Here is a 576716-nt window from a genome sequence, read left to right as displayed (position 1 = left end):
TAGATTTCTAAAATAAATAAATTGTACTTCCACAAATCCCAGTAATAAAGCCCTGCTTTCTACATTGACGAGGAGATTTTTTTTATATAAAACAAATTTAAGAATTATGTTTTCGATTTTAACGGCGTTAGAAAACTCTGTTATATTAAAGGAATTTAATCTTCCTGTCTAGACTTTTTCTTTGCACCACCTCCATAATATTTTCACAATCTCGCTCACACTTTTGTATTTTATTTTACAGATTTCCGCTCGCCGACATAATGAGAAAAGACAAAAAAGTTATAATCTTCATGTCTAGTCACTTTCGCAAACATTGAAAATTATCCATATTTGGCACGTACGGGCACCTAAACAAAATGAAGAACAAACAGTTTTCCTGTTTTTAAACCAATTTGAAAAGGGTGTGTGGACAGATGTGTTGTAGATACTTTTCTTTATAAGTGTCTAGATAGTGGATGTCTGTCGCATTACGCTTAGGATCTCTTCTCTCTGTAAATCTAATACGTGTCACATTTGCGACACAAAAGATAAAATCGTGCTTGGTGTACTCATTTACTGGGAGACGCACGCAGATTTCGGTGGACGTTTTTCTATTTCGTTGGACGAGTTTAGCAACAATTATACCGTTTCCTTTAACAGTACCAATTTATTATAAAGACTCCGCAACAACTCTTTTAAGACTAAAATTTAAAAAATTTAGGAAAATCATTATTATACTACGATTCGATCTTCTAGCAGTAAAACGTCGGAATCTGTTCGTTGCAATTTTGAATAAAAATTTCTAAAGTAAAACCAATTAAACGCCTTTTGACGTTTACATGACGTTTGTACAGTTAGTTTAATGTAGGCAACCCAAAATACTTTTCTTTTATCTTCGTGTAAGAGAAAAAATTAATTTCACAGTTCAAACACAGCATAGGAATACAATCAGTAAGGAAAGCTTACCGACATTCGGCAGCCGTTTTCATGAGTAGCATGGGTGGTCCTTCAGCTTCTCGCCGCGAGATAACGCGGCGCAATGGCGCCGTTTTTAAATATGATGGTTACTTAAAGTTATCAATAATACCCTAGTGTCTATTGGGTTGCGGAAAAATAAAATGTTCAAAAAGCGTAAAAAAGTAAAAATTTAATATTACCTAATAAGTATTTTAATCATACCTATCCCGAGGGCTAACTAACCCCCGATATTTCATTATGTATGGTGTTTTAATATAATTAAAAAGAAAAATGCAAATTAATAGTTGACAAAGTGCAATTGTTTCGTACTTGCGAGAAATCATCTCTAATTCTTTTTATTTTTACTAATTTTATTCGCTGCTTTTATACGGTGTGACAAAAAATTCCAACATATTTTATTTGTATTCCCAAATCATACATGTTATACAAATTACTATTTACATACAGGTGTCCGGAAAGTGGCGCACAACAAGAAAAGAAAAAAAATCACACTACAAAGGTTTCTTCATCAAAGAAACCAATAATCGCCACAAAAGATTGCGACTATCATTTTCAATTGGCTGAAAAAAATGCCATTAGATATATTTGTGGTTTTTTAATAAAAAAGTGTTTAGCAATACATTTTTGCGAAACTTGCACGAAATATGCCAATGACTATCAAATTTTGGACGAAACAACAATTTGTGCGCACTTTAGAGCCTATTAAACCTAAAATATGGAAGTCTTTCGAAAATTATACATGCCCAACAATATTTTTTTCTTATACAAATGTCAACTTGAAGAAATTTTTTTTAATAATTTTGAAAATATTGGAATTCTGAAAAATACGCTTGAAAAATTTGTTGCTATGTACAAAGAAGTTATTTTACTTCATCCATGTGAAAATTTTCCACCTGAATATTTGTTAGCGTTATATAGCAGAATGCGGCTATTTTACACATTAAAATTTATAAATGCAAATTTTAAATATACCAATTTAAAAGATGAAAAAATTAATAGAAAAAAAAAATATATTCCAACATTAATAAATGGGTACAGTTAACATAAGCGATATTTTTGTATGTTTGTATATAACATGTATGTGTTTTAAGTATCACAATTTGTATAAAGTTCATGTTTGGTATTTGTAAATAGGACCACAATCATATTAAATTGTTTTTACGGCGTTATTAATAATTTGAAGATACTATTTATAAGTACCTTTATAAAGCTTTTGTGAGACATTGTGTAGTAGTAAAGTTGCAACAACTAGTTGTTTAACATTGTTGTATTATTTAAAATAAGAATTATATTGAATTACAATGTTTATAAGTTTTTTAATGCTGTTTGAGACCACTGAATTCTTCCAAGTTATTAGCGCAGTTTTTAAATCTGAGAGTGCCATCTATGTGCGAATTATCAAAAGACCACCCATTCTTGGTACAATTCGCGAAACAAATGACCGATGGTGGCGCTGCGAACGTTGCAAAGATGGTGGGTGAAAAGCATAATCTGTTATTGAAAAGTGTATTTTTGTGGTCGTTTATTAGAAAAAACATGAATTTATCTACAATATTCAGTGTTAATTTACATCGTTGGGTGTAATTGTTGTTATATCTGAACCTACAAACCGATGTGTACCAGATTTGAAGCGTTTTGAGACAAAATTGCAAACTACAATCATTGTATTATAAAACTTTGTTAACTCCTCTTGTTAATTTAGGTTGCATTGGTTCCCCGACGCCCAAATAGTTGTCTTAAAGAGTTTGTTAATCATTCTTGAGGTATTTAATAGGTTTTAACTGGCTTTCTTGTAACATTCCTTTGAGGTTACGTTTGCACTTTGTCAATCACTTACTATACCTGAAAGAACGAATTACCCACCATGTATCCGTTCGCAATTCCTTGGTTCACTTGTCTAAAAGTAGATTTATCAATAAAAACCTTCTGCAAGCACTGTTATTATTGTTTAGTTGATTTGCTGGTTAGGTTTGTAATGCGAGCCATTTCACGTAATAACGGTAAATCATGCGTTACCAACACATGAATTTATTAAAATACATTAGAAAGAATTAAACAACTGCTTTGAAAATGTTAATACACCTGAGAAAGATGATTTTTTGGGCGACAAATGCATTATTTCTTATGCACGTTCACAACAATTACTTTTCTCAACAGTGTTAAAATGCGCCACCAGAGGTCGTATCGGAACATTTGCATCGCGAATTGGCGCAATTTTTTTAAATCTAGGGTTGCCATCTGGAAGCAAATAGTCGAAGGACCACCAATACTTCGCTCAATTTGGTGGCTCAACATCAAAGGTGCCGACCAAAGCTTTCCCTACTGATTATCTCTCTATGCTGTGGTTCAAACGCAGACGACATAATTACTGATTTTAAGCTAGCAGTAAACATGTTTTTAAGTGAATTGGTACTAGTCAATTGATATCATTTGATGACAGTTGTTGCCTGAATGACGTTTCACAAATTTTTGATCAATAAATCCATCTAGACCAGAATTACTATCGCGGAATCAAAATTTCGAACATCACTTTTTGACATGGCAATGTAAATCAAGCTTTATTGTCATTGTGACTGACATACAAAGTAAATTTCTGACACTTGCTGAGTCTTTTACAAATTTTAAGGTTATAAAAACAAAGGACAGTTTAGAATTTTTAAACATCAATCAATTTGATGTTCAAAATTTTGTTTCCGCGATAGTAACAATGATAATTTGACAGTTCTTTAATAATGTCATTTGATAATTTTGAATCCTCTAATAAATGGCGTCACTGAAAAACAAAAAGTAAGGTAAATAAATATCTAGTTACTTTAACAACGTTGAAGGTGAACGTTTTTCTATTTCATTGGACGAGTGTGGAAGCATCAAAAAATAAATTTAGTAACAAATATACAGTTAAAAACATCATTTTAATTACTAAAATAACTTGTGTAATTAGTACAAGGTGTTTATAAATGTTTCTAGCATCAAGAGTGGCTATGAAATTTCAAATAAATTTGCCGCTCGTTACTAAAGTGGGTTTAGATTTTTCAACTGACATTTGTATTTAACCTCAATCATTGAACAAAGTTAGTTTTGAAAACAAACTGTTCAAGTTGTAGTTTGAAGCCTGAAAATCTAAAATTTTGACACAAAACCGTAACTGAAAAGTCGTAGACGGAAGTGACATTTGAAATAATTGTGAACATTTACCACGAATTCACTACCCCTTGATGCTAGAAACATTTATAAAAACCAAAACTGGTCAAAGCGATTCTAAAGTTTTCAACTACGACCACTACCAACGTAGAATCTAGGGACTTTTACTTTAGGTGTTGTATTTGTTAAATTTGAAATAAAATTGAAATGTTTTACATAAGTTATGTACGTAATTTTATTTATGTCTTACCGTTTAATTATTGGCTCCTTATGGCTCGGATTGGCGGTACGTTAGAGGTACAATTACGCCCTAGGGCATTAAGGTGTCATAGCAACCTCACAACAAACAGCGACTGGCTACGAATCGACTTGCTTTCTTTGCCCGCCAGATTCAAATTGCATTTAAACTCAATTATCATCAAACACTCAAATTCAAAAGGTGCCTGAATAAATAAACTGGTTGTAATGTTTTGAGGCTTGAGTTTTGAGGTTATGTCAAATGAGTTATCCATGTTGTGAATTTTTCGTATTCTTTATCGTATAAATCTTTAGATTTTGTTGGCAATAAACTTTCAGTGGATTTTGCAACGTTTACAACAATTTTAGATGGAATTTTACCTGCCATTTTGATACGCTTTCAATTGTTTTGCAAAGCGTTCTAAGATTAATTTCATTGACATGACACTAGATTATTTTAATAACAATAATAAAAATAATGCTAGTAATTAACGAATTAACTAATGATTAATAAATTATAACTCAACTGCAATAGTATTTTGTGGTTTCAATTATCGCAAATAAACAGTGTAGAAATCAGAAATTGTATATAAAGCCATTATTAATAAAATTGATTAAATCTTTAAACTAACACAAAACGACATGTGAAGTATTTTTTATAGTCTTTATGTAGATTCAAGAACAGAAATTTGTATTTGTGGAGAAAATATTTATTTTTGAAAAATCAAAATTTATTGGTAAGACATAAAACGTTGTATGTACCACGGGCATAACTTAATGTTTATGTATCTCGGGCAACTTACAAAGTCTCGGGCCAAAGGCCCTCGACCTTGTAATCTAGTTGCTCTCGAACATAAACATCTACATTATGCCCTTAATACATAAATAACTAGTACGTCTTCTTTATAATGTTGTTATAACAACTTATGGATGAATACACACCTTGACAAAACAGTGCACTTTTTGCCGCTTTTGAATCCATTTTCCGACATACCTATTTACTTATTTTAAGAGGAAAATATAAATTAAAAACATCTTAAGGGTCTACGCTACGCATATACCGGTATATGGCTTACGATTTTTCGTTTTTGAAGCGCATTTTGGACTTTGAAAAATCGCTCGACCTCTGTATGTATGCGTCTCAGGTAGAGCTATGGAGGTGACATCTTCGAATTTTGAAAAAGTGAAAAATTTGACTTTAATTAATTAAAAACTGAAATTCCCATTTTTCGTTTTTAAGGAATATGAAGCAACCTACGAAGTTAAAAAAAATACCAACATGTGGAGAATTAAAACCTCTATGGAGGTGACATTTTTGTTTTTGTCATTATGCTATAATTTTGAAGTTATTAATAAAAAAACAAATCAAAAATAGGCAACCAACAGTACAACTAACGCAAATTATCTTATGCAAATCTCATGATTTACGACCGCTCACTAGGGGGTCACTGACGTTCCGCCCAATTGTAATAAACTGCCGTCGGGTAAAAGTAGGTAAAGACCCAACTGGTCGCTCTCGGCAACAAAGATCGAAGGTACTTGTAGCAAGTGAATTGAGAAATAATATTTTTAAACTGTAATATAATTCACTGTTTTCCACACCACCCTTGGGGTACAGAGAGACGGCGCGTTTTTTTTTAAGTGCTCTCCCCAATAGGCCTACTGCATTCTTTTGACTCTAACTATAAAACTACTTTATTTTAGAAATGACAATCCGGACATTTGAACGAACATAATTTATAAGTCTTTCTTTAAAATTCTTCTAATCGTTTGTTCTCGGCTAACTCTAGAATCTATTATTTCAGGAAGTAAGGCATTCATATAAAATTTTTCCAAATGGGAAACCATAAATGTATTCCAAAAATCATTGTCTCTCTCTACAATTGTATATTTCAAATCTAGTTTTGTATAAACTACAAAAAAACATCTATCCCGTTTAGTAATATGCAGCTGACCTTGAATTTGATACATATAATTATGGGACCGTTTTAATTCTATTGTACCTTCGTTATTAGGATTAATTTGACAGAAATCTATAAGTTTCTCGTTTACCGCTCTTTCAATGGTGCTGTTTCTTGCTGAATAAGGACATTTAATTTCAATTATCGCATCAGTTCCAATTAACCCATCAGGGGTGGCGCCTAAAAAATTTTTATCATCGTCTATAAACAAACCGCAATTTTGAACTTTTAAACCCGTGATTTCCATAAATTTATTTGTGGCTTTTTCTTCATTATCAACTCCGTATTGTAATGCATTCGGTAGTTTTTTTGACCTCAAACCAGAACCATATAACAATGACTTTACCGTGTTTGACGTGTCTGTTCCGTCTCTCATTTTACAAATTTTTCCGAAATTACTCGCTGTCAATCTAATTTGCCGTTCTTTGTTCCATTCATCGCTATGCCGCTGCTGAACTGTTTTTCTTTCAATATCTAAACCATTGGCCAATGACAGCTCATTTAAAAATATATTTTTCTTGTTTCGTACTCCTCCAATAATATGTCCGGAACTACTTCGTTGGATTCTGAGTTTTTGTTACACGCACCATAATGCGAATCTGCACTTTGTAATCTAACATAAATTTTTCTACCATGCTTTTTCTTCTTTTGTTTTAATTTATGTTCCCGAAATTTATTAACGTATATTCCCGGAGTATCAAATCCCGCATTGTTTTTTAAAAATTTATATACAAAAGTATGATCACTATTAAAATTCGATGCTGCCGCATAACATCTCCCTTGGTAAGACCCGGCAAGAGAAAAGTTAATTCGTTTCCCACCTACAAATTTATTAACGACAGAATTTATTTTCTTGAAATGGAAATTATGGTGTTAATCTCGGGATTTTTTAAAGCAAAACATTTTTGAAAGCAAATTATCTTATTGGTTAAGTGTAAAATCCACCGGTAGCAGGTAGCTTATTAGAGAAGAGGATTTTTATGTAAAATTCGTACAATTAAAGACACAAGTGGATACAGGTTTTTAAAAAATAGTTTTTTGCATAATAACATTAAACGACAATTTTGCTTTTCCTGTGTGGTTCTGACTTAAAAAATATTAACCAATATAGAAACTATGATAATTTAAAATGTTAAAATTGTTAAAAATGAATTAGGGAACTATTTTTATTGATTATCGGGATGTATCATTATGAAGAGTTAATTTTTAAATCACAGAAAACAACAAAGTAAAAAAGGCCCAAAAACTCATGTGTCAGGTAAAAGGTTTGGTTAAAAAAAATTAAATGCGTTTTTCTCAAATAAAAATAATAAAATAATAAGTAATTTTAAACTTTCCCCGGCGACCAGTGAGGAAAAATTTCGGACTACATTTACGAAAATTACATTTTTCAATTAAAAAACATTCTGCCATTACGTACTATCGAAACTGGAAATTTGCGGATTTTATACATACATTTTCCATTAATTGAAAAAAAAAAAAATTACGCCCGTAAAATTTTTACCTACTAGAACCAGAAATTTCACGGGCTCAAAACGCAGAGAAACTCAAATCCTGATATTTAAACTCATCTTTGGTCCAACACGAATTTATTGTTCCAACCGCTGGGTTTCTTAGGAAATGTGCAGGTCAAGCGACCGTTTCCATAAAGTTTATGATTCCCTCATTACCAAATCCTCGGTAATCCCTTTTGGCAGCTGTCAATCAAAGGTGTTGTTAAAGTTGCATACTTTTCAAACAGAAATTTTCGGGCAGGCTCGTAGACCCTTAACGAGCTGAACAATAATGAAAATTGTATTTTTGGTTGCATTTGATAGTCGTCAAGGTCGTCAAGTTAGGTGAATCAGTCTGTATTTATTTCAATCAATACTATTATATTGACGGAGAGAGTCCAAACAAGGACGATATTTTGGTAAATTGTGCGTAATTATTGCAATCAATAAAAATATTGATACTGACGTGTAAGAAATGAAATGAGTTCTGCACAGTTTCTGAGAAGAGTCCAATATGAACGGTATTTTACTTATCTCACTCAGTTAATGACTAAGTGCATTTTTTTAGATTCCAACTGTGTCAAAATTGGCGAGTTTTTAACAGTGGATATTTTCCATATAAAATTATTTAAGTTAGTAGTGAATCTATCATTTATGGGACTGGCCATGTCGATTATCATACAAACTTTTCTTTTTCTAAAAACGTTTGAATTGCAATATTTTGTTAAGTATTCCAGCTTGTACACTGTTCTAACTTACGTAAGTGTTAAGTTAAGATGGGCGTAAATTATATCAATGTTTTATTTTTAAGGCGGTATTGTGTTATTTGTTCCAACCGCTCACCAAAAGTATTTTAACAACACACGGACCACGCATTCAAATTTGGAAATTCACCGACGCAAATTTAAAAATTCAACGGAAGGCTAGAAAAAATACTTTTTGGATCACTGTGTATATGCTTTGTTCAGTTGCATGTGGATTGCTGCTCATATTTTCATTTTGGTTTCCAACAGAAGAAGACTACAATGTCATTTTTATTTTACCGATAATGAATGCGATCTTTAAAAGATGGGTAAAACAAAAAACATCCTTAAATATTCACTGTTGATACGTTTGTAGGGAGATTTTCTGTTTTGGTGTATAAAAGTAATGGTACTGCCGATAGTAAGTTTCATTGCCGTTGGTACACCTGCATTTGTAATTTTACGTTATGTTGATCTTATGGCGTTTCAAAAGAGAATGCTGATTTATCATATTCATTCTTTAATCTCTTACAAAAGCTCTAGAGGCTATCATCACAAAACAATTACAGTGAAATTACGACAACTTGTCAAGAACTACCAGCAATTTTATGAGTATGGAAAACTACTCTTATTGTTACTTTATTATTATTTAAATTTTAGACACGCTCATCAAGCTCTCCATCGTACAGAAGTTTTTCTACTGCCTTTTCAATTTGTGGGAATCACCGAAATGGCTAGCATCGCTCTATTTTATTTTGTGGTAAGATATCATACAAGGTTTCTATAAACGACTATAACACCTTGTGTGCTTGGGAAAACAACAGACTTAATTCTATAGCCAAAATTATTGTCACTTACCTTAAATAGTGAACAAGATTTTACTCAAAACAAATTGACTAAAACGGAAACAGAAACATCGAAAGTATTTCCGACTGTCAACAATATTAAATTTTGACAGTTGACGTTGCTTACTTTAGTAGTGTTCACTTAACCAAAATGCAGCACATTCCCACTTGGCTTCGGCGCCAACTACGATGTTATATTCTTTTATAGAGGCCAGATATTATTACTCCTATTATTTATTTTCAGTTTGAAGGCTCCATTTTATCTCAGTCATTTCGAATAGTAATGTTAGCAATTGTCTCTTTTCTGACATTAGCAGGAATGGTTGTCAGTGGTCAAGAAATAGAAAACTTTGTAAGTCCTTAACTGAAACCAACTACTAACCTTATTTTCTGTGAAAGTCTGCAGATATTTTAAGAGAGTTGAATCAAGTCGAATGGTACGATTGGAATGAGAAAAATAGAAAAACGTATTTAATGTTTTTGATGATGGTAGCTCCTACGTTTAAAATTCAATGTTCTGAGAATATTTCGCTCAACTACAAGATAGCACTGATAGTACGTATATTTATAATTTATTCTAAAAGTGTACATAATGTGGTTGTTTTAGGTCATCCGAGCTTTTTTCTCTGCAATTTCGATTATTATCAGCTTGAAACAACAATAGAAAAATTGTTTACCGGGTTTTTACAATATAATATCATCATATAACATCATAACATCGCAGTTGGCGTAAAAACAAGTGAAAATGTACCACCTTGCGGTGAACGTGAACTGCACTAATGCAAGAAACGTCAACTTAAAGAATTTGAAAGTGTTGGAAGTGGCAAATCTTTACTATTGTTTTTTTGTTTTCCAGATTACAAGGGATGCTGTATTCGTTTATAAAAACCCTGTATGTTTCTCACTGATGCAGGGTGTTCCAAAATTCATAATCCAAAAAATGATTATGTTTAATACTATACAAGAAAGGATAAAAACTTAACAACCAATCCCGAAAGCTCATCTCATTGTATAATCAGTTATAATATCACAAAAGCATAGAAAATAATTGAAAATACTAACCGATTAACAAAACTTTTGGCATTTGTTACCTTTGATCTCGCAGTTTTTCAGATTATTGTCGAGTTAAGAGGTTAGAATTAAGATTATTTTCTAATGCTCGAGTGATATTCGTTTTAATTATACATATAATCAATTGACACTATACCAACTTATATCGTAACTTGCAAAGCTCTTGAAATGACATTTTTTGGGTGGTGCAAGCAACGTAACTATAGAAACAGGAAGTTTAATACTAGACCGAGCGAAACACCAAAACGATTATACAGGGTGTTATAGAAATGAGTACTCAAAATTGTACTGGTATTGGAACTCACAATATGCAACAACTTTTCTTAATGAAAAAATTCAGAAAAGCTTTTATTTTCGAATTAAAAATCAATGAAAATTTGCTGTGAAAACCCTACCCGCTCATAAATAAACTGCCAAAGATAAAAATTATCTTTTAGGGTAGGTCAGTACAGGTAAAGATGGTATAAAATTATGCTTTTTTGTTCTTTAATTTTGTAGCTCTGTAATGGTAGGTGGGCGACTCGTCAACATATAGGAGGGAAAAATAGGTTAATTTAAATGCGGTTACGAAAACAAGTTATTAGGAATCGTTGATGCAAATGGTGAGTTCTCTTGCCAGTTTCATTTCCATAACACCTGTATACCGTCATCAAGCGTATGACCAATTACACTGCGTGACTAGGTTTTGGTACCCTCAAAACTGTTACGTGGAATAAGTAGCCCACATTTTTATTACACATGTCATTTACCGCAAGTCTTAATCACGTCGCGTTTAGAAGTTATGGTGACGTTTTTTCAAGAATACCAATTTTTAAATTTAATTTTTAAATCAAGAATGAGTATATTGCAAGTATGAAAAGTCTTTGTTTTCAAAATAAAAGTCATGTCATTACACAGCTCAAGTACAATTCATTCAAAATGAGTGTAAAAACTCGCATCAAAGTAGCCGGTCCAAACCAGATATGATTTGCATAGATTTTATTTTTTTTTATTTTTTTTTTTCTGATATATTTTGAACCTTTATGACAACTACGTTGATATCTTAAAAGAACCTGAAAAAACAAGCTTTTTTTCATCTTTTTTTAAATATTTTTCAAATTGACTTAACATTTTCGAGGTGAAGATATTGTTTAGCACTTTGTTTAACTTTCAAATAAAATACTCAAAATTAATTTGAATTTGTCGCGCAGTGTTATTAATACGTTGAATTCTAAAAAATTTAAAAATCAGATTGGCTTAAAGAATGATGTATTATATAATCATAAGCTATTTTATATCGGGTGATTCATTAAATTTCCATTCTAGGTAGGCCGTGTATTTTGGACGTGCGTTGACTTCTTGTTCGATAACTAGCAAATCTCGCAAATATTAAGTCGAAACTACTGTAATGGTGTTAGTTACGACATGAATTTTTTTCTCAAAGCCAACTGCGAATGGAAATTTAATGAATCACACAATAGTCACACTCAGTGTGGAACATGCACATTTTTTAAATTAATTTGTATTCCTTAAATAGTATTAAAATAAACCAGTTGCACTCTTATTATTAGTATTTTTTTATTTCTACTAAAAACAGAACTACAATAATAAATAAAACAGCAGAAAGAAGAACAAAATTGGAGTGAAGGTGGAGTGAAGGGCAATCCCAATTTTCTAGGCAACGAGAGTCTGACCAATAAGTGCCAATTTTCAAATTTTGTTTAATTTCGAGATTGGCTACGGTTTTTTGTCTTAACTCGATTATTTTTTGAGCTAAAAAATTTTGTTTCGAAATTTTGGTTCAGAATTGTTGCCTTAATAAGCCGTTTTTCTCTGGAGTGCGAGTTCTAGGACACCTGTATTTTGGAAACAATTTGTATAGAAGCATGAATTTTTTTTTTGTACAAATATTTATTTTTAAAAATTACTTAAAAACTCGCAAAGTTATGAAATTGGTCGGTACTTTTCATATTATATTTTTGAAAAACTAATTTCATGTCAATTCTTATATCGTCGTTATGTTGCTATGTCCATTTTGAATTTTTTGAACTGAGGTCGAGAAAACTTTAGTTGTTCCTCTTTGTTTTCTTATTTATAAAATTAAAGACGCAACTTAACAACTTAAGTCAACGATATGCTTTTTTATACAGATTGATGAAAAAACGCCTTTGCTACCTACCATGTAACAGCTGTTTTTTTCTGAGCCCAAAATTAAAAACCAAAACGAAATATGTGCTTTGTTAGCTAAGATAGAAGTTTTCTTTTTTAAACGATTAAACTCTATTTGGTTAACAATACGATTGTTAAGGCCGATTTCACCACCCACTTAAAATAATTAGTTTCCCTTAAACGTAGATCAACATAAAATATGATTTTACAAACATTTTTAATCTGAATTTAGTACTAATCTACGTTCACCAAGTAACTGACCAATTTCAACCAGTTAACGATCTAAAACTGAGATTAACGAATTGTCAATTTTTGACATTTGCATTTTTATCAAAATTGAAAAAAAAGGGGTGATCAACATTTAAAAAGCCCATTGTTTCTAGTGAGTGTTTTACTTTTTCTTTAGATATTTTTAATAGTTCTTGAGCAATGCTGAGCGCATTTACATTTTTGGGTTAGAAAACATGTATTTACAAACGAATTACCTAATAAAGCAATAAAATAAACCGCGACGTGAGAATTATAAGGTTCTAAGTGATTTTTGTGAGAATTTAAATTGTTTGTTTTGCGATTTTTTTTAAACATTTTCTATCAAGTATAAAAATGTAGTAAGTTAATACTTTAACAAATCAAAAAGATATTAATAGATCCTGTCATTTTTTAAAATAAATACTTAATAAATTAAAGACATATCACTGATAACATGAACACTGATCAATTTAATCCAAATGTTAGTTAGAACCTTATAGTTCTCAGGTCGCGAAACATGCTAGTAATTGAAAAAAATGTCATATTACCTAACCACGGTAGAGAAGACTATTTCTAGATTCGCAGTATTATTCTTCTCGATGCTTTGCATTTCGGGTAATAAATAGCTCGGGTAGACAAGTGTTTTCTCTACCTTGGTTAATTATAACTATTATGCGTTATTTTTGAGGCAAAGTGTATTAATAAATAGAAACTCTTTAAAAAAATGGTCCCTTATTTCCTTCTCAGATTATTCAAAACTGAAACTGCTGAAAAAAACGTTCTCATAACCTAAAACAGAAAAAAAATAATAAAAACGGAGCAACTAACACGTAAATTTTTACTTTTATTCCTATGTTATAGTTCAGAGTCATTTTCTCAGAACATCTAATTTTGAATTTAGAAGCTGCATTTATTAGGCAAATCAAGTACATCTTCTTGTTTTTTTCATTCCATTGGTACCATTCAACTTCATTCAGTGCTTCTAAAATTTTTACAGACTTTGAAAAATAAAGGTAAAAAATTAAAGTTCTATTTAAACCGTACAGTGTCTTCGATTCTTTGGCCGCTAACTACAAGTCCTCCTAGAGTTAAGAACACTCCGATGGCCAACATTATTAAACGAAAATATTGCGACGATAACGAACCATCACACTACGAAAGTCTTATTAAAAACTGTTGAAAACCTTCTAGAAACTTACCGCGAAATAAAATAAAGCGACATTTGCTACTTGGACTGTACCGACGATTTGAAGAGGAAAAACAAAAATCTTTGTTTGTCGTGCCAACATGTAGCAATGTCTGAAAAAAATTGCTAAAGGATATAAATTATCAAAATTACAATTTATTCCCCAAACACCAAATTTGACAAAAAAAGGTGACGCGCGTTTCGATAGCAATGCTATCATCATCAGAGCGATGATTAAACTAAAAACTCTTCGCTACATCACTACAGACTCCCATCATTGTCCTCAACATAAGATGGCAAGTCTAAATTTTCTTGTTCACAGGCTTTTGAATTTTCCATTAAACACATTCAGATTCACAAAGGAATTAAAATTAATTAAAGATACTGCCAGGTGTAACGGTTTCGATTCCAACATTGTTGATAAAATTGTTAAAAAATTTAGATTTAAGAAATTGGTCAATGAATGTTCTACTTTTCAGAAAACACCTGAGAACTTCTTTTGTCACCATCCCTTACTCACCTTCAGTGACAAAGGGACTGGAAAGAATTTTCCAGGGTTTGGATCTCAAAGTAGTTTTTACTTCGGGTCCAAGCCTCCAAAGTCTTCTAGGTAATCCTAAAGACCGAGTAGGAACAACAGAAAAGTCGGGGATTTATGAAATTAAATGTAAAGATTGTGATCAGAAATATATTGGGCAAACAAGAAGGTGAATTTTAAAGAGGTTCAAAGAGCATCAAGCTCATCTCAAATTTGGAAGGTTTGAAAAATCAAGCGTTGCCCAACATGTTTTTGACAATGACCACCGCATTGATGAAAGTTGTCTTCGTTTAATTAAAAATGTAAATAATTGTAAATTTCTAGACATTTATGAAAGTCTAGAAATATTTAGGAACAAAATTGTAATAATGAACTCAGACAACGGCCCCATCCCCTCCTCCTCCCTATACTCCCTTCTACCTGCGCCAAAGGGTGCGCGTCAACATGCTTTTAGTATACAGGGTCTATCAGAACTAGCGGACCAAAATGAAACGATGTATTCACAATCTTCTGGGAATAATTGGAAAAATGTTTAAAAAAATCCATCTTTAATAGTGATCAGAAAATGAACAATTTAAACTAACCAATCGTGTTGCTGATGTTAAATTACCTGAAAATTAGCTTTTCCTGCTTTATTTGTAACTATGGATGCATCTTAAATATTTTTGCATTGTTGTTACACTGACGTAATTTTTTAGGTGACGTCTTCTCATAAAAATTGACAAGTTTATTTTAAGACCAACAAAATGAAATAATAAACTCAAACTTTAAAATTAACAGAATCCGAAAAACAGATTAGTAAATGAATACAGAAATAACAAAAATGAATGAATTAGCGGTATAAATTTGAATAAATAGGTAAATAGTTTTTAAAATAAATGTTCAAAGTTTCTTCCTTCCACTTGAATGCACAGAGCAGCTCTTCTCAGTAGACTTGCCCTAGCATTACTGACCATTTCAGCTGTTATTGAAGCAAATGCTTCTTGAATGCGGTTTCTTAACACGTTAATATTTTCAGGTATATTTCGGTACACCAAATTCTTGACATGTCTCCAAAGGAAAAAATTTAAGGGCGTAAGGTCTGGCGACCTGGGGGGCCAACGTCTTGGGCCTCCGCGGCCTATCCATGCATTAGGAAATCTAACATCTAAATGGTTCCTAGTTACATTTGCAAAATGTGCTGGGCATCCATCATGTTGGAACCAAATATTGTTAATGTCAACATTTCTTAATCTTTGTAGAGGAATATTGTCTAGCAGCATGTCCAAATCATCAACTAAAAAATTTGTATAAATTTGGCCGTTGAGTCTGGCGGGAAATTCGTACGGGCCAACCTGAAAGAATGTGATGTTTTATAATTGCGTATAACTTGTTCTCAAAACAATTTACTATGGCGTTCCCAAAAATTCCAGCCCAAAGATTGACAGAAAATCTTTGCTGGGGATTACTTTGCCTGAAGACGTGCGGATTATCTCGCCCCCAAACATGAAAATTTCTTTGATTAAAAAATCCATCTTTTTGAAAGCAAGATTCGTCTGTAAACAATATGCTTTTGACGAAGTTCTCATTTGCTTTATGTTCTCGCAGAAGCCAAGTACAAAACTCCACTCTTAGAAGATAATCTTCCGGCGTAAGACATTGCACTTTAGTATAAGGAAATGGGTGCATTCGTTCGTCTTTATGAATACGTTGAACAGAAGAGGTGGACATTTCAAGATTTCTGGCCACAATACTAATATGCTCGTTTCAGGTTCCTCTTCAAAAATCTCAATAACCGCTTCCTCGTTGTCCACGGTTCTCGCAGTTCTTGGGGCACCCTCAACCTCCCTTCTGCATACTTTTAAATTACCAGATTCTCTTTCTCTCTGTACTAATCTTAAAATAACATTTCGGCTGGGCTGTTCCCTATTTGGAAAACGAAGTGCGTATTGCTGGATAGTAGCTGTTGCACTGCGATTACACTCTCCATACAACAAGACCATATCAAAATATTCTTCCGGGGTAAACATAATTAATTATTAAATACATGAAACCACAAATCAACGTTTGGAATGACTGTCTAATTGTCAGAAATACTTTGTTATGACATAACAGTCAATTATTTTTTGCAACAATTAAATAGGTTTCTATGGTTAAAAATATATGTTTTAAGGTAATTTTACATCTACAACACGATTGGTCAATTAAAACCGTTCTTATTTTAAAATCCAACAAGGATGGATTTTTTTAAACAATTTTTTCTTTATCTGCAGAAGATGATTTATCCATGGGATGATTTTGGTCCGCCAGTTCTGATAGACCCTGTATAAGGACGAATTATTTGTTAGTTTTTAGTTTAATCATCGCTCTGATGATGATAGCATTGCTATCGAAACGCGCGTCACCTTTTTTTGTCAAATTTGGTGTTTGGGGAATAAATTGTAATTTTGATAATTTGTCAACAACACCAAGAATTGATCCAATAAATTTTCTTTAAAGGATATAAAGTCGGTGAGTTAACATACGTGCAAAACTGAACGTGGTACTTAAGAAAGTGCACCAGTTGTTTCGTTATCGTTCTCTGGCATATAGAATTATCGAAAATTTTATATCCAGATCTTAATCCTTGGATTTGATGAATTAACATTTCTTGTTGTAAGACGACGTGAGCGATGATATACAAAATGTTGAAAATTGGAGTTCCAATCGCAACGTAAACAACAGCTGGTAGTACCAATATCTTGCCACACAATAGTACCATATCAGTCTGAATTAAATTACTTAAAGTACTGGTAAGTAGTAACAGAAGTAAATACCCATTTTCCCAAAAAAGGGCACACTAACGAGAAGAAAAAGATGAAATTGTGATCATCTTTAGTCGGAATGATGATTGTAACAGTCAATAGCATCCCACACATGATAGAGAAAATCATATAACTGATTATCCAAAAATAAGTTTTCTCAGCTTTCCTTTAAACTTTTATGGGTGCATCTTTAAGTTTCCACAACTGCAAACGGTTCACATGTGTGCTTGCGATATTTTGAGCAAGTGGTTGATAAAGCATACAAACTGTCGCCTAAAAGACAGTGAAGAAATTAATACAAACTTTTAGCAACTTACATATAAAACCATGATGTATACGGTGCTATATTGGACTAAATACTGAATGTTAAAGTAGTATAGAAACAGGTATCCTTGAACCAGAAGGCACAATATCATTCCGATTTTTATGCAAGAAAATAATCGATGGACTGTTTTTATCTCGAAAATATCAATTGCTAAAAATCGACAAATTTTTATGTAGTTCCAATCTGAAAAAAACAGCACTAATAAAGTTTTTGAAATATTTTTCCTAATTTGTATTTTAAACATTCCCAAGTTGCTATGGAAACAAAGCTATTCTAACATTCCGTATCGAAATGGATATTCTAGCACTGAAAACGAATGCGAAAATAGCGAAAATAGCTCTGTTACAAGAACAAATTAGGAAAAATAATATAAAATCCTCGTTCATAAGGCCATTTAGGCACTCATCCATTATAAAACTCGCGGCTTTGCCGCTCGTTTTATAAACTTGGATTCGTGCCTAAAAATTTGCCTTATGAAACTCGGTGTTTTAATATACTATTCTATAAATAGGAGAAAAAACTGAAGTACGTGTTCTGACGTCTCTCTACAACATTCATGCAAATGGAGTTTTCAATGTTTGAATGAAAACCGAGGGAATACAAAAAGTGGACACAAACCTTGGATTTTTTTGACAAAAATACTTTCCATGACTCGTTTCTTAAAACTTCGGAATAAAACTACAGTTGGGTGAGGTACAATTTCTTACATCGTAGAAAGATAGAAATTATGATAATGGAAATACAAAGAGAATGTAATGTTCCTATGAAAGTTATAAGTAATCCTAAAATGTGCTTGTTAATCTTTAATTTTATTAATCTACTTAAATAAGTAGAGGTTCCTACATTTCTCCAAAGATTTTTTATGTCTTTGATAGCTTGCCTTACTTTTACTTCTGGAAAACTAGTTCTTCAGACGTGGAGAAAGACAGAATGTGGCTGCAATAATAAATAAGTAGCCCAATTACATTATTTACATTGATTAAAAATAAAACTAGTCAACAAATTTTGGAAATAATTTGTATTTAAGAAGTAAAAAGTTATTTTGGAAAGCCACATTAATTAGCAACCTATAAAACTCATTGCTAGAGTCAGTATTTTTCATAATATTTTTGAAAAACTAATCTCATGTCAATTCATACATCATCGTTAAGTTACTAAGTCCATTTTGATTTTTTTGAACGAAGGTTGGGAAAACTTTGGTTGGGCAATTTTGTTGCCTTTTTTATAAAACTGAAGTCGCACCGCACCTTAACAACTTAAGCCGACAAAATGCAATTTTATTTACAAAATAATGAAAAAAAGACGCCAATGCTATACCTATCATGTTAATACTTTCCTGAGTCCAAAATTGAAATCCACATTTCGCTAGCGCGATTATTGCTAAACTGACTTGATAAGGACATTTTTGCCACTTGTTTATTAGCGTTTTTATTCCCACTTTTTAAATCCGGGACTTTTAGATCGATTTTTTATTAATACCGATTTTGCCAAAAAAAACATCGATTTTTAATACACAGATTTTTATTTTCGATGTATCATTAAAAATCGATAATTGCGGTTGTGATATGCATATGTATTTTATTTTACAATCTTGATTTTGGTGATACTCATAAAGAAGACTGGAATTTAATTTAGGGGTGTCATTTTTTAGAATTTCGTTTATTCTTATTAATTTCGAATTTGTTATTTTTTTTATAATTTATTTTCTTATTATTTTGTTTATTATTTAAGGTTTTTATTTATTTTTGTTTTTCACAATAACCAATGCTATATTGAGTTTTTTAATTACTATTTTTCAAAATCGATGATTTCTCCTATGTATTGGAGATCGATGTAATTGTGCTCTTGTTGAAATTGAGTTCAACATCGATTTTTTTTACTCGATGTCCCCAGATTTACCACTTTTTCGATAGCCAGGACTGACATTGACATTGATAGCATTTCAGTGGCGCACAGAGAATTCTGATAAAAACGTTTTTTCTCGGAAACGGTGACGTTTTGGAACGCAAAATTTAGCCATTATGTCAAACTGCGTTGTCTGATATTAGGGTTAAAAATCTTTGCACTTTATTCGAGTCTAGCCTGTATCTCAGATCTATCAATAAATATATTTATATTAAACATTACCATAGAATTGCAAGAAATAAATACTTATGTTGATAAACATTTTTGTATTCGAACATTAGAATCTCATTATGTTATCATTATTCAGGTCAAGAACGGAAGACGACGTAAACGAGTCGTTTTCTAACTTTTGAAGAAACAAGTCTAATCATGGAAAGTATTGTTGATTAATATTTGCATTAACTAACCACGTTTTTCAGAGTGTAATTACATGAAAATATGTCGATTTTTAACGGTTGATATTTTTGAGATGAAGTATTCCCGATTTTTACTCTCTTCAATTAAGATCACCATTGTGATGTCACTACTGGTTCAAGGATTCTTATTTTTGTACTACTTTGATCTTCAATATTTAGTCCAATACAGCACTTTATACTTTAGCACTGTATATGTAAGTTTTGAAAGTTGCAAAATTTTAGGTCTTTCTTTACAGAATGTTTTTTCAGATAACAGTTTGTCTATTTTATCAACCAGTCGCTCAAAATTTTGTAACCAGAGACTTACAACCTTTGCATTTGTGGAAATTTAAAGACGTACCTATGAGGATTCAAAAGAAACTTAAAAAACTCATTTTTTGGATTATTATTTACATAATTTTCTGTGTCATGTGTGGGACGCTAGCTACAATAGCAATTATCATACCAACTAAAGATGATCATCATTTTATCTATATTTTCCCTCTAATATCTTTTTGTTTTAGAAAATGGGTACTTATTAAAGAGTTCTTTAGTATATTCTTTCTGCTTCTAAATTATTTCAGGCTAATATTGCGATTTGGTGTGGCAAAATAACTATACTTCCAATATTTGTTTACATCGGGATTGCAGTTCCAGTTTTCAGTATTTTGTATTTACTTGGTCATGTAGTCTTGCAAGTAGAAATGCTACTTCATCTTATTCGAGCTTTGGACTTTGGATACAATAACTTCGAAGACTCTATATACCAAAAAAGTGTTGAAAACAACTTAATTCAGTTTGCTCAGTACCACATTATATTTACCACGTAGGTAAATCCACTGTCTTTATTTTTTTTTATTAGTTTGTTTAGACACGTGCAGAAAATCTTAAGAAAGACTGAAAATTTTGTGCTCCCTTTTCAAATCGTCGGTATAATTGAAGTGGCCAATGTTGCTCTGTTTTATTTTGCGGTAAGTTTACAAAATGGTGTTTCAAATTTTTTTACAAGATGTTCTAGTTTGATGGTTCTGTGTCGTCGCAATATTTTCGCCTAATAACTTTAGCCATTCTCGTTTTCTTATTGTTAGGAGGATTTGCTGAGGGCGGCCAAAGCATCGAAGACATTGTAAGTCTAAAATTACACAGTTTTTCTATTTTAATTTTGCAAAGAGTGGCAAAATTGTAGAAGCATTGAATGAGGTTAAATGGTACCACTGGAATGAAAAAAATAAGAAGATATACTTGATTTGCTTAATGAATGCAGCACGTGTGTTTAAAATTAAATGCTCAGAGAATATTTCAACCAACTACAACATGGCATTACTAGTATACTTTTACCGTTTTGTTCTATTTTTATTGAAAGTTTGTTTTAGCTTATACGTACTTTTTTCTCGGCGCTTTCTGTTTTTTATAGTCTGAATATGAACTGATTAGGATCCGCTGACCTCTAGCATCTCTAGGACTAATGAGAGTTATGCTATGAGATTTTAGTGTAAAAGCTATACAATGTTTCACACTACTTTTTCTATACTTAATAATTTTGCTTGAAAAAAAAACCATTTTGCGTCTATTAGTTAAAACGATCATTGTAACTATCAGTGACGGCCTGATGGCATTATAAAAAATAAGATGCAACTACTTCTTTAAGAACCACATGCACATAGACACATTTGTACTTCACTGCAAATATCAATTAAGTACTGTAATAATAATTAAAAAGGTGACTTTCTTTGTAGAATTATAAAGCAGTCTCTTGCATCACGTAAACTCTTAAGTGTAATAAAAATAAAAGTTGTTTCAGATTATGTATTTGTTGTGATTATCTAACCCAAGGAAATGTATTTAGGAAGGTCAATAATAAATATTTATCTAAAATGCACCAAAAAAGTAGTACCTTATTCACTCATTTTTGACAAATAAAGTATTCTTTTACTCTCTAAACACTTTAAAGAAAATTATACCACATTTCCATGACAACAACGCAAGCATGTTTTTTTAAACGCAAAAATTTTGTCACTGCTGCCACTTTTCTCAATTCTTTTAATGCCTGAATTGCAACCAACTGAGACTTTGGATAAAATCTAATTTTATATTAGAGTGTAAGGAAAAATTATTCACTCCAAAAATCTAATTCTCTCGATCTACGATTTCGAGAACAACTGATTTTTGTCGAGAATAGTTTGCGTCTTAACACTATACAGGCAACACTTGTGTCCACCCCCAAAATCGTCTTTAATTTTAAAGCCAAATTTTAAAAATTTACATACGCTCACAGTTGACAAAGCTCTAGAAGCTGACAAAAAAAATTGTTTTTTATCACGGTTTGTTTAGCGTCGCGACGCTCAAGAAGTTTAATTTTTAGCGATTTTTGAGTTTTTGCGGAAATATTCGCGAATTCAAATTTTTTTCGACATAACTGTAACGAAAATATTTGAATTTTTGTTTTAAATCAAATACAAATTGTGTTTAAAATTTGCGAAAAAAACGCTGCTTTATGAAGTTAGTTTTCAAAATTATGACGGCGCAGTGGCAAACTAAGTTTACACCAAATTTTCTCAAGTCACTTCATTCATTTTTATAAAGGCTAATTTTGATTAACACGGGCATGTTGCACTTTATGGACACCACAAATCGTTAATTAACATCGACAAAGCGACAATTTCACCAAGTAAGACTTTTGTTACAATCTAAAGCGAGCCAAAGAATAGATGTCATTTGTGACACAAGACGTTGACAGATGGGTGTAAACGTAGTTCTCAATTTTGACGTAATAAAATTAGAAACTAACTTGATAAAACAGCATTTTTTTCTCAAATTTTGAAGACAATTTGCATTGAATCTAAAATAACAACTGAGATATTTTTAACACATTTATATTCAAAAAAAATTAAATTAGGGGTTGATATCACAAACCCTTACAATTAAATAAAAATTACATTTTTAAGGCGTCGCGACGCCAAAACTATTGGTGATAAAAAACAAATTTTTGCGTCAGCTTCTAGAGCTTTGTCAACTGTGAGCGTATGCAAATTTTCAAAATTTTATCTTTAAAATTAAAGACGATTTTGGGGGTGGACACAAGTGTTGCCGGACCCTGTATAATAAATACACCCTGTATAGTAAATATCTATTATATCTATATGATTTTTAAGCTTAAACATACAATTTTAAAAACTTGCATATGGTCATAGTTGACAAAGCTCTAGGAGCTGATGCAAAAATTTGTTTTGATCACCGATAGTTTTGACGTCACGACGGCTTGAAAACCTGATTTTTAGCTGTTTGTAAGAATTTTTAGAGAAAATTGTTGGATCAAATCTTGATGGTGTTGACAAAAATTATCAAAAATACAATTTATTCCCAAACACCAAATTTCGTAAAAAATGCTGACGCGCGTTTTGATAGCAATGCTACCATCATCAGAGGAATGATTATATAAACGAGTTTAGCAGTCATAAAAACTGTTGAAACTCGTATTTGCCGAAATTGAAATTTGCCGAAAGTGCTTTGCAGGTGAATTTTTCAAGGATATTCTTGAAACGAATTATCAATGAAGACCTTAAACTTAAGGCTTTAACTAGAATAAAGAGGCATCTTTTTACAGCATATTTAAAAAGATTTGGGCAAGAAAGAGCTTTTACGTCGGTACGCAGATAACAAGCACTGAGAAATTCTTTATTCAGATGAAAAAATTTTTACAATTGAAGAAAGTAGTGATACAAAGCGGGTTCTGCAGCGGAAGTCGCATTGTCGACGGCTCGTCCGGCGATGAGTGTATTGCTGGTCATCTGCCAAAAGATTTAAAAGTGTCGCCGGTTGGAGGCGCCGTGGGCCGTTAATCCGTGTCATGTGCGCGTGCGCGCCTAAATGGCGGGAGATTTAAAAAAATTTAATTTGACAGTAACTTTTGTTAGATGGCGGTGGGAATTTGACAGCTGGCGACGGGAATTTTGACAGATGTCGGCAGAACACTTGACATATGGAATGGCGGAAAATTTGAATTGACAGATGGTTGTAAATTTGGCAAAAGATATACAATAGTGTATTCCGGTAGCATTTATCTTTTTCAGAAGATTTTTGCTTAAGGGCCTGCTATTACCCTGCTCTCCCCTAAACGTATGAGCTAGCAACATCAAAAACTTTAAATATTTCTTTCTATTCTTCTCGTTCCAGTCGTACAATTGGCGACACCAAAATGTGATCGATTTTTGTTGTTCGTTCTTTACGACTTTTCTGTCAACATTTTATATTACCTATTCAACTCTAACTAACCAGCAGCCACTGCTCTTAGCGACCAGTTTTCTACAAATTTTGGTCTTTCGACTACAGTTCAATGTCTAGCTGATTTTAACTAACTACTGTTATTAATTGTTATTAAATGACAATTAGAAGTACGCCTATAATTTAAAGTAAATGTTACGCTAGACAATTTTGCTAGCGTCAGAAACGAGACCCTTGCTAACACTGCAATTTGAAATGACTGAAACGAAATAGAGCCTTCAAACCAAAAATAAATAATAATACCGGAATAATAGACTTATAACATCGTAGATGGCGTTAAAAACAAGTAAAATTGTGCCGCCTTTTCAGTCACGTAAATTATTAAAAGTTCCTAGATTAAGCTGGATTGCTAGTTAGTAAAGGCTGAAATCACCTTTTGGTTGCAAAGGATTATTGTTAAACTGACGGGAACTTTGATCAAGACATGTTTGCTAGTTATTTATTTGCGTTTTTCGGTGACGTTTTTTAACGGGAAACTACGTTGTCTGATATTAGGATTAAAATCTTTGCACTTTATTCGGGTGCACCCTGCATAACAAATGTATTAATAATAATATTACTATATTAACCAATAACATGAAATCGCAAGAAGTGGTTGATAAACTTATTTGTTTTCGAACATTAGAATCTCTTTACGTTTCCAACATTTAGGTCAAAAACGACAGACTTGGTGTAACCGAGTCGTTTTCCAACTTTTGAAGAAACGAATACAGTCATGGAAAGTATAGATAAGTTATATTTGCATAAACTTGAATTACTTTTTTCAGAGTATAATTACATGAAAATATGTCGATTTTTAACGGTTGATGTTTTTGAGATAAAGTATTCTCAATTTTTACTCTCTTCAATTAAGATCACCATTGTGATGTCACTATTGGTTCAAGGATTCTTATTTTTGTACTACTTTGATCTTCAATATTTAGTCCAATACAGCTCTATATATTTTAGCGCTGTATATGTAAGTTCAAAGTCGCAAAATTTTAGGTCTTTGTCTATACACGGTTTTGCAGAACACGGTTTGTTTATTGTATCAACCAGTCGCTCAAAATATGGTAACCAGAGACTTACAACAATTGCAGTTGTGGAAATTTGAAGAAGCACCTGCGAAGATTCAAAAGAAATTCAAAAAACACACTTTTTGGACCACGACTTATATGATTTTCTGTGTCATGGGTGGAGTGCTAATTACACTAGCAATGATTATACCGACTAAAGATGATCAACGTTTTATCTATTTCATTCCTCTAGTATCTGTTTTCTTTGGAAAATGGGTACTTTTATAAAATAGTTCTTTTGAATGGTTTAACCCCCAGACTATTTCAGGCTAATCTTGTGATTTGGTGTAACAAAATTTTTATTTTTCCAATATTTATTTACATCGGAGTTGTAATTCCTGTTTTTGATATTTTCTATGTCGTTTGTCATGTAGTCTTACAAGTAGAAATGCTACTTCATCATGTTAGAGCTTTAGACTCTGGACATAAAACTTTCGAAAACTCTATATACCAAAAAAGTGTTGAAAACAACTTAATTAATTTGCCAAGTATCACATCTTATTTTCAACGTATGTAAATCAACTCCACTTACTCCTTTTTATCTAGTTTGTTTAGACACGCGCAGAAAATCTTAAGAGAGGCCGAGACTTTTGTGCTCCCTTTTCAAATCGTGGGTATAATTGAAGTGGCCAATGTTGCTCTGTTTTATTTTGTGGTAAGTTTACAAAATAGTGTTTCAAATTTTTTTACAAGATGTTCCAGTTTGATGGTTCCGTGTCGTCGCAATATTTTCGCCTAATAACTTTAGCCATTGTCGTTTTCTTAACCTTAGGAGGATTTGCAGTGGGCGGCCAAAGCATCGAAGATATTGTAAGTCTAAAATTGCAGTTTTTCTACTTTAATTTTTCAAAGTCTGTCAAAATTGTAGAAGCGCTTAATGAGGTTGAATGGTACCACTGGAATGAAAAAAATAAAAAGATATACTTGATTTGCTTAATGAATGCAGCACGTATGTTTAAAATTAAATGCTCAGAGAATATTTCTACCAACTACAACATGGCATTACTAGTAAATTTTTACCATTTTGTTCTATTTTATTGAAATTTTATTTTAGGTTATTCGTACTTTTTTCTCGACTGTTTCTGTTTTTTATAGTCTTAATATGAACTGATTTAGATCATGTTTGTTGCAATACAGCATAAGCGCCGACCTCTAGCATCTCTAGAACTAATGCGAGTTATGCTATGAGGTTTTGCGTGAAAGATGTACATAATGTTTTTCACTGTTTTTTCTATAATAATTAAAAAAAAAATGTGTCTCTATTTAAAACGATCATTATAAAAAATAAGATGCAACTACTTCGTGAAGAACCACAAAGACACTATTTGAAGTACATTAATCAATTTAGTACTTTAATAATTAAAAATGTGATTTTTTTCTTTTTTTGTAGAATTATAGAGCACTCTCTTGCATCACGTAAACTTAAACTGTGTTTTTCCTTTGCAATTTTCCAAAAAAAATTTCGTTGTCTAATATTATAAATATATTATTAATATTAAATAATTATATATAAAAGAGTTATTACTACCAATGCAACATAGCACTGCCTATTTATAAAAAGATCTACATTATAATGCTTGTAGATTTTTCAATAATCTTCCTCAAGCAATAAGAGACTCGTCTTACTTACGTCGATTCAAAATAAAGGTCAAATCATTTTTATTAGACAAAATTTTTTACTCCATAGAAGAGTTTTTAAATGTATAATCGATATACTAACTGTTGTATTGTAACGTGTCATTTTATGTAATTTTATCTTTACATTATATTTGTGTATACATATGTAACATTTCGTTAAGTGTTGAAAAATGGAAAATTGGTTTGTTGACCGTGCCAGGTTTATTTACATTGTATATTATTTAATGGCAAATAAATTCTATTCTATTCTATTCTATTCGTGTCATATCACACCCACAAACTTTGCAGACTTAAATTCACTCTAAGTTTATCAAATAAATCTACAAAATAAAACATTAACAAGAAATATTTATGTTTGATAAAAGTTGGTACTCGAACATTAGAATCTCTTTAAGTTTCCATTATTCAGGTCAAGAACGAAAGACTTGGCGTAACCGAGTCATTTTAGAACTTTTGAAGAAACGAGTTCAATCATGGAAAGTATCGTTAGTTTTTTTTGCATTAACTAACCACTTTTTTCAGATTATATAGGTAATTACATGAAAATTTGTCAATTCTTATCGGTTGGTATTTTCGAGATGCAATATTTCCGATTAACTGTAGTTCTCTGCCTAAACGATTTTTTAAGAATGCCCACGAATCCTGACCTGATCAAGAAAAACGAACATAGACAATTTAAACAAGTACAGCATAAATTGCTTAGCGCAAATAAAGTGTCAATGCTTTCAGATGACCTTCGCTCATTTCCTTCGATCTCTGAAATATTACCAATAATTAGAAGAAAATAACTGTCTTATAAACATTTTGATCGGAAATTAGAAGTCATTATATTTCCATTATCTGAGAAACAACGTTCGTACTTGACCCCCAGACTTGTCCTCACTAATTTTGGAAGAACCAGCTTAGTTATGGCAAGAATTAACAAATTAACCACTTTTTCAGACTGGAACTGCATGAAGATATGTCGATTCTTAACAGTTGATATTTTTGAAATCAAGTATCTTCAATTGCCAATTTTAACGATCAAAATTTTAATGGTGTCATCAGTTTTGATTCAAGGATATCTGTTTGTGTACAATTTTGACGTCCAATATTTAATCAAATACAGTACCGTATACATCATCATTTTATACGTAAGTCGATGTCTTCTTAATCTTCGTTTACTGTGTTTTTCAGAATACAGTTTGTATGCTATATCAACCACTTGCTAAAAGTATTTCAAAGACAAATATGCAAAATCTCTTGTTGTGGAGGCTCCAAGATGCACCTATAGATATTCAAAAGAAAGTCAAAAAGGCTACTTTTTGGATTATGATTTACATTATTGTGTTTGTTGTGTGTGGAACACTGTCAGCTATTGCAATGGCTATACCAACTTACGATGATCAAAATTTTGTTTATTGGTTTCCACTCCTCTCTGCTTGTTTCGGAAAAAGGGTACTTGCTTATCAGCGGTACTATTCACTAACGTTTCGGAAAACGTTAGTAAATAGTACTGGAGTACTATAAAACTAAACATCTATCGTTTCCGATGATTCAGGCTGACATTGCCATCTGGATATTGAAAATAATATTTCCTATAGCTATGTTCATTTTGAGTGGAGCTCCAATTTTTACCATCCTCTATTTTGTTGGTCATCTTACCCTTCATCAAGAAATGCTGATTTACCATGTCCGCGCCTTGAGTTCTAGATATGAAATTTTCGACAACTGTACAAGCCAAAGAACGATTACAAGAAAATTGATCCAGCTGGTTAAGTACCATGTTCACTTTTGCGTGTACGAAAGCCAAATGTATGATTTTTTCTTACGTAGTTCTTGCAGACATTTATTGAAGACTTTACGACGAGCAGAAGTCTTCGTATTCCCGTCTCAAATCATCGGTACAATTTATGTCGCAAATGTTGCTATATTTTATTTCACGGTAAGTTTTTGGAATAATTACAACTTTTTCTAACAAAACAACGTTTTTAGTTTGATGGTTCCATTGCTTCGCAATATTTTCGTTTAATAACGATGGCCATGATGGTTTTTTTAACAATTGGAGGAATGGCATTAGGCGGTCAAGGGATCGAAGACATTGTACGATCTAAATGGTACAGTTTTTTTCAATTTTGTTTTCAGTCTGTCAAAATTTTAGAAGCACTGAATAAGGTTGAATGGTATCACTGGAATGAAAGAAATAAGAAGATTTATTTGATTTGTTTAATGAATGCTGCCCCTGTATTCAAAATTAAATGTTCAGAGAATATTTCGACTAACTACAACATGGCATTAAGAGTATATTTTCGGGTTTTGGTCTTCTGTTTTTATCGGATTCTTTGTTTTAGTTTGCAAGAGCTTTCTTTTCAGCAGCTTCTGTTGTGTATAATCTGAAAAGACTTTGACTAGATATAAGACTACAAGCAATTATTGAAAATAGTTCACAATTTCGACGTTTTAAGCAATTTTTTTGTTTTGTATACTCGTACTTTAAAAGACTCAATAAAGCACTATTTTTCTATTGTTTCCAATAAAGTTGAACTATCCGTATCTGAAGATAGGACGTTTCAATGTAAAAGTTTGTACAAAATTGTACGAAAACGAAAAGAGCTATTTAGATGCGGTTTTTTGTGTTTGAAAGAGCACAAAAAATTGTAGTGACGTTACCCTATGACATTTAGATCTTGGTTTTATAAATATTTTTTTTCGATTTTAGAAAATTATATTTTTCTTTATTAAAAATTGACTTAGTAACAACGCTACACATTTTCAAAACAAACCGATTGGCGCAAGAAAAAAGTCAATTTATTAATTAGGACGGCTGTAGTTTTGGTTAAACTTTTGAAATTTTAGCGATTTCGGAATGGTGTCTGTCTTTTTCTTTCGCCTCAGGCAAAGACGATCCTCAGTGTAAAATCCTCAATAAAGGTTATTGCTACGTAATTATTTTCTTTTGTGTGGCGATTTGTTGATTTACAACATAATTATGGTCAACTAACTTTTAACTAACTTTATTGATGAATGCAGTTTGATTTCCGTGCAAAGGCGGGTGCATTATCAAATTAAAAATCAAGAAAATTATTGCCACTCTTGATTTATTCTTGATTCCGAATTTGATAACAAAAGTAGTCAGTTTTCGACCCGTCGGCGTGGATAGAAAACTTTAATTCAACTTTTTTGGGTATTAAAAGGATTTAATTTTGAGAAAAAGAAGACGAAATATTTAAATGACTTGCGGAAAACACCGGAAAAAGTTTTAAATATTTCATTGGCCACAACGGATCAAAGAAGCAGTGTTTTGTGGCACAGTGAACGAGAAAAAAGACTGACGGCCAGTAATTTTGGTAGAATTTGTAAACTGCACCAAGTACAAGTAGAGCGAAGGTGGCAGCATGAATAATAGAAATCAAATTTTCGGGTAACAAATACACGTTTTATGGCATTGATAACGAACCCAAAGCTGTGGCTTGCGCGTATAAGTTATTAGAAGAAAAGGAGAAAGAATGTTGTCCAGAACAACTAAAAAATATGAACCTGGACATTCACTGTGGAGATTCACCTCCACTTGATGGACTCTTCATATGTCAGAACAATCCATTTTTGGCAGCCTCACCAGATGGGCTGATAGACGACGATGGGCTTGAAAATTTGACACCGCAGGAGGCAATTGTTGCAAAAAAATCAAATTTTGTTTGATCACTGGAGCAATCCCGATCTCACTAAACAAAAACCATCAGTATTTTTATCAAGTCCAAGAACGATTGCTAGTTACGAGGAAAAAAAATACCGTTTTTTTATAGTTTGGACTCTAAAGGGATGTTTATATGATATTTATTTTCAAGGATGAAGAATTTTGTAATGCAATGTTAATCAAACTAAAAGACTTTTATATGTCATGTATGTTACACAAAATGGTAAAAACATGCCTTTAGTGGGCTTTTCACATATTTTTGGCTTTTTGTTTTTGTAAACTTTCCATGTTTTTTTCTGTATATTTTTATTTTTTTCTTTATATTTTGTTTTTGTTTTATGTGATATTTTCTTAGTCAGTCGGGGGAATAAGTACATGATCCGTCTTATTGTTAATTAAGACAGTCGGGGTAATAAGCGCATGATCTGTATTATTTGTTAATTAAGACAGTCGGAATAATAAGCGCATGATCTGTCTATTTGTTAATTAAGACAGTCGGGATAATAATAATAATTTTTAGTTTTGTAGTTTTTTATTTTTTTGTGTTCTTTTTTGTTTTTTTTTCATTATATTATTTGTTTTTATAAGTTTTATTACTATTTCAAATTCTTTTTTGATTATACACTTGAAACTAATTTTGCTTATTATGTAAGCAAAACTTACAACTTTTGTTTTAAAAAATGTGTCTCTTTTTTGTTTGTGAAATATTTGTGCAAAGATCTTTCAAACTAGTGCTGCATTGCTTCTGCGTAAAATTTATGGTTTATTTACTATTTTATGATCTGACCCTCGATTTGACCATACCCCAAACTTTATCTACCCAGAAGTGAGTGAGACCGATGCATAGTTGTTTCGAAACTGAAATTTACCGTTATGATTTTACAGATCAACCTTTTAAAGCAATGTTTTGAGCTGAGTGGCACAATTTTTCTAATTTCGGAGTGCTTAGGCTTATAATGGCCTACCTAGAGAAGAACATGTAAGTGCTGTGGCTGAAACAATTCGCCAAAACCTAGCGATGATTGTGAGAACACAAGGGGCATACTAGACCAAATAAAAAAATTAACTCTCAAGGTAATAAACCTGACTAAATCCACAAGAATACAGAGGCAATTATGTCTTATGTCATAAAAAATTTAAATTAGTGAGTGTTTTCTCAAAAACTTCAAAATCGATAAATATTCCAATTATTAGGTGTCACGACGCCCAACACTGATAAAAAACTAATTTTTGCATCAGATTTTGGAGCTTGATCAACCGTAAGCGCATACAAATTTGCAATTTTTTGGTCAGTTTTTCAACAACAAAGCCAAATTTATTCGGCCCCCACAAATTTGATTTATGAGGGTGCAGATTAGCAGATTACGGACACCACCCGCTGAGAGTTTACTGCACCTCGTTACGACCTATTCCGCCCATGAGCTCAATACAATTGCTGCTGACTGTACATACATAACTCGTCGGAAAGTGTCTTTTCCTAATTTGTATCTTAAACATTCCCAAGTTGCTATGGAAACAATGCTATTCTAACATTCCGTATCGAAATGGATATTCTAGCACTGAAAACGAATTGGAAAATAGCGAAAATAGCTCTGTTACAAGAACAAATTAGAAAAAGTAATATAAAAACCTCGTTTATAAGGCCATTTAAGCATTCATCCATTATAAAACTCGCGGCTTTGGATTCGTGCCTAAAAATTTGCTTTATGAAACTCGGTGTTTTAATATACTATTTCCTAATTTGTATCTTAAACATTCCCAAGTTGCTATGGAAACAAAGCTATTCTAACATTCCGTATCGAAATGGATATTCTAGCACTGAAAACAAATTGGAAAATAACGAAAATAGCTCTGTTACAAGAACAAATTAGGAAAAATAATATAAAAACCTCGTTCATAAGGCCATTTAGGCACTCATCCATTATAAAACTCGCGGCATTGCCGCTCGTTTTATAAACTTGGATTCGTGCCTAAAAAATTGCCTTATGAAACTCGGTGTTTTAATATACTATTCTTGCACTCGTGTAATATTTCACACTCGTGCGAAATTGGTCACTTTCCGTACTTGTTATGTAAATATCTATTGTATATGTCAAATACAAGCGCAAATAGTACCGATCTGAAAAAAAAAACAAAGAAGAAGAAACAAATGTTTATAATAAATTTCACAAATTCAGAAACTTTATAATATGTTTTAACATTAAAATTATGGAATTTTTTTTGTTGTCATCGTAAAATTTTGAAAACTTGATATCCCTTGATTTTTCAAATTAATAAACAAAAATTAAAAACTTTTGCTCTCTTCTCTGATTGGTCAGATCAGGTTTGAATGAATTTGTTGTTTACACTATATTTTAAACTTTCGATAATTTGAACTTTTTACCAGGTCCTTTAAGTTTCAAATTATCGAGAGTCTACTGTACATGTACTTGTTTGTAAATAAATTGTAAACCAATTTCAATTAAAATCTCTAGAACATACACACTTTTTATTAGGTTAAGCTATTTGGGTATTAAAATTTAAGCTTCATCGCAGTAAATGGATAATTGCTGCTGGACAACTTTTCCCATTTAATAAAAGTTTCTCAGGCTATTTCAGGATATTTCTCTAATTATTTTGCTATTAACCGGACAATCTTATATAATTTATGTCCAATAGCCACGTTTACTTCTTGACTAACAAAAAATACTACAGTGACTTTTAGCTTTTAGACTGTCTCTACAATAGCAAGGTATGAAAACACAATTTTTACTTAGTGTCGTAACCTCTTGTCTTTAACTATTTACATACAAACAATCACGTGGCGTGTGGCACCAGTGACGTTCGTGGGAAAATTTTTACTATGGTTTTTCACAGTTAGAGTAAAGAGTTTTGCGATTTTATGATATTGGAAAACTTCATGATTGTAACTGTCAACAATCTAATTTGTAAAGATGACGGAACATTTTCACTTGTTTTCAACGCCAACTGAGTCGTTTTTTTTGTAAAAACCTAGTAATAGTATACAGGGTGTCTCAAAATTGCAAAATGTATCTTTGTGGGGAAGTCTAAAATCTTCATTTTTTTTTCGTTTTTGAACTACTGAAGTGATTCTCTACAACGCTCTGAACTCGGATTTCGCGAATTTTGAGACACCTGTATAACGCAACGAGTGTAAGTTAGTCTTACAGTTACAAAGCAGCGTGTTTGAAGCACGACCGCCAGCGATTTCTGCAGAAAACTTTTATAATTTTTTCCTCAGAAACGGTGACGCTTTGGAACGGGAAATTTGGCCATTATGTCAAACTGCGTTGTCTGATGTTAGGATTAAAATATTTGCACTTTATTCGGGTACACCCTGCATAATAAATGTATGAATAAATATATATGTTTGATGAACTTATTTGTTTTCGAACATTTAAATATCTTTCCAATATTTAGGTCAAAAACGACAGACGTAACCGAGTCGTTTTCCAATTTTTGAAGAAGAGTTCAATCATGGAACGTACTTACTGCTAATTTTTATTTGCATTAACTAACCTTTTTTTTCAGAATGCAATTACATGAAAATATGTCGATTTTTAACGGTTGATATTTTTGAGATGAAATATTCCCGATTTTTACTCTCTTCAGTTAAGATCATCATAATAATGTCACTATTGGTTCAAGGATACTTATTTTTGTACTACTTTGATCTTCAATATTTAGTCCAGTACAGCACTTTATACTTTAGCACTGTATATGTAAGTTGTAAGTTGCAAAATGTTAGGCCTTTGTCTACAGAATGATTTTTAGATCACGGTTTGTCTATTTTATCAACCAGTGGCTCAAAATTTGTTAACCAGAGACTTACAACCTTTGCTGATGTGGAAATTTGAAGACGTACCTATGAGGATTCAAAAAAAATTAAAAAAACACACTTTTTGGATTATGACTTACATGATTTTCTGTGTCATGTGTGGAGTGCTAACTGCAATAGCAATAATCATACCGACTAAAGATGATCAACGTTTCATCTATTTCATTTCTCTAATATCTGTTTGTTTGGGAAAATGGGTACTTTTATTAAATAGTTTTTTAGTATGCTTTCACTCCCAGACTATTTCAGGCTAATATTGTGATTTGGTGTAGCAAAATATTTATAGTTCCAATATTTATTTACATCGGGGTTGTAATTCCTGTTTTTAGTATTTTCTATTTTATTTGTCATGGAGTTTTACAAGTAGAAATGCTACTTCATCTTGTTAGAGTTTTAGGCAGTGGACATAGAACTCTCGAAAACTCTATATACCAAAAAAGTGTTGAAAACAACTTAATTCAATTTGCCAAGCATCACATCTTATTTTCCACGTATGTAAATCCACTAAACTTATTCCTTTTTATCTAGTTTGTTTAGACAAGTGCAGAAAATTTTACGACAGGTTGAAATATTTGCCCTCCCTTTCTTAATAGTCGGTATAATTGAAGTGGCCAATGTTGGTTTGTTTTATTTTGCGGTAAGTTTACAAAATAGTGTTTCAAGATTTTTTGACAAAATATTTTAGTTTGATGGTACCGTGTCGTCGCAATATTTTCGTCTAATAACTTTAGCCATTGTCGTTTTCTTAACCTTAGGAGGATTTGCAGTGGGCGGCCAAACCATCGAAGACATTGTAAGTCTAAAATTTAACAGTTTTTCTACTATAATTTTTCAAAGCCTGTCAAAATTTTAGAAGCGCTGAATGAGGTTGAATGGTACCACTGGAATGAAAAAAATAAAAAGATATACTTGATTTGCTTAATAAATGCAGCACGTCTGTTTAAACTTAAATGCTCAGAGAATATTTCTGTCAACTACAACATGGCATTACTTGTAAACTTTTACCATTTTGTTGTATATTTAGTGAAATTTTGTTTTAGGTTATACGTACTTTTTTCTCGACTCTTTCTGTTTTTTATAGTCTGAATATGAACTGATTAGGATCATGTTTAATGCAGTACAGCACAAGCGCTGACCTCTAGCATCTCTAGGACTAATGCGAGTTATGCTATGAGATTTTGGCGTGAAGCTGTACATAATGTTTACACTGGTTTCTATAACAATTTTGTTTAAAAAAAAACATTTTGCGTTTATTAGTTAGAACTATTATTGTAACTATCAGTGATAGCATTACAAAAAATAAGTTGCAACTACTTCTTCAAGAAGCACAATCACACTATTTGAACTTCGCTGCAAATATCAATTACTAATTAAGAATGTAAAGTTTTTTCTTTTCTTGTAGAATTATAAAGCACTCTCTTGCATCACGTAAAGTCCCAAGTGTAATAAATACAGGATGTTCCAGAACTCGTGACCCAGAGAAAAAAGGTTTATGAAGGCAAGAATTCTGAACAAAAATTTTCTACCTCAAAAAATAATCGAGTTAAGACAAAAAAACGGTAGCCAATCCGGAAGCTAAACAGAATTGGAAAATGGGTAAATATTGACACATACTATCGTCCATTGGTCAGGTGAACATTACACTCTCGTTGCCTAGGAAATTTTACTCCATCTCTAGAATAAGCTTCCGGGATTGGTTGTTAATTTTTTATCCTTTCTCTAATACTATTAAACTTAAGCAATTTTTGTTTTAAAATTTACCATCTGTATTGCTGCCGACACCCTCCCTTGCTCTCTGGGCCACGAGTTCTGGGACACCCTGTATAGAACTTAGTTTCGAGATATGTATTAATAATTTTGGTTACTGATCAGTTTTCATGCAGCAGTTTCTACACGAAATGAATTTGACACATTAAAAACTAAAGCATCTTGCAAAAACATAATTTTGTTAAAAATCAAATATACAGGGTGTCCCAGAACACTTGCCTAGCCGAAAACCGGGCATATCGGGAAAAGCTGTGAAGGTGTAAATTGCTGAAAAAAAAGTTCCAACTCCAACAGGAACTGAGAAAAGACATGACAAAGTTGACCAATCACAAGGCCGTGAGGACATGGTCTGGAGGATATACTCGCGTGTTGCTAAGAGACCAACATTATTACCTAGCAACATTATTATTATTTGTGCTTGAGCTTCTAGGATTGGTCATTTTCGTTAAACAATTTCTCAGTTTTAATGCACATCAGGACAAAACAAATTGCATTTTTGGCGTCCTGATTGCTGTCGGCATCCGCCTTTTTTCAGCTAGGCGTGAGTTCTGGGACACCCTGTACAGGGCTATTCACCTAACTGTACAACCTAAAATTTCAAAAAATGCAACCAACAATACATTTCCAGTGTTGACTTGAGTTTTCTAAATTAAAATTTCAAAAATACAATCAGAGATGCTTTATATCAACTAGTGGTGTCATAAAGATTTGTCAATTTTTGCAAACTAAACTTAATACTCCTAGTTATCTTTGCGAAAATGTATTCTAACGACGAGAAAACTGACATGATGATGCTGTAGCGGCTGCAGATTTGTATGCACAAAGATATCCTGACCGTGCTGCACACCCAACAGACAAAATTTTCCGAAAATTGACAAAAGATTTAAGAGAAAACTGGCTCCAACAGAAACGAGTTAGAACTAGAACAGCCACAGGTATAGAGAATGAAGTTGCGGTTTTTCAAAATGTTACAGAAAATCCGCACGTCAGTCAAAATTTTGTGGCACGTCAAGTTGCAACCAGTTTGTCTTCAGTTTGAAGAATTATTTCCGCTAACAAATTTCATCTATACCATATCATGTAGGTTTAAGAGCTGTAGGAAACCTGGAAGATTTAAAAGCAAAGATTACGGCAGCCTGTAGATCGGTAACACCAGAAATTTTGGAACGCGTGCGGCGATTCTTTATGAACAGAATAGCTTGTTGCCAAGCAAAGAATGGGCAGCATTTTCAACACTTGTTACAATGATTTGTTTCCAATTTTTGTTAAATTTGTAACATAAATTTGGCTTCCACTATTGTTATCTTAATAAATCGTTGAACAATAAATGTTAGTGTGATGATTTTCTTCAAATGTCAAGCATCAACCTTGCAGGCATCATTTAGTCCGGTCAAATTAGACCAAAGCGCTAGGGTGAAGTTACATAAATTCGCAACAAGCTGAATTTTGGTACAATTGTTTAAAATACAATTATAAACAAACCCTGAAAGTTCCCCATCATTCCCGTGTATGGAATTTTTTTTATTTAAGGTCAAAGGTCAAAAAATTAGTTTTTCGCGATTTTCAGCAAAACGGTAAGTTTTATCATAAAAATACTTGAAACTAAAATTGTAGATCATAAAATTATCTATAAAAAATATATAACACTTTTTTTCCTACAAGCCACCGTTTCAGAGATATAGCGATTCAAACAGTTGTAACAGCCATATATTGTGTGATTCATTAAATTTCCATTCGTAGTTGGCTTTGAGAAAAAAATTCATGTCGTAACTAACACCATTACAGTAGTTTCGACTTAATATTTGCGAGATTTGCTAGTTATCGAACAAGAAGTCAACGCACCTCCAAAATACACGGCCTATCTAGAATGGAAATTTAATGAATCACACGATATATATATATGGCCATATATATTTATATACCTACACTCGTTGCGTTATACAGGCTGTCCCAGAACTCGCGCAGGACCCGTTAACCACAGATTCTGTATAGCTACTTGTACAGGGTCCGGCAACACTTGTGTCCACCCCCAAAATCGTCATTAATTTTAAAGTTACAATTTTGAAAATTTGCATACGCTTATAGTTGACAAAGCTCTAGAAGCTGACGCAAAAATTTGTTTTTTATCACCGATAGTTTTGGCGTCGCGACGCCTAAGAAGTATAATTTTTAGCGATTTTTGAGTTTTTGCGGAAATATTCGCAAATTCAATTTTTTTTCAACATAACTGTGATACAAATATCTGAGTTTTTATTTTAAACCTAATGCAAATTGTGTTTTAAATTTGCGAAAAAAACGTTGTTTTATCAAGTTAGTTTTTAAAATTATGACAGCGCAGCGGCAAACTACGTTTACACCAAAATTTCAGAAGTCACTTCATTCCCTCTTATGAAAGTTAATTTTGATTAACACGGGCATGTTGCACTTTATGGACACCAGAAATCGTTAATTAACATCGCCAAAGCGACAATTTCACCAAGTAAAACTTTTGTTACAATCTAAAGCGAGCCAAAGGATAGATGTCATTTGTGACACAAAATGTTGACAGATGGGTGTAAACGTGGTTCCCAATTTTGACGTAATGAAATTGGAAACTAACTTGATAAAACAGCATTTTTTTCCCAAATTTTGAAGACAATTTGCATTAAATCTAAAATAACAACTGAGATATTTTTAACCCATTTATATTAAAAAAAAATAAATTAGGGGTTGATATCATAAAACCTCACAATTACCTAAAAATTAGATTTTTAAGGCGTCGCGACGCCAAAACTATCAGTGGTAAAAAACAAATTTTTGCGTCAGCTTCTAGAGCTTTGTCAACTGTGAGCGTATGCAAATTTTCAAAATTTTCTTTTTAAAATTAAAGACGATTTTGGAGGTGGACACAAGTGTTGCCGGACCCTGTATATGAATTTGCAAAAAAAAAAATTAAGTCATTAGATTTTTAATTAGAGCAATTTGAAGTTGACCAATCACAAACTTTCAACTAATTGTACTTGAACTACACTTTACTTGTTACTTAGCAAAACTGCCGGAAAAATACAAAGGAGGAATATTCATTTGGTCCAAGGGTGTTGGTGGTGTGGATCGAACGGTCCGAAATCCTGAAACTGAAGCAGCTGTATTGGAAGCCTTTAATGAAGACGGCACCAGAAGTGTTAGAAATGTGGCAAGTGTAATGGACATTTCTAAAAGCACGGTCCAAAGAATTTTAAAAGATAATCAAATGCATGCCTTTCATTATACAAAGACACATCACCTCCTACCAGAAGATTATGAACCACGAGTCGCTTTTTGCACATGAACTTGTATCCAAATTTTGTTTCCAAAATTTTATTTACGGATGAATCACTATTTTGTCGACAAGAAACATTTAATAGTCACAACTTTCATATTTGGAGTTACGAAAATCCGCATGCCGTCTTTGTAAATAATTACCAGCACCGATTTAGTATAAATCTTTGGGCTGGAATTCTTGGTGACTCTTTGCTAAATAATTAAATTGCATTGTCTGTTGCTAACAAAAAAAAATTACAGATTGGACTTTTCAAATTTCCGCCTTGTTTGAATGCAAATATTTATTGTAATTTTTTACAAGAAAATTTACCGTGTGCCAGTGGAAAATGTGGATATTTTGCGACACAGAATTTAACAGGCGATGGCTGAAGTAACACCACAAATGTTGACAAATGCCCGGAACAATTTATTAAGAAGAGCAAGGCTTTGTATTGAAGTTCGTGGTGGTCACTTCGAACACTTGTTATAAAATTTAGTTAGTTTAGTCAGTTTAATTTAATTTCGATTTCTTTCTTTTGGTTTAGTTAAGTTTAGTTGCTTTTAGGTTAAATGCCATTGTGACAGAACACACCAAAGTTGATCAAACAAGTTATGGATATTTTTTCTCAACAATTCGGATAAATGTTTCACTCATTTTTTGAAAATACCTTTCAAGAAAAAGATTTGATTGGTTAAAGTAAAACCCTTTTATTTGAATACTACACATTATTTTACCCTTTTTTTGTGCAGTTCGTTTCAAATTTAACATCGGCATCCGCTGTTAACGGGTCCTGCGCCAGTTCTGGGACATCCTGTATGTATACTATTCCGGGATATCTAACAAACTGTAACGGTAAATTCTGCTTCAAAATTCTGTGTAAAGGAAAAATTATATGAAACATTTTAAACATCCAAACGTCAAATGTAGCATCTCCCTTCAACCCTCAATATTTGTAGACGACACTCTTTTAGTGAGTTACCCATGGTCAGTCCGCTTACTACGGTAATAAAACCATAAATAAAAACTACTTTTTAAAACCCCAGCCCGAGTGGTTTAGATTATTATTACCATCATCTTGTGGTCAGGACAATAGCTAATAGTTTTGACTGCACTGATGGCCAAATTATTATTGCCCATGGCCAGTAAATCTTAAATACTTTGATAGTAGAGTCCGATATTTTACAAATTACACCCGTGAAACTTAATAATTACAATATCTCATTATTATTATTTAATGTTTATCTTCATAAATAAATTAAATTTTTCCCGAAAAGGTGGGATTTGTGTAATTGCAAAAATTGAAGAATTAATGGATGCACTGGGATCTTCGAATTTTGTCCAAGATTTTTGTGAATGTAACAAAAAATAGTGAACATAATTATAAATAATTAAATTATATATAATAATTATATTCTGTTGCTTTAGTGATTGATCTATCTTTTAAAACCTTTAAATTACGAAATTTTTTTCAGTCTTTTCACCACTCCAAAGTCATAATTTTGACAACAAGACGTTATATTACTGTCTGGTTTTCTCAAAATACGTATGTGTGAATTTTGAAAAGTTTACGCATGTGGAATGCTAAAAATTATTTCGCTTTCAGCCAAGTTTTCGTATTTAATTAATCAAAAAGTCATTAAAGAATAATTTTACAAAAATTATATATAGCATTCAACATAGTGCACGTTCAACAGATTCATATGCAAAAAACAGAAAGCAATTTACTCAAATAGTTTTCGAGTAATCGTGTTTGGAAAAATACATTGAATTTGCCCTATACTGAAATTTGTTTGATATCCCCTTAAGAGAAACTCTAGACATCCCGGGATCAAATCTCTGCAAATCCAGATTTTTTTCAGGCAGTAATGATCCGTATCCATGCATAATAATCCTTATCGATGCAATAATGAACCGTATCGATACAGTAAGCGTTAATGACTGGTATAGTAACCTCAGTTGACATATACCTAGTAAACATTTTATGGTTTAAGTCAAACCACCCATAGAAATAAAACTGGGTGTTGTAAACTGCAGCCGACAAAGTTCTAGGTAGAGAGTTGACCGATGGTTGAATAGGCCCGGACTTATTTCGTGCTCATTTATGGTCCCTAATCGCAAGGATTAGTACTGCCCGGCCCTCTCATAATGTGGCCATAAAATTTACTAGGTATATGTCAACTGGGTTTACTATATCGTTGTAATAATGAATATTACTTCACATTTACAATAAGATGTTTTATTGATTACAATAATTTGTAGAAAAAATCTGGTCATTCCTTAATGATAGTAGATAAAAAGTATTAACTTCTCTTATAATATCAATTTAGCTCAATTGAAGTTATCGGCAATCGATCAGTGACCTACATTTCCTTTCAGAGTACAACCAACTCCTGTAAAATCTGGAAGGTACGTACGATGCCTATAACATTTAAACTTATAACTTATAACTTTTAAACACATAATTAGTTTTTTTTACAAACAAAGCTTATAAATGTATGCTAGTTTTTGATAGTTGATAAAATTAACAATGTTTCCAATGGCTATATTTATCACTATTTTTTCACTGTTTTCACTGTTCGTATATGAAGTTTTGAGCTTACAGTCAATTGGCGATGTTAAATATCAACAAATTATCACAAAAAAACTTCTAGAATTTGTGAAAAGTCACAGTCACATCAACGAGTACGAAAAGGTTCACTTTTTGATTTTTATAACTCAGTTCTTTTAGTCATGCCTGTAGAGCTTTACGCCGAGCACAAGTTTTCGTTTTTCCTCTTCAAATTGTTGGAACCATTGAAGTGGTTAACGTCGCTCTAACGTACTTTGCGGTGAGTTCAGTCTGAGCTTATGGTGTTATAAATTGATCTCAGTTTGAAGGTTCGCTCTCATCGCAGTATTTGCGTCTAGCAACTTTAGCTCTAATCACATTTCGGATCTTGCGAAAATTTGCAGTCAGCGGACAGAGGGTTGAAAATTATATGAGAGACAAGAGAATGTTTTCATTTTTTTCCAGTCTGTAAAAATTTTAGATGCATTACATCAAGTCGAATGGTACCGCTGGAATGGTGAGAACAGGAAAATTTATTTGATAGTTTTAATGAACGCAGCTCCAGTGTTCAAAATTAAGTTTTCTCGGAATATTTCGCTAAACTATGATTTGGCGGTTGCCAGAACTTATCGTTGTAATTTTTTTGATTGGGTTTTAGGTAGTCAGGGCGTTTTTTTCCTTAATTTCAATCGTGTACAACCTGAAGCACATTGGAGGACAATGAAATTTTTTTTTTAAATTAATTTAAGTAATTTGTAATAAATATAGTTAATAGTAGGTAAAGTAGGTAAAAATTAAAAATAGGAAGGCCCAACCTAAATGAGAATTACCGTGGCGTGTTGGTAGGGATGGCTCTCGAAAAATCCATTTAGTAGTGCGCATGCACTTGATGGTTTTCTCAATCTGAGCATTTGAATTCGATCCAACTTTGCGAATACTAGAACTACCGATAGTCAACTAGGTATACAATACGTGCATTAAAAAATCTAATCCAAATTTTTAAACTTTTGTGGAATTTCGTACAAAGTCGGATTGAAATCAATTGGTGAGTTTGAAGATTAGACGTGAAACCCTCGTATTCTTGGTGCATGTGCGTTGGTTAAAAACCAGAAAATTTTAGCAATTCAAACTTTGACAGTGTCATCCCTCTCGTTTTTAAAATGCATGTACAAAACAGTTCTGCGCTATTCAAGAAGCAGTATGAAGTATGAAAAAGCAATTTTTTAATCAAAAACTGACAAGGTAAAATTAACCTTAATCCACGTACTTTTTACACTACTGGCAAAAAACGCACCTGGAATGACTCGTTTACTAAGCAACTAGCAACTAGATTTTTTGTTCACTATTAAATGAGTGGCGCACAAGCAAATTTATTGAACTTTTTGTGTAATTTCATTTAGAAACAAAAAAACTTTTTTGTTTTAATAGGCTCTATTTTGTGCCAAGAAATTACCACACTCTTTTTGTACATGCATTTCAAAAACACCCTGGATACATTCTTTACCACAAAAATCGGGTCTTTATTGTCAATAATTGGTGTGAAGTTTATAAGTTGAAAAAATATTCGGATGATAAATCAATTCGTGTAAATAATATTTTTCTAAAACCGGAGCGAAAGTACTATTTTGCCGTCGAAAATAAGGAGCGAAAGCTGATTTTCTCTGCCTAGGAGCGAAAGTGATACGAATTGTTTTTTTTCGTTTTCGACTTTTTGGCAATACATTTGAAATCGCCTCAGCTCCGCCTTCTTGAATCGCAACAGGACTTTCTCACAGCTGTTGTTATTTGGCAGACATTGCAAATTGCCCAAGGTACCAAAAATCCAAAACTTACAGTAATTAGCGTTCGTTTGTGAATTAATTTTTTATCTGTCAGTTTGACAGCGCGCCAACTCAATCTTTAATTTCATTAAATTGAAAATTATTGAAGTTTTTATTTTAATAATGACGGCTTATAATAATTAATATAATACAAGTCTCGTCACTAAAATGTCAACACATGACTCGGAGCTTTAAAAGACTCGACACGAAGTGCCTCGTCCCTCAATAGGCTCTTCGATAGTAATGAAACATTTTCTTAACTTTATGTAAATAGCTATTTCCGAAAATCGTCATGAAACAAATTGAATTTTCTTGACTAGACCGGTAAAGACTTTATAAGACTGTTTTATTTTATCTGCATGGCAACAACTTGTTGGAAGTAAGCAGTCAACAAATTGTTAAACTAAATTTTTGACATTTTTGTTCAAATTAAAACATTGATTTATCAATTTTAAAAATCTAATACAAAACACGTCAGTAAAATGTCTTACCTGACTCGAAGCCTTAAAATACGCAACACAAAGTGTCTCGTATTTCAATGAGGCTCCTCATCCAAAATGTGTCATTTTCCTGACTCGTATGTAAATAAATATTATTTACGATCATCAGTTGCGACCTGAGAACTATAAAATTTTAACTAACATTTGCATTAAATTGATCAGTGATATGTAATTAATTAATTAAGTATTTATCTAAAAAATTACTGCATTTATTAATATAATTATGTCTAGTTAAGGTACTAACTTACTTCTTTTTTATACTTGATAGAAAATGTTAAAAAAAATCACAAAACAAACAATTTAAATTCTCACAAAAAATCATTTAGAAAATTCTCACGTCGCGAAGTAATAACTACAATTTTTCTTTCTACAATTTTAGTAATTTTTTAATAGTAGCTTTGCAATTGATAATTACATCAATCGTTTAGTCAACAGTAATTATTAACTACAGTTTTACATCAAGTCATCGGTAAAGTGTTGATCTACGACTAGATTCATACTACAAATTTAAGTAATTAAAAAAAATCTTACTGTTGCGTGTGAAATAATATTCATTATTACATTAATACCAGTCATTACTGCATCGATACGGTTTATTATTGCATCGATACGGATTATTATTGCATGGATACGATCAGTACTGCCTAAAAAAATCTGGCTTTGCAGAGATTTGAACCCAGGACGTTCTAGAGTTTCACTCAATCGCGGAAAATCACCTAAAAGCATTTCGGCTATGACTGGTCTTGTTAACGTGTTTCTAAGCTATATTTTGAAGCTAAAAAAAATTATTTATCTATATAAGTATATTTTGAAGTTAAAAAAAGTTTAGTCGTTAAAAAATGTGTGTCTTTTACTCGCATGTAATAGGCTATAGTCTGTCCAACGAATAAATAGATAACCGTTTTCTAACGAAATCTGCGCGATAAAAACTAGTACCAACAACCGCCAAATTTAAAATAGTTGTCATGATGCTAATTTTAAAATTCATTATTTTTACTAAATTTACTGCTATAAAAATAGTTTCTATTACTTGATTATAGAAAGGAAATTAACAAACTGACTAATTCGGTGTTTAGTCATTAATTTGCTAACGTAGAGAAAACCTCAAAAACCCCTCGATTTTTACACACTCTAAAGCTGTGTGCCAGGTAAGTCTTTCCGCCAGGAAATCGAGAGGCACACAAAACTTTATTCGCAGTCCAGTTGTTACAAATCTTTTATTATCAACATTCTAATTAGGAAACTTCGGTTAAGTTGACCAACAGATCTTGAATCTACTCATCATGAAACTTGCAAAAGACAATTTGCACAAGAAAAAAAGCGAAAAACTATTAATTAGACACTATTTTACCAACAAAACTCAAGGAACAGTGGATCTTGTAGTAGTAGTTGTATAACCAACTTAAATCGATATTAATATTCCCAAAAAGACGGAAGTATTTCAAGTTGCCATGTTTTATGCCATACAATTCAAATCATCCTATTTACTCGCTGGATTTACTATACAGGGTCCGGCAACACTTGTGTCCACCCCCAAAATCGTCTTTAATTTTAAAGTTACAATTTTGAAAATTTGCATACGCTTATAGTTGACAAAGCTCTAGAAGCTGACGCAAAAATTTGTTTTTATGACGGTTTGTTTGGCGTCGCGACGCCTTAGAAGTATAATTTTTAGCGATTTTTGAGTTCTTGCGGAAATATTCGCGATTTAATTTTTTTTTCAACATAACTATGATACAAATATTTGAGTTTTTATTTTAAATCTAATGCAAATTGTGTTTAAAATTTGCGAAAAAAACGCTGTTTTATCAAGTTAGTTTTCAAAATTCTGACAGCGCAGTGGCAAACTACGTTTACACCAAAATTTCACAAGTCACTTCATTCTATCTTATAAAGGTTAATTTTGATTAACACGGGCATGTTGCACTTTATGGACACCAGAAATCGTTAATTTACATCAACAAAGTGACAATTTCACCAATTAAGACTTTTGTTACAATCTAAAGCGAGCCAAAGGATAGATGTCATTTGTGACACAAGATGTTGACAGATGGGTGTAAACGTAGTTCCCAATTTTGACGTAATGAAATTGGAAACTAACTTGATAAAACCGCATTTTTTTCTCAAATTTTGAAGACAATTTGCATTGAATCTAAAATATCAGTTGACATATTTTTTACACATTTATATTGAAAAAAAAATAAATTAGGGGTTGATATCACAAACTCTCACAATTAACTAAAAATTACATTTTTAGGCGTCGCGACGCCAAAACTATCAGTGATACAAAACAAATTTTTGCGTCAGCTTCTAGAGCTTTGTCAACTGTGAGCGTATGCAAATTTTCAAAATTTTATCTTTAAAATGAAAGACGATTTTGGGGGTGGACACAAGTGTTGCCGGACCCTGTATATAATAGATTATTATTACACAAAGATAAACATATTTTTTTATTCTAGTTTAATATTAGCCTTTATTACATACTCGTTAAACAATATGCTATTATCTACGACTAAATACGTATGTATGTTCACTTTTTAATTACGCAGTGGCTGACCAAGATTTTATATGAGAAACTAATAAGTCGACAAAAGTTTAGTTAGACAATTAAACACGATTTACTTTTATTAGAATATCAATTTATCTCAATTATAGCCATCGACAATTGATCAAAGATTTACATTTGCCTTCAGAGTACAGCAAACTCCTGTAAAATATGGAAGGTACGATACTATAACTTTTATACAACAGATAATTTAATTTTTTAGAAACAAAACTTACGAAAATATGTCAGTTTTTGACAGTTGAAGTTTTCCGGATAAGATTTATCCGTCGTTTATTTATCCTCACTAAGGTATTCATGGTTTTGTCGATTTTAATTCAAGGATACATGTTTTTGATCAAATTCGACATTCAGTATTTGATTCAGAACAGTACAATATACTGCACTCTATTATACGTAAGTTAATGGAATTTAGTCCAATTCACTGTCTTCTTTTTTCAGAGTACAGTTTGTGCTTTATACCAACCACTGGCTGAAAATATTGCGACCACACATTTAACTTACTTGCAGATTTATAAGTTTAAAGATGCGCCACTGGCAATTCAAAAAAAGTTCAACAACATGGTTTTTTGGATCACCTTATATATGGTTTTCTCAGTCTTTTCTGGAATGCTCTTTGTAGTCGCGATGGCGCTACCGACCAAGGATGACCACAAGTTTATTTTTTTTCTACCATTTCTTTCCGCGCATTTGGGGAAATGTGTAAGGACGCTTCCAAAGTCCTTTTTCGCTTGTAATTCTCTTATTTAGGCCGAAATTGCGATGTGGTCCATTAAACTAACTGTGCTTCCTATGGCCATATTCATCGCCATGGGAACGCCAGTTTTCACCGTTTTTTATTACATCGCCCATGTAAAGTTACAAGTGGAAATGATTATGTATGACGTTCTGAACTTACAGTTTACCAGTGATGTTGAATATCAACAAACAATCACAGAAAAGCTTCTAAGTTTTGTGAAGACTCACAGTCACATTAATGAGTACGAAAAAGCTCACTTTTCGATTATCATAACTCAGTTTTTTTAGACATGCTCGGAGAGCTTTACGCCGAGCACAGGTTTTCGTTTTTCCTCTTCAAATTATTGGTACCATTGAAATGGCTAACGTCGCTCTATCCTACTTCGCGGTAAGTTCGGTATGAGCTTATTGTTTTACCAATTGATCCCAGTTTGAAGGTTCACTCTCATCGCAGTATTTTCGTCTAGCAACTTTAGCTCTAGCCACATTTTTGACCTTGGGAGGATTTGCAGTCAGCGGACAGAGCATTGAAAATTATGTGAGAGACAAGGGAATGTCATCTATTTTTTTTAGTCTGTGGACGTTTTAGGTGCTTTACATCAAGTCGATTGGTACCGCTGGAATGGTGAAAATAGGCAAATTTATTTGATTGTTTTGATAAACGCAGCTCCTGTGTTTAAAATTAAGTTTTCTCAGAATATTTCGCTAAACTATGATTTGGCGGTTTGGGTAACTCTAACTCTGCCACAACTCATCGTTGTCATTATTTTATTGGGTTTTAGGTAGTCAGAACGTTTTTTTCTGCGATTTCAATCATGTACAATCTTAAGCACAATGCTGGACGATAAAGACATCTCTTTCAATTAATTTAAGTAAGTAGAGGAACATAATTTGTCGTAAATATCAATTGTTACTTTTCCCAAATAAACAAGTCAGAATTTCGTTTTTTTTTTCTTAAAAAATTAGTTTGTACGTTGAGCGTTGATCAGACAATGACATTTGTCATTTTCGAATCTTCTGATAGATGTCGCTGGAACAAACTAATTTTATTTTGATTTTAAAAATAAAAAAATCATTTTGAATATTAACACTTCATGTGTAAAAAATACTTTGGTGTGTCTTTATTATAGAAATCAGCTTTATTACTCTCACAACTTTGTGAGAATATGACAAATCTTTTAGTTGAAATTTCGCAGGAATTAAAGGAGTTAAAATAATCGTAAACAAACCACCAAAAATGTATCCACAAAAAAAAGGTTGCAAAGACTAATACGGTTTGTCCTCTACCCAAATTTTCATTTAAATAAATAAATTAAATAATTAATAAATAAATACATATTGAAGTATTAGTGATGTAATGTGGGATAATTGAACTTGCATAATTTAGCCAATCTAAGTAGAAACCAAAGATTTTTTTAACATTTTTTTAGACTCTATCAAGATATTTCAACAATGTACTGTAGAGCATTTCCGCAATTTTTAATACACCTGTATACTGTCACTTCTGTTAATTTTTTTGGTGCTTTAGTTACAACTTTTATAGACTTTGTATAAAATTTTGTATTACACTCGAGTATAATAAATATTTATTGTCCTATTGTGTATACAATGACTATAACAACGTGCCTCTCATCTCCCCTACCTATTATTCCAAACGGTGCATTCCTTAGAAGTAATTTCAACTCAAATATTGTACTAAATCAAGTAATTAAATAATTCACATATTTTATTCTCTTCCTTTGTGTTTCAGGTTGTAAAGAATTGAAATTGTAGAGAAAAAAGCTCTAATTACCTGAAACAAACGCCTAAAACTGCAAGAACTTTAAGTAGTAAATTTACCTGTACTGCCATACTGTAGTTAAGCGAGATATTTTCCGAATACTTAATTTTTAGTAACGGTGCTGCATTCATTAAGAAAAACAAATACACTTTCCTGTTAGTTTTACCCCAATGGTACCACTCAACTTGCCGCAAAGCATCTAAAATTTCGATAGACTACAAAAAAATAATAGAAGTACCAAAATTCTCCCCACTTACAATATTCTCCATTTGTTGCCCGCTTACTGCAAATCCTCCTAAGGCTAACACTGCTAGTCGAAAATACTGCGATGACAACGAACCTTCAAACTGGGCACGATTCGTAAGAACCAAGTTCAGAATGAACTCACCGCGAAGTAGAATAGGGCGACGTTCGCCATTTCGATAGTACCGACAATCTGAAGAGGAAAAACGAAAATTTCTGCTCGACGTAAAGCTATACGGCCATGTCTGAAAGAACTGGTTTAAACCAACCCAATTGGTGGTTTTTCATACTCGTAAAGATGGCTGTGAGTCTTGACAATCTCTAGCAATTTTTTTGTAACTGTTTGCTGGTCTTCAATAGAGTTAAGGCTCAAAATTTGATGAATGAGCATTTCCGTTTGTAACTTTGAATTCCCAAAGCATAAAAGACGGTGAAAACTGGGGTTCCCATATGTAGGTCATGATGGGTAAGAACATAATTTTCAGAGACCACATCACAATTTCCGCCTAAATAAGAATAAAATACTTTAAATAATGAAGATTTATTTTTTTACCCATTGCCCACAAAACGAAGAAATAAATGGTATGAAGTAAATAAATTTGTGATCATCTTCAGTTGGTATTGCTATCACAATAACAAATAGTACACCACAGAAAACTGACAGAACCATGTATACTGTAATCCAGTAAGCAATTGAACTGGCTTGATTTTGAACCTTTAGTGGTACATCCTGGTATTGCCAAACTAATAAAGATTTTAAATAAATCGTCACAAGATTTTGAGTCAGTGGTTGGTATAAAGCACAGACTGTAATCTACAAAAAGAAACAAGCAGAAAGAAAAAAATTCCACTAACTTACCTACGTATAAGAAAGTGCAATATAAAGGACTGTACTGGATCAAACATTGAAGGTCAAACTCGGTCAAAAAAAATATCCTTGAATTAAACTGGATAGAACCAGCACTACTTTAGCTAAGATGAGTAAAAAATAAACAATTCTTATCTGAAATATATCAATAATAAAGAATTTGCAAAGTCCCATGTAGCCCAAATTCAGAGAAAAAAATGGTGTACTTTTTTTTGATATGTTTTTTTACATCTTGTAAAGTGTACATATTGTCGTTCGAAGACAAAGTGCGGCGTTTTCTTCAGTGAAATGATAAGTGAAGTTATCGATAAAAAATTACATAACAAGGCCAAAGTAGCGGAAATATACCTAATGACTTGACAAATGTCGTCAAGTTATAGTTACTTATAGTTAAGTGGATTACTTTGAATTTGTAGTTTGACGAGTGAGATTAATACTTTGAATTTGCTATTTGAGTTAGCCGATCAGTTTCTAGCTACTTGACGTACTCGAAAATATGTAGGTGAATTTCTATGGCATAACCTCTACTGTACTGGGTGTCCGGAAAGTGGCGCACCACCTTGAAAGGGGGTAATTGGGTGGTCCCCCAGAGTACCAAAAAAATGTTAAAAAAAATCCAGACTCTCTGTTTTCGCAGGAGGACCAAAAGAAAATTAAGAAAATGGCATACCTCGAAAAATTGAAGACATGGATTTTTTTAACATTTTTCCGGTGATCTATGGCATTGTCCGATGATACAGTTTCACGGTGGTGCGCGACTTTCCGGACAATTTTATGAAGAAGCAAATTTAAACAAGACCTATCCTACTACAGAACTGCAAATTTTATTAGATCAAATACAGGGTGTACTCGAATAAAGTGCAAAAGTTTTAACTCCAATATAAGACAACGCAGTTTGACACAATGGTCAAATTTTGCGATCCAAAATGTAACCGTAGACCAAGCGCGTAAATTTTACCATCTGTTAGTTGTGTCAATAGATAACACGACAAACGTTTTCAGAACAAAAACTTAAAAAAAAAATTATTAAAAAAAATAGAAAAAAAAAATCGCTCCACTCTCGGATATGCAGGAATACTCTCAGAATTAATTGAAGTTTTTTTGATAAAATAAAATAAAAAATAAAAAATGGCAAACTTTGAGATAATAACGGTTTTTCTCTAAAAAAGGAAAAGTTTTATTGAATTTACCATCTTAAAGTTTTTTTGAATTTTTTTCTGAAATTGTTATTTACAGTCGCGTGTGGTAACTTACATTTTACAGCGCGAAATCAGTTTGCTTTAATGATTGAGCGCTGTAAAATGGTTAACGCACAAGAATTGTATTAAACTTTTTGGCCGAAAAATTTTAATTTAAATAATTGGGTTTTTCAAAATTCATGAGAACTGTCACATCTGACATTTATAAATTTTATCATCTGTCAATTCTGTCAATTTTGTAGTTGGTGCACAGAAAGTACACAAGATGGCGCTGTATAAAAAAAGTTTTAATATGACTTTAAAAATAGAAATATTGTCTTAATTGAGATAATAATTTAGGTAGATTCCACTTTGGTGATTAATCTTCATTATGATAAAGTGATTTTAATTTATAAACGCATCTGAAGAGCAGACGATTTGGGCAATTTTTACCGCACGTGTGTAAACGTCGAGGGCGCTTGTAAATATGTATAATGTTTCCGAAGATGTCAATTGAATGTTAATTTGACGTTTACAATTCATGAGGTTGAAAAGTACATTTCAAAACAGAAATTTTGAAAAAAAAAACGTTCCAATAAGTTAATTTTTGAAAAAGTTGTAGCTGTTTGAAAATATAAAAGTCATTATCGTTTGGATAGGATCCTCATGTTTAGTGAATGCTCAATAAATGCTGTTGCAGCCGCCAGTCCATCTGCACGACGATAATCTGGTAAAATAATTTAGAGCAAAAATTTAAGTGGTTAGAGACCACGATAATAATGAACTAACCAAAAGAAAGAATGACTACGGTTATTCACTACGGTTAAATTCATAAAATGTACAAAGTGGATGCGCACCTACGTAGATCCTTAATTTTTTTAGAAATATTTTGGTAACTTATGACAAGTGGAAATATTTTGAGTTGCGTTTTTAAGTCGTTATCAGACGACTCACCTTGTCTTAATAATATCGATCCTGATTGGCTATTTCGTTATGAAATTTTGGTTTCGTATGGGTGCCTGCATCTGCCTGTCTTTTAATAATAAATAGTCGCAAGAGGCACAAAATTAACAAATATTTATTGTCCAAAGGTCCTGTCCGTTATCATGAATAGCTGAATTGTAAATAATAAAAATTCTAATAATAGTCGATAGACAGCACTTTGTGATCTCATGAATAAACTTCCATATCTACATGCGAGTAATACATAAGCAAAACCAACAACTAAAATGTACTTAACCTCCATTAGAATGGCAATTTTCTTAAATTACTTCAAACGCGATCGATAATCGTTAAAGACCTACATCATTTACCTTCAGAGTAGAACTTATTCGCATAAAATATGGAAGTGCGATCTCATCATTTTTATACCAATAGGTATTGCATTTTTTTTAGGAACGAAGCTCTTATACTTACTTATACGTAAGTTGATAGAATTTAATCCAGTTCATTATCTTCTTTAGAACAAATGGAGGTGCATATGTCTTTTAGTTAGGTGTTACCCTTGCAAAATATTAAAGTTCAATAAATAGTCGACAGCATTTTGCGATCATTTGAACAGAGTTTTAAAATATGTACATGGGAATAATAAATAACCAGAACTTAGAAATAAACGATTGAAAAGTACTTACTTCCATTAGAATGGCAATTTCCTTCAATTCCTTTCAACTGCGATCAAAAATCAATTAAGCGATTGGATACTTACATTTGGTTTCAGAGTAAGGCCATCTACTAGTAAATATGGATGGTACGATGTCATCATTTTTATACTAATATACAGGGTCCGGCAACACTTGTGTCCACCCCCAAAATCGTCTTTAATTTTAAAGGTAAAATTTTGAAAATTTGCATACGCTCACAGTTGATAAAGCTCTAAAAGCTGACGCAAAAATTTGTTTTGTATCACTGATAGTTTTGGCGTCGCGACGCCTTAAAAATGTAATTTTTAGTTAATTGTGAGAGTTTGTGATGTCAACTCCTAATTTAATTTTTTTTCAATATAAATGTGTAAAAAATATCTCAGCTGTTATTTTAGATTCAGTGCAAATTGTCTTTAAAATTTGAGAAAAAAATGCGGTTTTATCAAGTTAGTTTCCAATTTCATTACGTCAAAATTGGGAACTACGTTTACACCCATCTGTCAACATCTTGTGTCACAAATGACATCTATCCTTTGGCTCGCTTTAGATTGTAACAAAAGTGTTAATTGGTGAAATTGTCACTTTGTCTATGTAAATTAACGATTTCTGGTGTCCATAAAGTGCAACATGCCCATGTTAATCAAAATTAACCTTTATAAGAGTGAATGAAGTGACTTGTGAAATTTTGGTGTAAACGTAGTTTGCCGCTGCGCTGTCAGAATTTTGAAAACTAACTTGATAAAACAGCGTTTTTTTCGCAAATTTTAAACACAATTTGCATTAGATTTAAAATAAAAACTCAGATATTTGTATCACAGTTATGTTAAAAAAAAAAATGAAATCGCGAATATTTCCGCAAGAACTCAAAAATCGCTAAAAATTATACTTCTTAGGCGTCTCGACGCCAACCAAACCGTGATAAAAAACACATTTTTGCGTCAGCTTCTAGAGCTTTGTCAACTATGAGCGTATGCAAATTTTCAAAATTGTAACTTTAAAAGTAAAGACGATTTTGGGGGTGGACACAAGTGTTGCCGGACCCTGTATAATACATTTTTTTTAGAAGCGAAACGTATGAATATATGTCAGTTTTTGACAGTTGAAGTTTTCCGGATAAGATTTATCCGTCGTTTATTTATCCTCACTAAGGTATTCATGGTTTTGTCGATTTTAATTCAAGGATACATTTTTTTGATCAAATTCGACATTCAGTATTTGATTCAGAACAGCACGATATACTGCACTGTCTTATACGTAAGTTGATAGAATTTAATCCAGTTCACTACCTTCTTTTTGCAGAGTACTGTTTGTGCTTTATACCAACCACTGGCTGAAAATATTGTGACCACACATTTACCTAAGTTGCAGATTTATAAGCTCAAAGATGCGCCACTGGCAATTCAAAAGAAGTTCAACAACACGGTTTTTTGGATCAGCTTATATATGATTTCCTCAGCTTTATCTGGGATGCTCTTTGTTGTTGCGTTAGCGTTACCGACCAAGGATGACCACAAATTTGTGTTTTTTGTACCATTTTTTTCCGATAATTATGGGAAATGTGTAAGGACCCCTCCAAAGTCTTTTGCATTTGTAATTCGTTTATTTAGGGCGAAATTGTGATGTGGTTTATTAAACTAACTGTGCTCCCTATGGCCATATTCATCGCCATGGGAACACCAGTTTTCACCGTTTTTTACTTCGTCGCCCATGTAAAGTTACAAGTGGAAATGATTATGTATGACGTTTTGGGCTTACAATCAGTTAGCGATGTCGAATATCAAAAAACAATCACCAAAAAACTTCTAGAAATTGTAAAAACTCACAGTCACATCAACGAGTACGAAAAAATTCACTTTTTGATATTCCTAACTCAGTTTTTTCAGACATGTCCGTAAAGTTTTACGTCGAGCACAAGTTTTTGTTTTTCCTATCCACATTGTTGGTACCATTCAAATGGCTAACGTCGCTTTATCATATTTTGCGGTAAGTTCAGCCTGAGCTTATTATTTTACAAATTGATCTCAGTTTGAAGGTGCTTTCTCATCTCAGTATTTTCGTCTGGTAACTTTCGCTGTAATGACATTTGTGACCTTGGGAGGATTTGCAGTCAGCGGGCAGACCGCTGAAAATTATGTGAGTGAGAGATACGAAAATGTCATTTATTTTTGTTTTAGTGTGTGGAAGTTTTAGACGCTTTACATCAAGTCGAGTGGTACCGCTGGAATGGAGCAAATAGAAAAATGTATTTGATTGTTTTGATGAACGCAGCTCCAGTCTTCAAAATTAAGTTTTCTCAGAACATTTCGCTAAACTATGATTTGGCGGTTGGGGTAACTTTACCACCTGCCACAATTCATGAGTGCAATCTTTTTTATTGATTTTTAGGTGGTCAGAGCGTTTTTTTCCGCAATTTCAATCGTGTACAACCTGAAGCACAATGGTTGACGATGAAAGCACATGTTCAAGTTAAATTTAAGTAATTAATTGTTGTGAATATCTTATTGTTTCTTTTTTTAAATAAAGAATTTTCAAAATATTGATTCAGTATTGATATTTTAATTACTTTGTCCGTATTCTTCGATTACTGCGACGATGTAGAACTTCGTGCAGACGTAGAGGAAGAAGCTGCAACTGCTGTAAGTAAACTGTTGCCCGAAAAATCTCGCCTAATATACGAGAAAGAATACAACTGTAAGACGATAAAAATGTGGTATTTGTAATAATGGTGATGACGTAACTGGGAGTCATTAATGTTGTAATTAAGAGCCCTTGGATTGGCTCAGTAACTTGTGCGCACCCCGGGTTGGGAGAATGACGTCAGAATGTGTGGCTTAAGGCAGTGAAGAATTGACCGTAGGTGGAGAAGGTGGAAATTGAGTGTAGTGCGCGGTGCGGGGCCTGGATGGCTGATTTCCAGGATGCCTGGATGACTGATTTCCAGGAAGTATTCTGGATGGTAGATTTCCAGAATGCGCTGAGTGAGGGACATGTGGTGTCTGGATGGTTGACTTCCAGGCGGCCTGGATGGCTGATTTCCAGGAAGTGTTCTGGATGGTAGATTTCCAGAAGGCGAGGGGCTACATGTCGGGCTGGATGGCTTACTTCCAGAGAGCTGGATGGCTGACTTCCAGAGGGCCTGGATGGTTTACTTCCAGAAGGCCTGGATGGCTGACTTCCAGGTAGCGTGCTGGATGGTTAATTTCTAGTACGCGGGTGGGTACGGTAATGGTTGACTTTGCCGTACTCGAAGAAAGAAAAAGATGTCAAGATGTCACCAGGGTCGGAGTGAGAACATGGGTGTCCTTCAGTTGCAGAAAAAGGGGTCAATGCCAGTAATCCGAGCCGCTATCCAGCGATGGGGCAGGGGGCGGAGCTCCCCCGGTAAGTTATTTCATTAATAAATGATTAAGGCCGATAAGGCAGGTGGCAATATGTTTTGTTGCGAGAATTCCGTGACTTCCCAGTCGAGCTAAGCCCGGACCTGACTAATTAAGGGTGTTCCGGAAGGGGTGAGTCAAGTAGCATTGTGTTGGTAGTTAGAAGTACCCTTTCAAGGAAAGAAAATGAGTACAACCCTGTAATGAAGGTTGGTTTCGTAAATTCAGCATTTAAGCGTAAAAAATCGAATTACACAACTTTTCAAAGATCGAAAAGTGAAAAAAATATCAGTGGTGTTAGCGAGAAAGTGCTCCTTGCATATTTTTCTCAAAAGTCTAAAAAAGTCAAACCTTTAAGTTTATGGTTTTATTACTCAATGCTAAAAAGCACATTGTTGGTAAATGAAAACTGCTACATTTCAAGGTAAGATGTTTTCAAAATAGTGTCAACGTAATGTCATAATAATTTTCAGATATCGCAAACTAATTTCACTACTAAAGAAGCAAAGTGAAGGCTATAAGTCCAAGAAATCCAAGATCTTTGAGCCAAATGAGATTGTTAAATTCTTGGTAGATGCGTCAGATGATGACTGTTTATTAGCAAAGGTAGTAAATGCTCAGAGAGCTGTTGTAAATAAGCACATCTGCTTTTTACTGACAGTCAAGAAGTTTCGAAAGCTCTGCAGTCATGCAGATATACGTCAAGACTTGTCAGTGAATGTCATACAACACTGCAAAATTAGGCAAGGCGCAATAAACAAATTGTGCTTTGCTGGATACCAGGACACACAGGGGTCGAAGGAAATGAAAGGGCTAACCGATTAGCAAAAAGAGACTTTGCAAAGGGCTTCTTAGGACCGGAGCCGGTTCTTTCAATTCCCAAAACCCTTTAAAAAACCTCTTGAAAGAGTGGATTGAATAACTCCACCGAGAGGATTGGCAAAAACTTGAACGGCGACAGTCTGGAAAGAACTATTAAAACTCTGTAAGAAAAGTCTCAGAATATTAGTGGGACTGTTTACAGGACATTGTCCCCTTAACCTCCAGTATCAGTAGTCTGCTAGCTCAGCCGGACGATATTAGTGTGGTGGGGTCTGTCAGACCCCAGTGAATTTTTAAGCCTAAAATAAAATTTAATACTGCAATTTGCTTGAAAATGATGTAAAACATTGTAAATTAGAGATTGTATTTAGTAGATTAAAAAACCATAATTAATTACAACGTGAAAATATGATAAACTTGCAAATGAGTAAATATCAATTTAAAAGTGAACAATCACACAAAATGATGGATTCTATGGATTCTATGCAAATATATTCACTGTATAAGTCATTATTATTTAAATAATCAATTTTCCTTTCATCATTTAAAAAAAATGTTTTTTTTGAAACGGCACTTTTTTCCAAAAACGAAAAAGTACATTTTTCATGTATAAACTCATTTTTTTTATGTTTTCAAATTAAAATATCTTGATTATGAATCACCTTTATTGCCCAACTTGTTGGTTAAATAACGGTAAGTATATGTGCCACTAATAGTACATAAAAGGTTGTGTGTTAATAACCCGCATTAATAAACAGTCGACGGAAAACGCTCATCATTGAATTCTATTAATGCATAATTTAATAAGTAACATTTCGTCTCATTTCGTCTATTCTTCTAATCTAAAGCTGCTTTGTTAAATAACTACAAATTAGTATTTCTGGACTTGCTGGTAGAGCTCTTCGTCGAGCAGAGATTTTCGTGTTTCCTCTTCAAGTTGTTGGTACTATCGAAACCGCTAACGTAGCTCTATTCTACTTTGCAGTAAGTTTAATTAGATTTTTAGGTCCTACATAGGTTTTAATTATTGTTTGAGAATTTTTACTATTATTGTTTTGGCTAGTTTGCCATCATTTTTTCGAAACCCATTTTTTTAAAAATACGTTTTGACATCATGTAATAAAATGGTAGTTTTCACAACTAGTATCGAAAGTGAGACATATCATGTAAGTGTGAAGTTTGCCGAATGAGGCAAGTTTTTCGGCCCTTGATTATAGCTTCATAAATAAAAGCGATTTTGGGGTGACCTGCATACTAATTTATCTTCAGTTTGAAGAGTCACTATCATCGCAGTACTTTCGTCTAGCAACTTTAGCCTTGGTCACTTTTCTAACACTGGGATATTTTGCAGTCAGCGGACAAGAAATTGAAAATATTGTAGTACTGAAAGACTGCTTCAAGTGAAGTGGTACCACTGGAACGTAGCGAGTAGAAAAATGTATGTGATCTTCTTAATGAATGCGGTTCCAGTATGGAAAATTAAATATTTTGACAATATTTCGCTTAACTATGGTATGGCAGTAAAGGTAAACTTACAGAAGCTCCTTGTACTTAACTTTTTAAGGTGTTTTTATTTTAGTCATTAAAGATTTTTTTATTATACCTGCATCATAATTCTAAATTAAAACACGCAAAAGCGTGCAAAAAGGGCTCTTTAAAACACTAAAGCTTTAAAGCCGTCTAGGTAACAAGAAATAGTGAAATGTCAGGACCAATTTTTATTTATAATATAAACATGAAAATTACAATTACGAGGGTAAATTGAAAAGTTTCCGGCCTAGTCAAGAAAACAAAAGAATATCGCGTAAACAATAATTTTATTTTTCAATGTAATCTCCGTCAAGTTCAATGCACTTGGTCCACCTATGTTCAAGTGCTTTTATTCCATCACTATAAGCTTTTTTGTCCAACTGGTCAAAATATTTGTTTGTGGCAGCAATCACATCTTCATTGGACTCGTATTTCTTTCCAGCATGAAATTTTTTTAAGTTTGGAAACAAACTAAAGTTCGAGGGTGCTAAATCAGGCGAATAGGGGGCATGGGGTACCAGTTCAAATCGCAACTCATTGATTTTTGCCATGGCGATAACTGATTTGTGACAGGGAGAAACAAAATTTTTTTCTTTGCTAATCCGGGTCGTTTTTCTTGAATTTGCGCTTTTAGCTTATCAAGTAGGGTTGCATAGTATGTTCCGTTTATTGTTTTACCTTATTCAAGATAATCCACTAAGAGAATGCCTTTGGCATCCCAAAAAACTGAAGCTAAAACTTTTCCAGCCGATGGAACTGTTTTGGCCTTTTTCTCCTTTAGCAGTCCATTGTTTCGATTACTGCTTCGTTTCTGGCGTATAGTGGTGAATCCACGTCTCATCCATTGTGACAAATCGTCGCAAAAAATCCACTCTATTGCGTTTAAACAAGTCCAAACACTTTTCTGAAACAGTTTTGCGCGTCAGCTTTTGCTCCAGTGTGAGCAGTCGCGGCACCCATCGCGCGGATAATTTTCTCATCTCCAAAACCTCGGTTAAGATATAATATGTCCGCTCTGTTGAAATACCCACAGTATCCGCTATCTCTATCAACTTCAATCGCCGGTCATTCAATACAACTTTAAGGACTTTTTCAACAATTTCTGTCGTAGTGGCTGTTTTTGGTCTTCCTGACCGCGGCGCATCTTCTGTGCTTTTGCGACCACGTTTAAAGTCCGCAACCCAAGTTTTAACCGTGGAGTACGAAGGAGAAGATTCACGTAATATACCATCAAGCTCAGTTTTAATTTCTTTCGGGCATAAACCCTTAATATGAAAATATTTAATAACCGCTCGAATTTCAACTGGTTCCATTGTTGCAACTTGCAAAACTTTAGCAACTTTGTCAGCCTGACAAACAGTTATTATTTGGTAGAAATTTTTGTTAATTCACAGCCAGACAGATAAATGTTGAAACAAAATAACGTCATAAAAACATCGGGCAAATTTGTACACTATCTGAGTAAGGCCGGAGACTTTTCAATTTATCCTCGTACTATTGTTTGAAATTTCAAAGCCCGCCGCTTGAAGCTGGTTACTGTTGTTTGTTGCTTCTAATTCATAAGTAGTAGAAGCTTTTTCATTTTCATTCTTCTGTTGGACGTCCATAGCTCTTGATGAAGTTGATTTAGCAACCGATGTGTTCAGAACACTAGCAATGCGTTTGGAAACAACTATTTTGTTTAAAGTGGATTCTTCAATTTAGCTACTAGCCACACTCGAAGATTTCCATCTCACCTGACGTTTCAACTCATCGATGCCACCACTGTTTGCCATAATCGTATGAAGTTCGTCGGAAAGGATGACCAGTATACTTCTCAGCGTCGGATAGATTCAGAATTAATCGCAGTTCTGCATGTTCTACTAGCCTTTTAATATTTTCACTCATTTTCTGAACGGATTTTTACAAACGTGAAAAAATGTGCTTAACAACGTAAACGAACAATTGCTTGCTAACCGTCTCTACGAAAACGATTCGCAAACAACCTTCGATAATTTTATTGGGTAAATTCACAATTTTTCAATGTTCCTTAAAGATTGTAAATGGACAGGTATAATAAAAAATAGCGTATAACACTCGTTTATAAGCGCCTTTAAAACACTTACGACGTTAAAAGCACTCCGCTGAGGCGTCGTGCTCTTAAACTCGTCGTGCGTGTTTTAAAGGCTTGCTTATAAACTTGTATTATAATATACTATTTTCTGCCGTTTGAATACTGTATAAGTTAAACGAAGGTTGAAATGAAGCAATGTTAGTTTTACAATAAAAAGTGTAAATTACAGGCTTGGTTGATCTTAAATAAACGTTTTTATTATACCTGCATCATAATCCTAAATTAAAACACGCAAAAGCGTGCAAAAAGGAGTCTTTAAAACACTAAAGCTTTAAAGTAGTCTAGGTAACAAGAAATAGTGAAATGTCAGGACCAATTTTTATTTATAATATAAATAAACATGAAAATTACAATTACTATTGTTTGAAATTTCAAAGCCGGCCGCTTAAAGCTGGTTACTGTTGTTTATTGTTTCTAATTCGTAACTAGTAAAAGCTTTTTTATTTTCATTCTTCTGTTGGACGTCTATAGCTCTTGATGAAGTTGATTTAGCAACCGATGTGTTCAGAACACCAGTAATGCGTTTAGAAACAACTATTTTGTTTGAACTGGATTCTTTAATATAGCCACTAGCCAAAGATTTCCATCCCACCTGACGTTCCAACTCATCGATGCTCATACCACTGTTTGCCATAATCGTATGAAATTGGTCGGAAACCAATATATTTCTCAGCGTCGGGTTGATTCAGAATTAATCGCAGTTCTGCATGTTCTGCTAGCCTTTTAATATCTTCACTCATTTTCTGAACGGATTTTTACAAACGTGAAAAAATGTGCTTAACAACGTAAACAAACAATTGCTAACCGTCTCTACCAAAACGATTCAACCTTTGATAATTTTATTAGGTAAATTCACATTTTTTCAATGCTCCTAAAGGGTTGTAAATGAATAGGTATAATAAAAAATAGCGTATAACACTCGTTTATAAGCGCCTTTAAAACACTTACGACGTTAAAAGCACTTAAACTCGTCGTGCGTGTTTTAAAGGCTTGCTTATAAACGTGTATTATAATAATATATTATTTTTTCTTAAATTGTTTTCTTTCTTGTGGTTCTTTTTTTTCGTCGTTTAACTTTTATTCTTAATTTGGAATTGATTTTTATGTTACTTTTATCTGTTTTTGTGGTTTCTCCTGTTTCTAAAAACGTCCTTCAGTCTTCCATAATGTCATTTTAATTCTTTTTGTTGTTCTCTTTAACTACTATTTAACCACTATTTATTTATTTACTATTTAACCGGGCAATTTGTAGATAACTACACTCTTTCACGAACTTATCCCGATCTCTCATAAAAGCGTTCAAAGCAAGAAATGAAGTACGTTATAGTTTTATCTCTTTCTATCCAATAACTGAAGCTAAAACCAACCTAGAACGTATCGCATTAAGATTGTGCTTCTCTCTATTCTTTTCTAACTTAAGAAGTGAACAGAGACAGAAGCTCTCAAATACGCCGAGTGTTAGATCAGCTCTCAGGGTGCAACTAGAAGTGTGAACACCGACAACAATAGGACACGAAAATCACTAAAAAATTGCCCAAAATTTACTCTAAGAAAACATACAAAAACTCACCCTTATCTTAAGTTGACTTGATTACCTGAGGGATTAGTATCGGTGACTCATTGGTCCTGACTGAAACAAAATCATGAGAATTTAAATTTTTACAAATAAAGTATTATTTGACAGTACGCTGTCAAATATAGACAAAGCGGGGTGTCGGTTCTTGAACCATACTCTTAAATTTTTATGGGAGATCGGGATAAGTTCGTGAAATAGACTGTATACAAGGGCAGTTTAAGAGTTATGATCGCGTAAGTTTACATTGCATTTCCCTAAAGCATTTTAGGGTGCGACCGCTCTTAATAATATTTAAAAATTATGAAAACATGTGCATGCATTACATAAAACTTGTATAAAGAAATTATTTTATAATATTATTATCCTATTGTTACTCTTTAAAGAATATAATAAATAATTACAAACCTGTTGTTTGATTCGTCCTCACATGAACAGAAATTTTCTAAACCCGGGTAGAAAATGCAAGGTACTATGTTGGTAAATTGAGTACTGCGGTCAACTTACCAGATAAATCCTAATTTTAATGATTACAAAAATATTTTAAAGCCGGTTCTGGTAAGTTCAGGCAAACCATGATTTATTAATGAGACACGCGCTTGCCGATAAGCGTACAAAAGAGATGATAATTGACGGTCAAAATTTTTATTAGTGCAATATAGCTTTTTACCTTTTGGGTTACTTTAGCTACGCGTAATTTTTATGTGTTTATTTCATAAATAATGCGTATTAGAATAACTGATGAACTAATAGGTAATCATCTTTCGTATTCAATATTATGTAGAAAATATTATTTCTCCAAAACGCAAGTTATTATTTCAATCAATAAATATTGATATCGAAGAAATAAAATAGTTGGTTTCGCAGTTCTTACGACTATGGACGGTATTTTGCTTATCTCAGTCAAATAACTGCTAATCATAATTTTTAGATACTAATTACATGAAGTTGTGTGAGTTCTTAATAGTGGATATTTACCATATAAAATTTTTTAAGTTTTGTTTTTTTGCAACGGTTTTGTCAACTGCTATGTCGGTGACAATACAATCCATTCTCTTTCTAAAAAAATTTGAGTTGGACTATTTTGTTCAATACAGTACCATATTTACGTTAATTATCTATGTAAGTTGAGTCGTAAATCAACCCTAAGCTTTTAGAGTGTTTATACTATAGATGCTTGTCTGTGCTTTGTTTCAACCCCTTACCGAAAGCATTGCCACAAAACATTTACCGAACGCTTTAATTTGGAAAATTAACGAAGCACATCCAAAACACCAACGCGAGATTCAGAAGTATGTCCTTTGGATGAATGGGTACATAGTGTGTTCTCTTGGATGTGGTCTTCTACTCGTAATTTCATTATGCATTCCCACGAAAGAAGATTACAACATTTTCTTTATGATACCCATAATAGATGCGGTCTTCAAAGGATTAGTAAAAACTACGACGTTTTTAAATACTGACTTTTTATATATTTCTAGGGAGGATTAGTGTTTTGGTTGGGAAAACTGATTTTGCTACCGATGGCGGCTTTCATTGCAGTTGGTACCCCTACTTTTACCATCTTGTACTATGTTGGTCATGCTAATTTACAAAAAAAAATGCTGATTTATCATATACATGCTTTAAATACTATAAAATGTACTGACGACTTCAGATTCCAACACACGATTAAAAGAAAACTCCGAGAAATTATCATGTCCTACCAACGGGTTTATGAGTATGGAAACAATCACACTTTGTGACTCTTAATTTTGATGAATTTTTAGAAACGGTCATGAAGCTCTACGTCGGTCACAAATTTTCCTTCTTCCTCTGCAAACCGTTGGTATCATTGAAATGGCTAGTGTGGCTCTATTCTATTTTGCGGTAAGGTTGTACGTGAGCGATTTTAGTGGCTGCTGGAATGAGAAGTCACTAAAAAAGATTGACATATTCCAGCACGATTTTCGATGTCAAACAAAAAAATCGGTTAAAAATGTCAACATAGATGCTGTCGAAATGCACGCTGTAATACAGAAAATAGTGTCGAAAACTCATTGCAAAGGCCGATTTCAGCCCTTGCTTTGCCCGAAACTCGTGCTAGAATATGAATATAGGCTATTTAAGCACTTTAAGTTGGCCAATCACAGTCCATAAATCGCTAGATAGCATTCTGTTGCTACGTTACCAGCAAAATTTTTTCTTTAAATTGCAGGAAGATGCGCTGTGCTGGTCAACTTTAAATCTTTGTAACTTGAAAATTATTAATGTCTGAACATTGTGCGATACGGCGATTAACTTAGATTTTGATGGAGAGTTTTCCATTAAAATGAAGTGCGAGCGTTTCGAGACACCTGTTTATCGACTCTGTAGAAAAAATAGTATAAATAGTGGCTTTGCCACTCGTGCAACAAGTCGTATTCGTTTTACAATTTGGGTCATTAGGTAGGATTTTGTTTCTGCAACGATACGAAGTACAATAAAAGTAAAAGTAAAAGTCACTAGTGTGATATTAATACGAGTATATCCGCACAGACCTGTCAAAATTGATTTGTCAGAAACGACGTAATCAATTCATTTTTATCATTATGCATGTTGTTTTACAGTGAATCGTCTACAAATTTGAGACAATAATTCAAGAGTTAGGTACATTTGTATTTTAAAATAATTGTGAATTTAGACTACAGCAGTTCTACACGAACTGAACCTGACACATTAAAAACTAAAACATCGTGCAGAAACATAATTTTGTTAAAAATCGAATATATAAATCTTGAATTAACCAGAACCATAAATGGTTGAATTGTTTGCTTCTTGATACTTTAAATAACCACCTTCTTTTAACTACACTTTCGTTCATCTATTTTAATTAAATTTTTCGCTTAACTTCACTTATTTTACTTTTTCACTCAAAACATACAGGGTCTATCAGAACTAGCGGACCAAAATGAAACGATGTATTCACAATCTTCTGGGAATAATTGGAAAAATGTTTAAAAAAATCCATCTTTAATAGTGATCAGAAAATGAACAATTTAAACTAACCAATCGTGTTGCTGATGTTAAGTTACCTGAAAATTAGCTTTTCCTGCTTTATTTGTAACTATGGATGCATCTTAAATATTTTTGCATTGTTGTTACACTGACGTAATTTTTTAGGTGACGTCTTCTCATAAAAATTGACAAGTTTATTTTAAGACCAACAAAATAACAGAATCCGAAAAACAGATTAGTAAATGAATACAGAAATAACAAAAATGAATGAATTAGCGGTATAAATTTGAAAAAATAGGTAAATAGTTTTTAAAGTAAATGTTCAAAATTTCTTCCTTCCACTTGAATGCACAGAGCAGCTCTTCTCAGTAGACTTGCCCTAGCATTACTGACCATTTCAGCTGTTATTGAAGCAAATGCTTCTTGAATGCGGTTTCTTAACACGTTAATATTTTCAGGCATATTTCGGTACACCAAATTCTTGACGTGTCCCCAAAGGAAAAAATCTAAGGGCGTAAGGTCTGGCGACCTGGGGGGCCAACGTCTTGGGCCTCCGCGGCCTATCCATGCATTAGGAAATCTAACATCTAAATGGTTCCTAGTTACATTTGCAAAATGTGCTGGGCATCCATCATGTTGGAACCAAATATTGTTAATGTCAACATTTCTTAATCTTTGTAGAGGAATATTGTCTAGCAGCATGTCCAAATCATCAACTAAAAAATTTGTATAAATTTGGCCGTTGAGTCTGGCGGGAAATTCGTACGGGCCAACCTGAAAGAATGTGATGTTTTATAATTGCGTATAACTTGTTCTCAAGACAATTTACTATGGCGTTCCCAAAAATTCCAGCCCAAAGATTGACAGAAAATCTTTGCTGGGGATTACTTTGCCTGAAGACGTGCGGATTATCTCGCCCCCAAACATGAAAATTTCTTTGATTGAAAAATCCATCTTTTTGAAAGCAAGATTCGTCTGTAAACAATATGCTTTTGACGAAGTTCTCATTTGCTTCATGTTCCCGCAGAAGCCAAGTACAAAACTCCACTCTTAGAGGATAATCTTCCGGCGTAAGACATTGCACTTTAGTATAATGAAATGGGTGCATTCGTTCGTCTTTAAGAATACGTTGAACAGAAGAGGTGGACATTTCAAGATTTCTGGCCACAATACTAATGCTCGTTTCAGGTTCCTCTTCAAAAATCTCAATAACCGCTTCCTCGTTGTCCACGGTTCTCGCAGTTCTTAGGGCACCCCTAACCTCCCTTCTGCATACTTTTAAATTACCAGATTCTCTTCCTCTCTGTACTAATCTTAAAATAACATTTCGGCTAGGCTGTTCCCTATTTGGAAAACGAAGTGCGTATTGCTGGATAGTAGCTGTTGCACTGCGATTACACTCTCCATACAGCAAGACCATATCAAAATATTCTTCCGGGGTAAACATAATTAATTATTAAATAGGGGAGAGGGGGGCATAGTGGGGTACCGGGGCATAGCGGGGCACTCCTGCTGCTCAAATCAAACGCCGTGAAAAAAGTCGAATAGCGTGTTTTGATTGGTTGTTAGTTAACAGTTAACCACGTGTGTTTTATAAAACAAAATGTGAAAACCTATGTGTTTTATAAAACAAAATGTGAAATTCAGTGTTTTCGTTAAAAAATTCGCGAAGTTAGGGAGCAAGTTTTTTTCAAATCTAGTCAAACAAATGTTGTGGCTAAATATGATGAACCTGCTCATTTATGTGCAATATGCATTGATGCCTAAGTAATTTTAAAATGTTACTTTTTCTAAGTAGGTACACAGTTATTCAAAAATTTGATTTCCCCATAGGGTACCCCACTTTACCCCTAGGTGCGGGGCAAAGCGGGGCAAATCCCATCTTTTAAAATAATGCTCACATGTCGTAAGTTTTTTATTGTAATCAAAAAAAGTACAACAAAAATCATCGGCAATACATTAGTCTATGATATTTAGTAAAAAAAAATTGTTAATTTCTATTATTTTAGCATGCGTGGCTAATTGAATGTTAAGTACCCCACTATGCCCCCCTCTCCCCTACAATGAAACCACAAATCAACGTTTGGAATGACTGTCTAATTGTCAGAAATACTTTGTTATGACATAACAGTCAATTATTTTTTGCAACAATTAAATAGGTTTCTATGGTAAAAAATATATGTTTTAAGGTAATTTTACATCTACAAGACGATTGGTCAATTAAAACCGTTCTTATTTTAAAATCCAACAAGGATGGATTTTTTTAAACAATTTTTTCTTTATCTGCAGAAGATGATTTATCCATGGGATGATTTTGGTCCGCCAGTTCTGATAGACCCTGTATATTGCAAGAATTTAAAATTAGTGGACAAATCAGTTTGAACTATTTACTTAACACATCAGATACTGAATACATAAAAACGTAATTTCATAGTTTGTTTTTGAATTAAAACTTTGTTAAGAAAATTTGTCGCACCCGTGATAATATTTTAACAAAAGTTGGCAAAACTGGTTGAAATCTGTGGAGTTAAAAATTGATAATTTGTATACAAAGTAACAAATTGATAATGCAGTTTTTGCACTAATTAAAGTTAAAAAATATATTAGATCGGACTTTCCAAATTTGATGATTTAAGGCTTAAACATGTACACACAGTTGGTTTTAACAACTCCTATTAAAATGCTCACATGTTAAAGAAACTCTGGATGGAATGGGAGGCACAAATAAACGTATCGTTCACAGAAAGGTAATCAACAATTCTGCTAAGGATTTCTTCTTGAAAGCAAAAAATCAATTAATAATATAAATATTTTGTATACTGGTGAATTCAAAGTCAAAATATCTGAATCAACTAAGTAAAAATATTCAAGCAATCAATACCAAATATCCAACAATATCTCATATTTTGTCCAAATAAAGAAGTTAGTTTAAGGTGGATGTAGGTGTGTCTAGCGGATATAAGTACACTCGACCAATTTGTGAAACCGAAACTGGGGGCTGTGGGCGCCTTCGCCTGTGTAAAATATAACTTACTTTGTTTAAAATGTTACAAGCATTTATAAAATTAGTCTTTCTGCTACATTATTTTAATTTTTTAGCAACGTTTATTCAACAAGTTTTGCTTTGTCACGCCCGTTACAGTTTTCTAAAAAATACAGAGCACAATTATTGGTTATTCTTATTGCAAAGAGGCTTAAAAAGTGTGCCTACAGTTTATATATTTGTGTACTAAAGGAGAAGGAATCTGATTTTTGTGATTCGCAGAAATATAGAAAAATGTTAATAAAAACAATAAATTTAATTTCTACGCGTCACACCCGTGACATCACAAATTAATTTGCTGCTCTATGATCTGCAATCGTAACTTAACAAATTTTATTTAAATAATTTGCAGCACTTTAACCTACCCGATAACAGTGTCCTTCTGCTTGAAAAAGCTCTTAGTCGTAAATAAATTAAAAAAATGTTGTCATTTTGTCACACCCGTGACATATGGAATTGCTGACAGGTCTATTCATATCACACTAGTGACTTTTACCTTCGAAAATGGATGTGCGAAAACATCAACTTTCAGAGTATTTAACCGTGTGGAAAATGTGTCTTTCATATGGGGTCGTTAGAAAAATCAAATTAATAATAAAATACCACTTGTATTCAGAAACCAGCAACATTTGATGTTATCATAAATTGCTAAGATTCAAAAACATGTTTTGATTACTTCAACGTTTTGAAGGTCATCATATCGTATAGTAACCTCAGTTGACATATACCTAGTAAACATTTTATGGCTTAAGTCAAACCACCCCTAGAAATAAAACTGGGTGTTGTAAACAGCAGCCGACAAAGTTCTAGGTAGAGAATTGACCGATGGTTGAATAGGCCCGCATTCATTTCGTGCTCATTTATGGTCTCCAATCGCAAGGATTAGTACTGCCCGGCCCTCTCATAATGTGGCCATAAAATTTACTAGGTATATGTCAACTGAGTTTACTATACCTTGCAGGAACAACCCATTGTAACACTTGTTTTTTAAAATACTATTTTCTTTAGTTTGAAGGTTCCATATCGTCACAGTACATCCGAATTTCCTTCTTGCTAGGCACTTCTTTTCTGACATTAGCAGGATTAGTCGTGGGAGGACAAGAAATAGAAAACTTTGTAAGGCTTAACATTGAACTAATTTAATTTTTCTGTCAAAGTCTCCGGACATTTTAGAAGAGTTGAATCAAGCCGAATGGTACGACTGGAACGAGGAGAATAAAAAGACGTATTTAATTTTTTTAATGAATGTGGCTCACATCTTTAAAATTCAATGCTCTGAAAATATTACGCTTAACTATAATATGGCATTATATGTAAATATAAGGACTTAGTAGCAACTTAAAAGTACTAAAATTGGGCTTGTTTTAGGTTATTCGAACTTTCTTCTCTGCAATTTCCATCATTTATGGCTTTATACATCAATAGTAAACTTACTCATGAGCTAAAAACAAATGCAATATACAGTATTGCAGCTTGCAATTTTTTCAATTACATTTTCAAATGATTGTGTCATGGTTTAATAGATATTAAAATTTCCTGAAATTTCCTGAAATTTTAAGCTATTAACTACTGCAGAAAATGTACGTTTCTTATAGTGTAGTGACTTCATTCTTATACGAGTGTTATGGAAATGAGTACACAAAATTAAACTGGTAAGAGAACTCACCATTTGCAACAACTTTTCTTAATAATTTTTTTTCGAAATCGCATGTTTTTAAACTAATTTTTCCCCCCCATATTTTGACGAGTCGCCCACCTGCCATTGAATTGCTATAAAATTAAGGAACAAAAAAGCACAAAAAACTCTGCGTTATCAGTCCGCCCGTAAGAAACTTTATTAATAGCTATTCTAAACTAATTTGGGGCGCGGAGGGGGGGCGCGGTGGTGTTTAGCCCTGTTAAGTTTAAGATAAACTAAAAAAAATGGGAATTTACAAAAATTTTATTCAAAAAATTCATAACACTGTTATGAAATTAAATACACAAAATTTAACCGGTTAGAACGTATCAACATCTTTTCTAGATAATTTTTTCCGTAAACGCATTTTGATTTTCGCCTTTTTCCGCCCTTAATTTGGCCAACCGTTTGATATCTCTAAACAAATTCACTTTCATTTCCGCAACGAGGAGGTTTTTTGACTTAAACCTTATCACAAATTTTTGTCACAAAAACGACTGATCAGCTGTAGTTTAATTAAAAACGCTCAGTTTGTCGTGAATTTTCACAGTGTCAAAGCTATCAGATTGTTCTTAAAGTGCAAAAGGTGGTACAAAATGGTTTATACCAACATGGAATACACGGATATGGTGCTTCTGTATGGGGAAATTCGGGGCAATGCCCAGGAGGCAAAGCGTCTGTACAGTGTCCGCCAGACTTAAATCCCTGTGATTTTTTCTTGTGGGGGCATATGAAACAATTAGTGTACGCAAACCCCGTGGATTCAGTGGAAGAATTAAGTGAACGTGTAAATGCTGTGGCTGAAACAATTCGCCAAAACCCCGCGATGATTGTGAGAATACAAACTTCAATGGCCCGGAGAATTCAGGCATGCATTGATAGTGAAGGACGGCATTTTGAGCAATTTTTATAAACAAATTCGGCACTCCTGGACAATTGTGCTTTTGTGAATTTATTATTGTTTTTTTTTCGTACAAACAAATGAACGGCGAAGTATCACCTGGATGTAAACACTCGTTTTTATGAAGCATTGGTTTTTGCCGCATAAATGAAGGTTAGTATCTTTAATGCATAGGCGGGTAACGCTTTTCACAGCAAATTTTCATTGATTTTTAATTCGAAAACAAAAGCATTTTGGATTTTTTTTTATTAAGAAAAGTTGTTGCATATGTTGAGTTCTCTTACCAGTTTAATTTTGTGTACTCATTTCCATAACACCCTGTATGTTCTAGTTTCTTCGTTGTTGACTTGCACTGTTTTCACACGCAAATCTAATGCAGGGTGTTTTTATAAAAAGGTACCAAAAATTAAACAAGATCTTTGGCAGCCTTAAGGATTCAAATGATATATTTTTTTTTTCTAACGATATAAAAAGGATGAAATAATTTACCTGGAACAAACAAATCTTTCATTGTTGCAAAAAAATCAAGATTATGTTCTTTAATCCAGTGGCAAACTAGAAATTTTGACCAAATATTAATTTTATCTCGAAAACTATACTACATACAGTATATTTTATCAATGGATTCTATGGGGTGAATTTCAAGTCGTTTTCGACGTCACTATTTAGCGACGTTGCTAAGGTAGCCGTGATGTGTTTGTCGCAAACACCTTTAGCGACGTCGCTGAATAACTCGAAATTGACTTCATTTGTCTTCATAAATTACCGTCTTTTGTTTAATAGTGTATTTCAAATACACCCTGTATATAAATAAACAAAAATCGCAACAATTTTTAATTGCATTTAGGTATATTTATAGTATTAAAAAAAAAGTTTACAGAAAATGAATATCACGTTGTACCTAAGTTTATTGTTTTTTTATGCATACCTACAGACTGGTTCATAATGAACTAATTCCACATTTTTGTCAAAAACTACAACTGAAGGAAAATTAAAATTTGAGAAAGCAAGTGGACGAATAAGAGACGTATTTACATTTTTATGATACTTTCGGTTATACAGGGTGTTTGGTAAGTAAAGCACCAACTCTTACCTGGAAAATCAGAAAGCTTGCAGAAAGAGATCTGAATGAAAATTTTCTTTCTTTTCCTTTTTTTGAAAAAGTTATAAGATTGTAAAGTTAACCAATCAGGGCTCGAAAAATAATTAAAGATTTGACTGAAAACATAGTAGTTTGGTTTTGACAAAAACGAGAGTGCCAATCAACTGTCACATTTGACATGATTAGTCAGTACCGGCACAAATGTACTTAAAACTGAATATTTAATTCGAAAAATAAATTGGATACAAAATTATAAAACCAATCAAATTGTTATAATAGAGTGCAGTAATTGCCATTCTAATGGAAGAAAGCACTTTTTAATCGTTTATTTCTAAGTTCTGGTTATTTATTATTCCCATGTACAAATACTTTAAAACTCTGTTCAAATGATCACAAAACAATGTCGACAATTTATTGAACTTCAATATTTTGCAACGGTAACACCTAAAAGACATATGCACCTCCATTTGTTCAAAATATGGATTTTCTCTACATATTTAATTACTTATACAGAGTGTGAATCAGAAAGTAGGTAAAAGAGGTTCAACTGAAGGTTTTCTCTTTCTGGATTTTCTTATAAAAGTTATATTCTTCGTTGTTGGTTTGCACTTTCTTCACACGCAAGTCTAATGCGGCACCAAAAATTAAACAAAGCTTTTTGCAGCCTTAAGGATAAGAATTGACTATTTTTTATAATTTTATATATAATTATATTATATTATATTATATTATAATTTTGACAAGGACTTTTTCGTTTAGAACAGAACAACGTTTCTTGCTATCTATTGCTATCTATTAATGAACACATACTATTATCCATTGGTCAGTGAACATTACACTCTCATTGCCTAGGAAATTGAGAATAAGCGTTTGGGATTGTTTGTTAATTTTTTATATCCTTTTATGAATTCTATTAAACTTATCAATTTTTAGTTTGAAATTTACCATCTGTATTGCTGTCGAAATCTCCCCTTGTTCTCTGGGTCATAAGTTCTGGACTACCCTGTATATTTAAAATTGATCGAAATTGTTTTTTTCTTGTCATTTACTTCTTCGGTCAATTTTCAGAGTTGAGGCAACGTGACAACAGTGTCAGGAAATGGAAGGTTCTACCTTTTTAAATTATTCTAAACAAGTCCTATTTATATTTTAATTGCAAATAACAGAAATTTTTGATAAAATATTGTATTACATTCGTTTAAAAAAAGTGTAACTGACTTTCGGCAAAAGCAAAATGTGTAAGCAAAAGTTGTAGATGATGAAACGTTATGTTTTCTGTGTGTATGTGTACGTTTTTAGTGGTCTAGAAAAAGTATGGTGTATAACACTTATTGTACAAAGTTTCACACGTGGCCTATAAAAATTTAGTAATGTTAAATTGTGGTCCAAAAAGTTTTAATCTTAACAACTCAAATAATAATAAAAAGTCATCCTCAGTTTTATTTGGAATTCCACAGCGTGTCGTTAATTGCCACTTTGACAGCTGCCAATTTTAAGGTTATATGATAAAAACTGTCTTGAATTGCAAATAATAAAAAGAAACAGTACGAGTTTTGGTTAGTTTTTCATATGAGAACTTTTTGCAGTATGAATCAAAAATGACAAAATCGTTCATTAAAATTTTCACAAAATTTCCAGTTGGACAACGTCAAATTACTTGACAGAAACTAAAGACTGTTTCTTCAATCAAAGGCATGACTTGAAATTTCAAAGCCAACTGAGGATGAGTTTTTATTTGATCTCTAGATACAAGCTGGTTTTACTCAACACCTTCTTGAGAAAATTTCAAATTTTAAAAATTATCTATGTAGTAGCGAACTGTGTCCCTTTTTTTATAACCATCGTAAATCAGTATAAACTTTATGTTTTCTTTAAATTATACAAAATTGAAAGTGCTGAAAAAAATGCATTGAACACCTGAAAAAAACAATAAAAATTATGTGAAACAAGTCCTTTAAAATTACCTCAAGTGCCATTTTATAGTTGAGAGTAATATTCTCGGAATATTTAATTTTTAATGGGAGGGCCGCATTCGTTAAAAATATCAAATATGTTTTTTTATTCGCTTCATTCCAGTGGTACCATTCGACTTCGTGTAGAGCCTCCAAAATTTCTACTGACTTTAAAAAAGTAAAAACGGCACTTTGATTACACACTTACAATATTTTCAATTTCTTGTCCACTCACGACAAATCCTGTCAACATTACAAACGCCACAAGAGCTAAAGTTAGTAAACGAAAATACTGTGGTGCGATGGACTCTTCAAACTGAAGATAATTTGTTAAGAGAAAATACAGAAATCAACTTATACTTACCGCAAAGTAAAATAATGCAACATTAGCTACTTGGATGGTCCCAACAATATGAAGAGGAAAGACGAAGATTTCTGCTCGACGTAAAGCTGCACGAGAGTGTCTAAAAGAATTTGAAAGCAAAAAAATAAATTGTATGTCAATATAGGTACTTTTACTTGTAAAAATGTATATGATGGGCGAGAATCTGGTGCAGTTTCTCAGTAACGACTTTATGGTAGTTTAGATCTTTGGGATCTTTTTCACCATAGTTTAACATGTGTATGTAATGTATCATCATTCTCTTTTGTAGCTCCCCTTCACAAACAAAGTAAAATATTGTAAAAGCAGGCGTAGATATGCCAATAAATGATAGTATAGGCGAAAATATTATTATGATAAGTCTAGTTATAATTCCACTCTACAAAAGTTGAGAAAGTTAAAATTCGGTTGCATTCCGAAAGTTACCAATTTTCCAAAACACATGTAAATCAAAGGAATAACGTAAATATGATCATAGTCGTCGTCTGTTGGCAAATAAAAGGCAAGAGTTATTAAAACTCCACATAAAATAGCCACAATTATAAAAAGAGTTATCCGAAATACCGCCTTCTTGACCTCTTTCTGTATTGTCGAGTTTGCATCCTTAAATTTCCAAAGAATTTCTGGTAAGTGAGTTGTTAAAATGCTTTCTGCCAATGGTTGATATAAGGCACACAATGTTATCTAAAAGTAAACGTTTAAAAATAAAAATCTACTATTGAAGCAAGTTTTACGTATAAAACGTTGCAGTACACCGTGCTGTACTGAATCAAATAGTACAAGTCAAATTTTTCCAAAAATAAATAAGCTTGTACCAACGACAACACAACCAAAATGCTCTTCACAAAAATCATCAATAATCTCACAGTTTTTACTTGAAATAATTCGATTGTTAAAAATTTGCATATCTTCATGTGACTGGTGTCTGGAAAAAAATTTGTTTCGAATATCTACTGATTTTTAGATGTTTTCGAACATACCGTCCATGTTGTGATTCGTTTGAAAACCCTACAATGACTATTAGATTTCAGGTCGAATATCGATCATATAGTTAATGACTTTTTACATTTTTTAAGATTAAAATGTCTAGGAAACTCAAACAAACAATGTTTGCGAACAACTTCAGAAAGAATTGTGATATTTCATGTCATATACAGGGTGATTTTAAAGTATTGGCTAAAAAAATCTTTTACAGCTTATAGAAATAAAAGGAAGTTGGCAGGTTTCGTGTTTTAAATTGCTGTCTTAGTTTAAAAAAAAAATAAAAGAAATTGATGAGTAAAGTCAAAATTTTGAAATTTTTACTATTTCAAAATCACCCTGTATGTAATTCTTGTAACGTTTTTATGGCACACAGTCTTCATTACCGCAAAGATTATGAGGGTTCTCAAAAGTGCAAGCAATTGTAAATCATTTTCAGGTACCCAAAAGTGGTCAAGAACGAATTTGGGACAGGACCGGATTTAGAATAAGAATTAAATCGGAATTAAAGTAAACACAATTACATTTTTGTCCTTTTTATTTATTAGAATGAAATCACTCGCTGTCGCTTTCAGTGAAATTTTCATCGCCGTCGCTTTCTTCCAATTCAATCACAAATTTTGGAAAATTAGGCGACACATAACTGTCCTCAACTTGTTGAACATGGCTAATACAGTTTCTCCACAAATCGGGTCTAATTTTGGCGGCTTCTGTTCGAATCATGTCCACCACGTTAAATTTGGAAACTTGTTTATCTTCCGAATTAATCTCTTCAGAAAGCTCCAAATTAATTAGATGGGGTTCAGAACACAGCAATAAAGAGGTAGTCGAAGCACTATGTGGCTCTGATCCTTTGTCCATTCGTCATTTTTAAAAATTTTTGGAACATCCAAATCTTTATTTTACTACTCAGTAAGAATCAAAACTGTAAATGTCGGTATAAATCAATCATATAGGTACCTATTAAATTATCATATCGCCCTTAAAATGAATCACAAAAAAAATTAATCGGAAAATCAATAATAAATTTGCTGCATATTATTACTTCTTGGGCTGCAACAGAATTGAGCAGAATTTGTCGACGCAATATTTTTATCCAGTCGTTATTTGTGCTATAGCACTTATAAGTGGGTTATTTTGGTTATTACCGATGAATGATATCGTTTACTTCAGTTAAATAATGGCAACGTGAATGATACTAGAATGGGTTAGAAAACTCAGCAGTATAATAGTATATTATGAAACGCGTTTCGAGCGCAGCGAGGAGTGTCATAAAGTAGTAAGTGCGGCAAAATGCATTATGAACAAGTATCATACGCTATTTTTTCTATTTCGCCCCATTTTAAACGAAAAAACTTGATTTAGAAATCTAGGGAAATTTAGGGTAGTTGGCATTTGCAAAATGTTTGGGAAAAAAAAATCGAAGTAGCCAAATCCAATTTCAGTCAGTTCGACAGGTGTGACGTTTTGAGGTTATCGGAGCGCAAGGGAACCAAGGGAGCGAAGATGTTGATCATGATCATGATGGTTTCTTTGCACCCAAAGAGTTTTTCTCCGATGAATTATTAAGCCAAGTACAACAAGAAATAATCGTGTTTTGAGCGATTTATCATGGTTTATCCAACCAAAATCTAAATTGTCAATGTTGACGGTTTGCCCGCTGCAAACCTAAGAAAAATAAATGCCCCTGGAAATATTGGCACGGGATTGGTCCATTACGACACTCAAACGCGTATCAAAATATCTTCATTATGAACGCGAAATAGAAAAAAAATATTTTTGATATACATACCTATTATAGTTAGAATTTTATAACTTTGGTTTAACTCCGCCTACCTTTTAGGCCAATAGAATTTTAGATGAAAGTCTGATTCAATCTGCAACATTTTGATAGTTCGTTGATATTTGTCAGAACTCAGGGTAGATCTGTCCACACATTAAAAGATTAAATACCATCAAAATCGACGAAGGTTTCACGATTAATTGAATTTCTGCCAGACTGCAAATCTTCTTAACAAGTGTGACACTAGAGCCGTCAAATTTTTAATTATGTTGGGTAAAGAAGGCTAGCGATTCTTTGATTCGACATATTAATAGTCATTTGATCATGTGGGCGGAGTTAAACCAAAGTTATAAAATTGCTAATATAAAAATCATTAATTCTAGAAAAAAAACTTGAGTGTAATGCCTATATTGTAGCGCGGCAACTGTCTCTATCAGTTGACAATGTGTAATTTTGCGCTCTAAACACACAAATAGCCATCTGCGTACCCACGAAGTGGTAGGTATAATTTTTATGACAAGGCGAGCGTAGCGAGCTAGTTATGTATAATTTTTGTATTTATTTCATAAATGAGCGTGCTAAGAATAACTGATGAACTAATGGATAATAATACTCTCTTTTGTATTCTATGTTACATATAAAATAATGTTTTTCCAAAGCGAGGAGTTAATATTTCAATCAATAGATATTGATACTAAAAAAAGAAAATATTTAGTTCGTCGCGCAGTTCTTACGACAATGGATGGTATTTTTCTTATCTTAATCAAATAGCTGCTAACCTGAATTTTTAGATATAATGCATTCACGATCTTTTTAGACCAGAGTAGGCCATGTTTTTTTTTCTTTTTGTTGGCTACAATGACTGACAGGGGTAGTTTTTTTACTGTCACATCTGACATGTGTCTTTTATGCATGCTAGTTTGCCACTTTTCTGATACCGGAAAAATCGTGTGTTTCCTTTTAATCGTGAAAGTAACAGTGTAAAGGCATTATCTTCAAAATATTGCAATAAAATGCCTAAAGTGATTTCGTTTTCGAACCAAATTTGCCTTTAAAAAGTGTTACTTGCAGTTTCGAAAAGATTGGCCTGATTTAAGACTGGAACAAATGATCTGAGGTGTTACAAATATCTTCTTTGTAAGGTACAAAGTCCCGTAGACGTTTGTTTTCAAAATATTTTTAGGTGCGGTGTGCAACCGTTTCCAAAGTTCTGGACACCAAAGATGAAAACTTTTGGCTGATAAGCGGCAACAATTAGAATTTTAAGCCGAAAGAACAACACTTATCAAAATTATTAAGTCTATGAGTTACAAACATAAAGTGAACGATCACAAGACTTTATGTAAACAAAAACAATTTAAATTCTAAATTGCGGCACTTTTTAGTTAACGAAATTCGCCAAAGTTTGGTTTTAGTGTGAGATTCCATAACATAAAACCCTGGGTCAAATGCTAATTCGATCAAATAAACTTTTTTAAGGTTTTATGACTAGAATCAAGACTTGGCAGAAGTGCTTCTTGAGAATGGTAAATTTTTTGCCAATGGAATGTATCAGCAGTAATGTCTTCCATTCTGATTAATATTGCATTTGTTGAAAAATAATTTCAAAGTTTTAGATAAAAATTCAATAAAATTCTCAAGTTCTGAATGTTCGGTTCAAACTGGCAACAGAGGAAAGGTTTCAGACACAATGCATAACCAAAAAAATGTGACAACTCCAATCGACAGAACGAATGTCAATTATTTTCAGGAAACTTTAGCTCGCAAAGGTTGACTACCAACCAAGTTACTAGATTTCCATGGCTTGCCGCGGTCTAAAAAGATCGTGAATGCATTATACTAACTACATGAAGTTGTGTGAGTTCTTAATAGTAGATATTTATCATATAAAATTTTTTAAGTTTTTGTTTAATGTAACGACATTATCGACAGCTATGTCGGTGCTAATGCAATCTATTCTCTTTCTAAAAAAATTTGAGTTAGGCTTTTTCGTTCAATACAGCACCACATATGCCTTAATCCTTTATGTAAGTCGTACCGTAAATCAATCGTAAGATTTATAGAGCTATTTATTGTGTAGATGCTTGTCTGTTTCGTTTCAACCCCTCACAGAAAGCATTGCTACAACACATTTACCACACACTATAATTTGGAAAATTAACGAAGCAAATTCGAAAATACGACAGGATATTTACAAGTTTGTCTTTTGGATGAATGTGTATATACTGTGTTCTCTTGGAAGCGGTCTTGTGCTTGTAATTTCATTATGCATTCCTACGAAAGAAGATTACAATATTTTCTACATGATGCCTATAATTGATGTGATTTTCAAAGGATGGGTAAAAACTCAAACGTGGTTAAACACTGACTTTTGAAGCATTTTCAGGGAGGCCTCGTGTTTTGGTGTGTCAAAGTGGTTATGGTACCGATGGTGATTTTCATTTCATGTGGTACACCTGCTTTTACCATCTTATACTACGTTGGTCATTCTAATTTCCAAAAGAAGATGCTGATTTATCATATACATGCTTTGAATTCTTTCAAAAATCTTAACGACTTCACTTTTCAAAAGGCGATTAGAAGAAAATTACGTCTACTTGTCACATCATACCAAGGAATTTATGAGTATGAAATAGTATATTATAAAACAAGTTGCAAAATGATCTAAGTCCGTTCATTCATAAACAGTTTTTAGTGACTTTTAATTCTTAATTAACAAGATCAAACGAACTTACCAAGTGAAGTTCGATCTTGATTATGCTATCATCTTGCACAATGACATCATTAGAATATAGGTAGTACCCCCATTCTCTCCATAACACGCACGATATTTAAAGTAAGCAAATTCAAAACTCCCGCCACCCACCCTGTTGGTAGGCCTGCTTACTGGCGGTTCTGTCATTATTTTAAAGTCTTCGATGTCGCAACTTGGGAAGATCAGGGTTACATCTTTTTGAAGATGCAAAGGGTGGGAGTGATGTCATTGTGCAAGATGATAGCATAATCAAGATCGAACTTCACTTGGTAAGTTCGTTTGATCTTGTTAATTATGCCACTCATCTTGCACTTCGACATCATTAGAATATAGGTAGATGTTTAAAGTACGTTGCGACTCGACTTTTATTTATTCCATTCTCAATTTAAAACTGGAATAAATATCGGTAAACGTAAAAGATGAAAATAGACTATGTCAGTGTCACCAATGACAAGGCTAACCTAATATAAACGTATATTAGGGATCATTTAAAACAACCTTAGCAAAAGAACCACTTCTATTTTACATAATAGAACGGTTATAATGCCGCACACAACGGATTTTTGGACCATCCTAAGAATAGTCCTTTCCTAAAGGCTCTAGCGGCATTTGCCCAGAAAATAGAGGCGTCAACACCTGCTGTTTCCAAAACATCCTTTATGGCTCGACTAATTGTAGCGAAAGAGGCATTCTTTTGGAAAGTTGGAAAAAAGACGAAAACAGAACGTCTTATCTTCTCCGTTTGGTGAAGTGCAAGCTTCAATGTTAAAAAACAGAGAGATATGTCTGCGTTTAATGAAATTGTGCGAAGGTGTGCTAAGGCAACACTGAGATCCAAACTTTATCCTACTTGGGACTTGATGACCTCAAGTGATAGATATGCTTAAAAAAACGGTTTAATCCTGTGATCCTCCCCTAATTTAGGAGTAAAAAGAAAGACCAAAGCCGAATTGAAACTGTTAAGACTCCCGTACGAAAATCCGTCTTAAATTCGTATGTCAGAAAAGGACAAAACATTGTCTACTGATTTCACTAGTGGCTCCGTGACTACATTTCTTCCACGCCACGCCATTGTTTGTATGTTGAATTGGAAATAGAAGCTACCACTTTGTTAATACAGGTATCCCTCTGGACTCCTAAACAGCCATGGCATTATTTAAAGAGCTTACGTAAGAAGCAATGATCCATAGTTCTGCTGCTCACAAAATTGTGAAATCTTTCTGGATAATTTAAAAAGTAATGGAAATTGAAGACCACCCATCCTATTTATATTAACAGCGGCGGTGGCGTTGTCAAGCCTTAATAAACTTTTGCATGACGTGATTCGGAAGCTAACATCTTAGACCAAAAGGTGCTAGGAATTCAAGATAATGGAAGTGACACTTCTTTTTCTTTATCCAATATCTAAACGCCCGTTGATTTCCATTTACAACTCACCAGCCGGTCCGCGAGGCATCAGAGTAAGTCTCAGTTGAAAAGTCAAACGACTTTATTCGACAGTCTGATAGAGAAACTTTAAGCTGCCACTTAAGATAATCTTCTGTTAAATAGGAATATAACAACATGCGAGCGTCATATTTATCTCAAAATTGTTGAAGGGCTAAACCTTCGCTCTTTCCATGTACCTTGTATTAAGCCAGCCATACTGTACAGCTGTACAGACGGGTGTACAATATAGTATATTCTCTAATTGTGCAAGAAAGAATCTTTGAAAACTCTAGCTCTAACTTTGATCCTCTTTTCCGGTTGCAACTCTACAGTCATTCGTTCCGAATTCAAAAGAATTCTTAAAAATGTTCACGACCTTGCAGGATGGACTTGATTTTTTAATATTAATTAGAAATCTGAAAGATTCTAGCAGTCTTGGAGATACCAGAGCAAGATTCATCGTGTCATCAAAGAGCAATAAGTCATCTTATTATAAAACTGACAAAGAACAACAACAAGTTTTTAACTTGTTGAACAGCTAAGAAGCCAACGCTAACCTAAAGGGTAAAGGCGAATATTCATAGTTTTCCATTTAAACAAAAGCGAAGAAATCGCCTATCAGTGTGAATAAGCAAACAAAGAAATATGCAACCATTAGATCAATTGAAGCTAAGAAGCAACTTAGGGCAAAAGACCTAATGCTTAAGTGTTTTAAATTTAAAATTCGTCGCTGAGAACCATTAGGCTTACAGACTGTAAAACAGTAGTAACGAATTGTATCGTGTGATTCATTAAATTTCCATTCTAGGTAGGCCGTGTATTTTGGACGTGCGTTGACTTCTTGTTCGATAACTAGCAAATCTCGCAAATATTAAGTCGAAACTACTGTAATGGAGTTAGTTACGACATGAATTATTTTCTCAAAGCAAACTGCGAATGAAAATTTAATGAATCACACAATACTTCAACTGGTTTGGTTTACTTGGTTATAAATTTATAACACCCTTCTTTAGTAACATTAACTGCGACCTAAGTCGCTTGATTTTCTGAGAAAGACATCAATCTTTCAGTAGAAGATGACTTTGGTGTGGAATATTAAGAAAAAAAAAAAAAGGATTTTAAAACCCCAAATCAACGACAAATTTGTCTAGTTGCTGGTGATGGACTGTCAAGCATCAATAAAAGACTGCAATGGTTCGGCAAATCTTACAGTGAAGGCCGCCACTGCTAATCTCAAAACCTCCGTGACTGATCTTCTGTGGTTCGGATCGTTTAAGTTGTGTTTTCTTGGGTAAAAATTCTTCGTCCATTTCTGATTGGTGCGCCCAAACGGGATGACCAGTGCTGGTACGAACCTCGGCAGTTTTAAGAACGCCCTGACAAAGTCAGATCCCTTGGAGAGGCCGTCTTTTCAAGTGTTTTTGTTTCCTAAAGTCGTTCTTCAAGATTATTACCAAAAAAAGGAATGAGACTCGACTTTTTAACGTTTGAGAATTAATTCTAGACGGAAAGCAGATTTGAGTGTAATTACATTTGCCAAAAGGCGAGCTGCATCCGATAATCATCCTCCTATAATCTGCACATCACTGTCGCCCCCCCCCCCTCCTTTTGCAAAAGGTGGTATAAAACAGTTTGATATTGAAGAGGGCCGCCCCATCTGAACTTGAAGTCCAGCTTAACGAGTGTCGCGATAGATTACCCTTTCAGGGACACAGACGACTAATTCTGGATTAGATTTTTGCGCGTTGAACAAAGGACAATTACCATCCAATGGGTATTTGGGACCAAAGCGGAGCGAGATACAGAAGGCAAACCTTGTGTTAGAACAGAGGCCCAACGCGCCGACAAATTTGCATGAACAGGATCACCTATCGTTGACGCCCCAACTGGCATCTGCACAAGAAGTGACCACACTTTTTGCTCTAAACAGGCGCATCCTCGGGCTCACCTCATCCGTTAGGATAGTCTCAGTAACGTACCGCAACCAGCAGGATAACCCGCAAATTGCAACACAATTCTCTATAAGAAAGCAACTCTGAAGAAGATAATCTCAGTAACGTAAAACGTACTCCCCAATCAGCAGGGAAATCAGCAATTTTTCATAAGAAAACACAACAGTGAAGAAGTCACCTTGTTCAGACAACGCTGCTACGAAAACATACACCGCAATCAGCAGAAAACACTGCAAGTTGTAATTCTCCCTAAGAAGACGCAAATCAGACAAGGCTGCAAGGCAAATGAAAACGTACACCGCAATCAGCAGGGAAAGCAGCAATTTTGAAGCGCAATTCTCCATAAGAAGACAGCGCAACGTGAAGAAAGGTCACCTCAGGCAACGCTGCTAGGTTATACAAAAAACGTACACCGCAACCAATAGGAACACCTGCAAGTTGCAACGCAATTCTCCATCAGAAGAAAGCGCAATTGCGTTCATTCAAGGCCAAGGAAGTCCGAAGATTCCTGAAAACGCTCTTTTTCTAGGCGATGAAATTTCTGATCGAGTTCGCCGTTGTCTCTCGTTCCTGGAGACCCATTGCGACTCGAACTGTGGCCACGATGTCTACTGGAAAGGAATACGCACACGTACACCGCAACCAACAGGATCACCTGCAAGTTGCAACGCAATTCTCCATCAGAAGAAAGCGCAATTGTGTTCTTTCTGGGACGAGCCTGGAGTCAAGAAAGTCCGAAGAGTGTCGTCAAATTCCTGAAGACGCCGCAACATAACCTCATTTTCTAGGTGATGAAATTTCTGACCAAGTTCGCTGTGCTCTCTCGCTCCTGGGGACGGACTGCAACTCGAACTGTGGTCACGATGTTTTCTTTTACGATATTTTCCCATTGCCTAACGTTTGTTGGCTAATTTCTTCAAAACTCGGGAAAAAAACGTGAACGTGTTATGGCACGAAAATGAAGAATGACAGAACCGCCAGTAAGCAGGCCTACCAACAGGGTGGGTGGCGGGAGTTTTGAATTTGCTTACTTTAAATATCGTGCGTGTTATGGAGAGAATGGGGGTACTACCTATATTCTAATGATGTCGAAGTGCAAGATGAGTGGCATAATTCAACACCAAAAGTAGTGTTGTATTAAGTTTCTCCTATAAACGATTTTTAGTGTCACCAAAAATCGTGCTGGAAATTTCTAGTAAAATTTTTAAATATAGAATAACGTCAACACTTTATTATAGAAACTCTTTGTGGTTCTTATTTTTGCGGAATTTTTAGAAACGGTCATGAAGCCTTACGTCGATCACAAATTTTCCTTCTTCCTCTACAAACCGTTGGTATCCTTGAAATGGCTAGTATCGCTCTATTTTATTTTGTGGTAAAGTTGCATCATTATCATCTTCTACCATTAATGAGGTATCTGCAGTTTCAAGGTTCTTTATCATCGCAGTACTTTCGAATTGGAATATTGGCAACGTGTTCCTTTTTAACATTAGCAGGATTAGTCGTAGGAGGACAAGAAATAGAAAATTTTGTAAGTCCCAACATTGAATAAAAATGATTTTTCTGTCAAAGTCCACAGATATTTTAGGAGAGTTGAATCAAACCGAATGGTACAACTGGGATGAGCAGAATAAAAAAACGTACCTCATTTTTTTGATGAATGTGGCTCACACCTTCAAAATTCAATGTTCTGAGAATATTACGCTCAACTATAACATGGCATTAATTGTAAGCATTTTTTACGTAGTACGTAATATGCATAAATTGTGTGTGTTTTAGGTTATCCGTGCATTTTTCTCTGCAATTTCGATTATATACAGCCTAAAACAACAATAAGAAAATTTATAATGTTAGGTTTCTTGCACAATGCTTTTACGCAAAATGTTCTCTAGATGACAAATTAATTTGAACGTGAAATAATTGCACAGAAATCGTTAGTTTTGGCATTCAACTTTTACTCTTCAATTCATCATATCTTAAAAAATTGTTGAAATGTTCAATCTTCGATGAACAATAGTATAATTTTTCAATAATTTAAACTTTTGTGAAAGTCAATGTTAATGTTAATTTGGTTTTTCTTTTTTTATTCATAAAATAAGTCAATGTAAAAGATTGTATTACAACATTTCCTGTTAAGAAGTTCAATCACTCAATAAAATTGCAAGTTATCAAGAATCAAAAGCGTCAACTGGAAAAGAATTAGCAAATTCTCCAAAGCCGTCAGCGACAACCAAACAATCAAACCGTCAGCAATCATCAATAGAGCATTTTTGCTTTAGCGTTAGGTTCATCAATTTTTATAGTCACTGGTTAGTTATTAACCCTTTAACTGTTGTAAACGTATATTTTTTTTACATTTTTCTCATAAACTACAAAAGATGAAAATTTGAAATTTTGGGAACAAAAATAAGCGAATTAGACAAATCGAATGACAATATTCACATTTTTGTGACACTTTCGGTTAGTCCGGAAGTAGTAGTCAACTAGCTTATTTTAAATGAAACACCCCATATATTATTGCATTTTCAGATTCAACATCCAAATTAAAGATAACTTTATGTATAATGTGCTATACTTAAATTGAACCCATTTCAGAGATATCTTAATTTTTGTAAAAAAAATTGCACAAAAGAATTGATTTTTTTTTTGAGATAACTACGTTATAATATATTTTAAAATCGCCACGTTATTTGGAAAATAAGCACAATACAAACGTACAATAAAATTTTGCGTTAACTTAATGAATTGGATACTTATTTCCTACTAAAAATATGGAAAAAAGAACTGTTTTTACTCTTTTGTTTCCAATTTTTTTAAGCATGCTTTGAAATGGTAACCATTAAATTTTATGTGGATTATTTATAAACAAATTTATTGGGGTAATATAAATAAAAAATTCTCAAAAATGTTTTTGGAAATATATTTTTTTTGTAATGCAAATTTAATTAATTTTTTTTGAAAAATTGAGATATTTCAGGAATTATACAATTTAGGTATAGCACGATATATAGAAAGTCATCTTCAATTTGCATATAGAATTTAAAAATGCAATAAAATATAGGGTGTTCTATTTAAAATAAGCAAGTTGACTGCCACTTCCGGCATAACCGGAAGTTTCACGTAAATGTGAATGTATTTATTCGATTTGACTTATTCGCTTACTTTTGTCCCCAAAATTTCAAATTCTTATTATTTGCATTTTCTGAGAAAAATGGCAAAACGTATATATAGGTTTACAACAGTTAAAGGGTTAATTATTATTATGTATATATTTGTGTAAATTTAGAAAAATAGACAGTATTATTAATCAAGTCGTTACGCTGTCACTCTGCCCAACCACCTATTCAATCCCCATCTGAACACATAGATTTTTTTCAACATTTTTTCGGTGATCTATAACATTGCCCGATGATACAGTATCACGGTGGAGCGCGACTTTTCGGACACCTGTATATTATAAAGTAAATTTTTACCAAAATACAAATTAGTTTGTTTGAAAAATTTGTATTTTGTGTATGCCTCAGTTGCCTCATCTGAGAAGCCGCCACTGGTTCTAATTGTAGTTTAAAATTAGAACATGATAAATTTAGATACAAAACCGTAACTGAACTATGGAAACAAAGCGGCCTGACAGGAATTCCAGAGCCACTATTGATGTCAGAATCATTTATGAACACCTTGTATTAAGGCTCTTGTCAGTTAAAATGAAACTCTGCGCGAAGTTGTATTTTTGGAACTTTACCCACTGGCTACCCTAAATCCAAGATGTCGCAAACGTACGAGCACCGTTCTCAGTGACGTTCGTACGAGAAAGATGACCATGGTTTTTCACAGTGAAAGTAAAGAGTTTTGCAAGTTTAAAATATCGATGCGCTATTGAAAAAATCCATGAGTAAAGAAAAGTAAACTGAGTCGTACTAAATCTTTTTCTATGTGACAACATCTAATTAACCGCACCAGACGTGGTTTAGACAACATGTCGTGTGCGTAACATCCATTTCGCACGAGTAGAAAACAATATTTTTTTTACAATCGCTGTATAATTGAACAAAATATAGATATAAATACTTTAAGTGAGTATTCTGACACTTAATTTAAAATTGTAATTTTTATGCACTTGTGCTTGAAAGCGTGTCATTTCCAAATTATAATGGCAATCAAAATGGCAACTTTATACAGGCTGTTCCAGAACTCGCACTCCAGAGAGCAAAAGAGGGTACCGACAGCAATACAGACGGTAAATTTTAAAACAAAAAATAATTTATGTTTAATTGTATTTGAGAAAGAATAAAAATTAACAACTAATTTTAAAAGCTCATTTGAGAAGTGGAGAAAAGGCCATTCCAATTTCCTAGGCAACAAGAGTCTGACCAATGAACGATAGACTCCCGTTTTTTTGTCCTAACTGGATTATTTTCTGACCTAAAAAATTTTTGTTTTAATATTTTGGTTCAGAATTTTTGTCTCCATAAGCTTTTTTTTTTAGGCCGCGAGTTTTGGGACAGCCTGTATAGTAAAGACTGAAAGTAAGCTAAGTTATTGATAATACCTAATTAATTTTAATTTTCAGGATAATGAAAAAATCAATACGCTACATCTAGTAAAATGAAATAAATTTCAATTATTTATAAAATGAAGTTACAAAAAAAGTGTTAAATTGTTTTCCTACTACCCCATATGAAAGAGGCATTTTCCACACGGTTAAATGACTCCGAAAGTTGCTGTTTTCGTACATCCATTTCCGAAAGTAAAAGTCACTAGTGTGATATGAATATATCCGCACAGATCTGTCAAAATTGACAGTTATTTTCAAATACAAATGTAACTCCTAAATTTTTGTCTCAAATATCTAGACGATTCATTGCAAAACAACATGCATAATGATAAAAATGAATTAGTTAGGTCGTTTTTGACAAATCAGTTTTGACAGGTCTGTGCGGATATATTCATATCACACTAGTGACTTTTACTTTCGGAAATGGATGTACAAAAACATGAACCATCTAAATATGTGGAATACGTCACTTTTTTATGAGGTTGTAGAAAAAAGACATTTAGAATAGATAAGAAATGAACTATTGTCGAAACTTATGGTTTCTTCCTGATAAAGAAAGGTCGTAGGAAAAATAGTGTACATAACTCGTCGGAAAGTGTCTTTCTTGCACTCGTGTAATATCTGCACTCGGCTGGCGCCTCATGCATTTACTTTTACACTCATGCGAAATTGGTTACTTTCCGTACTTGTTATGTAAATATCTATTATTAGTTTTATATTTGTTTGCTAACATGAAATTTTCGTTTCTTTTCTAGACTTAAACATTTATTTTTTTTGGTGGAATCAACATTTTTATGGTGTTTAAAGGTTAATGCGTTAAGTAAAAAAATTCTTAACTTTACAATATTATTTTTACCCAAACATGTTTTTGTTAAACCTAGTGTAATATTAATAAAAAATGCACTAATAAAGTGTAAATAAAGGGAATGAAGGTCCGGTTGGATATTAAAGAGTCTACATTAAATACAGTTTGAAGGCTTTGAATACTATGACGTGATTTTGATGCTTGTACCATAAATAACCATTGCCTTTAAGCGCACATTTCTAGATTTTTTTCCTACAACTGTGAGACCATTACTGGTCTCGATGTCCTTGATTATCGCAAATTAATTAACAGGTACTAGCTATGGCCAATCAAAACTACTAATCGACTCACCAGACATCTGAACCACCCTATCGGTACATTTAGTCAGGACCGGACCCACCAGAATTGGGCCCACATTGATTGACTCGAAACAAAAGATAACAACACCTGTTTATCTGTAATTATGGATAGGAAAGAAAGGTACACTCACCAGGGGTGCTCCACCCCCTTGCCCCAGGCGATGCTAGGCTCGTACTGTTGCCATCTGTCAACCCTCTGGAGATGACCTCCTGGTTAACGACGTAATCGCTGAAAGGTGTATAGTTCGGGGATATACAGCCCGCGGCATCAACTCACGATGTGTGTGAGAGTTCCAGCCACCAAGGTGATGGGGCACATCCCCATCACACCCATGTACTAAGCGGCGTCCCAGCGACAGGACACGGGGACCCCTCCAACACGTCCGCCGTACATTCTCGTCATTTGCATTGTGTGCCCACGAGAACCCTTCCGGATTCTCCATTACATGAGCTAAAGTCTGCCTCACCTGGACCTCCCCCCCAGGGGAGACCCAGTGCTCAAGAATTACATCTAGATGTCTGCCAAGGGTTTTATAGCATAGTGAATTATACTCGCTCTGCCATTCCAACTTACAGGAGTCTGCCAGGGGCCAAAGCCCTTGAAGGAAAGGGTTAACACTGAGGAATACTTGCTCAGAACGACGTAGAGCTAACAACTCCGTAATGGGCCAGTACGACCCTGACGGGTACGACACAGACGCCCAAGCGCACGTAGTCACGACCACCAGCATACTAAAGATATTTCCCTCAAATAAGTTAAAGGGAACCAATCAGTCAAGGTCAAGTAAAACATATGTTAGCGGGGAGGTTTATTCACATTAATGTTGTTACCTTCGTCTCAATTTTTGACGTCTTACACAACTTAACAAATTTTCTTTTGTGGCTATTTAATTTGTGGAATATGTCACTTTCATATAGGATCGTAGAAAATGATGTTTAGTAAATTAAGAATTGATGAAGAGTCGTAGCAAAAATAGTGTTCATAACTCGTAAAATGTTTTATAGCACTCAAATGGCGCCTGGTGCATCGACATTCCCACTTGTTAAATATTGGCACTTTTCGCACTTGTTAGGTATGTAAAAAAGTATGTATTAAAATAGTACTAAGAATCAAACATCATAAAGCAGAAACAACGTCTCGTGTTAATAATGAAACTTTTTTCTTTAATTAAAGATGCAAACTGCACTCATTTATCTGAATATAATTAAAAAGCCGTTATATTTCCATTATCCTTAGTAGTATAAGAAACTAAGAAACTTTTATAATTACTTTTAATGTTTAAACCATCGTCGCACATTGTACGATATGAAAGTTTCGTGGATAAAATTTTTCAAAAAAATTACAAAGTTTAATCACTTTTTTTCAGAGTGGAACTATATGACAATTTGCCAGTTCTTAACAATAGATATTTTTCAAATAAAACTCGTTCGTTTTTTGGTAGTGTGGACTAAAATCTTAATGGTGTTATTTATTTTGGGACAAGGACACACATTTCTGAGTAAATTTGATATGAAATATCTAATTCAGTACAGCACAATGTACTGCACTCTACTATACGTAAGTTAATGGAATTTATATAGTCATCTTCATGTTTTCTCTTTGCAGGCTACAGTCTCTGCTTTATTTCAACCACTTGCTGTCAGTATTGCGACGACACACTTAAAATATTTGCAAATTTGGCAGCTTAAGGATGCACCAAAAAAGATTCAAAAGGAAGTCAAAACAATAGTTTTCTGGATCACAATTTACATGATTTTGTTACTCTTAAGTGGAGTTCTGTTTGGTATCTCCTTACTTTTACCAACAGAGGATGACGGCAAATTCATTTTTATTGTACCAGTCGTTTATGCACATTTTAAGGAATTTGTGAGTACCTCCGTTTTGCACGTAATTTTGTAGTAGCGGATAAAATTTTGTATGTAATTTGAATAATTTTATTCGCATTACTGGTCGTTCTTTTTTCTTTCCCATTGCTTTGTAGTTTTGAGAAAAATTGCGAATAAGCTCATTGTGGACCACCTGTACCTACATACAACTGTTTCATTTTAGGCCGAAATTGTAATGTGGTTGCTAAAAGTTATAATGTTACCAATAGCTCTCTATATTGCTTTGGGAACACCATGCTTTACCGGCTTTTATTACATCTGCCATGAAAAGCTACAAACAAAAATGCTCATTAATCACATTTTGAGTTTGAATTCAATTAGCAGATTTGAATCCCAAGAAATGGTTGCGAAAAACTTGCGCGAACTTGTCAAGAATCACTGCCAGTTCTACAAGTAGCAAAAATATTTTGTTGATTTGTTTTTATCCAAGTTTTTTAGACATTCTCGTAGAGCTATACGTCGAGCAGAAGTCATAGTTTTTCCTTTTCAAATTGTTGGAACTCTTCAAATAATTATCACAGTCTTTTTCTATTTTACGGTAAGATTTTTTTTCGGTTTTTTCGTGCCATAAATTGTGTACAGTTTAAAGACTCTGTGTCATCCCAATATTTTCGTCTAGCAACCTTAGGCTTAATTGTCATACTAACTTTCGGAGGATTGATAGCAAGTGGACAAGAAATCGAAAATATTGTAAGTACGAAAAGAACTTTCTTATTTTTTTCCCAAAGTCTGTGGAGATTTTAGATGCTTTGTATCAAGTTGAGTGGTACCACTGGAACAGAGCGAATAAGAAAATATACTTGATTTTCATGATGAATGCGGCTCCACTCTTAAAGCTTAAGTTTTCTGAAAATATTTCGGCCAATTTCACAATGGCAGTAAAGGTAAATACAAGAAGTGCCGGCTGTCTTTTATTTTATTGTGTTTTTTCTAGATTATTAACGCCTTTTTCTCGGTGATGTCAGTTCTGTATAGTCTAAAACAGAAATACTGAAAATGAGAAAATATTGCTTTTGCCTAACTAATTATGCAAGTTGTTTTAAAAAGGGCACAATTTTGTACATTTATCTACGACCGTATTGTTAAGGAACAATTATTATTATACAGGGTAATTTTTTTAAAACGGCAGGCGTTGTAGAATTTTTATTTATGAACCGATTTCAAAAATTTAAAAAACAAATTAAATGGTTTTTAATTTACTATAAACTGATGATCTTAAAAATTTTCTAAATGTCTTAGTATCTTTTGGGCGATACTCAACTTTCTTATTTTAAATTGGAACCCATATTTTTTTTTTCATAATTTGGAAGATATTAATTTTCTTGATTCAAAAATGTGCAATATGTTCTACTTCTACCAAAAATATTTTTAAAAAAATTATCAAAATTGAAAAAAAAATAAGCAATAAAAGTTAATAAAAACAATTGCATGGTGTCAAATAAAAGAATGTCGTTATTGTAATGTCAAAAAGCAGCAAATAACATAAAAGATCGGCATTTTTTTTTTAAATTATTAATAACAAAAGACAATAATAATTACAAATCAGAAAAAACAATTACCTAATTTAATTAAAATACTGTTGAAACGCCATCTCGTTTTTTTCATTGCACAATTGACACCTACGACAAATGCATTGTGCATTGTAAGGTGTAGCCCCATCTTGTTGAAAGAAAACTTGTTCTTTCTGTTATTTGCTGCTTTTTGACATTACAATAACGATATTGTGTTATTTGACACCACGCACCTAGATTTTATTAACTTTTATTGCCTAATTTTTTTCATTTTTGATATTTTTTTTAAATATTTTTTCTAAAAGTAGAACATATTACACATTTCTGAATCAAGAAAATTAATATCTTCTAAATTATGGAAAAAAAAGTATGGGTATCAATTTAAAATAAGAAAGTTGAGTATCCCCCAAAAGATACTAAGACATTTTGAAAATTTTTAAAATCATCAGTTTATAGTAAATTAAATACCATTTAATTTGTTTTTTAAATTTTTGAAATCGGTTCATAAATAAAAATTCTACAACGTTTTAAAAAAATCACCCTGTATCACTCATTTTAGTTATCTAATTAATATGATGGAGCTACACATTATATTACTAATTTTTTAATATACAACGCAAAAAAGTGCACCTGTCAAATCTGTCAAGTTCTTAAAAATCTTATGTTTTTTTGCCGTCAGCGGGCAATAAATTGTATATCTAGTTATTTGGCATGTTTGATTTTGATTTGAACTTTAAATCAGTAATAAATTGTATATCTAGTTTCTTTGGCTTGTTTCATTTTACTCTTAATTTTTTGTTTACTTAATTTTTTTAGGTGGCTCTCTCCACAGAGTCCTCTGCCCTGTCTTGATTTCCGTAGCATTTTTGTTGCCCAAATTTTAAGTTTTTCTTTATTTACTGTTTCATGTCCATATAGAACAACGACCAGTCGTATTATTGTTTCGTATGTTCAAATCTTTGTTGCTCGCGATACGTCTTTTACCTGCAGAGAGGTGTTAATAATCCTGCTGCTCTACTTCCTTTCAGTATCCTGATTTCAATCTCTTTTTTCTTTTTGATCTCTTTTTGATTGTGAACGAACCACATTTTTGACATGTATTTCACGAATGGACCCAAAACTTGCAAATAATGGATACTGCAGGTTAGAAAACTAAAAAATTATCTAAATTTAAAATTATTCTTTATGTAAATATTGCAATGCAAGTTTTGAAATGTCGTTTTAACTGATATCTACCAACTGTGACACTACTGTAAGTACAAGATTTATCTTGCTTGAAGATCTCTAGCACGGCTAAGAGGTTATGGGGGCTTTCTGAGAACTACAAATTATTGAATTATTGGGAAAATAGCGAAATTTCTAACATTTCTTAATAAAACTTTGAAATCACAGAAATTAATTTTTATTTGTAAAATTATTTATAATTAACTATCTTAAAATTACACCTTGTACATTATTTTACAATTAGGTTTATCATTTTAAACGGCTCTGAATACTAAATTGGACTTATTTCTATTGTGAAAACTACCATTTTAGAGAGTTTTTCTCTATATCAAATGCTATAAATACTAATAAAATTGGTAAAAAAATAACAAAGTTACAAAAAAGGAGAAAATTAGAAACAAAGCCCTAATTGTAACATGTCGTATTAAAATATTATCCAGACTATTACAGTCAATTTCGGCTGTCCTACGCAAAAACACAGTATCTGCTTTTAAAAAAAAGCTGGACCTAGAATTGACCTATTTAAAATGCCTTTCCAAATGATTTTAACATTACACTTGTGATTTAATCTTTTTGTTAATTAAAAATCTTCAGATAAATGACAAAAGTAGAGTTCAAATCATTTGTAAAAGCGTTTTAAATAAGTTAATTCTAAGTCCATTGATTTTTTTTTTTAAAGCAGATACTGTGTTTTTGCTTGGGGCAGCCGATTTATGCCTAGAATCTATCAAAACTTTGATCAAAAATTGTTCTCTTTCAAACGCTATTAAAACGAACAAAATCGGTAAAAAAATAACGAACTTAATAAATTTCGATTTTTAAACAACCCCTAAATGCTTAAATTGATTTGAAATCGAAAAGGACCCTCTTGGTCAGTGGTTTTCACTCAACATTTGTGCTTATGTTCAAAAAAATAAGTAAATATGGCCCAAATAGTAAATTTTGTTATACGGCAGAAAAGCGGTACTTTTTGTCGAGTAATTGAATTGCAGTAGCAAGACGAAGCGTAGCGTAGCCGAGCGTATGCAAAATGGCGAGACTAAAAAACTAAACTAAACTAAAAAACGACATTTACTGTGAAAAATATTGATTTCAAAGAGTTTTAAAGTGAAGATCTTGTAAGTGCTATACAAAATGGAATTCTCAAATAGTAACCGTCACAAAAAGTACTTTTTCTGCTTAGCAAAAAAAGTGTGTTTATGTCAACGAGCGCTTATCATTATTTATAACAAAATTGCTTACTTTACTGTCTAAAAACGACTAAAAATAGTGACTTTCTGTGACGTTTGGAGAAAAATTTAATTTTTTTGGGATTGTTGATCTGTTTTTAATAGTAAGAATAATATATACTATTCAGATGACGACGCAAGAATAGTATATTTTGTAACAAATTGGAAAGAGCACATTCTAAACGAATCTACAAGTTTGTGACAGTTGACATTTTCATTATATTATATTTCTAAATAATTTGTTATATTCATCTAGCCTTTGCAAATACTTAAATTATAATTATTATAAGAACATGTTAAGAGGCTTCTTATAATCGCCCACTTATTTACAAGTTTGAGTTTGCAACACGAGCGAACTTGCGAGCGAGTAGAGTAAATCAACGGAATTAATAAACGCCATAACATGCGAATGTAATACTAAGCTTTATCTACGACCACCAAAATGTAGACACGAACCTTGGATTTTAATTTAATGACTTTCCAAAATTTTTAGTTATCAAACTGCTGCAGTTTTTCCGCATTTTTAAGACGAAAGTAGGATTATTTGAGGTTTTTACTTTGTAAATCTAAGGAATTTGAACGTAACTGCTAAAAGTCCATTATAATATTGTTCATTTAATTTTAAGAATTTGGCAATATTTGCAAAACCACTGTAAGAACACAAAAGTGTCTTAATTGAACAAATCTAAAATTTTATGAATGAGTAATGCGAGCATCTAAGATCTAAGTAAAACGTTTTAAACAAAGGTCAGCTAAATATACACGTCGGCAATTTACCTACGTGGCATATTTAATAAGAAATTATATTCTCATTAGTTCCTTCAAAGAAACTATGTTTATAATTGATCAAAAGAAAAGATCGATTTCTCTAGCAGTCTACGAACTTCTGACCAAGTGACAGCAACGTTAGGAAATGGAAGGTACTATAATATTTCCACTAACTTACAATAAGTTTGACTGCATGAAAATATACAAAAATGAAAAATTCAAAAATAAAAATCTTGACGATCAATATTTTAAAATTTCTTGTATTCTCTGAAAGAAAGATTTAAAATTTTCTGGAGAGTAGTAATAGTTTACATGATGAATATAATAAGCTCATATCTTCAGTAATTTTTGGAGTAGAATTTTTAACTTTGACTTTGTAATGGTTATTTTCTCATATTTTGCTTCGCTTTAGAGAATTTTTAATATAAAATAGACATTTTAATTTTTTTCTTTTACAATAAAATAGAAATTCAATTTTTTTATTATTGATACTCAGACAATTTTGGTTTAACAAACCTCATTGCTCATTTTTTTTATATTTAGGAGGTTCCATGTTAAATTACTGTATTTTGACAATTTACATTGATGTTCACTGAAAATTTCGAAAAAATCGAAATGTGGATTTTTAGTTGAAATTTAGCACGAGCACTCAAAATTTGATACTAAGCAACTTGTTTTAGTAACATTGTTTCGCGACCTGAGAACTATAAGGTTCTAACTAACATTTACATTAAATTGATCAGTGTTCACGTTATCAGTGATATCTCTTTAATTTATGAAGTATTTATTTAAAAAATTATAGGACCTATTAATATTATTTTGGTTTGTTAAAGTATTAACTCACTTTTTTTTTATACTTGATAGAAGATGTTAAAAAAAATTGCAAATTTAAATTTTCAGAAAAAATCCCTTAGAACCTTATAATTCTCACGTCCCGGTTTGTCGACATCTGTCGCGAGAGAAAATGGCTCTGTGGCAAAAATCGCAGTAGGCCGTGTTTAACAATTTACAATCTACAATTGTTTAGGTGCTCAATTTTCAAAATTCAACTCAAAAAATTGACAAAGATATGAACATCTTAAATGAGATCTATAGGTATGCATATTTTACTTTTTTATTAATTTTCAAATTTTAATTTTGTTTAAATGGCGTTACTTTCCTATCACCACCTTTCTGTCTAACATTATCAATAAATTATTTTATTTTTTTTTTGTATTAATCTTAATTTTTATTTTATTTGGGAATAATTTTGCTTTAAATTTACATTAAATATATTTTTTTATAATTATTTTGTACTGTTCCTCTATAGACTTGATGTCTTTTGGAAATAAAGAATATTATTATTATTATGAATAACTGAAACAAAATTCTAGTCTCAGAAATTGGTTTGCTTACTTTTTTGATTTCTAATCCGACAATAACTTAAATACTTAAATTGCCTTCACTGCAATCAAAAATGTAAAAACTTAAGTTTGAAACTCCATAGAAATCTATTTGCTCTATTAGTGTCATTACTTCTATCGATCTAAAAAATGTCAGTTTGTTTTTAAACTTGTGTTGTCAATTAGAGTATATTCTAAAATACTGACCAGGTCGGAGTGTTTACTACCATATTCTTTCTAGGCGCCAGTCACATGAAGATATGCAAGTTTTTAACAATCGATATATTTCAAGGAAAAGTTGCAAGACGTTTAATGTTTTTTATAACTAGATTTTTTCTTTTGTCGTCTTTGGTTCAAGCGTATCTCTTTTTGGAAAAATTTGACTTGAACTATTTTATTCGGTACAGCACGATGTACTTTACGATTTTATATGTAAGTTTGCTACAATAATACGTATTTTTTATAGTATTTTCAAAAATCATATTAGAACACACTTCATTCTTAAACGATTTTAGTGACACCTAATTATTTACAAATGTTATCTCGGATCTAGCTTGATTTTTGAAGAAAAAATTAAAATAAAAACTTAATAAAGGATGTTTCACAAATAGACAACAATGCGTGAACTCTTTGGACTTTAAAAAGAAAGTTTCTGAAGTTTTTTGTTTTAAAGTATTTCGTTTATAAATTAAAGCTTCCTCAAGATGACCAATGGGCTGCGTCAGAAAAAAGCTAGAAAATTCAGGGTTTGCCAACATTAGTGTCCCGACCCAAAATCGCTCTTAATTAAAAGGCTATAAAAATTATAATTTTTTGTACATCAAGAAGAACCGGAGCGCTACAAATTAAGGTAATCAGTTTTACTCTAGTGTTAACCATATGTGAAATAAACGCAAAAAAATATTTTTTTCAAAAATCAAAATGAAGAAACTGGTAGGAAATCCAACATGTCTTGTTACATTTTTTGCCAAAAAAAAAAGATAAAAATGATATTAAAATGTTAATTAAAATATGTGGTACCGAGATATTTAATAATTAAAATTAAAAAATTTTACTAATTGCAATGGTTTTACTGTGATTTTTGACGTTTTAGAAAAACTGCTAATTCAAAGTACAAATAACTTCATTCATTATTTTTTAACCCCGACGCTACTGCTTGCTCATTGGTCAACTTAGGGGTCTTCTAGATCTTAAACGAAAGATTTTAGACAAAGAAATTTATTGGATCAAATTTTGGGGTTGACAAAAATTATCAAAAATACAATTTATTCCCAAACACCAAATTTCGTCAAAAAATTCTGACCCGCGTTTTGATAGCAATGCTACATCATCAGAGCGATGATTAAACTGAAAGATGTTAGGACAAAAGTTACTGCACATTCTCGTTCCATAAAGTCATCAGACTTTAGTCTTATTTACGAAACACCCTGTATAGAAAGTATTATCTTTTATAAATTATATTACACCATACTTTGTGTTGACTTCTAGGTGACAGTTTGTTCTTTATATCAACCACTCGCTGAAAGCATTGTCAAAACTCACTTACCAGAATTACGAATTTGGAAATTTGAAGATGCAAATGAGGCGATTCAGAAGATAGTGAAGAATACTGTTTTTTGGATAACCCTTTATATGATCGTATCCCTTATATGTGGACTTTTAGTCACTGTTGCATTCTACATACCCACAAATGACGACTATGATCTTCTCTTTATAATTCCTTTGAGTTACATGTGGTTTGGAAACTGGGTAATGTAACAAGCGCAAAACCATTTTAGTTGAACGACTTTTGAAGGGTGAAATCATAAGTCGGCTGGAGATATTAATATTTGTGCCCTTACTTACATATATTGGCTTGTCAATCCCTTTATTTATTATCTTCTACTACGTTGCAGAAGCGGAATTACAAAAAAAAATGATGATACATCATATCAAAATGGTAGACTCTTGCAATACTTATAACGATACTCAGTACCATGAAGTTATTGCAGAACAACTACGTCAATTTATTATCCATCATATACAAATCTACATGTAAATGATTAATTTTTAATTCATTAGTTTTTTCAATCTGTTTTAGACACTCTCACGCAGCTTTACGTCGAGCAGAAATCTTCGTTTTTCCTCTTCAAATTGCCGGGACCATCCAAGTGGCTAACGTAGCATTATTTTACTTTGCGGTAAGTAAATTAATTGATTTCTTTTTTTTAAGAAGTGATTTTCAGTTTGAAGGGTCCATCTCATCACAGTATTTCCGTTTACTAACTTTAGCTTTTATGGCGTTTCTAACGCTGATAGGATTCGTTGTGAGTGGACAGGAAATTGAAAATTCAGTAAGTCTTCTTTTAAAAGTTTATTTTAACCTGTTTAAAGTCTGTAGAAATTTTGGCCGCACTCAATGAGGTCAAGTGGTACCAATGGAATGAAAAAAATAAAAAAATGTATTTGATGTTATTGATAAACGCAGCGCGTTCGTTCAAAATTAAGCATACCGAGAAAATTGCACTCAACAACAAAATGGCAATTGTGGTATTTTTGAAAACTTGTTTAACCGTTTTTCATTGGCTTGTTTCAGGTGTTGCGGGCATTTTTTTCAGCACTTTCAATTTTGTATAATCTAGAAAAGAAATAAATATAATACATTCCGTATTTTAATAGACTATAAGACTCACCTTAATTTTTAAGCAATTTAAAAAAAACATACATTTTTTAGGCGACTTTAACAAAAAGTTAAATTTTTAGTTCCCTAAAGCGGACGAAGAAAAATATATACAGGGTGTTAGGTAACGTTACGGCCATAGAAAAAGGGGTGATGGAGGCAGCCGTGAAAAGTAATGTTTCGAAGTTTTTTTCGGGTTTTCTTGAACCGTTTAAGAGCTGGAAGACTTTGAATGTGACAATTTGCATAAGGTTACAAAAATTTGAATCAGAGTTACTGAAGGAAATTTTTGTTGGATGTCAAATTGACAGTTTTTATTTTGTATCAGTGGCGTACTTGTTCCATTTTTGTGGACATCACAAATCAAGTTCGTCCAAACGAAAATGTGTTGGGTACAATAAAGGTAACATTGTCGCATCGTTTACAATTATGTGTTCAACAAGATGGTGGCCATTTTGAACATCTATTGTAGTGTTGCTTTATTGTCTGTTTTTTGAATAAAATTGCGTTATTGTTTTTCCCTTTTATTGACGCCACTGATTTAAAACTTCAAATGTGACGGGAAAGTGACAAATTATTCGTTTGGTCCGAAAGCTACTTGGATTTCTGTAAAATTGAAAAATTATTTGAAGCCATTCTATTGGTCAACTTTAAAGCCTTGTAGCTTTTTGACTAAAACAAAAAAAATAAAATTAATTGCGGATTCTGAGACAGTTTGCCTTCCTTAATTACCCATTAGTCTATGGCCGTAACGTTACCTAACACCCTGTATAACTCATATAAGAACAGAAACCACGTTTTTATGCTTTTTTAAAGCCAGCCTTTATGAATTCGTCAAGTTTATCCGCGCCTTACGACACACCCTGTATGTATTATCCCAGTTTTAAGATGACAAAATTGTTTATTTAAATTTTGTTCTTCGCATTAAAATTTTATAAGGGTCGGTAAATTAGTGTAAAACACAAGATCTGGTATTACATAGAAACAAAACGTAATTTTTTTATATTTTATGTCATTGTTTTACACATTTAGTCACCCATCTTTTCCGCTTATAAGAAATTATGGACAATTTTTTTCTCATTTTTAAAACTGGACTAACCGTGATGTCTGATTGTAGATATGTCTAGTTAATTGGTGTGTTTCATTTTACTTTAAATTTTTTGTTTACTACCAATTCTTTTTTAAGGTGTTCACCGTCCAGTGTTTTGACTCTCCCAAATTTTTTCCGCAGCATTTTTTTTCTCAAATTTTAGATTTACCATGTGTTCATTTTAATTTGTTGTCTAACAGGCTTTGACAAAAATTTACATATGATTTGTCTTATAAAACTAAACTGACAGTTGGTGTAATTTTGAATTTAATTACGCATGGTCGCTGCAAATAATTTTAAATTTTCTGATTCCAGAAAACAGTGAATATTCGTATTTCTAGTCGATCTTTGTATCTTTTAAGACTGTTTAATTGTGCAGGTCGGTGGGTTTATACGATTGAACCAAAAAAATTTGTGATGCAAAGTCATTTGGTGTCCAAAATGTGAAAATGAAAAAGCGTCTACTAGTTATGAATTAGAAGCAACAAACAACAGTAACCAGCTTAATTAACCCTTTAACTGTTGTAAACGTATATGTATGTTTTGCCATTTTTCTCACAAAATGCAAATGATAAGAATTTGAAATTTTGAAAATTGATAACAAAAGAGTAAAAACGCTTCTTTTTTCCGTATTTTTAGCAGAAAATAGGTGTCCAATACATAAAGAATTTTTGACACCAAGCAAAAATTGGCGACATGCTCCAGTAAAATCGTAATTTTGACAATTTTAGTGCTACGGCTATGAAATTTTTGGAAGTTACTATTTTTGAGTTGTGTATTAACTCTACCAAATTGCAAAATTGTAGAGCAAAAAACAAAAATTTAAAAAAAAATTATTTTAGAGACCAAACAAAAATTGGCGACATGCTCGAGTAAAAATCGTAATTTTGACAATTTTAGTGCTACGGCTATGAAATTTTGAGAAGTTACTATTTTTAAGTTGTGTACTAACTCTACCAAACTGCAAAATTGTAGAGCAAAAAACACAGATTTTAGGAATTTTTATTTTTGAGACAAAGCAAAAACTGACCACATGCTCCAGTAAAAATCGTAATTTTGACAATTTTAGTGCTACAGCTATAAAATTTTAGGAAGTTACTATTTTTGAGTCGTCTATTAACTCCAGCAAATTTCAAAATTGTAGAGGGAAAGACACAGATTTTAAAAATTTTTATTTTTGAGTCCATGCAAAATTTTATTGTACGTTTATATTGTGCTTATTTTCCAATTAACGCGGCAATTTTAAAATAGATTATAGGGTATATTTATCTCGGAAAGAAAATTTTACTTCTGTTGTGCAATTTTTTTACAAAAATCAAGAAATCTTTGAAATGATTCAATTTAAGTATAACACATTATACATAAAGCCACCCTTAATTTGGATGTAGAATCTGAAAATGCAATAATATATGGAGTGTTCCACTTTAAATAAGCAAGTTAACTACTACTTCCGGCATTTTGTTCCCAAAATTTTAAATTCTCATCTTTTGTAGTTTATGAGAAAAATGTCAAAACGTATATATACGTTTATAACAGTTAAAGGGTTAAAGCGGCGGGCTTTGAAATTTCAAACAATAGTAATTGTAATTTTCATGTTTATTTATATTACAAATAAAAATTGGTAATGACATTTCACTATTTCTTGTTACCTAGACAACTTTAAAGCTTTAGTGTTTTAAAGACCCCTTTTTGCACGCTTTTGCGTGAAAATTTAGTTTTGAAATTTTGGCTCAATTTTTACCTCCATAAGCCCTTTCTGGGGCGTGAGTTCCGGGACACCTGTATTTTAATTGCAACTAATAGAGATTTATATAAAATTTTATATTATATTCGTTTAAAAAAAGTCTAACTGATTTTCAGTGGAAACAAAATGTGTTTTAAAGCAAAGCAAAAATTATAGATAATAAAATGTAAAGTTTTCTGTGTGTATGTGTGTTTTTTTACGTTTAGAAAAAATATGGTGTATAACACTTATCGTGGTCAAAAATACTGGGACACTAAAAATTTTGGTACTGTAAATTGTGGTCTAAAAAGCTTCAAAACTATCATACAAGCTGCTTTACTCGTGAAAACCTTCTTGAGAAGATAAGTTTAAAATTTCAATCTTGAAAATTACAGTAAACTCTCGACAATTTGAACCTTGATAATTTAAATTCCTCCATAATTTGAATTTTTTCCCCGGTCCCTTCTGCAAGGTGTTTATAAATGTTTCTAGCATCAAGGGTGGCTATGAAATGTCAAAGAAATTTGCCGCTCATTACAAATGTGGGTTTCGATTTTTCAACTGACATTTGCAGTTAACCTCAAACATGGAGCAAAGTAAGTTTTGAGAAATAAAGTGTTCTAATTGTGGTTTAAAACCTGAAAATCAAAAACTTGGACACAAAACTGTAACTGAACCGTCATTGACGTAAATAACTTTATAAATAATTTTCAAGTTAGTTATATTCACTATGAAAACAAAGTGGCAAAATAGTGTACGACAGGAATTTCAGAGTCATCCTTGATGCTAGAAACATTTATGAACACCTTGTTCGATAAATTGAAAAATTGCAATGCATTTTGGTCCCCTCGTTAATTTGAAGTAAAATCGCGAACTCTTTTTCCGTCAACACTCTATAATTTGAGTTTTTCCCTCCCAAACATTCGTTAATTTAAAGCCCCTCGCGTGGGCGCTCAAGAAAAACAGAAAACTTCTGAAGAAGCCATTCTTAAAAACTTCATTGCAGCTTTAAAATCAGATTTTACATTTTTTGACTTATGTCTTTTAATGAAGGGTTCTTAAAAGTTTCGTAGTAAGATAGATCTGTTTTACCAAAAGGATTAATAGCTTACAAAACATTAATTTTACGGTATTTCTTCAGTCGAGTTAGTGGGTTTTACACTCTCTTCTTTGATTGGCTTGTTTATTTTGACTATTGTCTGTTTGTCTTTAAACTCTCGTTTATTTGAATTTTTTTTTCTTTTTTTCTCCATTTCTCAAAGTTTATTTGAATCACACTATATTTTAAATTTTCGATAATTTGAAGCTTTTGCCATCAAGTCCCTTGAGTTTCAAATTATGGAGAGTCTACTGTATTTAGTAGCGAACTGTATCCCAGTACTATACTACTGTATAAACTTTATGTTTTTTTTAAATTATACAAAATTGAAAGTGCTGAAAAAAATCCCTGCAACACCTGAAAAAAAACAATAAAAATTCTGAAAAATAAGTTCCTTAAAATTACCCCAAGTGCCATTTTATAGTTGAGAGTAATATTCTCGGAATATTTAATTTTCAATATGGGAGCCGCATTCGTCAAAAATATCAAATATGTCTTTTTGTTCGCTTCATTCCAGTGGTACCATTCGACTTCATGTAGAGCCTCCAAAATCTCTACAGACTTAAAAAAAGTAAAAACGGCACTTTTACTACACACTTACGATATTTTCAATTTCCTGTCCACTCACGACAAATCCTATCAATGTTACAAAAGCCAAAAGGGCTAAAGTTAGTAAACGAAAATACTGTGATGAGATGGACCCTTCAAACTGAAGAAAACTTGTTAAACAAGGTGAAAAAATCGATTATAACTTACCGCAAAGTAAAATAACGCAACATTAGCCATTTGGATGGTCCCGGCAATGTGAAGAGGAAAAACGAAGATCTCTGCTCGACGTAAAGCTGCACGAGAGTGCCTAAAAGAATTTTAAAGCAAAAAAATTAAATTGTACCTATGTATATTTTTACTTATAAAATTGTATATGGTGGGTGAGAAGTTTATGTAGTTTTTCAGTAACGACTTTATGGTAGTTGAGATTCATGAAATCCATTTTGCCAGAGTTTAAGGTTTGTATAGAGTTTATCATCATTTTCTTTTGTAACTCCACTTCACCAACAAAGTAAAAGATTGTAAAAACAGGTGTAGATATGCCAATAAATACCAATAAAGGCAAACATATTATTATCAGAGATCTAGTTATAATTTCACCCTACAAAAGTTAAGAAAGTTAAAATTCGGTTGCATTCCAAAAGTTACCAATTTTCCAAAGCACATGTAAATCAAAGGAATAACGTATATAAGATCATAGTCGTCGTTTGTTGGCAAATAAAAGGCAAAAGTTGTTAAAATTCCACATAACAAAGCCACAATCATATAAAGTGTTATCCAAAAAATCGTCCTTTTGACCTCTTTCTGTATTGTCGAGTTTGCATCCTTAAATTTCCAAATTTGCATTTTTGGTAAGTGAGTTCTTACAATGCTTTCTGCCAATGGTTGATAAAAAGCACACATTGTTATCTAAAAGTAAAAGTACAAAAATTAAAATTCACTATTGGAGCAACTTTTACGTATAAATTGTTGCTGTACGTCGTGCTGTACTGAATCAAATAGTCCAAGTCAAATTTTTCCAAAAATAAATAAGCTTGTACCAACGACAACACAACCAAAACGCTTTTCACCGAAATCATCAAGAATTTTACAGCTTTTCCTTGAAATAAATCAATTGTTAAGAACTTGCATATTTTCATGTGACTGGTGCCTAGAAAAAAATTAACATCTACTTATAGTTAGATGTTTTCAAACATACCGTCCATGTTGTGATGTGTTTGAAAACCTTACAACGACTATTAGTGTTCGGTGTCGAATATCGATTATATAGTTAACGACTTTTTAAATTTTTTAAGATGGAAATTTCTAGAAAACTATAAGAATAGTACATTATGTCATTAAGAGTAAAAATGAAGTTTATTACTTCATTTTGGTGGCCCCAAAATAAACTTAACAATTTTAATGAAAAATACGTCACCTAAAAAATTACGTCAGTGTAACAACAATGCAAAAATATTTTATCGAAACATGAACATTAAGATGTATCTAATATATATCTAATACGTTTCTATGCTTACATGTAAAGTTCATCATAAGTGATGATACAAATAATTTATAATAACATAGTTACTGTTTCATAATAGCATAGTTACAGTTTCATAATAGCATAGTTGCCCTTAATCCATAATATTCAATGTATTTTTTAAAATGAAAGCAACTCAGAAGACCAAAATCTGAAGATTTCCATTTATTTATATTAATTGTTACATAAAATATCTTGGGAAATGCTTTTCTTGCTGCTTCATTGCGTTCAAAAATTAAGTTAAAAATTGGAAATTTGCAGAACTGTTGGGTGGGTCATTCGTACATGTTTCGACAAAGTTTTGTATTTACTACGGATATTAACTAATTCATAAAAAAAGTAACGTCCTCGTTCATTATGACTTAGGTACTTAATATCCTTCTCAAATAAATAGCCATAAGATGCACCCATAGTTACAAATAAAGCAGGAAAAGCTAATTTTCAGGTCACTTAACATCAGCAACACGATTGGTTAGTTTCAATTCTCCATTTTCTGATCACTGGATTTTTTAAACATTTTTCCAAATAGTCTAGTTTTGATAAACCCTGTATAACGTATTTAATAAATCAAGCAACGATAGTCGTACCTGAGTCGATCTATTCATCTAAACCATAAAGAGTCCTGAAGAACTACTAACAAATTTTGTACATTATTATGTCATGTCAGTGTCATAAAACATAACCTAAATCTAAAAATACACGTTCACACAACGAAAATTTAAGAAAAAAACATTATTATTTGATTTTGAAACTGTATGGGAAACTTTTGAAACCAACAGTATACTAGATTTCAGTTCTTAGCGAGGTCCAAAGGTCGAACCTGGCCCGAAATTTGAGACTGTACCCAAAAACTGTGTCGAGGAATGTACTTTTTAGGGACATTTTAAACACCAAAAGTTGCCGACATGTATGACAGCATTTTGTCAGGAACGTCATAATTGAAAACATTGATGATACATTTACATTTCGCGTTGGAATAATATCAAAAACTGTTGAATTCTTCCGAAAATATGAAGTTATTGTCTTACAAATTGAGATGTAAACATTGATGAGACATTTACATTTCGCGTTGGAATAACATTAAAAACTGTTGAATTCTTTCGAAAATATGAGGTTATTGCATTAAAAATTCGGATGGTTTTTAAATAAGTGGTTTCTTTGTTGGTTATTAACAGTGAAGTAATAAAATCTCGCTAATTTTTTTGAAACAAGAATGCTTACTCAATTAAAGGATTGAAGAATTTTGATATATTTTGCCCCAAATTGCCTTTGTATAAGTTAGGGGTACCTTTTTGTACTGGACGTATCTATTTTGACAAATTGACGTATGACACGATATCCCCCTCTTCTTCAAAACATCCCAACTAGTACCAACTTTCATGCAATTTACTAAAACATAGTACAATATACTGGTCACTCATGTACAGGGTGATTTTTTTAAAACGGCAGGCGTTGTAGAATTTTTATTTATGAACCGATTTCAAAAACTTAAAAAACAAATTAAATGGTTTTTAATTTACTATAAACTGGTGATTTTAAAATTTTTCTAAATGTCTTAGTATCTTTTGGGCGATACTCAACTTTCTTATTTTAAATTGACACCCATATTTTTTTTTTCATAATTGAGAAGATATTAATTTTCTTGATTCAGAAATGTGTAATATGTTCTACTTTTACAAAAAATATTTAAAAAAAAAATAAAAAATGAAAAAATTTAGGCAATGAAAGTTAATAAAATCTAGGTGCATGGTGTCAATTGTGCAATGAAAAAAACGGGATGGCGTTTCAACAGTATTTTAATTAAATTCGGTAGTTGTTTTTTCTGATTTGTAACTATTATTGTCTTTTGTTATTAATAATTTCAAAAAAAAATGCCGATCCTTTCTGTTATTTGCTGCTTTTTGACATTACAATAACGGCATTCTTTTATTTGACACCATGCAATAGATTTTATTAACTTTTATTGCTTATTTTTTTTCAATTTTGATAATTTTTTTAAAAATATTTTTGGTAGAAGTAAAACATATTGCACATTTCTGAATCAAGAAAATTAATATCTTCCAAATTATGAAAAAAAAAATATGGGTTTCAATTTAAAATAAGAAAGTTGAGTATCGCCCAAAAGATACTAAGACATTTAGAAAATTTTTAAAATCATCAGTTTATAGTAAATTAAAAACCATTTAATTTGCTTTTTAAATTTTTGAAATCGGTTCATAAATAAAAATTCTACAACGCCTGCCGTTTTAACAAAATCACCCTGTATAATAGTTGACATTAAAATTGGGGCCTCGCTATGAATTGAAAAGAAGTATAGGTACATACATGATAACCTATAATAATTAACATTAGCGTCAGCGGATATGAATGGACTTGGCGATGAACAACAATAAGAAAATGTTTAAAGTCACGTAGAGGCACATGCTCCAGGAAACACATGCACAGTTTAAAATCAACTTGTATTCATATTATCTTAAAATAAAACTTTTTGGCTTCTTGAAGTGTAAAGCACATTTTTCCGTTGCACATATAGCAATTGCACTGTCAGTACGGAAAAGCTCCAGCAGTGCGGCAAAATAGTCATTTTTGTATCAAGTGCGCAAAATTGTGTTTTTTTAATGGCGCTTAAGAATGCTAATTTTAGTCGAGACCGATAGGTCGAGACTGTAAAGGCATTCCAAAGCGCCATAAAAACACGAATGAGCTACGAAATACAAACAAAATTTTTTCTACAACCGCTAGTAATCGAATTAAACTCCTCCTGTAAAAAAATTGCAGAAATTAAAGTTACCAGCGTCGCGTATCTAGGGCACTTGTTTCCATAAACAAAAAACCGTTTTTTGGCGTTTTTCCAATATTGGAGTGCAAACAATGGATTTTACTAGCGAAGACAACGATGTGGAAGCTGTTGCTGCTGCTGCGATATCCAATCTTCTCCCTGGTAAATCAAAACCCATGTAGGAGAAAGCCTACATGCAATTTCGAGAATGGTGCACGAAGAAAAACGTATATAAAGTCCATTTTTTTTAAAAACAATTGTCAATGTCAAAATTCCTTCAAAGACCAAACTGTACCTCTCTAAATCATGTTGTTTCGGAACACCCGTATATTAAAATCTCCCTAGATCAGTTTGAGGTTATGGCGAGTGGTCGGAAATTTTCGAATGTCAGAAAAGCTGCAGTTGAAACAAATTTTGTACAAAACGACAAGAAATCCAATTGTTCGATCACAGACGCAGTCTCACGTCTCATGGGCAATACTTCACTTTATGATCAAACATGAGTGATTAACGAACTCGGTGTTAAAAGTTCAATACTAAATTTATTATCAAAACTGTTCACAATATATACACAATTCGCGACCTGAGAACTATAAGGTTCTAACTAACATTTACATTAAATTGATCAGTGTTCACGTTATCAGTGATATCTCTTTAATTTATGAAGTATTTATTTAAAAAATTACAGGACCTATTAATATTATTTTGGTTTGTTAAAGTATTAACTCACTTTTTTTTTATACTTGATAGAAGATGTTTAAAAAAATCGCAAATGAAACAATTTAAATTTTCAGAAAAAATCACTTAGAACCTTATAATTCTCACGTCGCGAATTAATAATTGATTTGACTACAAAGATTCTGAACCATTTGTTCACATTATGCTAATTATGTTACAACAGTATGTTTGGTTACCGCTGACCAAGTGACCCGGTCTGCTGTGACATTTTCCGAATTACTTGGCCCTCATGGATTCCCAAAAATCTTCTGTTTAACTCATGGTTAAACATCTTGGGGGCGGCATCTTTGGTAGAGGCTTGATGGTCCAGGCGGAGTGGTTGCAGCTCTATTGCCTCGTTGTTAGTGTTACTCTTCGGTATTTTTGAAACTTTCCGACAATTTTGCCAGTTTTTGTACCACCCAAAGACCTACAACAACTATAATTACTAAGTACTACTCCGTTTGTTGTTGGCTGATGTTCCTCTAGTTGGCTTCATCAAGTTCTTTAATTTGAGTTTCCGATTCTTGTAGATCTTGCAAATTGTCGGTAGCGTCTATGAGCTCATGAGGTTGAGAATGCGGTTTGAGATGTTTTCAAATTTACCACCACTGATCACGAGAAACTTGCCATCACGGGAACAGATGCTGTTTTTCTTGGTTGCTTCTCCTCACCTTTTTTTGGGAGGGTCGTTTTTTCTGGTTTTTCAAGGGTCACTACCCGAACAATTCCATCATCACCTGGATACGATTCTTTGACTCTACCAGTTGGTCATTTGCTGGGATTTATGTTGTCTTCTTTTACGATAACCGAATCTTCATTGTTCATGTGTTCTTGATCTGTTTTCCATTTGTAGCTGCTGCAGCAAATTCAAATATTCCGATGATCAAATTTTTCAAAAGTATCATTTTATTTTCGGCATCAACTTCCATCACTCCGCTAAATCCCAATCTTCTTACTCACATATTGGACTTGGTGGGGTGATCAACCCCAATCAGAATGTGTGCTGGAGTTAAGACAGCAATTAGGTACAACGGATTCGAGTTTATGCAGGCCTCTATTTGCGTTGTTAAAGTGCTTAGTTCTTCATAAGTCAGTGTTGAATATCCAACCATTCTCTTAAGATGGTACTTTTTAGATTTGATACCATCAGCTTCCCAAATTCCCCCGAAATGAGGAGCAACTGGTGTTGAGTTGCAACCGTTCGTCTTCATCTTCATCTTGAACGTTGGATCTTTGTGTCATCTTTCGTACTTTATCTTCTAACATTCTGTTTGTCCCGACAAAGGTTGTGCCATTATAACTATAGATATGCGCACACTGTCTTCTTTTGAACACAAATCTTTGGTATGCTGCCAAAAATGTTTCTGAAGTCATGTCACTTAAGATTTCCAAATGCATAGCTTTTGCGGAAAGACGCGATGTTCCCTTTATAGGATTTATGAACTCGTCCCTTTGTGGCTCTAACTTGAAAGTACTGCCAGTGTGCTGGAATGGTGCTGATACTGTCACAACGAAGTTGCCCCATCAACTGATTCGTTGTTTGTTCTTTAAATCGGATGCATCTGACACATTTGGTAAAATAAACTTCACCGTTTTTTCCCTTTGATGATCCAAAATTTTCTTCGGAACCGTGTTTTCGTCCACTTATATTAACCTTGAATTTTAAATTTGAAAAAAAGAAGAATTTGTAGCGCAAGCGCGTTTACGACAAAATGGTTGACGTACAACTGACAATTGACTTTTTATATTGCCAACCTAATACACATAAAATAACTAGTGACTCATATTTTACCAACATGACAACACTTTGACAATTGTTTTTAAGAAAAAATGGACTTTACTATCATATTTAGAAGAGAAGTCCAGGAAGGTAAAACCACCAAGTGTATGGAGTATTTTTTCCATGCTGAAAGCCACTCTGAATGTCTAAGAAAACATTGACGTCAAAAATTCTCGAAGTTGGTACCGGATCTTAAATAAGTTGGATACAGAGGAAAAAAGTCTCGCATGTTAATCAAGGAAGATATCACGAAATTTATTAAAGAAGCCAGTGACGAAACATATTTATTAATGAAGGTATTTTGCGTCTAGTTTATTTAATATTAATAAGTAAATTTCGAAATATTTCAGACAGCTTTAATTTTGGGAGTAAGTGGCGCTTGTCGTGAGAAGAACTGATGAAAATGACTGTTGATGACATTCAAGATGTTGGGACCGTTTTGATTGTTAATGTTCCAGATAGTAAAAATCACTGCGAAAGAACTTTTACTGTTTCAAATTCGGAGTACATTGAAATCTACAGGAAGTACAGAGCTTATTATTGTTATAAATGAAATTATAACCTTTGTAATTTAAAAGAGAATAAACTTTGACATTATTTTGTTAACAGTGTTTTTTCGTTTTTTTTTTTAGTCTAGTGCGCAAAACAGTTACTTCACGCACTGTAATTGGTGTGCAAATGTCATCTTTTTTTGACGGCTGTAGAAAAAAGTCATTTTATGCTGGCCGCTCGGGTGCACTTAAAAGGAAAGCAATCTTTACCACAACAAAGATTAAACTTTAAAGTTTTATTTACACAAATTGTTTGGATGATTTTCTACCTTAAAAATCAATATCAAAATTTATTTTATTGGTGGCGCCATCTATTACAAAAATGGAATATTACAAACAACTAGTTTTAAACCCAAAATATTGTCATGGAAGTGCACAGCATCTTTTCCTCCGAGATCTGCATTAAATTCCAATCTCCAAGACCGGACGCTCGGTCTCTTCGCAAAAAATTCTTTAGATTTCCCCGACACAAATGCACAAACTTTGATAAAAACTGGTCCGACTGAAACGGAATTAAACCAAACTGAAAATTATCGACCCGTCCAGTTTAAATTAAGCAATAAAAATTCATTATTTCTCTTTAATTGGCATCGAGAGCCATAAAACCATCTTCGATTTGCATAAAAATTTGTCACAAACCTGCTTCTAATTTGTACGGTGTGGAATCGCTCAATTTTATCTGGATCCTAGCAAAACGTGAGAAAATTACCAGAGTCCGACTTTCCCAACTTATTTATACCGTAGCAAAGTTTGAAATTAGTTTTCCGAATTCTAATGACAATAAACTTGGAGTTTAATAAAAATGTCGCGGACGTTTACAAACTCGATAAAAATTTCAAGGGAAGAAAGGAATGTAAAATATTATTCTCCGCGCTGGCTACGGATCAAGTTTAATGCGATATTTGGCAGGCACGTAGCGTAAGTGGTTGAACGTGCCCAGTTTTGTTGATGCAAAGGAATCCAAAGACTGAAGAAGTGCTCAAATTTGTCGCATCTTCAAAGTAATCCTCTCCGAAAGGTCACTTTAGTCCAGTGATTCTCAACCTGTGAACCAGAAAACGGGCATCAAAACAAAGAAAAAGTAACATATGATACGCTAACTTTATCTCCACTTGTTTGTAGTATTTTAAATCTATACTATAGCTCATTTCTGTCGGTCCACTCACTAAAAAGTTAAGTTGGCAGGAACCCTCAACTTTGACCTTGACGCAACTGTGACAACCGTAGAAGTTAATCGTCCTATGCAAAATTGCCAAAAGGAGTTAAATTTATATTGAAATTTCTCATTTGCAACAAATTTTCGATTAATTATTAATTAATTTAAGATATTGATACACCCAACTTTGACAAAGTGTTAACCTGAAAAATCGCTACATTCAATTTTCCTCTAATTTTCTCCTTAAACAATTGAAATCCTGATTTACATCCAAAAATTTTCGAAAATTTACACAAGAGAGTGGGCTGATAGCAATGCGCTCGATTTTATAATACAAAAATTTTTGAGCAAGGACAGATAAAATGGACACTTTGTATATCGACTAAAATAGTTATTGACATTTAAGCTACTGGAATTTATGCTCGACAGCCGAATGAATTGACGAAGAACAAACATAAGTGTATAATATCTACAGGGTCCGGCAACACTTGTGTCCACCCCCAAAATCGTCTTTAATTTTAAAGATAAAATTTTGAAAATTTCCATTCGCTCATAGTTGACAAAGCTCTAGAAGCTGACAAAAACGTTTGTTTTTATCACCAATAGTTTTGGGGTCGCGACGCCTTAAAAATGTGATTTTTAGCTAATTGTGAGGTTTTGTGAAATCAACCGCAAATTTAAGCTTATTCTAGAGATGGAGTAAAAGATCATTCCAATTTCCTAGGCAACGAGAGTTTGACCAGTGAACGATAGTATGTGTTCATAGATACCGATTTTCAAATTCTGTTCAGCTTCCGGATTGACTACCATTTTTTTGTCTTAACTCGATTATTTTTTGAGGTAGAAAATTGTTGTTTCAAAATTTTGGTTTTGTAGCCTTTATAAGCCTTTTTTCTCTGGGTCACGAGTTCTAAGACACCCTGTATACAGCAGTTGTGATCTACATATATCCTAATTTACTGTAGTAACAACGCATTAGAAAAGTTTTGATTTTTTTTTTATTTCACCGCCATGTCTTTCGTGCTGTTTTGACTTTTATACTATAATTTACCGAAAATTGAAAATGAAATGTTGACTTTGGCATAAGTTTTGTTAATACTAAGATTAATTTTAATTTAATTAATTAATTTTACAAGAAAGCAAAAAAGATGTTCTAAAGTACATTTTAATCAAGAATTCTAAAAATTCAATTGTTGAATGATTTTCTATTAGCAGTAAGTGTTTATAAGTAACATAATTTGTAATTTTTTTATAATGATGAATTCTTACAGAAATACATATTTTTTTAAAAGTTGACACTTATTTTTGAACAGATAAGAACTTCAAATCGGACACTTATTTCTGAACAGAGGGAGTTTTTTTTTTGTAAAGCAAATTTAATTTTTTTTTTGAAAAATCAAGATATTTCAGATATTAGGTATAGCACGGTGTATAGAAAGTGATCTTTAATTTGCATGTAGAATTCAAAAATAATAAAATATAGTGTTCTATTTAAAATAAGCATAACCGGAATTGCCACGTAAGTGTGAATCTATTTATCCAATTCGTCTTATCCGCTTACTTTTTTCTCCAAAATTTCAAATTCTTATCATTTGTATTTTCTGAGAAAAATGGCAAAACATACATATACGTTTAGAGCAGTTAAAAGACTAAACATTTTTTTTAATAAAAGCAATCATTTAGGAAAAGCATGTACAATTCTTTCGCAAAAAGCTCACAGCGAAAGCTCGCTACGCCGTCGAGGCGCATTACGACTCGTATCGCTATGAAGTGTTTCCAGTGGTTGTTTTCTAAATAATTATTATCTACGACTATTACAGAATATTGACAGTTTACATTGTTTACATAGTTACCGTCAAAATTTTACATGTCAGTTAAATGTCAATTTTTTCCTGGGTCGTCGAACATGTATAGTCTGTAAACTCATTTGTAATACAAGGTGTTTATAAATGTTTCTAGCATCAAGAGTGGCTCTGGAATTTCTGCCATGCACTATTTTGCCGCTTTGTTTTCATAGTGAATATAACTATCTTAAAAATTATTTACAATGTTACTTAAGTCAACGAAGTTTCAATTACAGTTTTGTGTCCAAATTTTTGATTTTCATGTTTTAAACCACAACTAGAACAGTTTATTTCTCAAAACTTTCTGTGCTCCATGTTTGAGGTTAACTGCAAATGTCAGTTGAAAAATCGAAATCCACATTTGTAAGGAGCGGCAAATTTCTTTGACATTTCGTAGCCACCCTTGATGCTAGAAACATTTATAAACACCTTGTGGTTATTTTGCACTCGTAGGACAAACCATCCACTCGTATAGAATATAGGCCATTTCAAACTCATTACAGAAAATTATACTATTCTGAACACATTTATTCCCATTGTAAGTAAAATTTTAGAAATATAAGTAAAAATGTTCGTTTAAAATCTGACAGTTGAATGCGCGTTGGCTACGTCGCAATTTCATCCTTTTTGTTTATATGAATGAGAGTGAGAGTGAAAAGGAAAACAACATTTTTTGTAGCATATTGGCACACTAAACTGTGTCCTAGGAGTTATGAGGTTATGACATCACAAATCCAACAGTGAGGGCGCGTATTCAAATGTCCATTATTTAACAGTATATTATGTAAAAAAATTATAAATGTCACTTTAGTCACGAGTTTATTTGAAGTTTAAGCGTCCAGAATGATTTATAATGGTGTTGCACACTATACTTTTTTTACACCTCAAATTCGAAATCTATCTAACTATCAATAACATCAGTCAGAGGTAACGCAAAATGTTTAAAACGTCACTTAGCATCACAGCATTTTAAATACGGGAGTAGAAAAGAGTTTTGTTGGCAGATTTTTTTTTTTTAAAGAAAAAATTAGTCCAGTAGTCCAGTACATCGACATCTGATAAACTGGAAGAGTCAGTCAATTGTGCTAATAATGACCGCTAAAACAAACTAAGAATTTCACTTAATCGCCGATGAAGCCTCCTGATATCCCACAAACGCTTGGGGTCGCGCACACCACTGCTTACCTCGTTACGAAATAAGTCAGAACTTGAATACGCAATCACCGACATCACTGATTATAATCAAGTAATTGCAGAGTCGAGTCGAACTTCTTTCCTCAACAATTTACAAACAAGAAACGAGATTATCGTGTTTTACGTTTATTCTCACTGTTGAACACCGAATCAAATTTCCCCCTTTTTATCGAAGATCATCCACCCTCATTAAGAATGTAAAAACGATTTCTAACTATCGAGAAATTTCTCTTCCTCCTCTTAAAAATCCGTTTTTATCTGGTTTCTTTCAACGGTTGCACTCATATTTCAGCCCTTTGTAATAGAATTTTTATAATCTCCCGAACACTTTTTCCAGTCAATGCTATCGAGTGGCGGCATCTTTTTCAAAAGAACGCTAAAGAAACTGTTGTGTTGTGGGATGCCTCCAGTCAAAGCTAATTCCTTGGATTACTGCACGACGACTTTATTTTTATCTAGAATCAAATTTATTTCACGGGTTTGTAGGCGTCATTTTGAGATTTTGCCGAGTTTTCGAATTCCCATCGTTAGACCAGGTGGTCCGGCGATTGGGAAAGTCCGGCAACATCATCAATTAAAGAAAACAACGTATTTAATCAAGATTTGAAGGCGAAGTAAAGCTGTACTTATCGGCTGTTGTAAGTTGATAAAATGGTATTAAGATAAATTATCTCTGAAATAGTTTCTCTGTCGGATTATAGCAGCGTTTCTCAAACTTTTCGTGTTTAGTTAACTGTTGCAGCGGTTTTAAAGCACTCGTCAATTGTTTTCGAATTTTTATATTTTTTTACATTTATTATTTAACATTATTCAACAATTTTCTCAAAAACTACAAATGATAAGAATTTGAAATTTCACATTTTTATTATTCATACTTTTATTTTAAATGAGGGACCCTATATGTTATTGCATTTTTGGATTTTACATCCAAATTAAAGGTCAAACTGTACCTTTTCATAGCTAACTGGATTTAAATAAAATGTACAAAAAATATTTACAATTTTCGTAAACGTAAATAATAATAAAATTTCCCAAAATTAACTACCCACACATCACATCCTGTATATTATTTTCCAGTTAAAGTGGCGGTATTGAACAGATTATCTCGAAAACAAAATTAAACTTATTTGCTCACATGTTTACGAAACTTTAAATTAATTCTTGATATGGAAATGTATTTTTTTTTGAAAAAATATTCAGAAATTAATCAATTTTATGAAGAATCTAGAAATGTAAATTTATATGTTTGTATAATCGGTTTAAACGGAAGTGTCACAAAAATGTAAGTATTTGCTTTTAATTCGTATTATCTGTTTACTTTTCTTTCTAAAATTTCTATTATTTGTATTTTTTGAGAAACAAGTCGATTTGTAGACGATATGAAATCGATGTATTTTTGCCAAAAACCGCATTTTTTTTTTAATTTAAATAAATTTTAATAATTTTGAAACAATTTTCAGAAAATTTTAATAATAAAAACAATAAAGAATCGAGACTAAAACCCAAGAATTTAATGAGAATCCAAAGAACTAATGAGAGATTGGAAGAATCTTGCAAAATTTCAGAAACAAAGTTTAAAAAATATTCAAAAAATTTCAAAATAATCGTCAAAAAATTGAATGAACAGAAAAAGAACAAAAATAAGTTTATTAAAAATGCAAACAAAGAAACGCACTTACGAAATTATTGTTTTTGAAATAAATCAGAAATTGGCTTTTGTATATTATTTATCAATTCTTGTTTAAAAGCTTTTTCATGAAGATTTCTTAGAATCCTAATTTCCTGAGCAGACACACAATTTTCTTCTACCCAAATTATGCATTTACTCAAGGATAACAAAGCTTCTGCAGGAATAAATAGGCGAATTGGTTTAGTGCCCGATTACTGGACGTACTGGTCTGACGAAGTGCCGGATTAGCGAGACTCTACTGTATATAAAGTTTTCAAAAGATATCCGGTTTACAAATAACCACCCAAAAATCACAAAAAAATTTCGAAAGAATTTATAAAAATTGTTTAAAAAGTCTGAAGACATTTTGCAGAAAATATCTAAAAAATCTTACCAAGACTAGAAAGAAACTCCAAAAAAATTATATATAAAATAATCTTGAAAAAAACTCTATTTTGAAAAGATGTTCATTAATTTCTAAATGATGATCTCAAAATCTGAATAAAATCCAAACCATCAAAAATCAACGAGAGTTTCTTTTGCTAGTTTTCAGAAAATTTGCAAAAAAAACAAAAGAATTTTGAAACAATGTCAATCAAAAATCTTCAAATAACCTCCAATAAATTTTTTAAAAAATTTCAAAGAGCTGAAAAGAGACTCCAAAAAAACACATAATAACATCGATAAATTTTCCAAAGTTAAAATATAACGATTATTTTAAAATATAGTTTCGAGAATCTTCAAGAAAGTTTTACGGTTCGTTAAAGATTCCTCTGACTTGGAAGATTTTGTTAATAATCTTTTTAATTTTATTTAACAATTTTTCCGTCAAAGTCTGAGATACCGTTTGTATCGCACAATATTCAAACATGATTTTTTTATTTAGGTATCTCAAAATTCTTTCAAAATGATTTGGAGATTCTGTTTTTAAAGTTTAGTCTTTTTAAGATAAATTAATGATTTGAGAAACAATTTTTGGAAATTACAGGTAATTATTATCAGTGGTACCAAATTCACAGCCTGTCATGTTTTTAATAAATCAAACAAAATAAAAAATAAATAAATAGGTTTTCTGATTCCGTGCTTTAAGAATTACATTATAGCACAGTTTTTCAATTGTTGCCAATGTTTTAAAAAACTTTTTAAACTAAACTTTTTAAAACATTGATTTGTAAGTTGGTCAATTGCTTGTCAAACAATGAGGTTCATCCAACAATAAATATGATTTAATAACAGATAACAGTTGAATGTCGTTTCACCAACTTAACAGATCTGGGAAAATATTCCTAAATAAAAATAAATATGAAATGTTAAAACATAATAGTTAAAACAAACGTTTCTTAAGACTGTCTGGCGCACTTATTGTTGTCAGAACGTGTCCGCTAAAATCCGTATTTTATAAAACTAGTATTTTAAAACACTAATACAACATTCATAATTTTGGGCAGTAACAAAAAATATGATCTAGAAAAAGTGGCGAAAATACATACAGGCTGTCCGGAAAGTTGCGCACCACCGTGATACTGTATCATTGGACAATGCTATAGATCACCGGAAAAATGTTAAAAAAAACTCATGTCTTCAATTTTTCGAGATATGATGGACTGAAGAGGAAACGTTTAACGCCAAAATTAACGATTTCTGTGCAATTATTATTGGTTTAACTGAATTTGTTACCTAAAGAACATTTTGCGCAAAGGCATGGTGCAAAAAAAATCGGAAAAATCTTGTGAGAAATGCCTGAAAACTGTTACAAAATGTTTGAATCAACAATTTCGATCAGTGTGCCATCGTTCACTTGAAACCATAGTTTCATTATTCGTTCATGAACCGACCTGACTAACGCCAACAATACAACAGCAACGTTACCACAGTAACCATAGCTTTGAATACTAGAAATTTAAATTGTTGGGGGAACAGTTGAGCAATGTTGCCATTTTTCTAATTTTTTTTGGTCTTCCTGTGAAAACAGAAAGTTTGAACTTTTTTTTAACATTTTTTGGTACTCTGGGGGATCACCCAATTACCTCCTTTCAAGGTGGTGCGCCACTTTCCGGACACTGTAATTATGTACTTCCACAAGTAGAAATATGAGCGCCAAACTCTGCCGGAGCGCCATCTGTTGAGACTTGCGGCTTTTATTCTTCAGTTCGATGACTTCACCTCACTCTGAAGACTTTTTGTTATAATCACGAAAACTATCAAGTAAATGACACATGGTAAATAGAAATTGGGGTAACTTATTGAAATAATTAATTTAAAATTTTCCAACCCTTTCCTCCCCTTTCCCTATTCTTTACAATCTCCGAAATTGACAATTATCTCCCCAAATCCCCCAAAACCCCCAATTAAACACGGATTATGCCCCACTCACGTACATACAAACAAAACCGGATATGGAAGTAAGTCGGCAAGTTGATCACAGAAGCGCCGACCAAATGATGAACTTCCTGTGACCTCGTCATTATAGAGTTATATAACGTTGAACACAACAGGTCACCTCCTAGACTTCATTACTACAGAAAGAGACATGTTCTGGAGGATGAGCCAGGGGGCGGCGGCCTCCTTCACTTAAGTTTATTCGGGGGCAGACTGCGGAAAACAACCCTTGCATAAAGTTTACCAACTAACTCTCCAAACTCCGGAGAAATGATAGCGTTAATCAGTAAGCGACGTTAAGTACAGAGTGTTTAAAAATAATTCATAAGTTGATCTCGTGCCAGTTTCTGCGACGGAAGTCTTCATCTTAATGGAAAAGAGGCAAGTTCTTATCTTGTGGGGTTCACTTCCGCGCTATCTGTTCAATGGATCACAAGGAATCGTTTTTTACTTGTAGCTTATGTTCTGTGGACTGTGTTCACTTATCTAATCTCTTTTCGTTTTTCTTTTTTCCCCTTGTCTGGTTTATAGCCTCGGGTGGAAGACGTGCCATCACGTGAAACGATAAAACTAATTAGTAATTAGTGGATGAATGGGGATGGTCAAAAGGCAAGCAGTTATCGGAAAAATATGATTGCCACAAGGCTCATAACTTCTAACATTAGTCAGTGCGAAAACCGTACTTTTATGATGTCAGTGCGGAAAAGCGTGTCAGATTACACTAGTCACTCAAAAACCTTTAAAAGGAAAGCAACAAATAAATAAAGTATTATTTGCACAAGTTGTTTCGTAATTGAAGATGATTTTCTCACCTTAAAAATTAAAATTAATTAAATTGGCGGCGCCATCTAATAAAAGATTTGCAAATTACAAGTTACGTTGTCAAAGAATTGTATAAAATATATCCATGAAAATATCAGATCAACATTGTTATTTCAGTTTCAGATGGTTTATCGGACAAAAAACTTTTTACAAATCTCGCCCTGTAAGAATTTTAGGTCTCTCGAGCAAATGCCGCCTGAGTCATCAAATTCGAATTACATATTATATGTATAATTAACTGTAGTTTTCAAAGAATTATTCACAAAATTTTAAAAAATCTGCAAAAACAACTTCCAAAGAATCTCTCAAGTATTTAAGTATCCGATTTTTTTACATGAATTTCTAAAGAATATCTATTGAGATAGCCTCTAAAGGAAGAACCAAGAATCGGTAAAGAATGCCCACAATATGTTTACAGAATCTCCAATGTCATCAGAATGATAATATTGGAAAAAGTTCCAAAATCTGTAAACAATATTTAGAAAAAAATTTGTAGGAGTTTTCAAAAATTTCAATAATTGTTTCCAATAAATCTTTACATCATCTCAAAACAATCACCAAAAATATCTAACGAAAGGTGTTGAAATAGTCTCCAAAAAATCAGAAAAAAATTGACAGAATCTTAAAAATTGAAATTAAAAGAATACAAATTATAATTTTAAAAGGATCTTCTGTTATTTCTGTTAATGAATCTGCAGAAAAATTTAAAAGAATTTAAGAAAATATTTTTTGAGGTTAGATAGGAATGTTCTAACGAATTTTCATACGTAATATAACGAGTTTGCTATGATTGGTTTATTTGAAAAAATAAATGTCTCTTATTGGTCGAATCTATGGTGGTATTTGAATTCCCAAATAAAAATTATATCAACAAGGCGCCAAGAAAAAATCTTAGAAGAATGATATGAAAAAAACTTTAGAACGTCTCAAAATAATTTTTAAAGAATCTTCAAACAACCACCAAAGAAACCTCAAAGAATTACGAAAGAAACTTTAAAAAATTATTTGTTAATTTCCAAATAATCTTCAAAACTCTTTCGAAGAAATCTGGAAAAAATCTCTAATGAGTCTAAACCAAATCACCAGAAAATCGCCAAAAAATATTCAAAAATATAAATTTTATGTAATTTTTATTGCATTAAGTCTTTAAAAAATGTCCAAACATTGGAGTTAACAAGTTTTGAAAAAATCTTTAAAAATCAAAAAAATAATGGTTAAAAAACTGCAAATAAAAAAATTACAGAATTTCCATAAAATGTCTAAAAAGTTCCCAAAAAATCAACTCAGAATGAGAATAATAATAAAAAAAATCAAAATAGTTAGTAAATATTAATTCTACTTAGATTCTATTTGATTAATTTTAGATCTTTTAAAATATCCTTCGATTATTTCTAAATTTGATTGAAATTATGTTTAATTTTCCGGAAATTTTATCAAAAATTTTCAAAGAATGCCTACAATATCTTTAAAAAATCTCTTACCTATCAAGAGTCATAAGTGTTATTAGCATCATTATCTAATGTTGGAATAATTTCAAAAAAGCCTTGCAACAATCTGTAAATAATCTCGAAAGAATCTCCAAAAATGTATCAAGATAGTTGTCGAAATAATCTTTGAATAATCACAAAAAAAATTGACAAATGAGGTCTCATTTTTCAATCTACTAATAGAAATTAAATGAAATCTCAGAATAATCACGAATGTTCAATGAATTTTAAAACAATCTTAAAAAATTTTTGAAAAAATATTCTCTAAATTCTGTTAATGAATCTGCAGAGAACTTGAAAGATTTTGAAAATATTTTTTCGAGAATCTCCAGACTTGATGTCTAAAAAATGAAAACCAGAAAATGAACAAAGAGCCTTAGAACAATCTAAGAAAAATGTCTTAAAAGAGTCTTTTCAGAATGTCTAGATGTAATTTTCAAAAAATCTTGAAATAACCTTTAATGAGTACTCCAAAAATTTTGAAAGAATCTTCAAAAATCTCCTGTAAATTTTCAATAATTTCCAAAACTTTTTTAAGGGCATCTGGAAAAAACTTTAATAAAACTAAACAGAATTTTCAAAAAAGCTTAAAAAATGTCGATACAATCTTTCCTCCAGTAAATCATCAAACAAATTTCCAAAATCAAAAATCAAAGAATTTCCAGAAAATTTCTAAAAGTCCTCAAAATAATAATTAGAGAAATAACAAAATGAAAATGAAATAAAGACAATCTCAAAAGATAATAATCTTCAAAGAGTCTCAAAATAATCTTCAAGCAATATGAATTATTTCAAGTGTAGTTTCTTTAGATTATTTTTTCAATGTACTGTGAATTAAAATTCTCTTTAATTCTTCGAATATTTTTCAGATTTTATCTCATAATTCGCTTTTTTTGATATTATTTTTAGATTATTTGAAAACTATGTAAAATTTTTTTCGTGACTTTTTAAAGACTTTTTTAACAATTTGTTCCAGATTTTTTTTGAGATTTGATTGTTGTTAAATTCTACGGTAATTTTTTGGAGTTTCCTTAGATATCTTATGAAGATTTTTCGTAATTTGTTTCAATAAGATTATTTGTAAAATTCTTCTGAGATTGTTTTCTTTTCAAAAATTACGAGATTTTTAGAGTCTCTTCGTAATAAAAACTCTACATTAATTGTGCACAATCTATTTTGAATTTTTGACCCCCACAATTATATTTCTCAAATTCGTTTTTAATGATTGTTCTGGCTAGAACTGCTCATACTACAGTGGCCAAACCACATACTTCTATAATATACCAACCACTTCTGAGTCATCTTGAAGCCCAAAAAAAGAGACAAAATGCACATCAACGGAACAAATTTTTAGGCAAAGCAAACAGCTTCTTAAAAAGCATAAAGACAAATTTGGCTTATTTGTTTCGACTAAGGTTTTATTAAATATGTAGTTCCAATTTATACAATGATCAGAACATGCTGGAACATATAAAAACCTAAGATTCAATTTTTCAACTTTATATTAAAATTCGTGTCAATCATGAATGAAATTATATGAAAATGTACCGTCCATTCGCTAAAAGTTAACAAAATTAATTTTGTTTAAAAATCTTTAGGTTACATGTATAAATCACGACGTAAGAATTATAAGGTTCTAAGTGATTTTTTGTGAGAATTTAAATTGTTTGTTTTGCGATTTTTTTAAAACATTTTCTATCTAGTTTAGAAAAGTAGTAAGTTAATACTTTAAAAAGGCAGAATGATACTAATAGTTCCTGTCATTTTTTTAAATAAATATTAAATAAATTCAAGAGCTGTCACTGATAACCTGCACACTGATTAATTTAATGCAAATGTTAGTTAGAACCTTCTAGTTCTCAGGTCGCAAAATGTATTTAATTTAAACTAGGTAATTGCAAATATGATCAATAAAATTATGTACATAATTAATAGTACTTAAGTGTAAATATGAAAATTTCGGAATAAATGTCTTAATCGTAAAAGATTTAAAAAAAAACGGTAACCTAACCTTGGTACTGAGATTGTAGAAAAGTGATCTGATTTGAATTTTAATAAATTTATTTTCAAATATAAATTTTAAATTTTGTGCCAATTTTTGCAATTCTTAATATCTTTTTTCAACTTCATTCACTTACACATTGCGTAAATAGGGAAAAAGCGGGGATGGTTGGTATATTGTAGAAGTATGTGGGCCAAACACTATCAGGGCGACATCTATTGAGACTCGCTGCTTTCATTCTTCAGTTCGACGACTCTGCAGGGTTTTAAATGTTTTTAGCAGAAAGAAAGTTGATTCCCTCAAAATGTGCAAGATTTAGCAACCACAGTCACAAAAATATTATAAATATGCATATTTTATATTTTACTGCAGTAGGCGTGGTCGTCGAGAAAGTATAGTGTATAACACGTGCTAATTGGATATTTTGCACAAATAAATTTGACCCCTAATACCTAAACGATTCACTGTAAAACGACATACATAATTGTAAAAATTAATTGGCTAGGTCGTTTCTGACATAAGTCAATTATGAGAGGTCACTGCGGATAGATTTATATCGCACGTGTGAGTTTTATTTTTGTAAATAGACGCACGAAAACATCAACTATTTAAGTGTGTAGAATATGGAGTTGTAGAAAAATTACATTTAAAGAATAAACGATTATGGTCGGCTGGTGCCTCATACACCTATATTCAAACTCGTGCAAAATTTGGCACTTTCCGCACTTGTCATGTAAAAGTCCATTTCTTGAAATGTTCATATTTCTTGACAAGTGAGAGAATTTCCTTCTATTACGACGATCTGAAGCAATTACCGCCTCAAAGCTTTATTACTCGAACGGTGAGAGACCACGCCGCCGAAGTACTACATAATTTCATCTAATTAACGTCACATTAAATACGGAAATAAAACATTACAGACAATATAACTCTGATACAAGTTACGAGTCCTCCTTTGTGGTCACAATAGAGTACTCGTAGCGACAAAAGAATACTTATATTTCAGTGCCATTGTCCTTTAACAAAAGTAATGAACGCACTATTCGATTCTATCTTCGCTTGAACTCTGACCTCTTTCTATCTCAGCACCTTTTACCTCCTAATCCGCCACATAATTAACACTTTATTATTTTGGTGCTTCGATTCGGGCTATAAATACTTAAATCTGTGACAAGTCTTTCCGACCTTATATGGATTAAGAGGATTTGGGAAAAAACTTTCGACGTGTGGTATGTAGAGACGAAATTTATGGATGCAAGGGTTGGACGACATGTGTTTACATGGCTTTTTTGGACTTCTGCGATGGGTGGGAGAGATGGGAAATTGTTTAATATTGATGGTAGTCCGCATTGTCTACGTGTCGCATAAATCAACGTTTAGATTTATGGCCCTGCGCATGGAATGGAGAAATGCATTTCGTTGCTAGGGCCTATTTCAGATATTTGTTTCCGACGCCTTTGAATTTATAAAGTTTCTTGTTTTCATTTTTTTCGAACTAGACAATTTAAAACGATTTTGATGTCTCTTTTTAGTAAAATTTTTAAATAGCACCCTCTGTTTAAAAAATTAAAATACTGACTATACGGGGTGGTCCACGATAAGTTTATTTCACTTTTTTTTTAAACTACAAATGGTGGGAATTGGATGTTTTGGAAACAAAAGTAAGCGTATAAGACGCTGGATTCTAGATTCAAATTGAGGATCACTGTGAATAATATGCTATAGCTTACATTGCACAATTTTTTTTTTTTGTGTGAGCAATAAAGTGAAATTTAAATTTAATTATTAAATTAAAATTTCAAATAAAATGCAAGTTTTTGATTTGTGTTCCAAATTAAAATTTTTATTCTTGTTTTAAAATTTTGAAATTTGACACAATTAAGAAGCAAGTCAAAAGTAATAAAACCCCAAACTGCCAAAGTTACAATTTGTAGATAAAACGATGTACATTTTCCGTTTATTTAAACCTAAATATTTTTAAAAAGTTTGTTTTTTGCTCTAAAATTTTGAAATCTGGCATAATTCACAAAAGTGTCAAAAGCAGTAAAATTACAAAATTTTACTGTTTTCGGATTAAAACTGACAAAGTTACGATTTTTTAAATAAAATATAAATTTTTGGTTTGCGTTCCAAATTAAAATTCTCAAAAATTCTGTTTCTTGCTTTAAAATTAAGAAGCACGTCAACGTTGTAAGATTAAAACTGCCAAAGTTACGATTCTACAAATCGTACAACGATGTACATTTTTGGTTCGTTTTAAAAATGAAATTTTTTAAAAAATTTTGTTTTTTGCTCAACAATTTTGAAATTTGGCACGAATTATAACAGTGTCAAAAACAATAAAACCTGTCTGTATGTATTTGAAAAAATCGAAATTCCGGTTTTCACAAATTTTATTTTTGTTTAAAAAAACAGGCACAAACGAGAGCGCTTGTTGGTTATAAACGGTGTAAAAAATCTAAAAAATCTAATTTAAATAAGTATTTAAAATTTCCCCTATGTAGTTTCATTCGATTTTTGTACTTTTTAAATTGTTTTAGAAATTTTTGATTTTCAGAAAAGGATTCAAAGAAAAGGGCATCAACGTTTAATTATTAATTTAATTTAATTATTTAATTAAAACAACTTAACTTAAATAATCTCAAATAAAAAAAAGATCTGAAGAATATATGAAGTTATAGAAAATTTAAAGATTAAATAGAATTAAAGAAAAATCAAAAAGTCTCAAAAAACTGTCAAAGTCAATGCGAAAAATCTACAAATTATAAAATTTAAAGGATCTAAAAAGAATTATTGAAAATCTATAAAATAGAATCGGAAGATTATCTAAATAAAGATTTATTTTAGAAATCTATGCCAAACTTGATAGAAAACGTGAAGATTCTAAACAGAATCCATTGAGAATCAAAATAACATTTAAAAAAATCTAAAAAAAATTTACATTAACAATTTAGAAAATCGAAAGAAAATTATAATAATTTTGCAGTGTAATAAAGTTTTGAAAATTGACATAGAATTCAATAAAACTAGACAAACCAGATACAATTTAAAGTGAGTTTAGACAAAAATAAATTTGATAAAAATCAAGAGAATTCGAAGAATGCTCAATAAAATAATCCATAAACTAAGTATCTAGATAACAATATACTTTAAAAAATCGAAAAAAAGTCAAAAATAAAATTGTAGAGAATGTAGAAAGAATCTAAAAAAAACACAAAAAAGCTATAAATCATCAGAAAATTCTGAGAAACTAAAAAAAAATCTTAAAATATTAGTTTCTATTATTTTAAAGTGCCCATTTTTTTATAAAATGTGTGATTGTACAGTCACACCATTGTATTATTAAACAATGCCATAGATCACCGAAAAAAAGTTAAAAAAATCTAAGCCTTTATTTTTTCGGAATATGATAGATTGAAAAGTAAAAGTTTAGTGTCAAAATTAACAATTTTTGTGTAATAATTTCGAGTTGAAATAAATTTGTTACCTAAAGCACATATTGCACAAAAACTGCAAAAAAATCGGAAAAATTTGGTGAAAAATGGCTGAAAACTGTTAACAAAATTTTTAAATCAATAGTGTCGATAGTCCAGATGAAACTATAGTTACATTATTTGTTCATCTGACTAACGTCAACAATACAACAGCAATGTTACTATGGCTTTGAATACTGAACATTTAAATTATTGGAAGAAAAGTTCTGCAATGTTGACAGTTTTCTAATTTTATTTTGGTCCTACTGCTAAAACCGAGAGTGTATAAATTTTTTTAACATTTTTTTGGTACATACTTTGCGCCACTTTCCGGACATCCTATATATGCACTCATACTTAATTTGTGTTTATTAAGTTTTTTAGATATTTTTAAGCTTTTTAACTTCTGCATACATTTCAATTCTCGCAAGTGAGAACTAAGATGAATTAAAATCAAAAAATTAGAAATCTCTAATTAATAATTAATTAATTAATTAATAATTTCTAAAAAATTAGAAATCTTTAATTTTTGTCGCAATTCAAAATAACAATAACAAATCCAAAACTCGAAAACTTAATATTTTTTCATAAAATTTGAAAATCTGGTGTATTTGAGTTTACTGGATTCAAAATGGTAGAAAAAATTTAAAAAGTGAAAAAACATAGTGTTTTTAAAATTAGAAAAGTAGAGCAAATAAAGTATGGAAAGAATAAAATTTAATCGATTGCTTAATGAAAACGGCGAATAATTGTATCTTGCTTGTCCCCATACAAAAGTTAATAAAAAAACTAAAACTCTAACTAAAAATATTCGACATTTTGTCAGGAGTTTTCGGTTCCAGACCACAGTTGCACTGAAAAGTTTTTAATAAAAAGATATTATAAAATATATAATAATATAATATTTCAATATTATAGCTCTTTTCTCATAATGTTCAAAAATTTCTTCTTAGCTTCAAGTTTCAAATAGCTTCACTGATTCTAAAATTAAAGAAATAGAAAAGAAAAGAAAATCAAATTTGAAATATAATTGGCTCTTTATTTTATAATTTTTCCAAGCAACATTTATTAATTAATTTAATAGGCCTTTCCGGCTTATATTTTCACAATCAAAAAACGAAAATAAAAATCAAACCAACAAAAATCCTTTATTCATACCAAATCAGCCATCACTATCCTCAAAAATTTTGTACGCCCCAAACGGCTTATTATTATGGTAATTATTAGCAGCCACATACCCATACAACCCTCTCCCCTTCCCAAAAACAGGCGCATACTGTCCATAATGCGACAACAACAACGCCACGTACGGATTCAAAGGAAGATGTTCACCACTATTGTACCCTGGAACTTTCGGGTTCAGACGCAAAGCGGAACTTAACACTAGAGCAGCCAAAAGAGGATTTGTTTCCAGAACTGGATGATGTTTCCCAAGATTGAAGGGCGGCAAAGCGCAGAAACTTGGGGGGTCCACGTGTGCTTAAAAACAAACATGAAAGAACCAAAAGAACAAAAAAAGAAAAAGCTAGTACCGTTACCATAACAGTTCGTGGTTTGTACAAGAGGGGTTTGAATTGGGGTAAAATATGCACTGGGGGCGGCTGCATCTATTCTGCGATGTGGTGGAGCTTGGGAGAGAATAATTCCGCACTGAACTAGAAACAGTAAATTCAACTGAAATAAAAAAACAGTTATTAATATGAAGAAAAATTACAAACACTTTACACTTATTTTATCCATTTTGTTGCATCGTGATCTGCATTTTCTGCACAACTGTTGGAGTTTTTTTGAGGATGGGGAGTTTTATTCAGTGTTTTTCTGCTTGCAAAGTTTATTTGCATTGAATTACATTCAGATTATCGCGGTCTTGAGTGGAAAACTGTGTCGTTTGATGGGCGAAATTGACATTGTGTAATTGTCGCCACATGGAAAGTGAAAATTGTTGTATTTTAGCTAAACTGGATTACAGAAGAGAAGATTAAGCAATGAAAGCCAAGAGGCATATGAGTGCTTTTACTGTTTTCTCTCGACTCGTTAAAAATGAAAGTTGAGCCAAGGATGAAAAATTTTACTCGTGAATTAAATTCGAAGCTTAACATAGTTGCCAAATCAGTTGCAGCTCTGCATGGCGTTTTGAACTTTTTGTTGTTGTTTTTTAAAAATACAAATTTTAGAAATCTAAGAAAAGAAATCTATGTAAGAGTCTGAGCATTGGACGATACGACATTCAACTCAGATTTGGATGGAGAATTAGTTATTAAAAAAAAGTGCAACAAATTTTAAATGCTATTTTTGACATTTGACACGAAACGATAGTGATTCTACTAAATTGTAATGAAATTTCAACACTTGTTAAAGAATAACATCTCGTGGAAGTCAAGCGAACTACATTAAATGTTTGTCAAATGTCAATTTATTCGTGGGATTTTATTGTTGGTCGTAGAAAAACCATAGTCGGCAACTCGGTTGGAATGGCTATTCTGTGCTTGCTGGTCGTACGAACTGTAAACAATTTATGTTGAGTTTTTATTCTGACACTAAAAAGCGTGCAGAAATGAGACATTTCCATACGATTTTTAGTGACTTCTCATTCCAGCACGATTTTTTTGGTGTCACTGAAAATCGTTTAAGAATGAAGCAATTAATTCTAGTATGATTTTTCAACATAATAACGTCATTTAAATGCGGTTCTTTAAAAATTGTGATTGTTTGATACATCCAAAGGAGCTGAGTAAAATCACTCCTAAAAAATCACGAAAAATTGGTGGCCCTGTTTTACCTATTTTTCATTTATTTAGTGACATTTTGATAACAAAATTCTATCACAAGATCTCATTTTTCCACGATCAAAAAAAAGATCAAACCAAATACAAACTGAAATTATTGTCATTACAGTTTTCTGTAAAAGCGATGATATTTATAAGGTCTCCTTATAGATGTCGCTCATCTCGAAAAGATAAAATTGTTGTTCCAGTTTGGTGGGGCCCTCTGTTTAGCCAACTCCAAAACTCTGTAGGTTTGTTGTAGAAAACTGCCATTTCAAAATTTTTAAAACAACATTTTATGTCGCAAATTATAGAGAAAAGCAAAAATTCAAAATCAGTTTTAATATAGCTTTGTTTCCTTAGCAACTAGGGAATGTTTAAAATACAAATTAGAAAATAGTATTATAGATACACTTCGGGTAAAATGTTAACAAAAATTAAATTATTTGATCCGTTTAGTGAACTCTGCCTATTGCGTAGTTGTTGCTTAGATACGACAAATCAGCGATCAAATCTTAATTATTTTTACTTAACTGTTTTTAACGTTTAATAAAACGTTTAAAAAGTAAACAGTCAGATAAGCGCAAAAACATTGGTTCCAAAAATTTTCAAAAACAAAGTGGTGGGCACTCAGTGAGAAACCAAATTAGTAAAAAAGAAAACTGCGGAATCTAGCAAATATTTGTCAATGATATGAACAAAAATATTTAAAAGAAGCTAAATATTTATTTTGTTGTACAATAAATTGAAGCTAATTTTAAAATGTACATAAGTTGCATTTTATGTGACAACTTAAAAAGTGCAATTGCATTAAACTGAAAATGAAATTTTTAGGCCTTAAAAGCGGCCTAAAAGTGAGCCTTTTCTGGCCGCAAACATTTTCGGCCGATCTATGGTGGCGCCATCTATCCATAGTTTTGCATATTACATCAAGATACCGATATTACCCTCAATTTTATAATTATTTGGGTAAAATCAAATCGGCAAACTGCTGTAAAGTGCAATAAAGACGTGTTGAATTATTGAAAATGAACATGTCTAGCAGTGCTGCTGCAACAACATCAAAAAGCACATCAAACCCAATTCATACAAATTGTGAAGCTATATATGCCGAAACTGCAAATGTAAATACAGAAAATATGAACTTTTCTGAAGGATTCATAAATATTTACAATTATTCAGTTGTTATAAATGATTAAATCAATAAATCATAAATAAAAATTAATTAACTTGTAAATTTAATGATGTCGCCTAAAAAATCTTGTGTGTATCACGGCCAAAAAGTGCCATTTTGCCCTCGCCTTCTTTCTTTCGTTAAAAAAAGCTCGGCCAAAAAATAAATCCTTTTTGGCTTTGGTACACAAATAACTATTTTGTTGAGCTGTGTTATTGAATAGAATAGAATAGAATTTATTTGCCATTAAATACATACACAATGTAAATAAACCTGGCACGTCAACAAACCAATTTTACAAACACTTAACAATATATTACATATACACGAATACAATGTAAATATAAAATGGAACAAAATGTAAAGATAAAATCGAATAAAATATAAAGATAAAATTGAATAAATGTAAAGATAAAATTAGAATAAAATGACACATCACAATACAGGAGTTAGTGTATAGATTATACTTTTAGAAATTCTTCTATGGAGTAAGAATTCTTGTCTAATAAAAATGCTTTGACATTTATTTTGAATCGACGTAAGTTGGACGAGTCTCTTATTGTTTGAGGAAGGTTATTGAAAAATCTGCAAGCATTATAATGCAGACCTTTTTGAAAATAGGCAGTGCTATGTTGCTTTGGTAGTAATAACTCTTTGTGGCGCGTATTATAACAATATGTATTTCTACCAATTTTTAATAGCTTGATATTTTTGAAAGCATAGCATAAAACATGATATATGTATAAATTTGGTAATGTCAGAATTTGTAGATCTTTAAATGCTTGTCTACATGATTGTCTACCGTTTAAACCAGCTAGAATTCGTATAGCCCATTTCTGGACAATAAAAACTCTCTCGGCTTCAGAAGAGTGGTCCCAGTGTACAATTCCGTATTGCAAAATACTCTGAAAACACCCAAAATAAAATGCTTTTACTGTCCCTAAGTTACATTGCTGTACTACATTGCGGAGCCCATAGCAAATTGTTGATAGCTTTTTACAAAGATTGTGAAGATGACTTGACCATTTCATTTGACTATCGATTGTGAGTCCGAGCAACTTTACCGCCTGAGATAATTTAACAGGTTTGTCATTAAGATGAATGTGCTTGTCATTTTGATTTAATATTTTATTAAAAAAAGGAATTATTGATGTTTTGTCTTTATTGATACACAGCCGATTCATAGTGACCCAGTCCAGTAAACTGTGGTAGATTTTCGCTGCTTTTTCCGCCGCATCATCTCCTGTTACGTTAAAATTAGTATCATCAGCGTATGACATTTGGACAAAGTCACATTTTGGTTTTAAGTAGAGTGCCAAATCATTCACAAATATAATAAATAATGTTGGGCCAAGAATCGATCCTTGTGGTACTCCAATAGTTATAGTTTTTGACTCCGATAATGACCCGTTGAGTAGTACTTTTTGAGTCCTGTCACTAAGATATGATTTAAACCATTCATGAGATTTTCCTCTGATTCCATATCGATCAAGTTTACTTAATAGAATTGAATGGTCTACACAATCGAAAGCTTTTGTAAAGTCTATGAAAAGCCCCAATGTATTGACTTTTTTATCGATGTACGCGATTATATTATTTAAGTAATCAGCAAGAGCAGTATCCAAGCCCCTACCTCTTATGAAACCATGCTGAGAATTATCCAAAATTTTATTTTTTACTAAAAAAGATATGACGTTATTATTTACAATAATTTCAAATACTTTGGAGATGCTAGGTAGAAGACTAATCGGTCTATAATTTTCTACTGATGTGTGGTCGCCTTTTTTAAAAAGAGGTTTAACTATCGCTCTCTTTAAAATAGATGGAAAATGTCCCTGTTCCAAAGATAGATTTATAGTGTGGCATAGTGGTTCAGCAATTGCAGATGCAATTTTTTTTAAAACATTGTTGGAAATGCCATCTTCCCCAGATGCATTACTATTTTTAAGTTTAGAAATAATTTCCATTACGTCTGATGGAGACACTGGCATTAAATAAATAGAGTTCTCTACACGTTCAATATTTTCAGCAGTATAGTTCAATTTATCGTTTTTGTTAATACTTAGAAGCGTGTTACTTGCAATTTGTGAAAAGTACTCATTGAAAACTTCGGCACATTGCTGATCACTGAGAGTCACATTATTTTTCTGAATTTTAATTATGGTATTCTTTGGTTTACGGTTCGTGCAATTCTTGATGGTATCCCACATAGCTTTGTTTTTGTTGTTACTGTTGTTGACCCGACGTTCAATATAAATTTGTCTACTCTTAGTGATAAGTTTCTGATATTCTTGATTGATTTTTCTAAAAAAGTCTTTAAAAATTATGTATTGTCTACTCAGATCAGCAAAAAGGCTGACTTTTGATTTTAATTTAAGAATTTCGGGACTAATCCAGGCCTGCTTTGAACATAAATTACGTTTCCCAGCACGTTTATAAGGAAAGGATGTTTCAAAATATTTGGTCAATAAACCCATAAACTTATTAAATGACGTTTCAGCATTAGTATTGTTAAAAACTGTTGTCCACTCTTCCTTTTCGAGAAATTTATGAAAGACTTTGACATTTTTCTCACTAAAATTTCTAACCAATTTAAAGGCAGGGGAGGCATTTTCATTCATCTTATTTATTTTGAGACACACGTCAATTTGCTGTGCTTTATGGTCTGAGAGAAATAGGTTTCTTAGATAAGAATTATAATTTTCTATAGAGTCATTAACTAAAATGTTGTCAATACAAGTTCCACTACAGGGAGTAGTTCGAGTGTATTCATAAATTGTGGGTATAATGTTAAAGGTTTTTAGTAAGCATATAAGATCTAATTTCTGCCTCGAATTTTCAAGAAAGTCCACATTAAAATCTCCTGCTAAAATAATTTTCTTGCTTTTACTAACTGTGCATAAAACACTATTTAAAATGTCTAAAAATTTAACAAATTTACCTGAAGGAGGTCTATATAAACTATTATTACTAAGCCATATTGCATAACTTCTACAGCACAACATTCGATGGTGTTTGCACTGGATTTAGTTTGGATAGAAGTTAAATTTCGAACATCTAGATTTGAATTCACGAAGATCGCAGCACCACCGTGCCTATTCTTAGCTCGACAAAAACTAGCAGATAGATTATAGTTATTTAACACAATACAATCTAATTGATCTTGCGATTGCCAGTGTTCGGTTATTAAAATCACATGAGGATGTAATTCTGCCAAAATAATGTCTAAACTGTTTATTTTATTATAGAGGCATTGTATATTTTGGTGCAGAATTGAAAAAACATCTACACTTACGTTAACGTCTAAAAAATCACTGGACTTCTTTACTTCCAATTCGTCACATGGTGGAGAAGATGACGTTGTTACTTCGTATCCTTGTTGAACACTCTCCGGTGAAAATAACGATTTACATAACACCCGGCTGGCCAAATATTGGGGTTCATCGCTTCGTTGAAATTATGTAGGTTTACAGTTACTTTAAAACTGGCGTAGTATTCCGAGTACTTCGTGTCAACTTTGGCACACTTCACTTCGGGGAATTTCTCTGTCAGCATCCCACAAATTTCTTCTGCTTTAGTTTCAGGAGCAAGCCTGGAAATATAAATAAAGCCTTTTTTGGGAACCACTTTGATTGTTGTAAGTTCTGTTTGTTTCCCAATAATTCCTTTCTGTTTAGGTGATGTCTTGGTTTTGTTTTTTCGCAAGACAGTTCTCCATTGACTTTCATCCTCAGTTCTCTCAATATTCTTTTTTGATTTTACGGCAACAGTCGTCTGGTGTGTTTCAACATTTGCGAATATTTTCTTCCCGTTTAGAAGTTCCATGTTACCTAAGTTGGCAAGAATTTTGCAGTTTTTCTGAATTATTGGGACCGCTTCTGATGTTAAAGCCTTTGTTCCATGTGACACAAGTTTTGGAGACAATTCGGTTGTTGGACCTTGATTCCATAAATGTGTTCTCTTTCCGGCTGACATTTTTTTGTTGTCAACACTATTATCAGGTTTTTGATGAGGAATTCCCAATATCTCAGTTTTTTTGTCAAACTTTTTCACCGTTGGTTCACTGAACGAATCGCATTTATGAATTTTCAATCTTAGTTCTTTTATTTCAGACATAATCATCTTGAAATTGTCATTCATAGTTTGTTTTAATTCATGTAACATAATTGTTATCGTGTCTTCTTGAGTTTTGGTGATATAAGATATTTGACTCGCGGATTTTTCCTGCAGATCTTGCACTTCACCTTCTAATTCTGATATTCTGTGTTTCAAACTCCTGTTTAAATCTTTTAAGACGTCATTTTCGAAACAGATTGATTTCTCTATTAAGGTACTGGTTTCATTATCAGAGAATCCCTCTGATTCGTAGCCTCCTATTGCTTCTTGCAGTTTTTCGGTGCTAATGACCATGTTGTCACAGCAGGGTTTTTTAATTTTACCAGCACAACTAGTGTGATAAAAAACTTCACAGTTTGCACATTTCACCCGCTTTTTTACCGCAGATTTACCGCAAAATTCGCAGAGCGTTTTACCGTACATGTTCATCACGTTAACGTTCGCCTTCTTCTTCTTCATATTGAATAATTTTGAATTAAAATTAAAACTTTCTTTAATAACTTTAGTTGAACTCTCCAACGCGAAGTCAAATATAGAATAACAATTACGTTAGCAAGCTTGTATAAATTTCAAAAGCGAACACACTGTATATCCCCTTACAGTTCTAAAGATAACATTCATGGCCTTGACTGAGCATCGTAACGATTGCGTATATTTGCGACCAACTCGACTCGCGTGTTTAGTACTAGAAATGTATTTCTCATATGTGTTCCTCTTACTTTTGACCCGTGCTCAGTGCGCGAATATTCTCGGATTTTTCTTGTTTCCTTCCATAAGCCATCAGTCCGTCTTTCAACCCATTTGGAGAGAACTATCTCTGAGGGGCCACAATGTCACCGTGGTAACTCCAGACCCATTAAATGACCCTAAATTGACGAACCTCACTGAAATAAACACGCATGATGCGTATAAAATTCATGATCAATTCAACATGCAAGAGTTAATGTCCAAAGATGCCAGTATGTTAAAAAATGGAGGGCTCTTAATGGAGTTTGCGGACGCCATTCTTGAAGCTGAGCTCAACAATACTCAAGTTAAAGAACTGATCGCTGATCAAAACAGACACTTTGATTTGATTTTGATTGAGGTTGGTCATCCTGTTCTGTGTGCTTTCATTGGGAGATTCAAAGCACCAGCGATTGGTGTTTCATCGCTTGGTGTTACTGGAATGATTCATGAAATTTTTGGTAATCCGGACCATCCAGTGTTGTATCCAGACGTTTTCCTGAATTACGAAAACCGAGATTTGTCTTTATGGCAGAAGATAAAGAGTGTGCTGTTCAAACTCTCCACCCAATTTTTGGGAAAACTTTTATACTCCCGTAGTCAAACATTGGCTCAAAAGTACTTTGGTGACGACATTCCTTTTCTGGGCGACCTTCAAAAAAACTTGAGTATGTTGTTTCTTAATGTGAACCCTTTGATATATCCACCACGTCCAAATGTTCCCGCTGTCGTTGAGTTGGGTCAAATGCACATCAAACCTGCTAAACCCTTGCCGAAAGTAAGCACCAAAAGATGTACAAGCGTTGTATTTATTGTGTCTTCAGGACCTACAGAAGCTCCTCGATGAGGCTACGGAAGGTGTCATTTACTTTAGTTTGGGTGCTAGCGCCAAAAGTACTCTTTTAAATGCGGACCTACAAGAAACTATCATTGAGGCTCTAGCTGAGCTTCCATACAAAGTACTATGGAAGTGGGAGTCTGATCATCTTCCTGGTCGACCATCAAACGTGATTACAAGAAAATGGTGGCCACAACAGGATGTCCTTGGTTAGCTTAGTGTCCAAACTACCAAACCGGTCTTTAAGACATTTTTGTAGCACATCCTAACATCCGCGCGTTTGTAACACAAGGAGGTCTCCAATCGATTGAAGAAGCCATTTCTAGAGAGGTTCCAGTGGTTGGAATGCCCATCATGGCCGATCAGCCCATGAATGTACAAACATTAGTAGAAGCTGGTGTTGCTCTAGCTGTGGATGTTTCTACAGTGACCAAAGAAGAACTCAAGAATTCTATTGTAGAGGTCGCTGAGAACCCCAAGTGAGTGTCGATGACAGTGTTGAAACCAAAGACAATCCTTCTTCCAGGTACAAGAAGAAAATGAAAGAAGTTCGAAACTTGATTTTTGATAAACCAATGACCGGATTGGAAAAAGCAGTGTATTGGTCTGAATATGTGATTAGACACAAAGGTGCCAAGCATTTAAGAAGTCCCACTGCAGATATTTCTTGGTTTGATTATCTACTAGTGGATGTTATAATAACACTTCTGGTAGTTGTTGGAGCAATTTTGTATAAGTGCTACATACTTTGGAGGATAGCAAAATCGTGCATGACTCGAAAGACTAAGAAGGAATAAGAAAATTGGTACTTTGGTCTCCCAAAGTACCTGATAATGCTATAGATTGATAAATGAAATCGAATTGGGTTTAAATTTTGTAAAACTAAATGAAAATAATATACTAGTTTAAAAACAAATCAATGAATTTCTTTTCATGGACGATTAGGAAATGTCACCATAACCTCGTGAGTTACAACTGGTCACAACTTGGTTTATTGACAAAATATCCAATTATACAGGGTGACGACGTGCTCATCTTTGCTGTTTAATAAATCGCAAAAGCAAAGCTTCTGCTGATGAAAATTCTCGAGCCATTTTTAACATGCCATACACTTAAATTTCTTATGGAGTGCGGACACTACCGCCGGTAAAGTATGCAACGTCCCACTCTGGAGGATCAACAAACCGTGTCGGTCCATTTAAATGCCATTGAAAAAGTTGTTTAAATGCAGTATTTAATTATTTTTTGTATTGTAGTTGGGTTGCAACTTCTTAAAATGTATTGCCTTAATTATAATTTTGATCAGTGAACGGTAAATGTTTAATTTTAGCCAGAATACAATCTGGTATCTCTATTAATTTTTGGCATATGAAGTTAAATTTTGATAAAATCGTTATAGTTATTTACAGTCGCGTGTGGTAACTTCATTTTGGCCAAAAAACTTTTAATTGAAAAAATTGGGTTTTTCAAAATTCATGAGAACAGTCACATCTGACATTTATAAATTTTGTCATCTGTCAATTCTGTAAATCCATGACGATACTAAATACAGCAAATATGGCAAATTCAATCTATTAGGATTTTTGAATAAAGCTGTTTTCTTGTTATTCACTTCGCGTTAGAAATATCTCTAAAAGTTAGGTATTATTCTAAGAGACGTTGCTTAGAATCGAATTTTAAATTAATTTATACCAAATGAGGACTTTTTAAACGAAAAATTTCCAATTTTTATTTTATCAGATACAGTTCTTTTAAGAAGTTGTATAACAAGAATTGGCGAACCAAAATGTGACATGAATTTTTTAGTACAAATGTACAATGCTCTCTTACACAATTTTGAACCACTTTCAACTTGTTGAGTTCCCATTAAGTATAATTTTATGCAAACTAAAAAATAAACAAAATTATTTATTTAGCAGAAATGTACAAAATAATAATATTTCATTGGCAATAATTAACGATCGAATTTAAAGATTTTAATATTTAAAAAAAATCGAAATAAGAATTTTAAGTTGAAATTGTGTAAGGAATGTATTCTGAGCAACTTTTCTTAAAAATCTAAGATATCCAACACCAAGGAAAAGTTCACTTTATTCAAAAACTCGTGGACAATTTATCATTTTCAAATTCTTTCTTCTAAAATAAGGAAAGATAAAAGCTTATTCATTTAAAGTACAAAGCACTGTATTATTTTTTCGTCTAATCTCAGATATTTCAATTTTATTTTAATTTTTATCGTCAAGCGACAAACGCCTGTAATTTTTTTTGCGATTTTGAAAGTATCAAATTTGGAAAGTTGTCATTCGTTGGCGTTTTTCTACCACTAATTACGCCAAAAGTGTCCTAAAATAAACAATTACTACTCAGTGGCATAATACATAAAAATATTTCAACCCAACCATAGTAAAAACACAGTCAAAAATAATTAAATACTGCATCTAAACAACTCTTTCAATGGGATTTAAATGGACCGGCACGGTTTGTTGAGCCTCCACAGTGGGAGGTTGCATACTTTACAGGCGGTAGTGCCCACACTCCATTCGGTTTCTTTTAGTTCATTTGTCTGCAACAGAGGGCCAATTATTTGATTTGAATCGCCAATACGTGGATAAAGTAAACAAACACGTTTCTGTCATCAACACAGTGTGACCATAAACAACAAAACTAAAAGTCATCATTGACAGTTATGACAGATTCACTGGTGGGATTTCGACCGCGAGTGTTTTTATTGGCTCCCTGTGGCGCGCAGTTTTAAAAGCTAATGCGCAGCGGCCTATCAGCTCGCAACGCTTTTTGCCACCAATCACGTAACCTAGCTTACTCTCCTGTTTCCAGGCTTCATAGACATACGCTAAGAAAAATTTCATAGGTCACCTGATCCGTTTTTTTTTAATGCTTGATAAAAACAGTGTCTAAAACTCGTTGCAGAAGTCAATTCCAGCACTTGTTTTACAATATACTATTTTTTAATTTGTATTAACTTGTTTTTTTTTGTAGTAATTACTTTTTACTTGTGCTAAATTCTGATATCTCCGATAAAAGATTAGAATAGATTAGAATATAAAAATTACTTATGGTTATCTCATAATTACGTATAAGCTTGTATATAATTGAAAAATCGAATAAAGAAGAATTACACTAGTTTACAAGGTTTTATATCCCAGGATGAAAAGGGTTGAATCTAGAAGAGTTTTATAAGGAGAGTTTAAATCTGAAAACAGAAAAAAATTATTACGTCTAATTTTTTACTTATACAGGGTGTCTCTCTGAATTGATTACAAGCTCATATCTTCGTTTATTTTTGGAGATAAATTATGAATTGTGGCACAATCATAGAAGGCCATATGGGGCATCTTTTAAGACTACTACGCTTACTGTAACTTGCAAACTCAGCCTACTGCAATTTTTTGAATAAGATTTTTCAATATTTTGCTTTGCGTCAGAGATATGGATTAAAGAGTACTAAGAAAAGTTGTTTATAATTAAATTTAAAGTTGTTACAGATTTTCGCCAAAAATTCAAATTCTTGCGACTTATTTTAGCCACAAATGAATGCTTTCCTACGTATAAACAAAAAATTCTGTGAAAAATCCAGACGTGATGAAATTATGCCAATGGATATTTGTGATCACAGTGGACCCCCGCATCAGAAAATTATAATTTAATCTCGGGATATAAGAAAAAATTTAAATTTGTTAACTAGTGTTATTAATAATTTATCTCCTCGTTTAGACTAACGTTATCCAGCCATCAACAGCGGCGTGCGCACAACTAAAAGGTCAAGAGACCGACATGCATGCAAATTGAAGATATTCGTTTGTTTTATTAGTATTCGCAGGTATTTCGTCTTCATCTTCCAAATACACAGAGAAAGAACACAAAAAATTCAAATCCGCCGATAACGAGAGAATTGTCATTGTCATATCGCACAGATAATACCGGGACACCTTTAAATTATACACTTCTAAAGATAACTTGCATGGCCTTGATTGCGTCATCGTAACCACGACAACGAGTATATATTTCCGATTGACTCGACTCGCATGCTTAGTCCTCGAAATGTTTTTCCCCGTTGTGTTACTCCTCGTTTTGTCTCGTGCCCAGTGCGCGAATATTCTGGGATTTTTCATGTTCCCTGCGATAAGTCACCAGTCTGTTTTCCAACCCATTTGGCGGGAACTGTCGTTGAGAGGTCACAACGTCACTGTGGTAACTCCTAATCCTTTGGATGACCCCAAATTGACGAACCTCACTGAGATCAGTACAGGGGATACGTATCAGATTCTTCAAAAATTTAACGTGCAAGAGCTAATGTTCAAAGATACGAACATGCTTAAATTCGGGAAGCTAATAATGGAGATGATAGACAAAATTGTTGAAGCTGAACTCAACAATACCAAAGTTAGAGAAATGATCGCTGATCAGAACACACATTTTGATTTGATCTTGATTGAGTTTTCCCATCCTGCTTTGTATGCTCTTATGGAGAGGTTCAAAGCACCGACGATCGCTATTTCATCCAATGGTGCTGTTGGTCCTGCTCACGCAGCTGTTGGTAATCCAGACCATCCAGTCGTGTATCCCGATCTCTTACTGAATTACAGTAACAAAGATTTGTCTCTATGGCAGAAGATTAAGAGTGTGCTGTTTAGGATCTTCATGCCATTAGCGCGCAAATATCTTATGTTCTCGCGAGCTCAAAACATAGCCGAGAAGTACTTTGGAAATCTTCCTAATGTGTTTGACTTGGAAAAGAACCTGAGTATGCTGTTCCTTAATGTTAACCCTTTGATATATCCACCACGTCCAAATGTTCCTGCTGTGGTCGAGTTGGGTCAAATGAACATCAAACCTGCTAAACCCTTACCAAAAGTAAGCACTAAAAGAAGTGCAAACGTTGTTTTTATCGTATCTTCAGGACCTGCAGGACCGCCTCGATGAAGCTACCGAAGGTGTCATCTACTTCAGTCTGGGTTCCAACGTCAAAAGTTCTCTTCTCGGTGAAGACCTTCGACAAACTATAATTGACGCGCTAAGTGAACTGCCATACAAAGTACTATGGAAGTGGGAGTCTGATCATCTTCCTGGGAAACCATCAAACGTGATTACAAGGAAGTGGTTACCACAACAGGATGTTCTTGGTTGGTTTAATGTCCAAACGACTAAACTGCTTCTTAAGACATTTTTGTAGCACATCCTAACATTCGTGCGTTCGTTACACAAGGAGGTCTTCAATCAATCGAAGAGGCTATTTCTAGAGTGGTACCTTTGGTTGGAATGCCCTTTATAGCTGAGCAACCTTTAAATGTACAGAAAATGGTAGAAGCTGGTACTGCTGTAGCCGTAGATCCTGCTACAGTGACCAAAGATGAACTCAAGAAATCTATTATTGAGGTCGCTGGAAACCCCACGTGAGTGTCTATTGCAGTGTTGAGACCAAAGACAATACTTCTTCCAGGTACAAGAAGAAAATGAAAGAAGTTCGAGACTTGATTTTAGATAAACCAATGACCGGATTAGAAAAAGCAGTTTGGTGGTGTGAATATGTGATTAGACACAAAGGTGCCAAGCATTTAAGGAGTCCAACTGCTGATATCTCTTGGTTTGATTATCTATTAGTGGATGTTATAATAACACTTCTGGTAGTCGTTGGAGGAATTTTGTATGTGTGTTGCAAGCTTTGGAGGATAGCGAAGTGGTGCATGGCACGAAAAAGTAAGAAAGATTAAAAAGGGTGTCAACGTGGGACGTGATAGTTTTTCGCAGTGCCATAGTGCCTTATTGAGCACACATTTTGTATTGTTGCTAGAAGAATGTTTTTTATGAAAAGAGTTTTTTATTCTGATCATATCACCAAAAATCACAAGAAGGAAAATAAACGTTCTCTTCTATGAATGAATTGTTATCCAGAAACATATTTTTCTGAAGCTGCAAACAACTTAAAATAAGCTTTAGAAATACTCCAAAAGTAGCAAAATTAAAAAAGCTAAAACACCAGTAAAATAAACTGAAAATAAATGCTCAAAAAGAAAAAAACTACAGTAAACAGAAAAATTTTGATTTTTATGGCATACTTAGTTTAGGAAAAAATAGAACTGACGTACGAAAAATAGCGTTAAACTGTAAAAACAAAAACTCCTAAAACCTCTAAAAACTAGGTAACATGACATCTATACATATAACTAGATACAGGTGTCTCAGAACGCTCGCACTTTCTCTTAATGGGAAATTTTCCATCAAAATCTGAACTAATTGCCGCATCGCACAATTTTCAGGCATTTATAGTATTCAAGCATTTAAAGTTGACTATTCACAGCGCATTTCGTGCAATTCAAGGAAAAATTTTCGCAGGTAACGTAGCAACAGAATGCCATCTAGCGATTTATGAGCTGTGATTGGCCAACTTACAGTGCTAAAAAAATAGAAAATCCAAAAATAAACGTAAAAAATGGATTCCAAAAATCAAAAAACACTGATTTTTAAGAAAATTGCGTACATTTTAAATATCAAGTACTAGCATTTTGATGATTTTTGGTTATGTAACTGTAGCTTTTTATACCCTTTTTCAAAATGATAAATCCACCAACATCGCAATTTCTCTAAAAATATAACCGACAACAGTGTTTAGGGAAAGATCTGGTGTCAAAAATTTGCTGGCATTCAAGTTGAAGTATCCACTTTATTGCAAAATAATAATGTCTAACAAATATTAAAACACTGGAACGACGTGATGGAGTCTGATAAATAGTAGAACAAGCGCAAATGTTTGTTGCAACTATTTTAAATTTGATAATTCAATCCTATTCTGTGTGGGATTTTTTTTTCCAACTTCTCATCTTCAATCTAACAGGTGGTAGATTCATAATTTTGAAAAAAGGTTTACGAGTAGCATTATGTCAAATGCTGTCAGAATTATTCTTGACATTTAGATTAATTAATTAATCTGTCAATGTCAAGATGAAGGCAAACTCAATATAGCAAAAAATTAGTGTTTGCGAATTTATCGAAATGCAGCGTTTTTTCTTCTTTTAAATTTCAATAAAAACCATGGCCTGAAACAAATTACTTTTGGAAAATTTTAATTCAAAACCAATAAAATGACTTAATTGACTCGGTCCTTTAACATACTCGTATTGTAACTTGTTTCTCGTCAGTAATGTACCATTTTCCTGTTTTTTAACTGAATGACTAATAACCTAAATTCACTTTTAAACAAGCAATTTTTACTCGTTCGTTTGAAACAGACAATTATTAAATTATAACAAGTTATTTATTGTTATATCGTTTTAGACAACGTTTTATTCACACAAAAATATTCTCAAGTAGATTAAATGTGCTTAAAAACGAATGCAATATAAAGGTTTATCCACAATTACAAGCTTAAATTATTTAAAATAAAAAAAAGACATTTACATGTCGCACAAAATGTGTCTCCCATAACTATGACTTTCACCTCTTGTTGCAAAATCTACTATTGATCCACTAGTGGAATTTTTTTTAATTGAAACAGTTTCTAAGTGTAGAAAAAAGTCGATTTAAAAGTTAACTGCGAATAAAGTTTTTTTTATAGAAATATAAATTTATGTTAGGTCACATGTCCATGACAGCAACGCAGACATGGCTTAATCAATTTCAAAATTTGTCATTTTTTTTAATTCTTTTAATTCTTTAATTAGAGCTTTGGATAAAATCTTGTTTTGTACTCAAGTATAATAGCATTTTGTTTAATTAAATAATCTTTGACTTTTTATGTAAATAAAATATGTGTCATGATTCTCTAGTATATATCTGTAAACATCATTCGAATTTTTTTATTAGAGGCGAATTAAGGTCTGTTGAAGGATAGGGCGCATGAGGGAATACATATTGAGAATTTTTAAAAGTTTTAAAGAAAAATTTCAAACAACAATTACGACGGTCTTCATGGTCTTCATTGTGAAGGAAAAAGTTATAAAAACTATTCCAAAAAAATAATCAATTGAAAGCAAATTTTAAATTTGATTTTTGATTGTCTAGGTTTAGCTTGTTTCTCCAAGATTTTTCTTGTGTTCTCTTCAGATTCTCTTTATGTTTGTTCTAGAAAGATCTTCTTAAGTTTCTCCCTGAGTTCTCGCTGAGTTTTGCATTGTTTCTCTTTTATTTTAAATTTAAATTCTATTTTGATAGATTTATAGATCTAGATTTTGGAATCCCTCTTTTTGAAATTCTTTGTATTTTCTTTAAACTCTCTCTAAACACTCTTACATTTTCCAGATTATCTTTAGCTATATAAATATTTGCCTCAGATTCTCCAAACATTTTCTATATCGTTTTTTTTAATTTTGTAAATTCTTGAATTTTTTACATAGTATTTTTTTTCTAATTTTTTTCATCACTTTTTGTTTATCTAATTGATTATTTAGTTTTTCTCCTTTTTCTTCTTATCCTTCAGTATTTTGTCATTTAATTCGTTTTTGCATTTTCGATTTATATTCATATCAACTGTATCTTCCAATTGTTTTTTTTATTTTTTCCGCAAAATAACAATGCTTGTACAAATAAACAATGCTTGTACAAATAAACCTTTTGACACCAATCTTAGATTAGATATGAAGCGCAAAATAACTGATAAAATTACAAACTGTCTTAAAATTGACAGTGTATAATAAACATTTTGTCAAGCAAAAATTGCAATTACTAATTCGATTAAATTAACATTTCGATGGAATTCATAGAAAAAACAGTAAATATTTAGATTTTAAATTTAGCTTTGTGTACCACGCGCGATCGATACGTGGTGAGCGCGCACAACGTGAAGATGAAGAGACCGACAAACATGCAACTTAAAAAACTCATTCTGTGTTATTATTATGTTATTACTGATTATTTCAATTTTTTTCGAGTCACCTGTTCTAAATGACCTCTTATAGAGGCTTATCAAAAATTCAAGTGTTTTGGAAGAAGCGGAGTAATTAGGATTTGACTACATTTTCATCATACAGAGTAATTTCACAGCTGTATATACAGTTCTAAGGATAACATAGCCTTGAGTGCGATATTAAACCGATTTCAACGATTGTGTGTATTTATTTCAACTGACTCGTCTGTGATGTTTAGTTCTCGCCATGTTTCTCCCGTTGGTGTTCCTTCTACTTTTGACCCGTGCCCAGTGCGCCAATATTCTAGGAGTTTTCGCGTTTCCGTCCATAAGTCACCAGTCTGTTTTCCAACCGATTTGGAGGGAATTGTCTCTGAGAGGCCACAACGTCACTGTGATAACTCCAAACCCTTTGAAAGACCCTAAATTGACGAACCTCACAGAAATTAGTGCACATGATGCCTATGAGCTTCTTGAGAAATACAAAATGCAAGAGCTGATGTCTAAAGATGCCAACCTGTTCAAAAATGGAGCGATGCTTTTGGACCTTTCAGACGCCATTGCTGAAGCTGTGTTCAACAACACGCAATTCAAAAAAATCATCGCTGATCAGAACAGACACTTTGACTTGATTTTGATGGAGTATGGTCATGCTATGGGGTTTAGTCTGATTGAACGATTTCAAGCACCAATGATCGGTATTTCGCCTCTTGGTGCTCTAGGTATGTCTCATGAAGCTATCGGTAATCCGAATCATCCAGTGGTGTTTCCGGACATCATGCTGGGCTACAACAACCGAGATTTGTCTTTATGGCAGAAAATAAAGAGTGTGGCTCAGCAAATCTTGATGCGGTTGTTCCGCGACTATGTTTTATACCCTCGGGCTCAGAAGTTGGCTCAGAAGTACTTTGGTGACAACATTTCTTATATGGGTGATCTTGAAAAGAACCTGAGTATGTTGTTTCTTAATGTCAACCCTTTGATATACCCACCGCGTCCAAATGTTCCTGCAGTGGTCGAGTTAGGTCAAATGCACATTCAACATGTCAAACCCTTGCCTAAAGTAAGCACCAAAAGAAGTACAAGCGTTGTTTTTATCGTATCTTCAGGACCTGAAGATCCTCCTCGATGAAGCAACCGAAGGTGTCATCTACTTCAGTTTGGGCTCCAACGTCAAAAGTTCTCTTCTCGGTGAAGACCTTCGACAAACTATAATCGACGCGCTAAGTGAACTGCCATACAAAGTACTATGGAAGTGGGAGTCTGATCATCTTCCTGGAAAACCATCAAACGTGATTACGAGGAAATGGTTGCCACAACAGGATGTTCTTGGTTAGTTTAGGGACCAAACATTTAGACTGATCTTAATGATATTTTTATAGCACATCCTAACATTCGCGCGTTTGTAACACAAGGAGGTCTCCAATCGATTGAAGAGGCTATCTCTAGAGAGGTACCATTGATTGGAATGCCCATCATGGCCGATCAGCCTTTGAATATACTAAAAATAGTAGATGTTGGTATTGCAGTAGCTGTAGATGTTGCTACAATGACCAAAGACGAACTCAAGAACACTATTATTGAAGTCGCTGAAAACCCAAGTGAGTGTCTATTACAGTGTTGAAACCAAACACAATAATTCTTCCAGGTACAAGAAAAACATTAAAGAAGTTCGAGAGCTGATGTTTGACAAACCAATGACTGGATTGGAAAAAGCGGTCTATTGGTCTGAATATGTCATTAGACACAAAGGTGCCAAGCATTTGAGAAGTCCAACTGCAGATATCTCTTGGTTTGATTATCTACTAGTGGATGTTATATTGACACTTTTGCTAGTTGTTTGGGGAATTTTTTATGTATGCTGCAAACTTTGGAAGATGGTAAAATCGTGCTTTAGATCAAAGACAAAGAAAGACTGAGAAGGTCAAAAATGTAAATGTGTTGATTCCACGAAAATTTTCGTAAACTTGAATTTTCTAAATTTTGGAAAAGAAACTTTGTACGTTGTTAAGAAAAACTAAAAGAAAAGAAAAGTGGAAACAGTGTACCCAAAAAAATTGAATTTTATTTGAAAACCAAGTCTGTAGTGTCATTCTTTGTCTCTCTACTTTCTCCTACTTTGGTTTTGCTATGATATTTTCTAGAATTTCCTTAATTTTATTTATTCTGATGGTGTAATTCCACTTCTTTTTTAACTTTTCCCACCATTTCTTCTGCAATTTTCAGAATAACTTTTTATTTATTTTGCCGACATTTACATATTTTTTCTTCTTTGCTAGTCAAACTGGCGCTTCTCATTCTTCTTGGTAATGTTATCAATGTTACGGTCACAGCGAAAGCTATGATAAAGACAACCGTACGCAGTGAATTATTACTCGTAATTTTTTTCTAAGTGCCATTTGACGGTTATTTAACTAACAAGTTGGGTAATAATGGCGATTCAAAATCACTACGTTCGTGCATTAATAAAAAAAAATATTTACTATTAACAAACGAGTCAGTTACAATATTTCACGAAAAGTAAGAAAAATGGGAATTTGGAATGACGAAGTAGCTCAGAAGTAAACACTTCTGCCTCTTGACCTGGAAGTCGCGGGGTTGATTATGTGGTCGCCAATAGAACATAAAAAATTGTTGATTAATATGTGTCATTTATCAACGATTTTTTATTAAAAATAGCGCATTCATAACTATCATTAATGGATGGAACCCATTCACTGAAATAGAAGTATTGTTGGTTGCCTACCTAAAACTAGAAAAACGTTTCGATTTCATTTCTTAAATTACTGTAGGATTTTCCAAAACGTCCTTTTACAAAAACAATAACAATTGACAATTGGGTTTCATTTGAAGTTGAGAACAGAAAAATTGCGCAGATTCCAGTATCAAATCCTTTCGGCGTCAAAATTTACGCTCATATCCTCAGAATTAGCTGTTTTATCATACCAAAACTGATGAGATATGATGACAGCTTTTTTGACATCGATTGCAGGAACTGATGAGCATAATCAAATAAGGGCTAACTATTTTTAATATTTTTTTCTAATTTGCTGTGGTAACAGAGTTAATTTCGCGTTTGTTTTAAGTGCGTTAATAGAAATTTCAAGATCGGAGGCGTTAATAGCTTTGTTTCCACAAAATTGAAAATTTTGTAAAAAAAAGTTGTCCTTATTTAATAAGGAAGGTGGGAAAATAGCCTAAATACTCGTTTTATCCTTTCTTACGGCACTCGTATTTTAAATCGAATTTTTAATACACATACCATTTTTTAATTCGCTGTTGTAACAGTCTATTTTCGCATTTGTTTCTAGTGCGTTAATTGACCATTTTATGATTGGATGCGTTAATAACTTTGTTACCATAGCAATGTCGGAAAATGTAAAAAAAGTTGAATTTAGTCGGCTAATTGGAAAAAGTAGCATTAAAAACTCGTTTTATGAAACTTAAAAGCACACGTTTTTTCAAGCGCTCGTGCTTACGGCACTCGTGTTTTATAAAACTAGTTTCTTAATATACCATTTCCTAATTTATTGTTAAAACAGCTATTTCCGCATTCATTTTAAGTGCGTTAACTGACCATTTCAGCGTCGGATGCGTTAATAGTTTTGTTACTAAAGAAGGTCGGAAAATTTGCTGAAAAACTTGTATTTAATAAGGAAATTGGGAAAAATAGCATAGAACACACGTTTTATAAAACGTAAAAAGGCACACGCGTCCTTTGTAGCACTCACTATTTTTTAATTTGCTTTTATAACAGTATTTTGAGTGCGTTAATCGGTAGAAATATTTTATAATTAAAGGGTATAAATTCTAAGGGTTTAAGTGCCAATTTTAAAATAATAAAATATTCAAATAAAACAATATGTATGCGGTAGTAATAGCTATTAACTGAAATTGCATATTTATTGTATGAATACAGAAACATTTAGCTATGTATATAGCAAAAGCATTTTGTAAAATTTGAATCATTACTTTACAAAAAAATAATGTGAAATTCTGTAAGAAATAATTTTTGCCACTTAGACCTTTTAGAACCTACACTCTTCAATTGTATTTAATATGCAAATTAGAAAAAAATAGGATAAAGAGTCGTTTTATAAACTTGTTTTTTTTAACAGACTATTCTACAATTGCTACGTAAGTTGACATTTTGATTGTCATTTTAATTTTGAAATGGCATAGTTTGTAAAAGCAATCATTTTGAACCCTCATTTATAGATGATTTATAGACTTTTTGTAACATTTCACGCATGATCGTGCCGAGTACAGGACTGACACTTGAATTTTGCCGCGCTTGTAGAAAAAATTTTGTTTGCTACTCGTGCGAAATAGATGTTAGGCACAAGACGTGTTGTCCAAACTTATTGTCAGGGAGTACCACTTCACACCTCTATTCCATTTTTGTTTATTAAGATGGTTTGTTGTTATGATCGTGCAAAAAACGTAATAAGCATCACAGGCGTAATCGTTTTACCGCCCTATATGTTTGAATAACATTTTTTTTTATTTATTTTTTGTGTTTGTACTACTGGGACTATTTTCTTATAGAAATTTTCTTTTATTGTGTCCGTATTTTACATTCACATTTCTATTCTTCTCAAAAATTTCTTGAAATTTAGCCGAAATAGATTGCGGTCTCTGATTTTAGCTCGTCAATTATAATATTAATAATAGAACTGAACCAAAAAGAAAAATTCGAAATGTGAGCACCGTTTTTCGTCAAATTTATTAAAAAAAATCGAGTATATTTTTTTCCAGTTATTCGTAGCACATAAAGACACCATTCTCCCGTTATTCTTTTCATTTGCTTAATAAATAAAATCCGTTCCACTAGTTTCATTTGACGTCAAACGATCACCGCAAATTCCTTTAAAAACAACAAAAGTAGCTTCCATTGGATGTAAAATCTCAACTGACCCCTGCAACTTGTAAGTAATTAGCACAAAAGAGTCTCTAGCATAATCCGCAGATTAATAGCCCCACATTCCTCCCAAAGAAATTTTGATAAATCGCGTTCTTCTGATTTTGCCCAAACCAGTTCTAAGACGTGAAAGTTTGGCATTGACAATGAGAATCTTTGACGATTATGTGGCATTTACAGATGTAACTTTACTTTCGCTCACCGAATTCGATAGTCGTACCACAATAATTTCATTATTGCGAAATTACCGCGGTAGTGATAGTACCTTAAGTGTAACAAAGAAACGACTTCTCCCATTTTTTTTCATTCTTCGTTGTTTAATTAAGCAAGAAAATAACGCGTAGAAAGCACCGACAGCGAAAAAATTACACGCAACTTCTTCTTGATGGTACTTTTTTACAAAATAAGTCGTTATTATGCGGATACGTGCAATTACAGGATCTAAAAACGAACGTCTTGTTATAAACTATCTGAGATTTTTTTCTGGAGTGGATATAGGTAGAAATTTAATTAAGTGATTTCACGCGAGCAAAGTAAATCTGTAGGATCTGAAGTGTGCATGTTGAAGAAAGAGGTAATGGTTTAATCAGCGGATTGATTGATTTCATTGATTTTTTAGGATCGCGAGAGTACCGATCGGTTTGCGACTGAAAGGTGTTAAGTCTTCGCGTGAAAATTAACGGTTCGAGCAGCGCATCTCAACCTCTCTGGTCAGTGATTTTTCTTCAGCGAGGAAATGCTGTGAAGTTCGTTTTTTGTTCAACAAAAAAATTTCAAAATTTTTGATTTTATTTCTAAAAATGTTTATTTTTTCTTCCAAAATTGTTTCCTAGAATTTTACAATTTGGTACAGACAAGAAACCCATATAGACAATAAACTCTCTAAACTACCTAAAACCACCAAATGGACAGGCCATTTTATTTGGAAATTTGCAAAATTTTGACCCACTCTAAAAATAAAAATTTCTGAATTCTTTTTTTTTGTGCTCTAAAATTTGGTAATTTGATACAGACAACAAGCTCCTCATAAAAAGTTTTATTAATAAAACTAACAAATTGACAGGCTTTATTTAAAAAACTTTACACTCTAAAAATTCAAATCTTTTCCTTGTGCTCTATAATTATGCAATTTTGTACAGAATGCAAGCCTCTTTTAAACAATAAACTGTCAAAATTTTATTACTGTTGCTACAAAACTACTAAATTTACAGACTTTATTTGGAAATTTGCAAAATTTTGGTTCATTTTAAAAATAAAAATTTCTAAAATCTTTGTTTTGGGCTGTAAGCCTTTAGACTTTAGTATAGACAATAAGCCTCTCACAGACGGTAATCAGTCAAAATTTTATTAATATTGCAACAATTGACAGATATTATTTGGAAATTTTTGCAAAATTTTTGCTTATCCTTAAAATAAAAATTCATAAATTCTCTTTTTTGTGCTCTAGAATTTTGCAATTTAGTACAGACAACACGTCTCTCATAGGCAATAAACAATGAAAACTTTGTTACTATTGCAATGAGACCAATACATTGACAGGGTTTATCTGGAAATTTTGCAAATTTTTGCCTCATTTTAAAAACAAAAATTTCGTAATCATTTTGGGCTCTAGAATTTTTGAATTTGACAATTGGTCCCTCATAGACAATAAACTGTCCAAATTTTATAACTATCGCAATAAAACTATCAGTTGACAGGCCATATTTAAAAATTTTGAAAAATTTTGTCTCTGAAATAAAAAATTTCTAAAATTTCTCTCTTGTACTTTAGAATTTTACAATTTGGTATAAACCACAAGCCCCTCGTAGATAATAAATTGTGAAAATTTTACTTTTGTTGCGACAAAACTACCAGATTGTCAGACTTTAATTAAAAATTTTTTGAAAAATTTTGTGTTTGAGAATAAAAATTTCTAAAAATCTCTTTTTTGTGCTCTAGAATTTTGCAATTTGGTGCAAACAAGTCCCTCATAGACAATAAATTGAAAATAAGAATTTTTTGTTGCGACAAAACCACCAGATTTCCAGACTTTTATTGAAAATTTTGAAAAATTTTGTGTTTTTTGTGCTTTAGAATTTTGCGATTTGGTACAGACAACTAGCCTCTCGTAGACAATAAACTGTCAAAATGTTATTACAATTGCGATATTCGTAAAATTTCGAAACTTTCCAAAATTTTGGTTTATTCTAAAAAAAAATTCTAAAATCCTTGTTTTTTGGCTGCATAACTTTAAAATTTTGTGCAGACAACAGGCACATCGTAGACAAAATACTGTCTAAATTTTATTACTATCGCAATAAAACTACCAGAATGAGAGCCTTATTTGAAAATTTTGAAAAATTTTGCCCGCTCTGAAAATAAAAATTTCTGAAATCTCTGTTTTGATTTTGAATTTGACAATTTGGTATAAACAACAAACTCCTCATAGACAATAAACTCTAATGTTATTTTTGTTGCGGTAACACTCTAAAATTGACAAGCGATATTTAGATAATTTCCAAAATTTTGTTGCATTCTTAAAATAAAAATTTCTAAAACCTCTCTTTTTGTATTCTAGGATTTTGAAATTTGGTACAGAAAACAAACCTCTTATATACAATAATATGTCAAAATGTTATTACAATTGCGATAAAACTACCGGATGACTGGCTTAATTTAAAAATTTTGCAAAATTTTGGTTTATTCTAAAAAGAAAAATTTCTAAATTTTTAGTTTTGGGCTCTATAACTTTAAAATTTGGTACAGACAAGAAGCCCTTCATAGACAATAAACTGTTAAATTTTAATTACAATCGGCATAAAACTAGAAAAACAAGAGCCTTATTTGAAAATTTTATCTCGCTCTGAAAATAAAAATTTCTAAAATCTCTCTTTTGTGTTCTAGAATTTCGGAATTTGGTACAAACAACAAACTCCTTATTGACAATAAACCATGAAAGTTGTAATACTATTGCTGGTAAACTTTCAGATTGACAGGCGTTATTTGGAAAATTTCTAAAATTTTGTCTCATCCTAAAAACAAAAATTTTCAAAATCTTTCTTTTGTATTTTAAAATTTTGCAATTTGGTACTGACAACAAGTTTCTCATAAACAATAAACTGTCAAAATTTTATTAACATTGTGACAAAACTTCTAATCGACAAACTGTATTTGGAAGTTTGCAAAATTTTGGCTTATCCTAAAAATAAAATTTCTAAATTTTCTCTTTTTTGTTCTAGAATTTTGCAATTTAGTACAGACAACAAGTCTCTTATGATCAATAAATAGTCAAGATTTTGTTATAATTGCAATAAGACTAACACATTGATAGGGTTTACTTCTAAATTTTATAAAATTTTGGCTTATTCTAAAAAGATTTTTTTATAAAACTATGTTTAGGCTTTAGGACTTTAGAATTTAAGACAGACAATTAGCCCTTCATAGACAATAAACAGTGTAAATTTTATTACTATCGCGATAAAGCTACTAGATTGACAAGCCTTAATTGAAAATTTCAAATAAAATTGTCACACTAAATAAAAAAATTCTAAAATTTCTTTCTTGTGTTTTAGAATTTTGCGATTTGATAGAATCAACAAGCAAAGACAATAAATTGTGAAAATTTTATTTTTATTGCGATAAAACTACCAAATGGCTAGACTCTATTTAAACATTTTGAAAAATTTTGTGTCACTGAAAATAAAAATGTTTAATTTTTTTTTGTATTCTGAAGTTTTGCAATTTGGTACAAACAACAAGCCTCTTATAGACAATAAGCTATGAAAATTGTATTACTATTGCGGTGAAACTTTCAGATCGACAGCTTTTATTTGGAGATTTTGCAAAATTTTGGTTAATTCTAAAAATGAAATTTTCCAAAATTTTTTTTTATTTTAAAATTTTACAATTTGGTACAGACAACAATGCGTAAACAAACTGTGAGAGTTTTACCACTATTGCGACAAAATTAACAAATTGACAGGCTTTATTTAGACTTTATTTAATAGACTTTTATAGACAAATTTTGGCTTAATTTAAATATTAAAATTTCTTAAATTATTCCTTTGTGCTCTACAAGTTTGCAATTTGCTACAAACAACAATCCGCTCATAGACAATAAACTGTGAATTTTTTTTATCGCACTAAAACTACCAGTTGACAGGCGTTATTTGGAAGATTTTCAAAATTTTGTTGCATACTAAAAATAAAAATTTCCAGAATCTCTCTTTTGTATTCAAAATTTTGCAATTTAGTACAGACAACACTTTCCTCACCGACAATAAACTGTGAAAATTTTATTACTATTGCCACAAAACCACCAGATTTTCAAACTTTATTTGAAAATTTTTGAAAAATTTTAATCCACTCTGAAAATTAAAATTTCTAAAATCTTTCTACTGTGTTCTTTAATTAATTTAAATGGTGGCGGCATTGATTAGCAAATTCCGAAAATTGCAAGGGTCAAAAAATCGTTAGCTGTGTTAGATCAACAATTTTAGTTCAGTTTTAGATGAATTTTCGGCCAAAAAGCTGAGGATTTTATGTCTCTCCAACAAATGCCGCAAACATTACTGTCGAGCCGCAAAATCTTTCTTACAGTTGTTCAAATGTAAATAACTATTGCATGAAATTAAATTAACATTAAAATTGTCTAAATTTTGCAATTTTTTGATGTGTCTTAAGTTAAATTTTTTTAAAATTTTGCCGATTTGTCCCGTTCTCACATCCATCTTACAAAGACGCGATTTCCCCGCAAACAATTTACACACGCCTGGAAACCCACACTATGCAAAAACCTCGCTGGAAGCATCTTTCACCGTGTCTTATTGTCCATTGAGTCATCATTCACATTTTTTTTCTTCGTAAATCCATAAATCTCCCATTCCAGCCGTAGAGAAACCGTACTCTTCACTTTTTAAAATCCCAGATAACGAAAACGTGCTTCTAAAATGGAGGTTAAACCATAACTAAACCCATGGAAAGTAGTCATCGATTTTTGAGGATGTTACTTGGACGGATCCTCATTTTCAATCAAATCCTGCTGACCCCTCACATATGTTGAATTTAAATTATAGGTGTGTGTAATTATTTATTGGAAAACTCGTGGTCATGACCGAGAGAAACCTACAAAAATGTGTGTTTAGGTAATTTTCTCGATGTAATTAGTTTAATTATTTGTACCGACGAGCACTGCCACAGTTCAGTAGTCTAGCGGATCAATTAAATGGTAAAATGGTAAAAATGACCGCATGTCATCGGTGGAACTGGTTTTCTATGGGTCGAGTCTAATAGCTTGACCATTGTATGTACAGACGCATCTGACGCCCGGAAGGAAGAAATGAACTGTGAATAACAGGTCCGAGGAAAATACGCGAAAAGAGATGTGGAAACGAATCTTTTACTCTGGCTAACTCAGCGGTTCTCAAACTGATCGCATTCTTTAAACGGCGATGATCATTTTTAGTCTAAAATTCCGGTAGAAATAGCGAAACTACGCCATATATGGCAACACTGTTCAATTAGAAAATGGACGCTGGATCTCTGTCGCGGTACAGTTTTATTCCGGTATTATATTTAAGCAAAAACGAGATATATTTTTGAATTTTAATTATTCAAAAATTCATAAAGTTGTTTTGTTTTACCACAATTTTGAAATGGATTAATTAATATAAATAATTAATATAAGTAAAGAATCTAAAACAAGAACTTAAAAGGTCTGAAATAACAATAGGAGGGTTAAGATTAATAATCCATCAAATGAATCTGACTCAGAAACAATAAGGAAGAATCCAAAAAAGTGTATGTATTTAACCTAAAACAAAAATCTGTTGAATATCATATAGAAGCATAAACGAAGATGAAGGAAGAAGCTAAAGAAGAATCTCACAAGCAATCATTTAAATGAAAAAATAAAAATTGAATAAAAGTCTAAAAGACAAATTCAATTAAAGATCCAAAATTTGTGTCTAAAGGAGAAATCTAAAAGAATAGTGCAAAAATTGATCCTCAAAACCATAGAAAAAATACTTAGAAGAAGAGTCTAGCAGAATAATCTAACTAAAGTTGAAAGACTAATTGAAAATATAAATCTGAAGGACAATTTTAAATAAAACATCAAAGAAAAAGAATAAATCTAACAATAACAGCAGAACCTCAAGACAAAATGTAAAAGAAAAATGTAAAAAGAGAATGCAAAGAAAACGAAAAAGACAATGCCTAATTGGAAAAAAAAATCGGTCGACATCTTCAGTTACATTAAGCTTTTTTTGATGGATTCAGTTTGTGGAATTTTTCAAGAATCCGAATAGTTAATTGGGATTAGCAAAGAACTGTGGTAAGTCGCAAAAAAATATGTTTTAAAACAAGTTGCAGAATTGCTTATACAGGTGTCCCAGAACGCTCGCCCTTCTTTTTCATGGGAAATTCTCTATGAAAATCTGAGTTGATTGCCGAATTGCACAATGTTCTGTATGTATTTCAATACGAGTATTTCGATAATAAAATCTAAGTTAACCTTAATATTCACAAATAATTTTTTGTAACTTTTCATTGCAACATCAAAAATGGTGCTGAAATAAGTCATTGCTAAACGATCCTAGTGACTTCTCACTCCTTAATGATTTTTGGTGTCAGAATGAATGTCAATAAAAATCGTTCAAGAATAAAGCTTGTTCTAGTATGGAATCATTTAAATGCGCGTGGAATTCTTATTTTTTTATGACATATTTTTTGATTTTTAAAATTTATACACCGTGTTTCAAAAAGATTTTCATCTAGTCGCCTATGATTTTCCGTATAAATTAAAAAATGCCACTTTACAATGGAACGTTGGTTACGTAACCTCACAATAATTTTCAAAAATCATTTGGTAGACAGTGATTTAGGCCAACTGGATCGTTTAAGAAACAAAACAAACTCAACTTCGGCTTAATTCTTCTGTTTATTGTTTAAATTCTTTCTATATTACCGATTTTGACGTTTAACAAGTGGCAATATTGACAGAACTTCAAAAAAGTCACTGAACTAGTTCAAACGCAGACAATGCAAGCGGTACAAAAGGAATTACATTTCAAAGGTAAATGAAAATCATTTTGAAACACCCTGTATTTTCTTTCTTTCAGCAAAATTTCGATACCAATTTTTTTTTAATCTTCTCGTGTGAAAAATGGAAAATGGGAAATTACTATTACCCAACTCTAAGGAAGAACATGGAGGAACGAAAAAGGGAAAGCTATCTAAAATAGTAATCTAAATAAAAAATTAACTATTAATTTACAAAAAGAAACCGTAAAAGACTCCAAATTGTTATTTTAAGAAAATAAAATTAAAATAATCGAATTGAACCATTATTAAAGGAACTAATCTGCAAGAAGTAATAATTGACTACTATAATTTCTGGCTTGGATTTGCAAAGAAGAGCTCGACATCTACAAAACCACCAATTTTTATCAAGATTCAACGGCTGAATTGCAAGAAAACAGCAGAAGTCTGCACGAAATCATCAAAATTCTTGGAGAAATTCGCTTATTTTGATGCTAAACGACGATTTCTCGCTGATTCTCGCCGTTTTTTGGCTTGGATTTGCAAAAAAGAGCTCGAAATCTACCAAACCACCAATTTTTATCAAGATTCAACGGCTGATTTGCAAGAAATCAGCAGAAATCTGCACGAAATCATCAAACTTTTTATAAAACTCTAAAAGTCTAGTCTAAAAGAAAAACTTAAAGAAAGGGTCTAAAATTCGAAAAAAACAAGAAATAAAAAAAATAACTTTTTGCGAATCTAAATATATAAATCTAGAAAATTAATCTAATACAGCAACATTAGAAAGATATGTTTATGTCTAATTAAAGGAACCGATATAAAGAAAAACTGCACAGGTACAATAGTCTGTTACATAAAGAATCAAAAAGAAAACTCAGAAGATTGTAAAACTAACAAATCTAGATAGAAACCACTAACTTCAAAGACCCAGAAGAAATAAAAAAACGTAGAATGCAAAAAGTAAAGCGAATAAAAGAAAACAGCTTAAAAAAGAATCGAAGGAAAATTCCAGGAATTGAAATAATCTAAACAATCTGAACATTTAAAAAATGTATCCGATGATCACATTGAAACCACTATCGTTGCAAATCGAGATTTCTGTGCTAATTGCCACAAATCAATGAGTCTTGCTCGAGGAATTAATACAACTAATTAAATGGAATCCGAAGCAAGAACATGCCACTATCACATTTCCACAAAGAGGAAATGAAGAAACCAAGAAAAATCTTACAAATGAGGTGACCACCCAAATATCCACAAACCCGTTTTTTCCCATGTAAAGTAGACAATCCTATAAATAACGACCCGATAAATCAAAATTTGCAACTGTTTTTTATTCTAATAAGCCTTCACCTGTTCCCTTAATTTAATCTTAATCATAAATTAATAATAAAGTATCCTAATGAATTAAAATTCTAACAGTTATTACAAACACCCAATTTTAATTGATTGGGAAATTCTACAACATGCATAATATCGTCACGTCTCACTTACTTTGATTTCACAAAAGATGACATAACTGGTGCAAAAGAAGATTTTGTACGGAAGGTATAGTCATGATGAAAAAATGTCATACTAAAGGTGGCTCGTTTGATTGGTTGTTTGTACACAACATTGCCTATAAGCGTTAATTTGACAGCCAAAATACCAAAAAAATGAGGAAAACAAATGAAAAATGTCACTAGTGTTTGAACGACATTTTGTACAAAACATGCACATAACCTTAAATTATTTAAACGTCACTCATCGATCGTACTCAGTGCTACCAAACTATCATTGAAGTCACAGCCTACTCGATTTTTTGTAATAATCTCACGACATTAGTGACGACTTCGCTGACAAAAAATTAGTTCAATGCGTGCATTTTGGGAAAGTAAAAATTGCATTGCATGTTCAAGTGGTAATTACTAATTAATTTCGATTGAGTGATAGTGAAAGAAGTCTGTATTGTGTTTTTTATATTATGTTTATTCATATTTGCAGAGTTTGTATCAATTAGTAATGGCACCGACATGTTCTTGTAACCGACGCTTTCTAATAAGACCAAGAATTTCCATATGTAGACAAGTCATTGATCAAAGACTTAATTATAAAATATGGTGGAAATAATTTAATATGACAGAAGTCCCTAAGTAGACAAAATGAAAAAATTACCTCGTCATTAAAATTACTGTAAATATATTGAAAAAGCTTTCTGTTGTTTTAGTGATAAGACTACACGAACAGCTTTGTGAGAACGAGCGAAGAAGTAAAAATGGTAATGCAGTGAAAGGACGTCGATTTTAAAATATTGAACGTTTTTGTAGGAAGGCGACATATGGCATACATTCGTTAATGGTATTTATTTCAAAAATAAAGTAAAGTATTTGTGGACTAGTTTACATAAAATTGCAATGCAATAGTGCTGTAAGAGTAAGAAGGTCACAGGCACTTGTATTTCAAGCTGCTGTGAAATTAGTAAAAATATTGTATACAGTCGCGGCCACAAAATTTCGAGCGTCAAACTCATTGTAGAGTTACTTACTTAGGCTTACTTATTTACTTTTACATTGTCATTTTTAGGATTGTAAGCAGTTGAATTTGATAAATTTTAATTCATTTTTTGTGAATTTTTAGATATTTAATTCTTCTCATTTTTATCCTCCTTTTAAAACTTTTTCTGTGTTGTTTTCAAATTTTTTTTAGCTTTGAGGAGCTTCCTAAAATTTTGATTTGGATTTACTACTTTTGATTCGATTTATTATCAACTGCGCTAAATTCCAAAATTCTTGAACGTAATTTTTTTTTTAGAAATTGTCATTTTGAAACTCAAGAAATGTCCACCATTTTCTATCAAATTGCTTAAGTTTGACTTTTTAAATTTCAAAATCGTGAACTTTAAGGTGTACCTACTTGCCACCTGTTTAACATTTGAATTTCAGAATTTTTGGACACTAAAAAGAATTTTTAGAAATTTTTTTGTTGAAACGAACCAAAAATGTCTATCACTTTCGATTAAACTCTGTATTTTTGGTACTTTCACTCGTACAGTAGTAAAATTTTAGGATTTTACTACTTTTCGCTTGTTTATTAATTTTGCTAAATTTCAAAATTTTAGATCACCGAACGGAATTTTTAAAAATTTTTACTTTGTGAGAGATCAATATCATTCGACAATTTTCGATAAATTTCTGTAATTTTGACTAGTCCATTCCTTAAAAATGACCTTTAAAGGTACACCTACGTGCTACTTGTTTATCAACTGACAAAATGTCAATATTTTAGGAAACAAAACTAAATTTTTTAAAATGTTTATTTTAAAACAAAACAAAAATAAGTTTCGATTAAACTCCGCAATTTTGGGTAATTTTATTTGTATAGCAGTAAAATTTTTGGGGTTTACTACTTTCGGCTAGTTTATCACCTTATGCTAAGTTTTAAAATTTTAGGTTGTAAAATGAAATTTTTTGAAATTTTTACTTTGAAATTTTTTGCAATTTTCAATAAATTACTGAAATTTTAACAGATATACCTATTCTTAAAACAAATAAATAAATTTTAAAAAAAAAGTAAATTTTGCTGGTTTTGTTACTCTTAATCTGTTTCTCAAAGTTTTTAAATTCCAAAATTTTAGAACAAGATACGAAATCTTTAGAAATTTTTATTTTGAAACTGACCAAAAATGTACACACTTTTTCTTTAAATTCCGTAACATTGCCAGTTTTATTTTAATGATTGGGAACTTTAGAGGTTTACTTACTTGCGATTTATTTCTCATTTGTGCTAAATTTCAAAATTTTAGAACGCAAAACAAATTTTTTTTAAATTTTTGTGATGAAAAGAACCAAAATTGACCATTAGTTTCAAGTAAACTACGTAACTTGGGTACTTTCATTCATACAGCATTAAAATATGTATTGTAGTTTTGCGCTACTTTCGGCTTGTTTAACAATTTTGCTAAATTTCAAAATTTTAGAGCAAAAAACGGAATTTTTATAAATTTTCATCTTGAAATGAAATGAGCTTTCCACATTTTTTTTGTAATTTTGACAAATTTATTCTCAAAATAGTGACTTTTACAAGTTTTCTTATTCTCATTTATTTACCAACTGTAAAATTTCAAAATTTTAAAGCATAAAATAAAATTTTTATAAACTTTTATTTTGAAAAACTCCGAAAATATTTCCTTACCACTTTCAATAAAATTATTTAATTTTTCAAAGTAGTGAATTTTAGAGCTTTTAGTACTTGTGACTTGTTTATCAACTGTTTTGAATTTCAAAATTTTAGCTAAAACGCAAAAGAATTTTTAGAAATTTTAACTTCAAGACGGACTAAAATTTTGTAATTTTGTCAAATTTCTTTCCTAAAATAGTGAATCTTGCAGCATTTACTATTTCCGATTTGTTTAACAACTTTAATCACAAAGTTTAACGAAATATGACAGTTCTTATATTAAATTACTGACATTAATGACAGTTCCGTCAGAGGTGCCAACATGAAAAAATGCAAACTAGTTAGTTTCCCAATTCTGGTGCGCCAGTGTGAAAAACAATGTTAATTGGCTACAAATTCTATTATTTTGTCACACCCCAATACTCAAATCCTCGCATTTTTCATTAGTCACGCTTACCACCTGACGTAACATCAACGTAATGCAACTACATATTCATAACGCACACTTTTACTACGAAAACAGTAAAAATCGTAATAAAACAATAATTCCAGTTAAATTGCAAAACCAACTCAAACACGTGGTATCTTCAATTTTCTTCCCCAGCCGCGGAATTCCTTCCACTCTTTCTAACTCTCACCAAAAGCGTCAACTTCTTGCAGATAGATCTAGACAGTCGTCGCATTCACTTGTTCCTCGCAGACCACGTGTTTCAGGTGTTTTGCCGGTTTATGGTAGTGTTTAGTGCATTGAACTATACAGTGACTTGAGAACGAACGGAAGAGCGATTTTCAACATTTTCGCGGTTTTGTGTAGTGAGTGAAGTTTTATAAGAAATAATCAAAGATTAAACCGGTAAGTGTTAATTAGCAAATTTGAATACAACGAGTCAATTAGAATTATCTTTACCCATCATGGGATTGGGGTTACGGTCGCACATTATTTTAAACTTGGATAAAGCATTGTCTGCTATCGGTCAAAGTTAATATTTTCGAAAAAGTGACACACTTTTCGGATTTAAATTGCTAATATTGGAGGACCTCGCTAATCCGAATTTTTGGATTATAGAAAATCTTAGGGTCTGAACTCTGTAAATTTTTTTTTACTTTTATTATTTTTTACTTTTATTTTACAACTCGCAAAATCATAAAATTTTATAATACATATATCATTGAAAAGGTAATTAAGTAAGCTTCTCAACGAACTATGGAAGTTGCTGATTGGAGTTAGCTTTTGCCAAAATAGTTAAGAAAAACTAATAAAAATTTTTAAAATCGAACGGTTTTAAAAAACTTTCATATTTTTTGCATAGAACTCCAAAATTGGTAAGTACTTTGATTTTTTAATGTAATATGGTCAGCAAAAAGACTGTGATTTCTGCTTTCTAACGCGATGTTAAACACGATGTTATCTTTTGTTATTTAGAAGTTACATGACAAAGAATATGGAATGATTTAAAAAAAAAAATGCTTTTTTTTGAAGATGTAAAAATTATTTAGTTAAATGTAATTTTTCGATAAATCTTGCTTTTCTAAATGATTTCACTGGCCGAACTGGAAGATTACAGATAAAGATAACGCGGCAACTGTTAAAAAGTTGTTGGTCCAGTTTTTTGGTAATTTAATTAAATTTGAAGACATTTTTGTTTTAATTTAAATAATGTTTTAGCACCAAAAACTAAAATTTGTAAAATTGAGAATGTCATCAATGGTTTCTGCCCAGATTGACCAGAAAAAAATTAAATAAATGCAAAAAAAAATTCAGCAAATTTTCGACAGATTGGCGAATATTTGTGTTTAATAGCTTCCTATTGTGTTTCATAGAAAATTCTGAACAATTCCTTTTAAAGATTTTGACCCTTTATTTTTTTGTCCATCGGCAAACTAAGAACTTTTTTAAAATATGTTAAACTGGCTTGCGTTAGCATTAAAGTCACTTTAAAACTTAATTTGTCTCTAGAAATGACGATTTCGAAAACAATGGCATTGATTTTAGAATGAAATCGCCAATAAAAAGTTTACATTTTTGAAAAAACTTCTCAATGTCTTCTGCAACTTCTAAACAATAAGAGATAGGAATGCGTTTGTTAGCGCTTCAGAAAGGCAAGATTTCAGTGTTTTCAATGATGCATTACAATAAAAAATCGATGTATAATTCTTGAGTTAAATGCAAAATTGCATTTGAAAATCTCTAAAAGTGCGTTTTTTTCTGTGACATGTGGACATGAGACTTTCGAAGTCCCAACTCTAGCTATGAGTTTTTTAAGTCGTTAAAAAGCTTATTAAATTGACTTTCCAAAATACTATCGAGCAATTTCATGACTTTACAAGTTCTCAAGAAAATACATTTTTAAATAGTAGAACCCAAAAACATTTTTCAAAAATATGTCAGACTCCGGATCTGATTAAAACTGACCTACGACTTCTCCAGTTCGGACTACTAGAATTTCGGATTAGCGGAGTTCGGATTAAGACGGTGTAATTCCCCGCCTTTTCCCATTTTTTTGATATCAATTAGATATGCACGATTGAGATCGACCGTTTTCATTTACAGTTTGTTGTTTCAATGATTGTGTGTAGTTTAATTTAAAAATTGTTGTGGCTACGGGATTTAAATAAATTAATTTGGCGTGAGATTGGTCTAAATTACCGAGAGAAATGAATGACAAGTTTGCGAATTAGAAAAAGAGTTTAGAAAACTGAAGAGTTTGTTACGGTGTGTGTTACAGTTATATTTTTATACTTTCTTGGAATAATTACAATTGAAGAGTTTTTATTTGAATAAAATGTGCCATCCAAGGATCTGAAACAGTTTCTTTGTAGTGTTTAATATTCCGTTCTTTTATGAAATGTGGAGGTTGTTTATTGTCTTTTTTTTCTCGGGACTGTAATTAAACAGTAAAATATTGATAAATAGATCTTTAATAACACTACAAAATATGATTCTTATTTCTCCAAATATATTTTGTTCTCAATCATTTTTATTTACATATTTTACTTTCATTTCTCGACCACAGAATTTTTAATACAATTTTATACTCAACTGCACTGAAACTGAAATGTGAAAAATAACGAAGAAAATTATTGTGAACCTGGAAATACATTTTGTCTTTTTTCTAATTTCTATTTTGAAGATTCCCATGTTGATATGGAAACAAAGCCATTATAGCATCGCGTATCGAAATGGGATATTATAGCACTGAAAACGAATGAGGAAATAGCGAAAATAGCTCTGTTACAAGAAAAAATTAGGAAAAATAGTATAAAAACCTCGTTCATAAGGCCATTAAGGCACTCATCATCATATAGGCACTCGCGGCTTCGCTTGGATTCGTGCCCTAAAATTTGCCTTATGAAACACGGTATTTTAATATACTATTTTGGTCTTCGAATTTTCAGTTTTTAATTAATTAAAAATAACTTTTTAATTAATTAAAATTATTTTAAATAACTTTTTAATTAATTAAAATTACTAAACTTTTTTTCTCGGTCATCGCCTGCTGTGAAAAGATTTTTTAATTAGATATTAAATACGAGAGCGACTGCAGCTGCGCTTTCCTAATAATAATAACTAATACAATTAATAGAGCTATAACTACGAAAGCACAGCCTACGGCTGTGCTTGCGTCTAGGCGACATCTTGTTCTTTGATTTACATATCTAGCTAAGGCTCACTAATCTACCAATCATAACTTACACTTTTGTTTTATTATGGTTTCTCGTTCGACATTTTTCCGTTTTGAAGTCATCGCCTACTTTGATTTAAATACCTCTATAATACTAGCAAAGTTACGTAGGCAATTTGAACTTTTTTCGCTTTATTTTGTTGTTTTCTATTCCCTCAAATATTAGTTATTTACGTGTGAAGGGCCGAAAGGCGAAAGACATAATCGATCTTTTGACCCGAGGCGCGTACAACGTTTTATACACCATTAACACGTTAAAAAATAATTGTTCAGTCTTTGACAGTTTTAACAGATAAAGTAGTTTTTACGACCCGCTGAACTATTTTTTCCATTTTTTAAGCCGTAGGTGTCAATTTCAATAGCTTTATACATACATAAAAAATGTTAGGTCTTAGAATATTCTGTAATTTAGCACAATTACAAGTTTCTAGCAAAGTAGCTGAACAATTGTAGAGTCCTAAAATTAAAAAATTCTAAAATTCTAATTTTTTGTTCTGAAACCTTGTAATAATTATTACACCTTTTTTATATGCGCCTTTGTTGTTCTCAACTTTTGAAAGTAGAAAAGCCTACAAATTTCAACTCAAAAGTCAAAATTTTGGTAATTTTCATTTTATGCTCAATTTTTTTTTTGTGAAATTCGTTTTTTAACTTTGCTCAGGTAATTATAGTCTCAAAAGTAGTACTGGCTCCAGATTTAATTATTTTAGCGTTTAAAATACCAGAGTTTATTGATAGAGTTATAAATAATCGAAAATTTTTGTTCCTTTACAATTTCTGTATTGTCAAAAAAATTATGAATTTTATACATTTTGATTATTTAATGTTGCAACGTCTCTAATTTGAATTACCAGAATTAAAAAAAAATCGTGCTCAAAATCAAAATATCGGGAATTTTTATATTTTACGATTTGTGTTTTTAAATTTTACTTAGACACACAATTATCGGCTCAAACTTGATTATTCTAACCTTACAATTATCAAAGTTAGGCAAATAAAAAATTTTAGTTTCTTTGAAATATATGTTTTTTCAATTTCTGTATGATTAAAGTCTTGTAAATTTTACACTTGATTAGTATTTTCGATGAAATAATGCTTCTATTTTGAGTTACCAGAGTTGAGAAAGTTAATACAAAATTTTGCTGATTTTTGGTTTGGGCTCAAAAGCAAAATTTTTAAAATTTCTTTTTTGTGTATTTTTAACGTTTCAATTTGATACCGTCCCCAAAGTCCATTATTATAATCTTACAATTACCAAAATTACGAAATTTAACTTGGGTTTTTTGGAATTTTTTTGGTTCGTGGGCGAAATTTGAAGAAAATCGGTCGCCTAAAAACCAGTAAAATTAAATATATAAATAATTATATAAATTATATACAGTATGTCCCCGGATTGAGTTCACAAGAGGAAAAAAAACGTTATTTTTCATTTTACACAAAAATGACAAAGGAATAATATTTTTTGCTTAATTTAAAATAAATAAGTCTTTAATTAAAACAATAATATTATCAAGCTGTGTTCTTAAAATCGAAAAAAAAACAAAAAATAAGAAAGAACTTTTTATTTTTACTTTTGCAAAAAATGTCAAAGGAATGAAATTTATTCCTTACCTCAAACCAATTTCCACTATTTGATTGATCCATTACCTATTTTAGCACATAGTTCAATTCTAACTCGTAATTCTTTAAGACTGTTTCGAATTTTCTCAATTATTGTTAAGGATGCAATTGCATTTTTTTCCAATTTTTTAATACTTATACATTATTGGGTAAATTTTCCTTTAATCTTTAACGCACTATTTGATATTGTGAATCCACAGCCTGCTATTATTTAAATACGATTACAAAATTTAATAAAAAAAAGTAATGAAAAAAGTAATTTTAAGATTGTACAAACTAATAATTTTAAAATTTTAATTGCAGATTTATCTATTTTGAAATAAGCAAAAAATGTTATTCTTTTGTCATTATTTTGTAACATGGAAAATAAACTTTTTTTCCCTCTTGTGAACTCAATCCAGGGACATACTGTATAATAAAAAAAATTAAAGAAATTAAGAGAAAAATTCATGACAACGAAAAAATCGTTCACATTTCGGTGTCACCAAAAGTATTTAAAAAAAAAAAAAAAGTTACAATTTTTGTGTATTCCAAACTGTTCTTAATTTATACACTACTTGTAATCTATTTAATTAATCCAAGAGTTAACAAAAATTTTGAAAATTTTGAATTCGTCCTCAAAATCAAAATTTTGGAATTTTTTTTCCTTTGTATATTTTTTATTTCGCTTAGATTTATCATATCGAAAGTAGTGTCGGTCTCAGACTTCATCATTTCAACTTTACCTACAGACTGTACTAAAGTTTTTATAAAAAATAAAATATTTTTTCAATAAAAAAACGCCGAATTTTCTTCTGGGTTCAAAATTTTTTTACATTGTCATGTTTAATAATAACTAATGATCGTGGCGGAAATACGACCGAGTAAATAGTTGTTTTGTTCATTTAATTTTAGAAACAATTTGTTAACCTTCAAAATCAAAATTTTTTCGCATTTACTTCTTTGTTCTCTAAAATGTTTTAATTTGAGATGTTTATTAAACATTTTGCTAGTAGTAGCTCCCAAAAATTGTATTCTTCTGCTTTAAAAGTTTGTTACGACATACCTAATTAAAATTTGACAATATTGGTTTACCCCAAATTTTGATTTAACAAATTTACTTCTCTTTCCATTAAATTGATTACCGCTTTCAAAACTACATCAGCCGTGATCTCGTTTTGACATTCTTTAAGTTGTGATCCGGCACTTGTACAAGTTTTTCAATTAAGTTAAATTGAGCTTCAATTCCTGTCCGTTTATTTTCGGTCAGAAAGTCTGCAATTTCCAGTTGAGGGCTAGTTGTCGGACAACTGTAACTTTATCAGCGTTCACTGGTGTCTGCTAATTAGCAAATTTTGCTGACTTGTGACAACGTCGTTACCTGTGGTGATGATGTTGACTACTGTTACTACTGTTCCTTAATTAGACAGGTGATTCTTAAAATATTAAACAATTTTGGGCAATAAAAATAAAAATGTAAATGTAAACAAATCGCTTATGAGATGAAGGTAACGGAGGTCACGGTCAGACGACGCGAAATCGAAAGCCGCGTCAAACCTTTATCGAACTGATATTTTAATTCGATACTACTTGCGAAATACTAGTTACTAATTACCAATTACTTTTACTAATTAGCATTGAGTAGTATCAGATCGTAGTAATTAGTAGTAAAGTAGAAGTAGTAATTAGTAATCCATGATACGAAATTGAAAGCCTCGTAAAACTTTATAGGATTGATTCTTTAATTGAATACCAATTACTAATTAGTTCTAAAGAAATAATGACTAGTAAGTAGAGGTACTAAAAACCTAAAGACTGCTACTTTAATTAGATACTAATTATTAAAGAGTACTAAGTCATAATTAGTATTTAAAGCAGGGATTTAAAGAATAAGTTTGATACCTTTTTACCCGACTTTTGATTTCGTATCATCAATGTCTTATTAGCAATTCAACTACAAAATATTTTGATTTAGACTTGAAAGACTAGTCACATCTAATGAAAATATATTTCACTAATAAAATACATAACAATAAAATGACCTAATACAACCCTACGCTTAAAAATAAAAATCTAATCCTATTAAACTAATAGTAATAATTTTCCTATTTTTTTTTAAATTGAGGTAAAATTTGTCATTTTAATTATCAGTTTCATAACCATCGCTTTAACCAAATGTTTTTTAAGGTATTGTTAAAATAATAATTTGTTTTTATGGGAAAAACTCACTGTATATTTTAAAGGGCTGTTAAAATGATTAATTATTTTGCTTAGAATTCGTATTTGGAATTAAACCGATCGTAAGTTTAATATGATTTTAAGATATTTAGTAGAATTAAGATTCTTGTACTTGAGATTTTTTTGCCAGTTCCCAAATTTAGAATTTTATTTCACATCTGATTTTTTTTGTTCTCTTATTTTAAGTTTTTTAGCACTTAAGTTATTTTGAAATTTAAACTTTTGTGAGATTATGAGATAATTTTAATATTACATTCTGAATTTTTTAAACTGTTAGATTTCTGATTCTTTGATTTATACATATATTTAGAGATTCCTAAACTGTTGGATATTTTAATGAAGTGACCCAATTAGAATATTAAATAAGTTCTTGTTTTGCTGATTCTCAATGTTCTCAATTTCTTCTAAAATTTTGAAGTTTTCGATTTTCGCATTTTGGAGCTCTAGTACTTTTTTATTCTCGTGCTCGTTTTTTAATCATATTTAGATTTTTAAAAACTTTTCGAAATTTTTGTTTTGAGATTTTGCGCTTTTAACAAGCTCTTCTTTTTAAACTATACAATTTGTTTTTAATTTTGACCGAAAAAATCTAAAAAATAAAATAGTTGCCACAAAAACTATTTAAAAAAATGTCTAAAACAATATGAAAGATTAGAAAATCTGTTGAAAGACCGAATGACAAAAATGTGATTTTTTTTGTTCTTCTTATTATTATTGTTGTAAAAATTTGTTTTTATTTGTTACTAAAACCTGAAAGTAAAGATCAACAAAATATAAAATTTTGAAGCGATCTAAAAAATCTTAAATTCCAAAATTTTTTAAAAATCTAAAAATGTTGCCAAAAAGTTATAAAAATCGAACGGTTTCAGAAGACCCAAATGCTCTAAAGTGCATTTGAAAACCTAAAGAAAGAAGAATTCTACAAAAATCTAAATCTGGAAAAACTTAAATTAGATACTAAATACTAAAGGGTACTAAGTTGTAATTAGTATTTAAAGCAGGGATTTAAAGTATAAGTTTGATACCTTTTTACGCGACTTTTGATTTCGTATCATCAATTTCTTATTAGCAATTACTACTAATTAGTCAATGGCAAATTTTAATCAACTACTAAATATTTTGATTTAGACTTGAAAGACTAGTCACATCTAATGAAAATATATTTCACTAATAAAATACATAACTATGAAAAGACCTAGTACAACCCTACACTTAAAAATAAAAATCTAATCCTATCAAACCAATACCAAAATTTTGACCACACACCCTCTTCTCTCTACCATTGACACCTCTCGTACAGCCCGTCCATAATCCGCCCTCCAAGCCCAGCGATCCGATCCATGTACTCACTATTACCTATCTTCACCCCCAGTCGAGCATTCATTTTTTCCAACCCCATGGTAGTTGGTGGTACCCTCACAATCACCCCTTTGAGAACCTCCGGGTTGTTCTCAATCGGATTTTTGAACAATCTTTGGTACGAAGTCATCGGTACCTTTGCGTCTTCGGGCAATACAAATTTACTTTCTTCTTCATGTCTTCTGTCTTCATTTTTGCAATAGACAAAACGGTACTCGGTACCTCTCTCTAGGTTAAATTGGTGCTTGTAAATAACATCCACGTCTATGGGTGCAGGATCTATTTGACTGTCTTTTTTGAGACGATCCAAGTACTCTTGTCCGTCTTCATCAGGAGGTGCGACTTTGCGTCGGACGAAAAGATGAGTCTTGTGACTAACGGAGACAGGATTAGGGAATTCTTGGAGAATCGGTTTTGCTTTGATGCGTTTGATGGGCTTCTCGGTATAGTCTTTCTGGGTCGTCGAGAGATAAGTGAAATTTTTCATGCTGTGATTGACAGGAACAAAAAGTCATTGTCATTGTGAAGTTGCATGATGTCGAACGTGTTTTTTCTGACAACATACTCCAAAGACTTTGACCAAAAACGGATCAAAAGCGTCAAACCTTCCAAAACAACGCAAGAGTTCTCTGATCCTATAACAGTCGGTCGAAAACAACTTCTTTTTCTGCATCACCCTGATCTAAACTACCCTGATGAAGATGGAGAAGAATACTTCGAAAGATTTAAGAAGGAGAACAAAATTGATCCTTCACCTTTAGATACTAACGTCATTTTTGATCACATTAAGAGTGAGAAGAGTGGGTCTGAGTACGAAACAAAGTACCATAAAGAAGATTTTGGTACTATAAAAGAAAGGTTTATTTTACCCGATGATACAGTTCTGCCTCCTACAACGCAAAGGGCAGATTTTAGGAACCCTTTGTTCTACAATCTGGAAGCTCTAACAAAAGTTGAAGCGGTGGTCCCAAAAAGTCATACCGGCAATACGAAGTTGAATGATATTCTGAAGCCAAAGACTGGTGTTTCTGAGTATATGTTTAAAATTGGGGGTCTTGGAAAGAATTTGTTGGAAGGGCAGTTAGAATGGCGTCAGGTTAAGACGAAGAAAGTTTCCATTTAGTCTTGTTATTAGTACCATTTTATTTGTATAACGATGCACTTATAATTTTATTATTAATTTATTTATATTTGGATATTATACACTTTTTAATATAATTTGAAATGTTTCGTTCTTTTTATAATTTAAGGTTATAAAGTACCTTACAAAACAGAGTTTACCAACAATTACAGGAGTTGACCTCTGCAATAAGTTTTAGATAAAACCTTCCAAGCTTGCACAAAACCTTCATTCTTAATCGATTTTCAGTGACTTTTCATTCTGAGACCCAAAATCGTGCTGAAATGAGCCACTTTAAACGATTTTTACTGTCTTCTCATTCCAGCACGAATTCTGATGTCGAATTGAAAGTCGTTTTTAAGTTTTTAACATAGAATAACGTCTGTCTAATGCCGGTATATATTAAAGTAGGTTCTGAATTTGTTTCATAATGAAATTTGAATATTCTTAGATTCTGAGATTATTAAATTATAAAAGGAGATTTTGAGATTTCTAGAACCGGAGATGCTCAAATTCTTTCAACTTAATCTGAAATTTGAAATTTGAGGTTTTGAGTTTCCTAGAATTAGAATTACAGCAATGTTGCCATTTTCCTAATTTTCTTTTGGTCTTCCTATGAAAACAGAGTCTGGAATTTTTTTTAACATTTTTTTTGGTGCTCTGGAGGACCACCCAATTACCCCCTTTCAAGGTGGTGCGCCACTTTCCGGACACCCTGTATTTAGAGATTCCTAAACTGTTGGATAATTTAATCAAGTGACCCAATTAGAATATTAAATAAGTTTATATTTTGCTGATTCTCTATGTTCTCATTTCTTCTAAAATTTTGAAAAATTTTCGATTTTTGTATTTTGGAGTTCTTATACTTTTTTTTATACTTTTTTATTCTCCTTGCTCGTTGTTTTAATCATATTTAGACTTTGTAAAACTCTTCGAAATTTTTGTTTTGAGATTTTGCGTTTTTAACAAGCTCTTCTTTTTCAAACTATACATTTTTTTTAATTTTTTGTTCTTATTTTTCTTATTTTAAAAATTTGTTTTTATTTATTTCTGAAACCTAAAAGTAAGGATCAATAAAATATAAAATTTTGAAGCTATCTAAAAATTCTTAAATTTCGAAATTTTTTAAAAATCTAAAAATGCTGCCAAAAAGTTATAAAACCGTTTCAGAAGACCCAAATACTCCAAATCTGAAAAAACTTTCTTTTTAAAAATCTCTAAATAGGTCAAACTTTATTGATTTGATTTGACATTTTTCTTCTTTTTTTTATTATTAAATTTAGGTTTAGTTCTTTCTGAAATTCCGGAATGTTGAGAGAAGATTAATTATGCAAAAATATAAGTAATGCAAAGAATTCTTAAAGTAAAAGTTTAAAAACATAATACATATTATGGTTCTGAACCAAAATTTTGAAACTATAATTTTTTAAGTAAAAAAATAATCGAGTAAGACAAAAAACGGTAGCCAATCCCGAAGGTGAACAGAATGAAAATCGGTAACTATGCACACATACTATCATCCATTGGTCAGATGAACATTAGTTGCCTAGGAAATTGGGATGGCCTTTTATAATAATAATTCATAAATTTTACAATTTCGAAAAAAATCTAAAAAATGCTTTACAAATCGAATAGTTTCAAAAACACTAATTTTCTTAAGTTAATTTGAAAAATGTAAAAATCTAAAGAAAACAGAATAAGTTTCTTTGGACCTTTGGGTCCTATGAGTACAAAGCATTGAGAGGATCCAAAATCTGGAAGATTTTTTAATCTGTAAAAGGAAAAAGTAATAAAAACTGGAAAAATGAAAAAAAGTACAAATTTAAATTAAGTTTAGTTGTTTATATTCTTCTTCATTTCCTTGTTTTAAAATTTGACTTTATTTTTTTCAGAAGTTTTAATGTAGATATATTTTCGGATTACAAATTGATTAAGCAAAATAACATAAAATCATAAGATTTGACAGTAAAAGTACAATAACATTAAATATATAGAAACTCGAAATTTTTTTAAATTTTGCGATTTTGAAAAAATCTTAAAATTTGATCAAAAAGTTATAAAAATCCCAAAAAGTCCCCAATATTCGATTGTTAAATTATTAATTTCAAAATGTAATTAGAAATTTAAGAAGAATAAAATTCGTACGAGAAAGATTAAAAAAAAAAACAAAAATTTAAATCTGGAAAAACAAGGGTAATAAAAAACCAAAATGTAAGTAAAAAAAGAACTCTGTTGAGTTGATTGGAAATCTTTTCCGTTTTCTAAAATTTATGTTAAGATTTTAATGTACTTAATGACGATACTTGAGTTTGAGTTAAATTGGAACTGCTTCATAGCGCTTTTTAAATCTCTAAATTTTAGATCTTTTTAAACCAAGCTTTATTAGATTTGGAGATGTCCTTTTTTCGTTGTTTCTAAATTCTGAAGTTCCAAAATTTTTAGATCTCTTAGCAAAGGTGCATTATCTTTTGAACAGTCTGCTTAAAATTCCAAGAACCATCTAATCATTATCCGCGCAGATAAAATACCGCCAATAATAGCAGCAACCCAGTTTTCGAAAATAAAACTCTCCAGCTATCAAGTCAATTGTCACTTTCTCCCCACAGCCATCATTTTTATCATTCCATACCAAGTAAAAGCATTAAAGTTGACAGCCATTCATTCCATACACGTGAACTGGAACAGCAGAAATAGTCAATAATAATACACATCAGACTCAACCAGTGAGTGTTCAATGACTTGCAGAAAGACCTTGCAGCCAAAAGAAGAAAAATATTAAGAGCCTCCGGCACTCAACATGAACACTGTTATTAAATGAAAGAACAAACTAGAAGTTTATTGGACAAGTTGTTGGCACTTATGTAATATGTCACGTCGAACAAAAATTAATAAAATGTGCTCTAACGAGCTAGAAATAGTGTAGGAAGTTGTAGATATTTAATTTCGTAATTTTATATCCGTTTGTTCATTAATTAAATACATTGCTTAATTACTATTTTTGTAACAAGTTACGAAATAGTACTGTTCTACGCGTTCTATGAGTTTAGTCACGTCGTGTGCGTGACATTTATTTCGCACGAGTTGCAAACAAGATTTTTTCTACAATCGCAGCAAAATCTATAAATACTTCAAGGGACAGTTTTTATTACTTGATTTGTTATTTAAGATCATTTTTCTACGTTAAAAATCAAAATAAAAATTTTATTGATGGCACCATTTTTTGAAAATTTGAAAATTACATGTGACGGTGTCATATAAAATTTTTACTTTAGTTTTAGGTGGTTTATTGGCCAAATCTTGCAATGTAAGAATTTTACGTCTTTCTGGTAAATGCCGGCATTTGCATTTTACAGCGCGAAATCAGTTACACCGTCGTGCTTTAATGATTGAGCGATGTAAAATAGTTAGCGCACAAGAGTTGTACTAAAGTTTTTGGCCGAAAAACTTTAAATTGAAATAATTGGGTTTTTCAAAATTCATGAGAACTGTCACATCTGACATTTATAAATTTCGTCATCTGTCAATTCTGTCAATTCTGTAGTTGGTACATAAAAAGTCCAGGAGATGGCACTGTATAAAAAAAAAATAATATGATTTTAAAAATAGAAATATTGTCTTAATTAATATAATAATTTAGGTAAATACCACATTGGTGATCAATTTTCATTATGGTAAAAAGATTTTAATTTATAAACGCATCTGAAGAGCAGACGATGGGGCAATTTTTACCGCACGGCGGTGCTTGTAAATATAATATTTCCGAAAATGTCATTAGAATGTTAATTTGACGTTAACAATTCATGAGGCCAAGACTAACTTTTACGCACTCTTATTTCACTTTTACGCACTTGTGCAAAAAACCGTGTCATCTCAAAACTAAAAATTAAAAAAAAGTTTAAATTATTCGGACGGGTTTGGTAATACGTTCTAGGCGTAATTGCATGCAGGTAAAAGTGACCGGATTACATTTTTCAACAGATCGGTCGATAAATTATTATATTCAACACAATAATTATAGTATAACTTCCAGAAAGTCCATTCCTTTGTGCACCCACTGTAAATCTTAGGCAAATTATAAAACTTTAATTACTCTTAAATAAGAAATGAAAGTCTTGTCACGCCACAATTGTCTACTATTCGGCACAAATTACGCAAAAAAATCGTCACATATCCGCATGGGAACTTTTCGTAACACTTTTCTGAAAAAGCACGCAAAATTTTTGCCCGCGAGCATGGCCAAGGTCAATCTCATTATTGCATGTTGTTGGAAATTGATGGAAAGCATTTTTTGTAATGAGAACGGATCAATCAAAATGTAATTATAATTAAATTTGTTTGTTTTTAGATGTTCGTGGACAATGCGAAGATTAGGATGACTTTCAAATGATGCGACGACAATGAATGGATTGGGTATTGCGGTGTTGGTGATTGCGGTCTTGCATTCAGCCGAAGGTTAGTATTTGTAGAAATGTATCGAGTTTGATGTTTGTGGTGAAAGAAATTATAATTGCGACAATTATTATTATCAAAGCCCGTTGATCACCTTGAAGCCACTTACGAACTAAAAATTGTGTTCTATATAATTTGTATTTACATTGATTTAGCAATAATTTTAGTACGTGCTAATCCATTAGTACAGAAAATATAATTAAGTTAAATAATTTACAATTGCTTCTCAAAAAACGAAAAAAAAGAACTACCTACTGCTTAGGCAGAAAAAGAGTTTCCTCGGGCGCTTTTCATTACTTATAACAAAATTGCCTACTTTATTAAAAAAACTAAAAATAGTGACTTTTTCCGATGTTTGGAGAAAGACAAATTTTTTTGGCTATTTTATGGAAATGAATACACAAAATTAAACTCGTAACAGAACTCACCATTTGCAACAACTTTTCTTAATATTTTTTTTTGAAATCGCATGTTTTTAAACTAATTTTTCCCCCCTATATTTTGACGAGTCGCCCACCTACCATTGAATTGCTATAAAATTAAAGAACAAAAAAGCATAAAAAAACTCCGCGTTATTAGTCCGCTTGTGAAACACTTTATTAATGACCATTCTAAACTAATTTGCGGTGGTGTTTAGAACTATTTTGATTTTCGCCTTTTTCCGCTCTTAATTTGGCCAACCGTTCGATAGCTCTAAACAAATTGACTTTCATTTCCGCAACGAGGAGGTTTTTTGACTTCAACCTTATCACAACTTTTTGTCATAAAAACGTCTGATCAGCTGTAATTTAATTAAAAACGCTCAGTTGTGAATTTTCAGTGTTTAAGTTATCAGATAGTTCTTAAAGTGCAAAAGGTGGTACAAAATGATTTATACCAACATGAAATACACGGATATGGTGCTTCTCTATGGAGAAGGTCGAGGAAAAACGTCTGTACAGTGTCCATGTTCCAATGGCTAAATGTGCACTTTGAAAACAAGTGGATAGGTAGAAATGAACCAGTGTTGTTTCCCCCTCGATCGCCAGACTTAAATCCCTGCGATTTTTTCTTGTGGTTACATTATGAAAGAGTTGGTGTACGCGAACCCCGTGAATTTAGTGGAAAAATTAAGTGAACGTGTGAATGCTGTGGCTGAAACAATTCCCCAAAACCCAGCGATAATTGGGAGAACACCAACTTCAATGGCCCGGAGAATTCAGGCATGTATTAACAGTGAAGAACGGCATTTTGAACAATTTTTATAAGCAAATTGTTCAATTGGGTTTTTTTTTCTACAAACAAATGAGCAGCAAAGTATCAACCTGATGTAACCACTCGTTTTTATGAAGCAATGGTTTTTGTCGCATAGGCGAAGGTTAGTAGCTTTAATGCATAGGCGGGTAACGCTTTTCACAGCAAATTTTCATTGATTTTTAATTAGAAAACGAAAGCATTTTGGAATTTTTTTTATTAAGAAAAGTTGTTGCATATGGTGACTTCTCTTACCAGTTTAATTTTGTGTACTCATTTCCATAACACCCTGTATAAACTTGAGATCTCAAGATTTTTAAATGTTTGTTGAGTTTAGAAGAAGAAATTTTTTGAAACCGAGATTTTTAGATGACATCCTTTAATTCAAAAACTTAAGTGAATATGTTACTGATATTTCTAATATTGGCTTTCTTATTTTGAAATGTCTTGAATCTTTTTTATTCAATTCATAGATTCTAATATTCTGGTATTTTTAAACTATTTTTTTTAGCTTTTTTATTACTTATTTCATATTCTTTATGTTGATTTTGAATTTTTGGTTTCACTAAAAGTACACTTTTGAAAACTCTGAAATTTGTCTACCAACTGCTAAATCTATTTGATCAAAAAATTAGACTCATTTTTAAATAATTATTTTATTTTTTTTGTTACGTTTATTGGTACATGCTTTCGTGGTTTACAAATTTTTGGTTTTTCTTGCAACTCATCACTTTTTGTTAACATTTTATGGGTTAAAATTTTAAAAACTTATACATTTAAAACCAATAAAAAAATTTGAAAAAATTTAGTTTCTGCAGAATTTTAAGACTAGAATTTTGATAGTTTTTCAATCCACAACAAATCAGTACAAATAACAAATCAGGAAAATTTGAAAAAAAAACTGAAAGTTTGACTTTTCTCACAATTTATCAATTTCTGTTTGCATATCACGAATTACAATTTTGAAAAGTCGTAAATCCAAAACTAAATACATAATAGACAATTTAGAAAAGATTTATAGTTTTATATTAATATCTTTTAAACATGCCAAGTCGATTTTAAAATTATTTTACTATTTTCGAAATTTATTAATTTTGGTTCAGTTTCATGTCTTTTTTGAAATATTTTCAGATTTCACTTTTTGACTTTCCTTGCATTTATCATTTTCAGCAAAAACGGTTTGTAAAATTTTTTGAAAACTTCATAACTTTCAAACCTATTAGAACGCCTTGCCTTTTAAATGACATTAAACATTTACTTTTTTCAAAATTCAATAATTTCTTTCTATTTATTATCTATTTTATTTTTTCTTTTGAGAATAGGCTACTCCACAACAACTCTATAGAAAAATTTGAAAATATCAGTTATCTTCAAAAATGTGATAATTCGCTTAAGTGGTTTAAAAAAATATATTTTTTCAAAACTTGTCATTTTTCATCCAAATGTTTTTATTTAAAATAAAAATAAATTAAATAACTAACTGGTTAAACTAAACGCTTTTTTCCTCCAATTTTCTGATTTTTTATGAGCTAGAAATTTGAAACTGTATAAAATCAAAACAGTTGGTTTATAGATTATAAAAAATTGCCTAATATTGCCAGTAACTAATTCATAATGACGATGACGTTACTTGTTAATTTTTTATAAATTAGTTAATATCCGTAGTAAATACAAAGCTTTATGAAGGTGGCAATGCAACCACACAACAGTTCTGCAAATTTCCAATTTTTGACAGAAGTTTTGAACACGATGAAATAGCAATGATGAAAATTATGAATCTATAATATTGATGTTTTAATAAAGTAAATAAAAGGAAACTGCACCTTCTTGATCATAACATCTGTAGGTACCATATGAAAATAATACAAATGACAAAAAAATAAAAATTTGAAAAAAAGAAAAAGTCAGAAAATCAAATCCAACAAGAAAGTGTTCAAGAAATTTAAAGAATGTAGAAAGAATTGACATGTACAGTGAGGGAAAGCTATTGATCATAATATAGAAAGAAAAAGATGACACAAAATATTTAAAAAAGTGTAATAAAGCGAAAACAAAAAATTCAAGAGTTCAAAAACTCCACAAGATTCAATTAGCTACATATTTTCGTTTTTCATTGCACATTTTCCGCTCTAGTTATTGGATACCACTTATAGCAAATGGTTTAAATGTGATCATGTTAATAATACTGGTTTACTTAGGGAAAACATGTACGGTGCAGTGATCCATAATTGTTAAAAATATCTCTGAATCCCGATCTGATGGAGCACAACGAATTGCAGAATTGAAATCAGAAGGCAATTTTACTTCTGAAATAGATGAATAATTACTATACTTAAAACATATTTGAGGCGTAATGATCACATTGAAGCCACTTGAGAAAAATTCTGGATTTAGTTTAGTTTAATTCAATTTTTGGGGGTACAAAAATAATAAAAATATCTAAAACCGTTGCAAGAAATTGTAAATGTACATAAATTTAAAAAAATACAAATATTTACAACAAAAAATAAAAATCTTTGATAGTCAAGTCATTTGAAAGATTAAAAAAAAGATAATTCAAAGTGTTCTAAAGATTCTGATGACCAAAGAAGACAAAGAATCTAATGAATTTAAAGTCCACGGAAAAATAAATAGTACAGAAAAACCGAAGAAAATTCTACAAATTTTATACAGGGTGGTCCACGATGAATTTATTTGGCATTTTTCTCAATAACTACAAGCGTTAGAAATTTAAAATTTTGAGAAAAAAACCAAGCAAATAGGACAATTTAAATGAAAATATTCTCATTTTTGTGACACTTTCGATTATGGCGGAAGTAACTTATTTTAAATGGAATACCTCATATATTATTTCATTTTTTATTTTATGTCTAATTGTACATCTAAATTAAATTGAGAATAACTCTCTGTATAATGTGCTATAAATAAATTGTACCATTTCAGAAATATTATTATTTTTAAAAAAAAAAAATACCAAAAGTTGCACAAGAAAAAAAAATTATAATTTTTGTAAACAAAAAGTGAAATTTTGTTTCTAAGATAAGTATACTGTGATGTACCCAAAACCGCTTTTTTAATTGGGAACTTATATACAGGGTGTGATGTGTACATAATTTTTGAAACGACCATCAGGATCCAAAAATGTAATGTTTAATGAAACACCCTATATATTATTAAATTTTTCGATTTGACGTTGACAATCCACCTAAAACACATTGTTTCAGAGATATCTTCATTTTTGTAAAAAGGGGCTTCAATGTGATCACTGCTCTCACTACAAAATTTTTACCAATAAAAGTCAACTGAAAGTAAACAAAGATAAAACAAAATTTGAATTCATTTTCCACGTAATATCCTAAACATAACAAACAACATAAAAAATATGCAGGATATTAATAGCGCCAACCGATGAATACATTACTTTTACTTTTACTACATTCTCCCAAATAAAGTAAATATTATTGTTGCTTTGACATTTGTTTACAATTCCCGCATAATTATGCGAAAACCGAAAGTCACCATAAAAACGACATCTGCTGCAGTCAACCACAACCCATCAATCTCTTCCGCAATATTTGCTTTAGAAATTGACAGAAATAAATTCACAATATCCGTCGGCAAAGTTAAGAAGACATTATCGTCGTGATTGTTATTATTACTGCGGGTAAGTTGGCAGAACTGGCTACCATAATTTGTCGGTCGCTTTTCGATATCTTGTGCTAGATATACAATAGGGAAGTGAATGTAGCGTCGAAGTTGCGAATCTATATTTACATTCTTGGTGACAATGTGAAAAATCTTCATGCTTACTCATTATCAAAAGCATCTTGAGAAAGCATAAATTTCAATTTTCTAGCACACGAGTAACGGATATTAATCTACCTACTTCGCTACCAAATAATTTTTTTGGCGCTTGACCTCAGGTCACCGGTCACTTCTTCCTTCACGAAAACGACACTTTATTATCCTAACTGTTTAGAAAGTCAGCTACAATTATAAGAATGAATTGGGTTAAATTGTGGTCGAAGAATTCGGAAATTCGTGAGATAAAATCGGCATTAATTAAAAGGTTGTGGGAAAAATTGATAGTGACCTTTGATGGTGCCCGATTTTTTGTGGTTTGGAAGGGGAGAAATAGAGGATTTGTTCGGAATTAGTCAGAGTGGAAACGTATTTGAGGTCAGGTGGATATAATTAATCAAGAAGATTTAATTAGCATTGCTTGTGCAAGAACGGCGAGTTTTTTGATAATTTTGTTGTAGAAAATTGTAAGGTTGGATGCAGGTTTGTGAAAGCTTGGTGCTCTGGGAGATGAAAAATTGAGTTAGTTCGTGTGGGGTTTAAAAGCGGGCATTCGGAAAGTGGTTTCAATGTGAACATTAACTGAATAAATTAGAAGATTTTGTTGATCCACAGAATTTTCAAAATATCCATACGAATTCTTTAGAACATTTTAGGGGTCTACTTTTTTAGTTTTTTTTCTAATCTACTATCATATGTTATGAAGAAAGATTTCTATTACTCATTTTAGGTGCGTAATGAAAAATAGGAGTTGTATATTATGCTCATTATACAACAAGTGATAAAATGTGAATATGTAGGTATATTACAACACTCAATATTTATTAAGAACTTATAGCTATTTTACGCACTTATTTAATGCCTAAAACGCCAAAAGTTGCCATGACTACAAATAAAGCATAGTCGTTGAAAACAACAATATATAAACAACTTTATGTAATGTAATTATTAATTAATATACCAATATGAACAATTAGGTTTGTAAGCAAAGCTAACACATTTTTTTCGCGTTTTTGGTATTTTTTCCTGGTTTTTCTGGATTTTATGCCCTTCTTTTCGATTAATCTACAGTATGTCCTCGGATTAAGTTCACAAGAGGAAAAAAAACGTTATTTTTCATTTTACAAAAAAATTACAAAAGAATTATATCTTTTGCTTCATTTAAAATAAATAAATCTTTAAATAAAACTTTAATATTATCAAGCTGTGTTCTTAAAATCGAAAAAAACAAAAAATAACGAAGAACATTTTTTTTTAATTTTGCAAAAAATGTCAAAGGAATGAAATTTGTTCCTTAACTCAAACCAGTTTCCACTATTTGATTGACCCATTACCTGTTTTAGCACATAGTTCAATTCTAACTCGCAATTCTTCAAGACTGTTTCCCAATTTTTTAATACTTACACATTATCGGATAAATTTTTCTTTAATCATTAACGCACTATTTGATATTGTGAATCCACAGCCTGCTATTATTTAAATACGATTACAAAATTTAATAAATAAAAATAATGAAAAAATTAATTTTAAGAGTGTACATACTAATAATTTTGAAATTTTAATTGCAGATTTATCTGTTTTGAAATAAGCAAAAAATGTTTATTATATTATATTATATTATATTATATTACGTATTATATTGTATTATATAATAACGTCATTTTTTTGTTTTTGTTTCAATTAATTAAGTGGTTATTTTGGACGCAAAGCAACTGAAATCCATAGCAATTTTTTTTGAGAAATAAATAAATTAATTGAGCTTTATCTAAAAAATGTTTACACAGTTAGAAGAAATTGGAAATCTAGAGGAAAAAGAAAAAAGCGCCCCAAAAAACACTCAAGCCCAAAACAATTTCTAAAATTTGTAATTGTAATCCTTTAAGTCGGAATTCTGTTTTCTCAAACAAAACGACCATAGAACTTTAGAGATTTAAGAACAATGTCTGAACAAAAAAAGCGCGAGTAAAACTATGCCGCTAAATGTATTTTTCTATATACCTACAGGGTGCGGCAACAATTGTGTCCACCCCCAAAATCGCCTTTAATTTTAAAGATAAAATTTTGAAAATGTGCATACGCTTAATGGTTGACAAAGCTCTAGAAACGGTAAAAATTTGTTTTTTATCACCGAAAGTTTTGGCGTCGCGACGCCATAAAAATTATTTTTAAGCTAACTGTGACGATTTCTGAAATCAACAGCTAATTTTTTCCAATATAAATGTGTTAAAAATATTTCAGTTGTCATTTTAGATTTAATGCAAATTGAATTCAAAATTTAAGGAAAAAATGCTGTTTTATCAAGTTACTTTCTAATTTTATTACGTCAAAATTGGAAACTACGTTTACACTCATCTGTCAAAATCTTGTATTACAAATGACATCTATCTTTTGGTTCGTTTTAGATTGTAACAAAAATCTTACTTGGTGAAATTGTCGCTTTGTCGATGTTAATTAACGATTAACAATTTTTGGTGTCCATAAATTCATGCCCGAGTAATCAAAATTGACCTTCATGCGAGTGGAATTTTGGTGTAATCGTAGTTTGCCAATGCTCCGTCATAATTTTGAAAACTAACTTGATAAAATAGCGTTTTTTTCGCAAATTTTAAACGCACTTTGCATTAGATTTAAAATAATAACTCAAATATTTGTATCACAGTTATGTTGAAAAAAAAATTGAATTCGCGACTATTTCCACAAAGAATAAAAATCTCTAAAAATTACACTTCTTAGGCGTCGCGACGCCAATCATACCGTAAGAAAAAACAAACAATTTTTTGTCAGCTTCTAGAGCTTTGTTAACTTTGAGTGTATGCAAATTTTCAAAATTTTATCCTTAAAATTAAAGACGATTTTGGGTGTTGCCGGCCTCTGTATGTCGTAGTTTAAAACTTTAACTGTCCATAACTCAGTTATTTGTTGTCATACGTAGATTTTTAGCCCGGATTTGGAATCTGCGTGCAATTCTGCTTAAAATGAGTGCTAATAACTTAGGTTTACTCCAAAAATAAGCGAAATATTGACCAAACTAGGTTTAGATAGTTTTTAGATAGTCAAATTTTTGAAAAATATAAGAACAAATTCTTAACAAACAAAATGCGAGAAAAATCGATGACGTAAACCGCATCTTTCTAACTATCGGTGTTTCTGAGATGAGCACCCATATTCCCAAATCCTCAAAACTTTGGTTCTCCGGCGGCAGTTCAAAATTTTAATCGGCCATAATTCTGTTATTTGTTGACGTACAAGAAAAGTTAGCACAAGTTTAGTATTCTGCATGAAATTCTGCATTAAATGAGCACCAACAAAGTTACTATCGTAGAATTCAAAAGCATAAAATCAAAAATATCAATAATAAAGAAAACGTGTCAAATTCAGACAATGGAGAATGAAACATGAAGATAGAAGAAGGAAAGATAGAAGGGGAGAACAATGAAGAAAGATATGGAAAGATGCATTGATCCCACCGAGTTCAATAAGCACAAAGAATTCAAATAATCCGCAATTCTGTTGCTAATCGCATATTTTTCAGACTTGTTACAAAGATTGAGTGCACATCTAATGCATCAATAGAAATCATTTTAATTATCATTAAAACGTCTTCCAGACTCTTCTAAAGTGTTAAGTTGGCATCAACAATAATACCTCCAACTGTGTACTAATTAGCTTGAAACTGGTACGTTTAGCACGGAATCATTTTCGATTTTATGCTAATTCATCACCTCTTAGCAGTTTTGTTCGTTTTCACTGGTAGCTCAAAAGCATAATTTTCTTTAATCCAACACCGCCGTTTTTCTCACGACCCAAAAATCGTCCCACATTGTTCAAACATTTCGAACACACGTTGTACTTTCCACTACGGAATTCTTTTCTTTCCTGTTATTGTTACCGGGAAATCTTACAATTAGAGACAATGTCAGAAGTGATTTTTCCCCAGAATTGTTTTTCAAACTGCAATATTGATTCCGCCTACGATAACTATTATTATTATTCATTTCCTATTATTCCAAGCAACAAAAATTCCTTGATTTATGACCGCGATTTTTAGCAATAACAATTGTTTAAACACATTATAATTGCAACAGTGCCAACGGCAAGGAAATAAAAGTCCCAACGGTAATTGCAGCTAACAAGGCGCGATATTCCGGCAACTTTTACTCTCTTTATGAAATGGGGCAAAAAATGGAACAGTCGGCTAATTATGCCTCTACCGTTTTGGAATTGAGTAAGAATTCATGCTCGAACCGTAATTGTGAATAAAATGTAAATTCGTTGCGTCAACGGAATTTTTGACTTGATTTGTGCGCAGACGGACGTTGCATCAAGAAAATGCTAGGAATTACTACTTCCTTCCACTTTGCGCATGTTCTACTTGCTTAATTATCTCTCAAATCGAATTTAAAGCTCGCTCGATTTATTTCGGACTTTCGCTTTATCTTTCATTGCCCAACTTGGAATCAGAAGATGCGATCTATTGTCGAAAACTAATTTCGACGTTCCGGTTCATTCGTTCCAAGTAACATACTTTCGATTAGATGTGCGAGTTATTGTTTTAATGTCGTCCTTCGATGGCCTTAATACATAAACAGGTGAAATTGAGAAGTATCAGATGCTATGTGATTAATTTCTGTCGGTTTTATTTTTGAACTATTTCAGCGGAGCGTGACGAGGGAAATGAGGTATTTGCAAACGTTGAATCAACAGCGGTTTCGATGATTTTACGCGATGTTTTTAGTATCGTTTAAAGAAAATCTTTGGTTTGTGATGGGAACTGATTGTGATCACATTCAAGCCACTGAAATTTACAAAAAATGACACGAAGGTTTTTGTGTTTTTGCGTGAATTTGAAAATACAAACAGCATGTAATTTTTGACTCACATTTTGAAAAAAAGAAGTTTTATGTTATCTAATTTTAAATTTTAATTAACTAATTTTATATTTAATTTTACGTTTATATTCGATTTGAAATGAAAACAATAATTTAATTTAAGGTATTTTATTTTCCATTTATGTTTTAATAATTGTTTAATAATAATAAATCTCTCATCATTTTTAGTTGCTTTTAAGGATTTTGAACGTACTTTTAATGCTGCAACATTGAAATTCCAGAAAGTTGTCATTCTGTACCAAAAAACACAATTATCGAAAAAGTTTTGTTTTTTTTTTCTTGCGAGATTGCAACCATTTTCAAAATTTTGATTGTAAGATCTGTCATTATCGAAATTATTTCAATGCTATCGTCGTAAAATTGGGGGAAGTTACTTTTCTTTATTTATTTTTTAAATGTGTCTAAGCACACAATTATAGGACAAAAACGACAAATTTTAGAAATGTTCATTTTGAAAACGAGTCAAAATTTTGCCACATTTTGTGTTGCAACCTGTAATTTTGGTATTCTTAACGCTGGAACAATGAAACTCTTAACTATTTTTTAACTGCGCCAAAGTATAAAGTTATCGAGCAAAAAACAAGTTTTGGAAATTTTTACTCTTGACAGGATGCAAAAATTTTCAAAATTTTAATTGTGAGATCAGTCATTTTTGTAGTTTTAATGGTACAGATATGAAATTTGAAGAATTTACTCTTCTCTACTTATTTTTTATATATGCCAAAGTACACAATTATAGGAGAAAAACGACCAATTTTACAAATTTTTATTTTGAAGACAAGCCAAAATTTTGCAACAGTTTGTGTTAGAACCTGTAATTTTGATATTTTTAAGGCTGAAACAATAAAATTTGGGAGTATTTTTATTTAAAATTTGTTTTTAAACTGTGGCAAAGTACAAAATTATCGAAAAAGAAATACAAGTTTCGAATATTTTTTCTTAAGAGAATCCAAAAATTTTCAAAATTTTTTATTGTAGTAAGATCTGTTCGAAATCTTAATGTTATAGACATGAAGTTTGGGCAGGTTGCTAAAATTTTAGAAAATTGTTTTTTTCTTAATTCTGTAGATATGTGGACGATCTTTTGTCTATGAGTTTCGAAAATTAAAAATACATAAACACGCAGTTTTAGATTTTTTTTATTAATAAGCGAACAGAAAGTTATTACAATTTGGTTTAAATTCCATAAATCTGTCAGTTTTAACGGTAAGAATATAAAATTGTGAGACTTAATCGTGGGCATGTCTACGATTTGAACAGAATATAAACGAAAGAAGAACTATAAACGAAAAAAAAGTAAATTTTGAAAATTTTATTTCCTAACCGAACCGGAAAGAATTTTTGAGCCCTGATAGGTGTGAGCAAAATTGAAAAAATTTTGGGCCAAGGACGAACAATTTTAGCAGTTTTTATTTAGATTAGAAGCGGAACAGGAGATTGCCGCAATGTTTTTTGAAAATTCCATAACTCTGTGCATGTTAATAGGAAACTCATAAAAGTTTGAGCAATTACTACTTCAGACACGCGTAAAAATTGGGCAAAATTACAAAAAATTACAAATTACAATGAAAGAAAATTTAGAAAAAATTTGATTTGGGCTACAAATCGAAATAAAAAAAAATATTAAGATTTTACAGCTCTAATAAGTTTGGCGATAAGGCCATGTAATTTTGAAGATTTAATATTATAAACATGCTTATCGTCTTTACAAAATTACAGAAATTTAAATCACAAAAGCAGAATTTTGGAACTTTTTATTATTCAAATTTTTTTTTAATATTTCATAACTAAATCTATTTTAATAAGAGAGCCATAGAATTTTGTTTAATTACCACTTCACACACGCTTACCAATTGTGCAAAGGTCCAAAAAAAATAAATAAAAATTTTTATAAATTTTTATTTTGAGACGAACAGAGGATTTTAAAATTTTCTTTAAAATTGTTTTTCTTAAATTCCACATTCTTTAAAATTCAATTTTAATAAACGATCTTGAAATTTTGAACAGTGTATACTTCAGGGCCATCTGCAAACTGCAAAATTATAAAATTTTAGATCACAAATATGCAATTTTAGAAATTTTGATTTTGAAAACGAACGGGAAATTTCCATTTTTTTTACAAAATTTCATAGCTCGGTTAATTTTGATAACAATGATATAAAATTTTTAGGGTTGACTACTGAAGACACGCCTACCAAATGTGCCAAAATGCAATAGTCAATTAGAGCAAAATTAAGTTTATTTTTTTGAAATTAACAAATTTTTGAACTTTTCTATTTTCATTAATTCTATGGTAATTTGGATAATTTTTCGTTTCTGTGTTTGGAATAAACAAATCTACCAATAAACAGTTACTTTACACGCATTTGACGCCTCACAATAAAAATGGGAATAATTTTGAAATTAGAATTTAAAAATTTTTTGTCATTTTTAAATTTTTTTTAATTTATTATGATACTTTTGTGCACATTTCCACAATTTCTTATTTATACATTGATGTGAATTCTATCCTCTGCTTTGCTTTTGTAACGTTGCCCAAAATCAGATCTATTTTTAAAACAATAAAAAATGGTTTCATTGTGATCATAACTCTTAAATTTTTTTCTTTATCAAAATTTGCCCACTTTATTATCTTCCTTTATTGGCCACTTAATTAATAATAATAGTAAAAGGATTTGAAATTATTTCCACGGGAAAAGTCCGGAATATGGAAAAGTATGACAGAAGGTGGAAAAAGTGTATTAATTTCTCCACATAAACACGATCCGCGTCCATTTCTTTGTCTTCCAGTGTCATAAAATTCCTAACAACACTTTTAATTAAAATTAATACCCAACTTTACTAGACAATGAGTCATAAATCCAATTGTTCAAGCACCTAACACTGTCATAGAATTGGACCGTAAAATGTATCCATAGTCATACGACCCACATCTCCTCAAAGTTCATGTCCGGCTCGTCCAAAATATGTCACTTCACCTAAAATTCTAACCTCACGTATCCGTCTCTTCAATTACAAAACCCACAATCTCACACCATAATTTGCCCATTAATACTTCTTTTAACCAGGTTATTGACCATACACCAATCTCATATTATTATTTATGACCACGCGCAACCCATCGGTAATTTCATTTAATTTCAACACGAGAACCGTTAGAAAAATTATTGGAAATTTTATTCGCAAAGCCATCATCAATTTTCGAAGATGACCAGGTGTCGAGGTAATTTATTAAAATTGACCCATTTTTCGGTGAAATTTTGGGCTACGATTTTCCGGGCTGGCTATTAACTGGGCCAATGCGTTATCGCTTTCGTGAATCTTCTTATATAACCGAAAACAATAAGCAAATTCAATCGAAATTTTGATCATTGATCATCTCGTGACGAGCTTTAGGAGGAGCTAGCTGTCATCCTAAAATGATTGACTTCTCAACACTTGATCAAAGGATTGGAATAAATTAATTAGCATAATTTTGAAATTAAGGCGAGTGACAGAACGACTAATTAGAATCACACCCGATTTAGAGATTACGAGTGAAAATTGTCATCATAATTTTCGGGTTTTTGAGTTGGTAGTAATGCGCTTCTTGCTAAATCATTGAGAGAAATTCACTCCCGAGGCGACAAGCGGCTCGAATGTGAACATCACGACTTTATTATTAATTTACTTGGAACAATCTTAATTGATATCTAGTTTGGTAGTCAGAGCAAGACAGCTCATTTTGGGCTTGTATTCAACTAAAAAAATTACAAGCCACTTTTTTTTTATTTTTTTATCATTATGATTATTATTATTATTTTATTTTAGCATGTAAGAATGCCATCTGGAGTCTTTTTAAACGTAAAGTCCGACGAGATTGCCTTTATTTTTGTGTTGAAATCTCGCAAAAATCCACTTTAGAGAGTTTTTCTCGGCAAGTGGCTTCAATGTGATCATCACGCTTCCATTTTTAAACCCCTTTGTTTGTCGCACTGTATTGTTTAGAAAAACAATTGTTGCAAATTCATGTAATATTAAAGCAAATTGTTCCATTTTGTCCAACATGTAAAAAAAATCCTTTTAAACTAGAATCTCACAATAAAACAATGTTACCGCCAACATAAAATTAATTAATTAAGGGCACAGACCAAAGCCTGTCATTAACCTGAGAACGAGGAGAGTGAAAATGTACTGCTTCAGTGACAAAGAAAGGTCAACTGACTCTCTTATTCCGAGCACGCACCATAACAAATACAGAAAAGTAGACAAAGGGTGACAAACGACCTTGGTTGGTACCGATGCGACACACTTTAGCGGAATACAGCTATGTGAATTAATTTACATGTGATTCTCAAACTGTTAGTAGTTCGACTTTTGTTTTGAGTTTTTGTAAATTTTATTTTTTAGAATTTTTTCGATCGAGAACCTTGAAATTTGATAATTTTAGATGAGGAATTTGTATCAGGCGTGCAAAATTAGAACCTTGCAAAAAGTTTATATTTTTTAAAAATCAAATATCAAATATTACGAAAACTTTAAAAAATTGTAAATTAATTATTTTTAAGAAAGCTAGTGCCTTTAATCTATTTATTCATCATATGAAGATATAATCTTTTTAAACACTTTAAATTTTAAATAATTATGTATTAAAAAAACAAATTTTCAAAAATTTTGAAAATATTGCCATAAATGTGTAATTTTAGAGACTCACTAGTTTCAGTTTGTTTCACAAATTTGCCAAATTTTAAATTTATTGAGAGAACAAAACGGATTTTAATAATTTGGCTTCTTTAAAAAAAAATTCGAAAATTTTGAGAGCAGGTATATGTACATAAATACAATACATTAAACAAATTATTAAAATCCATTTTGTTCTCTCAACAATTTTAAAATTTTAAATAAATAAATAAATTTAAAATAATTGTTAAATTTTTTTTTTAACGAATTTTTGAAAATCTCAAAATAGGTTCGTAAATTGCATATTTTTTGAGTGAAATTTTTAAAATAATCGATTTTTGTTTGTTTAACGAGTTTGCTAAATTGAAATAACTTTAAAAGAAGGTTTTAGAAATTTATTTTTTTTAGAAAACCAAAATTTTTGAAACTATAAAAAATTATTTCCAAATTGGTTATTTGCTAGACTGTAAGTTGACAATTTGTACCAATGCTATTTTTAACATGGTTTCTTAAGTATCCAAAGTTATGACAAAATTAAACACGTTTAATTAAAAAAAAATAATTTTTAAGAAAACCAAAGTTTTAAAAATTTTCAAAATATGACGTTTAATCAGTATTTATTGGACAATGACGTTAAATTTCAAAGTTGCTAATTTTAAGCTCTTCATTAAGCTGGCCAAATTTTAAAAATGTTGAAAAATTTTTAAAAATTTTTGAAAATTCGGAAAATATATTTTTTGAAATATTAGTTTGAAATTTGGGAAGATTACTGCCTTTAATTTGTTACATTTAAAAAAAACATATTTTTTTTAATTTCTGAAACTATTTTGGTATATTATTTTTTTATCAAATAATATTTTTAAAATTCCGTAGGTTTACTATTTCTGCCTTGATTTAATTGTTAGCAAAATTTTGAAAAATGTATTGTTCTACAGAGGTTTAACTATAAATTTGACAGTCACGCACGTTACTTTTACCTGTTTTGTTTCTAAGATTTCGACTTAATTGAACAAACAGAAAGAACATTTTAGTAAACCAAAATTTTTATAATTTTGAAAAATATGATGTTAAATCAGTTATTAATTGGAGAATAACGTTAAAAAAAATGAAGTTTCTACTTTTAGGTCCTTTTTAAAGCTTGCCAAATTTCTCAAATGTTCAAAAAACGAGACAAAATTTAAAAAAAAATTGTATTTTATAAAAAACGCATCTTTTTCGTAAAATGATTTTTTTTAGAATAAAATTTGTTTATTTATCCTATCAAGTTACTAAGTTTTTAATATAAGTAACAGATTTTCGATTACACGATTACATTTTTTTTTGAAAATAATTATTTATCCAACAAGATTCTTAAAATTCTTAAGAGCTACTATTCCTGAAATTGTTTTGACTACTTTTACCCTATCTTACCTGTTTTGGTTTTTTCAATTATGCCTTAACTGAATAAACAGAGTAAATTTATTGTTTAACCAAACAATAATTTTTAAAATTTTGAAAAATGTCGTTAATAATTATTTTTTAGCTAATTGTTGGAAATCTTGAAAAGTTACTTGTTATTTGCTTAAAAAACTTGGTTAATTGCTAAATTTATTGAAATGAATTTTAGAATATTTGAGAAGACTAAAATTTTTCAAAATTTGAAAAATGAACTTCTATTTTTAAAAAGTTTGTTGGGGATAAGATTAAAATTAGCCTAAAATTATGCTTATGCCTTTTCCCTTCAAGTAAAATTATGAATTATGTAGTGATTGAATAGATACTTTTTTTTTCAAACGTCAAAAAATTGACCAATTATCTAGTTCGACTGTCAAGGTAAAAGTTTCACTTATATGCTTAAGCAGCACTTTATATGCTTGGGCTCCACCGTAACCATAGAAATGTTTCCATTGCAGTGTGATTCTTCATGAATTTATTTTTTTTACAGTAAAATAGAATAATTTTCTATTGTTTGCAAAAAAAATCGTATGTCATTCAGAGCAAAAATGGCTTGTGTGCTTCGTCTGTTAATGTCTGCCTCACTAGGTTTGGTAGACACACGAACAGGCTCAGCACACAAAGCTTCATTTTTGCTCGTAATGCCGTAATATACTATTGTTTTTTAAAAAAGAAAAATTTTAAAATTTTGAAAATATTTCCGAAAATTCATTTATTCATATCAACTTGCATAATCAGCTTATTAAATTGCAACTTTGTTTAAGGAATTAGTAAAAACTGATTTTAAAATTTCAATCTTTAGGAACCCATATTTTTGAAAATTTTAAAAAAGGATCCATAAATTAGTTATTATTACGACTACAAGTTTGGAGTTTAAGGCGGTCATTTCTTTTTCTCATTTTTAAAATTATGAAAATATTTCTGTAGACCAGTTATTTATTAAACAAAAACTTTCAAATTTTGAGAATTCGCTAGTTTTTTCTTGTTTAACTAGCCAGGTTGAGTTTGAGAATTTTTTGATTTTTTAAGAAACCAAAGTTTATGAAAAATTTTTAAAATACATATATTCCTATCTATCTAGGTTATGTGACTTGTTTTAGTATAAGTTTGCTTCAAAGTTTTTAGCTTCTTAAGTTGTGGAATAATCGCACAAAAAAAAACTTTCGGAAACCAAAATTTTGAAAATTTTTTAAAACACATTTTGTTTATTCAGTCATTCACATATTACTAATAGTTTCAACTTGCGTAATAAGATTGCCAAATTATGAAAATTTTGAGCAGCGTACAGAGTTTAGAAATGTTTGTTTTTTTAGAAATCACCCTTTTTTCAAATTCCAAAATAAATCCGCAACAGGTTGAGAAACGCTGCGTTACCTGAAGCTACCGAACTCATCTACTTTCGTTGTCTCTTTGTGAAACGCTACGAAAGAGAAATGCAATAAAGAATCTGGAACGGTGTCGAGCTTAATTGCGCGCACGCAAACGACTACCTTAATAACATCCATCACTTTTTTTGTTCCAGGATGCCAATTTTATCCTCCTGGTGAGTACCTCCGTTTCGTGCGAGTCCCAGAAAATCTTCGCGTTGGTCAAGAAGTCCTGAAGGTGGATGTGTACCCCCGAAACAATCTAAGCTTAAAACCGGTCGATAAGGTGAGTTAAGATAACAGTACCATCGGTACCACCATGAAGTTGTTTCAGGATGAAGATGTCCATTTCTTCACTTATCGCGATGTTAATCGGACAACGGTTTCACTTCTTCTTGCGAGATCTTTGGAGGACCTTGTAGATTCAGATAATCCGAGGAATGTTCTGAAATTTAAAGTTTCTTGCGACCATGATGACGGAGAGGATATCGTAAGTGTTGCTTCACGGGTTACGAGATTTAATAAAATCGAGTTAATTGAATTCGTGCTTGTGTAGTAGACCGGAAACGAGGGAGAGTACTACTGTTGAAATTAGAGTTAGCAACGTGAAAACATCTCTCAAATGAATCCGAATTAGAATTCTAGTAGTAATTCTTGATTTTAATTTTAGTTTCTTCATTTTTCGGAATATTCACTTTTTTGGTTCTAGACATATTATTAATTTTCTTAGGAATTCTTGTATTACTTACGTAAATTTAATTTTATTCCGGATTTCTTACAATTCAAAGGTAGCCTTTTTTAGTGATTTCTGAAATTGTTTTTATTGTGTCAATCTTCTAATTATAATTCTGACGTGTTTTGGAATTTCTAGATTTTATTGAAGATCGTCTTTAGATACATTTAAGTACATTTGCTTATCGGTACTTCGACTTCTCTAGATTTTCAATCAGATTTTCCAGATTTTCCTGATTTTCCAAATCCTTGTTAGAATTGTCTAGCTTTTCCTTTAAATTCCTAGACTCTACTCATATTTTCTAGATTCTCATTCAAATTCTCCAGATTTTCCTTCAGATCTTCAAGATTTTCCGGTTTATTTAACTTTTTCAAATTTTTCTTCAGATTTTCCCTCCGATTTTCTAGATTCTTTATTAGCTTGTCTGTCAAATTCTCTATTACTCTCTCTTTTGAACTGTTTATCAGATTTTAGTTTAGAATCTTTTTTAGATTCTACAGGTGTCCCAGAACTCGCGCCCCAGAGAGAAAGGCCTTATAGAGGCAACAATCCTAAATCAAAATTTTGAAAGTATAACTTTTTAACTCAAAAAATAATCGAGATAAAACGAAAAACTCCACTTCTCGAATAAGCTTTCGGGATTGGATGTTAACTTTTTATCAGTTCTCGAATACTATTAAACTTAGTCTTTTGATTGGAAATTTACCATTTGTGTTTCTGTCGGCATGTTCTCTTGCTTTCTGGAGTGTGAGTTCTGGGACACCTGTATAGAATTTGTTTTAGATTTTCTAGATTCTTTGACAGATTCTACAGTTTTTTCAGATTTCCTTTCTGATTTTCCGAATTCATTAATTTTTGCTTGAGATTCCCCTTCGTATTTCCAGTAGTTTCATTTAGATTTTTCTTTAGATCTTCAAATTTCTGTATCAGGTGCTCTTTTACAGTTTTCTTTATATTCTTATTCAGGTTGTCCTTTAGATAACTCATCGAATGTTTCGCCAATTTTCGTTTAGAATTTTTTCTAGATGCTTCAAAATTGCCCTTAGATTTATTTTCCAGCTTCTCCTTCAAGTTCTTCCGAGTTTTACTCACATTTTTCGGATTTTAGTCCAAGTCTTCCAGATTGCTCCGGCTTTATTAAGTTTTTTCTTCAGATTCTCCATTAGATTCTGCTTTATTTTTTTTTCGTTTTTTTGACATTTGGCTTCAAAATTTCCAGATGCTTTGGATTGTTAAGATTGTTCAGATTCTTTAGATTTCCCTTTAGATCTTTCAATTCATATAAATTTTCCTTCAAGTTCTCTTTTAAGTTTTCATTTAGATCCTTCTTTAGATTTTCCCAATTTTCTCCAAAATTCTCTTTTAGGTTTTCATTCAGTCTTTCCTTCGAATTTTCCTTTAGCTTCTTTTTTATTTTCTGGATTCTCCAAATTCTCCCGCTTCCATTCTTCAAATTTTTTAGACTCCTCTTTAAATAAAATGGACTTCCATTTTTTTTTCCAATTTTTTAACTTTTCTTTCAGTTCCTCCAGAATCTCCATAAGAGTTTCTTTTCTATTCCCCTCTCATTTTATTTTTCGGATTCTACAGATTCTTTAGGTTTTTTTTGAGTCCTTCCGAATTTAAATACTACTTCCTTTTCTTTGAATTTTTCATTAGACTTTCCTTTAAATTCTCATTAAGATTTTGCACATTCTTCATCAAATTCTCCATTAGTTTCTCCTTCGAAGTTTCCGTCAGATTTTTTTTAGATTCTGCTCTAAATTCTCCACTCTTTATCAAATTTTTCTTCAAATCGTCCATAATTTACAGAATTTTTCACATTCTTTTCCAGCTCCTTTACATTTTCTACAAAATTTTGCAGATTCTTCATAAGATTTTGCTTACATACTCCCTTTAAAGTCTCTAGATCCTGTTTCAAAATGTCCAAATTTTTCTAATTTTTTAGAGTCTATAGATTTTTCTTTAAATCTGTAAGATTCATCAACGTTTTCTTTAGATTCCCCTCGGATTTTCGATAAAGTTTTCCCTTGAGAATCTTTTTTAGATTTTCCAAATTCTCTATAGGATTCTCTTTCAGTTCTTCTTTCAGATTTTCCTCCGGGTTCTCCTAGATTCTCCTTTTGATTCTTCCGATGGTTGTGTACATTTTGTAACTTCTCCTTCAATTTCTCGAACTTTGCTTTAGTAACTCCTCCAGATTCTGTAGATTCGCTTCCAAATTTTTCTAATTCCTCGTATATGTTAGATTCTTCTTGAGATTCTACAGATTTTGTTCAGACCTTCAAGATAAATCAACCTCTTCTTCAGCATCTCATTTAGATTTTTAATTATATTTTCCTTCACATGGTTTTTGACGATTTTCCAAATTCATCATTAAATTCTCCTTTTTAGCTCATTTTTCAAATTTCTCAGCACATTTTTCCTTAGATTTGGCTCTAGATTCTTCAGTTTTCTTTAAATTTCCCCGATTTGCTTCAGATCTTCCAGATTTTCCAATTCTTCATAACAGATTCTTTAATATTCATCATCAAATTTTACAGATTCTTTATTAAATTTTGTTTTACATTCTTTAGTGTTTTAAATTTAAATTTTACAGATTCCTCTGATTCTTCAGAATCTGCAGATTTTTCTTCAAACCTTTAAAATGCATCAACTTCTTCTACAGATTTTCCAGTAGATATTTCCTTTTTCTTTTAGATTTTCCAGATTTCCCAGATTTCTCCTCCAAGTTCTTCCATATTCATCAAATTCTCTAGATTTTGCTTCAGATCTAATTTTTTCCTAATTCTCGCTTAGATTCTCTATAAGATTTTCTTTTCTTGTTCTTCAACCTTTAGAGATTCTCTATCAGAAGTTGCTTTAGATTATCTACATTCTCTTTCAAATTTTTCAAATTTTTGAATTCTTTATATTCTTCAGATTTTACTTCAGATCTTCGGGCTCATCAACTTCTTCTTCAGATTACCTTTTTTTACATTAGGTTTTCTTATTATTTTCGACTTTTTTCAAATTCTCCATTAAATTTTCTTCCAATGCCTTCTTTAGATTCCGAGATTATATTTGAGATTCTAAAATTTGAGATTTTGCCCCTTCGCAGATTCTACAATAATTAAATTTGTAGATTTTTAAAAAACTTTTGAATTTAATTATTTTCTATTTCAAAATTTTGATTTTAAATAGTATTACGTTCTTAGAATCTAGATAACAAGTTGATTTTTAAAATTTTTGATACTTTTTGGATTTTAAGATATGAGATTCTGAATTATGGAATTTTTGTTTTTAATTTTAAAACAAGTACTTTTTAATTTTTAGAATTCCTAACACGGAAATTACGAAACTGAAAAAAATATTAGAAGGCAATTTTGGCCTTTCTTTCTTTGTCAAAAACCAATTTTCTGCAAACTCTATTTTTACATAGTACCTATTTTCAAACGGAAACGCCCCTAGAAACTTTTCAGGTACTTCCACCATAATTAAAACATTTCACCATCAAATATATTCTGTGGTACGACCGTTCTCTTTTCCATAAAATTGTTTAAACAATTAAAAATCATTGCAAAGAAAAGAACAATTAATGAGTCATATTCAGGTACTACCTGCTTTTCTCCTTCAAAGAAATAAAAAGGAAGCGTAATAATCAGCTCTCGAAATCGCTTCCAGCTCTTTCTAAATCGCCGTAAACAACAAATAAAGCAAAAATCGTACCTAGGTAAGTAGGTACTACTTGTTATGTAAATTCCAATTAATCTCAGGGTACTTTGCTCATGATGCAATTAATCCAGTAATCAATGTATTAAATTTATTTATAGTGAAAGGACTTAAAACAGGACAAATATTTGATTCAGAGTAGTACCGAAGACATTTATCTTAGAAATAAATCATAAACACGTCAAGTGTCACTTTCGTAGACACTAAAACCAAAAAAAAAGGTAATTAACAGTACCGAATGAAATTAGAAATAATTTGCATGTCCGGTACTCGTGCCCACTATCCTACATTTTTAGTACTACTTCTCTTGTTTTTAGGTGAAGTAAATTACTTGTGATTAATTACCACCGGCGAATAAATTTTAACACCGTTAGAGCGCAGACGGTCTGCAGGTACTACCTCTAAAAAACGCGATTATTCAATCATTGCTTGGTACTATTTAATTTAGCAAAGTAATAAACTTTTAGTACCGAAACGCATTCTTGGGAATTAATAAGTAATAAAATCGTTACGGAAGGAGATGTGTGGTCTAAACTGTATTGCAACATTTTAATTTGGGTACTACCTTAACAAAGTGGTACCGAGTAATAATAACATCTGATTTCAATCGTGAGGGCAATTCATGCCTCAATTCCTTAGAAAGCCTCTGGATAAATTGGTAGTACCATATGAGTACCGACGCAATTTCCCATAAGTGGATAGAATCATCTCCAAAATCGTACCACTGTGCCAGTACACAATAAGCGTTTAGTTTCACCAGTGCCCATTGTTCCGACCCAACAAGCAAAATTACAGTACTATGGTACTGATTTCCCACATTTTGTCGAACTATTTTGATACTTATAAATCGTGCACCTACGCATCTAACTGTTCCTCGTTATTGAGCTCCAAAGCCATAAATCTCCTAGGTGTCATCAGAACTTCCTTGAAGATGCTAAAATGGGTACATTTCGATTGGTACTATTTGTGGTACTCACGCTGGAATGAACACGAAGAGGTTCGTGTAATCTGTCAAAACGACACGTTGTGAATAATTATGGGATAAAATAAGAGAAGGTTGTGACCGGTACTAGTAGTACCAGAAAAATGTCACGGATTAAGATGTTTAATGGACAGTTGAATGAGATTTTGGATCTTAATGTGTTCTAATAGAATGTGATTTTCGTTTCCCGCGGAGGTGAAATTAATGATGAGATGCGTAAAAAAAACGATGGAAGATTTGTTGGTTTTTTGTTTATGAATTGATTGGTCATTTAAATGCAAAATAGTTTATCTAGCTGGTTAAAATTCATTTGTTTTTAGTGTGGAAAATGATTGAATCAATTTTCATTTCATTTGATTGTTTTATTATAAATTAAACTTTTTAGTTTGAGTTTACTTTGATCTAGAACCTTACGACCATGATTTGCTTCCATTAAGTTGGTAGCAATGATAAAACAACAGAAAAGCGCCGCTAAGATTGACATTTGTATGACATTTCATAAATTATCATTTATGAAGTACAGATAACCTCAAATAGGCCTAAATGTCAGTTATAAGTTGACATTCAGGGTTACCAATCTGTTTGTATTTTTTAAGTTTATTTTTATTTCTATACATATAAAATAGTTTTTTATGCTTTGTTTAAAGTTTCAGGACAAACAAAGTTTATGTCGGTTAAAATAGTTCATTTTTACATAAATTTATTTCAATACAGTCACACTAATTTAATTAAATTTAGTTAACTTAGATTTAGTTCTTTTTATAGTCGTTTACTTTTTTTGTCTGAAACTTAATTTATTCGAATAGTGTTCTAATTATACAAAATAAATTATTTTATTTTAATTAACGTAACTTCAGTCAATTTCCTTAATTTTATTACAAATTAGAACTTTTTTACATTTTGTTTTATATCTTAAATTTTAATTTAGATAGTTTAGTTAAGTTTAATTTATTTTTAATTATTTAGATGATTTGAATAAATTGATTATTTGACCACTTTTATTTTATTTGGATAAATTTAGGCTACGTTTATTCCAACTTTTTATACTTTTTTCATACCTCGTTGACTGATGTGAAAATTATACATTTTAATGTTATTACTCGTAGATTACATCTACAATAATTTAGTCAAGTTCACAGTTAATGTTACTCTAATTTAGTCAAATTTATTCAGAGTTTGTAGATAAATTTAGTCTTATATCTACGTATTTTCTCGATTTTTAACAACAAAATTTTATTTGATTTACTAGATTAATTTTTTAATTACTTTATTCAAATTTTGCTTATTTTTGTCGGGTTCTTCATTTAGTCAATCCAGATAAATTTAATTCGCATAAACTTATTCCAGTTTTTAATGTCAAGGCCATAAGGTCAAGGCATTTTACCTGTGTTATTTGAGATTTTGAAATTCAATTTTTTTTCTGGTCTGTTTTTTCGATTCTTAGATTTTGAAACCTTACAATTCTAAGATTGGAAAATATTTCCGCCATTTTTGTTCCCAAATTGTATAATTCTAAATTGAAATTTTGAAATTTTGACTTCCTAATATTTTGATGGCTTCCTAAAATTTAGAAAAAATCTTAAACTGACAGATTTTTAAAAAAATTTGATGTTCTGGATTTAGATTAGTTTTTCTAATTAAGTCAAATTTATCAATAAAGTAAGTTAAAAATTAAAGGGCTTGCAAAAAGAAGACTTTTTTGGTAATATTTTGATTAAAAAAATTGCTATTTAGATTAGATACGACAAATAAAGTTTTATTTATTTTGAGATTTAATGACAGTTTATTTTATCTTTTATTTTGCAAATTAGAAATGAAGACCAATTGTAGATAAATTTTTGTACCCTACACGTTTAAAAAGTCTTTTTATAAGAATATTTTGAATGACAATTTTCAAATTTTTGATAATAAGTAGGTATGCGTAAATAAACTTAAAATATGAAAAATATTGAAGTCATCTCAATTATTTGTGGACAACTATTTTAATTTCCCAATTAAATTTATCAAAATGTAAAATTATTTAAAAAGCGAAAAAATTGTGAATACCAAAATTTTGAAAACTTTTTAAAATATTTCTACAAATTGGGTATTTTTTTAAATTAAAATCATCATCATCATTAAAAACAAGCTTACGAATCTTTTAAATTGTAAAAAAATAGAAATTTTTGATTCATAAAAACATATTTTGAAAAATAAATTTTGCAAATTAGTATTTATTGGAGTATAAATTTAGAAATTGCGGAAGTTACTGGCGTCATTTTCATCTAGTTTCTTAAATTACAAAATTATTAACAAACAAGAAAGAATTTGGAAAATTTTAATTTTAAAGAAAACCAATTTAAAAAAATCTTTTAGTTTTGAAAATACTTTGACCATGACCTCTCTAATGCTTACTTTCGGCTTGTTAAAATAAGCAAAATTGTTGAACCGAAGGAAGTAAAAAAAAATTCCAAATTCTCAAAACAAAATCGTAGCTGATTCATAGAAACAGATTTCAAGATTTTTAATTTTTTAGATACTTGAGTCCAAAATTCTGACATTCTGAGATTTTTCTAACTTTTTTTTTATAGTATTTGAGTATTTCAGTCAAATAGTATATTAAATAATGAGGACAACGAGGAACATTTTAGCTGACGCGCTCGTCAGATTGCAACCGAGCTCCAGTTCAATTCCGTCTCGTTTATTCAAATATTGTCAAATCTGGTCCAGTTTACCTCTCAAAAATCCAATTATTCCAACCTGTTGTCTTCAACTTTACAAAACCTGCTAAAATATGACTCGTTTGCAATTTTTCTACATTCTCGTTGTACAGTTAAATAAATCTCGCCTGCGTTAATAGAGATAGTGTCCATTAATTTAACTCGCGCTCGTCTAAACAAGTCATAGAAAATATATTATCTCTGGTTTGACCGTTAGAAAAAACTGCAAGAAATTAACGTTAATTCTTTAATTTTTAACCACAATCGCAGCTTGGACTCGCGGCGACGAAATAAAGAAATTAAACGAGAAACAAATGGTCAAACAAATTAATGACCCAATAAGAAGCAAAAACCTTCGCTCATCTGCCTGTTTAATGCGTCTTTAATAGCTGTAAGCTTATTTCAAGAAGAATTTTTCTCATTTCTCCCTTTCATGAGTGGATTTCGTGTCGTGGCATCTCGTTACACCGCAATATTTCTTCTTGTCCGAGTTGACCACAAGCACGCGTACAATGCTCACGTAGCCTCAAGTTCTCTGCTCAGATGCATAAATTCTTTATGAGATGATTGCAGGATGCAGATTAATGTTTCTTTTGTATGCAGATTACATCCTCTTTGTCGGTTACGGTGTATGTGGAAGACGTGAACGACCATGCGCCCGTTTTTATTGGTGCACCTTATCACGTGACGGTGGATGAACTCACACCAGTTGGTAAGTTTTGTTTTATTAGTTTTCACTTTTCGGGGCTTTAAAAGACTCATTAAAGCACTGATTTGTTAGTTGGTACTTGTGTCAATTATTTGTCAACGGATTTGATACAGACAGTTGGATGATTTTTCATCCCCAACTGGAAAAATTAAACTGAAACCTGAACCAGAAATTTTTGTTGAAGCAGTAGGTAACGTCCACAAATTTTAAATTTTAATTTGGATTTCCTTCAAAATTTCTTAAAAATCACAAAATTTTAGTAATTACAAAAAATAATTAAGAAAGTTTAAACTAATCTTAAGAAATGTCCGCAAATTTCATTGCAAACGCACTAGTTATCTAATAAAAATAAATTTATTGTGGAAAAGTTAAGAAATTTTGGTTTTTCCAATCTGGCCCGTTTTTTCAATAATTCTACAGTCTAGCAAAGAAATCCCAAAAATGTTAAACTTTATAAAATACGGGAACCTAGGAGCTAACAATCTCGGACTTGTAGTCAAACAAAATGTATAAAAATATTTTGAAATTTAAGAATTGCACGGCATCAAAATCGCAATTTTCAAAAATGTTCATATAATGTTGAAATAAAAGAAAATAATCTGAAATCTGTCTGCTTCATTTAATGATTTTGTCGATCTAGTACGAGTGAAGAATGACAAGTATTGCAATATGCTCCAGCTCACATGTGTTGTACACTATTTTATCTACGACCTCTCGCGGCTAAGAAAACGCATTTTTTACAATTTGAGATGTTTAACAGGTATATTAATATATTTTAATCATAGTTTGTTTATAAAACGTGTATTAAAACATAAGTGTTGAAAAGGACAAGTGCTTTTAAATTTTATGAAACGATTTTTTAGGCAATTTTTTTAATTTGCCTATTAAATCTTTTTTTTTTATTTCCGACATTGGTCTGGAAACGACGCTATTAACGCATCCGAGGCAAAAACAGTCTGTTACCGCACTCAAATTAAATGCGAAAAAAGCTCTGTTCCCACAGCAAATTAGGAAAATTTATTTGACAAATGAAATATCATAAAAATTTGTGAAATGAAAAGTGTGTTATGTGGTTATAACTAGTTGCGATGGACCACAAAAAGTGGAAAGTGGAGATAGAAGCAAAGAGTCGCCACGGCCTGTAAAGCTATCCTATTACCGCACTAGTGGAATAACCAGCCTTATTATTCAACACAAAGAGTGTTTAATGATTTTGAGTTATAAATATGCACACTTTTTAGAGTTAGGGTCCACTTAAAACTTAAAAATTCCTGATATTTTAAAATTTTTGATTAGTCTAACCAATAACAATTTTAAAATCTATTTCTCGCAAAACAGTCAAATCGCAAAATTTTAAAATTCTACAAAAACCCACGAAAATTAAAATTTTTGAAATTGAGAGCCGGTTTCCATAATCTAAATTAAATTTATTATTTTGAATAATTATTTAACATCATGTGACCCTTTTTCTATCAATCAAATGTCAGTGATCGTCAATTTTACCAGCAAAACGAACTTAATTTTAATGAAATTTTAAAAAAACCGGCCTTTAGAATCTTACGATTTAAGAACATCAGAATGTCAAAAAAATTTAAGATCTATGAACTGTAAAGAATTAGAAGCGAAGAATCGAATTCGAAAATACATATCAGAAAATTATGATTTGAAAATTTGAAATTATCATCTGACATTATAAAAGCAAACGAGGTTAAAAGGCCTGTATAACATTAAATTCATCTTACAATCTTGAAATTAAAGATTAAATTAATTTTTTTAAATTACGTTAATCTGGAATCAACTTTTAGAAACATCGAGATACATTTTGGTCAATTCTGTTCTTGAGAATACTAAAAATTTTCAAATTGTAAAAAATGTATTTCAAAATTTTTAATTCAATTTAAATCTACGTCGCGCTCGCAAAATTTTAAAATTTTAAAAATTTGTATGTTGTACTAAACCTCAAGTTTCAGAAAATCGTAAAAATTAATAAAACAAATCGGTCGTCTAACTATTATTATTATGTATTACCACATTTTGACTTCATTTCAGGTCAAATTATTGAAAGAATAAGACGTAGGTTAAATTGTGTCGACTTTCGAACTGTGAAATTGAATTTCTCTCCTACAAATTGATAAAGAAAATCGTATTTAAGGTTGCCTATATTAAATAAGTTTAGATTCTGTATGTTTACTATCAAATTTTCTTCTCAGTTTTGTGACTTTGGCTGGTTGGGATAACTTAAATCCTTTAAATCCTTCAAACCCTTTAGATCCTTACTTATAAATTTTGATCGTTGTTTCTCAAAACAAATGCGATAAAAGCTCGCCACGCCTCGCCGCTCAAACACGACGAACACATCCTCTCTTCTGATTTTTTTTCCTCTAATTTTTTATTTCTTATCTAAATCACACTTGCATACATATACTAAAGCGGCACGTGGCGATTAGAAACGCGGCTTATATGGAGTAATCCAATTATCTTATTCATTATTCAGGAGTCATTAGCATGATCACGCTTAACTTATCCATACAATTGCTAATTTGATGATGATGGCAGAAGAGCAATCATGTCAAATGACAAGAAATATCTTTAAGTGGAAATATTAGGCTCATTTGCATACAAATATAGTTAACTCCTAGTTAGTGACTTTTTCTATAGGTAATTTTATTCAAGCCGTCTACTTTTTTTATTTATTTTTCTACAAACATATATTTTCCTTGAGTTTATTTCTTCCTACATTATTTAACCTAATTATTCAAATCTACCAACTTAGTTCAAATCAATCAATTTGTGTTCATTTAATTAAGTACATGTAAAACAATTCAGCAAATTTAGTAAAAAAAAATACTGGAAATGTGGAAAGTGGAATGATTTCCTTATTTTGAATCTAGAGTTCGTTTAGCTCCAGCAAGTCAGGATTCAGGAATATTCTTGAAAACACATTTTTTTGATTTTTTTTGTGAGAAATTCATTTTCTTGAGATTTTTGTGAAGTTTTATTAAGTTATGGAATTGTTCGATAGTGTTTTAGAAAGCTAATTAAATAAGCTTTTGAACGACAAATAAAACTCATTGCTAGGGTTAGTACTTCTTATGATATTTTTGAAAAATTGATCTCATGTTCCAAACAAATTTAGTTTTTTATAATTTTTATTATGTCATTTTTCAGATAACTCGATGGCGATTTCATTAAAATACCAATGCTATTGCTTACAACATCGTAATTTCTAGACTAATGCTAACGCATATAGAACAGTACAGTTTGCTTATAAACCAAAAAAATAATAGAGTGTAAATTTTTGAAAAGAATTTTTTCGGAAACACAATGGGCAACTATTAAATACACACCAATTTGTTGAAAAGTTAACACAAAATTAGAAGATGAATATCAATGAAAATCTATTTTTTACTTCTTCATTTGAACTTTTTTTCCGAAAAATATGGTCTTGATAACCGATAAAGATATGCATTAATTTTACAAACATTTTCATCTGAGGCGAAAAAATTATCTAGATTGATACGATAACGTCTTCAAAATTAAATTATAAGAAACAGCTACTAATAATTTTTATTTATAAATCTTCCATACTGGCCAGTAAAATAATTTAAAAACGCAAGATTTATCAAAAAACTTAAATTTTCTGAGCATTCTAATTACAATGTTTACACAATTTGACAGTTAACAAAACGTAATTTTTGTAAAAGATAATAATGTGTTTAACACTGCGCTAGAAAGCAGTGATCTCAACCTTTATTATGACGTTATTATGTTTTTCGTAATTTTCTTGAGATTTTCTCAAATATCTTGGCAAACACTAACTCTTCCGGCGACTTCTGTAGTTCGATGAGAAGCTCATTTCATTGCTTATTATCTTGAGTTCTGACCTGATGAAGCAAAACAGGCTTCAAGTTCAGAATTAGAAGAAAATTTCACTTTAAAAATGACTTTCCGCTGCTCCAGTAGAAAATTTGTCTAAAATTGTGTTTTTGTCATAGTTTTATTGTTACATAGGGGGCGCAAGACTTTTGCATGTAAGTGTATTTAGGAGTATTTCTTAACCTAATTTAGTTGTTCCTAATTTAATTACCTAGACCGATTCATCCAATTTTTTCGAACTTTTTACATATTTTTTACATACCTATTTAGATTGATTTAAATAATTTCGGAATTATAACTAGTTTGACCTTTTAGAATCCTTTGACTTAATTAATAATTAATTAATTCTGTACTGATTAAAATAATAATAATCTGAAATAATAACTAATAAATAGAATAAGTTTGATTTACAACTCATTGGTTTATTGCCTTGTCTCTAGAATGCGCCAGTTAAAGTGAAGGATGGCAGTTTTATGAAGATATGCGATAATTTTATTCATAATTCAGATTCATTACTATGACTAGTGGGTTCCTAAGTACAGTAGCCAAATATGGCAATAGTATTTTGCATTAAACTGTACTCCAATTAAGTGAGAAAGATAAACCAATTAATTAGCATGTTTTTGACGATTTTTACTTTCCGATACAAACAAATCATTTGCATGACTTCCAGCGTCACCGTCCGCGAATTATAATTTCAGATTACGCTCAAGATTGCAATTAAATTTCACCCGGTAACCGGAAACATTTAAATCTACCTATTTTTATACAGATGAGTTGATCTAAACACTTAACGTTTTCCTAGAAAGTCTAACATTGTTACTCCTATCTGCAAGTATTTATTTAAACAATTTAATGTTACTTAAATTTATGACTGCAATCAGGATATAAACGATGGTTACCGTCAGTTACAAAATCAAAATTTTATGACTTATCATTGCTCATTTGCATGTTATAACGGCTTGAAATTGTTTCAGGTCTTACAATTTTCCGAGGAATCCGAGCTTTGGACCGCGACAAACCCAACACGCCCAACTCCGATGTTCAGTATGCCATCATCTCGGGCAATGAGCGGGGAAAATTTGCTCTGGATAGCAGCCATCAGGCCTTCCTCATTCTTAAGAGGGCTCTGGATTTTGACTCCGGGGATCGGGAGTTTATGCTCACCATCTCAGCGTCGGTAAGTTAGAATGTTGAGAAAGTTTTACAGTAATTTTCTGGTTCACTGACAATGAGAAGTGTGTTGGTAGCACTGCGTGATGGATTAGGTTTATAGCAGTCTGCTGCGGAGTGATTAATTTTGCTTGTTTGTCAGGAAGAAAGTTGTAACACCACTGTTCGGGGTTCAAACTTTACTAATCGGTTTAGTCAAATTGATTAAATCACTAATTAATTCAATTCTAGTTTTTTAGTCAAATTTTATAATTTTGATTTGAATTTCTTAATTCTACTTAATAAAAGCTTAGCTAACTTAGAATTTATTTAGTTCAACTAATCTTAGTCACTAATCTACTTAGTCAGAACTTGGCAAATTCAAGTGTACCAATTTCTATTTACCTAATTGGATTAAGTAACATACATTTAGCTGAAATTTAGTACTAATTAAGTGAAATTACAGTTAATAATAATTGAAATTGGTCCATTTAGTCTGTAGTCTCGTTTTAGTCTACTTTAGTTCAATTTTCTTCCAATTTTCCAAAAAATGTTTAATTTGATTCAAAAACTTACATTTGTAGATTTGTCAATTAATCCAGTACAAAAATTAGCAATTACACAAATTTATTCTTTCTTTTGTCACATTATAGTATTCAATCTATACTTTTTACTTACATCAAGTCCAATATAGTAAATTTTTGTCCAAGAATTCCTTCAATTAGTATTGATTTATCCTAATTTACTATTATTACAATTAGCTCATTTTAGACTTTTTATTCTAATTTGCGCAATTTAGTCCAAATTATTTACTTTTTATAGACCTTGCTATTTGAGCAAAACCATTAATAGTTAAGTGAAAAAATAATTAAAGATTTGACTCCCGGCTTTTTAATTTAGTCACACTTATTGCAGCTTACATGTGTGATCAATTAGTCCAACTTATGTAATTTGTATCAATTTGGCTTCTTTTCTTTTGTGTTGATCTTTCGGGGCTAATTAAATTGACTTTTTTTCTACTTAATCTTAGATTCTTATCTGGTCAAGTTAATTTTTATTAATAAATGGTTTTATACATGTAAAGGGGGGGTTTCTTAATTGTAATTTCGAAATTTGTAAGACGGTTAATTGTCTTTCTAGACAAATAATTTTCTTTAATTACTCTTATTTTATGCATGTTTAGTTTGAGTAAAACAAACTTTTGTCACCCGTTCTTTAATTATATTAATTAAAGCACAATTATTTTGTTAAGTAATTATATAACTTTCATTAGGTCTCATTTAACATTTTGTTTAGTCCGACAGTTCCTTGCCAGGTCCCATTTTCTTCCACTTTGACAAAATACTGCTTATATTTTTTTTTAACGTTTCTAAATTTTATTTAGATTCTTTACAGAGTCTCTCTTGGTTCTTATTTCGTTTTTATTATTTCTGTATCTTCTAAATTCTCTTCAAATTCTCCTTAAATCTTCTTTTTTGATTCAATTTGAGTTTTCTACATCCTTTTTAGATTTTTTATACGCTATCTAGTTCATTTTACTATTCTTCAAAATTCTCTCTAAACTCTTGGCTTTTCTAGATTCTTTTTAATCTATGTATCTTTTTTAGATTTTCCGTAAAATTTTTGTGTTGTTTTTAGAGATTTTTAGAGCCTAAAGATCTACTCGAATTTTTTTCTTAAAGTTTCGTACCAGTAGTTCTCTTTAGATTTTTCTTAGATTTTCTAGATTTCCTTTATACAGGGTGTCCAAGAACTCATGACCCATAGAGCAAGGGAAGGTGCCGACAGCAATAGAGGGGGTAAATTTAAAAACAAAAATTGATGGAATTAGAGAAAGGATAAAAAATTGACACCCAATCCTAGAAGTTTATTTTAGAGATGGAGTAAAATATCTTAGGCAACGAGAGTCTAATGTTCATCTGACCAATGGATGATAGTATGGGTCCATAGTTAACAATTTTCAAACTCTGTTTAGCTTCGGGATTGGCTACCGTTTTTTCGTCTTAAAAATTATTTATTGAGCTAAAAAATTTTGTTTTGAAATTTTGGTTCAGAATTGTTGCCTTTATAAGCCTTTTTTCTCTGGGTCACGAGTTCTGGGACCTCCTGTATTTCCCTTAAAATGTCTAGACTATTTCTTCGATCTGTTCAATTTTTCTAGGCACTCCTGTTATTCCTTTAAGACTAACTTAAATTCTATCTATGTAGTTTCCTTAAATTTTATTTTTTTTCTACTATCTGTTTTCTCAAAATTTTGTTTAGATTCTTTCGGTTTCATTTGAATTTTATATATTCTCTTTGAATTTTTGTACATTCCTTTATGGCATATTTTTTTTGGGATTTTCTTTTTTTTCTTTAGATTTCTATAAGATTAAGTTTTCTGATTTATTTTAATTTTCTATCAATTCTATTTTGCTTAGATTCTCTAGAAATCTTTTCGGGGCTGTTCGAATTTTCTAGTTTATCTTTGGACTTTCTAGACCTTCTCATTCCTAAATTATTTTCAGATTTTTCTTAGATCCTCCTTAGATTCTTCAAAAGAATTCGTATTTTTTGTGCTTCTTCTTTACTATTATACTGAATTTTGAATTCTCTGTCTCGCAGTGATGAAGTGAGCAAAACGTACCGAACTTTGGGTCATAACTCTTCCTAGACCGTTCTTTTCTAGTTTTTTCAACCTGTTCTTTCAAAAATATAGTTTTGTCCCTTTCAGACTTTTGGCTTTCGCGTGAGAGACTTTTACTTTTCAGATTGAGTTGCCCGCTGTTCCATTTTATTTAACATTTCGAGACGTGAGAATTATAAGGTTCTAAGTGATTTTTTGTGATAAATTAAATTGTTTGTTTTGCGATTTTTTTTAAACATTTTCTATCAAGTATAAAATTAATACTTTAACAACCCAAAACGATCTTAATTGATCTTGTCTTTTTTTTTTAAATAAAGACTTAATAAATTGAAGAGATATCACTGATAACGTAAACACTGATCAGTTTAATCCAAATGTTAATTAGAATCTTATAGTTTTCAGGTCGCGAATTAGTAATAGCACGTATGATGTAGGGGAGAGGGGGGCATAGTGGGGTACTTAACATTCAATTAGCCACGCATGTTAAAATAATAGAAATTAACAATTTTTTTTTACTAAATATCATAGACTAATGTATTGCGGATGATTTTTGTTGAACTTTTTTTGATTACCATAAAAAACTTACGACTTGTAAGCATTATTTTAAAAAATGGGATTTGCCCCGCTTTGCCCCGCACATAGGGGTAAAGTGGGGTACCCTATGGGGAAATTAAATTTTTGAATTACTGTGTACCTACTTAGAAAAAGTAACATTTTAAAATTACTTAGGCATCAATGCCAATTGCACATAAATGAGCAGGTTCATCATAATTAGCCACAACATTTGTATGACTAAATTTGAAAAAAACTTGCTCCCTAACTTCGCGAATTTTTTAACGAAAACACTGAATTTCACATTTTGTTTTATAAAACATATAGGTTTTAACATTTTGTTTTATAAAACACATGTGGTTAACTGTCAACTAACAACCAATCAAAACACGCTATTCGACTTTTTTCACAGCGTTTGATTTGAGCAGCAGGAGTGTTACCCCGCTATGCCCCGGTACCCCACTATGCCCCCCTCTCCCCTACGTCTACAATTACATGATTAGATTTTTATACCCAATATTTAAACATAATCGGAGATTATACTAACAACACTACCGTACTCTGAATTTCTGTTGTCTGTTTAAATTTTCTAGATTATATTTTGTTCTAATTTTGTACACAATTTCTCAGTTTATATGAATTTTCTTTAGATTTTCTTAAAATTCTATTTAGATTCTCTAGTGAAGCTTCTTTTCCAAGTCTATGGGATTGTTTCTTACATTCTCTAAATTTTCTGATTATTCTTGGATCCTATTTAGAATCTCTCGACTCTTTCTCAGTTCTGTTTAAGTTTTCTAAATTCTCTTAGAGTCTAGATTTTTTGTAATTTCTTGGCTTTTCTAGATTTTGTTTAGATTGTTTGGATGTCCTGAAGACTTCTTTTTCTACATATTTTATTTCAATTTTTAAATTATCTAAATTTTCTTTAAATTCTCAAAATTGTCTTCATTCATGTTTTCTTCAAATTTTCAAATTTTTTTTAAACTTTTTTAAACATTCTGTAAATGTGCAGCAATTCTCTTAAAAAAATTGTAATTACATCTAATCTAATTACAGTTTCTTCATATTTTCTAGACATCTTCAAAACTTTTTTTGATTCTCTTTAGAATTTTTTCGAAATTGTCTTCAATTTTTTAGATTCTCTCTTCATTTTTCTTGAAAAACATCTAGTTTTATCGTTGGTTTTTGTGCAAAAAAGACAAATAAACAAACAAAATTTTCAATAAGCATGTTTACTATTGACACTCACTCTGAAGACGCGACTTAACCCAAATCTTCTCCAATAAAAATTTTTCTTCCGGAACGGTTAGCACAAGTCTAGAAAGTACACTCGCACGTCATTGTAAAAAAATCATATTTTAATTAACCGCATGCAATTAATCTTACGTAATTTCATTTAAATAGTAAACTAACACTTCAGACGAAAGTAAGTAGCGGTAATTATAAATTTTATGAAAGTGGAAAAATCTGAACAATTAAAGTTATTAATACAGTTAAACTTAGATAAGAGATTCGGAGACGATTGTATCACGCTTTCTAACAATTTTCAATAAAAAGTGTAATCAAATAATAGACAATCACTTTTTCAGGATCGTGGTTTACCGCCAAGGAGCACCAACACAACGGTGAGAATTTCTGTGAGCGATAATGACGATCTCACTCCCAAATTCACCAAAGGAGTGTACCGGACGAAGATCAACGAATTTTATCCTGTTAAGGTAAAACGGCGAGATTTTTTATAGTCGAATTCGCTGCAGAAAAAATTAGTGTAGACCTCTAGTGGTTCAAAGTGGGTGGAGCTAATCTAAAGTTACAAAAATCCGACTATAGATATTAATATTAATGCAAAATTATCGCGTGATGTTTTTAAAAATCCGAGATAAGTTTTAAGACAATGGTAATTACGCCGAGCGCTCTCATGTTTCTAAAAAATGGTCTGAAAGGTACTGTTAGGCCGAGCATAATTTTAAATTAATTGCTATTTTTCTCATATTGTTGTCGGAAGCTTGACCTATAGTCCATTATAATTGCACTTCTGAAGTAGCGTGCGGTAATTTGATTAATGGAATTCGTGGGCTGTTGTTAGAATGTGGAAGTAAATTCATTTTTAATTTCGTTATTATTGGAAAATATGCGTAATTGGCTTATTTCAATATTAAATTTGAGCGAGTTTACATACTTACATTCTGTTTTATAATCACGAGCATGACCTCTGAAAGTTATTTTATTAGCTTTAATTTATACGTAATTCATCGAGTTAAGTGTCGAAGGCGGCTTTGGAATTTCGAACATGTTGGTAGCCCTGATTCTAGATAGAGCGTAAAGTTGCCAATCCTTCAAATTATTGATTCTTAAATTTATGTTTTTTAATTGCATTTTTCTGGTAATTTTTTGTTTTATTTTTATTTGTCTTCACATACATCGAATTTCTTTTGTGCATTCTTTAAATTTTGAAGATTTTTGACAACCTAATTTAAATTTGATGCTTCAGATTGTAAAAAGCTTCACTCTGATTTATTTGAATATTTGTATTTTAATAAAATTAAACAAAAAGTACTAAAAGTCTTTAGATTGTTTAATTATACGTGTAGATTCTTATACTTACTTTGAATTCAGTAGATTTTCTGCGTTCTTTTTCGTTTTTTAAAAGCTAAGATTCACGCAAATTGAAAATAACACAAAAGATATCTCAAAAAATCAAATAAAAAAAGACAAAAATGCAACGTAATTCAACAAAACCCATATGTAACTCTTAAAGATTCAAAAGAGCCAAAAAGAAATTACAAAAAATTGAATAAAATCCAAAAAATTAAAATTTACATTAAAATTTAATAAATTAAAAAAAAAACATTCAAAATAATTTAAAAGATCCGAAAAATTTCACAAATTTTTGCAGCTTATTTTTTTCCAATGTTTAGAATTCTTCTATTTTTTGAAATTGAAACTAAATGATAAAATCATCCAAAAATCATCAAAAAAATCCAAACAAATTCAAAGTAATTAAAAAAAAAAACAAAAAAAAATTTTCAGTATCTAAAAACTAAAGTAAGTAATCCAATAAAAATAAAAAAAATCCAAAAAGATTTCAGAGAATTTTAAGCAATTTATTAAAAATGTGAAAAAATACAGTTGTCCCAGATGATAAATTTCAAAACTAAAATTGCTTAACTTTAATAGTATTCGAGAAAGGATAAAAAATTATTAACCAATCCCGAAAGCTTTTTCTAGAGGTGGAGTAAAAGTCCATCCCAATTTCCTAGGCTACGAGAGTCTAATGTTCACTTGCCCAATGGATGATGGTATGTGTCCATGGTTACTGATTTTCAAATTTTGTTCAGCCCCGGAATTGGGTACCGTTCTTTCGTCTTAACTCGATTATTTTTTCAGCAAAAATTTTTGTTTAGAAATTTTAGTTCAGAATTGTTGCCTTCATAAGCCCGTTTTCTCTGGGTCACGAGTTCTGAGACACTATGAACATATAAGATATTTAAAACCTTCCATTAAATTCGAGTGTCTAAAAAACTCAAAAAATCTGAAAAAAAATCCAAAGGGTTTTGCCAACTTACTTTTGTTTTCTATTTTTAAATATCATGCAGTGTCTAAAAACTCAAAAAAATTAAAAATACCAAAATTAAGAAGAAAATCATTAACGTTTTTAAATTTAAAAGGGCACAAACAATACAAAATGGTCAAACAGCTAAAATTTATTAAAATGAAAGAGAATAATCTATGTTAAAGAATTTGTTGCAATTAAAAAGGAGGTCTATACAAAGAATCTGTCGGATACAGAAAATAATAATTTGAAAAGTCCAAAATATCCTAACAATCTGACAATTAAAAAAAAAACAGATCTCAGAAATCAAAAGGATCTGATGGAGCTAAAGTCTGAAGAATCTTTCTTTAAAAGAAATCTCGGAGATTTCGGGGATTTTGACGATCTGAAGAATATGAAGAATCTCAAGATCTTGGGGTATCTCAGGGACCTTTAAAAGAATTTGAAGAGTCCATAATATCTATTGAATTCTGACAATCTAAAGAAACAGATCTTAGGGATGTGAAAGCTCTGAAGGAGCTGAAAAATTTGAAAGCATCTCGGAAATTTCAGAGATTTGTAGAATCTGCATGATTAGAAAGATATGCAGTATCTGACGAATCTGAAAAATCAAAAGAATCTAAAAAAGATCTGAACAATCTCAGAAAGCTTTGAAAGATGTGAATAGCTTGCAGGATCTCAGAGATCCAAACAATTAAAAAAAATACACAAAAAGTAAGAAAACTATCAACACTTCTCAATTGAAAACTCTGAAGTAACCCAATAAAAATCAAAGACACCTGAAAGGGTTTCAGAGAAATTCGCGCAAACTAAAAAATGTGGTAAATCTAAACAGCAAAAATATAACATATCAAAAAACTTTGAATTCGAAAGTGTTTAAAAAAGTCTAAAAATTTAAAATCCAAAAAATTTTAAGAATACCAAAAGAAAATAGCATAAATTTAATAAACCGAAAGAAAATTATTTAAAGAATTTATAACAAGTAAAAAGAAGAACTATACAAAGAATCTGACGGATAGAATAGTCCAATCTGACAAAATAAAAAAAGCAGATTTTAGGAATCTGAAAGATCTGAAGAAACTGAAATAGTTCAGGGATCTTTCTTCAAAAAGAATTTCGAAGATTTCAACGATTTTGACAATCTAAAGGATATCAAAGATCTCAGAGATCTTAAGGATCTTGAAGATCTTAAGGATCTGAAGCACCAAGATGATCTCAGAGATCTAAACAATTTGAGAAATCAGAGATATCTCACGAATCTCAGAAAAATTTTGCAAAGTCCAAGATATCTAATGAATTCTGACCGTTTTAAAAACAAAACTGAGGAATGTAAAAGATTTTAAGGAACGAACTGAAAAATTTGGAAGATCAGAAAAATCTTTGGATGCTCTTAAGGACTTCAAGCATCGCGAGGATTTCAGGAATCTGTAGAATCTGAAATATTTAAAGGATATAAAGTGTCTGGCAAATCTGAAGAATCAAAACGATCTAAAAGATCTGAACAATCTCTGGAATTTCTGAAGAATTTAAAGGATCTAAAGAATTTGAAGGATCTAAAGGGTGTGAAGAATCTAAATGAAGTATCTGAAAGATTTAAGGATACAAAGGATCTTATTGAAGGTCTGAAAGATCAGAATGAAGGGTCTGAATAAAGGATCTGAAGGATCTGAATAAATGACCTGAAAGATCTGAAAGATCTGAAAGATATAAAGGATCTGAAGAATCTGAAGAATCTGAAAAATCTGAAGGACCTGAAGGATCTGAAGGATCTATAGTATCTAAATATCTAAAGACTCTGACGGTTCTTTGTTCTTTGACGGTATGTGAATTTGAGCACTAAACCAAAACTTCAAATTTCACAGTATCAATCGAAACGTAAAACTTAAATACGTTATAACATTAATGCAAAATTACCATAATTTCAGATATTTTAAGTCTCATACTTAGAGTCATAGAATAACAACAAAACCTGAAATTTTTAATATCAGAATCTCTAACTCAAAAGCTAGGAATCTAAGTACTTTCGTTATTTAGAACATCTTTAGAAATTTAGAATCCAGAATTATCAATAATTTCAATTTCAAATCCCCAGCATTTTAACTCAAAGTTTCAGAATAAAAAATATACAAATGTCAGGATTTCAGAATCCCAACTGAGAACTTTTAGTTTTAAAAACCCGAGAAATTAAAATTTTGAAGACCTAAAATCTAAATAACCCTACAAACACAAAATTGTAAAAACTGAAATATTTGATATCTGTTTTCTCTTTAATAATTTAAAATGGATTAGTTCAAAAATATTGTTCCGGTGCTGAAATTTTTAGCATTTGGGAAGTTAAAAAACCTAAAAACTGCAACGTAAATCTTAGAGAATCTGAAAAAGACTATGAAGAATTCAATAAAAACATCTAAGAAAATTAGAGAAAATATAAAAAAAAATTCTAACGGTTGACCCCTCCGCCGACTAACCCTGATATGATATTGAAAAAAGCAAGCACAATAAACTTGAAATATTCCTGTTAGGCTCGTAAATACGTCATCAAAAAAGTCGCTAGACAATTACACGGCCATAAAAAATTTATTAGGAAAGCGGTAGTACCTGTAAAACGAATAAAATAAAATTTTATTGAGATACGCCCAATTATTTCGTGCTATATGATAATACAGTTATACCGAATCTACTGGTAAAACTCCACGGTTTTCTATAAGCCAAACAATTAAAGTAGTTCCGACAATTATTAATAACGTGACAATACATAATATACGCTCCATTAGAGTGCCAATATTTCAAAGCAGCAATTATCTGTTTTCCATTAATCGTAGTCGATATCTAGCTCATTGCTGTAATTATTTGCCGCTCATTAAAGAAACAATTTCCGTTCAGAAAATTTTCTTCGTCGTGTAGTACCATGTGTTATAGCTGCGTCAAAATTTTCCAAAGTCAGCACCGACTCTACACTTTCACTATTAATTTGCAATATTTGTTTTAATTTGATTTCCATAATAACAGATGAAAGTACCGGTTGCGGTACCACCCAAAACCCGTGAAAGTGATGAACGGTCTCGTTAATTCAGCCCATGGTACTTGCATTTCAAGTACTCAGTTAAGCCGATCGACCCTCGACCTTCTATCACTCGCGCATTCTGTTGTAATTACATTGATTGAATTTAGCCTAGCAGTACCGGAAACGCCGAACCGTAATTTATTTCGCCAAGTGTTACAATTACGGACTTGTTCTTACACCTGACTCTATAAATCTCGAACGATTGCATTGAGGTGTTGACTAATGAAACATACCGCGGAAGGTCAGGAATATCCATATGGTTGAACGTTACAACTGTTTGAAAAAACAGTACTTATCGTACTAACCGCACAATGTCCTCTTTCAGGGCGAGCGCATCCATAAGCTTTTGACCTTTGATCCGGCAATCCACGCCTTTGATCAGGATGTGGCTATTGATGCACCCATTCGCTACGACATTATCGCAGGTACGACCATCGACATCATATATACAGAGTGTTGGAAAATTATGTCTATGCAATTAGGAATTTTACCAAATTTGCACATATTTTCAGATATCAAAGGGTTTGTATGTATACTGAGTGACTCATCAATAGAAGCATTCTTACATATGTCTCTTTATAATTGACTTTTTTCTTTTTAAATACATTTTCTAAAATACATCTTAATAGGCGTTTCGACAAACATATAAGACAAGCTCCGCAAAATTAAAGGTTGTAAACTAAAAGATCCAAAAAATTACCGATTGATTATTTTTAAACTTTTTAAAATTAAGATTTTTTTAATTACAATTTTTAAAATCTATTCTATTTTTTTAATAATTCAGTCATTTTAGCAATCGTGTTAAACACGTTTTAAGATTATAAACTGCAAAGTAATAAAATAAACTTTTTAAAAAAAAATTAAAAATTTTGTTTTTTGTAAAATTACAAGGTACATACAGATTTTTTTTGGATTTTTAATTAATTTACAATTTTTAAGCTAAAAAATAGAAGGGTAAAGGCAACAACAGCCGGAATTGTGAAAATGTCCTAAGAATTACAATTTTTAAATGTTTAAAAACTTTTTTTCAAATTTTTTCCAAATTAAAATACATATATTAAATCTATGTTATCCTTGCCATAATTTTGCAATTTTAACAATCGTGTCTACATACATATATATTATATATAATACATATATACATTTATTTTTAATAATAAATAATTATTATATAATACATTATTCATTATTCAATTATTATATGTATACATTTATTTTAAATGTCAAATTATTGTTGATTCAAAAATGTCAGAACTTAATAAGCGAAAAATGTTATTGACAGTTATCTACTCAAAATTAATATTTTTAATTCAACAAACAACCAATTTACGAATACAATTTTCAATTTTTCAAAAAATTGGAAATCTTGAAGAGTAATTGCCTTTGTAAATTTTGAGGTTTTAGAGGATAACTGACTGATTTACGGAGATATTTTTAAATTTTTTTTGCGGTTTCTCAACGAATTTTGCAGATTTCTGCTGATTTCTCGCAATGTGGCCGTTGACTCTTGATAAAAACTGATAGTTTTCTAGATTTCGAGCTCAACTCTGCCCAGAAAACGTCCAGAATGTAAGAGAAATCATCTTTAGCATCAAAATTAGCGAATTTCTCAACGAATCTTGCAGATTTGGACCAAACTTGTGCTGTTTTCTCGCGATTTAGCCGTAATCAAGTAAATAAACTTTTAATTCAGAAAATAATTACTTAGTTCAAATTCATTGGTAAACTTTTCAAAATTTTAATTTTTTCGTAAAATGATAATTTGTAACATAAAAAAAATGTGGAACTTGTAACAAACATAATAAAATAGATGAAACCTGTGTCTTTTGAGGGTTTCAAGACTATAACATTCATAAATTACCACTTTATAAAAATGTTTGAGTTTTTAAAAATTTTGATTTTCTCAAACAAATTCATATTTAATTATCTTTGCATGTTTAATCACATATTTTATAACTCCTCATATTTCATAATAATGTTATTACAAGTAAGCTATTTATAAATAGTATTTTTTAATTTTTCAAAAAATTTGGTTTTTAAGAAAGTAAACATTTCTAAAATCGGTCGTCTTGTTGTTAAAATAATTTTGTAGTTTAGCAAGCTTAGTAAACTCATAACTGTCTAAAATTTGAAGGTTATTATTTCGTAAATAACAGAAACATAACACATTACGAACATATATTGTCAAAAATTTGAAAAAAAAATGGTTTTGTTTAATAAAGTGATCTAAAATTTATTTTGTTTGTTCAAATTGTTAACTTAATAAGATAAAACCGTAAGATTCAAACTTTAAGTCTATCTAATACCCAAATTACGTATAAGTAAATTTCTCTAATTTTCAAAAATTTTGGTGCCTAAAAAATCAAGGTTTTTTCTGACTTTTAAAAAATTCAAAAATCTCGAAAATTAGTCTCAAAATATGTGATTGATATACGAAAATTTAAATAAAGAAATTGAAGGCAGCAACCGCCATAAATTCAAACTTCTAATGTAGTTCAAATATAACTAATTTCAGAGATTATTCCATTTTTTTTAAATTTTCGAAAACTTTAGTTCTTTAAAAAACAAAATGTTTAATTACTTTTTGGTATTTTAATAGATAATTAAATAATAATAAAATTAGCAAATCTTCTGCAGATTTTAAGATTATTGTCTCATTAAAAATTTAGTCGTCAAAATATTTTGTAATTTTCTTAAAAATTTTGGTTTCTTTCAAAGTATTTTTTTTATAATTTTAAGATTTGACGAACTTAACATTATAGTTTTCGTCCGACAAATAACTGATTTCTAAAAATATTAAAAAAATATATAAAATATATACAGGGTCCGGCAACACTAGTGTCCACCCCCAAAATCGTCTTTAATTTTAAAGATAAAATTTTGAAAATTTGCATACGCTCACAGTTGACAAAGCTCTAGAAACTGACGCAAAAATTTGTTTTTTATCACTGATAGTTTTGGCGTCGCGACGCCTTAAAAATGTAATTTTTAGTTAATTGTGAGAGTTTGTGATATCAACCCCTAATTTAATTTTTTTTCAATATAAATGTGTAAAAAATATGTCAACTGTTATTTTAGATTCAATGCAAATTGTCTTCAAAATTTGAGAAAAAAATGCGGTTTTATCAAGTTAGTTTCCAATTTCATTACGTCAAAATTGGGAACTACGTTTACACCCATCTGTCAACATCTTGTGTCACAAATGACATCTCTCCTTTGGCTCGCTTTAGATTGTAACAAAAGTCTTAATTGGTGAAATTGTCACTTTGTCGATGTAAATTAACGATTTCTGGTGTCCATAAAGTGCAACATGCCCGTGTTAATCAAAATTAACCATTATAAGAGTGAATGAAGTGACTTGTGAAATTTTGGTGTAAACGTAGTTTGCCACTGCGCTGTCAGAATTTTGAAATCTAACTTGATAAAACAGCGTTTTTTTCGCAAATTTTAAACACAATTTGCATTAGATTTAAAATAAAAACTCAAATATTTGTATCATAGTTATGTTGAAAAAAAAATTAAATCGCGAATATTTCCGCAAGAACTCAAAAATCGCTAAAAATTATACTTCTTAGTCGTTGCGACGCCAAACAAACTGTGATAAAAAACAAATTTTTGCGTCAGCTTCTAGAGATTTGTCAACTATAAGCGTATGCAAATTTTCAAAATTGTAACTTTAAAATTAAAGACGATTTTGGGGGTGGACACAAGTGTTGCCGGACCCTGTATAGTATGTCCCCGGTATGAGTTCACAAGAGGAAAAATAACGTTATTTTTTATTTTACAAAAAAATAGCAAAGGAATAATATTTTTTGCTTAATTTAAAACAAATAAATCTGTAATTAAAACTTTAATATTATCAAGCTGTGTTCTTAAAATCGAAAAAAACAAAAAATAACGAAGAACTTTTTTGTTTTTAATTTTGCAAAAAATGTCGAAGGAATGAAATTTGTTCCCTAACTCAAACCAATTTCCACTATTTGATTGACCCATTACCTGTTTTAGCACAGTTCAATTCTAACTCGTAATTCTTTAAGACTGTTTCGAATTTTCTCAATTATTGTTAAGGATGCAATTGCATTTCTTTTCCAATTTTTTAATACGCTCACATTATTTGGTAAATTTTCCTATAATCTTTAACGCTCTATTTGATATTGTGAATCCACAGCCTGCTAATATTTAAATACGATTCAAAACTTAATAAATAAAAATAATGGAAAAATTGATTTTAAGAGTACAAACTAATAATTTTTAAATTTTAATTGCAGATTTATCTGTTTTGAAATAAGCAAAAAATGTTATTTTTTTGTAATTTTTTGTAAAATGGAAAATAAACTTTTTTCTCTTGTGAACTCAACCTGTAAATACTGTAAATACATATTTTGAAATGTCAAAATTTTTGGTTATCCCAAAAAGTCAAAACATTTAAAATCTGTATCAATTTTAATAATTGTTACACATTATACAAATTATTTAAACATATGTGAAATTCAAAATTTTGCTTGCATTGGATTTTAAAATTAAAAAAATTATGACGTACTTTTGCTTTAATGAACCTCTTGGTATGTAGACACCCTATATATATCAAAATACTTCTCACCTTTTAATTGAAGTTGGTAAAATTCCAAATACTCAAAATTTTGTCCACTTTCGTTGAAACGCCCTGTATATAAACAAATTTTTGACTGCCTTCTAGGAAACGAGCGTCACATTTTTTCCTTGGACCACGTAAACGGCTCTCTGTTCCTAGAACGCGAGATAGATCTAGACGCGGAGAGGTCCTTACCCGGCAACACGTTCGTTCTTCAGATCCAGGCCTCGCAAATTGATAACCCTGTCAAAACTGGTGTGGCAAGAGTAGAAGTCGAGATCATGGACTTGAACGACAATTTACCGGAATTTGAAGTGGACTTTTACAACATCAGCATCGTGGAAAACCTTCCTAATGGCTTCAGCGTGTTGCAGATCGTCGCCACAGACCAAGACCAAGGAGACAACGCCGAGTTTTCCTACCAACTGGAAGACAACAGCGGGGCGTTCACTCTGGACTCCCGGACGGGGTGGTTGACGGTGCGTATTTCCCACAGGAAGAAATAGAAATTTAATTTTTTTATCCTCCAGGTGCGCGACCAGAGTATCCTGGACCGGGAAAAACGCTCCACTCTCACCATGCGGGTGTATGCTAAAGAGAAAGTCTCTAGTGTTGTCACCGAAAAGCTTGGTGCTTCCTCGGTGACCATAGAAGTGACGCTTTTGGACGCCAATGATAACAATCCGACGTTTATTCCAAACAACCTCTATAACTATGTGACCAATAATGATATCAAGCTGGGGGACATTGTTGGACAGATCCATGCCATAGACCCGGATCTTGGTCGAAACGGGATGGTCATCTACTCCATACAGAAGGCGCCCAACAACTCTATTCCTTTCAAGATTGATTCGAAGACCGGGAAAATTCGAGTCAACCAGGAGAGAGTTCCTTCAGGACGGCACCTTCTTTTTGTGGAGGCGTCTGATCAACCTCTGAATCCTAGTGAGAGGAGGTCTTCTCTGGCGGTCGTCACCATAGAGGTGCAATCTCAACCTGGAAGAGGTGAGTTTTTCAACTAGAATCTAGATAATTTAGTGTGGATCTAAAACAAATCTGGCGAAATTAGGACGAATTTAAGTTAATCTAAGAGGAATCTAATAAAAATCTAAAAAGAAATTATAGATAATTTAGCAAAATTTGTTAAATTGAATCAAAAGGAATTCTGAACAATTCAATAAGACAAATTAAAGAGAATATAGACAAAAGTAAGAAGAATTCAGAGAAAAAAAAATCTTAAGGAATCTATCGATTTTTAAATTAATTTATAAATGAATCTAGAGAGCATCTAAAAAAAAATAATGCACAATCTAGAGAAAGTCCAAAATTCTACTAAATCTAAACAATCTGAAGAAAACATAAAGAGAATCAAAGAACACATTAAATAAATTTTTATTGTTTAAAGAGAATCCAAAGCTTCTTAAATGAGATAAAAACTCAAAAGTGAAAGAGATTTTGTGTACAATCTAGACAATAATTCAAGAAGTTTCTAAAAAATTTAAACCAAATCTGAGGAAAATCTTGAGAAATTTTAGAGCATCTTCATAAATAAAATTATACCGAATGCAAAGTTAATCTAATACAAACATATTAATTTTATTACAATTTGAGAAAGAGAAGAAAAATCTAAGAAAAATCTTCAGAATAAAAAGAAAATCTTTAAAGTCTCAAAAAAAAATAAGACTATATCTAAGAAAAGTTTATTAGAGTCTCTTAGAAAGAATAAATCAAAGAATCATACAAAATCAATTTAGACAATAAAAAACTAAATAATAATATTTCTAAAATCAAAAGGATATTCTAGAAAATTGTCTTAAGAATTTGCCACAAAATATCTAAAAAGAATCTAAAAAAATTAGAAAATATAAGGAAAATCTAATTAGACAAAGTATAAAATATCTTACGGAAATTGAGAGAATTTCTGGGAATTGCAATGAGAGTCTAAAGTAAATTTAGAAAAAATTTGAAAAAAAATAAAAAAATCTCAAAACCTATAAATCGAAAACATAGAAAAAAATTAGAAAGAATCTAACCAAAATCTAAATAGAAATTATGAATTCTAGGGCAAATCTAAGTAGTAAAAAATATAGAAAAAAATGTAAGAAGAACTTACAAAAAAAGCAGAAAGAAGAATTTATAGGTAAATAAATTAAGACAAATTAAGAAAAAACAGAAAAAATACAAAAGAACCTGAATAAAAGTTAAAGAATAAAAAATTTATGCATAAAATCTTCAGTAAATCTAGAGATGACCTAGAAAACCCAAAAAAATATTTAACAGAATTTGAAAACGTGAAGAATCAAGCCCAAAGAGAATTTATAAAATCTGAATACAATATAAGAAACATCTAAAGAAAGTTCAAGGATTTAAAGGGAGCAAAACAAAAATGTAATGAAAATAAATCAGATCTAAAATAAGTTCAGCGAGAATTCGAGCACAGTCTAAATAAAAATCCGACGAAAACCTACAAAATTTAAACAGAAATTGTCTAGAGAATTTGAAATGAAAATACCTAGAACCTAAGAAAAACTAAATAATTTTTAGAGAATCTAAAGAAAAACTCGTGGAGATCTAGAATACACACTGAGAATTGAGAGAATTTGTGGGAAAGCCAAAGAAAATTAACACTAAATCAAGAAAAAGATGATAAAATCTAAGAATTTGTAAAGATTTTAAAGAATCTAAAGAAAAGAAAAATAAAGCAAAATATCTAGAAAGAATCTAACAAAAATCTACGAAAAAAGCTAACAGTCTAAAGAACATGAAGAATCTAAAGAAAATATAGAGAGAATCTCAGGAAAGAAGAAACCAAAAGGAAAATGTAAAGAGAATTCATCCACATTTGCACAAATGTAGAAAAACCCATGAGAACCTAAAATATATATTTAAATAAAAATTATCGGAAGAATTCGATAGTATAAGTATAAGTATAAAGAAAACCTAACAAAGATCTAAATTTTTTTTAAAGAATCCAAGGAAAATACATAAAACCTAATAAAGATTTAAGAGTTATCTAACGAAACAAAAAGGATTCTGTAAAATGTATGAAAAATCTCAAGAAATTCTAAAAAATATGAAGAGAATGGGTAAAGTTCAAAGAAAATCTATAGAATTTGATCAAAATATAGAAAAAATTCTCGGGAAAATCTAAAGAGAATCAAACACAAATCAAATGAAAATTAAACAGAACTAGAAAGAATTTAACGAAAATTTGCGCACAATCTAAACAAAATTAAAATAAAATCCCACGAAATTGTAAAAATTTTAAACAAAACCTATTATATAAAAAAACGGAGAAAAATGTAAGGTTAAACCATTTTGCTATAGTAAATTATAGTAAATTTAAATATCTATAAACAAATCAAAAATTTAGAGAATCGATGTATAGAAAACATAAAAAAACTTAAAAACGTAGAAAGGTTTTAAAGAAAATCTAACAAGAGCTATTGAGAACTAAGAAATAAAAAAAAATCTAATTAAAACTCAAAGAATCTAAATAAAACCATAAAATAACTTTAAGCAGAACTTATTCACAAAGACAAGAAACTATAATGTAGAATAAGACCTATTTTAAATAAATATAAAATGATTACAAAAATTAGAGAAAATCTAAAGTTTATCTAAAAAGATCGAGATACGCTAATGACAATTAAGGAAAACTCTAAATGTATGTTCGTACAAAATTTTGAGATCCAATAACGATCTTAATAGAAATAAAGGAAAATTTCAAGTAATCTTGACATTCTAAGCAAATTCTTAACAGAATCTAAAAAGACCAAAAAGTAGTAACACAGTCTAGAGCTCGGGACATCGATCAAACTAAATTCACCCCTGAAAGTCCTCCCATCTAAACTTACCTAACTTGTTTTTGCAGCCGCAAATAAAGGAGCCCCAGATTTCGTGGGAGCTCCGTACGAGTTCTGGGTCGGAGGAAATGTGGGAATCGGTACCAGCGTTGGTCAAATTCGCACCACCGATGTTCCAGACCGGAGGACCATTGTCTATGATTTGCTGCACAGTTACCACGAAGGAGTTCCCTTCGCTGTGGAGGAACGTTCTGGAACCATCACCGTGGTAGACGATTTGGAGAATTACAATCGCCAGAATTATGACTTTGAGGCGGTGGTGACGAACGAGAAGGACATGTCGTTAGTGACCAACGTGACGATTCATGTAGTGGATCCAAAGGATGAGAAGACCATTTTAATGAGGTAAATCAAGTCTTGAAAAAACTACAAGAACTTTGCTCAAAGTTTCCGTTTTTTCCAGAACCGCCACCACCCCCATCGAGTTCCACGTCCGCGAAAACAAAGGCAACCTCCTCATTGGCCGTCTCGGCTTCACAAATGCCTCTACCTCCTCTCTGACTTTCTCCATCGCCAATCAAAAAGACGTGACCGACCACATCTCCATAACTTCGGACGGAAGTCTCTTCACTGTTAAGCCTCTGGATCGGGAAGCTCGTGACATCTACCGCCTCACCGTCCTCGCCGAATACAACAAAGGCGCCATTTCCGGTACCGGAATCTACCAAGTGACCATCCACGTCGACGACGAGAACGACAACAAACCAACCTTTGAAAGGACAAAGTACGAAGGAAAAATTAGAGAAAACTGCATTTCCGGTACTGAAGTCGATTTAAACTACCTCATCCACGCAAGCGACAAAGACGCGGGAACCAATGGGCAATTCACGGTTACCATCTTCGGGAATGGGAGTGAGAAGTTCAGACTTGACCGCAGCACGGGGAAGATCTTCTTTATTAGTTCCGAAGGAAAGTTAGACCGTGAAGAGACCAACATCTTCAACATGAGATTAGTGGCAAAAGACATGGGAGGGTTGTATGACGAAGCCATTCTGGTCATCACCGTCGAGGATGAGAACGACAATGCTCCTCTTTTTCTCCAGTTTGTCGTCTTAGACGAAGACGCAGAAGTTGTACAATTCGACCACTTGGGTAACCGCATTGGACACTTCGAGCACCTGAAGAACGCTACTAAAGGTACTTATGCCCTCACGGGGGCGTACATGCGGGCAAAGCGCCCCAAAGGAAAAGTTTCCCCGTTGGTACGACTACGAGAAGACATTGCTGTGGGAACTCCAGTGATCAAGCTCGTCGCTGAAGATAGAGACTTCGGGGACAACTCCGTGGTCAAGTACGAAATGGTCTCGGAGACGTACATTCCCAATGAGTACTCCTCGGAGCCTTTCCATCTGACTCAGTACTTCATGGTGCACAGTACCACAGGAGAAGTGTCGATCTCCAGGAGTCTTCCTCCGGAGTCGGAGTTCCGATTGAACATCTCCGCCACAGATAAAGGCGGTCTAAGAGACCACATCTCGGTACGACTTGTCGTAGAAGATGTGAACGACCATCCTCCGGTTTTCACGAAGTCGTGGTACAACTTCGACCTGGAGGAAGCGAGTTATAGTCATACCATCGTCGGTCGGGTTGAAGCGGTAGACTCCGACTTCGGCCCTAATGCTAATCTCACCTACAAAATCGACCAGAAGGACTCGAAACTACCCTTTACCATTTCACCACAAGGAGGAGTTATCGTCGCTGATGGTACTCTCGACCGGGAAATCAAAGACAAGTACACCTTCGTGGTGGTGGCGCGAGACAACCCCCGCAAAGGGGAGAGTATGAGTAGTTTCGTCAACGTGGAGGTCAACATCGTGGACGTTAACGACAACGCTCCGAATTTCTACGGGTATGACGATCTGGTACCCAACTCTGACTCCAACTCCTTTGAGTACCACCACCAAGATCGCATCCCGGTGTTCTACGCTACGGCGTCGGAGAACAGTCCCATTGGTACCCCCGTAACGAAGATCTTCGCGAACGACTCCGATTACGCCGGTAATGGAAACGGCCTCCTATTATTCGACATCCCGTACAAGAAGAACAAGCAGAACTTGTTCGCCATCGACTCCAAAGAAGGAATTGTGACCACCATCGGGAAGCTAGACTACGAGACTCAGAGCGTGCACAACATCACCATCGTAGCGTCCGATTTAGGCTCTCCAAGTCTCTCCTCCACTGCGACTCTCGTGGTCAACGTCATTGATGTACCTGAAGACTTACAATCGATGGACCACCCAGTCTTCGCCCATCGGTACTACGAAGTAGAGGTTGAAGAGAACGTCCCCGTGCCTCTCAAAGTCCTCACTTTGAACGTCACTGAGCCGTACCGCTCCCACAAGCTGCGGTACAGCATCGTCGCGGACAAAAGCAGCGACGTGAAGAAGATCTTCAGGATCGACCCCAGGAACGGGTCGTTGTTCATCATGGAGAGCCCCGATCGCGAAACAAAGGCGCTCTATGAACTCGTCATCCGCTTAGACCAGTACAAAGTCGGTCGCGATATGACCGTCATGGTCTACCCGGTGACCAACGAAAGACTTGGAAATTTGGGCCTCAACGAAGTCAAAGTCATCATCCGGATAACCGACGTCAACGACAACGTCCCGAAATTTACCATCAATGGACGCCCTATCATCGCTGCTATTCCCACCACTGCTAATTATGGGTACCACATAGTCCGACTTCAGGTGAGTACTTTAACACTTCCTCCAGAAGCTTCATGGTGCTTTTAGGCAAAGGACACAGACCTTGGTCTCAATGGAGAAGTGAGGTACCAGATTTTAGGAAGAAATGATGAAGCGACCAGGAGGTTCACTGTCGATCCCATTACTGGGCAAGTTCGAGGGATCGCAAACTTTGCAAGAGATGCTGGAAAGGTTTATGGGTTTGACGTGAAGGCGACGGATCGAAGAGGGGCGGATGATGGGAAATCGGCTATTGCCAATGTTTTTGTAAGTTGAGGTGCGATGGTCGTGGATTTGGGCTAATTTTTTTTAAGGTATACGTGTTGGATGAACAGAAGCAGTTGGTGATGGTGATGGGGATGAAGCCCACGGAGGTGGAGAACAGCATGGACAACATAACGATGTAAGTTTCCGATTTTGTTAGAGTTAGTAAGTTACTGTCTGTATTCTTTATTTTTTTTGCATTTTTTAGATGCTTTGTTTTTATAAGATTTTTTGATTTTTTTGAGTATTTCTTTTGATTCCTTCTATGAATCTCTTCTTTAGATCCTCATTTAGATCCCTTGTTTGAATCTTTTCATTGGATCTCCTTCTTAGATTTCCTCTTCGGATCCCCTTTTTTGGATCTACCCTTTGAATTTCCTTTATAAATCTTCTCCTTGGATTCCCTCTTTGGATCCCCTCTTTGAATTTGCTCTTTGGATCTTTTTTTGGATCTCCTCTTTGAATTTGCTCTTTGAATCTCCTTTTTAAATCCCTTCTTTGGTTCACTTTTTTGGATCTCTCTTTAGATCTACCCTTTGAATGTTCTCTTTGAATCTCCTTGTTGAACCCTTTTTTTAAATCTCCTCGGTAGGCCTTTTCTTCGGATTTTTCCCTTCGGATCTTTACTTTAGATCTGTTCTTTGGATTTCTTCTTTAGATTTCTTGTGTGGTCCTCCTCTTCGGATCTCTCCTTTAAATCTCCTCTCTGAATCTCCTTTTAAAATCCTTAGTTTGAAACTCCCCCTTGAGTCCACCCTTTGAATCTCATCTTTGGATCTAATACTTGGATCCTCTCCTTAAATCTTCTCTTTTAATCTCCTTTTTTGAATCTTTCCTCTGGATCCCCTCTTCGAATCTCCTCTTTGGACTCGTTCTCTGATCTTCTTTTTGCATATTCCTTTTGGATTTTTTCTTTGGATCTCCTTCTTGGATCCCTTCCTTCAATCTTCTCTTTAGATCTTTTCTTTGAATCTTCCCTCTGGATCTTCTCTTTGGACTCCCTCTCTGATCTTCTTTTTAGATCTTCCTTTTGTATTTTTTCTTTGGATCTCCTTCTTGGATCCCCTCCTTGATTCTTTTCTTTAGATCTCTTCTTTAAATCTTCCCTCTGGATCTCCTCTATGGACTCCCTTTCTGATCTTCTTTTTGGATCTTCCATTTGGTTTTTTTCTTTGGATTTCATTCTTGGACTCCATCTTTGTATTTCCTTTTTAGATCTCCTCTGTGGACCTCTATTTTGGATCTCTCCTTTTGATTTCCTCGTTAGAATTTCTTTCTAGATCCTCTCTTTGAATCTCCTGTTTAAATATTCTTTATCTTTTAGATCCTTTAGAACCTTTAGATTCTATGAATTCTTCATCTCTTACAATTACATTTTTTGGATTTCTTCTGACACTTTAGATCTCATCAGAATTTCTTCAGATTCTCTATAGATTCTCTTCGCTTTTAAGATTATTTTCTGATTCTTATGAAAGTGTCTTCAATTTTTTTTAAGAATCTCTTCAGACCCTCTTGACATTATCTTCAAAGTCTTCAGATCTATATAAATTTTACTTTCCAGGATTTTGTACAACACCACCGGCTTTGACGTCCGAATCCGCAAGCTAGAACCCCACTCTGAACGCAACCAAGTGGACAACAGCGCGTAAGTCCTCCTCCTCTATTCTTTTCTCCTTTTAACCTTTTTCTTTAGTACCGACATGTACCTCTACGCCGTGGACCCTCTCCTCAACGTGGTGGTAGACATGGACCAACTCCAAAGGTAAAAATCAACCATTCACTTCGCATCTCTATCTTCTGTTTATAGAGCCCTCCAACTCAAACACTCTGAAATCGAATACAAACTCGAAGGCCCCAAAGTCCTAGCCGTGGCCAGCGGAATCTACGAGCGCGGCCACTCGCGCAACCAAAGAATTCTCCTGTCGTCTCTAGAAGTCGGCGTGGTGATTCTTGGTTGCATCATTTTTGTTGGTGCTCTTGCCACAGCCATGTGCATCATTTGCGCACGGAGGAGGAAGCGACGGTATGGTGGAGGTACTCTTTTGAGTTTCCTGTCTAAGTTTAGTGTTTTAGACTTTTGAAGAAGAGCTACCCTCGGCCTCTAGGCTACACTATTAACACCTTATCCAAACCCACCCTCTTTCCAACAGCTCTAGGCGAGCTCGGGTACGACACCGGTCACGAGGTAGTACACCACCACCACGACCGCACGTGCCCACGCATGGCTAGTCGCAGACAAACGTTCCGGGAACGTTCCAGAAGCTCTGGATGCATCGAGAAGTCCATAACTTCCCTCCATTCCAGTGGACAAGATTCTGGAATTGTGGACACGGCCGTACACTGCCAGTGCGGACATTCCAGCTCCCCGTCTTCAGAAGACAGTAGCAAGTAAGAGTATCTAAGAGACTTCTTATTCTTTTTCTTACTTCTGGTTCTTGCAGCTATGAAGACTCTCTCCAGTCTGTGCCACAACGGAAATCAAGATCTGCGTCTATTCGCCAGGTCGAGTTGAGCTCAACGAGAAACACGCAACAACGAAGATCAAGAAACAGGTCGATGACTGAAGACGTGATTCAAGGGAACGGTCTTCATAGGATGAGGTCGCTTGGACATATACCAGCACCGCCTCCTATGGCGATGTCAGGACCTGCAACGCTGAGGAGGTCTTCAGACAGATTAATCGTAGGATAATTAAGTCAATACAATTTTATTTCAAAAGTAGTTACCACGTTTTAGATTGTACATATTGTACTGTCTCTAAAGTCCGTTTTTTTTTAAACCACCAACACCGCAATCTTCCCCTGCATTACAACCGGCAACGTTGCCTAGGGAGATTTTTGACAGTTCTGAAAATTAGGCAGTGTTTCCGTTAAAAACCTTTCTTTTACAGCCTGTTGGATTGCAAATCAAAGGATTTAATAGTGAAAAGACTTGGCACAGCCTGAAAGACCGTTTTGTGTAATCAAATTGTCAATTAAGCAACTAACCTATTTGATTTTATCAGCAAAAAGTCACCTCGACGATGTTGCCGGTTGTAAAGTGATGGGAGAGTGCGGTGTTGGTGGTTTTAAAAAAAAACGGATTTTACTTTAGCTACTTGTACCGTGAATACTAAAGATAAGACTAATTTAGGTATTTATTAAGAAGCAAATGGCCTACTGTGCAATATTGATGTATATAATCATGTAATACTAGTGTACATATTTGTATATGAATTATCTTTTGTAAATTGTATTGGATGTAATATATATGAAATATAGAAGATATTATATAATATACCGGCCTTTTATAAATATTTTTCTCTTTCAGTGCTTTAATAGTCACATTATAGCATTGTTTTTCAATTGTTTGTGATGTTTTAAGAAACTCCTTGCGGCGTTTGTTAAGTTGGTACCTCTGTCAGTTGCTTGTCAGTACTACAAAACTCATCCAATAATAAACGTCATTTGAAGACAGCTGACACTTGAATTACGTCAGAAACTCTAAAATTATATATTGTATCCTTCGTTCTTGTTGTAAATGCTGCAATGACGGTGTTATGTCAATAAAAGACAATCGTATAAGTTCTGTCAATGTAATATGTCGTCATTGCAACAGTCGCATCAGGGGTGCGATTTTGTTTCTCAAAATCATAATTATCGACAGTGATAAAATATAGTCATCTTTGTCTTTTGCATTTAAAATTTGTATTTTTGTCTTTGTCATTTATCACTTCGTCACGTATCGTTCAGAAACAAAATCGCACCCCTGAAGAGAATTTTGCTTTACAATATATTTTTAGGAGCTCACACTAATTAATTAAAGTCCAGCTCATTACTATCAGTCCACTCTCCTGTGTAAATTTTCGAAAATTCTTGGGTATAAATCCTGCTTTCAATTCTTTAGGGATAAAATTAGGGCAAACTTGAATAACGTTTTTTGAGGTTAACACGTTGTCAAAGTTTAGTGTATCAATATCTCACATTATAAGAATTAATCAAAGGAAAGTTCCAAAAGAGAAATTTAAATAAGAATTAAACAAGTTTTGGCAAACTTGCGCAGGACGATTAGCTTCTACGCATGTGACAATTGCTCCAAGGTCAAACGCTTTTTCTGCCAACTGTTTTAGATAAAAATTTCTAGGAACTACAGCCAACTTTACTTTTTAATGAGTGGGTCGATAGTAATGAGCTCAGTATAGATAGCCTTAAAACTCAGCAAATTTAATTTCAAAATAAACAAGTGTCAAATTCTGGGAACAATAATGCCAATTTTTACAAATTAAAGTTTCCAAAAGCTAATTCAACAAAATTTAAACTTTAAATAAAAAAAATAATATGGAAGTAAACTGTGAAAAATAGCATATAGTATATCCGGTGAGAGATTGGGAGATTTTGACAGCTGACATATAAGTTGGTAGCAAATTATGCTACAAAATGCACTAAAAATATGCGATCTGGGTTGACAGTAAGTGGGCTTATTTTGTTATTTTAAATTTCGCGCGTATGATACACTTTTTATCGCGTAGATTTAGTGACTTTTCTGTCATTCTATCTCTCACCGGACAAACTATACCTACCTCACATTTTTTCGTCCTTTCCAGCACTTGTTTCTTAGTATACTATTATCGTTGTCATTGAAACCAAGTAACAAAATACAGTCGCGAGCATTAAATTTTCGTCGTCACGTTTTGACATAAGTCAAAATTCTATCAAAAACTTTTTGGATCGTATGGTATAATCAATCAACTAATAAGTAGTAAAAGACAGAAGGATTCCAAAAATATACCTTAAAGAATATAGAGCAAATCTTTGAATTTGAACAGCAGCCCCTAGCGATTTTTATCGGTAACAATTGGCAGCAAAAGCGTTTGACCTTGACGCAACTGGCATGCGCAGAAACTAATTGTCCTGCTCAACATTCCCAAAACTTGTAAAATCTCTATTAAAATCTTTCTTTTACAACAAATTTTTAATTAGTTATTGAATAATTCACTCAACTTTAACAACGGGTTAACCTCAAAAATCGCTTACATTCAATTTTTCCCTAATTATCTTCCTAAAGAACTGAAAGCCTAATTTACACCCAAAAGTTTTCGAAAATTTACACAGGAAAGTGGACTAATAGCAATGAGCTGAACTTTAAAGTGAATGTTAAAATACTAAGAAGAGATTTTGAAGATCAAAAGAAATTAAATTAATATGTAGAGAGAATGAAAAGGTTTGTAGTAAGTAGTTCAAAAACACTTGTAAAACGTGAAATTGAAATAAAACTTATAAACACTATTTTTTCTACGAGCGAATGATTTAATATTCCTATTTATTTTACAGCAAACTAGATTATGATTCCCTACTGACTGATACATTGATGTGTTTATTACGTTAAATAAAATCTTCTATACATAGCTAAAATTGTTGTAAACCATAAAATATAGAACCAGCGGAATATATAAAACGAGTGGTCTAAAAAGTTTAATAAAAATTTGTCCTATTGATAATATTATCTTACTATCATTCCTTGGCTGAGGTCAATCGCAAAATTCTTAGTAATTCCCAAAGTAATGTTGTTGAGACTATTGCCTAAAATAATTAACAAGAGTTTCTTGTTGTTATAATTCCATGAGTACCAATTTGTTAGCATAAAATGTGTTAATATCCGTTCAGACTAAAAATAAATTAGTTAAAACAAGTAATAATAATTTATCCAAAACCCATTAATAAAGTGGTCTATTAATCAATAATCTAAGACCGATAAAGTATTGTATATAATACTCTCTAAAGACTAATTAAAAACATTTCCATGACAACACACAGGTCGGTCTTACTAATATCAACAGATTTTTTGGATAAAATATTGTATTTTACTCAAGTATAACGGCATTTGATTAACTTCTAAAATCTCATTTGATAAAATTCGTACCTGATCTTTTAAAGATTCTCCAGTTATCCATATACCCCACGCTGTTGAAAGTGACATAACTGTTAAAAAAAGAGCACGACAAAGTAACACAAACGACTGGTTCTCCAACAACTAAAACAAAAACTATTCAAACTTATTTCACAAGACCCAAAATTTCTTTGCTTACCTGAAAAAATGCAAGAGGCATAGACACTCCAAGTCCACAACCTCCGATAAAAAGTGGCATAAAGTGATGACGTAATATACTAACAGATTTCGTTGCCGAACTAAAAATAAGTTTAATTTCAATTGTTTGGTCCCCAAATTAAAATTTTAGTCATTTTTTGTTTTCAAGAAAAATTTCGTGAACTTCCCTGTACGATATAAACTTTTAACTGGACACCCTGTATACATACCTGAACAAATCGGAGTGCCTTCTAACCAAGCTTTTTAGCCTGCACTCAATTTTTTTTTGATCTTGATCGACAAACAGACCTTCATTTATATTTAAACCTTCATCAATTCTTTCAATCAATCTGTTAAACATAATAAGCTGAAATCTGAGATGTTGCGTTCCATAAAGAAACTGTTGTCCAACAGAAATCATGGCAAGCACTGTTAAGTAAAACGAATATTTGTACAGAAGAGACAAAATCCTCCATCGACCAGACAAACATTTTTCGAAGAAGAATAATGGGAAAAAATATTTACTGTCGTATTCACTGGGATAGCAGAAAGCTGTGGCAAATCCTAAAGCCAAAAATAAGTCGAAAATAACGTATCTGTTGATAAATTTTGTTTCCTTCATAATTTTAAATTTTGTTTTTGAATCGGTCGAATCTAAAGACCAATATTTGATGAAACCCATTATGTCATCCACTGCGCGTCTTTTCCACAAAATAATGAAGATGGTAGTGATTATCTGAATTTCAAAATGAACTGCGTGATATACATAAGAAGTGAAAAACTTACCCAAAATTGCTGCAAAAAGTGTGAACCGTAATTTAGAAAGCTCACTGTGTCGGAATGCTTTACAAAAAAGAATATATTAATAGAAAACAACATTAAATAAAAAATCAAAAACGCAATAAGAAGAATTCTTATGGGCATTGTTTGAAACATTTTAGTTCCCGCAATGAGCGCAATATACAGGGGATCGTCTAAAAAAATTGACAGTTACTAGAAAAAGTGTATTAAATTACTTACTTGTCATTTCCTTATGATTTTCGTAGTCCATATTGGTCAAACGACCGGTTTCAGTCGTTGTCTGTTTCAAAACTGGACGTCAATTGCAAAACAGAAAAAATAGACCTAATGTCCTTCAGATAGATATCTTTCGATTATTTCTTTCTCTAAATACATAAAATAGATAGTCGTTCATTAGATGGTAATAGAAACAGTTGGACAGTTGAACTCAATTTTTTCACTGAATTGGTCTAAAACCTTGAACGATCTGATCACTTTTATTAAGCATTTTGATATGAAAGAAACGCCCCCGAATTAGTGAAAATCCATAAAATGTTTCAATTGTTACCAAGCAATCAAAAGTTGGTATGAAATTTTGTTTTAAAATTTTAATATTTAACAAAAAGTAAGCAACAGGTTTAAAGCAGTAACTCTCCCAAATTTCATTGATTTCGAATTTAAATTGCATAAGTTTCTTTTTAAAATACGGTGGAAAATTTTGATTTTAACAATCATCAAAATTTTTAAAAACTCTGTCATGCTCTAAAATTCTGAAATTTACAAATGAGCAAAAGGTCTGGAGCAGTAATTCAGCCGTTAAATCTTGATAAAAAGTGACAGTTTTGTAGATTTCGCGCTATTCTTTGCGAATTCAAACCAGAAAACAACGAAATTCAGCGAAAAATCGTCGTTTTGCATTGAAATAAACGAATTTATCTAGAAATCTTGATGATTTCGTGCAGATTTCTGCTGTTTTTTTGCAATTCAGCCGTTAAATCTTGATAAAAAGTGACAGTTTTGTAGATTTCAAGCAATTCTTTACGAATTCAAACCAAAAAACATCGAAAATCCGCGAGAAATCGTCGTTTTGGATTAAAATAAGCGGATTTCACCAAGAATCTTGATGATTTCGTGCAGATTTCTGCTGTTTTCTTGCAATTCAGCCGTTAAATCTTGATAAAAAGTGACAGTTTTGTAGATTTCAAGCTATTCTTTACGAATTCAAACCAAAAAACATCGAAAATCCGCGAGAAATCGTCGTTTTGCATCGAAATAAGCGGATTTCTTTAAGAATCTTGATGATTTCGTGCAGATTTCTGCTGTTTTCTTGCAATTCAGCCGTTAAATCTTGATAAAAAGTGACAGTTTTGTAGATTTCAAGCTATTCTTTACGAATTCAAACCAAAAAACATCGAAAATCCGCGAGAAATCGTCGTTTTACATCGAAATAAGCGGATTTCTTTAAGAATCTTGATGATTTCGTGCAGATTTCTGCTGTTTTCTTGCAATTCAGCCGTTAAATCTTGATAAAAAGTGACAGTTTTGTAGATTTCAAGCTATTCTTTACGAATTCAAACCAAAAAACATCAAAAATCCGCGAGAAATCGTCGTTTTGCATCGAAATAAGCGGATTTCTCTAAGAATCTTGATGATTTCGTGCAGATTTCTGCTGTTTTCTTACAATTCAGCCGTTAAATCTTGATAAAAAGTGACAGTTTTGTAGATTTCGAGCTATTCTTTGCGAATTCAAACCATAAAACAACGAAAATCAGCAAAAAATCGTCGTTTTGCATTAAATTAAGCGGATTTCTCTAAAAATCTTGATGATTTCGTGCAGATTTCTGCTGTTTTCTTGCAATTCAGCCGTTAAATCTTGATAAAAAGTGACAGTTTTGTAGATTTCGCGCTATTCTTTGCGAATTCAAACCAGAAAACATCGAAAATCAGCGAGAAATCGTCGTTTTGCATTGAAATAAGCGGATTTCTCTAAGAACTTTTCCTACTGGCTTTGTGGACCAATCATTGGTTACTATACGTCATGTTAAATTTTAAATTCTGTCTAATTTTAACAATAATCTCAATTAATACAGAGAAATAAACATACAGACATTATATAGATGCACATATAGTTATTTTACACATTTTACATTCGACAATTTGATATCAACATCTTTAAAAAATTCGTCAATATTATAAAAGGCCTTTTGTAATAAAAACCTTTTGAGAATAGTTTTAAAGCTAACTAAAGGTGCTAAACTTAGTTCAAGTGGTAACATATTGAACATCTTTATATCAAAGTCCCCGTGTGAGATTTAGATAATCTTAAATTTTTTGGACATATGCGATTACTATTACGTGTATTATACTCATGAATAATTTTGACATTTTGACATTTAAGAAATCCAAACTACTGACAATCAATGGATTGTTTTATTTGTTTTCAAGCGATCAATCATAATAAACCCGACGAGAATAAAATTTTATTTGGGCTCTAAAAGTTAAAATTTTGCAAAGTTATAAAGCAGGTGTTATAAAGCAGTAGGTTCCCCAAATGTTATTATTTTTTGGTTTAAATAGAAAATTTTTTTTTTTACTCCAAAACTTTGAAATCTAGCACAGTTAAGCAACGTTATTTAAAACAATGACATCCCAAATTTGATTGTTTTTGAACTAAAATTGCTCAAGTTGCGTCACGTTTTTAGGGCACAGTAGAAAATTTTGGTTTGAATAGAAATCAAAATTTAAAAAAAATCTTTTTCTTGCTCTAAAATTTTGAAATTTTGCAAAGTTAGGCAACAAGTCTAAAGAACTATCTAACTCAAATTGCATTGTATTGGAATTAAGGTTACCCAAGTTGTCGTACTGTAAAGGACACGGTAAAAAATTTTGGTTTGAAAAAAATTTCTAATTATTTTCTTTCTTGCTCAAAAATTTTAAAATTTCACAACGTTAAGCAACAGTTTAAAGCAGTAACTCTCCCAAAATTTATCATTTTAGTTTTAAAATCGCCTAAGCTGCGAAATCTAATAGGCACAGTCGAAAATTTTAATTTGAATGAAAATAAAAATTCCCAAAAATTCTTATTTTGCTGTAACGGTTTTAAATTTTGCAAAGTTGAGCCAAAAGTCTAAAACACTTACACCCCCAAAATTAGATAATTAAGATAATTAGATAATTTAGATTACTCAAGTTGTGGAAGTTTATAGGGCCCGGAAAAAAATTGTTTTGACTGAAAACCAGAATTTTTAAAAATTATCTAACTTTTAACTTTTTAAATTTGGAACAATTAGGCAACAAGTCCAAATTTCACTGTTTTGGAATTAAAGTTACCCAAATTGTAGAACTTTAAAAAACGCGGTGAAAAATTTTAGTCTAAATTGAAATCAAAATTTATAAAAATTCTGTTTCTTGCTCTAAAATTTTGACATTTAAAATAACTTTATTTTAGAATTTTAGAATTTATCTTTCCTAAACCTTTTAGAACACGCTGGAAAAAACGGTTGCTTAGAATTTTATTAAAGAAAATTGTATGCTATTTTTGATACAACTTTTTGACAACATTTTCTAAATTTACTATGGTAACCAATCTATTAACACATCTCAAGTGGAAACAGTCAATTAAACTAACACAATTGTTTTCAATAAGTTAATAACACAATTTATGAATAATGTTGACACTGACAATGCATTAATCAATATTATTAATCCTTGGACGAGTTCAGTTCTCAATAGCTTTCGTCAACATGCCGTCGAAACTTTTCAACTCGACTTCTCCTTTTTTGCTATACGTCTATCAAATATTAGGAATTGTCCAATTTTCAGACGGTTCCAACAGCGTAACACCTCGTTTATGGTGTATCATTTTTTACACGTACTTCATCTACATCTGTTATTTTTACAGTATTACCACCCAAACCAAAACTAAAGTTTTCAACTTGATCTATTTCATTGTAAATTTCGGCAACATTATTTCAATGACCATTTTTGCTGCAGTTTTTTACAAAAGAAGCAACAAGCTTAAGTTGGCACTTCAAAGAGTCAGAAAAACCAATTTGATTGTAAAATTACGTGGTGTAAAAAGAGATTATTGGTGGATCTTAATTGTTATTGTATTTCTTGTTTTGACCATCGTCAGTTTTGCATTTAGAGACGTACATTTCAACTCAAACATATATTTTATTTTACCGTGCATTGTAAGTACTTTTGATGGTTTCTTCCTGACTGATGTGCTTCACCACATTTGTGATAAAATAGAAACAATCAATGTTCATTTGAATACGATCATCAGCTCAGATTGTGTAAAAGTGGCTACAAAACCAAGGAAAATCCTTCATTTTGATATGAGACAAGTCCAAGTATTATCATACTTTCATTATGATCTGGTGATGTCAATAAACAATATCCTTGAAGAATTTTCAATCACGATCCTCCTTGGAATGGCTTTATCTTTCATAAACATGGTAGATTCAGCGTACACGATCATCTTCTTGATAGCGCATGGTGAAATTATATCCATCAGAAGCCTAAATAATGTTATGTTCATTTTCTACAACATTTTCTGGTTGTATGCTCTTATTTTCAAAACATGCAAAATTCAAGAGACAGTCAATGAATTGGAAATTTTTGCCCACGATATATGGAATAAATATTCTAATTCTATGGTCAAGCAATTGCGTGCTTTACCATTAATTTCCATACGAGCCTTGCATTGTAAACTCAACTTAAGTGTCAGTGGTTTCTTCAATCTTGATTGGGTCTTCTTTCATCAGGTGATTTTTAACTGTTTTGTCACAAACTAATTTTTTTCTAGATGATTGCTGCTGTTGCTATGTATGTGATAGTTTTGATTCAGTTCCAACTGAAGGATATTTCTACTTCATAATGACGCTTTTTTTTGAGTAACAGAGGTCTATAGTATTTTTGGTGCCTTATTAGATGTGATAGTGGATTCTGGATATACCTAGCGTTCTGATTACGAAAGTGCAATCGAACTTTTAAGATTGACTCTAGATTTCAAATTTGAAATGCTCATTTTCAGAAATAATAATAGTGAAAACACAATTTGGAAACGAACAAATGCTTGCATAATTTTTGACCCTAACTAACGATTTTAAACTTGGTTTTGTTAGTTCTATTCTACCAAGGAAACCGAGGTTTATAAAACTGCGATCAAGTCGAAAGGAATGCTGGCAATGCCGCGAGTGACTCTCACTGTGACAAACTATTATGTTGTAAATATTACAATATATTTTATATTTTCAATGATAAATATTTTCTAGTGATCAAATGTATGAAAAATCCATCTTTCAACCGTTGGTCTTAGTAGATCTTGTGATAAAAGAGATAAAGAATTAACAGCAAAGAATAAAAATGCATAAAGAAAATTCTTAGGCGTCTGTGCAAGTTCTTTCTTTGTGGAAAAATCGTTACCGCTGCTTAAGAATCTTCATGAAAATCTAAAAAAAACGCTAAACACTTACAAGAAACAATGATTGAAACGTTGATTGCTTTAAACACAGTAAAAAATGTTAAATAAAGCTTCAATTCTAACAAAAAATTAAATCTTAATGATTTATTTAAGGGGTACAACCAGTGTGAAATTTTGAAAAAAACGATTTTTCTTTACATATTTCGATACAAAAATTTCAAATAAATAGTTTAAATTGTTTTTGAGTTAAATTAAAATTACATAAAAATAGTTGTCCTTGATTTCATTACTATGGTGTCAACAGCTGTCAATATGCTGTCAAGCAAATTTAGTCGTTTTTTGTGTAAAACTGCTTATCCTAAAGGTTTTTGGCGAAAATTCTGATTCCGAAGAATTTGATACGGTAATTTGCACAATTCTTCTGCCCCTAATCTCAAAGAAACGTTGTAGTTGCGTGAATTTGTTGAACTTTTACTTTACCGCCCATAATAGTTCCCAAAGAGATTTACCTACTTGTCAACCAAGTGTCCAATCAGTAAGTCTGACATACCGCCCGAAAAACACGCTTGATAAATTGATAAAAATGACAAAAATGGCGTGCAAAAAATATTATAAACTACTTCAGCTATTAACTATAATAAAGTTATCTTTAAACGCGCTTTTACGAAGTTCCCCTCAGCTTAGCAATATTCGTGGTAGAAAAATGTGAGTTTTACAGTGCCAAATTGTTCAAATTTAGATTATTTTGAGTTAGATTTTTTTTATTCTTTGCAAGTGGTTTCTTTAAAAGTGATGTGATAAACCTAAAGCTATAAAAACTGTTTGGTTTTCGGGTGAAACTGAATTTACGTGTGATGACATTGTGGATTGTTCACTAGGAGGAATTTGGTTATTATTGGTCATAATTTCAGGTAACTTTTTCATTAATTCGTTTCTAATTAAAATTTCAGTTTGGTCCACAAAGCGGTCGGAAAAAGTCATCTTACGAAGCAATTGATATAAACACCATTTATTTGAAACAATAGTAGATTTTGTTATACGACAGAAAAGTGGTACTTTTTGTCGAGCAAGTAAATGCAAGAGGCCGAGGGTATGCAAAATTGCGAGAAATCAAAGCCACTTTTCGGCCAAATAACAAATACAGTGAACATTTGATATAGTCACCCTGTCTGGAAACAGTTTTTTAAAAGAGTTGCTTTTATCAAAAATGTTGATTATATCGAAATGAGTAGACAATATTTAAAAATAATATTCTGGTATAACGTATGTAAATGTAAATATTCTGATTGCATACGCTTATTGTTGATCAAGCTGTAGAACCTGACGTAAAAATTAGTTTTTTATCACACGTCGCGTCGCCAAAAAATATAATTTTTAGCAATTTTCTGGTTTTTCTAGAATCAATAGATAACTTAGTCAATTTTTAATATATTGTAAAAAAAAACTTTACAGTGACGTCATAATTTTACAAACTAACTAGAGTAAACTGCATTTTAATTCTCAAATCTCAATGCATAAAATCTAAAGTAAACACCTACATATTTTGATATATACAGTTTGTCACAAATACAAACCAACTACGCCACTGGTATAAAATGTCAATCTGACATTAATTAAAAATTTCCTAGGATAACTTTGATTCAAAATTTGGTGGTCCTGATTGGTTACAAATGGGTCGTAGTAAATATTTTCTCGGATGTTTGAAGTAAGTTGTTTTGACTAAATTCAAAGTGCCAAAATTTCAAATTTATTTTCAAACGTCAATCAGGATGACAATAAAGGGTGATTTACAATGATGGTTTTTGAATGACAAAAGCTTGTCGTTTGAATTATTTTGTCCGCAATAGTACATACAAAAAAGAAAATAAATTGGAAATCAGATAAGAACAAAAGCAAGATAGTAGGTGTAGAAAAAACGAGTATTAAAACACAAGTCCAGATTTCCAAAAAACAAACAGGGTTTGGAAGTTTTTAAAACAAGTTTTTTTTATGCTATTTTTCCTAATTTGCCGTTTAAGCGCTGTGGCAAAAAAGCTATGAACGCATCTAATGCGAAGAAAGTAAAGTTAGTAAGTATAACTAATTGTAAGACAATTTATAAATTATGTTGACACCGACAATACATCGTTATTAATCATTGAGCAGACTCATTCTAAAATAGCCTTTTTTAATATGCCATGCCTTAAAATTCTATACTTAAAACAAATTCTTATACGTTTTTTTCCAATTTGCGTTTTTAATACAACCTTTTTGACCAATTTTTTTAAGTTGCGATGGTAACAAAGCTGGTAACAGTCAATTAAGAAAACACAATTATTTTCAAAGTATCCTATAATAAGTTCCTAAGACAATTTATAAATTATGTTGACACTAACAATGCATCAATATTATTAATCCTTGAACGGGCTCAGTTCTTAATGGCCTTCGTTAACATGCCGTCTAAACTCTTCAACTTGACCTCTCCTCTTTTTCTATACATCTATAAAATTTTAGGAATTGTCCAATTTTCAGATGTTTCCAACAAAATAACACCTCGTTTATGGTGTACCGTTTTTTACACTTACTTCATCTACATTTGTTATTTCCACAACATTAACGCCAAAAAAATAACGAAAATTTTCAAGTTCATCAACTTCCTTATAAACTTCAGAAACATCGTTTCGATGACCATTTTCGCTGTAGTTTTTTACAGAAGAAGTAACAAGCTCAAGTTGGTACTCCAAAGAGTCAGAAAAACAGAATTGGTTTTGAAATCACGTGGTGTACAAAGAGATTATTGGTGGGACTTGACTATTATTATATTTCTTCTTTTGACCATCGTCGGTTTTTCGTTAAGAGACATGCATTTAAATTCAACCATGTACGTCATTTTTCCTTGCATCCTTAACACTTTTGATGCTTTTTTCTTGACTGAGATTCTTCAATACATTGGTAATAACCTAGAAACCATAAATTTTCATTTGAAAGTGATCATCAGCTCAGATTCTGCAGCAGCAGCTACAAAGCGACGAAAAACTCTTCAATTTGATATGAGACGAATCCAAATGTTATCACACTTTCAGTATAATCTGGTGATGTTAATTAACGAGGTCATTAAAGAATTTTCAATCACGATTCTTCTTGGAATGGCTCTATCTTTTAGAAACATGATAGATTCAGCGTATACGGTAACTTTCTTGGTGGCGCACGGTCAAGTGACATCCATCAGAAGCCTAAACAATCTTATGTTTATATTCTACAACATCTTCTGGTTGTATGTTCTTATTTTGAAAACCGGCAGAATTCAAGAGACCACCAATGAAGTGGAAACTTTTGCCCACGTTGTATGGAATAAACATACTAATTCTATGGTAAACCAACTGCGTGCTTTACCATTAATTTCCATCCGAACCTTGCATTGCAAACTCAACTTGGGAATCAGTGGTTTCTTCAATCTTGACTGGGCCTTCTTTCATCAGGTGATTGATTTTCCACTGTTTTAACACAAACTCATTTTTTTCTAGATGATTGCTGCTGTGGCTATGTATGTGATAATTTTGATTCAATTCCAACTGAAGGATATTTTTACTTCGCCTTCGCGATAAGAAATTTTTTTGAGTAACATAGATCCACTATATTTTTAGTGCTTTAATAAATGTGATCGTGGATTCTGAATATACCGAGCGTTGTGATTACTGCGCCCTGAAAACTGTGCTCGTTTTTCAAGATTAGCTCTAGATTATGTAATGTCTTTACAGAATGTCCCAGAACGCTCGCACTTCATTTTAATGGGAAATTATCCATCAAAATCTGAATTGATTGCCTTATCACACGCTAATTTTCATAAAGAATTTCTAAAGAATATAAATAAATAAAGAAAGCGCGAGCGTTCTGAGACACCTGTATGTATTTGGAAGTGATAGTTTAGCACGAAAATAAAAAAAAAACATTTTCTAGAGCTGCAATTTTGTAGTCTATCTAAAAAGTTGTTTTTGCACAGTCAGAGTAAAGAGTTAACCAAGCAATTTTGAAATATCGGTGCGTCACTGAAACATACTAAACCTTGCACTTGACGTCGCGTCTATCTGTGCAAACTTTGAGTCGTCGATTTGCAGGAAAAGCTTACATAGTCGGAACGGGTTTCTAGTCATAAGGGACAGCGCAAAAGTCCACAAAAATGTCTCTTTTTCGTGTGCCGCTCGAAAAATAAGAATTTTACGGGACTACATCTTTAGTTAGGTAAATCCTGATTACCCTGCGAGCCCCACGAAACACAATTTCAGCACTAAATTTAACGCGAGTGGTTTTTCTCGATTTTGATTTTTGTGACGAAGAAAACTGAAAAGGAAAATTAAATTCCGACAAGTCCAGAGAAGCCACAAAAAAGGAACACACATATTTTATGTATATTTTACGTATTTAGAAAGAAGAAATTTTTGGTTTACGTTTCAACAAATATAATGAAATAAAAAGTCATGGTCTTTAGAAAAAATGAATTCATTTTCGAACCTGATTGATACATAGTGAATTAAGAAAATATTTTTAGTTTATGTAATTTAATTCAGAATTTTGAAAACTCTTTCTCTATATTACAATTATTCAATTTTAACAGTTTTAAGAGAAATCCTGTCTTCAAATCACTACCACGAAATAAATGCAAAAAAATAACTTAAAAAACGAGCAAAATTTAAACCTAAACAAAACAGTAACAACTAAAATGAAAATTTGTGCTTTTTATTGCTTTTCATTTCTTTTTGTTTTTTATTTTCTCCCTCCAGTTATCGATGGCTTTTTCTGGATTGCGCATACACTCGGTCTTCCAATCTGGCTTCCCCTAGGTCTTTTACTTAGTGGTCCCCCTATCTAGTACTTTCTTTATCAAGGCTGGATGTGGCCATTTCAGCCTTTGTGCTCTCTCCTTCTATCTGTTCTAGAATTTTATGGTTTATAAGAGATCGGTGTTCTCCCTCTTGCGTCTGCTTTGTTTCCAATATTTTTCTCAAAATTTTGCGTTCTAGTATCCTCAGTTTCTCTTCGCTTTTCTGAGTAAGGATATAGGTTATCACCGGTCTTATTAGAGTTTTGTATATCTTTATTTTTGGCGTGCTTGCTAAGGTTCTTGTTCTTTATCAAATATTTACTTCCAGAAGATTTTGTTGCTCATTTTTGTCCTTGTTTTTTTGCGCTGATTTTAACTCATATGAATGCATTCACTTTTTTTAAGTTGTTCTCTTCGATCTTCAGTTCTGTAGTATTGCTTTTGTCTTATAGTGAGCTAAACATATATTTTGTTTTGTCTATGCTGATTCTTAAACCTCTTGTTTCTGCTTTTTTTGTTATTTTCACTAGTGCAAGTTTCCAAGTCTTTTCTATTCGTCGATATTAGGGCCAGTTCGTCCGCGTAGGCAATTTTGTGATGTAGTTTTGGTACCTTAAAAAAGACAAATTTTTATTTAGTGACCCTAAGGATATCAACCAAACCGCGTTGCCAATAGACTTGTTTTCAAAGTAAGTATAATTAAGACATTTTATAAATTATGTTGAGACTGACAATACATTAATATTATTAATCAGTGAACGGGCTCAGTCCACAATAACCTTTGTTGAAATGTCGCCTAAACTTTTCAAAACGTCTTCTCCCCTTTTGCTATACATCTATAAAATTTTAGGAATTGTCCAATTTTCAGACGTTTCCAACAACGTAACACCTCGTTTATGGTGTATCATTTCATACACGTATTTCATCTATATCTCTTATTTTCACAATATTTCCACCGAAAACAAAAACAAAGTATTGAAGTTCATCACCTTCCTTGTAAACTTTAGGAACATCGTTTCGATGACCATTTTCGCTGTAATTTTTTACAAAAGAAGCAACAAAATCAAACTGGTACTCCAAAAAGTCAGAAAAACAGATTTGTTTTTGGAATCACTTAATATAAGAAGAGATTATTGGTGGAACTTGACTGTTATTATATTTCTTTTTTTAACCATCGTCGGTTTTGGGTTGAGAGACGTGGATTTAAACACAACCATTTACGTCATTTTTCCATGCATTGTCAGCACTTTCGATGCTTTTTTCTTGACTGAGGTGCTTCAACACATTGGTATTAAACTAGAAACGATCAATTTTCATTTGAAAGTGATCATCAGCTCAGGTTCTGCAGGTTCTCTTCACTTTGATATAGAACGAGTCCAAATGTTATCACACTTTCATTACAATCTGGTGATGTTAATAAACAAAATTCTTGAAGAATTTTCAATCACGATCCTCTTTGGAATGGCTTTTTCTTTTAGAAACATGGTAGATTCAGCGTACACGATAACTTTCTTGGTAGCGCATGATCAAATTATCTCCAGCCGATGTCTAAATAATGTTATGTTCATTTTTTACAACGTCTTCTGGTTGTTTGCTCTTGTTTTCAAAACCAGCAAAATTCAAGAAACAGCCAATAAAATGAAAAGTTTTGCCCATGTTGTATGGAATAAACATGCTAATTCTCTGGTAAACCAACTGCGTGCTTTACCATTAATTTCCATCCGAACCTTGCATTGCACACTCAACTTGGGTATCAGTGGTTTCTTCAATCTTGACTGGGTCTTCTTTCATCAGGTGATTGATTTTCCACTGTTTTATCACAATCTAATTAACTTTCTAGGTGATTGCTGCTGTGGCTATGTATGTGATAATTTTAATTCAGTTCCAACTGAAGGATATTTTCACTTCACCTTCGTGATAAAAAATTATTTTGAGTAAAAGAGAAGTATGATACATATTATATTTGGTGCCTTATTAGATAAGATAGTGGATTCTGCGATCGGTTTTGTAAGATTGACTCAAGTTTTCGAAACATGTAATGCCTATAATTTGAAAATAATAGTTTATCATAAAAATAAAAAAATAATAAAAAATCTTTTTAGAGCTGCAATTTTGTAGTCTATGTAGTAAGCAAAGTCCCTAAATCTATAGGTCAGAGCCGTCCCATATGTGCAATGCGTGCCTTGCACTTGGGCGGCCACTTATTGGGGGCGGCCACATTACCGGTTTATTGAAAAATATTCAAAACAAAAAAATTAAAAAGCCCAAACAAAATAACCGTTCAAATTAAAGATATATTTCCGATTGTTTTTATTCATAGCTTTAATATGTAGGGGAAACCAGGGTAATGGGAGCCTACTAAGGGAAAATGTTGATAAAAACAACATTTGTTAACATTCTTATAATTTTTAATTACGAACTCTTACATTAATTATTTAAGTATATTTCAATCACAAATATAATAAATTACAGTCATAGGTTAAGGTCCAATAACGATTTTACAAAAAAAAGTCAATCGCTCCCATTACCCGACAGGTGCGTTTTTTGGGAAATTGGGCCATAATAATTACTCTGCCCCGAAAATTCAACTAAACATACTTTAAATGAGATCTCAGTTATTAATGCGATGAACTATGTAATTTTTTGCGAGAATTTTGATTGTTTGTTTTGCGATTTTTTAAACATTTTCAATCAAGTATAAAAAAGAAGTAAGTTAAAACTTTAACAAGTCAAAATGATATTAATAGGTCCTGATATTTTTGTAAATAAAAACTTAATAAATTATAGAGATATCACTGACTATTGCATGCTTATAAGTTAACATCCAATCAGATGTGAGATCTACCGTGGTATTAACGCGGCAAGCCTTAGCAGGGTGCTGGTGTTGTCAACCATGGTTGCATAAGCAAATTAATTTTTTGACGTTTAAAAATGAGTCGTTTTGCTAATAATTCCGCTGACGAAATTATTATTATTATTACTACTGTGTGCATGGAATAGTCGTGCAAAATACAATTCGTAGGACGAATATTCTGTGATAATTTAGACTTTTATTAGCAAACTCAATTTATGTTGCTCTTAGAAAATACCACGAGTTGCTACGCAACTCGTGGTATTTTCATAGCAACATAAATTTCGTTTAGCTAATAAATCGTCTAAATTATCACGAATATTCATCTACTCATGGTATTACTATTGATAACATAAACACTGATCAATTTAATGCAACTGTTAGTTAAAACCTTATAGTTCTCAGGTCGCGAAATATGTAATTGTGTTTATATTTTATACTTTAATTCCGATTTAATTCTTATTCTAAACCCGGCCCTGTCCCAAATTCGTTCTTGACCACTTTCGGGTACCTGAAAATGATTTACAATGGGGTTGCTGGCACTTTTAAGAACCCTCATAATCTTTGTGGTAATGAGAACTGTGTGCCATAAAAACGTTAGAAGAATTGGAACAGTATACAAAAACAAGAAAAATTATCCTCATTTGTTCTTAAAAATTCAACGAGACGAAAATTATGGTTGTTTTTCTCTTTATTACTAATAGCGGTAACTGGCAACACAATTGTTTTCAAAGCCTCCTATAATAAGTTAGTAAATAAGTATAACTAAAACAATTTAAGGAGTATAAAATTAATAATGTTGACTTTGACAATACATCAATTTTAATAATCATTAAGCGAGTTCAGTCCACAATAACCTTTGTTGACATGCCGTACAAACTTTTCAACTCAACCTCTCCTCTTTTGTTGTACATCTATAAAATTTTGGGAATTGTCCAATTTTCAGACGATTCCAACAACGTAATACCTCGTTTATGGTGTACCATTTCTTACACATACCACATGTACATCTGTTATTTCCACAATATTACCACTAAAAGAAGCACAAAACTTTTCAACGTCACCAACTTCTTTGTAAACATCAGGAACATCGTTTCAATGACGATGTTCGCTGTAGTTTTTTACAAAAGAAGCAACAAGGTCAAGTTGGTACTCCAAACAGTCAGAAAAACGGAATTGGATTTGAAATCACTTGGTGTAAGAAAAGATTATTGGTGGAACTTGACTGTTATAGTATTTCTTTTTTTAACAATCGTCGGTTTTGCGTTTAGAGACGTGCATATAAACACAACCATTTACTACATGTTTCCGTGCATTGTAAGTACTTTTGATGCTTTCTTCTTGACTGATGTGCTTCACCACATTTGCGATAAAGTGGAAACGATTAATGTTCATTTGAAAGTGATCATCAGCTCAGATTCTGCAGCAGCAGCAACAACGCGAAAGAAAACTCTTCATTTTGATATGAGACAAGTCGAAATGTTATCACACTTTCATTATGACTTGGTGATGTCAATAAACGAAATCCTTGAAGAATTTTCAATCACAATCCTCATTGGAACGGCTTTATCTTTCCTTAACATGATAGATTCAGCGTACACGCTAACTTTCTTGGTGGCGCATGGTCAAGTTATATCCATCAGAGGCCTAAGTAATCTTATGTTTATTATGTACAGCATCTTTTGGTTGTATGTTCTTATTTTTAAAACCAGCAAAATTCAAGAGACAGTCAATGCATTAGAAAGTTTTGCCCATGTTTTATGGAATAAACATGCTAACTCTATGCTAAACCAACTGCGTGCTTTACTACTAATTTCCGTACGAATGATGCATTGTAAGCTCAAGTTGGACGTCAGTGGTTTCTTCAATCTTGATTGGGCCTTCTTTCATCAGGTGATTTTTGACTGTTTTATCAAGAACTAATTTTTTTTCTAGATGATAGCTGCTGCTACTATGTATGTGATAATTTTGATTCAGTTCCAACTGAAGGATATTTTCGGATAGTGATGAGAGATTTTTTTGAGTAACAGTGTATTGCTTCTTTTATACTATAAGTTTCTAACTTTACACGATTTAGTCAAACATGTCATTTTCCACCATTCTCCATGTTATAGAGTCTGAAATACCAGAATTACATTTTTTTTTGAAAATTTAGTTTGTAGTGAGAGTAAACAATCTTTGTAATCTTTGTAATCTTTGTCTCTTAGTTACAATTTTGAAATTACATAGTTTCTAAGCTTACAAACTCGATCATTTTTTACAAATTTCCTTCCTGAAACATTCGAGTACAAATTTTATTGATTTTTTTTAAATTTTTTGATTGTCATGAAAACTATCAGATCTAAAATTTTTTACTTTTGGGCTATACTTTTGAAATTTAGCACAAGTTCTAAGTAAATGAAGACGATCGTTTACCACCAATCTCCATGTTATTTTATACAAATATCCAAATAAAAACGTACGAAATGTACATATTTTAATACAAATTTTAGATTTTTTGTTCATCATTAAAACAGAAAAATGTAAAATTGGCCTGTTTTGGGCTATAATTTTAAAAATTTGCCTTTTTTTAGCTGTAACATAGCTCAACAAAAAAATTATTTTTTTTGTTGCCCTGAATATCTCTGCGGATTTCTATGTTTTCAAGACCATAGTTTTCGAATACATATATTCTTGAAAGTACTGAATTGGCTCTGGTTTTTATGATTTTGGCGTATTTTATATTTTATATTTTAATAATTTAGACTTTGAGTCGGCTCTTCAGAACACGAATTATAATAAACTGTTCATTATTATGTTAAAATTCGCTTTTGTGCACGCCACGTGACCAACAACAAAAGTTGGAATGCTTCAAGATTTTCAGTAAATAAGGGCATAAAAAATATAAAAGACGCGCTTATAAAATGCGTTTCATAAAAATTTAACATAAGTTTTATAATTTTTTTTGAAAATCTTTTTCAACTTCTATGTTACATTAATTATCCATTCAAACGAAACAATTTGTAATAATTTCCAAAAAAAAAATATTTGAGAATATACCTGCTATTTCTTTCTCAATTTTACAGATTTTTAGTAAAATATGAAAATCAAGATTGAAGAGCCAATTTTCCAAAACTATTCATAGTTTTGTGAATTGTTGGCATAGAAGTATTCGAAACCACTCTTACATCAAGGGCAACAAAATCACTGTTGACCAGTGAAACTCTGTAATTTCGCACAATTTCTGAGCAAATAAAATTGATACATCATTAAAACAACCCGATGTACAAATTCTCTTATTATTTTTTTAAGATTTCCAATTAGCTATAAAAGTAAAAAAGCTATTCCAGAAATGTGCAAAAAACTGACTTCTCCATTATTTCCACACAAAATTCTGTCCTTCCAATTAACTCTTTCAAAACACCCATTTCCAATTCCATTTCACCCTTTTAATCCCCCAATTACCCACTTAACGCACTTTCCATTCACCTTGAAATCTCCCCCAAAAACAACCCTATAAATGCCGAAACTCGCCACTTCCCCCACAAGAAAATGTTCCTAAAATGGACGCAAATCCTCGCTCTAAACTCAGCAACTACCCCAAGAAAATTCAGCAAAATTTCCATCTTCCACACTCTGGCTCTAACTGTAATTTTCGTGGTGATCATGTTCTTTCGTCTAACTGAAAACTCGAAAACTGAAAACTACAATTCAATGAACGCTGCCGTGCTCACACTCCAGCTCGCCACTTACATCTTCACTTTCTTCGCCTACATCCTCTCGAACTGGTTCCAATCGAAGAAGTTCGTCCAAGCAATGAAGAACTTGGTTTTATTTGACGAGAACTTGGCACGAATGGGAGAAAGAATAAACAAGAAGAGAGTGAATCGCACGTTTTTCTTGACCTTCTTCTTCGCTTTGTTGGTGTTTTTCTTTGTTGTGACCATCGACTACTGTTTATCCGTGGAGATTTTTTTGGCGGAGTCTCCAGTGCATTGGTTCTCTCACTATATTCCTGTCGATGCAAATTTCTTTTCTTCTTATTTTATTGTAATCTGTTTGTACTTCTTGTTTCTTCGTTTCTCACTTCTGGTGACACTTTTTAAAAAGTATTTGGCACGGGTCTACTTCGTTTCCGGTCACGCCGAAGTAAAAAATTACGTCACTTCTTTCATGAGTTTGGTCAGTGTTACCAACATGCTAATCCCTCAGTTTTCTTTAAGAATTTGTGCTCTTTTCGTCCTGTCAGCAGTCACGATCACCAATAATATCTTCTTGGTGGCGAAAGCAAACTTCGATGCTTATCAACGCTTGATATTGATAAATTTGATATGTCTCCACGCACTTGAACTGATTTTGGTGATTTCATCTCATTATCAACTCCAAAAGAAGGTTTTTCCACCAATTCTAGACATTCTAATTCTTCCAACTGTGTTTCAGATCAACGAAATCCACGACTGTGTCTCAGAAATTGTCATAAAAGAAATTGAGTTCCATGGCTGCACCAACGAGATCATCGGATGCTATCTTCTCGCCCAAGGAACTAAATTTGATGCTCAAGTCTTCGGGATGTTCACTGTGAATCCAACGACGCTACTTAGTGTGAGTCGTGGAAAAAATTCTATACGCAACTCAACTAAAACAGAGTTCTTTTGCAGATTATAGCGTGGATTGGTTCTTATTTGATTATAATGGTTCAGTTTTCGCCCAATCAAATCAATTCAAACAGTTTTGGAGGGGTCCGTGTAAAACACTCTGTATAATTTTTTGGGTATTACGTCACGCTTTTTTGTGTGTTTTTGTTGTTTTTAATAAAGAACAGTTATGCAGGTATGTACAGGATGATCCACGATTAGCTTATTCGATATTTTTTCAAAAAAAAATAACTTGAATACTTAAAATAGAACACCTTATATGTATATTATTGCATTTTTGGATTTTAAACCAAAGTTAAGAATCACTCGAGAAAAATGAATACCTAAATTGTACCATTTCAGAGATTTACACAACAAAAGTGGAAATTTAGAGAAAAAATTAATTAACATTGAGGGCTAGTTTTAATACTCAAGCAACAAAATTTGAAGTTGTTTTTTAAGTGTGCCGAATTATAAAATTTTAGAGCAAGAATAACAAACTCTAGAAATTTTTCTTTTTAAGATGAACCAATGTTTTCAAAATTTATGTAAGTTCTGAATTTTTGTAACTTCGGACGTTTCAAGGTTAGGGTGACAAAATTTAGAGCAATAACTAATTTAGAGTTGTTTTCTAAACGTGCTGAATTACAAAATTCATTGTAAAAACAAATGATTCTAGAAATTTTTCTTTAAAAAGTAACATTTTCAAAATTTCTGTAGTAAATTTTTGTAACTAGTGGTTTTAACGCTAAAGCAATAAAATTTAAAAAAATAAATAATATTTTGAGTTGTTTTTTAAATGAGCCAAATTACAAAATCCTAGGATGAAAATGACAGATTCTAGAAATTTGTATTTTCAAAATGAACAAATATTGTCAAAAGTTCTGTATTAAATTTTTGTAACTTTGGTGGTTTTAACGCCGGAGCAACAAAATTTAAAGAGATCACTAATTTTGAGGTGCTTTTTAAGTGTGCCGCATTACAAAATTCTAAAGTAAAAATGAGAGATTTTATAAATTTTTATTTTCAAAATGAAGAAAAATTGTCAAAATTTCCGTATAAAATGTTTGTAACTTTCGTGGTTTTAACTACAAATTAATTTACAAAATTCTGGAGCAAACCTGACAGATTCTAGAAATTTTTCTTTAAAAAATTAAAAAAAAATTTCAAAATTTCTGTAGTAAATTTTTGTAACAAGTGGTTTTAACGCTAGAGAAATAAAATTTTAAAAATAAATAAAATTTTGAGTTCTTTTTTTAATGAGCAAATTACAAAAGTCTAGAGTGAAAATGACAGATTCCAGATATTTGTATTTTGAAAATAAACAAATATTGTCAAAATTTTCGTATAAAATTTTTGAACTTTCGTGGTTTTAACGATAGAGCAACAACATTTAGAAAGATTAAAAATTTTAAACTGTTTTTAAGCTTGTCAATTTACAAAATTCTGGAGCAAACCTGACAGATTTTAGAAATTCTTCTTTAGAATTTTCAAAATTTTTGTTTAAAGTTTTTGTAACTAGTGGTGTTAACGCTAGAGCAATGAAATTTAAAAAATAAATAAACTTTGGAGTTAATTTTTAAGTGAGCCAAATTACAAAATTCTAGAGTGAAAATGACAAATTCTATAAATTTGTATTTTAAAAATAAACAAATCTTGTCAAAATGTCTGTATTAAATATTTCTAACATTGGTAGTTTTAACGCTGGAGCAACAAAACTTAAAGAGATTACTAATTTTGAGATGCTTTTTAAGTGTGCCGTATTACAAAATTCTAGAAAGAAAATGACAGATTCAAGAAATTTTTATTTTCAAAATGAAGAAAAATTGTCAAAATTTCCGTATAAAATTTTTGTAAATTTCGTGATTTTAACGATAAAGCAACAACATTTAGAAAAACTAGAAATTTTAAGCTGTTTTTAAGCTTGTCAATTTACAAAATTCTGGAGCAAACCTGACAAATCCTAGTAATTTTTTTTTAGAAAATAAACAAAATTTTCAAAATTTGTGTATAAAGTTTTTGTAACTAGTGGTTTTAACGCTAGGGCAATAAAATTTAAAAAATAAATAAATTATGGAGTTATTTTTTAAGTGAGCCAAATTACAAAATTCTAGAGTGAAAATGACAAATTCTATAAATTTGTATTTTAAAAATAAACAAATCTTGTAAAAATGTCTATCAAATATTTCTAACATTGGTAGTTTTAACGCTGGAGCAACAGAATTTAAAGAGATTACTAATTTTGAGATGCTTTTTAAGTGTGCCGTATTACAAAATTCTAGAGAGAAAATGACAAATTCAAGAAATTTTTTTTTCAAAATGAAGAAAAATTGTCAAAATTTCCGTATAGAATTTTTGGAACTTCGGTGGTTTTAACGATAGAGCCACAAAATTTAAAGAGAATAATAATTTTGAGCTCTATATTAAGTGTGCCGAATTACAAAATTCTAGAACAAAACTGACAGATCCCAGAATTTTCAAAATTTCTGTATTCTGCAATTTTTGTAACATTTCCGCAAAGATTGCGGAGATTATTTGTTGGTGTGCCGAAGTACAAAACCGACAGATTTTAGAAACTTTTACTGCATTTCCAAGTGTAGCTATTCAGAGTTGAGAACACTCTTTTTTCTACAAATAAATAATCAAAAAATACAATACTTCGTTTAACTTTTTTTTTGTAATTACATAAATTAACACTATAATTATTGAAAAAACACTTTTCCAACGACTCTCAATTTACGAAATAATAAAAATGTCCTTCAGTTGAAACTGAATCAAAACTATCACATACATAGCAACAGCAGCAATAATCTAGAAAAAAATTAGTTCGTGGTTAAAACAGTTATAAATTACCTGATGAAAAAAAGCCCAATCAAGATTAAAGAACCCACTGACATCCAAGTTGAGTTTACAATGCAACATTCGTATTGAAACTAATGGTAAAGAGCGTAGCTGCTTGCCCATGGAATTGACACGCTGATTCCATAGAACGTAAGCAAAAGCTCTCACTTCATTGGTCGTTTCTTGAATTCTACTGCTTTTGAAAACAAAAGCATACAACCTGAAGATAGTGAAGGAAACAAAAATAACATTATTTAGGCCCCTGATGGATATAACTTGTCGATGCGCCACCAAGAAAGTTATCGTGTACGCTCCGTCTACCATATGTATGAAAGATAAAGCCATGCCAAAGAGAATCGTGATTGAAAATTCTTCCAAAATCTCGTTTATTAACATCACTAGATTATAATAAAAGTGTGATAACATTTGAACTCTTCTCATATCAAAATGAAGATTTTTCCTTCGCGTTGTAGCTACTTTTGCAGAGTCTGAGCCGACGATCAGTTTCAAATGAAAATTGATCGTTTCTATTTCATCACTAATGTGGTGCAGCACCTCTATTAAGAAGAAAGTATCCAAACTACTTACAAAACAAGGAAACATGGTGTAAATGGCGGAGTTTAAATGTAAGTCTCTGAACACAAAACAGAGGACATTGAAAAAAAGAAATACAATAACAGTCAAGTCCCACCAATAATCTCTTTTTACACCACGTGATTTCAAAAACAATTCTGTTTTTCTGACTCTTTGAAGTACCAACTTAACTTTGTCGGTTCTTCTGTAAAAAACTACAGCAAAAATGATCATAGAAACGATGTTGCTGGAGTTTATAATGAAGTTCACAAAGTCGAAATCTTTCGTTTTTGTTTGGGTGGTAACATTGTGGAAATAACAGATGTAGATGAAGTACGTGTAAGAAATGGTACACCATAAACGAGGCGTTACGTTGTTAGAAACGTCTGAAAATTGGACGATTCCTAAAAGTTTATAGATGTATAGCAATAAAGGAGAAATCGAGTTGAATAGTTTGGATGGCATGGTAATGAAAAGACTGAAGTTAGATTAAATAATAGGTATTGATTGAGCTATGTTTAAATGCAAACGTCATCGTCAGTGTCAACATAATTTACAAATTGCTTATTTGTATCTTTTCTCCTTCAGCTGAGTATTTTTACTTATTTCACTTACTTATTATCGGTACGATCTTTGTTTTATATTTTTTACATTATATTTTTTTGTGCATTGATTGTTATTTTGGTTTTCTTTCTCCTTTTTTGACATTAATGGTGTTCCCACATTTCGTTTTTTATCCAGGATTACTCCTACTATTTTTTCTGTAATTCTTCTGTATCCATTTATTTTTTTTCTCTACTGTATTCCTATTTTATTTTCATACCCCAAATTGTCAAATTTCAGATTTAACGACAAATATGTAAAAACTTAATATTTTTCGACCTCGATTACAAAATATTCTTCTTTTTTTATGTTTATCAGCTCAGACTTTATATTATAATTCAACAAAAATAAATCAGTCGCCTAAATGCAAAACCCGACTTTGTGACTAATTATTTTTTGACAGATTTTGAAGACGTTTACCTTCGTAATTTATAAGCTTTTCACTACACACTGACAAAATTTTATCTTCCAACATTTAAAAGTAAAAGCGCTAAAAAATTTTTCTATTGCTCGAAAAATTATGGCTGAATCCAGATGTCGGGTTTAGCATTTAAGCGACTCAAATACAAAATTCTAATGAGACAACAATATCTAAAAAATTCTAAAAAATTTCGAATTTGTTACAATTAATAACCAAGTCGAAAGTTATAAAACCTTCAAATTTTATTATATTGAGAATAATGTCAAAAATTTACTGTTTTAGGATTAAAACAGCCATACCTAGTTACAGAATTGAATAAAAAATATGTAATTTACATTTTTAGTTCGTCTTCAAAAGAAAAATTTATAAACATTTAAGCCAAAAATTGTAAAATCTTCAAAATTCACAGTTTTGGATATAAAAATGTCAAAATTACTAAAAATCGTAGAAAATTTTGAAAAGTTCGTTTCGTTTCAATGTGAAATTTTCTAAAGATTAAATAATAAAACAAATAAAATAGAAATAAATCTAAATAAATCGAAAATAATTGAACTTAAAATTAAAACTGCAAAAGTTACGAAATTTAATAAAAAGTGGTATAAATTTTTGATTTACATTTACAATCAATAAAAATAAAATTTGGTTTTTTATTCTAAAATTTTTTAATTTATTATGGTAATTAATAAAATCAAATCTAAAAGATTAAAACTACAAATTTCACTGTTTTAAGAATAAAAATGTTAAAAATTATTGAAATTTGTAGAACATTTTAAAAAGTGAAATTTTTTAAAGTTGATAAATAAATAGTTACACCTCATAATTTAACTGTTTTAGAATTAAAATGGCTAAAGTTACAAATTTTGTACAACCTGAAAATATCAGTTTTTTGAATAAAAATGTTAAAATTATTGAAATTCGTAAAGCATTAAAAAAAATACTCCAATTAAATGTGAAACATTCTAAAAAGTGTTTTTAGTGTAAAATTTTAAAAAGTGAGAAATTATAGTCAAACCTCAAAATTTAACTGTTTCAGGATTAATAAGTTTCAAAATTTAATAAAAAGTGGAGCAAATTTTTGGTTCGTCTTCAAAAAACAAAATTCTCAAAAATTTAGACTTGAACAACAATAAAGTGGAAAACAGTAAAATTTACTATTTTGAAAATAAAAATGTTAAAATTTACAAAAAGTCGTAGAAAATTTTGAAAAGGTTTGGTTTGTTTCAATGCAAATTTTTCGCCTAAAAGTTTGGAATCTAGCAAAATTGATAAACAAGCCAAAAATTGTTAAACCTAAAAATTTTACTGTTTCTGATTTTTTTCTGAAATTTGATAAAAAGTGTATACCTACATTTTTTAGTCGTTTTAAAAATGAAAATTTCTGAAAATTATATTTTTCAATTTCGTTCAATTTTTTTTAATTTGTTACAGTTGATAATCAAGTTCTTTCGACTAGTAAAACCTGCAAATTTTACTGTTTTGGTGATTAAAACTACAAAATTACAAAAATTCATTAAAAAATTTGAAAATTTTTCGTTCATTTCTACAGAACTTGTGACCCAGAGAAAAAAGGCTTATGGGTACAACAATTCTAAACCAAAATTTCGAAACAAAAATTTTTTAGCTCAAAAATGATCGAGTTAAGACAAAAAAAACGTAGCCAATCCTGAAGCAAAACAGCTCTATAAGTCATGAGTTCTGGAACACCTGTACATAAAATATAAAAAAAAAAATTAATTTCTTACATGTGTTTATTATTATCAAGACTAATTTTCAAATTGTTTTGGAACTTAATGTGTCAAAATTTCAAAAATGTATAGAAATTTTCCAAAAATGTTGATTCTTTTGTGACCAGATTAAAGTTACAGTTGGTTTTATAGTAACTATGCCTGCTACGAAAATCATTCCAAATTTTGATGAAGAATTTCCCATCACTATTGAAAAGAAAAGTTTTCAGTACTTAATTTAAATGAGTTTTAACTTTAATTAATTTGAAAAAAAATCGCAAATAATAAATTTCCAAAGTCTCGAAATAAAATAACACTGCAGTTTTTGTATGTTTATTTTTTATCATTTTGGCAATAATATTTTTGACGTAAAAACTTAAAACAATAACGTGTTTGAAAACATGTTAGTTTATTTAGTCTATACTAAGATTGTTACTTTCATCAGAAGTACGAATTTCGCTCTGACCACCAAACAAAAATTTGAATTTAGACTGGAAACTTAAATCATAAAAGTATAATATTACTGTTAATACAACAGAATGAGAGTACCCTAAGCAGACAACAAAGACAATAAAATCATGACTGAATTTCATTTGATTAAAGAACCTCACTAAATCCACAATATTATTAGGTAACCAACATACAAAGTGCGACAACAATAAAATTAGAACTAAATTTGACCTCTTCCTTGAGACACCTCTTTTCATCCCGTATCTAAAAATAAGTACCAGGACCACAAAAGCGATATAAATCAACCAAATGGTTTTTATCAAAGTGTGAGAAATGTTTAAGACACAATCGAAACAAATATATACAGAGAGAACTGTAATAACCGACCACACTAGAATTATTTCTAATTTGTAGTAATTCCGTACCTTCATTGACAGATCCTCAGATACATAAAGAACACACCAATCAACAGTTTGTCCCACGATAAACATAAAATTTCCGGAAAATGTCACAAGAATTGCAATGAACCAAATACAAGCTAGTTTAATCTCAACTTGAGTAACATCAGTGAAAAAAATAAAATTCGTTGGTGATAGTGCTAGATGTAGCACGTTGCAGATCCTCCAGTGGAAAAGGAACCAGTTGCTAACAGTTTGCAGTTCTTTGAATTTTGCGATCAAATATACCAATAAAATGTCTGCAAAAATTGATGAAAAAGTTACAATAATTGTTGGAATAACGATGAAATTTGACGGAGGTTTGGGCTGTTGATAAGTTACGTTGACACGTTCTGGGACCATGAAATCGTCGAGGTCCATTTTTCTACAAATAAATGACAATTTGGTAAAATTTTGAATAAAATTGTACGTACCGTGGAATTTGTTGGCTTGAAAGACACAATATGAGTTTCAGAATGAGAGAAATTGTAAGGTCACTTGAATTAACCACTTAAGTAGAGAATACGGTGGCGTTGTTATGACATTATATACAACAAGAAGAAATAATTGTGTTGCAGTTAAATGTAAGCGTCGTGGGTGACGGATACTTTTGATAAATCTCAAAAATCTAGACATTAAAACGTTATAGGAAACTTCTATGACTATCAAATTTCCAGGACCAAACACAGTAACGATAATTGGAACATTATAGACCGATTTATCAAAGTATTTTTTTATTTATTATTTTTATTCGAACTTTAAAAACCAAAACTTCAATTTAAAAATGTTAACATTCTAATTCAAAATATATCAAATTTACGAATTTATTTTTCAAAATTTCCAAAACCCGTTAAGCACGTGTCTTCATTAGTACTGTGAGCTTTCTGGTTTGATTTGTCTTTTGAAAACCGAAAAGTAAAATTTTTGAATCAATTAAAAAAAAGACAAACCTTGATTCATTGACAAATCAAAATTTCTAATAGTAATTTGAGAAATAAAGTTATTAATTACCTAATTTGAAGTTTAAAAAAGAGTAATGAACTGTGGTTTAATAATTTTTGTTTATTTCAAAAGTTTTAGGTTAAAAAATGTTTCAAAACCTCTTATTGACAAACTAAAGAAAAATTTTGAATGTAACAACTTACCCAAATTCTAAAGTTATAATCCACAAAATACTTTATTTATATATTTATTTTTAAAATCTAAAAATTTAGGTTACTTAAAAATAAACATTTTCAAAACTTGTCATAATTTCCAATAATTCTGAAATTTGATGAGTTCATAAAGTGAGTTGCACCTAATAACATTTCTTTATTTCAAGTTTGTAAACTAATGAATTGATAAGGTATAACGATGTTTAAAAAAAAATAAAAATAGTGCATTTATAAACAAATTTTTCTAAAATCTATTCAGTTTAATCAATAACTTTGTAATCTAACAAGCTAAAGACAGAAGTTGCACATGATAACCTCCGCAAAATGTTTATACTCCAAAAATAAATCTTCAAAAATGTTTTTCTTATTTTTAAAAAATCAAAATTTCCAATATTTATTACGTCTTTTCAATAGTATTGTAATTTTCTAAGTAAAGCTATTTATTCCCAATTTTTAAGTTTATTGACCAACAAAACTAATTTATATATTTTTTTTAATTTCAAAAATTTTAAGTTGAAAGATAAAACTTTCCAAAACTTGTTCTACATATTTCCATTCCACTAAAACTCAAGCCAGAAAACATCGATAATTATCGAAAAATCGTCGTTTTGCATCAAAATATGCGATATCTCTAAGAATTTTAATGATTTTGTGCAAATTTCTGTTGTAGATTTCGAGCCTTTCTTTGCGAATTCAAGCCAGAAAACAACAAAAATCAGCGAGAAATCGTCGTTTTGCATCGAATATGCGGATTTCTCTAAGAATTTGGATGATTTCGTGCAGATTTCTGCTGTTTTCTTGCAATTCAATCGCTAAATCTTGATAAAAAGTGATGGTTTTGTAGATTTTGTGCCTTTCTTTGCAAACTCAAGCCAAAAAACAACGAAAATCAGCGAGAAATCGTCGTTTTACATCAAAATATGCAGATTTTTCTAAGAATTTTGATGATTTCGTGCAGATTTCTGCAGTTTTCTTGCAATTTAGCCATTAAATCTTGATAAAAAATAATGGTTTTGTAGATTTCGAGCTCTTCTTTGCAAATTCAAGCCAGAAAACATCGATAATCATCGAAAAATCTTCGTTTTGCATCAAAATATGCAGATATCTCTAAGAATTTTGATGATTTTGTGCAAATTTCTGCTGTTTTCTTAAAATTCAGTCGTTGAATCTTGATTAAATGTAATGGTTTTGTAGATTTCGAGCCTTTCTTTGCGAATTCAAGCCAGAAAACAACGAAAATCAGCGAAAAATCGTCGTTTTGCATCGAAATATGCGGATTTCTCTATGAATTTTGATGATTTCGTGCAGATTTCTGCTGTTTTCTTGCAATTCAGTTGTTAAATCTTGATAAAAAGTCATAATTTTGTAGATTTCGAGCCTTTATTTGCGAATTCAAGCCAGAAAACAACGAAAATCAGCGAAAAATCGTCGTTTTGCATCGAAATATGCGGATTTCTCTATGAATTTTGATGATTTCGTGCAGATTTCTGCTGTTTTCTTGCAATTCAGTTGTTAAATCTTGATAAAAAGTCATAATTTTGTAGATTTCGAGCTCTTCTTTGCGAATTCAAGCCAGAAAACACCGAAAATCAGCGAGAAATCCTCGTGCACAAAACAACTAATTTTTGAATTTATTTTCAATCTTACAAATTTGTTTAGTGAGTTGCCGTTAATAAAGTTTTCTTATTTCAAATTTGTAGATCAATAAACTGAGTTTTAACAGACGGTGTTTTTCAAAAATTAGAAAATTTTGCATTTTTCGGTAAACAAAATGTTTTAAAATCTATTACTCAATAATTTTGCAGTTTAAGTAGCTAAACACAGAAGTAAAATGTATAGTAACTTCTGCAAATTTCTTGCTTATAACCCAAAAATGAATTTTTAAAAATGTTTGTTTCTAAAAGAACCAAATTCAATTCTGATTCATGCTCGCACAAATTGAAACATTCAAAAACTTTGTAACTTGATTCTAAACTTTAAAGTTATGACCCAAAAAATAATTACGCACTTTTTATATTTTTGAAAAAATTGGTTCTACAAAAAACAAAAATTGACAAAGCTTGCTGTCTTTTTAATAATTTTGTAATTTTAGAGAATATTGACAAACTTGGAAAATCAAAAAAACAATTAGAAATTCCTAAAAAATCTACAGAAAACATAGAGCTTAAGAAAAACAAAATTCGGAATGAAAAGTCCAATGAGCATAACGTTAATAACGAAAAAAAACAAAACTTTTCAATTAAAATTAACTTTATTAGGAAAATAAAAGATTTAGATAAAAACAAAGATTTGCGTAAAAACAAAGATTTGCAATGATGCAGAGAATAAGAAGTGGCAAAATTGTTAATTTTATTCTTGTTCGATACTAAATTTTATTTCATTGATTTTATTATTAACAATTTAGACAAATAATTAAATAAACAAACTAGAATACTCCAACAAAAACAAAAAAAAATGTTGAATTTTACTAAAACTTTAACCAGGTCACCGTCAACTGCGATGACAACGGCAAAAGTTTCGAATTCAATTAATTTAATTTAACTGTACATATTTAAATAGTAAAAGAATAACTACGTCAACAATAAAATAATAATGTCAGTGCTTAACTAAATGCGGTCAGCACCAGGCAAAATCCAGAAAAAGTCAGTTTTTAATTTATAATCAAATTTGAAAATTAAACACTAAAATGCATGGTAAGTCAATTTGTCAACACATCACTCGCATTTCCGATCATTTTTTAGACCACCCTTTTCTTCGACTAATTAAATTAATTACCGTCGACATCTTTGAATTGAAGATTGTTAAACTCTTCTTCAAAATAACGATTTTGTCTTTATCTACTTGTTGCGCAATCCAAGGAGGCCTCTTTTTCAAAAAATTCGATTTGGACTACTTTATTTTGTACGGTCCGTCATACTTTATAAGCCTTTATGTAAGTAAGTAGCACCGCAACCTTAAGGCCCGTTTACATGTCGGCTTGCGCAAATGATTTGAAAGTCTGTTCAATTTCTGCACAAGTCTGTTCCAGCAAAGTAGGCATTGAGAACGTGCGATAGCGCTACTCTCGACATTTAAACGATTTCTTAAAATACTGTTTTGTCATTTATTGATTTTTAATTAGGTATATAGGTATATACATATAAGATTAGAACTAATTTCTGCGATGAGAATGAATTATTTCGTGTATGGAAATTCCGAAAAACCGTTTTTTCCTAATTTGTATTCCCAAGTTGCTATGGAAACAAAGCTATTCTAACATTCCGTATCGAAATGGATATTCTAGCACTGAAAACGAATTGGAAAATAGCGAAAATAGCTCTGTTACAAGAACAAGTTAGGAAAAATAATATTCATAAGGCCATTTAGGCACTCATCCATTATAAAACTCGCGGCTTTGCCGCTCGTTTTATAAACTTGGATTCGTGCCTAAAAAATTGCCTTATGAAACTCGGTGTTTTAATATACTATTCTTGGTGGTATAAACCAACATACCTAACCTATTATCACCAAAATTTCATAATTTTTCTCGTCGTTAGAGTCGCTAGCATATAAAAAAATCAAAATTAAACAGACAGATGTAAGATAAAGTAATTGATGTCTGAGCGTGTAAACGGACCTTTATTTGTAAACACTGTTTTAGCTTTTAGTGGTAATGTTATGCGTACCGCTTGGCACTAAACTACTCAAGACAGCTGTAAAAGACCTCAACTCTTTGACAATTAACTGTGACTTCAAAGTGACTCCTAAAAACAGAAAACTTTTCGTTGTCACAACAATCTACATGATCATTGGCGTGTTTCTGGGACAACTCTATGCAGTACTGACAATGCAGTCTCCTATAGAAAGTAAAAAACTGATCTTCGTTTTTCGACTTATAGAATTTCTCCCTAAGATCTCCCACAATTTTTTTATTCGACTCTACATGTTTTGCATTACCATGTTATGTTACGTAGGGGTTGTTTCCCCAAGTTTTCAGATCACGTATTTGTTGCTTCATTTGAATTTACACAAATCGGTACTACTGCAGTGCATCACAAATATAGACAATGAGGACAGCGAAGATGGAACTAAAGAAAAATTAATAGTTTGCATCAAACTTCACGTGAATTTATACAAGTAAGAAGTTAATAAAAAGAACAAAAACTGACAGTAATTTTAGGTCAACTCGAAAAGTTTTGAAACGCATAAAAATGTTTGTGTTTCCTTTTAAAATAATGGTGGTACTGGTGCTTCTCAATATTGTGGTTTTAATGTTTACTGTAAGTATCTACAAGTAATTTAATAGTGAGTGGTGATATTGTCTTTTCTTCTATTTTGGTGGTTTAAAAACCACATTAAAGCATTGTTTTTCAATTGTCTCCGATGCGTTAAAAAACCCCTTAAAGCATTGATTTGTGAGTTAGTACTCCTTCAATTGCTTCTCAACTGTGAGATAAATCCAATAATAAATGTCGTTTCAGCAATTTAATCCTTCAAGTAAAATCTTCTTAAAATTTTATACAACGGCCATTGAAGAATAGCCGTTATGACACAAGTAAATACATCACGACCAAGCCCGGATTAAGAAAATTTGAGGCCCGGGGCTAAATCGTTACGTACTTGATTTGTATTTTTTTCAATTTCTATAGCAAATTTTTACGTGGCAAGGGGCCCCTGGGAAAGTGGGGCCTGGTGCTACAGCCCCCCCTTAGTCCGGACTTGATCACGACACGAGTCTTAATAGTTAATTGATTCTTCGAATTTCGAAGCGGTTTTTTCTTTAAAATAAAGATTTAGTTGTCTGAAAAACTGTATCCAAATATTATTTTGAAATTATCATTTTTGATAAAATTATGAAGATTCAAACTTTTAGCAGCGAATCAGAAAAATGCATTTTTCTTGCAAACTATAAAAAACAAAAAAGGACTTTTGCTGACCACTATAGACACTATAGACTCATCTATAAAATAAGTAATTGAATAAATTAAATTAAACAATAAAACAATCATTTTTTCTGAAAAAAAGCATTTTACAAACAAAAAAATAAAAACTTAATAAACTTAATAAACGTATGTTTTAGCCAAAAAATTAAAAGCGCAACTTATTCTACGTTTTATTGTGTACAAGTTTTGAAAAAAACATTTCTTTGCACTTCATAAATAAAAAAGTTACCAATTTTATCTGGGGCGGGCGAGTAGCGGTGGTCCAGTGGGGAAATTTTTACTCAGTTATTGAATGAGAGTTGTATACAAATTTTTTTCTACAACTACACTCCCGTTCAAAAGTATTTGCCCACTAACATTTTTTTAAGTAACTCCAAAATAATTTCTTTCTTCCGCTTTTGTTTGGCGTTTTTTGTTTTCATGTTTATACAGGGTGGCCCATCTAAGACTTTCGGGCTCAATATCTTTGTTATTTATGAACGGATTTTTCCAAAATTTAAAATATAATTTCTTGAATAGGTAAGGATGATGTGACATTACCAGCGTCATCCTTGTCTTAAAAATGTTAATTTTACTTGTCTTATTTTAAATTTTAATTAGTTAAAAGTTATGTCATTTTATAAAACAGCAATAATTATACGCGTGTGCCAAAAATCAACCGTCTAGCAAGTCAAGTTGCCGAGAAAAAGACAAAAAAGGACCTCAACATTTCCAAAAGATACTAACTGATAGTCGGCTATGAAACAATTGACTTCTACAGCGAGTTTAGATTTTGGACATCCCTGACTTGATGAATCCGTGACATTCATGACATTTGTGACATTCATTTGAGGTTATGTTTATTTTTGAGCATTATGATGAGGACTATTGATTTAAACATGCACATTCACGATTTTTTATCTCGATCTTTTAGTAACTAATCACAATGCATTGAACCGAGCATCGTTTCTCGACATTTGTGATATTTCTCGTTCGAGGTTATGTTTACTTTTAAGCATGATGATGAATATCATTCATTTAAACTTGCGCAGAACGATTTATCCCGACCTTTTGAAATTGAAAACTAATCACAATGCATCAGACAGCGTTTTAGTGCAAAAATTTCATAGGCACAAGGAAATGTGAGCGAAAAACTTGTTGAAAGTTGGTCGTCACCAGAAAAATGATTGCAGAATGGTTCGTTATGAGGTGCAACTAGTATTTACGACTTCTTTAGCACTGTCACAGGTTTATTGGAAATGGAAATTCAGTGACACGTATGCAGTGAAGCGATTTGACTCATTTATGATTGCATTTGCGTTAAAACAGTAATCTCATTTATGATGAAGACAGAATTAGATGATCACAAGATTTCGTCCTTTTTCAGGAAACTACTTTACTTTGATTAACAAATAATTTGTTACAAGGTATTTTATTGTAAGGTACAAAGTTTTAACAGTGAATAAACTATACCAGTGACAATTATAGCAATGTAACACCATATTTTCTACAATAGTAATGAACGAATGTACAAAAATTTACAAATGTATCAGATATTTACACTGTTACAACATGTGTCTGTACTTTGAACATTTATAACAAGTGCAAATAATGCTGGAATATTGTAAGCGTTTGATCGCTGTCATTTTGCTTGTTGGCGATGCGATGAGATTTGGCTTTTTTTTACTAGCAACTCATTTCTTGAACTTTCTTGTAACGAAATGGACACAAACAATTAGGGGCAGCATAAGTTTTTGGATATGTTCTGTGATGGCGAAGAATGAATTTGAGGCCCCTTGGTCCGAGCAAATCGCTTGTCGCTTTCAACTGGAACAATTGCTTCGATGATACTAGTCATTTTTCTTCGCTGAACACTTACCATGTAATGTTGCGGCGACTCTTCATCGAATTCATCAACAAGCAGGGTTTTGCACTTTTAGCAGCTTGGTTACTGTCCGTCAAACATATCCACCCATGTTAGAAGAATCCAAGTGGCATAGTCGTTCATGGTGGTCAACAACACCGTCCAGAACGTTCTGCAATCGTTCTTAATGCTTGCAGCAGAGTACGATAGGGTGTCAATAAGAGTCCTTTACATGTTTGCATCTTTTGGCGGTTCATTGAGAAAAAACAGGTTCAATATTGAAAGTAACAGTCCGTGTTGAAGTACTGCATCATTTTCAGTCTTGTTCGTCTTTTTTCAGTCGTCCAAGTTATTTATTGGTTGTTTAAAGAATTATCCCATTGAAAGAGTCGACCGACGATACTTTGTTAGAAATATCATGTGTGTAATTTTCATTAGAACGCAGTTATAAATGATGTTCATTGTCATTTTGTTTCATTTTTTTCTTGCACTACTTCTTTGACTCGTTATTCTTTCTTAGTGAGAAATTGTCTTGATACCGTGCAAGCACATTTTTCATATGATAATAGAGGGGGTATAGTGGTCCTAGATCGTTAGGTAGTTCGCAAGGTTTGTTGAAGCAACAAATACAACTGGCAACATCATGCACCATATTCAGTTCGAAAACACGAATCTGAAATATCAGATGTAAACAGTGTTCCAGTGTTCCTACAATTTGCAATGACCTTAGAAAATGTAACTCACTATTATGCGATTTTGGTGATCCAAAACCGCTTAGTTGTCGGTAAGTACATGTATCTGATTTCTATATTACTTATACGTCTTGGTATCATTAGTTGGTTTCCTATTCAAAGTTTCATTTGCTAATCTTTCGAAACGGAATATTAATGGTACTGTACGACCAATTTGGACTTGAAAAAACTTTCATGATAACACCTTTTAGCATGGCGGTCTTGAAAGTGTGCAGAATTGTGCCTACATTTGTCGATTCGACTTTGTTTCTACAAATCATAATTGAAACATACGAATTTATTAGTCGCATAGCCACTAAATACCATAAAACTCCGTTTTGACATGGGTAAGCTTGTCTTTGCCGTTGCTCTTGTAGGTTCTAAGCCACTCAACGATACAGCATTCTTCGTTACTTTTGCATACCAACTATACCGACATTCACTTGTAAATCAAGTGATTCAAACACTCTTGTAGGTACAAGCTAGTGCGCACAAATGGCTCATAGCTCAATTCTGCACCAGCATTTTTCGATAGCAGCACTACGTCCTAGATTTCATACGTATTGTGACATTGTGAACCAATTTTGACCTCTTGACTACGGCAGTTCAGATATTGGAGCTTCGACCTTAATCTACTTTGGATTAATGACATTATTAAGCAAAAGAAAAATGTTAAAACTATCTAGTACCATACATTTTATAGGTGCAGTAAAGAAGTTTGCTGAAAAAGGATGAAATCCATCTAATTCTGTCTCCATCATAACTGAAATAACTGTTTTAACGTAAATGCAATCATAAATGAGTCAAATCGCTTCACTGCATACTGGATTTCCATTTCCAATAAACCAGTGACATTTCTAAAGAAGTCGTGAATTCTAGTTGCACCTCATAGCTCATAGCGAACCATGCTGCAATCATTTTTCTGGTGATTACCAACTTTCAACAAGTTTTTTTCACTCACATTTCCTTGTGCCTACGCATTTTTTGCACCAAAACGTTGCCTGATGCATTGTGATTAGTTTCCAATTTCAAAAGATCGAGATAAATCGTTCTGCGCAAGTTTAAATCAATGATTTTTATCATCATGCTCAAAAGTAAACATAACCTCAAATGAGAAATATTACAAATGTCAAGAACGTCACTGACGTCAGCGATTATTGACAGACCGAACGCAGGGATGTCCAAAATTGGGCGTGGGAAATTATTTTTTTCATAGCCGACTATGATTTTGCATCTTTTGGAAATGTTGAGGGTCTTTTTTCTCTTTTTCTCGGCAACTTGACTAGCTAGACGGTTGAGTTTTGGCACACTCGGATAATTATTGATGTTTTATAAAATGACATAAATCTTAACTAATTAAAATTTAAAATAAGACAAGTAAAATTAACATTTTTAAGACAAGGATGACGCTGGTAATGTCACATCATCCTTAACTATTCAAGAAATTATATTTTAAATTTTAGAAAAATCCGTTCATAAATGACAAAGATATTGAGCCCGAAAGTCTTAGATGGGCCACCCTGTATACTTCATTGATGCTAACAGCAATTTTTTTCTTTTTTTGATGTTTTAGAAAATATTAATTTTTTTTATTTTTTATTGTACTTTTAGAAATTTTGAAAAAGTTATCGTTTCACATATTTTTACAATCCATCAGCCTATAAATGTAAAAATGAAAGTGTTGATTGACGTTTATCGTTTTTTTAATATCGTGAAGGTGTTTGACAACAAAACTTCTTTAATTTGTGGTTGCGGAAGTTTATTGTTTTTCAAGTTTTTGTCAAAAAATTTGTGACAGTTTTGTACAGAAATGCTGAAGAAAGTTAAGTTAGGTGTGGAAACGCGTGCAATGATTATCGCTTATCACAGAATCAGCAGAAATATCCGCGAAATCGCAAAAGAATTAATAATATTTTTAAGTGGGCAAATACTTTTGAGCGGTAGTGTAAATAAATTCAAAAAATCGCAATACGCCAGATTGACATTTCTCTAATGCAAATGACAACTTTATATACTCGTATATGGCGAAAACAGTAAAATCTTCATTTCTGTTTTGCGTCATTAGAACGTTATCTGTCATACTCAAGCAAGCTTTATTCTTAAACAATTTTAAACTTTTATTCTGGCACCAAAAATCGTGCTGTAATGAGAAATAATTAAAAATCTCATTTTAGCACGATTTTGTTGTCAGAGTAAAGTCACTAATAATACATTACTACACGTTTTTCTAAGACGATTATAGTAGCACAAATGAGTTTTAACCACGACAAACACAGCGACAGTGCGACAAGTCGTTTTAAAAAAAAGTGGATAAACTATTTACTATTAAACTATTTTCTACTTTGCATCCTGAATGAACTAAAAAAATATATTTTTAACGAAGGGTTTTTGACATAATCGGTTGGTTCCAAATGAATGTAAGGACATTTGTATAACAAAATTTGAATTCAAAAATTAATATCTTTTTTCCAAATTAGGTATGAAAACTTTTGCCTTCTTTAAAGTTCATTATTTTCTCAAAATTAACATTTTCGTATCATTTAACGTGTTTTTAATGTTTAATGATTTTTAATAGTTAGCGATGCTTTAAAAAGCTCCTTAAAACACTGTTTTGTGTGTTGGTACTCCTGTCAATTGCATGTCAAACCTATGAAATTAATCCAATAATAAACGTCAACTGATGACAGTTGACACTTGAATAATGTTTCACTAACTTAAATGTCCCTAATTGCACATTTTGAAACGTTTTTCTAAAAAAGCGTTAAAATAATGCGACAATTGAAAATAAAAACAGTATAAAATACATGTTTCTTAAGACAGTCGAGCGTAACGGCCCATGTCTCATGACACACTTGGTTGAAGCGGTTTCTTTAAACAAATCTGTACTTCGATGAACTTCATAGAAATACAGATAGAACACATCCATTTTTTTTAGATGAAAGATCGCTCTTTGGAGTTAGGAGTTTTCCGAGGATCTTGTCTTGCAGTTGTGGTCTTTAACATACTGGTGGCGGCAACAGTTAGTGGTCAAGGAATCGAAGACATTGTAAGTATTTACCAAAATTTCTTCATATTATTTTTGCCCGGCGCATCCAGCAATTTCGAAAAAAAAATTCACTCTGTTGCAACGTCCTTTTCTTGGCTCTACATTTTTACATGTTTTTATTCATTTTCTTGGCTCTACATTATTACATTTTTTTCACTCATTTCAATCTACCCTTTTTCTTCTTCTTCTTCTGGTAACTTCTGGTAACGCCAACCAGATCAACTACCTCTTTAGGAGCCTCCGGAATTGACCAACAATACCAGAGGCCCCTGAAGACTTCTTCTTCTTCTTCCCCAACGAATAATGACCTTTATGAAGTGTCCCAGAACCCCGCGTTCTATACTACTTATACAGTCATTTTATTTTAGTCGTCAGAAATTTACCAGAAACTCATTGAAATAAAATGGTACAATTGGAGTACTAAAAGCAAGAAATTGTACCTTTTGTTCCTCACAAATTCGTCAAAACCATTGAAGATAGAATTTTCTGAAAACATTTCGGTCAACTACGCGTTTGGCGCAGAGGTATAGAAAAAATATTGTATTTAACAATTAGTTATTTCAGAATTTGTTTCAGCTTGTTAAAACGTTTTGCTCTATTATATCGATTGTCTATGGTCTGCAAAAGTCTAAAAATCGATACCTTAACCACTAAATTAGTCCACGCAATGAAGGAAACAATTTAAGAAGAAATTTTTATTTGGGGATATGTACTGGTTCGTTTGCTCATCTAGAATAAGTAGTGAAATGTTTTCCGCTCAATAGTGAGAGATCCACACCGAAGCGTTGATCGCATAGAGATCAAAAACAATAATGAAATTTTGCATAAGACGGTATTCGAATCATTCAAAATGAAGTCTCATTCTTAAGTGTATAATAAATTTAACCAAGAAGTTTTTTAAATTTTCTTTCTTTTGCATTTTTGACTTGAGCGACAATCGTTCTATTTTTGAAAGAATAAACAAATAATGTGCGAACAATTAAAACAACTAGGATTAAAAATTAACTACGTTTGTTATAATTTTGTACTTATTTAAGATAAAAGTTTAAAAAGTCATTCTTGATTGCATGAGCAATAAATGTCATGAAAAGAATTTTTAAACGCGTATCTTACAATGTTTTATTTATTCTCCATTTCTAATTTGAAATGATCTGTCATCAAATGACAAAATAAATAAAATTTGATAGATAATTTGTCGTATCTAACAATAAGCAAAAATTAAACGGCTATTTTTTTATCCAAAATTTATTCAAAAAACATTACTATTTGCACGATCGTAGAATATTTTGTTTTATGAAATTGTTAAAATTTAACAATAACTATTTATTGATGGTATGTCAAAACTTTACTTGCTCGCTGCGCTCGCCCTAAAGGTTGATTTCACTAAAAAAAGAGTGCCCTTGATTTAATACGCACGGTTGAATTATATTTAAATAAAACAGACTTTGAAGTGCCCTTGGTTCGTTACGCACGGTTCAATTAGTTGTAAATAAAACGGTAACTGTGTAAAAAATATTGTGCCCTTGGTTTGTTACGCACGGTTGGCAGAAAGAAATCCACTAAACAAAATAGCATATACCTATACTTTTTCCGGTGACGTAAATATCGGTTTCATATGTAAAGATTCTTGCGAAATCTATAGAAATTTATGTAGAAAATTCAAGAAAAATCGAGAAAATTTAAACCGAACTGAGAAATTATCTAGGAAATCTATAAAAAAATTAGTGGAGAAAGTCGAAAATGGAGAAAATCAAAAAAAGATAACACAGAAAATCTATTCAAATTTTATCTAAAGTCTAAAAGATTCCAAATAATTTCAAGAAATGAATGCAAGAAACGCTCGGCAAGCCTCGTAAAAAGTTTATTTTCTCAGAAAGGGGTGATGTGCCTACCATTGAGAAGAAAACATTTCAGTTCTTGTTCTAGTTGTGCAAACGAACATATCTCCAAAACAACCATCTCTTCATTTTTTTGAGTATAAATGCTAATTTATGTGAACCAAATATGCAGTTTACGATCGGAAATCTTAATTGTAGACATGTAGTAAAATTGTTTAGTATTTGTAGTTGTAACTAAATGTGCAATTTAATGCAAGAGCCTTTGCATCACTTGAACAAGTTGGTAGTACTGCTACTAAACCTGTCATAAGTTCCATATAATCAATGTTTGACAACGCTAAATGACGAACAGAACTACCAACTTAAAGAGGAAATTTTATGAAAAAAAAAACTCAGTGTAGTATTTAATACTTTTATTCTACTTGCACGATGCACAGAGTGTATTTAATCAAAATAACTTTTCTTCAAATATATTCACATAATCTCAACAATCTTACCCAATCTTTTTCAAACACACTCTATACATCAATATGGTTAATAAAAACAATATACTGTCAAGTTTAAGATATGTTCCTAGACACAGAGATTCGTACAACTTGCTTATATAACGACATAAACTATATATCTTATAAATAATCTCATCTCTACTTGCACTCAGTTTCGTCTTCCTCCTCCTTCTCCTCGTCGTCCTCTCCTTTACTGCGCCTCGTGTTATACTTCTTCACAACTTCCGGTTTACTGTGCACCATCTTCATGTGCGAGTTAAAACTGCTCTTCCACCTCGTATCAAACATACAAACTGAACATTTGTACAACTTGGCGTTCTTCGCGCTAACGTGAATCCTCAGATGCAGTTTCAAACTCTCCTTCCACATCGTGGTAAACCCACACCTCTCACACTTAAAGGCCTTCTTTTCCACCTGACAATGCACTTCTTTCATGTGCTTCGTCAAGTAGTACCTCGACTCTCCTTCAAAATCACATTTGGCACATTTGTAAATCTGACTCGAGTTGTGTCTCTCCACGTGCTCCTTGAAGTACTGCTTCCATATCGTGATAAAAGAGCAAATCGTGCATTGGTACATCTTCACCAGGTCCGGATTGGTGTGTTTCTTGACGTGCTCCCGGAAGTACTGCTTCCATTTAGTCTTGAACTTGCAACTCGTGCATTTGTAGACTTTATCCGGAACGTCGTGTTGTTTCACGTGCTCGCGGTAGCTCTGCCTCCACGTGGTGGTGAACTCGCAGTCGTCGCACGCGTACTGCTTCAGGAGTTCTGGCGATTGGTGTTTTTTAACGTGCTCTTTGAAGTACTGCCTCCACTTGGTGACAAACTCGCACTCTTGGCATTTGTAAACGGGGATCTGCTCCGGCGACACGTGTTTCTTCACGTGTTCTTTGAAATACTGCTTCCATTTGGTTTGGAATTGGCACTGATTACATGTGAAAGTCTCCACTTCTTCGGCGGCTCCATGGAGTTTGATGTGGCGCTTGAGGTACGTTTTGCTTCGAGATTCAAAAGAGCACTCTGTACATTTGTGCATTTTGACGTTCTCTGGAGGATTGTGGATTGCCATGTGCCCATTAAGACTGTTCTTCCATTTGGTCTTGAACGTACAAATGTTGCAATGGTACAACGAAACTAGTTTCGACTCGCTGTGGATGACTTGGTGGCCGATGAGACTATTCTTCCACTTGGTCTCAAAAGGACACTCCGGACACTTATAACTGGCATTCTCATCGTGAAGTTTGATGTGGCGCTTCAAGTACTGCTTCCAGCGCGTCTTAAAACCGCACTCTGAGCATTGGAAGTATTCGATTTTATCGATGATATCATGGACCTTCTTCAGATGTTGAGCCAGGAGGAACTTCGACTCAGCTTCGAAGATACACGCCGAGCATTTCCATACGCGGTTTCTCTTCGGATTGCTGTGTCGTTTTACGTGCTCTTTGAAGTACTGCTTCCACCGAGTGACAAACTGACACTCGGCGCACTTATACGTCTTCACTGTATGCGGCGCCGAATGTATCTTCATGTGCTCCTTCAAGTACTGCTTCCACTTCGTCTGGAAGGCACAATCCGGACACTTGTGCTTCTGCAGACTCTCCGGAAGATGACTCTTCAAATGCCTGTTTAAGTACTGCTTCCAATTCGACTCAAACGAGCACTTTGTGCACTTATAGATCTTCAACTTCGTATCCCTGACTGTATGTATCGACATGTGCATCTTCAGACTCGTCTTCCACTTTGTCTGAAACTCGCAGATCGTGCACTTGTACATATCCAGACACTCGGGAGTGCTGTGAATGCGGATATGTTTCGCCAAGTAGTTCTTCCACTTGGTTTTGTACGAGCAGTTCTTGCACTTGTAGAGTTTGACGAATTCCGGGGAACTGTGCGTTTTCATGTGGCCACGAAGACTGTTTTTCCATTTTGTGCGAAAGGGGCAGACTGTGCAACGGAAGCTTTTGTTCGGGTCTTCACTGATTGGTTCTTCCTTGACGGGTAGCAAGGGGGAGTCAGTCTCTTGGGGGGCGGGGGGCGGCGAACACCTGAAAAAGGTGAGGATTCATTATATGGTTTTTAGGTTAATTCCTGACGTCATGACCAATAAGCATCAGTCCGTGAGTTTAATAACATAAAACGATCGCATGACGTCGTAAACGATACGCATGGAAACATGCGTGACGTCATAAAAAGCATGCATGACGTCATGAACAACAAGCATAATGTAATGGAGAACACGCTGACGTCATAAGCAACACGCATGCGCAGTTCATACAATAACTGAATCAGTCTGTGCATTTGTTAAATGAAAGCCAAATTGATGTTTCAACAGTCCGCAAGTCTAATTACCCAAAATTATCGCATGAAGACGTGAAGAATACGCATGAGGTCGTAGAGAACATGCATGACGTCATGGAGAGCATGCATGATGTCATGAACAATAAGCATGATGTAATGAAAAATATGCTTGATCTCATGAACAACACGTATGCGCAGTTCATATAGGGCCGGTTTACAGAAGCTAAGTTAAATCTTTAATTTCGATCAAATACTTAACATCAAGTTAAAGTGACATGTGATGGTTTTTCCACCAATCAAATGTCAGCAATCGCCAAATGATCACATGACGTCAGGAAGAACATATCTGACGTAAGGGAGAACATATCTGACGTCACGGAGAGAATACATGACGTCATAAATAACACGCATGCGTTTAATCAGTGTGCGAGTTTAATTACATAAAGTGACATCGTGATCTTTACAAATTTTTATAATAATTATGATAAATTGTTGAAAATTTGGCATTATTTAGATTAGCTTGTTAATCATGCATTGCACAACTTTGATGTTAATGTGATTAGAGCACCTCATGCAATAATTTTCTCAGACACCCTGTATATAATAAAATCTTTTTTTTTTCAATTCCTAGCGCGCCCATGTCATTTGTTTTGTCTCCTGGAATTCTTCAAGTCTTAAAATATCTAGAAATAAATATTTCATCTTATCTAAAAGTAAACAAATAGTTCTTGAAGATGTCATCTTACCACTTTTGGTCTAACTAAGCTGCCGACATGCAGTTCTAATAAGCAAAGCTCGTCTTAGTTCCCAAATGCAACAAGTACAACAGCCCCCTTGGTAGCACTAGTTCAAACAAATAAAATACCTGTCAAAAAGATTATTTGAGCTTTCTTCAATCTCAGTTTTGATTTCAAGTTTGACAATATCACAATCCACTTCTTCTTCTTCATATTCGATCTCAACATCACTCAGTTGCTCTGTCTTCACGTAAACATTATTATAATCGAAATTTTCTACATTTTCTTTACTCATTTTTATTTATTTCTTCAGCTGTCAATTCCAGTTCTCTTGATGTTTGTTCGTTATCGTCATTCACACGTGTTTTCTTTCACTACTTTTATTTCTTCATTTTCTCGTTTTTGTTCATGTGCCACAGCATTTTATGGATTGTATTTTTACCTTTTTTATTAATCTTGTTTATTAAAAAATAAATAAAACAGAGCGCCATCTGTGCGCTCTGATTGGTCCACACCGGGCGCCAAATTTGAACAAGGTACCATTTTCAATTTTTTTTCACACAACACGGACTTCTTGGTTGACTAAAATCATCTTCATCCATCACGACACCTACAAGAAGGCGAGAATGGTGGTAAAAACGCCACAGAGTGGTAATCTGTGACGGTTTAATTCATCTCAAATGTCAATGTCACTGTCAAATATTTGAGGTTACCTCAGTGACGGGCGTGTTGCACGCTAAAAACACAAACCCGCTTCCATTTCAAATCGTGTTTGTGCCAAACCACACAGTTCTCTGATATCATGAGAACATTTCAAACAGTTTTCGAGTTCGGGCCGCATTTGAGGTTATGTTGCACCAAAACTTCGATTTCCACTACAAATGTTTATTGGTCTGATTCAAAAAATGGCACGAAAAAGCAGAGACACCACAAAACAAAATGAATTGTAAACAAATAACTTTGCCCAACTTTGACTCTCCCGACGACTGATTTTATTAAAAATAGCTCCTTATTTGTGGTTCTAAGAAAGCTATCGGTTGTCACAACCCTAGTGGAAACCGAGCGCTTGCACATGACGCATGACAGATGGCAACTTAACCTCACTTTCTTGTTCTTACGAAACAATTTTCATTTCGCCTCATTAATTCACGACAAATGACCATAACAACATGAACGTGTCCCGATTGTGTTACCTCACTCTTCGCCAGGCCCGGGTGAGTGCCACTTGTCATAAAATCTCGACTTAACCTCAAATTTTAGCCCCAATTTTCGGTCGCGAGGTCTCACAGACTTCGTCGAAATGTGACAATGCCTTTGTGTCATACCCGCGGGGTCTCAAGTGTTGAAACCAAACAATTTCAGAAAGATGAGTCTCTCGTTACCAGAGTACTGAAAAAAATTCCTTTTCTCAACATTCATAAGACTGTAAATAGGTAAGTGAAGCCCCCAATTCCGATCTGACTGAGCCCTTTTAGCGTGTGATGGCCGCCTCGTACTTTCTCTACGAAAAAATCGCCGATAAAGTCGATTATATTGATTTTTTCCAAGAGTTGAATCTGCCAGACACTTTTTATTCATGGTTTGTTGTCACAGAATTACACATTTGGATGTTGTCGGCGCGGGGCATGGCTGAAGGAGATGATGGGAGGCACCTGAGGAACTATTTGGTGGAGGCGCTGTGGAACGACGTCGCGCAGAGGATCAAGCAACTTGGAGGGGTGAGTACGAGGGGGATTTGGAAGAGAGCGCGCTGTGCGAAGTCCCAACTTTGCAGTTTTTTTTATTTTAAGTTTTATTTGAATACAATGAAAAACGAAAATAGAAGGAAAATTTAAAGGGGATCTAAAATATGTACAACAAATTAAATAATACAAAGAGAGGTATGTACAGCATGAAGAAAATATAGATAATCTACGGAAAAATCTAAAGAAAATCTAGAAAATTTAAACAAAACTGTGAGATTGTCTAGAGAATCGGAGGAGAATAATATGAAGACAACGAAAGCAAAATAATAAGAAAATTTGAGGACAGATTTTGAAAAAATCTAGAAGCTCTAAAGCATCTATAAGTTTCAAAAAAAATATAGATACTAAACTAAAATCAGAGACCAAAAACAATCCAAGAAGAATCTAAAAAAAACAGAATTTGAGCAAAATCTAACGAAAGTGAAGTTTTATCTAACTGTAAGAAAAATTGTACCGATTCTAAAGAAAATCTAGAGGATCTAAAGTCAATCTAAAAAGAACTCTCTAAAGACAATCTTGAAAATCCAATGAGAATCGAGGTAGAATTATAGGAAAATTTAATTCAATAAAATAATTTTGCATATTTAATAAACAATGTTGAAAATCCAGACAGAATACCTAAAAAATTTAAATAAACGTATCCGAGCGAAATATAAAAGAGTATCTAGAATTTATAAAATTTAAGTAAATTCTAAAGTGAATTTAAGGAATTTGAGGCAAACCTACACTTTACTTTACTTTAAAATATCTACGAAATCAATCAATTTAAAATATCTAGACAAAATAAAAAGATGTACAGAATCTAAAAAGCATTCAGAAAACCTAAGTAGAAACTAAAATAAATTAAAAGAATTTGACGCAAATCTAGAGAACTGAAAATGAAAAGTATATCAAATCAAAGAATCTTTAGAATTCATGAATATAAAATGTAAAATCAATGAGAATTCAGGAATCCAAAAACACTGCAAAATCTAGAAAATCTTTGGAAAATTAGACATAATTTATAGAGATAATTTAAAGAGAATTCAGAGAATCTAGAGAAAGCAGATAAAATCTACAGTGAATCTAGATATAATCGAGGGAAAATCTGAGGAAAATGTAAAAAGGATTAAAGAAAATTTATAGAATTCGGAGAAAAATCGATAAGAATTTATGCAGTTTGCAAAAATCTAGAAAATTCGGAGAGTATCTAGAAAGTGCAAACATAACCGAGGATGTGACTTAAATTACGTTTAGAAAGTCTTGAAAATCCAATGAGAATTGAAATAGAATACTTGCAGAATTAAAGAAATTTTAAGGAATCCAAACAAAATTCAAAATAATTTTGCATAATTTAGAAAAATCTATTCTAACTGTAGATGAGATTGTTGGACGAACTCCCTAAAGAAACGATTTTTGAAAAGTAAGAAGTACTCGTATCTCATGAAAATAAACAGAATATCTAGAGAATCTAAAGAGCTTTCAGAAAATCTAAAAAGAATCAAAAATGAATTCAAAGGTTTTAACGCAAATTTAGAGATGTGAAAATCTGAAAGAATTCAAAAGAATTGTATAAAATTAAAGAATCTTGGAAAAATAGAGAAAGCACATAAAATCTAAAATGAATTTAGATAAAATCGGGGAAAACAAAAAGAATTCAAAGAAATTTTAGAGAATTCATTAGAAAAATCCAGAAAATTCAGAAAGTATTTAGAAAATTGAAACAGAATCGGGAATACTAGAAAAATCTAAAACGAAAATTAGAATGAAGAGAAATCTAAATTTAAAATTATTCAAAATTGAAACTCAGAGAATAAAATTCTAGAGAAGAGAGAGTTAAAGAGGATCAATGAAAAATCTCCTTCATAAGGGGCCTATATTTTCTCATGCCCTAATTCAGCTTCGGGTGAAATTCTATTTTTCACATATTTGTCTTCATGGGGGTTGTAGGAGTCGAACCCTGTAAGCGCCCGGGAACAAGTAGCGGAACTGGCGGAACAGTTACAGGCGGCACTCATAGCCTACGACGAGGGACTGCAAGGGGACGACACAATACTCGCGGGGGCGCTGTGGAGGCGGTTTTATCAACAAAAAGAAGTAGATCCTGTCTTTTTAGAAACTTTAGTCAAATACGTGAGGAAACAGGTGAAACGTTGTCTACCAACAAGAAGTTTGTGCTAATTTTGATTTGTAGATGAGACTGTTGGACCACCTCCCCAAAGAAACGATTTTTGAAAAGAAAGAAGTAGAGTGGATACCATTAAAATAATTGTACAATAACTAGTTGATTAGTGAAATAAAATGTTATTTATTTCGAAAGTTACACGCCCATTTTGTGATGATATAGCTTCGTCTTCTTGATTTGTTGGCACTGAAGAGCTTCAATGGTTTCCACTGCGGTTATGCCACAAACTACTTTTCTCAAACACAAATCGTCACATCCAGGCTTTAAAAACACAGGACTATCGCGCCCTTGAAACTTCCAGTACTGTTGAGACAAAGTCTTATTCTTAGGCAAGCGCACCAACAAGTCCTCCAGACTCTCATTTGTTATGTTCTTCAAGCCGTACGCGTCCTTGAAAGAGTACAGTTTGTACCACTCGGGACTTTTGGTGGGATTCAAGTTGGCTTCCGTCAAATTGTACGTGTAGTGATTGTAATCTAGCACTCTCTGGAAAATGACAGTCATAAGAGGGCGGCACTTTACCACTGATTGGTTAATACAAAATGAGAGTTATAAGAGGCGGCACCGCGCTTTACCACTGATTGGTTAATGGCGAATGAGGCGGTACCTTCCTTCTAACTTCACCATTGGTTAATACTTACGAAATTATCTGCATCGACGTCGTATGTGCGATAATTGGGGTTGAACCCAACAAAAGTGGTGAAGCTTCCAGCATTGAAAGCCACATTGATGACTTTCTTCGTGTTATTCACATCCCGAAATAGGCGGAGTTCGTCCAAGTGGGTGTGGCCATTGAATTGAGCGGCTATGATTGGAGCGTACCGTTCCACGATCGCTCGGAATTGGTTGCTCCACTGCTGGAGGCACAACAGTTCTCCTGGTGGTATATGAGACAAAATGTGGACAGTTTCGTTGTTTTTCTCAGCTTTGTCCAAAGTCTGGACCAACCACTTCAGTTGTCCGTAAGGATCTTCATCTTCATATATCAGCCATCTTGAAAAAAACAGTCATTTTTGGTTCTTATGTTGTGGAATTACTTACAAGTTACTGACGAAGCAGACGTTGCTATTTAGGGCTATTATGCGCTGTTTGGGACGTACTAAGACTGTGTAGTAACCTCCTCTTTTAACATCCGCGAGGGCGGCGGAAGGGAGCCACCTCGCCCATTCTGATGCCATCAGGTCAAAGACCCATTGGGTGGAGATGGCGGGGGTGATGGTTTTGTTGCCAGGGGCGTAGCTCCAACTGTAGAAAAGGTGGAGTTTAACGTGGGGGCGGGTCTAGTAGTTATCTAGTCGGATGGTACGGTACCTTGCTGACGTGTGTCTGAGCTTCACGTTTAAACGTCAAATAATTGAAGGAAATTAGGCAATGACAGATATCCAGACATACGTTCACAGAAGAACCGCCAACTAGATAAATAATTAAACTTCAGCTTAGACAGATGTTGCAACCCAAGTTTGACGTGATTCCAACATGTTTTAAAATTTTATGTGTTTTTTGGCCAAATTCTTGCTTTATTGCTTCAAGAAGACAATTTAAATACCCAATGGGTCGTTTTTACACAATAATTCCATTAAAATTAACTTAGTGTTGCAATAAATTTGACGATTGTTTTATTTAAAAAACTTCCATGGTCAGGTCAGGTCAGTCAGGTCAAGGGCAATGTAACAACTGCTCCGATTATTTATTGGAATTTTCTTTAGCGAGCGTAGCGAGCTATCTGCCCCCCAATGCCTGTAGTTCTCTCAAAGTTGCAAGGGCCTCCCGATCATCTCTAGCAAGCGAAGCGAGCTGTATCTCACTTTAAAACTTTCCACCAGGAGCCCTAGCAAATCGGTTCAACTACTGCTTGATATGGAGAGTATAAGATTGCGATCTAAGCGAGCTATATCATTTTAAGAAGTCCTGAGCCCCCAGGGTTTTTTTACTGTCTTGAACTAGCTAAACTAGCAATTTTCCTGCAATAAGTTTGATCCCGGTTGCCAGAGGCGAGCGAAGTGAGCTATATATCTCAACAAGAATTTCTCCAAGAGAGCTGTCTCTCCTTTAAAGTTACCACCAAGACCCCTAACAAAGTTCTTCAACTGCTGCTGGGTATGGAGAGCACAACCTTGCGAGCGAAGCGAGCTACACCCCTTTAACCCTTTAACTGTAAACGTATATGTACGTTTTGCCAATTTTCTCAGAAAATGCAAATGTTACAAATTTGAAATTTTGGGGACAAAAGTAAGCAGATAAGACGAATCGAAAAAGTGGATTCATATTTGCGTGACACTTCCGGTTTTGCAACTTGCTTATTTTAAGTAGAACACCCTATATTTTATTGAGAATTTTTTATTTCTGTTAGACCACCAAATTTGTTAACAAAAGATCCACATAAAATTGAATTGTCACGATTCCAAAGCATGCTTAAAAAACAAAAGAGTAAAAACACTTCTTTTTTCCGTATTTTTAGCAAGAAATATGTGTCCAATACATAAAGTTAACGCAAAATTTTATTGTACGTTTGTATTGTGTTAATTTTGCAATTAACGTGGCGATTTTCAAACAGGTAGATATAGGCTACTTATCTCGGAAAAAAATTTTCACTTCTGTTGTGCAATTTTTTTACAAAAATCAAGATATCTCTGAAATGGTTCAATTTAAGTATATGACATTTACATAAAGTCACCCTTAATTTGAATGTAGAATCTAAAAATGCAATAATATATGGGGTGTTCCATTTTAAATAAGCAAGTTAACTACTACTTCCGGCAAAACCGAATACGTAAAGTGCGGCTCATTGCTATCAGTCCACCTTTAGGGAGAAAATTAGGGGAAAGTTGAATGTAGCGATTTTTGAGGTTAACACGTTGTCAAAGTTGAGTGCATTAATCAATATTTAATTAACAATTTGCTGTAAAAGAAAGATTTCAATAGAGATTCTCGCAATGTTTGGCAAGACGATTAACTTCTACGCATGCCACAGTTGGATCAAGGTCAAACGCTATTGCTGCCAACTATTATTGATAAAAATCGCTAGCGACTGCCAACTTAACTTTTTAATGAGTGGACGGATGTAATGACCTCTGTTATATATATTGTCATTCGGTTTGTCTTATTCGCTAATTTTTATTTCCAAAATTTCAAATTTTCATTTTTTGTAGTTTACGAGAAAAATATTAAAACGTACATAACGTTTATAACAGTTAAAGGGTTAAAAAGTTGGGAACTCTTAAAGTGTTCTAGACTCTCGTTAGTGAGCAAACCGAGCAATTTCCCTGTAATAAGTCTCCGATCACAATTGTCTACGGCGAGCGAAGGGAGCTGTATACATTTCCGAGAATTTCTGTGCCCATAGCGAGCAAAACGAGCTATGTCCCCTTAAAAAATCAGGACTTTCAAAGTATCATACTCACAAATCTGTCGGATGCGGCTCATGGTTCCCCAGAATAGGAAACACTTTGATATTCTTAAAAGTCTCATTAAAATGTTTAAACAACTGCTTGATAGCCGCAGTGTTCCCTTCTTTATCAGTTTCCCATGACTTATGACTTATTATATCCCCTGTATAGTAAACAAAATCAAACTTTTCCTAAAAACACATTCAGTTCCTTCTGATTTTTAACAATAAAAACTAATTACCGAAGAATTATTCAAATAAGTTGTGAAGTTAGTAATGGAGTGCCAAGGAGTATCACAGACATGATAGTCCCCCCACTGCCCGGCCGCCTGCGATACGTTTGTAGCTTTCCCATTGGAACCCTCGCAACAAAGGGGAAGATCACACACGGCTTTGCTCCCAGGGGTATACGAGGGGTCGTAATGAAAATCCGTCAAGTGGAGGATTTTCAAGGGGGCTGCATCAGAAACGCGGTGCTAAAACATCAAAATCACCTTACAAATAAAAATTAGACGTTTCGTACTCGATTGACGTGGTGGTGTCTCCTTCTGTGCCTCAAACTGGTGATATTTACCACCCATTTGTTCGCATGGGGGTCGATGCACCCCTTTGATTGAAAGTAAATCCCACAGATCCTGCTAGGCTCTAGATCCTTCCTGTTATCAAGGATATAAAGGAGAGTGTCCTACAACCATCGTCACTTTCTTTGGACACTGGGTATATGAGTCTTACCATTTCAATACCTACATATCCTTTGCAAGCAACTGAACCCCAGTCTGTGAAAACTTGACATAACTTCTGCAAGAAGTTGACCATGGACTCTTTGTTAGCACCACCAAGCCGGTAGTTGATAATCTGTCCGATGACCAGGTCACAAGTTTGACAAAAAACGTCACTCGCGACTTTTTTGTCTTTGATTTTCTTCACCTGGCCAACGATTTTGGTGAGGTAATGAGAGACTTTACCTGTTCGCAGTGTCTCGACTTCATTTGAAATCGTCTCCGGAAGATCTGCATGAAGTCATGTCTTTATTGAAATTTACTCATCACTTCTCACCTTCGTACGAAACGCTGGAGAGTACCAAAACTGTATTTATTACTAGAATTAAGAAGAAAAAGCCAAGAGCTCGCATCTTGACGACTTCTCGGTTACCAACAGACTGAAAACTTGACCTTTACATTCGTAATCAAAGTGTCAGAGGGCAATGATAGCAACGCAGAAAATAAACTCATTTGTTTATTCAACAGCTTCAATATTTATTTACAACAGTTAAGCATCGGTCATTTCAACGTCCTCAATTACCAAATCATCCAACATTTCCGCCAACGTTATCCTCGGCACGGTTTCATCAGATTCATCCGTGGAGTCGACAGGAATCTGCTTGCTACTGTCTTTGAAAATGTTAACATGTTGTCTTAAATCAGGGTCTTCCTCAAGATCATCCAAAAACTCATTGTAGTCTCTGGTATCGGTGACAAACGCCGTTTCTTCTTCAGTGAGATGCTTTAACTTCCAGAACCTTCGTTTTTTGCTTTCGCTCCTATCGTAGAATTTCTTGACGAGGACGACGTCGGGTACGTTGTTCCGGTCGAGTTTGTCGAAGTTGGTGTCGTTGATGTTGCTGTCTTCCAGGTTGTAGCTGAAGAAAAAAAATAGCTTGGTGTAAATCAGTCTTCTTGAATTTTGAATATTTCCAAAAAAGTGAAGTTTTTTGTAGCAAAATTCATATAAAAATGAGCTTTTAACAAAAAATCACGGAAAATTGAACCCTGCAGTGCAAATTTGATTAAAACTACATAAAACAGTAGTTTTGTTGTAGTGTAATCCGGTGTTTTACCGACGCGAGTTTTGAAATGTGCCCGTCCGTGGCGCTAGTGTCGTTCCAAAATCGTTGACGTATTTCGTAAGTTTGAATTTAAAATGCGATAATTCAAGTTTAGTGGTGTTGTTAAACTTTCGGTTAACAGTTCTCGTGATTATTTATGCACAGATAAACCTGTGGAACTCACATTTCGTTTTCGTTGAGGTTATGTTTGGTGCAGCGACTGCGCGTCTTCTCTAGGTTGCAAGTAAGTTTAAAAAGGCTTTATTCTGTTTAAATTTATCATTTTTGGACCAAATCGGTCCTCTTTATTGTCATAATTGAACCAAAAGATTGAATTAAGATCGGTTGTCAGCAGTCTATGAAATTCAGACGTGTGTTGGTAGCTCTGTCTGTCAGAAACATCGCCGCCTTGATCGCCATTGGGAAGATCAAATGAGAATATCGAAAATCCAAAATAAAATGCAAAATCATTTTACAAGATTAAAAAAAAGACTATAGGGTTTGTGTAAAACTTGCTTTATGTGGTCTTCCAATAATCATAGAGAGAAAATGTGTGGGAATCATCTAAAGAAGATCTAGAAAATCTCAGAATTTGGAGAATCTAAAGAAAATAAAAAACTAGAGAAAAATGTTGGAAATTTTTAAAAAATCTAAAGAAAATCAACAGAATATAAGAATCTAAAGTCTATAGAAAATTTACAGACTATTAACAAACCGTAAACAAAAACGAGAAAAGTTTAAACAAAACCAAGAATAATATAAAAAAAATCTAAAGAATCGAAGAAGAATGAGAAAATTTAGATATTTATGTGATCTAAGGCAAAATTTTAATGGAATCAAAAAGGTCTGAGAAGAATTCAAAGAGAATTTATGTACTCTTTAGAGAAAATCAAGATAAAAAAATCCCACAGAAATCTACAAAATTTTAACAGGATCTGAGGAAAATCTCAAAAAATCCACAACATCACATCACCACAAATTAGAGGTTCTAACGTTAATCTAAAAAGAACTGATTGTTATTAGAGAATCAAAAGAAACTCTAAAGAGAAGCTATTAGGAAATCTAGGCTAAATCAAAATTACCCATCCAGATCTACAAAATCCTAAAAAAACATAAAAGCTAGGGAAACTTCTAGAGAATTTAAAAAAATCGAAAAAATCTAAAGAAACATCAGGAATCGGGAGAGAAAAATGCATAATCTAGAGCAAATTGATATAAAATCTAGAAAATTCAAGGGGAATGTAGAAATATTAATCAAAATCTCAAGAAAATAAAGAGCATTTAAGAAGAATTACAGCTAATTGAAAGAGAATTATTAAGAGGATACAAAAATTAGAGAATTTGACCTTTATGTAAAACAAATTATTTATGTACTTCAAAAATAAACTTTTTAAATAATCTTTTGAAAAAATTATTTAAATGCAAACAGAATTAAGAATTATAAGCAAAATTTAGATTTCTCAATATAGGTAGAAGATGGCATAAAAAATCCAAGAATTTAGAGATTCTAGTGAAAACAAAAAACTGTAGAAAATATCAAAACTATATGAAAAAATCCAAAGGGAATCAAGAGATCTAAGAAGAATTTCCATCCAATTCAATAAAAATGTAGACAGAAATCAGGAAATTTAAGAATCTAGAGAGAATTTAGAAAATCTGAAGAAAACCTTCAAAAATTCAAACTGTGAAGACAATTTAGACAAAAGCTACAGAGAGCCTTTAAGAATTAAAAGAGAATGTAGAAAACTTAAACTGAATCGAAACAGAATAATCTAGAGATTCTCTGCAGAATCCTAAGGAGGATCTAAAAGGAATTTTGAGAATTGCAGGAAAATCTGATGAAAATTTAGAAAATCTAAGAAGTCTTAAAAACATTATAGAATCGAAGAAGAATCTAAAGACAATGCAGACTAAACAGAACCTAGAGAAAATGAGAATATAATGTATTTGTACTTTTCCAATTGAGCTAATGCTATTTAGCTCTCATATAAAGATGCTATTTTAACCACTTCACAAAAGACGAAAATTTTGATTTGTAAATAACGGGACAGCTACCTGATACTTTTCTTCAAGGTCAAATCGGGCAAACATGAATTATTAGGAGGCACGTGTCGCTTAAAAACCCCCAAACTACTATAGCCTTAGGCAAGTTGAAAAAGTATACAATTTTGAAGAAATCTAGAAATTCCAGAGAGAATTTGAGTAAAACTAAAAATACGCTACAGGAAATTTAGAGAAGACCTAGAAAACCCAAGATTAGAGAGTCTAAACAACGACTCCGTAGAAGAATCTGAGGAGAATTTAGAGAATCTAAAGGAAAGAGTATTGAGAACTTACGAACAATCCAAAAAACCCGCAAAATCCAAAAAATGTATAGTAGTCCATCTCCAGAAAGTCAAAATTAAACGAAAAGCGACGGAGTAAAAATGCAATTAAACCTTTAATTGTAATAAAATAGAAAAGAGTATCAAGAGATTTTAAAGAATAAAATCGAAAGAATTTCCACAATATTGAAAAAAATTAAAGGTTCCTGAAGAATTAAAAAATTTATCTCTAAAAAATTAGAAAAATCAATTATGAGAACAACGGAACTGAAGAATCTGATAAAATTGAAAGAAAGATCTAGAGACCGCCGAAAGAGTTTAAAATTGGTACTTTCTGCAATTCTATTGGCGACTTTGCATATGGCAGTTGTTACAACTCAGAGCGACCAACATGAAAAAAGTTACGTAAAAACTTTCCAGTGAGAAAATGAACTAATATTTAATACTAACCCTAAAACGTAATCCCCTGGCTTGAGAATATGTCCCAGATGCGTCCTCGTATGTACAGTATTATCGTTGACTCCTAACTCTGAGGCCCTTACAACCCATATATCGGCCAAAACGTGCTTATTCGAAATCGCCCCCTGACCTGGAAAGGTCTTCCTGTCTTTATCCATGATGGGTTCAATGTCGATCACGGCATACTCCACCAATTGCTTGGGGTTGCAGATGGGGTTAAAAGGGTTCCTCCAGTAGACATTACTATTAACTTCAGCAACTAAAACATGAAAACATTGTACGTGTACAAATATCCATTAACACACTAGAGAAGTAATGAGTGTCGTCACTGCCACAGAGATAGTTTATGGCATGTAAGGCTGTTATGACATCATTATATCCAAGCTTTGCTCAAAATTATTCCGATTTCTGTCTTAATTTTTAGTTTTGGCAAGATTGGAAAAAGTCTTGTATTGCACTAGTGATATATTAATAACCGAGAAACACAACTTACTTTGCGCACGCGACGGGTCTATCAGATGCAAAGAGTTGGTTACCCTGTAAACCAAACAAATGGGGGAAATCCCTCCCAATTGCTGCGTTAGTTTCCTAGGAAGACAAATTAAGCTATCTTTCGAAACTGGGATAATCTCAACGGAATAAGTAAACTTGTAGTTGTACACATTGCTGTGGATATCATGAGAGATGAGTTTCTTGGAATGACTGAATTTGCACGGTAACATGGCCGATAGGAAGTCCACCATTTTCCTAGCATGCGCCTCAGTGGCGTAGAAGAAATCAAGACCATCATGTATTGGCTTGATCCCCAAAGTATCATTATGAGCTTTATGTTTCAAGATCATCTGCTCCAAGTAGAAGAAAGTCTTCTTATTCTCCGCCTTCTGCCTGACTTGCACCAACGCTCTCCAGAAATTCTGCGCTTCCGACCGGTGGCAATCATCACACATCTGGTGCCCCACTATATAATCCACTATGAAAACCTGCTCCAAGACAGCCCCTCCAACAACCTCCCCATGGACAGTCAACTTGACTTTAATTCGTTTAGAATGCGGCTCGGTCCAAATGAAGCCTGCATCAACAAGCTTCACTTTACTCAACCCCTTGAGCTTCTTCAAACACAACGAGAGGAGCTCCTTTGATTCTAATACACAGTGCACCCATTCTGAGGGTGGATTTAAGTAGCGCTCGCACCCTTTACAAAACTGGAGGGTGACTTGCTTGGGGATGCCCTCGGTGATGTCCACACGGGTGCGGAGGCACAAGACGCACATGTTCGAGGGGTTGGGGTCGATGGGGGTGCCACACTCGCAACAAAGACTGAAAGGAGAAAATGAAGTCGTGACGAGGGGGTGGGTGACTTACATTTTGTTTTTCGTTGCCTCCGGGGGCGGCAAGTTTTGGATGTACTCCATGATAACACGAGGGGAAGAAAGTTAACCTCACTTTTGAATTGACAGGTGACACTGACAGCTAAAACCACTAGAACTCAAAGTATTATTGGTTGCATAACCAACAGGCGCTTTTTTTATATTTTAAAATCTTAGATTTAGCACCAAAAACAGATTTCAAAAGTTAAAAGTCAAAGTGACGCTTCTATTTGAAGTTGTTTGACAATATCTTCCTAATTTTCCGGTAATATCAACCAAATACCGTTTTTTAATAGCCTCAGATGACCGGAAACTCTTTGAATTACAATGAAATCTGTTAACATTCTCACCTGAGACCGCTCTGTATGATTTCCTGGCACGTGTTTTCCCACACTCCCCCTTCCAAAGAATGCAACAAGTGTTGAATCCCCATCGGAAGACGCAATCGCATTGGTCTGCTACCTCTACATTCACAGTCTAATGTATTTATAACCCAGTCAGTTGTTCTCTTGTGTGGTGTTGGTAAAGTTCATTCATCGGCAGCCACGAACTTGGGGGACATTCTTCTTGTTTTTGTTTACGCTTTCGTCGGATGTTTGTTATTTTGGTTTTGTTGCGTCTTCGGTCCAGTGAAGACATGAGACTGTAACTGTGCCGGTAATTGAAAATAAGTGTGAGAAGATAATAAATGGTAAGACAATAATTAGAATTTCTTTGATTTTATAATGGAAATCTGTTGGTAATTACGGTTTTAATTGAAGGAAAACGAATTTTTGAAAGCAGTGGTGAAAATTTTTCCGCCCATGTTTTATTGCAACTTTTATCAACGAAGTTACCATTGTTTGGATTTATATCCATCGAGTTTCTAGAAGTATTTAAAGATTTAAGCACTTAATGAAGTTCGTTTAAGTGTTTAAAAAATAAATCAGTTTTTTTTGGTTCAAGGCAGGTGTTGCCAACACGTCTTCCCGATTTGTCGTACACACATATCGAATGAAATTTAGTTTGCACTTTTTTGAAGTATTTTTTGGGTCTAATTGTTTAATATTGTTCTTAACTAAAATTGTGAGTGAATAATTATTAAGTTGAAAAGATGTTAAAGTTACAATTTCTAAAAATCAAGAATAGAAGATGGAATCTAAAACGGATCTAAAGAATTCGATAAATGCAAGGATTCCAAAAAACACAAAGAAGAATTCGGGCGAGAATTCAAAGAACAATAAAATGTAAGCTGGGTCTAAGAAAATAGAGAAAATACGTTCAAAGAAAACCTAAAAGCTTCAAAGAAAATATAGTGATTCTAAGGAAAATCTAAATAAAATGTTCACAGAATCGAGAAATTCCAAAGAATGTCTAAAAGAATTTGGAGATTGAAAGAAAAAGCTCATGAAAATCTGGAAAATTTAACAAGACTCTACAACGTTATGAAAATATAAATAAGGAAAATTTAAAGAAAATAAAAAGGCTGTTATTATGAATTCGACAATAATTTGCAGGAAATTTAGACAAATTTAGAAAAGTGGGTCTAAAAAGAATTCAAGAAAATCAGACAATCCAAGGAGATCTGAAAATTTTAAACAGAACGAAGAGATTATCCAGAGGATCTGAGGAAATATGTAAATATGAAGAGAATCTAATGTGATGGTTCTTTTTATCTCCTTTTTGGGCCGGTCGAATTTTGAAGAGGATTGACACAAACTTTAGATGGTATATATATATATTCTTTAATTCTACAGACTAACTTCGTGATCGACTAACTACTAACTACTGATTACTGAATATGGAATATGGAATGCTGAATACTGAATGATTTTGAATACTGTTGGGGGTACAATTATATAGGTTCTGTTATCACTTAGACCCATGGACCTTCGTCATGCAAAGCATACATAATTAGCCATAATGATCAGTGATGGGTCCATGAATCATCGGTGGGATCATAACACTCCTCCCTCCTAAGTTTTTTGATATATGTGTGAATACAAATATATAAAAAGGTAAAAAAAACAATAAAGATAACATGGAGATATAAAAAAGGGGAGAACTACTTAATAAATGCTTCTGAAATTTACATTATGAGTTTCGTTACTAGTTTGTTGAGGTATTTCAATCAAAAATTCACTTTGTGGAACAGTCTGCTGCACAGTTTGGGTATTCTGCAAACTTGACACTTCACTTTTGCGTTTTGAACACTTCGGCACCAATTTGTTTCTGTAGATGAAAGTGATCATGGCACCAAAGATTACGAAAATGAGCGACGAAAATATTATCACGGAGTGGTCGACGTAAGTTCCTAGGATAGGTTTGTTGATTTGGTCCTGTAGTACATCTGAAAACATCTGGAGTTGATGTTTGGCATCATGGAGTTGGTCTAAATCGACGGTTCGGAACATCACGGGTTTGGTTTCCATCCTGCTTAACTCCTTGATTTTCCCTGGGTATTTGACATTTCTCGTTATGTCGAAATTAGGGATGTAGTGATGAACGATGACGGTTTGGTTATAACTTGGTTTAAGGGATGAAGACATAGTGCGACCCACACAACCTGTGCTTAATCGAATGATTCCGACGTTTTCTATGGTTTTGTCCGTAGAGTCCTGTTTATCGAATTTGCAATTGATGGTGAGGCTCGTTGGCTTCGAAACAATGTACAACCATTCGTTGGGTCCAATTTTGTGATAAACTTCGAACTGTGCTTTAATTACGTTGAGATGACAATTTGTTGGTACTTCATTCGAATGTTCTACTTTAGGTGTAACTTCACAACTTGGATTTGAGGTAGTGGCGTATGTCATAACATCAGAACATAGTGTTATCCTTTCTTCCAGTGGTTGGCAGTTGGAAAGATCTTTCAATCCAGCGAATTCGTCTTTATCTATGCTGATAGTCAAGTAAGGATAGGAAGGCGTTATAAAGGAATATATGTTACAGTTGTAATGTTGAATAGGTAGAGGGATGACTTTAAAAAGATTATAATTTTTATGATCAACTAATGGAATTTTGAGAGAAAAGATTAATAATTCGTTGTTATAAATTGCATTAAGTTTACACAGTGAATATAGTTTGTAGATATCACTATAGTCATTCAAAGTGACTGGAAAAATAAAATCTGTACTAATTTTTATAGTTGAAAGTTCTGACCATAGGTCTTGAGGATTGATTACCTTTGGGTATATGATGTTTAGTTTAGCAAACATTATTGACGTTATGAGGGAATCGTACTCATTACTAAGTTCTACTATGATTTCGTTTAAGAGATCGAAATGTTTTGTGATAGAGTCTAGTTGTTCTAACTGAGTAACTCGATCTAAGACATTATTTGAAAATTGTTGAAATTTTCTAAAATTATTATTAATGTTTTCTTCGTTTGCTTTGAGGGTAGTAACTGATTTATTATAATTGTCGATTGTGGAAGACATGATTCGAATTTGTTGTTGCATGAGAATCGCTGTTTGTTTTTCGTTGTTTGCTAGTGACTTTATAGCATTATCATATCTTTGAGCATCCGTTGCATCGGGGGTACCAAAAAGAAATTTTAAAACTGTTGATGCTCCGTTAATTAATCCACGGCGTTGTCTATTAAATTTATTCGTTAGAGTGTGTCCGACTAGATGTCTGATTGTATCTGATTTTTCTAGCAAATGTTTGATTTGATTTTTCATAATTCGAATTGAGTTAACACAGTAAGCTGAAGGGAATTTGATCGATGTGATTGTTTCGCATAGATTTTGAGAGTTGTTAAAAATTAAATGGATATAAGCGAGTTTGTTAGAGAGAAACGAAATGTTTTTGAAAGTGAGAAGAGTGAAATGGTCGTTGCTTATGCGAATTTGGCCTAAATCTTGATAAAAAAGTCCTGACTTTTGTTCTATCGGCGTTATTTCGAAGTTATTCGTCGGAAGAGACGGTGATGTCTTTGCGAGTGCAAGGAGTAGTATTATTTGGATTCGTATCATCTGAAACAATGGTTGGTTTTAATAAATTTTTGTGGTACGTTTGTTCTCTATTTTTGATTTTTAGGACTACGGTTTCGTTAGCGTTTACTCTGATTATTTTAAATGGTCCTTTATAATGTGGTGAGAGTTTTTGAGAAGTTCCTGGAGTTGTTGATTTGCTTTTTAAGTAAGCATAGTCACCGATTTTGAATTTATAGTCGTTTGTTCTTTTGTCATAACGGATTTTAGATGTTTCTTTAGAGTGATTTGCATTTAATTTAGCGGTCTCGAATGATTTGTTGAGTCTCAGTTGTAATTGTTTATGGTAGTCTTCATATGTGTAACGAAATTCTGGTGTACGGGTGATTGAATTTGGTAGTAGTGGTTTGTGTCCGAATAACAATTCGTAAGGAGAAAAATGTGTAGTTGAATGAATTTGACAATTGTATGAAAACATAGCTGTTTGTATGAATTGATCCCAGTTATTCTGTTCTTTGTTGACGAAATGTTTGAGGTAGTCTTTAAGAGTAGCGTGTGATCTTTCTAAGGCACCGTTACTTTGAGGATGGTAAGGACTTGTCGTAATATGTTTTATTTTGAAAAGTTTATTGATCTCTTTAATTAAATTTGATGTGAATTCGGTTCCATTGTCGGTTACTATACTCTCGGGTGTTCCAAATATTAGCATAAATTCACAAAATTTATCCGCGATTGTTTTAGATTCATGGTTCGGTAATGGGTATGCATAAGAAAATTTTGTTAAATCATCTTGTAAGGTGAGAATAAATTTATTTCCGTTTTCCGTTATTGGTAAAGGTCCTACTATATCCAGAAATAGCTTTTCGAATGGTCTGGATGAAGTCGTAGTAATTTGCATTGGGGCTTTAGTGGGATGTCTATTAATTTTGTTTATCTGGCAATTTCTGCAATTTTTTATGAATTTTTTGATGTCGTGTTTCATACCGTTCCACTTGTAGTGTTCTTTTATTCGTTTGTAAGTTTTGCTAAACCCGGTATGTCCTGAAATTGAAGTTGAGTGGTTTTCGGTTAAAATTTTGATTTTCTCGTTTTCAGATGTTGGCGTTAGTTTTTCGGATTGAATTATCGTAATTTTGACTACATCGCTAAAGATGAACGAGAGCATGCTGTTAAAGTTTGTCATTTTAATTTTTGTATTGTAGTAGGAAGGATCTTTGATGAAGAGTTGCCTTTCCTTTTCTAAATTAGCTTTATCGTAGAGGTTGATAAGAGAATAGTAAATGTCTTGGTAGGTGGGTTGATCAAAATGATTTAAATGTGTGATTAATATGTAAGTTTTAGAACTGTTGTTTTGTAAAACAATAACATCGTGAAGATTAATATTATCTGCATTCAATACATTTAGATCGTATTTTTCATTTAGAGTTTCGTAATTTTTGTTGTCTGGATGTAGATCTTTGGCTATAAATAAGACATTAGGACTTACGTTAAAGATATTTTCTTTTATTGAGGAAAATTCAATTGTTTTGTCGTTTTTGTAGTGATATTCGAGAAATTTCGAATACTGTCTGTCGTCAGTGGTTATGGGTAAAACTGGATTTCGTGACAGTGCGTCAGCATTTGCGTTTAGACGACCAGGCTTGTACACAATTTCATAATCAAATTCACTGAGTTTTAATTTCCATCTTAAAAGTCTAGATGATTGATCTGAACAATTGAATAACCATTGGAGAGGACGGTGGTCTGTGATTATTCTGAATTTTTGACCATATAAGTACGGACGATATCGCTTGACAGCAAATAAAATAGCGAGAAGTTCTTTTTCAGTTGTTGAATAGTTGATTTCTGATTGATTCAATGTGCGTGAAGCATAAGAGATAGCTAAGTCTTTGCCTATTTCGCCTTGAGATAAAATAGCACCAATTGCAAAATTTGAACTATCGGTTGTTACGATGAAAGTTTTCTCAAAGTCTGGATACTGAAGTATGGGTTCTGTTGTTAGTATTTGTTTCAATTGATCGAATGATTTTTGTTGTTCTTCTTTCCATTCAAATGGATGATTTTTCTTTAAAAGGTTTGTGAGTGGTTTAGCAATTTTTGCGAAATTTTTAATAAATTTCCGATAATAACCTGCTAGGCCCAGAAATTGTTTAACATTTTGAACTTTGGTCGGAATGGGAAATTTAGTAACAGCTTGAATTTTCATAGGGTCAGGTTTCACACCTTCTGCAGATATAATATGTCCTAGATATGTTATTTCTTTTTTCATGAACTCGCATTTGTCGGGTTGAAGCTTTAAATTATTTTCGCGAAGTCTCTTGAATATAGCCTTTAGTTTTTGTTCGTGCTGTTCAATTGATGAAGCATAAATGACAATATCATCAAGGTACACAAAACACTGTGAGCCTTGTAATCCGGTTAAAACTGTATTCATCATTCTTTGGAATGTTGATGGAGCATTTTTCAAACCGAATGGCATACGAGTGAATTGATAATGTCCAGTGTGTGTCGAGAATGCTGTCTTATAGGCATCGTTTTCATCCATTTTGATCTGATGAAACCCATTAGCTAAATCAAGAGTTGAAAAATAACATGAATGACCTAATTGATCCAAAATTTCTTCGATGTTAGGAATTGGAAATGAATCACCGACTGTAACTGAATTTAATTTGCGATAATCCACAACAATGCGCCACTTTGGTTTACCAGAGCTATCAACTTTTTTGGGGACGATCCATAGTGGTGCGTTGAATGGTGAAGTTGAGGGTTCTATAATCTTTTGATCGAGCATTTTATCAATTTGGTTAGATAATTCTACTTGATGTACTTTTGGAAAGCGATAGATTTTTGAACTGATTGGTTCTGAATTTGTTGTAATGATTTTATGACGAATTGCATCTGTGTGCGTTAAATGATCTCCTGGTAGTTGAAAAATATCGTTATAGTTGCGACAAATTCTAATTACAGATTGTTTTTCATCGCCGTTTAAGTGGTCAAGTCGAAGATTGGCATCAAGAGTTTCCAATCTTGTTTTAATGTATTGTTTTTGATTCGTGATATTTGACTCGGATGTGTTAAGAAAAATGTTACTGCGGTCCTCACTGAATTCTTCCAGAAGTAAATTTATATGATTTATTTTTACAAATTTGTCTGTAGTGTTAACTATTGTTGTTAAAGCTTTCTTGTCTTTGTTTACAAATAGGATAGCTTTTGCCAAAAAAACACCATCGTGAACTTTAATTTCCGGTGAGAGTCCAACATTTAAATTTCCTTCGTTAACTATATTGACTTCAATAACAGTTTCAGAACGCGGTTTTAAAATTGTTGGTACGGAAGAGTTGATCGAATAGGAACAATGCGGATACAGTTTTAGTGGGAATGGCAAAGATTTTAATTTTAATTCAGAATTACTCAAATCAATTACTGCTTCTTGTTCGGTTAGGAAATCGTTACCGATAATACCATCGTAAGGAATAGCGTTATCACCTTGGACAATTTGGAATTTGATCTTTAAATTGTGATTCTCGAAATGAGGTTCTAAGGAAACACTGCCTGCAGTTAAAATTGCATTATTAGAGTCAATACCAGTTATCATGGTGGTATCGTTAGGATTATAATTTAATGATGTTGTCTTCAACTTATCGGTTTTTATCAGAGAGACATTTGCACCAGTGTCAACAAGAAATTTGAAATTGATTATTTGTTTTTGATTGTTGAAATGAGGAAGATTTACAAATGTAAGATTTGACTTGGATAAATCAATATGATAAGAGGATTGTTTATTTAAAAATTCTTTGTCGATATTCTGCATATGAATTTGATTTGATTTTTTGAAATTATGATTTCTTGAATGCGTATCGCTTTTTAGTAATGTGGGATGTCCAACAACGCGACACTGATTGCGGACATTTTGGCGTTTAAATTTACCGAATTTGATGAGGATGATGTGGAAGGTAAATTGTGTGAACTTGATTGATTTTTGTTATTATTATATTGTCGTTTTCGACATTCTGAAATCATATGTCCTTTATGTTTGCAATAGTTGCAGAATTTTGAGTTTTGATTTGTATTTTGATTTTGGCGATTAGAGTTAGTCGTACTATGAGAATTAGAGTTAGAATTAGAGTTAGTTTGTCTTTGTGAGTTTGAATAATGGAACTTAGATTGATCACGAGAAGGGTTTCGACATTCTTGAGTTTTATGACCTTTTTTCTTACAGTAGGAACAAAATAATGTAGAAGTGTTACCGTTGCAATGTGGATTTCGGGCTAAGAGATATTTTTCTTCTGATAATGCTTCGCGTAACGCATCATTTAGTGTTTGCGGTTTTGATCTACGTAAACAATTCGAAATAGCATCATTTGAATGTAAAATAAATCGTTGAAGTGCAATTTCCATTATCATAGCTGTTCTACCTGGATTTTGGATTGCATCCTGTAAAGCTGATGTGTTTAGGGCGATAGTTTGTAGATTTTCAATACGATTAAAATAATTTTGAACTGACTCATTTTTATTTTGTTTAATTAAATTTAGTTCTTCTAAAATTTGTGATAAATCGCGACGATCACCGAATAATTGAAGTAAATAGAGATTTAATTCTTGCAAGTCTTTGAATCGTCTGTTTCTTGTTTGAGCACGAGCTGAACCTTTTAGTTTCGATTCAATGTAAGGAAGTAGTAATTGCTTCTGTTGATCATTGCATAATGACCAAGCTTGTGTACAATCTTGAACAAAATCATAGAGTTTTTCTCGATTTCCATCAAAGTCGTCAGAAATGATTGCTCTTATATCAGATAGATTGAAAGTTTGGACAGAACTTTCATTTGGATTTTGATTTTGATTTTGATTTTGATTTTGATTTTGATTTTGATTTTGATTTTGATTTTGGTTTTGATTTTGGTTTTGATTTTGGTTTTGGTTTTGGTTTTGGTTGGATCGTGTATCGACCATCGTATAGATAAGTTAGAAATTCGTGGTCAAAAGAATAATTCCACTTACCGTGAAGATGACTCGGATCTAGAAGTTTGTTTCTTCCTTTTCTTTTTCGACCAGTAGACTTGAAATCAGGTTGCGGATTTTCAACAAAGTTGACCGTATCTTCCCTTTTTCACAAGTTTTTCTGCTCCCGGTTGGAAATCCTTAACGACTGCGCCAGTTTGTGATGGTTCTTTTTATCTCCTTTTTGGGCCGGTCGAGTTTTGAAGAGGATTGACACAAACTTTAGATGGTATATATATATATTCTTTAATTCTACAGACTAACTTCGTGATCGACTAACTACTAACTACTGATTACTGAATATGGAATATGGAATGCTGAATACTGAATGATTTTGAATACTGTTGGGGGTACAATTATATAGGTTCTGTTATCACTTAGACCCATGGACCTTCGTCATGCAAAGCATACATAATTAGCCATAATGATCAGTGATGGGTCCATGAATCATCGGTGGGATCATAACACTAAGAAAAACTTGAAGGAAATTCAGGAACTAATTAAAAGAAAATAGCCCTAACACGAATTCATAGAGAAAACAGTGGAAATGAAATATAGACTATAAATAGAATCTAAGGAAAATTAAAAAAAAAAACAAAAAAGTTCAGGAAAAACTCTGGAAAAAGTTTAGAGACGAATCTATTTCTACGAAAATTTTAAAGAGAATATATCATTATCTACAGAAAAGTAATATAAATTCCAAGGAGAATGTAAAAGATTTAAACCGAATTTGAGGAAAATTTGAAGGAAATCTAATAAAAATTTAACCGAATCTAAATAGAATCAATCCAAAGGATCTGTAGCATTTGATCATCGACTTGAACTATACAAATTAGAGAGAATTTATAGTAAATTTTAAAAGAAATTATGTTTAGAGATTCCTGAAAATCCTATAAGAATCGCAATAAAATTTGAGGAAAATCCAAAGAAAATTTAAAGAAAATTTGGTGAATTCAAAATGTTTGGACAAATCTCGAAAACCCCGAACATCTACAAAATTTAAAAAGATTTAAAGGAACAGAAGAAAATAAAAAGAATGTATGGAGAATCATTCAGAAAGCCTAAGAAGAATGTTAAAATGAATTTAAAGAATTGAACGCCAATTTGGAGAACCTAAATTTCAAAAGGATTGAAGAATATACACATAAAATTAAAGAATCGGATAAAAATCATGAATACAAAATGTGAAGATAATTAAAGCTCTAAAAATACCAAATAGAATGCAAAACAAAATCTGTAAATCTACGAAGAATTAGACTGGATTTAAAGAAAGAATCTCAAGAACATTTAGAGAATGTTCGAGAAAGCAGATTACATCTAAAGTGAATTTAGAAAAAATCGAGGGAGACCCTGAGAAAATATAAAAAGAATTTACAGAAAATATAGAGAATTCGAAGTACAAGTAAAGAAAACTGAAGAATATAATATAACATAATATAAATAAATTTATAAGAGAATATAAAACAAATCTAAAAATAAAATTAGAATGAGGAGAAACAAGATAGAATCTAAAATTAGACAAAATAAACCAATTGAAGACTTCTAAAGACAATCTACGAAAATAAAAAAAAATTGTAGAGAAGGCAGGAAAAAACTAAAGAGAATCGGGTGAACACGAGATGAAAATTCCAAAAATTCAGACACACTAAAATAATGTAAAAAAATGTGAAAATAGTCAATTAACATGGAATTCAGAAAATCCAAAAAGAATCGATAGAGAATTTAGATAAGTTTAACGAGAATAAACATTTAAGAAATTCGAGAAACTTAAAATATGTATATGTTTTTAAGGGACCACCCATCGACCTTAATCCGCCTGTGTGGAATATAGTGTTCTTGGAAAGGTGCTAAGCAGCTCGCTTGGCTCTTTCAAAATAGTCGTGCTAGCTTTGGATGCGTGGAGTATATTCCAAGGCCATCGCTCGCTTCGCTCGCAAAATACAATAAGGTATATGCAAGAGTATATCTCGCTTCGCTCGCTCAAAACAGTCAACAAAATTTTCGATAAGTACTTTGAACTATTTGTAGAGTTTCAGAACGCGCATTGTTCAAACGGTACAATTTTGATGGCGATTAGCGAGCGGTTTAGCTCGCTTTGCTCACTAAAAGCAAATCGTGCAACTGTTTAGATCAGCTTCGAACATTTTGCAAGGACAAAGCTCGATAGACGCAGAGAAATAAAGTCGAAAAATTTGTCACATTTTGCCAGTTACCGTCAACCCGATTTCGTGATGGCAGCATTAACTGCGATACAGTGTGACCCTAAAACACAAATGCAGCTTGTTTTAGTATTAACCAGAGGCCGATCACCTCAATGAGCAGAACCGGCTTCCGATTTTTGTAAACCTCCGGCAATCGAGCCCTCGGGCAAGTAAACAAACGGTTGTTCAAAATTGTTGAATTGGATAAAAACTCGTTTAACTATACTTTTCGCTCTAGTTTTGTCTGACTGGGTCCGGTACTGATAACAGGAACTATAAAACGACTAGCTGGGAGCTTTTACTGTACAAAGTAATTATTATAAAATGTCACAAATAGAAATATTTATGTAACTGGACACACCTGTCCGAGGCTATAAATACCAGAGAAGTGTAACTAGACTTTGATTGGTATTGATAGTCCATCAGTCATTAGGCGAGCATTCTATGGGTGATATTAGTTGCACTTTTTCCTTCCTTTCAGCGCAATGCAAATTGCACATCATTAAGGTGTCCCAATTTAAAATTCTCGGACTTTCCATATAATCGATGAAATTATAGATCCCGAGCTTTAAACAGCCTTGGCGGTCAGGTCGTCTACATTCACATTATGTACCTGCTGCATTCAGGAATGTAGGTTGTCGTTTAATAAAGAAAGGACGACTTTTGGGGCAGATGCGAGGGATCAGAATTTACCTGAAGAGAATCAAAGCCACCACTTCCTTTGGATGAATCATTTTAATTCTTTCGAAATATCTAAATTTGTTTTAACTACTTAGCTAACTACATATGTACAGTGCCATAAAACGATGATAATGGGCTTAGCGCCGACACAATTAAATTGCGTAATACGATTTGTCATCATTATTATTTGTATTAATTATGCCTGGTTGAAAAATAGTTTTTCTGAGTCACTTTCTAATGCAGAACAAGTCTTGTTTTTCCACTTCGAAACACACGTGGAGTTTTTGCATATTATGTAGAAACGAGCGTAAAAGCGAGTTAGTTATACACTCTCACCTATTATACAGGTGGTCCAAGATTAGCTGAGTCGACATTTTTCTCAAACACTGCAAACGATGAAAACTTGAAATTTTGACAACGAAAATATTCACGTTTTTGTTTTTAAATGGGCCACCCCTTATACTATTGCGTTTTTCGATTCTCAAAATCACTTTGTAAATAATGTGCTATACTTAAATTGGGCCATTTCAGAGATATGTTGGTTTTTATAAAACATATTTATAATTTTCGTAAAAATGAAATAAAATAGTTAAATTTTGTATCCAATATAAATAAACTATGATTTCTTTCAAACCACGACTTTAATTGGAAAATCATATAAAGTCAAAGCGTGTGATTTGTAGGCAGTTAATTTTCAGTTACTTTAAAGTAAAATAACATAAATTTCTATAATTTGTGGTTTTTGAGAAAAATGTCGAATAAGCTCATCGGGAACCACCCTGCATGTATTTACCTTAATGTAGTTTAATAGCGATTGTATCAAAATCAGTAGAAATATTGGATTACATTTTTAGAAATTTTTGTTTTGAAGACGTTAAGAAAAAATCCTCAATTTTGGTTAAACACGCTGTAATTTTGTGATTGTTTGCGCCAGTGTTGAAATTTTAGAGGGTAACAATTGTACAAGTATGTATTGCAAGTGAGAATTTACAAAATTTTAAAAGGAAAAGAAGAATTTTTAGAAATTTTCGTTTTGGGGGTAAAAATCTACAAATCACACCCTGTATATTATCTTTCAATTAAAGTGGCGATTTTGAATAGTTTACTTACCGTGGACACAAAATTTTGTTTATTTGCTCACATGTTTATGAAAATTAGAAAAAATTGTATTTTTTGTGCAATTTTTTTACAAAAATGAAAATATCTCTAAAAAGGTATAATTTTGGTGTTGCACATTATTTGCAAAGTGACCCTCATCGCAATAATTATATGGGGTGTTTTATTTAAAATAAGCACTTTGAGCACTACTTCCGGTATAACAGGAAGTGTCACAAGAATGTGAATATTTTTAATCAATTCGGCTGATACGCTTACTTTTGTTTTAAAAATTTCAAATTTGCATTGTTTGTAGCTTTTGAGAAATATTATATCGAAGATGCTCATCGTCGACCACCTGTATTTTATTGATCGCTGGCTAAAATTGTGTTTTCTATGAGAATTCAATCGTACCGAATCTGGGAAACGCGCTGGCGGAATTAGACGGAAAAATTCATACTAAATTTAGAAATAAAAAATCGTAAATTATCTTCTGTTTCCTTGAGAATGTAAACAAGAAAGGACGTTTCTAGGCTGATTGTTGGGTTCATTTTGCGGGAATTTTCCTAGATTGTGAGGGTTTTATGGCTTTTAAAAAGAAACTTATTTCGTTAAATTTTTAAGGGTTTAAGGGTTTTATTTAGCTGGCTTTTTTTTGTTAGTAGTTCGCTAGATTTTCTGATGAAATTACATATAAAAAGACAAATAACACTTTTTTTTGTGTTTTTTTAATGTTTTTATGTTCTTGCATATTTTAGGTGGCTTGTTTTCTTATATGTTTATTTCCCTTTCCCTATATTGATATCAAAATTTAAAATTCAAATCTGCTGCTTTCATCTTAGAGTTATTAATGTAAAATGTGAAATAAGGAGATCAAAATTACAACAGAAAGTGAGTAACATACTGATTTGCATAAAAAAAACGAAGCACCAATAAAGCAATAATAAAAGAAAGAACAAAAACTATAGAAGAGAAATGGAATAATCTGAGCACTAGAAGAATTAAAAAAGAACGAATAAATTAAAAATATGGTAATTATGCAACAAAATGTCAACGGTTAGAATCAGCGGCATAAAGGAGAAAGAAAAAAATACACGTGTGTATGCCTAGAAAGAAGAACGGAAATGACATAATAATAAGTGAAAACTACCGATTATGAAAAATACAGTAAAAGAAGAACTATTTGAATTAAATGGGACGATAATGGTACAGCAACGACAGGGGAAGAACTGATCAAACAGTTAAAAACATTTGGAGAAAGTGTGGGAAACAAAAATGGACAACGAGAAACGAGAAATCGGTATTGACCTTATCTAGAAGTGAGAAAACAATAATCGCAATAATTACAAAATGTTCAGTGAAAATACAAAGTTATGGCAAACATGCCCAAAAAAAAAACAAAGAAGGTATAAGGAGAAAATGTGTGGACACGTGATGCACGGGAAGGCAAAAGAAATCGTTTGGCGCTAAACGGAAGAAGGAAGAAGGATAGAAAGCTTAAGATATAACAATAATAATAATTTTTATGCCACCATCCGTTCCTCATTTGGGAAGCGGAATTCAGTATTATTACTCAAATTTACTTCGTCTCTGTTGCAACGATATTATGAACTGTTGCAAAAAATTAAGTATTTTGAGTATTTTTTTCCTGTGATATACAGGGTGATTTTTAAAAAACGGCAGGCGTTGTAGAATTTTTATTTATGAACCGATTTCAAAAATTAAAAAAACAAATTAAATGGTTTTTAATTTACTATAAACTGATGATTGTAGAATTTTTCTAAATGTCTTAGTATCTTTTGGGCGATATTCAACTTTCTTATTTTAAATTGGCACCCATATTTTTTTTTTCAAAATTTGGAAGATATTAATTTTCTTGATTCAGAAATGTGTAGTATGTTCTACTTTTACATAAAATATTTTTAAAATAATTATCAAAACTTAAAAAATTTAGGCAATAAAAGTTAATAAAATCTAGGTGCGTGCTGTCAAATAACACAATACCATTATTGTAATGACAAAAAGCAGCAAATAACAGAAAGGATTGACAATCTTTTTTGAAATTATTGATAACAAAAGACAATAATAATTACAAATCAGAAAAAACATCTACCTAATTTGATTAAAATACTGTTGAAACGCCATCCCGTTTTTTTCATTGCCACAATTGACACCATGCACTTAGATTTTATTAACTTTTATTGCCTATTTTTTTCAATTTTAATAATTTTTTTAAAAATATTTTTTTGTAAAAGTCGAACATATTACACATTTCTGAATCAAGAAAATTAATATCTTCCAAATTATGCAAAAAAAAATGAGGGTGCCAATTTAAAATAAGAAAGTTGAATATCGCCCAAAAGATACTAAGACATTTAGAAAAATTCAAAATTCATCAGTTTATAGTAAATTAAAAACCATTTAGTTTGTTTTTTTAATGTTTGAAATCGCTTTATAAATAAAAATTCTACAACGCCTGCCGTTTTTAAAAAATCACCCTGTATGAATACGTTAAAGATAGAAACGGAACATTTAATAGTGGAGGCAACAGACAAAAAGACCAGATATAAAGAGATCAGTATGCTGACTCATTCCATTCCCGACAGAAAGTAACAAGCGAGGAGAGGCAAAATGGAAAGAAAAAGGAAGAGGAAAAGAAGTGTGAATATTTTAGTGCGTTTATGGCTTCGACTCTTTAAATAGTTTAATGCAAAGTCGCATTGACGTACCTAATCAAAATCACCCACAAATGGTTTTAATGAAATTTTTTGAACTAGCCAACAGGGTGAAGATATTTGTGGTGTTCATTTCAGGCTAAACAAGATTTGCGAGTGATTACATTAATGTTTACAGTGGGAATTTGCAATTCTGTCTACAAAAGTAAGCGGATAACATGAATCGAATTAAAATATCCGTATTTTCGTGACACTTCCGGTCATACCAGAAGTGATAGGCATCCATATCGTATTGCATTTTTTTTAATTTTTATTGGAAAATAATATATAGGATGTGATTTGTAGGCAGTTAATTTTAGGTTAACTAAATAAAAATACTTTTTTATTTAAAACGGAACACATTGACCGTCATATAACTAAATTTTGCGTTAAAATCACCTATTTTCTACCAAAATTTTGTATAAAAGAAATCTTTTGATTTCAATTTTACAAATTTTCTAAGCATGCTTTGGAAAAGTGACAATACATGAAGTCAACACGAAATTTCATTTTATTCTAGACTAGAGAAATGATCAAATTTTTTAATTTTTTTTTTTTAAATATGGCCATTTATGTGGAATAACACTTAATGTGTTTTAACATAAGGACATACTTAATTGAAGGATTTAAGCTTAAAATTCCGAAAAATATCACAAGAGAATTGTCAAAACTGCACAATTTCCTTGTATAACATACATATTATTGGCAAAAAGAGCGTAGGCAACACTGGATTCGCCTCGGCTCTAATCACCCGCTCAGGAATAAAAAAATGTTTATTCCTTGTTGCTAAATATACTTTTGTTACCATGAAAATAAAAATATTAAAGCAACACGAATCATATAAAAAACTCCCCATTAATTAATCTAACCATGACCGCCGTTGCATGCCCATGAAATACAATTTCGTTAAAACAACCACAATTCATTTATTTTTATCTGTTTTTCTCCTTTTTGTTTATTATTTTTTCCATGCACGAACTACATTAACCAAAACTTTCCCAGCTCACCTACAAATTCCAAATCACGTTTTACTATTCTATGCATTCCATTGTTACTTTCAAAAAAATGGCATTTTAATGTGTGAGAAAGTTCGATATTTTCTTTTATTAAAAATTTCCGTTTTGCAGGTTTATTTCTTACCGAGGGCGAAATAAAGGACTCCAAAATGGTGTACGACTGCGGTTCTTGTTTAGCCAAATACATCCTGTGCTTTTTCAACTTCATCATTTTCGTAAGTAAATTTTGGGGTAATCGATAGTTTAATTAGGAAATTAAGAGGAGGGGGTAGTGAAAAGTTCGTGATCGTTAACGATCAATTTTGATTGAAATCGTTGGAAATAAAAGTTTTTAGTAATTTATTAATGCAACGTGGAAAAGGCGTGTGGGCGATTTATTATGTTTTGAAAGGAATGATTCATTTTTCAAGATCGGGAGGTCAAGGTCGGGATCAGCGATGCAATTAGTGTCATAATTCTGTTTTTTTTTTCAGTGGTAGGAAAGAAAGTAATCATTGATCATTTTTTGTACTGCATTGGGACTGCATTGGGAGAGTCAACAAATTTTGAAAAAGTGGAAAGTCACTTCTGAAGTGAAGTGGCCCTTTGATTCCATTTTGCACCGTCAGGTCCGGATTCAGAGATATTTTTGAAAAATATTTTTTCAAGGTTTTACTGTACACGAATCTGTTTTTTTTTCAGTTTTTCTTGAAAACATGGAAAGTTACTGTAGTGCTTCACAGTGTTTTTGAAAGCCAATTGAATAAGCTTTCCAACGACCTATAAAAATTGTCATTAGGTTTAGTACTTTCCATGATATTTTTCAAAAACTGGTATAATGTTCCAAAATAGTAATTTGGATTACAAGGGCGGAAAATGCTCTTTTGTAAATCAGAATAAAATTGCGAAGACGAGGCGAAACTGAACATGTCCTTCGGCTTCGGATTCAGAATTAGGACGCAATTTTGCTTGAGAAATAATTTTCCACTGCTCTAGTACCAATTTCCTAAATTATTTGACTAGTGATATTGGTTATTGCTGATCTAGGTCTATAATGAAAAACTATCAGTGAAAAAAAATAGTATACACACCACGGTTGTGTATAATAGTGTCGAAGCGTCGTATTATTATGTGGAAGTGTTAATATTTTTGCATTTCTGTTTTGGATATTTCCGTGCGTTCCCCTTTCCAGTAAGCAAACAAAAAACACCGCTAGAAAGTGGTTTACATAACAAATTAAGAACAAACAGTACTAGAAAAGCACTTCCCAGTGGACTACCCATTCAGGCATTGTTGTTTGTCCACGATATCGTAGGCAGATGCAAACATGCACCATAAATAATTTATCTTGAAAGTCCAACGGCCTCAAAATCGAACTCTCGTTGCACCGAGAAAATCAATTTCTCTATCATGAGGTATACAAAGCAATTTAATTGGAAACACCTGATACACTTTCACTGAAATACTAAAAAACTCGATATAGTTTTACAATTTGACTTCGAAGGTTGGGGTCAAACAACTAATTATTACAATTTTCATTCCAGTTGGCTGGTTCCGCGATTTTGGCTGTTGGAATATGGTTGGCCGTGGACAAGAACTCTTTCATTGGTTTGAGTAAAATCGTACCAAGTGAGCATGTACAGGTATGTATTTAATGGTTTTTTAATGCTCGGATAAAGGTTATTAAAATTCCGTGGTACTTTTTTCTAAATCCTTTCACTTGTCATGCCGTAATACACAAAATAATTAAGATCCAGCGTAAAGTGGATTCCTTGTATTGTTTTCGTTCCGTTGCTGGACAGTTTAATATAAATTAGTTTTACGTAAAGCGTGACGTGATTGTGAAATCGAAGTTGGCGTGGATGCGGGATGATTTTGTGATGGATTAGTTTTATCAAGTCGGCGGGGATTAAAATATCGGATTTCGCGGAAGGAAATGAAATCAAACTTGGTTGTGAATTTTTAGCTGTTTTTTCGGAGTGGATTCCATTTTAGAAAGTGAAGTGAACAAGTTTTAGAAGTGAACAAAAAATTGAATTATTGACTTATTTAGTTTATTGATAATGAACTGCAGAATTATAAAAATGTATGTACCTACTAAAGCAAAAGAGACGAATTTTGAAAATTTTTATTTTTGACAGGAACCAAACATATCTACCTTCAAAATTTTGAAAATTTGTTGTAAAGGCAGAAGTTTTTGGTAACCTTTAGTTTCAAAATGATATCTAAATTTTAAATGTTAATTTCCAAAATTCTTCTTTTACAATTTTGTAAATTTTCACTTGCAATAAGACTGTTAAGATTGGCATTCTTCAGAAATTTCAACACTGTGACGCCAAAAAATGGGTGTTGAAAGAAAGTTGGAAATTTTTCCTTTATTCTCTAAACCCCCCAACATTTCTAAAAATTCTTCTTTTTATTTTAAATTTTTGTAAATTCTTACTTGCAATAAGACTGTTGTGATTGCCAACCTCCAGAAATTTTATCACTGTGGGACCAAAAATGAGGGAATTACAGGGTGTTGAAAGAAAATTGGAAATTTTTTCTTCGTTCTCTAAACCATCATTTCTAAAAATTCTTCTTTTTCTTTAAAATTTTTTGTAAATTTTCACTTGCATTAAGACCATTTTAATTGGCAAGCTCCAGGATTTTCGACACCGCGACGCCAAAAATGATGGAATTACAGGGCGTTGAAAGAAAATTGAAGATTGTCCCTTCGTTTGCAAAACCAACATCTCAAAAAACATTTCTTTTCTTTTTTAAATTTCTGTAAATTCTTACTTGCAATAAGACTGTTGTGATTGGCAGCCTCCAGAAATTTCAACATTGTGGGGCCAAAAATGACGAAATTACCGGATGTTGAAAGAAAATTGGAAAATTTTCCTTTGTTCTCTAAACCAAAAAATGTTCAAACAAAATTTCTAAAAAAAACTTTTTATTGTTGTAAAATTTTGGAAACTCGTACTTGCAATAAGACGGTTATAAGTAGAAACTTCCAAAAGTATTCATATTCGCACATTGAACATTTATTACAAAAAAATATTATGCTTCTGTGATAGTTTCATGGAATTTCTAATTATTTCAAAAACTAAAAAAGTCTAAAATTTTAAATACAGGATAAATTTTGAATTGATTGAACTGAAAACTTAAATATCCTAAAAACAGAGTCGTTTGAAATCGAGAACACTTATTTTTAGTTTTAATAAAATTAATAAATAAAATTCAATAAAATTTGGTGAAGTTGCTAATTTTAAATTGTCTAAAAGATTACAAAAATACAAATTTTGGAATTTTTAATTTTTGAGGGGGACGATTTCTATAATTTTTAAATCAAATTGTGTTTCTGGTTACCCCTTTTGGTTTGTTTTTTGACTGCAAAAATAAAAAATTATGGAACAAAAGGCACAAATTTTAGAAAATTTCATTTTTAAGTTTAAATACAAAATTTCCAGTATTTTTTTTTTAACTTTGTAGTTTTGATTTTGTTAATTTTACAATAATGGTGTTTGAGAAGTTTTCAATTTTGGACTTGCTTATGAACTCTGACAAGTTTCAAAGACAGCACAAAATACAAACTATAAAAAAATATAGTGCTAAAATGGACTAAACATTTTCGAAATTGTATCATTTAATCCAATATTTCTAATTATTCTCTTACAATTGCAATTAAATTAAACCTACCCTAAGTAATTAATGACATTTTTTGCATAATGAGCTAGTGCACCATCGTGTTAAAAACACATACTGGTGGTCCGATAGTTTTCTTAAAAGTTTGAGAACAAACGTAAAAGGATAAAACGAATCAAAATAAAATAAATTTAGAAATTTAAAAAAAAAATTGCACAACAAAGAAAAATTTTTCTTTACAAAATTTTGTTCGAAACGCGGGAGTTAATTTTCATTTAAAATACATATCTAATTATAGTTAAGCTGTTAGAAACTGGTCGGACACCAAGATATAGTCGTCTTTGCATTTGACACCCATTTTAATCATTCGAAGTTAAATAAAGAAGCTAATTGGGCCAACAAAGACCACACGAAGTGTCGAATTCCTTTGTCAGTGCCAAAACCAAATTCCCTTCTTAAAGATCACTTGTGAAAATATTCCAACATGCGCTAAACCGTTAATCCCTGCATTATTACTATTACTATTAATCCCACGCCTACTCGATCATTACCGGTATTACAAAATGCATTAAAAAGAAAAGTGTGCCGTGCGTGCGCCACTTATTGCATAATCCCGTATCGCGTGCACCTTTTGTTTCCACCGCCTACTGCACCAAATAGTCGCACCACGCAAAAATAAACAATAAAATAAAAAAAAAATTAAACAAACCATCAATTTAATGCTTCACTGGGCCAAAAACTTAACCATAGTTGAAGAAAATTAGTGATGCAAAAAGGAGTCACGTGAGTGAAAAATTGCAAGGGTGACTTTATCGCTCCTTGTGACATTAAAAAGGAAAAATGCAAGGGGTCGTTGACCGCGCACGCACCCCTATTAACACGTGTTGGTGAGGGCGAAGAAACGACAAATGAGGTGGTTTTAGGGATATTGAAAGGGAGGGGATCGAAAACGATTTCCAATTGAGGGTTGTTTGGTTGGAGAAAATAGTAAGTAATCAAAAAACACTATAAATCATAAAAGAAAAAACATGTCTTTGAACTTGAAACAATACTATAATTCATTATGTAAAGTACATTTCACTCAACGCAAACATTCTAATTTCCACTGTAACTGTAAATAATTAATTAACAAGAAGGAGAAACGAATCATGTAGTTATCTTTATTACCGTGTACGCACATGCATAAACAAACAAAATGTACCCAAGAAGCGGATCAACTCGGTGTTATCTTATTGGTCAAAAATGACGTCATTTTAATGCACACAAAGAACTTTTTTATTTCGTGGATTAGCTTCTCCGAACTACCAACCAAATCGCTAGGAGAAAATTTCCCTCAATTGCCTAATTTATAATTCAACGTTCGCTGAAATGATGAAACGGTTTTATCGTGGAAATATCTTGACGCTTTTCATTATTAACAAATTTTCCTGCGTAAAGATGGCAGATACGAGCAAATCGGAATAAAATATCAAACGAAAACTATTAAAAGTATCGGTTTCAATCGGTCGTTGACTGACGTGGTGAATAATTGAAGAGTTGACCTGATTTCAAGTGATCGAAATGGGTTTTGGGGGTGTGCAGTCGCGTCGTTTCGGGGGCGGTTTAGGAGCCCCGCCTAATGAATTCGAAATAGTTTTATCTGTATCAAGTACAGAATTACTTTTTTACATTCGAGCAACTGTAAGTAAGATTTTACAGCTTTGTGAAACACTTTTTGGTCAATAAACCATCTAAAACTGAATTAAAACTGTTGATCTGATAATACATCTGACATTTCTTCTTTACAACGTCACTTGCAATTTTGGAATGGTGCCACTAACAAAATTAATTTTTATTTAGATTTTTAAATAATATTTTTGTGTTGAATTTTTGTTGCTTTCCTTTCAAATGCCTCTGACCGGTGAGTATAATATCACTTTTTACCGCACTGCGGCAGTTTTTCCGCACTGCTAGCGCAAAAGTAAGACTACCGTTGCTATGTGTGCGATGGAAAAGTGTGATTTACAATCCAAGAGGTCATAAGAAGAATTTAATTGATCAATTTTTATGGACGAGGGAGAGTCGATGAATATCAGATGATGAGTTTAACAAAACTAACTATTTACGAACATGGAGCATAAACAATTTTTGGTACCAGTTCTACAAACCTCTTGGTACTTCAATATGTTAAGATCTATTAATGTACTAGTCAGGTAAAGTAGAATTTTGCGGATTCAAATGAGCCCTCTACTACAGTGGCACCTCTTTAATTTGAACTTTGTCCGTGCGTTGATTTATTCAAATCAAACGTTGGCTTCAGTTACCGTAATCCTTCGAATATAAGACGAATCCTTATATACAGAGTCCGGCAACACTTGTGTCCACCCCCAAAATCGTCTTTAATTTTAAAGATAAAATTTTGAAAATTTGTATACGCTCACAGTTGACAAAGCTCTAGAAACTGACGCAAAAACTTGTTGTGTATCACTGATAGTTTCGGCGTCGCGACGCCTTAAAAATGTAATTTTCAGTTATTTGTGAGAGTTTGTGATATAAACCCCTAATTTAATTTTTTTTTCAATATAAATGAGTAAAAAATATCTCAGCTGGTATTTTAGATTCATTGCAAATTGTCTTCAAAATTTGAGAAATAATGCGGTTTTATTACGTCAAAATTGGGAACTACGTTTACACCCATAGGTCAACATCTTGTGTCACAAATGACATCTATTCTTTGGCTCGCTTTAGATTGTAACAAAAGTCTTAATTGGTGAAATTGTTACTTTGTCGATGTAAATTAACGATTTCTGGTGTCCATAAAGTGCAACATGCCCGTGTTAATCAAAATTAACCTTTAAAAGAGTGAATGAAGTGACTTGTTAAATTTTGGTATAAACGTAGTTTTCCGCTGCGCTGTCGGAATTTTGAAAACTAATTTGCTAAAACAGCGTTTTTTTCGCAAATTTTAAACACAATTTAATAATACACTTCCATTTGGGGTCGTAGGAAAATGACGTTTAGAATAGAAAAATAAACAAAATTTGGCAGTTTTCGCCCTTGTTATGTAAATAGCTAATGTACACTTGTTGTTTTTCACTTTCTTAGCATTTGTCTGTCACCTTCATTTCCGCCAAGAACATCATCTTTTGAAAGTCTAGGCAGTCAAACGTAACATTTAGAATATTTGTTTTTATATTGCTAGTTGGAATTACTGTATAAATGTCAATTGTGTCAATTGTGTTTACGCTGTTGTGGAGGCCAATGACCTTCGAAAATAATGTAAAATTTAGATGTAAAATGAGTGAATTTTAAAATCAAACCAAAAGTTAAATTTCTTTGTTTAACACGCCTCTAAAAAACATTTCCCAACATAGTATAGTATATCCGGTGAGAGATTGGGAGATTTCGACAGTTGACATATAGGTTGGCAGCAAATTATGCTACAAAATACACTAAAAACACTAAATTCTTACGAGAAATGGGTTGACAGAGTTGACAGTAACCCCAGTTACTTTGTTATTTTAAATTTCGCGCGTAGATTTAGTGACTTTTCTGTCATTCAAACTCTCACTGTACGAACTATAAACTTTCAATTTTGGGAGCAACTAGCTTCTTTAATGAAGTCAATAACTTCATAAATTGATAAGGAAATTCGTACCTCGTCACCGGTTTTTGCTTTGTTTGTCACGTTCAAATGGGGTTTTTAGTTTGTTTTTTTTTGAGAATTTACATAACTAATAATGTAATAGTAAAAATAAATTCTTTAGTTAATTGCCGTCTTTCGTCCGATAATCATGTTTGTGATGTATATTGGCGGTTTTCCTATGACCAGAATGGCACATACCTAATAGGCATACCATTTTATGGTCCGAGAAGTGTGTGAGTGTGTTAATGTTTGCGTTTACCAAAACCGTTCCTTAATTGGCAGATTTGTTTTCGAGAATTATTAAACTGGAAGAACTGGACCGCACTTGGGGCATTTCTGGTAGGTTAGGTCTTCTACTTCTATATCCTCTACTCTTTAGAAATTTTGGATCTTAATATCGTAGGTGTTGCAGTTCTTAGATCTCAGACTTTCTAGTAATGAACACCATTTTCCAGGTTCTTACTTATTCGTATTTTGAGATTATTACATTTTTAATTCTTTCAGTCGTGGAAATAATAGTGTATACAACTCTCATTTAATGGCCATGAAGACAGTTATTTTAAATGATGTAGTATAATACACTGTGTTTCAAAATAATTTTCATCTAGTTAACTTAGAACGTAATTCCTTTTGTGCCGTTCGTATTGTACTGTGTTTGAATTAGTTCTGTCATTTTGGACTTGTCAAACGTCAAAATCGTCAATAGAGAAACAACCAGAAAAATTAAGCAGAGGTTAAGTCAATTTTCCCTTCAGTGATCCAGTTGGCCTAGATCAGTAATTTAAAAAAAATATTTTGGGGTCACGTAATCAACGTTCCAATCAGAGCTATTTTGCATCGTTTTGAATGCTTTAATAGACCATTTCCACATCAAATGCGTTATTAGCTTCGTTACAACGTTAGCAACATAAAAAATATTGTAGGATTATTAAAAATGCAAATAATAAAATTCATGAAAGATCGAGGGCTTTTAAGTTTTACAAAAGGTTTTTTTTACCTAATTTGCCTATTAAATCCAATTTAAAATAAATTCTTATATTGCTATGGTATCACTACATCCGATGGGGAAACAATCTGTTAACGCACTCAAAACGAATGCGTTAATAGCTTTATTACCATAGGAAATTAGGAGAACTATTTTTCCTAATGTGCATATCAACACAATTAAAAAAAAAACTTTTATTCCTATGGTAACGAAGCTATTAACGCATTCGATGTGGAAATGGCTATTATGGCATTCAAAACGAATGCGGTAATAGGAAAAATACTATTAAATGATCATAACATTGCTCATAATGACAATGAAGTTATGGATTCTCTAAAATTCTCTGACCGCAAATGTACAATTGCTAGGTGGAAAATAAAATAGTCCTGGAACCATGGCAGCTTGCGTCAGTTCCAAAGTGTCAAAAATTTATAAAGTTCAATTAAATAAGAGAAAAGAAACAATAACAACAAAAAACTATAAAACACAAAAGGATAACAAAAATACCGGAAATGTGAATTGTAATAAATTTAATAATTTCTATCCTTCGCGGTTAACCGACATTTGGTAGCCAAGGCTTACCCTAATCACATTTTTTTTCCGCTCTCTCGATAAAAACTTGATTGATGAAAACCAATAAAACACGCCGCGGAAGAACTCGCTATTTCAATTTCCACGCGACACTTTGCATATGTCAAAGACGTGAGAAAAATTCAATAATTTTCGTATCCTTTGCGCTTACATTCGGAATTGAATCCCCAAACGTCGCAACGAGGCACCGGAGGTCAATTGGCTGCACTGTTTCTAATTGACCCTATATTAGTCGCGACAGACATATTTTCATGACTTTTTTTTGAAATTTTTGTCTGATTTTCATTTTTTCTTTATAGCAATTCACCCAGCCCGCTGTGATCGAACAGCTATCCTACGTCATGATAGGAATTGGAGCCTTGATGTTCATTTTGAGCTTCCTAGGATACTGTGGAGCTTTGAGAGAATCTCAGTGTCTTCTGACGACGGTGAGTTATTGAAATAAGATAGTCCCGTTTTAACGGAGATGGAAATTTAAGTGGCGATTTCCTTTATCTGTGATCTAATTTGATGGTATATAATTAAAATAGCTAACTTTAATTTATGCAGCTCGCGTATTACCGCTCGTTTCTGGTCAATAGAGGCTATGATGAGATCATGGGTGCGATTCTCAAGTACATAATAATGATAATTTATTGTGTGCGAAATTTTGAATGATACGTAAATGTGGCGATGTGATGATGATCACTTCGTTCTACAGTCGCGGGTATAAATTTTCGGGCATCATTGTTAAAAAGTACGTTTCTATTTTCTATTTGACGAAGGTAAAGTTTCAAATTTCAGGCATTCAAATTTTCAAATAGTGATTTCCGAAATTTTGGGAGCGGAATCATGGAAATCTGTTTTCAATTAAGATTTTAGGTTATTGATTTCTTAAGTTTTCGGGTTCCTAAAGGGCCACATTATAATGATAGTTTTTAGATTCTTGTACTTTGAAATTTCTCAGGTTTTTTGAAAATTTGCAATTTTCGGATTTTTAAATGCCTATTTTGGGTCACTTTCTTGAGTTCTTAGGTTCTGACGATTTTGGATTCTCTGACTCCAAGGCAGGTTTTCAAGGAGATCCTGAAGAAATTTGGATAAATTTAGTTCCTGTAGTTTCAAAAATTCCTAAATTTAGATTCTATAATTTTTAAATTATTAAATTAATGTTTTGTGTCCTCTCTCTGAACTTTTTGAAATTGTCCGTTTCTTAATCTGTAGTTTTGAAGTTCTCAAAATATCCAAACTTTGGGCTTCAGGTTCTTGTTTCCAAGTTTCTAAGCTCCCCAGTTTTAGAGCTAAATGTCAAGCTTTCTACGTCTACATTAGTAATATTTAATCGATGCAAAGTGAAGTTAGAAAAAATTTAAATAACATTCGAAATTTTGACATTTAGCACGTTGTAAGTTGGAATTCAAAACCTTCAAAAGTTTTACATTTAGGGCTCCAACTTTCTAGTCCAGTCCTGTCATTTTTTGTGAAAATACATTACAATACCGCCCTGACGCCAAATTTCCAGAGTAATCTACGATTCCTTCTAAATTGTGATTTTAAATTTCGAAATTTAAAATCAAATTTTCTAAAAACTGATAAAAACGACCAAAAATTCTCCATAGAGCTTAAGAAAAATGGGAGGGTTGTGGAAACAACCCAAATTAGAATTGTGAAAGTAGAGCAATAAAACGAGCCGGTATTTCAAATTGTACAAATTTAAACTTGAAATTTTCGAAAAACTGGAAGAAATTACAGAAATTTTGGAATTAGGATGACCATTTTGATTGAAATTTGAGTTTTATAAACTCATGGGAGTTTCAGAATTTTAGAATTTTTTCGCAATTCTGAATCCAAAATTGTGTTGTTTTTTAGATCATCATAGTACAGCGTGTTTCAAAAAGATTTTCGTCTGTCCCCACAATTAAAAAAATGCCGTTTTAGGCAGATAATTTTACAAATCATTAGTTAATAATAATATAATAATAATTTTGCTGTTTGTTGTTAAAATTCTTTCCCTATTGGCGATTTTGGCGTTTGACAAGTGACACTAATAACACAAGTTCAAAGTGCCAAACTAGTTTAAACACAATACAATGCGAGCGGCACAAAAGGAATTACATTCCTCCGCAGGTAAATTCATGAAAATCATTTTGAAACACGGTGTATTTCAATTTTAGAAATCTGATCACAAATTTTTCTATATTTTGAGAGTTCGTAAAATTCTGGAAAATTAACTGGAGGTTTTATGTTTCGGGGTTTTTAGTTGCGAAGTTTCTAAAGGGCTTTAAAGGACTTTAGTTGTCGTCTAAGGTTTTTCTAGATTGATTGGCTGCTCTTTCTATTTTCTTATTTTCACATTATAAATTTTGATTTATATTTCGAATTTTAAAAAATTCCAAATTCCATCTGCAGTTTATGATTATTTTTCTGTTTCTTTATAATTGAAAATGGTATAAAATGGTCGATGTCAGTCCTTTAAATTACAGAAGCTTTCAAGAACCAGTTTACAAAAGCAAAATTAACTCTTTAAGTTTGATTAACTACTCGTGTTTCTGCCAATCAAAAGTCAGCAATCATCAAATAAGTTGCGTGATTAACTTAATTTCAATTAAATTATTGTGTAAATCGATGCTAGATTTAGTTTAACTAGTGATTTTAAACTTGGTTTTGTTTGTTCTTTTTTCACAAAGAAAATTAAATGACTGTCACTGTGACAGACTATTATATCGTGTATCTTAAGAAATAATTTTTGGCGATTAAAAGTATGCAAGGAAAATCTTGTGATAAAATAGATTAAAAAGAATCAGCAAAACATGAAAATGCAAAAACAAAACTCTTAGGCGTTCTGTGCAACTTCTTTCATTGTTACCGCTGCTTTAGGAACATGTAAAGAAAAAGTTAATAACTTACAAGAAACAATGCGCTTTAAATGTCGATTACTTGAAACACAGTAAAAATGGTAAATTAAACTTAAATTCAATTAGAAATTAAATCCCAGTGATTAATTTAATTATCCCTTGTACTTTCCAGTTTTGTTGATTTATTAGTACGTAATTCAATACATCTCAAAGTAGTTGTCTACCAGCTACTGGCCTTTGATGTTCTTGATGATTCGGATTATTATATTAATACAGGATGTCCGGAAAGTCGCGCACCACCGTGAAACTGTATCATCGGACAATGCCATAGATCACCGGAAACATGTTAAAAAAAATCATGTCTTCAATTTTTCGAGATATGATGAACTGAAGAAGGAAAGTTTAATGCCAAAGTTAACGATTTCTGTGCAATTATTTTAGGTTTAAATGAATTTGTTACCTAAAGGACATTTTGCGCAAAGGCATAGTGCAAAAAAAAAACGGAAAAATCTTCTGAGAAATGCCTGAAAACTGTTTACAAAATGTCGATCAGTGTTACTTGAAACCATAGTTACATTACTCGTTCATGAACCGACCTGACTAACGCCAACAATACAACAGCAATGTTACTATGGCTTTGAATACTAGAAATTTAAATTATTTATTTATATTATTTAATTATTAACAATTAAGCAATGCTGCCATTTTCCTAATTATCTTTTGATCCTTCTGCGAAAACAGAGAGTCTGAAAATTTTTTTAACATTTTTTTGGTACTGTGGGGGATCACCCAATTACCCCCTTTCAAGGTGGTGCGCCACTTTCCGGCCAGCCTGTATGTATTAAACCATGCAAAAGAAATAATCCGAACCTTAACAAAAATGTTTTTCAATTACTTCTTAGGCTAGGAGATTAATTTAAGGCACAGGAGGTACAGAACAACTGTTGCCAAAACAATGATAAAATAAATGTTCTAAGCACAAAGAAACCCATTATTTTATTTATCTGTATCAAAAATTCAAGTAACTCGTCAACTGCCGTCATAACAAACAGCATTTCTTGCCTTTATGAGCTGAAATCTTACTTACATCCTTAGAAAAATGTTTAGCAATTAGACTATGCATCTAGTTTGGCTTCTCTAAAACCACAAATTTTCTTTCTTCTTTCTTTTCTAATTTTGATAAAAATACAAATGTTAAAAATTGACAATTCATTGAGCTCAGTTTCAGATCGTTCAGTGGTTGAAATAGGTCAGTTACTTGCTGAACACAGTTTAAAAATGGTTTAAAAAATGTTACTGAAATCGTATTTATGTTGATCTAAATTTAAGGGAAACTAATCTTGGTTTAAAAGGGGTAATGAATGAAATCTTCCCTTTGTTAGATAAAACCTATTTTTTATATCATGTGAGCCACAAAATTTTTGATTAGGGTAGGCCATGAAAGAGAGAGACAAACATAGAAGTCATGTCGGAGTGAAATTTTGTTTTGATATAACCTCAATTTTTTGATGAAAATATGTTACATTACGAGGTGCAAATAAGAGAAAATGTATCGTGTGTCTTTCCAGAATCAATAATGTATTGAAAACTAATTGAAATTAAATCAAATGACAAATGTCAAACTACTGTCAAATTTTGTCTCGACTTACGTAAATTTTGTCAAAGCCTACCCTAAATAAAAATTTTATGGATCACACGTTATCATCAAAATAGTACATTACCTTCATTCTTAAACGATTAGCGACTTTTCATTGTGACATCATAAAGCGTGCGGGAATTTTTAGTGATTTTTCATTTTATCACGGTTTTTGGAGAATGAAAGAAAATTACCAAAAATTGTTAAAGAATGAAGCTTGATTTTTTAACATAAAGTTAGTAGTAATAAGAAGGAAGAGTCCATGAGCATAAAATAATTTGGAATTGGAATCTTTAAAACCTGAGCGCCGAACATCGAAACTTTTGAAGAATTTACAAGAACGTTCCCCAACAAGAAGCTATAAAAATGACGCAAAAATTGGCCAAAACTTCATTTGGAAACTCTCAACACGCTAAACAAGCCTTTAATTGATTGTATATGTGCGGAGCCAGCATTTTATGAGCGTGTAAAGCGGTCGCCCACATCCAGCTAAATTACTACCAATTTAACGAAGGGTTTAGGGTGTATTATTAATGCAAACATCCTAAACGTCATAATTATATTATTTATTTTTCGATGTTTATCACACGATTTCTTTAATTTCTTTCGTTGTACAACCTTGAAGCTCGTTTCCTATTAATATGCATCTTGAGCGTGGCGTAATGAGACTAACGAGCTGAATTATCGTTCTTACCCCACAATTCCACATGAATAATTGAAAAGTTACCTTGCACCACTTTTTTCGACGCTCTTTGCCAACCTTGCGGCTCGAAATATCTCGGTTTACTAGGATGCGAATGAAATATTGATTTCGTAAGGTTGGCGCAATGAATTCTAGTGTGTAATCAGCGCTGACAATGAATGCTTGTCTACACAAAAAAATATATTTTTTCTTTTTTTTGTCAGTATGGAATTTGCCTCCTCATCATCATAGTGGGCGAAATCACAGTCGGATGTCTCGCAGTTGCCTACAAGCCAAAGGTACTTCCCCCAAACCTCCCTGCCCTCTTGAATCTCACGAACTGTCTTTCAGGCCGAAGAAGAAACAAGAAAACTGTTGAAATCAACCATTGAGAATTACTATTCCACTCCTGATAACAAAGACGCCGTCACTTTGATGTGGGACCACCTCCAAGCCTCCTTGAAGTGTTGCGGTGTTAATAACTACACCGACTACAGGAGTAGTGCCAAGTGGGCGGACAGCGGGAAAGTCATCCCGGAATCCTGTTGCGTCCTAGAGGGAGATCCTTTGAATTTGAAACCGATGGCGTCGTCGTGTGTTACCACGCCAAATGAAGTTAACTCGTATTACATGAAGGTAAGACAAGTTTTAGAGTTGGCTGGTTGGCTAGCCAACGTGATTAAGAATTCGTTTAATTCGCACCCTATAACAAGTCTAGTGGAAGTTGTATTAATTTGATCGCACCATATAGGAACTGTAGTGGAAATTGTAAAAGAACGCCTACTGAGACTGGTTTTTGTTTCAGGGCTGTTTTAACGCACTCCTCAACTTTATAATGACGCACATCGACATCATAATAGGCGTTGGAGTAGGTCTAGGTTTGCTCGAACTAGTTGGAGTATTTTTAGCGTTTTGCTTGTCGAAAGCACTCAATAGTTATATAAAATGAGTACAAATTTGAGTGGTACTCAAAAGTGCATTTATCATTATTATTATCTAGTCGTTACGTTTTATTGTTGTTTTTTTACCATGTAAATATCATTTGAGCAACGACCTCATCTCATTCGCAAAAATTCCAGTATTATTGCAAAAGCGTGCCTTTCAGACTGACCAAATTTTTTCTACCGTTTTGTTAACGTCGCACTATTTATTTACGGTAAATGTTAGCGGCACGATAGCACGATGACGGAATCCGAGTATAATACTCCAATGACTTTGTTATAAGAGTGTAATTCTTTTATCGAACAATAAATCTTTGTACATTTAACTTATTTATTTACAAAAATACATTACTGCGGTCCCATCATGCCCATGGGCATTGAGACCGGATACCCTGGTTGTCCCCCTTGAGGCATTTGCATTGCCGGCGATTGTATCTGCTGTACCCCTCCTTGGGCCGGACTGGGCTGTTGTGGCTCCGACGGCAGGACCAGATTTAGCAGTAACTCCCTCAAAGCGGGGAAAATTGAACATTCGCTCATATTTGATTGGAACTGAGTGAAATGTTTAAGAAGTTGGCTCGCTGCTACCATTCCCGGAACGGAACCAGTTTCTCTTTTCTCCGCCAACTGAGTCAAGTTCGTGTTGATGTCGTAGATGAAGGGGAGGACCAACGACGGCGGCTCCATGTTCGGAGGGTACTGCACCCCCAAACGTGTAATCTGGAGCTGAAAAAAATCATTATGAACCCCCAAAGCAAGTGCACAAAAGAGTACTTACGAAGAAAAGGATTTTGGTTCGGTACACCAAAACTCCCGACATTCCCGTGGGAACTATAGGCATGGCCGATGGTGGAATCCTCAACATCCACTGCACGGACCACTTCATCCCCTGCTGTTGGATTATCCCCGGGATCAACTCCAGTTTCATTATTTGAATGAAGTCCTTAAGTACGTTTCCTGGGACGTTCAACATGGTACAAAACGTGAACATAGAAGTTGGTTTGTAAGGAGGAGTAGCTGTCCTCGTATCGAAGAATTTCTCCAAAATTTGGAGCTCTTCGGGGCTCCACACGTCTTTATTTTCCGCCAACGGGGTGATTTTTAAGTGGAGACTTTGCAGGTGTTGGGGGTTCAGGCCGATGCGGCATTGGAGGATTTCGCCCACTTTGAAGTGGATGACGCCAGGCTCGGTGTTCGTTATTGCCGTCAACTGTCAAAAAATGTTTAAATTCAACAAGTTCATTCTCCGAGGGACTTAAGACTTTGATTCAAAATTGTTTCAAAAAATTCTCAATAGTTTTCGCATAAACATCAAAAATTATTATTTTCCCGCCAATTTTTTTTTGGGTTGTTTGCCATGAAACTCGCAACATAAGCTCTATGTAGTCCCATAACTTCAAATTTAACTCAGTTTGTAAAAATTCTCAACAGTTTTCGTGAAACCATCAAATAACGATATTTTCCCGCCAAAATGTTTTTGAGTTGATTGGCACGAAACTAGCAACGTGAGCTCATTGTAGTTCCACAACTCCAACTTTAACTCTGTTTCTAAAAATTTTCAGTCGTTTTCGCGTAAACATCAAAAATAGATATTTTCCCGCCAAAATTTTTTTGGTCTGATAACCGCGAAACTCACAACGTAAGCGCATTGAAGGCTCACGAGTCCAACTTTGGTTCGGTTTCTAAAAATTTTCAATAGTTTGAGCGAAACCACCAAAAATAGAAATTTTGCCGCCATTTTTTTTTTAGATTATAAATCATTAAATCACTCCTACTTACATAGCTTTCATTGTGAATGAACCTCTGCAACTGCCGCCGCATGTAGACACAGCCCAAAAACCGTTCCAACGGCGCCAAGTCCGGCCCTGGTAATCCCTGAGGATGCATCGTCGGACAACACAACGTTTCCAACGCTTCATGTGTCAACAATGTAGGTACTGCCCCCGCCCAGGACCTCTGCGGCAACACCCTCGACAAGTGACTCCCCGTCTTCAGATCTGACTGTGGACTATGCATAATCGGATGACCACCTGGTGATTGTCCCGGTCTCGCTGGAGACGGTCGTGGCATACTCGGGGAACCCGGCCAGTTGGAGGCGGCTGGTGACGCCATTCCTTGCGACGATGGAAAAGGACTACCGTCGGTATGACCTGTCGCCATGAAACTGCTCACGGGGGAGTGTCCAGGGAGACTTGTCGAAACGGGTCCTGGGGATGAATTCGAGAGTAATCCCCCAGGACTGGGAAGTTGGGGGTTTAGAGGGGAATTAGCGACGAGCCCTCCGGGACTTGGATGCGGCATCGGGCTCGGGTTGATGTTCGCGGGGAGAGACGTGGGGGAGGATAAACTGAAAGATGTGGCGGGGCTTGAGCCGTAGTTGTGGGAGGGTTGATTCATACTGGAAGTGTGAGGACTTGCAGGAGTATGGGGGTTGGAACCCGACGGTGGGGTAAGCGGCGGGTGGAACCGAAGACCTGGTTCGCGGGGACCTGCAGGAGACTGCGGACCGCGATGGTGTCCCAAAAATCCCGTTCCTTCCACCTCCACGGAGACCGGAGACGGCGGATTATCATCTTCACTCTGCGATCGCCTCCTGAACACCGCCGTCTCATCTACGTACTTTGACAAAAACGCCTTCAGCCCTTGCGTCGGGGTGAAAACATCCACAACGTTACTCCTATCGAATCTACTGTACGCTCCATCCCTTAAAGACACCAACCCCGCGCCTCTGATCCTCAACTCCAAACAATACATCCCTTGGTATGCTAATCTGATGAGGGTGCACGACTGCGCCATTATTGTGAAAGTTTGAACGGGGACCTGGGGGCGGGTATTCTGGATACCTAATTGTGGTAAAGTTGGTAGCTTGCTTATCGAAATTAAGGGCTCGTAGGTTTCGTACAACAATTGAATGATCTGCGCGAGGTTGCGATGTTCGTTGAGGTGACTCTCCAGTTGTTCTTTAATGAGAGAGTGGGCGTTGAGTGTGTTGTTGGCAGCACCAAAGGCTAATTTGAAGGCTTTTTCCGAGCTGTTCCAATTGATGGAGACCATGGCGCCCTTATCAGGGCCGTAACACAGAACCAGTTTACTGTAGCTGAAGGATTTAATACTGAACATGTTTGATAGATTGTGCTTATCTAAAAGAAGTACCAAAATTAAAACAATATATATATATACACTGACTTAAGTACATACCGATCTTTAAGTATTCACTTAAGTCATGTACGAGAGTGTACAGATGCACCATTTGACCCCAATCGCTAAGAAGAGAGTCTACTGTTCTTGAGGTGGCATCCACTGTTGCCATATCGTACTGGAAGTACACAGGACGCCGTGAACCTACGTGAATTAAATTAGATCCTTAACCCCGCCCATGGCCACACCTCTTACCTTGTTCCTTAGGATGCGTGCTGGCCAATGGCGTCGAATAAAACACAAACTCCGTCATCCAACTCTTCATCACGCCCTTAATCAGCACACGTATCGACACCGACAACAACCTCTTCAACAGTGCATGCCACGCCCCGCTCACTCCAATCTCCACCGTTGGGGGCGGCAACTGCACCAACTTCAACACCAATCCCGTCGCGTTCGCCTCCACTTGCAGTCCTTGGTGGAAAATACTCCTCTTCGTCAATTCGTTCGCTAAACTCACATAGGGCAATCGTTCGTCACACATTGCCACCACATGGGCCAACTCCGCGATGAAGTACGCCGGTTGTTTGGTTCTTCGGGTGGGTTGCTCGAGTTTGAGACCACCTTTACGTTTCAAAGAGTTGGCTTCGGTGTGGTCCTCCACAGAGTTGTCGATGGGGGTGAAAGGACCATGCGTGGCCACGAAAGTGTCGAATTCGATGAGAGTTTGGACTTTGAGGTAGACTTTGGGGATTTCCGTCTCGATGGTGTCGTCGTCGGGGTTGTCTTCGATGCTTGATTGCTTCACGACGGCCATGTAGAAGGCACAGTCGACTTCACAAGGGCAGTTCTCTTTTTCTTTGAGCTCCACGATCTGAAATGGGTAGAATTTCCGAGGTTGGTTATAAAAGCGCTTGAGGGTCAAGCCCTACAAGGTGTTTAAAAATGTTTCTAGCATCAAGGGTGGCTATGAAATGTGAAATAAATTTGCCGCTCGTTACTAATGTGGGTTTAGATTTTTCAACTGACATTTGTAATTAACCTCAATCATTGAACAAAGTTAGTTTTGAAAACAAACTGTTCAAGTTGTGGTTTGAAACCTGAAAATCTAAAATTTTGACACAAAACCGTAACTGAAAAGTTGTAGACGAAAGTGACATTTGAAATAATTGTGAACATAGTTATATTCATTATGAAAACAAAGCGGCAAAATAGCGCATGACAGGAATTCCAAAACCTCCTTTGATGCTAGAAACATTTATAAACACCTTGTATTTATTTTTAAACAAATATTCTCGTGACAAACAGCGAAATTGGAAAAAAACAATTTTTGCAAAAATATTTGCGAAAAAGTTTGAAAACATTTTCTAAAAATTCACAATTCTGCGCAGTAACAATGCGCCAAGTGAAGAGAATAAACCCCCAAACTGATTTTGGAGGTTTTAGCAAACAGGAAACATTTTTCTGCATTAATTTTGTGGGAAATCTTGCACGTCAATTTGACAGAAAAATTGTCAAATTTTTGTTCGTAAAAAATTGAGAAAAAATGTGATCGTGTCAAACCGCCTTAAGATAGGTTTAATATGTCATTAGAATGCTAAACATAGAATTAAAAAATGTTCAATCTACAAAAATAAGTAAAAAGTAGAAAATGACAGGAAAATAATTCTCCCTGTCTAAGTAGCAGACTTAACTAGATACTCAATTTCTCAAATAATGGCATCGAAGTGTCACTAGAATGCTATTAAATAAAAAATTGCTCAATCAACAAAACTAGTCCTAGAAACTGACAGGATAATTCTCACAGTCTAAGTTACAGACCAGACTCAATTTAGCATTGATTAAAGTGTCACTTAAAGGTTAAAGATCAAATTAGAAAATAGTTAATTAACAAAGGTCGTTAAAGAAAATTACAGGATAATGAATCTTACAGTCTAAGTTATAGATTTAGCTACTCAATTTTTCAATAATAGCGTCAACGATTTACTTGAATGCCAAAGATTGAATTCAAAAATGTCCAATTAACAAAAATAGTCCTAGAAAATGATAGGACATTTTCACAGTCAAGTTACACATTTAACTAATTAATTTTCTAACAATAGCGTCAATGTGTTTCTAGAATGCGAAAGATCGCTTTAAAAAATCCCCCATCAACAAAAGTAGTCGTAGAAAATGACAGGATAATAATTCTCACAGTCTAAGTTACATGTTTAACTATGTGTGTACTTAAATTTTTAAATAATTGCGTCAGAGTTTTACTAGAACGTTCAAGATCAGTTTAAAAAATGCTGAATCAATAAAAGTACTCATAGAAAATGACAGAAAGTAATCTCACAGTCTAAGTAACAGATTTAACTACTAAATTTTTTAAATAATGGCCCTTGTGTTACTAGAACGCCATCAAATTGATAGACTTAACTACTCAATTTTCTAATATGCAATAGCGCGACAAAGTGTCTGTTGAATGCCAAAAATTATTTTAAAAAATACTCAGTCAAAAAAAGTTGTTCTGGAAAATGACAGGATAACAAATTCTCAGTCTAAATAAGAGGTTTAACTGCTCAATTTTATAATAATGACGTCAACATGACACTGGAGTACCAAAGATCACTTTAAAAAATGCCCCATTAACAAAAGTAGTCGTGAGAATGACAGAATGAACATTCTCACAGTCTAAATTACAGATTTAATTTGTCAATTTTTTATAATGGCGGTTCAAAAATACTCAATCAACAAGAGTAGTCGTAGAAAATGACAGGATAACATACTCACAGTCTAAAGTTACTGATTTATCTACTCCATTTTCCAATCATTACGTTAAATTTTCATTTGAACGAAGATCAGATTTGGAATTAATGAAAGTAGTCGTAGAAAATACGACAATTATAATCTCACAGTCTAAGTTACAAATTTTAAGGACACAGTTTTTAACGGTTTTTATTAATAGCTTTAAAATGTCGTGAAAACGACAAAACCAAAATTAAAATTCACAAAACTAGTCTTTATAAAAATTACAGGTTGATAAATGATAAGTCGTCGCACATTTTAATATACCTACGGTGGTGCCCTAAAATTTCAAGAAATAGCCTCAAGATTGGACGAAAATTGCAAATATTGAAAAATTAGTAAAAACGACGAGATTCGTTGACAATTTGATTGAAATGCATAATTTTTCCGGTTGATGGTGTACGAACTCGTCGCCACGAGCGAGTAAATAATTGTGAACATAGTTATATTCACTATGAAAACAAAGCGGCAAAATAGCACATGACAGGAATTCCAAAACCTCCTTTGATGCTAGAAACATTTATAAACACCTTGTATATGGATGGCTTAGTCAAAGTAAACATATCGCAAATCTCTAATCCCTTTAGCTCGAATCGCTTCGAGTCCTTAATTCATGGATACCCTTATCTCAATCACGTTCTTAAAGATTTGGGATTAACTGAAAAAAATAAATAAAGATAATAAAGATAACGACCTTCCCGTGTATATCCCGGTCAATTGAAGTCAAAACCGATCAAGATCGAGATGCGCCGCCAACCCAGCCACCACAACTTCCTGGAATGGCTCCTCCACAACGTGACCGACTCCACAACTTCCGAAGAAGTCCTAACCCACCTGGGCCACACCCTCGGGAACTCCTTTCCAGAAATCGCCACCGTGGTCTACCAAACGGGCCACAAGAAACTAGCCCTCGCGGTGTTGGACCACGAGCTTGAAGAGAACAAACAGGTCGAAACGTTGCTCCAATGGTCGGAAAACACCGTCGCGTTCATGAAAGCCGTGGAAAGTGGCAACCCTGATTTGATTTACATGGTGATGCTGAAACTTCAAGACGGAATGGCATTCGATAAGTTCATTTCTATGGTTAGGAACTTTCCGATCGCGACGACTTTGTATAAAAAGTATTGTATGGAATTCGACAAACGGCATTTGTTCGAAGTGCATGTTCAGGAGAATAATTTTGTGGCCCAGGCACAAGACTTCCTAATTGAAGCACTGGAGGATGAGGTGAGTTACATTAGCGACGATTGGTCCTAAAACGAACTTCCAGAACAGGAAAGACTCGCTGCTAACTTCAGCCACCAAAGCGTACAGAAGTTCGGGTGACAACTTCACTGCCGCGTTGTGCGAAGAACAACTCAAACTCACAGTGATACAACAGAAACTGAAAATCACTGGGAAATCTGTCCACGAGACTTGCGCTCTACTACTCAAATCCCACGACCTGGAGATTGCCGAAGACTTCCGAAACGAGTACAAAATCCCAGAGCGTCGCTTCTGGTGGCTGCGGATCCGAAGCCTCGCCGAGTTAGATCATTGGGCTTGTTTGGAAAAACTCTCAAAAGATAAGAAGTGTCCGTTGGGCTACGAGGCCTTCGTTGAGGTTTGTCTCGAAAACAACAACAAAGAGGAGGCGTTGAGGTACTTGGCCAAAGTGGGAAAGAAGCTCAAAATGAAGTACTACATCAAGGCGGGGTGAGTTTTTGAGATTTAAGATAAATTTTGTTGATTGTGGGTGTAGGTGTCTGGAGGAGGCGGCGAAGATGGCGGTTACGAAAAAGGATATTTCCACCCTCATGCGAGTAAGAAGAATGTGCAAGCCGGGGACGGCGTCGGCGGAAACCATAGATTCGTTGCTTGCAAAGTTAGATCATGCGAATCGCCAGATTTGGCACAGTTTTAGTTTATAACACACTCAAATTACATATTTTTTTTATTATAATTATAACGCCACCAAATTCGCGTTTTGACTTATCTGAAGTCGACTTTTTTCTTCCCCCACCCCCAATCAACTCACCAAGACCACGTTCGGGTGGCGATGCAGCTGCACGTACATTCTGTGCCTCCCAATCTTCGTCAGCGGATGATCAGAGTGGTGAAGCAGCGGCAACCTCTCGTGCGCCGTCGCCGGTAAATGCTGCAACGTCTTCTCACACCGCCTCTGAGTGATCCAAAACCTCAACTCTCCAATCAAAACCGTCAGTTTAGTCCGATCTCCATTCAGCGCGTTGTTCAATTCCGGGATCAAAGGAGGATCGTATTGGGGGACGTGGCACTGTAACATCCCCGTGTGGGTGTCCACAGTAATCAACAGTTGTTCCGCACGAAGACACGGTTGTAAGATGGCGACGGCCAAGATGGCGGGTGATCCTTGAAGGTTGCACTCTACTTCTTTGAGCATTGCTTGGATTTCTAGTTTTATGTCGGTGAGGCGACTGCGGGTACGGACGTAGATCGTGTGGACGAGGAGGCGCTCCATGGAGAGGATCTCGCAGCGAATCGCGCGATCGGCGACTTCGCTCTCTTTGTTGCCGAGAGACGGGACGTGGAGGACTGCTAGAGGACGCGCTGGGTCGTGGTTGTCGACTTGGATGGTTAAACGGTACCCCAACTCGGATCGAAGATCTCTAAAAGAGGAGTTAGCACGGCGCATCTCCGAGAGTAACGACAAACCTCCAGTAGGACACCGTGAGACACTTTCCGGGGATGTACTCATCGACGTGGATGTGGTCGTCGAGGCGATCCCGCATTAGGCGCAAAGTCTGGGAGTAGAGCACCTCCAGCTGCAGAGATTGGCAGAAGAAGTGTAGACAATTGTATACTTCTGTCAGTGGTTGGGGGTTATCAACCAGACGACTCTGGATAAGTTGGTGGATGTACTGGACTTGAAGGGAGTGAACCAACGCTTTTCCGTCTCCGGTTTCTTTGTCTTCGACCAAGACGTCGATTTCGAGGAGGCGCCAGGGGATGTTGGGGCCGTCGCCCATCACGGTGAGGGACACCTCGAACTCGTGCTGGACGTGGAAGGTCACGCGACCATTTTCAATCTGCCAACAAAACAAAGCTTGTGATGAATAAATTGTATTTTCGCATTTTTTTCATTAATTCAAATCAAAAAAACAATTTAGCGGTCTAGGCGCATAGTGGCAACCAAAATAAAAATACCTTGAGATTCTTCATCTGCGGCAGCAAATTCCCGGTGACAAGCCGGTGCTGTATAACCTGATTGAGCCTCAAAAGCGTCGTCCTCTTCTCCGAATTCGTGATAGGATCAGGGGGTACAATCTTCTCCCGAATGCACGCCGGCAGCCTCGCATAAGTCCCAGTGGTCAACACTTCCACAGCTGCGGGAATATGAAAATTCGGGAGCCTCGCTTGCACCAAAGTCTCTCTCGCCATTCGAGACAACATATCGGCGGTCTCCACAAAAAGGAGGGACTGTTTGTCTAAAAATCCCATAATGCGCTGAAACCACATTTTAATAGTTATTTGCATTACAAGTAGACTTATTGTAACGAGTATTGTGATGTACTGTAACGCATGTGTGACGTACAGTGTTTTAGCTACGATCGTGCAAACAAATTTCGGTTCAAAAAGTAGCCGTTTAGTGAACTTTACACTTTTTGCTTCGGTAGAAACTGTCAAACGACATAATTTTTGATTATTTTTTTTAATTCAAAATGGACAATTGAAGAAAATAAAACGTTATAAGATGCACATTTCAAAATTCTTTTTATGGCATACGTGGCCGAAACGAGTTGTGTAAAGAAAAACAAGTTATGTAATGTGGCTACATTATATCACTTGTTGTATAATGCGCATATTATACAACGCTGCTTTTCATTACATAGTAGATAACATAGCTCATTAGACAACTAAAATGAGTGATAAAAATCTTCCTTTATAATATGGCCGTGTTGAAAATGAAATTACATCACTCGTTGAGCGTATAAAAGAAGCTTAAAACACTCATTACTAAAATAGTGTTTTAATGGAGCTACATTATTGTTGCACAACAAGTGATGTAATAGAGCTCATTACACAACTAAAACGAGTGATATAATCGCTCATTGTCCACCCGATCGTAAATAAAGACCACTTACTGCAGACTTCTCCACTTTGGACGCGCTGTTGGCCCACTTCACCAGCGCCAACAACCTCACAAAGAGCTGTCTTGTCCTGGTGGCGAAGTTGTAAATTTCGATTTTGCGCTCCATGTCAGTCTTTCTTGGTAACCTACAAACAACAAAATTAGTTTCTTAAGTACAATTTTCAGAGACTTACAGCTCAGCCAGTACTGTGAGCTCATGGTACGTCCTTTGGATGATATGATCGATGAGTTTGGCCAAGGAGATCATACCACCACGATTGCCTTCCTGGGGGCCACCCATACCCCCTTGCGCCGCGGCATTCGCCACGAGCGACTGTAAACCTTCTAACGGGACTGGGGCCATTTTGAGGTTATGTTGACGAAAACTTCAATAGATTACAAGATTTGTACACTTAGCACGCACATTTTAGGGTTCAAAGTAATGAGTTTTCACGAGTTTTGTACTTTTGTGAAGAAAATTAAATTACTGTGTCCGGTTTTAGGTGTTTTCGAGAGAAAATGGGCAAAATCAAAGCAACTTTGATGTGGCGGCCATGTTAACTAGTTGGGGTTTTTCGCGCTACCAATCGTCATATGAAGATGAGAATGAGTAGAATATGAACTTAATAAGAATTTTGAGACTGTAATCATACCATTTGATTTTCTACTTTGGAATCGAATTTTTATTAATATTTACCAAAAACAGCGCCAGTTTTCAATTTTTGTAAGCAATAGACAGGCAACCAACATTACAAGCATGTAACAGGGCGTTGGTAACACTGCCATCTCAACAAATGGTTTAAATGTGATCATTATTTGGCTTTAGACCATCAACAAAGTTGTAGTTGCAGGAATAAAAAATAAGTAAAAGAAATTGAATAAATTGTAAGAATCCAAAGAATAAAAAAAATTCAAAGAATCTTCAAATATTAAGTATGGAAGTATCTAATACATAGAATGGAAACAAACCAGATATTCACAATATTGTAGGAATCAAAAATTGTACACACTTACAGGTATCCAAACAATCTAAAAATTAAAAGAATTCCAAAAATGGAAAAAATTAAAACTAGAGAAATCTGCACAAAAAAGAGAACTTGAAAAAATTGAGTAAAATTTAAGAAATCTTAAAAAAATTATAAGTAATACTGAAATGTATTGGAGAATGCAAGAACCCAAAGAAAATCGGGAGAACATAAGGAGAATCCAGTTGTAGAAAATCTAAGAAAAAACTAAAATAAAATCAACAAAATTTTATAAAGAATTTAGATAAACTAAAATCTAAAAAGAATGAAAAGAATCTTAAAATAATAAAAAAAATAATCAAAAAAACAATAAAAAAAATCGGAAGAAAATCTAAGAAAATTCCGACCGAATGTAGAAAATTTAGGATCTACAGAAATTAGAAAAAATCTAAAGGTAATCTAATAAAACTAAAACACCAAAAAAATCTAAAATAAATTGAAGAACTAAAGGCCTAATTCTAATTCGATTTTGCGTTAACGCAAACCGTGGTTACCATCTGTCATTCGGCGTCATTTTACCTAAATTTTGGAGTTAAATCTTGCTAAATTGGTTAGCACTACAAGAATGAGATTATGCAAGTCGTTTTGTCAAGTACTTGTCTACCCTATGTTTAAAAAAATAACGGCGCTCGACAACGTTTTAGCGCGTTTTGCATCATTTTATTTTGACAGTGGGGCAACTTTGACGCTGCGTAACCGATTTGCGGCACTGAATTAGAATTGACCCCTTAGAACTTAACGAAAATCTAAAAATAAAATTAAAATGTAAAAAAAATAATCAAGGTAAAACTAGAAACTAAAAAGAATCTCAAAAAAATTATAGGCAGATCAGGAACAGGGAAAATCGAAAGAGAATCTGAAGATAAATGTAGAAAACCCAGAATACTCCAAAGATTTACAATTTAGAGAAATTTCAAACTTTCAAGACGATCTATGAAGAAGGTGAAAATATTAGTAGTATTTATTCATTTTTTTAAGGGCCCTAACTGGCCTGAATCCGCCTCTGCTCATGAAACTACAATTCTCACTTTAAATGCTTTATTTGATTTTTTACATAAAAACGTAATCACACCATGAACTCGAACGGTACAAAAAATAGCCAAATGTAAAAAAGGCTTATTACAAAAAACGAAGTAAATTTACCTCCTAAAAACTTCTACTCTTAAATGATCCTGATGGTGTTGCTACGTTTTAACATGTTTAAAGACAAGGCAATAATATCTGTGAACACAAAGTTGAACTGAAGTATTTACATTCATCCTTATGTACATCCATTAAAATAATCCTTTAAATCCCTCGTTCACCATATTAGAAGGAAGATATAAAAACCGATAATACAATAGTTGCAACATACAATTCTTAAGCCAATAGAACGATAAAATAAATTAATCATATCATCAGTCTTCCAAAAATTCTAAACTCGACTATAACTTGGAACTTTCGGTCTTTATCTGCTTCCCATCGGGTCCCGTTTGCTTGTCCAACGTTTCATTCGAGACTTCAATGATGGTCTTCTCATCAGAACTCTTGTTATCTTGGAAAAACTGACTCCTTAAAATGGCAGCTTGGCTCTTCCGAGGCTTCTCATCAGCCGCTGCCATGTCAATGTAGATACTGTCGTTGCTCAACGTATCGGAAACGCGGTCCGATCTCGACAAAGTCGGCTTCGTTGTCGCACATCGCGCTCTAAAGCTACAGCTGCTGCCAATACTCGTCTTCTCCGCCTGAGAAGCCATGAAGCTGACGTTGTCGTCGAAACGAACACGCTCAGAAGCGCAGTCTTCGGTCGTGACGCAGCTGCACGAGTCGCTGCCATTACTCTGCAAAAAAAACCGTAAATTCACGTTCGTGCGAACCTCCAGAGACCACGTACTTTATAATTCAACATCGACCCTGCGAGCGCCCTCGTGGATGCCGCCCCGTCATCAGCCGTCGACTCCGATAAACTGCTGATGCTGAAGCGCTGAGCTGAGGCCAAGTCGGCTTGGACTTCCAATCTGTGGCTGGTGGCGCCGCCGACGCTTCCTGCTAAAGCTACGGTACTGGAAGACTCCCGGTCCATGTCACGGAGGACTTGGCTGCCGCTTGCTAGAGACAAAGAGGCGTCGTCTATGGAAGGGTTCGCCATTTTTGCGCTGACGGCGTCCATGGAAGAGGTGTCGCCGCGGGTGGTCACGATGGCGGAGTCGTCGGAAGACGAGGCGCCCCCACAACCGCCTGAACGACACAAGGAGACGGGGACGACGCCGTAGACGTAGAAGAGGAGGATGGGGACGCCGATGCCGACGGCCAGACCCGCCAGGATTGGCGAGATCATCACCTGCAAAAAAAACGAAATTAAACAGTTGCTCTGTCGGTTAGTTACAGTGGCGGAGGAAAAAAAAAGTAACAATCGTGGATGAAGTGTTTGTTGTGTAACGCAGGATTACAATGGAAAAAACATATTGATATTCAAAAACACGGAAAAGTTTAAATGCCATTTAAGTAATACGTAAGTCATCTATATTAAAATCGTTGATTAATAACCTCCACGACTTCACAACTAAATTGTGCATTAATAACTCGATTAATGAATAATTAATTGATGAAACTTTTGTTCGTAATGCAAGAAATAAGTATGTTGATGAAAGCAATTAATGAGATACAAAATTTAAAATCGATCAAAAGCTGATACCATTAAATCGTTTATTGATAAGATTTATAAATGTAAGATTTGACTGTAATAAAAGCTAATTATTTTTGAGATTGCTAATAAAAACTAAGTTAGTTACAGTTACGGGCCGGAAAAAAAGGATCATTTTTCAAATTTTTAGTTGTGTAAAACGGGTCTTAAAAAAACAAACAAACTTTCTTTAACGAAACTACAAATTGGTTGTACGACTGAATTACCCGTTGTAATTAGGATTAGTTTCGACTAGTACTGTCGCGAATAAAAAATTTTGATCGCCAATGTCATTCTTTAGACACTTAACCATAAAGTTTGTATACAAGATAACTTAGAAAAATCAATTGCACGACGAAAATTGCAGTCAATTGTATTAATTTTTGACCTGTATCACAACGCTAAAAAATTTTCGAACACACGTCTAACTTTTTTGTCCGTCACTGTACATATACACTACCGCTCAAAAATATTTGCCCACTTAAAAATTTTATTAATTCTATTGCGATTTCGCGGTAATTTCTGCTGATTCTGTCGTAAGCCATAATCATTGCACGCGTTTCCACACCTAATTTAACTTTCACCATTTTTGTACAAAACTGTCACTAATTTTTAGAAAAAAACCTGAAGAGCAATAATAAACTTCCGCAACCACAAATTAAAGAAGTTTTGTTGTCAAACACCTTCACGATATTAAAAAAACGGTGGACGTCAATTAACACTTTGGTTTTTGCATTTATAGGCTGATGGATTATGAAAATATGTGAAACGATAATTTTATCAAAATTTCTAAAAGAATATTAAAAAAATAAAAAAATTGATATTTTCAAAAACATCAAGAAAAGAAAAAAATTGCTGTTAGCAACAATGAAGTACATAAACATGAAAACAAAAATCGCCAAACAAAGCGGAAGAAAGAAATTAGTTACTAAAAAAATGTTGGTGGGCAAATCCTTTTGAGCCGAAGTGTAGCTATAGAAATTGATTAAAAGTGATAATCAAATTTAATACTTTTAGAGATCAGAATGAAAGTATATGCAAAATCGATCACAAATGTTAAAAAAAAGTTTTGTCTGTTTAGTTTTACTAACGTCGTTGATTAATAGGCTCAATTTATTATTTCTCAAAACGATGAACTATAATGAGACTTTACTACATATTTTATATTACTAAATGATTTTTTACCCGTATCACAATGGCAAAAATAAAACCGATCGAAATCACCGACAAAATAAAATTTGACACTTGAGCTAGATGAGTATACATATTAAAATCGTTGATTAATGGCGCCCAGGACTTCTCAAACAAAATCGTGCATTAATGATTCGATAATTTATTAATGAAATTAATTGAAGAATGTTAATAATCACAGAAATAAGTAGAAGTTTAAGAAACAAGCAAGGAAATAATCTATTATGTCTGTTTATTTGATTCTATAAAAATCGTTGAATAATACGGTCCGTTAATGCATAAATTCTCAATCAAAATTAGCAGTGATAAACGATTAATAAAAGCTAGGTAGATATTTCTAATTAGTAATTGTCCAAAAGTAGGTTACAGTGACGGGCAAGAAAACTGGGCAAATCGTGGAATATACATATTTTTCAAAAATTCAGTTGTGTAAAGCGGAACTTAATGCTCGTAGTTATGTTGATACTGTCGCGAGTAAAAATGTTTGGTTGTCAATATCATTCTTTTATACTTTACCCACCGGCTTTGTACACACTTATAACTTATAACCAATAAATGTCCATTTGAGCCAAAAAATTTTGCCCTCGACTGCACTTAAATAAATCGCCACGTTTTTTTGTCCGTCAGCATGTTGAAATCGATCAATAGTAATTTGGATCACAAGGCCGAAAAATGCTCTGTTGGAAGACTGAGTGAAATTGGGAAGACGAGACAAAGCCGAGTCGTAGTAACACGATGACTTCCAAAAGCATTTTCGGACGTGTGGTCCACACTATTTTTTAGGTGAACAAAATTTCAAAAATAAAAAAAAATCTGCTCTAGTGACTTTTACTCTTTAAGGTTGCTCTCCTAGTAACTATTTTGGAAATAAAACATTCTAACCTCTTAAATTCTAAACTGTCCTTTGTCTTTATACCCTAAAATTTATAAACGGCACAGCAAGTGTCAGAAATTTACTTTGTATGTCAGTCACAATGACAATAAAGGTTGACAAAAACGTCAAAAAAGGACGGCGGTCTAAAATAGTTATTTGTGTACCAAGGCCAAAAAGTGTCTCATTTTTGACCGAGCCTTTTATTAATGGCCGAGGCGATAGTCGAGGGCAAAATGGCACTTTTTGGCTGTGATACACACACGATTTTTTAGGCGACATCATTTAATTTACAAGTTAATTAATTTTTATTCATGATTTATTGATTTAATCAATTATAACAACTGAATAATTGTAAATATTTATGAATCCTTCAGAAAAGTTCATATTTTCTTTATTTACATTTGCAGTTTCAGCACGTGTAGCTTCACAATTTGTATGAATTAGGTTTAATGTGTTTTTTAATGTTGTTGCAGAAGCACTGCTAGACAAGTTCATTTGCAATAATTCCGCACGTCTTTGTTGCACTTTGCAGAAGTTTGTCGATTAGATTTTTCCCAAATAATTATAAAATTGAGGGTAATATCGGTATCTTGATGTAATATGCAAAACTATGGATAGATGGCGCCACCATAGATCGGCCAAAAATGTTTGCGAAAGAAAAGACTTACTTTTAGGCCGCTTTTGAGGCCTAAAAATTCCATTTTTGGTTTAAGTCGCCTAAAAAAGTTATATTTAAAAGAACCGAGAAATTTAAAGGTGACATTTAAGAAAACTCGAGCCACTTCTTTTGACCGTCACTGCAGATTGAAATCGATCAAAAGTGATATTTAAACGCTCCGAGAAACTTAAAGTTGACAAAGTAATAAGACTAGTAGCGTATATTAAAATCGTTGATTAATGACATCCGCGAGTTCTCAAACAATATTATGTATTAATAAATAGGTACATTATTAAGTTTAGTTCTACTGAAATCGTTGATTAATAGAGTACATTAATTTATCAGAATCGCCAGTGAACAGAAAAAATATTAATATTTAACCCGCTTCACAATGACAAAACCCACATTTTTTGCTCGTCACTGTACAATATTTTCCGATCAAAAATCTGTTGGTTCAACAGTTTGAGGTTCTGTATTAAAATCGTTGATTAAAGAACCCCATTAATGCACGACTTCAAAAAAATCCTTTCGTAGCTCACGTGTTTGTTGCGAATTAGCATGACTCAATTAGCCATGAGTTCCCTTCGCTCGCTGCACCCGCCCCATGTTCCCGGCCATGTAAGTCCCGTGCACTCAAACTTCCCACTCTTTTTCGCGACCGATCGATCCCGCCCACGCCCTTGCCGCCGCCGCGCCGCCTCCACTACACAATTCGGTCGTAGTCAGTCGTATCCCGACAATGTAAACGGCATCATCATGTCCGAAAGCGAAGAAGAGACGAGCAGCGCCGCCGACTGGCCCGTCACCGAAGAGTGGCTACAGGCGGTGTTACGCCACCACCACAAAGATCTAGCTGATACTGCCAGCATCGCTGTCGTCAACTTCACCGTGAAACCTGGATGTGACGCCGGGGAGAGCGTCCTTAGTGATATTCTCGCCGTCGCGGTGAAATACCATCTCAGAGATGAGAACGAAACGCACAATCTTAGCTTCATCATCAAGCTGCTGCCCCAGGACCCTTTCAGCAGGTTCTTCGTCACGGAAGCGCAGTTTGATTTGCGCGAGATTAAATTCTACACTCAAGTAAGTGGTGGAGACGTGAGGATGATGTTGATTTCAACGGGTTTTGTTTAGGTTGTCCCCGACTTGGAGGCGTTCCTCCCCGAGGACGCCGAAATACGTCTCCCCATTCCGAAGTGTTACTACGCGCATTATTCTGCAGGAAGCAACGACCCGGAGCCGACTCCTCCTGAATCCGTCCTAGTACTCGAAAACATCAAACCGACTGGTTTCGTTAGCGCCGACTTCTCCAGAGGGTTGACTCTAAGACAGACGATGGCTGCAGTGGACGCCATCGCCAGATTCCACGGCTTGAGTTTGTCCCTCAAAATCAAAGAAGGAAAGCCTTTGGAGGAACGCTACCCTTTCTTGTTCCAGACGACGAGAGCCTCGGATTCCTACCAACAACTCGTCGAACGGGGTCTCCCCCAACTCTCCCAGTTCTTGGAACGACGTCCAGGTCTGGAGGACGTCCTCACGTCTTTAAACAATCTCCGGCCACACACTAAAGACATCATCGAAAACCTCCTCTCACCCGAAGAACCCATGGCGTTGATCACCCACACCGACTTCTGGTGCAACAACCTCATGTTCCGTGAAGACGAAACCTCGAGTTCTTGCGCTATCCTAGACTGGCAAATGGTGACGTACAGTAGAGCGACAAACGACCTTGCACTTCTTCTGATCAGCTCGGTCCCTGCGGAGCTGCGACGCCTCCACACAGAGAAGCTCCTCGATGGCTACTGGCTCAACCTCACCGACACCTGCCGTCGACTGCAACTCGACGTCGAAGAAGAGCTCGGATACAACCGAAACCAACTGAGCGAAGACTACAAAAGATCCCAACTCCTGGCTCTTCTACTGTGCATCGGCTCAGTGGATCTGGCTCTTGGAAATGCACAAATGGAAGAACGCCTTCTGGCTCTTCTTCAAGATCTTCACGATGATGGACTGCTCAGCGCTGAGGTGGCCAAAAAATAACGAAAACGCGCTAACGAAGCGCGAAACCGGCTAGTGACAACGCTTGTGGAAAAATTAATGCTTCGAGTGGTTTCCGTGCCAATTTTTTTCTTAGGATTTTGATATTGCTTTCTTAAGGTATGATTTGTAGTAGGTTCGAATGAGACGACAATTTGCGTATTTTGTATTGCCGTGCGACATTCTGGTCAATAATGAAAAGGAAATGTCTGCTTCAAAGAATTACAAATAAATATTTAAATAAAAATTAGTGGTGTTGTTTCAATGATCTTCAAATTGTTGCTTTTTATTTGCGAAGCTACAACTTCTTTGGGTTAAAAATTCCGATTGCAATGTCAAAATAACAAATAAATAACGAAAATGACGATCAATTGTAATCATCAGGTTTATTTCTTTTAAAAGTTTGATCAATAATGTTATGTACAGTGTGTCCTAAAATGGTGAAAAAAGTGCAATTATTTTATTTATAATTAGAATAATATACAAATCTTCCTTTATTTTACGTTAAAGTGTGTGGTTGGAAAATACAGTGTTACGCCCAAAAAAAAATATGCATAGGCAACACATTATACACATAATAAGCAACTTCATTTAAAGCAATTTTTTTTTTAATTAGCGATCTTAAAAGATCCCACTAATGACAAAAATTTCAACGAAGACGTCAAAATAATGAGCCTCACAAATTCACAAAACTCAACACGCACCTTCCCTTTCTTCATATTTCTTCAAGTTGGTTTTGTAGAATTCTCCTACAAATTTATAACAATTCTTTGATTGAAGTTAAAGACGCTAGAATTTCTTCTAATTTTCAAGAACTGAGCAGAAATGCTTTACAGAATTCTTTTTGTTTTGTAAATTTCAACTTTTCCAATTCCCTTTGATAGGATTTACCACAATTCTCAAAGAGGTTAAGGCAACATTTCTTAAAGAATCCTTCGGCATTCCCTACAATTTTTATCGGTATTCTAGAATTGTAAATTGTTTGGCATTGTTTAAGATCCAATCTCTCTTTGTATTCCACGCATTCCTTGGTTTGCCTAAATTCTTTGAATTCGTTTATTTCTAAAAGATTCCTACGTCAGTAAAAGATTCTTCTGCAATTTGAAGAAATTTTCGAGTTAGGTTTTGTTACTGAACGTATGAAGGTATGCGCGACACACGCACTGCCTGGTTTGATCACGTTTTATTCTGCTCACCCGTTATAAATATCTATCATTTCTAGATCCCCTAAAATTCGTAATTACTAAATTTTCGGTTTTTCAATTATTTTTTACGCTCTATATTTTTCTAGAATTGGGAGAATTTCTATGATTCAATTTTTTCCTTTTTCGGATCTCAACAATTTCTTTTAAAATCCTTTGAATTCTTTAATTTTGTTAAGAATATTCAAGAATTCCGAAATCTGATTTTAAAGGTCCCATAGAATGTTCTGAAGAAACTGAATTTTTCTAATCTGATGAACTCTTAAGTCTAGAATCTCTAGAATTTCTAGAATTCCTTTGTGAGTCTAAATTTTTCCATTTTTTTAGGTTTTCAACAATCATAAGCAGTGGACGGTTTTAAGAATTTGGTCTTTTCATTCGCTTTTAGATTCAGAATTTCGATATCTCAATCGCGCAACTTCTCGCTTTGACAAAAAAAACTGAAAATCGGGCATATCGACAGTCGCGAACAAAATATTTGGTCGTCAATGTCACTGTTTTGACATGTATTGACATACTTGGTGGTTTGCATACAACACGTCAATTGTTTGCTGTCGACTGTACTATATTACAACACAAGTTTTATAAGTTTCCTACTAGGTGGCCCTCAAAAATCGATGGATTTTAATCCAGTCCCCGAATACTTTTTCCGTTGGTTCGCCTACGACTGTTTCGAGAAATTCAGAGTACGGTTCTGTTATTTAATTAATCTCCGTTGCTCAGACCAATTTTTAAAAGCGTAAACGCAACTGTAAACAATATTTATATTTTTACAACGTGTTGTGTAATAATAATCATAGACGTACATCGCACACGTTGTTATAAAATGTTAAATTTTCTTTTCGGTTTCGTCGTCGAGATTTGTTTGCGTTAGTGCCGACGCTCAATTGCCCGTTTCTATGCCAAATATCAAGTAGCGCAGTTATAAATTTGAAATGAACAAGGAAAGCAACGCAAAGGCCAAAAGTCTGAAGGGGACGAAATTTGCAAACGCCTTTCAGACGAAACTGTATTTTCGACAGAGGAAAAAGAATGGTCAAAGAGAAGTCACGACCCAAAATCCGTCGCGTTTCGCTCTCTTCAAAACAGACTACAAAAATTATATGTGGCCCACGCATCTCGGTGGACCTCACTTTTTGGTGAACCTCGCTTTCTTGCTGTCGACTGAAAATTCGTCCATACGGTCATCAACATCAAAGTAACTCAAAATTTAGATTAGCACGTGATCTTTTTATAGATCTAAAAGACGCGAAATTTGTAAATTGTTTCAAATACTTATTTCAGGTTTTAGTAAGAGCACCCAAATTAAGATTTTTTCTTTTCCAATTCAGAATTCTACCAGCCCCGACAAACCCCCTTGTTTTTCGCGATGAAAACATATCCATCATACGTGTTTTCCAGTAAACAGCTTCGCTTGCCGCTCCCTACCAGATCGCCGATAATCCAAAAAACGACAATTTTATCCATTGCAGGTGAATCCGCCTTAAGGCTCACGTCTCCAGTAATATTTCGAAATGACGAATGATTTATTAATGCTTCCATTCATCACAAGAAAGAAACATCCTTACTTATTTAAAACAACTCAGACGATAAAAGATGTGGCCGTGGAGGAATATAAAAAAAAAACTTGCGGAGCTGCGGATGATCGATCGCTACATTTATTTACGACTACATCAGAAAAAAACTAGAGAGAAATGCAAATTTTAACACCTAAGTACGTGACGTACATCCGTATTAAGGTCAATTTAATCCAGTCGGAGTGCCCCTAATCGATATAAAAGTCAAATGATATTCCCGGACGTGTTGAGGCGTCATACATTTGGATGATTAAAATTTTCCGGTTGAAATTACCTATATCGATTTTGGGGAATAATGGCGGAATTAATGAGGGAAAAATGGCGAGTGAGTGGACTGATGACGGTGTTAAAAACAACGAAAGAGGAAGGAAAAGTGGAGTCAGCTGGGGTACGAAGCGGGGAAACTTTCTTGCGATTTCATGACTAGCGGTTGTGAAGTTTTTTTGATACTTTATTGAACGCGTTCGATTCTAGTGCCTTAATCGCAACTTTTATTTCATGAAATAAACCAATAAAGTTGGCGAACAATCGTAGATAAAACGTTGTACGAAACACGTAAGATTTTTGTTCAAAAAGTAGCCGTTTCGTGAACTCTGCCTATTAGCCACACTTTTTGTTAAAATTTTGAAACTTTGCATACGCTCATAGTTGACAAAGCTCTAGAAGCTGGCGCAAAAATTTGTTTTTTATCACGATTTGGTGGGCGTCGCGACGCTTAAGAAGTATAATTTTTAGCGATTTTTGAGTTTTTTTTTTTCAACATAACTGATACAAATATCTGAGTTTTTATTTTAAATCTAATGCAAACTGTGTTTAAAATTTGCGAAAAAAACGCTGTTTTATCAAGTTAGTTTTCAAAATTATGACAGCGCAGTGGCAAACTACGTTTACACCAAAATTTCACAAGGCACTTCATTCACACTTATAAAGGTTAATTTTGATTAACACGTTCATGTTGCACTTTATGACACCAGAAATCATTAATTAACATGGACAAGACGACAATTTCACCAAGTAAGACTTTTGTTACAATCTAAAGCAAACCAAAGGATAGATGTCATTTTTGACACAAGATGTTGACAGATGGGTGTAAACGTAGTTCCCAATTTTGACGTAATAAAATTGGAAACTAACTTGCAGCAGTTCCACTCGAACTGAACCTGACACATTAAAAACTAAAAAATCTTGCACAAACATAATTTTGTTAAAAATTGAATATATCAATCTTAAATTAACCAAAACCATGAATGGTTGAATTGTTTGCTTCTTGATACTTTAAAAAACCACCTTCTTTTAACTACACTTTCGTTCATTTATTTTAATTAAATTTTTCGCTTAACTTCACTTTTTTTTTTCACTCAAAATATAAATTCTAAGAATTTAAAATTTGTGGACAAATCAGTTTGAACTATTTACTTAACACATCAGATACTGAATACCTAAAAAAGTAATTTCATAATTTATTTTTGAATTAAAACTTTGTTAAGAAAATTTGTCACACCCGTGACAATATTTTAACAAAAGTTGGCAAAACTGGTTGAAATCTGTGGAGTTAAAAATTTGAAAATTTCTATACAAAGTAACAAACTGATAATGCAGTTTTTGCACTAATTAAAGTTAAAAAATATATTAGAGAAATACTGAAAATAAATGTCACGGGTGTGACAATTGTTAGATCGGACTTTCCAAATTTGATGATTTAAGGCTTAAACATGTACACACAGTTGGTTTTAACAACTCCTATTAAAATGCTCACATGTTAAAGAAACTCTGGATGGTATGGGAGGCACAAATAAACGTATCGTTCACAGAAAGGTAATCAACAATTCTGCTAAGGATTTCTTCTTGAAAGCAAAAAATCAATTAATAATATAAATATTTTGTATACTGGTGAATTCAAAGTCAAAATATCTGAATCAACTAATTAAAAATATTCAAGCAATCAATACCAAATTTTTGTCCAAATAAAGAAGTTAGTTTAAGGCGGATGTAGGTATGTCTAGCGGACATAAGTACACTCGACCAATTTGTGAAACCGAAACTGGGGGCTGTGGGCGCCTTCGCCTGTGTAAAATATAACTTACTTTGTTCAAAATGTTACAAGCATTAATAAAATTAGTCTTTCTGCTACATTATTTTCATTTTTTAGCAACGTTTATTTAACAAGTTTTGCTTTGTCACGCCCGTTACAAATGTATGTCACACCCGTTACAGTTTTCTAAAAATTTCTAAAAATTGGTTATTCTAATTGCAAAGAGGCTTAAAATGTGTGCCTATAGTTCATATATTTGTGTACTAAAGGAGAAGGAATCTGACTTTTGTGATTCGCAGAAATATAGAAAAATGTTATTAAAAACAATAAATTTAATTTGTACGCGTCACACCCGTGACACCACAAATTAATTTCCTGCTCTATTATCTGCAATCGTTACTTAACAAATTTTATTTGGATAATTTGCAGCACTTTAACCTACCTGATAACAGTGTACTTCTGCTTGAAAAAGCTCTTAGTCGTAAATAAATTAAAAAAATGTTGTCATTTTGTCACACCCGTGACATATGGAATTGCTGCTTGATAAAACAGATTTTTTTTCTCAAATTTAGAAGACAATTTGCATTGAATCTAAAATGACAACTGAGATATTTTTAACTCATTTATATTAAAAAAAATTAAATTAGAGGCTGATATCACAAACCCTCACAATTAACTAAAAATTACATTTTTAAGGTGTCGCGACGCTAAAACCATTAGTAATAAAAAACAAATCTTTGCGTCAGCTTCTAGAGCTTTGTCAACTGTGAGAGTATGCAAATTTTCAAAATTTTATCTTTAAAATTGAAGACGATTTTGGGGGTGGACACAAGTGTTGCCAGACCTTGTATAATAAATATCTATTATAAATTAGAAGTAAATAAAAAGTTGTGAGCCACGCATGCAATAATCACTTTTTAAACTTGCGTCTTAAATTATTATTATGATACGAGTACCGTAATAGTTATTTTAGAATACCCCTTAGTCCTCTCGTTATACAAATGACTCCAATAAAGTAAAACCAAACTCATCCGGATATTTTTTGACCCCAATAAAGTTGATTTTTTATCATCTTCCGAATCCCCGTCGATTTTCCCTCTCAATCCTTGAAAAGCGCAATCCGGACATCTTTCCCGATTAAATCCTTCTCGCTCCCAATCCAACTCAAAGCCTTACTAATAGCCGAACAGATTCCCATTTAATAGTCTTATCAGAACCACCAATTCTCGTGAATTCTTTTTCCAAGAAATGCAATTCTGTAGGTCAGGATCCAACCCCTGATGTCACAAAGTTACCACACATGCAATGTGTGGATCGATAAAGAAACGCCGAAGTAACAAAAAGAACGAGGACGTGCGGTTTAGCGGAAGTCATTTCGCATGTTCTTCCGTTAAAGATTCAATTCGCGAAGAAAAATTGAATGGACGAGCGACTAGACCGGCTAAATCATGTCGAAAGGGGAGGCGAAAAATTGGGCCCGGGAGAAGGCAGAGATTTTACGAGCAAAACAAAAATAAATAATAGATGACGCAGGCTGTGCGAAATTATGGCGAAGTGGGCACGATATAAAATACAGGGTGGCTCACAAGACTATAACTCCATAGTTGTGTAAGTTTTATGATTATGAGTGGCCCACACTTTTCGGTGGACCTCACATTTTTGATGAACCTCGCTTTTTCCATATTTTTTTCTTTTTGAAGTGTAATTATAATAATAATAAACTTCTACTAAAACAGTTAAGTTGGTGAAACGTCGGCGGTCAGTAAATCACGTTTATTGCAGTTTCAAAGCTTCAAGCAATTAGGAGAAGTGCACAACGCTGTGCTTAAAAACATCAGTTATAGTATATCCGGTAAAAGATTGGGAGATTTCGACAGTTGACATATAGGTTGGTAGCAAATTATGCTGCAAAATACACTAAAAACACTAAATTCCTACGCAAAATGGGTTGACAGAAACTGGGGTGTGTTCATAAAGTGAGACGTCTGTTGGAGCGCGTGACGTCAGAGTGATGGGATTAACACTGAGATTCGCCAGAGTGTTGTTGCGTTTATGAACGGTTTCTTTGGTTATTTAAATGTTCGATAAATTGGTACATCACCTACATACAAAACGCAATTTTTGCGAAAATTTATCACTAAAACTATACCAAATATCCGATATCGATATCTCGCGTATTTTTTTGAGTAAACTTAAGTTATTTACACCATTGCACGCAGAATTTTACGCAGAATCCATTTCATTTCTCCTAATTTTTCGTAATTTTTACAGTTAAAATATCTTGGAAACTATTTGAGATATTGAGATGCGGTTTGCGCCATTCTTTTTCCCGGCTCATTTTACGTTGTAAAATGTTCTCAAAAGCCCAAAATTCGATAGTCGTTTTTTCGCGAAAAAAAATTACGACTCAAACGATGAAAATTTTTCATTTTTTTAATTTTTGGCCATAATTCGTAAACTACTTTAGGGCACGACCTGCTGTATATCTACGGCCTGTGCAAAATCTCATTTCCCCGTATCAAGAATGTTTCCGAGAAAACGCATTTTTTTGCCATTGTGTGGTTTTCATTTGTCAAATTGACATTAGACGTCAGTTAAAAAAATGTAGTAGACCAAATCAATTTATCCTGTTTAAGATTAAATTATGAAACCTAGCAACATTAATATGATGTGTGCTTTCGCTTCTGGGATTGGTCATTTTCGTTAAGCAATTTCTCAATTTTGATGTACATCGGGATAAAACAAATTGCATTTTTGGCATCCTGATTGCTGTCGGCATTCGCTCTTTTTCGGCTAGGCGTGAGTTCTGGGACACCCTGTATAAAAATAGTGTAAAATGAACTTACCGACGCTATTACGCCTCCAACTATGGCAGCATTACGTTTGTGTTTGTTCGCCGTCTTGTATCTCGTGTACAGTTTTCTGCCCACCCACACTGGAATTCCTAATCAAGAAAATTAGTATCAATGGTAAAGAGGAGAAATAAACGTACCTATTATCATGGCAGGAACTGTGATTCCAGCGACTAACGCTATTCCTACGGGAGCACCGACTAACGTTCCTAGTTGCCATAAAATCTTCTTCTTTCGCGACCAGGGTTTCTTGCCCCAGAATGTACAACCGGAAGGACTGGAAAAGAAAATGAATATTGTAGTTGTAGAAGATCTTTCAGTAGTTCGCGTCAGTCTTTTACCAATCGTGTAAGAAAAAACTTGGATTTCAAAGGGGTTATTTAACGTAGATGTTCTATAGACTTGTTTCTCATGTGGCAAATTCTAGCTTTCTGCACTTAGGGCCGGTTGCAGAAACGCGGTTCAAAATTTGAACCGGTTCAAATCTGACTTAACCCAGGCTTAAATGATTTTTGCGTTGCACAAACATTTTTGAGCGGTTCAAATACAAGTTAGCACGGTGTTAAACTAACCCAGGCTCAGAGGTGGGATAAGCCGGTGTTAAAAGTGACAGCTGGATTTGTGAATTTTCAAATTACAAAAATACACAAATTAAAAGCTAAGTTTTCACATTTTATGCGTAATAATTGATTTTGCAATACCGCAGTGGTTTCTGGTGCAGTTTTTAATCAACCATAAGTTCAAAATATAATTGTTTATTAAAGGTTATGTAATACAAAATTTTATAATGTTTTATTTAATTTTTTATTCAAAACGAGGTTTCGATTTTCCTAAGCTACAGTCATGCTTTTACAACATAAAATCGGTAGAAATCTTGAACCCCACGGGGTGTGCCCACGGGCACATTTCAAGGAGTTCTTGGCGATACATTTGGAGGTATCCACAAGAGCAGTGTTTTCAGGATTATCAAACGCGTCACACATCATCTTGCCTTATTGAAAAACAACTACGTGAAAATGCCAACAACGAGAAGGGAACGCCTGGCAGAGAAGCAAAGTTTCTTCCTTCTAACAGAATTTCCTGGTGCGATAGATTGGTGAAATTTTGACCCCTTTCTCCATAACTTTTATTAACAAAAACTTAATCACTGTAACAAACTGCTCTACACAAGAGATAACATCTCTTAACCTCACTTTTAAGCGCGAAACCCAGAAATTGACAGAGTAGCAGCGTAGCCAACCGTGGAATCACAGGGAAATACAATAAATCGACGTATAAAACAAGGTAGATCTCCCGTTTTAATGTTTTGAACCGGTTCAATTAATCCTCACGTGAATTTTGTTTGCGCAACGCGACGGTAGGTTAACCCTAGTTCAAAATTTGAACTGGATCAATTGAACTAGTTCAAATCGAAATTTGAACCGTGTTTCTGCAACCGGCCCTTAGTGTTCGGGCGAATGTTTTGGTTTGTTCAAATTCTGTATGCTATGATCGATTTTATACATTTCCAAATATTCTTTAAAATTGTTTGTTAAATTTTCAAGGGGTCTCTAAAACTTATTTTTCTTCAGCAGAGCAAGTTCACAATGCTAATTTTTTTAAACTCCTGCAATTCCTTTGGGATGTCAAGCAAGAACTGTAACATTTATCAAATTGACACAAAATTATAGGAAAATCAACAATAAACTTGCATTTGTTATTTTCCGTCGAGATTAGCAGACATTTCATTATAAATTTATGTTTTTTATCATTTTTTCGATTTCTAAAAAACTCGAAATTGAAAACAAAAAATTGACAGGTATTAATTACAGGTATCTTAATTTATTCCATTCAAATCATGCTGATTTCTAAGACTGCTCTTTTGTGAAGCGGTAAATTCTCTGCAAGAAAAATGACGAATAATAAATCCTCCGATAAAACCCTCGAGAATCCACTCAGTTTTTCTAAAACTTATAATAATCCCTAAGATTTCCAGGCTTTAAGGATTGTTTAAGACTCTTCAAAGTTCCCTCTTTGTTCCAATTGCTCGAGTTTTGCGAAATGTATATCTCTATTCTCTCGTTTTTTTGGATATGTCCAAGATATGTTAAAATTTCCTACAATCCATTCAAGAACTAAAACTATAATTCAAAATTTTCTAGATATCTTCAAGTTTCTCAAAAATTCTATTGCAGATTTTTAAGATTCTCCTAATTTTATATCCTTTGAATCGTCTCAGTTAAAGGACTCCAATATTCGACTGTTTGGTTTGTTTTTTGGATTCCCAAATTCTCTAAAATTATGTAGTTTACTACAGAATACTATCCAAAAGATTTTTAGAAATTTGAATAGTTCTTTGAGTTCCTGAAAGATAATATTCCCTGTCTGTCCAAAATCTAACTCAAACCCATTTTTTATAATCCCCTAGAATTCGGTGTCCTTTTGAAATCCTATGAATCATTTTAGAATTTATCAAATTTTTTTAAAGATTTTTCTGACAATTAGATTTTCCCGATTTTTTGGTTTGACTTTGTTTATACATTCAATATTTTGTTCTAAAATTCTTTAAAATTGATTCTCAAAACATCTTTAAATTGTTTAACAAAAGTCTTCTAAAAATCCATAAAGTTCTTTGCGCATGACTTTCTACAACTATTTAAAAATTCTCTAAAATTCTTTCACTTCATGGAATTTCTTACCTCAAGGGTTTTCTAGAGTAGTCCAAGATTCTTTATGACTTCCTAAAATCTTTGATCTACACGGAATTCTTAGAATCTAAAAATTTTACAGGATCTCCTAGAATTGTCCAAATATTTTCCGGCATTCTTTGAAATCCTATATAACATTTTAAAAATTTTCTAATATTTTTATAGATTTTCTAGGATATTTAGATTTACCCGATGTTTTTGACTTGTTTAAATTATAGGAATCTCGTTATTCATTGAATTTCTTACAATTAGGCCTCTAAAAATGTTTAATTTTTTTAAAGACACTCTGGCTCTTCTAAGAATTTTTTAATTCTGCAAGATTTCCAACGATTCTTTAGCACCCTCCAAGGTCCTATAAGATTTTTACATTTCTTTGGAATTCTCCAAAATCGTTATAAAAATCTCCAACTTCACTGCATTTTTCAAAATTGTATCCTTCCATATTCTTTTGTTCCTTATATTCTCAAGAATTCTCTAAAATTCTATAGAAATTTTCAATTTTTGTGAAGACATTCTAGCTCTCATATAAATTCCAAATATTTCTACGATTTAAAATCTTCTAAATTTCTCTCTCAGATTATTACATTTCTTTGGATTTCTTCACTTGTTCGAATTCTTGAGTTTTTTGAATTCTCATGGATTCTCTACAGTCATTTTAAACTCATTATAATTCCTTAAGACCCTTTGGGCTACACAAAAATTGGCTGAAGTTGTCTATAGTGCTTAAAATGCCCCTAGAAATTTTTAAGAACTCTTTAAAAACCTTCAAGTTTTTCAAAGATTCTATGACACTTCCAAGAATATAGAAGATTCAAAAGTATGTATCCTTCAAGGTTCTTATATTCTCAAGAATTGTTCTCTAAAAACTTACAATTTTTTAAAAAACGATTTTGTTTAGGAACCTCTAAGATTTTCTAAGCTCCTTTAGATTATTTCGATTTTTCTGTGTGATTAAATCTTTGATTTTCTTAGAATTCTCAAGAACTCCCTAAAATTCTCAACATTACTAAGGAGTCTATAGAGAGCTTAGAAATCATCTATAACCTCTAATGCTCTATTTTTCATTGTACAGATTTTCTGGGATTCTAAGATTCTTTCGATGCCCTTTATTCTGGTCTAGGATTGCTGAGAAACCTTCGAAATTCACAAAAATTCTCCAACAATTTCAAAGTTTTTAAAAGATGTTTATGGCCCCCCAGAATCTATATTTAAAAAAAATCCTTTCAACATATCCGGGCTTCAGTAAGTTTCTCAAAAATCCTCTGATATTCAATTATTGCCTTACATCTTATTATTGTTATTCACCTTCGTGTTGTCAAGATAAATTAACAAACCAAACATCGCCGTTAAGCTTTCTTTCAAAAGAATTCTAACAAGATAAGCTTAATAATGATTATCTGTCAGAAATAACCCTTGAAGGCCATTTTCAAGTCCAAACTTCGTCAAAACAACGCACACGACTATCTAAGTTTAAAAAAAAATGAATGGCCTTATAAATGATAACAGAATATTTGTTTTTTCCTTAGCCATGATATTCTTGTAATCGTTCAAGTACACAAAGGGTAAAAATGTCGTTCTGAACCGAGACAAACATTTCTACTTTTTTCTGACCTCGAGATTACATCTAAATCGTAGTTAAAATAGTTCGATGTCATCGACCTAGACAGATTGCTCTACATAAAAATTTATTATAATCTCTTAGAATATCTGGCATTTGACACCATTTCAATGGATAATTTCTGTTCTAAATATACTCCTTTTACAAGACAAAACAAACGTCGAGTTATTTGAGAAAAAAAAGAACAGAGTACGCTACAGAAGCGCAAACGTACGTCTGTGATTGTACCGCTAACCTGAGATAATGTAGATCGCTAATTTCTTTCATGCACAGCCAACAGAATTCGGCGCCACAAACGGCGCACATCATATGATTGCACGAACCATCGTCCATCTTCACGATCAAGACTTGACATCTTGGACACGGTTTAATGTCATCACCTACAACTTATATCATCAACAATTTTAAGATAATCTCGGGGAAAACTCACGATGTTGCGAATCTTGACTATACGTGATCGACGAAGATCTGATGTTCGGCGATCGTTGCGCACGAGCTGAATCACAGGTCTGATTGGGGTGCCATTCGGCCTTACAATGATAACAAAAATACGAATCGCAACCGGGACGTAGACATTTGAGTTTGGGACAACTCGCGCATTCACTAGCTATCACAGCAAAACTGCAAAAAAAAGTATAGTAGGTAATCTGTGTAGTTTCATGGAATCAAGTGTGCTGCGGATAACAGATCTGTTTTGTTTTCCACAGCATACCTTGATAACTCTTTCTTGCTTACCCGCAATCTGGCGCCGGGCACCATCTAGTGTCCGGTTCGATTGCTAAAACTCTTCGGACCATAAAGTCTTCGTACTTCTCAAACAAGGAGCCATCATCAATGATACTTTTAATTTCTGGAAAAAATGTTGTATGTAATTCGTGTTTTGATTTTTAAGGTTTTGGATTACCATTCGGGTGCATGGGCTCGGAGCACTCCGGGCAAGATATGCAAACACGAGATTCTGTAATTTCGACACGAAGGTATTGTTGGAGACACGAAATGCACGCTCTGTGGCCACATCCTGCTAATTCCCAAAATTCTTCGGCGGTTAATTCGGCAAAACATAGAGGACACTCCATGGATAAGGTAACTTCACCACTCTGCAAAAAGACGAGGAAGTAATTATAAAAGAAAAGTTTTTTTAAAGTGAGAAACGTACGTCTTAGCTCTAGTGTTTGACAGTTAAAAACATGTGTACATCTGTCAGGAAGTGTGGCTATGATGGAATTGATTTTTTTCTAATTTCTGTACACTCAAACAGATAATTTCTTATCACGAATTCATTGATTTTGAGAGGTGGCATATCCAAAATAACAATGGCGAAACGAGAGGCTACACAATTTTATCAGCTCCAATGAATGAAACTGTTGTTATTGCTTATCGGCCCTTTTCAGAAAAGAACAAAGTACCTGAATGTGACTTTCAATGGTTTTCAGGGAAGGTTTTCGATTTGTTTAGTTTTTTTTTACCGTAATCTCACTTTTGAGTCAGTGTGAGGTTAAGTCGAATGCGAATTAACATGCGAGTTTATAACTTCAATGTCGATCGCATTTTATAAACTAATAAAAACTTAAACTTTAACTATTAGTGTCAAATTTTAACCCAAGGACCGGGACAATTAAAAAAAATAATAGGGCTTATGCGATTTTCAAGGTTAATTTTTTTAAAATCTACAGTTTTAAGTTAATGATTTTTAAATTTCGCTGGTTTTATAAAAAGTCCAAGCTTATCATGTTTACTAAATTTAAAAAGAAAATTAGACCCAGAAGTTTCAGAGTGGCACTGAGACGAATAATTTATGAAGATTTTGCCTATTTAAAACAAAAAAAATATCCAAAATCTGCAATTTTTGGTCTATGATTTCAAATTTTTGTTCACTTCAAAACCAGCCCAAAATAAGTAAAAATGCCCAATTTTAAAAACACAAACCCTGTGTTATGACACCGAGGAAAATTAATCAAAATTTTACCTTTAAAACTCAAAAATTTCTAAAAACTGCAATTTTTAGTGTATAATTCTGAAATTTCGATAGTTTTGTAAACAATCTGAGCTTATTAAGAGTACTAAATTTAAAAAAAATAGACGCTGTAATACCAAAATTGAGGCACTATAATAGTTATTTATTATACAAGCGTCTAAAATGAATGTTTAACAAGCAGTCAGTTTAAAACGCAAGAGCCGAAGGCTCGCGCGTTTTTGACTTCAAGTTAAACATTCATTTTAGGCGCGCGTGTAATACAAACTTTTATTCAATTTTGACCACCCTAAGCCCCAAAAATAGTGATTGAAAAAGTTCACATTCGAGAAACGTCAGAATTGACAGCTACCAAATAAAAATTTTATGATCGTAAAAATTGTCTACAATATCAGGTGTGCATGTGCAGTGACTCTAGGACGGTGTTTGTTTGCTTCAAACAAGCTAAAAATTGTCAAAAATTCATCCAAAAGTTCAAAAATCCTTCAAGATTCCGAAGAAAAATGGAAAACTTGCTTTCATTGAAGAGTCGAGATGCTTATAAAAAAGCGTATTAAAAGTTTCTTGGATGGAAAGAGCAGCAAGGCGTTATCATAACCATGGTTTCAAAACAGCAAAATAAAATTTTTATTTAGTTTGTGGATTAAAATTTTTATACCGCTAGCGGATAAACCAAAGCTTTAGTGGCCTACTAACAGCAAAATAAACGTCTGTTTAAATGTCAAAATTGAATAAAGAAAATAAATGAAGATTTTGGCTATTTTTAATCAAAATTTTTTCGAAAATTTGCATTTTTGTGTCTATACATTTAAGATTTTGCTAGTTTTGTAAACAATCCAAGCATATAACTTAGGTGTGCTAAATCTTAAAAAAGTAGAGCCGGAACAACTAAAATTGTGGCACTGTAAAAATAGAATAAAATTGTTGTCAATTTTTAAATATTAGCTATTCCTAAAATCTAGAATTTAAGGTCAGACTTCAAATTTGTGTTCACTTTATAACCATATTTGACTTAGTAGATGTGCCAAATTTTAAAAATAATGACCCGGAAGGACCGGAATTATAGCATGGTGAATAATTTTGAAATTTTGCTAGTTGTGTAAAGAGCCCAAGCTTGTTATGTTTGATAAATTAATCTGAAAAGTAGATCCAGAAGTTCCGGAATTGTGTCACTGAAAAGAATTCATGGAGATAAAATCTGCAATTTTGAGTATATAATGTTAAATTTTTTGTTCACATTATGACATATCTAAGATTAGAATGTGTGCTAAATTTCGACAAGTAGACCCGAAAGTTGCATAATTGTGGCACTGTAAAGAATAAATAAAAATTTTGACTATTTACACTCTCAAATTTTTGTTCACATTATATCCCGCAAAAACTTGATAAATGTGCCAAAATTTAAAACGATAGACCCGAAAATACCACACTAAGAAGAATTAACGGAGATTTTGCTTCTTTTGATAAATTTCTAAGCAAAAAATATTGTAAAACTTAGTTTTGAGTCCACAATCTCAAATTTCAGTTCACATTATAACCACTCCAAGGTTGGTAAGTGTGCCAAATTTTAAAAATATAGACCCGGAAATACCAGAGATCTGGCCGAATAGAGATTTTGCCATTTTGCCAACTCGAAATTTTTAAAAATCTCCAATTTTGGTTCCATAATTTTGAAATTTTGGCAATTTTGTAATCAGACCAAGCGCACTAAAGGCGCGATTCCACTTGCTTGGTCTAACCCAGACAGACCAGACATCCAAGATTTTAAGAGACGTTTTTATAATTCTTCAGTCCCTTTCTGCGTAGTCACAGGTGCAATTGCATTCTAATGTTTTATCTTATGTTTTAAACACGGAAAGGGGCTGAAGAATTATAAAAACGTCTCTCAAATCTTGGCTGGTCTGGGCTAGACCAAGCAAGTGGAATCGCGCCTTAACTGTGCTAACTTTTAAAAATGTAGACCCGAAAAAACCGCAATAGTGCCAATGTAAAAAATTAATGAGAATTTAGCCTGTATTTTAACAAAAATATTCTAAACTCTACAATTTTAAAACCATAATTTCTATTTTTGTCTACTTTATAACCAACCCAAAGTTGTGAGATGTGCCAAAATTTAAAAACAAAGACTCCAAGTACTAGACTTGTGACACAGTAAAAAATTAACTGATATTTTGGCATACTTAAAATTCTGTAATTTGCAGTCTATTATTTTAAAATTTTGCTAGTTTTGTAAACAGTCCAAGCTTTTTAAGTATGCTAAATTATAAAAGTATTAAAATCTGCGATTTTGGGTCTATAATTGAACTTTCGTTCACTTTATAACGATCCCCATTGGTCAATTTTCCAAAATACAGATCCCGAAGTGATTATTTTATTTTAATAACCTCACATTAGAGGCAATGTGACGTTCCAACCAATGCGAACTGTCATCTAAAATTAAAAACTAAACGCTGAATTTAAGACAGTATTACCAACATAAAATTACCAAATAAGAAAAAGTATGTGAAACAGTGCCAGTATGTTAACGACCCAAAACTACTTATCTTAAATCGCATCGAATTTCAATTGCACCTCAAATAAAAACAATGAATAACAAACATTACACGCACTTATCAATTTCATTGGGCAATAAAATCTTTCTTTATCGCTCAATAAAACGATCTTATTGAATGATTTTATTATGCTCTCTTCAGACTAGATTGCCGCAAATGTGAACGTAAAGTCTCACGGGAAATATTACCGTCCACGATCCTACAATAAAGACTCAGAAGCCTCGCAGACCGCAATTCGATCAAAATAAGTACCAAAAAAAATGAATAAAAATAGTCAAAAATAACTGCATGACAGTCTCGTCGCGTCGGCTTATCAAATTGTCAACGCGACAACAATAAAAGGTAAGTTCTTATCACGAAACAATTGCCATCAGTCAAAACGTTTACAAGTCTGAGGTAAATCAGGGACTTTTACATCGATATTTTTATTTTCGATGTATTATTAAAAATCGTTAATTGCGGTTTCGATGTATGTATTTTATTTAACACTCTTGCTTTTGACGATATTTATAACGAAGACTGGAATTTAATTTAAGGGAGTTATATTTTAGAATTTTGTTTATTCTTATTAATCTCGAATTTGTATTTTTTTTATAATTTATTTACTTATTATTTTGTTTATTACCTAAGGTTTTTATTTAGTTTTGTTTTTCTCGTATTTGCTATTATTTTGTTCCTTTATTAAGAATTTTGTTTATTTTTGTTTTTCACAATAAACTATCATTACTATTGGTCCATTCGTTAAGTTGGCAGCAGCCCCTAGCAATTTTTACCAGTAACAATTGGCAGTAAGAGCATTTGACCTCGACGCAGTTGTAGCATGCGTAGAAGCTAATCGTCTTACACAACATTGCCAAAACTTGTTAAATCTCCATGAAAAACTTCCTGTTGCACCCAATGTTTAATTAGTTATTTATTAATACACTAAACTTTGACAACGTGTTAACCTCAAAAATCGCTACATTCAATTTTTCCCTAATTTTCTTCCTAAAGATTTGAAAGCCTGATTTACACCCAAAAATTTTCGAAAATTTACACAGCAGAGTGGACTGCTAGCAATGAGCTGGACTTTCAGTTTTTTATTTACTATTTTTCAAAATCGATGTATATTGGAGATCGATGTAATTGTGCTCTTGTTGAAATTGAGTTCAACATCGATTTCTTTTACTCGATGTTCCCAGATTTAGTCTGAGGATTAAAAACACAATTTATCTCGCGCCATCGGTGATCGATATTTCCTATTTGAACTAGCGTGACCATATAGCCGCCTGTTCCAGTTCTTTGATTTGAATAATAATTTAAAAACGAGCAAACGATCATCGATCCAATTCACGTCCTATCGTAGAAAGTGAGTTTCGGAAGTGCAGCGTCGACGTTCTCATTACCTTTGTGCTGGTTGTGAATACTGATGTTCTACTCGTTGCTTGATGAATTTCAACATGATGAGAAGCACCACGATCGATATCTTTCGATGAACCACCCAACCTGGCGTCGGTTGTGTCTTTACCTGCAAAAAAAAGTTGTGTTGAAATTGAATTTTGCTACGACTCCATATAAAATTGGCATTTTCCATACGGTTAATATGTCCGCGCAAACCTGTCAAAATTGACAGTTATTTTGAAATACAAATGTAACTCTTGAATTTTTGTCTCAAATATGTAGACGATTCACTGTAAAACCACATGCATAATGATAAAAATGAATTGGTTAGGTCGTTTTTGACAAATCAGTATTGACAGGTGAGTGCAAGTATATTCATATCACACTACTGACTTTTACTTTGGTAAAGGGATGTACGAAAACATCAACCATATAACTATGTAGAAAACGTCACTTTTATATGAGATCGTAGAAAATGACATTTAAAATACATAAGAAATGAACTATTGTCGAAACTTATGGTTTTTTCCTGATGATGAAAGATCGTAGGAAAAATAGTGTACATAACTCGTCAAAAAGTGCCTTTCTTGCACTCGTGTAATATCTGCACTCGGCTCGCGCCTCGTGCATCTACTTTCACACTCGTGTGAAATTGGTCACTTTGCGTACTTGTAATGTAAATATCTAATACAAGACTACCAACAAACTGTTGAATTTTAAACTTCACATGGTTCGTTCAACTGAAGAGAAGTTCAAATTATTCTCATCTACCTACTGAATGTTTTATTAACAAACCAATATAATATTGACAGACGATTAATCATGTAATAAAATATCCAAGCAAAACATTAACGTTCAGTTTAATATGTGAGATAAGTCGAGTAAACACGCCATAAAACGCCTCTCGTTCTCATAACAAAGGCAAAATCACCGGCCCAAAGCACGGATCCTGGGAGCACGCCACACTTGGAAAGCCCCGATTACGCCGCCCGCTCATAAACTTTCCAAATTTCGCAATTACTTCGAGTAAAAATCCAATTTAAACTTTTTAGTAAAGTACGAAGAGCATTAAATTTACAATTAAAATTTACAGGCACTTACCGCTGTAATTTCGGTGCGATTTCGAAGAACCTGAGGCGGAATTCTGACTTCTTCTTCTGTTTAGAATCGGACTAGAATAGATGAGATGACGCAGCGACCAGCGGTTTGCGAATCTCTTTTTTCGTTGGCCGGCGACGCACGGCGTCACGTCGCTATCGAGGGAGCTCCTCATTCTCTAGGGTTTTTATTTCTGGAGATGGGGAAAGAAGGGCATGGTCGGCGGTGAGGGGACACCCTGGAAAAAAAAAACAAAAATGTTAATTATCCGGTTTTTTGAAAAATTATTTCGTAGATTGAAACAAGGGGGTTTAGAATTTAAAATAGATTGGCAGCCTTGTCCTTTAGTTTAACCTCAAACTGTGAAAAAGACGCGCAGATTTCAAAGGGTGCTAAGACGAAATTTTTATGTCTTGGAACATAAAATTATAAAACAAAAGAACAATGGCTTAAAAGTTAAAAAGGCAATTAAATATTTTTCATTTAATGATACTAATGAAAAACTAGTAAAAAAAAGCATAAAAAATAAAATAACGTAATAAAATTATATCTTAAATTTTTTCAATCCATAAAACTAAATTTGAAAAATAAACTAGAAATTCGACATAAAGATAACAAGAAAACAAAGAATATTAGAGAAGTTAGACAATGGTGAAGGAAAAAAGAGAATGCCAACTGTCAAACAATACTTATAGACAATTGAAGATCACTTTTATCGAAAAAATAACTGAAAAATAAAAAAAAAGAAAAAACAATGAAGAAAAGCTGGAAAATCGCAAATAATAACAATAAACAGACCAAAAAAAAGAAATAAAGAACAAAAGATTCTCCAACTTTAAAACATTAGAAATGAGAAAAACAATAAAAACTAATTACATAAGAAAAAACAAACAAGACTCGAAAATACACAAAGAACAAAGAAGGAATCATTAAAAGAAAAATAAAACAAAAAAATACTACATACAGCATCATAAAAAATTACTCTAAAATAAAATAGTCAAGTAGCCAAAAAAGACAACACAAAAAAAGAAATAAAATAATTCTCAAAAATTTCGTGTGAATGAAATCTAGAAGTGCAATCAATACATTGAAACAAAGTATAAAAAATATGAAACGAATTCATATTGGATATAAGAGAAGACAAAAAGAAAGAGGAAAGATATAAATAAATAAAAACCGGATCATCAACACAAAATAAATGAAGAAGAGAATAACAAAGATTAACGGTTAAGAATAACAGAGAAAACATAGAAAGAGAGGCTACGATCATTAATTCCGAAAAAGACTACAAAAAAAAAATTTAGACAGGAAAAAAATTTTAAATGACAAGACAAAACTACAAAAAAATAAGCACGAAATTCAGTATGCCAATGCATCAATGAAGAAAGAGTATAGAAGAACCAAAAAGGAAAAAATTGGATGAGTGGAAAACTTGCCCTCCAGCAATAAGACAATAACAAGCTCAAAATTAAAACAAAAAACAAAAAATAAGGATAAAATTAATCCTATGCTTTCAAAGTTTAGAACTGATATAGACAAGCCAAGAAACTACAAAAAAAAATAACTAAAAAAAGAACAAAATAAAAAATTGTAAAGAAAGAAAAAACAACACCAAAAGAAAAGAAATTGGTTGGAATAAAGTCTTGAAGTGAAATTAATTGAAGAAGAAATTACAATTTTAAAAACATATATAAAAAAAAATTAAAGACATAGAAAACAAAACTGGAGTAAGAAAACTAAACAAAGAAATAGAATAAAAGATACAAAAAAATCAAGATAATCAACACAGAATAAATGAAAAAAGGAGAAACAAAGACAACCCAAAAAACAGATAAAACGGTACAATCATAATAGTTGACTATTAGATTTTAAAATGCAAAATTATGAAAAAAAAAGTTTTTTAAAAGATAAGAAAATATCAAAGAACTGTAAACATCAACAAGCAAACAAAAAAAAGTGTACAAATAAAAATAAAACAATAAACAACATTCAATATGTAAACACGAAGAAAGAAAATGAAGAAACACAAAATTTAAAAAATTGATGTGTAAAAAAGTTCTCAGTTCAAAATAAAAAAAAAACAAATAAAAATGGAAAACGGATAATATGCGGGATCTACAGTATGAGAGGAAACGAAAGAATAAGTCATAAATTGGGAGCAACAAAAAGAGAAATTTTTCTGAACATTAAACAAAGTCAAAATTACTATAAATAAAAGGAATGCACAAGCAATAATACATTAAGAGAAAATGAAGAACATAAACAGAAGAAAATACAAGACTGACAGCGATTGTAGAAGATGAGAGTAAATGAAAGAAGTTTGAAAAGGAAGAAAGCAAGAAAAAAAAATTAAACTACACACCAAAAAAACTGTTCTTGTTATGTCCATTTACATATAAATTTGATTCATTGCAAATTCAAATAGATTATAATGTTATGTATTTATATTTATGAGAATCCCATCAAGCCCGACAGGCAAATAAAATTCTATTTTTGTCTCTCCTCTTACGAAAAAAAAAGAATGATTACAGACAGCAAAAACTAGAATTTCGATAATAATTTTGTAAATATTCTTTCCAGTTTTTAATGAGATTCATAGCTGAAATGTTTATTTATAAAAATAGAATGAAAAGAAAACCGCAAAAATTAAATGCGAAAGTAAAAAACACAGACAATTTTTAACAAACAAAGCTTCCAAAACGATTTGTGACGTCATAATTGGAAATATTTTCCTCTGAATTAATTTAACATTTAGATAAAACGATGACGTTAGTTGTAAGGTCAATTTAAAAATAAAACCTGTATTGAGCCAGCACTCAAAACTACTGATATCGATACGGATATATCTAAACAAATTAGTTATTTCCCTTGTTCCGCAATTAGTTTCTTGTTCCTTTCGTTACATAATAGACGATATTTTTACAGTAAATCTGAGATATGAGAAAATCTTGTCTCACGAAGGGAAACAAAAAAAAAGATAAAAGAGAAAGCAACCACAGACAGGAAAGTGGTTTTCTGAAAATAACCAACTACGTGGAAGAAACCACGAAACCAATGAAGATTACAAAAATCTTACACCTGTTCTGTCACGTACTAACCATGACCTATAACAATGTTTTTTCCCCAAATAGCTCATTAATTTATGATAATTAAATAGAAGAAGACAATGACAACAAAATGGTCTAGAAACATAAAAGTGATCATTACCTAACCTCTGAATAATTCATGAAATGTAACCACAAAATGATGGCGCCTTGAAACTCACCAAAAGTTATTTTTACGATTAGCGCCCAAACATTTTCGTTTTTGGGTTCAATGTCACTAAAAACGGATCACTTCACACCAACCTTGCTCTATTTCAGTGCTTGAAATTTCGGTGCGCGCCAAGGAGCCAACTTGGTCCTTTGTTGTTGCAACTGAATCATCGCAACTTTCTCTCGAGAAAGGACAATTCCGTTATGCAAACAACCTTGCCGTATTTGCAAAGGATGAATCACTGCGATGTCAAAACAATTCTTATCTTAGCAAAATTGACGAAAATAGAGTTGAAACACCTCAACGGTCGCTGCACTTTCCTTAATCTGTTTTTAGATGATTGACCCGGAGAGGAGAGACATAATGACTTCTAGAATTGTTTGTGCATGTTTTGTTCTGTAACGATATTTTGTGTCAAGTTCTAACGAATGAAACTCAATCTAACGCGCAATTAAGCGTTTTTATTTTTAGACGCAATAATTGGCAAATATTTGTCATCACCTCCAGTGTAAATAAATTCTGATTGAAAGGATCGACATGTTCCACCGACGGAAATTTCTGTTAGCACGTCAGATCAAACACGACACGGAAAACAGTTTCGAAAATAATGTTTTTTGGAAAAAAGATGGCGGTTTGGGGCGTGGTCACAACGCTAATTGGTCGCGCGTCACCACATGACCGTCTAAAACAATAGAACTGCCGTTATTGATGTTTTGAACAAGTCACTAATGTTAATACCGCGAAAATATGCCGATTAGATAAGCCGTGACTAACAACCACCTGCGTATGACGTTCAACACGGCTGACTTCACGTCAGTAAGAATATAATTTTGGCACCCGTTTTATTAGTGTCAAGGACCGAACCAAAACTAAATAGAGTACGCGATTTTTCGACGAAAATAGATGCCACACAAAACGTTCCGAAGAACAACAGATATAAAGGCCAACAAAGTTATTAAAACTTGTTTACACATAGCTGCCTTTCAGTTTATTTTTAAGGACATCGGATTTTTACGATAAGACGGAACATGTAAATTACCGTCTGTTACCTTGGGAGAGATTCGTGCGACTATTTCTAGGCCTTTTCCTAGTTGAACCACTTCCGTGTTTAAAGATGAGACAAAGAAATTACGAAATGTGTCCAAGGTTTGTTTGTGATAAAACAACGAAACTGCGCTACATTAGCGGCGAGATTACGGTTTTCACAATCCGGCTCCAAGGACCAAAACGTAGCACCCCACTCTGTGTTTGCTATAAATACGTGAGATAGTAATTCCCTCGCCAAATTTGCTCGTTTTTGCGCTGCAATGACTCGCTAATCCGACGTGGGCATAACAAAGCATGGGTGGGTCGAAACAACATTTCCACTTATTAATTAGTTAAACCATCAGATAGCGCAATCGAAAACCCGAATAATTTAAAATGTCAATTACATTTTCGAACGGAACATCTCAGTTTTGCAACGTCGAAAATCAACCTTTTGGTTGCTCAAGATGACACGCAACCATCAAGCTGATTTTATTAAACAATAAAAGACAATGATGTTGGCCAACAATCGGTTTTGGGGTTTTTCGGAACTGTGGGATGAATGTGTAGTAACTTGAGTATTCTTGTTACATTCTCTTTTATTACTACCCACTGTTACGAGGCAATTTTCATGGTCTTTACAAGTTACAGCTAATGAGTTTCGTGCCGGGAACGCAGTAAGTTCAGTGATGACTTTAATACAGTTGGTAAAACTGAGTTGTTAAATTCGGTACTTCCCGCACGCTGTGGAAATCACGCTGCAATACTTCCGTTTTGTTCTCTTTTTTTTTTCAGTGAAAGTGTATAGCATCCACGCTATAATCCGCTTTGCTTTCAGTTCATGTCGTAATCACATAATTACACCAGTTTTACCAACAGTAAAAACACGTAACAGTTTTTTCCACACTCAATGATCAGTTTACGGAAGTAACGAATCGAATCGATTAGGTTTTGTTGACCACACGGAATCCCGGATTTATGTTTTCCATATTTTTACATGAAAACAAAGCTATTACAAATAAAAAATGGTTTTTCCGCGACGCGATGTTATGAAATTTCGCCTTGCATAACCAAAGATGATTGGACGGAGATTAAAAACAATCTAATGAGATTATTTTTTGCTGTATTGGGATATTGATAAAATGGATCAATAAATTGCTTTATAGTAATTAGGGCGTATTAAGATGTCAAATCGATAATAATTACATCGCTTTTACGAAGTTTCTATGGTGATTGAAGACCATGAAAAGCGCAATGGTTGATAGTAAAGAGAATGGAAAACTGGAATATTGTAGCTCGGCGGTTTTTTATCCATTACTTTACTTCACTTGACATTAATTGTGATTAAACGGATCTAGAATTCTACCTTCTATCATGTAACACTTTGTAAAGAATAAAAATTCGAATGTTCTCTCTTTTAGATAGTCTAGATACTAGTAGGCCTTGTATTTCACGTGTTGGTCGCACTGTCGAATTTGACATTTGAATCAAAGCAGTTTGAGGTTAGGCGTTGTCATTAATATGATCTTGTACCAAAACAGAACTACCAACCTTTAAAAAAACGCAACGACCATTAAAGACCATGTTTTATCATACGGTGCCAAAATGGAGAATCAGTGTTACCAACATGTTAAACTAGTCAAACTGGTAGCCCTTGCATTTCACGTGTTGGTAGCACTGTCGAATTTGACGTTGGAATCAAAGCGGTTTGAGATTAGGTGTTGTCATTATTGATATGACGTTTTGTATCAAAACAGAATTACCAACTTTTCAAAATGCATGACCTACTAGAGACCATGCATTTATTATCATACGGTGTCTAAATGAATAGTCAGTGCTGCCAACATGTCAAAATAGTGCAACGATTACGTAATATTTATTATTATCATAATTATGGTTCAATGATAAAATGGTCATTTCCTAATCTCAAAGTTGTAATTAATGTAGTTCATGACGTATGTCAATGTAACTTGTTCCCAATCTAACATTATTGCGACTTTATCAGAATATTAATTAATATTTGAAAAACAATTTTTTAATTTTAATTGATAAACTCAGATTATACTTAAACTGCAATTTTATAGACCTTAATATTGTACGTACTTATTTAATTCTAATTGGTTAATTAAAATGGATCACAAATCAGAATACAGCCATCAAAATGGTGATTTACCAGTGGCTACTTTCTAAATGTAATTTAATCACCGAAATTATAATGAATTGGGCTGAAAGCTTCAATTCTGTTGCTATGATACATTAGCCTCAAATTGGCAATTTCATTGTCCCAAAACTGTAGTTTTATCATCGCATTTTGAAGTAATTATGCACTTTCAAATTGTCAATTTAATGACAAGTAGGTTTTGCATTGTCTTTCAAAAAATCGCGTACACTTTAAATATCAAGTAGCAGCATTTTGACGATTTTTTGGCTATTTAAGTGTGGTTTTTCTAGAATTAAGTTATGTCAAACCAATAATGTGTCTATATTTCTTGATATTTTGATTAATTTTTTAATACTTCAATGTTAAGGTGAAGACTATCTTAGAACTAAGATGATTTTTTTGGAAATCAGTGTACCTAGCGCTAAAAAATTATCCAAAATTTGTCATCAAATTCGAAAATATTTGCTGCCAGAAAATGTTTTGGAATTCAAAATGTGTTGGTATATCTTCTTGTCCATTTAAAAGCCTTTTTGACGTTTTTTTTTACAGTAGAAACATGTCGGCAACATGAAAAATATCTTTTAAAATTTTGAACGCTAAGTAGGCGTTGCATTTGTTTACATGTTAATAGTGCGTGCTCATTAAGAAAATTAATAAGCGGTCATTGACAAAACAACCGAATATGCCACCTGGGATTACGTTTCGCTGTATACGAATGACATTTCGTACATGCCATACACATAACCTCACATTAATTTAAACTTCAGTGAGTGTTTCAAAAATTTCGGTCAACACTAACTGACCTCAAAATGTCAAAGTAGAGACACAATAAACTAAAACCAAATTATCCAAAAAATGTCGTCAAATCCCAATGAAAACAGATCAGAGAAGGCTTTGGATACAAAAATTTTAAAACATAGGTATTAAGGTACAGTTTAAGGTTAAACATTAATCACAAATGTTTTAGAATGTCAACACCAGTGCTACCAACATGTTAAGATTGCAAGGCCTACTGCCACTAACTGTAATTCTAGAGTTAAATTATTTTCTGCAGTTTTAATAGCTTAATAATAGTATTATTTATTTAGTGAGGGTCAGGAAAAACCATGAAATTAAAGGGGCGAAGCCCCCTTGCACAGGCACCGCTTTGGACTGTGCCTTCGTAATTATGTTATTTCCTGTACTTTTAAGAGTCAACTATGTAATTGGATTTTTGACATATTGGTAATTCTGCTCAAATCTCAACTGTCAAAGTAGTGACAGCAATAGAATACTAAATTTAAAGATTTTATTAGAAAATATCAAATTAAACTTTTTCAAAATTTGACCTGAGGAAGTTGAAATTTGACAGATAAAAATTAAACATAAATATACGAGACTGTCGGTGCTACCAATATATACAAAAATAGCAAAGCCTTTTATTTATGATCGTCTGTATTAGTTGGTAATGACAGTTGCGTATAACCTCAAATTCTAAAAACTCGAAAACTAGAAAGTGAAACAAAACTAAAAAAAAAAATAAATGCAACGAGACGCCAAAATCGGCTGTGATCTCACTCATCTTCTATTTTTACAAAACGAGTTAAAGAAGCATGTCTAAATATAGCTATGTGTATATTGATTAAATAAGACAGTTTTTAATTTTAGCAACGTTATTAGTTAATCCATTATTTACCAAAGATATCCTATCTCAACTGTTATCCCCAAAACCGATCTATACCCAATGTGCGTTGATTTTATCGAAATCACCCTGTATATATAGATTTTAAACCAAATGTGTGCAAATCATTACATCATTCCCCCAAAAACCACATTCGCGATTTTTTCTCCATCGCAGTCGCCTGAGATCCGGTTAAATAGTCTTAATAAATTATCTTGGCGAACGATCCAAAAGCGCAGTTCTAAATTCAACCTTCCACTTTTCGTTCCAAACTCAAAAACAACACCAACCTCCAAAAATCACGAAATTTCTTCACCACAGCTCACAATATGAAATCGCACAGGTGGCACCAACCTCACTCAAAAGTTTAAAGAACCGTAACGGAGTCGACAGTCCGCAGCTCGCGAATCGACTGTCCGCTGCATGAAATTCCGTGGAGGTGGCACCGACGCTGACGTAGCTCTCCACGAGAAACCACGATTTCGATTATCATGTATGCACTCGTGTAAATCTGTCGGGGAAAATGTGGAACGGAATTAAGGCGTGAGATATGGGAGTTTGGGAAAGGGTGCAAAAATTGGGCTCATTGATAACGAATTGGGGCAGAAAGGGGGTGTGATAAGACGCACGCGACGTTCCTTGCGAAAGTTATTAGTATTATGGAGATACGGTTTTAGGAAATCTGATTAGAAGATTAGAAGTTTTCCCAGAGGACATGACGCATATTTTGATTAAATTATTAGGTAAAGGAAAAGGAAAAGATGGTTTTACGTTATTATACTGTAATTTAATGTGTTTACGGAAAGTCATGGAAATACCACAGTGTAATACAGAAGCGGTTCAAACACATGTTTTACAGTGAAGGTATACAGTGCCAGTTCATGATAAAAATTGGGAATTCTGTCAGATAATTTGTAAGTCCTGCTGACCAAAAAGATGTCATTTTGTGTTCGACAACTTCAAAAAACGGAAGTCATTACAAGTAAAGTAAAATAGCCTTCCTACCAAAAACTTTATTCTTTAACTCAACGAATATAAAATCAGGTCAAATCGTAGTCACAGATCTGTAAACTTAATTTCAGCAAATTTGACAAAAAGAAAGTCATTATAAAGTAACCAACTCCTAGGATTTATTTGATCCCAAATTTACAGCTTTTCAAGGACTCTGCATGTTGATTTGGTGTCGCTACTGTATGATACTGTGGAAATTGGGTAAATTCGCACTTCTTTCCTCCTGGCAAATGAGCAGTGTTTCCAACCAAAATTTTATTCTCCAACTCAATAAATTTCCAATCGGGTCGAATCATAATAACAGGTAAATCAATTTTCTTATAGAAAAATCAAAGTAACTACAAGGTAACCAAGTTCTAGATGTTGTTTGCCACCAAAGTTATGTACGATACTGTGGAAATACGGTAAACGCGCACTTATTTTTCCTCCCGGCAAAATGAACAGTAATTAAATCACCATAGTTACAGATCTGTCAATATTGCTTTCAACAGACTTGAAAAAATTGAAGTATCTACAAAGTAACCAAGTTCTAGGGGTTGTTGCTACGAAAATTATTTTCAAGGACGTTTTATCTACGGTTTGGTGTCGCTTCAAAATGATTCTATAAAAATTCCTTCAAATTTAATTGTTTTTTCTACGAATTTTGGATTACACGTACAAAGCGCACTCCTTTTTTCCGGCAAAATACAAATGTCAAATCAGGTCAAATCGTAGTGACAGATAGATCTGTCAATTTTGTTTTAACAAACTTGAAAAAATGAAAGTAAATACAAAATAACCAAGTTCTTTGGTTTCTGTCAAGTAATTTAACGTGTCGAACTGGAAATTTTGTGAAAACTTTAATGAACGATTTTGACAACGTTGTCATGTTTGATTCATATTGGCAAAAATTTTCTTATGAAAAACTAACCACAACACCTAGTTTTGCTTTCAATTATTTGCATTTCAAGACAGTTTTCATCTTATAACATCAAAATTGGCAACTGTCAAAGTGGCAATTAATGACAGTCTGTGGAATTTTAAAGGTAACTGAGGATAAGTTTTTATTTCATCTCACACTACAAGGTGTTTATAAATGTTTATAGCTTCAAGGGTGGCTCTGGAATTCCTGCCATGCACTATTTTGCCGCTTTGTTTTCATAGTGAATATGTTTAAGTACACTCAAAATGTCACTCACGTCAACGACGTTTCAGTCACGATTTTCTATCCAAGTCTTTGATTTTTAGGTTTTAACCATAACTAGAACAGTTTTTTTTGTCAAATTAACTTTGCTCTATGATTGAGGTTAACTGCAAATGTCAGTTGAAAAATCTAAACCCACATTTGTAATGAGCGGCAATTTCATAGCCACCCTTAATGCTAGAAACATTTATAAACACCTTGTATTATACTAAAGTTACAGCTTTTCAAGGATTTTCCCCTCCGCGTGATGATCACTCTTTTCGTTACCATTTGGTGACGGTGTCGCTTTTGTACACTGGATTGCAATAAATTTGCGTACACCCATTTTTTGCTATAGTCGGAATTTTGTAACTTTGGTTTAACTCCGCCCATATGAACAAATGACGATTTGAATTTGTCGAATCGAGGAATAGCTAGCCTCCTTTACACAACATAATCAAAAATTTGACAACTCTAGTGTCACACTTGTCAAAAAAATTCGCAGTTTTGCGGGAATTCAATTAATCGTGAAACCTTTGTCGATTTTTATCGTGTTTCGTCTTCTAATGTGTGGACATTTCTATCCCGGCATCTAGCAAATATCAACGAACTATCAAAATGTTGCAGAGTAAATCAGACTTTCAGCTAAAATTCAACTGGCTCAAAAGGTAGGCGGAGTTAAATCAAAGTTATAAAATTCTGACTATAAATTAAGACTGCCTTCATTTTGACACTGACAGATTCAAAAATTAATCAAAATGCCAAGAATGATTGTGACAGCATTTGTCAGTTTATCATAACCTAACCAAGAAAACCCACAGCCACATAGCCAAAAAGTCATCAAAATGCTGCTACTTGATATTTTAAGTGTACGCAAATTTATTGAAATCCAGTGTACAATACTGTGAAAATACGGTAAATTCGCACTTCTTTCCTCCCGACAAAAGAACAGTGTTCCAAATGAATTTTAAATAAACTTCGACGCCAAACCTTTGTTCCCTTATCACAAACTCATCTCATCAGCTATTTTCTACATCAAAATCTCGGCCAGACATATTTTAACAATACCAAACTCATTAAAACTAATGGAATCAATTAACGTACAATAATTAAGTTCGGAGTTTGCAACGTTCGTCAGATAGAAAGTGACACCATTAATTGGAATGTTGTGAACAAGCTCTAACATTATTCATTCGTTTTTTCTTTCGTTTCGTACCTTAATTAATCGGCAATTAGACGGAATCGTTGACTGGAAATTCTATTAGTTATTCGCAACGAGTATCACTTTGTTTTCAACAAGCAAATTTGATTACTTCTCGAATTGTTTTTAGTTGTTTTGCGTAATTGCGGCCTTCGGGAACGTTGTCGAAATGGATAATGACACAAAATGGTAATCTACAGTTTGTAAGCACTGTTGAAATATTGATTCCGTATAGAAGAATGAAGGTTATTAAATCTGATTAGACGACGTGCGTTGTTTCAATCAAAAGAGAAAGAACCGGAAACATATCAAACTAGATTTGGATTGGTTAGATAACGAGACGCATCAGAAAAAATGAGGTTGGAATTAATCTGAAGTGGCCCAAAAATGTGACATGCATGAAAAAGATTGGAATAATCGAGCTAAGAACCTGAAATGCGATTTTCAGGTTATCGTGATTGTTTTATAATTTTACATTGCATGAACTCACCAGCTCAGTTGGCAGCACTGTTATCGACACTGCTTATCAGTGTTTAACCACGATTCGTCAGACCTGCCAACATAATTATAAATTCCGAAGCCTTCTAAAATTAGCATAAAATAAACTCAGAAAAAAATTAATTAAAACTGCATTATGTATTGGCAAAAATGAGGTGTGCTCAAATTAACGAGTTTCGTGAAATAGTGAAATATGGTGCAAAAACTAAACGAATCTGTACAAACTTTTGATGGAAAATTTTGTTTTGTCAAATTTGCGTTTTATAATTGCCTTCGGATGTATAAAGCCGGATTTTATAAATTCCGTTATTTGTCAAAGCGGTGTTGTTTACAAAAATACCTACGTAGCTCCAAAACAATGTAAATATTTCCATCTACCTGTGCTGACGAAATCATTTCGAGGAACAAATTTTGTAATTAAAAACATCTGTAAACTCCATAAACAACCAAACCCAAATGATAGTCGTAATTTATTCATCGAAATTCCAAATGAGTTGGTGGATTAGTTACAAAATGCATATGTATGTACAGTCGCGACCAGAAAATTTCGCACGTTCCGTTTTACGATATGCTCCAAAAATTTAGTATGCTTCGAGCGAGCGAAGCGAGCTAAATAGTAATTTATTGTAGAATTTAACAATTTTTGGTAAATTTAATTCTATTTAAAAACCCGTATTCTTGTAACCTGATCGATTTTGAAATTTTGAAAAAACAAAGTAACTTTTATTGTACCCTAAATTTTACGAATTTGAAAACAAAAGATCTAGAAAAATAGAACAGAAAAAAAACTAAAGTTGAGTATGATTTGCGAGCGAAGCGAACTGAGCCACCACAATAAATCCCACGCCCCTAAAGCGAGCGAAGCGAGCTATACCTCCGCAACAAATCCTGCGTTTTCCGCCGTAAACAATTTTACTTATGTGACAGTTATTGTCTGACAAATTCTTAAAAAATCAACATGACGTAAATTGTACTGCTGAAGTACATTGCAGTATAAAGTTAACGCCAGTCGTGCCACAAAACAAACATTTTGTTGCAATAAAACTTCTAGTTTGGCTCGTAAATAATATACAATTATATTTGGGATTTTCCAAGGGAAATCATCAGCAAGGTCGAGCGGCCACTTTTAAAAAAATCATATTTATCTATTCATATTATTATTCTATTGTAATAATAAATAGTCATTTGATGCACAGATGTTCGGCAGCTTGGAAATTATTGAAACTAGAGACTTTGTTTTTGTTCCTCCAAGCGTCTTTAGACTTGTCAGTTATAAAAATAGTCATTTTTCCTACAGGTTGCGAAATGATCGTGTGGTTTGTACAACACGTCGCGTGGGTAAGATCCATTTCGCACGAGTAGCAAACAAGATTTTTTCCACAATCGCTGCAAAATCGAACAAACTTACAATAAAATACTTTATGTAACAGTATTGACACGATTAATATTAAAATAAATTGCCACTTCACGTAACAGAATTTCTGGACGGTTTTAGAGTGCAAATTCAACCACACACGTACTGAGTTTTTGATAAGAATTCAACGGTTGCAATTTGAGCAATCGGTACGAATCTTACAAAAGTCGATAAATGGGAATACTATATTGTTTGTTTTAGATAGAGTCGTAGAAAAAATTGTGTACATTACTCGTCGGAAATCTACATTCCCACTCGTACAAAATTTGGCACTTTCCACACTTGTTTTTACAATAGATATTTACGATATGTGTATCGCAATGAAAAATTTTACGATATGCGATGGAAAAATGGTTCAACGAGCGATAGCGAGTTAAATAATCTATCAAGTATCATAAAATTCATTGCAATACAAATATTGTACAACGTTTTATCTACTTTCCTACTTATTACAGCAATTTTTGCGTTTTTATTCATGTTTTTAATTCCATTTACAAAAAATAAATTAACCTATATATCAAGTACATATTTATAAAGCAAATATTGATTAAAAAGTAATTCAAATTTATTACACTTTCAGGTTGTTTTGTTAGTTGGTATTTTTGGCACTTATCGACTTGAGGATAAGTTAAATAAATTTGATGATTTGCACCGATTTGCACACTCACAACATCGGGAGTTACTTTTTCAAATGTTTCTAATTGTACGTTCTACATTAACAAATAACACTTTTTTGTTAATATAGTTGTACATAATTTGTCTTTCTATTTAAGAATACATATAAATATCATTTATGCGAGTTGTCCCCAAGAAAAAAAAATTATTTGTTTCTCTCTTTTGAAAATTAACAATTATATTCATGAAATAAAACAAAAGTGTTAAGAAAATCAATAAACTACGAAAATAAAATATGGTTTTTACGTTAAAAATTCAAAATAGGATTTTTGTTATTTTCCTTTTTGTTAGCAAATAAAAAATAATGGCAACCAAAAATTGCAGTTAGTGAAATAATCTTGAAATTCTCCAGAAACTGGGATTGGCAAATGTCATTAACTTCAAAGACTCATGGATACCATGCCTTTCGACTAGAGGCAATTTCCACCAAAAAAGAATTAAGTTCTTGACATGATTTGGAGATTTTAATGTCGAAATAGACTCAAATTTCGTCTCATAAATTATTTTGAGTTTCACTTATTTAATTGTTATATAACACCCCCCTACGTAGATAAATAAATCCGCAAATAATTTACATTGTCATCTTATGCCCACTTTTTAATTCGCAGTGAAAAAAACAGCGAAAAAAAAAATTTTTTTATTTTTTTCTCTTAATATAACGACATTTCGACAAAACTAATGATAACATGTCAAAAAGTACCTTTGACGATAAATGTAAAAAAAATAACATAATTATGTTTGTTGTTACATAGTGTAATTAGTTTCAAATTCTTATTTCTTGGTTCTTTACATCACAAGTGCGGTAAAATCTGTCATTATGATACTAATATGGCACCCTGCAAGTTTATAGAATTTGAATGTGGTTTGCTTCACAGAAAAGCGGATCTAAAAGTGTTCTTGTACATTCATCTACTCCACCAGGTGATATATGTATTATTCAGAGTAAAAGAGGGTATTATGGCCAGGTGGGCATTTCAAAAGTCGTTAAGGAAAGTCATAAAATACAAATTTGGTTGAATTACCCACCGACAAGATCTGCATAATCTCAACCCGAATCTGTCACAGACATGGCTGCCAACACATTTGAAACTCAACAGCCGCTTTGATGTTATTTAAACGAAAATGAAATCTATTCAGAAATATGTCAAGCAAACAGAATTACAAATTGTTTCCCAACAATATTAACAATGACCACAATTAACAAAGTCGAACCTTCAAGCTTTTGTACTTGTGATAACAAAATTGAAGCAATCCAACTCCCAACGACACAATTATGATTACATTGTGTTCATGAACTGTTTGCATATTTTTGAATCAGCAATTTATAAACAAAATCGTTTCATAATGAATTTTCATTATCACTGGTCTACTTGAACAGTGCCAAATTCCGTCTATGATCTAATTGGGTGTATTTGCAACGCCAACTCTACTTTTGCGCTGTGGGTGCGGAAAAGCTGCAGCAGTGCGGTAAAAAAGTCAGATTACACTGGCCGCAAAAATTATAAACCGAAGTAATATTTATTATAGATAAGTTGACGCCATTTATTTGTATATACATATATATATATTGTAAAATTGCAAAAGACGTTGCTAAGTAATTGTTAGATGTGTCAAATCAACATTTTTAAATTATTTTTAGATGGTTTATCGACCAAAAAGCGTTTTACAAATCTCGCACGTCATGAATTTTACGGCTCTCCAGCAAACGCCGCCTGGGTTCAAATGTTTACCATTCCCTGCTAACGTCTGTATAATGAAGCTCATTTTTCTGTACAGTGAAAGTACAATTAATGCAAGAATTTCAAATTCACTTGGTACTTATTGCATATGGAGTGAAATCTAGACCATCATGTTCTGTTGATTTCAATAAGATCCGCGAGGAATTTTAATTGACACGACGAAAATTGTCTCACATGATCCATTAAAGTGACATTTGTCATTTGTCATTTATTAGTTAAAAATTGAGGCGAGGCTTGGCGTCAAAACAAAGAATTGATTTCGAACCGCTAATTTCTGGAAGCGACGAGTTAAATTACGACAGTTATTAATGGGACGCCAGCAACAGAAGTACAACAGATGGGCCGTCAATTTTGAATACTCACGTTAAATCATCCTGTTAGGGTAGTCCCAACGGGACAGCTGTTTGCAAATAAGCACTAGAAATCACACTGAAGACTTCCACCGTTTTCACCACATTCTGGTCTTCGACACACGCGGAAAATCGAGAAATAATGCGAAAACTGACTATGAAAACACTACGAGCGAGTTTTTAATAGCTTGACGTTAGAAAACCATCTCCGCAGCCATTACGTCACAGTATTGCCAACCTTGCTGCTAGGGGAAATATCGTGGCGCCATCTAGGGCAATGAAGTTGAGGCCTGGTGAAAAAAGTGGAAAATGAATATTATTTGTACGAAAAATGTAAGTACAGTTTAATAGTTACGCAATTATTAGTGCAAAAATAGAGGAAAATTAACTACTTTTTATGTTTTATGTTTTTAAATTTTAAAATTAGCTTTACAGGGCGCTGCAAGGCAGGTGGCGCCACTGCGTTCAAAGCTAACGAACCGAGCGTTAAATGCTTAAATTCCAATTTTAAAATTGAAATCTGTGTGTCTGTGTTATTTTTTATCATGTTATTTTGTATTACGTCAATTTGTATTAAACTTTCTAAATTCTTTGCAAAATTTCGAAACAAAAATTTTCTAGCTTAAAAAATAACCGAGTTAAGACAAAAAACGGTAGCCAATCCGGAAGCTGAACAGAATTTGAAAATCGGTAACTATGCACACAAACCATCGTCCATTGGTCAGGTGAACATTACACTCTCGTTGCCGAGGAAATTTTACTTCATCATTAGAATAAGCTTCCGGGATTGGTTGTTAATTTTTAATCCTTCCTCCTTCTACTATTAAACTTAAGCAATTTTTGTTTTAAAATTTACCATCTGTATTGCTGCCGGCACCCTCCCTTGCTCTCTGGGTCATGAGTTCTGAGACACCTGTATATGTTTAAATTTCTAATAGTGCTCTGATTTTTCCGCTGAATTCTCCAGAGTTAATTTGAAATTATTTTTATACATACAGGGTGAACCCTAACAAAATGCAAAAATTTTAACCACAATATCAAACGCCGCAGTTTGAAATGGTGGCCAAATTTCGCGCTTCAGAATATTAGTTTCCAAGAAAAAATATTTCATTCCAAATAACCATCGAAAAGTTGGGAATTAAAACGATTTTATACAGGGTGATTTTTAAAAAACGGTAGGCGTTGTAGAATTTTTATTTATGAACCGATTTCAAAAATTAAAAAAACAAATTAAATGGTTTTTAATTTACTATAAACTGATGATTTTAGAATTTTTCTAAATGTCTTAGTATCTTTTGGGCGATATTCAACTTTCTTATTTTAAATTGGCACCCATTTTTTTTTTTTTAAATTTGGAAGATATTAATTTTCTTGATTCAGAAATGTGTAGTATGTTCTACTTTTACAAAAAATATTTTTAAAAAAATTATCAAAACTTAAAAAATTTAGGCAATAAAAGTTAATAACATCTAGGTGCGTGCTGTCAAATAACACAATACTATTATTGTAATGTCAAAAAGCAGCAAATAACAGAAAGGATAGACAATCTTTTTTGAAATTAGTGATAACAAAAGACAATAATAATTACAAATCAGAAAAAACATCTACCTAATTTAATTAAAATACTGTTGAAACGCCATCCCGTTTTTTTCATTGCCACAATTGACACCATGCACTTAGATTTTATTAACTTTTATTGCCCATTTTTTTCAATTTTAATAATTTTTTTAAAAATATTTTTTGTAAAAGTCGAACGTATTACACATTTCTGAATCAAGAAAATTAATATCTTCCAAATTATGCAAAAAAAATGAGGGTGCCAATTTAAAATAAGAAAGTTGAATATCGCCCAAAAGATACTAAGACATTTAGAAAAATTCAAAATTCATCAGTTTATAGTAAATTAAAAACCATCTAGTTTGTTTTTTAAATTTTTGAAATCGCTTTATAAATAAAAATTCTACAACGCCTGCCGTTTTTAAAAATTCACCCTGTATAAGAGGCAAAACATGCATGTCTTTTCTAGAGAAACATACATACATACATACAGTGCCGAATGGTTCAAATTTGTATTATTTTGAGTTACAACATTTTTTCTTTGCCAGTGGTTTCCTCAAAAGTGTTGTCGTAAACCTAAAGTGATAAAAAGTGTTGTGTTTAGGTGTGAAACTCAATTTACATTTTTATTGTCTAATATTATTCGTAATAGCTTCGTTATTAAAATTACAGTTTGGTCTACGGAGCAAGTCTAGATAAAATTTAAGTTTTTGATACTTTATTTTAATAAACTTATGAATTCTGTGAGATTTTACCATTCATATTATTTTTGAATCCTTAAATTCTTTTATTTTTCTTAGAATCTTCTTAGATTTTCTATATACTATACAGGGTGTTTTAAAAATACACTATAAAAAATTAAACACGGTCTTTCGCAGCCTTAAGGAACTCAATTGACTATTTTTTATTTATTTTTAATGATATAAAACAAAACACCTTTAACCAAATTATTTAATCCAGTTGCGAACTGGAAATTTTGATTAAATATTTGATTAATTTTATCTCGAAAACGAAAAGACTTCTACCTACAACATTTTTTGTCAATTGATTCTACTTGTCTTCGCCAATTTAATTGATGATTTAATTAATACCGTGTTTTGTTTGGTAGTGTATTTCAAAAACACCCTGTATAAGATTTTTTTCATATTTACTTAGTATACTTCAGTTCGGTTGAAGTTTTTTAGATATAATTTCTAAACATTCTAGATTATATTTTTGAATTCTCTTAATTTTCTTAAATTTCATTTTGAATTTTCCTGAAATTATACATATCTTAGCCTGTTCTAATGTTTTTAGTTTTTTTTGTTTAGTTCTTTTTTAAATTTACTTTAGTTTGTCCGAAATTCCTGTAGGCTCTAGATATTATTAAAATTTTCTAGATTTTCTACTTCCTTTTTGAATTATTCTTAGACCCTCTTTACTCTTTAGTTTTTTTTAGATTCACTGCTTTAAGAGTTATATTATAGCATTGCTTTTCAATTGTTTGCAATGCTTTAAGAAACTCCTTAAAGCACTTTTTTGTGAGTTGGTATTCCTGTCAACTGCTTTTCAAAGCTATAAAATTCATTGAATTAACGCGAATTAACGTCAGATGACACTTGAATGATGTTTTACCAACTAAACCGTTCTAGAAAACGTCCCTAAGAAAAACTTCGAAAAAAAACGTTAAAATAACGCCTCAACTGAAAAAAATAGTAGAAGTATAAAACTCCATTTCGGTCTGGCGCACTTGATTTTTGACACGTGTATTATAAAACTTGTATTTTAATATGCTATTGGAAATCGGCAAATTGGAAGGAAACTAACATTTGGGATCGAAAATTTTGACATTTGCCTGCAATAAATGTTTAAAGAAAGACGTTTTTTATTCGAGGTTACTAAAAACAATTTTCAACCCGCTCGGCAAATCTGTCTTTTCCAGTTTTGAAAACAAAGATTTTCGCACCTTGGTGCACAAACTACCACTATACTGAATGACTCAGAAAAAAAAGGCTTATGGAAGCAACAATTCTAAAAACGATAGCCAATCCCGAAGCTGAATAGAATTTAAAATCTGTAACTATAAATAATTACTATCATCCATTGGTCGGGTGAACATTACGCTCTCGTTGCCTAGGAAATTGGAATGGCCATTTCTTCCACCTCTAAAATAAGCTTTCGGTATTGGTTCTCAATTTTTTATCTTTTCTCGAATTTTTTTATTAAACTTAATCAATTTTTGGTTTGAAATTTACTTGTATTGCCGTCGGCATCCTCCCTTGCTCTATGGATCATGAGTTCAGGGACAGCCTGTATATAATCAATGTACGGATTGTTTTACTTAAAGTTATACAGACTGTTCCATAAAAGCGTTAATAAAACAGTACCTTTGATATATGATTTATTAATATTTCACATGTTTTATATAGAACAAAAAACATAAAAAATGTGAAAAAAGATTTATAAATTAAAATACTTTCTAAATTCACACGGATAGGACAAATTGGCAAAATCACAATATGTTTTTAATACATATGCAAAAAAAGCATTGCACTTTGCCACTGATGCGCATCACAGATAACTCTTTACTGTACAATACAACTACCCAGTTATTATAAGCCAAACAAGTGGAGTTGCTTCTGAAAGCAAGCACACATATAAGTCACATGACATAACATCGTCTATTACATAGAAAATGAAAGCTATCACCTTATATAACAAAAATACATACAGATGTCGAGAAATATGTACAATTTTCAAGTGTTTGCTAGATGAGTATACATTTATACAATCATAATTACATAGATTTGAATTAGTACTCTGAAAGAGAGTACTCTCCCTGAGCTCAACGATAACGATTATTTTACAATACTTATTCACTGTGAGTATCATTTGTATAAAATAATTTTCTAGTATACAAACTTTATTTATTTTACAAGATCACACATCCAAAGCTAGTTACGCGACAGATACAAAAGGAATTGCACACTCTCATTACTAAACGTATTAAGCCTAAGTTGTAAAATTATCTAAAAAAGCAGTGGTAACCTATCTAATAAAATTCTTTCTATAGAATAAATATGTCAACTAAAAACATTAATATAGTCAATAAAAAAATTAAGTCATTAATGCTACAAGCACCGAATATTCCACCTTAAACAAAATCGAAAAAAACAGGTAATTTTAATCACAAAACGGACAATATCACGGAAAAGACTTAAGCGTCTTCCATCGTAGGTCACCTAACCGAAATCATAACTTTCTCAACATTCAACAGTTCTCTCACTTTGTCCGTGTACTTCACCAACGCGATTTTCGAAGCACGTGTGTTTATCTTTTCCCCGATATTCAAAAACTGGCAACAATGCGCTTGCTCTAAGAAGTCCGACATCTTCAACTCGCGCAGCACACTCTTGTGGCTCACACTCGAACTCGGACAGATCTGTCTCAACAGCGCGTCTCGAGATTTTATCTTCAACATGCTCGACAGATCCTGCAGAAGTATCCATCGATCGTTTTGGGGTTCCCCTCGAAGAGTGTACAGGTTTGGAAGCACGTTGTCTGAGACTTCGAACTCGAGGTCTTCGTCCTCGGAGATGGGGTCGGCGACGGGGTCGTCGTCCAAAACGTCGAAACCGGTTTCTTTTAAGTCTGCAAAAAAGAGAGTTAGATGGGTACGATGAGGCGATGGGAGACTTACCGAAGCAGGAAGCTGGACCGGAGAACGTCCAGGGGGAACCAGGGTTGTCTTCGATGTCGTTTATGTGGTTTTGGAGGAGTTTGGTGGTGGTGTCGTCGGAGGAGAGAGAGAGGGGCGTCATCCCCGAGTAGGTGGCCAGGACGGGGTCGGCGCCGTAGGAGAGCAGCAGGCGGACGATCTCAACGTAGCCGTTCTCCACCGCTTCGTGGAGGGGCCTAAAACCAAGGTTTAACATTATTCGGGTTCTGAATTACAACCAAGAAAATTTGATCAGATACAGTGGAATCTCAATAAGAGGACACTTCATAATAGAAAGTACAGTCAAATCTCGACAAAAAAAAAATTTCAATTAAATATATGCGTAATATATCAAAAAAAATATCAACTTCAGTTTATTTTCAGAGTTACAAATTTCAAATTTTCGAGATTTACTAATTTTGAACTAAGTAAGAAGACAAAATTACAAAATTATAGCTGCAATGAGGAAAATTTTAAACAGAATATCAACAAAAATTTAGCCATTTCATCAAAACATTATATTAACGCTTATAAATTGTTTATTTTAAGAGATATAAACATCAAATGTTCATAAATTACTAATTTTAAACTGATTAAAAGCACTGAATTACAAAATTCTACTTGGGGAAAATATTAAAAATTTTAAATGAAAAACTAACAAAAAATTAGCAATTTCGCCAACGCGAACAACAACTCTCATAAGTTGTTATTTTGTGGTTATAGCATTCAAATTTTCAGGATTTACAAATTTTGGCATAGTTATTAATGATCCAATTTACAAAATTGAGTGAGAGTTATAGACTTCAAAGTTTTAAGGTTTACTAATTTTAAAAAAACATGCAAAAAAAACGACAAAAAATTACAAAATTACCGCCCCAGTGGGGCAATTTTAAACGAAATAGCAACAAAAATTTAGTCATTTCTTCAAAACAAACATTATAATAACTCTTATAAATTGTTTATTTTGAGAGTTAAAACCCTCAAATCATTAGAATATACTTATTTTGAACTGTTTAATAAAGAGACTAAATTATAACTGTAATTGTGAAAAATAGAATTTTTAGATAAAAAATCACAAAAGTTTAGAAATTTCGTCAAAACGTTCCATTAACTCTTATAAATAAATTGTTTATTTTGAGGGTTATAGAATCCAAATTTTCAGAATTTACTAATTTTGAATCGAATATTAATGAGACTAATTCACAAAATTATAGCTGCACTGGAAAAAATGTTAGAAATTTTAAATGCAATACCAACAAAATTTAGCAATTTCATAAGTGTTAAATTAACACGTTTTTTAACTCTCATAAAATGTATATTTTGAGAGTTTTAGATTTCAAAATTTACTAATTTAAAGCTGATTAGTCAAGATACAAAATTACAGAATATTTTAAATAAAATAACAAAAACTTTTAGTAATTTCAGCAAAGTATGCTATTAATTCTTATAAATTGTATATTTTGAGGAGGGAATCAAATCTTTTGTATTTACTAATTTTGGACAGATTATTAAAAAAACTAAATTACAAAATTATAACTGTAATGTAAAAAAATTGTAAAAACTGTAAAACTGTAATTTTGCCAAAGAATTCGAATACTAACTGTTCATTTTGCGGATTTTAAAAAAATGCAAGTTTTTAGGATATGCTAAATTTCGAATAATTGTCAAATAGGCCTATTTACAGTAACAGCTGAAGTGGAAAAAAATCAAAGACTAACAAAAATTTAACAATTTCGTCAAAACGTACTTCAACTCTAATAAATTCTTCATGTTTAGAACTATGGAGTAAAATACAAATTTGGAGGATAAACTAGTTCTAAACTGTAAAGTAAAGATGCTTGGAAATTTTAAAAAACAATAAAACAAAAATTCAGCTACTTTCAAAGTGTTCTATTAACTCTCATAAATTGTTTATTTTAAGGTCTATCAACTTCAAATTCTCAAGGTTTTGCTAATTATTTTAAACTGATTATTATAAAAAAATCTAACTAAAATAAAGAAATTTAAAAATTTTTAAATGAAATAGCAACAAAAATTCAATTACTTTTTCAAAACTGTCTATTAACTCTCATAAATTGAGAATTCAACTCACCATAGATTCGACCAATAAGAGACATTTATTTTTTCAAATAAACCAATCAGAGCAAACTTTTTTTGGAAATTTTCACTAGTGAAATTTTCAGCGGAAATACCACGCGAGAGTGACAATTCCACGCGAAAATACCACGCGAGCTGTCAGTTGCTTGTCAGTTCGTTGAATTCTCATGACGAATATAAGTTTGTTTCTCCGGACAATTGGCACTCGTTCGCTTCGCTCACTCGTGCAATTGATCGTCGAAAAAACTACTCGTCTGTCGGAAAAATTTCCGACAATTTCGAGCCCACTCGTTATATTACTTATGATAATTTTGAGAATTATGCACTTCAAATTATCAAGTTTTACTAATTTTGAACCAATCATTGAAGACGCTAAATTACAAAATTATAAATAAAACAGGCAACATTTAGGAAATTTTAAATAAAATAGCACAAAAAAAAAGAAATTTCGTCGAAGTGTTACATTAATAACGTCTATAAATTCTTTATTTTCAGGGATACAAACTTCAAATTTTCAGAATTTATTAATTTTAATTTTAATTTTTAATTTTAATTTTAACAAGTTACTAAATTATTATACTGCAATGGGAAAACATTTAAAGGAAAAACCAACAAAATTTAGCAATTTCCTTAATACAGTTCTGTTAATTTCCATAAAATGTTTAATTTGAATCTCGTAAGCTTCAAGTATTAAGGATTTCGTAATTTAAAACTTTTTAATAAAGCGCTAGATTAGAAAATTTTAGCTGCAGTCAAAAAAATTTAAATGAAAAACTAACAAAAATTTTGTAATTTCCTCTCATAATTTGTTTATTTAGTGAGACTTAAATTACAGAATTATAGCATCAGTGGAAACAATTGCTAAACTAGAAATAAATAAATTTATTTTTGTTATTAATTTTTTTCTTATTTTTTATTTTAATATTTATTTTATTCTGCTCATTTCATCAGTAATACAGTGAAGCCTCGACAATAGAATACATCTTTGTATTGAAACACAATAGAAATTTGAGTTTCGCCAGTCGTAATTTATTTCTTAAAAATAAGATACAGTGGAATCTCGATAAGAGAAACTTCATGATGTAATTCACAGCATCAAACTTCTAAACTTAAAGCAATCCCGTGAAACGCCAACTAAAGAACTTTTTGATTAGTTACTGTAGAAATAACTGAATTTATTTTGATCATATTTCACTTTATTCTGTTGGCATTACATATGTGAGATACAGTAAAACCTCAATATAAAAGAATTAAAATCCTCATCTGTGATTGATTTTATCAAATTATGATACAGTAGAATCTCGTTAAGCGGCCACTTTATCAATAGTTTATTTACCCTTCATTTTATTCATAAAGTATAAGTGAATATTTAGATGATATGTTTACAGTGAAACCTCGACAATAGAAATCAGAAAACTCACCTAATTCCCCCCCGCGCCGACTCGCTGACGTTCGCCCCATACATGAGCAACATCTTCGCGATCCCCAAATTTCCCTTCGTGCTCGCCTCATGCAGTGGAGTGTACCCAGCATTATCCTTCGGCGACGGCGAGCACTCCATCTTCTCCAAGCAGTAGGCCGTGATATCCTAAAACCGGAAATCAGCTCTTCTCTACAAAACAACCCTCCAACTTACCGTGTAACCCAATCGTGCGGCTCTGTGCAGAATCGTCTCCCCGATCCCTTTATTCAACACCCACCCTTTGATCTCCTTCTGGATGTCCTGGACCGAGCCTGGATTACTCTTCGCCGTGAACTTCCCGCCTTTCTTCGGTTTAACTGTTTCGTTTTCTTGGTCTTTCTTCTGCTTCTTCTTCTTACGTATGTAGTCGAACCCGGAGCTAAATTTACGTCGTATGTTTCTAAATTTATTACGTTGTTTCTTGACGCCGGTGTCGTCCCCATCGATGGACGGCGTCTCGGATTTGCTGTCGTCCTGGTCGTCGTCCAACAGCTCCGTTTTGATTTTCTTCTCGACGAGGCTCTTCAAAAGATTACATTCTTTGCGGCCGCGGTTGAGGAGTTTGTTCTTCAACATCTGTCGCGTGTCGGCAAAGTCTGTATCTTCTTTTTTGATCAACGAACTCAAACTGAGGTCATCATCTGGTTCTTCTTTGATTTTGATGCTGTTAACGCACGTCACCGGAGGAGCGGAAGCTGGGCGGTCTTCACCGAACACTTCCTTGATGGTAACTCTCTGTTTGTGGATCTTCCGCGGCTTACTCTTCTTCAAGAACACCTCCCTGAAGTTGTCTATGGTCTTTTTCCGAAACTGTGGGTTCGCCCGAACTTCGTTCTTCTCGTACCCAGGAGTTGGTAACAACTCCACCTTATCGGCCTTCTCCATTATCTTCGGACTGTCGTCTTTCCGTTTGTATTTCCGCTTTCTTCGTCCGCCGTACCGCTCCAACAGTGTGTCTAAAAACCGGTTACCCTCTTTGGTCGTATTCGGGAGACTCTTAATCGAAGAACTTCCTTCCGAGTCGTAATTATGCTTACTGAACAGGTTAAAACTGTGATTTGACTCCTCATCAGAGTCGATATTCTCGGATTTGATCTTCTGGGACCCCACTGGTGAGTTCGGGTAAGGATCTAGATCAGGAAGCGAGGTGGATAACCGGTGGTACTGTGGAGGGCGCGTCACGTGGATGAGCGTGGGCGGCATCCTCAGCGACTTCTTGTATTTGTACACTTCTTCTTCCCATCCTGGATAGAAATGGGAACCATCTCCAAACGCGGGCTTCTTCGCAGGTCGCGGAAGATCCGGTACTTCCCGTACTCGTTCTTCTTTGCCCTTCAACTCGCTGATGTCCGTCAGCGACACGCTCAACTGCCGCGGTTTGGACTCCTCCAGCTTCGTCTTGCAGTTGATCAACGGAACGTCCGAGTCTTCATCCTCGACCTCGCTCTTCACCGTGATTAGTTTCACCGTTTCGATAGGTTTCTCCTTGGTGACGGTCTCCAACTTGGCTAAAACGTCCGGTTCGATCTTTTTCCTCCTTCCTCTCTTCTTCCCGCTGCCACTCTTGAGCTGTTCCATAAAGTTATCACAAGTTAGCGCGAAGAAGTCATCCGGACTTCCTGATCGAGGCGACTCCGATTTAACCTCTGTGGGTTTGGTGGAGGTACGACGGTCCCTTCGCATGTCCTCCAAAGTCTGTCTTTCCAACACCGGCATCTCCCCTTCGGAGTCGCTGTCAGGGAAGTCGAACACGGACGTCTCGGAGGAACTTCGAAGACCTGTTTTGTCCCTCAGAGGGACGTTGGAGCCTCCATCCTCTTCCGTCCGACTGAACAATCTCCTCCTTGGAGGGAAGGAGTGTCGTTCTTTCAATAATTTCGGAGGACAGCCTGTCGGCAGCGCCCCTTCGCCGTTATTGCTCGTCACTTGTTTTAACTCGGCTTTCGTACGTATGCGCGCGGCGACCAGTGCCGCCAAGCCGTCTAGATCTCCATTTGGATTAACATGATTGGTGATGAGAGCTTGGCTGTCTTCGAACTTCTCCCCTCCCATGTACCTCCCGGACTCCGACTCGAAATTCACCGAGTCGATCGCTTTGGGTATTTGGAGTTTGTACATAAGACTGTTGTTGTTATCTGGGAGATTCGTGGGAGTGAAAGGAGAAACATTATGGCGGTTGATGAACCCAGGTTTAGGTTGCAAGGGGGCTGTGACGTCCGTCGAGGGATGTTGAACGTCCAACCGTCGGTCGTACGACCGGTTCATTTGTTCGAGCTCGAGTTTCTTCTGCGCTTCTTTCGCTCCTTTGATCTCTAAACTGTTGCGAAGGAGAGATAAGACTCTCTTATCCGCACCTCCGAGGTTGTTCTGCTTGGGGGCGACGATGGAAGGGTTGGAATTCGCCCGTGGGAGATTATACATGTTCTGTTGTTGTTGGGCCGGGTATTGGTACCCCGGGTACTGATGCGCACTGGCTGAAGGAACGTACGTTTGGTTGTGGTACTGGGGGTACTGATATTGCTGCCGGTTCTGATATGCGTTGTAAACTTCTTTCGGTCGCTCTTGTGGTGGCTGCGGCGTCGCTGCGTAGTTCCCATTGACCACCGTTTTATTCTTCGCTTGTTGCTGGTGGTACGAATTGATTCTTTGTTCGATCTGTTGATCTAGTCGTTGTTTCCATAGGTCTTCCTTCATTATTTTGGGAGGAATGACAGAAGGAGCGGTGTCAGCCGGACGTTTCTTTTGTTCGTTTGGTACCTGGTACATATTCAGGTTCTTTTGTGGTGGAAACTCCACTCTTGGTAACGCGTCTCTTTTCGGAGGAGCCGCTTGTTGGATGTACGAGTTGACGTGAGCAGCCGTGGGCACCGAAACCGTCGGATACCTGCTGGTGGTGTTGTACCCAACTCTCTGTGGGCTCGGAGTTGGTTTTTCCTGCACCACAGGCCGTCGGTAGTTCATTTGGTTCATGGAAGTCACGTTGAAGTTGGGGTGGAACTCGACTTTCGGAGCCCCCGCTGCGGGCACTTGCGATCTGTTCATGTTTCTTTGGAATGAGTTGGCGTAGGCGTCGTACGTAGGGTAGTTGTGTGAAGAAGTTCGATTCGTGTAGAACTTCCGGTCTTCGTCGTCTAGCGTGGAGTCCGCCGGCGTCCGCACCGTCTTCACCGACAGGTCTAGAGGAGATTCGCGTTTTTGTTTGATGACTGGTGCTACCCGGCCGTTCACATTTTGATTCGGTTTGTTTGGTTGGTAGTACTGTGAGGAAGACTGTGTGGGGATTGGAGCCGTGTAGTTGGTAGAATTGGAAGTTGTCATGATCACTTGAGTGTAATTTTGGGTGGTTGTCGTGTTGTATTGGTAGTTTTGAGTAGGAAGTCGATTTTGATTATTATTATACTGAGTGTTCCTATAATCGTGTTGGACGCCATCTTGGTAACCCGTGATACGTGGGACGTTTTGTTGGGAAGCGCTGACTTTCGTAGGAATTTGATTGATCGAATTCGTGGGCAAAGTTTTGGCTTTCGGAACTGAAGTTCTGATAACGTCTCTGTTGGCCCTACTGGAATGGTAACTGATAAGAGACAGCGACGCGATTGGTGGGAGATTATGCGTCGCCCGGTACCCTTGTGACGAGCTCTGCCCCATTTGTCCAAGCCCCTCCTGCTTATTCTCCACCCCTTTCTGTGCATACTGCATGTGATTCGTCGTTTGCGCATGAGGCGTGTACAAATGCTTATAATACGCACTCGTATTGGCGTTCTCTTGTACTTGGGGTTGATTCGCCATTTTGTATCCTCCTACTTTCGCCCCCATCTGATAGTACGTCTTCTGCTGTTGTTGGTAGTACCCCACATTCTGCAACTGATGGTATTGCGACGTCGGCGTCGTCACCATCTGCTCTTGTCTCGCTCGTGGCGACTGCGGTTGATGGTACTGCTGATGGTACTGATTTGAAGGGGCTTCACGTGAATGAGGTCTCGGGAACTGGAACTGGTTCTGTTCCGGGTACTGGTAATGATTGATGGTTCGTGCTTGCTCGTTCGCCATCTGAGAATGAGACGGCGGACGCGACGTGTCTGAATGGTGTGACGGCGGTCTTTGGATGGGCGTTTGTTCACGTGTCGGAGGTCGACTAGCTTCTTGGGTAGGCCAATAGGCGGCTGAAGATGGGGGCATCTCTTGATTTTGGTCGGTTTCATTACGGTGGAGGTTGTTTTCAGACGGATTCGAGTAGGTGGGGCCTGCGGGCGCGGTGGAGCTCGACGCCGTCGGCAACCCCTGGAAATACTGGCGCGCCCCCTCCAACACGTTTGTGAAGGTAACATCCATGACCTGCAGGTTAAACCTGCTGTAACTCCAACTGAAACAAGAAAAAACACATAAATTTCCATTCTCTATTTGCGTTGTGTAAGTCGGGTTTTGAGGTAATTTACATTTATAGGTTATGTTGTGGATAAACGACTAATCAAACTTATGGAGCAATATGATATTAAAACAGTGATTTTTAAAACCAAAATTTTTAGCTCGCGACTGTAAATTCTGTCAAAAATGAAGTTCGTTTTGTTATTGTACCATCTGACAGAAATTTCGATTTAGAATTCACACTAATTAGTTATGTAACCTTTACTAAAATTTACTAAAAATCGTTAAAACCTTCAAACGTCAATTTCTGGAGAAAATTATACCAACCTTGTTAGTAAAAAAAACCCAAATTAAATACAGTGGCGTAAATCTTGGTAAAATAATCAAAGTTTTCGTATTTTTAGACTCCAAAGTATTCTACAATTCACAAGAAACTATTTAAATCGCAAATAATTAAATTAATTTAAAGTGAGGTTTAGAGTTGATAAATTTGAACATTTTAACATAAGCACTAACACATCTTATACGAAAAAAAAATCAGCAGAGCAGACCAAATCGAGAGAGACCGACGTAGAAAACGATGTCTGAGTAAAATTTCAGTTTTTAACATAACCTCAATCCTTGAATAAAAATTAAAAATAATAAACAAACTTGAATGCAAGGCTAAAAAGAATAAAAGAAGAGATTAGAAAAATATGAAAAAAATGATAAACTTATTAAATATGAAAAAAATGACAAATAGGCTCAAATTGTTCAAATGCTGTCAAAATTGGGTCTCGAAAAGAGTGAAGTTAGTAATTTTATGTTGGCACCATTTCTGTCATTAAAAAGTCCCAACACTTATGATAGATAGAGATCCCGATAAAGTAAAAATTGTAAGTTGTGTCAAAATTCAATTTCATTATCGCATCTGAAGGAAATTTCAATTCGCATTGCACTATTTAAGAGCACAATCACATGACCGAAGTATACAGCAAATTTACTATCAAATGGACAAACGTCAATTTCTGGGGGGAAACTGTACCAACCTTGTCATTAAAAAAAACCTAATTTCACAACAGTGGTTCAATTTTTGATAAATTGACGAAATTGGTAAATTTGAACATTTTAACTCAATTCTTGAATTAAAATAAAAAACTTGATTGCAAGGCTACAAGAGCTAGTAAGGCAGAGTAGAAGAGTATAAGCTTCTGTAAAGAAAGTCACAAGTGGCCCAAACTGTCAAGCTCCTGTCAAAATTGTCTCTCTCGAGGCTGAAGTTAATTGTTTTATGTTGGCACTCCTCGCTCCCTGCCATGATCACGTCCCGTTAAATTTTATTCTATTCCCGCCACATATGTGCTCAGATCGTTGCGCCGCCTCCGCCCTAATCGGCTCAGTGCAGCCACCCTATGATAACATATTTGTCGAAACATCCCCATCGACGGCGCTGCCGGATATTTATGTCCCGCGTCTAGACTTGGGACAAAGGCAATAAAGAAAAGAGAATGGTCATTGTGTAAGGAAGCAACTGTCAGAACTGGAAAGAAAGTAATATGTCGCGAAACGCTGGAAATGCGCTTGAAATTCTCTTTTTTCGCCAAGTGTTTCTCCTTCATTTCGAAGCAAATTATTGCGTGAGAGCAGCCGCGAAAATCGATGGCCTGCATTCGAGGACGGTTGGTTGACCTTTCGGATGTGGAACACTTCAAACTTCGACAGAGTGCACTTAATGGGCTTCTTGGGTGTCTCTGGAAATGGGTTAATTCACTGTGTGGACACGAGTCGAACTGATTTCTTCGAGATTCCAATTTTATCAATAGCAATACAGTTGAATGCGCGGAAACGTATCTGGAAGCAGCGGAATGGAATCGAGATATTTTGTTAGTTTTGTTAAACTTCGTGCGTCATACCTAGAATATGGCCCCTGGAACTTAAATTCCGTTGGTAGCCCTGATATTTTCACAGTTTGAAGTTGACACAAAACACTGTTTTAGAGTGAATTATCACATGACGGCATTCGTGTCGGCAAGAAAGTCCACATTAAAAATTAATTAAGTGCACGCCTTTGTTATTGATCAACTTTTAAGTCTCTTTAGTATTCCAAAAGACCCTTTGGATAATTTTACGAGCCGTTTGTAATCGATCCTTTTTTTCATCGACATCTTGAATAAAATATCTCATTTGGAAGTGAATTAAAGGGGTACTTTTCAGAGCCTTTTAAATCGTCATCGATTGCTAAATTATTTATTTCTTGTAGTTCGTTCTTTTATTGTTTCTGGAGATCTTTGCTCCAACCCTCACACTTGGAAAGAAGGGGATTTTCGGCTCGAATTGGATTTCGGAAGCTTATTTATTGGGATTAGTCCCGATGAGTCACGTGGTATTAACATTGCCAACAATTGTTAGAGGGATGCAGGGTGCAAAAATCATTGAATGAAATTGGAAAAGGCAAATCGGTAATTAGATAGAATTAAACAAAAAAATGTAGGCCATGAGATTTGAAGTTGTCATTTTTCAATGCTCCAAATTGACGCATTCTTGCAGTGAAGCCAACCCAAAAACCCAAGAAATATGTAACCGTGCTTCTCTCCAAGCCTTTGCTCGGTCTCAATGCCTCATCAAACACACGTAATCTGCGCCAAAACAACCCCTCTACATTTGTTGCTTCGCCGATTTACCCAAATTACCCCGAGATATTTTTCAACCTTGACGAAGCTCGTACGCTCAATGTAACCCTATATCTAACGACGTTAAATTTACATAACAGCATAATTTCAACAAAACGTCGTATTCTCAAATATAGGGCAAATGAGGTGCATGTAACGCCTGGAATGTATGCAACCAACAATACGAGTCTGTATTATGATTTGCCTACTTTAACGATTATAAGAGGTTATACAAGGTGTTTACAAACGTTTTTAGCATCAAGCCTGGCTTTGAAATTCCTGTCGTACACTATTTTGGCGCTTTGTTTTCATAGTGAATATAACTATCAAGAAAATTATTTATAATGTTACTTACTTCAATAAGGTTTTAGTTACGGTTTTATGCCCAAGTTTTCGATTTTCAGGTTTTAAACCACAACTAGAACAGTTTATTTCTCAAAACTTACTTTGCTTTCATGTTTGAGGTTAATTGCAAATGTCAGTGGACAAATCGAAACCCATTTGTAATGAGCGGCACATTTCTTTGACGTTTCATAGCCATCCTTGATGCTAGAAACATTTATAAACACGTTGTAAAAAGTAGTGCCTGTCTAGTTAATATATAAAAAACGAAATCACAGTCGTGTTGGCCATGCTTCTGACATTTGTTGCTTGATAACTTCCTCGACCTGGTTAATAATAAATACAGGGTTTCTATAAAAAAAATATAACACCCGGTGGGCTCTGGAAAATAAAAAAATCATGATTTGCCACTTATCTCAAATGGTGAACAATTTAGCAGTCAAATTTTGAGGTTAAGTGTTTCAATTAGCGATTACACGCGAATTTAAAGCCTGCAAAGTGTTGGAACAATTAATTTCTGGCCTCAAATTGACGGAATCGTAAACATGATTCGAACGTCAATACTGTCAAATTTCCGAAGCTGACGTTTCTTACATTAGCAGTGATCACGTTTACTAAAAAGCGGCACACTTTCTCTACTTTTCAATGCCAACTACGATCTTGTGTTGTTTTATTGAAGTTCGGTGTATTAGTATCGGATGATTAATGAAAAATCTGGTCAAGAAAGTACTGTCACCAGATTTTGTTTGTTTTCTGAAATAAATCTGTGAATCGATGTCAAAGCTGTCAAAGTTAATTTCGAAAACGAAATACCGAAAAAAACAAAAGCTGGTGATATAACACTCTTGACCAGATTTTTAATTAAGCATACGATATAGTAGTATCCAGAAGGTCATGATAAGTTCTATAGAAATGTCGTTTCTCTCACAGTGACAGTTAGAACTATAGTCGATTCATATCGTCGAAGACAAAATGACATCTGTGATGAAAATTTGACCTCACCACAACATTAAAAAAAGCTCTTTATATGTATTACTTCACTCAATCATGTATACAGCAAATTGACTGTCAAAATTGCCAAACGTCAATTCAATTTCTGGAGGGAAAACTTGTGATATTAGAAAAGTTAAATTTAATACAGAGTGGTTCAGATTTTCAGCCTGATGACATCAACTATATCGTGTAAACACTCGTGCTTATGAAACTTGATGTTATATTCATTTATAGAAACCCTGTATACCTACGAAAGTACCGCCAAAGACTGAGCTTTGCGCAGCCTAAATACGAGCTTTCATTTGACGTTTCATATTCATTTATAGAACTCCTGTATAACAACTTCTAGCTACAGCCAATTTAATGTCAAAATGGACAAAAACCTTGTCGTGTTGAAAATACCAAAGTACCAAGTAAATAAACAATAGCCAAAGTAAACAAACGCAACCTGAACTAACTGAATGTTTCGTTTAAAACGAGTCCGTGAATAAAATGAGGTTAAGAGTGATGTCAAAGTGACATCTGTCACGAAAAACTAGTAGCTGATCCCTCTCTGATCCCTTTTTATTTGAACACCCGATAGAACCGACACGTTGCAAATGTCGGAATTTTTCTAGAGACAATCTCCAACATGTTTCGCGTTGAGCGATCCACTTTCTACATGCATATTTATGAGCTTTAGTTATGTATATTTATGGGAACGTGATAATGAGCGCGGTCTTCATCGCGACTTTGGTTTATTTATTTTCCAACCGTCAAATTCAATGCGTGGATTATTAATCGAAAAAATTGAACTCGTAATCGCAAGACAGCGATTTTCATTCCCGCGAATAAAATAAACATTTTACGGTCGACTCTCGTTTGCCTTGACATGAATAAAATGTTTGAAACTTTGTTTTTTGATTATTGTTGTTGCTGGTAATGATTAGTTTTGTTTGTTTTTGTACTGAATGTCCAGCCAATGTTGAATGGAAAATGGAAGTTGTCGAGAAATAAATCATGATTAGTGGAACGACGATTAAAATGTGCAGGGATTTTATTGCCGGCTGGAGGTAATTTAAAGTTGTTTGCGAAACTGCGCTAGTTGTGTACTAATTTTCTTTCTGGAAAAAAACAGGGCGGTACGCGCTCGTGGCGATGAGTTCGTACACCATCAACCGGAAAAATTATGCATTTCAATCAAATTGTCAACGAATCTCGTCGTTTTTACTAATTTTTCAATATTTTTAATTCAATATTTGCAATTTTCGTCCAATTTTGAGGCTATTTCTTGAAATTTTAGGGCACCACCGTAGGTATATTAAAATGTGCGACGACTTATCATTTATCAACCTGTAATTTTTATAAAGACTAGTTTTGTGAATTTTAATTTTGGTTTTGTCGTTTTCGCGACATTTTAAAGCTATTATTAAAAATCGTGTGTGTCCTTAAAATTTGTAACTTAGACTGTGAGATTATAATTGTCGTATTTTCTACGACTACTTTCATTAATTCCAAATCTGATCTTCGTTCAAATGAAAATTTAACGTAATGATTGGAAAATGGAGTAGATAAATCAGTAACTTTAGACTGTGAATATGTTATCCTGTCATTTTCTACGACTACTCTTGTTGATTGAGTATTTTTGAACCGCCATTATAAAGAATTGACAAATTAAATCTGTAATTTAGACTGTGAGAATGTTCATTCTGTCATTCTCACGACTATTTTTGTTAATGGGGCAGTGACATGTTGACGTCATTATTGTAAAATTGAGTAGTTAAACCTCTTATTTAGACTGAGAATTTGTTATCCTGTCATTTTCCAGAACAACTTTTTTTGACTGAGTATTTTTTAAAATGATTTTTGGCATTCAACAGACACTTTGTCGCGCTATTGCATATTAGAAAATTGAGTAGTTAAGTCTGTCAATTTGATGGCGTTCTAGTAACACAAGGGCCATTATTTAAAAAAATTATTAGTTAAATCTGTTACTTAGACTGTGAGATTACTTTCTGTCATTTTCTATGAGTACTTTTATTGATTCGGCATTTTTTAAACTGATCTTAAACGTTCTAGTAAAACTCTGACGCAATTATTTAAAAATTTAAGTACACACATAGTTAAACATGTAACTTAGACTGTGAGAATTATTATCCTGTCATTTTCTACGACTACTTTTGTTAATGGAGGATTTTTTAAAGCGATCTTTCGCATTCTAGAAACACATTGACGCTATTGTTAGAAAATTAATTAGTTAAATGTGTAACTTGACTGTGAAAATGTCCTATCATTTTCTAGGACTATTTTTGTTAATTGGACATTTTTGAATTCAATCTTTGGCATTCAAGTAAATCGTTGACGCTAGTATTGAAAAATTGAGTAGCTAAATCTATAACTTAGACTGTAAGAATCATTATCCTGTAATTTTCTTTAACGACTTTTGTTAATTAACTATTTTCTAATTTGATCTTTAACCTTTAAGTGACACTTTAATCAATGCTAAATTGAGTCTGGTCTGTAACTTAGACTGTGAGAATTATCCTGTCAGTTTCTAGGACTAGTTTTGTTGATTGAGGAATTTTTTATTTAATAGCATTCTAGTGACACTTCGATGCCATTATTTGAGAAATTGAGTATCCAGTTAAGTCTGCTACTTAGACAGCGAGAATAATTTTCCTGTCATTTTCTACTTTTTACTTACTTTTGTAGATTGAACATTTTTTAATTCTATGTTTAGCATTCTAATGACATATTAAACCTATCTTAAGGCGGTTTGACACGATCACATTTTTTCTCAATTTTTTACGAATAAAAATTTGACAATTTTTCTGTCAAATTGACGTGCAAGATTTCCCACAAAATTAATGCAGAAAAATGTTTCCTGTTTGCTAAAACCTCCAAAATCAGTTTGGGGGTTTATTCTCTTCACTTGGCGCATTATTACTGCGCAGAATTGTGAATTTTTAGAAAATGTTTTCAAATTTTTTCGCAAATATTTTTGCAAAAATATTTTTTCCAATTTCGCTGTTTGTCACGAGAATATTTGTTTGAAAATAAATACAAGGTGTTTATAAATGTTTCTAGCATCAAAGGTGGCTCTGGAATTCCTGCCGTGTACTATTTTACCGCTTTGTTTTTATGGTGAATATAACTATCTTGAAAATTATTTATAATGTAACATACATTCATGACGTTTCAGTTACAGTTTTGTGTCCAAGTGTTAGATTTTCAGGTTTTAAACCACAACTAGAACAGTTTATTTCTCAAAATTTACTTTGCTCCATGTTTGAGGTTAACTGAAACTGTCAGTTAAAAAATCGAAACCCACATTTGTAATGAGCGGCAAATTTCTTTGACATTTCATCACCACCTTTGATGCTAGAAACATTTATAAACACGCAAACCAAAATTTAAAAAAAATGTGATCGTGTCAAACCGCCTTTAGAAAAAAAGTCAATTTTATGTCTTAAAATCTGACAGTTATTTCCATTCTGTCATTTTCTAGCACTAGTATTGTTTGACTGTGCCTTCCAATATTTTGAAGCTACTATGTGAAAATTGAAGAGACAACTAATAAATTAGAATCTAACAATTATAATCCTGTCATTTTCCACGACTAGATTTGTTGTGGCACAAACCAAGAAGTCAAACTATGAAAATTGGTCGGTCTAGACGCACCTCTCTCTAATCTGAAAAAATCCCGCCATTACACCACCCCCGGCTTTGTCTAACTCCAGCGACTTCTTGATGAAATCCTCCACAATCCCAAAACGACATCACGCACCGCTGAACGCCGTTAATTGGATGCATTTGTGCAGCTAGGTTAAGTCAGGTTATTTATATCTTGGGTGGTATCTGGAGCGCCAAAGATCAAGTTCGCATCAGAGTTTGTGTTCCGGAATCTGGGTCATTCGTCGGCACGCTCTTCGATATTGTTATGGCCGCTCTTTACAGCCCGTTCCTTTTATTGATTCACTGGAGATAGTGGCGGACTGGTTGCACATATGGGGGAGCAAACATTCCTCAATACCCCTCTGTGTCGAAATTATCGATTCGAAAAACCGCCATCTCCCCCGTTTAATTATTACACGTTTTATAAAATATGGAAACTGAGTTTTGTGTTCCGTTGGAAGTATGGAATGATCGCGTGACTGCCGGTTCAGATTACGGAAACTGAAGTTGAGAAGTTTATTGAATTTGGAGCAGCTTCTCGAGCTTTTGTGGGAAATTCAAAGAGAGTAACATGAAATTGGAAGTTGACAGATGTCGCCAATGGTGGTAATTTCGTGATCGTGGACGGTAATCGTTACTGTTAACGGAATATTTTTATCGAATCTCGCCCACTCATTCCCAGCTCATAAATCCCTCCAATTACCTCGTTTCCCCGTTGATTTAGTAATCAGTGTACACCTTTTGCTTTTTTAAAGACCCAATTACCAACGGTACAAAGGGAACCGAAACGATTATAGTCCATTAGAAAAGTTCCAAGCTATATTAAACGACAATTAACTTTATACTCATTTCAAGCACGAAACAGAGGCGGAGTAGCGTGTGAATTGGTGGCTTGAGATGAACGATAAGAAGAAAAATTGATAACAATAAATTTTCATTTTTTCGAATTTTTTGGTTGGTAGCCCGGTCTATCCATCTCAAACTTGAGGTTAACATGAGGAAATCCATTTTTTCTACATTCAGGCTTCTTTTCTTCTTTCTTCCATTTTGCATTCTCACTCATTCTTCACCTTTTTTCACTCGATTTGTATATTCATTAAGTTTGATTTTCTTCCTCTTTGTCGCATTTTCATGTTTATATTCAAATGTCCAGCTTTTGATACTCTTCTTCCTGCTCTTCAAAAACGTAATTAGTCAAGTGATCATTATGTCAATCTTCTTCAATCGCTTTCCTAGTTTTTTTGGTTACTCTTCTTTTCGTTTTTGCGAATCTATTTTTTCATGATTTTTTTCCGTTGCCGTTTCTTCATATGAGTCACTTTTCTATCTTCAATTTTCAAGGAAACATGTTTATCTTCTTCACTAGACCGATCACGTTTTTGGAAGAACAAGAAGAATATTCGTGAAAAAAGCTGGAAATCTGGAGTTGAATTAAAAGAAGACAATGAAAAGGAGGAGGATCAATGACGATAAACATTTAAGTCGATTTGTATATTCATTAAGTTTGATTTTCTTCCTCTTTGTCGCATTTTCATATTTATTTTCAAATGTCCAGCTTTTGATACTTTTCTTCCTCCTCTTCAAAAAACGTAATTAGTCAAGTGATCATTATGTCAATTTTCTTCAATCGCTTTCCTAGTTTTCTTGGTTATTTTTCTTTTCGTTTTTGCGAATCTATTTTTTCATGATTTTTTTCGTTGGCATTTCTTCATATGAGCCACTTTTCTATCTTCAATTTTCTTCAATTATACTTCTAGTATAATTTTTAATTTTCGTTTCCATTCGCTTCATTTTTATCGTTTTCACACAAAACCAAAAACTTTTCTTCTTTCTTCCATTTTGTCATTCTCAATCACTTTTCATCTTTCTACAACCGACTTAAATGTTTGTCGTCATTGATCCTTCTCCTTTTCATTGTCTTCTTTTAATTCAACTCCAGATTTCCAGCTTTTTCACGAATATTCTTCATGTTGTTACAAAAACATGATTAGTCTAGTGAAGAAGACATGTTTGTCTTCTTCATATTCAGTATGTTCCTCTTATTTTATTTTCAATATTTTCTTCACTTGATTGTTTACTATTTTCTTCACCATCTTCATTTATACGAGGATTGGCGTTCTCTTCCACTTCTGCATTCTTTTTTTTATTCATTCAATTTCCAGTCTATTTTTCGTGTTAATCGCTAATAGAAACTTAAAGACACAAGCATGTTCATTTCTTGTTTTGTCTTAATCTTCTGTCTTTTCTCCATTTATTAAAACAATGTAGAAAGTGCGAACACTTTTTTATATTTATGTAGTTCCTTATTGGCTTTTCATTTCCCTTCGCTTAATTTTTAACGTATTCACAACGTTCTTATTATCTTTACATAAATCCTTTATCTCCTTTCTTCTTTCTTCCATTTTACAACCTCAATCAGTCTTCATCATACTTCGTATGTTCATCAATTTTGATCCTCGTTGTTTTTATTCATCTTCATATTTTTAGTTTTTATATTCCTAATTCTTGTTGTTTTTGCAAAAACGAAGTAGTAGAGACATGTTTGTCTTCTTCATCTTCAGTATGTTACTCTTATTTTATTTTTTATTTTTAATATTAGTCTCATTTCATTGTTTGGTAATTTGAACACCATTTTTGTTTCTTCATTTATACGAAGATTGTCATTTTCTTCTAATTCTGCATACTTTACTTGTTTTGTTTCTTCATTATTTTTCCTGTTCTTCAGAATTGATCTAATTCTAGAGTTAATGTTCATTTCTTGTTTTTCTCTATATCTTTGTGTCTTTCTTCATTTCTTACAACACTCTGAAGAGTTTTACTTTTGTTCCTTTGGCTTTTTGTTTAATTTCGCTTCAATTTTATGATCATTGTATTTTTAAACAAAATGGCCATCTTATTTCATCTATCTTTCAATTTTGCATGCTTACTCAGTCTTAATTTTTCTTCAATCGATTTGCATGTTCATCAATTTTGATCCTCCTCCTCATTTATCTTCACATTCCCAGATTTTGGCGTTCTTGTTCTTTGTTCGTGATTCTCTCTTCTTCTCGTTTTTCCCGATCTTATTCCCCAATAAAGGCAAAAAAAGCGATCAATTTCTCCTCATAAATATTTGCTTTTTGACGAGAAATCTACAATATTTTTGTATTCGTTTATCTTCAATGTTTGCTTTAGTATCCTTATTGCTTTTGGCGCCTTAATATCGATACTATTCCAATTTCTTCTTCTTTTTTATTCTTAATTTTTGCTTGTTTAGTTTCTTCATTTTTGTATTTAAACCATAATCCATACAAGCAATTTTTTTTTCTCCTTCCTCGTCTTCTCTGCTAAATTTTCATTCTCTTTTTCCCCCTCTGTTCCTTTTTATGACATCGTTTCTGTGCTGCCAAGAATTGTCATTTTCTTGGTTTCTTCATTTTAACTTTGTTGAGCTTTTTTTCGTATCTCTTCTTTATTTAATAAAAAACCGCACCTGTCCTCTTTTTTTCACAGCAGGTGACAGTTCTTTACTGCTCGTTTCTTTAGTTTCCGTAAAAATTTCACCATTCCTCTTTTTGATCAGAAGCAAAATCCTCGTTTTCTTTTCATTTATCACCAAACTTCAGGTACTACAAAATCTGTTCATCTTCATTCCAATTTGGTGGGTTTCTTTCATAAGCAATCTCCATTTTTAACTGTTTCTTCGTGTTTCTTTCTCATGCGCTCAAAATTTTTCTTTGTGATATTGCTTCACTAACGTCATTTTCGTTTCTTCATTTTCACCAAGATGACCATTTCATTCTAACTGTTCATTGCCTTGTTTCTTCATTTCTATGACCTTCTTCTTGTAGATACTCATTTCTTCATCAGTTGTTTTTTGGTTTCTTCATTTAAAATTTAATTTGAATAAACTTTAATTTAAAGAATTGCCTTTTCCTTCTTTGTTTTTAAACATCTCAGTGATGGATCTTCTTCTTCACTCCAGTTTTTTTCTACTTAAGCCAAAATCTTGCTTGCAAAACTTCAATATTGTCACCTTTAATAATTCACTTTTAGCTCACTATTTTCTTTTATTATTCTTCTTTGTTTACTCGATTCTCTTTAGGCAAATTCTTCAGAAGCAAATTTCACATTTCACATGTCTTCTTTTTCTCTAATGTTTTCATATACTGCTTCTTTCGTTTTTTTAACGTGTTTTCTAGTTGTTTTCAACTCCATTAGAAGCAATTATCTTCGTTTCTTCTTCTTCACGTCCATATTTTCCCCGTCCGTGGGCTGAGAAGTTGCCAGCTGGCCACCGCTCCAGGCCGGAAAATTGCTAGCTCCCTCACTTAAATTTAAGTTAACTGTTATTCAATTGTTCTTATGGCAGCTTCTTCATCCAAGTAAAAAACCAGAAGAAATATGTCGCTGTAATGGTTATAAAAACAATAAAATGGGAAAAGCAACAGACTTCTAGAAAGTAAAAAACCCCTGAAGTGTGCCCTTAAAGCGCCGTCATCCCTCCGTCATTTTAAAACAACCACTCCTCTTAATTGCTTCATTTTGCTCCTGTCGCAACTTGGCACTTTGTCCTTCCATTAGCGCCGAATCGAAACATGTTTCGCTCATTTCTCCTTCAGTCACTTTCAGTTTTAGCAAGATAAACGGAAAAGTTATGACGCAGTGTTTCATCGACCAAACGAAAGAACAAGGGTAACTTGTAGGGGATGAGAAAAATTCAACCAATTTCAAAGTAACAGTGAGGGTTGTCAAGTGCGAACCTCACGGAGGCGGAGATGCTGTACATTATTTAGCTGTTTCGTGCCTACTATTAATTAAACGTTCCGGGGGCGGCGTCCAAATGCAACGTTATTAAAAGGGAAAAAGGCGACGTATGCTGCACAAAGGGGAGAAAAACGACAAAAAATCGACGGGGAACAACGAGCGTTATTAGATAATTTACTGGCGGTGTGTCCATGAAATTCCGCAAGTTCATGGCCGCGAATCGGTGTCATCGTCTACACTTCAAACACACAATTGCACAAGTCGAAGTGGTAAATACAGATTAGATAGCGGCATATCTCGGTAGCTACGGTAAACAAATTTATCACGAACGGTGGAAACACGAGAACTTACCGGTTGAGGAAAAAATCGGGACCATTAAAGAGCGCTGGGGTACCCCAAAAACAGTACAGGAAAAAATACAGTCATGTCACTTTCATGTTGTGATCAAAGAAATTGAAGGACAGCCCTTTGTAGTAACGTTTTATCGTTGCCATTCATGTGAAGTTGGCAATAAAAAATCATTTCGGATGGTATAAAAATCACGTGATTAACACCTCTTAATCGTTTCGTTTGTAGCTCCATTTTAAGCTCGCCCTCGACATAATCTAAACTTGTTAGCTAAATAAGTCGAGACGCTCTCGAATATGTTACACTCCTTAATTAATACGCGTGAAGTTGCCTCGGTTTCATTCATTACTGTGTTAAATCTTATGAGGCGTCGAGACGCTTTTATGAAGTGATTTTTTTCAGTTTGTTGATTTTTCAGGAATTCGGTTGGCAGTTTTTTAATTTAGTTTCATATTGCTTGCATATTTATGATTTTAGATCCTTTTTCATTCCGCAACCCTAGGATTTTCAAGGTTTAACATGAAGCAAATTTTTCCCATTCGCCAATAACACGTTGTACAAATTGGTTTTTATAAATAAATTAAAGAAAAATTGGTAAAATCCAATTAAACAGTCAAAGTCTACAATTATATACTAATTAATTTAGAGTATGTCCTTGAAGTTTTCCAGCAAGCTTTCGTATAGATATTTTACATTTCCACTAATTACTAACGAGTAAATTAGTTTTTATTAATTAATTAGTCACAATAATTATTTAGTAAAATGTGACCAATTTGGTAGTTTGGTACTTATTTAATCTCAAAATACTATATAAAATAATAATAAAACCAGTTAATTAATTAGTCATTCAGAATTCTTAATTAATAAATTTAGTTTACTAGTTCTTATAGTGCTGATTATAATGTCAGCTAACAAACATTCTATCAATTAATTAATAATAATAATTTTTAGATCTGTGTAAAAATTTAATTAAAAAAACAAAAAATATACGCCTTAATCTCAATAATACTTAATTAATCGCCTAATTAAACTTTAAATAAAAAAAATATTTTTAATTTCAAAATTCTTGGTTGCAATGTGTTAAATTTAGCAAAAAATAAATTAGAATAAGAAAATAAGAATGCAAAAATTAGTAAAATTAATTAGTCACACATTTCCATAAATAATTGGAGGTACTAATTTATTTACAATTTCCCAAAAACTGAATTAACTTTTCTTATTAAAATTCTCACGTTCTTACTAATTATCTACAAGAAAATTTGTTGTTCTCACTTTGATAAACTAGTTTAGTAAAATATGTTTTATTTGGTAATATTTAAGTTTAATTATTTACAAAAGTAATTAAATCAGTTAATTTATTATTTCTCATTTTTCAGCATAATTAACAAGTTTAGTTTACTAAAACTAGTTCGTTCATTTTGAATTATAATATGCATGTAAATTCAATAAAAAAATATTAATTCAAGTTTTATTCCTATTTAAATTGATGTATTGTAAATTTTAATTTATCTCAAAATTCTGTAAAAACTTTATTAACGGAAACCCAAAAACGTAAATTCTATTACATTAACTACTTAACTGAACCTAAATTGTAATTAAGTTTTCTAACTTCAAAGCTGTTGGTGACGATATGGGTAAATACACGACAATAAAAATTAGTAATAATTAAGTTAGAATAATAACAAAAATTAGTAAAAGTCAATACAATTAATTACACGCATTGCAATAAATAAATTAATAATTTGTTTATTGCATTACTAAATATTCCAAAAACTGGATCAATAATTAATTTCTTACATTTTTCCTTATTAGGTACCTACTTATATACGTACAAAATAATTTTTAATTTTAAGTAATTAATCACAATTATAACCTCGACTGATTTAATTGATATTAATCTTCTTTAAAAGGTATTGAATACAATGTGGATAAACCAGAGTACACGAAATAATTTAAAATAGTAAAAATTAGTAAAATCACATTATGTCATTAGTCACACATTAAACTAAAGAATTACATTTTTTAGTGCTTGTTGTATTATCAAAATTTCCCAAAATTGTGTCAAGGTTTCGTAGTAAAATTACCATGTGTATTTACTGATTACCGATATACAACTTCGTTTTCTTAACTTCTAAAAGTAAGAAGCCGCAATAATGATAATGTTTATACAGGGTCCGGCAACACTTGTGTCCACCCCCAAAATCGTCTTTAATTTTAAAGTTACAATTTTGAAAATTTGGGTACGCTCATAGTTGACAAAGCTCTAGAAGCTGACGCAAAAATTTATTTTTTATCACGGTTTGGTTGGCGTCGCGACGCCTAAGAAGTATAATTTTTAGCAATTTTTGAGTTTTTGCGGAAATATTCGAGAATTCAATTTTTTTTCAACATAACTGTAATAGAAACATCTGAGTTTTTATTTTAAATCTAATGCAAATTGTGTTTAAAATTTGCGAAAAAACGCTGTTTTATCAAGTTAGTTTTCAAAATTATGACAGCGCAGCGGCAAACTACGTTTACACCAAAATTTCACAAGTCACTTCATTCACTCTTATAAAAGTTAATTTTGATTAACACGGGCATGTTGCACTTTATGGACACCAGAAATCATTAATTAACATTGAAAAAAGCCACAATTTCACCAAGTAAGACTTTTGTTACAATCTAAAGCGAGCCAAAGGATAGATGTCATTTGTGACACAAGATGTTGACAGACCGGTGTAAACGTAGTTCCCAATTTTGACGTAATGAAATTGGAAACTAACTTGATAAAACAGCATTTTTTTCTCAAATTTTGAAGACAATTTGCATAAAATTTAAAATAACAACTGAGATATTTTTAAAACATTTATATTGAAAAAAAATTAAATTAGGGGTTGATATCACAAGACCTCACAATTACCTAAAAATTAGATTTTTAAGGCGTCGCGACGCCAAAACTATGAGTGATAAAAAACAAATTTTTGCGTTAGCTTCTAGAGCTTTGTCAACTGTGAGCGTATGCAAATTTTCAAAATTTTCTCGTTAAAATTAAAGACGATTTTGGGGGTGGACACAAGTGTTGCCGGACCCTGTATAGTAAAATGTGATACTCTTTTGAAACTGTTTTTTTGATAAAATGATCCATAAATTAATTTATTACTGAATTAAGCTGTTCGCATTAAATGATATTAAAAAAATTTGAACAATAAGAGTAGCGAGCTTAGTAATATCCTATTAATAAGTCATATATTACATTACACATTGTATTTGTAAATATTACAAAAACTATCAAGTTTCCGTAGTAAGTTTCACGTTTCAATTAATTTATTCCCTATATGCAAATTTGAAATTCTAACTTCTTTAAATTAGTCAACTTTGAAAATTAATTTTAAGTCATAAATTTAATTTTCTACAACTAGTTCTTCTAGTTTTAATAATTATAAAATGTATCTAATAATAAATACTCCTTCAACCAAAATGTAATTAATATTTTTCTTTTTAATTGTGGAATAATTTTAATTTAAAATATTTCCTTACCCTTAATTAGTATAATTAAAACAAATACTAAATAATGAGAGTTAGCGCATTAACTTTTAAATTCATTTGTTTCCAAAGTATAATCCTAGTCTAGCCACCATAAAGTTATAATTAAACGTGAAGTCATAATATAATAATAATGTAAAGAGATAAAATGTCGGAAACAAATAATACTTACTAATAAATTATAATTTCGTTGGTAAGTTCCATCTTCTATTATAGCAAGAAGCACTAAGTATTATTAACCACTTGGATAACACAGTTTTGGTGGATTATTTTTATAGAAGTATATAACGCTAATTGTTACTAGATCATAATTAGTCACTGCGTGTGAATTAATTAGTACAATTTTCACACCTCACAGTAAACACTAAAATATACTAAACATAATGATCTAGACAGGTTGTGAGGGTCTAGAATCGCGGTGCCGACCTCTATGCAACTTACTTGACATACTTCGCAAAAACTCCAAATGATGAAAATTTGAAATTTTGGAGACAAAAGTAAGAGGATGAGACGAATCAAATGAAATGTTTATTATTTGTAAATAATGTGTTATACCTAAATTGTACCATTTTAGAGAAATCTTGATTTTTCAAAAACAAAACATTACACAACAAAGAAAAATAATTTATAATTTTCGTAAACGTGTAAAGTCAAATTACGTTTCCAAGATGAGTTAAGGTTGGTTTATTCAAAACCGCCACTTTTATTGGAAAATAATAGACAGGCTGTGATTTGTAGGCAATTAAATTTCGATTATTTTAACGTAAAATTACTGTTTTATCATAGAATAACGTAAAAATTAATTTTGTGTTTTTATGTATTGTCAGTTTTTCAAAGCATGCTTCGATTTTGATCTATGATAAAAAATATAAAGTCGAATAAGCTCATCTTGGACCACCCTATATAAGGTTCGGTTCTCGTACCTTGATAAAGTTAGAAATGCCTGTTTGCGTAAAATTAATTGAGTAGGCCCTGCATGAAGAGTCAACTATTAATAATTCGATAAAAAACTAATTAATTAGTCACACTTGATATACAGCACTTACTCATACCTAATTGTTTCATTTTTACATACCTACTTATCGACTGTTCAATTAGAGAAGTCATTATTCATGAAATATGCGTTCTTTTTGTAGTAATCGCATATAATAAATGACAGACAGAATTGCCAACTTGAAATGATTCATTAAATTTCCATTCAAAGCAAAAACAGTAAAAAACGTGAAAGGTCCTGCGATGATGTTAGTTACGACATGGCATTTTTCCTCGGAGCCAACTGCAAATGTAAATTTAAGGATCACACGATACAGATCGAGCTCGCACGTAATAACAACTGATGGCGACAGGTCCGGATTAGCCCTCTTATTTACATCTTAATTCCCCGGAAACCCAATTGTGCATATTAGTACCAAAAAACGTCCAATCTTATCGCAATTAAACCCACCGTAACACAATGCAATTACGCCGTATACAAACCACCCCTTGCCTCCGCGCTCTTTTAATCCGTTTTATTCCCCATAAAGTTCCCTTTCTCCCCCAAATCGGAGCAATCGCCTCCACTTTACATCGTCATAAACAATAAACCGATGAGAGCGATCATCGATTGTGCGAACAAAGCCAAGACAACAACAATAACCGATTGAGGTCGGCACGGTCGATAATGGCGTCCTTTGAAAACAGGTCGTCGGGAATGCGATGGGTTTCATGGAATCACACGACGTCAATTTACGATTACAGTTTGAACATGTCCGGGTCTATTAATCAATCTTGTTGCGGCTTTGTTGACGCCAATTCAACGAAGAAGGTGGCTGATGGTAAGACATGGGCGGCTTACCTTATTGAAGGAAAAGGCGACGGGTTAGCCGGCTGTTACGAGCAGCCAGCACAGGGCCGGCATTTTCGAGAAGCTCGAAGTCATCCTGAAACCAAAAACGGGAAATTAACACCAAATTTTTGAGGTTAAGTGACATCAACATAAACTTTACGACATACGTTACGAAAACATGCCTTTTATCAGACAGGCCATGACTTAGTACGAGATTTTGACATTTTGGGGTTATGTGTCATTCAATTCCATTGTTACTAACTTTTACTAACTACTAACTTTTGAACCAGTCATGGCCTACCGTTTTTTTGTTACGACAAGAAAATTTTCTTCCAAAAGAATTAAAAGATGCAAATTAACGCTTTGAATTTTCCATTTCGAACTTTTACACTGTGAAAACGTATAAATAACGTTTTTCAATAATTCATGGATCGACCTTGTGATGCATGCATAGAGAATCTAAACACGTATGCTATTGCAATAGCGTGCATCGAATCAAGGATGTGGAAGAAGAAGAATGCATCCAGTTCCATATTTTGTAATTGGATTATTTTCCGTACGCAATCAACTTAATTGGTAATTAGTATTTCTTCATTATGCAATATTCACTATAGTTTGGTTATATTTACTAATTATTCATTAGAGTTGTGAACATGTTTTCTTATTTACTCTGATCAATTTCATTTGACGTTTCTATCGGGTGATCCCTAAAATTTCTAGTCGCAATTGGCTTTGGAAAAAAGTCATGTAACTAAAACCGGGTGATCATTTAGTAAGAATCAAGTAGACCGTGACTGTCAATGTGATTTTGGCAGCCGACATTTACATCCGTTTGAGGTTATGTGTACAAAAAGTCTAATCAATTCAACACAATGTTAATTGTCAATTGTTTTTTTTTACGATATTTGACAGAAATTAATGTTTTCACTTTCAATTTTTGAAAATATTTCCCAAAGATTTAGTTTTTCATTACATTGCTATAAGATTTTCAAGTTAAAAAGCTATTTTTCATAACTCAATAAATCCATTACATAAATTTTTATAAGGGTTTAGAAAAAACGATAATTTGTTTAATTTTTTTCAAATTTACTTGAACTATTTTATAAGAAGGTAACACAATGTTTTAGCAAGAGGTTTTTCACTGAATAAAATATACACATTGTTAGATTTACCCAAAATAGTCTCAAATTTACATCACACCCACTGTCAGTCAAAATTAGATTTATTGAGTTTTGAAAAATAACTCCTCAGATATAAGGCATTTTTCGCTCTAGAATTTTGTCTTTTAGCGCAGCTATTAAATTGACCCCGAGTAGAAACGTCTCCAAATTTCAATGCTGAAGAGCTAAAACTCTTAAACAGAAAACAGTTGGAAATTGTTGTAATTTTTGACTGTTCTAAAAATCAAAATTGCTAAAAATTGTTCAACTTGCTGCTTAAATTTCTTACTTAACATAGTACTTTTGATCTAGCCCGAATGACTTCTTCAATTTCTCCAAAATAGTGGGAAAACAGTCAGTTGTTTCAATTTAAAAAAAAATAAACAAAATGTGTTTTTATTCTATAATATATTACTGAATATAATTAAGTAGTAAAATTGTATTTAGCATTAATTTGATCCTTATTTATTATTTTCCCTCACAATACTGATTATAGAAACAAAATATTATTATTCTGTAAATAAATTGTTGAAGTTTCAAATAATTAGCAATTGAATAACCTAATAATTTAAATTAGTAAAACTTAGTACGAGAAAAAAAACTACAAAACCATAAATCAAATGAAAATAAGCTAATCCAAATTGGTAACACTTGGTAGAGTTCTTGCCACATAAAAATCAAATTTCTACTAATTACTAATTATAGTAACACAACTAACAGATGACAGAAATGCAAACTAAAATATTTGCCCGCTACATACCTTAAATAAATTAATAATTACAATTTAATTACAAATTTAGAATTATAATTAGTAAAATTTAGTAAAAATAAGTCATTCAAAACTAAATTGAACTATAATATGTAATTATTTAATTGATCATTCTCAGACAAATTTTATACAATTGATTCAATTTAATTTAATTGAAACCAAGTTACAACTCGCAAGTAATTTGTCAATCGCCAATATTTGATTGGCGCAAAACCAATACATATTTAATTTGGCTTGTAACTACATTGGTAGTTAGTCAAATAAAGTCCTGTTTACTAATTTAAATACTAATTCAAACTAATTCTACTAATTCGTCTCACCGGCCCTGCATAAATACGTGACCCGTTTTTATCCCTCGCACCTCAGATAATGTAAGTGATGAAAAAACAGACGAATAACACCCATCTGTCACTTTGACGAATGACAAAACGCCATTTTAAACACCTCCCAACTGCGCAAATTTTGTTTATCGCCATCTTTCTGTTATTTTCAGCGACAGATCGATTTGTTTCACTTCTAAACTGTCACTTTTCACAAATAACACCGCGCGAACAAACAACCGAAAAAAATCAACTAGTGGCTTGAATGTGATCATCTGCATGCGCCAACTTCAGACAATACAATGTCAATGTTGCAATCGCATTCTCGGTAACGAGGTCACCGCAACATAAACAATTAATTCTGCACAACATCTAGATAATTCTTTCCAAGGCAACGATCGATCGCAAAGACGATCCAATTTTAAAACACGAAAGAGCCGTCACACAATAATTACTTTATTCGGGAGATAAAAAATCGGAGGGATCGATAAATCGGAATTAATTGAAAGGATCCCTGCAAAAATAAATTAATTAAGACGCGAAAGTCGCGTTGCGTAATTCTGAAGAGAAACTGGAAAAGATAAACAGCTGCAGGTGCATAAATCGCCTTTAAACTGTCAGGGCTGCCAACTGTAATTTTTTATTTCAAATGCCGCGTTAGTCCAGCAGTGTGTATGTGGGTCAGTGCTTTAATTAATTATTGGTATGCAACTAAAATATGATTCCTGCTGTAGTTTATTGAGCTTTCATAATACGGATAAAGCAGCTTTTTGCTAATTTTTATGATTGCGTTTTTATTCCCCGTAATGTGGTTATAAAAGCGGCGGGAACTTTGTAGAGAACTTTTTAGCTTTGCGAACGCAATCCGATTTATTGTGAGGATTGAGAAGATGCTTCGGAAAGCTCGTGTGAGAAATTAAATTTATATTTTCGTATTTGCTAATTAGTGAAATCAGACAAGAACAAAATAATTAGTCTAATTAATTGACATTTAAATTAAATTTCTATCAAAATGATTACTTACAATTAGTCATAAATTCAACTTTGATTAATTCGTTTGATTCCAGTTTTGACTAATTTGTGGCGAATTCTGATGAAATTAGGCTAACTTGGGTCCCAAATAAGCATAGATTGAACTAAATAGAAAAATTGATGTGGATTAATTATATGAACAAAAATTCTGGGCAACAATTACTAAGATAGACCAATCAGAAAATCAATAAAAGTTAAAACTTATACTGCAGATACTAATTCATGACTAAATTGGAATTATAAGTTACCAGACTAGGAAACTTGATTTAACATTAACTTTTGACTAATTAATTATAAATTATTAATTATAAATTATTAATTATAATTATAAATAATTTTAAATTAGTAAATGTTAGTTTTTTGGCTAGAGACAAAGTCAGTCATCAATACTACTTAATCACAATGTAATTAATAGGCAAATTCAAACTTTAATTCGACCTAAAAATAAAAAAATGACTTTTTTGTCTAAAATTCTGTAATTTAGTACACAAGTTTGAAGTTTGATTCGTCTGACTCCAGCTTTGACTTATTTATGGAAAATTGACTAATTCTGAAAAAATTAAACTAGCATGGGCTCCAAAGATAGCATAGACTGAACTAAATAGGAAAACTATTCGGAATTAATTGTATGAACAAAAATTCTGAACAACAAACACTAAAATGAACCAATTAGAAAAATCAATAAAAGTTAAAACTTATACTGCAGATACTAATTCATGACTAAATTGGAATTAGACGTTACAAGACTAGGAAAACTTGATTTGACATTTGACTAATTAATTGTAATCAGAAATTAGTAAATGTGTGTTTTTCGGCTCGAGACAAAGTCAGTCACTAATATTAATTAGTCACAATTAAAACAGTTCGCAATTAATATGCAAGCTCAAACTTTTACTCGTCCTAAAAATTAAATAAAATTACTCAATTCTAATAGTGTACTAAATAATAATAGGTATATAATAATTATACATAATTTCTTAATTTGTACTTAGTAAGCGTCACTAAATTAAACAAATCTCAGAGTACATATACTAAAATGTAGAAAAGCCTGAAATAAACTTAATTTTCCAAATTAATTAATTTAAGTTGGTGAATTAATATTAATATTATTTAATAGTAAATCCAATTCAATTATTGAGCTAATCGTATGCAGAATTAATAAAAGTATCTCTCTAAAATGATAAAATTAAAAATTAGTCATTCATATATTTTTTAATTAGAATTGACTTAAAAATTAGTCTAAATATACTAATTCCTAACTCAATCAAGTAAATCAAAGTAAAATGATAAGACGTGACAAAGACGGTTTCCAATAATTAATTAGTCACAATTAAAATAGCACGTCATTAAACTCCAAATTGCAACTTGTTGATTAAATAGAGCTAAATTATACTAATTTCCTCAGATGAAAAAGGTAGGTTTAATTTAATTTTAAGCAAATTAGTCCAAAAAAAAATCGAAAAATTTAAAAAAAAATTATTTCAAGTATTAAGTAAGCGCAATGATGCATTAATCAATGAACAGTTCAGTCGTATTAGTTGACTAAATTGAATTCAATTAAGCAAACGTGAACTATTATTAAACTAATTTAGGCTAAAACCAAAAAGGTTTAATTTCAATTAAAAAGTCACAGTAACAATATAAACTACATAATTTCCTATCTAATTAGTCAATAATACAAAATTTAAATACTTAATTCAACAATTCATTAGTCAATTAATTAATTAGTCACAATCATGTACAACAAAAATTATATTCTTGTTAGTTGACAATGGTGAACCAAATTAATTTACAGTTTCGATTAATCGTAAGTCAAAAAATTAGTAACACACTTTTATTGTACTGATTTGGACTAAAGTTAGCTAGTTAGTTTGTATAAATTAAAAATTAAAAAAAAAAATGTTCGAAAATAAGTGATATTAATTCAAAATTTGTCGGAAGTGTCTCCAAAATCTGAGTTTGTTTCCAAAATTTCAATTTTCCTTAATTTGTAATTTTTGAGAAACGAACGAACTCATCGAGGTCTCCTGTACATCTTACAATTCGTGCGAGCACTTGTAAGTTCTATCTGGAAGCAACTTAACTTGGATTATTTTAACGTCTGGCTGTCTTTTTAATGATTAATTTAACGGTTTTGAACTGTTTATTATCTTAAAGAGTTTGAATCTTTGGTCGTTAATGGCGTGTTTATTTATTCTCAAGATATGTTAAAATTAGTCGTATAGCGCAACACTTTTAAAGAGTTTGAACGTTACGTTAAATTAGCGGCGAGTTTAGCTCAAATGAAATAATTTGACGTTATTTTCAGGAGTTAATGAAAGGTAATGTTATTTCAACGTTAAATAACGTCTTTGTCATTCATTACCGTTTTACCGTTTTAAAAAGAAACTTTCAAAGTAAATTTACCGTCATGATTTCCTGTTTCCGGAGCCACCAAAGCCTAATAACGTCACTTAGCGTCCCGGACTTTGATTTTCCCCGTTAAACGTTAATTTAATTTACCGTCATTCTCAATCTGTAGTCAATTTAACGGATATCTATTTTCTTTGTCAGTCTGATAGTGATTAAGAAACCCACACCTCTCGCACTTATAACCTGTTATTGACGCCTCTGACACTTTTTTTTTTTGGTAAGAAATAAGCTTTCTGTTGCTCATGGTATCAATCTGAATGTTTCCTTTGCTGGCAACGCCGAGTCAAGTTACTTCAATGTTATTGAATTACTTGGATCCCTTTAAAGCAAGCAAGTGTAGTGTGTAAGAGAATCGATATCATCTAGTCGAACCCCCTGAACTACATTACTAACCGAGGCAAAAACATTATGGTGCATTAATCACGTTGTGAGAGTTTGGAACAGACATGAGCACGTTTTGGGACAATTAGATTACCTCCTTTTGTAGGAAATGAGGTTTTTTCGGACTTGATTGACTCTAATTCCAAGCCGATGGAAACATGTTGATATAGACCGCACAAACATTTTCCCAAGTTTTTGTTAAAGAATAGTTAATGAATATTAGTGAACTTTGTATCAACAAAGTGCGGAAAAACTGCAGCAGGGCGGCAAAAACATATTTTAATTTTCCAGCTTTAAAATGAAAATAAAAATTAATTGTACTAGTGGCGCCATGTATTAGAAGATTTATAAATTGCAAGTGATGTTGTCAAAAAATTGTCAGATGTGTCAGATCAACATTTTTAATTCAGTTTTAGATAGTTTGTCGGTCAAAAAACACTGTGAGAAATTTTGCGGCTCTCTAGCACACGCCGTATTCACCCTCGGCTCAAGCGGCAAACATTGCCGTCGAGTCGTAAAATCCTACTTACAGTTGCTAGAATGTAAATAATTGTTTATCGATTTATTATTGTTGAGGTCTTTACTAATGGATGTCAAAATTTTGGACCAATTTTTTTTTTCAATTATGATAAAATCAAGAAGTTTCCATTTACGTTTCTATTTCCGGCAGTATTGACGCAAAAGAAATAATATTCTTATTACCACAAATGTGCACGAAAGTTCAAAATTTTGGAATACGAGTACAATAAAAGAATTTTTCAATTTTTATTTACAATTAACTTCAAATTTAAAAGTCTTTATTAAATGCCGCAACTCCAACGGCTAAAATAATTGAATTTGCTTCAAAAACATTTACTTAAAATTACAGAATTTTCGGACCAAAAAGTCATGCGATTCAATTCTTTGAACGTTAAAGCAAAAAAAATCCCTGAACTTACTTACTTATTAGTCTAGAGGCGTTAATCATTAAAACCAGCAAACTCAAAATAAAAAAATCCTGTAAATTCGACAGTTTTAACAATAAACTAATGTTATTTACAGCACTTACTAGACTAGAAATTGTCATTGATTAAACTAAATTAAAAATTTTTAATCAAAACAATTTTAGAATTTTTGATTTGTAAAAAAAATTCAAAATTCTTGACACTTTTCATGCTAAAGTAATGCAATTTATTAAACTTGTTACTTAGAAGTCGATTACTAAGTGGCCCCGATTTCAGGGATTTAGAGCAAAAATTAATTTTTTAGGCGACTTAAACTGAAAATGAAATTTTTAGGCCTTAAAAGCGACCTAAAAGTGAGTCTTTTCTGGCCGCAAACATTTTCGGCCGATCTATGGTGGCGCCATCTATCCATAGTTTTGCATATTACATCAAGATACCGATATTACCCTCAATTTTATAATTATTTGGGTAAAATCAAATCGCCAAACTGCTGTAAAGTGCAACAAAGACGTGTTGAATTATTGAACATGAACATGGATAGCAGTGTTGCTGCAACAACATCAAAAAGCACATCAAACCTAATTCATACAAATTGTGAAGCTACACATGCCGAAACTGCAAATGTAAATAAAAAAAAATGAACTTTTCTAAAGGATTCATAAATATTTCCAATTATTCAGTTGTTATAAATAATTAAATAAATAAATCATAAATAAAAATTAATTAACTAGTAAATTTAATGATGTCGCCTAAAAAATTTTGTGTGTATAACCGCCAAAAAGTGCCATTTTGCCCTCGCCTTCTTTCTGGCCTCGGCTAGCGCCTCAATTTTATAATTATTTGGGTAAAATCAAATCGCCAAACTGCTGTAAAGTGCAACAAACAATCACGTGTTGCGGCTATCGCCTCGGCCATTACAAAAAGGCTCGATCAAAAAAGAAACACTATTTGGCCTTGGTACACAAATACTTATTTTAGAGCTTTCCATTTATGACAGGCTAACTTAGCCTAACTTACAGAATGTAGGCGAAACATTTTATTTTCATAAATCATTTTTAGTAATGATATTTGGTAGAATTCCCACTTAAAAAATTAAGATTTAATTTAGAGAATTTTAGAACACGAAGAAAAGATTCAAAAATTCAAAATTTCGTTTTCAGTTCCAAAACTCGTACAGTTATAGTTAAAGTAATGAAAACTGGTGTATTTTTTGTACTTTAAAAGCGTTTCTTGAGTGTTCCAAAAAATTCATAATTGTACACAAAAAGTTACAATTTTAGAAATTTTCAGTTCAAAACGAACTCAAAAATCCAAAAAGTTCTATTCAATTTTGTGAGTTCGACAGTTTTAAAGTTAAAGTAAAGGAATTTGACAAACTTTTTAGAGGCCTTTCACTAAGAGTACTTCTATATGTAGTACACAATTTTGGAACAAAAAGAAATTTTTTGACAATTTTAGAATGCGATAAGATGAACTCAAAATCCAAAAATTTCTTTCAATTTTGTAAATTCGATCATTATTACTTTGAAAATTTTTATTGATAGAAATAAATTACAAAATTTTAGAAAACAAAGTATGAATTTTGGATTTTTTGATTTGTAGGAATAAATTCAAAATTCAAATTTTTTTACAAACTCCACAACTCTGACAATTTTAACGATAAAATAATAAAATTTGGTACATTCACTTCTCTACAGGCGTTTATGACGTGCACTAAATTACTGAGTTTTACAACACGAAGTAAGCATTTTAAAAATTTTTATTTATAGCAATAAACTAAAAATTTATTTCCATTCATTTTCTTATAGAATTATAAAACAATGACACTTTTCATGCCTAAGTAATGAAGTTTGGTAGTCTTATTAGTTACAAGCAGACCAGACAATATGAATTTAGAGCAAAAAGTAATTTTTTTAGAAATTTCCATTTATGCCAAAATTTTTATCAGAATCAGAAAGTTTCGCCCACAGTTTTAATGTTAACGTAATGCAGTTTGGTAAAATTCCTACTCTAAAAACTAAAAAACCAGAAAATTGTAGCACACGACAAAAATTTTCTGAATTGTAGAGACAAACTCAAAATTCTAAATTTCGTTTTCAATTTCACAACTCGGCCAGTTTTATCTAAAGTATTAAAATTTGGAAGACTTATTACAATAAAAGCGTTCATTAAGAGCCGGTTTCTAGAATAATTTTATGAAATTAAGTTAATTTCGCCACTAATTTAACGATTGCCGACATTTGATTGGCGGAAAAACGAGAACATTAATCGAAATTACAGATATAATTTAGCTTCTGTAAATCGGTCTTTTGTGCATTAAATCACAAAATTTGACACCATAAAGTTATGATTTTGAAAACTTTCATTTATAAAACGATGTCAAAAATCCGAAAAGTTCTATTTAATTCTGTTAATTCGACAGTTTTAAAATTAAAGTAATGAAGTAAAAATCGACTACTCTAAAAGCGTGTATTAAGTACACAATTTTTAAATTAAAAGTAAAATCTTTAGATCTTTTTAAAGAACTCGAAATCCAAAAATTTCAAAATCAAAGTCAAAATTTTGTATTGATAAAACTAGCTTAATCAGACTTCCTTCCTTTTACTAAAGTCAAAGCCTTAACCGCACTGTATGTTTGCACCCGGTATATCCAAACCTCCGCGAATAGTCGAAACGTCTTCAAAATTTTCTTCTCGTCCATCGTCGCAATCGTAAATTCCAATTTCTTTTACGACTCGGCTATTAATATTCATTGAAGTGTTAACCCGAAGCAAATTGGACTGTATAAAACGAGATAATCAATATTGATACAATTTTCGACGAGACTCACCTCGAGATCCTTCGGGATCCTTCTGTAAACTCACACAATCTGTTCCGGTCGAATTTCACGATATCCTGCCAAAGAATGCATGAAATGCGAATATGGAAATTGCAAGTGAGGGCAATTAGAGGTGGAGAGTAATTAACTCTGCGAGTTTAACTTCTAAATTGAGTTGGTTGCTTTCTTTTTGTGCGATTTTTCGGAGGAGAGCAAAAATGTTTCGGGAAACAATTTATGGCTTAATCCGGTTAGAGATGATTTAAGAAAGGTGCTATTTCGGAAAGTCGAAAGGGTGAAAGATGAGAATATATTTTGAGTTATGAAAGGGGTTAAAAAGCTAATTTAATTCTACCAAAGTGTGATTAACTACCAATTTTTTATACTACCATTTAATGGGTCTATTATAATATAATATAACTATTATCATTATCATTAAGTATTGCCTGTTCTACATTCTTGTGTGATAAATTTATTATGACTTGACAGTAATTATTATTAAAATGTAATATAATAACTAAACGCAATTTGAAACCTTGATAATAATTATGAGTAATCCGATAAAGCCTTACAAATTTAAAACGATAATGGATTTCTGTTTTCACTAATTTGGACAAATGTGTGCAACAACTAAATTCTAATTTTCCAGTCGTACATTGTAATTTATAATTCTACACCCAAAATTTCACACCTCGACAATTATCTAATCCTAAATTAACTTATCTCATTTACTTTGTAATTAAAAACAATAATTGTTCCTGACTTCCGTTCCCGTCTGTCAAATTGATAATATTAACTTAATTTAATTTTCTCGACTCTCCTGTGATTTGATTCTCGTTGAGTCGAAATTAATTTAATTATGTTACTAATTCATTTCATGATTGTGATTAATTAATTAACAAATTTAAAGAAGAAGATAGTTTTAAAATAATCTTATAAATGTAATAAAAATTATGGTCAAATATGAACTCTCTCATTTTATTTAATTCTGTTAATATTTCATAAATTATTTGTTTCTGAGATTTGACACACATTTCCTAAAATCTATGCTTTTATTGAAGACTAGAAATTTCATTTGAAAATAATTATAGTAAGAGCGGTTTGATTGTGTCACGTCATGTTAAATTAAAAACATTAATTAATTAAATGTTAAAAATTAATGTTAAATTAAATACTTTATTTAATTTAATTAATTATTGTATTTAATTTAACATATAAATTTAACATTTAAGCACATTTATACTAGCAGAACTAGTGAATTAAATAATCACTAATTAGTTAATTAAATAATACGTAATAATCGACTAATTGTCTTATTACTAGATAGACGTATTAAAGACAGACTAAATTATGCCAAATTTGCACTAACTGCATAATTGTGATCAAATAGTCTAAATTAGAAACAACTGAACTCAATCAATTCGAACTAAAGTGATGTCTTGGACTAATTTTGATTCATTAACTACGGAAACTTTTCCATTAGAGAATCAGTCAAGATTGTAAGATTTAATTAGAACGCCAAACCTAATTAGTAACAAATTAGCAAATGTTTCGGATTTATAGTCCAATTTGACCAATTTAACATTCAAATTTAACATTTAAACATTTATACTAGCAGAACTAGTCAATTAAATAATTATATTTTAGTTAATAAAATTGTCTTATTACTGGATAGACGTATTCAAGTCAGACTAAATTATGCCTAGTTTGCACTTACTACACAATTATGATCAAATAGTCTAAATTAGAAACAACTGAACTCAATCAATTCGAACTAAAGTGATTTCTTAGACTAATTTTGATTCATTAACTGCGCCAAGTTTATTAGAGAATTAGGCAAGATTGTAAGATTTAATTAGAACGCCAAACCTAATTAGTAACAAATTAGCAAATGTTTCGGATTTATAGTCTAATTTGACCAATTTAACATTTAAGCACATTTATAATAACAGAACTAGTTAATTAAATTATTATTAATTAGTTCATTAATTAATACGTAATAATCGACTAATTGTCTTATTACTAGATAGACGTATTAAAGACAGGCTAAATTATGCCAAATTTGCACTAACTGCATAATTGTGATCAAATAGTCTAAATTAGAAACAACTGAACTCAATCAATTCGAACTAAAGTGATGTCTTGGACTAATTTTGATTCATTAAGTACGCCAACTTTTCCATTAGAGAATTAGTCAAGATTGTAAGATTTAATTAGAACGCCAACCCTAATTAGTAACAAATTAGCAAATGTTTCGGATTTATAGTCCAATTTGACCAATTGTCAATAAGAATTGGTCTAGTCCCTGTGACACTGATGTAGTCAAATTTAGTCCGCTTAATGATGATTCAAAATTAGTCAATTTAATTCGAACTGGCATAGTCCTGTGATATCGAATTTAGTCTACTTAATTAGGTTACAAGTACGATTTAGTCTAAAGAAATTTGATTTTTTCAATACAAAATTAGTCACAATTTTGACTAATTAGCAGCCCTAATTAGAAACAATTAACACATAAAATCTATAAATTTTACACTTACACCATTAAGTCACTTCGGTAGCAATTAGTTTTAGACCTAGTTCAATTTTGTCATTTTAATGTACAGGCTAAGTAGTTAGAAAATTAGCAAAGTACCTATTTAAAGAATAATTGTAGAAAGATTTATGACGTATAATTAGTATGAAATTAGCATGTTTTGCTTCAATTAGTATTGAATCTAGTTCAATTTAGTTCATTAGGCTACAAAATAACTCAAAATTATTGAATTGTCTAAACACGATCAAGCGGATTAAAATAGATTAGATTTAATTGAGTAATATTGTGACTACTTAACGAACTAATTAATTGGTCTTAATTAATTAACCCATACAAATTAAGTAGTCACAATTTGAAACCACATTACTTTAAGCTCCTGCAAAACAAAGTGAGCATAATTATTGATTTTGACGACAAATTTCCACTAATTTGGACTAATTTAGAAACTGCTAAGCTACGTATATCAGGATAAACGGTCAGAATCCCAATAAAAATATGGTTATCCATCATAAATGCCCGGTCGTAAATAACCGAAGAATCCGAAAATAATTCAGGAAAACTCATCAATAAGCCACGACTAAACCATAAATGACATAAAACGCCTCTGAAACTCCAACCTAAATAATGTACAAATCATTCAATCGTTTTCGTCCCACACAAGCACTCCCTGGACGAACGCCAACACCGTTATCCTTATTTAATCCTGGGAAAGAGCTCTAATTAAAACGTTCGAAAATCTCCGCACCTGTTTCACATTTCGGTTCTTGAGATTTTCCTTTTTTGCGCATAGAAAAAATGTGTGGGTTTGGGCGAAAAGTAGCGTTTTCATAAAGAGTTGGCGGTTTGCACTCTTGTAGACGATAAGTGGTATTTATGTTACGGTTAGTCGAGTTTACCGAGAGTGGATGATTAAAAATTTCGTAGTTGGAAGTTTACAAAAAGAAAGGAGATGTTGCGAGGGGATGCTATAAATAACATTCATTTCATGTTGAAAATCGACCGGTGAAGTTCGGTCGAGGAGAAAAAAGGAGGATTTCAATTCGAGGCTTCATTGGGACCAATTTTCAGGCATTAATTAACTCCAAACAAAGTCTATTTCAGCGTTTCAGTTTTTCGTTGATTTTCTGTGGAAGTAAACTTCGTTCGGTTGAAACTTTAATAAACTTATTTCACCACGTGTGTATCTACATATATAATTTCTTTTTGCTGTCTGTAAGTGCTTCCAATTAAAATCAATTATAAAATTAATTACTTAAAAAAACCCGTTATTTACATTCAAGTAACGTATGTAGGATTTTACGGCTCGATAGCAATGTTTGCCGCCTGAGCTGAAGGCGAATGTGGCTTTTGCTAGAGAGCCGGAAACTCCTCACAATGCAAGTTTTGCAAAAAGCTTCTTGGTCAATAAAACATCCAAATCAGAATTAACAAAATTAATCTGACAGTTCTTAATTTGTAATTTTCGAAACTTTTATTAGATGGCGCTACAACAAAATAACTTTTATTTAGTCTATTACCTCCGTCAACTAAGTCCGAATTGGTTTAGTTGCTACTTAATATGAAGTATCTAAGTAAATTAATTTAGTTAAAATTCAGTTTTGGTCAGTCTACTATAGGTAACATAGATATAACTTTCCCATTACAAAATTAGCCAACATTGTGAGATTTAATTAGAACAATAAACCTAATTAGTAACAAATTAGCAAATGTTTCAGATTTATAGTCCAATTTGACCAAATGTCTATACAAATTGGTCTAGTTCCAATGACCCTGATGTAGTCAAATTTAGTTCGCTTAATGATGATTCAAAATTAGTACCGTAAGTCAATTTAATTCAAACTGTGATATTTAGTCTACTTAACTATGTTACAAGTACAATTTAGTCTAAAGGAATTTGATTATTTTAATTAAAATTAAAAAATAGTCACAATTTTGACTAAACAGCCCTAATTAGAAATAATTAGTACGGGAGTTGCATGATTAATACTTTGATAGCAGGTAAGGTTTAAGGAGTTAGTTTAATTGATCATACTTAGTAGCATCTGTAATATAAGACCACACAGTTTATTAATGCATTATAATTAATTAGTAATAATGTACAGAGAAAATAAACGTATAAGTACGACTATTCAAATTTAGAGAAGTATAACGTATAATAATAATAATAATAATAATAATAATAATAATAATAGACTTAATTAGAGACAATTAATTGTTTTTACTAATTAGTACAAAAAAATTGCATATTTTGTATGTTTAATTAAACTTCCTCCTAGGAAGACTATCAGTAACTTCGGCATCAATTAGTTTAAGATCTAATTCAATGTGGTCATTATACTGTATCAAGGTTAAGTAATTAGTAAATTAGCAAAGTATTTCAACAAAAAAAAATTTTTTTTTTCAAAGAAAAAAAGTATTTAAAGAATAACTAGACATGTTCGCACTAACAAAAGAATTGCGACGTATAATTATTAGTATGAAATGAGCATGTTTAGCTTTATTCATCAAACTTATCCCCAATTAAAATCAAATCTCGTTCAATTTTGTTCATTAGACTGTACAAAATAACTCAAAATTATTAAATTAGTCCAATTTTCATCAAATAGGTAGTAATTAATGTTAATTAGCGAAAAAAATAAACATGTCCTAATCAGTAAAATCGGAAAACCGGAATATTTTATATAATTAATCAAACTCAATCCATTAGCAATTAGTTTCGAATCTAATTTATAAATTTAATCAATTAGTCTGTACAAAATAACTTAGTAATTATTAAATTAGTATAAACTTTCACGAATAATTAGTAATTAGTACCCATTTGCTGAAGAAATAAACATGTTTGCACGACTAATCAATCTGAAAAAACGATTACGACGTTTAATTAATGTAATTAGTAATAATTAGTACCACTAATCAAACTTTACTTAGTTTAAACGATTTCATTCGTCACTACTAGACTAATTCGGTACAAATCAGTTAGTTTGGCTATTAATCTATTTGATATACTTTTGCTAATTCTACTCTGATGATGATGCACAGAACCCGTCGAAACAGGTGAAATATAACCGTTTATTAACAACACATTCCTCAATTCCCGTCGGGCCGGTCGAGCATCGTAAATGTCATGCAGTGAACAATAAAGTTTTATTCCCCTTTTTCCTTTTTTCAACGACTTCGATGGAGATTAATTAGCACCACTTTCGTTCGATTAATTCCAATCACAACATATTTATTTAATGCAAAGTGGAGCACGAGCGTATTACAGTGTTTTCATTCATAATCGATTTTAATTTGTATGTTTCAATTACTGTTATACAGTTAACTCTGCATAGCTTTTGATTAATAATTTGATTTAAGCACTAGTTTTCTGTTATTTCATTCTATAGAGTGATGAATCAAAGGCGGTTTTGTTTCTTTGACGAATTAAACTGCTTGTGTTTCGTACCATCAATGAACACAATTGTCATTTTTGGTTCGGAGGCTATACAGGGTGGTCCACGATGATTTTGACATTTTCGTGTAGAAGTCAATTTGCTTATTTTAAATGGAACACTCATATATTGCTGCAAATTCTCATCGTGGACCACCCTGTATGTCTATGTGAGGTATAGATGAGTCGCCCTGTAGAATCCAGTGTTACCAACATAACGTTTTTTCCCGGTAAAGTACCTCGCTGTGATAACGTGCAAACAAGAACTTCGTTCTAAACCCTCCGCAATATCACAAACTCGTAATAAACTTGGAAAGTAACTTAATAAATTTAGCGTTCTAGTGTCGCAGCATTCGCAACTAATTTCAAACTATAACACGTCATAACATGCAGCATGTTTGTCCCCAATAAAATTTTATGCAAACTCGCATCTGCCGCAAGTCAAAAAAAATAAAAAAAACAAACCTTGGATTAACCACAGACGTCGATAAACTGCGCTAAATATTTTATCAAGCGGTTCCTCCGCCCTTCGCTAATACGGAAGGGTCGAATCCCTGCCGAAGGGACAGATAACTTCCCTTAATGGATGGGTAATTCCGCTTGCAAAAAAGGCGAAAGGACGCTCAAACTAGGCCACAAAAGACCGGGAAGTACCTGAAAAACTTCCGTTTACTTTATGATTCTTGTAATGGAAGAAAGATTTTCTCCGGAAAATTAGGATGAGTGTTGACCCACATTACTCGAAAATGTTGCAGACGGCGTATTAATAGATTTCTCGGAAATAGTCGATATGTGGGTGGTTGATCAATGTAATCAAGGCGGCAATAAGAGAAATATTTGGATGGGGGTGGCGGCGGGGGCAGTTGTAACCCAAAGGAGCGATCAGACCGCAGCCAGAGGCGGAAATATTTGTAGTAGTAGTGGATTTAAAGTTTAAATTGGGATTAGTACGGTCGGAACGAAGCTAATTTGGAGTAATTAGTAATAAGAATATGCAAGAAACCAATTTACTAACGAAACACATATTTGTTTAAAGTGACTAATTCTAATCTCTTAGATGTTAATTACATTTAATTAGTTTAATTATTTTAATCGCAACCAACAATTTTACTTGTTTCAACTAATAGCCAACAGAATTCGACTAATTCGAATACACATTTTTTTACTACAATAGAATACGAAAAATTAGTAAAACTTGTGTGGACTTACGTAATTAGTCGCAAAACTTATCCGAATCTATTGTAGTAAAAAATGTGTTCCAATTCTGTTAGCTGTTAGTAAAAACAAGTAAAATTTAACCCCGATTAAAATAATATAATACACTTTTGTTTAAAGTAAATTAATTATTGATTGATTCTAATTTCTTGATTGCTAATTACGTATAATTAGTCCAATTATTTTAATCGGAACAAAATTTTACTTGTTTTTACTAATTCCCCGCAGAATTGAACTAATTTGAATTTACACATTTTTTTGCCACAACAGATAACGAAATATTAGTAAAATTTGTGTGGCAGTGACTCGATCAGTAAGTTAATTCAAGCTATTTGAAACTAGTTTTATAGTTTGATTGTTTCTAATTTAGTCGACTTAATTATAAATGCAATTAAGCAGAATTTAGTTTTGCAAACTTTCCCATTAAAGAATTAGTCCAGTGAAACTAAACACTAATAAATTAGTAAATTAGTAAAACTTGAACTAAATTTAGTGTGACTCGACAAGACCGAAATAAATAAATCAATCATGCAAAATATTCAATTTCTATACTAATTACTCAATTAGTAATTAAATTGCACTCTGTGTCGACAGCCGATATTCCAATTTTACTAAGTTATGAAAGTACTAATCAAAATAAAAGCCTAATTAAATATAAAATAACTTAATCCATATGAGACTAAACTGCACAAAATCTGACTAAAATACACTAGATTCCTTTTGACATCCGCTGCTAATTATTACTAATTTAATCTAGTCGTTCGTAAAACATTCCGTTGCTTGAGACTCATATATTCCGATTTTTTACTTATTTTGTTTTTGTTGTTTTTGTAAAATTACATTAATTAAGAGTAAATTAGTAAAAAAAACAATGAGTAATAACAAAGTTAACATTAATTTAGTTGTGTCTAAACTTGCATGTTCTTATATTGCGTTTTACGTCCTCCTAACTACTAATTTACTGTTTTACTAATTATTTATTTACACCCTAATTTAGTCATGTCATAAATAATTCTTACATCCCTTTAACGATTTACAAAATTAGTTATTATTCGTGTTCCAATCCATAAAAAAAGTTCATTATCGTTTATTAACCAAACAGTTGTCAATTAATAATTAATTAGTCATAACAACAACAGTTGCTAATTATTACTAATTTATTCTAGTCGTTCGTAAAACATCCGTTGCTTGAAACCCATATATTCCGATTTTTTACTTATTTTGTTTTTGTAAAATTACATTAATTGGGAGTAAATTAGTAAAAAAAACAATGAGTAATAACAAAGTTAACTTTAATTTAGTTGTGTCTAAACTTGCATGTTCTTATATTGCGTTTTACGTCCTCCTAACTACTAATTTACTGTTTTACTGATTATTTATTTACACCCTAATTTAGTCATGTCATAAATAATTCTTGCATCCCTTTAACGATTTACAAAATTAGTTATTATTCGTGTTCCAATCGATAAAAAAAGTTCATTATCGTTTATTAACCAAACAGTTGTCAATTAATAATTAATTAGTCATAACAACAACAGTTGCTAATTATTACTAATTTATTCTAGTCGTTCGTAAAACATTCCGTTGCTTGAAACTCATATATTCCGATTTTTTACTTATTTTGTTTTTGTAAAATTACATTAATTGGGAGTAAATTAGTAAAAAAAACAATGAGTAATAACAAAGTTAACATTAATTTAGTTGTGTCTAAACTTGCATGTTCTTATATTGCGTTTTACGTCCTCCTAACTACTAATTTACTGTTTTACTAATTATTTATTTACACCGTAATTCAATGTCATGAATAATTCTTAGATCCCTTTAACAATTCACAAAATTAATTATTATTCGTGTTCCAATCGATAAAAAAAAGTTCATTATCGTTTATTAACGAAACAGTTGTCAACTAGTAATTAATTAATCATAACAACAGCAGAATTACGCTCAACTAATTTACCCATTAACGAAATGATTAAGTGCACTAAATTAGTTTGACTAAAGCTTACACTAAACCTGAACAGGTTCAACTGTGTAATTAAAAAAATACTAGATACTATTTTTTTAATTTTCCTGTTGGTACTACATCAGGTTAGTTTGGACTAAACCTAAATACACTCAATAAGATTGCGCTTAACTGAACAATGCTCGATTAAGTAAAAGACGTCGAATTGAAAAAAATTGTACTAAATACTAATTTTCTAATTTTCGAGTTCAAGAAGCACGCTTTGGAACGTGCCAGGGCCGCAGTTATGAATTAAACAATTTTTGCACAAAAACAACAAATTATACAGTAAAATTTATATTCCCAGCAAGTAGGCGTCGCTGTCATTATCGCTAGAATCAATCCGCGACGCAGGTTTCGGGTTCGCTGGCCCAATTGATGCGAAATTTATGTGCCAGCCCGCCACACTTGATCGATTTTACAGAGTGTACTGTAATAATTCCCGGCGTCAAAATGAAACTCGACCCGTTCCTGTAATCCCAGTATTTTTTGTTTACCAACTCTTTGATAATGAAATTCCATTCAACATTTGCAATTCAATAACATGGCGGAATTCTAATGCGTTTCCTTTTGTCTTACGTAACCGAAACGTAGATAACCACTTGCTTCAAGTGATTCCAACTAGAAAATTGATATCGTCATGTCATTCTGAAACTTTCCCGCGTTTCGCAACAGTTGTTGGGCTATAAACTTTGTGTGGAAGTTCGCAATTTTTCCCTCGGCGCGGCATAAATCGCACATATTAAATAAATCATTCCGAGCAATTAGCGTTGCTCTGTCACGAAATCGGAGAATATCAACAATTCAACGACACCGGAGCGTTCGTATGTAATCGTTGTTCAAATACGAACGAGGTTAAAAATAGTTTCATTCATGCCGAGGTTTATTTGAACGATCGAACGATTTCGTTCGGGAAAAAAATCAGAAATGTTTATAAAAATTTGTTGACGAACGTCGCGACGTGGGATTTTCGTGTAAAGGTCAGGGACCTGTATGCATAAAATAGAATTTTACTGTTGTTTTAATCGTGTATTTTTAATTGAATGTAATTAGAGAGTTTTTTGGGGAAATTGAGGGGGTTGGCAATGCACGCCCTGTCTGGAAAAGCACGCTTTGTTGTGGTATTGATTGAACGCAGTTTGAAACTTTGTCATTGTTGGCTTATTACATTTGGTTCGATACTTTTTGGAAATACTAAACTAGTTCTAGTCTCAATAACCACAGGTTAAACTAATTTCGCAAATATTAAAAAAAATAAAGCGCCCATAATTTATTCCATCACTGTACAAAATTATTTAGTATACATTGAATTAGCCCAACCTTTAACAAATAATTAGTGATTAGTACCAATTAGCGGAAGAAATAAACATATTTGCACGCCTAATAAAAGAATTATAACGTATAAGGAATAAATCAGGCCTAATTAGTAGTAATTAGCACAAGATAGTTCAATTTGATTTTTAATACTGTTCAGACTAAGAAATTAGTAAATTTTTCGAATACTTAGTAATAAATACTAATTAGCAGAAGAAATAAACATGTTTGCACATCTAATAAAAGAAATATGTATCACGTATAAGGAATAATATCAAGCCTAATTAGTAGAAATTAGCACGGGATAGTTCAATTTAGTTCTTTAAACAGTTCAGTTCAAACTAAGTATTAGTAAATTCGCAGAAAAGAATACTTTGTAATTAGTACTAATTAGCAAAAGAAATAAACATGCTCGCACATTTAATAAAAGAATTATGACGTATAAGAAGTATATCAGACCTAAGTAGTAGTAATTAGCAGAGGATAGTTCATTGGTTCTTTATACTGTTCAGTTCAGACTAAGTAATAAGTAAATTCGAAAAGTATTTAACAAATATTTAGTAATTAGTAACAATTAGTACTAAGTATAAAAAAAACACGTTTGCACGTCTAATAAAAGAATTATGCAGTCTAAAGACTAATCAGACCTAATTAGTAGTAATCAGCGTGTGAAATGAACATATTTTGCATGATTAATCAAACTTAGTCCTTCAGTAGCAATTAGTTTCAAATCTAGTTCAATTTAGTCCTTTATACTGTTCGGACCAAGTAATTAGTAAATTAGCACAATATTTAAAAAAAATTAGTCGACATGTCGGCACATCTAACAAAAAATTATGACAAAAAATTAGTATAAAATGAGCATGTTTTGCACTATCAATTAAACTTTGTCCGATAGCAAGTAGTTTCAAATCTAGATTAATTTAGTTCATTAGACTGTACAGAACAACTAAGTTATTAGTAAATTAGCAAAGTATTTAACAAATAGTTAGTAAGTAGTACAAATTTGCAAGATTAGTAAAAAATTATAAAGTATAAAAAATAATCAAACCCAATTAGTAGTAATTAGCACAATAAATAAAAATGTTTTGCATAATTGATCAAAATTAATACTTTAAGGCAAGTCAGTGATAATTAGTTTCAAATCTAATTCACTTTAGTCCCTTATACAGTACAAAATGTCTTGCTAATTAATAACTTAGCCCAATCTTTAACAATTATTTAGTAATTAGTACTATTTAGCGGACGTAGACACACATGTTTGTTCAACAAATCAAACTTAAAGGACGATTATGATGTGTAATTAATTAATTGATTAATTAATGGGTACGAATTAGTACATACTAAATAAGTTCAAACGTTTTCACTTTTTTCTCTTAAACCAATTTGGTACATATTCGGTTAGTTCAATTGTTAATCTATGTATTTGGATATAGTTTTGCTAATTCTCGTTCTAACTCTGATGATGATACACATTACCCGTCAAAACAGGTAAAACATAACGAAATTTAGCCTGACAAAGAACAGAAACTATACTTTTTAGACTAATGCATAATGGCGTAAAAAAAACGCAACATTGCAAAATTAGTTTAACGAAAGCAAAATGCAATAAACGCTTGGCACGTCTCGCTATTCCAAAATTAACTTGCAATGAAGTTTTTTATCATCGGTCTCAATTTTAAGAAAAACTTTTTAGTGCTAAGCAAACAAACATATTGCCTTAATAAAATCACTCTTCTGACTAAAAAGAACCTTTCCGCGAGGCGTGCCGAGCGTTGGTGGGATTTAATATCTAAACCACCAGTCAAACCAAAATCAAAAAAACAGAAACTTTCTTCATGAAATTCTTTATAAGACGAAAAAATTGTCTCTTGGTATTTTTAAATTGATGTACGAAAATACAATGCGATAAACGCTCGGCACGCCTCGCTGGTCCAAAAATAGAACGCGATAAACGCTCGGCACGCCTCGCTAGTCCGAAAATACGATCCGATAAACGCTCCGTACGCCTCGCTAGTCCCAAAGTAGAATGTGACAAGCGCTCAGCACGCCTCGAGTAAAACTTTTCAATGCTTATTTAAGATGCGCAAACGAACATACCGCGTTAAGAAAATCTCTCTTCTCGATAAAAAACGCATCCGCAAAATCTCTTGAAATTTTTGAGTAAATAATTCCTAAGTAAAATGCAGTAAACGCTCGGCACGCCTCGCTCGATCGGAAGTAAGATGCGATAAACGCTCGGCACGCCTCGCAGAAAGTTCTTTTTTGTCTAAAAAGGAGTGAAGCGCCCACTACTGAGAGGAAAACTTTGGAGTACTTGTTCTAGACACGCAAATGAACCTACCACCCAAAGAAAATTTCTTCTTACATTGAAAACTTTGAAATTTGGGCATCCAAATTTAAAATTACTATTACATATAACACATTCCTAACATTAGCATATTTTCATCAAATTTATTGAATCCATTGGAGTTACAGAAAACGACTGAAATTCAAATTGGCGTGAACACGAGCAGTATCACCCTGAAGAAAAACTCGCCAGTATTTTAATTGGTCGAAAAGCAGAAAACGCTCGCTAATGGCTTCCTGTCAAACGGCCACAGGCCTTCCTCGTCCTACTTTCCGCGTAAAGCAGTTCTGGTATTATTGATCGTGGTGCTAATAAACTTAATATAATAATTTGAGCAAAAACTGATTTGAACGATTAAAATTACGCAACAGTTTGTTATTACCACGTAAGTGAAGATTATTGCAACCGCGTCGTGTCACTTCCTGTTGCGCAATCATAAACTCAAAACGTCACAACTGTCACTTCTGCCTCGGCCGAGGCAATTGTTTTCCCGCCACCGCGTTTGGCGGGTGGCCAAGGCAAAAATAAAAGATCCAAAAACAAATTTCTGTGGAATCCGAGCGCATCGCAAGGACGACGCAGCCCTCAGTTGATAAACTGTAATTTATAATGGCAGTTAAAATTCTAAATTCGATAGTGCGGGTCAACGATCGTCCCAAATGGCGGCGCTCGGCGATCAAATGTGTTACGTGCGGATAAAACAGTAGGGGGCGTTTTTGACACTGACTTTCTCTCGTGAATTAAGAGGATTATGTCGCATCTGGAATTATCCGTTTTGTTTGGCAAGCTTTGTATGTGTAATGTTCAAACTTTGGTAAAGATTGCTCTTGCAAGTTGCCGCGACAATTTATTGGCTGAACTTGGACTTGACCTGGAAGTGTGCTATCAGCGGCCATGTCATCAATGGGTGACAAATTTAAATTTGCAAATTGCGCTTGATTTCGAGCTAGATGTGTCAGTCCCTTTTTCGGTGTGAATGACAAGATTCGTTATTAGATTTTCGCGCGTGAATTCGATGTTGATTTCAGTTTCTGTTTTCACTGAAAATGATAATCATCTGTGGACTATTGTGAATAATTTTAACCAAGATTTAGTTCAGTTTTTGTTCCACTTATTACATTTCCGTACAATTTAGTTCGATCTGGTTCAATTTGGATTTCTTTTGGTTGTTAACTAAACTTCATTTTTCCTGCAGCAGAAATTTGCCGCCGCTGAATTTAAAATGCAGCCATGTGATTGGTCAATCTGCAATGCAATTTACGCAGTGGAGATTTTTTGATGACAATCAGGAACTGTCATAGTATTGAATTATATTATTATTAGAACCAGAAAATTTCCAACAGTAATAAAATTCGAGGAAATTCCTACTTTTGATCTCATTTTTAGCTGTGCTTGATTCAAAAAATGTAACGCAAAAAGGAACAAATTCCAGAAAAACTTCAAATTAAATACAATTATGGATCAATTTTTCAGATTTGAACCTTGTTAAACCAATAAATTTGACCCGCACTACAGATAACAGTACCAAATCTCAAAATTAAAAGACTTTTTGATAACGGAAAAGCAAAAATTTCTAAAAATATTCACGTATTTTTTGCGTTATAGCAGTAAAATTTTGGAAAATTACTAATTTTAATCGGCTTACTAAGTGCTGAATCAAAAAATTATAAAGCTAAAAATACAAATTTTTGAGATTACACTTTGAAGACGCGGCAAAAATTTCAAATAGTTTTAATTCGAATCTGTATTTTGAATACATTTGAACCTAAAACAATGATATTTAGAGAAATTACTCATTTTGGTCTGTTCTTCAAAAATACGAAATTTTAAAACTATATGACAGAAATTGCAATTGTTCAGAATTTTTATCATAAGGAAAAGAAAAAATCCGACATTGTTAATTTTTACTAGTAATTCTAGTAATTAAAATTTTGGAAAATTGCTAATTTTGATCGGCTTACTAATTGCGCTAAATCACAAAACTATGAAACAAAAAATACACGTTTTCACAATTTACACTTTAACGATGTGGCAAAAATTTTAAATATTTTTAATTCGGATCTGAAGTTATACGAAATTTAAAACTAAAGCAATAAAATTTGAAAAAAACTACCACAATTGGTCTGCATTTTAACTGAGCTAGATCAAAACTTGTAAAGCAAAAGTGGCAACTTTGAAAAAATATTAGTAGGTATGTTTTAAAACTACAGAAAAATTTTCAAATATTTTTAAATCGGACCTGTATTTTTGTTACAATTGAATCGAAAACAATGAAATTTGGAAGAACTATTGCAAATTTTAAAATTATAGAACAAAAGTTTCAATTTTTAGGAAATATTAAAAAACAAACATTTCCAAAGTTTTTAATTTTCATCCATAATTATATCAATTTTTGCGCTATGACAATAGAACTTCGACAAATTACTTATTGCGATCGAATGGTGTTAATGATAAAGTTATGACAAATTTTCGATATTTTTTACCCTTTAACGACACGTCAAAAATTGCGCATTTGCAAATTCACGAATTCGAACCTAAAATTTGAAATGAAATTAGAGCAATTATATTGGAAATACTAATTGAACCGTTATTGGTATGAAATTTTGGAAAATTACTAACGTCGGTCGGCTTACTGACTGTCAAATCGCAAAATTATCACACAGAACACAAATTTTTGAAATTTCCCGCTTAAAGGTGTGTCAAAATTGATATTTTTTTATTCGCACCTGTAATCCTGACTCTGTTTTCTAAAAAGAAGATTTAGCACTACAACAAAGAAAAATTTCCAATTTTTTTTAATTCGGACCTGTTAAACTATATTCATATGTTCAAACTTTGTCCTACACAAGAAAATGTAAATTGTTTTAGACACTTGGAAACCAAAATTACAATTTATTTTAAAAATAAAAAATTACAATTTAAAAAAAAAGAATTTGTAAAATGACTCGAATTGTGCTAAAAATAACAATATATCGGGATTGGTTGTTAATTTTTTACCCGTTGAATACTATTAAACTTGGGCAATTTTTGTTTTGAAATTTACAGAAATAACAGGCGAAAATGAAAACATTGTATATTATCAAAATCAACAATTGCATTTTTTTTTAATTCTAAAACTAAAAAACGACCATTCTAATTGTGTTAAAATTAAAATTTGAAATTCAAAAAAGATAAAGTTTCCAGTTTCATTCTTTATTTTATCGATGAAATGTCCCGAAGAATTGTCATTTTTGAAAATTAGAAGTCTCTAAAATTGCCTTTTTGAATTTTAAATCAATAATTTCCGTGGTACATTGCGATTTCAGTTGGCCAGTCCATATTATAAAAAAACTCGTTTTCCGCTCTTCAATAATTTAATGTTGGCAAAAAAAGTGTAAATTTGTTTGATATCATCATATTACAAAAGTTTAAAATGAACTTCAAAATGAATATTCCAGCGATAAAATTAAAACCACTTTTCAATGTAAATATGCACGTCAATCGCGCACTCATTTAAACCCAGAAAATTAGAAAATGCGAAAAACAGTGCAGCCAACCTTCCTCTCCGTGTCATAAAAACGCGCCACATGTTTACCAACTGTTTAGCAGAAGGCCGCCTTGCGCGAAACTTGTAAATAAACCTTGAATTGTTCAAACGGCGAGTTTGGTAAAAAGTTGGAAGCAATTATTGGCTTCTTGCAAGATTGGATTGAAAGTTTTTAAAGAAATTCTCGCATCCTCGTTAAATAATAATCGAGCAACGGATATGCTGTAATTTCAGTGTTGACCTTAGAGAGAAACGGGAAGGAAAACTGATCAATAAACTCAATAATGCACAAGGTTGAGGCTAGTTGGGAACGAAAACGATTAATAGCTGCGGTTTACTAACAAACGGAATATCTTCATTGAATCATGACTTTATTAGGGGGAGTTCACATCATGATGGTAATTTAGATAGATTCGAGCAAATACTGGGAGAGCCGAGTTTCGGTTTTTACTCGCAATAAACTCCGTTCTTGGCTGCGGAATACGCGAAGGAGAGCAACGAACTCGACAACTTTTTCTTCGGCGTTGAGTGAGAAGTTTGGCGATACAATGACCGGATCCGCTGAGATTTACAATTTTTGGCACAAAACAAAGTTATTTTGACATTTGCGAAAAGTTCGAAAGATCAGAGGTCAAAAACATTCGAGGATTTTTGATCTGAGGTAACTGTCATTTTATTGTCGGCGTTTACTAAGCTTTCTCTTCAGGAAATGAGAGTCCTTTCAGGATTTCTGTATTGCCTGCATCTTTTTTGCATATCTACTGCATTTACCTTCTGATGTTAAAATTTAATTAAAATTCAAATGTTTTCGTTTAAAAGTCAAAAATTGCAAATTTTTAGAAAATGCTGCTAAAAATTTTGAATGTAAAATAGTCGAAATGTAAAAGTTAAGAAACAGTCACAATTTTATTTTAAAATTGTTAAAATTGCCATGTTTGCAATTTGATTTGAAATCAAATTTTTTTGAAAATTTAAAATAAGAATGCAGATCCAACATTTTGGAATTGAGCATCAGGTATTGAACATACATAAACATTTGAAACTTAAGACGTCTTGGGTGATCTGATTGTGTTCAAATCATCAAGAATACAAAACTTTTAAAAGTTTCAAGTTTCAATTGCTTGGTAATTATGAAAGCGCTTAATTTTAAAATCAAAAATTCGCATTTTTAGAAAATCTAGCATTTGTGGTACTTTTTTACGTTAAGAACAAAATTATGTAAATGTTCAAAGAAAAATAGATAAATCTGAAATATAAGGCATAAAAACCAAAATAAAATTTTAGTTTAAATGTCAAAAATTGACCTTTTTTAAAAAATCTAATCTAGAAATTGACGGTTCTGATTATTTCAAAATTAGCAAATTTCAAGTAATTCAAAGGGCATACAAATTTCCGCTTTCAATCGTTTTGCAAACCTAACTGCCACAAGTTGCTTTTAACGTAAAAATAAAAATTTGCCAATTTTGAAAATCCTAAGTCTATATGTAGGAAAGTCAACTGGTTTGATGTGTTAAAATGACGTCTAGAACTCGAAATGCATAAAGTTTTAGTTGTTTTGGTAATTGGAGTCCCTATTGTGCTTTTAATTGTAAAATAACAAATTGCTTCCAATACTCAAAATTATCAGTTATTCACGTAAATGTATAAAACAGCCGTTGTGATTCAATGGAAAACAAAATAACAATTTATTTTAAAATTCAAAAATTTCAAATTTTTTGGAAATTCAAATTCTATTAACCAAATGTTTTGATAGATACTCATTCGGAATTCGAAATGTATAAAAATCTCGAGCTTTCATTATTTTGCAAACCGGACTTCCAGAAAGTGCTTCTAATTTGAACTTTTTTGTATTCTAAATTTGCTTTTAGTTCTGAAATGTACAATAATATGCGTAAATATGAAAAACAAGTCTTTTTGGATCGGTTGTAACGAAAAGTAATTAATTTTGAAAGTCAAAAATCCACAATTTTGAAAATTCGAATTTTATATGTATGCATTTGTTGAAAATAACATCAGAAGATTCGGTTTTAAATTGTTTTGTATACTAAACAACCAAAAATCAGTATTAATTCAAACAGCAAAAATTTACGTTTTTTCTAAAATTAAAAACAAAAATTTATTCAAAATAGTATGTATACACGTAAATATGAAATATATGCTGTTTTGGAACCATAAAAACAGTAGAAAGTCGAAAATCGCCTTTTTTGAAAACTTGAATTCTATTAACCAATTGTTTTAGTTGTATTAAAAGTGATAAGTACATAACAGAAATTCGAAACGTATAAAAATCATTTTGAAAATTTGACTTCCAAAAGACATTTTTAATTTGGAAATCAAAAATTGGCGCTTTTTTGAATTGAAAATATGGTATTGTAGTTCTGACATTTTTGAAAATAGATTTCAATATTCAAAATACACGTAATTGTCAAAAATAAACCGTTTTGAACCCACGTGTAGTAAAATAATAAATAACAAATCGCCATTTTTTTTGAAAAATTGAGATCCTTATTTATACATCGACTATCTTAATCTGTTAAAAATGGGATCAGAAATTCAAAATGCTTGAAAGTTTCGATTTTAAAACGTTTTTCAGACCTAATTTGAACATGGCAATTTTAATTTAAAAAGCAAAAATTTACAATTTTGTCGTATGTAATTAATAATCAAATCGTTCATAATCAAATCAAAAATTCGAAATGTGTAGATAAAAAAGGCGGTTTGGAACACACGAAAACTAAACGGTATAAACTCAAATTTCGACTTTTTTTTTAAATTCCAATTCTATTAACCAACTGTTTTGGTTGTGTTTAAAGTATCAAAGAGTCGGAATGTATAAAAATCTCAAATTTCAAACAAACTTGACTTTTGAAAAGCGCTTCAAATTTAAAAATTTGAAATCTTTGAATATCCTTTAAAATTAGAAATATAATTAAATGGAAAAATTGATCTCCTCCTAAATGTGAAATAGTTGAAAGCATTTTGAGAGACATAGAAACCAAAACATGTAGCATCATATTTTGAATTTCAAAATGTTATTTTTTGAAAATTGAATGTATAAATTTAAGAAATAAAATTCCAAAGTTTTAAGAGTACTGTCAGGAATTGAAAATAAACACATAAACTTTTGAAATCTAAGCAATCCTGGACACGTACAAATTTATACAAAACAAAAAGTCAAAAATTCGAAATTTGTAAAACCAGTAATTTAATTGTGGCGAAAACAAATTAAAATTTGAACTCAATGAAAATGCAAAAACATTCCTAACTTTACTAGTTTTACCACAAATTGTAATTTACAAGCCAAAAATTGACATTTTTTGAAATTCCAGATCTCGCAGAAATCTTTAAATCAGCGGGAAAAAGTGTCTCGTTGCACAATTTGGAAAGTTTTATGGAGATTTCGTAACCTTAAGAATTCATTCATTCGTGTTTTCATAGTAAACATTTTGCGCATTTTTGATCGAACTTGATCGCATTTGACTCATTTTCATATTTATGAGCAACCAACCTAACCAAACGAAACTTTCACTCACAACTATAAATCACCATCACGAACCCTCGAATTCCTTCTTGTAACCATCCAAACACGCACTTTCAGCATTCCATTCTCACTCTCATTCATCCTCTGTTTCATCAACCTTCTTTTCGTCTATTTTCCAGCACTTTCACTCTCATTTCCAAATCGATAAAAGAAGTGAAAGCGACTCCAGTCACGACCACACGCGAGAAGGAAGTGAGGTCCATATGTGAAAAATTTTCGCGATTTATTGAATTTTTTCTTACAGGTCTACCAATTGTGGTGATGGAAACAATGAATTCCCCCAACTCTAGTGCCGCAATTATTCGCTATTGTTTATGTACGAAGTTAGCCGTTATGGCGTGAATTATTAAAACGAAGGTCATTGTCGGTGGCCGGATTTAGAATAATGCTCTACATACACGAGAGCTTTTCATCCGAGCTTCATAAAATCGCTTATTAAATTAATCAGGGTCGGATTAAAAGACTAACCTTCCATGAAGAAAGTTTAACTTTCAGAAATTTCATCAGAGACGTACCTGTAACAAAAAAAAACATCAATATTATGACACTAGTGCTGCAATAATAAGACGCACAAAATTTTATCTAACACTAGTGCGGTAATGTGACGTACTTATAGAAGTAGATAAATAAATGTTTCCGCTGCAATTACGCAAGTTTTATTGTTTCAGAGAATTGTGAATTTGCAGCGATAATTTAACACCTTGAGGTAACAAGTCAACCATTCGGATGCCAATTACAACCGCAATTTATCAACGCAAACAATTACAAACGTTGAGGCAGATATTTCAACTCGGTGAAATAAAGTGCTTTTTTCACACCCCAGAAGGGATCGAACCAGGTCATTAATTGCAGTTTGAAGAGCGGACATCGTGTGGTATGAGCTTAATGACTTCCGCGTTCTTGGCGTTGTTAAAGTGAACACGGGAGGCTTGAAAAATTTCGTCGACCAGTTTTTATGAAGTGACATTTTTAACGAAGTTTTAAGGATCGAATTTATTTACGCGAGAACTTTGATTTAGTGCTGCATTGTGCGACGAGGGAGGAAAGTGGCTTTTGGTGCTCGAAAAGAAGGGTAAATGACGAGAGGGAGCTGGAATCTTTTACCATGTTTTTTACAGTGTGCTATACAAGTGGCCGATTTTTGGAAATTTTGAGGTTTAAAACACATGAATGACAATTGACAATTTTGACATGTTTCTAACTACGTTTAGAAATTTTGACAACACTCTCATTGATATTAAACTAATTGACAGCTTTGTGTTTTACCATTTCTGCGGTCTACCGTAACATTTCATTTGTCTTGACAGATTTTAAAAATTTGACAGTTTGACATTGCCTTGTGTATAACCACGTCAGAATCGTGTGATCCATTAAATTTTCATTCTAAGCAGGCCATAGATGATGAACCCACGTCGGTTCTTGTTCAAAAAATTGTCAAATCTATTAAATATTTAGTTTTCAATCGTCAAATCTGTCGTGATGGTGTTAATTACCGTACCGTAACATTATTCTTTTGACAATTTGACGAGAATTTTAAAACCGACACTGACATTTTTAATGAGAGATGAAATTTGACATTCACCGCTTTATGAATGGAAAACCATAAAATATACTTTATTTTCCAAATTTGACAGTTTGACAAATTTTTAAATGTTGGCAATAATTTGACACTTCATGTGCTTTAACAATAATCTTTGGATTTGACAATTTTCCACAAATCGAAAGCGCAACTTGATGTTTTCATTGTTTTGACTATTTTTTAGTTTGAGACTTCCACGCACTAATAATTCAAAATTGACACATTTTCAAAATTTGATCATTTGACAATTTTTACGTATGTCAAAAATTGGATGACATAAGCCTTGACAATTTAAAATTTGCATGTTTCAGCAATGACAAAAATTACATAAAAAGCCACATTGACCTTTTAAGGGTCTTGACAACTTTTACATTTGACAATAGTAAAACTTAAAAACCACAATTAGTAAAAAGCCAAAAAATTTTAAAATGTCAGTAATAAATAATAATAATCAAAACTAGATGATTAAAACCTTGACAACTATATTGTTTTACACAATTTGACAAAATATTTGTGTAATAGCCAAAAAACGTACAAAATGTATTCAAGTTCAGGAATGCCATTTATCTGTCATAACATAACAATTTTCCCATTTTATGTCACTTGACAACTTTGGCATTTAACAATTTTTAACAGTAAAATCAATAACAATAACAAACAATAACAAAAAAATAGGACTGAAAACTACTGGTACTTGTCAAGTTGTCAAAATTTCTTTTTGACAAATTTTCTGTTCTTATAAAATAAAAGTCAACATTTGAACGACTCATATTTCCGACTATTTTATTTTGAAAAGTCCAATATGAAATTTTGTTTGTTTTGACAATTCCAACATTTGACAATGTTTAATACAATCGTAAAAAACAATCTGAAATTCACAGAAATAAACAACAAAAGCTTTGGCGGGTGTCAATATTGCCAACTTTGACAATTAACAATATTTAACATAGCGGTTGTGAAAAATATTTAGAAAATGTTTAGAATAACGTTAAATAAAAAAGCAACAAAATGAGATAGCTGAAGTCTTGACACTTACGACTCGTCACAATGTCAAATTTTGACTCTTTGACAACTTTTCTGTTTTAATTGAAAGTTAGCTTTCTCTTCCGACATTTTAAATTTAAAATGAATGTCCCATATGATATTTAGTGTCTTGACAACTCCTGCATTTGACAATTTTTAAGGCTTTTTAAAAAACGATCTGAAATTAGTATAAATAATTAATAAAAACTATAAAAACTTTGACAAATGTCTCACTAATAGTAGCCTAAAAAGTTGAATGTTTGACAATCTTTTCTGACTATAAATATAAAAAATGTACACCCAGTACCAATCTAAAATACCTCGATTGACGATAATTAAAAAAACAACAAAATTAGATAACTAAAGCTTGTCACAATGTGAAACTTTAACTATTTGACATTTTTTGTGTTTTGACAACGCCCGTATTTGACAATTTTTAATATTATCATAAAGAACAATTTGACAACTGTCACAATAATAGTATCCTAAAAATTTGACTATTTAACTGCTTTTTTATTTTAACAATAAAAAAAACATACAAACGACAACTTGACAATTGACAATATTTTGTAGTGAAAAATATTAGACCCAATAACAATCTCAAAAACTTAGAATGACGATAATTAAAAAAAAAACAACAAAATAGAACTGAAAGCTTTACTTACGAGTTGTTTGTCAAATTTTGACATTTGACAAGTTTTCTATTTCGATAAAATGAAAGTCAACATTTGAAGTATTCAAATTCTCGACCATTTAGTTTTGAAAGATGCCGAATGACAAATAGTATCTTGACAACTCTTGCATTTGACAATTTTTGAGTTTTTTGTTATGTGGGTTCTTTTCAATTTCCGTTCACAGTTGGCTTAGATAACAAATGTCAGGCACCGCACTGTTTTAACACTTGATAACAACTTGACAGTATAAAACATCTGACACCTCAAAACTGACGCAGGCGGTAGGCTTCATTCAAAACGGATCCTCAACGGTGCTGCCAACTTGAACGAAAAATCCAAAGGCAACTAGACGAGTGTTTGAAATGTCAAAAATATAAAAAAACAAGCACAGTCGTTCACAGCTGACCTAAATTCATGATAAACGCCAGGCAAGTACTAAAATTAACTGATGTCGTCTAATTAATTAGCATTAGCAGGAAACAATGAATAATTTGGTGCACCGGCTTATAGTAAAGAAGCAACATCCAAACATGTTAATACCATAAAATTAATTCCGTTAGTAATCTCTACGGTTAATAACAATTTCAATACCACTTTGAAAATGAATCAAATTATTGAAAGTGGATGTTCAAAATTCTGCTAATCCTCGTCCAGTTGAAACCCTTTTAATGAATCGCTCCGGTAGTAAACACAGTTCGATAAACTATCGAATTAAATTTAGCTCGAGTCTAAAAACCGCGAATTAATCTTTAAATAGCAGCGTCCGTTTTTCCCGGGAAATTCTCGCAACATACGAACTCCTCTCTTTTTCTCCTCTCTCTTTCCGTTCTTTCATTATTATGTCGGGCGCGTCTGCATCAAATCTCTCCGCTTTTGAAAAAGCACATCTCGTTATTACATTGCCTTTATTTGTTCATATTATTCCGTTCGTTTTCGCACCCCCAACAATGGATTCTGTACCGTAGGGGATGAGATATTAGAATGGAATTGAAGGAAAGAAGACGATTACCGTGAGACGGAAAAGTGAAAAAACACACTTTTTAATGCTTGGTAACAAATTAAAAATCACTAACGGATTTTCGACGAAGTGGAACTAATTACAGCGATACGCGAATGTGGAAGGTTATGGTTCATTCCGAAAGCATTATCAAGAATATTAACAGTTGGGAAGATAATGAAACGTTTGTGAAGACACAAAAGCGACGCTTTGATGGAAAGTTGTAAAAACAAATCAGTTAAGATCGAAACGGTTAATAGAAATTACAGTTATGTAAAGTGGTTGATCGGGTTGGTAGAACTGCTTTCTGTCAATTTTGACGTTTCGGAAGTGCTTAGCTTCAATCTGTCAAATAAACTGAGTCTGCCAACGGAAATATTTCGAATTCCAGAGGCGGCTTCCATTTTTTTAGAAATTTAGTATTATGGCAGCAGTTGTACCAACTTTAAATTTTAAATTTCCTAATTTTCAGTATTGATTCTTTTTGGCCATGTCTCACTATTTGCAACATTTTCATTTTTTTGTTATGCATAATTTTCAAATATAAAGTCAAGTATGCAGGCATTTTTCTCAAAAACTACAAATGATAGAAATTTGATGTTGGAAACAAATAAGACGAATCGGACGAACATATTCTCATTTTTGTGACACTTCTAATTATACCGGAAGTAGCAGTAAACTTGATTATTTTTAAAAGAACGCCATATATACAGGTGTCCCAGAACTCATGACCCAGAAAGCAACGTAAATTTCAAAACAAAAATTGATCAAGTTTAATAGTATTCGAGAAAGGATAAAAAATTAACAACCAAACCTGAAAGCTTATTCTAGAAGTGTGATAAAAACCCTTCCCAATTTCCTAGGCAACGAGAGTGTAAACTAGTTACCGATTTTCCAAAACCCCTTCAGCTTCCGGATTGGCTACCGTTTTTTATCTTAACTCGTTAATTTTTTGAACTACAAAATTTTTGTTTAAAAATTTTGGTTCAAAATTGTTGCCTTTTTTCTCTGGGTCACGAGTTCTGGGACACCCTGTATTATTTTTAGATTTCTACACCCAAATAAAGAATCACTTTGAGTTGTTACATATAAATTGTACCATTAAATAAATAGTATACAGAGTGTAACTTGGAAGGATTTAATTTTCGATTACTTTAAAGTAAAACAACTTTTTTATTTCAAATATATTTGTCCAAATTTGCTAACATGTATTTTTTATTTTTCCTCAATTTTTAGAATTTTGTAAACTATGATGATTTTTATCAAGATGCGAATGCGGATAAACTTTAAATTAGTTTCCTAAAATTTTCTTTTAAATTTTTCCTGTATTTTTTTCTTAAAAACTACAAATAATGGAAATTTGAAATTTTGGAAACCAAAGTAACTGATTAAGACGAATTAAATAAAGATATTCACATTTTCGTCTCATTTCCGGTTACGCCGAAAGTAGCAGTCAACTTGATTTTTTTTAAACAGAACCCCCACATATTATTACATTTTTGCATTTTACATCCAAATTGAAGATCACGTTGTAAATAATATGCTATAATAAAATTGTAGCATTTCAATTATCAAAAACACATTTTATTCCAAAACACTTAAATTTCGTCAAAAAGGATTTCAAAGATATCTAGATTTTTCTAAAAAAAATAATATAATTCTCATAAAAATGTGAGCAAAAACTGAGATTACAATTCCAAAATCTATTTAAAACTAGAATCTATTTAAAATTGCTATTTTAAAGTCAGTTTTTAGTTACAGTAAAGTAAAATAGTCACCTATTTTCGACCAAAATTTAAAAAAAATTAATGTGAATTTTTATAAATTTTCGAAGCAGGCTATAGAAAAGTAACAATACATAAAGTCGACGCAAAGATTAATCTTACGTGGATCTATGATAAAAAATACAAGTGTTCCATTTGTAATTAAAAAGTTATTTTATATATAAATGGCTACAAATCACACCCTGTATATTATTTTCCAACTGGCAATTGGCTACAAAATTTAACTTCTTTTGCTAACATGTCTATATATAATTATAATATAAAGAGTGTCCCAGAAATCGCGCCACAGAAAGAAATGGCTTATAAAGACAAATGTTGAATAAGCTCATGGTGGACCACCTGTACATTACGACGCTTACTTCGAATTTTTCTTTAAAACATCCAAGTTGGCACGTAACCTTCATTCTTAAACGTTTGTAAGTGAATTTTCATTCTAACACCAAAAATCGTGATGTAATGAGCCATTCTTAAACGATTTGTAGTGACTTCTCATTCCGGAACGATTTTTAGTGAAGCACGTAATTCTAACGCCGTAATATACATAGGTATAAAAAATTGAAAATATTTGTAAAGTAGCGAACACGCTAGTTTATACTAATTAATTTACAATGGACAAATTAGTAATTACGTCGATTAATAAACGACTTTCTAACAATGCCCGCGAACTATCTTTCCTAATTAAAACCACGACTTAAATGTCACGAACCTGACTAGCATCCAAGAAAACAACACTCACTTTCTGACAACCAAATTAGGCCACTCACTGTACTAATTATACTAATTAATTACCAATACCGCACTACAAAACCTGACCATTTTTATTGCGATCGTGCTATGAGATGTAATGATATTTATAGAATTACGGTGAATGACTCATGTGAAATTCATGTGAGCATGTTTACTTGGTTTTGTAGAGATAACGCTGCTTTTGTTTGTTTTCGTTGGCAATTATTTCTAGTATCGATATGGTAATTAAGTTTTGGTTTATGCCACTCTCATTGAGCTGAAATTATTTGAATATGGGATAGTTGAAATAATTTCGCGCAATTAGTAGGAATTAATAATTCAAACTATTTCATTGCGATTGTAATTTTGTTGTAAATATTTGCACTTATCGACGTTTTCTAATTCCAGTTGCGTTTTTGTTGCATTAATTTGCTCGCTGACTGATTAATTATGAGCAGCGATAATGAAAATTGTTGTTAGTTTGATTTGTAATTTTCATGACTAACTAGTGATTTTTGATTAGGTTGGCAACAGAAAATAAGACAAAAACAAACATGTCACGTCGGTTTTCTTAACCTCAAAACCGCTCAGGAATGCCAACCCAGTAAATTCGATAGTCACAACATGCATGCGCTTGGACAGAAACGAACTTTACTACCAAATGACATGTTGATTTCGATTGAAAGTTCCATAAACGTCAATCAAAATGACAGTAAAGCTCAATTTACATTATTTTTTAGCGACGCGACGAGTTTATTGCTCGAGATTGTACGTGTTGGGTGTTCGATTCAAAGAGTTATCTAGTTGGCGATGCCTTTTGAGAGAAAGTGACGTTTGGCAGTTGTTTTTTTTTTTATTTGGAGTGTTTGACTTGTTTATTCTCATTTCTTGGTCTGCCGCTTCAACTTCTTGTAAATTTTAATGATGTTACAAAATTATAGAGAACAAGAAACATTTTCGAATATTTTTTTTCAAAACCATAATTTTGAAAAAAATTAAACTTGTTATTCTGGTGCTTTTAATGATGATAGAGCGGCAAAATTTGGGGAAATTACTAGTTTTAAGTTGTAGATGAATCGTTTTAAATTGCAACATTGTAGAGCAAAATGTCGGTACAAACTTTTGGAATTTATTTTTTTGAGGTAAAACAAAACTTTTCGTTTTTAGTCAATTTTAAGAATTAGCAATTAAATTATTATATATTATTATAAATGATTATAAGTATTTTGACCTTTTATAAAGAGTTTAGTATTTAAAGAACACAGATGACATTTGAACATTTGTCTTCAAAAGCTGTAATTTGGTTTTAAGACTACAACGATAAAAATTGATAATCAATAATAAACTGAGCCAATTTACAAGAATATAAAGAACGAAAGACAATTCATATAATCTTCTTTTGGACTTTTTAAAATCTTATTAAATCTTGTAACTTTGGTGATTTTAATGCTAAAATAGCAAAATTTGGAGAATTTACTAGTTTTGAGCTGCCGATGAGCTGTTCCAAATTGCACAATGGTAGAGCAAAGTACACATTTTGAAAATTTACGATTGGAAATAAACAAAAACTTTCGAATTTTGTTAATTTTAACTTCGTAGCAACGAAATTTTGGGAAGTTACAATAGTTGATAAACCGTTCAAAATCTAACGATTGTAGTAAATTAAAAGACACATTTTAGATTTTTTTTGTATTTAGAAAGAGCCAAATTTATATTTTTAATAAAAATCTGTAATTTTTTTTTTGAGACTACAGCGATAAAAATTACAAAAATTTATATTAACCGAAATACAATTCTTAGGTTTCTTAAATTTTAGAACCATAAATTTTAAAAATTTTATGCTACAGTGACAAAATTTGCGCCATGTCACTATTCTTGTCTAGTCGATGAATTGTACAAATTATAAAACTGGAGAAACATATTTTAGAAATTTTCATTTTGAGATAGTTCAAAAAGTTTCAATTTTTTTTATTAAAACTGCTCTACTGAGAAAACCGTGAAATTAGGAGCAAATCTTTTTTTTTAGAACCAAACATTTAAAAAAAAATTAAATCGTCTAACTTTGATGGTTTTAAGTTAGTGAAGCAAAATTTGGGGAAATTACTCAATTTGAGTTGCCGATAAACTGTCACAAATTACACGATTGTACAAAGTACAGATTTTCGGAATTTACATTTTGCAATTGAACAATCGAGTTAGAGTTCAGAATTCAAAATTCAGATAAGCAATTCTTCATGAAATTCTGCTTGAAATGAGTGCAATTACATCAAATAAACGAGCCAGAATACCCCAATGCACATAATTTACTTATTTGTTGTCGTTGGGTAGACTTAACATATTTGGATTCATCGTGAAATTCTGGACAAAATGAGAGTAATTTCGTGTCCATTGTTCATAAAATAAGCGAACTAGAGCTGCAGCTACTTTGAAAGTTTGGATAGAGATAATGGGCCCGTTTAGCATATTTCAAATTAATAGAAAAAAACTGTATGTTTCGATAGCAAAAGGTGACCTAAACACCTCCTGAAATTTTGAAAATCATTCATCAATTAGATCCGGAGTTATACGGCTGGGAATTTTGAAAGTTCTGAATATGTCGTGTGACGTCACACCACAGTTATTCAGCGCGGGCAGTGGGCAATTCGCATGGTTCTGGGTGAACGAAAATCATAGCACCTAAACGGCTTAAGAAAATTGGTTGAAATTTTTAGAGTTAATGTTTTTTAACTTGCTTTATTTAATTATGCAAAAAAAAATTATCTTGAAGTATAAGAACAAAAATAAATATAAATACAAATACAACTTTTGGAGTTTCTTAATTTGTTATCAAAAATTTTCAAAAAAAACATTAAAAAATAGTTAATTTGTATACGGAATGGTTCAACGTGATTTTCTCAAAAACAACAAATGATCGGAATTTGAAATTTTGGGTATAAAAATAAGCCTTCAAAACTAATCGAGTGAGAGTATGTATTCATATTTTAGTGAAAGTGACATTTTTGATAGGATGTTCTATGTATTTAACACTTTATGAGTTATAAAATTGCGGTATAATAAATAATAATTTTGGATTTTTCTATGTCTAAAATTGAGAAACTGTAAATCTGTCACTCAATTTTGTCACTCAAGAATTTGTTTTTAAAATTATTTACCAAAATCTATTTTTGGTATATGCCATTTAGTATCCAATACATGTATACTTTGATTTATAAAATATTTTTACTTATTTCACCATAAATCCTCATTCTTTCATGATCGTCGTACTTTTTTTGACCTACAAAGAAGCTCCGGTTTCCTTCGTTTTTGGACTAATCAATTCCTGTTCTAAATAATACTGTGTACAAATCGTCGAATTTAGGATGAAGATTATGGGAAAAACAGTATCAAAGGAGCAAAGTTTGGAGCCTGCAAGTCCATTTCCTCAACTTTCATAAATTCGGCAGCGTGCTGATAATGACATTATCAGTTATCACTTTTTATACAAGCTCGTCTGATCAAATACCGGTATGAAGCCATCCAAAACGGTGCTAAAAATATTGGATGCCCGATATTTCCGAGCTACAAGAAAATTATATTGCCGAAAAAAAAGTGCTATTTTTGTAATGCACTATCACAGATACTTGGGCAAGTTTGAAACAAAAATGATAGGAGTATTATGTAATGTATGTACTTATTTACGACTTCACCTGTGCCGTTAAGAATGACTAAAGTTTTTTCAATTGTGTTGCATATCTGCATTTTTGACAGTCAAATATTATGTGGTAAAACGCCGGGTTTCATTATGATTTTACCACTTTCCGTTTTTAAGAACATATAATTTTCAATATCTTCTTCTGACTGTATTAAAAAAATGTGACAATAGTCTACTGCCTTTATTTGAAACAAAATCACTTTGCCGCATAACTCGTTAACAAGTTATTCTAGTTACATTAGGAAAGTACATACAAGGTGTTTATAAATGTTTCTAGCATCAAGGGTGGCTCTGGAATTCCTGTCGTGCACTACTTTGCCGCCTTGCTTTCATAATGAATATAACTATCTTGACAATTATTTATTTTACTTTCGTCAACGACGGTTCAGTTACGGTTTTGTGTCAAAAATTTTTATTTTCAGGTTTCAAACTACAACTAAAACAGCTTTCTTCTCAAAACTTACTTTGATCTATGATTGAGGTTAACTACAAATGTCAGTTGAACAATCTAAACTCACATTTGTAACAAGCGGCAAATTTCTTTGACATTTCATAGCCACCCTTGATGCTAGAAACATTTATAAACACTTTGTATCTTTTGTATGGCATTTTTTTAATTCACATTATAATGCAAAATTCTCTCTCGGATATTTAAAACAACAGTAATTTCTCAAATCTGACATTTGACAGTATGGAGTGCGCCGAGTACCGTGGTGCGACGTCACGGCTAGCCACGCCCCGTTTCCCAAATCTACACTTTTGGGATTTTTTTTAAGGGTGAAAGAATTGCTAAAAAAATTTTATTTTTTGGGAATCGGTTATTTACGCAAAGTACTTTCAAATTATGAAATAAAAAAAACGCTTGTTTGTGGCCGTGAGGTACATTTAGATTCCGCCTGAAATTCTGCGTAAAATGAGTACATGTCGTAGTTTTTCAAGTAAGCGAGCCAACGACTGAAAATTCTAACTCTAGTTCTAATTATAGGAAAACTGAAACGTTCTTGTTCTTCTAGAACGAGTTAGGTCGTCACGACCGTGACCCGAAATTTCGCAAAATTTCGAGTTGGATGAGCAAACGGCATCCTTGACAATAAACTGCCGTTCCATCAGCGCACAACTGTAATCAATCCGACACGGCTCAGTAGACACGTTTAGCTGCACGCTGATTGGCTAATTAAGTGACCTACCTACTTAACTGCACGAAAAACACGAATCCTCATAGCAATATAATCGCAGCATCTCTTGATACAAAGCATTTTCCCGACAATTTCCCGGCTTCCCGCCAATCCCCTTGATTTACACCGATAATCTGGCTGCAAGCGGGATTTGAACACGGCTTTTCGATTCGACGATCAGACGGCGAGGCCCGTGGGCAGTCGATGGCCTCATCATCAAACTTATAAAATCAGTACTTTCCGAGTGAAGTGGTTCAATTTGAATACACCACTGTACCATGAACCAAGTCATTATTAATACGACGTAATGTAGGTCAGCTTTCATGGAAGCGGATCGACCGAACGACCGCAAACTTCGCTGCCAAGACTTGGAAACAACTTAGTTCGTATAATATTATGGTAATCAAAATAAAACACATGGCGACTTGCTGGATTAATAATAAATCAGGAGCGCTCGAATGGAATCTGGGGCGGATCCATGGAGTTGACTCGAATTCGGAGGCGATCCATATGTACAGGGAGATTCAGAGAAGTGGAGAAGGTATCAAGTTGGCGGCGCTAATCTCACGGTTTTTCACAGTAGAGCGGTTTTAATAAAAAAAATTGAAACTTTTTGAACCATTTCAAAATGAAAATTTCTAAAATAAGTTTCTACAGTTTTATAATTTGTACAATTCATCGACTAGATAAGAATAGAGTGACATGGCGCGAATTTTGCCACTAGCATAAAATTTTTAAAAATTTATGGTTCTAAAATTCAAAAATCTAAGAACTGTATCTCGGTTTCTATAAATTTTTGTAATTTTCATCGACCAAAATTACAGATTTTTATTGAAAATATAAATTTGGCTCTTTCTAAATACAAAAAATTTCAAAATTTGTCTTTCAATTTACTACAATCGTTAGATTTTGAACGGTCTATCAACCATTGTAACTTCCCAAAATTTCATAGCTACGAAGTTAGAATTAACAAAATTCGAAAGTATTTGTTTATTCCCAACTGTGAATTTTCATTTTACTTTGCTCTACGATTGTGCAATTTGGAACAGTTCATCGGCAGCTCAAAACAAGTAATTTCTCTAAATTTTGACTCACTAACATTAAAACTACCAAAGTTAGACGTTTTACAAAATTTAAATTAAATTTAATTAATTGTTTGGTTATAAAATAAAAAAAATCTAAGAATTGTTTTTCGTTTTCTATTAATTTGTAAATTACTACCATCCACTTTTCATTATCAATTTTTATCGTTGTAGTTTTAATACCAGATCCACAGGTATTGATAAAAAAGTTTAAAATGTTGGTTCATACTAAATAAAAAAAAACTAAAAAATTTCTCCTTTATTCTTTAAATTTTGAACGATACATCAACTAATTGCAGATAATAATTTTCTAAAATTTTATTATGTAATACAAAGTTAAAATTAACATAATTCATTTCAGAGTGTAAATTCCAAAAATTTGTGTATTTTGCTTTACAATTTTGTAATTTGGAACAATTCATCGAAAACTCAAAAGTAGTACATTCCCCAAATTTCGCCATTCAAGCATTAAAAACACCAAAGTTACAAGTTTTAATAAAATTTTCTCAAAAAAAAGATTCTATAAACTGACCCTCGTTCTCTATAATATTGTAGACTGACACAGTTCATTGTTCATTCGCAATGTTCATCGTTGAATACTTATAACCAAAATTACACGTCTTGATGACAAATATTCAAAATTTTGGTTCTTCCAAAATATAAACAATTCTAAAAAAACTTTGTTATGTTCTTTAAATTTCAAACGGTTTATAAAAGTTCAAAATCCTTTTATTCAATTGCTACTCGTAATTGTTAAAATTAACAAAAAATCGAAAAGTTTAGTTCCATCCCAAAAAAATAAATTCCGAAAATTTGTATATTTTGCACTTCAATGCTGCAATTTAAAACAACTCAAAACTAGTAAACTAGTGCTCTAGTATTAAAACCACTAAAATTACAAGTTTATTTATTTTTTTTAAATGTGGTTCTAAATAAAAAAGTTCATCACAATTTATAATCAGGTAGAAAATATTAATTTGCAAAATTTCATTGCGATGACGTTAAAATCAACAAACGAAAATTCTTAAAATCCTAAAATTTCAATAATTGAATAAACAAGCCTCAAAATCAAAAAGTCGAACGTCAAAAATTCTGCCAAACGTCAGCTTCTCTCAAAAAGCAACGCCAACTTGATAACTTTTCCAAACTCTAAAGTATACAGTTCCGAGCAATAAACGCGTCGTATTGCTCAAAATAATGTAAATTAGGCTTTACTGTCGAGTTGATTAATGTTTTTGAAACTTAAAATCAAAATTATTTAGTATTTCACGTATTTATTACTTTTATTTTTATTAAGTATTTTACAAAATTTTGAAAACTGTAAGAAATTCAAAGCTTGCTTATTTGAAGATCGATCCAAATGCAATTGTACTCATTTTATGCAGAATTCATGAACAATCTAAATCTCTGCACAAATCTACACTCCATCGACAAATATCAGCGTAATCTGCATTCAAAATTTTGAGGTTTGGTCAAACTTTGAAGCTCTGAAATCTAGCTCTAGCTCTATTGTATGTATGTAGTATATTGACTAAACAAGAACGATTCTATAGTTGCATTTTTCAGAAACAGATCAGTAATTTTTTAGAATAAAATCTTTCAAACTTAATCAAAACCCTTGTGTCGAAAGTCGTAAAATTTGAGGATTTAAATCAATTGTATCGAGTAGTAAGAGAATCGGAACCCAATAGAATTAGAAACGAACGAAAATTTAGGAAACACTTTTCTGTTCAATGTCAAAACACGCTATTAACTGCAGTTACAGCATTATGGCATTTGTGAAATTAACGATTCTCTCATACTTCAGTACAAACGACTTTCACAATATGCTAATCCTGTCCAAGAGGTAAACAAATTAAATTTTGCAAAGAATCCAACAACCACCAAGACCTTGCCCAGATGTCCTTGTCAAAAATCGCGCTCTGTCATCACTCTCAACCCGTAATATAAACTTTTCCGAAACTCCCCACGCCGTAACTTCTGACATTTTAATATCCCGATGTATCATTCTATAAAACTTTCCTCACTGGCCATCAAACTCGATTCATTTGAAGCGCTTTATAGTTAAGTCTCAAAAGAGCCGCCGTTGCACCATTTATAACATCACAGTGTATAAAACAGTAGCGACACCAAATCCCAGTCCTTGAAAAGCGGTGTCACCACAATTGGATCTGATGTGACGTCTGTTTGATCATCAACTGTCATTTACAGTAAGGCAGGTCATGGCCACGGAGAAGAGGGGACTTTCTGCGAAATGTCGCTACTGCTTCATACTGTGATAACATTATAACGATCGAAGTTAAATCACAGTCAAAAACTTCACAAAAGCACGAGCAGACACACAAACTGACCTAGAAATTTCCGCTGCGACGACAATAATAGCGTCGTTACATAAGCCAAGAAGTAACACTTGCGGTCTCTCTACTTGTAGCGAAAGGTGACCTTCAATAATCGCACCCACAAATTACAAACTACAGATTATGATATAACAATAGTGTCATAAACCACGACGTGCTTTCTACAAGACGCGATTTTCGCTTGGCACAATTTCTAGGTTATTATTGAAGCCTGATTCACACCGTGCATGCGGCGTTTATTTACCGAATTTTTAACACCTGCGCAAGGTTGGCGGAGTTGGCCGTGACCCTAAATCTGAGAAATTTCGCAAAATTTAGAGGCGTGCACGAGAAATCTGGTGTTAATAAGTGATAAGTTTTCATGTAATAAATTAGTTAATTGAGAGAGATTAATTAGTAATTACTAATTTGATTAATATGGATGACGACAATAAAATCTGACTGATAATTTCCAAAAAGCTGCGAATTCTGTGTTCAATTTAACAATTCTGCATTTTTTTTTTGCACAGATTCATCGAAATGTCTCAAAATCTAGACCTCGGAAAATAAGCAATTGCAGAACAATTTTCCATGATTTTGAAATTCAATTCAAATTTACGTTAGTTTAGACCATCAAAAATAAGAAATATAAGAAAAAATATCTCAAATCCAACCAATTAAGAAGACGTAATAATTTAATTAATTAAAACAAAATTAGAACCACGAATTGTAAAATAATTTTAGATTTTTAAAATAATTTGTAAGTTATATGTATATACAGGCTGATTTTGAAATAGGAGCGGAAAAAAATCACGGCTTTACGGAAATACGTAGAAGACGATTTCGGTGATTTTTATTAATTTTAAGGTAAATGTAAAAATACCAAAATCCCGACTTTACTCGGCGCCACTGATAGGCACAAAATAACCTAACAACAACGCAGAGCATTTTGTTCGTTAATAATGTACTTATGCATTAGTAACCTTAGTAACCTTAGTAAATTGGCGTAGCATGAAAATTAGAATCAATTTCTTTTTTTTTTAAACTGAAGCAGCAATTTAAAAAACGAAACCTGCCAAATTTCTTCATTTACAATAAGCTGTAATGGATTTTTTTTCCTCCTCTATTTCAAAATCACCCTGTATAAAATTAAATACTTAACATAATGTTAAAATGACATGTGATCGTTTTCCCGCCAATCAAACGTCAGCAATCGTCAAATTAGTAGCGAAATTAAAGTATCTTCAATTAAATTATTGTGTAAACCGAGCCTTAGGAATGATTTCCACAATAATTTATTTGCAATTAAATTAATCTCACAACTAATTTAGAGATTGCTGATATTTGATTGGTGGGAAAACCATCACATGTCACTTTAACATAATGTTAAGTATTTAATCTTAATTAAAGATTTAATTTAGCTTCTGTAAACCGGTCCTTAATATAATAAATACATAAATTTATTATATATGTACCTAAAATAAATAAAACATCAAAAAATTAAAAAGTTTATTTTAAAAATTCACATAACAAATATCGCAAATCTCAAAATGTTCGTTGACAAGATACAGTTCCCAAAATGTGTAAAAGAATTTCTAAATTAAGTATCGAAAAATTTTGAATTCTCAAAGCAAATTGAGTGACCATTTAAAATTTTCGATTATGATAAAAATGAAAAATAAACGAAGAAATTTAAGAGATTTGCAGAGTTGTAAAAAGTCTGCTGTCAAGTTAAAAAAATCTTTCAACTTCAAAAGACTATCAAAGTATAGGAAATTACTCAACGAGTGAAATAAGTGAAATTTTAATTAAAAATAAACTGTTTACTTATGAGCTAAAGGCGAATTGAGATTACTTCACAAAACTGCAGAATTCGATTTTTACAATTAAAAATTAAAATAAAAAATCCACTGTAAATTTTGACATCTAAATGACGTTTTGTCATTGTTTAGAAACCAGGAAACTTCAATTTCCTCACTGGTGAGTGAAAATTTAAGCTACATCAGTAGTGAGGGAAATTTAAATTAGTTAATTACCAAACAATGACAGAATGCGCAATTTACATGTCAAAATTGGAAAATAGTAGATTACTCCACGTGTAAGGTAAGTTGAATTTTAATCACAAGCTAACAGTTAATACGAGTGATTTAAAGTTGCGATTATCTCAAAAGTGCAGTACACGATTTTTCCAATCAATTGTCAATTTTGACAAGTCAAAAATATTTGCATATCAAGTGCGGAAACTGCTAGCCGAGTGCAAATATGACACGAGTGCAAAAAAGACCAAGAAATAAACAATAAGTTTCAACAATTGGTACATAGCACCAAAAATTGTCAATTTTGACAGATCTGTGGAGATATACGCCTTTATATCGCACGTGTGACTTTTACTGTCGTAAATAGATTTACATAAAAAAATATCAACTTTCGGAAGCATTTAACCGTGTGGAATACATATGCCACTTTCATATAGTTATTACCTGACATTAATCAATTTTGACAGATCTGTGCGGATAAATTCATATCGCTCGTGTGACTTTTACTTTCGTAAATTAATTAATTGTAAATTAACGAAAATTAATTGTGTGGAATGTCACTTTCATCTGAGATCGTAAAAAATGACATTTTAATAAATAAAAAATAAAGTATTGTCAAGACTTATTATTTCTTTTAGATGGAGGATCTTACAAAAATTGTGTACGTAACTAGTCGGAAAGTTTTCCTTCCACTCGTGTGATATCTGCACTCAGCTTGCGTCTCGTGCACCTTTACGCTCGTGCGAAATTAGACACTTTCCGCACTTGTTATGTAATTTTCAGTTCTTTTCACAGATGAGTGAAAATTTAAGAAAATCACTAGTGAGGAAAATTTAGAGATTTTTAGTGACCAACAACAGAAAGTGCAAAATTGGAAAAAAGTTTTTTAAGTTACATCTTAAGTGCGACGAAATGTACGCAAAACACTTCAAGAAACGAATGTTTCCTCAAAAGAAAACAAACCAAAATAAATTATCCATTTAGAACAATGACCCGGCCGAGGCTGGTAAACAAGTAAACGGATTTGTTAAACAAAACCACTTGAGTTAAAATTATTGTATTCTTTCAACGGACGTATTTTTAAAACTATTTTGAAGTCCACTTTTTTTATTTATTCTCAAAACCGCGTTGTTTACCGCCGGTAATATAAAAATTTCAAAATACGCCAGAACTAATTAAAGTGTTCGGAACGAATAAAGTCGTAAAATTTCTATAAACATTTGTAAAAATTTAAACAAGCGCCGCTTGATCCAGCAAAACTCAAGTAAAGTTTCTGTATAAATTCCCCTCTTGATCCCACTCGATCCCAGTAAGCCACTTTATATAAAATTACATACCCACATCATCTCCAAATGTCTTTTTTCCATAAATCCGACATTTTCCGTTATTTTTTATAGCAGCGTGGAACGGCGAGAAATCTAAATGTAAATAGCGAGAAATTCCTGCTGTTTTCCTGCAAATTTTTTCGCGGAGGTGAGCAAGACGAGGTCACTCCCACTCTTTAGCTTATCTCGAATTGTTGACTGATGGTTCCGTCATTTCTACGTAGTCGACATTGTATTGGAACAAGAATTCCTGCTGATATCACGATGTCTGACATTCGTGATCAATGGAAACCGAGATTAAGGCGTTTAGGGTGACGCGAGGGGGAAATGGGAAGTGTGCTTATGCATGAGGCATTCCATGAAATTTCCGCCAGAACTACACTTGCGGGTGACGCAGGGCACAGCTGTGGGTCACATTCTTTGCGTTTATTTTTATAGCACCTGCTGTGGAAACAAATGCGTTTGGCATCCGTGATCGGTTCTCGACTATCTTTGGATTTTCTAAATTTACTTTCATTTTTTATAAATTATCTTTAAATTTTTCTTTGCTTTTGTTTATTTTAGGTTTCGGATTTTATTTTTTTTTATTCTTAAAATAATTTTTTATGCCCCATTTTTTCTCAAAAATGACGGAATTTTGAAATTTTAGAAACAAAATTAAGCGGAAAAAACAAATCGAATCCTAAAAATCCAGAAATGCAATCAAATATGAATCTTCTATTTAAAATAAGCATCCCGCATAATAGGAAATGGCACAAAAATCTAAATATTTTCATTTAAATCGTCTTAACCGCTCAGATTTGTTTTAAACATTGCAAACTGGCATCGTTTGTAGTTTTTTGGGAAAAAATGTTCGAATACGCTCATCGTTGACCAGCCTGTATATTGCTGTGCAAAATTATTGCAGAATTTTTCTTGAATTCTCTAAATTTTCTCTGGATTTTCGGAAAAACGATTCTCATTGCTGTTTAGATTTAATTTTTTTATCTTTAGAATCTCTAGTAAACATTAATGTAATTCGTCAAAATGTCTTAAAATAAAGAATTAAAAAGAAATTTGAGATCAAGAAAATGAAAAATAAAAAATTTAAAAAAAAATCTCAAAAATCGACGAAATTTCCTCCTCCCAATTCGTGAATTCACATTATTAGAAATATTAACGAATTGATAATTGATAATTGAAAATAGCTTCAATTTCCATCAGACTGAATTTATGTTTTGAGTTTTTTAATTGCATAAATTCATCGCAACCCATAAATCATAAAGAATTGGAAAAAAATTGAAAATTATCTTCAGAGACCGAAACTTGGAATACGAAGACTTAATTAAAAATATATTTGGAATATGCGAAAATAAAAAAAAAACAGATAAATTGCAAGATTTTGGTTCAAACACAATGTAAAATATAAGAGTATAAATAGATATTTGATGTAGAAAATTTGCATTGAAACAAAAATTATATTTGAGAATTTATTTCCACTTTTTAACAATAAGGAAAAAAAGGATACTGGAAATATTTATCTATAAATTTGAGATATTGTTCGGATTATCTTCGTATTTTTTTCGGACTTAAATTCTCATAAATTAGTTTATTTTTGCATTTATTATTCGAATTCTCAAAAATTCTTTGGTTTGTTTTTATTTTAAGTTTTTGAGTTTATTTACGCTCTCTCGATTTGTCTTCAATTCTTTAAATTCGCTTTAAATTTCTCTCATATCTTTAAAATTCTCTTGAGTGTTCTTTATATTTTCTTCAGAACCTTTAGATATGTTTAAATTTTGTGATATGCATTCTCTCTGAATTCTATAGAACTAGACTGTGCAAAATGTTTATTAAATTTTCTCTTAAATTCTACCTTAATTCTCAATGAGTTTGCAAGAATTTCTTTTTTGATTCAAGTTTGATTGTCTTCCGAGTTTCCAGTTCTTTTTAGCTTATCTTTAGACTCCCGCTAATTTTCAGATTCAGTTCCGTTTCTTCTTAGATTTTCCCCAAATTTTATTTAAACTTTTTACATTCTCCTTGAATATTATATTCAATTTAACTCGATTTTGCATAAATTCTCTAACAATTCTTCTTAGGTCGTAAGAATTTTGGTTACAACACAAATAAAATATAAGAATATAAATAAATATTTGATGGAAGAAATTTGCATTGAAACAAAAATTATATTTGAGAATTTATTTTCACTTTTTAACAAAAAGGAAAAAAAGAATCCGGAAATATTTATCCATAAATTTGAGATTATCTTCGTATTCTTTTCGGACTTAAATCCTCATAAATTAGTTTATTTTTGCATTTATTATTCGAATTCTCAAAAATTATTTGGTTAGTTGGTCAATTTGTCTTCAATTTCTTTAAAGTCGCTTTGCATTTCTCTCATACCTTTAAAATTCCCTTGAGAATTCTATATTTTCTTCAGAAACTTTAGATCTGTTTAAATTTTGTGGGTATGCATTCTCTCTGAATTCTATAGATTTCTCTAGACTGCAAAATATTTATTAAATTTTCTCTTAAATTCTACAATTCTCAATAGATTTTCAAGAACTTCTTTTTTGATTCACGTTGGATTGTCCAGTTCTTTTTAGATTATCTTTAGATTCCCGCTAATTTTTAGATTCAGTTCCATTTCTTCTTAGACTTTCCCCAAATTTTGTTTAAACTTGAATATTATGTTGAATTTCTCTCGATTTTGCATAAATTCTGTTACAATTCTTCTTAGGTCGTTAGATTTTTCCTTAGATCCTCTTTTTCGGCTCTTCTTAAATAAATTTTCTTCGTTTTTTTATTATATTAATTTCGATTTAATAGAACCTCTACTATTTTCTCTGGAGATTGTGTTTTCTCTGTTGATTTTCTTTAAAGCCTCTAAAATTTTCAAAAAAATCCCCAAATTCTCTCTAGTCTAAATTCTCTGTTTTCTTTATGTATGGTCTTTGTATTTTCTTTAAAATGTCTTTACGTCTTCCTGACTTTAGTACTTATGTATTCTGTTTTTAGACTAAATTGTCTTTGCATTGTGATTTTTAATTGAGTTTCAGAATTTTGGAACTTTAGTTTTTGCCAATCTACAAGTTCTTGACCTCAAATTTTATCTTTAAGCTCGACAACTGTAAAGATAAGTGGTTTACATTCTGGGAACAACAGAGCCGTTGCGTTTTCCAAATAAAAACTACAAGTAAAAATAGCCAAGACCAAGCGCCAGCCCCGACAAAAACATAAATTACGAGCACGCCATAATTAGAACAAACAAGATTGACGAAAGAATTGCTCGCATGTTTTGAGGTCAGATCAGCTCTAACCAGAAGAATTTCTACTTTTATCTTCTAAGAAAGAAAGACGAAAAACTGACATGATTCCTACCACACCGCAAGTTAATATCAAGCCATTTCAGTGTCGTTCTCTCATGAATAAATTCCCCATTCTCGGCTAAAGTACTTACTCGTTTGTTATTGACCTCGACACGGACGCGTATTGTTTTTCTTTCATGTTTCGTCCTCAATTCGTTATCATGCGAGATTATTGAACTATCAATGATGAATAATCGGAATCTTTAAATTTATAACCTTTACACTTGGCACATTTTTCCGACGCTTTGTTTGTGGAATTCGGATTCGGTGCTGACGACACAAAGGAGCAGCAAGCTGATTTGCATTTCAAAAATTGATGGTTTGGCGAGCAACTCATCGATTGTTTGCCGGATATTTTCGTATTAAAATCGGCGGGTTAATTAAAGCATTCCGTGATGCGACGACGGGGAAAGGAATTCGGATTTTGTTGTTAAATTACGAAAAAGTCATTCAAAGTTTGGATTTCCATAATGACGTGGATCTGAACTTTTTTGCGATTGGCAGCTCTGTTATCCGGCAACTGACACACGTACTGCCAAAAAACTGTCAAGGTCGAGTTTTTATACAAAGTGGTCCACGACCAACGAATACTCAAAGTTATTGTAATTTTGAGAACAGTTATAATGTGAAAAAAAGTGCAAAGACTTAAAAAAAATCTCAGAAAAATGTGCACAGAATTTAGACAATCTAAAAGAAAAATCCAAATAACTATATAGATCTGAAACAAATATAAAGACATTCAAAGAAAAATGTCTAAAAATTCAAGCGGCTCCAAAGAAAATAAACAGATAAAACACAATCCTCAGAGAAATAGTTACAGGCTCTAAACTGAACTCAGAAAAACAAAAAAACGGAGAAAATTAATTTAAGAAGAGTCCACAAAGAGTTTAGAAAGTCGAAGGAAAAATATAACAAAACTCAATATGACCTAAGAAAAATTGTAAGAAAATTGTAAAAAAGTTTAAAAATCTATGAAGAAATTAAATTGAATCTAAAAATTAGCGAGGATCTAAAAATAATCTAAAAAGAACTAGAAACTCTAAAGACAACGTAAATAAAAAAATCTTGAAAATCTATTGAGAATTGAGGTAAAATTTGAAAGAAAGTTCAATAAATATTGTGCGCTGTTTAGAGAAATCTATAGAATAAAAAAAAGGCCTACTGACAAAATTTAAACGGATCCAAAGTTTCTGAAAAAAATACAAAAAATTCTAAAAAAAATTAAAAAATATAAGAAGAATCCAAAGTGAATTTGAAAAAATTGAACACAAATGTAAAAGCGTAAAAGAATTGCAAATAAAAACAAGTCAAAGAATCTTAGAGGATTCAAATAATAAATACAAAAGAAAGAAAAGAATCCAATGAAAATCTGGAAAATATCTCAAATTTCTGGAACAAATACATATATGTATGTATATTTTCTTTTATTTTTCTTATATCTTGTTGGAATAAAAAATGTGCAAATTATCAGAAAATCTTTTTATTTTGATAATGAATTCGTAATCTCGCGATAGTAGAAATTCTCCCAGAATTCTAAATTCTACTAAATTTGAGACAATTTGCAATGAATGCATTCAAAATTTCTTTGCAATTTCTTACTTTTTATTTAGACTTGTTTATTATTGAAAATTTTAGTAAAATTTTGCATTGTTTAAAAAATAGAAATTTGTTCTCAATTCTTTATTTTGACGATTTGGTATTCCTCAAATTGTTAGTACAAAAATTTTTGTCGTTTTTATTTTCTACCCTTGTTCTTTTCTAAAGTCATGTCAATTTATATTCAAAGATCCAATTTCAAATTCTTTCATCCAAAATTCCTTCTCAATTCTTTACATTTTATTCCGGTGTGTGAAATTCCTTCTTACTGTACATTTTTGCCTTACCTAAATTAGGACAAAAATTTCTTCTCAATTTTTGATTTTGACAATATGAATTCTCAAAGTGTTTTGCCGTTTTTATTTTGTACGTTTGTTCTTTTCTAAGTCGCAGACAATTTTCAATTCGTTATCCTTAATAAAACTTCTTAGTTTTATTCTATAAATTTATAATTCTATATAAATGGTTAAAAGAATATCATGATAGCTCGAAATTCTCACAGAACTCTTAATTTTGCAGAATTTCGAATAATTTGCAATTCACTCTTCTAAATTTCCTTCTTAATTCTTTAAGTTTTATTCAGTTCTTCAATTCCTTACTCGTTATAAAAATAGAAATTCCTTCTAAATTCTCTATTTTGACAATTCGGTGAATTTTTCCGATGTCAATTCTCGAATTATTCGTTCAAAGATTTCAGTTTTTACGTTTTTATTTTCCACAATATTTATTCTTTTATAAATTAGCAGTCAATTTCCAATTCGTTACACTAAAATTTCTTACCAAATCTTTATGGTTTGTGTCAATTTATGCAACATAAGTGGTAAAAAAAAAGGCATTGAGTGGAAATTCTTTATTTTCCTAGAATTAAGACAATGTAGAATTCATCTAAAATTAATTCCCAATTCTTTGTGTTTTATTCATTTTTAATAGTATTTTATTGAAGAAATTTCTAAACACGAAGTGTAAAACTTCTTACTTTCCTTCCATATTGCAAATTTTTGCATTTTTAAAACCAAAAAATTCTTCTTGATTCTTTATTTTGACAATTCAGCGAAGTTGTCAGAATTTCTTTTTATTCTCGTTATGTTCCAAACTGATTATCCAATCGGTCTGACTTTCCAAAAATTTGAAGTTCTTTAATTTCCAAAGCCTCAGAATCTGAATTGCTGTTAAAATTTCTTCGCAATAATTTATCTTATTTGTGTTTCGCTGAATTAATACAATGCAATTTTCCTTTTCAATCTTTTATTCATAAAGTGACCTTAATTTGGATATGTAAAATATACGGAGTGTCTCATTTATAATAAACAAGTTGATTACTACTTCCGGTATAACAGGAAGTGTCACGAAATTGCGAATATTTTTATTCGAATCGTCTTATCGGCTTATCGTGGACCTCCCTGTAGCTTTAAAAAATAATTTGAGGTTATACCAAGCAATGTCATGAACGAAATGTCATCCCATGTGTTGTTTTTCAAATGTGTTTTTCTCCCAATGCCACGTCGCCGTGCAAATATAGTGTTGGCAAGCCTAACATTTTTAACGTTTCTTGACAGTTTGTCTAAAATCCAAAAGTTCGTACCAACTTAAACTCAAAAACTGTTGCCACCCTGAATTAATTCGAGCAGAAATGCACGTCCCTCCCCTCAATGTCCACAGCAACAACATCCTCCCCACAATCCGTCGAAACTATGATTATCCTCCCCAAACTAGCTCTCTCCCCATTATTAAACACATCCACAAATCCACATCGCAGTGAGTTTCCAACATTTTAATCGGAAAGGACAGATTGTTGGTGGATTAATTTCGTGAATTGCGTTCGAGTCAGCCGCAGAAATGGTATTGATTTTGATCAATCCGAACATAGCGCATGGAAAATGCCCTAAAAATTTCTAAATCCACGAATCAAAAAGTGTATTCACGCTCTAATAATCTCATTGTCGAAACTGCCGGCAAAAACAACGTGAAGAGCCGCAAGCGTGAAAGTTAAAAATACGTTATTAATAGAAACAGCTCCGTAATTTATATCATTTAAAAGTTTATAATCGCCTTGATTACAACACCTTTACGTGCTGCCAACTTAATGAAAATAAAACGTAGAAAATGTTCAGCAATTTGCTGATTTATGCTCGCAGAGTATTATTTTTAAGAGGAAAGCTCCGCGATAAAATTCGCGCGTTCGTAAATCTTAATTTTTTTTCGTTATCGGTGATTTGTTCGATCGCTTTAGTGCGTTTTTTGTCAAGTCCAAGGTGAACAGCGGAAATGAATAACGTTCTCCAACAGCAACAGCGCCGGTGTGGTCGCATTAACATAAATTAAAGCTGTAAAGAGAGACTCCGCGATTTCGATGGTAATGGAGACTTGTGACAATGGAAAGTGGAATAATGTAAATTTGAAGAGTGATAAAACTTTGATAGGTTTACTTACTCGATATTAGCGTGTTTTGCATAGTGTAAACTTGGCTGTTAGCTTTTAGGGGAGACGTGTTTTCGAGTTGGTAGCGATGGAATCCTGGATTATTCCAGATTTTCAAGTTTGTCGAAATTAAACTTTTCGCAATTAGGTAATTCGGAGGAGGAATATTTTTAAGTCGTTTGCGGAAAACAGTTGTGCTAGTCTCTTTTGAAAGTTCTTCAATTGAGGATCACTGCAAGGCGATCTCGTCGATCGAGTCGATGAGAGACTGGCATCTAATTGACTTTGCATTTTGTTGTTTGTTGGTAGCATTATTACTTCTTTGAGATCCTCGAAATTTTATTCATATTTTCTTCTCCTATTTGTATTGTGTTGTATGTATTTTTCTGTTTTTTTGACTCCTTTTTATTTCATTTTATTCTATTATTCTTACATGGCTTCTTCACTCGCTTTTTCCTTATTTATCTCACGCTCTTTTTATATCCTCTTTTTTCCCTCTATTCCTTTTTCTTTTTATTTTTCCGCTCCGTTTGAATTCGTCTGGATTTAGAGCAATTGAAAATTCATTAATGTAAAATTCCTTCTCAGTTCTTAACATTTCAATCATTCTACATGCGTTTCAAACGGTTGTTATACGAATTTAGCATGTTCCATTTTTTTACAATTCTTTATTTTGACAATTCGATGAATTCTTTCATTGTAAAATCTCAAATTATTTGAGGTATAAAAATTTAAGTTTTTGTCGATGTATTCTAAACTTGTTCATTTCTAAAGTCACAGTAAATTTTCAATGCGCTTATTTGTCAATTCTTTACATTTTATTCAGTTTTTTTAAAAAGTGGCACTAAAGAATTCTGCCGTACAATTTTGCAAATTTGCAATTCCTAACTTCCTGTTTTGCAGATTTTTGCATTGTCAGAATAGAAATTTCTTAAGTCTTTATTTTAACGATTTAGTGAATTTTTCCGCCAAAAATTCTCTAATTGTTGGTACAAAGAATACAATTTTTGCTGTTTTCATCTTCTAAATTTATGGTTCTTTTTTAAAGTCGCATTCAATTTTCAATTCTTTATTAAAAAATTTCTTGCAAATTTTTTACAGTTTGTTTCAATTCCATTAATTTAGTATTTTATATAAATGGTAAAGAAGATTGGTGGAAATTCTCCCAAAATTCTCAATTTTCCAAAATTTAAGACAATTTTCAATTTGTAAATCTAAAATTCCTTTTCAATTCTTTACATTTTTTTGTTTTTTTTTTTAATAAAATTATGCTCTACAATTTTGCAAAAAAAGAGTACAATTTCTAACTCTCCGTTGCATTGTCAGAATAGAAATTTCTTCTCAATTCTTTATTTTAACGAATTGGTAAATTTTTTCGAAGTCAATACTCAAAATGTTGGTACAAAAAATACAGTTTTTGTCCTTTTTATACACATTTGCCCTTTTCTAAAGTCGCAGTCAATTTTCAATTTCTTATTCAAAAATGTTTTGCCAATTTTTTACAGTTGGCTAAATTCATTAATTTTGGTTGCTATATAAATAGTAAAAAGGATCTCGCAATGAAGGAAATTTCCCAAAATTCTTAATTTTACAGAATTTAAAACAATTTGCAAATTCGTTGATCTAAAATTCTTAAACAATTCTTTACATTTTTTTTGTTTATTTTTGTATAAAGTGTTGGACTGTACTTTTCCAAAAAAAAAAAGTAGGATTCCTTATATTCCATGTAGATTTTTCCATTACATATGAGAACAGAAATTTCTTCTCAATTCTTTATTTTCATAATTCGGTGAATTTTTCCGATGTCAATTCTCAAATTGTTCTTCGAAAGATTTAAGTTTTATTATTTTAATTTTCTGCATTTATTTCTTTGTAAGACCGCAATCAATTTTCAATTCGTTACACTAAAATTTCATCTCAATTCTTTACATTTTATTTAGTTTTTGTTCATACAATGCTTCATAGAAGAATTCTGGCTGGAAATTTTCAAAAAGAGAGGTGTAGAATTCCCTATTATTATTTGTACTACATATTAGAGATAAAATTTCTTCTTAATTCTTTATTTTGACAGTTCGATAAATTTTTTCGTAGTAAACTCTCAAATTATTCGTTCTATTTAAAGATCGCAGTTAATTTTTAATTCGTTATCTCAAAATTTCTTATCAATTAATCAAATATTTTCCCGGAATTGTGCGTTTTCTAGATTTTGGGCCAATTAACAATTCGTTCATAATAAGATTTTTTCTTTGTACTCTACTCTTTATTAATTTAATTCTGCGATTTAAATTTCTTTATAGCCAATTCTGTAGTAAAAATTTTAAAGAAAAAGACGAGATTTCAGCTAATTCAAAATTCGCTTGTATAAAATGTCTTCAAAATTCGTTTTTTCTTCTTCTCAATTCGTTGTATTGCCAATTCTTTATATTATATGTCAATTTGATAAATTTATTACGAATTTAATACAAAAAAACTTTTACACAATTTCTAATTCGTTAATAAAAAAAAATCTTTAATTTGCCAAAATTTAAAAACAGTGGTTACGCGCTCGTTACCGTTACCGTTAAACCGCCGAAATGAAGCGCCTGGTTTTGAAAAACCTCACTTGGTGGAAGCTTTCGAAATGTAAATTTAAATTCCGGCCTCAATTCTAATCGAGCCTTCATAAATATTCAAATGGCTTTTATTAGAATTTCGGTTATTAATGTAATAATATCAGTGTCCAAGTTTCAATCTCGAAAAAGTCAGTACTTAACCTCAATCAGCGCTGCCAACCTACTTTCGATTTCACAGCCTCCCGCGTAAAATGAAAACAACGCAACATTCCAGAACGATTACGCTACAGATTACATTAGACAGGAAGCGCATTAATAATCGATTTCCTCTTATTTAACCGTAAGTTTTCAATGTAAATTCTCCGCGGATCCCATGGTCATCCGCATGTTTAATGGTAAATTGTCAATTATCACCCATTTGTCTGTTCATTGTTATTCGTCTCTCGAGCTAATTCGGTAACCGTAACGGCACACATAGAATAGACACGGATCGCAATCTAATGGCCATCAGTCGACTCCATTATACACTTCGTTAGCGTGCAGTTGAGGCTTATGCTAACAACGAGGCTAGAATTACGAAACCTTAAGGTTTGCCCCCAGAACTAGGTTAAAAAACAAGAGAAATCGATAAACTTGACATTGTCCAACCGCGACCTTAAAAAGTTAGGGTCCGACGAGGGAGCTGCTAGGTGGTACACCATGGCAAAGTTCAACAGCATTCCGCAATATACGGAGATCTTTATCTGCCTACATCAACGTAAATAAAAGTGCAATTTGTCATTCATGAATGGAATCGATGATAAATATGAATATAAACAATGAACGCGGTGATTGTTAATATGAAAACGATTTAAATATTTACGGATTGCGGGCGGCCGTGGAAATTCAAGGTCGGAATGAAGGGGACAATGGACGGAGCGGAGGCGGCGAGACGGACAAAAAGTCGAAAAGTTTACGAGGAAATTATGTTCAAGGATCTTCGTAATATTGGAAAAGTAATTTAAATATTGTGGAGCAAAAGGAAAGTTTTGTAATAAATTAAATTAGTGGAAATACGGTTCGGGATAATCATGCAAAATGTTATGATGTCGTTAATTCCCATTTTTAGAGGGCGAAAACAAAAAAGATTGGAGAAAATCGCTCTTTAGTAGGCTTTTAATTTCGAACTACGTTGGCAGCGCCGCGTGTATTTTTGACACTTTTAGCCTGACTTAATTAGTCGTTGTGGTTCAAGTTCAAGTGTGCTATGACATTTCATCGTGGATACAAAAATTAAGTAATCTTAAACTTAACCCATTAACGCCCGCTACCAGAAATAATATTTTTTTTTTTATAAATTTTACATATGAGGTTTACTATAGATACCTGAGTGATCCTACATAAAAATTTTGAAAAAAAATGTTAGTCTTCTATTTTTTCTAAGCTGTCCTATATACAGTATGGCCCCGGATTGAGTTCACAAGAGGGAAAAAAAAGTTATTTTCCATTTTACAAAAAAATTACAAGGGAATAATATTTTTTCCTTATTTCAAAACAGATAAATCTGCAATTAAAATTTCAGAATTATTAGTTTGTACTCTTCAAATAATTTTTTTCATTATTTTTATTTATTAAATTTTGCAATCGTAAAATAATGCGTTAAAGATTAAAAAAAAATTTAACCAATAATGTGTAAGTATTAAAAAATTAGAAAAAAATGCAATTGCATCCGTAACAATAATTGAGAAAATTCGAAACAGTCTTAAAGAATTACGAGTTAGAATTGAACTATGTGCTAAAACAGGTAATGGGTCAATTAAATAGTGGAAATTGGTTTGAGTTAAGGAACAAATTTCATTCCTTCGACATTTTATAAAAAATTAAAAATAAAAAAAGTTATTCGTTATTTTTTGTTTTTTTTTTATTTCAAGAACACAGCTTGATAATATTAAAGTTTTAATTAAAGATTTATTTATTTCAAATTAAACAAAAATATTATTCCTTTGTTATTTTTTGTAAAATGAAAAATAACGTTTTTTTCCTCTTGTGAACTTAATCCGGTGACATACTGTATATTCAGTTTAACATTTTACAGCAAACAAATTAAATACGGTGAAGTGACAAATGCACTAAAAACCGAGTTTTTTCAATTTTCTTTTGCTAAAAACTGAAACAACGATTTGCTTGAAAAAATCTCTGTTTATGTCCACGTCTATCTAAGATGACAGGGGTTATCAAAATTAATCTTTTATGCAAATATGTTTATATTCATTGCAATTTGCTTTTTTTGGTGCTGGCTAAAACGTCAAAAAAATGGGTGTACAAAAATTTCACAAAAGAGGAGTTTTGAAATTTTTAAAAAATTGTAATTCTGGTAATTTTGACGTTACTGAAACGAAATTTGGTAGGATAGGTACTTTTGACATAAATATTAATCGTGCCTATTAACACAATTCTACAGCAAACGAGACAAATTTTAGAAATTTTTATTCTCAACGAACACAAATTTTTGAAGATTTAATTTTTTTTTTACGTAATTTTGATACTTTTACTGTTACACTAATAAAATTTAGTAAGGTCACAATTTTTGACAAGTTTAATAACAGTATCCAATTACAAAATTCTAGAGCAAAGGAGGTAAATTTTAGAAATTTTAATTTTTAACGAACCCAAATTTTTAACAATTTAGATATTTTTTCAAGTAATTTTGGTAGTTTTAATGCTATACTAACGAAATTTGGTAAAGTTGGTATTTTTGACATGTTTATTAAGAGTACCCAATTACAAAATTGTAGAGCAAACGAAACAAACTTAAGAAATGTTTATTTTGAACGAATCCCAATTTTTGGAAATTGAAACATTGCTTTTAAGTAATTTTAGTAGTTTTAAAGTTACATTAATGAAATTTGGTAAGGTTGATACTTTTGACATGTTTATTAAGCCTACCCAATTACAAAATTGCAGAGCAAAAGAAACAAATTTTAGAAAATTTTATTCTAAACAAATCCAAATTTTTAAAGATTTCTATATTTTATTACGTAATTTTGATACTTTTATTGCTACACTAATAAAATTTGGTAAGGTTGCTACTATTGAAATTTTAATAAACCATACCCAATTACGAAATTGTAGAGCAAACGAGACAAATTTTAGAAATTTTTATTTTAAACCAACCCAAATGTTTGCAAATTTAAATATTTTTTTAATGTAATTTTGATAGTTTTAAAGCTACATTAATGAAATTTGGTGAGGTTGGTACTTTTGACATGTTTATTAATCGTACCAAATTACAAACTTCTAGAGCAAACGAGACAAATTTAGAAATTTTTATTTTGATCGTACCAACAATTTTGAAAAATTAAATATTTTTTTAAGTAATTTTGTAGTTTTAATGCTATATTAATAAAATTTGGTAAGATTGGTACTTTTGGCATGTTTATTAATCGTGCTCTATTACACAATTCTAGAGCAAACGAGACAAATTTTAGAAATTTTTATTCTGAACCAACCAAAATTTTTGAAAGTTTAAATATTTTTTTAAAGTAATTTTGATAGTTTTAAAGTTATTTTAATGAAATTTGGTGAAGTTGGTACTTTTGACATGCTTATTAACCAAACCTAATTAAAAAATTCTAGAGAAAATGAGGCAATTTTTAGAAATTTTTATTTTAAACGGACCCAAATTTTTGAAGTTTTAAAAAAATGTTTTTTATAACTTTGGTAGTTTTAATGGTACACTACTGAAATTTAGTGAGGATACAATTTTTGACATGTTTATTAATCGTGCCTAATAACAAGCTTCTACAACAAACGAAACAGATTTTAGAAATTTTTATATTAAACGAATCAAAATTTTTCAAGATATAAACAATTTTTTTAAAGTGATTTTGGTAGTTTTAATGTTAATACAAAGTCAAAAGGCAGTAGTTTATAGTAAAAATTAAAACGTACAGAACAGACAATTCTATATATAGGACACTGGGCGGTAATGAGTTAAGTAGGCGCTCATTTGTTCAAAAATCCGCGCGGTTGATTTGTAAAGTTTAACGGTAAAGTTAACGCTAGCCGCACCGCTTTGTAAACTTTTCAGAATGTAGTTTCCAAAGCAGCTTTAACAAATTCCACTTCTCGTTCGTTCCTGTGAATAATTAATACCCGATGACGAAGAAAAATATCGAAAGCTGCATAAATGCAACAAACAACTCCCAAAACGGCGAAATCCCGCCGCCTTCATAATTTATATCTCGGCAACATTTACAACGTTATAAATTAGACATGATTCCCACATTATACAAGGCGGCGATAAAAAATAACGGGTACCCTCTCTCCGTCAAGTTGGCAAAAAAAAAAAAACGATCGCGCTCGAAACAAAAGAAACATCAAAGACAACCTGTGAACGCGACTTAACTGTGCCTACTTCGATAACAACCGACTCAACATTATCTGACAGGCAAAACGAAGAGCGATCCGTTCTAAATTGGAACCGGGCGGTGACCTCCGAATGCAGCAGAGCCAGAGGTGGCGGCGGCGTAGCGTGTTGTCAAGGTAAACATTACCGGGACGAGAGACAGTGGCGCGCGTGCGCATCGGCTATTCCGATATCCGGAACACGCCGAAACAATGGTATCCGGAATTTCGGCGTGCGACATTGCAGTGACGTGCGTGGCGAGGGAACATGTGCTGGGGAGGGGCGACGACCTTTGCGGGGGGCGGGAAAACGGACCATGGTGAGGGCGAGTAGCGAGTTCGAAGGCGCGCTCACTTGATTCTTTTTGGGAATGACGGGCGGGAAAGTGACACAAATTGCTTTGAAAGTTGAATATTTGACATTGACAGTTCTACCAACTTTAAGAAAAAATTATGAGTCGTTTTTGGGTGAGATTCAAGAAACTTTTTTTGAGCGAAAATGCCCCCAAGTTATACCAATCGAAAGAACAGGTCGAAATCTATCATCAAGGCGGTCAAAAAAAAATAAAAAATCATGTTTTTTTTCCCATCGTTTGAGTCAATTATTTTTTCGACCATCGAATTTTGGATACCTGCGAGCGGATTCTTAGCACATGAAATGCGAAAAAAACGATGGCGAAAACCGCATCTCTCTATCTGTCTTAATTTCCGAGATATGAGGCACGGAAATTTCCAGCCTCCAAAATTTTGACGCTCTGGCGACAACCGAAATTCATTGGCTTACTTCCGTTATTTGTTGAGGTTACAAAATTTTGAGAACGGATTTGGATTCTGCGTGAAATTACGCGTAAAATGAGTTAGTTTGCCTCAAAAATGAACTAGATATTGACCGAAATAGGCTTTTAGAAGGTCTTTTTGAAATCATATTCAAAAAACTTTTTCAAAGCGAAAACATCATTTAATGTCCATGAGTCATATACCAATTAAAAGAGCACTTCAAAGCTATCATCTGGCTAAATTTCAGAGCGGTAAGACAAGCAGTTCGAGAAGGGGTCAAAAAAACAAAACAAAACATTTTATTTTATAGTTTGAGCCGGAATTTTTTTTTGCAAAAAAAAATTGATGCCTGAGAGCAAATAAAATGCGAGAAAAAGACGGTAAAAACGGCATCTGTCTTAGTTTCCGAAATATTTTTTATGGAACATCGAAATTTTCGGACCTCCAAAATTTCGGCGCTCTGGCGACAACTCGACATTTTGATTAGCCACACCTCAGTTATTTGTTTGATGTTCTAGAATTTGGATTCAACGTGAAATTCCGTGTAAAATGAGCCCCAATAAAGAGAATTTTCGCAATAATAAACTAGATATTGACCGAGATTTGTTTTCAGAAGGTCTTTTTTGGAGTGATATTCAAGATTTTATTCAGGGCGAAAACAATGTTTAATGCCTTTTACTTTTATACCAATGGAAAGAGCAGCTCAAAATCTATTATCTGACCAAATTTCAAATCTGCAAGACAAACAGTTTACGAGAGGCGGTCAAAAAATAAAAAAAAACACGATTTTTTTCATCGTTTGGGCCAAAAAAATTTTTTCAAAAAAAAACAACCATCAAATTTTGGATACCTGTGAGCGGATTCTTAATAAACCAAATTAAAAAAAATATAGCAAAAATCGTAGCTCTCTATCTGACGTAGTTTTCAAAATACATAGGTATAATAATTTATTATACAGGGTAATTTTTTAAAGACGGCAGGCGTTGTAGAATTTTTATTTATGAACTGATTTCAAAAATTAAAAAAAAAATTAAATGGTTTTTAATTTACTATAGATTAATGAATTTAGAATTTTTGTAAATGTCTTAGTATCTTTTGAGCGATATTCAACTTTCTTATTTTAAATTGGCACCCATATTTTTTTGCATAATTTGGAAAATATTAAGTATTTATTATATTATTATTAAAAAAGCATCAAAATTTCCGGATCTTCAAAATTTTGGCCCTCTGGCGACAACCCGAAATTTTAATTGGCCAAAACTCAGTTATTTGTTGATGTTCCGGAATTGTAAGCACGAATTTGGATTCGGCGTGAAATTCTGCGTAAAATGAGTCCCAAAAACCAAGTTTGCTTCACAAATGAACTAGATATTCATCGAAATAAGTTTTCAGGGGGTCTTTTTCGGGTGATTTTCAAGGAACTTTTTCAGGTCAAAAACAACATTTCATGTCTTATAGTTATTTAAATCTATTTGGCCAAATTTCAGCACGGAAAACTAGTTTACTAGAGGTAGTCAAAAAAGTTTTTTCATCGTTTGCATCAAAATTTTTGTTTTCGAAAAATGCGAGAAAAACGGTGGCATAAACCACGTATCTTTAGCAAGAAACAATCAAAAAGTTGCTAAAATCTGAAAATTTTGAGATATCTTAATGTATGGATCTGAAAGATCTGAAACATATTGTGAATGAAGCTAAGAATCTAAGAAACTAAAAATTGAAATCTGAAAATTTTGCAAAACTTGAAAACTGAAAAGAAGAGCATAATAATGATGGTGCTAACGCTCTAAAGATTTCAAAAGTTCTGTGATAATAAAATTCCAAATTTCAAAATTAGCAACTGCATATTTTTACAACTATGAAACCAAAACTAAAAACCAAAAAGTTTAAAGCTAGAATCCAGAAAAATTGTGTTGTAAAGATACTTACAGAAATCGAAAGAATCCGAGTAAGATAAAAAATCCGAGAAGGTCCAAAAATCAAAAACAAAATTCGGAGCATCCACAATTTGAAAGAAACGGAACCAAACAATATAAAATTCATAAACTAAAAGTACCTTGAAATAAAAAAAACTGATCCCTTGAAATCTCAAAATCAGAACTGTGGGTCTGAGAGGACCTAAACTCGAAAATCTAAAAGTATCAACCAGTGGCGTAACAAATAATGCGCAGGTCCGGGTTCCACAACTTTGTCGCGGGGCCCTAAACTCCTAAAGTGCTTTCTTTAAAGCTGCATTTCGGGCTCATGTAGGAACGCCGGGGAGTAAAATAAATAACGTAAAAACTGAAAAAATCAACGATTAACAAACCAGGTTGGTATTAGACCTGCTGCGGAGGGCCAAAGTTCAAATATCAATGCATACAATATTGTTACCTGAAGGTTTGATAGTATCTATCAATTATCATTATCCCAAGCAATTACAAATCATGAGTCGATAATTTATGTGTAATATGTCTGGATTAGTCCATTCCGCCACATTAATTCCACCAACACCCGACTTTGAACTAAATGCATATCCTTGCAATCTCGTCGCGTTCTTGACCTTTGCAGCGATTATGCAGAACCAGTGTCGAGAGGATTACTTGTTCTTTTTAAGTAGCTGACGGATTAAAAAAAAATCCTCTCGGATTGGCGAGAAAAGCCTTTTCAATGGATTTCGTCGGTTTTCGGATACCAACGCTAATAGGTTCGTTGCTCTTGGAACCTCTAAAAATATTGAAAGAAAACATGCGCGTATAAAAACCCGGAGACCTTGATGCTGAGATTTAATTATCGCTTTGTTCATCCAAGACTAACGTAATTGTCGTCGACAATTGACACGCGATAAGTTTTGTTTGGAAATTCAATAAGGCGCGGTATATTTAGCGGCCGGTTATAAATAGACTGTAAATCGAAGAAAAATAACGCTCGATGGAAAACTCGTTAGCTGTTGATTTCAACGAATTAGACAGGTTATGGTTTATAGACTTGTCGTTTTCACCGGTCAAGTTTACAATCGACACACTTTTGCGTCATAAATTCTGGGCGAGGAGCCATCGTTCGTCTGCTATTTTCGAAACGTCCTTTATTTAGAACAACTGTCGTTTTCGCATCGATAATTTTCCTCGGCTTCTTGGCGTGGCACAATTAATCCCAAACCGTCATTTAACCGAGAAACGACGCGTGAAAAAGGCATCACAAACCTCTCGAAGAAAACGAGCTTGAAGTGAGTCCAAAAATAAACCACTACAAGCGATTTAGCTCGGCTTCATAAACGTTTAGAGCAAGTGGAACAGATCACTTAGCTTAAAACGGGTGAATCACCGGTGGCATTTATCGGGGCGGCTTGTATACACGACATTTGGTTTTGATTTGGTTTCTTCATTTCGTACACCTACATACAGTTTGCGTCACCAAAAGAAAAGAGGCCACAGAAAGACTAGTTTGCAAGGTCCACCGAACTCTGAGGCCCGTCGACTTCCGAGGGCCACTCGTTAGTATTGTTGCGATTATCGCACGACCGCAATTAGTATTGTTCCAAGTGCAGTTAACTTTTATCAAATCATCAAACTTTATTAGTTTGTAAATTAATAAATTTACAGGTCTTGAAACAACAATATTATGTTCCCATTGTAAGACATTTTAAATTTTAAATTATCAAAAAATTATTTTGTGACTCCCACACCCGATAAGTTATCGTTTGGTTTGGAAAACAAGCAAAAATTGTGTCAAAAATTTATATTTATTTAGCCGTAAGTGATAATTCTGACAATGACAAACTTACTTATCATTCGATAATTAGACAATTAATTAACAATTATCACACGTTTCGTTCCCTTGCTAAAAATTGGTCAAATTTTGATTATAAAATCAACTGATAGATTAACAACATCAAATGATGACAAATATCCTGATTTGATATCAAATAGTTAGTTACTTCGATTTGATATAACTGACTATTTATAATAGTTTAGGCTTATTTTGCAGTGTACTGTTTTATCAATTGTCAGTCATTATCAATCGATGATTGTCAAAAACTTTCAAATTAACAATAATATGGATAATGATTGCATTTGCTCCTTTTTATGTCACTATTTCTAGGATCAATATCAATTCACTTATAACCTTGATTTAGTCATGACAAGGCACTTTTGATTACGGTAGTTATTTGGTCAGATTTACGACATTAAATTAATGTAAAACACCTTATTTTGATGATTACATTGAATAAGTTCTCTTTCACTCTGTGAGTCATTTTCAATAGGTATAAATCAACGTATTTCACTTTTCTAGCAATTTATAAATTACTTAAATAAATAATTAATTAAATAATAAATAATAAAATTAAATAAATTAATTTATCAGTCTAACAATATTAAATTATTATTATTATTTATTTTAGTTGCAATAGTTTTGAAATCTATTGCTTTAACCACTGTAAATCATACTCATTTTTAATTGATAATTTACAGTTACAAAATTTACAACAATAACGAGAAGAACTAGATTTGATACATTTTATGTCACTCTTACTGGAGTCAATATCAATTGATAGTAGTTACCATAATTTGCAATCAACGAAACCTCTTTTATTTATGACAATTTTGACAAATTTACAACAGCAATTTTCAAGCACCTGATATTGATAATGACAAGATTAAAAAACTTCAAAGTACTCTGTCTTGATCTGTGATATCAATCAATCAATCATTTAATATTTAAGTTATTACTTTACGTTTTCATTTTATTGCCAAGTCATTTTCTTGTCAAGAACAGCAAATCTTTTCGTTTTCTGTATTCTGCTTTCAATATTTCAGTTTTTGACCAATTTATAGATTACTTATCTATTAATTTATCATTTTAACAATATCAAATTATTATTTTATCAATTTCATAAGTAATGACTTTTTATTTGTAATAGTTTCGCAGTGTATTGCTTTAACCATTGTAAGTCATCCTCAATCTCAATTGATAATATGCATTCAAATTGATGATAATAAAATTAAGGATATGTTTTAATACATTTTGCGACACTCTTAACTCATCAATTGATATTAATTATTAGTTAAAACACCTCATTTTGAAAACGATTAAGTCAGTATCCTTTGGAGTCAATTTTTTCTTTTTCTGTAAAATTATTATTAATAAAAATAAATAATTTGCAATTTGAATTTGACAGTGATCTTTTATTTTATACTTAATAGTCTCGCTTGATCTTTAACGACTCTAAGTCATTCTCATTATCAATGAATGATATACATTCTAATATTTAATAAAGATAACAACTAGATTTGATGACTCTTTTTGAAGTCAATATCAATTGATATTAGTTATTCTAAATTTAGAAATGACAAGTAACGATAGTTTTTCCAAATTTGCAACACCTCATTTTGATAATGACTAGATTTGATAAATTTCATTCTGTTTTCAACTTATCAATTCAATCATTATAATTTATTCCAAGGCAGAATCAATTATACACCTATCCTATTTCAAGAGAAATTATCAATACATTTAAATATTATAAATCTTATAATTGATAGATAATACTATCGCCAATATTTTGTCATTATCACTTTCATTATCAGTTTGATACGACTATCTATCATTGTTAGATTTCTCTATGCGGAAATAAAATACTTTTGATAATAATAGCAAAGATAAATTGTTTTCCGTGTTATTTGATGTTAACAATTCCCTTTCAGGATTATCACTCATCTCGTACGAGCCTAAATAAAGCACATTTTCCGCTCCAAAACACCAAATTATCGCACGTAACTATCTGCGTGTCTATTTACATTAAAACCTGAAAATTATCCATCATACATTAAAACTAATATTTTCACTCTCAACCCACCATTATCACCACCTCGATTTTCATCAAGTTCATCTAAAAACTCGTTCGTTTATAAAGATTTGGCAAACACCGGAAGACATCTGTTTCGTATCTGTAGACACGTACGGACGACTTCTTTATCGTCGATCTTTCAACATTTTAATACGCGTCTAGACACTTACTTTATTACAGACATCTCGCAAAATCTAATCGTTTTTTCTGCTAATCGATTACCACTGACTTTACTATGGAAATTGCTGACGATCAGTATTATCATCACACTCACCTTTAAAAAACTGGGCCGAAGTAATTAAGTTGAGTCAGTAGATCGTCCATTCAATCCTGAAACAGGAAAAGAAAAATTAGAACGAGGATCGAATGTGGGGCGGCGACGCCGCCGGCGATTGATTTGATGAGAAACTGTTTTTATTGTAATCAATGCGACTATTTTTAAGTTAACGAGGTTATGCTATCTTGGGTGGTTATCAAGTTTTCAATGTCGGTGACTAAAAATGGGACTTGTGCTCGTTGCGCCGTGTTAACTTTTATTATCGTGCAGGCAACAAATTGATAATACAGGGTGGTCCACCATGAACTTAATCGACATTTTCCTCAAAAACTACACATGATGGAAGTTTGAGATTTTGGAAATAAAAGGAACACGCTACGCTGTATTTTTTGACCATAATAAAGAAAATTTTTGAAAAAATTATATTTTAATGTTTATTTTAATTTTTACCAATTTTCTAAGCATGCTTTGGAATAGTAACAATACAAGAAATATGTAATTAATTTTACGTCGATCTACAGTATGTCCCCGGATTGAGTTCACAAGAGGAAAAAAATGTTAATTTTCATTTTACAAAAAATAACAAAGGAATAATATTTTTTGTTTATTTAAAATAAATAAATCTTTAATTAAAACTTTAATATTATCAAAGTACAAACTAATAATTTTGAAATTTTAATTGCAGATTTATCTGATTTGAAATATGCAAAAAATGATATATGAGCGTTTGCAGTTTTTGAGAAAAACATCGAATAAAATCATTGTGGACCACCCGGTAGAATCATTCGAAATAATATTCAGTTGGTGCCACTGTCTGTCGTTTCAAAGTGCGACGTTGACAGATTGAGGTTAAACCTACAGTGACAGTTCTAGAATGACACATTCAATGTAATAACGACAAGATCACAATAATTATTTTTTTACAGCCCAATGTTTGTAGTAGCTCGGTGATTGGTGCTCTGTTACGTCATTTGTAATATTTAGAAATTTTAGAATTCCAATGATTAATCAAAGAAATATTTAAAAAGTTTTGAATGTTCTTAAATTTTCTCAAAACTTTTACAGATTCTTGAAGATTATTATTTATATTTTGCAAAATTAGAAATTCTCTTAAATCTTTAAAAATTGATAGAGACCCTTTGAAGACTTTCAGCGATTTCTAAAGACCCTTAGAAATCCCTAGAAATCTTTAACAGTCTTTGGAAATCCTTAGAGATTCTTGAAGATCCTTGTACTCTTCGGAACATTCAGATGAACACTTAAGAACATCTTTAGGGGGCCTTCAAATTGATATGTATTCTTGCAAATTTTTAAGTCAACCTTAAATCCTTAGAGGCCTTAAGAGATTCTTACAAACGTTTCCAAAAAATTAGATTTAGATTTAAAGATCCTCTTAAAACACTTCCAAATTTCTAGAGAATGCTGTCACGTAGAAATCAACCATTTTTGACCTAGCGCTTCGGACTATCTAAACTCCAATCGTGCAATACAAGTTTGCTCAGAAAGACGCGACGTCAAGTGCAAGATTCAGTATAATCCAGTTTACTCTTCAAGAGTTGACCAGTGGCGCACCAATATTTTAAAATTGCAAAACTCTCTACTCTGACTGAAAAACCATAGTCAAGTTTCTCCTTCTTGGAGTTCCTTAAAGATTCCGTGAGGTCCTTAGAAGTCAAAGAATATTCTTGTAATCCTTAGAGACGTTTAAAAATCTTCGAATTTTCTTATAAATTCTCGAAAAATTTACAAGACTTACAGAATCCTAAAAATCATTGAAGATCCTAAAAGACCCTATAAAACCAAGAAACTGTTTTAGGGCCCGATTTCAAGTCAGTGGCGCAAAATTGCGTTGGCGCTGTTGCTAAGGTAGCATCAGTTTGATTGGGGTTGCTAAGTTTCTTGGAAATCATTCAGCGCTCCAAAAATCCCTTAGAAATCTAATAAGAATCTTTTTCCTCAGATGATTAAAAATACTTTAAGATTTTCAGATTTTTTCAAGAGTTTTCTTGATCCTTAAAGAAATTGTTATAAGGCCTTGGCGTCAATGACAGTTGTATGACCTTGAACATTATATAAATTTAAATCATACCGTTGCATTTTAAACTTGGCGCCAATGAAAAATCCGGTGCAGAAAAAATGTACTACTGACGCATCGCAACTATTGGCAGCCCTGTCTGTCACCTTTAATAGTTTGAGGTTAAACCGATGAGAGTTCTGGAACGTCAAACTCGGCGAAAAATCAAAGTCTACTAGAAGTCCGGTTGCAAGGCGTTGCTGTGGTAACACAGTTCCGAAATGTCAAACAAAACAAAGTCAACAAGACGTAGCAACCAAACTGTTGCCATCTTCCACATTTAAGCAGTTCCGGCCGCCACCGAGCCGCCGCCGCCCGCAGAAACCAATTAAGTCATCCGTCGATATTTACTTTTTCAAATTTCAATTAAACTCCGCAACTATGGCATTCAACAAAATGAAAACATTCCATTACCGTATCGAATGCAGATGTGCAACCATCCGAGATGTTAATCTACATTTAAACCAATGAAAATAGCATTACTATTGGAACTCATGAATGGAAAACGTATGCGCGACAAGCAAACTCATTAAAGCGGGCAAAAATAGTCCAATTTTACATTATCGGACGCTACTAGGCACTTTTACGGCCGCAGTAAGAAAAAGACAGCGCCAACCTAATCGAGATGTAATTGTACATTGTCATGTGATAATTTTGTTTTTTAACATGGCGGCTCCCCACTTGAATGTAGCTTTAACCGCCGCCGCCGCCGCCGTAAAACCTGCCACCAAAATTTATCTCGATGCGCTCTTGTTTATTATTACATTACGAATAAATCTTCGCGAGTTTGCGGGCAAATGTAACCATAACATTTGAACTTTAACAAAGTCATTTCCGCCCGGAAATCTCCGCCTCTGTAATAATTTCGTCTCATACATTAATAAAACGTATGGAGCGCTTCAAGTGTTTCGGATCGGAGATGGTTATCTTCAGGAACGATTTTATCGCAGCGATTACAAGTGTGAACACACTTTCTAATGATGTCGGAATTTGAACGATAATCGATGATGGTTGCGTGATGTTTTATATTACAACTAAATTTATTTCAATTAAAAAACAATCCGGGGAAATCGTCCGAATTTATTAATTCCATTCCTGTGATCCGAATGGGCTGTTATTTATTCAAAAAACGAAACGTAAAACGTGTATTAATAAAATACGAGCTCGCTTCATCTCGCAGGAATTTTCGGCGAGAAAACGGTTAAAAATAAACCAGTTTTTTGGCAGACAAGTCGGCGGCGACAACACCGCCAGAAATAAAGATTTGGAAAATTTCAAACGTTCTTAAAAAAGTTCCAACGCTCGGTCGATCGTACAGAGTGATCCATTAGTCCGAACCTCCTATAAACCCGAAAACCCCTGTAAACCGAATAAAATATTAGATAGTAATACAGACTTGTATAATCCGAACTTTTGGCTAATTCGAGGTGCCAGCAACTTTATAATTACGGCACTTTTGGTATACCGGTAATCCATCGTTAACCACCCTGTATATGAACAGAATTGAGTCGATGATCGTTCGAAATGCATAAAATCATCGTTATCTTCGACTCAAAGTTGAATGAAACGTTTTATAAAATTGTCTCGTTAATCAAAATAAAACTTTCAAACTCGTAAAACTACGCTTTGGTCGAAGTGTTGGCGCATAATTAACATTAAATAAAGATATAAAAAACAACTCAGCGACGATTTAGTACTGCTAAATAAAACTAAATAGCGTGAAATAACGATAACGAAAGTATGTATTAGCGGGCGTTTCCACATCGTTTATCGTACAGTAACATTGTAACTGCGTTACTACGTTGTTACCATTTGTACGCATTGATTTAATGATAATATAAACTTTAACGATCATTAGCTCAAGTTTTTGTTGATATTACACTAAGGATAATTAGCGTAAGTGTTATACGTACACTAAAGAAATAATGATAACCTGACGATCATTTAACCTTACAGACGATCATGAAACAACCGTAAAATCATCGCAATATTGTATCCAAAAGTAAAGAAAATTACGATAATGTAACCATCATCTAACCTTAAGTGACATTAGAAGTTTAATTTAACGATCTTCTAACTTTTATGACGATCATTACTAGCTGTTGTGGTGATCAAACCGAAAAAACATTGTAACGACCGTCTAAAAGACAACGGATCTCGGAATAATGTAAAAAACCACTTGACACCGAATAACGATCATCTAAAACCTAAAAAGACGATCATCAAACTAGTTCACGGTTGCTTCAACTTTTGATGATCATTTATTATCACAATAAAGAAATGATAAAAAGGTGACAAGAGAGCCAAACCAAACGTCGATTTTCTAACGATCAGTTATCTACTATCACATTTCTTGTGTAATGACTAATATATGATTAAAATCAAACATCGATCATGCAACGATCAAAGATTCATGACTCATATAAAATATGTCTTGTAGAAAATTTCGATGGCAATGACTACATGACGATCACCTAAACAAAAAAAAACTGTCATAATCACAATGTATGATCGATCGTCTAATATAATTAGATATTCCAGGCAAACTCACAATTTCTTTGATCACTTATTGACGATCGATGATACTGTATGATCATCTTGTGAATGGATATCCCAGTCGATCATTTATTGTCTTGCCTTAAATGCACAATAAAAAATTATAATAGTCACAAGAATACGATCACAATAAAAATCGTACTCTTTAAAATACGAAAGATCAAATGCAAAATATATCATAAAAACCAAACGTCGATCATCACAAGCTTATAATATTTCCAATTCGAACTTAAAATCCTCAATTTCCGTATAGATCTAATGATAATCCAAAGTAAGGATCAGTTATGTATTATCACACTATTGATATTTTAATCGATCCCGCAGTTTCATTGACGATTGATGATAATGCATCTAATGTAAATTTCTATCTCAGTCGATACCACAATTTCTGTGCCGATGAGTTATCGACGATCGATGACAATAGATGATCATCAAGTATGAATTTATATCCCAGTCGATCTCGAACTGTCTTTGACGATCAGTTAGTTATCGACGATCAACGTAATCGATTTTTTTGGCGATCGTAGATAATGTAATATATCAACGATAATTGATAATACATAATCACGTAATGTAAATTTCTATCCCGGTCGATCTAGCAATTCCCTGGACGATCAATAATACTGTATATTCATCTAATATAATTTATTTCCCAGTCGATCCCACTTTTTTTGGCAATTAATTGTCGACGATCGATGATAGTGAATGATCATCTAATCTGAATTTATTTCTCACTCGATCTCGCCATTTCTTTTACGATCGATGATAATGTAAAACCATCAAAATATAAATTTATATCCCAAGCGATCTCGCAATTTCTTTCAGGATCGATGATATTGTATGATCATCTAATGTAAATTTATATCCTAGTAGATCTCGTAATTTTATTGTCAATCAGTTATCGACCATCGATCAGAATTTATAATCATGTAATGTGAATTGATATTCCAATCGATCTCGTAATTTCATTGATGATAAGTTATCAACTTATGGGAATTGATATCCCAGTCGATCATTTATTGTCTTGCCTTAAATGCACAATAAAAAATAATAATAGTCACTAGAAGACGATCACAATAAAAATCGCACTTTACAAAATACGAAAGATCAAATGAAAAATGTATCATAAAAACCAAACGTCGATTGGTTAAAATCAAACGTCGATCATGGCAACAATCATAGTTCTTACTTACTAAAAAATTTTGACGACTTCATGGCATTAGAAAAACTTAGTCGATCACAAGGTATGATCGATCGTCTAATATAAATTGATATTCTAATCGATCCTGCAGTTGCATTGACGATTAATATATCAATGATCATTTAATGTAAATTTATATCTCAGTCGATACCATAATTTCTCTGACGATCTCAAACTGTCTTTGAGTATTAGTTAGTTATTGACGATCAACGTAATCGATGATCACGTAATGTAAATTTAAATCCCAGTCGATCTCGTAATTTTTTTGGCGATCGTAAATAATGTAATATGGATTTACATTCCAGTCGATCTTGATTTACGATCAGTTATCGGACGATCAATAAAAATTGATAATACATTATCATGTAATGTAAATTTCTATCCAGGTCGATCTCGCAATTCCATGGACGATCAATAATACTGTATATTCATCTAATGTGATTTATTATCCCAGTCGATTCCACTTTTTTTTGACAATAAATTGTCGACGATCGATGATATTGTATGATCAACTAATGTAAATTTATATCTTAGTAGATCTTGTAATATCTTTAACAATCAGTTATCGACCATCGACAATAATGTATTATCACCAATAAGAATTAATAGATACTCCAATAGATCTAATGATATCATTGACGATTAATTTATCTACTGCTCATCACGTCGATCGTCGATGATTTCGTATAAAAATCTCAAAGCGAAATGTTCGAAATAACGAAATAAAAAATCGATCGTATGATCGTCAAACTATCCAACTCCAATCTATTGGAATCTGCTACACAAAAGTTCAACTCTAAAAGCAAATTACACGATTTCTGCCATAACCTTTTTTGAACCAAGAAATGACATTCCTCGACTGTAAATAATCGCGTATAATTTAATTTAACTGTGCACTTCGAATGTGAAAGTATAGCTGTGATGGTTAATGATCCGAAATTACAATACTTTACGTTTATGACTTTCGTTAAGCAACTTGAAGTTTTTTCACGTTCATCTGATTCAGTGATATTAATAAAATAACGGAATTAACTGTGACAGCCTCCCACACTTCCAAATAAGTAAATCAAAGAGATTACATAGTTATGTGAAGTTATGATTATACTTAACAGAAGTCATAAAACGATAATCATAACGATAATTCCAGCTTAAAAGTATGTATGATCGTTATTGTATTACATAGTTCAATTTGATAATAATTACGAGGTAATGCGGAGAGTTGCATAATTTATAACGAATAATAACGACTCAACGATCAATTTCCGGTCGGTTTAAAATGATCGTTATTAGATTATTATTTATATCAATTTACATAAAAGATGGTTATAAATGACGGTTAAATCCGCAGACCTCCCTGTTCGTTACAAACCTCACAGGAATGCCAACGATTTCCTCTCAACGAGCATTTCAATACCAACTAAATCAAAATTAAAGAACCACCAACATCGATGAAGAACCACGTTCGTTGGTACCTCCGTTGATTTATGATAATGAAATGCAATGAGTCATTATCATGCTATTGTAGCTCCGAAGTGGAACAAGCGACGTTTGCAGTTATGGATCGCCTCGAGCCGAACGTCTCTGGAATATCCAAGAGAGATTGTGGTCAACTTTCATCTCTTCACTCGGTTTCTTGTTGCAGATGGACGATAATTCCCGGTATAAAATAAATACGATCGGACGGTTCACAGCCGGAGGCGACGACGCTAAAGATCGACACGTCTGCAAGTCATTACGGTGATCGAACGCGAAAACTGAAGAAACTCAAAATGCAAAGTCTGCGGGAGGTCGCAGTTATGATTGTTTTCCGCGTCGATCCGATGGGGTTTTCTCTACCATATGGGCCCAGCTCAAGGTTAAGTGCTTCAAGGTAAGACCTGTCAGAAAACGAAACCAACGAGAGTGAAAGTTTGCTTTAGAAAGTCGAAGATGGACGAGCTGTGATTAAAATTTGTCTAATTGGCGGTGGTTCCAAATCGGCGGCGATGTGGGATGATGTGGGAGGCACACCTATGAAATAAATCTCCGAAGAATGGAGCTAATTAAGACCAAAGACGAATCGTTTGATTTAACGATTATTATGAATGCAGCCAATGTCACTCATTTTTATTTATAGCGCAAAGTTCAAGGCGTGATATCATTGATTGCATTTAAGACGTCGTCATGGAATTAAGTTGTTCTTGTCGCTTTCAAACCAAATTTCACTTTTTCGAAATTTTGTGGATTCATCGAGCGAGTTCTTTGCTTGCAGTGGTTCCATGCAACTTCACTTAAATTCTACTATTGACTGATAATAATTTATCTAATATCGAGTTATGGATGCTACATTTCACTTTATTGGAAGCTATAAATTAGCTAATCTACTTCATTTAGTCCAATTTCCATGTTCGGATGCAAAAATGGTTTTCATGAGCGGGCCTGTAAAATCTTTTGCGATAATTCAATAAAATTCGAACGTTAATTAGTGAAATGTACGTAAAATAAAAAAGAAAATTAAAAGAATTTCCAAAAATTAAGTAAAATAACAAAAAATACCCAGACTGTTTAGTAGATTTATTCAATTTGTAAACAACTTTAGCAAAATTTGTGAAATAATTAGTGAAATTGAGATATTTCTGTAAATATAATAAAATTAGCACATTAAAATTAGTGAAATATTTAAATAAACTCGATTAAAAATAAATAAGTTGTCTAAACTATCAGAATTTTTGTGAAATTAAGTGAAATAACAATAAAAACTCTTACTGGTTATTTATTGAATTTTGTTCATCGTTTATAATAACATTATTAATTAGACAAATAGTAGAAATTTGTGGCCCATTAAAATTAATTAACACATTAATTAGTGAAATATGTAAGTAAAATTGAAAGATTCTCCAAAACTATACCACTATTTTTCTAAAATTAAGGAAAATAATAAATACGTAAATTCGTTATTTATTCAATCTTTATGTTTCAATACTATCTTTTGACAAAGTTAGTGAAATTAGTAAAAATGAGACATTTCTGAAACAGCAGAATAAATTAGTACACTAATTAGTAAAATTGAAATTGAAAAATCTCCAAAACTATTTCTGAAATAATGTAAAATAACAGAGCAATATCACTAAAACTAAAATTTAATTCCATTAAAAATTAGTAAAATATGTAAGTAAAATCAATAAAAAATACATAAATTTTCCAAAACTAGCACAATTATTGTAAAATTAAGTGAAATAACAATAAATTCTTTGATTGCATACATCATTTATTTAATTTTGTTCATCGTTTAATAACTAAATTAGTGAAATTAGTAAAATAGAGTCATTTCTGCCACAATTATGTTCATTTTTTAGTAGCATTTTTTAAAAATAAATTAGCTCTCTAAATTACTACAAGTTTTGTATAATTAAGTGAAAAAAAGTTACAAGATTTACAAATTAATATGAAGTTGAAATTAGTAAAAATGAGACATTTCTGAGATAGTTAAATTAAATTAGCACATTAATTACTGAAATATAGTAAAATAATTCTACAAAATTTAAAAATTAAGTGAAATAACAATACATTACGAAATGTACTATTCAATTCAACTTTTAATAAATCTTAATGAAATTAAATTTTAGTAAAACTAAAATTTGCACATTCGATAATGAAATATTTAAATGAAATTGAAAAAAACTCCAAAAGTTTCACACTTTTTCAGATATTGTGTGAAATGATAATGCATCTTTTGTTATTTTGATCATCTTTAAATGGCACGTTTAAACGAAATTAGTGCAATTAGTGAAATCATATAGTTAGCACATGAATTAGTGAAATACGTAACTAAAATCAAATAGAAAATTAAAAGGTTCTCAAGAACTCCAATTTTTGTTAAATTAAGTGAAATAACAATAAATACTAGGTACTAACTAACTACTAAATAATTTCACTAATTTGGTACTAAACACCAAATTGTACCAAATTGATGAAATTAGTAATCATAAGAGCGATTTTTAGTCCAGATTTGTAATATGAATAAATTTAGTGAAATTAAGTGAAACAATCTTAGAGCCCCGATCAATTAAGTGAAAGTAAATCTAGGTGAAATATCGCAATCCCTAAACTGAATCTCTGGGAAAAAAATTCTTAAGCTGGAACAATAATTCAATAATCTAATATAAGTAAGTGATATTAAGTAAAACATGAAACGGTACGCAATCAGCTGTACAATAAGTAGATTCAAAATTCAATTTAAAGTGACTTAGGTACCTATTCAATGCAGATTTTGATGGAAAAGTCAAATTATGTAAAATGCAATAAAAAAAAAGAACTGAAATCAAACGGATCCAAATGTAAGCATTTCAAAAATTACAAATTTCGAACATATTCTAATGAAAGTCTCAAAATAATGTAAAATTGTGACAAAATCCAAAAATTGTTTAATTCATTTTGTAATTTCAATAAGTGAAATTAAGTGAAACTCAGTTAAAAATTCGAATTCGAATGAAATTAAGTGAATCGACACCCGCACTACCACTTTCTTTAACAATTTTTTTTCAAAAATTGAAAATTATTCTCAAATTTCAAATTACCTACATGAAATTAAGCGAAACAACAAACATGTGCAGTTGTAACATACCAACAAATTTTTGAAATGTCTTTTCACCAAATTCGTATTTTACAGTTTTTATAGAATATCGACAACCCGCGCAATTTCACAGTTAATTAAATATGTAGGTATACCTAAAAGCTTTTAAAAATCCTATCACCAAAATTGGTTGATTCCCTTATGAAATTAAATTCATAATTAATTGCATTTTGGTACATTTGCAAGATAAAATGCAATTGCAAGATAAAATTTTCCTATCAATTCTCCCCCTCGTCGCCCCCGAATAAAAACCACATATTTACAATTCTACACACATCTCATAAAACAATTCTAAAGCAAAATCTGGCGACCAAATCGATCCCTCCAGTTTTTCCCCGAGCTTCGTAATCGTTATTAAAAAGTACGCCGTACTAAATTTGTATATTGTTTCATCCCCTCCAAACTCACCCCCAAAACTTCCATCCAATTTCGTTAGCTTCATCATCCCCCATCTCCCCATTTGTCGGTTTCATAAATCCCTCATTTCGAGGAGTTTAATTCCGACATGAATTTTCGCGTGTTATTCACCGTTTTTATAGTGAAATTTTTTCCTCTCTGTTCGCTGCAAGAGATCGGTTTATTTATAGCGCGCGACGAAAATAGTGTGCTGTGGTTTAGATGGTTGGTACACCTGTTCGTGGAATGTTTTATAACGCACAAATGCGTGGATTGCGTATTTTCCACGTGTGACGACGGAATGAATCGGCATTCATTCATTGACCTGATTTTTTTCACGATTGTTGTTGGTTTACTGCGTTTCTTCTTGTGAAGAGTTTGAAAGTTTGGGATTTCGACGTCCATTGCCAAAAACACGCGGAAAATTTAATGAAATTGGAATGGAGTTTAATGGACGTTATTATTTCGACGCGGGAAATCAACAACAAAGCTGAATTAATTTTAATTAAAACATAAGTGAAATTTAGTGAAGTTTGATTACAGCAGAATTGCACTGTTGAATAAATGCGGGAGTGGTCAAAGGTATGCCATTTCATTGTCAAACAAATAATTCAACTAAAATTATAAAACTAATTGTAGTTAAGTATAAAAAACGAAAATTTGAACGTTATTTTGTTTCGTTATAGTGTTCGTTATAACCAGATTTGACTGTATTTTAAACGTTGATCGAAACAAAAATGTCTGTTATAAGAAGAAAATCGCAACATTTCATGTTTAAACGTTATTTGGATCAACGTTTAAATTAATCGTTAATTGACGTTTTGAACGTTATTTTCCACTACACTCGCCACCTGTGACTACAAAATTAACGTTCAAACTTTTGTAACGTAGCAAAGTCATGGAGTGTTTGGTACCTTATAAAAAGTTTAAACGATTAGTTATTTCGTTTAAAATTTATGCTTGTAACCAAACTAAAGTTCATTGAATTCATTACAAATTTAAACGTTACCAAAATTAGGTACAACGTTGTGGATAATTTAAACGTTTATCGAATCAACCGTGTTATTAACAAAAGCTGAATAACGGAATGCAATGAAACAACGATTTGTACTGTTAGTTGCATTTGGCTCCCTAATAACGTTTAAATTAATCGTTTATTGCCGTTTTGAACGTTGATAACGACAAATCATTTTCCGCCAAACTTGTTATCCGTGACATCGAAAACAATGTTCAAACTTTTATAATGTACCAATGTAACGAAGTGTTTAGTTTTATTGTTATAGAAATTTTGAACGTTATTTCAAGCTTGTATCAGAACTCATCGAAATTACAACGTTGGAAAGTTTAAATTCAAGCTTAAACGTCATTTTAATTAAACGTTGCAGGATTGCGTTACCACGTTTGACACTCTAACGTTTAGATTAATCGTTGATTGTAATTTGAACGTTGATAACAACAACAAATAATATTAATATTACGTAAGTTTGATGTGCTTGCACCAAATTCAGACGTTATACATAAGAAGTTTGATCGTTATTTTAGTTGTCACGTGATCTTTAAAACTTAAGATGAATATGTTATAATAAGCAATAATCTATAGCCGCTCAAAACAGTTTAAAGCGCCCTATATAGTATCAGACTTGCTGCTAGCACATAGCTCGGTTCGCTCGCTTAAGAGACTCTGAGACACTCTTGGAATCCAGAGAAAGATGCTGCCGAAATAAAGCTCGATTCGCTTTCTCTTAAAATAAGGGCTCGTTAAAGACATTTTGATAAACACAGCGAGATTTTGTTCATAGCCCGCTTCGCCTGCTGGAAAAAAAGAATTATTGCATGTACAAAGCTCGCTTTGTTCGCCACTAACATTCTGGACGTTTCGCTGGAATGATGGCTCACTTCACTCGCTCAAGACACTTTGGGACAGTCTTGAAATCGAGGGACGTAAGAAGCGAGAGAAATTTTGTTTATAGCTCGCTTCGCTCGCTTAAAACAGCGCATTCCGAATGTTTCGCTGGAATTATAGCTCACTTCGCTTGCTCAAGACACTTTAAGGCCCTTTTGAAATCGTGGGACTTGAGAAGCGAGACAGATTTTGCTCATAGCTCGTTTCTATCGCTTAAATAGTCGGCAGCGCTATTAAAAACGGCGAATTTCTTATATAAGTTATAGCTCGCTTCGCTCGCCGAAAAATAGGCTTATGATGTCGAAATAGCCCGCTTCGTTCGCCAAAGATATCCTTCTTTTCCTATTTTTCGTGTTTTTCGCAGAAATTGTAGCTCCCTTCGCTCGCTCAAGAATCGAGGAAATTAAGGAGCTAAAGACATTCTAGAAAACGGTTTTCAACCCCTAGACGAGTAGGGTGTAGAACCAGGAGACTTCTTATAGAAATTATAGCTCGCTTCGCTTGCCCAAGACAGATAGAAGTAAGACTCGTGAACGCAACTCGCTTTTCTCGCTGAATACATTCTATAAAAAAAGTTTGAAGTCCCTTAAAGCGCGGTGAGATTTTGCACGTTATAGCTCGCTTCGCTCGCTTAAGATGCTCAGGGCCGCTCTTACAAGCGAGCAATTACAGCTGGCTTCGCTCACTTAAAACACGCGGAGCTCTTAGAAGAGGAAGCCTACTTATAGGAGTTACAGCTCGCTTCGCTCGCTCAAAACAGGCGGAGCTCTTGGAAACGGTGGACTTTTTATAGAAATTGTAGCTCGCTTCGGTTGCCAAAGACAAATACAAGCAAAACATGAACAGAGCTGGCTTCCCTCACTAAAGACATTCTGGAAAACAGTTTCAAATCTCTTAAAGAGCGGAGAAGTTTTCCTCGCTTAAGACACTCGGTGCTGTTCTTGCAAGCAAGACTTGTTATAAAAATTATAGCTCGCTTCCCTCGCTTCTGAAAAACAGCTTGAAGCCTCTAAAAGAGCGGGAAAGTTTTTAGCTCGCTTCGCTCGCCGAAGACCGGCGTATGCAAATCTTATTTTAAAGACACAGAGCTCGCTTCGCTCACTAATTATGCTTTCGGAGTTGCTATCAATCACAGATCGTGTTGCTTCGCCCGAAAATTTTATTTGTTTTTTATAATTACTCGGAAGTAATTGACAATTAACGTGAAATTGTTTCCAATATCGCGGCCTGTCGTTGTTCCGCGTCACTTTCCGCCCTCACATTTTCCGTTCCAGCAGTCTTTAGAACCAAAAAACAAACAAAAATCCCACCACAAGCTGTCAAGATGGCGTCGTCTCACAAAAAAAATCAATTTTCTCTTCACGCTCCTCGGAAATCACGTTACAAAACCTTACGGAGAATAATGCAACAAAAATCTATCCATTTTCGAACGCTTTGTCAGCTATATAATACATCGCACAGTCTAGGGTTGCATAATGCAAGGGGGAGGTCCGTGGATAAATACGGGGTAGCCCAGACGAATAATCGATAGGGGTAAAAGCGCGAACTGGGGGTGCCCGCGAACAGGTGGATGATTTTCTGCCAATTACACGAAAAGTCAATACGTTTCATATCAGGCGAGTCGAAAGTCAACCTTGTGTCGGCGCCCGACTCTCCGTTGTGGCAAAGGCAATGGCCGAGGCTAGAAACGCGCTTGCCTGTCCCACTTTTGAGAATTTCAACATTCTGTTCTCATGCACACAGAATAAAGAACGGTAAAACAGCCGTTACGGACGATTTCATGCCGGCGACGAGACAGATTAGCGATGGAACGGTTAAGGAGGACGAGTTTTTGCAGGAAAATTGCCGACTGGAGAGGAAATGGGAAAACTATTTCATTTCGGTGACTCGTAAAACGCGCCGGACAAACAGAAAAAACAAGCATTTTTCGGAGGCGATTTCACAATTTTATTGGCGGCGGAACTTCACTGGATTTCACTCAATTTCACTGCGGAAAGTTTTTGTTAATAGAATGGGCCGGTATTGATTTAGTGACATGCTGCGGTTTGGTGCACTAATTGGGTGCCTTTTAAATAGATTACGGTTTTTTTTTAACGTACAAAGTGACCAAAGGTAACCGAAGGAGCTGACTTTTTTAATTTCATTAATTAAACGTTATTATAGCCAACGGTTAATTGATACAACGAAATAATTGAATGGGAATTGTGTTACTGACAATTGCGTATAAATCTTTAAGGAAATTTTGCACCATTATAAACAGGAAGAGACCGTAAGACAACGTTGCCGAGATAACGTTCAAACTGTTTAATGGTGGTTAAGTGAATTAACGTTTAAAGTTACTAAATAATAACAGAAATTGTGGTTACAAAATTTTTAGATCAAATCTTTGTTAATTCAAGGTTAAAGGTAAAATAATGTTCAAACGTTTCTAATTCTGGAAATTTCAATGCTCTTCATTTGTTTATTGATTGTGCCAAATCACAAAATTTTAAAGCAATAAAAGTAAATTTAGTTATTAATAATCGAAAATTTTCAAAATTTTGTAAAATTTGGAAAGTCTAGTAATTTGCACGCTATAGAATTATATTTATGTATTTATTAGATATGACAGCAAGATTAAAACATAAAATAAACATATTTTAAAAGTTTCCGATTTCTGAGTAAATCGAAAATTTTCAAATTTTTTAAAAAAATTGTAACTTCGAATTTCTACACTACAAAAATAAAAGAAATAAGTTGGTGTCTTGATTTGTTTATTGATTGTGCCAACGCACCAAATGCAAATTTTGAAAATTTGCACTAAAAACAAGAATTTTTAATAATTTTAATAATTTTTTTAATAATTTAGAAATAAAATTTAGGTATTAATTAATTATTGGATAAAACTTGCTTATAAATCGTGAAAAATTGCAAAATTTAAATAAACAAAATTTAAGGTAAATCGAAAATTTCCAAACCTCTGATTCGAAAATTGAATTTCAACGCAACACAAATCACAAAATAAAAACAACATATTCGTTATTAGTACATTATCAAAATCAAAAGTTACAAAAATTTTGAATAAACCGTAATTCTGGTAATTTCAAAGCTGTATAAATAACATTTGTGTAATTATTAAATATAATTTACTTAGGAATTGTGTCATGGATAAATTTTAAAATGAATAAAATCTTTTCAAAATTCTGACCAAAAATTCGTGAAATTTGAACGCTACAGAAAGGAAATTTGAGAAAGTCAGTTTTTTAATTTGTTAATTAATTGTAATAAATCATAAAATTTTAAACCAATTAAAGCAAATATAGAACATTGTCGTTTTTTTAAGAAATAAAAAATCAAAATTTTGAAAAAAAACCGTAATTTTAGTAATTTATAGAAATTAAATTTATGTAATTATTAAATATAATTTCCTTACGAATTGTGTCAAACTGCAAGATTAAAATGGGCAAATATTAGTGTAAATCAAAAATTTTTAAAATTCTGATTAAAAATTTGTAACTACATATTGGAATTTGAACGCTACAGAAATTAAATTTGAAAAAGTAAGTGGCTTGATTTGTTTATTAATTGCGTCAAATTACCAAATTTTAAAGCAATGAAGGCAAATTTTAGACATTTGCATACTAAAACAAAACAAAAAATTTCAAAATTTTGAAAAAATAAACTTAATGCAACAATTACATGACTGTAGAAAAAAAAATTATGTGAATTGTGTCGAATGTTAAAATTTAAAACCAAATAAAGCAAATTCCAGACATTTTGGTTATTTGATCAAATCAAAGCTTTTTAAAATTTTGTAAAAATTCATGTTTAGTCATTTTTACGGTATCGAAATAAAATTTGGGAAAACAATTAGATATCACTTACTTATTAATTAAGCGAAATTACAAGGTTAAAACGCAAAATAGAGATTTTCTTAAATTTCCATTTTTGGATCTAATTTGAAAATTATGAAAATTGTGATATAGTCTTATTCTTATAATTTCCAGGCTATAGAAATGAGATTTAATTAAGTTTGTGGTTTAGTCGTCGTTTGGAGTTTTGTAAAAATCCGTAAAATTTTTGGATGATTGATAATCAATTGTGTCCATTTTTTGAGGTTAAAATTTTCGGTTTAAGAATAAATGGAAAATTTTCGAAATTTGATAAAAAATGGAAACTCTGGTGATTTTAATTTTATAGAAATGACAACCTAAAAAGATGCTTCACTAAAAGAAACAAATTTTAAAATTTTTTTTTGATAAACCAATATTTCCCAAAATTTTTATTCTAAAAATTCCAACACTATGGAAATGAAATTTGGGAAAATTAGTGATCTTGATTCAGTAAAGATTTGTGCCAAATTCTTAAAGCAGAAAAAAAAACGAATTTTAAAAAATTTCCTGAAAATTGTAAACATTTTGGAAAAGACTTATTAGCATAACAACGTAAAAATCCCAAAATTAACGTTTACTTTATCGTAAACCAAAATTATAAAACAGAAAGACTACCGGTACCCCCCATTCCAAACAATTCAAACCCCAAGAACCAATCTCCATTACAGCATTTATTTTTAGTGTGTTAATAAACTCGAAATCACCAAGCATTTCGCAACGATAAACGTTTCCTCCAACGTTACAGGTTGCTTAATGTGTCATTAAACGGCAAATCAATGAGAACGATCCATATTTCGCGTGCGTCACAAAATTATAAAATAAACGTTTGTGTGAAACCCAACACGGAACCCGTAGTGCCTTTCATTCCTCTATAAACAATAACTAATGAAACATAACGTTTAAAACAAATAACGTCAATCAACGTTTATTTGAACGTTGACAAATGATGCCGCATATGGTGTAGATGTACGATAACGAAGCCAACATTAATCCCGACACTGCATCAGCAAGTTACCCTCTCAGTTTTTGTCGGTGTTCGATCGACTTTTCTCAAAGAGCGTAAAGTTCATCGCAACAATCCCGAGGTTATGTAAATTATAACTTTCACATGTGGACGTTGTATAGAGAGAAATCACGATTAAGTTCACGCTGCGTAACACTAATTACAATAAAACGGCGAGTTAAAACGGAGTGCAAATAACACGAGACGTTTTTCTTTTCAAAATCCGTTCTGTTTGAATTTCACGACCACATTAACGTTCCGGATTTTAATTGCGCGATTTAACGACTCCCGCCGGTAATTATTGCAAACGGGCGAAGTTTTTAGCCGCGCGCTATATCAATTTCACGTTAAAAAATCGGACGCTAACGCTATTATTCCAAGGTCAGGTTGACACCCTCCGCGGTCCGCACAGAACTAGCCTCTTTTTGCCGCCCTTCGTCCAGAACTTGTACAAATTCTAAACTAAATAGGTCCGTGACAGTTCGGTGATGTACGAGCCAGTGGGTGCAGCTCGAACAAGATTGGTTGTTTATGTTGGGCTTATGGGTCGACGATTTATGCCAAGGGTACGTTTTTTCCCTCGTTTTCAAGAAATGGCCTCTTTGGAGCGGTTCGGATTTGGGAACGTCTCGCTTGATCAAATATAAATCGCATAATTAAGGGTCGGAGAGTGGAAAAGGGGTTGTTAATAATTCAGAAGTGTAATTAGGCGGGACGCGGCGGTGTGTTTGACACGTTTTAATTTATTATTTTTTCTATTATCAACCGCTTTGGGATTGTTTGTGCTGATAACGTTTCGCGAAAGTGATACAGATTTAGATTCGAGACCTTGACGCAATCAAAACATAAATACACTCGTTTATCGGAATCATTAAATACAAGTTATTTACAGAGCAAGGCGCCGAAATAAGCTCATATGAGCGAGTGCTATGAGATTTCGGTGAAAGTGCTGTACATTTTTAAACGGATTTTTCATTATATTGTTGTTAATTTTGTTTGGGAACTAATCGCCTGGCTCTCAAGGTCTTTAGAAGACGAGGAGAAAAACATTCATTGTGACGAATCGTAAAATGACAATTTTGACTTTGTTTCAAATGTTAAATTTTGAAAATTTTTTATTCTGTATTGACACCTGTAATTTTAAAGGTGTGAGGTTTAAATTTAGGGAAAGTACACTTTTACTCATTCTTGTTGACTGTAACATACCGTAAAACCGTAAAATTATTTTTTTAGAAAATTCCACATTGAGTTCGGACCAAAAATTTCGAAAATTTTATATTAACCGCTATAAATTTGGTAGTTTTGATCCTATTGTACCAAATCACAATATTATAGAGCCAACGAGAGAATTTTTGCATTTTTTTTTATTTGGTTAGGATAGAAAATTTCAAAAATTCCGTATTAATAAAGTGTCAAATTTCCGTATTTTTGAAATTTTAACGCAAGAATATTCAAATTAAAGGAAAATACTTTTTGTGCCATCCTTGTTGACTGTACTAAACGGAAAAATTATACAGCAAAACAGATAATTTTTAAACGTTTATTTAGAACCTAAAATTTCGAAAATTTAATGTAAATCACTATAATTTTTTTAGTTTCGATGCTATCAAATTCAAATTTTGAGAGCTTACTTATTTTGACCTGCTTGTTATCTATACCAAATCTCAAAATTGTAGAGAAAAATAGACAATTTTTAAAAGCGTTTACATTTGATTCGGATCAAAAATGTCAAAATTCCGAATTGACACCTGTAATTTCAAAAGTTTTGTGCTGTTAAGGTTCAAATTTAGAAAGACTTTTCTTTTTGTCATTCTTGTTGACTGTACCAAAGGGTAAAATAATCAAGCAGGAAACAATTTTTAGAAATTTCCACATTAATTCTAACCAAAAATTTCGAAACTTTTATGTAAACCGCTATAATTTTGGTAGTTTTGAGTTTAATTTTAAAAGGTCACCTTTTTTGACCTTGTTGTTAACTGTACCAACTTTCAAAGTTATAGATCAGAGGAAACAATTTTTAAAAATTTCTACATTTGATTCGAATCAAAAATGTAAAAATTCCGTATTTGACACCTGTAATTTCAAAAGTTTTGATACTGTAGGATTCAAATTTGAAGAAACCACTCTTTTTGTTATTCTTGTTGCCTGCACTAATCGGTAAAATTATCGAGCGGAAGAGACCATTTTTAGAAATTTCCACATTTAGTTAAAAAAAAATTTCAGAAATTTCATGTAAACCGCGTTAATTTTGGTAGTTTTGATGCTACTAAAATCAAATTTGAAAAGGTCAACCCTTTTGACCTCCTTGCTAATTGTACCAATTCTTAAAATTATAGAGCAATGAAAACAATTTTTAGAAATTTCTACATTTAGTCCGAAACAAAAATATCGAAAATTTCATGTAAACCGCTATAATTTTGGTAGTTTTGATGCTATTGCAGTCAAATTTAGAGAAGTCACCCTTTTTAAGCTTCTTGTTGCCTGTTCTAATTTTAAAAATTATAGAGCGAAGAAAACAATTTTTAGAAATTTTTTCATTTAATTCTAATCAAAAATTTCTAAAATTTCATGTAAACCGCTGTAATTTTGGCGGTTTTGATGCTATTGAAGTCATTTTTGGAAAAATCACCCATTTTAATCTTCTTGTTACCTGTACCAATTCTCAAAATTATAGAGCCAAGAAAACAATTCCTAGAAATTTCCACATTTAATTCTAATCAAAAATTTCAAAAAAAAATCTGTAAACCGCTTTAATTTTGGTAGTTTTGATGCTACTGAAATCAAATTTGAAAAGGTCAAACCTTTTGACCTCCTTGTTAATTGTACCAATTCTTAAAATTATAGAGCAATGAAAACAATTTTTAGAAATTTCTACATTTAGTCCGAAACAAAAATATCGAAAATTTCATGTAAACCGCTATAATTTTGGTAGTTTTGATGCTATTGCAGTCAAATTTAGAGAAGTCACCCTTTTTAAGCTTCTTGTTGCCTGTTCTAATTTTAAAAATTATAGAGCGAAGGAAACAATTTTTAGAAATTTTTTCATTTAATTCTAATCAAAAATTTCTAAAATTTCATGTAAACCGCTGTAATTTTGGCGGTTTTGACGCTATTGAAGTCATTTTTGGAAAAATCACCCATTTTAATCTTCTTGTTACCTGTACCAATTCTCAAAATTATAGAGCCAAGAAAACAATTTTTAGAAATTTCCACATTTAATTCTAATCAAAAATTTCAAAAAAAAATTCTGTAAACCGCTTTAATTTTGGTAGTTTTGATGCTACTGAAATCAAATTTGAAAAGGTCAACCCTTTTGACCTCCTTGTTAATTGTGCCAATTCTTAAAATTATAGAGCAATGAAAACAATTTTTAGAAATTTCTACATTTAGTCCGAAACAAAAATATCGAAAATTTCATGTAAACCGCTATAATTTTGGTAGTTTTAATGCTATTGCAGTCAAATTTGGAGAAGTCACCCTTTTTAACCTTCTTGTTACCTATAGCAATTCTCAAAATTATAGAGCGATGGAAACAATTTTTAGAAATTTTTACATTTCATTCGGATCAAAATTCCGTATTGCCACCTGTAATTTCGAAAATTTACGCTCTTGAATTACAAATGCAAAAAAATAATATTTTACTGCAAGAGTCAGGTACGGCAACTAAAAATGGTTTATTTTTTTAACCATCTTCGGCTCTGTATGGATAATTCGCCGCCCGAATAATCAAGGTCCTATTGTATAAACTTTCTCCCTTTTAAGCGTTAAAGATACGTCGCAACTCCTCGAAACTACAAAAAATATTATCGAATTTCTCGCTCTAATTGTGAGACAGCCTCAACACGTTTTATGATTTGCAAGAACATATTAATTAATTAATCTTCCATCTAATGGAATTTTACATTTTGAAACTTAAGATGTGAAACAATAATTGTTATTTTCAGTGATTACAGTGTAGTAAAAAATCTCAAAAATAGTTTTTCTATAGTTCTGCATCATTTCTCTTTCCGGAAGCCAGCTCCTCCAAGTACGCAGTAATCCACGAAAGTACACAATGATGACCTCTCTCACTCCGTTATTACGTTTGCTTTACAATTTTACTTTCTAAAAAGCCCCGTTACATTATTTCCAGCAGTTCCGCCTCCTTTAACGACATAAAAACACCAATTTCGCCCAAGTCAAGACCCTCAGAAAGACTAATCAACAATCACAGACCGTCAATTTGGCAAAAATTCATCATCGGGTCATCCGAACAAAGAGAAACTTGAAACAATTTCCGACGCACAACCTGTGAAAAATTTCTAATTGGAGCAGGCCATGAACCGTGAAAGTCACCGTGATGTAACAGTGTTATGATATTCGCGTTTTCTCGGAACTGTTTCGTCTCATTAAACGTCTTCAGAGACGCTTATTGTTGGCAAGTTTGCATTGATACCAACCTCATTTTTAGTTTCTATTCACCGCTAATTAAATCCTCTTCTTCGTTCTCTTTTCCGATCGATAGCAACTCCGACACGTAAAACCATAAAATATCATCGCGAACCGCGCTGTTCGCTACAACCTGTCTAATTAATTTTAATGAAGTTGCAGCGTTATTGCTAGTGTGCTTTACGAGGTTATGATGGAGGAAAAAGTGGCGAGCAAATGTGGGCTTACGAGTTAACGGATTGCTGCTTTTACGCTAGTTTTTTTAACACAAGTTGGTACCACTGTTTTGTTACAATGTCATGTTTAGCAACGTTATAATTAATCCACGTTCCATCAACGTCGATTCTGACAGCGAAACCTCACTTCATTAATTGGTAACACTGACTAAACTAGCATCACGTATTCTTGTTACGGAATTTATGATCGCTATATTGTTGGCAAAACTGCGCTCCTGTGTGATTTAGTTCTTTCCGCCCTTGACATTTCCCTTTTCCCTTCAAAACCCTATCGATTCTCTCTAAAATAACATTTATTAATCACTTCATTTGACATCAAACCTCATAGCAATTACGGTTTGCTAATAGATTTCGTATCTTCAGTGAACCCAATTATCGATTTCAGGCGCGCCCCAACACTAAACCATCAAGGTCACTGACCGACCAACAAGAATCATGGGGGCGCAACCAATCTTCGTCTTCCATTAACCAAGAGATGGACGATGGGTGATAAACCCAACGATGGAACTCCGAATCGCCTTTAAAACGAAATCCGATTATCGTGTTTTATCTGAATTGACGAATGTCGTTTGCCTGTTATCATCAGCTGAATTGAAAGATAAAAATAGAACAAATAATCGAGCTTCGCGAATCAAGTAGCTCCAGTTATTTAAGAAATACGACGAAAACAACAGGAATTTTATATTTTTTATGTTGGCAACTCGCTTCTCGCAACTGCCTAATAACAATCTACGTTGGTAGTACCGTTAGACACATTTCTTATTTAAAAGGGTAAGATTTTTCGTGTTGGCAACACTGCAAATTTAATGGGCACTTTCACGGTTGGTAACTTCAGCTTCCGCAACAACCCTAACTATCTACGTTGGCAGTACCGTTAATTACATTTCTTATTTAAAAGGGTTAGCTTTACTGGGCGTTCCCACTGCATTTCCTTCACATATTGTGTTACAAAGTTGGTAGACCTGCTAGTATTGCTCTTTTACCTGCTCAGGTATTCTTTTATGAACATAATACAAAGGTTAGTAATATTTCGCGGAATATTATACATACAACTTTTTATGTTGGCTACACTGTCTTCAAATAAAGGCACCAGACTGCTATTAATAATAAGTGACTGTCAACGAGTCAATTAGTTTAGCAGCACTGCTCAAAGTTATGTCAAAACCGTATCAGTTGGTAGCATTGCATATAATGTGAAAAAATATAAAAAATTCCATGTTTTGTAAATTGGTATCACTGTTTAGTTTCTAAATTGTTAACAATTATTACGAATATTTCAAAGACAACTTAACCTCAAACAGCCAAACGAAGAAACAAAGCGGCCAACATTGATAATCCAATCGAGGATTAAAAACTTTCTCAAATTGGTAGCACTGTCTGAATTCAATGGTTAGTAATGTCATAGTTTTTAGTTCGCCGTGTCTAAAATTTATTAAAGTTTTTGTTTGGTTGGCAGCCTTGTAATAATACTGTTTATAAATAAAGCGTAATCTCATCGTGTTTGTAAAGAATTTTATTAGGTGGCAACACTGTCGTAGGTGTACAACTTATGCAAGTAATTAAACTGTTTACTTCGTTTATTTTTATTGGCAAGACTGTGTCAGACTGCAAGTAATTTTGGCAACACTGTTTACAACTAAACGTCTGAACAATCATTTCAACATGTCGTTTTCTTTGACTGCTGTTATTTCTTCAATGTAACATAATTAACAGAGCGAAACTTTTATTTTGGTACACCTGATCGAACTGTCAAAAAATGATGAAGATTGTTCAGGACTACCAACCTCCAACATCAACATAATGTCATCCTTCTCACAACTTTCTTTTTCATTTAAAATTAATATTTGGCACTGGTAAGACACGTCTAGACCAATCTCTTCCGCTGGCAACACTGCCTCAAATCAAAGTCCCTATATGCACCAGGCGTCTGTTCAACAACAATTCTGTTGCGTCGTTGGCGGCTCTGATTAAATCGTAAATTGATGGTAGTGAAAAAACAATTGCACATGACAGGCCATGAGAACTTTTTGACAGACTCGATGGACCAATCAATTTTTTCAGGTTGTAACACTGTACAATTTATTTCTATCAGAAAAAATCTTCAGAGTAATTAAATAAAACTGGTCGACTTCCTGTTAGTAACACTTGTCCGTTGGTGTTAAGTAGGTACAGGAAGTTTTATTGATATCCGCCGACTTTATGTTGGCATCACTGCAAGTTTTTATCCAGACAAATCATGGCCCGAAGTTTACGGCAGATTATAGTGACATAACAGATTGCGAGTTTTCATCAGTCCGCTCACTTTTTTAAGTTGGCAACAGTGTCAACTAACCCACATCACGCTTTACATTTGAATTTAGGTCAGTCGCTATCAGCTCTCGACCTAAAATGTTTTTTTCTTTAAAACAAAACAGTGCAGCCAATCCCATGTAATCATAGTAATACACAAAAACTCATAATCATAACCTCAATCTCCACCGGAAATAACAGTACTGATCGAACTTGAGCTCATTTAACTCTCCGAAACCGAAATCGGCTTACAATTTCCTTTTCACAAAGTCAGGTGCGTTCGTCTACGCTTACGGCGGTTTGAAATTAATACCTGATTTGTGTAATATCCGTTAGATGCGCCACTGACCTTCGTTTTTATTAACTTTGTAATTTATCGTCTAGTCAAAAGTCTGGTCGACAGGGCGACAACATTAAAAAACAAAAATGTGAAGTTTGAGGTTAAGCCGGCTCGATGAAATCATGTAGATAAGATCACGGCATTCTACGATTGTAATTATAATAATTCATGACGCAGGTGCTGAGACGAGATGCGTTTGACACCAGTCCGGTTCACACAACACCACTGTCAAAACGGGCACAGCCCTCCTTGATTTCCGTGAATTATATAAAATCACGTAATTATAGTCACGCTGAAGGTTGGTTAATAAAACCGCCGCGTACTAAACCACACATTTTATATTATCATTAATCAAACATATTTCTAGATATTTGACGTTTCATTGGATTTTAATTAAGGTGCGCTTACAGGTGTTGATTACTTTATTTAGCCGGTAAATATACAAATGACGCTCGATTTTCCTGTAGGCCGTTTTCGGAATGTAATCTAATCAAGAGTGTTTCCAGTTATCGCTGTATTTGATAAATCACCACATCCTTGTTCTATTATATTTCGGTAGTTGCAAATTAATTATCCAGAACTTCCGCGAAATTCGGTTTTAGAAGGGCCAACTTTAAACAAAAATTCCCACCCAAAATTTCTCAGGTTGGCAATACCGTGCGCGGCAACTACCCGAACAATCTACGTTGGTAGTACTGTTAATTAGATTTTACTTAAAAGGGTTAAGTACAATTAACGGTTCCGCCGCATTTTCTTCACATAATGTGTTACAAAGTTGGTAGATCTGACAATATTGGTCAAGTATCTGTTTATAAAAGTTCGAAATACTTCGCGGTAATAAATTATATTGCTGGTGACAATTATTTGACTTTTATGTTGGCTGCACTGTCTTCAAAGAAAAGCACCAGATTGAGCATCATATGGAAAATCAGTTGTCAATTAGTTTGACAAAGACCGTGGTCAAGTTCTAATATTTAACAAAATCGGTTGTTAACCCTGTTTAGAACGTTCAAAAATATATAATAAAATAATTTCTGAATTGTCAATAATAATGAAAACGTTATAAAGTAAAACATAACCTCAAGCTGTCAAACGAGCAGACAAAGCTGCCAACTTTGATAGCAATTAACGACTAGAACCTATATTATCTTTCTGTGCAACTAAAATGCTGAATTTATTTTTTCAATTGGTAGCACTGTTTGAATTCAATTACAGACAATTTCAACGATTTGGTTGCTAAAACTGAAACGGCGGTTCCAAAATCAATCAATAACAATCAAAAAAATTTTTCCTTTGAGTTGGCAACGCGACATTCTCTTATTTGGTTGTGACCTGTCATTGAACTGATTAAAATCACTACAAATCTGTGAGTAAAGTAAACAAGGTAACCAAGATTTCGCAAAACAAATGATAATTCGGACGATGAGGAAACCTTGATTTACACAAAGTAAACCGTCGATCAAAATAAGAAATTAGGTTATGTCACGCATTTGAGCACCTATCTTTTAATTGCCCAATCGAATCTCCGAAAAACAATTGCAACACCGCTTGGCATTTGTCAGCTATATTAAAGCAAAGCACGTGCGATTAGAAATTAAATTCAGTACAAAACAATATGCGATCAAAGGCGAAATTACACCCGCGAAAAATGTGCAATATTGATACCCACAAAACAATTAATTTCCCTATCATCGTGTTTTAAATTAATAAGAAGAAAATGTTGGTAGAACTGCGGCGCTGAAAAGCCAAAGCTTGATTAATGTATCTAATCCTCGTTGTTGCATCTCGGAGGAAATTAAGTTAAAATGTGGACAACTCCTGCGATCTTAAAAGCAGTTGGCGTTGTAAAACTTTGAAAAACCCATTGTTAGAGACAAATTGAAGTGTGCTTTGGAAACTCTAATTGAAATTGACTTTTTCCGTTTCCACGAAACTCGAAATAAGAGCGCACGATGTTCAAAGGTGGCTGGGTTCAAGGAAAACAAATGAAGATTTGTGATGTTAAACTGTCAAAGTCGTTGGCAATGCGATTTTGACAAACATCAAACGAAATGTGTATCGGTGATTGGAATTTCGCGAAACAAATGACGAGCGCCGATTAGGGATTATCAAATAAAGAGTTTGGCAGCCTTGAGTGGAATTTGGTGAGTTTTGGTGGGTAATTTGCAGTGACGTACCGTCGGCGGCAGGCTACTAGATACCTGCACCCATCGCTTCGCCATTGTTCGCGGCACCTCCTCCGAAGCCAAGCGTCAAAAGCAAAGAAACGAAGAAAAGGGAGTACTTACCACTGTAAAAAAGCGAAAAACGGTCGATCAATACCGCGTGAAGACGTCGTAATCCCAAAAGGACACTGTAATCCAAATCACTGACACGATGCACTTCACTTGAGCTAGCAGTGTAAAATGGCACTTAAAAATAGCGGTTTGGGTTCTGGTTCGGCACAACCGGACGAAAATAGCCCACTGCGACGTGGCAGCGCGATGGTAAAAGAACCAAAATAGTCACACACAATCACACAACAGTTTATCGTTAAGTAAACATTCGAAACGGAACAGAAGAGCGAGCACTGCACTGGAGCCGCACAGAGGGCGCCACACTCACGGAAAACACCTCAAAAACGTGAAAAACGCCGACAAATAGGCCGACGGACGTCCATGGCTGGGCGCGACGCTCTCCACAAAAATATACACTATGGGTGAAACAAATGAACGACGCGGATGCGAAACGACTTCCACCAGTGCGAGACCTCGAATGAGAGGCGCAGCGCGCGGAGGAAAACAACGCAGTGGGGCGCGAAAGGGAGGGGGGCGACGACCGACTCGGTAAAACCACTTTGTAGCGGAGCTCACGTGAGCTGCTGGAGGAGGAAATACCGGGGATGGAGGAGGCGTCGGAGATGGCTTTGACAGCTGAAGGGCGGGAGAGCTGGTGCAACTTGCAGACGAAGTTGGCAATGCTGGGAAGTTTGACCTTTGCCGAACACGACACCGGTGGGCGGATTTTTGATTTAGGGAAATTGCAAGTGAACCAACGACCTCACGGGATCGCGGCGTCTGCACTTTTTATTACCAACTCAAAAAATCAAAAACACTATTATGGCGTTAAGAACTTTAGTGACGTATACAATTCAATTCAAGCGCATTATCCAATTATTACAACAACAATAACCAAAAATACCTGAACAGTTGAAAAACCCCTGACCTTGAGCAATTTTCAATAGCAAGTTATCAAGTTTGGGGAATTTTATTATTATTATTCACGGCTGGTATACGAGTAGGTTAATTTACCCAATGAAATATCAGCGATCATTCAAAAAAATATCCGGGCCATGACTTTGTTTTATAATTTGGTAACACTGAAAAACAATTGTTATAGGATTGTTTGAACCTCAGTGACATTCAGTATTATCAAAACTTCAGTCAAAGTCATGGCCTGACTGATTTTTTTAAAAGTGTGTTTAAATGCAATGACAATTATTACCTTATGTTCAAAATATTTATTTACACTTGAGAGAGTGAAATATTCGACAAATTTATAACATAATCTTATTTAATATTGTATTGGAAAAAGTAAATCAATTACATATTCATATTTTTTTCTAATCGAAGATCAAAAAACTCAAATACAATACTCGTATTAAAAATGTATTATTTTCGTCAGGTTTAAATTCATTTAGGGTCGGTTTACACAATAATTTAATTAACATTAAGTTAATTTCGCAGTAATTTAAAAATTACTGAGATTTAATTGGTGGTAAAACGGTCACATGTCAATTTAACTTGATGTTAAGTTTAAATGAGAATTAAAGATTTAATTTAGCTTCTGTAAACAGGATCTTAATGTCTATAAATAATTGTATTTTCAAATTAAAATGTCAAAGTTATCGAAAAAGAAATATAAAAGTTCTGAAAAAATAAGTGTCGATTTAGGGACATTTTTCAAAAAACTGTTAACAAATTATATTTATTATTTGTATTAAATCAATCTTGGACAGTAATTCTCACAACTCACGAAATAGGTGCTTTAAAGAGTTTCTTAAAGCATCGAAAACAGTTGAAAAACAATGCTTTAATGAGGCCCGTAAAGCGTTGAACTAGAATATGAAGGAACATGGATGGAGTTTTGTCAAAAAAAACAATCAAAATTGTCACTGTCAAAACAAACGACCAAAGTATTCTGAGCTAATTTTATTTGTAAATGTCCTTCTGCGACGCTGGTAAGTCAAGAACCGGATTCCTGTGCGTCTTCGGCGTCAACAATTTTTTTGACAAGAGCCAACTTACTATTATTCGTTATTTCGTTGTATACCAGTCTTTTATGACCATGTCATAGCCATCTAGATACTAAATTAAATTAAATCCATGATTGGTCAGATAGGTATAACAACTGTCATTTTCAATTGTTTCATTTGACTTATTAAAGCTTTTTAGCAACAAAAAATATCCACGAACGACCCATTTAATACTTTGACATTTTGGAAACTGTCGCTGTCCTCAAACAAATGCAATTTCTCTAAAACATAGTAAGTTAGTTTTATCTGTGTGGCAATCGTGACAACATTGACATTTCTGGAAATTGACAACAAAAGAGCAGTAAAAGTGTTGGAAACAAAAGTCACAGACTACAGAATTACGGTTAATTATTATCAAAATTACAGACTCTTAATTGTTGGAACGTGTTGACACTTCTAACTGAATTGATAGCTAAGTTACCGTTAGAGAAAGTCTTATTTGCATAAAAAAATAGAATTAGTTATGATTAAAATAATCCGTGAGCAAGTGTTGTTGCACACAATATTTTTTCTACAATACTCCAAAGAAAAGCAATACCAACTTCTGTCGGAGTAAGTAAAAACTAAAACAAAGTAGGCATTACCGTTCAGTGGATACAATGCAAACAGTTGCTCCAACAATTATTTTCTTAGCGTTCTTTATGGTGTGTCTACATTCTACACTCTGCACTATACATGAACATGACGCATGGGGCATCTCAAGCACGACGAATAGGGTAATGATAGAGTTATATCCATCTCCTAGTGAGTGTTTTGAATTAGTTAGTGCCGACTACCATAACAATGAAGATTTATAAAAAGAAAACATTAAAAATATATGTAAACTTACATGTAATAATTTATTTCGAGACTAACAAGTGTGCAAAAAACGTCAAGTCAAGAGGCCTATAAATAATTTGACAGCTCGTTAATGCCATGTTATTCAAAAAAATTTAGATTAAGGTATCCATGAATAACCAATGCCTCGAAAACGTAGGGCGTAGATTGAATTTATATTAGAGCTGTCAATGCCATGTTGTAGATAATACCTGTTCATTTCATGTCAATTTTTTGACAGAAACCGCTCATCGTTGAAACTTATCTATTCTGTTTTTAATTAATCGGATTTGTGACAATTGCTGTAAAAAGTGATTCACTTGAAAAATCAAAAAAAATCTACCCAAGATTAAATGACCACAAATATATGTACACACAATTACTTGCATGACCCACACATGATTGTGCAAATGTTTTTGTAGTTGGGTTGGCAACAGATTTCATGTTGGCAAGCCTGTTTTTAACGATTAAACTTAAAACACTTAAAGACAAAACTGACATTTTTAGTGGTTTTTTCGTTTTCAATATACATTTTGCTTAGAAGACTAGTGTAAATCAAGCTTTACTGTCATTTTCAGAGATTTTTATGCTTAAAATTAATTCAAATAAAAAATTGTTGGTTGGAAGAAGGTTTATGCGTCCTGCAATTGACATTTTCTGCTCTTTACCGTACTATTACGAACAAAAAAATTCAAACGACTTCAAATTATATTGACATTGAAGTGTAAATTTGGCTATATAAACAACTAACCTTACTTCCTTTGTCATTGTTGAAAATGAATTGAAAGTGCCAAAATTTCAAATTTATTTTCAAACGTCAGTCAGGATGACAATAAAGGGTGAATTACAATGTTGGTTTTTGAAATGACAGAAGCCTGTCGTTTGAATTATTTTGTTTGCAATAGTACTTCCCATATAAACAAGAATATTTAAACATCAGATTTGCTACTTTTAAAAATGTATCTACCTACTGTTATTTCATTTGACTTTTTTGCTTGACAGAACTGGTAAGTGAAGGTTGCTTACCTACGTTTTGCTATTTTTTTTGTTGGTCAGTATACCTGCGCATTACGTACAAAATTTTATCCACAGTAGCCTTACAGCTAAAAGTATACCGACATTACCACACTAGTGCGTTAATATTGCTCATTGAATCACGCAAAAGAAGGCGTAACATCTAATTTTAGACAACGTTTGTCATTTATCCACTTTGTTGGTTTTTAAAGAAAAACAAAGAATTTTATGGCGGGAACCTCCATTAAACTGACTATCCGTTGACGATGCATTTTCAGTCAAATACGAATGCCGCTCAACAAAAGACATATCAGTTACGTAATAAAACTGAAGGTAGTTTCTAATTGCGATGGCAATAAAATGTGTCGGAGCTAAAATTAATCTTCAAAAATAAAACACTACAAGTCTTCGTAAAATGAGAGACAACGGTTTATGATTTTATGACTGAAGAGTTGGCAAAATTACATTCCACATTCATCTTTTGAATTTTGACAAAAACAGGGAAATATACAGACTGGTTTACAACAGTTTATGAAAAACGTTTCTCATAACTTGCTTGTTTATATACAGAGTGTTTTTAAAATACATGTACAAAATAGTTCTGCGTTATGCCAAAAGGAGTACGAAGTATGAAAAACCAATTTTTAAATCAAAAACTATCTCTAATCCACAAACTTTCTATACCACTAGCAAAAAAATAGCACCTGAAATGACGTTTCCTAAGCAACCAGCAACTCGATTTTGTTATTTTGGCGTATAAGCAAATTTATTAAAATTTTTGTGTAATTTTATCTTGAAAATAAAAAGACTTTTACTAAAACTTTTCTTTTTATTTGCTCAATTTATGACAAAAAATTACCATACTCTTTTTGTACATGCATTTCAAAAACATCATATACATATATTTTTTTTCAACACCCGCATATAAAAGACCGTTTGAAGTTGCCATCTTAGTGACGCTACAATTGACATTTTTTACAAATAGCGGTCTGAAGTTAGCCACTTATGAAATTGACTGTTGGTTGGAAATTAATTTGTGGTTTCGGTGGTTTCGATTTTAAGGTGTAGAAAAAGTATAGTACGTAACACGTTTATAAACTACTGTAGAGACTCGTACTTTATACACGCGCTCCTCTCATGCGCAAATGAACTCGTGACTAAAGTAACATTCATATAGATGTTTACATAACAAGTACGGAAAGTGACCAATTTCGCACGAGTGTACATGTAAATACAGAAGCCGTCAGCCGAGTGTAAATATTACGCGAGGCAAGAAAGACACTTTCCGACGAGTTATGTACACAATTTTTCCTACGGCTTCCATCATCAGGAAGAAACCATAGTCTTGACCTATGGTGATTTCTTATCTATTCTAAATGTCATTTTTCTACGACCTCATATAAAAGTAACGTATTCCACATAGTCAGATGTTTTTGTACATCCATTTACAAAAGTAAAAGTCACAGACTTGTCAAAATTGACTTGTCAGAAATGACCAAATTAATTCATTTTTACCATTACGCATGTGTTTTACAGTTAATCGTCCAGATATTTGTGTTAAAAATTTAAAAGTTACATTTGTATTTCAAATTAACTGTCAATTTTGATAGGTCTTTGCGGATATATACAGGATCCGGCAACACTTGTGTCCACCCCTAAAATCGTCTTTAATTTTAAAGATAAAATTTTGAAAATTTGCATACGCTCATAGTTGACAAAGCTCTAGAAGCTGACGCAAAAATTTGTTTTTTATCACGGTTTTGTTGGCGTCGCGACGTCTAAGAAATATAATTTTTAGCGATTTTCGATTTTTTGCGGAAATATTCGCGAATTTAATTTTTTTCCAACATAACTGTGATACAAATATCGGAGTTTCTATTTTAAATCTAATGCAAAATGTGTTTAAAATTTGCGAAAAAAACGCTGTTTTATCAAGTTAGTTTTCAAAATTCTGACAGCCCAGCGGCAAACTACGTTTACACCAACATTTCAAAAATCACTTTATTTACTCTTATAAAGGTTAATTTTGATTATCACGGGTATGTTGCACTTTATGGACACCAGAAATCGTTAATTAACATCGACAAATCGACAATTTCACCAATTAAAACTTTTGTTACAACCTAAAGCGAACCAAAAGATAGATGTCATTTGCACACAAGATGTTGACAGATGGGTGTAAACGTAGTTCCCAATTTTGACGTATTAAAATTGGAAACTAACTTGATAAAACAGCATTTTTTTTGCAAATTTTGAAGACAATTTGCATTGAATCTAAAACGACAACTAAGATATTTTTAACACATTTATATTGAAAAAAAATTAAATTAGAGGTTGATATCACAAACCCTCACAATTAACTAAAAATTACATATTTAAGGCGTCGCGACGCCAAAATTATTAGTGCTACAAAACAAATCTTTGCGTCAGCTTCTAGAGCTTTGTCAACTATGAGCGTATGCAAATTTTCAAAATTAAAGACGATTTTGGGGGTGGACACAAGTGTTGCCGGACCCTGTACATAACACACTAGTGACTTTTACTTTCGTAAATAGATGTACGAAATCATCAACTTTCGGAGTCATTTACCCATGTAGAAAATGCCACTTTCATATGGGGTCGTAGAAAAATAAAATTCTGCGTCTATTTACAACTAAAATGTAACATTTTTCTGAACAGTTTAAATTACTTTTAAAAAATAGACAACTTAATCTCACTTTTTCGTATAATGTAAATAACGATTTCCAATTTGATTTATAAGCTTAACGCATCATAAAAACCGTGTACCTAAACAATAGAATTACTGTCGACTATCAAAACAACAACGCCAACTTGCAGACTTTTTTAATTGAACACCCGATATGTGCCAACTGTGCCAAAATAAACGCCAAAAAATACAGAAACAAACGTTTCAATTATCACTGTCCAATTTTTAAGACAATCAGGAAATTGAGTTCAAGGCTGCGAGCGCTCTATTTGATAAGCTATAATTAGTAGATGCTAATCTCGCGTGCGTTTTGCGGTCGTTTTATTGCACTTGTTTGGAGTCATTAATCTAGTAAATATAATAGTAAATATTTTACGATATAAGTTTCATAAGACATGAGTTTTGATGAAACGTCATTTAAGTGTCATCTGTCATCAAATGACGATTATTATTGGGTTAATCTCATCGATTGCAACTCACAAAATAGTGCTTTAAAGAGTTTCTTAAAGCAACGTAAACAACTGAAAAACATTCCTATAATGTAATCAAATGTGTTTCAAAATGATTTGTATCTAGTTGGCTTTGGAATATAATTTTGTGCTGCTCGCACTGTACTGCTTGAACTAGTTTTGTCACTTCAGACTTCTGTCAATAGTGTCACTTGTCAAACGTCAAAATCGCCAGGAGAGAAGAAATTTGAACAACAAACAGCAAAATAAGGGAGAGATTAAGTCAACTTTATCCCTCAGCGATTTAGTTGTCCTCGTATCCTCTAAATCATTATACAACGTGTTTATAAATGTTTCTAGCATCAAGGCTGGCTATGAAACGTCAAAGAAATGTGCCGCTCATTACAAATGGGTTTCGATTTGTCAACTGACATTTGCAGTTAACCTCAAACATGAAAGCAAAGTAACTTTTAAGAAATAAACTGTTCTAGTTGTGGTTTAAAACCTGAAAATCGAAAACTTGGGCCCAAAACCGTAACTAAAACGTCATTGAAGTAAGTAACATTATAAATAATTTTCCTGATAGTTATATTCACTATGCAAACAAAGCGCCAAAATAGTGTACGACAGGAATTCCAAAGCCACGCTTGATGCTAGAAACATTTATAAACACCTTGTATTATATAGTTTGTACGGTGAGAGATTGAATGACAGAAAAGTCACTAAATCTACGCGATAAAAAGTGTACCATACGCGCGAAATTTAAAATAACAAAATAACCCCAGTTACTGACAACCCTGTCAACCCATTTCGCGTAGGAATTTAGTGTTTTTAGTGTATTTTGTAGCATAATTTGCTACCAACCTATATATCAACTGTCGAAATATCCCAATCTCTCACCGGATAATCTATAACTAATCATTTTTGAAAAATATTTTGAGGTTATGCAACTAACGTGCTAATCATTATGTTCCTAAAGCGGCATCATTTTGAAACACCGTGTATATTAAAATACAAGTTTCGTTTTAGGACACGTGTAAAACGTCATCCAAATATCATCTGTAATCAAATGACGTTAATTATTGAAGAATCTCGTAGTTGACAGGAGTACCAACATACAAAACACTCCGTTAAAGAGATTGTTAAAGTATCGGAAACAGTTAAAAACGAACGTTTAATTTAATAATGTAACTTTTTAAACACCGAATCAGAAAAAGTGTAATTTTTATGTCGTTTTTACGCTTTGCCGTTGGCAACCGCCGATTTGTGTCGCTTTGTAAAGTATGTCAACAATGCCACCAAATCTACATAATTAGCAACATCGGCAACTTCACAGCAGTCTAACTCAGCGCGATTTCTTACATCGAAAGCAAATTCGCGCTAGAAAAACGCGAACCTGGAAGTACATAACGGTTCAATAGTAAAAACGTGTCATCCTCTTACATTCGAACACGATTAAGCGCTTTGCGGACAGGTTTCGCAACATAAAAATCTCTAAATTAGAGCGTTATCTCTGTTAACCTTGACAAGTAAAAAATTCGCACCCGCAAAACTACCTGGCAAGTAGCCAGTTTAAACTTTCGCCATGTCTCAAGAAGTTTGCCCCGTTATAAGTCAGCAACTTTTGCAACTAGGCTTGCAGGAAAATTTATTGTGCCATGATTTTCACACTTGTTCCAATTATACCAACTTAGAAAAACTATAAGTGAGATATATTGGACTCAAGGACCATAAAATAACGGGCGGTTTTTGCGCTTGAAATGTTGGTAACTCCGAATTAACTACAAGAATGTGGTGCTGGCACCGGTAAGAAGTGTAGCGGTGTGAATTCGCCGATTTGGTGAAAGTGTGCCAAGGTGTATAACACGGAATGTCAACAGAACAGTGGTCAGAGATAAAACCGATATAACTGGGGAAAAATGACGTTACGGCCGTTGATAAGGGTTGAACGATTAATAAAAGGGTTGGTAATACTGGGTGATGTAATGTGTAGTTTAACCGTGAACTGAGAAAGTAAACATTTTTATTGACCTCATTTTTCATCTGACACTGAACTGAAGTTTGCTCTGATACTTTTCCAAGAATTCTGGGGATTTTTCTGAAAAATTATTACCAATCGTGTACGACTAATGACTCTAGATTTGGTAACTTGTGAGTTTCGTTTCATTGCCAAGTCCAAACAAGTCATTTATTACGTTTTTATGACATTGTGCAAAATTGTGACGTTGTAAAATTGCTCTAAGCTTCGGTTTTGCAAGTTGCGCAACTGCCGCTTCAAAGTGTGTCTTTTTTATTGTTCACACTTTCTCTTTGTTTCGCACCGAAAACTGTTAGAATAACGTTACATTGTTATAGATGTTGGCAGATTAGATTTGACTCTTTATATTTGCAGAAAAGATTTAAATCTGTTGAACCTTCCTTCTGTTAATTTTTTAATTAATACATTTTTTATTTTAGATTTGCATATTTTGGTCTTATTGTTAGAATAAAAATATAAATTTAAATTTCGCACTTTTCTGAAAGTCCAATTCACAGTGCAATTTAACTTGTGTTCACAATAATAATTGTCGGAAATCATTGCGAAATTTGACATTTACAGTACACTTGCGGTCATGGAATTTTGGGCAATATCAACTGTCAAATGAGAACTTACCTTTTTGTTCCACTTGGAAAATCAATTCAATTATAAACTTACAATCACATTTTTTTCTTGTAATGTCATAAAAAACGTACCCAAAATTTCATGAGCGGAAGTGTATTCACATTTCTTTAACTATTTATTAACAAATCATCGATAATCGTCTTGACAAGTGAGACTTTCAGTGTAAAAACCGTTGTGTTGTGTAAATACAAATTCTAGTATTCATAGTCAAAATAACACCTTAGGTTTCCTGGATTCAATAATATTGTCGTTGGTTTTTTGTAGGCGCCAAATTTAAAATGCACCCCCGTGATTGGTAGGAATACAGAAAAAACTGTCACATTTGTCAAATTGTCAATAAATTATCGGCATGCAGGTAATAAACGTGTCTACAATTTTAAACGTAGACTTCAGTACAGAGACAACCAAAACATTTATTATACAGTGACGATCAAAATAAAGTAGTTCAGCTCTTGAACCACATTGTAATACAGGCCAAAAATTAAACTGTTGAACTACTAATGGGGCATTATTATAACTTCTATTAATAGATACTTAATAATTATTAACCTGCAATGGGTAATTTAAACATTTCAATTTTCAAAAATGTCAAAATGACAAACTACACTCAAATTTTCAAAATGACAAAAACATTGTAACAAAAATAATTAATTTAACCCATTAACGCCCGCTACTAGAATAGTTATTTGTGTACCAAGGCCAAAAAGTGCTTCTTTTTTGGCCGAGCCTTTTTTTAATGAAAGAAGGCGAGGGCAAAATGGTACTTTTTGGCCATGATACACACAAGATTTTTTAGGCGACATAATTAAATTTACAAGTAATTTAATTTCTATTTATGATTCATTGATTTAATCATTTATAACAACTGAATAATTGTAAATATTTATAAATCCTTCAGAAAAGTTCTTTTTTTTTATTTACATTTGCAGTTTCGGCATGTGTAGCTTCACAATTTGTAATGATTTGGTTTGATGTGCTTTTTGATGTTGCAGCAGCACTGCACTTTACAGCAGTTTGTCGATTTGATTTTACCCAAATAATTATAAAATTGAATGTAATGTCGGTATCTTGATGTAATATGCAAAACTATGGATAGATGGCGCCACCATAGATCGACCAAAAATGCTTGCGGTCAGAAAAAACTTACTTTTAGACCGCTTTTGAGGCCTAAAAATACCATTTTCAGTTTAAGTCGCCTAGAAATTTTTTTTTTTTCATAAATACATATGAGGTTTAGTTTAGATACCTGAGTGATTCTACATAAAAATCTTGAAAAAAATGTTTGTCTTCTATTTTTTCTAAGCTGTCCTATATACAGGTGTCCCAGAAGTCGCAACCCAGAAAAAATGGCTTATGGAGGGAACAATTCTCAACGAAAATTTTAAAACAAAAATTTTTTACCTTAAAAAATAATTGAATTAAGACGAAAAACGGTAGCCAATCCCGAAGCAGAACAGTATTTTAAAATCAGTAACTATCGACACATACTATCATTCATTGGTGAGATGAACATTAACACTCACGTTGCCTAGAAAGTTTTACCCCATTTCTAGAATAAGCCTCCGGAATTGGTTGTTAAGTTTTTATCTTTTCTCGTATACTATTACACTTAATCGATTTTTGTTTTGAAGTTTACTATATATCTGTATTGCTGGCGGCACCTTCCTCCATTGCTCTATGGGTCATGAGTTCTGGGACACCTGTATAGAACAGTATAATTTACGACCTATTATTACTATATAAAAAGCAGAATAAATGTACAAAATATAAGGCTTTGTTAAAAATTAACCTTTCTTGTTATTATCCATAAATCAAATTATACACTGTGGTCCACGAGTGATAATGAGCCTGACCGAATTCAAACTGCAACCCAAAATACATTTTCAAAGCATTTGTTGCCAAATTTATATTTACAACAAGACAGCTGTCAGAGTTTCGACAAATCCTTTCACTCAAGACAGTTTCTAATCGCATGTGGAATAGCATCTTTTCCGACGAAACGTTAAGCAGGAAAAAGCAATGTTAAAACTTAGCAGACTTCATAGATTAAAACCATACTAGCGTGAGTAGATTGTTCTAAAAAATTTGTAAACTTTGACGTTCATTTCAAATATCTACGACAGCTATGAAAATGTATGTTGGGTTAATTTGAGTTTGGTCAGGCTCATTATCACTCGTGGACCACGGTGTATATTTAGTTTATCATTTTACAGCAAAAAATTTAAATACGGTGAAGTAATAAATGCACTGAAAATCGAGGTTTTTCAATTTTTTTTTTGCTAAAAACTGAACCAGCCATTTGCTTGAAAAAAAGTGTTAATGGAAAGTCATAAGACAGTAGTTTATAGTAAAAATTAAAACATACAGATAAAATCATTCTAAAGTACTTAAAAAAAATAAATAAACTAGCTGTCCTATACAGACTGATTCACCTAACATGACGACCCTGACGACTACCAAATGCAACCAAAAAAACAATTTTTATGAACAACTTGATACCTTTCGCTAACTTTATTTAGCATAAAATTTGTACACTTCTGACAGCAATGTCATTATTTGGCAAGTTATTTTTAATAATTTTCAAATTTTTTGCGCACCTTGCAAAATGTTTTCTAATGATGAAAAACTCGATATGATTTTGACTTATGGCGAGTGCAAGAAAAATTTAGCAGCGGCGGAAGTGTTGTACCGAGACCGTAGGCATCCTACGGACAAAATTTGTAAACGGTTAGAGAAGAAACTCCGCCAAAACTGACCAAACATAAAAGAAATAGAAAACGAATGACCACGAATTCCAAAAACGAAATTATGGTTATTGAAGTTTTCGATAATATCAATCATACAAGGTGTTTATAAATGTTTCTAGCATCAAGGGGGGCTTTGGAATTCCTGTCATGCGCTATTTTGCCGCTTTGTTTTCATTGTGAATATAACTATGTTCACAATTATTTCAAATGTCACTTACGTCTACGACTTTTCAGTTACGGTTTTGTGTCAAAATTTTAGATTTTCAGGCTTCAAACCACAACTTGAGCAGTTTGTTTTCAAAAGTAACTTTATTCAATGATTGAGGTTAACTACAAATGTCAGTTGAAAAATCTAAACCCACATTAGTAACGAGCGGCAAATTTATTTGACATTTCATAGCCACCCTTAACGCTAGAAACATTTATAAACACCTTGTATTATGTGACTTTTTCAAGGTGTCCAAGATGTAAAAAACGATCAAGTGACATATGAAAAACGTATTACTGGTTGCATATTGCGTTTGTCAGGGTCGTAAAGTATTGGCAAAAACGGATCTCACCAGAGGGCGCAGTCGATATGTCAACGAAAGGGGGAAAACAAAGTCACATAATTTTGTGTTATGATTATAGGTTATGGTTGTGTTCCGATTTTCTTGCTTTTGTGGAGTTATTTTGAATTAAAGACTTAGTTTTCCGTTTTATTTTAACGTGTTGGCGCTGTATGTTTTGTTTTTGTGATTTTTGGCTGATTATTTCAACTTACTATTTTGTTTTTGTGGTCATAAGAACGTGTGTTATGTAATGTGACTTATGTGTTACTGTTTTTTATTAGGTACTTTTTTTTCTCAGTTTTCCTTTAATAAAGCCAATCATACCTAAATAGAAATATCAATAACAGACATTGATTATTTAGAAAGTAGAGGCAGACTTTTAAAAGAAGGTGATGCTTTGTTTTTAAAGCAAGAAGAGGAAGACGTTTTTGTCTACTCCTAAAATAAATAAAGTGAATTTTGGCCTTCTTATTAATTGTAGCAAGTAACAACAAAGAAAAGTGTAATTTTCAGAAGCTAATAATAATAGTATATTATGAAACGCGTTTCATAATGAACATTTTGCCGCACGCATAAAGTAGTAAGTGCGGCAAAATGCATTATGAACAAGTATCATACGCATTTTTTTTTATTTCGTCTTATTTTAAACGAAAAAACTTGATTTCGAAATCTAGGGAATTTTAGGGTAGTTGGCATTTGCAAAATATTCGGGGAAAAAATTCGAAGTAGCCAAATCCAATTTCAGTCAGTTTGACAGGTGTGACGTTTTGAGGTTGTTGGAGCGCAAGGGAGCCAAAAGAGCGAAGATGTTGAGCATGATCATGCTAGTTCTCTTGCATCCAAAGAGTTTTTCTCCGATGAATTATTAAGCCAAGTACAACAAGAAATAATGGTGTATTGATCGATTTATCATGGTTTATCAAAACCAAAATCTAAATTGTCAACGTTGACGGCAGGTTGACGGTTTGTCTGCTGCAAACCTAAGAAAAATAAATGCTCCTGAAAATATTGGCACGGTGTTGGTCCATTACGATACCGAAATACACTCAAACGCGTATCGAAATATCTTCATTATGAACGCGAAATAGAAAAAACATAATACATAATTTTTACATGGTTTTAAGCTGGAAAATTGAATTACTTATTGGTTGATTGTATTTATTCACCAACATAATCATCACGCAAAAAGTGTTCGCTACACGCTGACATAAATTTGGTCACAGGCTTTCCAATTTTTAAAGCTGATTTCCACTTTTTTTTCACCATTTTGTCTTCGGGGAAGCGGTGAATCGTTATACAGTCTCACTGTTGTAATTATTACATTGCACGGAACAATAATGTTTTGGTTTGCTCGACATCTTTTATATTGTCGTTAATAAATCAAATACAAAATGGTACCCAAAATCTCCGTTTTTACTGCAAATTTTATTGAAACTTTAACACGGGGATGTACGACGCCACCAATGTTTTCCCTGATTCGGTAATTCATAAATTTGATTACAGATGTCGCACCCTTTGCCGTTTTCTCCAATAAGACACTGAGCGGAAATGGTTTAATCGCTCAACAATATCATTTAAAAAACAATGATAAAATTGGCAATATGTATTTTCCTTACTTATTTTTTATGAAATCTAGGCATAGTATGACTATTTAGGTATTTTCACTTTTGAATGTGGTAGTTCTAATAATGTCTTATTAATAGTTCAAAAGACTAATTTTTTACCCGTTTTAAAATGACTCATTTAGACATACAATGACGCATTAAAATGGAATAATAAGCCTACTATAACCATTTCTTTGAAAATGTTGTTGTGTAAAGCGGATTTAATAGATTTAATAGAGACGTTAATACAGTGCCGACCAAAAATAACTAGTACATGTCTGTTAACAGTTAATTTAGTTGTGTAAATCTGGATGTAAATCATTAACAAAGTAGGCATAATGATTATTACGGTAAGCTTACAATGGCATAAATAAAACAGTGCTTTGTTCTGAAGGCCGAGTTCTGCCATTTGTCTATTGATGCAACTTTTGAATGTATCGGCACCTTTAATTATTGGCTATTTATTGTTAGTATTAACAACAAAAACGTGTACTACCAGCTACTTTTGGCCACCAGTGTAAAAAAGATTTTCTTTTCCCTTTGAAGGCGTAGGCAATCAACAGTACACGTTTAAATTGTAGGCATAAATTACCTTATTCGAAGATTATTTATTAATCAATTTTATAACTTAGTAATACCTAGTTTTTATTTAAATCCTGATTTCTCAGATTTTTTTGTAAATAAGTAAATCTGCTGAAGAAAAAATGAATTGCATTTTGGATTCTTTGGGAACACCCTCTATACCAGAATCGCTAAAAATGAAGAAATGAAGTTGGTTGTTGTGCCACCTATGAACACCTTCATGAAGTACACATGTAAATTTAATGGTAAACTGTAACATGACTGTAATAAACCACCGTGTTAACCAACTGTTAAAATTTTTAATTATTTAATTGGAATTTAAAATATGTTGGCAACACTTGTCTTTTTAACAGTTTGAGGTTAAAACTAAAATTTGTATGCATGTACGTTCTCGTGAGAGTTTTAAAGTGTCAGTTTATAAAGAGCAGTGCTACCAATCAACTAAAAATTCTAAAACCCCCACACTTTAATGTCAATTTTATTTTAATTAAACTAGTTGAAATTTTTAAATACTTTATTATTTGTATAATATGTATAAATGTAACTTTCAGACACCACATTTGAAGATTAAAAAAATAATAACATGGGTAATTAATGAAATTTTACTATTTGGGCTTCTTTTTATACAAACATATTAGTCTGAGCTGTCCTCATTCTGCAGATAGGCAAATTTATTACTAGCAACGAAATTCGGTGGCTCTGCCTTTTTCAACTTCGGCATCTCCTTCTCTGTTTTCTCCCTGACAAAACAAACAAGAATCAATCATAAGTGCCCCCCCATAAAACAAAAAACCCTACTTTTTATCATCCCGTTTCTTGACATCTGATTTATGTTTGTCGCCGCTATCTGCCTTTACTTCTTTCTTCTCAGAATCGCCTGAAATAAAATATTAATACCGAGACAAAACAACAGAATGAAGTGTTACCAACCGTTTCGTTTAGGGTGAATGGGGAGTTGGCTTTTTTCTATTACACCATTAACGTCTGACTTTTGATTGTGCGAAGTCTTCTCTTTGTCCGCGGGCTTCTTTTCTGGAACTAAAAAATTATTAATACCATTACACTATCCAAGTTAACTGTTCCACCAATGACTAAAACTAAAAATTACCAGCTTCAGGAGCTTTCTCCTTTTTCTCCTTCTGATTCACGACCTCCTTCTCCTCTCTTCGCTCTTTACTTCCATCCCTGCGAGCCGGTGGATCTTGATCTTTAGCCAGTCTTTCTTCAATCTGCCGCTCTCTAGCGGCCGTATCGACAGGCTTTGCAGCGCCGAAAATGGACGCCGCCGACGCCACTTTCTCTGGCTCTGCTTCGACCGGTTTAGTTCGTGGTGTTAACATCAATTTCGGTCTCTGTCTTGGTTCATCTCTATTTCTATTCGAATCTTCATCACGCGGTGGTGCGTTCCGGGTGAATCCCCCTCCATTTCTAGCTCCTCTATCGCGATCCCCGTCGTATCTTCGGCCGAATTTATCGTCCCGGGAACGACTGAAATCTTCGCGATCTTCACGAAACCGGTCGTTGGATCGGGTGAAAGCTCTGTCGGGTTCGCGATTGGGTCTTCGGTCGCCGTCGCGCCAAGCGCCGGACGTGGTGTCTGAAATGACAAATGTGATGAGCGCCATGTTGGCAATATGGCCGCCGACTTACCATCCCTATCTCTTTCTCTGTCTCTATCTCTGCTGAATCCTCGTCTTTCCATATCCGCTGAATTGTCCTGTCTCGGTCCGGACCGCCAATCACCGAACGAGGAGTCACTTCGATTTCCACGATCTCTATTCATATCCATACGACCCATACGTCTATTGTCATTTCCATAATCCGTAGCCACTTCAATTCGTATCCGTCTGTTTTTTATAGTCTGCAAAAATCGACAATCAGTGGTGATTGAAAACAACTTGTTGTCAACTTACGGTGTCTGGAATAACCAACGCGTTTAGTAAACTGTCCCTGTCTTCGAATTCCACGTAGCCAAAGCCTTTAAGTCTGGCGGCTTCTCCTGGGCGCTCATCTTTTGGGATTCTCATGTTTGCGATCTAAAACAGAAGGCAAAAGTTAAGTTGGTGATTGTAAATTCCCTAAATCTGTGTTGGTTGGTGACAGTGTACCCTAAAGTCGCGCGCATAGTCCGCATTTTCAAAAATTCCTTCCAATACAACCAGATAATTCGCATCTCGCATATAATCAGTTATAATATCACGAGAGCATAAAAAAAATATATTTTTAAAAAAATTATCAAAAATGAAAAATTTAGGCAATTTAGGCCTAAGATTTTAAAAATTTAAAAAACAAATTAAATGGTTTTTAATTTACTATAAACTGGTGATTTTAGAATTTTTCTAAATGTCTTAGTATCTTTTGAGCGATACTCAACTTTCTTATTTTAAATTGGAATTGATTTTTGTCTAGAAAGGACCTAGCGAAACACCAAAACGATTATATACCGTCGTCAAGCGTATGACCGATTATTATTAATACGTTGGTATCTAAGGAAATTGAAGAATCTGATTGGATTAAAGGATGATGTATTATACAGGATGTTTGGTAAGTAAAGCACCAAACTGTAACAGTAATGTTATGAAAATGGTAGTAATTGAAATCTCGAAGAATTTTTTTCTGCAACAATTCTTGTAAGCAGTAGGACGTAAAAGTAACCAATCACGTCACAGTGAACAATTTCGCAATGGTCCTAAGATTACAATAAATCATTCCTTGTTGCAGCGTTTACATCTTTGTTTAAAACGGAACAAAGAACAATTTGATTGGTTTTATACGATTTATTTTTCGAACTAAATGTTCAGTTTGAAGTACATTTGTGCCGCCACTGACTAATCATGTCAAATGTGACAGTTGTTTGGCACTCTCGTTTTTGTCCAAACCAAACTACTATGTTTTCAGTCAGATCTTTAATTATTTTTCGAGTCCTGATTGGTCAACTTTACAACCTTATAACTCTGACAAGAAGAATAAGCTCTCTGATTCTCCAGGTAAGAGTTGGTGCTTTACTTACCAAACACCCTGTATAATCCGCGGATAATACTCGAGCTACATACAGCATGTGTGAAAATGGAGAAAACAAAAGAAGCGAATTAAGCACCTATGATAACATTTTTTGTTAAGTATGTTAATTAAATGTAAGAAATTTACTTTGTATGTCAGTCACAATGACAATAAAGCTTGCTTTACATTGCCATGTTAAAAAGTGATGTTCGAAATTTTGATTCCGCGATAGTAGTTTCTCAGAATATTTTATCGTTTTTTGACAACGAATTGTCCGCACACCCGTCAGGAAAACACAACGTATGATCTTTTTAGACCAGAGTAGGCCATGTTTTTTTTTCTTTTTGTTAGCTACATTGACTGACAGAGGTCGTTTTTTACTGTCACATCTGACATGTGTCTTTCATGCATGCACTTTTGTGATACCGGAAAAATCGTGTGTTTCCTTTTAGTCGTGAAAGTAACAGTTTAAAGGCATTATCTTCAAAATATTGCAATAAAATTAAAGTGATTTCGTTTTCGAACAAAAAAAGTGCTACTTGAAGTTTCGAAAAGATCGGCCTGATTTAAGACTGGACCAAATGATCTGAGGTGTTACAAATATAGTATTCCTTATAAGGTACAAACTCCCGTAGAGGTTTGTTTTCAAAAATGATGAAATCTTTTGGCTGATAAGCGACTACAATTAGAATTTTATGCCGAGAAAAGAACACTTTTCAAAATTATTAAGTCTGAGTTACAAACATAGAGAAGTGAACGATCACAAGACTTTATGTAAACAAAAACAATTCAAATTCTAAATTGCTGCACTTTTTAGTTAACGAAATTCGCCAAAGTTTGCTTTTAGTGTGAGATTCCATAACATAAAACCCTGGGTCAAATGCTAATTCGATCAAATAAACTTTTTTTAAGGTTTTATGACTAGAATCAAGACCTGCAGAAGTGCTTCTTAAGAATGGTAAATTTTTTGCCAGTGGAATATACCAGCAGTAATGTCTTCCATTATGATTAATATTGCATTTGTTGAAAAATTATCAAGTTCTGAATGTTCGGTTCAAAGTGGCAACAGAGGAAAGGTTTCAGACACAATTCATAACCAAAAAAAGATGACAACTCCAATCGACAGAACGAATGTCAATCATTTTCAGGAAACTTTAGCTCACAAAGGTTGACTACCAACCAAGTTACTAGATTTCCATGGCTTGCCGCGGTCTAAAAAGATCGTGAATGCATTATACAGGGTCCGGCAACACTTGTGTCCACCCCCAAAATCGTCTTTAATTTTAAAGCTACAATTTTGAAAATTTGCATACGCTTATAGTTGACAAAGCTCTAGAAGCTGACGCAAAAATTTGTTTATTATCACAGTTTGTTTGGCGTCGCGACGACTAAGAAGTATAATTTTTAGCGATTTTTGAGTTCTTGCGGAAATATTCGCGATTTAATTTTTTTTCCAACATAACTATGATACAAATATTTGAGTTTTTATTTTAAATCTAATGCAAATTGTGTTTAAAATTTGCGAAAAAAACGCTGTTTTATCAAGTTCGTTTTCAAAATTCTGACAGCGCAGTGGCAAACTACGTTCACACCAAAATTTCACAAGTCACTTCATTCTATCTTATAAAGGTTAATTTTGATTAACACGGGCATGTTGCACTTTATGGACACCAGAAATCGTTAATTAACATCGACAAAGCGACAATTTCACCAATTAAGACTTTTGTTACAATCTAAAGCGAACCAAAGGATAGATGTCATTTGTGACACAAGATGTTGACAGATGGGTGTAAACGTAGTTCCCAATTTTGACGTAATAAAATTGGAAACTAACTTGATAAAACAGCATTTTTTTCTCAAATTTTGAAGACAATTTGCATTGAATCTAAAATAACAGTTGACATATTTTTTATACATTTATATTGAAAAAAAATTAAATTAGGGGTTGATATCACAAACTCTCACTATTAACTAAAAATTACATTTTTAAGGCGTCGCGACGCCAAAACTATCAGTGATACAAAACAAATTTTTGCGTCAGCTTCTAGAGCTTTGTCAACTGTGAGCGTATGCAAATTTTCAAAATTTTATCTTTAAAATTAAAGACGATTTTGGGGGTGGACACAAGTGTTGCCGGACCCTGTATAAGCCGCGGACTTTACGCGCGACTTTAGGGTAATATGATAGTAAAAAAAAATAATTAGAGCAGCCTTGAGATGTTAAAAATCTGTTGGTAGCACTGAATATTATAGAATAAAACAATATGGCGTTCGAGTAGCCTTTGAATATGTTGGCAGCAGTATAATGACACCGTAAAGACCAAAAACCGGTTTGGAGATGGTGGCCGGAAAATTAGAAAAAAGTTGAATATGATAGGAAAAACAAAATGGCGTACAGGTAGCCGTTGAAAGTTATGTTTAGGTAACAGTGTCGAGTGATTGAAAAAAAATTAAAAACGGTGTCGGAGATGACCGCCTTGGAAAGTTAAAAGTGTTGGTAAAACTGCAACATCTCCACAATATGACAGATAAAACAAAATAACGTCAGAGTAATCTCTAAATGTTCGAAATCTGTTGGTAGCACTGTAACATGATTTCGACATGAAAAAAAAACAAAATGGCGATCAAGTAGCATTTGAAAGTTAGGAATGTCTTGGTAGTAGTGTAGTGTGATCGTAAAAAAAACAAAAACGGTGTTAGAATAGCCATAAAAAGTCAAAAATGTGTAACGGTGTAATTGGTAACGGTGTAATGTGATGTAATGAAAAACAAAAACGGCATAAAACAGCCTTAGAAACTTTGAAATGTGTGGTACTTTAATATGACAACAACATAAGAAAGAAAACAAAATGGCACTCGAATAGCCTTTAAAAGTTATGAATGTGTCGGTAATAGTGAAATGTGATCGTAAAAAAAAAGGAAAAAACGTGATATAACAGACTGTGAAAGTTAGAATAGAAATCTGTTGGTAGCACTGCAACATGAGAAAGAAAACAAAATGCCGCCCAAGCAGTTGTTAGTTGGTAACAGTGTAAATTGTTAGTAAGAAAACAGAAACGGTATTAGGGCGGCATTGGAAAATTATAAATCTGTTGGTAACATGTTTGCAACATGAAAGAAAAAACAAAATGGCGCTCAAGTAGCCCTTGAAAATTGAGTATTGTAGCACTGTATGATACAGGAAACAAAATGGTGCTCAGTTAGCCTTACAAGGTAAGAAATGTGTGGGTACTACTTTAACACAACACTTCCAGGACTACCAATGTCTACAAAAATTCACCTTCATGTTCCGAAAAAAGTAGGAAATCTCATTTTCGTCGACATCGTATGGCAAATTTGTGAGATATGCAATGAATGGGGGATCCTGAGGGACTTTATCGATGATGTCATCAAAGTCTCGAGATGCCTTGGGGGCGGTGGGGAGGATGACACTAGTTTTAGCTGAACGAGAGTCGTACATGTCTGGAAAAACAAAAAAAAACATGTTTTACATACTTCCATGCATAGTGTGTGATTATAAAAAGAACAGAACCACCATAGCCTGCTTATTAGTTTTTAAATTATTTCAAAACACGCTAAACCATCGATATGTTAAGTTGGTTCACTTGATTTTCAGGTGTAAAATAGCGGGGTATTCGTAGTCGGCTTTGACAAAAAAATCATGTCGTAACTAACACCAGCGTAGCAGTTTTGACGTATGAAAACTAAATATTTCAGAGATTTGATAGTTTTCGAACATACGTTCAAAATGCTGTGGCCTGCCTAGAATGGATCACACGATATAATGTTTCACCCATATTACATATTACGATAAAATAGTTATTTATGAAACTCGAGACAAAAGTGATTCATTTAATCACCAGACTTGATAATTGTCAGACAAGTAAAGCGATAAAACTTCCTGACATTGAATAATTGGATTTTGGAATAAATGTCGTTTCCTACAAAAGTATGTCTGTCAAATATCAATCAAGCTGTTCGTTGAATCAATGTTTTTAGCAAAATTCTTGCGTTTCTGCAACTATTATAAGAACAGTTTTGAGCCTATATCTGTAACAACAATACGACATACGTTTGAAAATTCCATGGCCGGCTCTAAGTAATGTGATTTTAAAATAATCGACAATAAAATCAGTTGCCTTTGACAGCTACTTTGTAATAAAAAAGACTGTCAATCACTCAATGTTGCCAATAAACGATTTTTATGATACAATTTGCCTGTTGTGGAGAAATGATCACAATTAAGGATGAAGTTTGCTGGCAGTGGTGAAAATCAAATTATGTCAAACTGAACCAATGGGAAGACGAGAACGTGACAACATGACTGTCATGTCAATATCCAGTAACACTTGAATTATCACGCCTGGTATCAAACTCACGCTAACGCTACATTACTGACGAGCCTTCGCCCCTTTTTGTGGGACTCAACGAACTAAAAACGTTACGAAAACTTCCATTGCGTCGCTTTCTCCCCTAGCCCCCAAAACATGAAATCGCCCCTTCCTCATCACAAATCGATCCGCGCTCCTTCCACATGCACAACTTTGAGGTTAAGTAAACCCTACCATGATTATCCTCGACTTCATCGGCCCAATTCGTCGAAGATTTTCTGATAGGAACCGTAGCAACAGCTCCTGGTGTCTCTTGAAGAAAATCGCTCAGTGCCAGGGTCTTCCCTTTATTCTTTTTGCCTTTTTTAGCTGAAAAAACGAACGATTTATTTTACAATAAGGTGGATTGGTGCACGCGGTCTGCGCCTCCGACGCCGTTTTCCGGAGCATCGAGGCGAGAAAAGTGGAAAATGAGACAAGAAAAGTTACCTGAAGCCATGATTGCTTATTTACAGTAAAAACAAACACTTTTTCACTATTCTAAATTTAATTTATTGCAAAAGCACTGTCACTGACGTATTCGACGTTAAAATGTCACGAATGACAAGCGACGTAATGGCGGTGGGGCTAAATGGCGCGCGATTTAAAAATGCGGTGGTAGGCAACCAGTTAAACAGTTTTGCTCGTTTTTTAGGGATATCTAAAAACAGAGACAACTTAGATTAGTTATTTCTGCTAAAAACAAAAGTTAATTTGCGTCGTGGTAAAGTGCGGACACAACGAAAAATGTCATTCGAAATGTTTTAAAAGTGTCGTTCGTTCATTCGTTCCGTATTTTCTGGAGTAGCCATGATGGTAGCTTCACCCTCAGGAACGAATCAAATGAAGGCATTTCTGCTCTATGAAATCCTCGTTTCAAAATTATGTGCCCCTAGTCATAAGAACCTGTGATTGTTCAATTAATTTTGAAGAGGGGGAAATGAAAGTTCGAGCTGGAATTCCGTACGGTTCGGATTTATTCGTTGCTGGTGTTCACGGCCAACTGGCCGAAGAATATGAGAAGTTGAGTGGTGGTCTAGCGGTCAGCTGGTTGCTTATTTACAGTTTTTGACATAAAATGGTTGCCCCGTATCGGAAAGTTGACATCAGAGACAAAACGTTGCATGTAAATTTTATAATTTCCTTTAATTTGAATTTATTGTTTACTTAAATTGTAGAAATCTCCACCAAAAGCTCTCCAACTGTTAAAAGTGAACGAAGATGGAAAATTATCTGTCGATAAAGATGTTTTAAAGTTTTTCCACAATGAAGAAGTTAGAGATAAAAAAGTCTGCATTGTTTCAGTTGCTGGTGCCATGAGACAGGGGAAGTCGTTCTTGTTGAACTTCTTCTTGCATTTCCTCAATAAGAAGGTATGGCGCAGTAATTTTTTAATTGGGAAATTCGGTAGTTCCCAATAACCAGTTTAGAAATTTTTGCATAGATCGGCGGTCCTTGGGAGTTAATTCGCATCTTTGTGACTGACCCACATTCAAAATGTTTGCAGGTACTTTGGTGCTAATGTTATCTTGGACTTATCTAGAGTGTAACCTTGGCCGCTGATACAAATAGAGGAAACTGTTTAGTTATTATCAAAAATACAATTTATTCCCAAACACCAAACTTCGTTGACGTCGAGGCGCGTTTCGATAGCAATGCTACCATCATCAGAGCGATGATCAAACTGCTAATTAGTTGCTACCGAAACGCGCGTCAGCATTTTTTGACGAAATTTGGTGTTTGGGAATAAATTGTATTTTTGATCATTTTTGTCAATCCCAAGAATTGATCCAATTAAATTCTTTGTTTAGTTATGAATGTGATTTTTCCACAAAAAAAGATTCTACAACAAAAATTAGTCCTACGTACGTAAAATAGTACAAGGTGTTTATAAATGTTTCTAGCATCAAGGGTGGCTCTGGAATTCTTGCCGTGCACTACTTTGCCGCTTTGTTTTCATAGTGAATATAACTATCTTGAAAATTATTTATAATGTTACTTACGTCAACGACGTCTCACGGACGGTTTTGTGTCCAAATTTTTGATTTTCAGGTTTTAAACCACAACTAGAACAGTTTTCTTGTCAAAACTTACTTTGCTCCATGATTGAGGTTAACTACAAATGTCAGTTGAAAAATCTAAACCCACATTTATAATGAGCGGCAAATTTCTTTGACATTTCATAGCCACCTTTGATGCTCGAAACATTTATAAACACCTTGTATTTCCCGGCCAAATTAAATGTATCTAAACACACAAATTTTATAATGCGCAGGCGCACAAATCAGCGCAATTAACACAAATTTAAGGTTTTATGTACAATTTCGCTTTTGGTAATGATATCGTTAAATCAGGAATTGAAAGTACAAGCTGAACTTTTATCATTTTTATGCGAAAAGACTTAAAAACATTACAACTTTGGCCGAAGATAGTATTTTCCATTTATGCTACTGTTGCTTTGTCCGAAAATCAAAATTTTAGAAAACTGACACTTCTGCTTCACAATTTTATTATTAGTTAAGTTTCATAAACATGTTCAAATTAGTAAACTCTTTAAATTTTATTACCTTAGCGTTAAAATTAATTATTAACATTATGAATTTTTATTATCTAAGATTAAACACTTTTCTTTTGCGTATAAAATGAAAAATTCAAAAATTTGTCTGGTTTTCAATTTTATTGTTTGAAATTGGTAAACTTTCTAAATGTAATTGCTACTGCGTTAAAATTACCAGAAATGCGAATTTTTAATTGTAAAAATAGAGCATTTTAGCTTGTTTGCAAAATAAAAATTTCCAAAACTGTTTCTTCTGGTCTACAATATTTTAATGTGGTGGAATTGTTAATCATGTTTAATATTAACAAACTCACGAAATTTAATTGCTATAAAGTTAAAATTACCAGAACTAAAAATTTATATTTGAAATTAAAAATTTTCTTCAAAATGAAAATTATAAAAAATTGTAAATCTTAATTTTAATTCGGTAGTTGTTAAACCGGTCAAAAGTTAAACTATAGTGTGAAAATTGCCAGAATTTCAAATTTTTATTAAAAAAAATGAAATTTAATTAATTAATTTAATTCGTTCAAATTAAAATTTCACAAAAATTGACGCTTTTGACCTACAATTTTCTAATTTGACGGAATTGTTTAGTTGTCACAATAGTAAATATTTAGTTCGTCTGCAAAATAAATTTATAAAAAAATACTTTTCAATTTGAGAGAGTGATAAGTTTTATTTGTGCTCTATTTTTTTTAATTTGGTAGAGTTAATAAACTTGCTCAAACTAGTAAATTTTCCAAATTTTATTGCCAAAATAAAAAAAAACTAAAATCACAAATCTTTGTTTAAAAAATTTGGTTTACCTGTAAAATTAATTTTCCCAAAAATTGTCTCTTTTGGCCTACAATTTTATAATTTGACAGAGTTTATAAACGAGTTAACTGCCTAAATATAATTGCCATAACGTTAAAATTACTACAGATGCAAATTTTTATTTGTCACACTGTAAAATTAATTTTTAGTTCGCCTGCAAGACAAATTTATAAATACTGTTTCTTTTGCTATACAACATTTCAATTTGGTGGAATTGATTATCAAAATATTAAATTTACATAATTTCATTGCCATTAAAATAAAATTTTTAAAATTACATACACATTGGGCCTGTTTATAGAGGCTATGTTAAATCTTTAATTTCGATTAAATACTTAACACCATGTTAAAGTGATTGTGATTAATGTGATTATTTTTCTGCCAATCAAATGTCACCAATCGTTAAATTAGTTGCCTGATTAACTTAATTTCAATTAACTTATTGTATAAACCGATCCATTAATTTTTATTTTGAATAATTAAATAAAAATCAAAATAGAAATTAATTTTTTTATGTTCTAATTTTTTTTAATTCGGTGGGGTTGTTAAACCGGTCCAAACTAGTAAGCTCCCAAAATTTTATAGTCATAGTATGAAAACTACCAGAATTTATTTTTTTTTAATTCGGTGGAGTTGTTAAACTTGTTCAAACTAGCAAACTTCCCAAAATTAATTGCCATAGCGTCAAAATTACAAGAAATGCAAATTTTTATTTACACAATAGAAAATTTTACCTTCGTTTGCAAGATAAATTTATAAAAACTGTTTTTTTTTTGCTTTTTAAAATAATAAACTTAAGAAATTTTATTGTTATTACTGATAAATTACCAACATTAAATATTAATGTTTATTTTAAAAAAGATAAAATTTACTTCAAAATAGAAGTTTTTTTTTTTTTTTTTGTATTCTAATGTTGTTTAATTCTGTGGGGTTGTTACAAACTAGTAAATTTTTATCTTTTTTTGTTATAGTGTGGTGAAATCTACCAGAATTACAAAACTTCATTCAAAAAATTGGAAGTTTGGTTTGTCCTAAAATAAAACTTCCAAAAAATTGTGTCGTTTGATTTACAATTTTTTAATTTGACGCATTTGATAAACATGTTTATAAACACGCTTTATCCGAGTTTGACCATAATTTTTTTGCTATTGATTTTTTTCGCCTGCAATAACATGTTTTAAATAAATTTGGGAAACAGACCAAAATAGATGATTTTTTTATATTTTAAGAACGTTTATACGAGGTACCTCCCTCCTCGAGCAGCTCAGATTATCGGTTCTACTGTAACAAATTTTTGTATTAAAGAATTTTTGTTCATTTCAATTTTTTTCGAAAAGCCTAAAATTTGGAGTTATTTGCAGTGCCAAAAGGGCGAAACCAAGAAAAACTGGATCAGCAGAGAAGGAAACTTACAAACCGGTTTTTTCTGGGAAACCCGAGCAGAAAGAGTAACAGAAGGCATTCTCATCTGGTCTGAGGTTTTTCTCACCAACATTGACAACGAAGAAGTAAGTTTTCCAACTTTTGAAAATCCTCTTCACATCTCTGTTTAGATTGCAGTCATTTTGATGGACACCCAAGGAACATTTGACAATGAATTAAACTTGACTCAGGTCACCTGTCTTTTCGCCATGAGCGTGTTGCTTAGCTCCGTCCAAATTTTCAACATCAAGAGTCATATTATGCTTAATGACTTACACCATTTACAGGTATTTCTTCGTGTGCTGCGATTTACATAAAGGTTCGTTTAGCTCTTTGCAGGGTATGCAGGTTTCCAGGAGGATAACAACAGACCATTTCAAAAACTTCTAGTCTTAGTTAGAGATTGGTGTTATCCTTGTGATCAACCTTTTGGAGAAGAAGGAGGCAACAATTTACTCCAAAACGTGTTCGCCAAACATGAAAAATCGAATCAGAGTGAAATCCAGCAAACAATACTGGGAAATTTCAGTGAGGTTGGTGCTTTTCTTCTCCCACTTCCCGGGGAAAAAGTTATGATGAGTATAAATTTTACCGGAAGATTTAACGGTGAGTTTAATTATGTAGAGGATGTGATCAGAAACATATATTTTAGATATTTCTTCAACGTTTCTTGAGCATGTGGAAGTACTAGCGGCAAGTCTTCTAGAACCTGAAAAACTTATCCCAAAAATAATTAACGGAGAGCACATGACTGTTGGGAACTTGCCTGTATTCATAAACACATTCTTAAAATCCTTCCAAAGTGGAGATAACCCGACTGTTAAAACTATGTTTGAGGTAAGAAGTAGGAAAAAAACTTGTTTAGTATCTACATTTGGGTTTTAGGCGACTTGTGAAGCTCAAAACACCAAATTAATGAAACAAATGAAAGAAGAATATTGCAAATTAATGGACAACTGTGTGTCTTTAGAACAAGCTGAATTAATCAAAGAATCTATTTTAAATGGGTTCCGATTGAAGAAGAAAATGGGGCGCGACGTTAACTTCGACGAAATGCAAGATCAACTCAGAAAAGTAAGAATACAGAACTGTAATAAAAATGAAGTCGTCGTTTTGCATCGAAATAAGCGGATTTCTGTAAGAATTTTGATGATTTCGTGCAGATTTCTGCTGTTTTCTTGCAATTAAGCCGTTGAATTTTGATAAAAAGTGATGGTTTTGTAGATTTAGAGCTTTTCATTGCAAATTCAAGCCAGAAAACATCAAAAATCAGCGAGAAATCGTCGTTTTGCATCGAAATAAGCGGATTTTTCTAAGAATTTTGATGATTTCGTGCAAATTTCTGCTGTTTTCTTGCAATTAGGCCGTTGAATCTTGATAAAAAGTGATGGTTTTGTAGATTTCGAGCCTCCCTTTGCGAATTAAAGCCAGAAAACAGCGAGAAATCGTCGTTTTGCATCGAAATAAGCGGATTTCTCTAAGAATTTTGATGATTTCGTGCAGATTTTTGCTGTTTTCTTGGAATTCAGCCGTTAAATCTTATGTCGCTGAAGTTAGCGTCATTTTATCGGATTCATTTTCATGAATTAAACGCCCCAGTACTTCGCCTCAAATGACGCATGCATGCCGGTCGCACTTTTCACATGCGAATTTCCACCGATCGTCGTCTTTTTTTCACACAATTTTCGACCAAATGACACCGTAATGACCTTCTGCCCCATCTTCAATCAAAATTCTCCTTCTACATGAGAACAAAGTGGTAAAACTCAACCCTTAACCTAACTAGAAAATTATTATTCATTTCAACCTTCAATAGTAATGTAGCTTCATAAATACGACATCGAAAAATTACAAATAAATCACTTAGTAATCCCCCATATCGCATATACGCCCACCACCCGTCAGAGGGTGGCAATCTCAACCCCTCAAACACGACCTCCGATTATTTTAAAAAATCCGCAATGTAGCCTTATGAATTTGACATGAAAAAATTACAAATAAATCACTTAGTAATCTCCCATATCGCATATATGCCCACCACCCGTCAGAGGGTGGCAATCTCAACCCCTCAAACACCACCTCCCACTATTTTGAAAAATCCGCAATGTAGCCTTATGAATTTGACATGGAAAAATTACAAATAAATCACTTAGTAATCTCCCATATCGCATATATGCCCACCACCCGTCAGAGGGTGGCAATCTCAACCCCTCAAACACCACCTCCCACTATTTTGAAAAATCCGCAATGTAGCCCTATGAATTTGACATGAAAAAATTACAAATAAATCACTTAGTAATTCCCCATATCGCATATACGCCCACCACCCGTCAGAGGGTGGCAATCTCAACCCTTCAAACACCACCTCCGATTATTTTGAAAAATCCGCAATGTAGCCCTATGAATTTGACATGAAAAAATTACAAATAAATCACTTAGTAATTCCCCATATCGCATATACGCCCACCACCCGTCAGAGGGTGGCAATCTCAACCCCTCAAACACCACCTCCGATTATTTTGAAAAATCCGCATGTAGCCTTTTGAATTTGACATGAAAAAATTACAAATAAATCACTTAGTAATCCCCCATATCGCATATATGCCCACCACCCGTCAGAGGGTGGCAATCTCAACCCCTCAAACACCACCTCCCACTATTTTGAAAAATCCGCAATGTAGCCCTATGAATTTGACATGAAAAAATTACAAATAAATCACTTAGTAATTCCCCATATCGCATATACGCCCACCACCCGTCAGAGGGTGGCAATCTCAACCCTCCAAACACCACCTCCGATTATTTTGAAAAATCCGCAATGTAGCCCTATGAATTTGACATGGAAAAATTACAAATAAATCACTTAGTAATCTCCCATATCGCATATATGCCCACCACCCGTCAGAGGGTGGCAATGTCAACCCCTCAAACACCACCTCCCACTATTTTGAAAAATCCGCAATGTAGCCTTATGAATTTGACATGGAAAAATTACAAATAAATCACTTAGTAATTCCCCATATCGCATATATGCCCACCACCCGTCAGAGGGTGGCAATCTCAACCCCTCAAACACGACCTCCGATTATTTTGAAAAATCCGCAATGTAGCCTTATGAATTTGACATGAAAAAATTACAAATAAATCACTTAGTAATCTCCCATATCGCATATACGCCCACCACCCGTCAGAGGGTGGCAATCTCAACCCCTCAAACACCACCTCCGATTATTTTGAAAAATCCGCAATGTAGCCTTATGAATTTGACATGGAAAAATTACAAATAAATCACTTAGAAATCCCCCATATCGCATATATGCCCACCACCCGTCAGAGGGTGGCAATCTCAACCCCTCAAACACCACCTCCGATTATTTTGAAAAATCCGCATGTAGCCTTTTGAATTTGACATGAAAAAATTACAAATAAATCACTTAGTAATCCCCCATATCGCATATATGCCCACCACCCGTCAGAGGGTGGCAATCTCAACCCCTCAAACACCACCTCCCACTATTTTGAAAAATCCGCAATGTAGCCCTATGAATTTGACATGAAAAAATTACAAATAAATCACTTAGTAATTCCCCATATCGCATATACGCCCACCACCCGTCAGAGGGTGGCAATCTCAACCCTCCAAACACCACCTCCGATTATTTTGAAAAATCCGCAATGTAGCCCTATGAATTTGACATGGAAAAATTACAAATAAATCACTTAGTAATCTCCCATATCGCATATATGCCCACCACCCGTCAGAGGGTGGCAATGTCAACCCCTCAAACACCACCTCCCACTATTTTGAAAAATCCGCAATGTAGCCTTATGAATTTGACATGGAAAAATTACAAATAAATCACTTAGTAATTCCCCATATCGCATATATGCCCACCACCCGTCAGAGGGTGGCAATCTCAACCCCTCAAACACGACCTCCGATTATTTTGAAAAATCCGCAATGTAGCCTTATGAATTTGACATGAAAAAATTACAAATAAATCACTTAGTAATCTCCCATATCGCATATACGCCCACCACCCGTCAGAGGGTGGCAATCTCAACCCCTCAAACACCACCTCCGATTATTTTGAAAAATCCGCAATGTAGCCTTATGAATTTGACATGGAAAAATTACAAATAAATCACTTAGAAATCCCCCATATCGCATATATGCCCACCACCCGTCAGAGGGTGGCAATCTAAACCCCTCAAACACCACCTCCCACTATTCTGAAAAATCCGCAATGTAGCCTTATGAATTTGACATGGAAAAATTACAAATAAATCACTTAGTAATCTCCCATATCGCATATACGCCCACCACCCGTCAGAGGGTGGCAATCTCAACCCCTCAAACACGACCTCCGATTATTTTGAAAAATCCGCAATGTAGCCTTATGAATTTGACATGGAAAAATTACAAATAAATCACTTAGTAATCCCCCATATCGCATATACGCCCACCACCCGTCAGAGGGTGGCAATCTCAACCCCTCAAACACGACCTCCGATTATTTTGAAAAATCCGCAATGTAGCCTTATGAATTTGACATGGAAAAATTACAAATAAATCACTTAGTAATCTCCCATATCGCATATATGCCCACCACCCGTCAGAGGGTGGCAATCTAAACCCCTCAAACACCACCTCCCACTATTTTGAAAAATCCGCAATGTAGCCCTATGAATTTGACATGGAAAAATTACAAATAAATCACTTAGTAATCTCCCATATTGCATATACGCTCACCACCCGTCAGAGGGTGGCAATCTTAACCCCTCAAACACCACCTCCGATTATTTTGAAAAATCCGCAATGTAGCCTTTTGAATTTGGCATGGAAAAATTACAAATAAATCACTTAGTAATCCCCCATATTGCATATACGCTCACCACCCGTCAGAGGGTGGCAATCTTAACCCCTCAAACACCACCTCCCACTATTTTGAAAAATCCGCAATGTAGCCTTTTGAATTTGGCATGGAAAAATTACAAATAAATCACTTAGTAATCCTCCATATCGCTTATACTCCCACCACCCGTCAGAGGGTGGCAATCTCAACCCCTCAAACACCACCTACCACTATTTTGAAAAATCCGCAATGTAGCCTTTTGAATTTGACATGGAAAAATTACAAATAAATCACTTAGTAATCTCCCATATCGCATATATGCCCACCACCCGTCAGAGGGTGGCAATCTAAACCCCTCAAACACCACCTCCCACTATTTTGAAAAATCCGCAATGTAGCCCTATGAATTTGACATGGAAAAATTACAAATAAATCACTTAGTAATCTCCCATATTGCATATACGCTCACCACCCGTCAGAGGGTGGCAATCTTAACCCCTCAAACACCACCTCCGATTATTTTGAAAAATCCGCAATGTAGCCTTTTGAATTTGACATGGAAAAATTACAAATAAATCACTTAGAAATCCCCCATATCGCATATATGCCCACCACCCGTCAGAGGGTGGCAATCTAAACCCCTCAAACACCACCTCCCACTATTTTGAAAAATCCGCAATGTAGCCTTATGAATTTGACATGGAAAAATTACAAATAAATCACTTAGTAATCTCCCATATCGCATATACGCCCACCACCCGTCAGAGGGTGGCAATCTCAACCCCTCAAACACCACCTCCGATTATTTTGAAAAAGCCGCAATGTAGCCTTATGAATTTGACATGGAAAAATTACAAATAAATCACTTAGAAATCCCCCATATCGCATATATGCCCACCACCCGTCAGAGGGTGGCAATCTAAACCCCTCAAACACCACCTCCCACTATTTTGAAAAATCCGCAATGTAGCCTTATGAATTTGACATGGAAAAATTACAAATAAATCACTTAGTAATCTCCCATATCGCATATACGCCCACCACCCGTCAGAGGGTGGCAATCTCAACCCCTCAAACACCACCTCCGATTATTTTGAAAAATCCGCAATGTAGCCTTATGAATTTGACATGGAAAAATTACAAATAAATCACTTAGAAATCCCCCATATCGCATATATGCCCACCACCCGTCAGAGGGTGGCAATCTAAACCCCTCAAACACCACCTCCCACTATTTTGAAAAATCCGCAATGTAGCCTTATGAATTTGACATGGAAAAATTACAAATAAATCATTTAGTAATCCCCCATATCGCATATACGCTCACCACCCGTCAGAGAGTGGCAATCTCAACCCCTCAAACACCACCTCCGATTATTTTGAAAAATCCCCAATGTAGCCTTTTGAATTTGGCATGGAAAAATCACAAATAAATCACTTAGTAATCCCACATATTGCGTTTTTTCCTACTACTTTTGAGAGGGTGGCAATCATAACCCTCTTTCTACAGTATCCGGCATTTTTCGAAACACCTCAATGTAGCCCGTTCAAAATAATATAAAAAAATGTATAAATAAAACGTCTGTTAATTTACATAAGAATTTGCCCCCACCGTCAAAGGGTAGAAAACCAGCACCCTTTATGTATTCACGTTCTGTAAATGTAAAAAATTTAAAATTTAGCATAACGTCATTAGTATCAAAAAAATTAAAAAAATTTACTGAATAATGTTTTATTTCAAAAATAGCTTTACTAACTCTCAAAGAGTATCGTTTTATTTAAACAAAATAGCCAGTTTTTTTTATCTGGCAACCCAGAATACAGCTTCTCTTTTTTAGATTTGCAGACTTTACAGGGGATACATTTTACAAATGAGGAGCAGACTTTCAAAATGCAGTTTGTCCCTAATTGCATATTTTTAGAAATTAATAAAATCTGCAGCTCCTTTAAGAAATAACTTGCATTTTTAAACATGTAGCAATAAAATAAGGAAAATTATGTACTATTTGCACACAAATTTCACGACTAGAATAGAAGAGAATTTCGCAAAAAAACAAAATGGCGCCAATATCTCAATTTGTGAAAAAATGGATAAACTGCACTTTGAAAGTCTGCTCCTCAAGTTGGATCTGAAGAAACGTTATTTCATTTGAAAACATCGTAGACAAAATGGCGGGCCGACTGATTATGTAGCCAAGTGCATTTCATATTGTAAATCAAATAAAGAGCTAGGTAAATTGAATTAAATTAAAGGAAATTAAATGGTTCCGTCACGAAACTAAATATTACAATTTCATGCGTAATAAGTGCTAAATGACAAAATGTGCAAGAGGTTACAAAATGTTACAAATCGAAATTGCAAATTCCAAGTAAAATTATCTATACGCATGTTCCTATTCCTTAAAATATCAATTATTATCCTGTGTAGGGTAGACACCACCCAGGGTTTTCCATTACAGTTCACCAAACGATCTAGTGCGGTTGTGGCTTTGACTTTTTAAACCGTTTACAGCAATTTTACCGCAAACCTTCATAAACATAATCGTCCTCAAGTGGTTGGGTCTTATCTGCATTAAAATAAACCCCTAGGATAGACGTATTTTGAAGAATTCTATTGTTTCGATTTGTAAGACTGACCAGCTGGGTAAAAATGTGTATTCCGGTTCAGATCTAACCACCAGAGAATGTTTATGTTTATGGGGGTTTGCGGTAAAGTAGCTGTAAACGATTTAAAAAGTCAAAGCCATAACAGCACTAAATCGTTGCGTAATCTGTATCTACGTGTCGACGCAGCTCCGAGCCTTGACAAAATCACGTACGTCTGATAAGTAAACAATTAATGATAACAATCACATACATAAATTCCTTGCTGGTGACGTGTCAACGAAGAGGATGGTCAAAACAAAACAACCAACTTAGCGAATTTTTTATTGTTATTAGTCTAATTAGATAATTAGGTGGGTACTCAAAACATATAACATCCAGAGTGTCTCAGAACTGGCGAAGATGAGTTAACAACAGATCCTGGCTAAATTTGCTAAAAACAAATTAATTAATGCAATATAAAATTAAACAATCAAATACGTTTCTTTTTATGACAAAAACGATGTTGCTAAGTATCTAACAATGTAAGGTACATTTGAATACTGATTAATAAAATATTTGTGATTGGTTAGCGTTACATTGCTCTAATGTAAAATCTAAGGAGCTATTTCAATTTCATTTGCTTAATGCAATAATTAGGCAGAACCTAAAGTTATCGAGTCGTTCAGAAATTCTGAGACACCTGCATATTATATGCATTGATTTTCTCAAAATTACTTGTATTTATTTACCTTAAAATAAAATAAAATAAAAAGTAAATTCAGTTAAGATAAAAATCCAAAGTCCATGCAAAATTGAAATTTCAAATGTGTTACGGAAACCTGTTGCAGCTATTTTTTAAAGAGACAGCGGAAGAGGACATAACAGATAGCTATTTCCTTTAAATAACAAAAAAGTCAAGCATACCTGCTTGGTAATCTATAATCTATAAAACCTCTATTTTTGTATCTAAAGTTTAAAGAAACTCTAAGGAAAATTTAATGAAAACCTCGAGACATTTTGCGTAAGATTAAACAGCAAAAACGGGCAGTTTTAATTTTCAGATAAAATTTCGATTTTAACGTATTCTCGTAAAAAATCCCATGTTCAGTAATTACTTCAAAAAAATTCTGGTGCATAGTCAAAAACACAATGGCCGTAAATTCAGTAAAAAAAAAATTAGAATGCAACTTACAATTTTACAAGGTGCATTCTGGGTTGCCAGACAAAAAAGTATTATTTTGTTTAAACAATTACACCTTTACCCTCTAACAGTTGGAGGGTGTAAACCGGATATAAGAAATTTTAATAACAATGTCATCGGACTAAAATAAAAGTAATAACTATAATAAAAGTTTTTTGAAAAAAGTTGAAAGTTGTGGAAAGGGGTTGAGATTGCCACCCTCTGACGGGTGGTGGGCGTATATGCGATATGGGAGATTACTAAGTGATTTATTTGTAATTTTTCGAGTTCAAATTCATAGGGCTACATTGCGGATTTTTCAAAATAGTCGGAGGTGGTGTTTGAGGGGTTGAGATTGCCACCCTCTGACGGGTGGTGGGCGTATATGCGATATGGGGAATTACTAAGTGATTTATTTGTAATTTTTCCATGTCAAATTCATAAGGCTACATTGCGGATTTTTCAAAATAGTGGGAGGTGGTGTTTGAGGGGTTGAGATTGCCACCCTCTGACGGGTGGTGGGCATATATGCGATATGGGAGATTACTAAGTGATTTATTTGTAATTTTTCCATGTCAAATTCATAGGGCTACATTGCGGATTTTTCAAAATAGTGGGAGGTGGTGTTTGAGGGGTTGAGATTGCCACCCTCTGACGGGTGGTGGGCGTATATGCGATATGGGGGATTTCTAAGTGATTTATTTGTAATTTTTCGAGTTTAAATTCATAGGGCTACATTGCGGATTTTTCAAAATAGTCGGAGGTGGTGTTTGAGGGGTTGAGATTGCCACCCTCTGACGGGTGGTGGGCGTATATGCGATATGGGGGATTACTAAGTGATTTATTTGTAATTTTTTCATGTCAAATTCATAAGGCTTCATTGCGGATTTTTCAAAATAATCGGAGGTCGTGTTTGAGGGGTTGAGATTGCCACCCTCTGACGGGTGGTGGGCATATATGCGATATGGGAGATTACTAAGTGATTTATTTGTAATTTTTCCATGTCAAATTCATAGGGCTACATTGCGGATTTTTCAAAATAGTGGGAGGTGGTGTTTGAGGGGTTGAGATTGCCACCCTCTGACGGGTGGTGGGCGTATATGCGATATGGGAGATTACTAAGTGATTTATTTGTAATTTTTTCATGTCAAATTCATAAGGCTTCATTGCGGATTTTTCAAAATAATCGGAGGTCGTGTTTGAGGGGTTGAGATTGCCACCCTCTGACGGGTGGTGGGCATATATGCGATATGGGAGATTACTAAGTGATTTATTTGTAATTTTTCCATGTCAAATTCATAGGGCTACATTGCGGATTTTTCAAAATAGTGGGAGGTGGTGTTTGAGGGGTTAAGATTGCCACCCTCTGACGGGTGGTGGGCATATATGCGATATGGGGGATTTCTAAGTGATTTATTTGTAATTTTTCCATGTCAAATTCATAAGGCTACATTGCGGATTTTTCAAAATAATCGGAGGTGGTGTTTGAGGGGTTGAGATTGCCACCCTCTGACGGGTGGTGGGCGTATATGCGATATGGGAGATTACTAAGTGATTTATTTGTAATTTTTCCATGTCAAATTCAAAAGGCTACATTGCGGATTTTTCAAAATAGTGGGAGGTGGTGTTTGAGGGGTTGAGATTGCCACCCTCTGACGGGTGGTGGGCGTATATGCGATATGGGAGATTACTAAGTGATTTATTTGTAATTTTTTCATGTCAAATTCATAAGGCTTCATTGCGGATTTTTCAAAATAATCGGAGGTCGTGTTTGAGGGGTTGAGATTGCCACCCTCTGACGGGTGGTGGGCATATATGCGATATGGGAGATTACTAAGTGATTTATTTGTAATTTTTCCATGTCAAATTCATAAGGCTACATTGCGGATTTTTCAAAATAGTGGGAGGTGGTGTTTGAGGGGTTGAGATTGCCACCCTCTGACGGGTGGTGGGCATATATGCGATATGGGAGATTACTAAGTGATTTATTTGTAATTTTTCCATGTCAAATTCATAGGGCTACATTGCGGATTTTTCAAAATAGTGGGAGGTGGTGTTTGAGGGGTTTAGATTGCCACCCTCTGACGGGTGGTGGGCATATATGCGATATGGGAGATTACTAAGTGATTTATTTGTAATTTTTCCATGTCAAATTCATAAGGCTACATTGCGGATTTTTCAAAATAGTGGGAGGTGGTGTTTGAGGGGTTGAGATTGCCACCCTCTGACGGGTGGTGGGAGTATAAGCAATATGGGGGATTACTAAGTGATTTATTTGTAATTTTTCCATGTTAAATTCATAGGGCTACATTGCGGATTTTTCAAAATAATCGGAGGTGGTGTTTGAGGGGTTAAGATTGCCACCCTCTGACGGGTGGTGGGCATATATGCGATATGGGGGATTTCTAAGTGATTTATTTGTAATTTTTCCATGTCAAATTCAAAAGGCTACATTGCGGATTTTTCAAAATAGTGGGAGGTGGTGTTTGAGGGGTTGAGATTGCCACCCTCTGACGGGTGGTGGGCGTATATGCGATATGGGAGATTACTAAGTGATTTATTTGTAATTTTTTCATGTCAAATTCATAAGGCTTCATTGCGGATTTTTCAAAATAATCGGAGGTCGTGTTTGAGGGGTTGAGATTGCCACCCTCTGACGGGTGGTGGGCATATATGCGATATGGGAGATTACTAAGTGATTTATTTGTAATTTTTCCATGTCAAATTCATAAGGCTACATTGCGGATTTTTCAAAATAGTGGGAGGTGGTGTTTGAGGGGTTGAGATTGCCACCCTCTGACGGGTGGTGGGCATATATGCGATATGGGAGATTACTAAGTGATTTATTTGTAATTTTTCCATGTCAAATTCATAGGGCTACATTGCGGATTTTTCAAAATAATCGGAGGTCGTGTTTGAGGGGTTGAGATTGCCACCCTCTGACGGGTGGTGGGCGTATATGCGATATGGGAGATTACTAAGTGATTTATTTGTAATTTTTCCATGTCAAATTCATAGGGCTACATTGCGGATTTTTCAAAATAGTGGGAGGTGGTGTTTGAGGGGTTTAGATTGCCACCCTCTGACGGGTGGTGGGCGTATATGCGATATGGGGGATTTCTAAGTGATTTATTTGTAATTTTTCCATGTCAAATTCATAAGGCTACATTGCGGATTTTTCAAAATAGTGGGAGGTGGTGTTTGAGGGGTTGAGATTGCCACCCTCTGACGGGTGGTGGGCATATATGCGATATGGGAGATTACTAAGTGATTTATTTGTAATTTTTCCATGTCAAATTCATAGGGCTACATTGCGGATTTTTCAAAATAGTGGGAGGTGGTGTTTGAGGGGTTGAGATTGCCACCCTCTGACGGGTGGTGGGCATATATGCGATATGGGAGATTACTAAGTGATTTATTTGTAATTTTTCCATGTCAAATTCATAAGGCTACATTGCGGATTTTTCAAAATAGTGGGAGGTGGTGTTTGAGGGGTTGAGATTGCCACCCTCTGACGGGTGGTGGGCATATATGCGATATGGGAGATTACTAAGTGATTTATTTGTAATTTTTCCATGTCAAATTCATAAGGCTACATTGCGGATTTTTCAAAATAGTGGGAGGTGGTGTTTGAGGGGTTGAGATTGCCACCCTCTGACGGGTGGTGGGCATATATGCGATATGGGAGATTACTAAGTGATTTATTTGTAATTTTTCCATGTCAAATTCATAGGGCTACATTGCGGATTTTTCAAAATAGTGGGAGGTGGTGTTTGAGGGGTTTAGATTGCCACCCTCTGACGGGTGGTGGGCGTATATGCGATATGGGGGATTTCTAAGTGATTTATTTGTAATTTTTCCATGTCAAATTCATAAGGCTACATTGCGGATTTTTCAAAATAATCGGAGGTGGTGTTTGAGGGGTTGAGATTGCCACCCTCTGACGGGTGGTGGGCGTATATGCGATATGGGAGATTACTAAGTGATTTATTTGTAATTTTTCCATGTCAAATTCAAAAGGCTACATTGCGGATTTTTCAAAATAGTGGGAGGTGGTGTTTGAGGGGTTGAGATTGCCACCCTCTGACGGGTGGTGGGCGTATATGCGATATGGGAGATTACTAAGTGATTTATTTGTAATTTTTCCATGTCAAATTCATAGGGCTACATTGCGGATTTTTCAAAATAATCGGAGGTGGTGTTTGAGGGGTTGAGATTGCCACCCTCTGACGGGTGGTGGGCATATATGCGATATGGGGGATTTCTAAGTGATTTATTTGTAATTTTTCCATGTCAAATTCATAAGGCTACATTGCGGATTTTTCAAAATAATCGGAGGTGGTGTTTGAGGGGTTGAGATTGCCACCCTCTGACGGGTGGTGGGCGTATATGCGATATGGGAGATTACTAAGTGATTTATTTGTAATTTTTTCATGTCAAATTCATAAGGCTTCATTGCGGATTTTTCAAAATAATCGGAGGTCGTGTTTGAGGGGTTGAGATTGCCACCCTCTGACGGGTGGTGGGCATATATGCGATATGGGAGATTACTAAGTGATTTATTTGTAATTTTTCCATGTCAAATTCATAGGGCTACATTGCGGATTTTTCAAAATAGTGGGAGGTGGTGTTTGAGGGGTTTAGATTGCCACCCTCTGACGGGTGGTGGGCGTATATGCGATATGGGGGATTTCTAAGTGATTTATTTGTAATTTTTCCATGTCAAATTCATAAGGCTACATTGCGGATTTTTCAAAATAATCGGAGGTGGTGTTTGAGGGGTTGAGATTGCCACCCTCTGACGGGTGGTGGGCGTATATGCGATATGGGAGATTACTAAGTGATTTATTTGTAATTTTTCCATGTCAAATTCAAAAGGCTACATTGCGGATTTTTCAAAATAGTGGGAGGTGGTGTTTGAGGGGTTGAGATTGCCACCCTCTGACGGGTGGTGGGCGTATATGCGATATGGGAGATTACTAAGTGATTTATTTGTAATTTTTCCATGTCAAATTCATAGGGCTACATTGCGGATTTTTCAAAATAATCGGAGGTGGTGTTTGAGGGGTTGAGATTGCCACCCTCTGACGGGTGGTGGGCATATATGCGATATGGGGGATTTCTAAGTGATTTATTTGTAATTTTTCCATGTCAAATTCATAAGGCTACATTGCGGATTTTTCAAAATAATCGGAGGTGGTGTTTGAGGGGTTGAGATTGCCACCCTCTGACGGGTGGTGGGCGTATATGCGATATGGGAGATTACTAAGTGATTTATTTGTAATTTTTCCATGTCAAATTCAAAAGGCTACATTGCGGATTTTTCAAAATAGTGGGAGGTGGTGTTTGAGGGGTTGAGATTGCCACCCTCTGACGGGTGGTGGGCGTATATGCGATATGGGAGATTACTAAGTGATTTATTTGTAATTTTTTCATGTCAAATTCATAAGGCTTCATTGCGGATTTTTCAAAATAATCGGAGGTCGTGTTTGAGGGGTTGAGATTGCCACCCTCTGACGGGTGGTGGGCATATATGCGATATGGGAGATTACTAAGTGATTTATTTGTAATTTTTCCATGTCAAATTCATAAGGCTACATTGCGGATTTTTCAAAATAGTGGGAGGTGGTGTTTGAGGGGTTGAGATTGCCACCCTCTGACGGGTGGTGGGAGTATAAGCAATATGGGGGATTACTAAGTGATTTATTTGTAATTTTTCCATGTTAAATTCATAGGGCTACATTGCGGATTTTTCAAAATAATCGGAGGTGGTGTTTGAGGGGTTGAGATTGCCACCCTCTGACGGGTGGTGGGCATATATGCGATATGGGGGATTTCTAAGTGATTTATTTGTAATTTTTCCATGTCAAATTCATAAGGCTACATTGCGGATTTTTCAAAATAATCGGAGGTGGTGTTTGAGGGGTTGAGATTGCCACCCTCTGACGGGTGGTGGGCGTATATGCGATATGGGGGATTACTAAGTGATTTATTTGTAATTTTTCGATGTCGTATTTATGAAGCTACATTACTATTGGAGGTTGAAATGAATAATAATTTTCTAGTTAGGTTAAGGGTTGAGTTTTACCACTTTGTTCTCATGTAGAAGGAGAATTTTGATTGAAGATGGGGCAGAAGGTCATTACGGTGTCATTTGGTCAAAAATTGTGTGAAAAAAAGACGACGATCGGTGAAAATTCGCATGTGAAAAGTGCGACCGGCATGCATGCGTCATTTGAGGCGAAGTACTGGGGCGTTTAATTCATGAAAATGAATCCGATAAAATGACGCTAACTTCAACGACGTTAAATCTTAATAGAAAGTGATGGTTTTGTAGATTTCGAGCTCTTCTTTGCGAATTAAAGGCAGAAAACATCGAAAATCAGCGAGAAATCGTCGTTTTGCATCGTAATAAGCGGATTTTTCTAAGAATTTTGATGATTTCGTTCAGATTTCTGCTGTTTCCTTGCAATTAAGCCGTTGAATTTTGATAAAAAGTGATGGTTTTGTAGATTTCGAGCTTTTCTTTGCAAATTCAAGCCAGAAAACAGCGAAAATCAGCGAGAAATCGTCGTTTTGCATCGAAATAAGCGGATTTCTCTAAGAATTGTGATGATTTCGTGCAGATTTCTGCTGTTTTCTTGGAATTCAGCCGTTAAATCTTAATAGAAAGTGATGGTTTTGTAGATTTCGAGCTCTTCTTTGCGAATTAAAGGCAGAAAACATCGAAAATCAGCGAGAAATCGTCGTTTTGCATCGAAATATGCGGATTTCTCTAAGAATTTTGATGATTTCGTGCAGATTTCTGCTGTTTTCTTGCAATTAAACCGTTGAATTTTGATAAAAAGTGATGGTTTTGTAGATTTCGAGCTTTTCTTTGCAAATTCAAGCCAGAAAACATCAAAAATCAGCGAGAAATCGTCGTTTTGCATCGAAATAAGCGGATTTTTCTAAGAATTTTGATGATTTCGTGCAAATTTCTGCTGTTTTCTTGCAATTAGGCCGTTGAATCTTGATAAAAAGTGATGGTTTTGTAGTTTTAGAGCCTTTCTTTACGAATTAAAGCCAGAAAACATCGAAAATCAGCGAGAAATCGTCGTTTTGCATCGAAATATGCGGATTTCTCTAAGAATTTTGATGATTTCGTGCAGATTTCTGCTGTTTTCTTGCAATTAAGCCGTTGAATTTTGATAAAAAGTGATGGTTTTGTAGATTTCGAGCTTTTCTTTGCAAATTCAAGCCAGAAAACATCAAAAATCAGCGAGAAATCGTCGTTTTGCATCGAAATAAGCGGATTTTTCTAAGAATTTTGATGATTTCGTGCAGATTTCTGCTATTTCCTTGCAATTAAGCCGTTGAATTTTGATAAAAAGTGATGGTTTTGTAGATTTCGAGCTTTTCTTTGCAAATTCAAGCCAGAAAACATCGAAAATCAGCGAGAAATCGTCGTTTTGCATCGAAATGAGCGGATTTCTCTGAGAATTTTGATGATTTCGTTCAGATTTCTGCTGTTTCCTTGCAATTAAGCCGTTAAATTTTGATAAAAAGTGATGGTTTTGTAGATTTCGAGCTTTTCTTTGCAAATTCAAGCCAGAAAACAATGAAAATCAGCGAGAAATCGTCGTTTTGCATCTAAATAAGCGGATTTTTCTAAGAATTTTGATGATTTCGTGCAAATTTCTGCTGTTTTCTTGCAATTAGGCCGTTGAATCTTGATAAAAAGTGATGGTTTTGTAGATTTAGAGCCTTTCTTTGCGAATTAAAGCCAGAAAACATCGAAAATCAGCGAGAAATCGTCGTTTTGCATCGAAATATGCGGATTTCTCTAAGAATTTTGATGATTTCGTGCAGATTTCTGCTGTTTTCTTGCAATTAAACCGTTGAATTTTGATAAAAAGTGATGGTTTTGTAGATTTCGAGCTATTCTTTGCAAATTCAAGCCAGAAAACATCAAAAATCAGCGAGAAATCGTCGTTTTGCATCGAAATATGCGGATTTTTCTAAGAATTGTGATGATTTCGTGCAGATTTCTGCTGTTTTCTTGCAATTAAGCCGTTGAATCTTGATAAAAAGTGATGGTTTTGTAGATTTCGAGCCTTCCTTTGCGAATTAAAGGCAGAAAACATCGAAAATCAGCGAGAAATCGTCGTTTTGCATCGAAATAAGAGGTTTTCTCTAAGAATTTTGATGATTTCGTTCAGATTTCTGCTGTTTCCTTGCAATTAAGCCGTTGAATTTTGATAAAAAGTCATGGTTTTGTAGATTTAGAGCCTTTCTTTACGAATTAAAGCCAGAAAACAGCGAGAAATCGTCGTTTTGCATCGAAATAAGCGGATTTCTCTAAGAATTTTGATGATTTCGTGCAGATTTTTGCTGTTTTCTTGCAATTCAGCCGTTAAATCTTAATAGAAAGTGATGGTTTTGTAGATTTCGTGCTCTTCTTTGCGAATTCAAGCCAGAAAACATCGAAAATCAGCGAGAAATCGTCGTTTTGCATCCAAGTAAGCGGATTTCTCTAAGAATTGCAGATTTCTGCTATTTTCTTGCAATTCAGCCGTTAAATCTTGATAAAAAGTCACGGTTTTGAAGATTTGTTTTGTGGTTTGTACTGTCTATGAAACAATAAAACATTCAATATCACTAAACCTGAGAGAAACCTACAGACAATTTTTGTAGGCGCCAAGTTTAAAAATGTACAGAATAGATTTTCTGATTTTTTCCAGGATCTCGAAACAACATTCTGTTTATTTTATAAAAATAAGATTAAACCAAAGAAATTCTGGAGGAAAGCACGTGAATTTTTGTCTATTGGTGGTAGAGTCGGAACTGCGGTCGGAGGAGCTGCTCGAGTTGGTGCTCTGGTGACGACTGTAGTAGCGGAAGGAGCATCTGCTGTTGGAATGACACAAGCTGCAACTGCTGTTTTTGGAGGTCTTGCTTTAGGTGCAGGTGCTGGTGTTGTTGTAGGAAGCATTGCATTGGCCGGATTCATAGGATATAAATTTATAAGATCGAAACTGATGAAGAAGGCGCCTGCAGAAGAACAAAATAGCCAAGAAGGAGAACCAGCTGTGCCTACGGAAGAAAAGAAGGATGAACAGGAACAAACGGTTACCGAAAACACGCAATAGGAACTTTATGTTACTTTTAGACCAATAAACGCGTATTTGCAATTATTTCTATAATAATAAATACAAATCTACTTTATCTTATTTAACAGTTTATTTATATTAAACTGTCTTTCATTTTATTTAGTTAACGACAGAAATTAAACCCAATTCCCGCCACGATTTAAATATATGTCAGGCAACCATACCAACCTAGTAAACACAATTTCCCCTTGATCAAACGATCGCTTGTTCGAAACAGCTGTTTTCTGTACATTACCTCTTTTCTTGCTGCTAAGTTCGCTGACATGCAAGTGTGTTATTCAAAAATTGATATTCGCCCTAAAAATGCGGTAAGTAGACATTGTGTATTTTAAAATTATTTCAAAACTAATTAATGATTGCAGAATTTGGGGTCACCACAGGCTTTACAACTTCTTAAAGTTATTAACGACGAACTAACCCTAAATGAAGGCGTCCTGCGAATGTTGGAAAATGCATCTATTGCTAATAGAAAAGTCAGTATTATATCAGTGGCTGGAGCTATGAGACAAGGGAAATCGTTTCTTTTGAATTTCTTTCTTCATTTTCTTAATGAAATGGTAAGTAGGCTGATTCTGTGGTTTCAGGGTGTGCAACAATGACTGGAAGGGTTGGTAATACTAAATTTTATTGAATACACAGGGTGAGTCACTTTCTTTGTGCGTTTTTAAAGCTCTCAATTGTGCGGCTCTGTTCCTTTATGTTTTTGTTTGAATAAATTTTTGTTTTTTCGGAAAGGCCTTGAAGCCTCAGAGTGAGCCTTTTCTTTAATTTATTTATAAAATGTTCCTTTTACTCGTTCCTTCCGTTATTTATACCCATTCTATTCTTGATCTTCTTTTATTCTTCTTTCTATGCACCTATGCACGTGACCCAATTTTTTATGTCCTACATAATGGCTGATATACATAAAAATACGAACATAAATGCTTTTATTTTATTAGATGTTAAAGATTTTTAGGGCACTTTTTGGGCTTAGGACTTTGGGTTACCAGAATTGCCAAGCTTTAGGTTTCTGCCGAGTTTTTGAAAACTTTATATTTATTTATTTACTCTTTATTTTTTGATGATTTCTTTTTGGAATTTCCTATTTTTTCCACCATTCTTTTGAAGCTAGATCCCCTTTGCTGTTTTAAAATGTGTAATCATCTAAAAAGTGGAAACTTTTTAACTCGTTTTGAAAGAATCAATTTATGTTTTAAAGATGTAATTTGAGAGTTTATATTTGTGAATTCGAGAATTTTGAAAATATTAATTTATTGTGCATTTAGAGCATAACATTATGAACTGAAAATTTGGAAATTGAAATATTGAAAACCTGGAAATTTGGCATTTATGGAATAAATTCAAGAATTAGCCAATTCGAGAATTTATGATTTGTGAATTCGTAAACTTAGAAAATGGGAATTTGAGTCTTGAAATGCGCAGTTAAAAGTCGAAAATTTGTTAACTCCTAAAAATGGAAACTTGAAAATTCGATTTTATAGAATTAATTGCAAATTTGAGAATTCAAGAATTGTGAAAACAAATTTAAGTTTTTGAAACGCATAAATTGGGAATTTGGGAATTTAAAAACTGAAAATTTAGAAATTGTACATTTGTAGAATTTATACAAGAATCCGACAATTGAGAATTTACGATTTGTGAATTCGTGAATTTCAAAAATAGAAATTTATTGTGCATTTAGAGAGTGACACTATGAACTGAAAATTTGGGAATTGAAATATTAAAGCTGGAAATTTGGCATTTATGGAATAAATTCAAGAATTAGCCAATTCGAAAATTTATGATTTGTGAATTCGTAAACTTAGAAAATGGAATTTGAGTCTTGAAATGTGTAGTTAAAAGTCGAAAATTTATTAACTCCGACCTAAAAATGGAAACTTGAAAATTCGATTTTATAGAATTAATTACAAATTTGAGAATTCAAGAATTTTGAAAACAGAAATTTAAGTTTTTGAAACGCATAGCTATAAATTAAGAATTTGGAAATTTAAAAACTGAAAATTTAGAAATTGTATATTTGTAGAATTTATACAAGAATCCGACAATTGAGAATTTACGATTTGTGAATTCGTGAATTTCGAAAATGAATTGAATCTTAAAATACGTTGTTAAAACTGACAAAATGAAAACTTGGAAACTCGTTTTTATACGATTTGGATAAATAACAATTTGAGAAATTAAAATTTATGAATTCGTGAATTCAAGAATAGGAACTTCGCGGTTTTGGATTAACAAGGTTCTTAATGCATTTCTTACGAAAATTGAAATCTTAATAAAATTCTACTCTCTTTAACATTGCTTTTCTGTTTTCTGAATCGGAATGAATGTAGCTTGATGCCTTTTAAAAATTCCAGGAGTTTTATCTGCTATGGATTAACTTAATGTTACAAGTTTGATCTTGCATTTTCACTAATTAATTTCACTGCAACTAGAACCTTGTCATTGTAAAGCCGCGACTTTTTTTATTTGTTTTATAAAGCATAATAATTAAAAAATGAGAGTTTAGGAATTTCAAAACTGGAAACTTAGAAATTCGGCATTTCTGGAATTAATTCAAGAATAGGATAATTCAAGAATTTATGATTTGTGAATTCGTAAACTTGACAAACATAAATTTGAGTTCTACAATGCGTAATAATTAAAAATTAAAAAGTAGAAACTTGGAAATTCCAGTTCATGGAATCAATTCAAGAACTAAAAATTTGAGAATTCGAGAATTCAAAAAATAGAAATTTTAGTTTTTCAAATGCATAATTATAAATTGAGAATTTGGAAATTGAAAAACAGTGGAAACTTGGAAATTCTGCATTTCTAGAATATACAAGGATCCGACAATTTAGAATTTACGATTTGTGAATTCCAGAATTTCGAAAATAGAAATAGTCTTGAAGTGCGTAATCAAAAAGTCAAAAAGTGGAAACTTATTTTTAATTTAAAATTGGGATAAGTAATACGAGAATTTCGAAAAAAAATAAGTTTTTGAAATGCATAATATTATAAATTGAGATTCTAGAATTGACAATTGAGAATTTACGAATTTGTGAATTTAGAAAACAGAAATTTCTTATAATTCATCGATACATCGACAAAATTTATTTTATGATTTTTCTATTCATTATGCTCAGAAATAAGAAACAAATAGCCATATTCCTTAGAAAGTGTGCTTTTGCAGTAATGATGATAATAATAAAATATGGATTTTCAATGTAAATTTCCCACTGTTTTCTTAGAAACGAAATCAAACTTTTTCACGCAATTTCTTTTTGTCTAACCATCGATAAGTCTATCAAAATTTCTTCTTACCAAAGACAAAATTCGTGAAGACCTGTGAATTTGTCATTTCGAAACTTAAAAAGTGAAAATCAAATCTTTTGTTTTTCAGAGCACATTGTCTTTTAGAGAAACCCTCTATGCACTTCTTTTCATGCGCCTCGTCTTTACCCATTTGCTCTGTTACAAAAAGTCAGTTTTCTCACTTACAACATAATGTACTGTTCCTTTATATTTATTGTCCACCTTTTAGTCATTGTTACCACCAACGTTTTTCTTCTTTTTTTGTATAATTTCTTGTATTATGTTAATTGAAGATGAAAGGTAAAAATGCAAATAACTGGTTGGACAACAAAGATACCTTATTTCCCGGTTTTTCGTGGGAAACCCGCTCAGAAAAAGTTACAGAAGGCATTCTTATATGGCCAGAAGTTTTCCTAACCACCATAAATAACGAAGGTGTAAGTACCACCCAATTACTGAAAATAAAAACTATTTTTTTTTAAGATTGCAGTTATTTTAATGGATACTCAAGGAACTTACGACAACAGCTTGAATATGACTCAGTGTACATCGTTTTTCGCGCTAAGTGTTTTACTGAGTTCTCTTCAAATCTACAATATTAGAAACAATCTCAATCTTAACTATTTGCAGGATTTACAAGTACAGTTTTGCAATTCCAATGGTATTAACACTTGAATGATAAAATTTTAGTTGTTTACAGGTTACGCAGGTTTCTATCAGCAAGGAGACGAGAGGAATGAGACCCCATTTCAGAATTTGTTAATTTTGGTGAGAGATTGGTGTTATCCTCAGGATCACGAATTTGGGGCTACAGGTGGACGAAAGCTTCTCCAAACTGTATTTATGAAACATGCTAGTTCAAAACAGAGCGAATTGATGAATGTACAGAGCACCATTCGCGAGAATTACGAGAATGTTGACTGTTTCTTATTACCATATCCTGGGGAAAATGTTACAACAAGCAGAACGTTTCAAGGAAGCTTCAAAGGTGGAGAAAATTTGCTGATTGATTGATTTTATTACCATTGATTGCAGATATTAGTTCGAACTTTATCAAACATGTAAAAGAATTGGTACCGATGCTTCTAACTCCTCAGAAACTAGTTCTGAAAAAAATTAATGGCGAGTACGTCACTGCAAAAGGTTTACCGACTTTCATCGAGGCCAATGTCAAAATGTTTAATAGCAAAACACAAGTAAATGTATCTACAATTTTTTCGGTAAGTTGCATAGTAAGTTTTTTCCAACTCTACATTTGATTCTATAGGCAAACCTGGAAGCTTACTATAATATGTTAATGAAAGAATCTATACAACGTTTTCATGAAGCGATGAGGCACTGCGAGAGTGGAAGTAAGGCTCGAGACATAATGTTTCGGATTTCGGTAGAATTTCGTTCAAAGAAGACAATGAGCAGTCCTGAGATACATCTTTTAAAATCCAAACTGCTGATAATGGTAACCGTTTATTAACATAACTAATATCGCTAATAATTTTCATTGACGTTTTTAGGAACTCGTGGAAATATATAACACTACTTATAAAGACAGAATTGAATCTAGTTGTCACATCCTTTGATTTGTTGTCAAAACTCCGGTATTATACAATTCGTGCAAAAATGACAGTTTGTACAAAAATTGAACAATAAAACATGTTTTTTCTTTTTTCTTAAATTTAATTTTGATACATACAGGATGTCCGGAAAGTTGCGCACCACCGTGATACTGTATTATCGGACAATGGCATAGATCACCGGAAAAATGTTAAAAAAAAACATGCCTTCAATTTTTTGATATACTGGGTAATTTTTTAAAAACGGCAGGCGTTGTAGAATTTTTATTTATGAACCGATTTCAAAAATTTAAAAAACAGATTAAATGGTTTTTAATTTACTATAAACTGATGATTTTAAAAAATTTCTAAATGTCTTAGTATTTTTTGGGCGATACTCAACTTTCTTATTTTAAATTGGCATTCATGTTTTTTTTTTCATAATTTAGAAGATATTAATTTTCTTGATTCAGAAATGTGTAATATTTACTACTTTTACAAAAAATATTTAAAAAAAAATATCAAAATTGAAAAAATTTAGGCAATAAAAGTTAATAAAATCTAGGTGCGTGGTGTCAAATAACACAATATCGTTATTGTAATGTCAAAAAGCAGCAAATAACAGAAAGAACAAGTTTTCTTTCAACAAGATGGGGCTACACCTTACAATGCACAATGCATTTCTCGTAGGTGTCAATTGTGCATTGAAAAAAACAGGATGGCGTTTCAACAGTATTTTAATTAAATTAGGTAGTTGTTTTTTCTGATTTGTAATTATTATTGTCTTTTGTTATTAATAATTTCAAAAAAAATGCCGATCCTTTCTGTTATTTGCTGCTTTTTGACATTACAATAACGGCATTCTTTTATTTGACACCATGCACCTAGATTTCATTAACTTTTATTGCTTTTTTTTTTCAATTTTGATAATTTAAAAAAAAATATTTTTGGTTAAAAGTACAACATATTACACATTTCTGAATCAAGAAAATTAATATCTTCCAAATTACGAAAAAAAAATATGGGTTCCAATTTAAAATAAGAAAGTTGAGTATCGCCCAAAAGATACTAAGACATTTAGAAAAATTTTAAAATCTCAGTTTATAGTAAATTAAAAACCATTTAATTTGTTTTTTAAATTTTTGAAATCGGTTCATAAATATAAATTCTACAACGCCTGCCGTTTTAAAAGTTTTAAAAAAATCACCTGTATGATAGATTAAAGAGTAAAAGATTAATCTCAAAATTTGAATTAGAAATGAAATAATGTAAAAGTCATTTGAAGTTATTCAGAAAAATGACCAAATGCCCTCCATTCAGTTTCACCGGTAAACAAAACACTTTTTATAACTTTATAGGTTCATCACAACACTTTTGAAGAAACCACTGGTAAAGAATAAAAAATCTAATTAAAATAATTTAAATTCGAACAATTTGGCACTGCAAAACCAACATTTCTCTACCACGATATTTGGTAAACTCGCGGGAGCTCCGATAACGACATTTTTTGCCACTTTTATTAACGTTTTTCTTCCCATCTTTTCGATGGTCGGCACCGACATTGACATTAATATTTTGGAACCTCTATCAATTCAGTGGCGCACGACGATTTCTGCAAAAAACTTTTAAATCATTTTTTTTTCGGAAATGGTGACGTTTCGGAACGCAAAGTTTGGCCATTATGCCAAACTGCGTTGTCTGATATAGGGGTTAAAATTTTTGCACTTCGGGTCAACCCTGTATAGACGATGGCCCACCTAAAACTTTAAAACCTAATATCTTTCGACGTAATGAAACTGGTTCACCGCTAAAAATGCAACTGTAGCCACGAAAAAATAATAATATGTAAATAATAATGGGTAAATTTATTCAGAATGTCTACTGTCAAGTAGAAAGTAAGTTAAGTATAAAAAATAAATTAATTTACCAAACATTGGCTAAACGATTTAACAATATTTTTAATAATAATAAAAAAATAATAATAAAAGCGTTGGTTTTGTGCCCCCTGTTTTTTGACAAGTTTGATCTCAACTCTTCTATAATAATAGTTGAAATGGCCAAGAGTCAATCGTTTTATTAAGTCTTTCGCCATTAATTTAGAATAAAAGTTGTCTCTTTTTGTATTTTCTGATACGAGTGCGTTTCAGAAAATGTCGAGCGTATTAATTTAATACTCATTATTTAATTTGATTTCGGAAATCATCAACTGGGATTCAAATTAACCACTTTAATTTTTGAAAAACGTACATTTCATTCACTCGTCAAATTAATATAAAACAGTATTTGAAAGTCAGATTTGTTCAATTGGACATATTTTTCTTTTGACATCAAATTAAAAAGCCCTAATTAATTTCCAATTGAATTAATCAAAACTTCCCCTTTGATCACTAATTATTACGTCATTAAGATGTAATTAGTAAGTTTCATTAATTGAACTTTTATATCAAATTTGTAATTAGTTATTATTAAAACTTTCACTTTGATATTTAAATAAAAAACAATTTATTTATTATTTAATTAATTACACCATTAATTAATTAATTAAACAATTAATTAATTAATCGTTTAATCGATTTAATTTATCTAATTAAATTTACTTACTTTAAAACTAAATTTACACTTTCACTTATGGTATCTAATTAATACCCCATTAAAAAGCAATTTAAAAGTCATTAGGCTAATTATTCGACTAATTAATTAATTGATTGACTTTTGTTTGACCTTTGTTTGACCTTTGATTAATCACAAATAGGCCCTCTTGCTACTAAGCTCATTTTACATTTTCCGAAATTTATTGATTCATTTTTTATAATTTGGTTACATTTCACTTTATTTAATTTATTAAATAAATCTTGTTAATCTAAAGAAAAAGAAAACAACGCTTTCTGAAATTATAATAGTTTTTTCTGATATTTTCTGGATTTTTTTAAAAACATGTAGGAAGCCACCGCGCCGCTACTGACAACACTATAATTCTGTTTATAGCTTCAAAACCGACCAAAAATTACTGAAGGTTCGTTCTTCAAATGAGCTTCTGTGGGTTGAGAAACGTCAAAAATAGCAGGTGTCAGAGATGTCCAAAATTGACCTTCATTAATAGCCGGAGCTGATTTTGTAGCTTTTGTTAAATGTTGGCTTAGTTTTTGCTCTTTTTCTTGGAAACGTATGTAATTATTGCCGCTTTATAAGATAAAAATAATTTTAAATTAAGACGAAACAAATTAATCTTTTGAAGGAAAGGGTGTCGTCTGCAATGTCAAATCAATCTCTACCTTTTCAGTTACGTTGGTTTTTACTTTTATTAAAACCCGTTTACAAATAACAAAAATATTAAACTTAGTCTTATGTGGGCCACCTGTATAACTCTAGAACTTTTATTACCGATATTGTTGGTTACAATTTTTGCAATGCATGGAAAGTTTATCAGCTTATCGCCAAAAGTGGTTTGCTACATTTAAATTACAGCGCGTGTTTTATTTCCATAATAATTCAGTGTATCTTATTCGACACAAATGCACTATTCTTGTAGGTATGTACCTTAAAATAGATAAACTATGATATACAGGTGTCCCAGAACTTGCGCCCCAGAGAGCAAGGGAGGGTGCCGACACCAATGCAGACGGTAAATTTCAAAACAAAAATTGACTAAGTTAAATAATATTCGAGAACTGATAAAAAGTTAATAACCAATCCCAAAAGCTTATTCGAGAAGTGGAGTAAAGGCCATCCCAATTTCCTAGGCAACGAGAGTCTAATGTTTAATTGACCAATGGATGATAGTATGTGTCCATAGTTACCAATTTTCAAATTCTGTTCAGCTTTGGGATTGGCTACAGTTTTTTTGTCTTATCTCGGTTATTTTTTGTGTAAAAAAATTATGTTTTCAAAATTTTGGTTTAGAATTGTTGCCTCCATAAGCCGTTTCTCTCTGGGGCGCGAATTCTGGGACACCTGTATGTATTTTAACATATCCTACTTTATACATATAGATAGTGACACTTTGTATATTTTATTCAGTAGACACTTTCAGTGACTTTATAATGGCAGGTATATTTATTTACTATCATACCACATTTGCTAATTCTGAATGTGAGCCCCACATTTCGAAATACTCAATACTCATAAAACTGATTTTTATCATGTAAAAACTTTAAAAACACGCCGCATGTTGACGTGTCAGACATTTTTTTTGTTCATTTTTCAGAAAAACTGACATGTCAACGAGTAATTTCCCTGATGGTATTTTTGAGCTTCATTCTTCACAGTTTCGTCAGATACAATATATCTATCGCAATCCTAGAAATGGTAGCCTCAAATAACTCCAACCACACTAATAAAAGCGACAGTCCTCATTACAACTGGAATGAAGAAGAAAAAAATAACATTTTGGGAATCTTCTTCTTGGGATACTTGATAGCTCAAGTTCCAGGAGTCGCCTTTCTGAAAAATTCGGAACTAAAATGGTTCTTGGTCTTGGATTTCTCGCTGCAAACATTTTGACGCTTCTCACGCCTGCAGCTGCCAGATATGGATATTTCTGGATTTTATCCGTAAGATTTCTATTGGGTTTATCTACGGGAGTCCACTGGCCATCAGTCCCTCCACTTTGTGCCAAATGGATATCACCAGGAAGCACCTCGAAGTTTATGTCTCATATGGCAGCAAATTCGTTGGGGGTGTTTTTAGCTTTCATTACTTGTGGATACTTTTCTTCGTATTTTGGCTGGCCAAGCGCGTTTTATGTTCCTGGAGTTGTGGGGATGTTGTGGACGGTGATTTGGTTTTATGCGATTTACGACACTCCTCAAGAACATCCGAGAATTAGTGACAATGAGCGGGAAAAATTACATCAAAAAATTCAAGTTGTCGACGTAGAAAGAAAGTCTTCACTGCCGTGGAAGAAAATGATGACATCAGGTCCAGTATGGGCGGTTATTGTAGCCAATACGTGCTCCTGTTTCGTGAAATTTTTCATCACAAATCAACTTCCAACGTATATGGGGCAAATACTCCATTTTAACATCAAACAAAATGGTTGGATTTCCGGTTTCCCCTATTGTGGTCGGTGAAATCCATCAAAATTTAATTTAAAATTAAATTAAGATAACTATTTTCTTCCAGTGCGTTATTTTATGTCGATTTTAGTATGTGTTCTTGTGGACAAACTTATAAAAATAGGCACATATTCAAGAACAACAGTTAGAAAATCCTGTACAGTTATCTGCTTTTTAGGAATAGCCTGCTGCTTTATTCTCCAGGCATTTTTCGGCTACAATCGCCTAGTCTCAATAGCTATTTTCACGATTTCTGTACTTCTGACGAGTTTAGTGTTTGCTGGAGTAATGCCAAACAATGTCGACATAGCACCAGCTTATTCAGGGACTCTTTTAGGTATCGGTCAAATCCCAGGAAGTCTATCAGGATATTTAAGCTCAAAGTTTGTTGGACTTCTCACTAAAGAAAATCAGACTTTCGAGCAATGGTCGTACATTTTCTGGACAGCTGCGGGAATTAATGTGTTCACTGTTATATTTGCTTTGATTTTTATGTCTGGAGAACAACAGAGTTGGAGCAAACGAAGCGAAGATCGCGAAATGGAAAAAATGGAAATTTGAACCTAAGTTTTACTTCGGTAGTTTTCGTGTACTTTTGGTAAATAAAACACCAATGGTCTCATTTCTTGTTTTTTTTTTGTTTTCCTCCAATCAATTTAGAGCAAATCGTAAAATTGCCTTCCGCTCTTTTGATACACACTTTATTTTAGAACAAGAAATAATAATTCATGGATACACTTAAACAATTTTTCTAATAACAAAAATTATTGAAAATGCTATTACAGGATGAAAACGGCAAAAAATGAACTCTGTAATTTTATCTAATCAAAACAAATTTATTATCCCCAAATACTTTTACCTAAGAATTATTAGACTATAATAAGAAATCCACATTGGCAGATCTTGAGACAAAGTCGAACAAAAATAAACTCCCTAAAATAAAAAAGAAGCTTAAGTACAAGCTTTCATTGTTTCTAATTCCCCGTTTTCCCTTTTTTTTATTCAACTTTGTTGGCCAGAAACAAAAATCAAAGCAAAAATAGAAGTAAACCCACAACGATGCAAAAAATCTTCGATCACTGCTCAAAAGTGTGATTGTCTCAGTAACTCGAGAAAAATATTTAAAAAAAATTATTTTCATATTCACTGTTTTCTAAGAGTAAATTTGGCAACATGATACATAAGAATATTGTACCCATCTACACATTTCTTTTGTATCCACAGAAATTAGAAGGAACAATGAAGCAGCAAAATTCGACATTTAAAAAGTCAAAAGCCAAATTTTGAAGCATTTTAAAATGAATTATAGTATTAGAGATTACTATGACATGTACATACTAGCAACGTTACCCTAATCGACGTCAACCCTGTCGAGTTACGTTCCAAAAATTGGATCACCGCGTCAGAGAGACAAAGAGTTATTACCTGAAAATTTGAATTTCGTTCTATGAATTGAATTTTCTGGATTTTAATGTCGTTAACATACCAGACATATCCACGTACTAAGTAACTTGAAGTATAAATAAAATAAAATTTATTCATGAACTACTGGTTCAAATGAACGAACCATCTTGTCTGTCCGACATCGGTTCGGCGGACATTTCAACACAGAACCAAGACAGAACGCACCGGACAGTTCAACACAGAACAAAACACAGAACGCACAAAATGATTGAAATTAGCCGATCTTTTAGAGAAAACTTTGCAAATTAACAATGCATTTCGGAATTTTAGTAGTTAAGTAGGAATAAATAAAAGGTTACTGGATTCTAATTGATGATTCCTGACATTATTTTACTGGTTGAAAAGTTATTTTAAGATCAATTCTGGGCGTTCTGTGTTCAAATGCCCGCCGAACCGATGTCGAACAGACAAGATAGTTCGTTCAATTAAAGCAGTAAACTTTGTACTGTAGGAAAATTCTCATATAAACCGTCGTAATTCGGAAAGATTTAATTCATAGAACGAAATTAAAAATTTAAATCTTCAGGTAATAAGTCGGACCAAATCCACTAAAATACTACCTGTCGGTTACTTCAAAAGGGTAAATCCAGTCACGGAGATAAGAAACCTACATACCTGCATTTATTCTAGTCTGTTTTCATACAATAATTTTGTATATTTCATTGCAATATTAGCTTGATGTTGTGGCCGGGGTAAAGGGGCTGTTTGTAGATTAATTAGAGTTTTCCGAGCAATTAACTTCCTTTACCGGCTCTAACTCGCAGGAGTGTTCGGGCCAAATATTAACTTACGAATGAACCCTCCTGGAGCCATTAATGTTAAATTCTCTTCGGAGGCTAATACAATGTTGGCCCAAAATAAATGGTAGCGTGATATAGGAACATGGCAATAAACAACTGTATCAAAGATCCAGGTTTTTAATACTAAACATACAAGAACGTGCGACACAAGAGTTAGTAGAGTAAGAATGTTAGTTAATAATTTTCACTTGAATTATAAACAAAGTCAATTTTCTTTCTCACCATTTCGCACAAAAAACCCATAGGGCCGGGAGGAATGGCGCGGCGGCCCATAGCAGAACTCAAACGCAGAGAGTTGTTTGGAGATGGGTTGCATCTTATGAGTAACTTGGGTGGCACTAGGTTAAGCACTTATAACTGGTCGAAGACTGAACTTTCAGAATGGAAAGATTCAGAGTGTCTTTTTCCAAATTTCTTTGAGTTTATATAGTCCATCATTTGCATGATTATGGGTCGTAATACCAGCAACTATATTTGATTGGTTGTTTTTGTTTTGCCCTAATTTGATTGGTTGCTAGGGGTTGGTTAGGGGGTTAAATTCTTCCCCTTCTCTAAATTAGGGGTGGGTTTTTAGTTTAGCTATTGGAAAAGAGATGTCGTTGTGTGTCTGTTTTCTGAGTTTATTATTTTAAAAAATCATTTATTAATTGTTTATAATGTCTTTTTGACTTTAAAATCATTATCTGTTAGTATACCAACAAATCAGAATTAAGAATCAAAGATAATTACTCAAATCTAAAGTTTTAGAATATTCCAAATTATGCCAACTGCAATTATCCAATTATCCTAAAAGCTTTTAGAGTTTCTCAGAATTCCTATTTTTAGGTGTTAATGATACTATAAAACGTTAGCCTGTCTAATAATTGTCGACCCCATTTCAGAATTTATTTCTGTTACATTGGTATTTATTACTTGAGATATGGATGGTTCTATTGTCCTGGGCGCCCTCTTGTACCTGCTGCATAGTGATATTTTATTCCTTATTTATTTATTCCGTTTTTAGGGTGTGGGGGTGCAATTTTGAGAGCAATTGAGTGAGCAATTGAGGATGGGTCAACTTGGTCCTAAAGATAAGGGTACGCACCTGCCTTCATAAACTTGAAGGTTTATTATGGGTACGCATGCAAGACAATTCCTTTGAGGCAATGTCATGGTATATTTTTAGAATAGATGTATTGATATTGATTTCTTAACAGACACAGCTAAAAACAATGTGTGTATTCTTTTTGGGCAATGCTATGATAGATTTTTGAACAAGTGCATTTAGATTAATGATGCTTTGTAAAGGGGCCGCTACATTGGCTCCCAATTTTCCAGAAAAAGTTATGCTAAAATTGCATAAGTTTTTGAAAGAACGTGGGCAGGTGGAAAGAAAACATCGTCTAACATTTGGTATGACACTTATACTTAGGAAAACGCATGCAAACAGAATAAAAATAAAAAAAAAAAATTTAAACTAATGGTTGGGGCTGGAGCGGGGCCCACCTACTCAGTCGTCCCAATCAGAGTCCTCGGAAACATCTGGGGGCGCCATGAGCTCCACCATCGGTGGGGGAGGGGAGGAAGCCGTTGTTATGGTGGCCGGGGGTGGATGTAGAACCCTGGGGGCCACTGACATGACGGGAGTGGCGGCGGGGGCTGGAGTGGGCGCACGCGGGAAATGCCATTCCCGGATCGGCGCGTGCTCCAACCAGTGGAGGCCCTCGATGTCGAAACCCGTCGTGGCTCCGTAAGTCCGTTGGAGCAGGGGTGGGGTGGTGTGATACCCCGGGTGAATGAGGACTGCCACATGGCAGGGCTCACGTCCTTCGACGGTCCAGGCCCGTATCACCCGGTCCTCAAACCGGGCAGAGAAGACCGGTGGCCGTTGGGTCGCTGGAGCGTACCCCCACTCCATGTCGTCTACTTCCTTTAGGCTTATGCATTCCGGGCGCCCACCCCGGAATAAAAGTTCCCCCAAGTTCCGCAAAAAGAAGGCCTCCACAAGGAGGAAGACCTTATAGGCCGGGTGGTCCTCCGCTAAAAGAATAGTGATTAGACTAGGGTTTCTCTAAACGGGGGGGGGGGGAAGTGGATCATCTCGAGGGGAGGGGAAGTGGGATTATTCATATCCACATAGAGATCTGTCTGGAAGGAGTGGAAGGACGAGCTCGAGGAAAGTCGACGGGGGACTCGGGGAGTTGCATAGTGGGGTTGGTCTGACTCGTCAAATTGCCAAGTGGCTGGAGGAGGTGTTGTTAAGGGGGTGGACTGCTCTTGGGATAGAGTTGTAAGGCGATGGATAGGGGATGCATGGTTCTGTATGCGATGGGCCAAATAGGTGCAGGTAGCAACCACGACGAAAAGGGCACAAAGGAGGCCAGTTATCCAGCCGGCCAGGAAGAACCGGTGATTTAGGGATGGGGGCAAACAATGGATCGTGGTATATCTTCGTTCTATCTCGGAGGAAGTGTTATTGGTAAAGGACATGGAGATTATGGTCACGTTATACATTCGATCTACATGGCCTTGGAGGAGGATGGTGGGCAGGGTGGTTTTCAGGGTGCGAAGGTCACCCGTTTGTTCGTCTGTCCAGACGACCAACGTGTGGTCCCATGGTGGGCTGGACAATGCTGTTAGGTCCACTTGGACGAGACATTGGTTTGACGGGACCGTCACGTGACGGTACATGCCGGCCCATGTCACGGTTGGGATGGCTCCCAATGCCAGCGTACCCGGTAGGGGTGCTGCAGACCCTACTGTCCAGTAGGTCAGAAGACACAGAAGCACTAAAAGTATTTATCGTCAAAATCCCGAACTGAACTTTTATTACTGTCACCTCGCGAAACCCGAAGGGTGTACATTGTGCAATGGATCTTTGATTTATGCTAAGTGCAGTGGGTGAGGTAGATTATTTATAAGATTTTTAATGCTAAGTGCTAGAGAATATAATATTATTGTGCGATAAATTGTGAAGATACAAGGTCATTTACCATAAATTCTTTTTCTTAATTATATATGCAATTAGAATAAATGTAAGGAGTAAAAGTGCATTTTTAAGAGTAGATTATAATTAGATTATTGATCAATTAATTACATCCAACCCCTGTAATTTGGGAACGGGTTTTGCAGTTCGTTCTCAACGTGTTTTTGTAAGGTAAGATATGTAGGACGCGGCGGCGGGGGTGGAGGCGCTGTGCTAGGAGGTGGCAATGTAACTGGTGCAGTTTCCATATCTGACTTGACTGGTAATTCATAATCCGAAGAATTTGACTCGGTCTCTTGAGTGGTAGGACGTAGAAATTTCTTATATGAATAGTGAAGAACGTAATAAGTCATAGTGTCCCAAAAGGAAGCAAAAATCTTCCAAGTGCATCCACCTTCACTACGGTGAATTGTTAGAGCGTTGAGGACGATTTCCAGCATAAACTTAAATAGGCGACACACGACGTAAATTCCCAGACAAGTACTGGTCCAATTTCCAATAAAGGTAAGCCATCCATACAATCTTTTCGTTGTATCTTGAGCTAATCGTTCCAAATCTTCTTGATTTAATAGACTATATCCCGTATATTTGTTGGAATTGACAGGTTCACCTGAGACTTTTCGTACTAAAATATTGTTTAAAGCATCTCTTTCAAGTCCAAAAACAAATGCTTTTTGTGCCTCTTTGACTTCGATTTCTTTGTACAAGCCACCAGATCCAACATTCTGGATCGGTTGAAATAATGCCGTTGTCTCGATTTCGGTTTGGAGTTCTTTCGGTGGTTGAGATGATGCTGGTTTAGGATGAAAACTAACCCATTTATAATCTATGTAGTACATAGGAGGTATAACACTATTGCAAGGTATTTCTTCGCCTGTGGTTTGAAGAATTCTCGTTAACGGTGCCATAAAGTATGATTGATTGTTTACTGTGACTGGAAGTTGGGCGTAACAGACATCTTCGCGACGGATGTGAGCTACTTTTGGTACACATTGAAGGATATACAAGACCTCGCCTGCGAGTTTCCCGAGGTATCCCATACTGCGTTGAATTAAGGAGGTTGTAACAGAAGGTAAAATTGATGCAAGAGCTAGGCGATTTAGAAGAATCTCTCGATGTAAAAGACAACGACGATGCACAGCATAGGTATGGGCTGCTGCCAATGAAGTTTTCAGGGATTGTTCGACGTAAAGAAATTTTGTATTCACGTAGATTGTTAAATCAATATCTCCTTTTTGAAAGTCTTGAACCCATTCACGAATTGGTTCCGTGGTATTGTACAAAATTACTAAGAGTTCAGGGTGGTCAGTGTTAAACATCTTGGCTCCACAGTTGTATGTTTCTTTTCCGAGACGTAGAGCGAACACTTTTTCTTGGGCTTCGACTACCACATAATCTATTGGGTTTTTGGGGTTTACCAGTTCTGTAATTTGATGACCATGTCCAGCATACAGCGCAAAATATTCCGCGCATGATTGTTGTGGATTGAGTGTCCAGTAGGCCTCGCCCACATTTAAATCCATACAATGTCCTTTTGTGTAATCGCATGCAATTCCAGATCTAAGATGTACTTTGTTTTCATCTAAGGTAATTGGTGCATAGTAGTCTTCATTATGAACTTTAAGTAGTGCTTGTACTACTACATCTTCCCATGAATTTCCATCTTCATGGTACGAAGAGCCCTGACAAGAGCCAGTGCTGCTGGCTGTTCCAGCTAAAAACACTGTGGAAGTTGTGGTGGAGTTCGGTTGAATTCTTGCCACTAGGTGTCCACTTGGTCCTCGCCATTCGTGGAACGTGTGAATGCGATCACAAGCGTCTGCACCCACCGGATAAATATACGAATCGTAGCCATTATTGACAATACTTGTGTGTGAGAACATACCACAATGATAAATTGTACGCGTAATTTCAGTTAGGCAAATTCGTACTTGAACTGAATTAAACCGTTTTTTCTGCAAAACTTGAACCTTTCGCGGCTCTGTTTTATATTGAGTATCAGGGTCGGGGCAGGATGCAACATCTTTAAGCGAGATTACAGAAATATTAGCTGATGGTGATTGACAATCGTATACAATAATCGATTCAGCTAAAGACATACATGATAGTACAATGAGTATTCTAGTCCATAAGCTGGCTGTAACAAATTATCCATTCTTAGTCCTCTCATAAGGTTAACCCTTCGTAATATTACAAGTATTAAGTGCTTTAAATGTGCTTTTTCAATACCCAAGGTTTAGGTGAAACAGGGCCTCTGCTGCGTGTGCGGTGATCGTGTGGCGTACGAGTATCATCATTATTACTAATAGGTTGTGGCAGATTTGCTGCCGACCGACTTGGAAAGTTTTCATAAATTACTTGTGAATCCGTGGCTTGGTCGACTAATGTATTAACTACTGAAGATACCCAAGAACTCAAGTTTGACGATTCTGCCTTGGCAGAGGACGTAGTTGGTTGAGTAATTGGAGTTGACGGTAAAAACGGGTTATTGTTTAAAAATGGATTTGTACTCCTATTCGCAGGAGAGCGAGATCGGGTGTGATCTGAAGTATCATATATTGTCCTATCGCTATCACCCGAGGACGACGAATCCTCCGAAAATGTCTCTGTTTCGGACGTTCGCGACGAATTACGCGATTCCTGCCTCGACGGCGGCGGATAAAATGGCACATATGAGGGATATGTTAACGGTCCGTAATCAGTATCCCTTAGACCACGTCTTTCCTTCCGGTGTGAAGGCATGTGCTGCTCATTACCCTTACATAATTTTAATCTATTAGCATGTACCTTATCTATTTTCCCGTCAGAGAATCGAATCTCATATGTTACCGGGCCTTTTTGGCCGATAACCGTAAATGGTCCTTCCCATTTGGGTCGGAACTTTGTTGCGAGGTTTTTACCTTTCGGCGCGGGGCAATCTAAATAAACTTTATCCCCAATTTTGAAAGTACGCTCTTTAGCCTTTTTATTAAATTTATCTGTACGCTCATCGGCTTTATCTTCTAAATTTGCACGAGCAACATCCCGAACTTTATTGAGACGTTCACTTAATTCTGCGGCATAATTTTCATCGATATCATATCGTTGGCGTGAAGCTTCTAAGGTTGTTAAAAATGGTAATGGCATTTCATGACCATAAAGTAAATTAAAAGGTGTAAAGTTAGTGGAGGAATGAACTGAATTGTTATAGCTCATTCTTGCAAATGGCAACCAATAATCCCAATTAAGATCATCTTCACTTACATAGTGAGAGATCATTGTTTTGAGTGATCTATGTAATCGTTCAATTACTCCATTTGCTGAAGGCCTATACGCAGTAGTTTGGATTTTTGTGATGCCCAATATTTTGCAAAGGTTCTTAAATAAGTCTGACACGAATTGACTACCTCGATCGGTTAACAAAATGGCAGGTACTCCATGACGTGTTATAATATTATCTACTAAAGCGCGACAAATTGTCGTAGTTTTAATATCGGGAATTGGGATGGCTTCTGCATAACGCGTAAGATAATCAATACAAGTTAAAATATAGCGGTTTCCTGTTTCTGTTAAATTTAAGGGACCCACGAGATCTATTGAAACTTTTTCAAATACCCCTGTAGGTACAGGTATATTTTGTAACATTGCTGGAGATTGTGGTTGCGTTTTATGAATACTACAACTGTGACATTTTTCACAAAATTCTCGGATATCACTTTGCATTCCTTTCCAATAAAAATGACGTTGAATTAACTCACTCGTCTTTTGAATTCCGACATGACACGCCAATGGGGTATCATGATGTAACCGTATGATTTCATTTCGCATTTGATATGGAATCACTAATTGATCATCGACTTCTTGTGCTCCACGTTGTCGATAAATTAATCCATTAGAACTTAAATAGAATTTATCTGACTTTAATAAGTTCTGCGTTTCCGGATCCTTTTGTTGAAAGACTTTTATCGTCTCTAAATTACATAACAAGGGTTGAAATTCCGGTGTTGGATTTATGGTGCGAACTACCGACGCTATCTCGGGTTGATCCGTATCTATTGGTCGAAGGCGTGTGAGCCCATCGACATTAGTGTTTTCCTTTCCCTTCCGATAAATTATGGTAAATGAATATTCCATTAGCGCAATGGCCCATTTGGCCAATCTAGATCCCGGATTTTTCGCGGTAAAAATGTACTTTAACGGTAAATGATCCGTAATAATTTTAAAATGTGTTCCCACTAGGTAACACTTATAATGTTGAATTCCCCACACAATTGCTAAACATTCTCGCTCGGTGGCTGAATAACGACGTTCTGCGTCTTTTAAAACTCGGCTTGCATAACTAACTGGGTGCTCCCTACCTTCGTCATCTTTTTGTGACAAGATTGCACTTACTGCAGTTGAGGATGCATCCGTATTTAAAATGAATTCTTTTTGAAAATTTGGATATTTTAAAATCGGTGGCGTAATCAAAGTGGTTTTTAAGGTTTCAAAAGCTGCCTGTTGAGCTTCTGTCCATTGAAATGGGACGTCCTTTGTCAAATCTGTCAACGGTTTTGCAATTTCAGAAAACTTGGGAACAAAACGACGATAAAATGAACATAACCCAAGGAAAGCGCGAACTTCCTTTTTAGATTTCGGCCGCGGATATTTTTCTACCACCTTTGTTTTATCAGGATCTGTTTGTATCCCATCTGATGAAATAATATGTCCTAAATATTTTGCAGAAGTTTGCATAAAATTACATTTTGTGGGTTTAAATTTTAGCCTGCATTCACGCATTCTGTCAAAGACTGTACGTAGTCTATAAAGGTGCTCATCAATACTGCTTGAGCTAAATACTAAAACGTCATCAAGAAAAACTAGGCAATGAAAACCAACTAACCCAGAAAATACTGCATACATCATTCGTTGGAACGATGCTGGGGCATTCTTAAGGCCCATAGCCATACGAGTAAATTCATAATGACCCGTAGGTGTCGAAAATGCTGTTTTCTCTATATCACGTTCGTCCATTTCTAATTGAAAATATCCTTTTGATAAATCCAAGACACTGAATAGAGTTGCACCCGAAAGTTGATCGAGTGCTTCATTCAACAATGGTAACGGAAAGAAATCAGTTTTCGTAATCGTATTTAAGGCACGATAATCTATACATATTCTTATTTCCGGCTCTTCGCCCGGATGTCGTTTCTTTTCAACGATAACAACCGGACTATTCCACGGACTGGTTGATTCGCGAATCACACCGTCTTCTAACAAAGTTTGTATTTCCTTGTCCAACGCGGCACGTTTCATGTGCGGAATACGATAAGGTCGTTTCGCGATGGGAGGAACTTCTTCCGTAATAATTCGATGCTTTACATATGTGGTGCATGAAAGTTTTCGGTGCGGTGACTTAAAGATATCGATATATTCATCAAGTAAGGTGATTAATTTATGACGTTCTGGTGGTGCTAGGTGCGCTAAATTGAATTGACTTAATATACTTTCACGTTCTTGCGGACTAACGGTCGTTCTTATTTTTCGTATAGTTTCTTTTCGCGAATTTTTACACGAAGTTTCGACCGAGCATGCAATTCCCAATAATGTATTCGCTGGAATCTCAACTTCAGCATTAGTGACATTTATTATTTTAACTGGGACGGATGCGGCTGCTAAACACACTGATCGGGCAACAAGAATTCCATGAATTCGTACAAGATTTGGTTCAATAATGATTTCTTCATTTGGCACAAAATGAATTAATTTTCCTAAACAGATCGCTTGAGATCGTGCTGGGATTTTTAATGCATGTGACAACTTAATTTTTGATTCTCGACCGGTATGTCTTGATTCAGACACTTTATTATCAACGTTAGTTAACTTTGAACTAGACGCTATCGAATCCGAATTTTGTGGCCGATGCCATTTGATCTGACCACTTCGCGATTCTACCGGCTTTGACAATGATGGATAACAGTGCTTTCCATCAGGCAAAATTACATAAGTCGAACTATTCGACTCCTTTTCTAAGGGAATAATCTCATTATTAATTGACATCCACTCTTGATTCCAATTAATTGTTGAATTATATTTCACGAGAAAATCAAGCCCGATTAAAAATTCACCCGCAAAATCTAGAGTATCTTTGACTACCACAAATTTATGTTGGATTCGTCGGCCGCCCGGGGTTTCGAGATTCAGCACGAGTTCTCCAAAAATTGGTATGAAAGACCCCTGAATATCTCTTAGATTAATTGACTGGGGTATACTTTCCATATCTAGATTTTTCACTAATGAAAATTTCACGAGACTTGTGACAGCTCCGCTATCTATGACTAACTTAACATTACGTTTCCTAAATTTTAAGCAAAAAGCGTTTTTAGCGATGCGTACACTAGAACTATGGGAGTGGCGTATCTGGCCCCTATTTACACCGCTCCTTAGTGGTTTAAATTTTTCTTTGGACATTGCGTAGACAAATGACCAGTTGCATTACATGACCAACACCTTATGTGGGGACAATTTGCTGCCCAATGGTGAGGTGAATCACATATCCGACATTGACCTCCGGCGTTTTGTGGCGAAGGTGTTCGTGAACCTTGAGGGCGTTGCGTTTGGGGAGGACTTTGCATTGGCGATGGAGCGTAAAAATGGCGCGGTTGAAAATTTCCTCTGGGTCGCGTAAATTGCGGATTTTCCCATCCTGATTGAGAATTGAAGTAGGAGGGACGATAATTCCGTGTCCTATTTGCCCAGGGTACCTGATTTGGTCGCGGGGATGGTGGTCGCGAATTCCATTGCATTCGTGGTGCTTGTTGCGACGAAAAATTTCGCGGTAATTGCCGTTGAAAATTTCTTGGCCGCGATTGCCAGTCATTCCGTTGGTTTCGCCAGTTCCCGGATTGATTTTGGAAATTTTGAGACATATCTCGCCGTGGTGACGCGGATCTTTGAACTTCCATTTGTTGGGGGTTTCCAAAATTATTATTTTCTGATCGAGGCGCATTGGGAGATTTTCCACGCGAGGTACTTGGTGATGGACTTCGCGAAGCGTTGCGCGAATTTACTGGGGATGGAAAAGATACCGTTTTCCTAATAGATTTTAACCGCTGTTCTTCACCAAAATCTGATTCAGAACTTCCCGCCTCTAATCGTTTCTCAATTATTTCTAAATTTATCGCTTGTTTAATCGCGTCCTCCAGGGTTTTAGGATCGGTAATCATTAAATGCTTCCGATATGATTTTGAAACACCGTCAATAAAATGTTGAATGGCCCGAATTTCGGTTTGCTTAGTTATGACTTTATTTTCTTCTTCGTTTTCACCCCAAATTATTGTGTCGTTGATAGCCTTACGGAGACGCGCAGCAAAGTCTTGAACTGTTTCACTTACTTTCTGCTTACAATTTTGTAAAATATAATGTGCTTGACCCGGAATTTTTGGTCGTTCAAATCGTGCTGCTAATAAGACACTAAATTCTGCCCAAGTTTTACATTCGCGGACCTTTTGATCGCACTGCAAGAAGCTTAGTGCGGCTCCTGAGCACTTTGTTTTTACCAGTATCAACACTTTATCATCTTCCCATTGTGACAAAGTTTTAAAATTTTTGACTGCATCAATAAAATCACGAACGCTGGTTTCACCGTCATATGAGGGGACTAACTCCGTAATTGAAAAAACGGTGCTTACTGCCATGTTTTCCGAATTATTTTCAAAATGCTTATAACTTTATTGACCGAGTTTAACATTAACTCCAAAGTTGATTCCTTCTTTTTGAGTCCAATCCTGTTCTTTATTATTTTCCAATTTTTCAATGATTTGTTTCAAAAATTGGGTCTGAGAAAATTGTTCCATGAGTTCATGCGGATTTATAAATTCAGCCGTTTCCATACGTGACACAGTGATTTCAATAGTTATATTTCTCGGGCTTCCATTGGAATTTACGTTAACTCCCGACATGGTGAATTTTTTATAACAATTTCAACAATAAATTTTGGTTAACCGAATTTTCCACGAACAATTAAAGAAAATTTTCCGAATAAAATTCCAAATAGGCTAATTCTGAAAGACCAATTTTGAGCGAATTGATCCCACCGCTGCCACCAAATAATGTGGCCGGGGTAAAGGGGCTGTTTGTAGATTAATTAGAGTTTTCCGAGCAATTAACTTCCTTTACCGGCTCTAACTCGCAGGAGTGTTCGGGCCAAATATTAACTTACGAATGAACCCTCCTGGAGCCATTAATGTTAAATTCTCTTCGGAGGCTAATACAATGTTGGCCCAAAATAAATGGTAGCGTGATATAGGAACATGGCAATAAACAACTGTATCAAAGATCCAGGTTTTTAATACTAAACATACAAGAACGTGCGACACAAGAGTTAGTAGAGTAAGAATGTTAGTTAATAATTTTCACTTGAATTATAAACAAAGTCAATTTTCTTTCTCACCATTTCGCACAAAAAACCCATAGGGCCGGGAGGAATGGCGCGGCGGCCCATAGCAGAACTCAAACGCAGAGAGTTGTTTGGAGATGGGTTGCATCTTATGAGTAACTTGGGTGGCACTAGGTTAAGCACTTATAACTGGTCGAAGACTGAACTTTCAGAATGGAAAGATTCAGAGTGTCTTTTTCCAAATTTCTTTGAGTTTATATAGTCCATCATTTGCATGATTATGGGTCGTAATACCAGCAACTATATTTGATTGGTTGTTTTTGTTTTGCCCTAATTTGATTGGTTGCTAGGGGTTGGTTAGGGGGTTAAATTCTTCCCCTTCTCTAAATTAGGGGTGGGTTTTTAGTTTAGCTATTGGAAAAGAGATGTCGTTGTGTGTCTGTTTTCTGAGTTTATTATTTTAAAAAATCATTTATTAATTGTTTATAATGTCTTTTTGACTTTAAAATCATTATCTGTTAGTATACCAACAAATCAGAATTAAGAATCAAAGATAATTACTCAAATCTAAAGTTTTAGAATATTCCAAATTATGCCAACTGCAATTATCCAATTATCCTAAAAGCTTTTAGAGTTTCTCAGAATTCCTATTTTTAGGTGTTAATGATACTATAAAACGTTAGCCTGTCTAATAATTGTCGACCCCATTTCAGAATTTATTTCTGTTACATTGGTATTTATTACTTGAGATATGGATGGTTCTATTGTCCTGGGCGCCCTCTTGTACCTGCTGCATAGTGATATTTTATTCCTTATTTATTTATTCCGTTTTTAGGGTGTGGGGGTGCAATTTTGAGAGCAATTGAGTGAGCAATTGAGGATGGGTCAACTTGGTCCTAAAGATAAGGGTACGCACCTGCCTTCATAAACTTGAAGGTTTATTATGGGTACGCATGCAAGACAATTCCTTTGAGGCAATGTCATGGTATATTTTTAGAATAGATGTATTGATATTGATTTCTTAACAGACACAGCTAAAAACAATGTGTGTATTCTTTTTGGGCAATGCTATGATAGATTTTTGAACAAGTGCATTTAGATTAATGATGCTTTGTAAAGGGGCCGCTACAATGTTAAAATAATATTTTCCACCAGTAAAATAATTTCAGGAATCATCAATTGAAATCCGGTAATATTTTATTTTTATCCTATTTAACGAGATTAATTATAAAAAATTCTGAAATGTATTGTTTTTTTGCAAAGTTTTCTCTAGAGGGGCGTCAAATGTCAATGATTCTGTGCGTTCTGTGTTGAACTGTCCGGTGCGTTCTGTCTTGGTTCTGTGTTGAAATGTCCGCCGAACCGATGTCGAACAGACAAAATTGTTCGTTCGTTTGAACCAGAACAGAATGTTCATCAATTTATTTCATTTTATTTATACTTCAAGTAATTTATTACGTGGATATGTCTGGTTAACTTTCACTAATATCCAAAAAATTCAATTCATAGAACGAAATTAAAAATTCAAATTTTCAGGTAATAACTCTGACCAAATCCACAAAAATATAGACCTGTCGGTTATTTCAAAAGGGTAAATCCACTCACAGTGATAAGAAACGTTTCTACCTGCATTCATTCTCGCGTGTTTTTATACAATGATTTTGTAAATTTTAATGCAGGAAATAAGTACGTTTATCTACATTTATCACCATCTTTATTAAAATTAATCCACATTTATATGTGTTATTTACCTTATTAACATTATGATAAAAAATTAGTGTTCAAATTAAAAGAATTGGAGTAATTAAACCTGTTGGTTGCTACCAAATGTAGCAGTCCGTGTGGTGGTTCGGCGTTTCAACCAGCTTGTCCGCCCGAATCGGAACAGAGGATTGTAAACCAAGGGTGCAATAGGATTTGCAAATTTTCTGACCGCAAAATATGGTGCAATAACTCAAATTCCATCGTAAATCAAATTCTGTTCTCTCTAGAACGGACCGTGGAAATGAGGCATTTATAGTGGGAGACCAAGAACCACAAGAACCCCTCAACTTGAAGAAGTTGTTCTTGATCAGGTTAAATAATTTTCAAATAAAAGCATTCGCCAAATTGCTCGAGAACTAGAAGTCAATTCTAGCTTAGTAGGAAGAATCTTGAGGACGGAGAGATTGCACCCTTATACAGTTTGCCAAACGCTCTAGTGCGGTTATGGCTTTGACTTTTTAAATCGTTTACAACCACCTTACCGCAAACCCCCATGAACATAATAACCCTCAAGTGGTTGGGTATTATCTGCCTTGAAATGAACCGTAATAAATATTTGAATCATGATAAAGTTGTAACAAAATCGCAGTTAAAAAATTATAAAAAAAACACACATTCCATCGGTAGAATGTAACTGTATCAATGAATGTTTATGTATCAATTGCGGAATCAAATCGTAATTGTAATTAGTTTTTGGAATTTTTTCTCCTTTTAAGTTTTCGGGCAATTTTTTGAGATTCTTGGCTTCATTTTCTGTAATTTTTGTTAGTTTTGTTTTAGCTTTCTCAAATTCCTCTTTGAACGTCTTGGATCAGTAAATTTTTTCAAATTCTTCTGGAATTGTATATTCTATTTGGATGCCTTGAAATCTCTGTTCGGATTTCCTGATTTAATTCTTTTTTCCAAGGTCTCCACATATTGATTTTCAATTGTAATAAATGTAGTTCCTAACAACAGATTTTCTAATTTTATATAAAACATACCTTTATGAAAATAAGGATTTGTTGTTGTTAGTCTTGAGAAACACTGTTTGAAATTCGAACTCGAAATTCAGAACCTAAAGAAAATACAGATAAAAGGGGAAGACACATGTTGACGAAGCTGAATTTTTCTAGAAACTGATTGTTTTCTAAAGTGAAAGCATTAAAGTGAACTCTCACCTCCACATTTGCTTTTTTACTTTTATTTTAAACTGACATGACAAAAGAAACTGGAAAGTCCCAAAAACTTGGCGTCTTGGTGAGTTTATATACCTGAGATAATCATATTATACTATCCATTTTCATCCGCCGTCCAAGAAAATCTCATCCCTTCATTAGCCCTTTCTCTGCAGTTTATGAGGGATAAAGATCAAAGATGCCGAAAAAAACATAGAAACTCCCGGTAATCCAGAATTCCTAGACGTGTTTTGATTATTATTATTGATCAGCTCTATTAAGTATACCAATAAATAGACGTCTAAAATCTGAGTTTCAAAAATTAATGATAATTTATAATCATTCATTGCTTTAGATAAATTAATGTCGATAATGATTTATTCAAAAAGAATCATTTTAAGAATTTTTTGCTGTATTCATATGATTAAGAATAACTGTAATTCTACTCAAAGTTTCAAATAACTGCTCTATCAGAATAATAAACGCTAGCTACTTTGACAAATTTTATTGTTTCGATTTGTAAGACTGACCAGCTGGGTAAAAATATTTATTACGGTTCATTTCAAGGCAGATAAGACTCAACCACTTGAGAGGGTTAGTATGTTTACGGGGGTTTGCGGTAAGGTGGCTGTAAACGATTTAAAAAGTCAAAGCCATAACCGCACTAGAGCGTTTGGTGAACTGTACACGAGTTCAAGCTCTGGAACCTGACGATTATAATCGAAGGTTGAATTATTGCAACTGGGCAATGGATTAGCAGAATCAAAATCCTGAATTTAATGTACGTAATGTGTTATGGACTGATGAAGCAACATTTACGCGAGAAGGAGTTTTCAATTATCATAATCATCATTACTGGTCCATTGAAAACCCTCATGGGTTCAGAGCAAGTAAACACCAGCAGAAGTTTTCAGTTAATACGTGAGCCGAAATTTTAGGAAATTGCTTGGTCGGTCCTTT

The 576716-nt window shown here is 32.9% G+C and overlaps 21 protein-coding genes and 1 long non-coding RNA gene across 31 annotated transcripts; 11 read left to right on the top strand and 11 right to left on the bottom strand.

Annotated features, from left to right (window-relative positions):
• Positions 1–129115: 129115 nt before the first annotated feature.
• On the bottom strand, positions 129116–129765 carry LOC148176253 (uncharacterized). 2 transcript variants are annotated; one of them, XM_088035179.1, is made up of 3 exons: positions 129679–129765; positions 129486–129627; positions 129116–129432 (listed from the first exon to the last, which is right to left on the bottom strand). In XM_088035179.1, exons 1-3 carry the CDS (start codon positions 129691–129693, stop codon positions 129116–129118), a joined length of 474 nt encoding a protein of 157 aa, XP_087891305.1. In that variant the 5' UTR covers positions 129694–129765. The 2 variants fall into 2 exon arrangements, with proteins under 2 accessions (XP_087891305.1, XP_087891306.1); XM_088035180.1 differs by having other exon boundaries at positions 129492–129627.
• Positions 129766–136673: 6908 nt separating this feature from the next.
• Positions 136674–138488, top strand: LOC148176252 (UDP-glucosyltransferase 2-like). Its single transcript, XM_088035176.1, has 4 exons — positions 136674–137512; positions 137559–137781; positions 137832–138051; positions 138099–138488. The coding sequence occupies exons 1-4, from the start codon at positions 136700–136702 to the stop codon at positions 138367–138369; spliced, it is 1527 nt and encodes a 508-aa protein (XP_087891302.1). The 5' UTR covers positions 136674–136699; the 3' UTR covers positions 138370–138488.
• Positions 138489–141593: 3105 nt separating this feature from the next.
• LOC148176251 (UDP-glycosyltransferase UGT5-like) lies at positions 141594–143400 on the top strand. The gene is made up of 4 exons (XM_088035177.1): positions 141594–142444; positions 142491–142713; positions 142764–142983; positions 143031–143400. Exons 1-4 carry the CDS (start codon positions 141632–141634, stop codon positions 143299–143301), a joined length of 1527 nt encoding a protein of 508 aa, XP_087891303.1. The 5' UTR covers positions 141594–141631; the 3' UTR covers positions 143302–143400.
• A 3127-nt stretch (positions 143401–146527) lies between these two features.
• On the top strand, positions 146528–148204 carry LOC148176250 (UDP-glucosyltransferase 2-like). The gene is made up of 4 exons (XM_088035178.1): positions 146528–147492; positions 147539–147761; positions 147812–148030; positions 148078–148204. The coding sequence occupies exons 1-4, from the start codon at positions 146677–146679 to the stop codon at positions 148110–148112; spliced, it is 1293 nt and encodes a 430-aa protein (XP_087891304.1). The 5' UTR covers positions 146528–146676; the 3' UTR covers positions 148113–148204.
• A 14988-nt stretch (positions 148205–163192) lies between these two features.
• Cad89D (cadherin 89D) lies at positions 163193–232586 on the top strand. The gene is made up of 19 exons (XM_088035175.1): positions 163193–163381; positions 176873–176979; positions 194515–194645; positions 194694–194849; positions 203088–203196; positions 208047–208249; positions 212989–213117; positions 218342–218441; positions 222713–223086; positions 223138–223612; positions 226482–226818; positions 226877–229163; positions 229209–229427; positions 229475–229563; positions 230986–231069; positions 231118–231186; positions 231232–231447; positions 231498–231812; positions 231866–232586. Exons 2-19 carry the CDS (start codon positions 176925–176927, stop codon positions 232113–232115), a joined length of 5598 nt encoding a protein of 1865 aa, XP_087891301.1. The 5' UTR covers positions 163193–163381; positions 176873–176924; the 3' UTR covers positions 232116–232586.
• A 27923-nt stretch (positions 232587–260509) lies between these two features.
• On the bottom strand, positions 260510–261555 carry LOC148176248 (uncharacterized). Its single transcript, XM_088034372.1, has 2 exons — positions 261441–261555; positions 260510–261391 (listed from the first exon to the last, which is right to left on the bottom strand). The coding sequence occupies exon 2, from the start codon at positions 261385–261387 to the stop codon at positions 260533–260535; it is 855 nt and encodes a 284-aa protein (XP_087890498.1). The 5' UTR covers positions 261388–261391; positions 261441–261555; the 3' UTR covers positions 260510–260532.
• A 7176-nt stretch (positions 261556–268731) lies between these two features.
• Positions 268732–269289, bottom strand: LOC148176247 (uncharacterized). The gene is made up of 2 exons (XR_015769988.1): positions 268941–269289; positions 268732–268888 (listed from the first exon to the last, which is right to left on the bottom strand). It is a non-coding gene; the product is annotated as an uncharacterized LOC148176247 (long non-coding RNA).
• Positions 269290–274938: 5649 nt separating this feature from the next.
• Positions 274939–278923, bottom strand: LOC148176246 (uncharacterized). Of its 4 annotated transcripts, none has more exons than XM_088033691.1 (3): positions 278834–278923; positions 278212–278693; positions 274939–277093 (listed from the first exon to the last, which is right to left on the bottom strand). In XM_088033691.1, exons 2-3 carry the CDS (start codon positions 278376–278378, stop codon positions 275185–275187), a joined length of 2076 nt encoding a protein of 691 aa, XP_087889817.1. In that variant the 5' UTR covers positions 278379–278693; positions 278834–278923; the 3' UTR covers positions 274939–275184. The 4 variants fall into 4 exon arrangements, with proteins under 4 accessions (XP_087889817.1, XP_087889816.1, XP_087889818.1 ...); XM_088033690.1 differs by having other exon boundaries at positions 278797–278886; XM_088033692.1 differs by lacking the exon at positions 278834–278923 and having other exon boundaries at positions 274939–278048; positions 278093–278305.
• Positions 278924–279126: 203 nt separating this feature from the next.
• Positions 279127–282130, top strand: Uqcc1 (Ubiquinol-cytochrome c reductase complex assembly factor 1). Its single transcript, XM_088033699.1, has 5 exons — positions 279127–279297; positions 279344–279508; positions 279559–279801; positions 281758–281952; positions 282002–282130. The coding sequence occupies exons 1-5, from the start codon at positions 279253–279255 to the stop codon at positions 282074–282076; spliced, it is 723 nt and encodes a 240-aa protein (XP_087889825.1). The 5' UTR covers positions 279127–279252; the 3' UTR covers positions 282077–282130.
• LOC148176244 (sphingomyelin phosphodiesterase-like) lies at positions 282096–286552 on the bottom strand. The gene is made up of 8 exons (XM_088033695.1): positions 286434–286552; positions 286110–286387; positions 285901–286062; positions 285620–285853; positions 285394–285569; positions 283034–283237; positions 282634–282985; positions 282096–282478 (listed from the first exon to the last, which is right to left on the bottom strand). Exons 1-8 carry the CDS (start codon positions 286507–286509, stop codon positions 282128–282130), a joined length of 1833 nt encoding a protein of 610 aa, XP_087889821.1. The 5' UTR covers positions 286510–286552; the 3' UTR covers positions 282096–282127.
• Positions 286553–286595: 43 nt separating this feature from the next.
• On the bottom strand, positions 286596–291793 carry Nmd3 (60S ribosomal export protein NMD3). Its single transcript, XM_088033697.1, has 5 exons — positions 291703–291793; positions 291348–291464; positions 290479–291302; positions 289977–290244; positions 286596–287016 (listed from the first exon to the last, which is right to left on the bottom strand). Exons 2-5 carry the CDS (start codon positions 291395–291397, stop codon positions 286647–286649), a joined length of 1512 nt encoding a protein of 503 aa, XP_087889823.1. The 5' UTR covers positions 291398–291464; positions 291703–291793; the 3' UTR covers positions 286596–286646.
• Positions 291794–291815: 22 nt separating this feature from the next.
• Tsp66E (Tetraspanin 66E) lies at positions 291816–323197 on the top strand. Its single transcript, XM_088033698.1, has 7 exons — positions 291816–292043; positions 308083–308186; positions 309495–309593; positions 317078–317206; positions 322155–322229; positions 322282–322566; positions 322736–323197. Exons 2-7 carry the CDS (start codon positions 308121–308123, stop codon positions 322877–322879), a joined length of 798 nt encoding a protein of 265 aa, XP_087889824.1. The 5' UTR covers positions 291816–292043; positions 308083–308120; the 3' UTR covers positions 322880–323197.
• LOC148176242 (uncharacterized) lies at positions 293391–300749 on the bottom strand. The gene is made up of 2 exons (XM_088033694.1): positions 300265–300749; positions 293391–295308 (listed from the first exon to the last, which is right to left on the bottom strand). Exon 2 carries the CDS (start codon positions 295306–295308, stop codon positions 293401–293403), a length of 1908 nt encoding a protein of 635 aa, XP_087889820.1. The 5' UTR covers positions 300265–300749; the 3' UTR covers positions 293391–293400.
• MED14 (mediator complex subunit 14) lies at positions 323145–333462 on the bottom strand. Its single transcript, XM_088033689.1, is given in 10 exon segments — positions 323145–323597; positions 323650–324081; positions 324651–326011; positions 326070–326213; positions 326265–326883; positions 330814–331449; positions 331451–331843; positions 331962–332261; positions 332900–333032; positions 333081–333462. Coding segments are annotated over 10 exon segments (4566 nt in total). The 5' UTR covers positions 333251–333462; the 3' UTR covers positions 323145–323219.
• LOC148176240 (vacuolar protein sorting-associated protein 16 homolog) lies at positions 329541–330805 on the top strand. The gene is made up of 3 exons (XM_088034498.1): positions 329541–330023; positions 330067–330491; positions 330538–330805. Exons 1-3 carry the CDS (start codon positions 329541–329543, stop codon positions 330704–330706), a joined length of 1077 nt encoding a protein of 358 aa, XP_087890624.1. The 3' UTR covers positions 330707–330805.
• A 1470-nt stretch (positions 333463–334932) lies between the features above and the next one.
• On the bottom strand, positions 334933–376708 carry LOC148176237 (E3 ubiquitin-protein ligase RNF19A-like). Of its 4 annotated transcripts, none has more exons than XM_088033912.1 (11): positions 376469–376708; positions 360307–360541; positions 359211–359332; positions 354206–354398; positions 354037–354151; positions 353732–353922; positions 353537–353687; positions 349137–349273; positions 348991–349088; positions 335785–336231; positions 334933–335731 (listed from the first exon to the last, which is right to left on the bottom strand). In XM_088033912.1, the coding sequence occupies exons 2-11, from the start codon at positions 360476–360478 to the stop codon at positions 335336–335338; spliced, it is 2022 nt and encodes a 673-aa protein (XP_087890038.1). In that variant the 5' UTR covers positions 360479–360541; positions 376469–376708; the 3' UTR covers positions 334933–335335. The 4 variants fall into 4 exon arrangements, with proteins under 4 accessions (XP_087890038.1, XP_087890042.1, XP_087890040.1 ...); XM_088033916.1 differs by having other exon boundaries at positions 353537–353681; XM_088033914.1 differs by lacking the exon at positions 376469–376708 and adding an exon at positions 368696–368838.
• Positions 339995–341583, top strand: LOC148176238 (uncharacterized). Its single transcript, XM_088033997.1, has 2 exons — positions 339995–340379; positions 340431–341583. Exons 1-2 carry the CDS (start codon positions 340053–340055, stop codon positions 341334–341336), a joined length of 1233 nt encoding a protein of 410 aa, XP_087890123.1. The 5' UTR covers positions 339995–340052; the 3' UTR covers positions 341337–341583.
• Positions 376709–380379: 3671 nt separating the features above from the next.
• On the bottom strand, positions 380380–504766 carry LOC148176236 (uncharacterized). 3 transcript variants are annotated; one of them, XM_088033676.1, is made up of 7 exons: positions 504271–504766; positions 477070–477125; positions 407724–407808; positions 385443–389631; positions 385228–385394; positions 381692–381906; positions 380380–381642 (listed from the first exon to the last, which is right to left on the bottom strand). In XM_088033676.1, exons 4-7 carry the CDS (start codon positions 389598–389600, stop codon positions 381230–381232), a joined length of 4953 nt encoding a protein of 1650 aa, XP_087889802.1. In that variant the 5' UTR covers positions 389601–389631; positions 407724–407808; positions 477070–477125; positions 504271–504766; the 3' UTR covers positions 380380–381229. The 3 variants fall into 3 exon arrangements, with proteins under 3 accessions (XP_087889802.1, XP_087889803.1, XP_087889804.1); XM_088033677.1 differs by lacking the exons at positions 477070–477125; positions 504271–504766 and adding an exon at positions 423982–424147; XM_088033678.1 differs by lacking the exons at positions 477070–477125; positions 504271–504766 and adding an exon at positions 410005–410294.
• Positions 504767–519908: 15142 nt separating this feature from the next.
• Positions 519909–527387, bottom strand: eIF4B (eukaryotic translation initiation factor 4B). Its single transcript, XM_088034386.1, has 9 exons — positions 527228–527387; positions 526973–527107; positions 525688–525869; positions 521322–521444; positions 521059–521269; positions 520517–521005; positions 520339–520446; positions 520207–520285; positions 519909–520148 (listed from the first exon to the last, which is right to left on the bottom strand). Exons 1-9 carry the CDS (start codon positions 527235–527237, stop codon positions 520043–520045), a joined length of 1443 nt encoding a protein of 480 aa, XP_087890512.1. The 5' UTR covers positions 527238–527387; the 3' UTR covers positions 519909–520042.
• Positions 527388–527708: 321 nt separating this feature from the next.
• Positions 527709–549373, top strand: LOC148176234 (atlastin-2-like). Its single transcript, XM_088034450.1, has 8 exons — positions 527709–527903; positions 527956–528150; positions 531515–531661; positions 531707–531862; positions 531905–532181; positions 532228–532412; positions 532461–532649; positions 548921–549373. The coding sequence occupies exons 1-8, from the start codon at positions 527856–527858 to the stop codon at positions 549326–549328; spliced, it is 1605 nt and encodes a 534-aa protein (XP_087890576.1). The 5' UTR covers positions 527709–527855; the 3' UTR covers positions 549329–549373.
• Positions 549374–549525: 152 nt separating this feature from the next.
• Positions 549526–554318, top strand: LOC148176233 (atlastin-1-like). The gene is made up of 8 exons (XM_088034047.1): positions 549526–549657; positions 549712–549906; positions 552940–553083; positions 553130–553285; positions 553337–553634; positions 553682–553866; positions 553914–554102; positions 554158–554318. Exons 1-8 carry the CDS (start codon positions 549613–549615, stop codon positions 554221–554223), a joined length of 1278 nt encoding a protein of 425 aa, XP_087890173.1. The 5' UTR covers positions 549526–549612; the 3' UTR covers positions 554224–554318.
• A 3355-nt stretch (positions 554319–557673) lies between these two features.
• On the top strand, positions 557674–559706 carry LOC148176232 (putative inorganic phosphate cotransporter). The gene is made up of 4 exons (XM_088034312.1): positions 557674–557725; positions 558401–559257; positions 559318–559535; positions 559588–559706. Exons 2-4 carry the CDS (start codon positions 558657–558659, stop codon positions 559624–559626), a joined length of 858 nt encoding a protein of 285 aa, XP_087890438.1. The 5' UTR covers positions 557674–557725; positions 558401–558656; the 3' UTR covers positions 559627–559706.
• The last annotated feature ends 17010 nt before the right edge of the window (positions 559707–576716 follow it).

Source organism: Gnatocerus cornutus, chromosome 4 (genome assembly GCF_029298725.1).
Source record: "Gnatocerus cornutus isolate USDA-ARS CGAHR chromosome 4, icGnaCorn1.1, whole genome shotgun sequence".
Taxonomy (NCBI): Eukaryota; Metazoa; Arthropoda; class Insecta; order Coleoptera; family Tenebrionidae; genus Gnatocerus; species Gnatocerus cornutus.
Note: the sequence above shows the minus strand (reverse complement) of the source record. Positions and strands in the feature narration are given on the sequence as shown.

Excerpts from the sequence above, each read along its gene's own strand:
- LOC148176253 (XM_088035179.1), bottom strand. Across the intron at positions 129,433-129,485 it reads CACGAACTGTTATGGTAACG|CACACGTGGACCCCCCAAGT; the intron begins GTACTAGCTTTT and ends TTTGTTTTTAAG.
- LOC148176252 (XM_088035176.1), top strand. The coding sequence starts at position 136,700 with ATGTATTTCTCATATGTGTTCCTCTTACTTTTGACCCGTGCTCAGTGC. Across the intron at positions 137,513-137,558 it reads CTGCTAAACCCTTGCCGAAA|GACCTACAGAAGCTCCTCGA; the intron begins GTAAGCACCAAA and ends TTGTGTCTTCAG. Across the intron at positions 137,782-137,831 it reads GCCACAACAGGATGTCCTTG|CACATCCTAACATCCGCGCG; the intron begins GTTAGCTTAGTG and ends ACATTTTTGTAG.
- LOC148176251 (XM_088035177.1), top strand. The coding sequence starts at position 141,632 with ATGTTTTTCCCCGTTGTGTTACTCCTCGTTTTGTCTCGTGCCCAGTGC. Across the intron at positions 142,445-142,490 it reads CTGCTAAACCCTTACCAAAA|GACCTGCAGGACCGCCTCGA; the intron begins GTAAGCACTAAA and ends TCGTATCTTCAG. Across the intron at positions 142,984-143,030 it reads GAGGTCGCTGGAAACCCCAC|GTACAAGAAGAAAATGAAAG; the intron begins GTGAGTGTCTAT and ends TACTTCTTCCAG.
- LOC148176250 (XM_088035178.1), top strand. The coding sequence starts at position 146,677 with ATGTTTCTCCCGTTGGTGTTCCTTCTACTTTTGACCCGTGCCCAGTGC. Across the intron at positions 147,493-147,538 it reads ATGTCAAACCCTTGCCTAAA|GACCTGAAGATCCTCCTCGA; the intron begins GTAAGCACCAAA and ends TCGTATCTTCAG. Across the intron at positions 147,762-147,811 it reads GCCACAACAGGATGTTCTTG|CACATCCTAACATTCGCGCG; the intron begins GTTAGTTTAGGG and ends ATATTTTTATAG.
- Cad89D (XM_088035175.1), top strand. The coding sequence starts at position 176,925 with ATGAATGGATTGGGTATTGCGGTGTTGGTGATTGCGGTCTTGCATTCA. Across the intron at positions 229,564-230,985 it reads AGCATGGACAACATAACGAT|GATTTTGTACAACACCACCG; the intron begins GTAAGTTTCCGA and ends TTTACTTTCCAG. Across the intron at positions 231,813-231,865 it reads TCTTCAGAAGACAGTAGCAA|CTATGAAGACTCTCTCCAGT; the intron begins GTAAGAGTATCT and ends TGGTTCTTGCAG.
- LOC148176248 (XM_088034372.1), bottom strand. The coding sequence starts at position 261,387 with ATGGACCTCGACGATTTCATGGTCCCAGAACGTGTCAACGTAACTTAT.
- LOC148176246 (XM_088033691.1), bottom strand. The coding sequence starts at position 278,378 with ATGAGTAAAGAAAATGTAGAAAATTTCGATTATAATAATGTTTACGTG. Across the intron at positions 277,094-278,211 it reads TCAAATAATCTTTTTGACAG|GTGTTCGCCGCCCCCCGCCC; the intron begins GTATTTTATTTG and ends CACCTTTTTCAG.
- Uqcc1 (XM_088033699.1), top strand. The coding sequence starts at position 279,253 with ATGAACGTGTCCCGATTGTGTTACCTCACTCTTCGCCAGGCCCGG. Across the intron at positions 279,509-279,558 it reads TTCTCAACATTCATAAGACT|CGTGTGATGGCCGCCTCGTA; the intron begins GTAAATAGGTAA and ends GAGCCCTTTTAG. Across the intron at positions 279,802-281,757 it reads GGATCAAGCAACTTGGAGGG|GAGTCGAACCCTGTAAGCGC; the intron begins GTGAGTACGAGG and ends TGGGGGTTGTAG.
- LOC148176244 (XM_088033695.1), bottom strand. The coding sequence starts at position 286,509 with ATGCGAGCTCTTGGCTTTTTCTTCTTAATTCTAGTAATAAATACAGTT. Across the intron at positions 285,854-285,900 it reads GACACCACCACGTCAATCGA|CACCGCGTTTCTGATGCAGC; the intron begins GTACGAAACGTC and ends TTGATGTTTTAG. Across the intron at positions 282,479-282,633 it reads ACGTCGATGCAGATAATTTC|AGAGTGCTAGATTACAATCA; the intron begins GTAAGTATTAAC and ends GTCATTTTCCAG.
- Nmd3 (XM_088033697.1), bottom strand. The coding sequence starts at position 291,397 with ATGGAGTACATCCAAAACTTGCCGCCCCCGGAGGCAACGAAAAACAAA. Across the intron at positions 291,303-291,347 it reads GAGGCAACGAAAAACAAAAT|TCTTTGTTGCGAGTGTGGCA; the intron begins GTAAGTCACCCA and ends TTCTCCTTTCAG. Across the intron at positions 290,245-290,478 it reads AGACCCGTCGCGTGCGCAAA|TTGCTGAAGTTAATAGTAAT; the intron begins GTAAGTTGTGTT and ends TTCATGTTTTAG.
- LOC148176242 (XM_088033694.1), bottom strand. The coding sequence starts at position 295,308 with ATGATACGAATCCAAATAATACTACTCCTTGCACTCGCAAAGACATCA.
- Tsp66E (XM_088033698.1), top strand. The coding sequence starts at position 308,121 with ATGGTGTACGACTGCGGTTCTTGTTTAGCCAAATACATCCTGTGCTTT. Across the intron at positions 308,187-309,494 it reads TTTTCAACTTCATCATTTTC|TTGGCTGGTTCCGCGATTTT; the intron begins GTAAGTAAATTT and ends TTTTCATTCCAG. Across the intron at positions 309,594-317,077 it reads TACCAAGTGAGCATGTACAG|CAATTCACCCAGCCCGCTGT; the intron begins GTATGTATTTAA and ends TTTTCTTTATAG.
- LOC148176240 (XM_088034498.1), top strand. The coding sequence starts at position 329,541 with ATGCGCCGCCAACCCAGCCACCACAACTTCCTGGAATGGCTCCTCCAC. Across the intron at positions 330,024-330,066 it reads TTGAAGCACTGGAGGATGAG|AACAGGAAAGACTCGCTGCT; the intron begins GTGAGTTACATT and ends ACGAACTTCCAG. Across the intron at positions 330,492-330,537 it reads AAGTACTACATCAAGGCGGG|GTGTCTGGAGGAGGCGGCGA; the intron begins GTGAGTTTTTGA and ends TTGTGGGTGTAG.
- LOC148176238 (XM_088033997.1), top strand. The coding sequence starts at position 340,053 with ATGTCCGAAAGCGAAGAAGAGACGAGCAGCGCCGCCGACTGGCCCGTC. Across the intron at positions 340,380-340,430 it reads AGATTAAATTCTACACTCAA|GTTGTCCCCGACTTGGAGGC; the intron begins GTAAGTGGTGGA and ends GGTTTTGTTTAG.
- LOC148176237 (XM_088033912.1), bottom strand. The coding sequence starts at position 360,478 with ATGAGGAGCTCCCTCGATAGCGACGTGACGCCGTGCGTCGCCGGCCAA. Across the intron at positions 359,333-360,306 it reads ATCGCACCGAAATTACAGCG|GTAAAGACACAACCGACGCC; the intron begins GTAAGTGCCTGT and ends TTTTTTTTGCAG. Across the intron at positions 349,274-353,536 it reads AGCGATCTACATTATCTCAG|TCCTTCCGGTTGTACATTCT; the intron begins GTTAGCGGTACA and ends TTTCTTTTCCAG.
- LOC148176236 (XM_088033676.1), bottom strand. The coding sequence starts at position 389,600 with ATGGATGTTACCTTCACAAACGTGTTGGAGGGGGCGCGCCAGTATTTC. Across the intron at positions 385,395-385,442 it reads CCGCACGATTGGGTTACACG|GATATCACGGCCTACTGCTT; the intron begins GTAAGTTGGAGG and ends TTCCGGTTTTAG. Across the intron at positions 381,643-381,691 it reads CGGTCCAGCTTCCTGCTTCG|ACTTAAAAGAAACCGGTTTC; the intron begins GTAAGTCTCCCA and ends TCTTTTTTGCAG.
- eIF4B (XM_088034386.1), bottom strand. Across the intron at positions 521,270-521,321 it reads CGTTGGTTATTCCAGACACC|ACTATAAAAAACAGACGGAT; the intron begins GTAAGTTGACAA and ends CGATTTTTGCAG. Across the intron at positions 520,286-520,338 it reads CATTCACCCTAAACGAAACG|GCGATTCTGAGAAGAAAGAA; the intron begins GTTGGTAACACT and ends ATTTTATTTCAG.
- LOC148176234 (XM_088034450.1), top strand. The coding sequence starts at position 527,856 with ATGGTTGCCCCGTATCGGAAAGTTGACATCAGAGACAAAACGTTGCAT. Across the intron at positions 528,151-531,514 it reads TGCATTTCCTCAATAAGAAG|TGCCAAAAGGGCGAAACCAA; the intron begins GTATGGCGCAGT and ends AGTTATTTGCAG. Across the intron at positions 531,863-531,904 it reads ATGACTTACACCATTTACAG|CTCTTTGCAGGGTATGCAGG; the intron begins GTATTTCTTCGT and ends AGGTTCGTTTAG.
- LOC148176233 (XM_088034047.1), top strand. The coding sequence starts at position 549,613 with ATGCAAGTGTGTTATTCAAAAATTGATATTCGCCCTAAAAATGCG. Across the intron at positions 549,907-552,939 it reads TTCATTTTCTTAATGAAATG|ATGAAAGGTAAAAATGCAAA; the intron begins GTAAGTAGGCTG and ends TGTTAATTGAAG. Across the intron at positions 553,635-553,681 it reads GTTTCAAGGAAGCTTCAAAG|ATATTAGTTCGAACTTTATC; the intron begins GTGGAGAAAATT and ends CATTGATTGCAG.
- LOC148176232 (XM_088034312.1), top strand. The coding sequence starts at position 558,657 with ATGGTTCTTGGTCTTGGATTTCTCGCTGCAAACATTTTGACGCTTCTC. Across the intron at positions 559,258-559,317 it reads TTCCGGTTTCCCCTATTGTG|TGCGTTATTTTATGTCGATT; the intron begins GTCGGTGAAATC and ends ATTTTCTTCCAG. Across the intron at positions 559,536-559,587 it reads CGAGTTTAGTGTTTGCTGGA|GTATCGGTCAAATCCCAGGA; the intron begins GTAATGCCAAAC and ends GGACTCTTTTAG.